The sequence below is a fragment of the Xiphophorus maculatus genome, chromosome 8 (genome assembly GCF_002775205.1).
Source record: "Xiphophorus maculatus strain JP 163 A chromosome 8, X_maculatus-5.0-male, whole genome shotgun sequence".
Taxonomy (NCBI): Eukaryota; Metazoa; Chordata; class Actinopteri; order Cyprinodontiformes; family Poeciliidae; genus Xiphophorus; species Xiphophorus maculatus.
In genome coordinates, this window is record NC_036450.1 from 8,807,165 (window position 1) to 9,383,880 (window position 576,716).

General features: G+C 37.3%; 23 protein-coding genes across 44 annotated transcripts in view; 12 read left to right on the forward strand and 11 right to left on the reverse strand.

Annotated features, from left to right (window-relative positions):
• Positions 1-705: 705 nt before the first annotated feature.
• On the reverse strand, positions 706-45,865 carry exd3 (exonuclease 3'-5' domain containing 3). Of its 4 annotated transcripts, XM_023338716.1 has the most exons (23): positions 45,773-45,865; positions 44,453-44,512; positions 40,459-40,523; positions 39,312-39,473; positions 38,310-38,495; positions 38,145-38,198; positions 37,839-37,978; positions 37,367-37,473; positions 37,205-37,278; positions 37,012-37,050; positions 36,747-36,913; positions 36,365-36,518; positions 36,083-36,281; positions 35,888-35,997; positions 34,745-34,928; positions 34,397-34,566; positions 31,929-32,147; positions 31,130-31,183; positions 30,890-31,021; positions 8,782-8,849; positions 2,299-2,365; positions 2,091-2,202; positions 706-1,891 (listed from the first exon to the last, which is right to left on the reverse strand). In XM_023338716.1, exons 2-22 carry the CDS (start codon positions 44,478-44,480, stop codon positions 2,137-2,139), a joined length of 2,445 nt encoding a protein of 814 aa, XP_023194484.1. In that variant the 5' UTR covers positions 44,481-44,512; positions 45,773-45,865; the 3' UTR covers positions 706-1,891; positions 2,091-2,136. The 4 variants fall into 4 exon arrangements, with proteins under 4 accessions (XP_023194484.1, XP_023194485.1, XP_014324481.1 ...); XM_023338717.1 differs by lacking the exon at positions 8,782-8,849; XM_023338715.1 differs by lacking the exon at positions 706-1,891 and having other exon boundaries at positions 2,048-2,202.
• Positions 45,866-47,674: 1,809 nt separating this feature from the next.
• Positions 47,675-57,804, forward strand: cdc37l1 (cell division cycle 37 like 1). The gene is made up of 7 exons (XM_005799659.3): positions 47,675-48,034; positions 49,204-49,503; positions 49,610-49,703; positions 49,922-50,037; positions 50,377-50,499; positions 50,610-50,780; positions 55,177-57,804. Exons 1-7 carry the CDS (start codon positions 47,930-47,932, stop codon positions 55,291-55,293), a joined length of 1,026 nt encoding a protein of 341 aa, XP_005799716.2. The 5' UTR covers positions 47,675-47,929; the 3' UTR covers positions 55,294-57,804.
• Positions 57,805-58,242: 438 nt separating this feature from the next.
• Positions 58,243-68,294, reverse strand: ak3 (adenylate kinase 3). Its single transcript, XM_005799658.3, has 5 exons — positions 67,840-68,294; positions 63,587-63,706; positions 63,162-63,334; positions 61,351-61,469; positions 58,243-59,544 (listed from the first exon to the last, which is right to left on the reverse strand). Exons 1-5 carry the CDS (start codon positions 67,985-67,987, stop codon positions 59,433-59,435), a joined length of 672 nt encoding a protein of 223 aa, XP_005799715.1. The 5' UTR covers positions 67,988-68,294; the 3' UTR covers positions 58,243-59,432.
• Positions 68,295-72,975: 4,681 nt separating this feature from the next.
• Positions 72,976-81,286, forward strand: rcl1 (RNA terminal phosphate cyclase like 1). The gene is made up of 9 exons (XM_005799657.3): positions 72,976-73,188; positions 73,582-73,653; positions 74,036-74,211; positions 74,525-74,599; positions 74,726-74,850; positions 75,214-75,339; positions 75,434-75,590; positions 79,495-79,598; positions 81,116-81,286. Exons 1-9 carry the CDS (start codon positions 73,059-73,061, stop codon positions 81,267-81,269), a joined length of 1,119 nt encoding a protein of 372 aa, XP_005799714.1. The 5' UTR covers positions 72,976-73,058; the 3' UTR covers positions 81,270-81,286.
• Positions 81,287-81,321: 35 nt separating this feature from the next.
• LOC102229663 (annexin A3-like) lies at positions 81,322-87,169 on the reverse strand. Of its 2 annotated transcripts, none has more exons than XM_005799656.3 (14): positions 87,068-87,169; positions 86,684-86,726; positions 86,553-86,600; positions 86,178-86,265; positions 84,622-84,716; positions 83,947-84,060; positions 83,565-83,655; positions 83,377-83,456; positions 82,934-82,990; positions 82,714-82,807; positions 82,339-82,434; positions 82,192-82,250; positions 81,774-81,896; positions 81,322-81,667 (listed from the first exon to the last, which is right to left on the reverse strand). In XM_005799656.3, the coding sequence occupies exons 2-14, from the start codon at positions 86,693-86,695 to the stop codon at positions 81,608-81,610; spliced, it is 1,017 nt and encodes a 338-aa protein (XP_005799713.1). In that variant the 5' UTR covers positions 86,696-86,726; positions 87,068-87,169; the 3' UTR covers positions 81,322-81,607. The 2 variants fall into 2 exon arrangements, with proteins under 2 accessions (XP_005799713.1, XP_023194286.1); XM_023338518.1 differs by lacking the exon at positions 87,068-87,169 and adding an exon at positions 86,813-86,956.
• A 2,086-nt stretch (positions 87,170-89,255) lies between these two features.
• On the forward strand, positions 89,256-101,033 carry LOC102217920 (ER degradation-enhancing alpha-mannosidase-like protein 3). Its single transcript, XM_023338599.1, has 20 exons — positions 89,256-90,099; positions 90,197-90,242; positions 91,209-91,309; positions 91,899-91,938; positions 92,042-92,154; positions 92,238-92,391; positions 92,701-92,835; positions 92,977-93,082; positions 93,216-93,313; positions 93,441-93,566; positions 93,697-93,780; positions 93,989-94,072; positions 94,447-94,571; positions 94,648-94,813; positions 95,018-95,172; positions 95,257-95,374; positions 96,156-96,329; positions 97,136-97,301; positions 97,389-97,580; positions 99,028-101,033. Exons 1-20 carry the CDS (start codon positions 89,936-89,938, stop codon positions 99,264-99,266), a joined length of 2,586 nt encoding a protein of 861 aa, XP_023194367.1. The 5' UTR covers positions 89,256-89,935; the 3' UTR covers positions 99,267-101,033.
• A 3,128-nt stretch (positions 101,034-104,161) lies between these two features.
• Positions 104,162-125,965, forward strand: LOC102229402 (neural proliferation differentiation and control protein 1-like). Its single transcript, XM_005799655.3, has 9 exons — positions 104,162-104,510; positions 114,856-115,002; positions 122,805-122,912; positions 122,997-123,230; positions 123,479-123,545; positions 124,381-124,471; positions 124,626-124,705; positions 124,784-124,883; positions 124,965-125,965. The coding sequence occupies exons 1-9, from the start codon at positions 104,384-104,386 to the stop codon at positions 125,034-125,036; spliced, it is 1,026 nt and encodes a 341-aa protein (XP_005799712.1). The 5' UTR covers positions 104,162-104,383; the 3' UTR covers positions 125,037-125,965.
• A 4,127-nt stretch (positions 125,966-130,092) lies between these two features.
• On the forward strand, positions 130,093-134,277 carry LOC102229141 (POU domain, class 5, transcription factor 1-like). The gene is made up of 5 exons (XM_005799654.2): positions 130,093-131,723; positions 131,819-131,930; positions 132,124-132,254; positions 132,671-132,835; positions 132,912-134,277. Exons 1-5 carry the CDS (start codon positions 130,962-130,964, stop codon positions 133,170-133,172), a joined length of 1,431 nt encoding a protein of 476 aa, XP_005799711.1. The 5' UTR covers positions 130,093-130,961; the 3' UTR covers positions 133,173-134,277.
• Positions 134,278-138,353: 4,076 nt separating this feature from the next.
• Positions 138,354-149,602, reverse strand: LOC102217417 (alpha-(1,3)-fucosyltransferase 7-like). 3 transcript variants are annotated; one of them, XM_023337774.1, is made up of 3 exons: positions 149,333-149,602; positions 146,880-147,116; positions 138,354-139,217 (listed from the first exon to the last, which is right to left on the reverse strand). In XM_023337774.1, exons 2-3 carry the CDS (start codon positions 147,096-147,098, stop codon positions 138,390-138,392), a joined length of 1,047 nt encoding a protein of 348 aa, XP_023193542.1. In that variant the 5' UTR covers positions 147,099-147,116; positions 149,333-149,602; the 3' UTR covers positions 138,354-138,389. The 3 variants fall into 3 exon arrangements, with proteins under 3 accessions (XP_023193542.1, XP_023193543.1, XP_023193541.1); XM_023337775.1 differs by having other exon boundaries at positions 138,354-138,512; positions 146,175-147,116; XM_023337773.1 differs by lacking the exons at positions 146,880-147,116; positions 149,333-149,602 and adding an exon at positions 140,799-141,227 and having other exon boundaries at positions 138,354-139,463.
• A 6,685-nt stretch (positions 149,603-156,287) lies between these two features.
• Positions 156,288-159,899, forward strand: LOC102228878 (chloride intracellular channel protein 4-like). 2 transcript variants are annotated; one of them, XM_005799653.2, is made up of 7 exons: positions 156,288-156,364; positions 156,542-156,640; positions 157,206-157,315; positions 158,435-158,560; positions 158,651-158,757; positions 158,861-159,036; positions 159,123-159,899. In XM_005799653.2, the coding sequence occupies exons 2-7, from the start codon at positions 156,605-156,607 to the stop codon at positions 159,285-159,287; spliced, it is 720 nt and encodes a 239-aa protein (XP_005799710.1). In that variant the 5' UTR covers positions 156,288-156,364; positions 156,542-156,604; the 3' UTR covers positions 159,288-159,899. The 2 variants fall into 2 exon arrangements, with proteins under 2 accessions (XP_005799710.1, XP_023193713.1); XM_023337945.1 differs by having other exon boundaries at positions 156,313-156,369.
• Positions 159,900-160,762: 863 nt separating this feature from the next.
• LOC102217162 (patatin-like phospholipase domain-containing protein 7) lies at positions 160,763-183,048 on the forward strand. 2 transcript variants are annotated; one of them, XM_023338620.1, is made up of 36 exons: positions 160,763-160,876; positions 161,251-161,354; positions 161,483-161,557; positions 161,797-161,884; positions 162,008-162,090; positions 162,416-162,516; positions 162,601-162,741; positions 162,830-162,989; positions 163,333-163,413; positions 164,397-164,525; positions 164,649-164,729; positions 165,207-165,336; positions 165,427-165,498; positions 165,591-165,667; positions 165,824-165,979; positions 166,103-166,180; positions 167,332-167,537; positions 167,637-167,768; positions 167,927-168,050; positions 169,861-169,974; positions 170,063-170,129; positions 170,275-170,424; positions 171,302-171,365; positions 171,584-171,752; positions 173,244-173,426; positions 173,564-173,682; positions 173,765-173,921; positions 175,062-175,178; positions 175,267-175,336; positions 176,086-176,202; positions 176,319-176,467; positions 176,605-176,757; positions 176,905-177,024; positions 178,969-179,053; positions 179,560-179,675; positions 180,525-183,048. In XM_023338620.1, exons 2-36 carry the CDS (start codon positions 161,307-161,309, stop codon positions 180,633-180,635), a joined length of 4,023 nt encoding a protein of 1,340 aa, XP_023194388.1. In that variant the 5' UTR covers positions 160,763-160,876; positions 161,251-161,306; the 3' UTR covers positions 180,636-183,048. The 2 variants fall into 2 exon arrangements, with proteins under 2 accessions (XP_023194388.1, XP_005799750.2); XM_005799693.3 differs by having other exon boundaries at positions 161,306-161,354.
• Positions 183,049-207,881: 24,833 nt separating this feature from the next.
• LOC102216913 (NMDA receptor synaptonuclear signaling and neuronal migration factor-like) lies at positions 207,882-252,170 on the forward strand. 5 transcript variants are annotated; one of them, XM_023338346.1, is made up of 15 exons: positions 207,882-208,920; positions 222,279-222,340; positions 222,632-223,501; positions 224,341-224,407; positions 225,552-225,557; positions 232,872-232,924; positions 236,075-236,164; positions 240,350-240,480; positions 242,324-242,407; positions 242,558-242,591; positions 244,022-244,092; positions 244,189-244,268; positions 244,709-244,811; positions 247,332-247,407; positions 248,674-252,170. In XM_023338346.1, the coding sequence occupies exons 1-15, from the start codon at positions 208,850-208,852 to the stop codon at positions 248,769-248,771; spliced, it is 1,896 nt and encodes a 631-aa protein (XP_023194114.1). In that variant the 5' UTR covers positions 207,882-208,849; the 3' UTR covers positions 248,772-252,170. The 5 variants fall into 5 exon arrangements, with proteins under 5 accessions (XP_023194114.1, XP_023194117.1, XP_023194118.1 ...); XM_023338347.1 differs by having other exon boundaries at positions 207,883-208,920; positions 222,632-223,438; positions 248,674-248,794; XM_023338348.1 differs by lacking the exon at positions 207,882-208,920 and adding an exon at positions 216,660-216,768 and having other exon boundaries at positions 248,674-248,794.
• A 4,910-nt stretch (positions 252,171-257,080) lies between these two features.
• Positions 257,081-274,751, reverse strand: LOC102228613 (calcium/calmodulin-dependent protein kinase kinase 2). Its single transcript, XM_005799652.2, has 17 exons — positions 274,442-274,751; positions 269,946-270,227; positions 269,509-269,850; positions 268,273-268,320; positions 267,371-267,424; positions 265,599-265,650; positions 265,346-265,479; positions 264,946-264,982; positions 264,744-264,765; positions 264,555-264,643; positions 263,730-263,929; positions 263,534-263,587; positions 263,350-263,423; positions 263,154-263,241; positions 260,785-260,916; positions 260,512-260,615; positions 257,081-259,100 (listed from the first exon to the last, which is right to left on the reverse strand). The coding sequence occupies exons 2-17, from the start codon at positions 270,159-270,161 to the stop codon at positions 259,028-259,030; spliced, it is 1,719 nt and encodes a 572-aa protein (XP_005799709.1). The 5' UTR covers positions 270,162-270,227; positions 274,442-274,751; the 3' UTR covers positions 257,081-259,027.
• Positions 274,752-275,537: 786 nt separating this feature from the next.
• Positions 275,538-279,210, reverse strand: snrpd3 (small nuclear ribonucleoprotein D3 polypeptide). The gene is made up of 4 exons (XM_005799651.3): positions 279,092-279,210; positions 277,769-277,909; positions 276,058-276,250; positions 275,538-275,741 (listed from the first exon to the last, which is right to left on the reverse strand). Exons 2-4 carry the CDS (start codon positions 277,892-277,894, stop codon positions 275,677-275,679), a joined length of 384 nt encoding a protein of 127 aa, XP_005799708.1. The 5' UTR covers positions 277,895-277,909; positions 279,092-279,210; the 3' UTR covers positions 275,538-275,676.
• A 3,124-nt stretch (positions 279,211-282,334) lies between these two features.
• Positions 282,335-291,208, reverse strand: LOC102216651 (adenosine receptor A2b-like). Of its 2 annotated transcripts, XM_023337791.1 has the most exons (6): positions 291,019-291,208; positions 287,399-287,502; positions 286,996-287,302; positions 286,705-286,836; positions 284,206-284,309; positions 282,335-283,674 (listed from the first exon to the last, which is right to left on the reverse strand). In XM_023337791.1, exons 3-6 carry the CDS (start codon positions 287,193-287,195, stop codon positions 282,701-282,703), a joined length of 1,410 nt encoding a protein of 469 aa, XP_023193559.1. In that variant the 5' UTR covers positions 287,196-287,302; positions 287,399-287,502; positions 291,019-291,208; the 3' UTR covers positions 282,335-282,700. The 2 variants fall into 2 exon arrangements, with proteins under 2 accessions (XP_023193559.1, XP_014324472.1); XM_014468986.2 differs by having other exon boundaries at positions 286,996-287,502.
• A 4,075-nt stretch (positions 291,209-295,283) lies between these two features.
• Positions 295,284-368,400, reverse strand: LOC102227595 (breakpoint cluster region protein-like). The gene is made up of 23 exons (XM_014468990.2): positions 365,963-368,400; positions 328,625-328,809; positions 322,939-323,043; positions 322,370-322,555; positions 317,546-317,653; positions 316,312-316,369; positions 316,159-316,211; positions 315,874-316,014; positions 309,744-309,865; positions 308,894-309,059; positions 308,684-308,803; positions 307,367-307,442; positions 307,038-307,142; positions 306,745-306,819; positions 306,433-306,530; positions 305,340-305,471; positions 303,477-303,536; positions 303,171-303,280; positions 302,365-302,504; positions 301,994-302,128; positions 301,727-301,832; positions 301,122-301,284; positions 295,284-300,819 (listed from the first exon to the last, which is right to left on the reverse strand). The coding sequence occupies exons 1-23, from the start codon at positions 367,551-367,553 to the stop codon at positions 300,730-300,732; spliced, it is 4,125 nt and encodes a 1,374-aa protein (XP_014324476.1). The 5' UTR covers positions 367,554-368,400; the 3' UTR covers positions 295,284-300,729.
• Positions 368,401-369,852: 1,452 nt separating this feature from the next.
• On the reverse strand, positions 369,853-396,586 carry LOC102227162 (sarcoplasmic/endoplasmic reticulum calcium ATPase 2). 2 transcript variants are annotated; one of them, XR_002753144.1, is made up of 24 exons: positions 395,961-396,586; positions 395,645-395,662; positions 395,458-395,540; positions 390,171-390,275; positions 389,071-389,209; positions 382,228-382,308; positions 381,462-381,547; positions 380,661-380,816; positions 380,394-380,535; positions 380,017-380,183; positions 378,279-378,367; positions 377,603-377,705; positions 377,392-377,523; positions 377,177-377,296; positions 376,159-376,377; positions 375,955-376,078; positions 375,651-375,862; positions 375,342-375,562; positions 375,051-375,253; positions 374,838-374,923; positions 374,621-374,754; positions 373,777-373,894; positions 371,754-373,692; positions 369,853-370,856 (listed from the first exon to the last, which is right to left on the reverse strand). XR_002753144.1 is itself a non-coding variant. In XM_005799646.2 (24 exons), exons 1-24 carry the CDS (start codon positions 396,076-396,078, stop codon positions 370,843-370,845), a joined length of 3,042 nt encoding a protein of 1,013 aa, XP_005799703.1. In that variant the 5' UTR covers positions 396,079-396,586; the 3' UTR covers positions 369,853-370,842. The 2 variants fall into 2 exon arrangements, 1 of the variants encoding a protein (XP_005799703.1); XM_005799646.2 differs by having other exon boundaries at positions 373,521-373,692.
• A 4,285-nt stretch (positions 396,587-400,871) lies between these two features.
• On the reverse strand, positions 400,872-404,443 carry LOC102226996. The gene is made up of 3 exons (XM_023338740.1): positions 404,357-404,443; positions 402,553-402,721; positions 400,872-401,783 (listed from the first exon to the last, which is right to left on the reverse strand). The coding sequence occupies exons 2-3, from the start codon at positions 402,719-402,721 to the stop codon at positions 401,269-401,271; spliced, it is 684 nt and encodes a 227-aa protein (XP_023194508.1). The 5' UTR covers positions 404,357-404,443; the 3' UTR covers positions 400,872-401,268.
• A 21-nt stretch (positions 404,444-404,464) lies between these two features.
• On the forward strand, positions 404,465-407,185 carry pus1 (pseudouridylate synthase 1). The gene is made up of 6 exons (XM_005799644.3): positions 404,465-404,773; positions 404,863-405,077; positions 405,290-405,427; positions 405,673-405,775; positions 406,236-406,936; positions 407,037-407,185. The coding sequence occupies exons 1-6, from the start codon at positions 404,710-404,712 to the stop codon at positions 407,067-407,069; spliced, it is 1,254 nt and encodes a 417-aa protein (XP_005799701.1). The 5' UTR covers positions 404,465-404,709; the 3' UTR covers positions 407,070-407,185.
• A 103-nt stretch (positions 407,186-407,288) lies between these two features.
• noc4l (nucleolar complex associated 4 homolog) lies at positions 407,289-414,237 on the forward strand. The gene is made up of 15 exons (XM_005799690.2): positions 407,289-408,422; positions 408,530-408,650; positions 409,727-409,833; positions 410,130-410,237; positions 410,384-410,533; positions 410,624-410,726; positions 410,863-410,897; positions 410,981-411,031; positions 411,122-411,233; positions 411,562-411,622; positions 411,761-411,871; positions 411,980-412,143; positions 412,304-412,386; positions 413,485-413,598; positions 413,845-414,237. The coding sequence occupies exons 1-15, from the start codon at positions 408,282-408,284 to the stop codon at positions 413,962-413,964; spliced, it is 1,581 nt and encodes a 526-aa protein (XP_005799747.1). The 5' UTR covers positions 407,289-408,281; the 3' UTR covers positions 413,965-414,237.
• Positions 414,238-415,004: 767 nt separating this feature from the next.
• On the forward strand, positions 415,005-487,029 carry LOC102238201 (RIMS-binding protein 2-like). Of its 8 annotated transcripts, none has more exons than XM_023338491.1 (25): positions 415,008-415,237; positions 418,297-418,443; positions 426,878-427,024; positions 450,295-450,384; positions 453,764-453,886; positions 457,685-457,789; positions 459,147-459,197; positions 460,855-461,059; positions 462,080-462,237; positions 462,362-462,441; positions 462,546-462,655; positions 465,242-466,051; positions 467,253-467,276; positions 468,652-468,803; positions 469,714-470,496; positions 470,652-470,807; positions 471,030-471,176; positions 472,947-473,049; positions 474,356-474,484; positions 476,398-476,567; positions 477,003-477,171; positions 477,821-477,921; positions 478,295-478,366; positions 479,198-479,362; positions 482,612-487,029. In XM_023338491.1, exons 2-25 carry the CDS (start codon positions 418,303-418,305, stop codon positions 482,843-482,845), a joined length of 4,425 nt encoding a protein of 1,474 aa, XP_023194259.1. In that variant the 5' UTR covers positions 415,008-415,237; positions 418,297-418,302; the 3' UTR covers positions 482,846-487,029. The 8 variants fall into 8 exon arrangements, with proteins under 8 accessions (XP_023194267.1, XP_023194259.1, XP_023194261.1 ...); XM_023338493.1 differs by having other exon boundaries at positions 469,714-470,454; XM_023338498.1 differs by lacking the exon at positions 474,356-474,484 and having other exon boundaries at positions 476,521-476,567.
• Positions 487,030-496,348: 9,319 nt separating this feature from the next.
• On the forward strand, positions 496,349-524,984 carry LOC102237939 (transmembrane protein 132D-like). Its single transcript, XM_014468996.2, has 10 exons — positions 496,349-496,604; positions 498,623-499,529; positions 505,498-505,644; positions 509,392-509,563; positions 513,991-514,134; positions 515,732-515,940; positions 518,526-518,706; positions 518,866-518,979; positions 519,065-519,256; positions 523,453-524,984. Exons 1-10 carry the CDS (start codon positions 496,541-496,543, stop codon positions 524,905-524,907), a joined length of 3,585 nt encoding a protein of 1,194 aa, XP_014324482.1. The 5' UTR covers positions 496,349-496,540; the 3' UTR covers positions 524,908-524,984.
• Positions 524,985-570,587: 45,603 nt separating this feature from the next.
• The window catches only part of LOC102237681 (transmembrane protein 132C-like), a 158,563-nt gene continuing 152,434 nt past the window's right edge, over positions 570,588-576,716 (reverse strand). The window contains exons 9-10 of the mRNA XM_023337819.1: positions 574,220-574,411; positions 570,588-573,803 (exon numbers count right to left, since the gene is read on the reverse strand). Of these exons, the coding sequence (XP_023193587.1) occupies positions 572,730-573,803; positions 574,220-574,411 (1,266 nt within the window). The 3' untranslated portion in view covers positions 570,588-572,729. The remainder of the gene's footprint in view (positions 573,804-574,219; positions 574,412-576,716) is intronic.

The following is a 576,716-nucleotide window of genomic DNA, read 5'->3' on the forward strand; positions in this document are numbered from 1 at the left end:
CAGAATGCAGACCATATACATTTACAGAAAATATCAGAAAATCTCTAGCAGCACGAACCTCACTCTCTTTGGGCCGTTTTGGATAAAGGCTCATGTCATGCAATCACACAAATTTAAAATGAGATTAAGAAAAAGGGCAGAAAATACGAGTGGATTCTTCTGGTATGGGGAGATTTCTTCTATGAGATCCGACACATCTATTGCCAGAAACTCCCCCATGTTGGTGCTACGCCTGAAACATATCAGAAAACCTTAGAAGATCTCATCAGACTGCCCATTCTCAGTCCATCAGTCCATGTGACTTATTTTCAGAACATGGAAAATGTGAAAAAACATGCAGTTACAAGACTTACTGAAAGTGTTGCATTCCAACAGCAGTTATTTATCACACACAATTTGTAAAAAAAAACATTTAATCTAAGCAGCATTCTTCAGCGAGGAAGAAAAAAAATGATCTAATGCTAATTAATCACTGGTACATCTAGACTTGAGATGTCTAGATGTACCAATATTTAGCTTCTATTCTCCGCAGCTCAAGAACCAACTCCTTAAAAACCTGATATGGCATTTTTTGTTTAGTAATCCACCACTCCCTCTTCACCTTGTTTAAGTATGACATAACACAAATGCCATTCAAAATGGAAAAAAACAAGATAATTTACAAATTAATTAAATTCAAAAAAATGAAAATAATTTGACACAAAATAAACTTTTGAGGCTGGACAAGAACTAGTTTCTCTTCTTTTTTTACCATAATTCCTTTTATTTTTACCACCACGCAAAGTGAGCAGTATGGTCATGTCACGGCCACTAACCACAATATGCATGTTAACCAGAAACAGCCTTTTCTGTCCTACATACAAAACCTAAAGGTGGAGTTTTATAAACTCTTGTGGGACTTTAACTGGAACTGTTTTGGTCAGCCGAGACTAAGATTTGAATCTTCAGCAACAAATACTTGCGTTGCATCTTGTGTGAAACAAAAGTTATTTATTAATAACCTGCAGAGCACTTTGAAGTATGGAGGAGGATCTGTGATACTGTGTCCCAGTTTCTTTTCTAAACGCCATGTCATAAAGGACTCTTAAAAAACAGAGATAGTTTCAAATAAAAATTCAGTCTCTGCCAATGTTGGAAACATAAAATTAGCTTTCTTTCATTGTCATCTCAGTTTCTTAACTTTAATACAACAGAAAATCCTATAGCTAAAGAGAAGCGTTTCCAAGGACCGTGCATGATCTTGTCCAAAAGAGGAAACACAAAGCAATATTCATCCTTGTATTTTCTAACCTTCTCCAACAGGAGGAAGTCAAATACTTGTGACACACATGATTCATGTAATTATGTATATAGTTCTGAACTTGGGATGCTTAACTGAATAGAAACCATTAAAGGCTTGATTTTTCAATATTTTAATTTAATTTAAATCTTTAGGCCCCAATAGAAAAGTACGCTTTCTATACCTTTTAAAGTGAAAAAAAGCTTCAAATTCAAGCAAAATTCTACACATCTGATTATAAACAATCAAAAATAAAAACATTCAGATAAAAAAAAAAAACAACAACAGATGAAATAGCTAGGATTGTAAACACATCAGTCTTTGTTGCACTAATAATAATAATAAAAACAAAGAAACCGTGCCAGAATTAGTCTCCTGGCACAATTTCTAGTCAAAACTCAACAACGTGACTTAAAGGCTTGGAACTGCTGGCATTCCTTGATCAGACACAGACTGCATGAAAGATAAATACATGGACCTGAGCAGAGAACTGAATTATCAACAAATAATATAAATAAAAACTTAATACAAAATATAAAAATGAGCAGCTCTGCATCAATTGAATGGCCCGGCAACTGAGATGTGATCCTTTTCTGTTATGTGTAGGACTTCCTGGAACAAAGAGAGGACACGGCCAAAGTGAGAGCCTTCCCAGAACACCTTGCCACATCTGGTGCAGACATAGAACAGGGGTATCCTCTGCAGCAAGGCGGGGGGCACAGTGTGGAGCTGAATGGGCAACCCCCCGGGAAAGGTCATGGTGTCACGGTCCAGTCCTGAAAGGGAGGCCCAGCGACACTGAGCGGCGTACCTGGGGGGCTCAGGGGTCACGCTGGGGGTCAGGGTGTCATCGGGCCTCAACTCTTCCTGTTGACAGGATTTCTCAAGCATGTGGTCAGTGGTGTTGTGATCCTGCAGAAATCCTGAAAAAGAAAACCAGAATTAACAATTAAATTTTAAATTCCATGCAGATAATCCTAATATAAACACTAATAAATTTCCATTTGCATTTAGTATACCTTTCTCTTTGAGCATTGTTCCCATGTCAGCTCTGGGAATGGACACATATTCATCGCTGTTACAAGCCTGGATAAAAAGCAGAGCAACAGATATGAAATAGGAGAGAAAGAATCAAAACCACAGGAACACATACTGTATATGTGTTCATTTGTAAGATATTTATGAAAATTAAAAACTGGGGTCTAATTTTCATCTGTAAACTAAAAACAAACAAAAGCTAACATTTTGTCTTGAGTAAAAAATTAATTTGTACTTGAGTTTTTCTCATGAAAAATTCAGTATTAGGGTAAGATCTACCCCAATACTGTTATGTGGTCAAGTTTATTAACATTAAATAAGCTTTATTTCTTCAATTACATAAAATATTCAAACTGCTTTTAAGAGCAAATCAAGCACATAAAGGGACAATATTTTTAAACAACATAAGAAATAGAGAATACATCAGCACAATAGACAGAATATTATGAGTTTTCCTTAGTTAGTTCTTCCAGCACCAGGGATAACTTGGTGTAAAAGGATACAGTATTTCACGTATTCCTGTTGTTAATCTTTCCAAATTCAATGTATTTTGATTGTTTTGTGGGATACAAAGAGGTCTTTAAATAGTTAATTCCTATAGCTGCTGTTCAACATTTTATGAAGCTCTCAACAGGTCCAGTCCATCTTATTTATCAGAAGTGTTATTATTTAACCTGAACCTGAAGATCATACGGAAGCAGATTTTTAATCTGCTGACCTGAGGACTTTTGAGTGTGTTGTAGTTTTTATAAATAAACTGAAAACAGATTTTTCCTTTCACATTTAGAATAGTTCTTTAGATAAATTGGCTCTTTACTCAGGTTTTAATTTGGCTCATATTAAAACCTGTAATAATTACTTACAGGTTTTAATAATTAATAATTAATGATTTTTAGAAATATCATTATATTTGTGCTTAGTTCATTTAATTTTAATCCCCCTATATGAATTTATCGACCACGTTTTAAGACTACAACTATATTTCCCTCACACACATTTTATCACACACTATTTTAATTTGCTTTATTTTTTTTATCAAATTACATTCATCTTTATTTTTAGTTGAATTATTTTATTCTTCACTATTTTTAATGTCATATCAAACAACGCATAAAATTATACAATAATGATCATTACTACAATCTGAAATGTATTTACTTAGGATTTCCTCAGATAATAAAGAAAGTGTTTCCTGCTAGTATTTAATCAGGACATTTAAATGTTCATTGGTAACAAATACATAAAAATGATTATGTAAATCTATCACCTGAATTCATATTTTGTCATTATGTTTTTTATTTATTTGATGGGGCCATTTTATGGTGATAAAGTTCGTTTTCATTGACTGCAAAACAATTGTTGATGCTGCATTTTAAATAAAGTGTGACTGACTGATGCATAAGGTAAAAAAAATAAATATCTTAAGAAATGTGAAAGAAAATAAAATTACATCCATGTTTATTGAATTCTCAATAATTCTACATCAAAAAAGCAAATCATCATCACAGCTTTATCAATTTCAACCAAATTGTGGTAAAATAAAATAAAATGAAAATAATGTATGTTAATCGACTGGAGACGGTAAAATGATATGTGAGCCAAGAACTAGAAAAAAATATCACCAGCCAGTGGTTCATCTTCATTGTGTGGAACCTCAAAGAGTCGATGTAAAACTTTTTACACAGCCTGATGTAAAAGATAAATTTTCCTGCAGATTCAGCAGTAGCAGGAAGGCTCAGCTCAGCGATGTTTCTTAGCTTCAAAGCAAAGTGTCAGGCATGTTAAACTATCTGGAAGCAAGACTGCATGGCCCGCTCACTAGTGTTGACCCTTTCACGTTGATAGCAATCAGACGTTTTCCCAGGTTGTTGCTCCGGTGTGAAAGGGTGTAAGTGTTACTCAAAGATCCAGTCGGGGTGTTAGTGTGTCAGTAAAGACACCGTTTACGCCGGAGTGATTTTCACACGTTCCTGCTGGCCTGTCCTTCTTCATGGTAAAGGTCTCACTTGGTGGGACATTAGTGACCTCCTGCTTGCCGGCTCCTAACACGAACACACACTTGTCTGTGAGCCATTCTGACAGCACTTCAGTGCTAAAAGCCTTGTCAAAACACCTGAGCTCCACCCTGTAAACAGCATTCCAGTCAGGAGTGGGCAGTAAATCAAATCTGGCTCATACGAGAGATCCTTAACAGGCCCGCTTAATCCTTGTCACTCTTTACCTGGGAAAAAAAATCAGGAGCGAACCCGGAGACTACGCCCACTCAGCACAAAAGCAGGTCGTCTCCTCTGTGTGCACATGCGGAGCGGTGTTTGCCTCTGTGGTGACTGAGGTCAGGACATGAGAAAGCTGTAAGAGACAGTGGAGGTGTGGGAACAGCAGAGGTGTCTGCTTTGTATTTACTTCTCCCTTGGTGACTCCTATTTACTCTGCCTCATATCACACACAAACCAGCAAAAATGCAACCAAAAAGCTGAGAAGGGGCTCAAAAGTTGCATCACATGCGCAAATATATGGGCATGATGGCAGCGACCAGCACGACAGAGCGAGCTATTTGTTCAGCTCAAAGTTTCCCAGCTTGGAGCATGCCAGAACCTGCTCTGAACTCTGAAGGCTGAACCACAGACTGGCAGACAAACACACATCATCTCACACACGCAACCCCCATACTCTGTAACTCTTCAAAACCAAGAAAATTACAATCCTGGAGTGATTTAATACACAATTAAGTTCAGTATGAAGAGAAATTATTTTAATTTGAACTAATCACGTCTTCTTAGTCATTTTAAAAGACACCTGCAAATAAAGAGTGGTTACAGCTGGTGTTGGTATTTAGCATTTTACATGCTTTAGTCAAATTTAGGACTTTTAAAATTATTTTTCAACTGAACACAAACTAGAGTGACTTAATAGATTTTAACTTACTCAAACCTGCAGTATGTAATGTTTATAAACAATATGATTTTTTTTTTTACACATTTGTTAAAACCATCAGTTGGTCCTGACAGTATGAGACAGATAATCTGTAAAAGAAAAAAAATCAAACTCCTCTGCCTTCTCCCTGTGGTCCATCTGTAATCTGCAGAAATGCGCAGCTGTGTCAGAAACAACTAATTAGAGTCAGGAGGACTTGGCGCTGTCAATCACCCCGAGTACACGATGCTCACAACCTCTCCATTGCTCTCTGCTGCACTACAGCTAGTTCCCCACAATGAAGCCTGTCACAAATGCACAGGCTATTAATTAAGCATGACCTTTGGTGATTGAGAATTAACAGTTCCCTGTTCATCTGCTATTGATGTGTTTCTAGTTGTTTCTCTGCCGTTAGCACATTGAGCAAAACATACATGTAGCTGATTAGCAACATTAAGGCGTTCCTGCTGGCTCTGGTATGGTAGGATGCCAGTAGGCAGAGGAGCTCAATTGTCTGTTTTTTTTATTTACAGATTATTTGTCTCATGTTATACTATCACAACACGGTGATAGTTTTAAGAAACATGAAAAAAAAATTATAAAAAGGTACATGCTGGAGCTTTAACAGGAAAGAATAAGCCATCATAAATATTAAATAAACTAAATTAAGAATAAACTAAGTTGAAATGTATAGACTCTGGGACTTGTTTTTACAGCCCTAACTTCATAGTTGTTTTAGAAAATCCAGGTCAAACCTTTTCAAATATAGTTTCTCTCATGATGAAGAAGCTGGTAGTCAATAATATGAAAAAGATTTTACATGCAATAAGACAGTTTTGTCAGTAGAAATGGACAGAAGCAATGAATAAGCAAATGCATACATGTAAGCCGTAATAGAATATAATTTAAGAGTCTGGAAAATCTGCCCATATGTGAGGCTTTTAAAGGCCCAGACTTGGGAACATTAAACCTGAGACCCAATACAAAACCCTGGTGGACTACTTACAGAGTTTCGGTCTGGTCCAAACATGCAGCTGCTATGAGATGGCACATTAAAACACACATTGTTTTCTTCTATGTAGCTTTAGGAAAACCTGAGCTGACAGATTTGTCAAACCTATTTACAAAAAAAGTCAAACTTTGGATGTCTTCACATACTTCAGATTATGTCTGAAACCAACATGTGGCTTTAGTTTGTCGGTCCTGACACGACTAATAGAAGTGATGGCTCCATGTTCTCCAAGTGCATGTGTCCCCTGAATCACTCTTTATTCATAGAAACTAAGCTATATTACTTATGGCTTTAATTTAGTATTATTAGTATAACATAAGGAGTACTCAATGTCTTTCCATTTCTGCTTTAAAATATATTACACATTTTTTGCTTCTTCAGCAAGTCACAGTATAGTCATACTGTGACTAATGTGTGATGCTGAGTCTAAATAGATAGAAGTTGATCAAAAAAAGAGGGAAAAAAGGGGGATAAATGAAAGGAGACAGAAAAAGTAGGGGGTGGGTGATTATTTCCCCCCTAACGTGCTCAAACAGACAGACACACACACTCTCTCTCTGCACTGTAGGCAGCTCCCATGGGAAAATCCTCCACCAATCTCCAAAGGCGGTGCTCCATTGGTCACATGGTTTAACCAACCAATCAGGAGCTGGAAAACCGATTCAAACTGTGGTTAGTCAGGTAAGGGGCAGCGTGGGAACCGGTGGGAAGAAGAGGGGAGCGAAAAAAAATGCACCTCTATTTCCTTGGAAATCTCCCTCAACTTCTGTTTGTATGCAAATTTTAAGCACAGAGAGGTTTAAAAAATGCATACCACAACACAACATAAAAGGTTACGTTGCAGTATAAAACATAATGTTTTTTTCTAGAAACTGCAACTGTGCTGCCAGGAAAGCAAAGGACAAAAACGTAAAAAAAATAAATAAATCAATTAAAGGTTGTTCCCATGAGCTCATGTCTGGGAAACTGTGCCATCACTGATTTATTCTGCTGAGGAGACAGAAAATTCTGCTGATGCAGTGAAATCATTGAGATTTACAAGCCCTACCGAGACAGGCATCACTTCATTGTCCAGCAAGGAGCTGTTGCTGTTGCTTCTTCATATTGGGCAGAAGAGCACTTCAAATTTTAAAATAGCACAGTAGTGTTGCAGAGTCAGCAGCGACAAAAGCTTTTGTTATTTCTACTGAGGTGCCTCCTTTTAGTTACAGTAGGGATGGGCTGCTTCTGGTACCAAGCTATACAGAGTGGAATCATTTCATTTGAGTTGAAACACAGAGATGCAAATTAGAAACACATGATGTACAGAATTTACTTCTTGGTGTTGTCTGCATCACTGGGAAATAAAGATCAGATTGATCTGCTACCAGCTGATACAGAAATTGAGGAATTCAGTGTATGAATTTATGAGAATCATTTTAAGATAGAATAACTTATCATTGCTGGTGACAATTAAGTTTTTTATGTATATTTTGTTTCTACTTGTATTTTTTTTTAGCACTTTTTGTACAATAACATATTTAAAAACATAGATTGTCAGTTTTTAAAAGGACACATCAGCATGATGATATCAGAGAAAATGTTGTGTTGTGTTTACTGTTCTGCAAAGTGCAACAGATACAGTTTTTGAATGTTAAACTGAATTAAATACTGCCCAAAAAATTACATTTTATGAGCAGCCATAAAAATGGTTTGCATAAGGATGTCTACTAATGAGATGGTGTTTGTATTGTTTTTCTCCCTCTCATTGTTTAACCTTTTTAAACAGTGAGAGAAAAAAAAAGACAAATGTCCATAGTTATCTAGTATCTATAGTGTTCTGGTTGATAACCTGTTTTAGTTTTTACAGCTCCTATGGGATGTTCTCTAAGTTTTTTTAGGATCTAAAAGTAACTCAAAGACAGAAGCTCTGCGAACTTGCGACAGGATAACCGACCACAAAGCCTTTTTGATGGATTTAGAGACCCAAAGCCAGATCAGATTTCTGATCCCATAAAGAAACGTTTGTAGAATTACAACTATCCATTATTCATACAAACAGCATTGGAAGAAATAAAGAAACCTTAAAAAGTAAAATGAGAAAAAGATTTCTCTTTAGTGAGAGATTAGATCATGAAATATACCCCATAAATATCTTTTCAATATAAATTCCTCCTGAAGGTGTAGTTTCCTTACAGCTACAGGTCAATTTTAATTAGAGCAGGAAACTGAAGGAGATAGCGAAATGACCCCGAATGCACTTTCCCACAGCATCCTAGTGGTATCTGGTCTGTATCTCAACCTGACAGTCTGAGGTAATTACTAACTGTTAACTAATCACTACAAACTGACCTCATTGCAACCTAAACTTGGACCACAGTGGAGCCTGTCTGGGCTTGACATCACACACACCTTCATCTGACACACCTCACTCACACACTTACAAACACTCAGATACCTATCAGTAACTCGGAAGATGCACACAAAAAAATCAGCATGTAGCTCTTACAGGAAAGTTGCACACCCTTCCCTGTCTGACTCATGCACCCAGTCATCTCACCTGTATGAAGCAGTCATTTCTTTCCGGCTTCTCCCAGGGAAACAAGTCACCAAGAAGAGCCTAAGGGACTAAGTATGCATTTTATTACAACAATTATCTAATTATTCTCAAGTGTAAAGAAGGCACTACAAATTTAACGAGCATAATTTCATTTCAGCTAAGACATACTGTAGTTCTTCAATGAAGATGTTTTCTTTTTTTAAATTATTAATTAAACTACACTTATGTCCTTTATGAGGACACAATTTTTCCCAATAACAGTATATTTTAAGAAGTAATAAACAAAAATATGCCAACATTTATTTTTATTAAAAATAAAATTCCCTATTTCCCAGCAATGGCAACATGAAGCCTACATCTAACAATGCAGTCTACTATATAATGCCATGATCAGACATTACAAAAGATAAACCATCTCTTTATGTGCATATTAAATGTGTGCTACTAATTTAACCAAAACCCATAAATATCAGTTGGACAGTCTAAAGTGAAAAAAATTAATTGAATAACAATAAATTAAAAAATGATACAGGAAAAATAAAAAAAAATGAGAAAAAATGCTGTACTTCTAAACACACTAATATCTTAACATACACACTTGTTTTGTACTTAATCATTAGCTTCCAAAAAAGACAACAAAACAAAAAGACTAACTCTCTAACAACAGGTAAAGAAATGTTCAACATTTTTCACATTTCTTGCACATGTTTTTTTCTGTACAGTCATTTCACCTCTTAAACTATCTGCTCACCTCTTGCTCTTTGCTTTACTACTCAACCATACTTCCTGCTCTCTTTTAGCCTCAACTTTTTTGTTTGTTCTTCTCTCCCAGTACATAATTCTGGTGCTTACCGACTCAGTCATGAAGAGGATAAGAGTCAAACCTTGGTAAATAACAGTCTAGCCATGACACAAATAGAAGCAATGCTCTCTCCTGGCTGGACATGCTTGGTTTATTCTGTTTTTTACACACTCAACTTTCAACCTTAACCTCTATTGCTCCTTGAATCTCCAGTTAAACCTTTGTCTTCTCTCTTCTGTCTTTCTTTAAGCTCCATCTACCCACTCTGTGTTTTTTTTCAGTGTCTTTTATCTGGCTGTCCCCTCACCTCTAACCTCTTTTTTCCCTTACAAAAGTGCTTATTTTTTCAGTACTCATGAGACACCAGTTAGAAGAGGCTCCTCTAAGACAAACACTTCACAAAACCAGAGGTGAAGTGACCTGCTGAAAATTAAACTCACTCAAAAATTATTCTAAAAACACAAAAACAACTAATTAAAAAAAAAAAAAAAAAAAAAATGCGATTAAATTATTATCTTATATTAGCAGATCTTATTTAGGTTTTGCTTGTTATTCCATTAATACAAAATAAATGTGTGCATGTATAAAATACTCAAAAAAAAGGCAATTTGGGAAGATAAAATACCTAGACACCATATGCTTTGCCACGCTATTGTTTGGCCAGCTATGAAGGCAGATATGATTAGTGGCGTCCCAAGAATTTGCAATTTCAGCTGTTTTTGTGATCGCTATCTCCTGTGAATCCTGGCTATATTAGACATGCACAATATATGGAATTAGGAATGCAATATCAGTGTTTACAATATCACAACTGCAACAGACGACTTGGATGTAATTTTCCCTGGGATATCATATCTTAAGTGCCATGCCTGCATGTTTACACCTGATGTTTTTGGAGTCAAGATGCAACAGCTCAAAACGACTGGCGGCATTGTGATAAAGAAAAAGGAAAGAAAAAAAAGTTAACTGTAGTCATCATTGCAATACTATCAGCAATAGTATCACAATGACATGTTGACCTGATACTGTACAATAATACTACATAGCACAGCTAAGAAAATAGGAACCAGATGTTTACAAACACTGCACGGAAAGACAGGTAAAGATATTTTCTCACTCACTGACATCAAATCAGAGGGTTGTTTAAAATCTAAAATTAAATATATTTTCTGGTACGGCTGTGTACCAGACCAAAAGGGCTGGACCGAGAATTTGTTAGTGTTTATTGGCTTCTGTTCAGCAGGTTGGCACCATGTAAATTACAACAATTTTTGTAGTCATGCTGTGACAGACACTCAACATAAAAAATGCATTGTGTTGAGTGAGAAAATTGCTTCAGTCTCCTTTTCTGATTAGGTGCTTTCTCAGTGGTAGTAAAAAGAACAATTAAAATGCAGACTGTCCATTCAACTGTCAGTTACCATTTGCTTTATCTAAATGGCTTTCCTGCTTGCCTGAACAATATAAGTCTTACTCATGTTCCTACACAACAAACAGCCTAAATAAACCAATTTTTCCCATGCTTTCACTGCAGCCAATCAACCAACCATTACAACATCCACGACTTTCTTGGACAAGCGCTAACACTTCTCAAACTGTCACAACACCCACACACTCAAACTGAAATTCCACCCATCGAACGAATCAGCTCAAGCTGACTCTGCGGGCGCATGCCTCGTCATGGGAGAGCCACAGGCAGATTCTGTCGCTCAACCTTTATCACTGCTGCTGCATACTTCACCCTTCCAGGTCTCCTCCTTCCCCCTCCTTTCACTTCTTTTTTTCAAATGTCTTGCTGATGTGAAGGCATGCAGGGAATGTTATTGTAATTCAGAGTGATTCATTCAGGACTGTAAATATTGACAGGGGTGGCCGCTGCTGCTGGTCTGTTCGCTCCGGAAGAGCAACGAGAGAACAGAGATGAAGCAACTCTCCCACATGGCTTTTTGACAGAAAAAGTGTCAATGTTAGAGAGCGATACCACCAAGTCAGTTTGTAAAGTCGCTCTGCCGGTCCGCTGATTAAGTAGTTAGTACCAGCATAGGTTTGTACTTCCAAATAAGAGTTTGAGAAGTGCCAAGTAAAGCAGCTGAAAGTGCAGTATTACTGAAACTAACCATAATGGAGATCAACATATAATGTAAAATAATTAGGATTTGAATGAAATCCTTGGAAATAAAGAGGCAAAAATAGAACTGTACTTAACAATTATAACTACAATGATTTCTGAAGTGATTTCACAGTGTTATACACAGTGTCTTCTAACCTGTTTTTTACTGTGTTGCAATCTAAAGCAAAGATGCAAAGTCAAATGGGAATGGCTTTCCATGATAAAATGGGAGGCTTTGCATCTACAAAAGCAGGATCCTGCTTAAGAGAAATGATCATAAAAAGACCTCAAGATATCCATTAATAGCCAATTAGTCATGGTAACAGTAGTAGTTGCAGAAGAAACAAGTGGCAATTGTTAACATGACTGGTTGCTATACTGACATGCAGCACACTGAACAGCCAGTTTCTTTAACAATGACCTATAGAGGCTTACATTTCATGACATTTCTTTATTAAAAACATTGTATTAGTCTTATGCAATATTATAATATTCAAATAAAGTGATTTTTTTTTAGATTTTATTAGCTAATCATTGAAATGGACAGAAATAAATGCATCAGATATTAAATTAAATGTGTAATGAATGTGTGAAATACAACTTTCAGTTTCTGAATTGACACTCTCATTTATCTGGATGCACCGGTAAAATAGGGACCGTAAATGGAATTTGATATCATCAGATCACTTGGGATACATGTTAATGCAAAACACTAAGTTTGTTCAGGATGGTCAACTTTTAATGAGACTGTGAAACACAAATGTTCAAGCTGCATGAGAACATGGTTGGACAAATTGAGAGCTATAATTTATTCACAGTCATATCCAACAGCCTTATTAGGATGTGTACAACTCAGAAGACCGCCTATTGTAAAGTTAGACAAGAGCATCAAAAGAGGAAAAAGGGCATGGGGTTAAGTGGTAATAATGATACTGGATAAGTCACCACCATGTGTGTGGCTGTGTGAATTCAAACTCACATCAAAGTGTCTCTGGGAGCCTTGTTCATGTCAACAGGAGATGCAGGAGAGGCTCATGGCATTAGAAAAGCAGGGAGGTGGGGGGTTCAAAAGGAAGTGGTACAAGATAGAGAACAAAGGCGTAAGAGAGACTAGACTGAGGGGTTAAGGAGGAGTGGGCTGGGGATGAGAGGTTGGGGTGTATGGGTACAGGGACAAGGGTGGAGGGGACTCAAGCTGAAGGGGTTCATCTGTGGTGTGAGTGCAGTGAAGTATAGCCAAGAGAGAGGACGAAGGAGAGAATGTCGCTCAACCCTTCCTTTACTTCCTCTCCGCCGTCCCCTGCCCTTCTTCCATCTCTGCACCCTTTCTGCGACTGGCCCCAGTGAATTCCCTAGGGCCAGGGGCAGTCCCCTTTCAGTCTCCAGTGACACAGTAATTAGAAGTGTGGGAACTGAATCCATCCCTCGTTCGTAGCCCCGGACTCCCTCCCTCCCTCTCACCCTCGCTCGTTTTCACTCTCCTTTTTGCTGGCCCTCGCCCACCCCCTAACCAACTTGCGGTTTCCCCCCCTCCCCTCCACTTCCTCTGCCACCTCAATTTTTGCACCACACCTAAGTTTTGTATCTCAGGAAGTGGCATCAAACATTACAAAATGTTTCACATGGGGTTCATAGCATTTTCACATCAATCATGTCTGCATGTTGTCAATCTAAAATAAAGAATTGCATCGCTGCCAAAGTCAATTAAAAATCGACCTAAACCCCATATTGGCTAAATCCTCACTAGCCACCTGTGACGTTGATGGGAGCTGCACATCACACACTCTCACACACACTCCATCCCTTGCCCCCCTCTACCCCCATTCAGCGTCTCTCCCACCACCCCTACAGTCACATAGGCCCCCTATCTCTTCGAACAGAGCGATGCTGTCTCTCCCGCTCTGTCAAGCCCCACCACCATCACCCCGACCCCCTCCCCAACCCCAATCGCTATCTCTGTGGCGATAACCATGGGAACAGCAGCACTGTGGGAACAGGCCACCAGTTGACCAAAATAGACAGCAGGAAAATGGAGGGAAAGAAATAAAGAAAGAAAAGGGCTTCCTGCGTCTGAGGAGGCCTGTGAGAGAGACCGCTTGTGTGGGTAGGAGGTCTATGGGATCACTGGGACAGGCAGGTACTCAGGCGCTTTGCTCACCTCTAGATTCCATCGGCAACAAAGAGGGATGCCGGGTGGCTTGAACTGTGACATTGAGTAATTAACAGAGATGCAGGCCTGATTCTTGCTGGTGGGACATGCTTGCAGCTTGTCTTCTCACTCACATACAAACACTTAAAAAAAAATCCCACAGTTACTAGATAGCACTGTCCCATGCGAAAAAGGGCTACACCCTTACCACAGACACGCACACCCAAACACCGTAGTAATATTACACCATCACACACCCACAGCCATAAACCTCGAAAAGATGTGCACATGAAAGGATTCAGTCCCATGAAATCTATGATGACTGGATTGGTCAAGAAATGCTGTGGAGATCATCCTCAACACAACAAACTGCTTTCTAATATTGAGTAAACATCTAAAATTTGGATTCCAACCAGCGTTATGTCATCTACCACAAGTTCTCTTTCATTATGTTTTTCTTGTTGCTGGTTGGTCAGCACTTGAGCAAATAAACTATTAATAGAAGCAATCACAAAATATTTTATTTGGTGCTGTTTTTAGGAATAGGATATTCCTTTTAAGATGAGAATGTCTCATTTGTATTCAGCAATCTTTACTCTGATACCCCTAAATAAAATCCGGAACAACCAACTATTACTTATTCAACAGTGAGTGTCTTTTTGATTTACTCTCAGCATAAATCCACTTTTCTATGAAGGTATTAGAGATCTGCTAGTGAACAAATTGAAGTTTATGTCCAACATACACAATGCAAGCAGAGTTTAGATTTATGGCCCAAAACAAGCAACATTTAAAAACGGGAGAAGAAACACTGTTTTCTCAAATTATGCTAAAAAAAAACAAAAAAGTAAAACTTTAGTTAAAGTGATATTTCGGGTTCACTTTGGACTCAAGTCTATAATCAAAGTGAATTTAGTTGAGTCAGATGGGGCCAGTCTACAGGCTCAGGTAGGGATGGGTCGGACTTTTTAGCCTTAATTGAAACTCTACAATGAACCTCACCTTAAACACTGGTGGTGGCAGTATCATGCAGCAGGAAAGCTTTTCTTCAGGTACAGAACTTAGGATCTGACTCTAGCTAAATATAAGAGAATCCTCAAAGAACACAGCAAAGTAATCCTTAACATACAGCCGGAGCTAGAATGGAATGGATTTTCTCTTTCTGTTCATAGATCCTCTCCATCTAATCTGACTGAACATGGAAAATTTCACCAAAACAACCCATTTCACCAAAAATATGTCATTCTTTAGATGAGTAAAGCATATAGACTTCAAGAGGCTTGCAGCCATTATTGGAAATGTGCTTATAAAAAGTACCCTTTTTTTCCCACTTGACCTGTCTCATAAAAGTAATTAAAATACCCTTAAGTTTTTGGGTGTCATATGACAACATGCAAAATAATCTTACAGGTGTATGAATACTTCTGTAAGGTTCTGTACATCTTTATTGTTACAAATACTTTTCCTAATCAAATACATGCTACCAAGAACATGAAGTCTCACTGAAGGACACTTGAACATGGGAAGATGCAAAGGATCAATCAACTGACCTTCCGCTTGACTCCTCTACCTCCTGGGCCACAGCAGCCCAATTCATCAAGATTGCTTGTACAGCACTTGGTATTTACTTTTATTTGGTCCACAGATAATCCTTGCAGTCTCCAGAGAGTACGCACACACAAATGGATGCATGCAAACCCCCTCAGACTGCACGGCTTCAGTTAAAACACTGGGATAAAGTTCCGATGAGAAAGATTAGACTCTTACTTCCAAGAGATGGAGGAAGAAATAGAGAAAAGACGCAAGCAGTGCATCATCTGCCTCTTTTTTTTTCAGAAACCTAGTCAGTCAAATTTTCCACTCTATTTATATTCTGGACTTCAGTTGGCTTGACATGCAAATGAAGTCATGGACATATCCCTGTAAAGTTTTTTATGTTTCCACTTTAATCTTTGAGTTCAGCTGTGCTCGTTGTGAATCACTTTTCTCTGTTTTTTCTCGGTTGCATTTATTCTGTTCTTGTTTGATTTCTATCAAGACATCTAATCAGTGATCCGCCACCCTAACCTATATGGTTTCCTTTATTTTAAATGTTTTTTTTTTTTAAAAAAAAAAAGGTCTTTCCCAGGGCCAAGCACCATGACCTCTTCAGCCTTGTACCCCTTTGCTCCCAGGGGTGAGGGGAGGAGGGGTTGTGCCTCTGACTATTCCCACCCCACAGGGACTTTCACTTTAATCTGACTTGAGAGCAAGAAATGAGAAACGGAGTACAAAAAAAGATAACGTGCGCCCAATAAGCATTAGTGCTTATTGGGTGATCAGAAGCATGCAAAACAAACCTAGATTGCATCACATCACACAAACTGAGCTTGAAGGGGAACCAAAGCAAGACATAACCTAGCATGTTAGGTATGAACTAGGTGCACATTCCAAAAACCTCAGTTCCACACACAGAAACAGATCACACTTGCAAAACTATGTACACAATGTGTACGGATCTACATTCAGTGCTGTAAGCACACCCAGACACGCAGATAGCAGTCACAGTTTTGCTCATGAGAAACAAGTAAGAGCAAAACATTGCAGGAGCATCAGCTCTGAACAACACCCAGTCACACAGAATTCTGCGGTTCAGCTCATAGACCACAAACTCTGAGGGGGGTTACCATATATTATCTCTGTCTACATGAAGTTTAGATTTGTTAACTCATTCTCACAAACATCAAGCTCGCACTTTCATACAGCCTGCATGTACTGTATGTTGAGTACAGTTATGTTTACTGTGTCAAAGGTATGTAGGTCAGTAATTTCTGTTCATGTGGGAGCAGGTTTAACATGACAGCCTATAATACAGAAGGTGTGAATCGGGTCATGATTTAATTAAATGCATTATCATAGATCTGTTTGCTGTCATAACTTTCACTGGTACCCTCCTACCAGTCCAAAACTGGAAACACAACTCCGGAAGACAGATGCAACCACAGGACTTAAACATCCTAACTCCTTCGTGACAATAAGCACAGACAATAGACCACACACATTCATCATGCAGGGAGACAGCAATCATGAGCCCAACTGTAACTGAAATTATGAAGTTCGTAACCTAACATTAGGAAAACACAGCAGGAGTAGGGGAGGATGAGATAATTTACCCCCAACAGCTTCTTAACACCAAGGGGGGATGTTTTTACTATAAGCAAAGTCAAGGACAGAGTGTCTCTCCTTGTGTTGTGTCAATTACAAACCACAACTCTTTCATTTTGCATAGTGAAAATTATTGCAAGATATGGTTTTGCATCTCAAATTCTTTAAAGTTTGGTAAATTTGGGGCAAATAAATGTCAACGCAAGGCTATAAAATTGTACAAATCAGAACACATCCTCCAAAGTAGTCTATCAAGTCATGTGACTTTCAAAAACATAAAAATGTCAAACTTTCAAATTAAATGTGAATGCTGGTCTACAAGTTGTTTTTTTACATTGAGCATGCATATTTTACTACTCTTATTTTCTATGGAAGTATATTCAGTGTTTATCGACAAAAGATGAGCAGTCATCTTCTTTGCTGCTTTATCATGTTGTACTTTTTCAGGTTTGTTTTTTTTTATCCAGACTTTCAGTAGTCAGTAGTCAAAACTGGTATTTGTTGGTCTAAGCTTTATAAATAAGAGTACAGAAATCAGATGTCTGATTTGTGCAGCTCTACAGTACTTCTTTAATTCTATTTCTTGTCTCCTATTCACATTCTCTTTTCCCTTAGTATTATGCTTTTATACATGTAAATCATGCTTAGGTTTGGGTATGATAAACAACATAAGATCAGCTCAACAGTGCTCAATCACAGGCATGAAAAAGTTACAATTTTCTTAAAAGTAAATGCAAAAGGCCATGTGCGACTTTGTCAAGCAATCATTTAATTACCTACCTCCCCCAAATCCCTCATCTGTGGAACATTTTAATAAAAATATCTGAGTAAAAAAAATGTATTACATTTGAGCAAGAACAGCTGCCTAAAGCACATGAATGCATGGTAGGAGTTACTTTATCTACTAAAGTGGGCTCGTGTGCCAGAGTTGTGATAATAACAGCCCTAAACCTCCCAGCTATTTCTCTCTGGCAGGTATTAGCCCAGCTGACATGAGTTCTTCATCATCCTCAGGCGAGTGCAGCATGGGGCAGAATGAGCTTGAAAGTCTCGCTTATAGTGTGGTGGGTGCAGAGTGTGGGAGAATGATCTACGATTCACGAAGCTGAAAAGACCAAAGATCACATTTCACTATCGCAAGGGAAACCATTAAACCATGACCACAGACACAATGAGAATCATACCAGCAGTTTCTGGGAGAGAAAAGCATGATGGTGTGGATTTGTTCTCACAACATTTCTAAAGCGTTACCTTTTTTCATTTCAATTTAAATCGATAGAGATGCACAAAACACGTGCGTTCAATCTGAAGTCACTGACCTACTTTTTTCACCTTCAGAAAAACCGACATGAGTAGTTTTTATGATGCAAAAATAATACTGTAGGATTGTGTTTCTGTGTGGTATTGTAGTCATTAGCTGACCCAAGGTTTGTTATTATACTGCAAAGAATTCAACCTCCCTTAGGGGACTGTTTGAAGCATAGGGCAATCACTCACAGCAGAATAGTCTGGCTGCGCAGCTACCGTGCTCGGCAAAACATGAGAAACTTCCTCTTTCTCTGGTATGTTTGAGAGGAAGGCATCAGTAAGTGGTTCCCTCTCCCTGAGCGGCAGGGGAAAGTAGACCCTCTCGAGTGCCTCTTGGCTTCCCCACCTCCCCCATGAGCCAATATCCCAGTCAGACAGAGGGAGACACACACACACATACACCCCCACACACACTTGCTCTCAGACACACAGTGTGGTTTCTCCTCTGGAGGGGAACATAAACAGGGCTCTCTGTCTGCAAGTGGAGATCTAGTTCTCATGACATCACCACCAAGCAGGAATGCTGCGCTCTGCCACGTCAAAGCCCTTGCCGCACACACACACTCTCTAACACATGTTAAGTGATTTATACACGTCCACATTTTTCCACATAACGGAGTGAACAATGCAGGCTCATAGATGTATTTTTACCACTTTAAGAAATGTCTTGCCATTTTAATTTCTCTCTGCCCAGATTTTGTTCCCCTGCATCTCCCTTTGCAAACATTATAACTCTGTCTTGCTCATTCTCTTCTCACCCTTTCATATCAGTGCAGCCTCTGCAGTTCACAGTGTCAGACCACACACAAAAACCTCCCAAACACTGATAATGTATGAGAGAGAACTAGAATAAGAATAAGAGCTCAAACCAAGAGAATAAAGCTTTATCTGCTATGAGAAACTTTTTGTATACTGTATTTCTGTGTTTGGGTGGTGGTGGCGGTGGTGGCGGTGGAGGCGGCGGTAGTGGTACTGTGTATGGGAAATTACGCACTACTTCATTGTATTGGTGTTTGGAGGAAAAGCCCTATTGAAGCTCTCTACTTCCTTTTCACCTCTCTTCCTCTGCCAAACTCTCATCCCTTCCACATCCCTCCATCACTTCCTGCTTTATGCCACACTTTCCTTGCAGCTTTGCCCCTTTGCATCCCACCTTTTTCTTCCCCACTTCACCATCTTTTTCCCAGTTTCTCCCCCTATCGTTTTGTTTGTTCTCTCTTGATTCTCTGAGGCGATTGGGGAAAGCAGGGACAGGAAGCAGCTTGGTTCTTAGACAATGGAACACATCAAAATCAAAAAGCAGCACCAACCTCACCAACTTTTCACACACACACATACACGCAAACACAGCAAGACAAACAGGACATTCCAGCTGCCGGCTGCACCGGATTCCTCGCTTTGGCTAATCTGAAACGGAGAGTGAGACAGGGAGTGGAGCGGAGCGGAACAGCGAGGCCGGGTGAGAACCGGGAGCGAGGGAGAGCGGCAAAGATGGAAAGTGAGAAGGCCAAATAAAGGAAGAGGAGAAGAAACTGATACAGTTGGGTGAAAGAAGCGTTGAACTTGCACTGAGATCTTAAAAAGGAAAGGCGCTTAGAGAAGGATTCCCTTAAAAGCTGTGTTATTTCATCATTCAATTTAAATAATTTCAAAATACTTAATTAATCCCAAAGGGAATCTAAATGTTGTAGTAACTCATATCATTCAAGCATTTTCAAAAAGTCTTTGTGAATGGAGATGCCTACCCTGGCCATAGCCTTCCTATGCTATTCCACTTGTTTCTCATCTCCCTTCTGTCCTCCATCTGGGATTTCTCCCGTTGAGCTCAATTAACCAGGCATTAATTGAGCCAATCAGTGAACAGGAGGAGTTGTGAACGTTTGTCAATTTTCTGTGCTGTTTTAAGAATTGTAGTCTGCCGATATAATGGGTAGTTTGGCAATGGCAGCAGAGGAAGCCAATGAGTCTATGTTGGCCACACTTCCAAATGGCTAACAGGCTAGTGATGCTGTGGGCAGAAAGGATTTCTGATAAGAATTCAGTCTTGCAATGAATCTGAAGAAGCCCCTGTTGCAATAGTGTCATGACAGTCTTACGTGTCATGACATGCTAACAGCTCAATACTGTGACAACATTTCACAGAAACATGTCCTAGATGACACCACCAGTTGTAGACAAGCACTGGTAATGCTCATCTTTTGCTTTTGCAGCTTCTTTTAAAATCTCTCTCTCGTCATGTAGACAGAAAGCCAGGCAGAGAGATGCTGGAGTCACAGATACGATCCTTACTCATTGTGATCGTTTGATGGCTACTCTGACAATCATGCAATGCCAATATTACAATTATATGACTATGACTGAAAGTTGTGGGTTCAAATATAATCCCCCCCCCCCCAATGTGCCACTGGGGAAGGCAAGTTCTTTATTTATATATAAATATATAAACACATGAGGTTAAGTTACATTGATCACAGTATCATTATATAATGAAGATGTGATCAAAATTATATATATGTATGTATGTATATATAGTACAGACCAAAAGTTTGGACACACCTTTTAATTCAATGAGTTTCCTTTATTTTCACGACTATTGACATTGTAGATTCACACTGAAGGCATCAAAACTATGAATAACACATGTGGAAATATGCACTAAACAAAAAGTGTAAAACAACTGAAAATACCCCTTATGTTCTAGTTTCTTCAAAGTAGCAACCTTTTGCTGTGATTACTGCTTTGCACACACTCTACATTTTCTTGATGAGCTTCAAGAGGTAGTCACCTGAAATGGTTTTCACTTCATAGGTGTGCCCTGTCAGGTTAATAAGTGGGATTTCTTGCCTTATAAATAGTCATGAAAATAAAGAAAACCCATTGAATTAGAAAGGTGTGTCCAAACTTTTAGTCTGTACTGTATATATACAGTATATACATATATATAAATATATATATGGAAAATATAAAGTATAGAAATGCTCTCAAAGACATATCTCAAGTGGAGCATTACTGCAAAAGATGTAACTCTCCACTTGTCAAAGTCAAACTGTTCGGTCAATAAATAAATCAAGAAATAAATCAATAAATCATTTCTTATTCCAGCACCTATTTCCATACATTTAATATCCTAAAAAGCAGACATCCACCTGTTTCCCATAGTGAAAAAAGTGACGCTTGAGCACCTATAGTCTCAGACAGGCACACAGACAGACAGATTTCTATCATGCACGCACTCATGCACACACAGGTGTCATTGCATAGCTATGCTAACCTGGGGCCAACTTGACTGTGGGAAAAAGAGGCAGATCTGCTTTGTTAAATGCTTGCTGAGTGATTGTTCATCTTCTTTCGTATCCAACAGCTTGCACTAATGTCTGCTGCTTTGTACTTTCAAATGGTTGCGGACTATCATTTGAGAGATTTTTAGTTAAACTAAGAGAGTGAAATTCTGCTAAAGTTTAAGGTCATTATAAAGATTACAATTAATGTATGCTCAAGTAATGAATGAATAAATGATAAATCAGTTAATGGACAGGTTATAAGGTAAATCTGTATAAATACTTGGTAACAAAAACAGCAAATCATTCAATCACATCTACACATGCTAAAGATAAAACCAAGTGACTGAAAGTGTAACCAAGGAGATAAAAGTGACTTTGAAAGTGGCAAGGTCATTGGTGACACACAGACAGCTCTGAGTATTTCAGAAACTGTAAAGCTGCTAGGATTTTCACATACAGTCATATCACTGGCTTAAAGGATGATCCAAAAAGGAGAAAATATCTACTACACAGCAGCTGCATTTACATGAGGGCTTAGTTGTCAGAGAAAGATGGGCAGATTGGTTTGAGCTGATAAAAAGTTAGCAGGAGCTAACAGGAAGTGCAATTCTAGATTATTTTAGAAGTCTTAATGAGGTCTTAATCTACATCATTGATAAGTATGCTGGGGTAGCTTCTGAAATTTCAGGTTTCAAATATTACCGCACAGCTAAAATCAATATTTCTACTTTTAGACTTAGACTGACTTTATTGTCATTTTACATGCACAGGGTGTATACAGAACGAAATTTCGTTGCATACGGCTAAGGACAATGTTTTGAGCTTCCAATGTTGTGAGGTTACTCCAGAATAAAATAAAATACAGTATAAAATATGAATATAAATATGAATATAAAATATAAAGTGCAGGACTGACAGTAAAATAGAAGTTATTTAGCTCTGTACATGTGCAAGGTATAAAGTGGAGACCAGATTTTGAGTGCAGTCCAGTTAAGAGTTCAGCAGTCTGATGGCAAGTGGGAAAAAGCTGTTTCGGAACCTGGTGGACCTGCACCGGATGCTGCGGAACCTCTTTCCAGAGGGCAGCAGGGAGAACAGTCCATGGTGGGGGTGTGAGGGGTCACTGATGATGTTTCGGCCTCGGGACACGCAGCGCTGGGATGAAATGCCCTGAATGGAGGGAAGGGGGGCCCCGATGATCCTTTGTGCTGTCCGCACCACTCTCCTCACGTTCTTCCAGTCAAAGAACTGGAAGTTCTTTTGACTTCAGAAAGACCAAAATCAATTACTGCCAAATGCTGAAATGAACAGTTTACAAATCATCTGTTCATCAGATGATGAACAGAAATCAAATCATCTATTCATATAAATGTCTATAAGAAAGGGTACTTTCAGTGGAAACTGGAAAAACATTACTCCTTACCAGCATCATCACATCATTGCTGTTTAGACTGTTAACATAGTGCTTCTCTGCTTGGTGCTCCAGCAGCAGCATTGCAGACAAGAGAGTTCAGCAAAGTTTAGTGAGGGAAGCTAGAAGTGTCAGTGGATTGTCTCAACATTCTTTGTACATTTATGTGGGACTCAAGAGGGGTATTTTCCGAGTTCCCAGACATGAAAAAAACAAAATAAGAACACTGAAGTTAGACTTCTGACTTATAGTTGGAGTCAGTCAACTTACCCTAAGTTCAGTCTTCAAAATGGGTACATTTAACATTACCGTGAATACTTTTAAGTTCTCACAGTAGTTCTCACAAAACAAATAGGAAATCCCACCATATTTCACTTTCAACCAGAACACTCACAGCTCAAGTGTGACTAAATTTAATAACACTGACTTTCAAGAAAACTCGAACGCAGAATGCGTCCATGATCTGTTTCAGATTAAGGAACAAGGCTCTGGACATTATCAGAAAATTTTCACACCTTCTCCATAGGCTGTTCGCACTGCGTTCAAGCAAACATTACTGGAAAATCAAAAGGAAAACCAGCGGACTGCTACACAGCTTTGTGCCTCAAGCTGTGAAAATCCTACACTGTACTTTATGGCCCTTTTCCACTAGCACCTCATCTCTTGGATGGCTTTTCATTATAACTGAGTAACAGCTGTAGTGGAGTCGTCGTATAGTTAGGCGGTCATAGAGTTTGAAAAGAAGCGCTAAGTGATCAATATGCAACAATAACACAACGATGGAGGACATGAAACCAACCCCAAATGCACTTAGTTGCTATTGTGCTTTATCATAAGTTGCTATTGATTCGCTGGTTGCTCTTGTGATGCAACCAGCCACTCCCCTAACAAATCACTGATATCTCGTTTTCAGACAGACTCTTCAAGCTTTGAACCCTAGCAAGGTAGGTCTAAAGATTAATTCTGGTTGAAAGCTTAGACTTACTTTGCTAGTTTTCCACAGTTTTTACTACTGTAGTACAGTACTACAGTAGTTTTACTACTGGGAAGACATTTTTATAGCAATCTTGTCTCGTTTTGTGGCAAGAAAATGACAAAATATTTTTACTGATTGGTTTGATTGCAATGTAGGAACATGGGTAATGTAAGCTTGAACATCTCTGACCATCTATGCCAATTTTAATGAATGTGACGTTTGCCTATGTACTTTTTAGTATTTTACGATAACAGCACATTTGTTTGGTTTTAAGGGAGGTGGTGTTATATAAAATAAATTTTTTGAGCTTTATATCATCTCATAATGTTATCCCCCTCATCAAAACCATATCTGGATTGTTGCTTTGATTCTTTCATATATGTTCAAGAAATCCTTTAATCTTTCGTGGCAGCAATTCAAAGTGCCTAGATGGCTGCCGCCACAAAGCCCCGCCAATAATTAGAGAGCTCCAGTTTAGAGAGACAGTCTCTAGCCTCACAGAGCACCTTTCCCCTAAGCTTTCCCCACTCCGCTCCTCCAGACTAGCAGCAGCAGCAATTAGCAAATACATAGTGGTACTGTGCATCTGCTGAGCTTATCATACAAACTACTTCTGAGTCCAATGGTCCTAAGAACGGCATAATGAGAAGCACTGTTGTGATGATGTGGTAAAGGCGGAGTATCAGAAAGCAAAGGAGCTTCTTAAAAATACAGAAGCCCAATTTCAAACAATCAATTTGCAAAGTCAAATTTCTTTTAAGTTATTTAAACAGGATTTTTTATAACAACTAAGGTAACATAGATACTTGATTGTATTAATCAAGTAACTATGCATGTGCCTGGAAAATACATAATACTGCCCCTTTAAGAAGAATATTCAGATGAATTATTGATGCCAATCCATCATGCAAATATGCCAGATTTAGGCTTACAAGCTAAAGAAAGAAAAAATACCCCAGACACATAAATTAAAAAAAATGTTGGCAAACGCTTCCCCTTCCAGTGAAGTACTTTTGTGATGTGTGAAGAATAATCTGTCTCCATGAGTCAACTTCTCATTAAACTGAAGAGGTCATATCCACAACAAACATGATTCCCAGCAAAACCTCAGCAAAGTTGCATTAAATTTGTGGTAATGCCTCTTTCAATTCTAAAACTCGTACATCAAAAGTGACAAAACAGTCACAATGGCTTTTGCTGACTTGCCACCCACAATACGAAAAGCATGCTGGGCTTCATACTATAGACAAAGCTCTTTCAATTAATTACTGTATGTGTAGGGGTGTGTGGGGGTGTGCGTGCAGGGGTGTGTGTAGGGCTGTGTGTGTGTGGGTGCCGAACACAATGAGTGAAAGATTGACGTGCTTCCTAGAGGAGCAAAGTCAGTGTGTGGGTTCACTCTGAACACTTTGTGAAACTATGTGTGTGTAACAGGAGATGTGAAACCCTCACCACACACAGTGGGAAATATTTGGGATGGTTTCTCTCGGAATGTCTTGGCCTGCGTATGGAATGCCTCCCGTCCCCCCAACATCTCTCCACCACGACCCCCTTCTCACTGTCTCTTCCTCCCATCTATGAAGGAAAAGGGGTTGTGGAGGATATACAGATACGATCCTCAGTTTTGTCACTGCAGTGCACATGTATGGAACAAAACAAGAAACTTGTTCAGATTTGAGAAAATGTTAGTCTTTAAAGTTTATATAACCAAAAACAAAAGCGTTGATGTGAACCAGAGCCATGTGAATCTAATCACAGTAATTCTGATTTAAAGGTGTGAGGTTGTTTATGACAGTCTTTGACATATCCATCCGTCCTGACACTGATTAACAGCTTGTGAAGGTTAGCATTAACTGTGTCTCAGCCTCTTACATTCCTCCGGTTTCTCAGCTTGCGGCTCTCCAAGAAGATCAAAGGACGGACGAGTCCTTTCTACTGCCCTGCTCTCTTCCACCCCTCCTTATCCTTCACTCTCTCTCTTCGTCCTGCTATCCTTCATTCAATTAACTCACATATCCTTTGCCCAAAAAGCAATCCATTCCAGCCTTTTTTCCCTCTACATCTCTTTTTCCTCCAAACTTTCTCAATTGGTTAAATTTGTTCCCATCATTTTTACCTCCTTGCCATCTCCTCTGTTCTCACCCCCATACCCCCACTCCCCCTCCGTCTCTCCTGCCCCTCCCTCTCACAGTTTGGCGGTTCCTGTTGCTCTTGTTTTCACTTCCCCAGTAGTGCAGTGCGTGGGAACCAGCGCTTTCACTGCAACAGCGTCTACAGCTGAGCCTGAACAGAAGTGCGACCAAGCCTTTTGAGCCTTTGAAGGTTCTGAGGTGCCTTGTGTACAGTATGATGTTATCTGTGCATGTTTGTCAGATCTGAGTTGCGCAGATGCATCACTGTGCTGTGTCTGTTGGATTTATCTCACAGTCGATCTCAACGTGTCTATAAAAGGCTAATGGTCACATTTCATGGAGCTGCACAACCCAACGGAAGTGTGTGCAAGTGTGTACATGCATGGAAAGTTTAGGTGCAGCAGGCATTAGTGGTGGGAAAACAAAGCAACTGTGCAACTATAGGCTGTGCAATGTTAAAATTGTTTCAAATGTTTACACACCTTTGTTAAAATGCCATTTCGTGTAATGTAAATAAATGTGACCATGATAGGCAAATATTAAACCTTTGCAGCCTTTAATATCTTGTCCAAGTCAACAGGAAAACAAGAAAATGTGATGAGGACAAAATGTAAAAAACAAATATGCTGTAATAACTTAGTTTCATACTTATGCAAACACTTAATTTTTGTAGAATGACGCTTTTATTTATATTCAGCATTCAGTATTTTTAGGAATCTATAACAATCCCAACTTGTTGATTTGAACACGTTTCATACCCTGTAGAGTTGAAAAGCAAACCCTACATTTTATCTTCAGCTTTTAACCAGATACCTAAATGTTTTGTCCATAAATCCATCTACCTTTTCAATCCAGAGCATGAGGCAGCCACCACCATGTTTCACTGTCAGTATGCTGTTCGTTTGGGGGCACACACTGTTATTTTTGCACCAAACAAACCTTTTAAAATTGTGGCTCAAAAGTTCAAATTTAGTTTTATCAGTGATTTTCTGAAAAAAACAATTGAAAATATTACATATACTTGTATATTTAGCTAACTATATTTCAACTCCACTACAGACAACAGAGGTTAAAATTAGATGTATTTCATTATTGATTGGGCTTTCTGTTTGCTTTCAAATCCCTGAGGGAAAAACAGTTGTGTGTTTAACTATTTTCAAGCGGTAGCTTTCTGTTGCAGGTTGAGAACGCAATTACTGAAGGAAAAACAGTGATTTTCCTTCACTAATTGATTATAATCGATCATAAAAAGTCATAACTAAGTTAAATGGTACTTTGGATGCCTAAAGTGATACCTGATCTGCTCTCACCAGGCCTGTAAATTCTTTTCAGAAGCCAAGGTATTTCTTCTATTGTTGGCTAAGGTCCAAGAACAAAGTTTTCTTTTTCCTCCACTTTAGTTTACAAGTGCAAACACACACTTGCATGGATATTGCCAGTTACTTTATATTAAGATTCTTCAACTTCATTTGTCTTCATTACTTGTCTGTTGGTAACCAACAGAAAAAAAATCTACTGATCACAGAAATAATTCTGTTTTGGTTTAAGTTCATATAAACACACACCAGCATCTGATTAAAGGTGCAGAAAAACAGAAAAACAAACAGGAATGGTTGAGCTAATCCGGGCTTCAAAAGGACCTGTCTGTTAGTGTGTGACTGCAATAACAAAGTGGATAAAATTAAACTAAACCCCAAACCAGTTACTTCAAAATACAGCTTGCTACAAACCAAAACAAACTGCACAAAGTAGCTGCAACTTTAATAAAGTTTCTTACTTAATCATTGCGCTGCGATTCTTTTTTAGAAATTAGAAATAAAAGTGTCTCTAAATAAATAAATGGCATATGTTTCAGGTAATACTAAAATGACTTTCCTTATGTAAATGTTTCAAAAGACCTCTTATTTTAGATTAAATTCAAAGTGAGATTGTTCATAGTAAATGTAACACAAAACATTCCAACACAAGTAGGTATTTTACTGGAAAAATAAATGAAATGCAGTATTTTTTATTGTTGAAGTAAGAAGACAAACAGTGTTACTTTAATACTTTTGGACTCCAGGGAGTTCTAATACGTCCATCAAAAACACATTTCCTAATGCCTCTAAAATCATAAAGTCATTAAGTCATTGGTTAATCTGGAATTTCTTCTCTTTTACTTTCTTTTTTCATGTGACATTCATCAGTGGTGTATATGAATGAGAAGAAGACAAACGGTGACAAGGGAGGGAAACTGACCCGTCCAACGCTAATCAGAAAGCTTTACAATCAGACAACAAAGGGGTTACGTTTGCCTGGGTGGGCCACAGTGCAGCCCCAGGGTGAGCCTCTCTAGATCTGTGTAGCTCATAAGGACAAATAGCAGGGTACCAAATTGTGTTAGAGTTGTCAAATTAAGAAGAAAAAGTAAAATCAAAATTGAATTTTACGGTAGGAGAACAGTAAAAGACAAACTAGGAAAGAATAAATTCCTTAACAGAGATTCCAGATGTGCTAATGAAGAAAGTTATGTCAGAGCTAAGGATGAAGGAGATCCACCATTAAACTTTTTCTTTCTCTGGCTTTGTTTGCATCTGTGCTGGAGTAATAAAGCATTTAATTCATTTAGAGACACAATTTGCCTCTCTTTATGTTATTTCAGCAGTGAACCATATTCTACCTTATTGTAAATAGTTGTTTAGCCGAGTTTGGACAGAAGGAAGCATCAAGGTGGTCCACATTTGTAACATTTCAAGCCTGACAGAGACACAGTTTGTGGCGTATCTTGATACATTTGTCTCCTCCTCCAGGAGCAGGCAGAACACCCAGGTTTAGGAACCCTCTCGCAAAGATTCCCATTGAAACCACAAGAACAAACACACACACAAACACAGTCACCGGCAAACACAGTTCCTTAAACAGCCACCCACAGAGACATCTGCAGGTCAGGTAGCATAAATCACTAATTCACTGATAACGATATCTGAATTATTCTCCAGCCTCAACAAACATGGCAAACATACAAGTAGTTAAAAAGAATTAGTGTTCAATGATGTGCATCAACAGCAACATTATAAATTACATTTCTTTATTTGATTGCAACTTAACTGTAAAAACTCTGTGAAAAAATAAACTATTAAAAACACTGCCTCTGTGTTAATAGTTTAAAATCACTGACTAAGATAGGATAAGGATTCTTTAGAGCACTCTAGGTTTGAACTGTTATAATTTCTGTAGAATTAAACAACAAAAAGCAGATATTTTTTTACATGAAATTACTTGTGAAAAAGATATGTGTTACTCAAAAATCTTCTGAAATACACATGCTTTCTTTGCTTACTTTCTTTCCATTTTTCTCAAATGCTGTCCTTAAAATTATATTGAGCAAATCATTGACAACTGCTTAGAATATTTCCTTCCACTGTTAAGCACCAGTACAATTCAAAGCTCTGGTGACCACAAGCCAAACGATGTAATCCAGACGTCTGTCCTCCCTACCACATCCTCCAGTCACCGCTGTGGGTCTCAAAGCATTCCCAGACCAGATGGGAAATGCAATCCCTTTCTGTGTCTCCCGAGTCTGCTTCAGGGGCCTCCCTCCATCTGGACATGCCTGGAATACCTCCACAAGGAGGTTACCAGGAGGTATACTAATTAGATATACCAAGACGTTAATCTATAGCTTTCCACACGAAAGCTGTTCCTTTAGTTAATCATTTAAAATGAGCTATTTTTGACCTTTAAACATCACTGTACTGTCCAATTTACTGCCAACAAGACACTAATCACTTTCTCATTCCATCTTTTCCGCATCTTACTCAAACTTTCGTCAACTTAACAACTATGCAGCAGCTTGTTTTAGACCCAGTAGTGTATACAAAGTAAAACATTGCATAGCAATGTGTTTCTGCATAGTTTTAGGTTTTTATCTCCAGGAGAGTCCAACATGTTCCCCATTCACAAACATCTCAGCACAAATGACAGTTTCTCCTCTGATAGCTTTCCCATCCTTGCAAGTTAATCTGTTCTGCTTTTGTTTTGCATTTGAAATAAGAATGACCATCACAGATTTTGTTAATATAAATTGAGAACCCGGTGATTGCTGAACAAGTTTTAAAACTACATTAGTACTTCCTTATTATTCATTTTTAGAAATGTTTTTCCTCTTTCTCATAGTGTGGTTTGATTCAACAACAACAAAAATGTTATATCAACACAGTTACAACTTAATGTAGGATTAAATAAATGTATTGTATACATGCAGTTGTGTAGTGTCTTTATATCAGGATGAAAAAATTTAGTTTTTCCCTGTGTCATCCTTATGACATGTAGAACTGCATAATGCATCAAAAATATCTTGTCCCAGCAAAATCAATCTGTGGAATATTAATAACAAAAAGGACTGTTTATATTCACATTGCTGGATGTAGTCTCAATGCAGTATCTGCCCATATTATCATTATGCAGATTATGCAAAACCTTACATTGGGAAGACAGTGGTTGGCATGGATACAAAAGACAGATGTGAAGAAAATGTGTATTTTATCACAACTAATATGATTGTCATAATGCTTACCATTTGGTTCATTTTCTAATGATTGAAGCCCTAATGATGTGCTACTTACTGTTCATTGCAAAGGTATTCTGCTGTGGTCAGATGAGACCAAATGTCAACTTTTATATATAAGTAAGGCTTTGTGTCTGGGTACAGGTAAATTAGTTTAAATGTAATTAATAGAAAAACCAAGAATTCAACCATTAAACAATGTTTGCACTGCACTAGATTACAGGAGGACAAAATTACAAGGAAACATACCTGACAGCGGCTGAATATGTCACTGGGAGTAGGCTGGACATTGAAGTGTCTTAGGACTCGAATAGCCTGGTCTCTGGCCTTCTCTGAACAGTCTAAGGACAGACAGCGACCTTCACCCACCTGGGAACGTAACTGGAGGACAGTTGAAGCATGTTAACAAAAAATAGGGATAATAATCAGGAGTGCATCCACGGAAACACATTTGGATTTTACATTGCACTTGACTTTGCATGTACTTACAGTTTGGAACGGCTGACCACATGTGAGGATGACACGGCCTTCATCTTGTGCCAACTGAAAGCACACAAAAAAACCTTCCCGTTAATTTACTGCACAGTAGCTGGGATTTCTATTAGTCTGAAGTAACTGTAAGTGCTGAATGCTGGACATTTACCTGGGTCCAGACACAATTTCATGTTAAAATTCCATGATTTTAAAAATATTTCAAATTTATAAGTAAATGGATGCACAACCAAGTGAAAGAATGGATGGATGGATAACTTAATGGGAAAAAGTACAAGCCGTACATCTGCTGTAGCTACATTTAGCAGCTGAATAACACAATCGCAGAGACCTCTAAAATCACAATAAAATGGTGTAGCTGATGATGTCACCAACATTTTTCCAACAATAGGTGGAAACATTCAAGCTCCTGAAGTGCCCAAAAAGGACATTCAGACTTTCTGTGGTTAAGTATGACATCACAAATTCAAACAACCTGTATCTGCAGCGCAAAAGATTTATAAACGTGTCACTTAAGAATCTGGATTGTGGCTAAAAAGCAAGTATCAGTGGTTGTTTGTGTAAACTGGGTGTTGATCATATTACAACATTTGGACAAGATCAGTAGATTTTGGTCTGTCCAAAACCTGGATTATATTTAAGAAAAAACAATACTTTTGTGGTAAAGGTTTTACTTTACAGATTTATTGTTTAGATTTTTTGTGGTATTTTGGTAATTTTTTAAAATATTTTTGGAAGTTTTTCTTCTTTGTGAAAAAAAGAAAATGCACTTCCTCTTAATAGCTTTCTAACCAACCTTTGCTGCCACTCTGTGATCATCAGTGTTTTCCAGCATGACCACATCAACTCCCAAACACCGCAGATATCTTCCCAGTCCTTGCAGCATGTTGTCACACACCACCCGCAACTGCTGGGGGGTTAGGGGTGGAGTGTCTTCTGAGGGCTGCTCGCCACACAGGAGGCCTTTCAGTGTGTCAGAATGAGGGGGACTGACCCTCTGAGCCCCCTGACATTCCTAAATGGACACAGAGAATAATGTGATATTTAACCGATCCCTGTAGGGGGATTTTCTTTTCACTTGCACCTCAGTTCAGAGAGGTCAAAGCACAGGGTGAGTAATACAACTGCACCCCTGGAGCTGATAGGAACTAGTGAAGGGCCTTTGTCAAATGTTCATTGTCTCTCCCTGCAGGCTGGATGCTCAAACCCAGGGCCTTCAGCTGGAGGTTGCCTTTATTCTTTCACAAAAGTCACACAAAAGGTCACAGGTTATCACAGAATTAAGAATTGTCAAATTAGCACAGTTGCTCTTCTTTAAATAGAGCAGGTTATGGTTTCTGATTATAGTCTGGATGTGAGATAACTGCACTACACCAACTCTAAGGAGGATAAATGGTCTAAAGCCATTTCCACAATTCAAAATACAAAAAACAGTAATAGAATTTCTCACTTTTCTGCACTGGCAGCATTTAGAGCAGCACAACATCAGGATAACAAGAAATTTTGACACTTTTCCTAAAATGTTGCCATGATGATAACTATTATTAACCTATTTTTATCAATATTATTTGATTTTTTTAATCATTAATCTATCATATCATTAATCTATCATTAATCTGTAATAAATTTGTATTTGATTGTGTTTTGTCATCCTTTTAAAACTACTGCTAGTTTTAAATTAGCAGGGACTCTCATATCGATTTTTAAAGTGCTTAAGTAGCCCATTAATATGCATTTAAAAATACTACTAAAAATCTATGCCTTGCCTTTCCTCCAATGATATCCAAGTATGAATCTGAAGATCTTTATAAAGATTTTAAACAGTTCCTACTAGGCATATTGCTGGGTTTTGATTTGGGGGTTGCAATTTAGGCATCATTTGTGCACTGTAGGACTACAAATGAATTGCACAATGGAAAAAATAAAGCTAACTTAATCTGTTATTTATCCTGGAGATGCTTTACATGTTCCATTCTCAAAACGTGTTTCACATGAGAAGATCATTGGTGGTGCGCCGCCTCCTACATTCAGTTTTTATGTAAATAATCACTGGTTTCTGTGTAAGTAATCATCATATGAAAACATGAAGACGGGCTAAAGGCTCATAAGAAAGCACTAAATGAGATGCCAAGAGAGTATCTACTGCAGGACAGATGTGCTAACTGCACTTAACCTTTTTGAATAGACACCATCAAAAACCCTTAATTATTCCTGGAATTTATCCCAATCATGGAACGTCTCAGACAGGTTTAGATCCTTAATTCAGTCTTTCTGGGTTTAATTAATCAGGGTTCTGATTTCAGAACAATGACAACTTAACAACAACTTAAAAATTAAATATGTCTTGTAAGACTCAGCAGAAAGTGTCACCAAGTAGACATCCTACAGACAGCCTAAAGATAATCATAGGGTTTAAGTCTGCTTTTCGTTCTTTACACTCTGCTTCCCTATAGGGAGATGGGATAGCAGGAATAATGTCTGGAATGTCTGCCATATCCAATCTTTACTGAGTTTATAAGCATACTTTGCTGTTGCTTAGGGCCCCCTGCTGGCCTGGGGGCTTCAGAAAAACCTGAATTCACCCAGAACTGGTTTACAAATCCAGTAGTTGTGGACATACTATAAAAAAGTTTGAAATTTATGTCATAAGTGAAAGCTAAATTTATAATCTATGATGCTTGTTGTGTCTGAGTTATCAAATATTTCATTAAAATTATTGCATGAAATTTTTCATGCAATAAAATATTATTAAAGGAAGATATTATCTGCGTGGAGATTATGTAGTGTTGCTAAAAAAATTCTTTTTTAACTCCTGTTCAACATTTGAGACTGTTTTATTAAATTTAAATGGAAGTTATATTTGTTTATATTTATGCTATTTTATAACAACACAACATTGTACATTTTTCATGGTTTAAAAAAAATTAATTAAGCTTCACATTCTGGCAATTCTTTTTGACTTCGTCAACAGCATAGCTATAAAACACTTTAATTCGATATCCAAAAAAAATCTGACCATCTATGATAATGCAAGCAGGAGGAATGTTTACACTTTTTACCTGTTTTAAAGTAACATCAATTAAAGTGCCATCATAAAATGTGGCACTATACATTAAGAAATAGAACTGTATTGATGAACTGCTCTTAGACATATTCGGTGACATGCTCTTGTGAAAATCATTCACATTATAGACTAGAATGAAACATATTTCCCCAAATATAAGCAATACGTAGTAGTTACAGAACTCCCAGCTGAGGCATTACCTCTTTCCTAGGATCCTGTGCTGCCTTCTTGCCCCTTTTCTCCTTCTGCTTGTCTTTGCTCATCTCTGATTGGCCTGAAGTGATACTGCGGAGGTCAGCAGGCAGCCCAAAGCTCGCTGGGTTGCTGGAGAGAGCCGAGTACACATCCAGCAAGCAGTAGGCATCTGCCACTAGAGAAGAGTTTGGAGAAAAAAAAAAGAGAAAGAGTGAGGCAGGGCCAATGGGGGTGAATTATCAGTTTGCATTTTGTCAGGGGATAACAAAATAATCTCTGATGTTCTATGGAGAGGAGAGCAGCGACCATCTGGCTCTCTGTTATTGTCTGACTGTGCATGCATAATGCCATACCTGCATATCTAATTTGGCTGATGCGCAGTGGACGCTTCTCCCAGTTAGACATCTGCTCTGTCTTGTCCAGAGGCTTTCCCAGGACCTGCTGCACCAGCAAACTGAGACCTTTCTCTGAACTGTCCTCACAAACTAGGACCTCTCTAGGGGCATTTTGAACTCGATTCACCTTTCCACGTTGAATCTGAATGGGTAAAACACAAAACATACCAGTAGTGTCGGAAGATTGAATATTACCTACGGATGAAAAAGTTTTGTTTAATCTTTTTAGGTATTGGATCTAGAGAGCCAAAAATAAATTTAACCTTCTTCAGTGTAGATGATGTTACTGAGCTAAGAAAAGTCTAAATGAACTACTAATTGTTTATTTGTTTTGAAATCAAAAGCTCTGAAGCCAATTTACCTTTTGTTTTAAAGGCTAAAATTTAAATCTCTGTCCAGTTCTACGTCAGCCCCAGAGACATGAAACATGAAACCTCCATAAAGTTCACGTCCTAAGCACCTCAACTGGTTCCTTTTTCATTGTCAACTTGACTTTCTTGACTTTTTGGTGAAAAGAACAAGATGGATTTAGAAATGACTGCAGCTTTTTGGAAATCTCAGTATTAAGGTAGTAATATTACTTGCAAATATTGTGAAAATAATGAATATAAGGTGCTAAACACAGTTTGAAATTTCAGTTCTGTCATTGTTTTGTTGTCTATAAATAGCGCATGTTCTCTTGTTCCAGTGTAAAGTTGCCTCTACTACTAATAAAAATAAATGATGACTCAAGAAAGAAACGCGAGAAGAAAAAAAAAGAAACAGTCAATTCTAGTTTTAAAAGAGAAATGAAAGGCACAATTTACAACAGGAGATGGGAAATAAACCATAAATCACTGATTGTTTTATCTCTAATAGTCACCGCAATAGATTTTTGGAAACCTAGAAATTATTTTGAAGTTAAGATGTAGAATCTGTTTAAAAGAAGAGTTTCTACTTTGAAAGTTTGATATAACTGGACATTAACAGCCTTAGAATTGCTAACACCATTAGATTACATCAGAAATGTTAAACCTGTAATAATAAAGGGATATTCTGTTTGGCCAACTGATTGATTTAGTTGAGTTTGTAGAAATCGCGTGACTGATGGAATAAAGGCACCTCTTGGTGTACTCTAAGAAGATCGAGCATTCCCTCCATCTTCAGTGGCTCCTCCAATAACTCAGGCCAGGTGGCAGAGAGACACTTCAGATCCCCGGTCATACCATAACCTGTACAGAGATTAAGAGACGTTCTTTGTATTTAAACTCATTCCCTGTATAAAACTGATTACCATTTCATTTGGCTGTTACTTACCCAGTTTCAAAATATTTTGTTCAGAAAACAAGGCCCTGATGAAACCAACTAGATCAGGCTGGTGACAGAATCCTTTTGCGCAAAGGTCTAATAAGAAAACTTGGTCAAGAACAGCGAGTTGTATCAGAGCAACTTTCTGAGTAGCAACACAGCCGAACGTAGGCTGCCACTCCATGTCAACTCCTACTACACCACTCTCCTGGAAAAGGACACACAAAAAGAATGTGTCAATATAAAAAAAAACATATAGAATTTTTTTTAAAAACAGGTAGATCTCTGTACCTTTAGGACAATGCTTTGATATCTTTGCAGAGTTTCCAGCGTATCTACAAAGTGGACTTTGTTTTTGGTGAGAGGTGCCTGGTAGAACTTCTGGCAGTGAGACTGAGGTGGGATCCACTCCTCCTCTTGTGTGAGATCGTTCAAACATATCTGTCTGAGCACAAAGAGAAAACGTGTGCAACTAAAATATAGCAAAGGAATATGAAAAATAGGGGGGAGAACACAAAATATCTATAGAAAGTATGAAATAAAAAAACTGGAAGTTCTTTTAATTATTTCATAAAACTAAAAAATAATTATTGCAAGTGATCTACAATAAAACTAAGATAGGTCACTTAGTTTTATTGTAGGATGTGTCTTTGCATAGTTTTGGTTAACTCACTGTAGGTCAGGTGGCAGACTCTGCTGCATTTCCCATACCCCCTGAGAAAGTCGATTTTTAGGGATATTGTATCTCAGTGACCACTGTGAGGCTTTCTGAAGACTGCTGTGCTTCACCAACAGCTCCACCAAATGGACTTGAAGCTCGAGGTCATCTGCCACCACATACTGTACACATATGAAACAAACTTAAACATTGAACATCTTTAAAAACGTGGTGGTGCAAGAAAAAAGAATCTAATAAGCATAATCAGATTGAAACCTACTTGCATGTGATCTGTCCAATTCTCCTCTGTCATGGTTTTCTACCCAAAAAAAAGCCCACAAAAGAAACCTAAGGTTTACTATTGTCATTATATTTTATAATCTGTGCAGAAATTGACAGTTAAGCTCAATGTTAAGAGTGACTTTAATGCCTTTAAAAGTCTGCAGGCTGCAAGACTCTGCTGCATCACTTACATCCCCAAATGTCTTATACACAAGGTAACGCAGAGAGTCCAGTCTCCTCTTGTGAAGAGCATTTGGACAGAGGCCTATATTGACAAGAAGACGTAGGAGTGTGAGTATGTGGAAAAGGAACAAAACCCATTAAAACAAAGTGACACGTGTTAAGTCACCCACTTTGGTCAATTTTGAATTTTTCCATGAGCCGTACAACATGTCTGGTGAGCATTTTGGGTTGAATCTGTGCCATGTAGTGTTTGGACAGAGACAGGCAAGGAAACTTCCTGTTGAAGGACAAATACATACAGTTATATAAACTTATATAGTGAAATTATAAGGATGATTTTCATTACAATTGTGCGCAAAACGTTTTTGATATTCTGCTCGAAAAACACAATTTTACAGCTATGGAGTTTCCATTAAATAAGAAATTTTATTAAAATTAAACATGAATAATTTTGTTTATGTGACATCATTTAAAGTCAGATCTTAAAACTTACATGAGATATATTAATATTTCAGCCATGCCACTAACACTCATCAACAGTTGTCAGAGAAGATATCACCATCTTATGGAGGCGTTGGAGCAACACCAATAAATATGAAAAGCAGAGTTCATAGCCAGTTCCTACAAATTCACATAGCGTACTTTCTTATGTCTTCCACATTGAAGTCCGGGTGACACCAAGAGTCTAGTAACATAACAAGCTGATTTTCAAGCTGTCTGTGTCCTTTGACAAAGGACTCTGCCAAAGGCAGCTTGTCTTGTAAAATCAGAGGGATAAGCATCTGCAAAATAATAATGGATAGAAAATAGATAGAATTGAAGAAAGAATTACAAAAAAGATCATCTGAGAATTTAACTTTGAACTTGTTTAAAGCTTTCCTTTATAATTTATTGTGCATGGGTAGACAGAACATTAATTCTACATTAAGAAAAAAATCTTAGTCTTACCTCCTCTGTATTTAGTTCAGTCTGCAATCCGAGCTTTATGCTGAGAGTTACCGCCTGTGGGAAGAAAACAGACAAAACTAAACAAGTGCCAAAATTTAGTTGCCTCTTTAAATTGTATGGACTAATGGAATTTTTATTATATCAAAAGTCAAATCACTCACTCACCTCTTTATAACAGTTCAAAGCTTGGAGCTTGTAAATTTGCATACATTGTATGGAAGGATCCAAAGTCTTAAGCTGGTAGATGTTGATTAGGGTGTCTACAAAGTTGGGCTGGGTGTCTGTCAACAGACCAAGAGCCCGCCGCTGGAGCTCCACTGCTTTGTCCTCAGCCAAAGAGCTCAGGCTCACCTGGAAAGGTAAACACGAATAAAACATGGAAAAAACTGATGCAATATACATTGACACAGAGGGATTTTTTGGAGGTTGTAACACTGTCTAAATTGTGGTTGCCCAAAGTGCAACCCACAGGCCATTCATGGCCGTTTGAATGTTATTGTGCAGATCCAGACTGTAATTATACAAATTATAATTTTATAAAACAGAATTATACAAATTTGGTTTTGCTGCTTTATACCTTCTTCAATCCTGAAACAAAACAGAATGCAAAACACATGTATTTGTCTTTTAATAACCACTCCTTTTGTAGTAAATAGCATTTACTCATGCAGACTTGGGTGCAACCATTTCCTGAAGATGGCAAAATGATACATTGTTGGAAAAAACAGTGATCATTACCTTATTCTTATTGCTGAGAACAAAGAAAATAGAAAATAATTGAACCAAAAAAATTAGAAAATTGCACGCTTTTCTTATAATGTGATATCAGATAACTCTTGTACAAAAATCTGACTAGTCTGTTTCATTAAAATGTAACATGTCTAGTCTTTTGTTAAGCGGGTAAATAAGAAAAAAAAAACAATAAAATTATATTTTGTTTTTTAATTTAAAATAAAAGAAATTTCTGCTTGACAATTTTGGAACATGTAGGAAAAGGTTTGGATGCAGCTGGTCTACATTGTCACGGTAACAGTTAACAGACAGTAGAAATACAAACAGTATGCGAACAGCTCAAAATCAATACTTGCTGCTCACATATTAAATGTAAGTCACATTGGAGCTACAGTCTTATCTAGAGCCAAGGGGCTGAACACTTGGCTCCACTACCTGAGGACGTTCCTTCATCCACGTCTGGAATTCCATGAGAATGTGATAGCCCAGGGTGTGGCTCCGACCCTTCTGTTTCCCCGGACAGCTCTCCAGGATTGTTAGTAAGGCCTCCAGAGGCTCAGACAGCTTTGAAAATCCTTGGATAGCCGCCAAATGTAGCTGTGGGTGGAAAGAAGAGGACGGAAAGTTAAAACTATATGTTTTATGATAGGAACACCACAGCTTGTAGATTCAACAACTAAAGTCTTTCAGATCACTCTTACTGTTTGCTACGGCTCTAAGACAAAATCAACTGACAGATGCACAGTTGATTAAAACACATTTTTATGCAATAGTCTTGGCTTTTCCTTGGTTGCTCTTTATTATTTCTGCATGCAAAAGTAGTTAAGACTGACTTATACACATTGGTGAGAACATTTTTGCATGTCAAAAGTTCATATATTTTTTTAGAATTGCTGAATTAGAGTATAAATAGAAAACCAAACTAGGGATTTAGAGCAAAGTGTAGATATGATTGTGTTTGTTCTTTTGTTCGCTCAATAAGAGCACAAACATATGGATAAATAGAAGGACGTCTAAAAAAAGTCTTTCAATAAAAATTATTTTCCTTGCTCGTTTTTTTTTTTTTTCCTTTGTCCACACTTCTTTCCAGATTTCAGACCTGGAAAATACCTAAGTGAAGTTCCGGACTTTTATCCTCTGTAGATTTTGTTTCTAATAAGAAAATGTTTTGCAACACAGATTCATGAATTTTATTTCAGAATACAAGAAACACATATGCTCTTTGAGCCAAGCAGACACAGAGGTTTGGGACATATAAGGGATCCTGGCATAAGAATCCAAAGCTTGGCATTAGGAAATTCCAACAAGAGAAAACGATATCTGTGTGAGAATACCTTGAACTGTGTCTTAATTTACTAAACAGATGTCATCCACTCAATAACCTCCTCTCAAGTTCATTCAGAGCAACACAAATTCCTTCCTTCTGCTTTCCTCATTAAAACCCACACACACACTTCAGTTAAAGATACTGGGATCTCTCAGTAGTTTGCTCCTTCCCGTGCTTCATGCAAACACACATGACCTATTAAACCCACATACATTCATTCATGCATGAAAGTGACAATGTGAAGGTGACTCTTACCATCTGCAGATTATTTTGGTTCCACAGCTCAAAGAACTGGTCACAGAGTACCAAAGGGTCAAGCCCTGAAGGGATAAAACACACAAAGGTGGGGGGTTTTCATTAAAGCTTTATTTCAACACTAATGTTTGTCTAATTTTTTAAAAAAGTGCAAATTTGCAAATAAAATCTGCAATAGTTGCACTTATTTGCATCACCAAACACTTTACCTTGTAAATAAAGGTCAACAATTACGCAATACGTTGATTCCTCATTTATTATTATAATACAGAGGTTAAAACTAGGCATTGTGGTTTGACCAATTATTTTTAATAATTTTGAATAACATGTTTTTCCACTTTTTTTTTCTTCTTTTTTTTTTGGTCAGGGATAATAATTTTAGTTTGACATTTTTAAAGGTTGCAATGACCTGGCTGAGACAGATGTTTCTTAGGCTCATTGACAACGTGAAGTTATTCCTCCATCCATCTCAGATAGACAACATATAAAACAAACCCCAATATGTCATATTTAAGTATAGAAGAGAAGAAGAAGAATCTAGCACTAAAGTAAAAAACGTAATTATCTTTTCCACTGTTCATCACTAAATACAGTCACTGTTGATTATCTTGGGACTACTGAAGTTGTGTTAATTTCTCACAAATAAAACTAATACAAGCTATAAATTGAAGAAATTAAATGCAACATTTGTTCAATTATCTGTAAACATAACTGTTAATCAATGCACAATTTTAGCAGTTGCTCTATAATACCCCACATAACTGTTTGATTAAGGCTTGGCAAAGCTTGTAAACAAGGATTTGTTTGACCTTTACTTTTATTTCCATGTCATGTAGATTTATGTTCTAATTTGTTGGCGGTTTTCTTCAAATATTTCCCTTCTTCCACCAAGCTGTTAATCAAACTTTATCGGTAATGCGATATGAAAAGAAAATGTTTCTTCATTGCTGCTAAAGAAGGCATAGCTAAGTACAAATGACGTCAGGTATAATTTCTTGAACAAGCAAAGCAGAGCAGATATAACTGTGGATTAACAGCTGAGGCAGCTTGGGCAGCAGAGGAACCCAGCATTAGCTCTGCATTCCAGTTGAATCTGCTACTGCCGGCAGAAGACACTGAGCACATTTTAGGCTAAATTACTTCCAATGGAGGAGTTTGAGATCAGAATTAGAAGTGAGGATGCCTATATATTTCACTGATCCTTCCCAGAAGCTCCAGCTTCGTTCTTGGTTGTTCTATGTGTTCTCGTTCTGTGTGGCCTCCAGCCTACCTTCTCCCCCCTTCCTTCCCAGGGCTAGTTTTCCTGTTCTTCTCTCCCTCCCTGCACCAGCCTTTCTTGATTTTGTCTCGGATTTCCCCAGGAAAAAGGCTATGCGCTGGTCATGCTGTAAAAAATACTGCCTTCCTGAAACACAGCCTGGGAAAGCAAGCCCAAAGTCCTCTCTGTGTTGGCCTCTAATCCATCGCAGCCAGACAAACTCTGTGCTTAAGGAGAAATATAGTATAAAATAAAAAAACAAACACACTCTTGTTGAACATTTTGTAAGTAAATTATTTTTTTGTCCAATAACTAAATATTTTTTGACCAGCACAAATTAATCCTTTTGAATGATTACAGTACCACTCCACTTTCCAAAGTCAAACTAGCAGAGCTCAGGGCTCCCAGTCAATATAAAGAATAAGTAAATTCACTCTGGATTTATTGCAGATATTTCTAGACAAGTTACATAATGTTCAGTCTACAAAGATGGATGGGATGGGCAGATGGACAAACAGGAGGACAAATGGACTGTACAAATATACGGATGGACAGACTGACAATTGGATGGATGGATGGATGGATGGATGGATGGATGGATGGATGGATGGATGGATGGATGGATGGATGGATGGACATAGGGCTTAAACGATTAATCAGATTAATCGTGATTAATCGATTGTTAAAATAATTGTCAAATAATTTAGTAATCAATTATTTATTAACTAGCGTATACAGACTCAAAGAAAAGGTCATTTGCAGAAACAACATATTCAGAGTAGTAATTAAGCCAAAACTGTACAAGAAATATGTACATTTTCCATTTAATGTACCGTATATAAATGGAAAACTAGGTATTTGTGTAGGAAACAGATTTTTAGAGTAGCATGACTCGTCACACCACATCACTTCACACAATGGAAAGCTGCAAAGCAAAGTAGTTATGCATCAAGTTCACAAAGATAGGCATCTTGAAACATCACAATCACGGTTCCATCAAATGTCGTTCAATTTAAACCAGCTGAATGGCTGCAAGGCTCCCTTTGCCCTGCTGTGTGCTTCCCTGCTGTTCTACACCCCACTCCAGCCCATTCATCCCTCTGACAAACATGCATAGACTATAATGTGCACAGGGACTCACACAAACACAAACAGCAAAACCCACTTCAGCCTCACTGTTTGCATGAGAAGAGGAATGTTGAGCATGTAGCTTCTTTACGGTCTTGGCTGAAGTGCGAATGACAGAGCTGGAGGCACCCTCATTCATTACAACATAATAACCCTATCACCACATTGAATTACACCGACAACCATCAAGTGCATGAACTCGTTCACCTCTGGGAAGATGAAGTCTTTTTTTTGTTTAGTTCACTGTAATCAGACTCAGCATTAATTTATTCCAACTATTGTGAAACATCTGCAGAAATATCTACCAAGGTAAGATCAACAGGCAGCTCTGGCTGAATGTTGTCAACCAGCTGCCAAAGTTTTAGAAACACCAAGATCAAGTATCTAATTGAGGCATTTGATGTTACTACAGCCACTAGAAGGGCTTCAGTGTGACTTGGAAGTCTTGCAAATGGCTCAAATCCACTGGACGAATGCCACAACATTCTTCAACAAGTACTTCTCTTCTTTTGTGTATTGTCAAAGGTGCTAGAACGCAATCTAGCAAATGAATAGAATGGCAGCATTTGGAAATTAGCATGCCCATTAAAGTATTGTTGATATGTCAGTTGTCCACTTAAAGCTGACCTACTAGAAGCTCAAGTGGATTTAAATCTCTTATAAATCTACAATGACATGTCCATTTGAAAGAGGGTTGTCATTTGATTGAACTGTATCAATTAGGGCTAAGCTGGATTTGAATGGAACAGGTAAATTTTTCTCTACTGCATTGAGCAACCATTATTATTTTTTATACATCAGGATTATCGCATGTTAGCATTACTAACACTGCTGAGTCATTCCAATGTTATACAGTATATTTCTTGTAAGAGGGGGGATACACAAGTCACTGTTACGAAAAGATAAACTGACATTAAAACTAAAAATGTTTAAACTCCCCCATCCTCTCTGAAATAAATAGTACTCTATAGCCCACATATCAAACATAAAATTAATTTATCTAAAACTTAAATGTATGGTACATAAAAGTACTAATTTCCCTTGATTTGGATTTAGGAAACTTGTGGAGTTTATTTAATATCTGGCGGTTCCTGTGGGTGTCATTTTGAATGAAATTATGTTTAATAATAAAGGTACAGAAGAAACGCACAATTGACTTGGCATAAAATGCTACAATATTACCTTAGAGAATGCACATATGTACTTTTCACAGTCCACTGTTGCCCTGTTACCAGAAACCACGTTCCTGCTCAAAAACTAGAATGTGGGACTTGAACCCTTTATGTGTCATTACCAACCAATGCTGGTTTTATTTAGTGTGGATTGTTTTAGGCAGTAGCTTTTCCTTTGTGGAACTTAAAAAGGGATAGAGAAATAACTAACATACTCTTTCAGTGAGAGATATGAGTGCAGGTCCTCCACAACTTATTGCAGTTTAAAATAAACTCAACTTTTCTTTTTTTTTTTTTTTAAATCTTTGTTTACTTCAAGTATCACTTATGCTTTCAGTTATGTTTGTAGCCACTCTAAAACCTATTTCTATCCCAAATGTGTAAAACATGTCTGGACTTGCAAAACTACCATGTGCAACGAAACTGGGTTACTAACCCTTTTCTTCTAGAGAAGTAAGGCTCATTTCTGTGTTCAGGTTGATGTTCTGCTGTCACCCTGTAGAACGGAAGCACAGAGATCAGATTGCGAGGTTTCCACTATAACTATTTCAAATTGTCACAGTATATACATCTTACATCGAAATATGTTTACTGGTGAGTATATGCGTAAAATTCAAAGTTACCAAGTTAAAGAGAGAAAATGTGGATTAGTCAATACAGATATGTATCATCGCAATATTCAACAATAACATTAAAACTGCATGTTTTTCTAATATTGCACAGACTTAAATACATTAGTGATTTTGTAGGGCTAAATGCCTGGAAAGGACCCAGAACTGACCAGTATACTGGCGCTACAGCTGTCAGTCATTACACCAACAGACTTCAAGACTAATACACTTATATTAGTTATAAAACTATTAATAAATTTCAAACAGTAACAAAAACTTATTTTATTTAGTACAATACTTTTCCTTGGACAACACAATTTAAGGAAACTATGTTTGAATGTTTCTGTTCAAACGTAGTTTGAACATAAACAGTTTTCTCCCATTAATATATCCTCAACTGTCACTTTTATATAATCTCAAGCTACACGAAACAGTGAGTCTGAACCTGGAGTGTTTATCCAGCAATGCCAAAATATCTTCAGGGACTTGTCGCATGTTCAGTATTTTTGTGTGTGCGCGTGTGTGTATGTGAGCGTGTATAAATCAAGCCTCAACAAAGGCATCAAAATGCGTGTTGCAATTTTAAGCAGCTACATGGAAAAAAAGAAAAAACTGTGGGAACAGAAGCCTGAGAAAGGGCAAGATGCCAGCTGGCTCTAAAGTTTGATTTCAGGCTGGGGATGTTTTAAAAGCCTTAAGTCTGGTTGTTTCTCTCTGTCTGACTGTCTGCAGGCCTTGGATGGCTTTTGGCAGCGAACTGTCTTTGCTGCACGGTAAGGGGAACTTTTGATGGGGAATAAAGACGAGTCTTTTTTTGCCTGCAACGCCACCTCGTGGTGAGGAAATCGTCCTACTATTTTCTGTAAGCAAGAATTAGCTTGTCTGTCACAGGTACTGTATGTCAGACACTGTGATTCTTCGTATTGGTTTCTAGGTTCTCCGGAAACAAAGGCATAAACCTTTACAAAGTCCGTTGTTTTTCAATTCGTTAACACACCTGTGTCGTTATAAGCTAGCTCAAAAGCCCGATAGCTAGGTTGACATGTTTTCAGTTCAACATTCAGTTGTTTTAAACGTGTCAACCGGCTCAAAATGGTTTCATTCCGACAGTTTAGAAATTTCATTATTAAGCTAAATAGACTCACCACTGGCTAGTTTGCTCAGTTAATTAGAAATCGTCACGCAGACTGGCAAAGTGTGAGCCGTTGTGTTTCTCTAGCTCACTGGCGTCTGTAAGGTTCCAAGTTATCCCTGAGTTTAGTTTCGCAGGCAGCTTTTTCTCTTACACAATTATTCACATTTTGGAGATTTTTCAAGTCCAACAGACCTTGAATGTTATTAACTTTAAATAATTTTTTTAAAGAATAGTATGGTCCAAGCCCATGCATGTTTTAATACTTTAAAACGACAGTTTTACCGAAACATTTTCACACACATGCCTGTGAGTCTAAATAAGGGTAAAAAATTTTTTGCTACCCTAGGTTTACAGTGACTCTACCTCCCACTTCTGGTGGAACATTGTAAATGCAGGCAAACGAAAATCAATTCTGGGTAATATTGTATATTCATCCTTAACAAGCCAAAAATAAACTTGTTCTCTGAGAAAAATAATTACAATACAAATGAATATGTAAAATCTAATTGTTTTAGTTATTTTTAAAATAGAAAATCAGTAGATTTGGACAGTAGATTCTGGACAAAGCGGTCCAGTTTGTTTTCCCTTATTCTTATTTCTGATTCATTTAATCTTTCTATTGATGGTCATAATTCTTCAATTTCAACATTACTTTACAACTTTGCTTCACTCACTATCCCGGGTTTGTATGTGTTAGCAGTTTACAACTAATGTTTTAGTTAAAGCTGACACGTCTGGACCACTAGATGAATATGTTTCTTTTGTTCCCAGGTATATTTAAGGTAAATTATTTGTTTTCCTTTATACTCACCATTGTTTGTCCCTTGTAAATTCTGCAGCATGGGCAGATGCATGGGAGGGGGCGGCCAAGTATCTCCTGCTTAAATAGCTGGATGATGTCACTGATTGCATAGTGGTATTGGGGTATTCTTTTGTGTGATACATTGTTTGTTTTTTCTTTAAAGTAACCTTTTGAGTTGTCCTGTATTACATGGTTTATTTTGCAGACTTTTAAATTATGTAGATGAGTTTGTAAATTAAATTAATAATCTTATTCTTGTTTCTCTGTTTAGAGCACAGGTGTCAAACTCCAGTCCTCGAGGGCCGCTGTCCTGCAGTTTTTAGATGTGCCACAGGTACAAAACGCTGGAATGAAATGACTTAATTACCTCCTCCTTGTGTAGATAAGTTCTCCAGAGCCTTGCTAATGACTTAATTATTCTATTCAGGTGTGGTGCAGCAGAGGCACATCTAAAAGTTGCAGGACACCTGCCCTTGAGGACTCGAGTTTGACACCCCTGGTTTAGAGTTTGCTGTTCGGTTTGACCTGTTTCATTGTGGTTTAGTCCATTGAAGTGCATGTGTGTTGCCAATACAATGTAAGAACAGTGAAATGTCAGAAGCTCAGAATGGATGTCAGAGCCAAAATTGGAATAAAATTCATCAGGAGAATCTGGAACTGGTGGCTGATGCTGTTTTTCTTTCTCTTTTTTTAATGGGGAATGGGGGGTTGTTTTTTCACCTTTTTTACCCTTTAACCACACTACTACACATTGAGACTAGACATTTTATTAAGTTAAAATCTAAACTTAGAACTAAAATAAAAAACTAAAACAAACCAATTTTGGTCTAAAAGTTCTTGAAAAGTTTCAACATTTTGCAACGTCATGATTAACAGTACCAAGTACAAAGTGTGAATACTAACTTGAAACAATATAGGTTTTTTTCATAGTTTCGCTAATTGCACATAATGAAAGAGAGAACCACTAAATTCCACGAAGCGACAATTTAAATTGCCCTTGACCTAAAGGAAAAGTTTGCTAGAAATAAATAGAATCCTGGAGAAACCTCTGACTATGTCACGTGGTACACAGTCACGTGGGACATAGTCACTACGTACCCAATACGTCATGTCCCAAAACAGCTGCAGCCTGCTTTAGTTAGAGCAACGGTTGTTGTTATTGTTTGTAGCGCCGACATACTGCTATCCCGAATCATATTTCCACTTTTCCTCCCTTGGCTTTTCAGGTCGCTATTTATATCTCATATAGCCGTGGCTGACAGCTGAGCATAAAGAGGCAAAACTGTGTGAGATTCCTCAAACATAGCTAGCATAGGCTAGCACTTTCCAACGGGCACGGTCCTCTTGAGAGTTGCTTTTGCGGTTATGGCGTGGACGGGACACGGAGCTCCGTTTCATACAAACGATAAGCAGAATGGCGACCCAAATTCGCCAGCGAGGACTTTAACTGGTGTCCATCCCAGCCACCAGGTAATGAACTTTTAATGCTAATTATTAGCTGATGTGTTAGCATTCAACTTAATTTCCCACAAGCTAACATTCTTTCAGAGTAATTAGTAATTAAGCACTAATTTTACACTAAGAAGTAGGTTTTTGGGTAAGGCCTGTTTTTGTGACGTTTAGTGGTCTGAATTATTTCAGAAAGAGTTTACAGCACTTAACATAGCTTATTTGCTGTGCTATAGGAGTAGCTAAACTAAATCAAAGACAGCGTTGTCTAAAAAAAACGTGGGCTGTACTTCACTTTGATATTTCTCTAAAAGTTCACATGACAATAGAAAACGTGACAAGCGGACGAAATACATGATTAGTGAAATCAAATTTCACAAACTTCTCCATCTCTGATCCATCCACATCCCAAATCATGAGCACACCTCTGTGGTATGACAGCTGCAGTCTCTAATAAAAAAAGCTCTGTTATGTTTGGTGGCATAAAGTGATTAAAACAATCCAAAGGCTTACTTCAGTGCTAAATATTAGTGACACAACAGAGCTCTTATTTATTTTTTGCTCTTTTATTCTATATTTGTATCCATCTCACTTTTCTCTGTTCTGCATATAGAGGTGCCCGTTATTAGAGATGCACGAACAAATCGCCCAAAGGTTGGAATTAGATCTGGATCAGCGATTGGCTAGTTGAACTCTGACTTTTCTCCCCAACTATTTGTTAAAGGCATCAAAGCTAAAAAAAAAACACCACCAATTTGGGTTTTCTAACACATTAACTAAGAGCTTATATGTTGATTAACTTATTTAATATCTATTAAAGTTTGGGAAGTTATACTTTGATACGTAAATGGAGATATCTGTATAATAATCTTTATTTTGGATTGATAATTACTACCACTCATAGAACCTGAACTGAACCACTTTTTTTATTCTGTTATTTGTGAAAGTTGTTACTAAAAAACACAGAACTATAATAAAATTCAGCCGGAAAAATCCTGATCATTGCAAAGAAAGGTGTAGCTTTCTTTTTTTAACTTTCAGTGAAATAAGGCAATATAGAATATTACAAGTTAGGGCTTAAGATGCACCTTTTCTCTACGAACTTCATGAAAGATTAGTTGCTGCATCTGCTTAGGAACTCTCTTGAAGTAGAATAAAATGTAAGTTCTCCCATGTTGACATTTCTCTAGTCACCGTCGTCCCACCTTTGTGATTGCCCCATGGCGTCACTCTGCCAGAGCCAGCAGCGCTGTGTGAAAGCCTCCATCGTTTCCAGCTGGCGGCTGGCTGAAGCGCAGGATCAGATGTGCTCTTTGGGGGTCCACAGCTCTGAGTCCATGGAACAGGAGCGAGCGCGGACCCTCGTCTGCCCGACTGAACTCACAAACACAGAGGAGGAGTGGCGTCGCAAGGAGAGCATGCTGGCAGGCCCAGAGCCCAGTCGCAGTCCTGTCCTCGGTGCCACTGGAAGTTGGGACGTTTTTGATAAGGTGTATCATAAAGAAAAAAAATGTCATACTGTTGGAAAAATAATTAATTTCTCCTGTCTGCTTTTTTTAATGTGTTGTTATAATCATTGTTTTTTATTGCTTTTAGAGTATTATTAATTTGCACCATCAACCTGTGGAAATGGATCAGGACACCTGCAAAACATTTCTCCAGAAATATGAACAAGAGCTCAGGCATTTTGGTAAGTGAGGCACTCACTACTAAACTTTTAGTTTTGAAGTGAAGGATACATCCCTTTCTTTTTACTTGTTCAGGCTAATCAAAGTTCCAGATAAAGCCAGTTTTTTCTAAATTTGCTATTTTCCTTTTCTGCATATTAAAAATGTCTAGACTATCTAATTTTCCAAATTTGTGTTTTCAGTCTTCAAGTTTTGATAAAACATGACTTTCCTGTCTCAGGTATGTTACGGAGATGGGACGACAGCCAGCGATTCCTTTCACACATGCCGCAGCTCATCTGTGAGGAAACAGCAAATTTCTTAGTCCTGTGGTGCATTCGACTACAGCAAGAAGGGGTAATATGATGAAGGTGTTATTTTGACATCACAGAAAAAAAAACTCAGAAAACTTCAAAAGTCCTGCAGAACTCATTTAGGCTGATGTTCATGATTCAACAGTTATAAAGAGACTAAGCAAAAAGATGCTAAGGTGATCCTTTGCTTTACACAACAGGGTCTTCAGGTCCTCTCTTATAACCATTTGAAACTTCCCTGAGATTTTCATCATTGTAGTTTCCAAACAAGAGGCACTGCATACTGAAATAAAAACATTTGTTGACGTTGTTTACAGTTCAGGAGGTCAAACGTGTATTAAACATAGCCCTCTTAATGCTAATTCTGTGTTTGGTCTTGCAGAAAGAAGCACTGATGGAGCAGGTGGCGCACCAAGCCGTGGTTATGCAGTTTATCTTAGAAATGGCCTCAAATTCTCAACAAGACCCTCGTGGCTGCTTCAGGCAATTCTTCCACAAAGCGAAAGTAAGCCACAGACAGTTTATATATTGTATAATGTATCTATATCTGCTATCTTTATACTGCAACTATGACCCGAGGCTTTATAAACAAATATTTTACATGTTGCTTTGCAGGAGGGACAGGACGTCTACCTTGAAGTCTTCCGAGCAGAACTTGACGCCTTCAAACAAAGAGTTGAAGAATATGCAGCGAAATGTAGAAATGACGCTTTGAACGTTGATCATCAGGGCTTCGACACAAACTGTAGACCTAACACCAAAGTAACAACAGACTTTATATCACAGGTGAGCATTGCTGCGTTCTCAGGCGTCACTAAATCTTGTGACTTCTTGTGGTTACCCTGTTCAACTGATAGATGGCACTAAAAAGCAGTTGTTTTAAAGTCGGTACAAGTATTGCCAAAAAATTGCCAAGGTAAAAAATATATTTTTAGAATATTTGTTATAACATTGCCAACAAATGCTCAGCACACAGCACATGTTCAGTTAATGCATTTGGCTGCAGATCTTTGCAGAAATTCAGTCTGTCTTTTAACAACTTCTTTCTGAAAAAAACTTCTCGTAGTAAAGTTTCTCCTATCTGTCTAAGCCTCAATAAATCAGACATTTTTGTATTATGAGGTCCTTTAAAATTAGACTTACAACTATAAATGGAAGGAATATGTTTTGAGCAACAAATACTGCACATGTAAGCAAAATAAAAATATATTAATGCACATTTTAGACAAACCTGAAAGATAAAATAACAGTACCTTCATCCTAGGCAATATGTAATACTTCATGTTTTATATTTTATATTACTCATGATAAAAAAAGGGAATACTTTCTGTTAAGTTGTAGTGTATTGACTAATATTTTTTTATGAATGCTGATTTTACTCCTGCAGGTGTTGGGCAATGTACACACTACACATTGTCATAGGGAAAAAGAAAGTACACCCTCTTTCATGTCTAGAGTTTTGTGTTTCGGCTCTTCTAAGGATAATCTGGTAATCTTTACTGGGTTTAAAATGACTGAAATCAAACCTTAGTGGAGTTACAGTGTCATTATTTACTGAACAAAGAAGAATGCAGTGCATCTCAGCTTTGGTTTCATCTTTGCAAAGGAGACTCTCCTAGAAACCTTCTGCTTTTTTAAGCTGAAAGTTTGTGTTGCTACGTTATTATTTTTAGACATAAAAAAAGAATACTCTTGCCATCTTTTCCATCCAAACAGCATTCAGCATTTTTCATATTTTGGTCACTTTAGCATGCAAACTCAGATCTGTGATATAGTTGTAGGTACGATGCTTAATTTCTCGGATAATAGGTAATCTGATCTGGAATTGAATATGCTGGGATTCCAACTGTGTTTAGTTTTTCTACGCAACCTTAGTTTTGCATATTCCTGTGTTTGATATGAAAAAAGTACACATCGGAGTCTGGTTTTTTGTTTGTGTATTTGTAGTTGAATTTTAATAATTTTTTAGCTTGAATGAAAAAAATGTAAATGAAGGAAGGCATTTTTTCTCCTTTGTGCTACAAATCAAGGTGTATTTAAAAATGCACCTTGATTAGATATTCCTGTAGTCTTTATTATCACTTAAATATCTCAGTGGACCTATTTCACCTACTTGGTTTTTTAAATGATTTATCTTGACAATAAACACATCTGTTTATTGTTATCATGGGTTTATTGAACAAGTCATTTTCAGTTAATTTACCCCTTAGCCAGTTTTTACACTTTAAAAAGCAAATTATAGGTTTTCAAAATAAAGAAACATAAACTCTTGTAATCCAGTGATGGATTAAAAGCTCTCCTGTTACTTTGTTAGCAAAGTCCTGTCTTCTTCGATTAGCTCCTCATGGGCTCTGTGCTTCTGGAGTCCAGTCAGGTAATCCTGTCCTTCACAGCCGTCTCTATTAAACAGGCAGTTGATTTTAGTTGTCTTAAACTTATTTATGATTCAGCAATTCAATGGCTTTGGTGCTGTGGATCATTTGCTATTGAGGCAAAAATACATTTGCATCTTGTTGTCTGAGCAGGTTTTTGAGTGGTCCAAAAAACATATTTTCAACAAAACTCTGTGTGAAAGTTAGAGGAGACACCTCCTCTAACTTCTTTTATGGATAGTTGAAGACTAGCTTCTGTTTTTATGCTGATGATCAGTGTTGTATAAAGTACTGAAATCTCAGAGTCAAGTAAAAGTACAAGTACCTCTCCAAAATATGACTTTGGTAAAAGTCCAAGTCACTGACTGAAATGTTACTTGAGTTAAAGTCTTAAAGTATCTGAAACTTCTTGTACTTAAGTATGGAAATTGCTGTAAAAATGGATGTACTCAAGTAATGTAATGAAAAGTATAAGTAAAAAGTAAAACAAGGCAAATGCAGTTTGAATGACATTTTTTATATTTTGGTAAACTTGTCAAATACACTTAAAATAATGTACACATTACAACCAAGTGCAGGCAAAATTAAACCTGCTAATAGATATACCTGCAGGCATCATTTAGTTAAGAAAATTAGGTGCTTTACCTATAGCACAAGGTTAACTTAACCTGCTTTACAACTGAACCAGCTTCTTAGTATACCCTCCAGGACAGAAAATACAAAGTTTTTGTAAGCCTTAAGTTTTCCCTTCAAGTAAGGTCAGTGCTGAAAATGAGAAAAATAAATAGTACAGAAAATGTGGCCAACATGAAGAAAAAGAGCTGTTACGATTACTCTACTTCACAAATCAGTGAATCAGTCAATCCTACAGTCAGTAGATGGTGCACACAACTGGTCATTATGCAAAAGAAAAATAGAATTGGGAGGGAAATGCAGCTTATTGGCATCTGAAGAGGGAGACCTTTTTTGTAAACCTGGTTTTGAACTTGCATGCCTTTTCTATATTCGTTAAATTTAGTCTAAATTGCTATCGCTATGGCTTCTGTCCCCCCTTGAACAGAGGAGTCTAGGTAGCCTGCTACAGTCAACATTAGGCCTAAGCTAAATACACCACGTGTGGAACTGAAACAATGCCAAACAAAGTTCATTTATACAGGTAACGTTATGCTCAAGATTTCACAATACAGTAGTGCCTAGTGACCAAGCTATAGTTACTGAAACAGGAGCATTATAACCATTTCATAAGAAGTTACCTCGATGTGTTTCTTCAAGTTGGAAGGGGAGTTTTTGTAAGATAGAATTCCACATCTTTGGGCAGGAATAACATAAACTGCATGCGGTACGACGAATCTTTAACACCCACGAAAGAGTGTATTGTGTTTAAATAAGGCCATGGGCTCTCATCACCAGCTGGTGGTTCGCCTGGAGCCGTGTCCGACGTAGTTGCAGTCGTTGTGGTCTCCGTCTCCTCCTCCATGTGGCTGCTGCTGATTGCGAGACTTGCTTTGTGTTTAATGGGAGAAGCGAAACAGGTGTATCCTATTGGTGGTGATGAACAAGCCCAGGCAAGCAGGCTACCGACTTTGTTGCAGTCAATCAGTAGGTGGGGTCAAAACACTTTGCGTTTCTCTTTCTCGCTTTTTTGTAACGAGTAACTAAACCACACATTGAAAATGTATCGGAGTAAAAGTACGCAATTAAGTTCGGAAATGTAGTGAAGTAAAAGTGAAAGTTATTCAAAAATTTTCATACTCGAGGAAAGTATGAAGTACTCCAAAATATACTTAAGTGAAGTATTTTTACTTCGTTACTATACAACACTGCTGATGATACCGTGTTGGACTCTGATGAATTCACACCACATTTGACAGTTTAACAGCTTTAATAATCTTCTAAGTGTCAGGTGTCACATCAAACAATTGGTAAAAAAAATATTAATCTGAAAATCTTTTTACTTGCCCCTCCATTTTAGGTTAAAAGTAGACCAGTCTGCTACTTTAAAGTCTGTGGTTGATTATGGAAATGTATTTTATATAATACTTCATAGAGCTTAAATGCTCTTGGTAGACAGAGTTTTGAGATTCATGACAATCTTTAAAATTTTGACTTCTCCCTGTGTAGTTATGGAAGGTTATGGGATTCACAAAATCTAGTTCTTTGACGCTGCCAAGGCTTCATGTTGATTGGTGGGAGTCATTCAAATATTCTTTCCCATTTGTTTTTCTTAATAAAAAACCTATTAGCCGTAATATAGATGGAGTTCTCCAAACTCTATCACTTTAAAGAAAAGCAGTTGTGTAATAACTCACGGTTATTGAGGAGCTGCTCTCAGTTTTTGTTGAAAATATTAAATAATGTGTAAATAAAAAAACTTACTTTGTGGTGGAATTTTTAACATTTAGACAGTTTCCTTTGGTACATCTCCAGAGAACCAATAATAAGCTAGTTCTCCACATTCTATTCGGCAAACCTTTTCATTGTTGTTTTGAAAAGGTTTTTGTAAGCGAGGTAGAGAAAGGGGGCCACATCCCCCGCTGCCGGCCCCACAGCTTGATTAGCAGCCAAACATTTACTCCGTAATAGAAAATCCTGTTTCTCAAGATGGTTGAGGTTATTGAAGTTGAAGCTGGTCCTGCTTTTGGATTTCAATGTTTTTATTTCTTTATCGTGTCTCACATAGCACTATTTTTAGCCGTTTCTGGTTGTGTAAAATATACTTCAGAGCTATATTTGTTGGTTTCAGCCTATGCAATACTTATAGAATTTATTGTTTCGGCAATTTATTTCTTTTGCTTGCCTTTGACTTCTAGGAGGATCCTGAATTCAAGATGAAGCACTGTTTAGAGGCTGGACTGTGGACAAATACAGGAAAATGGACAAAGGACGACACTACAGAAACAGAAGACATCCGGATGATGGAGATATAAAGACTGTTGCCTCGACTCCTGCTTTCCTCCCATCTCACTCGTCGGTCCACATAGGAACAATCTTGAGTCTGTAAGCCTCCATCCAGCGCAGCAGGCTGAAACGGCATTACAGAGCAGGAATAAATGGAGACATGATCATCCTTTGTGTTGCCTCTTTCAGCAGAACCAAGAGGAAGTTATGTTTTGCTGATGGTAAACATTTTTTAACATTTCATTTGCATTTGGCTACTGCTGCAGAGTGTCCTGCTAGCCAATAAATGCTTATGCTACGCTGTAGTGTAACCTCCTCTTTTGTCTTAAGATGAAACTGATGTTTTGCTGTTCTTAAAACACAGAGAATTCAAAAAGTACAGAGAACAATTAATGTGAAAATCTAAGAGAACAATATCTGAAAAATCAGGAGCTTTGTGATTTGCTGAGCTGAATCAGAAATGTGATTGGCTGTTGACAATGTGAAGGGGGAAAATGCTTTGAATTAAGTTTATTATCAGCCTGTTTGCAGACAAATCTGTATGTGTAAGAGTTTCCCAGCTACATGTACCTTATTGGTATACACACCATTATGTTATGTATTACAAAATCATGTGCAGTACAGGCCTTACTTCTCCAACTTACTCCTCTGAACAATCTGGATTTTTTTTTTTTGCCCTAACCTCACCTACAAGGAGCAGTTAAAGTGAACATGTTAAATGAAGCAGTTGTTTGTTGTAATGAGCAGAGGAAAAATAAATAATGTGGTTACAGTTTTTGCCATTTATTTTCTCTAATCACCACATCAGTTTGATCAGGTTTTCTCCCATTCTCACTGCTGATCTCTCAGGCAAAGCTGCTGCAGTCAGTCTGGACTGTTGCACTGATGTACCAAAACCAGTAAAGAAACATTTCAAGATAGTAACTTTTCTATGCTTTTGCCACCAAGAGTCACCTGTTTTATAGTTTGTGTGGTTTTATGATATTTAAGATTTATAGTTGAGACAGCAAGAATGTTAGCCATCAGTGGCTTTAAATTGTTGTTTTGAACACTTGTGCCGAGTAAACAAGTGAACAGCTGATGCACTTTAAGGATTACTGTAAGTAACTCCCTCTCAAAACGTATCCCAACATGTTGTCCAGAAAGATTTAATCTAAACCCTATTAATAAACTGAATTTAAGTATTTCGCGCTTAAAAAGTACAATATACAGCATATTTTTAATTTACAGTGTTCTTTACAGATGACCTCATGCTGAGTCAAATGGGATAAATGTTTCATAACATTTAAAAAAAATGTATGATATATTCTCAATTGAATTACAGTGTAAACCTGAATTGGACCTCTTTAATGCATGAATCTGTCCTGATGGCCCCTCAGCAACACTCTTAATTCTTTGCAGCCTTTCACAGGTTTCCTTTCAGGATTTTTCTGAGTTGAGCTCGATCAGTCTACAAATCATTTTTCTAGTTTCTTCTGTACTTTTAGGTAGTTTTCCATTTATCCCGAATGATTTCGATTTTGGAGTGATGAATTAAGCCTGATTTTGTGAGATGTTCAAAGTTTTGGATGTTGCTTAAGCTCTTTAAGCCCTCAGGTTTCATCAGATTGCATGTACCCTTTAGTTTATAATAAAGCTCAGCAGTAAAAAAAAATAATTCAGCTGACTTGTGTAATATACAAAAAATAACCATGTTCAATATGAAAGGTGTAAACAGCAGGCGTTATCCAGATACTGTCTGGATTTTAAAGAAATGAAAGTAAATTCTTCTTTCTGGAGAAATGGTTGTTCTAATTGAGATTTTAGCCAACCCTTCCAGCTATTGTCTCTGATCAAGTTGTTCTGATAGAAACCAATTACATGTAGCTAACATAGGCCAGCTGTATCTGAAATCAAGACTTAAGCATAAGTGTCTAGTGTGGGTTTAGCTTTAAGCAGGACATCTGTAAGAAAAAGAAAAAAGCATTAGCACTAGGTGGAAAAGGGCTGATCCAAAAGATTGTGTGTGTGTGTAACTATAACTATTTCATTAAACATATTTTTAGATGAAAAACACTAGTAGGCAATTCATATAATTATATAATTTATTTTTTAATTTCTATTTCCCCAGTCAAGCTGAACAAATGCAGACATTAGCATTGCTTGTTGCAAACTTCCATTTTAAACATGTCACCAACTGTCTACATTTTCTCATCGCCATGGAGCTTTTACCTCAACAATGGGCTCCCATTTTTCTGTTCCCATGGTAACAATTTTCATGATCTTAACAAGACTGCATAAAACAATGTAAAAATCTGCTGAGCAACACCATCAGTGAGATGGGTTTTGCAGTTAGGGGAATGTCATTTGGGACTACAGGCAGATGCATGATGCATTGGTTTTGCAGCTCTGAATCCTTATTTCCAGCATCTGTTCTGCATTCAGCTGCTCTTTACCACTACGTACAGAATGACTTGCATGCATCAAAACTCAATCATGTGCTGTGGTCGACTGTTATTGCTTTCAGTTGCCTCTTTAAAAATAAAGGCAAAAATAATTGACATCAGTTCCATGAGTCATGCTTTGCTGCATTTTGACTCCGATTTTGTTACTCAGCCTCCGTAGAGCAAAGCAAAGCTTCTGCCTCTGAGGGTTGCATTGATACAGATACTAAACGAAAAGAAAGAAAACAACCTCAGCATTACATTTATTACTGAAAATTTTGTCTAATTTTTAGTGTCATATTATGGTGCTGGAATAAAGAGGACATTTGTTCAAAAGCTTTTTAGACATTTACCAATCAACCAAAACAAATATGGAGATGTGCATGATGTCTGGTTTTAGTCAATAAATGTGCATGTGGACCATTAACACTAAAATTGCCCAATGACACAGAATGACAGAATATTAAACTACTGACACAGATAGAGGATACAGTCCTGCTGTCAAAGTCAATAAATGGTAAACAATGAAAGAAAATACACATTGTCATTCAAGTGTACAGTACAAGACATTTATTGTGATTCATAAATATCTGAGTTGTACATGAAAAGATGGTTGTTGCACTTCAACAATGCATGGATGTGTTTAAAAAACCAGAATGACCACATACAGTACACTGCACAGAAGCATTATTAAGGCTTTTTCACAGGGTAAACATTAAGAACAATGTGCAAAACCTGCAAGCTCATACCTTTCAACAACATTTGACCCTGTATAACATGTGTCCATGTATGTGTTCATCTATTTTTCTGCTGTCAGGTCAGACTAAATAAATGCCAATTATCGCTCACAGGGAACGTAGTCACAACAAGGAATGGATGATGAAATTTATAAGAATGGAGTGTTTCAGAGGCATCACTTGTAAGACCTGAGGTGGTTGAAAGTAGCTGTTAAGCAATTCTTGTAAGAATGAAAAAATATCCATTATTATAAATGTCCATTTATAAATTACTTAAATTGGTCCATGATTAGAGGAAAACAAAGTGTTTAAAAATCCTGCCTTTATCAAGCTGGACAGCAGCAAAAGGCACATGTACATATATGAGAATCAAACCCAACAGCATGTTCTGCTTAAAGGAAACAGCCACTGCAGAAGAAATGGGCCACATTATACTGAGATGCACACTTGTTACACTACAAAAAATAGCCTCCTTTCCAGGATTTATGATTTTTTAAAAAGCTGCTGATGATGTTTAGCTCATGCCAACAGGCTGTGTGTGTTGGGATTACATTTAGAAGAATTATACCTGGTTTTGTTCGTGCCAAAGCAGTTCCTCCTGCAGCATCTTGTGGAATGTAACCCCTTCATGTTGTGCTCTTGCAAAACTTCAAGTTTGAGTCAGCTGTTAACTTCTGACTTCATAAAGGCACAGAGTGGACACACTAACAGCAAATGGTTAAAAAGATTTGAGGCACACACTCATCTGAGTTCTCCCCAAATTATTTCAACAACACAGAGGTTTTAAGAACATTTTATAAAAAAGACTTTTTTCTAACATAGGTAGTAGTCTTATTCTGTTTTTAGTAAAAGAGCTAGATCTTCATTTGCTAATTTAAGAGCTTTACTTTCAATGAAACATAATTCCTCTCTGCTCGACTACTATTTACATGATGCATTTTTGATTGGACGGTGCACAGTGTGGTTTCCCCATCAGTAAACTTCAGCCGTTCTTGGATTTTGCTGAGGCTAAGCAGCTCTTTGACTGAGGGAGGAGAATTTTCTGTGGAGAAAAGCTTCAACGTGCGGCCATATCTTATTGGTTTCTGTTCCTGTAAAGGTCTCCAGCACACCTTTACTCCTTGGAAGAGAAAAATAAACACAAACTCAGAAAAGTGTATTTATAAAGGTTGTCAAAAGTAAATGAACATATAATGCAAGCTTTATACTGATAACACAAACAAATCTGCTTGCACAAGTGTGGAGCTAATATTGTTGAAGGATCGTTTAAGGAAATTTTAGTATTTAGTCCTCTTAAGTTTACACCTGGCGTCAATTCAGGTCAACCTCAAGTGAACTCGAGCTATCACAAGAGGATTTCCTGGGAGTTACTCATTTGAATCCTTGAGCTAAAGCATCGGTTTGCAGACAGGTTACACTGGAGCAAAATAATCTCATTGCGCTAAGGTATCATTCAGGAGCGAGCATAACTGGAGAGAATCTAGAACAACAGTAACATTGCAAAAGCTGAATGTTGTCTTTTCTTCCAAGGACAACATTCTTTGGATGGAACTGAGGATTTTATCAAGTCGGTAAAAAAAAATTGACTGGGAGAAGTCTGGCATTATATGAAGAAAGGATGATCTGTTTGTTCCTCCATCAACGGATTGTAGAGAATTTTCAATATTAAACTTGTGTTTCTCAAGGCAAACCGTTTGCAAACTGCCAGTAAACAAAAAGAAGAAGAAGGCAGTGCGCTTGGAGGACCAGAATCTTACAAGCACTTCATGAGAGGAATAATTTAAGTTTGTAAATGACCTAGTACAAGTCCAGAACTAAATCTGTGAGGTCAGATGAAGAGGGTTGTGGAGAAAAGATATTCTCACAGTTAGTCTGATAGACCTGGAGAATCTTTGCGAGGTAAAACGGATAAACATTACCAACCCAAATAAACATGTTAAAAGTCTGATTTCTATTCATAATTGCTGTAAAAAAAAAAGAGTAGTATTTATTCAAAGAGTCTTCGACTGACTACAGGTGCATGCCACACTTTTCAGATTTCATGTGTTAAAAAAAAGGAACTGTTCCTTCCACGTTATGTTGGTTAGCCACATATTATATCTTAATGAAATACACTGAAATTTGTGGTTGCCACATTTTAATTTAAGCTGTACTGTACACTCAACATATTTCTGCCTACATGACATGAGGAGAAACACAACCTGAGCTGAACCCCCCCACCCTGCAATTCCCCTTGGGATGTGATTCTTAGGCAGCTACTTGGTCACTGGGTGTGGAGAGGTCAGGGTTCATTAGCTGTGACCTTTTACCTACATTTATGCATTTTTTCCCCTCGACTACTTGAAGCTCTATTGCTTCTAACCCATCCAGAGATAAAGCTAAAGGATTTTAATTATTCAGATATAGCAAGTGAAGCATAAATAAACTGTATCCTGGGTGCAATTCTTGAGAGAAATTATTTAAATTAGTTCACTCAGCCATTAATAAAGACTCACTTGTTCTTCACTTTCAGTGCTCACATGACTTAGGCCGATCAACGTGTGATCGTTTGTCAGGATAAGAGGAGCCGATTGTCTCTGGTTCTTCCTTGCTGAACTAAATGCAAATAAACTGTCTGGGAGCTTAAAAGACTAAAAACCTCATGGAAAAATCACAAAATCCAAAAGGTAAATTAATATGTTGTGTGGAAATTGTTAAAGCAGTCTGGTGGGTTTTGTGTGAACATTAGAAAAGCTTCTTCAATGTATCTTAAAAAGGTAGTTGAGGAAATTAATTGTTAGCAAAAATGTGAGATATTCTTTGCACACAATTTTATTTTAAAAAGAAAAATAAATCTACTGATAAAAATAACAATTGATACATCACTAATTCTAAACGGAACTATCTGAATTCAGTTTATTCTATATTTGATTTACGTTGCATCTACCTGTAGAACTCCAGGACGGGTTCTGTCTGGGTTTCGTAGGACTTCAGTCTCCGTGTGACCGTCTCTGGTCTGTCGTCATCTCTCTGAACCAGAGGCTCTCCTGTCACATCATCCAAACCCTGGAGAGAGGACGAGAAACATGCTGGCACTTTATGTATTTATTAATAACAATTAGACAGAATTGTTGGATATATTTGAATAAATGTGCAAATTGTGGGTGTTGCTGTAATTCATACCTATAATTTGTTATATCTTAGTATAATTGTGTGTAGTTAATAATAATAAGTTAATAATGAAAAGTAACTTATTTATTTTAAATTACATCATTTATGTAATTATTATTTACTTGTGATACCAATAATAATAATAAGAGCATAAGTATTTCATTTGCAAAATAATAATTTGCTAATGAATTTTCATTAAAAAAAATGTATTGTTAATGTTTTCAACCATTAAATAATTAACAATATATTAATTTCATGTATTTAATAATTAACCATAATAATAAGCCAAAAATGTTGAGATATAATTCTTTTCCTTGCTTAAGTTAGACATACTTATTTATTAAACAACTGATCTGCAGAGAAGAAGGAAAATAAGGGTTCTGACATCTCATTTTTCCAAGTCTTATTAAGCTAGAATAAAGAGGAAACCACTGCATATTTGGCCTCTTTGACCAAGCTCCTTCTGTAAACATTTCCTTTGCCAAACAGGAGCACTAGAAGCCAATCATGATGCACGTATGTGATGCTGCTCAACAATGAACAGGAAATCTTGACATGTGACCAAAGGAACATAAACTATAAATCATCTGTCCGCCTTCTGCTTCTAATTCTGTCTCATTTCTGTCACTTTCATGTCATGCATCATAATATCACATGTAGCACTCATGCTGCCTCTAGAAAAAAACTATTTTAAACCATTTGTCCAAATTTGAAAATTACAGCTTTTTACAGAGGTTTTAATGCATCGAGCAATAATTAACCAGTCATTACTGGCACCCGTGGTAAAGATAAGAAGAAAAAAAAAACACCTTATGAATGCATTTGTATAAGCTTCCATAAACGTTTTAGAAAAAAAAATTAACAAGTCAATTCAGTGGATAATTTTTAAATAAAAAACCCACGATAGATGCTACTTTTTTCAGCCAGTCTTCAAAATGGGAAAGACAAATGAACATCTGAATTCAGTTGCAGTCTTAGTATTTTCTTGACCCAAAACAACATAAAGGTGGAATATTTTCTACAAGAAAATAGCCACACATCTACAGTCAGAGTCATAATCAACCAGCTTAAAAAAGCTTGAACTGGCTTAACAAAGACACACTTATATTTGACAAGGTGGGGGAGGGGAATGTTCACCAAGTCTACATGACAACCATTTCCTTCAAGTCTCCAATTGCTTCCCTGGGGTGATGTTTTTTGCAAGTTTACCATCCCTTCATGTCTCATTGGATCGCTGGAAAGTGGAGGCATGTGGGGTTGTTTTTTTTCCCTCTCCGTATTTTACAGCAAAGCTTTTAACAAGGTCAGATTAAGTTGCCATGACAGCTGTGACCTGCTGAACCACTTGTCACTCTCCTCTCTCTGCCCCCATCTATATTCCACCTTTATGTTGTTTTGGGTCAACACTGCTCCTGGTCAGACATCGATGTTTGTTCAGTCTGCCTCTGGGAATAATTTCCCACAGACCCAAAATGAGCTTTTCTCAGAAATTAATCTACTTTTCTCATATTTGCACATTAAATTTTCCCCTTGGTCATTTTTATTAATTATGGAGTGAAAATCATATGACAGAGAGGGCATACTTACAGGAACTTTTGGTGGGTTGAAATCTGTATTATAGACTCTGCCGCTGGGGATGTGAGTCCAACGAGAGGTCAGCCTTTCTTTGATGGTCTGGAAAGGGACATTCAGGTTGATGACCGTATCTAAAGCGAAGGCATGATCGAGAGCCTCTGCCTGGGACACAGTCCGAGGAAATCCTGGGAATAAAAGACAGATGAACAGACGTGAGGAAGGCAAGCAAACTGAGGGAAAAAACCAAAATCTCCATGCAGATAAGTTACAATAAGGCAGCGGCTCTCTTGAGTGGTTTATCAATAACTAAAAATAACTGTTGGTGGCTTGCTTCACACAGGTCGTGTGATCTCAAACAGTCAATGCCGATAACGTGTTCCCCCTGCTATCATTTCCAAGAAAAGAAGCAAACGAAACAGACGAGCGCGGCCTCGTACCGTCAAGCAGCCAGCCGCTGCTGTCTATCTTCCTCAGGTCATTCAGGATGAGACGGGAAATGATGTCGTCAGGTACCAGCTGTCCCTGATCGATGCAGGATTTCATCAACAGGCCGAGCTCTGACGATGAAGATGGAGATTCGTGTGTTAGAAAATGCTCTTTTTTTCCTTTCATGGTATTTTTAAAAAAAATCAATCTCAAAGCTTATTTAAGTTATTTGCAAGGATCTGGCAAAGGTATTCCATCATTTGATAACACTTTTTCCACCTTTTGTCACATTTTAAATCTTGTAATTAGTTTTACAATTCAGAACCCTTTCTTCTGATAGTTAACATCAAGTAGAGCCCATCTGGTTCTAACTTAACCTCACGAGAAATGTTTTCACTTATAATTTAGTTATGGCGGCTTCACTTTAAATAAAACGTTTTAAATTGTTTTACAATTCACAGATTTTTCATTTCCAATTTTACTGTGTACCACTATTAAATCTAAACAGATAATTTTTACAGTATAAAGTATAGATGCACTGTGAAGTCCTCAGAGAAAACTTAAGTGGACAAAAAGCATCATGGAGACCAAGGAACACAGCAGACAGGTACATGTTTAAAGCACATTTAGTTTATCAAACGATATATCCAGCTTTGAGCATCTGACAAGCACAGCAACAGAAAATGGTGAGGGCAGCATCATGCTAAGGAATAGATTTCTTCCCAATGGTTAGTGAAGCTATTCAGAGCTTACAGGAGTATTAATGGAGCTAAATACAGAACAGCCCTGGAAGAAAACCAGAGGCTGCAGAAATGGAGATGGTTCACTGTCCATCCAGCAGGGTGATGACTCTAAAACACCACAAAGGTGCAAGGAAATTATTTGTATCAAGACATATCTATGTGACTGAATGATCCAGTTTAGGTTGAGACATAAATCTGAACAAGCATCTGTGGAAAACTTCAAACAAGATGTCAGATTCCCAACCAGACTAAGCCAGCTGTTTTGCAAAGTAGAACTTCTAGAGATATATCCCAAAACACCTGCTGCACTACCACAAAACATGGCTCTACGATTAAGGAAGGACTGAATATAAATACATGCTGCACTTTTCAGAGTTACTTTTAGAAGGAGAAAAAAAACAAGCCTGTGAATACATGTCCTTAATTATGAAATAATGTATCTTGCTCTGTCTTAAAAAACTCAATAAGATTAAAAGTTATGGTTGCAGGTGGTTTTGGCATCAGAAGCATCTGCTGGTTTCCAACAAATATGAAAGGCATTAAAGTCACAGTCCAGTGGAAAATGATTAAAAAATAAAAACCTCTTCTCAAAATAGCTAATACAATGACCATTTTGTCTTTATTAACTCAATTTTAAGGCACACAAAAGGACAGTTGTTACTGTTTTCAGCTGCTAAAGAGAAGTAAGCTCCTAAACATTTTTTTAATTGAAGCTTCAGTCCGCAAACAACCAGCCGTTAATCTGGCTCCTCAAACCTTGTCAAAACAAACAGCCGCCATATGGTCCTTTGTGCTGGATTTAATTTAGTAATTGCTGACTCCAGACCAGTCATCGGCTTTATGGAGACATTACTGTGGTGGTAAGATGACTTATAGCTCTTCACAAGAACAGCTGAGGTTTGGTTTTATGGCTTAAGACTAAACAATACCAACACTTGAATATGCTGAGAAGAAAAACGTTCCTGCATCTGCATCTTCAGAACTTACCAAAAAAAAAAAAGAAAAAAGAGAGAGCATCTCTACATCTTTTAAATGCAGAGGTTACACTGAATTTGAAAGATGGATTTGTGTTGATCATCAGTTGGCACAGATGATCATGCCTTCTCTTTTTTAACAGTGTAGGAAAGAATAAAGTGGATCGAATGACACCAAATTATGGTTGTAAAAGCTGGAAAACAACGATTGGAGTTTGGCTTCACAACAAGAAAAGGGCACATTTCACAACTCAAAGTATACAAGCATAGACGTTACTTGAAGTCATTTTTGTACTTAAAGTCATTTTTGTAAAGTCAGAAAAAAGATACAGAATTCAAGACAGTCACAAATTCTCAATTTTTTATTTCAAAAAAACAAAATAGTCCAAAGCACATGGTTATAAGTTGTAATTTGTCTTGACTGGTATAACAGATGGACAAAATTATTTATTAATGACTCAAAGAAATAATGATCAGTGACATGACTGTTTATGTCTTTATTAATAAGATCCCATACAATTATTTTGAGTGATTTGCAAAAGTAATCATGTCTCTTTTTTACATTTTTTCCCCTTATAAAAAAATGGGGGAAACATGAATGTGTCTACTGTTGTAACTCTAGCTGTGTATTAAAGGTCACTCTCCTCCAGAAAGGTTTAACATTTTCAAGTCAAACAGCTTTTCTCCCCGTATTTCCAGGTGGATATTTAGCTTTATCCACCATCTACCTTTTCTGGCACAATCATGTTTCACAGTAGAGACCGTGTTTTCAGGGGCAGGTACAGTGTTACTTTCCCACCACAGATAGCGCTTTGGATAGTTACAATAGCTGCTTTTCTGATGAATGCTCTCCTTGCCCACCCTCTCAGATCAGGTGGACGGCCATGTCTTCCTGTGTTTGGATTTGTGCCACAGTCTTCCCATTTTAGGGTGATGGATTGAGCGGTCCCCTAGGAAATGTTCAAAACGTATGACATTGTTTTATAACCTAATCCTACCTTAAATCTCTCTGCGGCTTTATCGGCGAGCTGCCTGATGTGTCCTCTGGTCTGCATGGAGCTGCTTGTTCGCTGACCTCCTCTTACAAACCTCTTTACACAAAAGCAGGATTTCTACTAAAATGACTCTGTTTACTATGAGTCTTTTGATTGCAATTGGTTGCACTGGATTTTATATAGGGATTTTAGGTTAAATATGAATAATTATATTCTTTTAAAATATACTAAAACAATATTTTTAGATTTTAGTTTGTACTGCATAAAAACCAAATAACAAGAGGACATTTGAAAGTATAAGGGCTGTGAATAGTTTTGCAAAGTGCGAAGGAAAGAAAAAACCAAGCAATGAGAATGAAGGACACTGAGAAGGTGAACCCGTTTTGTGTGTGTGTGTGTTTTGTTTTGTCATTTTCACTCGAGGAGGTCAGAATCCAACTGAAGGAAGTCATTTTCTCACAAGTCTTGCCGAAACTTCCTGACTCTGCTTCCGACGCGAGCATGAAGCAGTGCAAAAGGTCAGACTCGATGATCGTCACAACAGAAACTCTTGAAGTCTTTTTTCTCCCGGTTTTAAGGAAGCAGGTCAACAACCTGCACGATATATGCCTTTTTAATATCAAGGGCATTGATACAGGACTTTCTCTACTGCAATGCAAAGAGTTAGTACTAGGAAAAGTCTCAAACCAAATTTGCATTTCTCTGAGAATGATTAATGAGAAACTGTAGAACAATCAGGCTGGCAAAAGGTCAGTAGTTATAGTCAGAAGACTGGAGAGCAAAATTCAATCAGCCATTATTACTACTCATTTAATGACACTAAATATCGAGCAACATGTTTGATTTACTCAACAGAAACATTCCTGCAATACATAAATGAGAACTGACTAAATTTAACCCTTGAACTTAATGCATTTTTGCAGAGTATACATATTTAGTCCCTCTGGCCTGCATCAGCAGTTTTTAAGCTTTGCTTCAGTTTTAAAGGGTTATAGCTGCAAAACGTAAGACAGACTGGAAAACTGGGGAAATAAATGCACCATTGGAAATTTGCAGAAGACTCCCGATTCAGTGCAGATATGACATCTTCTCTGCCCCGATAATGATTTCTCTGTCATGAAGCTGTTATAGAAAGCTTCTTTATCACCAATCCTCCTACCCAGGGAACAAAAGTTCACAGTTAACACTTATCTTTACAGCTCTTGTTTTATGTTCCTCCAAGGTGAATTTAAGAAGAAGCGACCACCTTTCAAAGTTCAGGTATTTGGTGTAAATGTTTGCAGTACAAACATAAAAAGGACACCTTCATTACACTTGCAAACCTGTTTGACTTTAGCTTAACAGAAAAAAAAAAACTGTTTTATGCCACTGATCTGTGGTATGTAGCCGCAAGATAAGAAATATATAAGGGTGGTGCTCTTATCACAGCGTGCAGAACACAAGTGTCTGTATTCCACAAAATGAAAATACAAGGGAAAGTACAGTAGAAAGTACATTGGGTTTGAAAATCTTAATCAAGCTTAAAGATAAATTGCTTGTGGTTTTAACTTACCCGTTTTATCCTGGATGTTGGCTCTTAAAATGTCCCCACTAGACATGTGTTGCAGTCCAAAACTTTTGATAATGCGCGCAGACATCGTTCCCTTCCCCGATCCCGGAGGTCCCATGATGACAGCACGGATCATTCTCTGCAGAACCATAGTTCCCAACAGAACTGCAGTAGAATTCAGAGGAAAATCACCCGTCTGGATTGCTCCAATCAGACTAGATCGAAGCACGTAGGGGAGAGTAGACTGTTGGTTTTTTTCTCTCCCTTGCAAACTACGCAACAATGGGGCGAGTCTTAAAGCAGACAGTGTCAACCCACCCTTTTCCCTGGGCTCTGCTGAAGCTAAAAGGAAGAGGAGGAGGAGGAGGAAGGGAAAGAGGAGGAGAAAGAAGACGAGAGCCAGCTCAGCCTGCAGAGGCAGATGGAGATCTGCTCAGAAGGACGACGCGCATCGTGCAGGAAGTCAATTTCTCCCACTCGGCTTGTGCAGAAACTGTCCGTGTCACTGCATTTGCTTTAATGGCGATCCATTTATTGTATAATGCGGTTATATAATTGGTCTGCCGGGGTTAAAAACGCTTTTTGGGAAGGTAGCGTTGATTAATCCCTTCAAACCCTCGATCGGACAAACCTGCAGCTTTGGAGGGAGGTTGCACTAAAAAGTCCACTTGCTAAGTCCCATTCACAAGAATAATTGTTGAATAAAATATAAAAGTTCTGTTTAAGCATTTGTTTTGTGTTGAACGCCTTAAAAAATATTGTTCTAGCCACGCCCATTCAAATTTAATGAATGGTTAAACGAGACAGCCTAGTAACTCGGTGGCGGGTGCGCTCCTTCACAGTCATCCGGGGGATGGACCGGGCAGAAGTAACGATTAAGTGGAGTGGAAAGAGTCTTCTTCTTAAAGGGATAGTTCAGAGTTGTTAAAATTGGGTCGTAGTAAAAGGTTAATATCTTATAAATATGCAACTGTGTAACTCTACTGACATCATATCAAGTCGAAGCTTTCCCCCCACTACTGACAGGAGCTAAAAAATAAAAAAATAAATCACTCTAACAACAACCCCAAACCTCAAAAACATCACAGCAGTTGATGCAAGAAAGATCAAATTTAAAATGATATGGACCCCTAGGCTGCAGCAGGTTTTGGTGAAATATCCACAAAAGAAAAACAATTATGAATGCAATTTACAGTATATAGTCCTACAAATTGGTGTTTAATGATTAATGCATGGTAGATTACGTCCTTGGTCTGTAGCTCTATGTTGTCCCCAAAAGATTTTACAAAAACTTTAGAATTTTCAAATAGTTGAGTTGTGTTTATATTACTAAAAATCCAAAAAATTAATTCAACTCATCTGATATGAGTCTATGAGTTTTATAAAGTGCAACGTTAACAAAACACACATTTCATATTAAAAAAAAAAATCCCTTTAAGCCATTTTTAAGGTGTGGCCCATGTTGCAAGTACTAATTTTGTTTAACCTTTAAGATATTGTCTCTTTTGCTTTATTTTACCACATCACCAATGATACACAGAGAGATCAGAATATCATAAATTTCTGGTCAGACTTATTATAAAAGTAATGTTCTGTACAAAGCAAAGGAAATGTGTACAGTTTGATTAAAAACAATTTCTTGAATTTTCTTGTGCTTTTTGGGGCCTGCCATGCAAAGCAATGGCAGGAACCTATTACTCTACACCCAACAAGCGTCTCTTTATTATTATAGTTCTTTATTTTTCTTCCGTAACCGTTAATGCGGCTCATACCGCTGGGTGCACACCTACAAATGAGGTATCAAAACGTGCAGAAAATTCACGCCATTGTTGCTATTACTTTTGGTGGGATTTGGGCTTAACGTGGCGACATAATTCGCAAAAAACTACGAAAAAAACCCCATTATAAGTCAATGGGAAAAATCCTGGAAATACCCTATTTTTGAGGATTTTCTGTGTCGTCACTAATTCACGTAGAAATGCCATTCAAATTTCATTTTGTAGATACGTCTGTGATCTCTTCGAAAGTGAAGACGGCTCGTCGATAACAGTTACGGTTTGTCCACAATTTGCCTCTAAGCGACCCAAAGTTTCTCATTTTTCTTCAAATTAGAGTGACAGCCCATCTCGGTTCATATCTGGGCACAACATTTCTTTCTCTCATCACTGTAAATGCTCTGAGTGAGGTACAGATATGAATCTCGGGACTATCGCAGAAGACACATTGAACTGTCATACGCTTAAAACGCTTTTCGAATATGTATTACGGTTCCCGAACAAGAAGGATTTGTTTCCAATGCTTTTTTTCAGTAAAGTGTGTTTGCTCAAACACACTTGTGTGTTTGAGAGCTCACAGCTCAGAGCTCACACCTGCTGAGACCATTATTTGCCATAGCAACGGAACTCAAGAGGCTATTGGCTGCTGGTTAGGACTACGAATACGCATCACTGTAGTTCTATCCATAGTGGAATACTCAGTTGAAACAGATCAGGACTGAGAACTGGCCTTTAGAACTACTGCTGCTATGGGCTGTATATAACTGATTTAACTCAGTAACTGTTACACATGGGATTAGTTTGGAACTTTAAAATGGAGCATAATAATAATTTCAAAATAAAAGCCTTGAATATTTTTACATCAGGTAATTGCTGTTTTTGGCTTTATTTGACGTCTTCATCCAAAGCACTGTTACACATGGGATTACTTTGGAACTTTAAAATGGAGAATAATAATTTCAAAATAAAAGCCTTGAATATTTTCACATCAGGTAATTGCTTTTTTTGGCCGTATATGACTTTTTCATCCAAAGCAATGTTACACATGGGATTAGTTTGGAACTTTAAAATGGAGAATAATATTTTCAAAATAAAAGCCTTGAATATTTTTACATCAGGTAATTGCTGTTTTTGGCTTTATTTGACGTTTTCATCCAAAGCACTGTTACACATGGGATTACTTTGGAACTTTAAAATGGAGAATAATAATAATTTCAAAATAAAAGCCTTGAATATTTTTACATCAGGTAATTGCTTTTTTTGGCCGTATATGACTTTTTCATCCAAAGCACTGTTACACATGGTATTAGTTTGGCCCTTTAAAATGAAGCTTAACAAAAATTTCAAAATAAAAGCCTTGAATATTTTTACATGACATAATTGCTCTTTTTGGCTTTATTTGACTTTTTCATCCAAAGCACTGTTACACATAGGATTAGTTTGGAACTTTATAATGAAGCATACTAAAAATTTCAAAATAAAAGCCTTGAATATTTTTACATGACGTAATTGCTCTTTTTGACTTTATTTGACTTTTTCATCCAAAGCACTCTTACACGTGGTATTAGTTCAGAACTTTAAAATGAAGCATACTGAAATTTCAAAATAAAAGCCTCAACATGCCCCTGAGGTTAGTGCACCGCCGCAGGCAGTGCAATAATATTATTCTGCATTATCTGTTTCTCTCAGGTTAGGGAACTGCCTTGCACAGCAAGGCAGTTCATTAGCATTAGCATTTTAGCTTAAATAAGCTATTAGCTATTTATTGGACTTATTAGCCATGTTTAGTATACTGAATGGAGTAAGTCCATTATAGAGAACATCCTAGTGATGTCCCACATGCTAGTGACAGCAATGATGCTAACATTAGCATTTTGCTAACTACTTGCGTTTTCAGCATTATATAACTGATTTAACCCAATGACTGTTATACATGGAATTAGTTTGGACCTTTGAATTGAAGTTTAACAAAAATTCCAAAATAAAAGCCTTGACATATTTTACATCAGATAATTGCTCTTTTGAGCAATAAATAACTGATTTAACCCAATGACTATTACACATGGGATTAGTTTGGAACTTTAAAATGGAGCATAATAATAATTTCAAAATAAAAGCCTTGAATATTTTTACATCATGTAATTGCTCTTTTTGGCTTCATTTGACTTTTTCATCCAAAGCACTGTTACACATGGTATTAGTTTGGCCCTTTGAAATGAAGCATACAGAAAATTTCAAAATAAAAGCCTTGAATATTTTTACATGACGTAATTGCTCTTTTTGGCTTTATTTGACTTTTTCATCCAAAGCACTCTTACACGTGGTATTAGTTCAGAACTTTAAAATGAAGCATACTGAAAATTTCAAAATAAAAGCCTTGAATACTTTTACATCAGCTACTTGTGTTTTGAGCATTATATAACTATTTTAACCCAAGGACTATTACGCATGGGATTAGTTTGGCCCTTTGAAATGAAGCATACTGAAACTTCCAAAATAAAAGCCTCGACAACATTTTAAATCGTACCGAACGGTGCACGTCCGCCTCGCTTAACGTTCTTGCGGTTCTCCGCGTGCCACTGGTGACGTCGCGGTGTTCTTTGGCGTCGACGCCGATTTGTGGCGCGACGACGCCGGGCCCGAACCCCACGGGCGCGCCTTGGCAGGCCCCGTCTAAATTTCTTCCGAAATTTTCTAGTTTACTTTACTGTTTTACCCTGACCTCAAATCCTCTCAAGAGAGTTTAAATGTTCATAAAATAGTGTTAGCAGAAAGTGCTTTTGACAATTTGTTGTTGTTTAGGATGGTAGAAATCTGCACCCACTTCATGGTGACGACGGCTCTTTAAGAGAACTGTTAAGAAAATAAAAGGAAACCGAAGTTGTATTGCGAATTGTCAGTCGGGTCGAGCGCAATTTCACAGTTCTTTGGGCCAAGAACTAAATCGATGCTCTTCTCTTTCAACATCTACATCACATTGTTTTGTTAAACATTATCTATTTTATTTATTAATAATTAATTATTTATTATTTATTTTATTTATTAATAAAAATAAATATTTAAATATTTATTAATAAAAATATTATTTTATTTATTAATAAAATAGATAATGTTTTAATCGATTTAATCATCGGTTATGAAACCTTTAAAAACATTTCAATTAATTTAAATAAAAAAAATAGGTAAACAAAAAACAATTCTGGCAATTCAAAATGATATTGGTACTAACACTATAACAAAAACCTTTTCTTCAGATTAAAGTCACACAATGAGTATTTTTTTTTAAAAGTAGCCCTTTACCAATCCATGAACCATAAGCGAACTTCAGCACCGTGTTGTGGTACTCCGTTTTACCCTCCTGTCTTGCCGTACTCCCCCTCCTTCTAATGTCTCCCTTGCACAAACACACGTGGATTTTTACCTACGCCAATAACCAACAACAATAACATGGCAAGCCACGGACTGACCTACGACGGCTGCAATTTCTTCAGACAACGACTGGTTCTGTCGACTCTCAGCGGGAAGCATGTTAAAATAAAAAATATCCGCTCCAGAGACGACGAGCCGGGGCTTCGCGGTGAGTTACAGCCCTGCTGTTAGCTCGCAGGCTAACGGGCTAGCTGCTACGCAGTTGGGAGTGTGTGTTTATAACAGGTAGTCAGAGAGGGGAAATTATGGTATTCTTATGTGAATTACATAAAACTGTGGTCAATATTATTACAACCTTTCAAACAGTACTTTCAAACATATTTTTCGTCACATTTTTAACGTTATTGTATTTAAATATTAGTACAATTTTACATTGCTTAAATGAAAATAGTATTACATTAAGAAACCACAAATTTGTTAGGAAAAGAAAAAAAAACTTTTTATGCGGGTTACTCTGTTAAACATAACTTTGTCATTATTAACCCCCTAACTGGTCGATTAGTTGGTTCTTGTAGTGCAATTTTCTGTTTGTTTATTCTAGATTTTGAAGCCAGTTTCATCAGACTTCTCGACAAAGTGACCAATGGCTCCAGAATCGAGATTAATCAAACTGGTAAGTATTAAAATACGTGCTGATGCTGATACTTGTTACATCTGAGACCCAATAAGAACCAGACTCTGCAAGAGTAATTCATAAATGAAGAGCACCAGACGAAAAATCAGCTTTGCTCTGTGTTTTTTGCATTCATACATCTTTATATGTCAAACATTTGTTTTTACTCTGTTCTTACTGTTAACAAATAAAGAAATTCATAAGAGAATACTGTTTTATTTATGTTTTTCTGAGCAGTTTTTTTTTGTTAAATTACAAATATAATGTAAAAGCTCTCTTTTGCTGGTACTTCTTGTCTACTGCAAAGTTTAAGTTTTTGCTAATAATATCTTAACTGGTTGCCGATACATTCAGTGATGTTTTTTTTAACTTTCTCTACCAGGTACTGTGTTATTCTACCAGCCTGGCCTGCTGTATGGCGGCCCTGTGGAACATGACTGTAACCCCCAGCGTTCAGTAGGATACTATCTGGAGGCTTTGCTCATGCTGGCGCCTTTTATGAAAACTCCTCTTAAGGCGACGCTTAAGGGCGTCACAAATGATCCCACTGACCCAACGGTATGCTTAAACATGGTTGAAGGTTTTTGTACACCTTTTTAATGATATTATTAAAGTTCCTGTGCAGTATGAAAAAGTAAAGCAACACAGTAGGAGTTTGGTTTCTTTGTTTTTCTGGTCTGGATATGTATGGAAAGCAAAGATAAACAATTAAAAATATTGGAATTTTCCAATTTTATTCCTTGTATCATCATGTTTAAATGTGCATCTTTCATCTTTATGCCTTGTAGACATGTCAGCTTCTTGAAAATAAAGGAGTCCTATACTGCATCATCTTATCGATGTTATGATCCAATTTCTCTGCATCTTGTAGGTCGACTTGTTGAAGTCCACAGCTCTCCCTCTAATGAAGAAGTTTGGAATTGATGGAGAGGCCTTTGAAATAAAGGTGAGGACTTTAGGTGTGCTCTAGCAGGAACAGGGTGGCATCTTTTGCAGGAAAATGCGTTTGGATGTGAAGCAGAAACCTGCGCTCAAGCTTTTTCTCACTTTCTCCCTGCTGCTACTCCCTCAGGTGGTGAAGAGGGGTATGGCGCCTGGCGGAGGAGGGGAAGTAGTTTTTACATGTCCTGTCCGCAAAACCATCAAGCCAGTCCAGCTGACCGAGCCGGGAAAGATCAAGAGAATCAGAGGAGTGGCGTATCCTTCTCAAGCTTATTTTACTTATTTACTTTTTATTATTTATGAATAAAACATGTTTAGCACTACAAATTAAATACATTTGCAAAAGTTGCATATGTGAGTAGTTGCCAGGAAAAATATTATTCAAGTAGTAAATTAGTTCCATGTCTTATTTTTTGTATCTAAACACAATGGTCATGATGCACCAGAGTGTTTTTCACTGCTACATTAACCTAAAACTAAGTTTATTAAGATAACAGGAATTATTTGTCTGGTTTTTGGTCTTTTTAATAAAAAATAAAATTTCAGTTTTGTATTTGAACGATTAAAGCATAAATTTACTAAACTTCTCCTCGTAGCTCTTTGACTTTCTACACTCAGATATTCGGTTCGAGTTTCTCCTCAGATGGGAAACCGGATTGTGGAGTCGGCCAGGAGCGTCCTGAACCAGTTCCTCCCTGACATTTACATCTACACAGACCACATGAAAGGAACCAACTCTGGCAAGTAAGTCTCTGTTAATGCAGCTTACCAAAATGTAATTTCTCCTTCTCTCGACCTTCAGTTATGGAGAGGATGTAATTTGTTTTCACGACTGCAGGTCTCCAGGATTTGGTCTGACGTTGGTGGCAGAAACGCTGAACGGCTGCTTTCTCAGTGCGGAGATGTCATCCACACCACAGGGACAAGGAGACCCTGTCCTGCCTGAAGACCTTGGGAGAAATTGTGCCAAATTGCTCTTGGAAGAGGTGTACCGGGTATGATTTTTTTTTATTACTCATGTATTTTCACATTGAACATGAGTCCTCAGTTATTTTAGAGTGGTTTGTCTTTAAGAAGGAAAAAGGTAAGTTTTTTTGTTTTTTTCCCCCCCAAAATTAAATGTTTTACAAAGTAAACACATTCTTTAATTTAAAAACTACATAACTGCATGGTAGACATTCAACAATTTGGATAATAACTTCACCAAATTTATTAGTACTTAGTTTTATGAAGTATTTTTTCCTAAATAAAAACTCTTTACATAAGAAGTTAAAGTTCACAGTACATGCTAACCATGCTACATACATAGTATTATGATTGTGCTGAATCACCAACAGTCATGTTGTGGCTCACCGTCTCAGCGCACATGGTTACATAAGAACCTTCAGTGAACAAGCATCTCATTCCGTTGAGGATCTTTGCACCTAGGGTTGTTTGCTGGGTTGACTCAAAACAGGTTTTCTTTGTGCTTCCTCCTTTTTGTATGTAGACAAAACCTACAGGAAGAGCAGCTCTGTAACATAACTGAGGTATATTATAAAAGTAGAAAAGCCCCATTCTCATAATATATGACTGTAATTAAAATTCTAAAATTTTTGTCAAAGATCGGTCAATTCATTTACAATTTAAATTCTTACTATTGCTTTTCTGTCCTGGAATACTGAAGCTAAAAACTTTTCTGCTTGCTAACAGAGAGTTAGCAATCTCGCACATATAACAAATAAATAATAATATAAATAAATATAATATAAACTAAACAATTATAAATAATTTGCCTCCTTTCTTACTTTGACAAATGAAATACAAATTTTATTGGAAATACCAGACATGCATGAGCTGAACACATTAAACTCTCTGCAACATTTGCTGCCTTTGTTTACCCGCATTCTCTGGTAATGACTTGTCTGCAGATCAGCTGAGAAACTGTTTTGCAGCATCTGTGCCTCTTTTCCTAAACTTTATTATGATGGTAGCTCACAAAATGTTCTTGTATGTAGAGGAAGATTAAGTCTTGATTGAGTAACATCCATTGGCTGGACACAAGGTTTCCCAGCAGAACATTCTCCAAAGCTTTGCACTTTCTGCACAACGCTGCCTTCTTCCTATAGTGTATCTTGGTTTGATGTGAGGGGTGATGTCTGAATAGACACTCTGCAACGTCCTGTGCATTTTGATGCCTTTCTCTCTAACGCAGCTTCAGCAATTTAATCAATTTCAGCTATCATTGCTGATCTGTTGGATTGTTAGCCTCTCCCTCCTCAAATGCAACAATGAGCCTTGGGCATAATGTTTTGCCTGATAGAATGGGCAGTAAGATTGGAAGACATTTACTTGCACAATATCAGAATTTATTTTTATTTTTTTTCCGTTTTAACACAGTAACATATTTCTGAACTATTACTGATTTACCGTATTTTCCTGACATTTTTTAGCTTATACAGATAAGTTAAAATGAAACGCATCACTCCAGTTCATCTGTCCATGTTCGCTTCAGCTCGTGTTTAGCTTTTCTTGTGGCTGCAGTTGGAAAGGTTTAATCCTTGGTCCACGCCCGTCAGTATTGATCACCATTTAAGTTAACACATCAGTCAGAAATTAAGATATGAAGAGGAAAGAAAATATATCGTGGGACCAGCCAGAATTTGAAATAAAAACTGCCACTTGTCTGGAAAATATAATATATGTTATGAATGCATTACTTTCAAGTGCAGCATGGCATTTAGCAGATTCATGTTTTCATTGAGGTTTTACACTATCATTCAAACTCTGTCAGAGTTTAACCGTTTCATTTATAGGAGGCCTGCCTGTGAGCTTGATGAGTGAAGCTGATCAGTGTTTGTTCAAAGATGCTTGAAAAACCAGGAATTCTCAACTCGAGATAAAAGAAAGAAATGTGAGGTGGAATGTCTTTCCACCTGCATGTTTGTACTGCACTGACCACTGATGGAGATAACTTGCTTGTTAAATGTACGTGCACACAGATCACCTCGCTTGGCGACGGGGTAAAATAGGCAGCTTCCTCCGAGCGTTTACAATGAGATTCTGTGTCTTCGGTGTTCCTCCACACGGCTGCAAGACTCGGGCCTCTCTCATCGGAGCCATGTGAGTCCAGTTAGCTGGTCAGGGTAGCGCTGATTAACTCTGAAAGAGGAATATTGTTGAGGTCTCCTCTTAAGTCCAAGCGACAGAATGCAGAGCAAACCAGTTTCTCTTTGCTGCCTTCTAGAGCGGTAAGTTTGGAAATGTTTCCGTTTTGAAAAGGCTACAGCTGCTGTAAGAAATTTACATTTTACAGTTGAATATTTTGTTTTGTATTATTTCCACAAGGTTTCAAGGGAAATGAGCAACAGAGAGGGTGTCTGTAAAAGCTGGTGAAATTCTTATTGGAAAAGTTTGTTTTGAAATTTAAGGAAAATTTTCAGGTTTGTATTTAGGGGCATGCCTGGGTGCCCTGCATGTTTCTGTTTGTTTTATGGTTAATGAGTACAGTCAGGTAGTAGTGGACTGTCCAAACACTGTGGACAACTTGTTTTCTAAGGCAACCTCAACACTCAACAGGAGCTGATGTAAGTGTTGCACTCTATTAGATCTCGACTCTTAGTGTGGGAATCTTATTGTTTTACATCTGCTTCGTTTTTACTCGGCACAATCTTTGTATGCTTAACATTTATGCTTTATTTGAACATAAAGCCATAAATTGTGGCAGCAAATTGCAAAGTTCGCATTAGCAAACAAGCTTTTGGCTTTAACCTATTGCAGTCATTTCTGCTCATCAGTTAAATATTAAAAGCTGCCCTGCTGGTACCATATTTACACATTTGATTAATTTCTCTGCATATTTGGATGTTAGCTATATTGTTTTGGTCTCTGCATTTAAATGTTAGGGTTTTTATTTCCTGTGTCTGTTGAGGAAATGGGTCACATGTCGCTCTGAGGACTTAAGGGACTTTTCCATAAGTCACTTTCTGGAGGCTGTTGGGCTCCTGGGACATTTAACCACATCCGAAAGGCAGGCGGGGTGTGAAAGTGGCAGTTATCCATTCAAGTGTTGCATCTTGTTTCTTAGTTTGCTCAGCAGCTAGGTGCAGATGCACAACTTTCCCAGGAATTATGTACTTTTACTCCAGGTGAAAAAGGTAAGCCTTTTAGCCACTATCACGTTTTTAAGCTTACAGTTAATCTTTAGCAAAAGGCTGAACATTTATTTTTGCAGTTAAACCCATCTTTCTGTCAAAATGATGGAAGCAGTGGTGCATGGGTTTCAAGTTTGCTGATGAATTCAGTTAAAACTTTGGCCCTGTCGACAATGCAAATTGTGTAGTCATCCTTCCACAATGTTTTCAGTATTGCGATTACATAATCGAATCATAATTCTGATGACAAGCTGTCACGATGCCACAGGACTGCACGACTGGGCCAAAAAAGTTCCTCAGAAAATCAGATGCACAAAGCACCAAAAATTTGGAGTTATACTAAAAGCTGCATGGCGGCAGGACAAACACGGTTTAGAAAATACACCAGGGTGTGTCCAGCTGTGTACGACCCTCTGCTTGTGGATTGAAAATTGAAAACTTTCGCACAGCTCTTGTTCACGCACTGGTGCATGTATTGACTTGAATGCACAGAGTGGATCCTCTGTCTAATAAATGTCTCATGTGTTCAAGATGTGAAGAGAAGGTGGGAAGATTCAGGGGAAAATTACACATTTACCAGTAACAGGATACAGCCTTAAAAGTGTGTTGTTAGAAAATGACTTGCTAAAATTTTTTTTTTTCTTTTTTTGTCTTAAAGCTCAGATTCCTTTACAGGACACGCTTCTTTCTAAATATCCCCACCTCTATGACGTACTTTGCTGTTTTTCAGTGTTTAAAAAATAGCTTTTTTTTTGGATCCCTGTAGGGCGGCTGTGTGGATTCATCCAATCAGAGCCTGGCGCTGCTCTTGATGACCCTTGGCCAACAGGATGTGTCAAAGGTTCTGCTCGGACCCCTCTCACCATACACGTAAGTAGCTGTCATCCAGTACTTTGAAAACTTGTGTACATGAAAAGCCTCAATTTTCTGACCCTTTTACTGCGACGAAAGAACCTCCGTTCTGCAGGTAGTTACTTTTCTACTTGATCTGGTTTGGTAGCTAAACTCTAAAAATAAAAACTTGGCACTTTTCACTGCAGTTATTTCTTTTCCGGTACGTCTCCACCAGCTTTACAAATCTAGAAACTGAAAGTTGATTCATTGTATTTTGCAAATTCAGGGGAGTGTTCTCAATATCAGTTTTTACGACTTGCCACAAATTCTCAGTTGGATTTAGGTCTGAACTTTGACTGGGCCATTCTGACATGAAAACATGCATGTATTTACCATTTCGTCATAGCTCTGGCTCTTAATTTTAGTGTTGTCCTGCTGGAAAGTACAAGCTTTGCTCTTTAATTCTGTAGCAGCTTCTAACAGTTTTCTTGGAGAATTGCTCTGTATTTATTTCTGTCCATCTTCACTGAGCAGTTTGGCTGAACTTGCTGAAGAAGAGCACAGCATGATGTTGCCATCTACAAGGTTTTCAGTAAGAATAGTATGTTAAGCGTGAAGTGCAGTGTTACAGCACCTCTTTCATGAATTATCTGTGAACTAAGAAATTTGCAGTTGTGCCATACACTTTCCATTTTTTTAGATGGACAAAGAAGTTCTTTAGGATATTGTTTTATAGCCTAACTCTTCCACTACTTCATCCTTGAATGGCTGTTCACTAATGTTCTACAGCAAAGCTCTGAGGTTTTCGTAGAAGTGAGATTTCATAACAAGTGGATAATTTAAATGTTCTCTGGCTGGATTTTATTTAAGGGTGCCAGTGTAGAGGGGAACGACTACAAATACAAACTATATTTTTCAAGTTTTACTAAAAATAGACTTTTGTAAATCATATATAATTTTCTCCCACTTTAGCATTGTGAAGCACTGCAATATTGGTGTGTCACATAAATCTGTAGTAAAATATATTAGTTTGTGGTCATAATGTGACAAAATGGGGAACTTGTTCAAGGGGTATTAATAATTTTCCAACATCTTTTTAATTTTTGTAACAAATATGACTGACTTAATATTTAAAGAGTGATCTGTAAAGTCTTATGTTTCAAAAATTAAGTTTAAATTTATATATAAGTCGGTAACAATTAGTTTAAATGAGAGGAGGAACTAAAGCAGAGTTCTAACTGAATTCCTCTTCCAGTCTTTATAAGGAGCGAACTATGAACTGTCCATTTTCAGCTATCATGGTACCGGTGCTGTGTTCCTCTCAAGTACAGTACTATGATAACTGAAGATTGGCAGTGCCATCACAAAACACTCTTCATTTTACTCAGGTAAGGTTGAAAACAGATTGTAAAGGTATAATTTTTTTTTTATGATAGTACTTTTGTTTGTTTCAATGTTTAGCTGTAAAAAGTTGGATGTAATACACAAGAAATAATGATGTAGTTGTTTAGGGCTCAGTTGAAAAACAAAACTGTCTTCTGTTTTTCCTCCAGGATCGAGTTCCTGAGGCACATCAGAGATTTCTTCCAGATTATGTTCAAGATCGAAGTCCAAACGCCTTTAGACGATGAACGGAAAGGTGGAGATAAAGTTCTGATGACCTGTGTTGGGGTCGGCTATAGTAATATAAACAAAACTGTTAAATAAAATCTTTTTTATATACATGTTGACTTGTGAATTTGTTTTATTTTTCCTCAGCTTAAAACTTTATTGGATTATTTTTATTTCAAAGGAATGTAGGGTTTTTCTCTTGAGGAAAGAAGGCACTCATATCAAAATGTTACTGCAGTGCAGTAACATTACATTATCAACAAAGTGACACCTACATTTAGGTATATAAAACTCAGAATACCATATTTGAAAGTATTACTTGATTATTTCCATTCATTTGGGTTACGATCAGTCAAACTGATCAGTTATTAGGCCTTCAGGTGATTATTGATCATCCCTGCTCCTCCAGGTTGTATTTGAGGACATGGGAGAAGTCAGCCATCTTGGCCACACAGCTTCTTGAGAGTTTCTCCATAATTACCGGACACTTCAGACTGAAAAAAAAATAGACATAGAATGAGGACTGAATTTAATCATAATTAGAAATAAAATAGATTTAAGCTGTAGCGTTCATAAGAGGGATCCAGCCTGTGTACCGACCTCCAACTGGCTGTAGAGGGTATATCCAAACAGCTTCTTGTATTCTTCTTTAATATCCATTAAATCGATCTCAGAGCGACTGACCAGGATCCTCGTCAGCGTGGACTCTGTGGTTCCTGCTCCCTAAACAGAGCATGAAATTGAACATTGTTTCTTGAGAAATTTGATCAAAATGATTTGGTCTCATTTGATCTTCGGTGATAGCTTTGCTTTATATGTGCAGTTTCACTATTCTTTTGTTGTCTGCTTTAGAAACCAGTCACTCTGCTGATGCAGCAACCGTAAAACATTCCATTTTACTGGCTTAACATTCCTTTCCACACCACCAACCAACGAGAGCAGGCTGATATGGCACAAAAACAAAATAATCAAAAAGTATCAGGTAGTCATTTGTTTCTAGATTAAGCACTGATTTTACCTTCATGGCCTTGAAAAGCCTCTCAGCAAAGTATGCAGGGGCATTCTTGACACACTTCACTAGTTAGAAAATAGGTTGGGGTTAATATTAAGAAGTTCCCAGTAGATGAAGACGGCTTATATTTCTGCTGTAAAAACTGTTTCTCACCAACAGCAACCAGGAGTTCCTCCAGATCTCCAGACATTTCGCTCTCAATGCTTTCCTGCAGAGTCTTCTTGCTAATATTCTTATACTCAATCAGCGCTGTCAGAAAAAAAAAAAAAACGGACTTATTTTTTGTTATTTTTCATGGCAGGAATTGGTTTTAAAAAGATTTCAATTCAGAAAATCAACTTGCTGTTGCTAATACAATCCGTTCTTACTGATTCCAGTTTGACGAATCGGCATGAGATTGATGCTTTTCTACAGCAAACAATACATCCGACAATATCATACATTCCTCCCCATGATGAGTATAAAAACATTTCAAATGGACAGTAATATAGTTTGCACATATTGAGAAGGAATAGCAGGCAAACCCACTTTGTCGAAGCTGAGGAACACTCCTCTGGCACAGGATGTCGATAAACTTGGCCTCATCAGTTCCCCACTTCTTTTCTCCTGCCTCATACAGAATCTGTTGGAAACAAATATGGCCATGTAATGTTAAGGCTTCACATGTTTTTGTGGTTGCATAATTGTCAGTGAATTACAAGAGTAGAAACTGCTTAACAAGGAAATTTGTTCAAACTGAAAATGGTACCTTAGCGTCTGCTTTGGCTTTAGCTGTGTCCACATTGGTGCTCTCATCTTTCTTTCCCTGTAAAAGTGGACAGATAAGCATTACATTTTATTAAAACAACAATGTTCAAGAAAAATAAAGAAGTCAGAAAATGATTTAATATACTTAAAAATTAAACAGTTCAGCTAAACATAACTTAAAAGCTTGACAAGTTTTCTACTACATCTACAAATATAAATGAAAACATTTCCTCTGAATTTAACTTTCAGATTAAGACAAGTCCAATTTTCAACAGCTGTTTCAGATTATCAATACGCTTTCCAAATATTCAGCATGTGGACTGTTTGGATAAATGTAAATTCCTGGAATATCTTTGGAATGTTGATGACTTTCCGCCTACTAGATGAATGTGCTGCTGTAGGGAGTGGTGCATAGTAGTATGCTTTCAGTTTAATTTACTTTACCTCAGCCAAGATGAGCACCGCTTTGCCGTAATCCCCAGATACTTCCGACTTCAGATCATCTCTCATCAATCTTCCGGTTTCTGGAATAAAACAGCACAATCTGCTAAAGATTGTGAACACTTTCACAATCATTTTGCAACATAAAAAACTATTAACTACATTCAGGCTTTTGTTTTTAAGTGACCTACCTTTGAGGTACACATCGGTCATGGCTTTAATCTGCTTGTTGGATCTGGAAGCAAAGATTTCTGTCAAAGTGCTCTCAGTGGTCCCTGAACCCTAGATGTAAAAACACAATGGTATTAAAATAAAAACCCCAAGTAATAAATATAACTTATTTAGGAAGAGTTTGTAATTAAGTGCTGTTTTGAACAAACTGTACAATAAATCATCAGTAATGTCAAGATTTACATGTGATTTTTTTTTTTCCAATTCAAAGACTGAAAATTGTTCTTATAATGGTTTATTTTTTAAAAACTTGTAACTAAACACCTGTTCTGGACACCGACTAGAAAAAAGTTGAAAATCCACACTCGGGCATCTGTAATTCTGCATATTAATAAGTCTCACCTTTATAGCTTTCATGACTTCATGACAGTCATAGACAGCAGGAGGCGTTACCAAAGCAACCAACAAGTCCTCGAAGTCTCCGTGGGTGTCGCCCTTTAGGTCAGCCACTAATGTCTAATGCAAGGACATAAGAAACTTAGCGTTGTGTTTATCTGTAAAAAGACAATGTTTTTGTACATTTTCTATGTTACAACTACAAACCTAGAGGCAATTTTTTTTTAGGATTTTATGTGATAAACCCACACAAAACAGTTGCATACTAGTGAAGTGTTAGGACCTTTTTCTTTTTTTTTTTTACAAATTAAAACATGTCTATGCGCTAAAATGACCTAGTCAAAGTCTAGACCAAAGAACAATTTTGAATCTGTGGCAAAAGGCAATACTTTCCATTAAAATCTGGCTGAGCTGGAGCTATTCTCCAAAGAAAACGAGGCAAAACTTTGAATGTGCAAAACAGCTGGAGACACAAACTGAAATGCGTCTGTAAGGTGATTTTAAAATCTGGTGCAGAATACAAAGACATGCCGTACTTTTCAGATTAATTAGAAAACATGATAATAGGTACATATCATTTTCTGTTCACTTCAGAGTTATGTGCCAATTTGTGATTCTCCCATAAAATACATAAATAAATAAATACTTTTTCAAGGCTCTGTAAATTCTCTATTCATTTACCCTTCCAGTGGCTTTCTGATAAGCTGTGTCAATAAGCTGACGCTGGGCATTGCTTCTTTGGGTCAGCACATCAATCAGGGTCTTTTCTGTTGTACCTGTGATGATAAAAAAAACACCTAAATATCTCACTTTTTCCATAAGTGTACAGCATTTTTTCCACCTTTGTTTTAGGTGTAATTTGGATAGATCATGTGTCTAATCTTTGAATTATTACAAGGGTGTTTAAAATACACTGCCTGGCCAAAAAAAAAGTCGCCACCAAAAAATGGTCACACTCTCTAATATTTTGTTGGACCGCCTTTAGCTTTGATTACAGCCCGCATTCGCTGTGGCATTGTTTCAATAAGCTTCTGCAGTGTCACAAGATTTATTTCCATCCAGTGTTGCATTAATCTTTCACCAAGATCTTGTATTGATGATGGGAGAGTCTGACCACTGCGCAAAGCCTTCTCCAGCACATCCCAAAGATTCTCAATGGGGTTAAGGTCTGGACTCTGTGGTGGCCAATCCATGTGTGAAAAAGATGTCTCATGCTCCCTGAACCACTCTTTCACAATGTGAGCCCCATGAATCCTGGCATTGTCATCTTGGAATATGCCCGTTCCATTTGGGAAGACAAAATCCATTGATGGAATAACCTGGTCATTCAGTATATTCAGGTAGTCAGCTGACCTCATTCTTTGGGCACACAATGTTGCTGAACCTTGACCTGACCAACTGCAGCAACCCCAGATCATAGCATTGCCCCCACAGGCTTGTACAGTAGGCACTAGGCATGATGGGTGCATCACTTCACCTGCCTCTCTTCTTACCCTGATGCGCCCATCACTCTGGAACAGGGTAAATCTGGACTCATCAGACCACATGACCCTCTTCCATTCCTCCAGAGTCCAATCTTTATGCTCCCTAGCAAACTGAAGCCTTTTTTTCTGGTTAGCCTTACTGATTAGAGGTTTTCTTACGGCTACACAGCTGTTCAATCCCAACCCCTTGAGTTCCCTTCGCATTGTGTGTGTGGAAATGCTTTTGCGTTCACAATTAAACATACTCCTGAGTTCTGCTGTTGTTTTTCTTCGATTTGATTTGACCAAACGTTTAAGTAATCGCCGATCACGATCATTCAGGATTTTTTTCTGACCACATTTCTTCCTGGAAGACGATGGTTCCCCACCATCCTTCCAGTTTTTAATGATGCGTTAGACAGTTCTTAACCCAATTCTAGTAGTTTCTGCAATCTCCTTAGATGTTTTCTCTGCTTGATGCATGCCAATGATTTGACCCTTCTTAAACAGACTAACGTCTTTTCCACGACCACAGGATGTGTCTTTGGCCATGGTTGTTTAAGAAATGAGGAGTTACTCATTGCATCGGCTGGGGTTAAATAACTTGTTGCCAGCTGAAAGATAATCGCCTATGCAGTACTTATCCAATAGGAGGCTTGTACCTATTTGCTTAGTTAAATCCAGGTGGTGACTTTTTTTTGGCCAGGCAGTGTATTTTGTTGCTCTATAGAGCCTATAATATTCAGAAAATAAGCTGATCATTTATTAACTCACCAAGGCCTTCTATTGCTTTTCTCAGGGCAGCGACGTCATCTTCTGGCTTAAAATTAGCCTTATCCTTCACAGTTCCTCTTGCAGTAGACTAGAAAACACCAAATTACAAGTAATTATACATAATACAAAATTCAGTTGGTAATAAAGTAAAAAGTTGTCTGGCTAGGTAAAAAGAGAGACTGCTTCAAAACAAATGTAAAAAGGTTGCATAGGTGATTATTCATACAAAACAGCGTGTGAACATTACAGATTTATCTCTTATATTTCCTTGAAGAGTACATCTTAAGTATCAATTCATTACAACAATATATAATTTTCTCCATAGATACAATCTGCAGGATTAAATAAACAAATAAAAAAGCTGGTTTAACTTACAGTTACAGTCAATGAGGAGGGAGAGTCTAAAAGCAGCTCCAGATCACTCTGCACCACACAATAGCAAATATAGATTTTTGAAAACATGTCGAATTAAACTATTAACAGGCATTGTTGAAAAAAAAACTCACCCAAGCAGACATTTTTCTGGTTGCAGTTTAAAAATGATTCAATCTGAAAAGAAGAGCAAACATATCAGCACCAACCTCCCCTCATCCTTTCTTCTGCTACGTTTTTAACTTCTTTATACGCTCATTAACCTTATTTTTCTTTATGTATATTTAATCCATTCTGTCTTATCATTACTCCAATTTCTCTTTCGCTGATTGAGCTTTCGCGTGTCCACGAAGAGAACCGCAGAAAATAAAGTCTGGAATGTCGATGGCTCCATATTAGGAAACAAGCTCTTGTCGGACCAGCAAAACGTAACAAAACAAAGCGCAGAACACAAGGAAACAAATAAGAACATTTTAGCAAGTTAACACAACATCAAAGACTTGCAGGCTTTTTCTTACCTGATGTAAAATATTAGCTAATAGAAAGGGGAATTTTACTGGAACACAAGCTGCCACACCTTTTGGTTGTGAAAGGGGAACGCCCGTTATTGGCTGAATCATAAAACTCCTCCTCCATTGTGCAAATCAACTAAACCGCATTTTCTCTCTCCGTGGCCTCTTTCTGTAAGATGTTTATATTATTTCTTTCTTTAAAAACGTCACTTCGGTAAAATTGACAATTGCCCATTTTCGAGGCTACTTATTAGTATGATTTGTCATTATCAATCAAGTCAGTCAAGTTTATTTGTAAAGAACATTTCAGCAGCAAGGCGGTTCCAAGTGCTTTATATAATAATAATAAAAAAGAAAATTAGAAAGTTATAAATAAAACAGCATACATTCAACGATTAAACTAAGTTTTCTCAACCGAAGCAGAGTTTGGTTCGGTGTTCAAATTTCCACGTCACGTCAGTGTCAAAATCCCACAGATAACATCAATTAAAATCATTTTAAATTGTTTCTTCATTTCCTTCCTCTCCCTCTGACGCACATCCTTGAACCTGCCCTAAAGACAGATAGTCGTTGGAACCAATTTTAGAGCTGGGCAATTTCACCATATGCTTTTGAAACCGAGATGTTTGTTACAAATTGCAATTACAAAGATGTTTGTTATTCTCATCTTGTAGGGAACTCAAATACAGCCAAAAATGTGTACATTTTGGCTGTATTTGTACATTTACAAAGATGGGTAAGACTTCATGGGGACAGTTGATCAACAGCGACATCTTATGGCAAACTATTGACACAGCTGACTGGACAGTAAAATAAGCAAAGGAACTTGACCATCATAATGTTCGTTGGACACAAAAGCTGACATTTTTTTCAATACAATTTATTGGTGTATTATCATTAGAACTACTACAGCAGATGTACAGCGCTTGTAAAACATCAGCTGTCGTGTGACGAATAACGGGAGCATCTCTGGCCATGTCAGCCACTGAACCACCCGAAGAGGGAGTGACGACGAGAAGACGTGGGAGGATATTACGTCTTACTAAGGGCAAAGATTTTGGGGCCTTTTGGGAAAGGGGAAGGGAAATCACTTATTAGAAGTAAAGAAATGGAGAAATGGCAAAAAAAATGTGGAATGAAGATAAGAAAGGAAGACGATTATATGAAGTACAAAAGTCAGTTCGAATTCGAAGCATTAATGAAAGAAACAGAAGAGAAGAAATAATAATTAGTAGATTAAGAGTAGGTCATATCTACTTAAATGACATGCTTTATACAATAGGGAGGAAAAATAATGATAAATGTGAGAGATGTGGAGAGAAAGAAAATGTAGAACACATATTGATGAACTGTAAGTCATATGAACTCGAAAGGGAAGAATTAAAGAGAATAGTTAGAAATATAGGGCATGAATGGAATCCTAAAGGTATATTAGGAAATGAAGGAAACATAACAGATATTCACAAATTAAGGAAAGCATTGTTTATTTATCTTAAGAATACAAAATTAAAAAATAGAATTTAATAGATGTGAAGTAATGCTGCTACACACTCATGTACAGTAGGTAGCGGTATGCACCTTAAAGTTGCTTGTGATCCGCCATAATAGAAAAGAAGAAGAAGAAGAAAGATTTTTTTGGGGGCGGCGGAACGAGGTCGGTGACATGTCAGGGAAATTTAAATTCTCAACCTATTATGTCAATAACCACTGTTATATTAAATTTTTGTACAAATAAACATAAAACACTGAACATAACACCCAGAATTTGGAATGTGTCACTGCCTTTTCATCATTAAGGCAACCGTTCCATTAATATTTTTTCTGGGACCAAAAATGCTGCTTATTTTATGTTGGTCACATAGTTGAACAGTTCAACATCACTATTAGTCGGTGTTCATCCGGGGAAATGGCTCCATCGCCGGGTTGTAAATGATGCGAACCTACTTGCTGTACTTGTAGGCGTGTTGTAGTGTTAAGATATTCCCAAAATATAGTCTGACAGGGAATTTTTTTTTTTTTTTTAATGAAGACTATATTTTTATGGAAATCTTGTAACGTATATTTCGCTTCAGTAATATAATAAAAATTTAAAAAGTACAATATTTTGAATAATCATGGACGTAAAGAAAAGGGGAACAGTCAAAGCGAAGGACTCGCCTCACTCTTACGTGGCACTCTCGTTACCTGAAAGACAAGTTCAGGGCTAAAATGTTCACTTCCACAGCCGGGTAGCCTGTCGTTTGACAGATCCAGCAGACTTCTCAGCTTCGCTTTCCTGTCTGCTGACTTGCTTCGGGTTAGTTTTACTCGATAAAACGTCGTTAAATCTGTCTTAGGATGAAATCTGGTCCCAATATAAGTTTAATTGTTTTATCAAGAAGCTTGTTTGCTAACCAACTGCCATTGCTAACGACATCAGGCTAGCAACGGGGAGCCTCCCAACAGCTGGTAGAGCCACATCGTTACCTTCTCCTTTCAGTTTTGTAGTTTATAAATAGTATTCCTGTATTTCTACGTCTGGATAGAGGTGTGTTTTCTTTACCTAGGCAGCTATTTGTACTTGTTTTTGTTTTTTTATTTTTTCAATATTAGTCAACGAGTCTTTTGTAGCTTTCTTTCGCCTTTGTTTACATGGAGACACTTCGTCAGAGAGGCTTTGTTTCCGTGAAGTGGTCCTATTAAGATTGGACAAACAACAGGGCAACAAAGCTGGGAAAATGGACATTAGGAGGTAGCTAAAATTGTGCTGTTTCTCTACCAAAACAAGAGGATGAGCTGGGGTCTGACAGGGGACAGTTGTGCCAGCTGGACTGTTTGATTTGCGTGGGTGTTGGGTAGAGAGGAGTTTGTTTGTTCCCATTAAAGTTGAACGTTATGTTAGAACACATGATGAGACTTGGTGCTAAATCTCAGAGGAAAACGGGTCTCTGTTTTGGAACCGATATGTTGCTAAAGGCGCTTCTGATCACCAGTCTTCTTAGCTGGGTGAATTGTTTGGAGAATCAGAGCATGACACCAGAGGAGAAGGCCAACATCAGGTGAAAAATGGAGTAAACACAGTTCTTCTCTATGTAATAAACAGAAATTACCCGAGGAGAGCGTTTTGCTTAATGCTTTCTCATTATTTATTTGAAGAAACCAAATTCTGGAGATGTTTGACCATGCCTATGGAAGTTACATGGTAAGGACAATTAAAGCTTTGTAATTGTCAACATTCTTTTGTCTATTTGTTCCATTCAAAGTTGCCTGAGTGACAGTTTTATTAGTTGAGTGTTTTGAGGAAACTTAAAGATCAAAAGCTGGCAAATTTAGAGCACAAACCAAACAGAAGATATAAATTCAATAGTGTGTTAACCGGATTAGAAGCATATTCCATTACCACAAAATCTTACATTCTAATAAGGCATAAAACCAAACCAAGGACACATTTTACTCATTTTAATGGCATTAATATGCAGTCTAACTGGAATTAAAAACTTTTAAACTCATGTTAAAGCCTTTGGGAGAAACGTTTAATGGTCAATGAGCAGTTTATTGGCACATGAAACAATAACTTTTTATTTAGATGTATTTTATGCTGTATTGTTTAGATTATTGTAGAAAGGGAATCTAATGTAATGGTGAATAAAGTTGCTTCTCTGTCTTGTAAAAAAAAAAAAGATATCAGCAAAAAAGGCAATCAGTGGCAGTTTTTGATTAATCAATATGTACAAGATCCCATTGAACCATTAGAAAAGGAGTTTGGATGTTTACAGATAAAAACAATAACTGTCATTTGCACCTTGAATACATTTTCTGCTGTTTTTATTCATAAGTAATCAATGTAGAGTTGACGTCCCAACTTGTTTCTGAGAATAGGGAGAATTTAGATGATTTCTCTTATTTTTTATTGTGGAGTTGCGGCTAAACAGTACTGGCTCAAACATGAAGTAGTACATGAAGATGTAGGGAAATGTGACAACTAAAATGACAAAAATCCTCTCTTTTGGAGGTGTTTCCATCATGTATGTTTTCTTTGTTTGTTTTGTTTTTTTTTTAGAAATGAGGAAAAGCTATACCGATAGCATGGAGATGATTAAATGAGTTAAATAGCATGAATCAAATGATTACGAAGTGATGAGCCTAATTATAGCTGTTACTGTTGCAGAAATATGCCTATCCAGCAGATGAGCTGATGCCGCTAAGCTGCAAAGGGAGAGTACGCGGAGAAGAGCCTAACAGAGGGGACATCGACGACTCCTTGGGGAAGTAAGAACACCTTACTTTGTCTTCTGATGCCTTGAAACAGCAAATAAGTTTTCACAGCACCCTGAGTTAAACAGGCAGGTGGAAATTTGTTTAAATAGTTTATTTATAGTCTGTACGACCTGTCTGGTTGCGTTAGCATTCCTTTGCAGAATCACACAACTGTTTTTTTTCCCCCAAACTCTACCGTTTTGACTAATGCCAATGGGAAAGTAATCTAATGAAGATATAAATTATATAGCAAATGTTTTGGGAATATAAATGAAACACAAAGAATATACAGCTTAGGTGATGATATTCCTGCAAATTTGAGTTGAAAGAGCTCACAGACTCAAAGTAGACATTTATTGCTCTGTTGTTGCAAATACTAGATCATGCATAACGTAACAAAAACATGTGTGAATGAAATCAACATTTAAACGAATAAATCATTGACACAAGATAATTTAAATAAGTTTATGTATAAAAAAGAGTTCAGTGTTATTTTATGCAAATTCAAGCAGGATGTAGAGTTCTAAAAAGTAAATGTGCAGCAAAGAGTGACATGACCTCCTCTCACCATCTTGTAACATTTCTGCCACCTGTTCTGTAGGTTTTCTCTCACTCTGATCGACACCCTAGATACCTTAGTGGTATGTACTTCCTGTTCATCTGTTTACCAAGCCAAGAATGAATTTATTGCGCCTTCCTCCTTTTTGGAAATGAAGTTGTTTTCTCTTGGTTGCATGTGCACAGGTGCTGAACAAGCTGGACGAGTTTGACGACGCAGTGAAGAAGGCTGTGAGGGACGTACGCTTGGACAACGATGTGGTGGTGTCCGTGTTTGAGACCAACATCAGGGTTTTAGGGTATAAAACAAGCTTGCAGTGTGTAGTTTTGATGATGAACATGTCCTGTTGTGCTGTTTATCATTTTGTAAACATGTGTCCAGAGGGCTTTTGGGGGGACATGTGATGGCTGACCTGCTCAGGCAGCGTGGGGAGAGGATGCAGTGGTATCGTGATGAGCTCCTTCACATGGCCGTCGAGCTGGGCCACCGACTGATTCCTGCCTTCAACACCTCCAGTGGCCTTCCCTACCCTAAGGTACAACTAATAGTCATTATTTATTTCTCTAAAATATTCCAATACATGATCCTACCACAACCATTCTTAACACTGAATCTTCCAAACATCCATAAATACCTTTTCATATAAATATTAGATTTTTCTATGTGTACATTTAGTAAAAAAAAGTAATAGGAAACTGTAGATATTTGACCATGCCACTCAGTATTGAAACTAGTTCTGCACAGTTCAGTGAACACAAACAAAACTGATTGAAAGTAAACATAAATAGCTTGTTTATCTGTATTTTTCATCCAGTTAAGTGACTTTCTTTTTGACATTTCCCAGGTGAATCTGCGGTACGGCATCTTGAACCCACTTTCACGCACCGGCACTGAATCGGACACGTGCACAGCGTGTGCAGGGACCATGATCCTGGAGTTTGCCGCTCTCAGCAGGCTGTCAGGAGAGTCCGTGTTTGAGGTACTGCCAGCCAATAATTACAAAGTTTTCTTAATGTTTGTTTGTGTGCTTTAGTCTGCTGTAAATATGTAATTACTGAAGTGTGAGATTAGTTCGCCTTATCTGAAAAATTAAAGCCGGCTGCTTATTGATGTTTAACAGGAACATGCTAGGAAGGCCCTGGATGTCCTCTGGGAGAGGAGACAGAGAGGAAGTGACTTAGTTGGAACTGTGATCAATATCCATAATGGAGAATGGGTTAGGAAAGGTAACAACACTCTAGCACAAATACACATCTGCTAATGCCTAATGAATCCCAGAATCTCTCTTGTTGTTGCACTATCTTGATAAGAATCCCACATTACTGTAAATGAACAGCCTTTTTGCTTCTGTTTGTGCAGATAGCGGTGTTGGCGCAGGAATCGACTCGTACTACGAATATCTGATGAAGGCCTACATTCTTTTAGGAGACAATACATTTTTGCAGAGGTTCAACATTGTGAGTCTCCCTTCAACAAACAACTCGTCCCATTTTGTAACATCTTTGGTGCACATCTTGTCATTTGAAGCTCTAAACAACTGTTGTTTAATCTAGTTTTTATGCTGTTTTTATTTTTCTGTAACAGCACTACAGTGCCATTATGAAGTACATCAGCCAGCCTCCTCTCCTGCTCAACGTGCACATGCACAATCCCACTGTGAGTGTTCGCAGCTGGATGGATTCGCTGCTCGCTTTCTTCCCTGGATTACAGGTCAGATGAACTGCTTAAATAGACGCTGCATTTATTACATTTGCTCCAATCGGTAAATAGCAGATGACAGATAAAAGGTTGCTGAGTCTAAAAAAAATTTATGCATGTATATATATTATTGTTTGCATAGGTTTTAACAGGCGATCTGAAACCAGCCATAGAGACTCATGAGATGCTATACCAAGTTACAAAGCAGCACAAGTTTCTCCCAGAGGTAAAGAAGATCTCGTTCCTGTTCACTCTGTTGTCATCATGCATTAGACAAATATTTAAAACACGTGAGAATAATGATGTAATAAAAGTGACAAAGTTAGTTTTTTCAATAAGTGACATTCGTTCTGTAGTTACATTGTTTTGCTGTTGAATCTGGTCATGAGTGTCCACAGCTTTATGTTTGCTCCCTTTGGTCAATCTCCACCCAGGCTTTTACCACAGAGTTCAGAGTTCATTGGGGTCAACACCTGCTGAGACCAGAGTTTGCAGAAAGCACCTACTACCTCTTTAAGGTAGAAACACTGAAATAAAAAACACAACATGCTTGGTTCTAGTTTGACTTATCTGCTTAGCAAGAAAGAAACTAAAACCCAAAAAGATCCCAATAAATCATTAATAAGAAAAAAATGAGCTGCGAGATAAACAATGCTTAAAAATACATGTTAACTCTCACAAACAAACCCTCTTTAAAATATTTGAGAGACCCTCTATCCATTCATCCATGTGGCTCTAGATGTTCATTCATTAAGCCCAAGAAATTGGTATAAGTTTTATAATTATAATTCTTATTTCAGTCTTGAAAATCCAGGTGAAATACCCTAACAAATAAAAGTCTTCCTGTCCTGTATTGTTTTAATAACATGTCTTTTCTGTCTGACCTGTGCAGGCCACTGGTGACCCTTACTACCTCAGAGTGGGACAATCCATAGTGGAAAAACTCAATGCCTTTGCCAGGGTGCCTTGCGGTTTTGCTGCTGTGCAGGACGTCCGCACTGGGACACATGAAGACAGGTGCTGTTTGGGACAGACGAAGCCAAGCTTTGAGGGAAACCATAAATAATATTTCGGTGTTACTTCTCTTGTGTAGGATGGACTCGTTCTTTCTGGCAGAGATGTTCAAATACCTCTACCTGCTGTTTTCGGAGAAGAGCCAGCTGCCGATTAACATGGACAACTACATTTTCACCACAGAGGCCCACCTGCTGCCCGTCTCTCTGTCCACGACTCAAGTCACCGTCCAGACCAACGTTACGGTAAAAGTTCTCAACAATCTGAATTACTGTTCTCGAATTTGTACAGGAAGATGTGCTCTACGAGTATAAAGCAAGAATATGTTAATTCTTGTAATTATATGTGCAACATTTTATTGCGTGCCATTAAATACAGATTGACAATTTATTTTGTTGAAGTGCTTATGAAAGGTTTGTGGTGCCTTATCTCTTTGTGCTGTGCTTTAGGAGGCTCCTGTTGCTCATGATGAGGATCTATTTACACACTCCTGCCCCAGCACAGAGACATTGTTCCCCAACAACCCATCGTTTGCCAAAACCATTAGGGACGGCTACAAGTACCTGACCGGCGTGGGACGAGCCTTCACTCCTCTACCCATCAGGTGGGACTTAGTGCAAGAGACTCTCAGTATCTCTGCTGCTGATGTGCTTAATGTGAAACTGAGTGTGTTCATGACTACTCACAGGGAAATTGAGCTGCCGCTCCACGATAGTGGCATGGAACCAGTGGAGTTCTTGAAGAGCATGGGCATCTCTCTCACCCCTCTGAATGACTTTACCCTGGGAGACTCTATTGGTTCAAAGGTGGGCCTCGTTTACCTCTAAATCTCGTATGTGTTCAGTTAAAGTTATTATCACCTCTAGAGCGTCTGTAGCAATTTCTAGTTTAAATCTTGCTTACGTTAAATTATGAAATATTTCAAATATGAACATTTAAAATCTACTGATTCCAATTTGGTGGAACAAATTGTTGTATGTGTAGCATTAAAATGTCTTTTCAGATAATCGTGTGATTTAACATGAGCACAGTCAGTGCCTAATTTAACGGTGCTGTATGGAGAGAGATTTTTAAAAGTTTAATTTAAAACTTAAATATATTACACTGGTTGCACTTACACACTAGGGAGTCAGGAATTTTGACGACTCAAACCGGTTGTTATTGTTGTACTTAAATTTCCCGCTGGCACAGAAAAGCTTTCAGTTTGCTTAGTTAAAATTTACTTTGAACTTTATGAATTTTGCAAAGGAATTATTTGAAGAATGGCTCAGCATGTCTTCCTAGCCTGATTCCTTCACTGCACGTCTTCTTCTCTTTCTGCCACACTTCTTGTTGTATAACTCTCAAGTAAAGGCCAGTAGTACTCCATAACCTGTATCTTTTTCATTTCAACTTCTGAATTGATTTGTATTTGTGTCTATGCTGAAAATATTATTCTGTTACTATAATCTTATCTAATAATAAAATACTGGACATGCAACATGATGTTCAGGTAATTTTTCTAGTTACAAAAGTACCCGAACAACATTGAATATGTTGAATTCAACTAGAGTATTTGTCTTTTTAAAATATTTTTAATACCTGCAGCAGCATAAAGGAGTGTTCCGCGTAAAGCTTGTCGCAGAAGTGAGCCAGACAATAGAGGAGGAGCTGGTGGTGCCGCACGCCGTTCAGCTCATATCTCCTCCGTTTCTGGGCAGGACGGTCCTCACTGCAGGACCTGCCAAGTTTGGGATGGACCTGACCAAGCAGGAGCACGGGGTGAGATAAAGAGCCTACTATTGAGACAAAACCTGAAAGAGATTTGATGTTTCAAAAAAATATCATCATATTGGGAATAGAAACAGTTTGGGTGTTTTCACACCTGATAATCCGGTAGATTTGGTTCAATTGGCATTTTCAGCTGGTGTGTTTCGCTTTTACACTGCACTGCGTCAAACAAACTAAACCCTTTAAAACACTTGTTCCCCTCCTCACTTGTGGTTCCACTGGACTAGGAAACACTGAAGAAAGTGACCCAAAAACCTCTGAAGGAGATAAGAGTGCAATATCCTTCATCATGTAAACAAACATGTAGTGGGGTCAGATTTTAGCGGCTGAAGGATTTGTTTTGTCTTTGGCAAAAAATCAATGAGCAATTTCTGTAGCTAGCACTAAATGCGCATTTGTTTGGGTTGTATTTACCTTGGGTAAATGTATGCCTTGCGCTGTAGTTCACTTCCTGCTTTTGGAACGGTCTCCTTTCCACTTGACATTCACTTATGCATCCGAGCTGCGCTAGAGTTCACTTTAACCAGACAAAAACCTAGGTTTTTAGGCAGTTCTCTTTTTTTGGTTAGCATCAGAATTTGATTGTGCATTCTCACCTTCCCATATGAACCGGATTACAAACGAACTAGAGATTAAATTGGACTAATCAGGGTTGGTGTGAATGTACCCTAAATTCGGCAAAGGAGTATTGTCAAATTAGATACAAAAATTAACTTTTTAAATTGTTTATTTTGTATTTATTTGCTTTTCTCACTAACATAAAAAATTAGAAACTAAAATGAATTCCCTTACCACAGGTGAAAGGAACCATAGTGAAAGCTTCCCCCTACACTGCCTGTGGGCCAATAGAAAATGCAGCAGAGGTTAAAGGTCGTATTGCACTTGCATTACGCGGTGACTGCATGTTTGCAGCCAAGGCTCGTTGGCTGCAACAAGCTGGAGCCGGTGGAGTCATCTTTATAGGTGAAAATTTTTTGTATTTTAACTACACCTCTCATAGTTTTTAATGTTTCAGGAAGTAAATTATTGATAAACTTCCCTGTCGCACAGATCATCGCGAAGGAAGCAACAGCGAGGAGACTCCCCTCTTCCAGATGGTCGGAGACGGTGACTCCACCGAAGACATCGCCTTACCTTTAGTGTTTCTGTTCAGCCGGGAGGGCGCCGTGCTCACCTCCGCCCTGGAGGAACATCACAATGTGGATGTGTTGCTGCTGCCGAAGGAGAGGCAGCTGGGACAGGGTGAGAACCAGGAGGAAGTCCATTAAAAGATAGAGCACTCCATGTTGTGTATTTTTGTTGCCGTTTAATGCATTGGTTAGAAGTAAGTTTTTCTATACAGGAGAGAGTCTGATCGAAGAGATTTTTTTTTCTTCCATATTTATTTTTTTGTTGATAGAATAGTGTTACAGCTCCAAACAATTGTATTAGCATGCCTTGGCAAAGACATGTAAAAAGTCTTTCACTAATTTAATCTTTCATGGCAGTAGCAAAACCTCACAATGAAAAATTTAGGAAAAATAAATTACATTTTATTTCAAACAGACTTATTAAGTGGGAGAAAAAACATGTTAGGAAGTCTTATTTATCTGCAAGATTTAAAAATGAGTGGCAAAATGAGTGACATGCCTAACAATTTTGTCTAAAGAAAGCATTTTTTACTCCTACTTTTAACTTTGATCATTTTTTCCAGAAACTTCTAAGAATCGAATAACCTTTCTTTTAATCTCACACAGTTATTTTGGCACCATGCGCAAGATAAATATGATAGTTGAAAGTAAAAGCAACTTCTATCACAAGCATAGAAATTTAGAGTTTTATATACTCTTCTGGGATTTTTACAGAGGGTGAGTTCTTTAGTTAGATAAGACTAAGAATAAACTTAAACAAGTAAGATGTGGACTAAAACTCAGGATAAATTTGTGCAAAAGCACCCTCTGCCCCCTGTTGGGTATGGTGAAGGGTCTGTGGTGCTGTGGGCCTGATTCTCTACGAAAGGCCCTGGGAACTTTTTATTTGTAGCGTCATATACTTTTAAAAATAGGACATTTTAAATAAAAATCAGATGGATTCTATCAGTAAATTTATTTCAAAAAAACCAAAAACACTTCCGCTATGGCTTCTCAGTCCCCAGACTTAAGTCCTATAAAAACATCTTTTCAAAACGTCTGTTTTTTGTAGGATTTAAGATTTTGAGTTTATATAATTTGAGTTTTTCTGAGTTTTTATTTTTGATCTAGAGAGGTTATAAAAAGAGGGTTTGTTCAAAAACACCAGCCTCTGGATGCCTCGTGCTTCTTGTGAAATGTTATAGAACACTGAGTGCTTCTATATTAGCAAAAGATTAAGAGCATCAGCAATTTAACAGCTTTTTTTTTACCCATTAAATAGCTTCACTCAAATGTAAGTTTTTAGAAATGTCAAATGTGTCTATCAGTATGCCTGTTATATATTTATAATATACCTATAAATATATTACCTATAAATACCTATAAGTATAAATGACCTATACATGCTTATATTTGTCAAGTTTTATTTGCTGGACTTTACTTTTTACTCCATTCTTAAACAAATATAATTCTTAAATTAGCAACATCATATCTTAATTATGTGTGTGGTATGAATGTTCGTTCTGAGTTTATGCATTTTATTTAATTATTATTTTTTATTTATTTTTTCATTTTTGCAGATAAATCAGAAAACCCTGTCAGCATGAACATAAAACTCCGCCTGAGAGAGGAGGGGGGGTCGGAGGACAGAGCAGCTCCAGGAGCCACACTGGAGCTGGTTTTGGAGGACGAAGAAGAGCTTAGTGGAAAACAACAGTCACCGCACCAACAGGTCTGCACTCAAGGCAGAACTGGGCCCTGTTCTACAGACTCTCCGCAAGCCCTGAACTCCAAACCCGAACCAGGCACAAACCCTTGACCTCTGTGGTTCCCAAATGCTGGCGGCTAGTTGGTTTGTGAGCAGCATGTGGCCCCTCTCTCTGCTCTGCAGCACACCCTGCAATGTTTACAATTAACAGGGAGGATATGAATTTACTGCTACATGTTTATGACACAGTGAGATCAGAGGGATTCTGCTCTCAACCGGAACATTAGTTGGAGCTACAAACAGCTTGTGGCTGCGATGTCGTGTCCAGTAGAGCAGGATTTAAAGTCGTCCTAACCTAGGGGGAAGAGGTAACAAAATGTATGCAATTTGCTTTTAATCTAGATTGCACCTTTTTAACTTCTTCAAATACTGTTTTAGCGGTCTGTAATGATCGGTGGAGTCTTACTTGGCCAGTAGGTGGCGTCGGCTTCCATAACACCTCTGTTGCACCATGTGTAAGGTGGATGAAGGAGACAAGCTTGGGTTCTTTTGGAACGTAAATTTTGTACTATGTAGAAACTTCAGGGACTTGATGAGTGAATGCAGTATGCAAGGTTGACCAATATTTTTATTTTTTTAATGTGCACGTTTGAGAGGGATGTTTTGCACTTATTTTGGCTAATTAAAGAGTTAGCATTAGACTGTGTGAGTGTAGTTTATTAATTAGGCTATATTTATATAAAAATGCATCTCGGTTGAAACCTCTAAACCTAATCATGCAAATAACAAGTAAGAAGAGAAAATTGTGAGTAATATTTGAGATTCATTGTAGGCTTTGGTTCTTAATATTGTATTTGTACAAATTTTAGGAAAACTAATTTCAAATTACTTTGTGAAAAAAGTGAAAAACACATTAAATCCGTCTTGCAGTCTGGTGTGATCATATCCGATCATTAGCTCTGAACTTATTGTATATTCCAACTATGTTTAAATCCCATGGTGATACCTAATATAAAACCAAAGTTAAACATCTCCACGCAGAGAAAATGCTTTTCAACATTTAGTTGTGAATGTTTTCTTTTCAGGTGTGCAGCAAGATTTCGCTTCATGTTTGTCACAGTTGCATAAGAAATAGAAAACTTTTCTCCTCAAGAAATTTGAATGCTGTCCAGAATGAGTTTTGGATTTATTTGCACCGGTTAGCAGTCCAGTTCACATTGTGAAGTATTTCACGAGCATTAATATGTGCAATGACTTAAATTTGTTTTTTCTTCAGTCACTTTCTGTTGCTAGTTTTTGTTCTCACTACTCATAAGTTGCACATTTTACACTTAATGTTTTTTGACCAGTGGATTATTTTTCACACTCAAAACTGATTTTAGATCAGAAATCCGATAGAGTTTTATAGGGCAAAGAGACTTCTCTAAGATTTATTGCTAAGTTTTCTTTTTTGCCTCAGGTCTGTGTACATTATTTTTCATGCAGAATAAAATACCAATAGAGGGCAAACCAAGAACACCTTTTTGTTATATTTTAGATATTTTATGTTATTTATTATTATTTCTCTGATTAACAACTGCAGCCTAAAATGTGCCAAAAGAGCTGTAATAATCTCTACACATTATGTTTTCTTTCAGGTGCAAGCAGAGGGAGTCCTAGTAGGTTTCGCTCTTTAACTAATATTTCTGTAATTGAGCCTTTGTCATAATTTTTTAGTTTCTATGAAATGTTTTAGGAGCATTTGAATGTTTTTGGACTTGACGATTTGCTTCTAATTGTTGATTTCCGTATCCATAGAGTGACATTTTACGTTGACCAATCATGAAAATATGAGACATTCATCCAGGTGAATTTGAGAATAAAGATACTTGTAACTTCCTTTTAGCATATTATTTTTATTGTGTTTGTTAACTTCTTTTTTTTTTTATCTCTATGCTTTTTCTTCTTTGCTGAAACTGAAACACAATTCATACATTTGCATCGACACAGAAGGAAGTGATAAACTTTACCATTGCTGATAAGCTCCAGGGGTTACTTAGACAAAAACCAACAACTTTTTGGAATAATTCATAAAACATTTGTTCACTGCTTTGGAAATCTGTGACATTTGCACATTTTGTTCTGTAATTGTCTTCTATTAGTCATAGCTTCATCATGCTCTGTTAAAAGCCTGCATGGAAACTAAGACGGTCAGGGATTGCGCTTTGCACAGTGAGAAGAAGCTTTCCTTTAATCATTCGGATGAAGCAGATTCTTACATTTTTTAATATATTTATATATAGCTCTTTTTTGAAGGTCTTGTTGTATCCAGTTATGCCCAGAATAGTTCATAGTCCTTGCAAGTTTTGATTTGACATAATCAACCAGATCAGATTCATGATTTCAATATGAGAATCTGATGAGGAAGCTAAAGTTTAAGGGGATGGCAGTGAGGGCTTTCCAACTTTAAAGGTTTGGAGCTCGCTGCAAAAGATGAAAAGAGCCGAACAGCAAACGTGAGCAGCTGCATGTTTGCTGTTAAACCAATACAGTCTTTCCCACTGGTTATTGATAAAGGTATAAATAATTTTAATAACACCCCTTTTTTATACAAATAAAATCAGGCAACTTGCTACCTTAATTTAATGTGGCTGTATGTGATGAATCTGTACTTATGATTTTGACCTTTTGTGAATAAAGAAAAAAAATCACACTTGTGCTCCTATTTCTTTTTTAAAATCAAAGTTTTTTTTATTCTCCTCTGAACAAAGCGTAGTGCAAACCATTCGACCTTCTGAATTAATATGGATTTCATTCAAAATGTAAATAAACCTCTTGCAGGTTTTTTTGTTTTGTTTTTGTTATATTTACAAGTAAAAGTTTGAAATTGCACATTAGATTAAAAAAGTCAGCAAATACTCTCAATTTTGGTGAGCTGAGCTTTTCTTTCACAGTTGCTTTCAAGTCAGTCAAAGACAGTGTTGAAAAAAATATATATTCTGCTTTGTCATTTTTTTGCAGACTTAGAAAAGATTACACAAAAAAGTAGGATAAATGCTTTAGGCTGTGATTTCAAAGCAAGGCTGATGTACATTTAATTCCTCTGTTGTAACTTTTTCTTCTCTAACTGAGCTTTGGACTTCCCCTTCAAGAAAAGCAATAATCAGTCAGGCCAGATTTGTTCTAGTTCTCGTCTGGGACAGAATAAATCTTCCATGTTTGTTTTGTCACTACTAAAAAGTATTTCAAACGCCCGCTGCTTGGTGAAGAGTTGTCTCATAGGAACAAATTAATCCAACTTTAACAGTAAAAAAAAAACCGCTAAATTGGGCGATTTATTTCATTCTGCGTCATGAGATAAACTAATTAGGACGTCATGTATAGTAAACTGGTTCCTCCACGTCATGGCGCTGCTACATCTAATCGCCAGTAAACTGGTGCCTTCAGGTGCTGTGGGAAAGTGTTGGTCATACTTGATGTTCGCTGAGTGAAATTAAAATGAAACGTAGACATTTCTGTCACGTTTTTGGGTAATAAAGTAATCGGTTCTCCAGCACAAGTTTTTTTTTGTTCTTTTCATTTGAATTATTTAAAAGATTGTATAAGAAATCCCAGAGATTTTTGTAATAGGTGTTGTTTTACTTTTTGTAATTGAGCTCTACTTGTTCCAATTGAATCAGTATAAAGGGTAAGATCCTAAAATAGTCACTTTTCTTTCTTTTATTTACTTAGAAGACACTAGTTTAAAAATTTTGTGTTAAAAACAACAAACAGGATTTGTTCACATAAATAAACTTTTCACAATCAAAAGTCAACTGATTGTGAATACTAATTTTTATTTTTTTTTATTGTCAGAAAATGTTGCCCTCTTTCTGTTGATTTCTGTAGTTTTTTTTTTTTCTTTCTTTGGTCGCATTGTTCAGATCACTCCAAAAATTGCTAGAGTAAATACAAAATGCATTAAAGTGATGATTGTGGAATCAAGTGGAAGGCAAGTCCATTCCCAAAAATGTCTTTATTTTCCCTTTAAGTGGTTCTATTCCTCATTAGCATTGGGTAATAGTAGACATTTCCCTGTGCTTATTTAAAGAAGTATTTTGCCATTTTAGGAATCTGGTCTGCACTTGACCAGCACCAGCTGTAGTTCAAATCTAAAATCCTTAGAGTGATGTCCAAAGTCAGTCCTTGAGGGCCAGTGACCTCTGTGGTTTGGATGCTTCTCTGATTAATCACACCTAAGTCAAATGATAGCTCATTATCAGGTCGCTGCAGAACTTGATTACATACTGAGGAGGATTTAAGCGTTTGAATCAGTTGTGTTGGAGCAGGGACTCATCTAAAACATGCAGGGCATTTATTTATGCTTGAGGACTGGAGTTGTTGAAGCATTGTGTGTACAGGCGGCATTGATCTTTGGAAGCTTTATCCTTCTGGGTAACAATGGCTGCCTGTTGGAAACTGTCAATTGTTCTTAATTGACTTCATATAAATAATTAGAGCTGAAAACTGAATTCAACTGTTTGTGAAGGCAATAATGTATTTATGTTAAGCATCATTTCCTCCTTCTTCGATTATTTAAATGATCTGATAAAAAAAAGGATTGTACTTTTTATGCTTTTTTTTAAAGAACTATGCATCTCATTTTCGTTCAGAAACAAGCCTTTTATTGAAGAAAAATAATTAATAAAGTAAATCTGCCATGGGTATGAATAATTTTAGACTTAACTCTCCAACTTCAACACATAGCAACCTGTCTGAAAAATAGTTGTGAAAAGTTAATTTTGACATTAAACATTATCACTAGATCTGTCAAATTCTTTATACAGATCTATCAACACACATTCATTCATCTAAATGAACAGAAATCAACTCTATGACTTTCTGCAGTTGAACTGACGTACTCAAGCAGACTTACTTTCTAATTTACAGACTCGGAAAGAGTCGTGTTGGATTTTACGAGGGAACCCTGAAGGTACCATATCAAACACTTGGCCACCCCTTCCTCCTCCGCCTCCTCCTCCGCCTGAAGCTCCACTATCTTTAGCCCTGCCGCGGATTACGCTGCGCAGTGAGTGTGGGATCAGTCGGACGGCATCCCCTCTGCTCGGTTTACCGCTGCTGTCTGTAACGTCGCGCTTAGCTCTCTTTCTGCGCCACTAAAACCATAAAGCAAAACAGAAACAGAAATAAAGTGATGGGGGAATGACAACAACATTCGTCGGTCCTCCGTCAAGCAGAAGACCCCCAGGATGCTGCTGCTGTTTTCCAGTCCGCGGTGTGGCCACCAGCACCGGGCCTCGCTGCCGCTGCTGTTCGCCGCCGCTTTGCCGCTGCTTATGCTGCTATGTCACGTCCCCGTGAGCGCCAGCCTCCCAGGTAAATACTCGCATTTATTAAACCTAAAGCTGGGCAAGAATTGCCCAAAAGAAACAAAGGGTTACTAGGTCACCTGTTTCCAGTACTGCTATTTATAGTTTAAAAGAACCCCCGGGCCTTTTTGTAATATACTATTTAATTGACACTTATTGTTTATCATGTAATGTTTGTGTGAGCAGGTTAAACCGAGGGAAATGAAAATTCCCTGCCTTGTCGGGCAATTTAATCTGTTTCCTTGTAAGCAGTTGTAAATAATAGACTCTTAAAAATAAATAAAAAAAAATGTAAGGAGGTGAATTTATTAGGTCGGGCTAAGGTAGATGCGAACTTTGCGACTTTTTCACCTGGGTGCTGAATCCAGATAGGTCAGGTTTACAAATGCACCAGTTAAGGCAGACCTTAAATGATGGAAGTCAGTGATAATTTTACAGTGGGATATTTAGTTCTAAAGTTATTGCTTTTCACCTTTTATACAACTTTTTTTCTTTAAATTAGTTCCAGAGGCTAAGACAAAGCTGTCAAATGTTTTTCAACAACGGATACAAAAATAATGTGAATTCTCTATTTACTTTAAAATCCATTCTGCTTAGCTGTGCTGTCACTCTGAGTTCAGGAAAGCTTGTAATAAATGTTGTAGAGAACACTAGGTCATATAGTCAATTTAGTTCATTGTTTTCTCTCTAGTTAATGATGAAACAGGATGTGTTGAATGCCAAGTACAAAATTGATAAACGAATGGAAAATATAATGGAAGGTCAGTGGCGCTGGTGTGACTGGTGAGTTCTGGTTTGGGCCGTATACCATGTAGAGTAGGTTCTGTAATTTTTATAGGTAATTCTATGAACCATGGTAAGCATTAACTAAAATCCAGCAGTGGGTTCTTAAAAGCTTACTTAATTAAATCGTTAAGTTCGAGCTACAAGGAAATCTTGAAAAATCCATCAGTTTATTTATGATTTTGCCCTCTGAGCTGTATGTGGACAGGTTTGTGAGCCACTGTGAGATTTATTAACCCAATTTACTTCTGGGTACATACTGTATATATAATGTGATGGCCTCATGTTTGAACAGACAGGGAAGTTAAGCCGCTTCTCAGCTTTTGGAAAACAGAAAAAAAAAAAAAAATGATGGGAAAAGCAGCAGCTGAACCGTCACTTTTAATCTTTAGCCTTTATCAGACACACAAAACCCCCAGACAGTGTCTACATTAGCACTGAACATTCGGTGACGTAGCATTGACACAGGCTGCAGTGAATTTATCTCAGGTTTAAGCAGCGGTAATTGTTCGCTTTAAACCACTGAAGTCTGCAGGCCATTAATGCGAAATGATGTTAAGGATGAATGGAGAAACTATGAGTCAGAGACTGCAGTGTTTTCTTTTTTGTTTGTTTTTTTACTATGTTGGGCAAGTTTTAATCTTTACATCTGACTTTTCTAAACTAAAATCTAAATATTTGGCCACTTTCTTCTTGGATGTTGTGATTCAAATAAATTTATTTGTGAGAATTGTGGAGCTGACTCTACAATTCAATTGTCCATGTTTATTATGTCCATAAACATGTCCATGTTTATGTCCATGTCCATAAACATGGACATAATAAAACTAGAGTACTAACTGGACACAAGAAATAAACTAGAATCAGTAAGAAGTTCTGAATTAAAGTAAAATAATAATAAAAAAACTGTGGATTCTTGAACTCTGTACTGCAAATACTGTGGATTATATTGTCTGTACTGCAAAATCCTGCTCTGGTTAATGGAATTGATGCAAAAATAATGACTAGAAAATGATATATAGTTTACAAAATTGCAAATAAAAATCAAAGTCAACATCTTTTTGTTCCACCTTTTACTACTCCTACTGGGCATGTCTCCACCAAAAGGAAACGTAGTGAAATTTTTAAATCATGCAACATATATTCTCAACAAAGTTAGTCTGGACTTTGACTAGACCCTTCCATTGTAGCTCTTAACTGTTTAGGGTCCCCGGTGTCAACCTCTGCCAGTTTTTCTTTTCCTTTGCTCTGCTGCCTGTGTTTATATGACTACTTTTCAAATCGTCTCTGACCAGCTTTCCTGCATCTATTGAAGAAACACACTCCCACAGCATGGTGCTGCCACCACCATGTTTTACATGTTTTATTTTTTTATTTTTTACCACATTGAATGAAAAATAAAACTAAGCAGTGATCGTTGAGTTTCTGTTTATGTACCACATTGTATTCCCTTAAGTACATTGCAGTTTGTGATTTGAGGTGACAAAATGTAAAGAGGTTAAAGGGGTAGGAATACTATTGCAGGTGCAGCATAATGCAGAATATTGTAATTATCTCTCAAACATGCTCAGAGATTAAAAGCTGGAGGATTGTGGGTCTTGTTGTCTTTTTCTTCCTGCAGAGAATATGTTCGGTCTCATCGGCTGTCAGAGGCTTTGATTTGTTTTCAACGTGACAACTGTTGCAGTTGAACGCAGCTTGCTCATAACGGCGAGTGGCAGTGCTGCAGTATGTGGGCTATTGTTCGCATATGTCGTGTGGAAATCACAGGAGTGTTGGAGACGGCACATTCTCCCACCATTCTACTGTGAAATAGCTGCAAAGGAAAGCTGTGTCAGTCTTGTAGGACGCACAGTTCCGCATAAAGTAAACAGGCTTAAATTCAACGTGTTTTCTTCTAAAAGAAGAAAATTGACTGTAGATGGATTTATGACTCTGCAGCTGATTCAGTGAAACACTGACATATCATCAAGTGTAAATATGCCATCAAGCTGGTTTCGAACACTGAGATCTGTAGATGGAAGTTATCCAAAATCCCCATTTAAGCAATTGCTTGCATAAACTATGTTTAGTAAGCTCTGAAAGTTCCAGATTTATTGAACATTCAGGGTTTCTTGTATTCTGCACAATCATTCTGTAGCTTTTTATCCAAATATATTTAGTTTTGCATGCTCTTTGTGACTGAAGTGTTTGAGAAGACCTTCTTTCCTCAATATTCTGACTGGGTAGGATCATTGTTGTGCTGCCAAATTTGTTATTCCACAGCCCACTTGGAATCAGTAGGCTTATTACTCAGCGAGCCTTGGCCTGTGGCCTTTTTCCCTCACCAGGATTAAGCTATAACCAGTCACATCCTTAAGTGTCACACTCGGCCTCCTCTTTGCATACACAGTGGCTTTTTCCTCTGAGATTTTTCATTCACCTTTTCTGCCCTGCAGCCAAAGCAGTAATTTACTTTGGGGAATTAAGAGCTGGGAAAGGCCAGACGAGAGCACAAGGAGACATTAAAACGCCTGAGAGTATGTAAAAACATTTACATACTTACACATTTTTATGCACTTAACACTCACATATCCAACGATTTTATTTACTTGTTTAGGTTCAGGAATAAAAACAGAAATGCTGGTCATTTTGCTACTTTGGCATTTTGTGTTTTTGTAGGTTTAGTCATTTCAAACCCAACATTTTTGGGTAGAGCAATGTTTTGTAGAGACCATGTGTCAATTTGCACGGCCCTAAGAACCTTATTAAAGTATTAAATTTAAGAACCAATATGAAGTGGGATGGTTTGGCAGGTGTATGCAAAGCAGCCAATCCAAGAACAACATGCATTTTACTTGATACTGAAAATCTAGCTTCCGCGCTAGCTACGATGGTTTCCACTGTGCTCATTTATACGTATTAAGGTGTACTCAGTGATGGCTGTGGTCCACTTTGAATAACATTTACCAGTTTTAGCGGGGGTCACAGTCTGATTTCATATGTGTTGACTGACCCAAATATGGATCAGAACCTCAATCAATGAAGCTTAGGTGTAACATTCCCCAAAAGTTAATGCCATTCTTATGAAACCAGTATTGTGACTTATCACTGCTCCGATTTAGATATAAAAAACATTGTAATGTCATTGTTGTGTGGGGTGTTTTCAAAATTTTCCCACAGTGTGTGGTTGGTAGATGACATCCTGTGACTGACTACTCCTTTTTTACACTCAAGAAGTCGAGTTTGGAAAAAAAAAAAAGCAAAAATGGTAGAGGAGGAACACTGTCTTAAGCATTCACCCCTAACAGTCCACGTGTGCTGGACTGTTCTTGTCCACATCTTAAGAAACTGAAAGACAGACTGTTTGTAGCACAACTGCTTGTGAAAAGTTTCTCTGGAAATATCCTGAAACTTCAGGAAGAGTAAGAAGTAACATTTTTCTGGAATGAGGAACAGATCAGTTTATCGAGCAAAGTCCTTAAAGTAGGACTTTTAATTTAATTGTGTAATAATCCAGTCTGAGTAAAGTTTCAGGCTAATTGCACAGTTTGGTTTTGGTTACACCTACTCATAACACAGTAATACTAGACCACAGCCAGATACAGTTTCTCGTAAATATCTTTTTTTATGATTAATGTATTTTACATTGAATCTGGAAGTGAGTCAAAAAGTCCAGGCTTAAGATAAAAAAAAACTCCACATCTGGTTTTAAAACGCCTCTGTTATACAGCTCTCTACGCTCTTGAGTTTGACATTGACAGCATTTCAAAAAGAGCTTCATTACAATGGTTTCCTGCTACAGCAGCCAGAAGATGCTTGTCAGCAATGTTGAATTGCCTCATTGTCTCTTGTGTTGTTTCAAAGGGAAAGTCTTAAACAATACAGCTGACAACCAAGGTTGAAAGGTGGTTCTCAAGCCATCACTGTCTCTGGCTGCATCTTCTCCTTTACCAGATATTTAGCTTATTTTTTCCCTCATTTGTCAGCAAACCGACTCATTTGTATCCATCTGAAAACTCAGAACCAGGGGAAACACTCTAGTTTCTGTGTCAGCAGGTTTCAGTGTGTCGGTTTTTGCATGTACGACTACGTGTAGCCACATCCTTACCAAGAAAGCTGCCGTCACATTTACCCAATTCTTAAAAAAATAAAAAAAAAATTGAGGAAGACCTCAACTTAATCAGTAGTGCTCCTGTTCTCTGTCTAGATATCATAGGGTTAAAAAGTCAATCAAACAAATGTTTCACAATTGTTAGTATTCTTTATTTATTCAACTAATGATCCAGCAAGATGATAATTAACCTATCGGTCATGATAAAGAACAAAACAAGATCTAAGATTTATTTTCTACACTATTTATTTAAACCCTTTCAACCTTTAATGTTTGTTGTGGTGTAAGCTGCTCTGCTACACTCTCATTAATTCCTTGCGGTGTAATTATTTATACTCCTAATTGGCTGACTTGACAGAGGTTGCCGCAAAAGAAATGACACAGTGACAAAGAGAAAAGGCAGACAAAGACCGAAGGCATCTTGTTTCTCGTCATTCTTCCGTGAGCTTGTATTCCTTCTCGGTAGCAGATATCTTTAACTCTGTTTTTTTTTTTTTTTTAATTATTATTTCTCAGTTTCTTCTCACCTGAACCTCTGTCTGCTTGCAGAACTGTTGTACTTCCTGTGTCTGTGTGTGTTCATCTGTGCTTTGAACAGGTGCAAAGTTGTGTCCCACTTTCCGCCGGAACGACACAGAGGCGTCCATTGCATCACATGGGGAAACAGCGTCTACACACATTTATAAAAAAAAAACACTGACATGCAGTTTCCATTCAAATGGATGTTTAAATTAAGTTTGGGACTTTCCACAATTCTACGACGGGGAAAAACCATTTTCATTCGACTCTGCAGCGTTCTTGTTCTTTTATTACAAATCTTTATTGTTGTATGGATATATTCAACACTGTGGGATCTGAAAGTTGTTAGATAATTTCCCAGCAGTTATTTAACTACTTACCAGAAGCAGCTGGTTTGGCTGCACATACCAATTTGTCCACATGTGTAAATATTTGTTGCACGCTGTCGTTCCTTGCTGACGTGTGTTACAGTTTACCACACTAAATGATCCTGATGGCTTTCTTTAATATTGTAGATGTCAACTTGAACTTAGATGAAATAATAATTATGACAACAAAACTTCTATTAATAATAATGGAAGTAAAAGATCAAGATGAAAGTTTCTTTTTTTTCCTAAAGTAGAAACTTAATGAACGTTTGAAAATTCACCGAGAGGCTTAAGGTGCCTGGTTGTTGAGATTCTTGCAGAAAATGTTTATTCCCATTTTCTTAACTCATTTTCTGTATGGAGGTGTAATGGTGCCAAAAATGGCTTGAGTGTCATGGTTTTTGGATTATTAAAAAGTCTTACAGATTTCTTCAGTTTTTGCTTTCTTGTCATTTTCAGATAAACACATTTTAATGTTGGATAAGAATAAAAATGCAGCATTTAAAATTATGATTTTATTCATAGGCCCTGAACCTAATAACTGGTTGTGCCACCCTTGATGCCAAAAGCTGCCGCTGCTTGTTTGCGGAAGCTGGCAATGAATCTTTGTTGGGATATTGGTCCTCTGTCCCTTTGCGGAATTGTTTTAATCCGCCCACATTGGAATGGTCTAGTGGTATATCATCCTGGTTAAAATTAAGCCACAGCATTTCAATCTGTTTTAAGTCTTTACTTTGATTAGACCACTTCAAAGCCTTTCTTTTCTGTTTATTAATCTATTCAGATGTGGACTTGTGGGTGTGCTTGGAATTATTGTCTTGCCACATTTATTTAGTATACTTCAGTTTAAGATCAAAAACTGATTGGACATCCATAGTTCCCTTAGCTATCACAAAGCACTCTCAGATCTTCAAACTACCTGAGATTAGATAAAAGCCTAAATATTTTTTTGATAAATTAGGAATTAAATCAAATGTATAGCTTAATCTTCGTTAGCATCAAATATAAACTCTTGGTTAATTTTAGCTGGTATGATATTTTACAGTTTTCAAGTTTAGCAAAACTAATGATATTTGGGTGACCAGACATGATATTTGGGTCACCCATTCTTGTCTACTTTACAGAAATGGTGCCATTTTAACATTAAGTCTCAAACCGCTAGATTGACAAAGCTGTTGAATTCAGCACATTTAGTTGAGATGTACAATACAAAATAATCCACAGAAATATATTTATATTTTGTAAAGATAAGCAAGATGTAACATGTAAAGGACAAAAAACAACAAAAAAACAAGAGGACTGAATACAGCCCTGTGGGGAACACCACAATGCTGTCTTAGTGATTGATGTGGTAAAGCTATTCATACTGACAAAACATTTGTGAGCTTTGATCCCAGTTAATCTAAAAGAGATAAAGCCTGAGCAGAGTTATTGAAAAGTGGTAATTACTCATATCCACCTTTTTAATGAATATTTTTTCTCTATTAGACAGTTCTCTAAAAGCAAGCTAAACAAAAATAATAATAATTTGCCCTGCATAGTGTATTTGTGTTGACTCTCCTTTTACGTACGACATGAGAAAATAAAGCTCATTCAGGCAGGCAGCGACTGGGTTTGCCCCAGCTGAGGCTAATGAAAGCAAACATTTAGAAACAGGCTGGCCCATCATTTGTTTGGTTTTTGTAATTTGAGATTGACGTAGAAACTCCTAAAGCCGAACACAAACATGTCCTTTAGAGCTCTTTATCATTCTGCCCAAGTGGAGATACATTCAGTGGTTCTATTAAGTGCAGAGAAACCAAACTGAGCTCTTTAATGTTTCCACTTGATTTTGAGTGCTTGGCTTACATCCTGTCTGCTATCTGAGTCAGGAAATGCAAACAATGGGAGTTAAAGAATCTCTGCCTACCAATTTCCTACTTTTCCAGTAAAAACAAAAAAAAAAAGTTCTGACCAAAATCACAAGCACACATGACTGCATGTTGTGACACTTGTTCCACTGTAGTTACAGAACAGCTTGAAGGAGCACCGAGCTGCACATGCTTTCATATATGTGTTGGTCTGAGAGCGTAGGTGTTTATAAGGCTTTGTGAGAATGTATGCCACTGTTTTGCTCTCAGTTTTTCTTTTCCTGACTGAGTTTCTGCTGAACTCAAAGCTTGGCAACAGCAGCGGCAGATGGTTAGTAAAGTCTTTTTTTTTTTTTTCCACTTAATTCCAAGGACTAATTTCTGAGTTCCTCTGTTGCATAATGTGCCCTCACTCCTCTTGACTAAACTGAGACCGAACGTTCTGATATGCTTTTGGGATTTATTTTATATTATGTGGTATGTTTTTGGGTCTTGTATTGAGCTGTCTGGGACTTTGTAATTTCCTGTGCTGAAAAATAAAGATCTGTGCCTGTTTGTTGAAAGTAAAGACCTCCCTAACCGCTTTTATGCTGCTTCTAAATCTCAGATATTGATTGTACTGCACCCCAAAGCGTCACCCTTGGGTTTTTTTTTTCTCTCCGTCGCCAAATCTCACAGTTGGAGTGTGTCGGTGTTTCTGATTAAATGCATGTTGGGAGAATAATTATCTGCTTCCCACATGAGTAACACACAAAGTGCTGACCAGAGGTGTTGAGATTTTCACTGCATCATAATCTTCAGGAGAGCAGATATTTTAAAATTTAGGACAATTGCTTTCATAACAAAAAATGAGAAGCGTTAGCGTGTTCACGAGTCTGTTGAAGCGACAACAGAGGCAAAGACAAAGTGAGACACAGGGCCAGAACAATGTTTGCGGTTTCTGTGAGGGTGAGGTAAATCATTAAATTCATCATAGAAACTGCCATATTGACATGAAATTCATAAACATGCTACCAAAATAGTAAAGTGTAATTTTTGTAGATCATGCAGAGACCTATGTCCTCTCATACTTTTATGCCTTCAGCTCACCTCAAAGGTTTTCTACAGTATCTAGTCAGCAATTTCTGCATTGATTTGGCCATATTTCTTGGATAGTTTAACTGCATTTGATGCTTCCAACTGAAAGATTTAAATTTAAGACACCCTAATATTTCAGAAAAAGCATGATGCCTTTCAGTCTGAGAGGATTCAGAGGGGCTTTGGAACAGAAACAAGCCCTCGGTATCATATATCCGCTACCGTACTTAACAATATGGTGCATTTGTCCACGTTTTCATTCTTTCATGTCAAACTTGCATGGAGTGGGATGGAAACAGACAGATTAAATCTCAAAGCTTTTTTTTGGAAGCTCAGGGATTTCTTGTTGTCAGGAGTTAATAGTATTATTTTTTTAATAAGTCCCAAAGTAGATTTTTCAAATTGCACAGCTGCCTCTCACCTCAGTCAGGTCAACCAAAGACATGGAAACCCAATACGCTGCTATTTTTAAGTTCCCTCTATTTCTCTTACCAAAATAGGACTACAGCTGAAAATTGCATTAAAATCATATTTTAAAAGAAAATCAAGGAATTGAGTTTGTTTCCTGCTCTTGGCACAGTAAATGATAGATGTTTATTAGACATCTTAAAATTTAACTTAGACATCTGCTGATAAATGTTCACTTTTAGCCCAATTTTATCTTTTATTAATTTATGCATTACTTTCTTAATCTTATGAGAGTATTGATACATTTTCAGTGAGGAAATCAATGACTTTCTGCATCTTGTGTGACAATCGGGTTCAGGGCAGGAAATGGTTGCTATAAACTAATGTTCTAAATTTTCCCACAGCCACATTAATGACTAATTATAACTATAAATCAAGGAAGTCTTCTTGTGACCATGCGCAGAGAAGAAGGAAGGGAGGAAAATGGAAAATCTTCAAAGCTTTGTTTAAAAATGCAAGCAAAGTTTTCACTTTTGAGAAAGGAAGGGAGCGACTACAGAGGGAAGCTGCAACCAAATGTCAGGTCTAGCACAAGGCTGGAGAACACTGACCTCATCTTCTGTCTCTCCCCCTCATATCACTCCATGCTGCATCTGTTATGACAACGTCTACGCCTGCTGTGCTGTTCACCTTTAGCTGGGCCCACCACACTGCACCGCAGTGCTCATTATCAGCCTCTCTCTGCCCTCTCCTGTCATACACACCTGCTATGACCTCAACACATGCCTGGGTTCTCACCAGCTGTGTGTGCTTGTGCATGCATCTAAATTAAATTCATTCAGATAGACAGTAATGAGGCCAGGTGATTATCTGAGCCGATAGTGGGAGAACATCAGTCTTTATTTGGGTTTGACCTGATTAAACCGGCTGAAGAGTTTTGCCATGATCACCACACTGCAGTGGAGAGATTTTTTTTTTTCTTTTTAATTTTCATGTTCTTTTTGGTGAATGTGTTTAGCTGAAACCGAATCCGAGAGGTTTAATATAAAACACGTTGACGCTGCTTGTCAGGAACTGTGACATCAGCATGCGAACTCTTCAAGGTGAGATGTTTTTGATTTTAAGATAAAAGACGCCCACAAATGAGAGAAGAGACTTGCAGAGTTGAGTCACATCTTATTCACAGGACTTTTGGCGCCGCGTCATCTCCTGTGCAGTTCTTAAATTTTTTTTTTGTATGTCTCTCTCCCTTAGCTCACAAAAAGTGCCCTCCGCCGATAGACTGTGCCCAGCAGAGACGCCACCACTGCCACCCACCATCGTCTGACTGCGGCTCCTGCCTCTTCCCGTTTCGGGAGAACGATGAAGGACACTGTATGCCGAAGACGCACCATAAAAATGGTATGAACAGAAAACATCAGACACTGTACACTTACACACTCTGCATTCAAGTATCTTTTAATAACAATAATATAAAAACAATAATAAATATTAATTATTTTCATTCCTAATTTTATAATTATCGTTATGGCTATTATTGTAACGCGTATGTTCTTTTTCGAATTAAAAAAAAAACTATTGATCCCAAAGGGAAATTAAAAGTCTTTTTTTTATATATAGTAATTAATAAGATTATTAATTATTCGTCCCCCTAAGTGCAGACCAGTGTCTGTTAAACTGAAACTACCTGTCACAATGGTTTTTAACATACTTACAGTCAGATATGTGGAAACAATTTGGAGACATAGTACATTTTTTGTCATAATAAAATATTAATATAATACATATGAAACGTTATGTTCCAACAGGCTGAGAGGATAGAATAGAATAGAATTCAACTTTATTGTCATTGCACTGTCACAAGTACAAGCAACGAGATGTAGTTTGCATCCATCCAGAAGTGCTCTACGAGATATAATATTTATTTACAGATGTACAAGACTATGTATGTATGGACTATAAGGGGTTATAGCAAGAGATATAGGTATTGTGTATAAATACAAATATGGGAGCTATATGCACAGATTATACAGATTATACAAGAATGTTAGGGAATGGATTATAGATAAATAATGGCAGATAAAATTTACAGGTTGTATGTGTGTGTGAAGAAAACAGTCCGTGATGTGTGTGTGTGTGTGAGGATAGTCCATGTGTTATTGTTGTATGAGAGGATAGGGGAGTACAGTCCTTATAGTTTATGTTTTATGTCAGGAGGCGTTCAAAAGCACGACAGCTGTGGGAAAGAAGCTGTTCCGGTGCCTGGTGTAGAACTAGGTGCTGTCCCCTTTATAATAGAGAAATACACAAAGCATTTCTCCATTAAATAAATTTACTTCAAAGATTTTCCCACAATTTCCTGTGTGGGGTTACGCTACTGCAATAAAAGCTGAATTTATTTTAAGACTATGTACACACCTTTATCAGTAGAGCAACAGATGTGGCCAATGATGCATTTATACTAAACTAGTGAGGATGTTTTTGAGACGTGAATATGTAACAGCAGTGGGGCTCAAGCAGTTTATTGTCCAAATGAAAACCAGTTCTCTATAAAGCTAAGCCATGGCCGCCCTGTGCCTTTTTAAGCATTTAAGCATCTATCAATTCAATTCAGCTGCACTTGCTTCTCTGTTCAGCTGTCATTTCATCTGTGTTTTTGGTTGTTTTTTTGCCTTTCCTTCCTTTTTCCCATTTATGCCTCTCCCAGCTATAGAGCATTTTCAGCATTAATCCTGCTCTGTCCCTGCTGTGTTTTCAGCACATACACATATATGCACCGCCCCCACACTGGCAGCCTTAATCACTGCAATAACATGTTTCTCTCTCTCTTTTGCCCTTCATCTTCATCCCTGAATTTAATATCACTCAATAAAACAGCCAGGCAGTGGAAAAAAAAAGTCATTTTTCTGATTTCTATAATAGTTTGTGCTGCGTTCGAAGCAAAACCTGAAATAGAGGAGACATTTCAAAATATTAAAGTAAAGTGGTTTGCCTCAATATAAACAACATACATTTATGTCATTGGGGGTGTTGAACCTCTGCAGGGTTAATGAATTGGATGGGAGTGAGCAGTAGGAGATGATCCAGGAGAAACTTGACTCAACTAATTGCGAACCATCAGATTAAAAAAAAAATGTTGGGTTGAGCAGGAGAAAAGTTCATGTCATACAGAGGATGAGGGGATTTTTTTGTGCAGCACTATGAGTTTGTGTGTGTGGTATGAATTTGGTACATCATGCAGACGTTTAAGCTGCGTAGTGGTTACATAAAGTCTTTGGAGACTACCGAACACTCTGATCCGCTCGGGAGAGTGACTCTTATTTTCACACTCGCCACTCAGACCCACGAGGTGGTGTTCTGAACAGATGAAATCCTCGCTGTTTCCTTTAATTACTCAGATTCGCACAAAATGATGTGTATTTGCTTCGTCAGAGGCATCGTACGCCTTTTGACGCGTCAGAAAACAATAAAGAGTTTCAGGCCAGCTCCTGGCGTGGTACAGTTAGGCAGCTTTATTCACTGCCTGGAAAATATCACATTGGCGCCAACATTCATGCCAGATTATTGAAAAATAAATCACAAAATTTCAACTTTGTTGCTTAGTTTGTGTATCAGTGGGAGGTGGTAATTAAAGAGCTGTGTTTCTGATCCAGGATGCTTCTGTCATCATTTTAGTTGAGCTCCACCCAGATTTAAAGTTTGTTTCACAGCTTATCAGGCTGCTTTCAGCAGGTTTTATTGTTGGGAATCTGTAACTTCTGTCGTCATTCTGCTGTAAAATTCTCAGAATTAGAAAGAATTTGCAAAACTGTTTATTTCTGATTCATGGACTGTCTCATTTAACAGTAAACACTTAATTCAGTTTTTTGTCAAGCACCAATTAACAACAACGCCTTCTTTACAAGCAGGCAAACGGCTCCAATTCAATGTGCTCAAGAATTGACCTTGAGCGCATTTATTCATACACAGATTTAAACACCTCTATTTTCTGAATTAAGCTGTACAAAAGGCCTTTTTATTGACACCAAACTGAAGTAAATAATTTTCTGTTCCACAGCCTGTGCTGTGGTGAATGTCCAAAACGTAATGTTTGTGTGTGTGATGATCAGATTCTACTAGTTTAGATCAGTTCCATCTTTCCTGAGAAGCCAAATGAACATGCATAAAACAAGTTCTGTTTTATTCATGTTTTGGGATTGTGTGCTTTGAGAAGATAAACAAATAGGGTGTAAAGAATACAATTAATTTTTTGGTCCATCAGTGGCAGGGTGAGAGGCATGGATTACCAGTATAGATACACTCATGTTGTGCAACAATAAATGCACCAAATATTCAGAGTTCACAACATATTTCATGTTATCAGCTGATGGATGTAGAGCATTCACAGTAAGGGAACAGGTAGGCAGAACTGCCATTTTAAGCAGGAGCTGCCTGTGTTTGTCATGGAGGCGTTCACTGCCATTAGTAAACAGATAATATGCCTCAAAGCCATGTCTTCTGGTTAAAAGCACAAACAGAGCGACAGAAGAGGCATTCTTTAAAAGCAGCTGTATTATGTACATGGTGAAGGCAGGGCGTGAACAAAGTGGGTTTCTGGTCTTTTACAGAGTAGCTTTTGTGTCCTTTCTAGCTTTTATCTCCATCATCCAGTTTGTTTCCCCTTTCATGTTATTATCTGTCGGCGTCTGGCAACTGTTGGACTAACATGCAATTGCCATAAACATCCAGCTGCAGTTTGGTAACAGAAGATCTGAAAAATGCCTAAATGAAAAGTCTTTGTGCAATTTTATTGCACCATATATTAAAGCCGTTGTTTTATCCTCTCAAGGATTTGATTATAATGATTTCAGCTTGAAAAGACTCTTATTTCACATATTGGTTCGATATTGTATTATCTTCACTAATCTACTAGTTAAATCTGAGCTTCTTTATTCTAAGTTTAACATTGATCATCACATGTGATCAGTTTGAACGTTTTAATTTACACTTTGGCACAACTGGGAATTACAGCTGCTAACATTTTTAGCTGGTGTTATAGAAAAAGGAAGGTGCCAAGTGTATTTCATTAGCACCTGCTAAAGACGATTATCTCCTTGCTCAAAGTAACAAAGTGAATGAAAGTTACAGAATTTTAATGGTTATTAGCATTTGACAATATTTATACAGGTGTTTTGTTTGTTTTTGGGTTTTAAACGTTATTTAAGTGATATGGATGTGTGTTTTTGTTTTCATTTAGTTTGTCTAGCATTCCATAGTCTTTTTGTAGATACGATTGACATTAAGATTTGGAATCGATCAAGATTAATATAGTGTGGAAAAATTTGATTTGAAATGTGTATAAATTAAAATCATCTATTCAAGTTCTGGCTAGATGAGTGGATCAGGCTGAATATGTAATTTTGACATTAAACCTCCGTAGAAAGCCTTGGTTTTTCTACAAAGGTGTATTATTTTTGCAAAGCAGAAGTTGAAAGGCAGGTGAGGCTGTTTGCAGTCATTCAGAGCTGTGCTCTCAGCTGTGACTACCTTTATTCGGCTTTTGGGACACCAACTCAGATATACGGCACTCTGTCCAGCCAAGAAGGAAATTTCATTATATAGTTCTCCTCTCTTTTGTTCTGATACCAAAACACATTAAGTTGTAATTGAATGTCTGCTTTCTTTTAACTCAATGGTTTGTAGAGATTTTCTATAGACTCACTGGAGAATAGAGGTCCATCTAAAGACTTGGCATAGAAAAGTTTATTTTTTTTCAGTAAGTCAGTTCAAAAATGCAGCATATATAGATAGACATATAAGTCATATTTATCAACCTGAAGAGAAATAATCGACTGAAATATATAATGGCATGTGAAATAATTTTTTATAGTTTTTAAATATTATTGATTACTCTAAATCAAATTTAAACATCAATCGGTAGTATATATCTTTAGTTGGATCATCAAATAGTCCTAATTAAAAGTTAAAAAAAATCTCCATGTTGATTGTTGTTCTCTGATTGCCCGCCAGGTGGCAGCAGAACATTATTGCGGTGATTAGCTGGTGACTTTTTTTTTTTCCAATTAAAAATAACAATGTTACTCCATATCAAAATCAACATTTTAAACCACTATTTATTTATTTAAATTTAGCTCAATATTTGTTCAACTTTCATACGTTTTACATTTTTGGAAAAGGACTATACATGTATAAAGAAATTAGGCTTAATTGATGGCATGGTAACTGAAAGAGGTGCACAGTTTCAACCTTATTGAACAGAATTAATCAGTGATAAACCAGAGATATTCTTGTGTTTTCCTTTTTATTTGAATCGGTATATGTATCTGTTCAGCTTCGGGGCAAAATATTGCCAAAAACAAATTTTAAAGCAGTCATTATGGTTGGATGATTTAGTTTGAAATATTGTTAATTTTAGAATTACAGATGCACCAATCTAATCTGCCATAAATCAGAAGATCCCAGTTTTGACCTTTTTAAGCTTATGAACATATCACCCAATAACATCTGGATAGTTTTGCAGCTCCTTAGTTTTCTCCACTCACTATCAAATAACCTCTAGCACATTTCTTCATTTTTTTTTTGTCTTATTGTCCTTTGGAAAAATACAATTTGGCCCAAATAAGAAATCCGTTTGGGCCAGAAAAGCTAGATCAATGCATCATCTAATCACATGAGGGTTTATTGTAGTTGATTGCATGTTGCAAATCTTGATACTTCTTAACAGGAAGAAGTAAAAAGGTAATGCATGTGTGTATGGTTTTTGGTGGAGCAGGAAATGTGAGTGGTTTTTAAGTGGGAAAAGACAACAGCGTGTGTGACACACAATCCCTGTTGAGATGTTTAGTGTTTGTTTGTTGTACCAACCTGCCCCCCTGTGTGCTTCCCAAGAGGGTATGGGGTCATTATCAGGCCGGTGACAAAACTCTCCATCTATAAGGAGAGGTATGTATGCTGTACACAGCCTGTACTTTTATAGGCGACTTCTCTGCAAAGCTCCTTCTTTTTTTTAAGCAACATTCAAAACGTCAACAACAAATGCGTCGCCTCGTTATATTCGGACCTGTATGCAGCCAGCACACAGGCACAGTTGGTCGCGCTCAGCCACCTGCAAAGTGCAGATGGCGCATCTCGCCTCCACAGACACCTGCCATGCAGTGCACTAAATGGCCATTAGTGGAGGGGGGTGAGGAAAAAAACAAAGCAGTCAGTGAAAGTGCTGCTATGTCATATCGAACACTTTAACTCAGCCAGATGGTCAGCCTTCTGGAGTGAAAGTGACACTGTAATCGCCACCATAATTTAGGTGGACACTTATTTTGAAAGAGTTACTGGTCACCACTCAGTTGTATTTTTTTTTTTTTGATGATTATAATCAACAAAAGAGCGAAAAGACAGGATGTTTTTATTTTAAAATCCACTTTAAGTTTACGTGTTTCCTCACCGTCTTTGTCAGCGCTAATAATAAATACACGTGAGGCTTTATGGAGGGAAATAACTCTTTGATGACCTCCATTACCAGCAGGCTTTGGAGTCTATTGTAACTGCAACAGGACAGGCCCGGTGAGGCCGAGGTTTGGCTGATTGCTCCGGGGACATCCCCCGCCCCCTGCGGTGCTCCTTCCCCTGGCCACACACACACTGTGGACCCCGGTCGCCCTGGAGCCCGTGGCTGTCCCACTGGAATGCAGTTTGCTGTCTGGTGCAAAGGGCTGTTAACAACAGTTTAGTATTGTCTGGCTTTTTTTAACCAGCTCCTCAAACAAACAACACACACAGGCACACTCCTTGTCCGTCATTATACACGTAAGATGCTGAAAACACCTGTGCATTCATGTACGCATGCTTAAACCCAAATGTGTGTCTTTCCTGAGTGTCTCTTTTATCTAAAGTCACTGCGATAATGTAAAGATGGTCTATATTTTCCATGTCTGTTTAGAAAGTTTTTGCTTTATCTTGTTTAGCTAATAAAATGACACTCATGTTTGTAATATTTTAAGAACAGATTCAATATGTTGTTGTTTTTTTTAATGAAGAGACACTTATTGGTCAAAACAAATCAAGTAGATAAGTAGATATCAATTTACCAAAGTAAAATGGGACAAGGATTGAACATTTTAAGATAAATATTTTAAAAAATACTCAAATATGTTAAAAAGTAAAACAAATGGCAACAACTAAATTCATAAATAGATGAATTTTCAGTATCAACGGCTATGAGCCACCATAAATAAATAAAACCACAGCCTCTGTTAGAAGCAGCTCAAAACAGCCATAAACAAAATACATAGCTAAATATAATTAGAAATAAATTAATGTATGAACAATATTTTGATATATTTTTGGTTTAGCTGCTTTATAAAGGCTTAATGAAACAATTTACTTTCTGTCTTTCCTGTTTTCACTGTGATCTTATTTTTGGAGATTGTTTTAACACAAAATGCACTTGGGTAGTTTTTATCTTCTAGTTAAACCTTAGTTTGTGAGCAAACTGTACTTTTTTTTTTTTTACTTAAACTCTGAAAAGGTTCTTAAATATCTCTGATATGGATCCCTGATATGGATCCATTCTGATACAAGTCTCAGAGCTTGAACAAGATATCAGAAGCTTTTGATTTTTCTGGCTTATTTGAAGTTTTGTACTGATAATTCAGTTATTTTGTTATACTGATTCCTAGGGGGGAAGAGCAGTAAATCTGAGAAAATGGCAAGACATTTCTTTTTGTTTTTCTTTCTTTAGTTTAAATTGTATTTCTAAATTTAAATTAAATATAGAAAACATTAACAGGAATTTATTATTACAGGAAACCACAGCAAGAGTGAGACAGTTTCCCCCTTACAGTGAATGCAGCATAATTCAAAAGTAAATTAGGAGGTAAATAAAGATTAGAAAGGTGGGTTTCCTCCACTGCTGGGGGGGAATATGTGGTATTTTTCCACTGGGATTCGAAACTGCTGGAGGAACCTAGGGCCCCAAACCTAAACGTATAAATGGGTTTGAGCCATTTATAAGTCGGTCATGTTATAATTGACCTCAGCGGTCAAAAATGTGTTTCCAAAGACAGAAAATACATATATATTTTTTTAATCTCATGAGTTCTATCAAATTTAAAGATTTCATATTAAAGCGTTTTAAGTTTAAAGAAGCATGAAAGTTACTTATGAACATAACTGAAACTTTAAATGTTTTTTGTTGGCTGGCAAAGTGAGGACCTTCACTGATTTGGACGAAGAAATAGATTTCCTTCACTCCATCATAGAAAAACAGGAAGTGTCGAAGATAAAAACAACAAAAAATCAACCACAAAAAACGGGTAAGAAATCAGCCACAAATTCAGCAAGGTGACATTTATATTATAGTTGCAGAAATTCATCTAAATCTCTGTCTGACCTTCCAGGTTCCATTTCCTCTCCGGCGGATCTTAAGGACAGCAGGACAGGGGCATCTGAACAAAAATCCCAGAATAAGAACCGACTGTCGGGGGAAATCCCACGTAGCACCACGGCAGCTCCGATACCCACGGGCGCCGCCGTTCCCAACACGCCAACCCCGCATCCCAGGTTCACTGCAGCTGATGGCCGAGCTGGCCCTTTAGTTGTGCCCCATCCCAAAAATGACACCATCATTGTCAGTGAGTGTTTAACTCTTTATTAGCAGATATTGTTAGGACTTAAATCATACGGATCTCTTTTGAAGCAAAAATACCTTTCATACAGTAGATATTAAATCTTAACCAAATCTCTGTTATGATTATAACTGCTAAAGAATTACTTTTTTTAACTATATGAAGAGTCTCATCTAACTTTGTATCAGAATTTTAAATTCTAGTTTATAAATGCTTAATAAATTATTTCCTTCTTTGTGTTCATTTTTCTGCAGTCATAATCTCGCTGTGTGTTATTGTGGGCACCGTGTGTGTGATCTTGGCTTCTGTCTGTTACGTCAAGTAAGTATAAAGAAAGGCAAAAACTATACGATGTTATTGCTCCGGTTGGAAGCAAAGTGTTTAGTAGAATTCCTTATGAAATATTGACTCTTTCAAACAGTTTTTATTCCAGAGCCAAATGATGATGGAACATGAAGCTTCGCTGATTTTTCCCCCCTCAAAACTCCGCATTTTTAATTACTTGAAACATTTGATTAGTTTGTTGTCATTTTAATTATTTTTCATGAAAGGCATAAAGCTAGATTGGCGGTCAGTCAAACACAGTTGGTTCTTTTGGCTCATTCACTGGCATTGCTGAATTATATTTATCAAACTTCCTTTTTGAATGGATTAAGCTTAGAAGTCTGCCTTTGAATAGTACCCACATTTATGAGGAAATCTAAAATAAAATGTCTTGTTTTCAGCAGATAGATTTGTTGTATGATTTAGGATATTTAGTGACATCTGCAGGTAGTTGTGCGTACTGCATCCAGATTGCTCAAATTCCACAAAATGTTATTCTGAGATTTAAATTCTTCCACCTAAATACTATACACTGGCATCTTGAATGTATTTATTAATTAGAATGAGAAATCATTTTTATGTGTACTGACTAGAGACAGCTTTTTAAGCATGGCTATTCTTTATTTTAGTTGCCACTTTCTCTCAGACTGTATTGAAATGAATGCTTGAAAAAAAAAACATGTCTTAACACTTCATGCTGACTGAAATGAAAACCATAAGGAGTTTAAAATGTATCAAAAAGTCAGACTTTAGAAATCTTCATAATTTGAGGGAAAGTATGAGAACATTGCGCCTAAGTTGATTCTAAAGTTGATCATGACTCCCCCTGCAGGCTGCGCACAGAATCACGCCTAGCTGAGAAGGTGGACTACCCTGCTTTCAGAGGACCGAGCGTTCCTCCAACTCCAGCCAACGGTTCATCAGTAAGTCCCCCCTCACCTCTCTTCTTTTTTTCCCCCACTTCATCCTTATTCTGCAAAAACAAGATGTACAACACCCCCACCCCACTCTACGCATCCAGATTTCAGTTACTAACATCATCCACACCTCTCTCTCTCTCTGTTTTGTCCCCATAAGACACTTGATAAGACACTGGCTGAAAACGCTCAGATGTATCACTATCAGCACCAGAAACAACAGATGCTGTCAATGGGAAGGTACGTTTCCCATCTCTGTCTCCACACAGCCTTTTGTGGTGTTTTTGCCATAACTTACAATCTCCATTTCTCAATCAGTCACAAGCCTGAACAGAAAGGGCTCGACGCTGAGGCCACATCGGACGAAGAAGAAGTAGGAGGTGGCTTCACAGTGTACGAGTGTCCTGGACTCGCCCCGGTGAGCACGCAAACACCTGAACCCCTTCAAATGATTTCTGATTGGATGTTTTATTGAAATGCTTATCATCTTTCTTTCCAGACTGGAGAGATGGAAGTTAAAAATCCTCTGTTTGATGATTCAACTCTGGATTATCAGGGGATTCCTAAGTGAACACTGAACATTCACGCGCGCATACAAAAAATTTCTCTGGAAGAAAGCTCCTATTTTCTCTCTGCCTGCATGGAAATCGAGAATGATATTGTGGAAATGATTGTTTTCTCATCCGCCTTTTTAACACATAGGCCCCACTATGGCTTTTTAATGCTACAAATATGTAATCAGTTCCCTGTTAATTTATTCCTGTCAATGTTGTAGAGAAACTCTATCTTTTAATTTAATTTTTGTTGATTTAAGTCGAAGTCAAGCTAGTGTTAGTGTTTTGTTCTGTTTGAGTGTTTGATTCTAAGTTAATCTCTTTATTCTTTCTTTATTTTTGCAGCTATTTCCAAAGAATACCATAACAGATGATATATATCTATATGTGTATATATATCACACATATACTTAGGAATATACTACTAACGCAGATACCCTCTCTAATTTTGTTTTAACAGATTTCATATCAGTTTTCTGTAAAAATGCATCATAAAATGGTCATTGAACTGTAACTGCTGGTGTTGCTCATGTATTTTCCTGTCCTGTAGGCTGCACATGAAGATTTTGAGATGATAAAGTATAGATATTAAAGTTATATAGGTGAAAATGAAGTACTTAATGCTGTCTTGCATGGTTTGACTGTATTGTTTTAGTCATGGCGAAGCTTCGATGGATCGTTCTGCCTCCATGTGTGTGCGTCATGTTGCCAGTGGAGGAAGGAAAAGTGACTTTCCGAGCACTTGAATGAAATTTGAGACAAGCTGTACCTCTAGATGTTTTACTGGCAATCATAATGATCCTGTAGTGTCCCTCTTTCCAATCTTTGGGCTCAAACTATCTATGTGCTGCAAAATGTACATACAAAGAGTGAGATTGTTCACTTTTTATAGATATTTGTACATGCAGACTAAAGATTGAAAATTAAACTTTTTACCACATGTGGAGGAAAAAATGAGGTTTTCATTTTGTGCTTGCCATAGTTTTCATATACAGTGTCACAATGCAGTCTGGAAAAGTTTGGAATTTGTTGTCGGTGTTTCTCAGGTCTGGATAAGTGTGGGGAAATATCTTTTATTCTTTCCTTCCTTCCTTTTGTCACCCCACCCTGCTATATTTAAATTTTCTCTTGCTCATGTATGTACTTATACTTTCCTTGTCCTTCCTTCTTTCATTCAATTCTTTTCTTTCTATCCTTTTTATATAGTTTATTACTATTCCTTCCCTCATTATTTGACTCTATTTAAAAATGAACACAAATAACTGAAAACTGTTGAGTTTAATCTGAAATGTTTGCATAACATGGAGTAACCCTCCATTTTAGCACTTGTAGAAAAACATGGGTAAAAGATGCAACAAATAACAGATGTATATAATCCCAGTTGTAATATAAACATGTTAAGTGTACAGTTTGATTGCCTTAAAATGTGTTACTCTAGTTGTTTCTATGACTATTTTTATTACATTTGTATAATCTCACAATCAGAGATTTATAAAACTACAACCTCTGTTTATTTTTGATGAAGTCATGCTAATGCCACATTTATTGGCACTCCTAATATTCCTATAAAAATCAAATATCTAAAGCTTTATACTTTTGAGTGTCTCTTTTGAGGTAAGAAGAGTTTCTAGAGATTTCTAATTGAAAATCTATTACATTCTGTTTCCCTTTTCAATTAATATATTTCACAACTGCCAACAGGCTTAGTGAGTGGCTGAATTTACTCTTCTTTCCACGGCTGGGAAGGAGGGTGAAAAATAATCTTCAACCCTCACTGTTAGAGGACTACAGCAAAGAAAGCCATTTTCAAAAACTATTTTCTACATTATCAGACACTGAATTAGAAAAAAAAAAAAAAGCTGAAACGGACAAACAGCTTCAAACACAGATTTATCTCAAATTCTGCAGTTTTTGTTGCACTGTTGCTGCATAAATGATAACACTTCGAAACAAGTGTGGAAGCAACATATTAAAAAAGAGACCCTACAAATTCCTCTGTTATTTTATTTTATTGTGAAGTTGTATGTTGATGGGGAGGGGATGGGTCAGTCTCCCTTCCCCATTGAGCCACATGCCAAAGGCCACTTAAAGCCTTTGTGCTGGTGGACAGTGGAAGGAAGGCTGGCCCTTCCTTCCCTCGATGGAAAGAAGGGCCAGCCCACTGGCCCTCGATGAAAACCTGGGTGGGGTGGAGGTGGAGGGCATGTGAAGGTGGGTGTCAAAGGCAGGAGGATCGTTAGGGAGGAAAATCAAAAAGCCATCAGGCCTGTTTGTGGGGGATGACTGTGCTGCTCAACAGGAGGGACAGGAATCCAAGTGTTGGTATTTTATCAGATCGGGAGCAAAATGAAAGCTGGAATCTTTGTCACAATTCCTGTATTTGCTACCTGGAATTGCAAGAATGACAAAAAATGTAGTCTTTTGATGTGCTTTTTTAGCTGGTGGTAATCATTATTTTTGAAGTAATGTCCAAAAAACAAGATGGCTTAAACTATGTGGGCCCATAGAAGTGCCAATTAAGTATCAGTAAAGAGCATAGCAAAAGACGAAGGTAACTAAGTGAAGTAAAGTTAAATCAAATTTCCTGTTTGCTTGAGGTATCATATTGGTAAAATTTAAAACAGAAACTTTTTCTCAGACAAAATGAGAAAGAGAGTTGGACATCCTCTTGATCCTGCAATTATATAAGAAACTTATTCTAGGAACTTTTAGACAGGTTTTCCTAGTTGGTAAAAGTTGGGGCAAGTGTGTATTCCTAATTTTACAGCGGCAGTCTTATCAAAAAGGCACAACTGAATCTCAAAATTCATCAAATGATCTTGGATGAGGTTTATCTGCAACACAGGAAGGTCATCATACTTGGTAACTCAATAAAAAGGGAGCAGGACATGAACTAGATCAATACATTTCTTGTCACCATGCTTCCTTTTCATCACTCACTTTCCCCTTTCTGTTACGGCCTGGATCAGTCCTGTAAGCCCAGGTCACCTAAAACACACATTTAAACACAAGATCTGAGACATCTGTGGGGGTTTCTGGCTAAATACTCACCCTCCCCTCCTCACTGTACCGAGCTATTCAGCAGTTGGTCCCCTTCCCCCCTCTTTTGGACTCCCTGAGATGATTGCTCTGTAGACCCCCTTTCTCTCCCTCTCAAACCCAGCCTGAAGTCTGCTATCTCTCTTGCTGTTTGCCTTTTTGCATGACAATTATCCTCCCAAGTCCATGGCCCAGGACAATGCTTGTAAGGATGGAGTTTGATGTCTTTTAAGCCGTTGACTCTGGTTGTGGTCTTACAGAGGATCTCTAGTCATGATCACTGATCCTCAGTGTAAACTGATATCAGAAAATTCAGCATTCCGCTAATTGAATGCTGCAGATATATGAGATTGGGGAAAAAGAAAACATTTTGCATGCTTTTTAAAATTGGTTTGCAAATAAGACCTGTAAAGGTGACAGGCATTTGTATTCATCCCAAACTGTGTAAACCCTTTGAGGAAGAGCCTTTTGCTCCAGTTGCAGATGCACTCTTTTGAAACGTGTCTCTACCAACTTTGCATATTTAAAGACTTAAAATTGTACCCATTCCTGGCTCAAACCCAGAGTAGATGGAGAGAATCTGTCAACATCTATTTTAACGTTCATATAAATTTGTTTTGATTGAAACCATTCCACTGAGTTTATGATTGTTATCCACGGCCTGCACCCCATTTTAAAATCTGCAGACTCAAATCTGCCTTTGACACGTCTTACTATCAACCTTGAAGAAAAGTTTTCTTTTCGCAAGATGCTGCCATCACCATGTTGTTGAAGTTCATTAAATTTTTTGTCTCTGTGCACCACCTAGGTCCGTTAACCAGTTTGAATAAGGCGGTGGCTCATATCAAACCACAATATTGTAGCAGAATGGCCTAGTCAAAGACCATACCTAAGTTCAAATATTTTTTCTGCCTAAGCTCAAGCTATTTTGCAAAGTAAACCATAAAGTGGAAAAAATAAAAAAAAATGAAACAAAAAAATACAGCAACTCTGGTAGATGCATACCCAAATAGAACTGTGACTATAGGGTAATTTTACAAAGTCTAAATCTGTAGCTAAGACTTTTTTTAGGAATGTTTCATCTTCCTTCTACTTCAACATGATGCACTGCATTGGATTAGTCTGACATAGAATGCTATTTGTGTGCAAAGAGCTTCATTTTGGGGGTGTACAAAGGTTTAACTTTTTTTTCTTGATTTGTTAGCACTGTTTCATTTGTACTTTCACATTCCACAGCCACACATCACTTCTTTAAAAGCCACAGTGAAATGTCTGGACCTTGACATGCTTCAAGGTCCAGACTCACGTACTGTCACCAGGAGACATTCCGGACAGTGGGGTTATTGCACCTGTAGACAGCTTGGTTCTCAAACCAGTTTTGGACCTTTAGGCCAAATAACACTGATACCACGTACAGAACCTGGGCGAAACTGCTGGCTAGAGTTTTGTTCAGATTACAGAGGGTGTGTGTGTGTGTGTGAGAGAGAGAGGTGATCGGTGTGGGGTGGAATCAAAGGGTTGAGACTTATTGTTCTAATGTGAAAAGGAGCTAATGGTCGACCATCGCAACTCGGGATCTGAAATCCACGGGGTGCCCCGGGGCCAAGAAGCACAATGGCACCCCCCCTCCTTCCCCGCAGTGCGTCTTCCTGCCGCAATCTGCGGCCAATGACTCGCGCTGGGGGGAGCACCATCTGCAGCGATGGTCCGGCCATCCAGACCCCTGACTGAGCACCGATCCAAGGTGAATAAGACCTCACCTGAATGAACAACCCACCCATTGGCCTACCACATTACCAACGCAACGACTAAAAATGTCGACTGTAGTTTAAGGGAAATATTAAGCCTTCAAAAATGAGACCAATAGTTATTGCAATTTTAAATGCAAATTCCTACTGCAGTTTGCATAAAATACATGCATAAAAATGATTCATCCAATTTAAAACAAGCTTAACAAAAAAAACATCCTCCTAAATTAATGGACTACGTAATTTTTTTTTTTTTCCCCAAAATCATTTTTGGCAAAAATACGTCTTAAGCCATTATTTCAGGAGGCTGACATGAGTGAAATGTGTTCATGGGCCACAGCTTTGAATGTTAACATCCTACTTATAGTGTCACCAAAATGTGCCACTGTTTGCTTCTAAATTAAGTTAGCACGTTTGATAACTGTTCCAGATTAGGCCACACAGCGTTATCTTTTTTAATGGATCAATGCAGAGCAAAGCGAAGTATTTTCACAAGGATTATAATATCAAAGCCATCTCCTTAGGAAAGCATAATTTAAACAAATGTAGCTTTATAATTCATTAATGAGGAGAACAGTATGGTGTTACAGTATGTATTTATAGTGGAGGTGACCAGTGTCTACTTAGCATTGTAAATACGCTTATTTTTCCCCTGTTTTCGGCTGCATCAACCATGTTTCACCCGAGTACATCTTAGATTTGCTTCAGTTTTGCAAAATTTGCGAAGATTCGGCGAACAATGAAACCCGAAGTTGTGTTAAAAGACACGCCCACTTCTCTGCAGAAGAATCAAGGTCATTCACGAATTTGCCATCAGCTGTGCGTAATTGTCTACACCAGCCAATGGGCGCACAGATAGGTCGATCTCCAGCTCCCGCGCCTGTGGTTAGGAAAACCTGTGGAGCCACCGCAAGGAATGAACATTTCAGCTGAGAGGTGGTTGTGAAGAGGGGTCTAATGGAGGAGGCCAAATAGTGACGACAGTGGTATCGTTCAGGAAACTGATGCCTTCTTAAATTGTTTCTGTCGTCTTAGATTTTTCTTTTTACATTAAATCAGATGGGTAGCTTTCATTCGAGCTATTTCTAACTTTTTGAAAATTATTTATATAATTTGAGAGTTACTTGTAAGCAAGATTTTTACGCTCTCAGGAAGATGTCTGACAGATCGCAGACCCCGGAGATCCAAAGTCGACCTTATGACTTCAGCCGGGCTGGCGCTTGCAACACTCAGGTTTTGGGTCAGGAAGGCACGGGCAACTCTTCGTGTTTTCAGCTTCCTCATGGGGTTTTACCCGACCCGAGTCTGCTTTACAGCAAGCCAGCCTACGGAGGGATCACACCCGCACCCACCCAGACGTTTCTCCCGTTTCCACACGTCGCCAGTGACTACCGAGGATCCGATCTGCAGGCTGGGGACTTTGGGCAGCCAAAGCATTGGTATCCCTTCCCTGCACACGAGTACACTGGCCAGGTACCCGGCGTGATTGCAGCCACCCAGCCAACAAACCTGAGCCCCCCGATAGCCGAGACTCGGGAGCAAATCAGATTACCCGAGATCAAGACCGAGAAGGACACTGGATATGATTATCCGACCGAAATGAAGGTTCAACAGTATCCGATTCCTGCACCTTCCACAAGCATGACCCATGGAGTCTTCTACCCACCGACTTGGAACCCCTCCTTCTGGCCCGGGATCACTCACATCACCCAACCAGGAAGCAATAACCAAAACCCCTCTGCGTCCTCGACATCGTCCCCGTCAATGTCCCCTTCACCCCCAAGCAATGGGACCCAGGGGAATGCGTTTTTCAGCGTAAACGCAAACCAGGTTCCTTCACAGCCCCAGGCACAGAACACGGCTCCCAACACGCGGAGCAGCGGATCCTCAAGTGGGGGTTGCAGCGATTCTGAAGAGGTAAGTTAAGATGCGCCACAACTCTCTTTTTAATTTAAAATCCAAAATAAAGGTTTACTCAGACCAATGCCATCTAAAAATGTTCCTGTTCTCAGGAGAACCTCACCACTGAAGAACTAGAGCAATTTGCCAAAGAATTGAAACACAAACGGATTACTTTGGGGTTCACTCAGGCAGATGTTGGCCTAGCTCTTGGTAACCTTTATGGTAAGCTTCCATGATTTGTTTTTCTCCAGAATTTAATTACTTTATGATGCATGTTTATCTTTGAACAGTTTTGTCAAATCTGAATGCTGAGTTTTTGGAGACTGACAAACTTAATGTCTTGGTCAATGTTCCAACTGCTTTAGAAACTCAAAACTTTCCTAGAAAAACACTAAATTTGTCTTTGTCAATGTAGGCAAAATGTTCAGCCAGACAACCATTTGCCGCTTTGAGGCTCTGCAGCTGAGCTTCAAGAACATGTGCAAGCTGAAGCCCCTTCTGCAGAGATGGCTGGATGAGGCAGAAACTTCGGAAAATCCTCAGGAGGTAAGTAAAGCTTGCAACATCTGCCTACTAGTTTGCAAGAAAACAAAAGCTGCATCAATGGCTTGATGGAGCTGGTCTTTTCAGGCCTACAGTAGTTAAATGTCCTGCTGAGCAAACATGAATCAAAGCCATCTGCTCTTGTGATGCGCCACCTAGTGGGAAACCCATCTGGTTAGTGATCACATGAATCCTAAAGTAGGCTGCATGGGTTTCCAGTCGAAGTCCAGTCCTGGAGAACTGCTGTCCTATTTTGTTTCAGGTGTATTGGTGAAGGGATGTATCAAAAAAAGTTGCTCTTAAGGACTGGACTTGGGCACTCCTGAAATAGCTTAAGCTAGCTGGAGTAAAAATCTTACAGGTTTTAATTTTTCCAGTACAGATGTAATCAGCAGTCTTATATTTTTATTTTTTTTCAGATGTACAAGATTGAGCGAGTGTTTGTCGACACCAGAAAGAGAAAGCGGAGGACCAGTCTGGAGGGAGCGGTGAGGTCTGCATTAGAGGCCTACTTTATCAAATGTCCCAAGCCCAACACTCAAGAAATAACACAAATCTCAGATGATCTGGGCCTGGAAAGAGATGTAAGTGTATAAAAATGTCTTTTAATTCACATTTTCTAGAGTTGGCACGTTGTATACTGACTGTTTGCTGTGGCAGGTGGTGCGTGTTTGGTTCTGCAATCGAAGACAGAAGGGGAAGCGTCTGGCCCTGCCGCTGGACGAGGAGTGTGAAGGCCAGTACTATGAGCAGAGCCCTTCACCATTGAACATGGCCCCTACTCCCATCCAAGGCCAAGCCTACCCATCCTCCAGCTACACTGGAACACCTCCTCCAACCCTCTACATGGCCCCACTTCACCGACCGGATGTTCTGAAACATGCTCTGCACCCTGGACTGGTTGGTCACCTGACTGGTTAAACTGGTGGGTAGTCTCCCAACCACACTACAGTTCTTCCTCAAACATCCATCTACACCCAACCTGAGCTGAAAATGGGATCTGATTCCAGTTGACTTGATGTGAAACAAGGCAAATATCAAGTGGGAGAGGGCTGTTTCTTTTTGACTATCAAAAAAAAAAGGACAATAAGCCTTAATCAGCATTTGTAAATCAGTGCCTTTCTTTTCTTGTCTTGTGGATATTTTAAACTTTCAGTGTTTTGCAGATTTGTACTTTGTTTTCTGATACGGAGGTAAAGTTATAAGGTTAGACTTTTAATACTGCTGAACCCCAGAGTAGGCTTGACCACAAATTATTCAGTCATGTCTATTTGTGCAATACTTTATCAGAAACCAAAAGCTGTTGGTAACATTAAACTTAGCTTTTTTTTTTATTTGCACAAACTTGTAATCATCACTATTGCCATAACAGATGGGTTTATGGTTGCATGTATTGTAATTTAAAATCAAGAAGATTTGAGAAGTGAAAATAGGAAGTGTTCATCAGTATTGGCTGCTAATTTTTTTTTTTTTGTTTTTACAAGTTTCTTATCGCAACTTCTTTGCGATTTGTAGGGTTCTGTATGCTGTGGTTTGGCATCCAGTTCAAGTTAAATTGCTGGGTTTTCTTTTTTACTTCAGCTGAAACGTTTAAAGAAAATGTTCTTTACTTAAACCATGTGCATCAAGTCCTTAAGTGCTGTTAAATTATGACCACGCTAAAGTAAAGTCTGATTTGCTTTGAATCTTATTTTCCTTTGTTTCGTGTTGACCTGAAGATCTGACATCAGTGCGTTTGTAATGTTCACTCTAGCTGTTAGCTGTTTAATGTGAAATTACTAAAATCGACAAAGAATTCTAATATATTGCGGCAGAGAGATAATCATCTGAAAACACCTCCCAAGAAATTTACATGTGCTTAAAAATCAAGCTGCTGTTTTTAGTTTATGTTTTAATGTTTGAACATGCAATGAATTGTCTTTTACTTCCAGTAAATCTTTTCTGATATCAAAAACCTGTTTCGTTTTATTACTTAAAAAAAGAAACATCCTTAAATGCATGTTAAAAGGGGGAGAAAAAAAGTGAAATTTCAAGCAGCTTCCTACATATTTGCATGGAAGTAAGTTTGGGGTGACGGTTAAATGGGTTTTAATGACTGGTCTTGTTTTTTTGTTATTTTTTGGCTTGGATTGCAATTGGTAAAGGTTTTGAACTGTGGTGTGCTTTTTTTTATTTTATTTTATTTTTTTAATGCCATGCATCCACAGATGATTTTTCTGATACCACGGTCAAGTTATGAGGCTGAAGGTGTATTGCATATTTGCAATACTTTTTTTTTTTTCTCCAAGGTTTTATTGGCTCTAGTGGCATTTATTTGATAGTGAATTGACAGGAAAGAGGGTAAAGGTCGCCAGGCTGGGAATCGAACCTTGTGACAGCCTTGTGACTGAGACTGTGAATCGAAACTTGTGATAGACGCGCCGAGGACTGAGGCCTCCATATGTGGGTTGTGCTTAACCCGTGAGTCACCACAGCACCCATTTGTGCAATACTTTATCTTAAGTATCTTAAGAGGAAGTATCTGTCATGCAGCAGAATAATAAAAAAAATTTTCCAAAGCTGTGCTTTCTTATGATGTTGCAAAATTAAATTAATTGCAAAATCCACTTGGTAATGAGCTGCGCTTTTATAAATGCAGAAGTAAATATTTTTCTTAAGGTAAAAACAGACTTGGAAAATCTGCACTTGTACTGCAGTCATAATTGTGATGCCAAAGATTTAACATGCACAATTTTTTTCTTGGGTTTTAATAATGTTATGATGGTGTGAGATCCATTCAACAAACCAATCATGTAAAATGACCACTAAAGTAGATATCTATATACAACACATTTTCTTTTCTGTGCGTCTTAATAGATAAACTATTTAAAATGAACTTCCCCATACTAGCTACCCAGTGTAAGTGAAAAAATATGTTTTCAAACAGATGACCAGAACTTTATTTTTACCTGAAAATACAATTGATTATCAGCTTACAACAAACAGTTGTTAATTTGTAGTATTTTGATTTTATGTTGGTAGAAAATATTTAACCTTCTGTCCGTTAAAGTGCACATCATGCATCAATAGCTGTGTTCTCTGACTTCAATGTAACTTAAAAAAAAACAAAAAGGATGATGGGTGTTGATGAACATGTATGCCAAAATTAGCAAACATACTTTTTTTTTTTTTGTATTTGCGTCCACAGATCAGACTCAAAGGATGGATAAGAAGCAAAATTCAAGTTTAGCATGATTTCGTCCAGTTTGGCTGGTGAAAGATGTAAAGACTTAAATGAAATGAGTCACCACAGCACCCATTTGTGCAATACTTTATCTTAAGTATCTTAAGAGGAAGTATCTGTCATGCAGCAGAATAATAAAAAATTTTTTCCAAAGCTGTGCTTTCTTATGATGTTGCAAAATTAAATTAATTGCAAAATCCACTTGGTAATGAGCTGCGCTTTTATAAATGCAGAAGTAAATATTTTTCTTAAGGTAAAAACAGACTTGGAAAATCTGCACTTGTACTGCAGTCATAATTGTGATGCCAAAGATTTAACATGCACAATTTTTTTCTTGGGTTTTAATAATGTTATGATGGTGTGAGATCCATTCAACAAACCAATCATGTAAAATGACCACTAAAGTAGATATCTATATACAACACATTTTCTTTTCTGTGCGTCTTAATAGATAAACTATTTAAAATGAACTTCCCCATACTAGCTACCCAGTGTAAGTGAAAAAATATGTTTTCAAACAGATGACCAGAACTTTATTTTTACCTGAAAATACAATTGATTATCAGCTTACAACAAACAGTTGTTAATTTGTAGTATTTTGATTTTATGTTGGTAGAAAATATTTAACCTTCTGTCCGTTAAAGTGCACATCATGCATCAATAGCTGTGTTCTCTGACTTCAATGTAACTTAAAAAAAAACAAAAAGGATGATGGGTGTTGATGAACATGTATGCCAAAATTAGCAAACATACTTTTTTTTTTTTTGTATTTGCGTCCACAGATCAGACTCAAAGGATGGATAAGAAGCAAAATTCAAGTTTAGCATGATTTCGTCCAGTTTGGCTGGTGAAAGATGTAAAGACTTAAATGAAATGGGTGCACTTGAATGCTCAATTTCTTTTTAAATGTAGATTTTAGAATTCTTGAGTACTGAGGCAATGATAGAAGGAAAAATTCTTTCTTATACATTTTTAACACTAGGAGTACTAGGTTTTCGATTTCTCCCCAGACTTACTGAAACAGTGCCAAAAGAACCAACGACTCTGATGGCTCAAATTAGCATCCATTCTTCAATTGTAAATGTGGTCGTTGACCATCAGGCCAGAAGGTAGGAGTGTGAATAGTCCATGTTGGGGGTGGGTATCTATGATACCAACAGGAGATCAGATCTCCTGTAGGTAATGCTCTTCAGTCTAGTTTTGAAGCATACATGAAGTGTTTTTGGAGAGATGTGACCTTTTGCAGCTGATGTTGTGCTGCATTATCCAGTCTAAGTCTAAGGAACAATTGTGCAACTGTGAGATGCGTCGAGGCCATTACCAGGGTACTTATAAGGTCATAAAGCATCAATAAGCATCCTTATTTACAGAACGAAAGCAATCCTTCAGGTCATTTGGCCTATCTCTAGACTGCATAGGTAAATGTCAAAGTGGAATCAACATGGACTAACTCCAGCACTTCTAGTTTAAGGCTTCTTTGAAATAATATTCTATTGGTTTTGCTGTTAGGTTTGCAGTTGACAAACTGGTGAAACAGTATTCAATATGAAAGTAGAACAATCATGGAGTGGATAAACATTCTGGCTACATTTTCTGAAAAGTATCTGATTTGGTTAGATTTTGGGAAGGACGACTTTTGTGCAGGACCTTAATTTTTGATGTTTTGAAGGAGCAGTTAATACCTCGCCTACAGTGAGCAACTCTTTGGACCTGCTGCTGCTGTCATATTTGCATTCTGTTTTTCTTTTTTTTGCTCTATTTTTTTCTTACCACATCCATATGCTGCTGTCTGTGCTAAATACCACTGTCTCATGCGGTGAAACAGTGGTCTCTGCAGGATGTAGTACTTGATATATAATTTCTTCAATAACTAAGATTATTCTAAAAATTTAAGTTGATTGCTAAACTTCCCAGCAATTGACACAAAAAAGGTAAAACACAACCACATACATAAGTACACTTTGTAAACAAATGATAATTGTATTACTTTTTTCTGGGAGTTTTTAATAGAGTTAGATGTTCTGGGGATGTGAAAAACTGCAGAGAGCAAGTTCCTTGTTCCTTCTAGTGAAGTCACAGTGCTTGCATAAATTAAAAAAGACCACAAGCCATGACATCCTGTCTGCTGTAGTTTCCATGCCATTTCCACCCATAGAACACTAAATGCTCAGTGGTGATCATTAAATAAATAAAATTATTAATGCAATCTGTTGGGAAAACGTTTGAAACTAGTTTACCATTTATGTTTTCAGTACCTGCAATCAAGGTAATTTCATTTAGTTTGCTGCTGTACAAAAATACGTGAGCAACACGGTAGATGGCGGTTCTAACCACATTATCGTGTGAAGATGCTGCTGTCAGACCATGAAGATGTGACAATTTGTCACTTCTGTTTTAGTTAGGGCAGTATGAAATACTGTCTGAAAATAGTATGCAAACTGATGCAGTTTTTGAGGAGTCCAAATCATTCAACATCAATCAGTAATGTAAATTGAATAAACATTAATCCCATTTGGTGCTGTTCTTAAACTTACCTGTCTGTTAATAATCAAACCATTTACAGAGTCATCACTGGACTATATTAACACCAGAGTGAATAACTGTCTTGGCCATTACATGTATAGTATCACTTCTAGTAACCAGAATCTGTGATTATATTTAGGCTTTTCTAATTCTTGCCTGAATAACTAAAAGTCTCTTCTTGCATAGCAATGTAGGTGATGATGAAAAATGTGTGCAAACTTCCTTTTTGTTTGCGAAACCTTTTTGTTTGTCAGAATGGTGTTTCTGATCTCATTTTTTTGGGACTTAGTTGTGGGTTGATAATAACAATGGAAAAGTACAAAGATTAAAGAGAAAAGAAATTTATGATCCAAATATTTATTCAGTCACCAACAAAAGAAATAAATGAAAATTCATGGTCTATATCCTTCCTTGTCCCAGGCCTCTAGATCTGAATAAACTTTGTGCAGAGGTAAACTGCTGTATTGTAAACATATCTTGCACAGCATTTCGATCCAGTCCCCATGAACTTTCACCTTCCAGTGTTTTTTCCAGTTAAAATATTCCTCATATTTCTTCCTGTCCTCTGCAAGCCTTTGAAGATACTTCCCCAGTTCTTGTACTGATGAAAACTCATCGACATGGATAAAAGAATGTTCTGGAGCCACAGCTTTGTAGTCACTTATTGGGGGTCCTAGTACAACGGGTACAGCCCCTGCTCTGTAAGCATTCTGCCACAGCTTCTCAGTCACATAATCTTTTGCCAGAGAGTTCTCAAAAGCCAAGTAAAAGTAGCAGCGAGAGATTGTTGGTAAGAGGTCTTCAGAGGAGAGCGGCAATTTATTCCAGCGTCCATAAACCTTCACAGGAACCGTGGCACTGAGTTCTTTGTAGACTTGGGTTCTTCTGTGGTGGTCCATGTAGTTGCTGACCACCCAGCAGACCAAAGAGGTCTTATTTATATGGCTGTCCTCCACCAGATTACTTTCAGTCTCTAAAGGTTTCAGCTCACCATAAGGTATGGTAACATCAGCATCTCTCCTGTAGGAAATGGTCATGTTGAAGATATTTGCAAACTTCTTTAAGTTTCCGTTGTGAGCAGGAGACTCCAGTGACATCCAGGCCCATCTCTGGCCTTGTGGACGTGGGAGTTCGGTTGGAAGCTGCTGGCTTCCTTGTATCAGTTCTCTGTTGTGGAACAGAACAACATCAGCTGAGGGGAAAAAGGAGCGCTGATCCACCAGTAAACAGTTTGGTATTTTGTACCGATCCCAGCACACATTTCCCTTTAGGGTTAACATGTCGCCAAAAGGCCAGTACCAGATGAGAATGGTCACATTCCCACTGCCTCTTGAGTAACTGAAGTAGGAGGATTTAACTCTGTTTTGCAATCCACAATACAAGGTAAGTAGCAAAGCCACAATGGTGCAGAAGATGATGCCATTCTTGATAGATCGGACCTCCATCTTTTTAGCATGGTCACTTTCCTGTTATGAAAAACAATTCCAGTTTTAGATCTGAAGTGTACTGTGTCATACATCTTGCACTTAAAAAAAAAGCTAATTACAACCACAAACTACAATGCTTTTGGCAAAATTAGAGACAAACACAACATAATTTGGAAGTGCAAGGAAAAGCCCACATGCTTTTCAAAATTTTTGAAAAATAAAGATCTGAACTGTGCTGTCAGTATTTGTATTCAGCCTTTCTGATTTAGTATTTAGTACTTTTTTCTTTACCTATTATTACTCTTATTTTAACATTATACATATGTTTTTCTTGTATTATTTTTCTTTTTTTTCTTTTCATCAGCTTATTTTATTTTCATTTTGGTGTAGCACTTTGGTGCAGTTTTAAATTAGATTCTTTCATGAATATTTGAGAAATCGTTAAAGGTGCATTTCTACTAGCACATTGTGTACTAACCAGTTAATGTTTGGTTCAGTTGTACCACAAAAGTTTTTCCTTTACATGGTTTGTTACTCAGCATTGTGGACATGATATGAGTGAGCAGCAACTGTGGTCACCTCTCCGCTGGTGTTTGCAGCGACACTCAGCAATGGAGAACATCAAGGTTCTGGTTCTGATGGACTCAAGCCCAGATATTTCATTTTTTCTTATAGAAATTCTTTGCTGGCCCAAGTATAATGACAAAGACTCAGATCTGCTGATTATTTCACTACAAATGTAATTACATTGTGACACTTAATTTTTTAAAATGTGGAACCTTTTGGCTTTAGGTAATGTCAAAAGATGTAAACCGATAGCCACACCTGAAATATATATACATACATACACACACACACACATATGCATATATAAAGATACACATATAAGGAGCATATATAAGGAAATATAAAATTCACATCTCAAGCTAATGTTATGTAGTGCCAGTGTTTCACACTGTCTATCACATAAAATACCCACAAAATACATTGTTTGTAATTTTAACATGACAAAATGTTAAAATGTTCATTATCAGTAACCATGAATACGTTTGGAATGGCAGTGTGTATACTTTACCCAACATATTGCAATTTTTCATCATTTTTTGTCCATGCAAAATGAATTTAATTCCCCAATCTGTCCAGCTAAATCCAATATAATATGCATAATCATGAAGCCTAGAGAATGTTTACATTTGAATTCAATTCAGAATTTTTACCACTATTACTCGGCTCCTGTCTAACCACTGCAAACCACTGAAGTTAGAAAATATGCAGTAGTTAGAATATATGTTCAAAAGACCCTAAAAAGATGTTAAAGGTAACAGAAATATGCGTAAGCTATGTGAAAAGTGAGACCTCATTAATAACTCTTACCTGTGTGGATTGTTGATTTCTCATCTAGTGAAGATCCTTTCGCCTTTAGACGATGTAAGAAAAGAGCCAAGCAGATGAGTGCAGTAGTTGTAGTTGGAGAAGCAGGAAATGAGTCAAAACCAGCTCCTGCTGAGCCACAGGAATACATTGTCCTAAATGTTTAGAAAATGTCCTGCATGAGACACTTTCACATAGCCCAAAGTTTTCTGTATGTCTGTGAATGAGTTTTACCATATGCTTAAACAAGCTAAGTCTAATCATTGTTCTATTCTTACTGATAAACATGTGAAAGAGTTGCTTCTTGTAGCTATAATAAAGTACTGTAGTTCTCAAATTTTTCCTTCTGTCCACCATCCAGGTCCGTTTACCAGTTCTGGGTCCTGACCATAACCCCTCAGTGTTATTACCTTGAGAAATAATGAGATTTGGTTAAGTATATAACAGGCTTTAGTTCAAATGTTACAAGTCGTACAAATGGAACAGATACAGAGGGACATTCACTGTCCAGCACTGGGCTTCACCTTAAGGACGCCACCAAGTGAAGTAAAGATTGTAGTGCAAGTTTTGCTTTTATTCTTCTCCTCATTCTGTACCCTCCCTAGAGTGTAGTGTAAACCAGTTTCATTTTGTTTTTGTGTGACTGTTACCAGTCTTATGTGTTATGTGTGCGTGTAAACATATAAAAGATAGAGGAAAAACACAGTCATTTTATTCATACCCAAAGAAAAAGATGGGTTTGGTTTGTACTGTTCATTTTGTAAAAAAAAAAAAAAGAACAGTTAGGTGTCTCACTAAAGCCTCAGGGATTTTAGTGAGAGTCCCTGTAGGGACTTATATTATAATAATGCTATAATGTTATAATGTTAATAATGTTATAATGTGGAACCATTTAAAAAAGGCTCTTACACATGGCCAGGTGAAATGAATTGGATTCAAATGGCTGAAGTAAGATTCCTTGGTAGGGTTTGGAGATGGAAGGTAAAAGAGGGTGAGGAGCTCTGTTATCATTTTGGAACCGGTCATCCTTGAAGTGATGGGAAGCCCACCTTTTTCCAGAGGTCACAAAGCAAACCTCTCGACTTTGTGCATCCTTGGATTTCAATTGAAGTTCCAGCTAGACCAGCAAAATGGAGAAGAAAAACCACCTTGACTGCCTGTCCTTGCCTGCTGCAACATTTAACCAAGTAAAACAAGGGTTATGAATATAGTAGAAACTTATGATACTGTGAGCTAAAATTTGCATGAAAATACATGCTTATCTTTTTAAGTAGTCGATCTTAACAAGGTTTCAGTTGATTTTACATCTGGTTTGCTTAGTCTCAATATAATTTTTCAATAAAGCAGCAAATGCATAGAAACAGAAGAAGCCTTTGACTTCTAATCGATTAGCTCCACCTACTGGTGGAAATAGAGATAGTAGTTTGTAACGTCTTTGGCCACATCACCAAGACTGTATCATAATATATATTTGTTCTCTTTTTATATACCTTCTTCTAAACAGCGCAACATTGTTATTATTATAGTTATTTTAGTTAATTTCCTCACTCAACACAAATTCTGGTCAACCACACCATGACTTTTACAGAAACGGGTTTCAACACTTTCAAAAATAAAAGAACATGTCAACTAAAGAAAACCTTAAAAATTTTCACTTTTATTGTTGAGCAACTTGGAGCTTCATTACCATGAGTAAAAACACATGTACTGGAGAGCCAAAGTGCCACACAACGTATGAATTGTAAGTTAATAATTTATGTATATAATTGCAAATGAATTTAGCAAGTAAATAAAGAAAAATGTGTGGTTTCAGTCAATTAACTTTGCTAATAATTAAATTAACAATTAAAATGAAACTAAAGAAGCCCACATTTTAAAACATATGTGTAAAACTCATCCTCCATCCACTATCCTATTATACCTGGTGAAGTTGGAGTCCCTTGCAGGGCATGTGCAAAATTCATTATTTTGAATTAGATTGGAAACAACATCCAATATTTTATTATCTCTTTCATTATTATGGTCCCTGAGCAGCAATGTGTCATAAAATATTGCTGTAGCTTGTCAAAAATAGCAAATAAAATCTGGAACTAAGACAATATTACCTGAAAAGTAAGTTTATAGTGTGTTGAAATTATGAAACAAGGATGGAAAATAATATGAAAAAGCATATGTGTTTTGTAAATTTAATAAATATTTATCAATATTTCTTTATAGTTATTTATACATTTGCTTTGCATTTATTTGAGTTTATTAATAGCTCATTTAAATAATTAATGGATGCTTAATTTCATTCATCAAATTATGGTTGTATGAACTTCAACACTTCTGCATGTTTTTGTATCAGGACAGATAAATATGCCAATATTCTGCTGAAAAATTGCATTTATATATGATGCACATGTGAAGCCCTCTGATCCTGGCGGTTAAAGTTAGCTGCTACGCCCCTTTTCATGCCAGCTGCATTCAAAACAAAACATTCTACGCTGGGTTCATTCTCCATCAGTGGAGCTTTTATGCACAACTCTGAAGATGCTTTAAAGTCTCTTTTTACAGTTTTACTTACTGTTAAAGGATTCCTCACTTTTGTGTTGTCACTGTGTATGTTTAGTTGGTTAAGTGACTTCTGCTTTGTGTGAGCAACTGTTTTGTTTTATAATTTGTTTTTACTTCCATGTTTATGACAGTGGTGTAACTCTTTAGGCTTTCACATCATTTGAAAAATAGATGCTGGTCTATCTTGGGTGTGGTTTGCCTTTGTTTATTGTTTGTTGCGGTCTTATTCTAGCTTCAGTAAAGTTGCAGTTTCCGCTCTCTTTCCTGGAACCTCTTTGGTGTCAGTATAAGTTCTCCTTGAAGAAATTAATGTGTTTTTATTTAACATATTGTAATTTGAACTCATTTGGGACAAAAATCAAAATGAGTGAAACTGCTACAATAGTTAGTAAAGTTATAGCATGACTAGAGCTTTAGCTTTTCAGCAATAATGGTTTTCTTGTTAGTTCCCAATAACCAACTAATATCTGCTTTGAATTACCCATTTTATGCATAATACAGATTTTAAATTTATTAAAAATTATCTTTTTCATTTCTCTCACATTTAGAAATAATTATGGTGATCCTGAATATAGAACCTAGAGTTTTTTTTTTTATCCAATTCAATGTCAGACACTAACAAAAATAAAATAAAATAAAGAGTTAATGTTTTATACAATATGTGAACATACAAATATTCACATGCTGGAAAGGCTGCACAGTTTTAGGTTGTTTGATATCTGAGGGAATACAATTGTGCATTGAAGTTTAAATCTACAGAGTTGAATTCAGCCACACAGAGTTCTTAAAGGTTATTAATTAATCTAACACTTGCTAACATGTTATTACATATTAAACATATTAACATATTCAACTTCAAATGTTTAATATGAACATAGATATTTTACTTTGTAAACATATGATGAAACATAGCTGCAGGTCGCAGGCCATAGCAGCTTCTGCTTCTTGCATGAGTAAGCAACCCAAGAATGTAACCTCGACTATTATTGCTTAAGATTTTAATGTCTTTACTTGTGGAAAGTGTTGAAAGTCATAGCTGTGAGCTCAGCAAGTACGGTAAACTGAATTAACACATACGCTCATCTTTTTTTTTCTTGTTTCTATATTTAACAGGATGTGATCAGATCACAAGTATCTCATGTTATCTCTGTCCCATGACTCTGGCAGTTAAATTCTGTTTGTACCAGTAGACACAAAAAATACATGAAGTCACATCAAAGGTAACACATCCAAACTTTTATAATTGAGCCAAGTTATTTTTGCAAACGAAAATGAAAGAAAAATAATAATGAGTAATTTACAAAATATAAATATACTTCTGAAATCTAAGTCTTTTAACCCATTTTGGATTTTCTGTCAAATAGATTTTTTTATTTTCATTTTATTATAAAGTAATCCTTTTTATATATCAGATTACTATTTCAGCTTTTTCCAAAAATAAAAAATCATGGGTTAATCATCCATCTGGGTTTTTATGGCTCTTGTGACAGAGTCAGGCTCCTGGATCATGATGATAATTATGACATTTGATGATGACGGTGTTGTAATATGACTTTTGATGATGACAGACATGTTTTGTGTGTTAGGTAAATGCTGCTTTACTCTGTGAAATAGACAGTTGTTTCAGTCTGACACTGAGCAACTAAAGTAACTTTGCCAAACCACTAACTATAAACTGTGAGACAAATGATTAAATAAAGTTTTAATTTTGACCTTTGACATACAAAGCCTCCTCTGCCCCCTGTCTACTTCAGCTAATTAGAAGGAATCTACGATTTAGCCAAAATGCTGTTACAGCAGCTTTTCCAGATTCTTGCTGTACTGTAAAATCCCCCTTTACCTGATTACACTTATTATTGTCTGCAGCTGTACAGGTTCAGTCTTTCATATGCAGGATATCCAAATTTGGTAGTATTTCTTCTTTATTAGCTGGTTTCCGTCACATCAAAGTCTTTGATGTTTATGATCAAGTCTTGCATGGCAGCTCCTTTAGTGAGTTCACTGAAGAATCAGAAAAGAGAAACTGATTTTTCACTTGGTGCTTTTCAGCTCTACGCCACACACTATCTTCACCATTTTGTGTAAAATCTTGTCAATGTTCCTGTTCCTAGTTTCTTTTTCTCCACATGACACAGACTGAAGTGAGACTAACTTAGACATACTTTAGTTGGGTTTTTGCAAGTATCAGCAATTTGATTCTGCTTGGTTCCCAAGGAGGAAATCATTCTCCTTGAGTTGACATCAGTATAGTGCAGGGCTAAACTGTTGATTATGTTTTGGATTAATTGATTAATAATTGGATAGAAAAAGGTGCTTAACAGGAGATTATTATTATTCCTTTGTTATTTTTATAGCGTTTGAACCAAGCAAAGCTAAAACTATGACAGTTCTCGGCCAAATATATTTACAAAGGTTATTTTTTACCTTTAATGCAAAATGTAGACACAGTGATACATACAATATATTTTTGAGTTAATTTCTGTTTGTCCAGCAAATGGCATTTTTGAGTTTGTATACTGTTAGTATATATTAGCTGATGATTATTTTAAAGATCAGTTCATCTTGATTACTTGGATTAATCATTTCAGCTCTGACAAAAGTTCAAAGTTTTTAAATATATGCTATTGCAGTTTCTACTCATAAGTGCAAATTGAAAGCAACATATGTTATAAACAGATCAAACACAGCCACACTGTCTCAAAGTTAGGTGTTATGAGCTTTCTCCCAGGCCTCTAGATCTGAATAAACTTTGTGCAGAGGTAAACTGTTGTACTGTAAACATATCTTGCACAGCCTTTCCCTCCAGTCTGTATACACTTTCACCTTCCAGTGTTTTTTCCAGTTAAAATATTCCTCATATTTCTTCCTGTCCTCTGCAAGCCTTTGAAGATACTTCCCCAGTTCTTGTACTGATGAAAACTCATCGACATGGATAAAAGAATGTTCTGGAGCCACAGCTTTGTAGTCACTTATTGGGGGTCCTAGTACAACGGGTACAGCCCCTGCTTTGTAAGCATTCTGCCACAGCTTCTCAGTCACATAATCTTTTGCCAGAGTGTTCTCAAAAGCCAAGTAAAAGTAGCAGCGAGAGATTGTTGGTAAGAGGTCTTCAGAGGAGAGCGGCAATTTATTCCAGCGTCCATAAACCTTCACAGGAACCGTGGCACTGAGTTCTTTGTAGACTTGGGTTCTTCTGTGGTGGTTCCTGTAGTTGCTGACCACCCAGCAGACCAAAGAGGTCTTATTTATATGGCTGTCCTCCACCAAGTTACTTTCAGTCTCTAAAGGTAACAGTTCACCAAAGGGTATGGTCACATCAGCATCTCTCCTGTAGGAAATGGTCATGTTGAAGATATTTGCAAACTTCTTTAAGTTTCCGTTGTGAGCAGGAGACTCCAGTGACATCCAGGCCCATCTCTGGCCTTGTGGACGTGGGAGTTCGGTTGGAAGCTGCTGGCTTCCCTGTATCAGTTCTCTGTTGTGGAACACAACAACATCAGCTGAGGGGAAAAAGGAGCGCTGATCCACCAGTAAACAGTTTGGTATTTTGTACAGATCCCAGCACACATTTCCTTTTAGACTGTACGAGCGTCCAAATGGCCACTTCCACAGCAGGATGGTCACGTTTGCAGTGTTTTTCCAGTAATTGTAGGTGTTTGCGTCCCACCATCCATTGTGAAGACACAGCAATAAACCACTCAAAATGCAGACGACAAGTCCTCTCTTCATTGAACACCATTTCATCATTTTAGTGTAAAGTTTCCCCTGTTAATAAAAAAGAAATGAAACTGGTTATTATAGGTTTGACAATGTTCTGATTTACTTGAGATTTGCTGTTGCAAATTGAAATATTGTTAATTTCCAGATATTTCTATTAATCTCATGTTCTTTTGATGAGAAGATACTGTAAATATAATTCAATAAGAGTTGGACAGGAGACGTGCAGGTGCTGTGTGGCCCCCGCACTTCCTCTGCTATTTCAATACTGAAGACAGGCAACATCCTCCCTGCGACTCTGGCATGGAGTAAGCTAGACGCGTAAGTAAGTAAGTCTATGTCTAAAGTCTATTAAAATTGCAAATTAACTAGCGAAGAGTCTTGATCTCAATTTGACAGAACAACTTTAGGATGAATTAAAGACTATAAACCAGACCAGATTAATATATTTAGTTTCAAAATGTCTAACCAGCAACGTGCAAACCCAAGCATCAACGGTGTCACTGATTCTGCAAAGGTGTCACTTGGCTGCAAGTTCACAGCTCCACCTACCACCTACTTAGTAGTATGTGTTGTATCTAAATGCAGGTTATATCTCTATGTTTCAGTAACATATAATCTAAACTAAGAGTCTTTGTGGTTGAACTGACCTGCAAAGAAATGTGTGCATGTCAGGGTGCTTACATTCCAGAGCTGCAGTCTGCCATATATGGAGATGGGCACACACAAGAGGCGATTAAATATAATGATGCCAAATATGGGAAATTGTTTGTGTGCTGCGTCCACACCTATGAAGACGCAGAGTGACTGTGGGAGGAGTGGATGAGGGAGGGGGGACTCTTAATGGCTCCAGATAGGTCTGTAAATGTGGCTTGTTTAATAAATATGTTTATTTACCTCAGACTATCAAACAGAGTCTTCACTGCACAGGCATAACTTAGACAGTGCAACCCCAAGTTCATACTCTTCAGACATTTAACTTAAATTGAAACAGTTTTATTCAAACTAACTGTAACTCTAAGAGCTCCCCCATTTGGTATTTGTCCTCAACAGTTAACATTTTAAATATTCAGAGTCATCTAAAATGGGAATATATTTTCACGTTTTCATTAATACATGGCCTGTCACTCAATTATGGTTGAACTTATTTGAATGCATTGAAATACACATTATTTCCTTTATTCTCTTGATGTATCAACTTACATTTATTAGCTTGCAGATTTAAATTGCTTCCTTTAAACCAGCTAAACTGTTTTGTCGGTTCTGGTTCTTTTCCAAAGCTGAGACTATAGGAGAGACCGCGCATTTATTTTAATTTTAGTTATGAATACAATATTAAGTGCCTCTCTGGAGACACAATCTTGTCTCTGATGAAGACAATAGTATACAATATTTGGTACATTAATATTTTAACTGTATGATCGTTGCTGCAGTTCCGCTTTTTTTTTGACTGTCAATTTGAAAACACCCCTTCCAGTTGCATACAATAAGATTTACTGATGTACAGTTTTCCTTTGTTAAAATTTTATTCCGGACAAGAAGAAAATTACTGTTGCATGCTTGTCCTTCAAGCAAACTTAGACTATTGTTGGATATTTTTACCTAAACACTGGGTCAAAATTCTGACTTATTTTCTTAGGATTAGACAAGACACTAAAAGAAGCATTGTCATCTTCACAGGTGGCCATCTTTAGACAACAACCAGACATAATCGAATTTCTACCACAAGATGAAATAAATGGTTTGATTGCAACCTTAAATATATTTATTTTAATCTCAACAATACTGTTTTTGTAATCCATGTATTTTGTCAGGTCATCTAACAAACCAATGACAAACTAAGTACCGTACATCATTCAATTCTGCCACAACCCCCATCAAAAATGTAATATATTTGAACATTTTTCGCAAAAGCATAAAATGTCACAGAAGATTGCTGCTGTATTTCCTTTTTTCTGTGAAAGATGAAGTGTGTTCTTTCCTTAGCATGAATTGTAAAACTGACTCAGAACAGGATATGGTAAAAGATTTACTTTCTCAAGTCTAAAAGCTGATAATCTAACATTTCACATGTACTTTTTATAAACACGTCACAAACAACATTAGTTCCACGTGTAAACTTATGCTACTTGTCCCATGTTGTCAAAATAAAATAGAAATAAGAAAAAAAGACGAATATGAGGAAACAACAAACTTCATCAGACATCCTGCACTGACCAAAATCACACACAAAAGAGAGAACTTCACAAGCTTCAACCACCTACCTGATAAGAAGCGGACTGGTAGTAGTCGTCAGTCGACACCAAACCCAGTTCGTGGTTACTGTTGGTTGTGAAACACCACAGAGCTTCAGCTGCATAAATACCACCACCCTTTTAAGGAAGCTGAGGAGCAGTGATGTCTTCTTTGAGTCACTTGTGACACCTCAATACGTCTACATCTTTATCAATTTTTTCTTTGTAACGACAGCAATTTCTGTTCAGATGTTTTCGATAACAGCCGTCTTCCTTGTGAGAGCAGACGTTTTCAGCATGTGTCTGTAGTAATGCAGAAAGAGGAAGTGTAAAATGTGATCTACAGGGGAGATCACATTTACACATGGGGCACTTAAATGAGTCTTTCAGAGATCTTTCATTCCCTTTATCAGTTGTCTTTGGCATTGTATTTTGTGAACCCCTAAGTCTACTGTAGTCTCATTTTCCTCAAGTGGACTTTGCAGTTGTTTGGAAATTTAAAATATTAACTGACGCAGTCTTTCAAGAGAGATCTCTGTTGATTTCTATTAAAAAGAAGCTTTCAGAAGCTCAGCAGGCAGCGGTCTTCATTGTCTTACACTTATCTTTATAATAAATTTCACAAGGTGACAACATGGCCACATGAGCAGACACAGGAAAGTGAATATGGATACCTTGCATATACATACTGTGCTGCTCCTAAGTTCAAATAGATTTACTATGGACATGAATGTCGTTGATAGAACTATATTCATATTGATACATCCATTATCTGTACTTGCTTATTCTTCCAGAGACTTAGGGATGGAGTTTTTGGGTGGATCAAGGAGGTCACAAAAAACTTAGAACTTACTTGCCTTGGTTAAGGTTAGTGTTTCTAATTCAGCATTAAAAAAGACTGGACCAAAATAGCTGCCATTGGGATTTGGTTTAATGCAGTTTAAATCAGTTCAAAATCAACCATATCAACCACAAATCAATGTCAACAAGAATTATTATAATCTAAATAAATAAGGCAATACTATTTGGAAAACCCAAAAATGAACTTGGGCAAAAATATATTTCGAGCGTTTTATTTATTCTGCGGAATAGATTTACCGGAAATAGGTGTGTGTGAGAAAAGGAACAGGAGTTAAATTTACTTTCGTATGCAAGGAAATAGGCACTGCCAACTGAAACAGGATGTAAAGTAACCACAAACTTGAAAAGGAAGCACAACATAAAAGCCCTAAACAACTGAATTAGGGTAAGTAACAAAAATACAAACATGAACATAAATTGAACTAAAAAATATGTGTCATACAAAAAGCAGCATGAGGGCTCTTAATAGCAATCTGCAGAATATTCAGACTGTCAGAGCTTTACAGTTTATTTAAGATATGTTAAATATCCCTCACCCATCAAAGCTTTCTGTCAAATAATACTAAAACCTTCCCAATAAAAAACAAAAATGTAAAAGGGTTATTCAGTTAATATTTGGGGAAACAAACATTAACTGCAACAGCATAAATTATTTATGCTGCTGCAGATACACAACTGCTGCTAGCTTCAAAAACTGTACAATTATGATCATGCTGACAAGGTAACTTCGTCTTTGTGTCTAATGATATTTGCCGAAGTATAATTTATATAAATAACTATTGACTGGATAAAACTGAGACGTTAGCAATGAGGGAAAATAATGGACCCAACAAGACTTTCTGTATTTGTGCAACCTGCTCAATATTTGAAATACCTTCACATTTACTAGCCCAAAGATGATCATCTGAAACTTTGCCATGCTTTGGTAGTTGCCTTAATATTAAAGAGCCGCTAGGTGGAGACATTTTTCTCCAGAGTTTTCTGCACGAAAAAGTGAAACCACGTATTCTGAGTGGGGAAGTTGTGCATCTTCTGGTGAATCCAAAGATTTTCTCTTTGAATCGTCAGGACGGTGTGTAATACAAAATTAAAACAAATTAACATATTTATTTGTGCCTTTTTTAACATCTCTATTTTTCAATTATTACCACAAATAACTTACAGAAAAAACATGCAAACTACCGAACTGGGCACTTTCAGAAATGTGCACATAGCATGGTAAGTTTTTTCTTCTTCTGTTTTTTTTTTTTAAACCTGTCTAACTCTGACCTGCATCCCTGTTCCTGCTAGACTTCCTGTGTCTTGTTTTTTTCTTCTGTCGCTCAATGCCGTTTTTTGACCCATCGCCTACATTTCTCAGCATTTGTTACTTTTTACCTTTTTTTAATGACTTGTTATACTCTTCCTTGTCTAAGTTAAAGCTGCAATATAGAACCTTTATATATATATTTTTTTTACATATTTATTGAAACTGTAAGTATGTTGTGACAGTGTGATATGAGACATAATCTGTGAAAAAAATTAGCTCCACTGCCTTCTTCCAGTGCTTACTAGAAACAAGCAATCAGAGTCAGGAGGCGGGGTTTGCACTGTCAATCACTTTCCCTGTGGCACTGCCCTGCCCCCGGGTCTCTTGCCCTCTTGCTCTTAGCTATGCTGCAGACAGGAGAGCCTGTTGTGAATACTCATGCTAGCTAGCATGGCTGCCGATGATAGCGGATAAACTGTTTTCTAGTAATGGTAAGATTTTTCTCAACTATTAGCACATTGAGCAATGAACACATGAAGTTGATTGACAGCGCTAAGACCCGCCTCCAGGCTCTGCCTAGTTCTTTTGGGCCAGGAGAGGTGCATTTCTTTAGACAGCAGTAGTCCCTCTGGAAGGAGGTGGGGGAGATTAATCTTTTTATAGATTATCTGTCTCATAACATACTGTTATGACATGCTGACAGTTTTAACAAATATATAAAAAACATATTTTTTTAAAATAAAAATGACATACTGCAGTTTTAAGTGTTTAAACCACATGGCATTTGCTGCCTGATCCTGGAAATGTTTTGAGTCATATGCTATAAACCTTTTATTTTCAAGACACATTACAAATATTTTCGTGAATGCTACAAAAACTTAAATATGTACTCTGACACCAGAGCACACAAAAAAAACATTTTTTAACAACATTTGTAAAGAAACAACCAAAATAACATTTGAGAATAACACATAACTATGGAACCACTAAGGGAACATTAAAAGAAAAACTAAACAAATACATTTCTCGTACATACCAGAGACTTTCTGGTGCGTACCAGATAGTATCTTGTGCACACAAGATAGTATACAGCTTGGACGAGATAGTATGTGCTGCACACGAGTCTGGTGCTCACCAGAAAGTATCTGGTGTCACGAGAAAGGTACCTTCATTGTTCTTTGAGGGGTTCTGTACATACCGGCATCTGGAAAGATTCTTCCAGTAGTAGATCCAAATGTGACAAGTGAGTTCCCCTATGCTGGATATTAGAAAAACATGTGTGGGTCACCTAAGAGGAGAGCTGTGAACCAGAAATTTTACAATACCAAGTGGAAAATCTCCTCCAACCCAATCTGTGACTGCTGAAAGTGAAATAATAGTTGCTTTAACAAAGTATTAGTCAAACAGAATGCATACAAGTGTAACCAGATATTTGCAACTTATAAATAATTTTCACCATAACATATTTCTGTACTTCGTGTTTGAATTGTACAGGATATATATCTCAACAGAATTGGAAAAAGATTTTAAATAGTTTATTAAGGTCTGTTTTCAATACATCACAAAAATGGCATTTTAAAGTGACATGAATACACATGTGAGGGCCTCTTAAACCATTTATTTCTTTGCATAAATTATTATAACTTTGTAGTTGTTCAACTCTTTATAAGTCTTTCTGACTGGTTTAGCACATTTTGTTTCAGTATTGTTGTAGGAGATCCTTTGGTTCCTTCAAAATTTGACTGGACCGAAAGAGTGAAACAGTTCATTGCCTCTTTTAGTTACATATTGAGTATTGCACCATCTGTTGTTGCAAGAACCAAAACCTTTCCTCTGATACTTTTGCAACCCCAGCAAACATGTAGAGATTTATTTCCCTATAGCATTGTCTTGTTCTTAACTGCGTTTTAAGCTAATCTGGTTTTGTTACAGCAGTGATAACATTTTAAGGAAATAAATTTCTTGAATGACTTTCTCCTCACTCCTTATTTTATTGATTTTTTTACACCCGTTTTATTTTATTTGTACTCATAATATGGAAACCTTCATTAGCTGTTCTGATACAGTATGTCAACAACTCTCTTGTTGTATTAATTGCATATCATTATTAGATTGAGATTAATGTTTTCAAAGTTTGTTGCATAATTTCTCATTTTATTTATTCCAGTATTATTTGGATTGAAAAGGTGAATGTCTTGTAAAATTATTCGCACCTCTTGAACAAGAAACTTCTGAAGCTCTTATGAAATTTCTAAAACTTTCTAGTTAAGTCTAGTCAAAGTTTATTTATGTAGCACATTTACAACAATCTCAGCTGACCAAAGCGCTTCACAATAATTACAGAAAATTATTGTGAAGCACTACTTCACAAATAATAAGAAAAAAATATTTTTTTTATTATTTTATTAATAAGAAATTAATAAAATTATTTTCTTATTAATTTTATAATAAGACATGAAAAATTAGAAAATATATTCAAAACTCTTTTAATGGTTTGCTTCACAAATGTTTGCCTGTTGGTAAAAAATAAATAAATACATTTCTAGTGTCGATGGTGAATTAGAATATTTTTGTATCTTAATGAAAAACTTCAGTGTGTTAAACGTTTAGTTGTGCATCCCATAAAAAAAGCAAAAATGAAAGAAATTACCTTGATATTTGAATCTGTTTCAGACAAAGTATCTTCAATGCATGAGACAAGGCAAGAATAGTTTTTCTGTAAAGCACATTTCAGCAACAAGGCAATTCAAAATGCTTTACATCACGTGTCAAACTCAGCGATTACTTAATTTTTGTTTTTATTTATCTAAGGAAAGTCAGGGTAGATCCAGTCAGTCTATGCATCTACTCATCCCTCAAGTTGTCAAGGTACGTGTGTTGGAAGACGGACCAAAACTGAGACAGGAGCTGGGAGTGTGGATCATTGTTAGAATATTCTAATGACATTAAAAAAAAACCAACTAACAAAAATCATAGGAACAGGGCAAGCATGGTGATGAGAGGAGAACACAGGAAAGTGACAGGAGAAGATGAAAGAATCCAGCCAGGAGTGACTAAGAATGAGAGGCTTAAATACTAGGGAGGTTGAATGCTGAACAAAAGACCTGGGCTGATGAGCTATCTGACAGCAGGTGTGAGTGGAAGAAGCAGGAGGGAGACGAGGGCAGTCTCGGTACTGTGGTGAAGAAAACCAGACTGAATGACATCAAAACAGTTGGTCATAGTTATGTAACTATTTAACTGTTGAAATAATGATGCATACTGAACAAATAGGCTCTTTGAGATCAACATGTTTTCAAAAACATTGAGGCTGTGGTTGATTTCTCCCCTCAGACATATTTTGGGCTTCCTCATTAAGAATGAAAAGCAGGAAGTGTTTTGCTGTGTTTCATTCAGGGACAGCACCTTTCTGAAAGATCTGAAACAAAAAACACACATTTTCTTTTACAGAAACCTGCAGAGTTTGTTCCTTCAACGTGTGAATTCCTTAGCTCAAAGTCACTGATGAATGACAACTGCTCACAAACACACCCTTTTCACTAGTGACACCTGTGCGGCTTAAAGTATACCTACTGTGAACTTCCTGGTTTTTTTTATCGCCCTAAATCAATCTTCTTAGCTTACATCCATGCTTTTCTTTGTGTCGCTTTACTTTTTTGTTTTTTTTTAACACATTTTCAGCCAGCTTTAAAGGACCAAAGCTGACAGTATGAAAAATCAACAAAGTAGAATGAAGAAACAGAGCCACAGAAAACAGCAAGGAGATACAGAAAGAGAGAGAAAAAGAGAGGAGGAGACAGCAAACACAAACACAGCTCCAGGTTTGGTGCTTTTATCCAAAACATTAAAAAAGTGTTGTTGTGAAGGAGTCATTCGCAGTGCCTTGCAAAAGTGTTCATATCTTTTGTTTTTCCCCATTTTGTCACACTGTAACCACAAACTACTTTTTTTGAAAAACAATGCTGATTGTCTATAAATCTTACATAATTTTTTAAACCTTTAAGTGGCCACAATTGTAAGGCATGCACCTTTATGAGCTGAGCTGTAGAATCAAGTATGTTAGCTGCACCCTTGAAAAACTGGTCAGATTTTTTCCACTACTGACCAAATCCAAAAGAAACAAGAAACCCGTTGAAAGAAAGTCTAGTCCCATTTGTTTTGCTCATATTAGACCAAAAAGTATCAAGCCAAAATGGGAAACACGATGTGTGGCTATGAACTGACAACACACATCACCTTGAAACATGGTGGTGGCAGCATCAAGCTTTGGGAGAGCCTCTTTTCAATAGGAGCAGGAATGTTGGATGCAGCTGATGGGACGAATAACAGTTTGCAGCTAGACCATCTTTTTAAAAAGTGATAAAAATAAAAAAATATATATACTTCCTCTTCCCTCCTCTTCACAACTATTCACATATTATTTTGGAGTATCACAAAAATATTCGTGGCGTTTTAACTTGCTTGTAACATAGCTACATTTGAAAAACCTCATCAGGTATGAATAGGAAATTAACTTTTGGAAGCTACTTTAGTGTCCATACACATACTGGCCTCCAAATCTGTATAACTATTACATCTGGACCCCTCAAACTACCTAAAGGAGTTCTAAATTTCAAGTTCATTAACATCCAGTGGTACCATGACACTTGAAGCAGATCTTTTAGGTCTTCTGATTGGCAGTCATGTTGGGACTAAAGACACTTAAAAAGTCAGAAACCAATGTTTCAAGACTGTGCTAGAATAAGCGCACTATGATTTTTTTCCAGAGTGTGTGCTGCAAGGCAGGTTCAACAGATCCTGATATGCTGGTCCAACTAGTAAAGCCAGTGGGGGGCGTAGCCTGACTTAAAGTTTGAGGGGTGTGGTCAGAGAAGAACAAAAATAATAATAATAGCAGCAATAGGTGCAGTGAACACTGGAAGGAGGAGGTGAAGAGGCAACACATAATACCGGTAAAGTGAGTTTAAAGTAATGTTTTTGTATCTTTTACAGGCTGTGTAGGAACAACTTGCCTGAACTCACCTTACTACCAGTTTTTCAAGAACCATGAAAGTAGATGAGCGCGCATGTGTCAGCCGAAGGATTACCGCATCTTTACAATCAGTTTTGCCTTATCTTTGCGTGAACAGAAACAAGCCATCGTGAGAAAGCAACAGGAATAATTTGACGCTATCAGACAAAGAGAAAGAAAAATGGCTGAGACTCCAAAGATTGAGCTCTTCGTGAAGGTAAGATCAAGAAACTTATATTATTACTAACACATAAGGTTGAAATATTATAATTGAGTCTGTAGAATGTTGGCTTGAAAGTTTTTTTTCCTTTAAGAAGCTGCAAACTTTTTGTCGACTTAACAAGCCAGCAGGTTTTATGCCAAGTCAATCATTTTTAGTCATGAAAGTTGACTTTGTCATTGAAGGCAAGATCTCAGAGAGGTACTCTGTTATATTTTTACCCATTTCAAGGTGGTTAGTTAATTGATTGGATTCAGATATGTCACTGTATGCTACAGCAGAGATAACAAGTTTAATTCAAACAACTAATTGTTTAATGAAGGGTATCAGAAGCCCTAATTCTCCATTTTAAATTTGCATTCATAGCTGTCTCAATCTGTCAGAGGAGATCAGGATTGATGAGGATGCCTGTACTGGTATCTATAATTTATTCAGACACATTACAGATCTGGCTTTGGTATCCATGTTGCAATATGCTAAAAAATACCAGTCATCCTGTCATTTTAGGGTACACCCTTCACATCTCCATGAGATCTGGTTATGGTTTCCTGTCTGTATGCAGGCCAGCGATGATGCTGAAAGTGTTGGAAACTGCCCTTTCTGTCAGAGACTCTTCATGATCCTTTGGCTGAAGGGGATCAATTTCACCCTGACCACTGTTGACATGAGGAGGTAAGGTCAGATAAGCTCATTCTTTGCTTGGGGTTTGCTGGAGTCGCCACCTGACTGACATCACACAACATTATTTCTCAGGGATGTCATTGAAAACACTGTAATACATAATCTGTCTTTGTGGTGCATTTTAGAGAAATATTTCTTTTTTTTAAAGATTTGTCATGGCACCAGTGGCCATTACTTGAGGTATTTAGATAGGAAATAGGCAGAGAGAAGTGGGGAAGACATGAAGGAAAGGTCCCATGGTTCAGAATTGAACCCCAGATGGCTGCATTGAGGTCTAATAGCTTGTGTATAAGGGGTGCCCATTCTACCTTCACACCCCAGAGAAATATTTCTGACTGCAGGGATAATGACTAAGACAAAGCTGTCTTAAGACCCAATAAACTACAAATATTTTCAGTGAATCAAAAGCCTAAGTAGCAAAAATAGACAGTTCTCACAAGCTTTTTCTTAAAAACATGTACATCAGACATCTGTTGTTTAAACTTTGCAATCCTGGAACAATTTAGGCCAAAGTTGTAAAACTATAGTCCTCAAGGGCACGTTCCCAAAGCTTTTAGGTGTGTCTCTCTCCTGAAACACACCTTGATCTAATCATTAGGTCATTAGATAGATTCTGTAGAACTTGACTGTTTGATCAAGAGGCAATTTTGATCAATCCAATGCACCTTTTATTAAGGTGCATTGGATTGGTTGTGGGATTCTGGCCCTTACATGACTTCAGTTTGACACTTCTGATTAAGATAGACACTTTGCACAATTGCCCAACTATACTAAAATAAAGCTGTGTTTAGCTGAGTAAGCGAATGGATTACCTTTGCCATGTTGAAATTCTGACTTCTTGACTAAAACGCTATTATCTAGAGTCTGATGTCAAACACAGCTCAGCGTTCTAGTAACTGAAAGGCAACATCAGTTATTGATGATGCCATCATTGCATTTACTCCATTGTGAGTAAATGCAATGATGGTCATGTATCTTTTGATTTTGGACTTTTCAGTTTTTATTGAATGAAATGCAAGTTTTGTTCAGGTAATTTTCTTAAGTAAATTTAGATATATTTCAGTTTCTAGCTGTATTGCTAATTCTTTTCTGGTTCTTGTCCTGTTGCAGGGCACCTGATGTGCTGAAAGATTTGGCTCCTGGATCTCAGCCTCCTTTCCTCATCTACAATGATGAAGTCAAAACAGACACTAACAAGATTGAGGAGTTCCTGGAGGAGAAACTTGCCCCACCAAAGTAAGTAAAGTGATATATAATCGATAATTTTTTTATGGCAACATTAAGTAACTATCAAAATTTGTAACCATACTTTGTAAAAAATTACAGCTACACAAAACTCGGCTGCCGCTACAAAGAGTCCAACACCTCTGGACAGGACATCTTCAGAAAATTTTCAGCATACATTAAAAATCCCAATCCTGGGTTAAATAGCAGTAAGAAAAATTCCCAGATGTTCTAACATACATTCTGAAAAAATGGCGTCCTGGTGTCAAAGCTTTCAGAAAACTTTACAAAGGTCTGTTTCTTGTCTTCCAGTGCTTGAGAAACAGTTTCTGTCAACTCTGGTTAAGCTGAGCATGTATCTTGACACTCCACTCCCCCACGAACTGGATCAGAACCCAAATATCGCAGAGTCTACACGCCTCTACCTCGATGGTGACTCCTTCACCTTGGCAGACTGCAACTTACTTCCCAAACTCAACATCATAAAGGTGAAAAAAAACTCACATGAGCATTGCTTGTAGTAAAATAAAAAAGTATCACCATAGCAAATCTTTTCTCGTGGTTCTCCCATTAGGTGGTGTGTAAGGAGTACCGTAACTTTGACATCCCCAGGGAGCTGAAAGGACTGACGCGTTACCTGGATAACGCCTACAAACAAGAACAGTTTCGCTACACCTGCCCAAATGAGTCAGAGATCCTCATTGCCTACAAATCTGTGGCCAAGTACCTGACCAAATAGACCAAGAGGGAAACTATCAGGGTTGTTTTGTTTTTTTGTATTTATCTGCTTTATTTGAAACTCTCATTTATCCTTTGTGCTGACAGGTTTATCTGTATGTAACTAAATTGCTAAGTTGTACGTGTGCTTGAATAGGATCTCTCTTGTAACTTTTACCAACATAAATCTGTAAAATGGCCTTTAGTGTCAGTAAAGAAGAAGCAAAACTGTTTCATAACAATGCATTTGCACATAAAAAGAGATATTTGCAACATAAGGTTTATATTTGCATATTTAACAGGTTACTGCAAATATCAAAGATTTTGTTCATACTAAAAGTGCTGTGCTATTTGGTCTTTTTCAGTCTTTATAAGGTGCAGGACTGCTTTATGCATCTTTAAACGTACATGCCAAAGCCTGATGGTTTACAGGTATATTGTTGCTGTGTTTCATAAATCAGTATTTTGCATTCAGTTAAATAGTCACAAATAAAAAAAGAATGAGTCAGTTCTGTATTTCAGTGTCGTCTCTAAGCTATGTTTACTTATGACATAATCTGTAATTGAATGAAGTGTGGTAACATAAAAAATATTGTATTTTGTTCAATATTAAAGGCTGCATTATATAAAGAAATCATGGTGTTGATGGATTCATTTGTTGAATGTTGTGTGACCCCCCCAAAAAATCTAAGAATACTATTTTGGAATACATTAAATAGCTGTCAAGTTCATTTTTGATCTTCAAACTCATAAAAATGATGCAAATGTGTGCATGCCTATTGTTTGCATTACCAGTTCAGTATTTCATAGGATTCAAGCTTAATTTGATTGTTATGTGACATATTGGAACATAGCTTTACCATAAATGATCATTCCATGCAACTGATAGCAAAATGATGGTTCTAACATCCAATGGGGAATCTCTACCAAGACTTTAATTGTTGTTCACAATCACTTCTTGTGCTTTATTATTTAACTGAGCCTGTGGCTTGCACATCAGACCTTTCAGATGTTTTTAATATTATTTTTCCATTTCAAATTTTTTGCACCCTTTTGTGTTGGAATTTCATATTAAATCTAATAAATAAATAAATAATAAAAAAAATACATCAAAGTTCATGGTTGTAAACTAAAAATGGGGAGAATTTCAAGGAATATAAATATCTTTGCAAGGTACTACACATAAATTTCTTAATTAAACAAAATATGGAATGTTCATTTTGATTAATTTATAATGTTGGTTTGTTGGAGCTCTGTTTGCAATGGCGTAAAACTGGCGTAAAAGACGGATATCAACATCCTAAAAGTCAGTAGTAAGTGTTCAGGCAGGAGCCATTTAGCTCTGGTTAAAATAAAAGTGAAAATATAAGCAGACTTCACCTTGCTGAGGCGTCTAACTTGTAAAATTAGAACGAGACTTCCCATTTCAACGATAGTGAAACATGCTTCGTTCTTATTGGATACCTGTCTCAACGAAACCAAGGCAACAGCAGAAAGGGGCGGGTCAAAGCAGCTGACAGCATAAAGAAAACTTTGTTAGCGCGTTGCTAACAAATTTGTCTGTTCAGCGATGTAAATAATGGGAACCAGCACTTCGAAAATCCCATAAAAGTAAGCATTGTTACTCCTGTTTGTCTCGGATAACTGTAATGGTTAAATTAGCTATTGAATTTGGTTATTTTCTTTCACTAGCAAGACGGTAAACCCTGTTTAGGCAGCTGCTAGCTAATGATAACCCAAGCTAATAGTATTTATTTTTCTAACCACGTCGGAAAATCATCAGCTGTCAGTCGCTTTGTTTGCCTAATTACATGAGCATATCATATACTTATTTCATGAAACTGGAGGGGGCTACCGAATGAGGCTAATATTCAAATACAGGTTCCTCTTTTCAATTATTTCTTTCTATTTCTCCAGAGCACCGAGAAACCTTCACAAAATGGGACTTCTCTTTTTAAAACGCTGATATCCTTTTTTTTTTGTAGGTCACGTTTTATTTAAGTGTGAGGCTAATCGTTTACTGGGATTCTTGTTACACAGGATGGACTGTGCTGCAGATGAGAGGGAGCTGTGCCAATGGTCCAGTTCGGTATGCATAAAGCACAACTTCTTTTGATACCTATGACAGAAGAGACATTCATTCGAGTTCTTTAGTCAATGTGTGTTTTTTTTTATTTATTGGATATGCAAACTAGCGCTAATATCAAATATGTCTAGATGCTGACGGGCAGCAGGAGTGCTTTGAAGGCACGAGTTCAACAGTTTGTGGAAGAGAGGATGCAAACCACGATGGTAAGAATTATTGAATAATAATTAACTGACAACACTTTTCATAGCAGTTTGCTTCTTATTTCCCTTGTTCTGTGCATGCCAGAACCATTGTGCATAAAATACTAACTTAATGCTTGACTTTCTGTGATCTTGATGTTTATACTGGTAAAGAATCAACCAGTGTTTAATCTGACCTTACTGGTTTAAAATCTTATTGCTAGCTTGGATTATTTATCACATTATTTCTTGCGTACATCCAGCTAACAGGTGTACTGATCGGAGCAGCGGTCGCTGTCGTACTGATTGGGATTGTGGTGCTCTTCTATTACAGAAAAATCAAGCTTGCTCGTGAGTCTTCCAAACTCGTCCTAAATTACATATTGTTCAAATAAATATTCAATTTTATATTCCCCACTGAAGGAACTGTAATGTAATTGTATCTGCATTTTACTTTTTGATTCTCTGACAAAGGTGAGCAGCAGCCTGGTGTGCCCCAGTATCGTTTCCGAAAACGAGATAAAGTGCTTTTCTATGGAAGAAAGATAATGCGAAAGGTTATTTTTTCTATTTACATTTTTGTTGGCATGTCTGAAAACAGATATTTACATTTTGCCAGATTATGGTTTTCTAATTTACTTAGGTCTTGGGTTACTTTTCACATTTTTTTTTCTTCTTAAATAAATTACTGTACATGTCACTATAAACCTGATGTTTGTGTGACACAGCGACTGTAGAAATAGAGAAGTAATGTAAGACAAAAGGAAACCAAAATTTGATCTCTATATTGAGGCAATTCATTTTTTAAGCTTTTCAGTAATTTGGTGTACGTCTCAAAGAACAGCAAACTTGATTGTGTTCTCTCTGTCTTCTCTGCTCAAGGTTCAAACGCTGTCCTCTACTCCTCCCCCCTTCTCATCTTCAGTGTCAAAGCAACCTCAGCGCATACGCAAAAGAACCAAAGTTCTGAGCATAGCTCGCAGGTTTGCAACATTTTTACATGTTATTTACAGTGAAAAAAAAAACCTTCAGGTCTTGCTCTTAAATCGATTTCTCTGTTCTAACAGAATCTTGAGGATCCGTAAAGACCCACCCACTCTGCAGCATAAGGAACCTCCTTCATCTTTGCTCGAGGCAGATCTAACGGAGTTTGATGTGCAGAGTTCAAATCTTCCTTCAGAGGTTCTCTATATGCTAAAAAATGTTAGGTAAACAGTTTTACAACATCTTTGCTTATAAAATGTTGTTTCCCTATTAGACGGTATAATAATGCTTGTTTTGTTTAACTTCTTGTAGAGTCTTGGGTCACTTTGAGAAGCCTCTGTTCCTGGAGTTGTGCCGCCACATGGTGTTTGTTGAGCTTCAAGAAGGGGAAGTGCTTTTCAGACCAGGAGATGACGATGACAGTATATATGTGGTCCAGGATGGTCGACTTGAGCTCTGTGTTCAAGAAAATGTATGTCACCAACAACTACAAATAACTCTTTTTTAAAAATATATTCATAGTTAAAGTGGATTTAAGTTGGGTTTCAGTAATCCAGTCATGTGTTTTCTTATGTGCAACATATATCACTCTACAAACAACTGTTAGATTGCAATGTTCTGTTTAAACATTGATTTAAAAATGACTGGGAACACTTAATAAATATGAACAGCAGAGGGCACTAAAGTAACATCTAACTATATGGATTATAGAATATTTTGAAATGTAGTTTTTTATGACTACATTTTTTTTTGATGGCATATTCAAGCAGATGTTGAACAAATACTCAGTTTTATGGATGCTTTTACTTTTAAAGGATGGCACTGAGCCAGTGGTGAAGGATGTTCACCCTGGAGACAGTGTCCACAGCCTGCTCAGCATTCTGGACATCATCACTGTGAGCTCTTATTTATTGTCTCATTTTACATTTGACTGGCTTCTGTCCTCATTGGTGTGCTCATCTGACTATATCAGTTCAATTAGATCACCCACATTCCTTTGAGTAAATCTAGTTGAATAGTTTTATTTTCATTTTATTATCACAAATAATATGTTTACTCAACACCTCATAATTTCATGAACTGTTTGATTATAACTCAATATATATGTAAGATTACATATATATGTAATCTATATATAGATTACATATCTATATGTAATATCAGAGTGGAGATTCTGCTATCCAGATTATCTATTTAAAAAAATAGAGATTTGAGACTATGAAACACTTATAAGGGATATTAAAGTGAGAGAATCAGGCTATAAAAAATAAGCGTACACAGTTTTATAATGAAACTATATAATGATTGTTAAAAATAGAGAAACATTTTCATGGTATATTCTGTATAAATACAGTCCTTGCCAAAAGTATATATCCTTCATGAAGTTATCCACCTTTTCATGGCCTGTGTTCTGAAAACAGGTCAACCTTTGATCTTAAGAGTTTTCTATCATTTATTCTCTTTTTTTCAATTCACAGGTGTATATTATATAGTAGTCAAACACAAAAAACAGCAATAAAACTAAAATGCAGTGAGGTTTGTGGTTGTAAATTTAAGAGACGTTTGAGGGGAGTTAATATATATTGCATGGCTCAGTGTATAGATATAATTACATGAGAAGTTATTTCAATTTTCATGTAGTTACCCACTCCATAAGCAGCTTTTGAAACGTAGTTCAAGTTTAACATTGATGTGTAGATTACAACAGAATAAGCTTTTATTAGACCTGCAGGGTAAAATTCAGGTACATCCAGAGATGGAATAGACTGTATAGTAATGTTAAACATATAAAATAACAGGAAAATAGCACGTGTTGGTTATTCTCTTCTATTTCCAGAGTTTTTATTGTAGTTGAATTTGTCTTCTCTCTTATTTTCAGGGTTATCCAGCTCCGTATAAGACTGTATCAGCACGAGCTGCCACTCGCTCCACCATCCTGCGCTTATCTGCTTCAGCCTTTGAGTCAGTTTTTAAGAAATACCCTGAGACACTTGTTCGTGTCATCCAGGTATAAAAAGTATAACAATTAATATGTAATGTAAATATATTTCCATAAATTAGAAGCATTTACAAACTTGTGAAGAACATTTCTTGCTCTGTTTAATTATTCTTGACTTTGTTGGATTTGCAGATAATCATGGTGCGACTTCAGAGGGTGACCTTTCTGGCGTTGCATAACTATCTGGGCCTAACAACCGAGCTCTTCAATCCGGTAGGAGGGAAATTAATTGGTGCACGCATATTTGTGTGTTTACACAGAGTCACGCTGAGATGCTCATGCTGAATACCTAAGCTTGGCGTTTGATCAAATTACACATAACAAACATTAGAAAAGCATTTGCACACTAGATCACACACAGGGAAGCTACTTTTACAGATCATTAAGCACAGCTTTACAACTTCGTCATTCCTCCTGGTCAGGGAAATGTGAATAAAAATTAATGCAACCGTTTCACAAAAAATGGGGATTACTGACCTTTAAATCTTTTGGTTTACTGACTTTTTACCATCTGATAATTTCAGTAGTATGCACAAAGCCAAAAACCTTCCCAATCATTTTCTTCAAAATCAGTTTTTTTTATGTTTGGTGTACTCATTTGTGAATGGACCCTGCTCTTGGAGCTTACAATTCTATGTGCTTCTGAAGGTTAAAGACCTGAATTTATTTCTTATATCTCTTCTTTGGCAGGAGAGTCAGGCTGTGCCATTGTCCAATATAAACAGTGTGATGTCTGAGGTAAATTCTGGAAAGATGGCTCGTCGTCACCATTTCCAGGATGAGTTTCCACCTGTAACCAATGAGACCACTTCAGAACCAGGTATAACGATCTTACACATGCACACATTTAAAATTAAGCTTTTAATTTTTCCTGTTTGACCTGTTACTCGTACTATTTTCATTTTAAAAGATAGTGTTAAGGATAGTCCTCTAAACAGCAGTAGGAGGTCGCGGTCTGTCTCTGCACCCACTGATTGTGGAGGTGGGTCACTTTATTATTTTTTTCTGTCCTTCACGTTCTTTTTAAGAGAAATTATGATTGTAAAATTTCTTCTTTGGTATGCTGCACAACAGGAAATGACCTTAACATGGCTTGTGAACGAGCTCGTGTCACAATAGAGGAGGCTCCATCCAGTCCTCTTACTCAGAAAGTAAGACTTTACGGTTTAACTTCTCATTTATGTTTGCTCTAATGTTTCTCTGACAGGAGAAGCTTGGTGTGATATTAACCAGAAAGCTGCTATACCTCACAACTCTACAGCTGTTATTGTCTGATTTAAATGACTTTCTGGTGTCTGGCTTTGTAGTCTGCTCTAAAGAAGAATGTGACGATGCAGCAAACTCCGTCTGAAGTGTTCCACTACACTGACAGCGGAGGGCAGTCTGATGTCAGTAACATTGGTAAAAGCAGCACTCTCCTCCAGGCTGCTAAGAAAGACTTCCTGGGAGTCATCCAGCTGCAGGTAACTGTATCAATACAAAGACATCTCAATAAATGGGAATCTCATATCATCCTATTCTAAGATGAAATATTATTTTTTTATGCTGTTGTAATGAAGGTGTTAATTTAATAACATTTTTTGTAGGACCCCAGTTTACTTGATGGCAGAGTGACCCTTCACCATGTTAAGGCTGGTTCTGTTGTAGCTCGTCAAGGAGACCAGGTTAGAGAAAACTTTTAAACACAGCTTTTTTTTATACTAATTTTTATGATTGTTCTCAATTTCTGTTCACTGTTCGTTAGCTGAGTTGTTTTTAGTTATACTTATCACAGGAGGTAATAAAATGTCTAGCAAAGCTGTTTGCCAAGACATTTTAACTTTTGAAAAAACACATTTTCTCTAAATGATGCTGCATTTGAAATATAATCCAGTTGGTTGATTTAAATCCAAATCCATTTTATTTATAAAGCATATTAAAAATTTTAGCCAAAGTGCTGTGCATAACCAAAACAGATCAAACCAAATAAAAACGATAATAAAATCAAAAATAAAACATACTTTAAAGACAGTATGACAGAAATCACAATAAACCAACTCGTACTGTGTAAGAAGCCTCTGAAAACAAATGTTTTTAAGAGAGTTGAGATGTTTGCAAGTTGAGCAGCACAGTTGAAGTTTGTGGATTACATCCATGAAAATCCTCTCTGCCTGAACCAAATGACTCCTTCTGTTTCTGATTCTTATTGGGCATTTTGTGAGATCAGACTGGTGACCAGGATGAGGAGGAAATGCCAGGCTGCTGTGGTTGTGTACAATTCCCCCGCACACTACTAATTTAACTGTTTGTTGAATTAAAAGAACTTTCAAATGTTTGTTCGTACTCCAATCATCCAACCTAATAAACACCACCAAATACAAGTTAATTTCAGAAGTTTTTTTTTTTCAGGGGTAGAAATGATTTGCCAGGTATTTATTTGTTAATTGGCACAGCCCACATGTTCAACTTTGCTGCTCAAACAAACCCCTTTCCAAGAGTATAAGATTTAGTTCAAAATAGCACTCTTGCAACAAATAATTGTGCTTTTCTTTTTTGTGTTAAATTTATGTAACATACCATTTTTTGCAAGGGATTTTTTAAAGAGACCATAAGTTAGATATTTTGTATTTACATATTCATTTACTTGTCCTGCCAATCTGCCTTGTGATACTTTCATTAGATTATTGGGTCTTCTGATCAAAGTGCAGAAGACAACATACAGTTGATACTTAAACAAACATCAGGCAGATTTTTTTGCTGTCAAATAAACATCCATCATCAAACTCTCAAACTCAAAAATTTTCCCTAAGTTGACTCGTTTCTGTTTGTTTTCTAGGAAGTGAGCATCCAGTTTGTGATCTCCGGCCTCCTTCATGTTTATCAGAGGATGATTGATCGTGAAGAAGAAACTCGTTTGTTTGTGACGCATCCTGGAGAGCTTGTGGGTCAGCTCGCTGTGTTGACCGGAGAGCCTCTCATATTTACGGTTCGAGCCCAGAGAGACTGCAGCTTCCTCTCCATTTCCAAAACCCACTTCTACGAGTCAGTCCTGTTTACGATCATGCTCTCATATTGTGTTAAAGCTCATAATTTAATAGCATTCTTTAATTTCTCCATTCCTTTGTTTCTTTAATTCTTTAGGATAATGCGTGTTGAGCCAAAAGTAGCCCTGAATGTTGCTCACACCGTCTCCAGGCGGATGTCGTCTTTTATCAGACAGATAGACTTTGCCCTTGATTGGATGGCTGTGGAGGCTGGCAGAGCTGTTTACAGGTTTTTGTCATGAAATCTTTGCCATTTTTATAAGCATTGTCTACATTAATGAATGGATAAAGATGAACATCCCAAAAAAATAAGTTAATAATTCAGCATATTCAACTAATTAAGATTTATTTAACTAAATTAAAGCTATTTAATTTACTTTTTTCTAGGCAGGGGGAAAAATCAGATAGCACGTTTATAGTGCTGAGTGGTCGACTACGCTCTGTGATCAGGAAGGACGACGGCAAAAAGGAGCTGATAGGAGAGTATGGCCGTGGTGACCTGATTGGAGTGGTAAGACATGAGGCAGAAAGTATTTTTTTTTTTTTTTTATGTGGAAAATCAGAGAAAAAAAGGAAAATTTATCTTTATTTTTATCAATTTTATTTTAAAACAATGCCAATATGTACAGTGACGAAGAGGAAAGCATGTTTTTCTGAGTTTACCGTGAGACAGCTGCAGCAGAGAGTAGCAAATCTCCATAACAACTAATAGGGGGTCACAAAATTTTCCAAGGACCACAAACGGGCCCAAGAGCCTCACTTTGGACACCCTTACACTAGATGTTGTAACACTGATGTTTACTTCAGTATTGCTTGCCAATGTGCTAAATAAATGTGGGGGAAATACAGCTGTTTAAAACAAGATTTACATTTAGTTTATTAAATTATTTTAAAAAATGTAAAAACAGTCAATTAGAAAAAAAACAACATTTTATTAAAAATGCATCTCAAAAGTATTTATTTATATGACTTTCAAAAATCAGTAATCAAACCCTTTTTATTTTAGCTGTGCAACTTTTTACACGTTGAAGTTTTATTCTCCCCAGATTCAAGTTTTGCTCTTTATGGCTAAACTCTGTGTTAAAGGCTATGCTGTTTATAGTTTTTACACCTGGGCTACTTTTTTAAAGCTAAACCTCTTAGTTAGCCTCACCTGCCCTCCCACTTGCTGTGGTGACGGGTTTCTGCCACAATGCTTCTAATAATACCTGTGCTGATGGATGCTATGGTTACTGCTACTTGGAGGAGGAAAGCTGTCATTGCAGCTGTTGTAGTAGTGAAAATAAGGAGGTGGTGGAGGTGTCTAGCACTCAAAGACACATTTAGCCTCAGTGTATTGACGTCAGCTCTTCTTGATGAAATGAAATGAAGACAACTCATTTACAGCTCCTTTTTTCACTTTGTTTCACACTGTGCTATTACAGGACTCATAAACAGTAAACGAGTGTGTAAGGTATAACTGATTCATATCTTGAAGGAGCTGAATAAGGCGTTTTTTGTTTTTTTTTCATAAGTTAATAATTTCCTGCGCTCTTAATGAAATTTCTGTGGTTTGCTTTGGTCTAAATGCTGCAAGGGTAAAGTGCCTTGGCACCCCTCTAACTTGTTTAGGTGAGTTATAGACCTTAGATCAAATAGGCTACCTGCCCACGCCTCTTATAGATTATAAGAGGGTACAAGCTCTGGGCAAACCGAGAGCCTACACTCAAGCACACCAAGACATTTTACTAGTAGTGACATTTTTGTGAAGACGGAAGTCTTTGAGGTCATTGTTGTCGCACCAAACAAGTAGTGAAATATGTTGATCACTGCAAGCAGTGCTGGGTTGACCTAAATTGAGAGCTTTTCTCTACTAATGTGCAAGTATGGAAATGTACGATTCACATGATGCTCCACAGTTTTGAGTAAAAAGATGCTCAAAAATCCTTGAAGCATTTAGCTTTAATTACATTGCATAATCTCACTCTGAAACATTTGCTACTCTCCAACAGTGAGTTTTGCATTCCTCACTGCACATGGTGCCAAGACAAACCTTGTTTCTCAGTTCAAGTTCAGTTCAAATTCTGTAGTGATCAGTTTTGGAGAGAAACATTTCCTTCATATGAAGATCAGCAGTACTTTGCCTGACTTGAATGATAGGTTCTCTGGTGTTTGCCACTTTGAAAAGTAAGTTAGAGTAATCTACCTCTATACTACACCATATTTACACCATATTTACACTAATCGCCTTTGAGAAAGATAAGATATAGCAAAAATACAAGATACAGCAGTTGTGAGATATTTTGTGGGGATTTTGTTTAAAGCAACAAATGTCTCTATAGGTGGAGGCCTTGACCCACCAGAACCGAGCCACAACTGTTCACGCTGTTCGAGATTCAGAACTGGCCAAGTTACCAGAGGGGGCGCTCAACTCCATCAAGAGGAGGTTCCCACAGGTACTCATGATCTAAACTACTTCATCAGTGTTTTACTGATGCTTTTATTAAAAAGCAAAACTGGTTATAAAACATTTTGATCTCATAGGTCGTCACAAGGTTGATCCATTTGTTGGGTCAAAAGATTCTTCAGCAGGTCAATGTTCCTCTTTCAGGTGTGTGCTTGGTTTATAATGTTACTTTCTCATGATGTTACAGTACACCAATGGTGATGCTGAATGTTTAGTTGCTTAGATATTGAGTTTTGTCGATGCTTTTGTTTAATTGAGGGACATGTCTACAATTTAATGATTTGTTCAGCTCGTAGCTTGGCACTCCACACTCCAGGGAGCAAGTGGGATGCGGGGAATCAAGCCTCCAACCTCTCTACTGTCACAGTCCTGCCTGTATCAGAAGAGGTGCCTTTGACTACCTTCACCCTGGAGCTGCAGCATGCCCTCATTGCTGTAGGTAAGACAAAGGTCACACTGACATGATGCTTTCATTTTACTCTTATGTCATTCCACGTAAAGTATTTATTAAAATTAAGCCATGTCATCTATTGTTATTACTAGTTTATAAATTGAAATCAAGCTAAAAGGGGAAGACACAAAGTCAGTCTTCTTGGAAAGGAAATCTTTCTCTTGAAGCAGAAAACTATTTGTTGTGATAATTGGTGTGGAAATCTTGTTCTGTGAAAAGTTAGCACAAAGAAAGCAGGTGGCTATTTCTCTAAGGAAATTTCCAGTATACATAACAAAGCCATAGAAACATGATTCGTTAGGATTACTGACGATGGACTGTTAATGACTTTTAACCACTTATACTGGTTTGAGCTGTGACTGAGCGTGTCAGGACAGATTTGTTTTGGTGACTCCATTGCTTTGTATGCAGCATGTAGCTAGAAAATTTACCCTTTTAAAGTTTTCATTTTAATACAGTCAGCTTTTAAGTCTTTAAAGAAAAAAAATTAAATAGGCACACATGTATACAGTTGATGTAAAAATTGCGAACTGCTTAACATATTAATTAGGGAAAATATAAAAAGAATTAAAGCTGTGATTAACCTGTTACATAAGTGTGCAAATTCTTAAGCGAATAGTTTAAATAATTAATTCCCTTTAAATTCACCTGATTAACCTGGTAGATGAGAAGAACCTTTGTAAGATACTGGGGCTGAATATTGCCACAATGAGATGTAGCATGCTGGTGCTCTTCTCCCAAAGAAACATGAGCAAGGTCATAGAAAAGTTTTAGATTTAACAGGGGGCTGTAGACTTCTGGGATCTACTGTAGAAGTTGCTTTGAGAAGACATTGATCGGGTAAATGTAATTTGATCTCCCGCAGGACCAACTCTTCTGCTGACAAGTGACATTATCAAGCAGAGGCTTGGAGCTGCAGCTCTGGATAGGTATGTTAATGTCAAAACTAAAGTTTATTTGAGAGTTTCATATTTACATTTGTTACACCTTAGGTTTTCCCAGAACATGCGTTAGATATATGGAAAGTATTTCCTTTGCTACCGCTGTTGCTCTCTCAATTATGTTTAAACTTGCTTTATTGACACAAGAGGCAAAAAAAAAAATGGATCTACTGTATACTTTATTTATGGACTCGCTTTGTCTTTAGTGTCCATGAGTACCGTCTGTCCAGCTGGCTGGGCCAGCAAGAAGACATACATCGCATAGTTCTGTATCAAACCGACTACACATTGACCCCGTGGACTCAGCGGTGCATCCGTCAGGCTGACTGCATCATTATTGTGGGACTTGGGGAGCAAGACCCTGCTGTTGGGGAGGTGAGATGGAAAGACTTGACTGCAAACAGAGAGAAAATGGAGGTCATACTGATGCATGCAAAAAGTGTTTTTAATAGCTGTTTTTTTTATCATTAGCTGTATTACAATGTAAAGTCTGTCTTGTAATTGTTTTTCCAACAAGAGCAACTTAAAAATAGTAATTTGTAATTAGAGTGAAGTCGTTTTATTGCCTACTTTAATAGTTATCAGTCATAACTGAACCTTTCAGAGTCAAATACTTACCATTCATAAGTTAAAGTTGTCTGATCTGCACTGATGGAGAACATTGTGTTCAAATTGTAACTAATTTTGTCAACATGATCTGAACCTCAGAATTATTTCTATCATCTAACTTTGTTCTTGCAAGCAGTGCTCTAAAGAATCAAAGTTGTTTGAGTTCAAAGGTTGGTTATACAAAGTCTTTTATTTCTAGAAGTGCTCAGTGCTTTAGATTTTTGGCAGTAGCTTGACTCTGCATTTTTGTTTTTTTTTATATGCGAGTGGATATTTTAAAGTAGTAGTAACACATCTTGTAGAAGGACAGTTTAGGACAGTTTCTCCTCCTCAGTTTTGCTTAGGATCCTCATAGTGTCATTTTTTGAAATTTTCTGGATTTTATATTAAGAAGAAATCTGAATATAACAATCACCTCTACCATCGATGACTGTCTAATGTAATATGAAGGCCACTTCTGACCATTATTCAGTCGAATCAGGTTGTGGCCTTCTTGTTTAACCATTGTAATGGCTGAATCGGTTCAGGGTGACTTGTGTTTAACCCCTAATTATGTTTGAGAAATGAGCAAAGATTGGACGGATGCTGTGAAAGAGAGTCCATGTTTTAAAGTGCATGTAGGACTGACGAAAGAGAGGTAATCTCCTCTAAAGGGGAGCGGAAAAAGGAATGTGCCCCTGCTGACCAGGAAATGGAAGCAGAAATTGAAAGACGGATCAATATTTATCCAAAATCAGAATGAGTCATATCTTTGGCTTGGTTTTTATCTTTGGGGCAAACACCTTCTCTACAAAAAAAAAAAAATCACATCCTGATCTTAACACTATCTTCAGCAGAGGCAGAAGGGGGTAATTTGCTAATAATCTGATCAGACCATTATCTTGATTTCTTTAATCAAAATGTTCATTAAGGAGTTGATTAGATAAAAGGAAAAACACATGGAGGGTAGCATGCTTTTTTAAATTTGCAGTGGCATTAAGTGTTATTTAGAAAAGTCAGTCATAACATGTGGTTTTGGGCTGATGTAAGAAACTTCAGTATCTAAGGATTACCTGTTACAAATCGATCATATAGATCCATGCTTTATTTATGACAATTTACCAGCAGAAATGCTATTTCTGCCTGTTTACCTCTGTTAAGTTTTCCAAACTTTTTTTCACCAAGTGCTCATCCATCTGTGTTGACATCACACAGGAAAAAGTGTCAAATGTAAAATGTTCTGAAACATCTGTGCTCGATGGCTCTCTCCCCCCTCAGCTGGAGCGCATGTTAGAAGGAAGTGCAGTGCGGGCCCAGAAGCAGCTGGTGTTATTGCACCGAGAAGATGGTCCTCCTCCCCAAGGAACTGTGAACTGGCTGAACATGCGAAGTTGGATCTCCAGGCACCTCCACCTCTCCTGTCCCAGAAGGGTCTTCTCTAAGAGGAGCCTCCCCAAGCTGGTTGGAATATTTCATCTATCGAAGCACCTTACGTAGTCCAATTTGGCCCAGCTGCGCTTCAGCATTCTCAGTCTACATTACCGTCGTCATTTATTCACTCGTTTCTCTTAACTTTCGTTTCTTTGCTGTTTTTGCAGTTGGAGCTGTACCAGCGTGTGTTTGAGAAGCCTGCAGACCGTCACTCTGACTTCTCCCGTCTGGCTCGTGTTCTCACGGGTAATGCCATCGCTCTTGTCCTCGGAGGGGGAGGGGCCAGGTAAACCATTTCCTCAACCAGTCTTTTTACACAAACACATGGGAGTCAATGTCCTGTTTCATCTTCTCCGTCTCCTAATCAGGGGTTGCTCCCAAGTGGGGATCATGAGAGCGCTGTGTGAGGCCGGCATCCCAGTGGACCTGATCGGTGGGACTTCGATTGGAGCGCTGATGGGGGCTTTGTATGCTGAGGACCGCAGCCTCAGCCGCATGAGGATAAGAGCCAGAGAATGGGCAATGGTGAGACCGATCTACATGAGCTATGCTCATGTAGATTACAATAAAATCTAACACTGTCGCAGTGTTGTCTGGCCTTTAGACAGTTTGGATTGTCAATGTGGAAAGAGAACATGTATACATATTTGTTTGCAATTTGATAAAAAAAATTCACTGCTAAATTGCTTGCTACATTTATTGGCACCCCTAGTAAAGATTTAATTTGAATACATGGAAAAAATTCAGTTCAGACTCCCTGCTGGTCCAGTTATTTTTACCTTTGTTCTTATTACTTTGTACATTGATTTACATGATGAGCTTTTTCATACATCTGGGGTTCCATGAAACTTTTGCCATGTCTTTATGTTCAAATTGTACTTTAGGTGCAAATAAACATATAGAAGAGATGTATTCAGCATCAGCTACATTTGTTTGTTCTTCTGTTTGTGCATTAAATATCGACTCGGTTACCAACATCCTGCTCACTGTTTATAGCGTATTACTATTTTTAACCAGGCAGCTGAAGCACAGCAATCAAGTGATTATTTCAGTGCTTTAAAGAAACATGTACATATTTAAACTATTTTGTAACAGGAGCTTTTTTTTCTTATTTTTTGCAAGCACAATATCAAAAACCTCAATCGTTTCAGGAACTTTTGTGATTACCAGCTGCTGCAGTAAGATGTTGTTCAAGGCTCTTCGACATTTTAAAATGATCTTTGCTACAGGTGTGACTAATAGTGTCTAAACCTTTTGTTCAGATAACTTGTATCTTTGAACTGAACAACCTGAGTCGACGAAAGGTTGTTCAGATTAACTGATTAAAGTAGCATACAAGAAGCTGAGTAAAGTTTCCACTTCCTGCTAATGTGAACTGAAAATCCCTCACTCTTTAGGATTTTTTTAACATTTCATCTGTCCCTAGAGACAGCAGACTGCAGGCAAGGTTTTAAATACAGTTTTTATTCCTGACCTTTTTTATGTGGTTTCATATCATCTAGATGTGTTTTGGTAAAAAGCAGTGGCCATCTTGGGTGTTAAAAATAACATTTATGAAAAGATGGTTTGTAAAATAGTCGGTTAAAAAAAGGAAAATAGTTGCTTGTGGCAAGACAAATACTGTCATTACTTAATGAAAATATGTCTTTTACTCTTCTCCAAAAGGAAATGACCTCAACATTTAAGAAGGTTTGGGATTTCACATATCCTATGTCCTCCATGTTTACTGGTGCTGGCTTCAACTCCAGCATCAGTAAAGTGTTTCAAAGCAAACAGATTGAGGTGAGCTAGAAAATGGACGTATACAGTATATCTTATATGTTATTTTATACTGTTCTAATTATTTTATTTAATATTTTTTTAAATGCAGGACCTTTGGATCCCATATTTTAATATTACTACTGACATTAGTGCTTCAGCCATGAGAGTACACACTGATGGCAAGTATTGAATTTGTGTGTTTGATTCTCTCTCATTTTCTCTTCTCTTTTGTATTAATTAATTTGTTGGGTCTTCTTTGCTTGGAGATTTACCCAAATCAAAAGTTCAGGAAATGTTTCTTCATTAGGCAATGCCTGCAAATAAAGGTGGTTTAATCTGTATTTACTTATAAACATTATATCCAACTCGAGTTTAGTGGCTTTTGCTTTAAACACAGTTTGTGGCCAGCACAATTATCAGCATCCCTATGAAAGATATGAACAAAAACCTTAAACAAAATTATTGCTATGCAATAATTATTGCTATGCACTGTCTAGTTTTATTTGTCAAAGTTTCACTTGATTTTCTAAATATATTTTATTTATTTAATTGTAGGTTTGATGAAGTGTAGGGAAGTAGTTGCTTAGTTTTAGCTTTTCTTGATTTAAGATCAACCTTGGTGTGGTTTACTAATTATAATTTCCAAGATGCTCTGATTAAGTGGATTTATTTGTGTACTCTTAATATAGTTTTATATATATATATTATATTTGTTTTTATAAGAGTTGTTGCCAATAATGGTGACTTTAAGGAAAAAAAAAATCTTAAAATATGTTTTTGCTTGAATAAATCTTCTCAAATACACATTATTTCAGGGAATATTTAATATTGAAGCTTTTTGCACACGTTTACCACTCAATAAATGCAGTGGTCCCTGTATGTAATTTTTAAAATACAGTTAAATAAAATGTTCTGTTTTCTGTTTTAGGTTCTCTGTGGCGGTACGTTCGAGCCAGCATGTCTCTCTCAGGATATCTGCCCCCTCTCTGTGACCCCAAAGATGGACACCTGCTGATGGATGGGGGCTACATCAACAACCTGCCTGGTTTGTTAAGCTCACCCTTTCAGTTATCAACATATTACAAATGTTCTTTCTGTACCTCAATATGTGTTTCCTTTTTTTCTTTCCTTTTTTACTTGGGCTACCTTCGATTTTCCCAGCTGATGTGGCGCGCTCCATGGGGGCCAAGGTGGTGATAGCTATTGACGTGGGCAGCCGGGATGAAACCAACCTCACTAATTACGGCGATTCGCTCTCAGGCTGGTGGGTGCTATGGAAACGCCTGAACCCCCTGGCGGAGAAAGTGAAGGTGATGAATTGATTAACGAATAAAAACCCAACAAACGGTGGGAGGAGGTTGCCAAGAAATAAACCAAATCTATGAATAACAATGAAGATATTTATGGAGGTGGGTTTTTTGTTTGAGCTTCAAGTTGATTTCAACAGGTGTTGAACATGGCAGAGATTCAGACTCGGCTGGCGTACGTATGCTGCGTGAGGCATCTGGAGTCCGTTAAAAGCAGCGACTATTGCGAGTACATCAGGCCGCCAATTGACAGATATCGGACTCTGGAGTTTGGCAAGTTCGATGAGATAGCTGTAAGTTTGAGACACACTTGGCTTTTTGTTTAAACTAACACTCTACTGGTTATGGATTGTAAAATCTGGTTTCTTTTCAATCCTAAGATTGCCTGGTGGGTTTTTATGATATATTCTTTCAGATTAGTGAATATTTGTGTGTTGTAGGAAGTGGGCTACCAGCATGGCAAGACCGTGTTTGATGTGTGGAGGCGGAGCGGTGTCGTGGAGAAGATGATGAAAGACAGGCACCAAGAGGAGAGCCGCAACACCCAAAGCAAGAGCAATGTAAGCATGGGAAGTGTTGAAGTGATGTATGGAGCACACACTAAATTTGTGATAAATTAGTTTTTATTTGGAGCAGCGGAGGTTAAACTTCTATACCATTTCTGCAACGAAATGAACATTCAATAATTATATTAATTTTCCACAAGTAAGAAAACGTTCTCTCTCCTTGATGACAATTTATTAAAAAATGTTTATTGAAACATGAAACAATATTCCCACAATGAATCTTGGTGATGTCTGCATCTTGATATTTATTTGTTTCATCAAATATAATCACAATTAAACATTTCAATTAAATAATGTGAAATTCGTTAGATTCAGACAAAAATCATTAATGAAAACCAGTTTCCATCTTGTTGAGTCCCACTCTTGATGTAAAAAAAATCCTCTCTGGATCTGACTTCTATCACTATTTAGAAGAGGCTACATCCTTACAAAACAAAATAAGACAGTGACAAATTAACTTCAAAGTGCTGCAGTTACATGTGCAATAAAATGAGAGCAGAATTGACATGTTCAAAACTCAGCAGCAACAAAACAGCAGAAAACTTATGCACCTTATTTAAAAATGAAGGCAAGAATGGAGCTATTGTTAGGGTTTCAGATTTGAACAGTGATGCTGTCTTCTGACCAACTCCCATTTTTATTCTTTAAAACAACAGCCTTCCCACACAGACATTTAATGATGTCTTGCTATTTTCAGATCGTCTTGTAGGATGTATCTCAAGAAAAATAATGCATGTCTTTCCCTTTAAAAATCATGTTGCTTAAAAAAATTCAAGGCAAATAAAAAATACTTTGCTATAGAAACAAAACATGAAGATTTGATTTAAAAAAACTGGGTTAATGAGATCCTATTTTGAATATTAAATGTTTACAACTGGTATAAGTTTTAGTTCTGTTCTGTCTTCTATGCAACTTTTAAGGAAGCTAAACAAATATGGATTATGCATTTAAGAAATTTCTCACCATATTGTTGGTAAGAATTTGGTGGCAACAGCAAAAGTTTTTCAACTATTTTGCACATTTATGTCTTCACAGCTTCTGGTTATTTCATCTCAACCTTTCACACATACAGTAAACTTCTGGTATGTAATCTTACCAGAAGTTTATATGCACATGAAAATAGACATGCTTTTTTTTGCCCCCGGTGTCTGAAATGAAATCAGACCAAACTTCTCTTGTTTTAGGTCGGTTAGAATTGGCTAAATGCTGAAAGAATGAGACAAAGAATGTGTCCGAGATTTATTTATTAATGTATTCAAAATCAGATGTTTACATACAGAATGGTGACAAGGGAAAGCTAAAAATCTAGCAAAAATATTCAAACTACGTTAATATTTTTCTCCGTCTTCACCGTGACATGATTGCAAGAGCTTTTTGCAGACTCCATTGGATTTATGTACCACTTTCATGCTGCACAGACAGATGGAACCTGCAGATGGAGTACGAAGATGAGGGATTACAGTTCTTGTTAACAACAGATGCAGTGATCCATGCATGTTATCTTAAATGAGCATCTCTGTTCCCCAGTCACAAAAGTCATAGCTGAGAGTTTCTGTTCATTTCATCTATGGGGAGCTGACTTGTTTTATCTTCCAGTCCTGATCCGTACTTCTGTTCTTTCCAGCAAATACATTTGTATCGATTAGGTATTTCCTGCTTGAACTCCTTTTGGATTGAGTTATTACTTAAAGTTGTGCATTATTTTGGTCAGGAAAGCCTTGAGTGACAAGTGAGGACTCCGAGCGCAAAACAAAACGAAGATGCATTGTCATCAGGTTGTCGGTCAAATTTATCCCTTGCATGTCACATTAGACTGCCAAAAAATGGCTGACGGCTAGATGACGGTTTGAGGCTTAAAATGTCTGGTCCAAAAAATAAAAACTAAGCTAAAAAAACATAATTTCTGCTATTTATGAGTTGAATTTGTGTGTCTTTCAGGTGGTGACATGTCCCAATGCTTCCTTCACTGACCTTGCAGAAATCGTGTCTCGCATCGAGCCTGTCAAGCCTGCGGTGGTGGATGGTAAAACTCCTGACACATAATTCAGCACTGCCACTTTCAGCAACACATCATGATTCTTCTAAAAATGTGTTGACATTCTGTCTGGTAGATGGATCTTTTACATCTCTACACTTCTTCTGTTTTATTTTTGTTTTTTTTTATCCATCAGCTGACATGTTTTGCTGAAAAGATCAAATTAACTGCTGTATCCATTAGAACTGGGTGTGCACAGAGAAAGGATTTTTTTGTTATTATATCTTAATGAGAAAGTAGACACAGAAGAAAAGAAAAATGTGTTTTGATTCTTTAAATCAGGCATTTCTGTAAAAAAATACAAAAAAATTATCTACCTGAGCTGGTAAATTCTTCTCTCAACCCTCATTGTGTCTGTTGTTACTATTTGAATTCACGGGTTTTAAACATTTTAAATCAGTTGCATGTATCTTGTCCACAGTTCACATAATATTTTCTTTTTCACCCACAACCTGCTTCCTTTTATTCTGTCCTCCACTGTTTCCCCTCCCCAGAAGAGTCAGACTATCAGACTGACTATGAAGAGGAAGCATTGGAGAGTGCACTTTCTGATGTGGAGATGTATGGTCACTATGGGGAGCACACTGAAGGGGAGGAGACGGCTGACACGGTGTGGACTTCTAGTAATAACTCTGGAGCATCCCTTTCTTTAATCACAGTACTTTTGAAATATGCTTCACATGCTAAACTGTTTCCTTTAAAATTATAATTTCACTTTTTATTACCCTGTGTATTCATTATTTCTGGCAAAGACAGCTTTTTTAAAATCTTCTTTGTACAACATAAATAATTAGATTTATTTATTTATTTTATTTATTTTTTTACATTCTCGCATCATGTTATAAGACATTATGGATACTCCTGTTCTGACCAGCATTGTTAGGTGTCAGCAGAAAGCATTACATTATGAAGCAGTGCAGTTGTTGGGTGAAACTTATCAATAGTGAATGAAAGCAGCTAAAAGTTCCACTCTCCTCTGATTGGTCACTAATTAAAGTTTAACTAGACTTAGACTTAGACTGACTTTATTATCATTTTGCATGCACAGGGTGTATACAGAACGAAATTTCGTTGCATACGGCTCAGAACAATGTTTTGAGGTTCTAATGTTATGAGGTTACTCTGGGATATAAATCTAAATATAAAATATAAAGTGCAGGAATGACAGTAAAATAGAAGTTATTTAGCTCTGTACATGTGCAAGGTATGAAGTGGAGACCAGTTTTTGAGTGCAGTCCAGTTAAGAGTTCAGCAGTCTTATGGCAAGTGGGAAAAAGCTGTTTAAATAATTATTTAAACTATTTAAATAATTTGTAAAACCTTTTAGTCCACATAAAGATGAAGAAAATGGCTTATTGAAATGAACAGCACAGGTGGAGATTTTCACAAGACTATTTGGTCTTTTTTTTTTTTTTGGACCATTTTTAACCCTGCATTTTATCTCATCTCTGACTTTCAGGATGAGGAACAGGAGGAGAGAGGATTCCCCAGCGGGGAGCCTCCGAACGTCTCCTTCAGTCAACAAGAGCAGCTGAAGACGCCTACAAATCCGTTTCAAACAAGCCATTAAGAAAACAACCGTCTGAGCAATACCCAAACAGGTCATCACAATTAATCCTCTTTCTTTGGCTGATCTCTCATATTGAGATATAGTTGATGTGAACTTCTTAAAGCTTTATGTGAATCACAGCTATTCAGTGGAAGATGAAAGGACAAGTGAAGAAACTTGTATTTCTGTGAAATACTCATCACTGAGGCAATGTTAAGAAAAAGGTTGATTCTGTCATGATTGACCCTTTTGGTTTAGCTTAGATTTAGCTTTTAGGTTTAAAGTAGTCGGGAATTCACTGTCATATTGTTGTTTTATTTTCTGTGCATTACTGCTGTCTACAATGATTATTTAAAGAAAGCACCCCTCTTTGTGGTCATACATGGAAATATAAACCTCAAACACACATTTTAAATCGAGAAGAACTGAGGCACGAAGGAAACATTGTAAGGCAGAGAATTTTTGCTTAATTCTACCTGAAAATATTTGGATTTCCAGGCCAGTAAGAGTGTCTCAAAACATTTAACCCTCCCAGGCAATGATGGGGCAGCAGTTTTATGTTGGTTGTTTTTTTTGTTTTGTTTTTTTAAGGGGTCTAAAAAAAAACAGTACTTAATGGAACCAAATCAATGGAGCTCTACAAGTTTTTAGTTTAGGTAGTTTCATTCAATTGTAGTTTTATAGGCACAAGTTATGATGGCATTTATTTTCAAACATGAACCAAATTGCACCAAGCTATTTGACTGCTGGATATAATTTGAGTTGACCAAGTAATGTTATATGTTTAGATTCTGAAACTCAGAGGTTCAGGCTACTTTAAAGGTCAGTTATTTATATTTATATTATTTCACTGTTTAGGTTATCTACAATGATCTTTCCTATTTTCATGCTTAACAGTGAAACTTGCATAAAGATGAGAATTTGATATAAATCTAAAATTGTTTCTTCTCGAGGCAGAGTTGCTGTTGTTCGAAAGAAGAAAATAACCACTGCTTAAAATGATAAGTTATTGCTTTATTTCATAACATTTTATCCCTTCATCATGCAAGGAAAAGTACAGAAATGTACATGCAGCAGATCAGATTCATATAGAGCTTACCTGACTTAGTATAGTTAACATTGATTTATACATGGAAGCATTGATTGGGTCACCTTAAAAAGTCAGAGCACAAACTGTTCAGGAATTTTGTTATGAATTTTGTTATGCATTTACATAGATATATGCTAACTGGAGCACGTGACCAAAAATTCAATCAGAAAAGCTGTTTATCCTGTAAATAAAAAAAAGTTTTGAAAATTGTTGCCAACATGCACTCCAGATGTAAGGACACAGGCTGGTGTTGCAAAATGTTATTATGGAAATAAAATACCCAGAAGCCTCTGCCTTAACATAATATATATGTACAGTATTTTCTTCCTGACATATTTATAACAAAGGGGACACAAATCTCTTGGAAAGTAGCACTAACTTAGAAATGCAGCACAAAACAAGCAGCAAACTGTCCAGTGACGGCTATCGGCACATTTTTGTTATTCCCGACATGCCAGGGACATGCAGGGGGAATTAATAATGGTGGTCCACTTCAAAACACGAGTTTCCCTGTTGGCTGCTTAGACAGCCTCCTTCCTGTTTGTGTTCTGACTTGAGTCTATCAGACACAGACTTGGCAGCAGACAATGTGACTTTGAAGCTCATCTTGTCTGCAGACAGACTATTATAACAATCTGTCTTTAGGCAAATGATTTATCTTGACATATTTGTTAGGCACCTTCCTTACATCATATTAGATATGTTTAAATACTTGTATAAATACAAAGGTAATGGACCTTGTATGAACCATAACTACAGTATTCCAACACTAAGGTAATATCAAACTCGAAAGCATGTTCATTCCAAGTATCATGATTTATTTCACCCCTGATACTGTACACCACCTTGAAACACACTCTTTGAAGGTGTGATATTTACTACTGGTGCTACAAGTGCCTGCAGCCTTACATGTGTGGACATTGGGAGAAAACCTGTTATAAACACTATGGATGTGTTGTGAATATGTGAACACTGGAAAGAAAAAAAAAAGTTGCTATTTACCAATGAGATGATGATGAGGTTTGCATTTTTTTCTTTTTCCTTTGAAGCCTTGCACAGTGACTTTTTGTTTGGCAGGAGGATCGATGTTTCACTTCTTTATTAAATGGGTCATTGTAATGAATCAGCTGCTGAAGTAATGTATGGAGCCCTGCCATGAAGATAATATAAAACGCCTTAGATGACCTATATGACGAAAATTATTTATCATGCACTTGTTTTACGCTCATGTTAATAATAATGATATTGTATGAGAATGTTTACTAACGAGCCTACAGCATATTGTCTATATATTTGTTTTGTTTGATCAGATGTTATTAATAAACCTGGTTTTCTTTTCTCTTTTATGACTCTTTTTTTCTTCCATTTTTAAGTTTAATGTGATAGAATTGTGCCTAAGCAGTTTAATTATCTGTAGTATAAAAATGTGTTAACCATTGGAAAAAAAGGGGGTTTGGTTGATGGCTAAAATGATGAATATCTAATGGAGTCTAGTTCTTAGTTTAATTTTATACTTTAAGTCCAAAAGTTCTCTTTAGATAAATTACTGTTTCTACAGGGATTAGGCTTTACATATGAAACATTATGGACTGAAATGTTATCCCAATGACTTGTTTGAAAGATACAGCAAGATTTACACAATGGAATAAAAAGATTAATATGTAAATCCATACATTTTTCACTAATTTCTCCTCCCATACGTTTCCAAACCTGGAAATGCTCATATTCGTTCATTTTGTGCTTAGGAACCCTGATCAAGCCTGAAGGGTGTGCTGGCACATTTTGTGTAATTATAATAAGCAAGCAAGTATCTATGGAGAAAACATCTGTATCCAAGTTATTAATAATGCTCATTTGAAAATAACTGTGTTTAAATGAAGATGGTGAGTTTATTTAGTGTCTGAGTGCAACACCTGGAGGACAAGTTGAAGGTAGAAACATTATAAGCTCTGTTTTATGCTGGGCTGTTTGTGGCACTATCCAAAAAATGGATCCCACATGCCTGTTTGATTAATCCCTCCTTACTGGTGGGTCCTTTAGCAAGCTCTTTCATACTCCTACTTTCCTTTGGGAAGTATTAAAAAGAGGATCATTTTATGCTAGCATTGGACAAAACGTTTGGCTCTTTTCCTCTTTAATCTTGCCCGGGATCTTCCGAGTCCTTGGCGAGTGACGCTCTCAGTGGGCGACGTGGAGCGACCGCGTGCTGCTAAAACGAAACAACAAAACGTGTTGACGTCACAGATCACGAAGTTTAATCTCATACAAAAACAATCGACAACAAAGCTGCAGAGATACAGAGATATACATTTTATACAGACAAGGGGAAAACAGACACACACGAAACACAAAAGACAGACAAAGGCGCCCAACGTGGAGAGAAAAAGATGGAAAAAACTCTCTCGTTTTTTCTTAACACGGAATCTTAAAGTAAAAAGGTGTTTCCCTATTTAATATATGCAGCCAAGGCGTTCCGTTCTTTGACCAATCAGAAACTCCCTCAACACCCAGAGATCCTGGGACTTCCCCCATCTCAGCTCCGATGTCTGGCTTTTATCTAAGTGAAAGGGCGGACGACTTCGTCTTGGGCCGCGCCAGGTACGAGGGAGAGGCGCCAAAGAGTCTGTAACTCCTATCAGAGTGTAAATTTTATAGCTTTGTGTCTGTCAGCGGGGGAGGAAAAAAGGCCCTGCTTTGTCTGCTGCATTCCCAACTGCTCAACAGAAACTATTCCAAATTAAAGTGTTGGCTATACCTTTACACATGTCGTGGATTAGCTGTATTAAGCACCAAACAATAATTATTTTTCTTTAACAGAAGGCAGAATTGCAACAGCTAATTAATGACTGTAAGGGGAGGAATTTAGGTCACAATGGGGCCTGGAAGAGGAGAGCGGAGTAAGTGGCACTCGTCTGGATCAATACATCACTGGGAAGGAAAGTGGAGGCAGAAAACGGGGTGAAAGAGATCAGGCTTCTTGGAAATTAGAGTCCTGACAGAAAAGTCAAGGTTGACGGTGAACAAGTGGAGCCACGGAGCTGGCAGACAATGACCCCATCTGGACTAAATAATTGTGACAAGCTAGCAAGATATTAGGAGAAGCGTTTATGGAAAAAGCAAGAAGTTTCTGACCTTCAGCAGACAGACACTTTTATTTATAGTTGGCCAGAGGTCCACGTACAATACATTATATCATGCATGGTGCTCTTCCCTTCTTGCCTCCTCCCTTTGGCTTCTCTTCATTCCTCCTTCTCTGTCTGTAAGTTTATTGGGAAAATGGGGACAAAAAGGAATTTAACGGGTAAGTGGGTCACAGTTTGTTACTGTGGTAAAAGTGTCAGTGATGTACAAAAAGAGTGCCCTTCCAGGGTAACTTTACATAAATCATTTGAAGAGCTTCAGTACAGTCTAAATTAAATGAGTGATTTTACATAAAACATGAAAGTCTTACGACCGCTGGAGATAGACACCAGCACCCCTCACAACCTCACTAGGGATAAGTGTTTAAGATAATGGATGGATGGATGAAAGTCTTATAATGAAGGACAGAACCAAACTCTCAACCAACCAACTCAAATAAGTCTCTACCTACCCTATATGATCAACAGAGTTGCTTCTAAAACCTTGTATTTAATTCGTCAGTAAGATATTTTATAGCATTTTTGAGTCATAACCTAAATTTAATTTGAAACAACGTTATAAATGTATTAAAACAAAACATCCACACGTGGAAAAGCGTCCTTCACACTCATTGACACCCCTAGTTAGTATGCATAGAAAAACAGAAAAAATAAATGTTTTATTTAGTGAAAATCATCAAAATTTCATTTGAATTTTTATTCAGTTCTACCACAATTTGTATTTGTATTGTATGGTCTCTTCTAAACCCCAACACAGCACCAAAAAGTACTTTGCATTTCGTTAAATAAGGTCCCCTAAATTACAAACTATGTAGGAACTACAGTATAATACAGTAGTAAAATACAAATAAACCTAGTGGTATACTGAAATTATTCCAAAATGACAGGAAACAATACAAAAGGTTTTTGAGAATGCTCAATTAATTAAACAAATATGAACTAAATCTACATAAAAGAGACTGGAAGTCTGGAAAGAGCTAAATGTTAGAGCAACTTTCAAAACAATGCTCCTTTTACTTGGTAGTAAGTTACTGAACTTACTATCATAAAATGTTAGGATGATAAGGGAGGTGAAAATATCTCCAAAGCTCATTCACACTTAGTGTTGTTAAGAGCGGTATGTTGGGCTTCCAATATCTCCATAACAATGAGTAGGCACTATGTACATGGTAATTTGACACACAAATGAAAAAAGAAGCTGGGTCTAGTGTTAAACAAAAGATAAATGTTTGGAAAATCATGTTCACCGTAAAGTATGGTGAAGAATGTGTGATGCTTTGGGCCTTTCAAAGATCATTTTTGAAAGAGTTTAACCAGGGTTGCCAATTATTGTTGATGTCGTTGTGAGCTCAACTTTGCCACAAAGCCTTTAGTGCTGAAAGAATGGATTTACAAATACAAGAGGCATAGATTTGATAAAATGCTAATATTCAAATCCAATAAAATTGAGGGGCACAAGAGCCAGAAGTCACCTCTACAATACTGTTACTTGACTGAAACGATAGAAGAGACTTAAGATTCCTTCTCCTTGTCTCATTTAATAAGTCTAATATTTCTATAACACTTTGTCTTCTGTGCTGAAGCTGTGCCTGCATATTTAAATAAAGTGGAATAAATAATCCCCTATAGACCCAGCAATGTGCCCAGCAGGAAAAACAATAACAATACATCCTGGTGGAAACCTCAATTACAATAATGGTCCAAGATCTGGCAGCATCTATAACAAATCCCTCTGCTAAATCTCATCATCAGTCATGAAACAACATGGAGATAGATTCCGGGTGGATATTTTGAAGCTGTGATCAAGAACCATGCATTCGTTTTACATTGTGCCTGGATTGGTGATGGATATGGGAGTGAGAGGAAGGGTGCAATCAGAGTGCATTGTTTATACCCCGTCCTCTCACAAATGAAGAGAATCAAAAGTTGGATTTGTGCCACATAATATGCTGCATGTTGATCACTGTGCAGGTGAGTCTGTACAACATCAGTGAGATAAACATTTGGGACAGATGAGGTGTTTTTCCACCAGGGTATCTTCAGCTTTGATGTTTTTGATCAAAGACAGACAACCCAGAGATCATGAACTGAATTGCTGAAGCACAAAGTTAAATAAATGAAAAGGGATGCTAAAGCTAACTAAAACGGACAATTCTTTGTACAAGCTCCTGTGAAGAGAAACAGAAAGACAAAAGATTTCTCATTGAGCCAAGAGTGTGTTTTAATGCTTCCTGTAAGGTTTGGCTGAACAAAATGTTTTGTTTATGGAATGTTTGCAAGCTCTGCTCCATCCGAGGCGTGTTGCCACGTTCCCAGATCCAGCAATTAACACACGGGCCAGACATCAGGACATCTGGCTGTGACTTTCTGAGGAAAAGAAAGGCTTTGACACATGTCCTACTGTGAAAGTTTTCCACTAGAACATAAGTGCATAAATATAATCCTGCAAATATAATTGCATTGTTTGTTGATTTTAGGAGATCATACTCCTATTCATTTTGTTAGACTTTTTGTCTCACATTAGATTTCCAGTGTACACTTCTGGAACTAAAATGTGAATGCAGAGTCTCTAGTCTTAATTAAAATGATTGTCCCTTTCAATTGCAGACAATTGAAAGGCATTATAAAACAAACAAAGCCAGACAGTCATTTCAATAAAAACTCTGTGCTGCTGTTGCTTTGGCAATCCATTTTCTGACATATTCTGTTTAAAAAATCTAAACCATAAGCAGCCACAAAAAATATCTGGAACATTTGATCTCAAACTTCCTTTTCTCTAAACATCGGCAGTCTCACAGATTTGTTTTTAGCTGCCATTGGAGTGCTCTTCTACAGTAAATGTATAAAAAAAATGCATTCACTATAATATTTCAACATCCTTCACAAAGTTTAATTGTTTTTGTCACTAGTTTGTGCTTAAAGCAGGAAATCCAATTCTGATGTTTCCCTCATTACTAAATGTACTTTTTATACCACTCAAGCTTGAAGGTGCAACGTTTTGGACTTGGTGCTTCAACTTGGTCAGCCCACTGTCAGTCCATACACTAATGTTAAACTCGTTTCACTGTGGACAGGGATCCTGGAATTCCAACATTATCCATTTCATAGTGTCTAGTGTTAGTGGTTCCTTTTGTCAGAGGTAGTTTGGGTTTGATGACTGAAACATGGACACAACGGGGCATTCCAACAAGACAATGATCTCAAATCCACATCTTAAGTAGATAGAGCTTTCTAACATGAAGCTTTTGGAATGACTTTTAGGCATGTCCTTCCCAGGAATCTAACTAATTTAAAATAGATTTTATCAATAGTGCAAAGCAAAGTGGTCGACGCAGAATCATGCCAAGACCTCACTGAAGGTTAAACAATCTGTGTTTTTTCTGCAGCTTGCAAACGGCACATTTATCCAGGTAGCTGAGACATTATACCATTTTGAACTTGTGTGGATTTGAGAACAATCAAACTTTTTCTGCAAAGTCTTGTCTTCAAAAACTATTGAAGTTGTTAATTAGATCATCAGTTCTCATAGAACAGTTCAAATGCATCACTAAAGAACAATATTAGCAAGGAAAGCAATTAAAGGACCACACAATGTGAGGGTCTGAATGGAACTGTACATAATATTTAACACTCAAACATTAAAGGTTCAAAATAAAACCACTTTTGGCTTTATTCAGCTTTATATTTTGATAAAATGTAAGAAAGAAGGAATGAAATGCTGGTGATTATATATAAAAAAAATAGATGTCTTCTAGTTGTTAGATTTATGTGGGCTGGAGCGATGCTGAGTTTGTAAAACTCAGTAAGGCTTGGATAGCTGCAGATTAGCGTGTGGGAGGCCCTCTCCATGTCCTGGTGTGGACTGTGTGATACTTTAACAGGTCTGAGGAATCAGAGGTAAGCACGAAAACAAAGATGGAGCCACAGCTGCTGCCTGTTCCAACATACGGTCTGTGCTGAGCTGCTATTTTTCTCAGCTCTCAGTCAGGCTCATAATAACATCGCGGCGAAGCTGCTGATCTGAAGCACGAGGTGAGAACACCTTAGTGTCCAAGCACGTCACAGAGGTTCACAGCTTCCAAAAGGAGGATGTCTTTACCCCAGATAGAAACATGCTTAATTTGAATTATCTCAGCACAAAAAAAGTACTCCCACGTTCTTGCTTTAGCTCAGTGTAATGACGTAAATCATGTCTTTTTTTTTTTTTTACACCAGGCGTGACTTTAGGTAAAGAAAAGCTCTAAAATAGACATGATGACTAGTGCAGTTGCTCACAGGGGCAGAGGAACTCCTGCAGAGGCTTTGAGGCATGCTATTTGAACTCTTGGAAAACTTGGATTTGTGTCTAACAGCTTTAAAATAATGCAGATGAATCATTTCCCCCTTGATAAAAAAAACAACAACAACAAAAAAAAAACCAGGTTAGACTCTGTTGGAACAAATAAGATCCCAAGGCATTCAATCTGCTGAGTCTACACAGTCTGATGCGTCCTTGTGTGTTAAGCAGACAGAAGCTTTTATAATCACCACTTACTAATCAACACCCATAGGATAACTTGAGGGATATACAAACAATCATTTGAGGTAGGTGTGCAGACTACAGTTAGGATCCAGCACCTAAGAAGGGTTTAATTTGATCCTCTTTGTGTTTGAGAATGTTCTCAACTGATTGAAATTTTGTACATTTCATGAAAAGAGATGACGACCTTCCCTAAAATTCCAAAAGAAAGATGATTTAATCCTTCATTAGCTTCTGAATTAAACGCTGGATTATTAAATGATGGGAGATTATTCTGTTCCATAATTACAGACAGGACTCAAAAAAAGTATTTCAAGGGAGTTCTTTGTTTAATTTGTTTCTTTTTAATTAACATACATTCGTTTAAGTTAGTTGTTATTTTAAAAATATTAAGTTAGCACTTTAAGTTCTCCTGCTGTCTCTGGAAATCAAAACAGTTGTTTAATTACGTCTGTTAGAAAAGACTGCAGGTCTTCTGTCATCCAGAAGGCGGCAGTAATCCTGCACTGCATTTTATCCTCAAATGAAGAAGACTAGAAAGCTTTAGCCTTCTAGAACTTTCCAGCCTTTGGTGTCATTTTTTCTATTGCAGTATTTGACTTAATTGTTGCTATTCACATTTTCTTGGACATATTTCTAAACTAAAACATAATATCTAGTGTACAGACTCAAATTAAAGTTGCTAACAGTTTGTGACCTGTAAGTACACAAGCTAATGTAGGTACAGTGCTTTCAAGACGTCTTTGCTCCCTTACAGATCGATTCTGTTTTGTGCTTAAACTTGGACGTTTTTGATCATTAAATAATATCAGACAAATGTAAGCTGATTAAATGCAAAAAGCATATTTCAATATTATCTTACCACCCCACACATTTCTCATAACTGACAAATTTAATCCCAGCTGCATTTCTCACTTAATTAAGAGGTCAAATGTTGGGGGGAAAAAAGAGAAGTTATTATTCTGGACAAAGTTGTCAAACTTCTTTAGCAAACATTCAATGAATTGTTTTCCCCTCTCTCAAACTTTTATCTTTGTGAAATGAAAGACACTGAGTCCTCTTTATGTTCAATGGGGATTGTTTGATTATGGACGGACCTGATGTACGTGGGACATCTGTGGAGCACAAAGCTCATAATGCAGTCTGTCCAGCACCTCCTCAAGTCCCAGAAGTCACTGAGGCCCCAATTCACACAAGAGCTTTGGAAAACACACTCAGATGGTTCAAACAACCTTTCGGACATGTAAAAGACAAAACTGAGAAAAAAAAAGAAAAAGAAAAAAAAGGAGACAGGCCACCGTTTCTTATCTAAAACATCTTATAAAGGATGTCTATGTATTATCATAGGTTATCAGGTATCATATACTGTATATAGTAAGTAGGATTATACAATAGGGATATGTATGTATCTTATAGGTGTAATATAACGAATAAGGCACTATATGGGAGTATACTTCCTCAAATAATGTTACATAAAGCAAATTGTGCTTCTACTAACTCAGACTCACCTTAAAATAGAAAACAGGCATATTTAAAACATAAAGTGTGTAATTTAAGCTCAGGAAAATGTGAACAGTACAATGAATTTGTCTTACAAGAGGCAAGCTCTGATCTTTAAGAAATGTATGCATTCTCTCCTCCTTGTTAAAAATATTGAAAATAAAGTGTTGCTATGGAGATAAGGTAGGTAATAATATTTTTGCAGACTCTTCCTGATTTATAAAAATCAACACCATTACAGTTTTCCTGAATTGACTGCTATCAGGTCTTTCCCATTTTGAAGAATAGCTAAGAAATCAGGGAAACAGAAAGCCATAGATTATTAATAAAAAGCTCTTGAACACTGAATAATTATAAGAATAAAGCATAAGCTGAAAATTCTATATTTTTTGTTTTATTAGAAGTGATGAAGACCTCTAATTATGGTACTTATTTTGTTACCAAAATAATAAAATAAGTACTTATTATTAATAAATATTACATATTTTAATATTAGTTTTGTTACAAACTAATATTTCTTATAATTTGTCATTTTCTTTTCATATTAAATATAGGTACCCAATTTATTTGAGTTTGTTGGATTATGCAACAGCAATAAAAGACAAATTTCTTTGCTTCATACCGGTAGTACTGTGTCTGTGACAGGAAAAAAAAGCTGCAGCACAGGACAAACAGATGCTGTCCAGCAGTTAGGCTTCATCATGTAGTTCCCCGTGCCAAAACTGGCCTCTTTACAAAGGACACATGGTTTCTAATAGCTCTAACTCCCACAAACAGAGTTTACAGAGTAAGGAGCAATGTGAAGGTGAGCATGAGAAGTAAGGCCAAAGCTGACACCTGGACATGTCACAAAGTTTTAACTTTACAACCACAATGTTTTAAAAGCCTTTGCATCTCTCCCTTAAACATGCTTTAAGCTAAAGGGCACATTTGTCTGGGTAAACAGAGACGAGTGAGCCTCAATAATTCATCATTCAGCCTCTGGGAGGACAACCAGCACTGCCTGCGGCTTCTCATTCAAATGCATTTTAATACCCCTGCTGCCAAGCTTTACTCACTCTGGGAGAAGCTTAAGTGACACCAGTGAGCTCCAGTGCAACCACTCAACCCAAACACTCCTCTGGTGAAGCTGCAGCAGGGCAGTAAATTAGAAATATTAGCACCGCTTGTTGGTCTCATCCAAGTCATGAAACTCCAGTTGCACAGTGACCACAGAAAAATAATAAAAAAAATCACACAAACTACCTCAGCTGAGTCCTTTTGATTTGGAGGAGCTTCTTCTCGACTCAAGGCTCATATGATGGAAGTCCTAACACTACCTGGAAGGCTCAGTCCAGAGACTCCTGTGGAGGAAGCATATACCAGACAACTGTATCTCGTAACCTGGTGTTTTGATCATGATGTAGACAGATCATTTAATAAAGCACTTCTCTTTTTGGCTGATACTGGAGCAGCATCTGCTTTACTGCAAATAAAGGCTCAAATCCTAATACCTATGCACAGTGTCCCTTAGTTATGGTTGGGAATTCCTCCTATGTCTGCTAAAGGTCATGGCTTGAAGAAACTGAAAAAAAGAGGTAGAGAACTTTAATCTTATTAAAAAAGGATTCATCAAGTATTTAATTTGATCTTGTCTGCAGCATCTGAAAACTCTGTCAAATTTGTGCATGTTGTTTTATTCATTTACTCTTATATTGACAAAATAGTAAAGCTGTTCATTAGGTTTTGGATGGTTTCCCAGATTTTATGATGCAAATAAACAGATTTATACCAGTTTGGCTCATAAATTCCTGCTCCTTTCAGAAGTTTCTTTCATAAGCTAATGAACTTTTATCTGAAGTCAGCAGCTTGTCAGCTCAGAAAAGGACTTTTAGGTTGTCTGAACTAACATAATGAACATATTAATAACGCCCTTATTATCGTAGAAAATTGGCAGTAGGTGTTGGCGAAAGATATTTTTGATGTTAAATGCTACAAAGTGCATGAGATTATTTCTGAAATTAAAGTAACTTATTTTCCAGTTAAAAGTCATAGATGATAAATATAACTATATTCTGGTAAGAACAGTTAGATCTCTACAAGTATTGAATAATTAAAAACAAATTCTACAAATGAAAAATAAAAAAAGCACTTTTTGCACTTTTTACTTGAGAGTTGTGCAAAACTGATCATATAAAATTTCATTTCACATCATTATATATAGATTATTTCACAATTAAGGTTATTTGCAACAAGCCTTAAAATGCCTTAGGATAAATTTATAGCCTATTGCTTACATGGCACACAGGTTTATAGGAAAATGTATTCAGAGGGGAAAAGAAACTTAACATTTAACAATATTTGGAATTTTAAAGCCAAGTTACAATTATTTGCATTCCTTACTATTTTTGATTAAAAATAAATATGACCAAAGTATTGTTTAAATTTATGCTTTGTCCAAGGACCTATAAATAGTTATTCCTGAGTTTTGTTTTTCTGGGCTGCAGTGCCTATCAAATGTTCATCACCTTGAATGTTTTAGTCTTTTCATTGTTTTCATAAATTAATCATGATTTGATCACTGAGCCACAGTCGGCCTTTTTATTGCCTTTGTTTTAATATGTAACCTTTATTTTACCAGGATAAAAAAAAAACCCCACTGAGATTAAAAACCTATTTTTAAAGCGAGTCCTGGTCATTGTGGTGCTTTTATCACCAGTTGACTGAAAACTCTGTTGAATAAGGCCCGTCGCTGTAAAGGGAACTAAAACAACAAACTCAGTAATAGAGAACAGAAGCAAAAAGTGACATAGTCAAAAAGACCTAACAAGTCTTAGAACACACGTAGCAGCAGAACTATTTAGTAGTAAAGCATATTAAACTTAAAGTGCACACAATTTTAAGGTCCACATGGTTAAAAGCTGTTTATTTATGATCTTGTATTCAGCTTCTTGTTCACCTGAACCAATGTTAAATACTTTGAGGTAATATTGATGTGTCTTCTATAACAGATTTAATCCTGTCTGAGCATCACTCTGCTAAAAAAGAGAGAACCGTTACAAAACTTTGCACCTGCTGAGTGGACTACTGTTCACAGACAATGAACGGTCATCTTTCCTCTGACGACAGCATATAAAGACTGATTTTTTTTCAATCAGGTTAACATTTACTCCGCAACAGAGGGCTCTGATCACTTTGTTTCTCTGTACATGGAAACCTGCAGTGCCACAGACGTTACACCCTCCTCTGCTTTTTCCATTCCACATTTTATTCCCCTTTTATCTCTGTTTGCTCTCATCTCTTTGATGCCTTCAAACCTCCTCCTTCCATCAGTTCTCCCTCTCTCCTCCTGGTGACTCTTCAAGAGTCAGGCCACTGTTTCTCAGCCAACCGGAGAGCACCGTCAGCTATTAGACAAAGTAGTGGAAATATGTCATCAGGGAAACGATCTTTAAAACTGATGCGGAAAGACGAGAAGGTTGGGAAAGAGGAGAAATGGGGGAGTGATGCCATATGAAGGTGAACCAAGGTGGGGATAGACATGATGGTCACGTACAGAGAAGGCTTTTCCACTTCACATTTACACACACACATAAACTGTGGCTGAATGGTAAGAGCCGACACAAATACCATTAGTCTCAGTGGTGATTCTGGAGCAGTAATGAGATTGGAGGACTGCCCCCCTTAGCTCGCCTTTTACAACACCATAAATCCACCTGTTTACACGATAGAGGGCATGCGAACATGTCAACTCATCTCCTGCCATGTCTGCTAAAGAGTGACTCACTTCTCCTTGTTATTGTTTTAGCCACAGTACTTCATGACAACATGCAAGGGAGTTAAATTTTGGCAGACATTTTTGTCTAAATGTTAGAAGAAGTTTAAGATTCATTTAAATGCTTCTATTTCACAGCTTTATTGTGAGCCACTTTACATTTTGCAAGTGTTTTGCTTGAAAGTTGAACCAATAAACGACCAATGCAAGGTGTAGTTTATTAAAATACTTGAAGTAAATGAACATCTTCGAATGATCAAAAAAATTGTGAAATGCTAACCGTCACATTTTGTTTTGTTACAAATAAATAAACAAATAAAGACATACACTCCTTCTTTCTGTGTAATTTAGATCAGGAGCCTGCGGTGACTGTGAAGGAAGATTAAACCTGTGTTGATTTGACTACATGTTTTGAAATGTTATCCTTACAATAGACTTACCAATGTTCCACTTGCAGTTTTCTAACAGAAACTATCACTATTATTTCAGTCAGTTTCATTTTGTTTTAAATTTAGAAAATTTCATAATGCAGAACAATCTAACCAGGTTCCTCAAATAGGGAGGATAGGATGAGGTTTTTCCAAGTGTCTTTTTCTGGAGCTTTGCTTAGTTCTTTGCTGAAATTTTTAATCTCATTTGATCAAAGCCCTAAGCTCCAGTTTCCTAACAGAATAGATAGCAATAATGTAATATCTAGTTAAATCATTAAAATCCAAACAGGAAATGTAATAAATGTGGCAAAGGAAAAAAGAAACAGTGGTAGAAACATAAGAGCATTCTAAATTAAAAAATCAAACACTATCTACCGAACAAAAGGATACTATTGATGCTGTTCCTTTTTAGTCAGAAGAGTTTGCTTCCAGCAAAGTGTCCCCTCTGTTCTAATTGCAGTTTAGTCTACTTCCTGTTTGATATTAGGTCGGCTTTGTTGTGATTCACAACCAGCTCTTGGAGACTGCTGTGAGAATTTCCTGAAATGTAAATTAAACCAGTGGGGAGCGCTGATAGAAGCGGAGATTATTTTTGCAAATAAATGTCGAAAGCATTTGATCACCTAATTCTTACTATCTGCAAGCAGTGAGAACTTGATTAGAGATGCTGAATCTTTCACAAACAGTGGGTGCAAATCCTGAAACAGCAAAAATCACTAAGAGACATTTATATCTGTTTGAAAAATCCTGTTTATTTATTGGAAAATAGTTCATTGTTGATCTAAAGTGATCACATGGTTCACTCAGTTGTGGAATTTGGTACAGTTTGAGTGTTAAATGCGTGTCTTGTCAGTGAGTGCTGCACGGAGGGATGCGACTGTTTGACCTTAAAGCTGGAAGAGCTTGTCTCCGGCTCTTCTCTGCATTGCCGTCAAAAACGAGAGCCAGCTTTTGTTCAGGGGCGAGCGGATGACAGAGCTGACAGTAATAGCTGGCTTTGAGGAGCAAAAGGCCGTCCTCATCACTGTCGAAACCATCCGGAGCCGCTCTAAGGGAGACTTGCTGAAGCAGCTCAGTGTACTCAGACATGAGGGAATTGAAATCTGACACTGTGAATGGAGCCATGGAACATTTTGACAAATTAGGGAAGAGATATATCTAAGTGTGAGTGATATAAAGCCTGAGCAGTCCTGGGTGATTTCTGAAATGCATTGGATCTCGAGGCAGAAGAACATATAATTTAAAGCAAAGATCTTAGAGAAATATGTTTAAACAGCAAGAACAACACTTGTCCCACAAGATCTACAGAAGTATGAGTTTGTAAAAAAAATTATCCTAAAAGTTTGACTGCAGACATCTATCTCCCTGTAGATCTCCTGAAGGCCAGGCTACATTTGAAGTGCTCAAACATGAACCACATTTTGTCATAAGTGCACAATTTACACCAGTACTTGCACTTATACTGTCGACTGCCATCCCACTTGGACCCTACAATATCATTCAGGATCACAGAAAAGTGCTGCTCACTCTGCTCCCGCTTGGACCCCACATCACTACACAAGCCACACATTTCATACCGGTACTCAGAGATGTGGACTTTCCACCATGGTCCCAAAATCCGACAATGAAATCCTCATGTGAGTTCTTTACTTGAGATGGAGAAAAACAGGGACCTGTTGTTATAATGTGTGTGTGATATATTTTGGGTTTCCACATGGACACATAAATGTAGACAGCACTTGGTGGTCCCACTGATTTATACCTATATCCCACTTTTCTGTCTCCTTACCAATTATATGTTGTTAGGTAATGACTGCAAATTTAGATTTATATTCTGTAATGCCAAATCCCAGTATCATAGAAATCTATGTTCTTTAATTGCATGAGTTAAATAGCTATTAGATAGTTCACAATGTCTGCAGGAGAGGTCAGAGGGAAAAAAAAAGAGCATTATGGGGGAAAAAAGACAGAAAGAAGTTATATAACAGCTGGGTTGAGCTAATCTGCAGGGTGTTGCTTGAATTTTGTCACTCCTTTTGTTGCAGCCTCCCTCGTCATGCAAGTGAATTAGGAGCTTTAATCCTCCACATCATCTCCGGGATTTCGCAGCTCATTTGTCGCAGCCGGCTGAATGTCACAGGGGCGTGGGCTGTGGACGTGACCGTGGGACTCCCGTTAACAGAGGGAGAGCGACAATTACCGTCCTGCTGCCTTTGCCAAGCAGAGAACGGATGTGAAACAGAGCACTGGCGGATGACTCACTTGAACAGACAGTCTAGTTTGGCTTCGCTCTAATGAAGCCACCATCCACTGGTGATAAATAACAGGGGCTGCCCTGAGGAAAGAGAGGAGGGTCCCATGTGTGACGCAGATTTGACCAGGACTCAGCTCTCCCTCTGTTGCTCACAAACTTTGTCCCCCTTTGTTTTCTTTATGTCATCAGTTTCATTTCCTTCACTCATTTCTGTCATTGTGGATCTTGTCCTCCATTTTCTCACTTTCTGCCCTCCATTTCAAACAATGCATTCCCTCTGTTTTTGTTTGTCTCCTTGGACTCATTTAGGGTCAGCCATTTGTTCCTCAGACGGTGCCAAATGCTCTGTCTAGGTCATCCTTTACATTAGTATTCACAACAGTCATTTTGCTCAGTACTTCTCCGTCCTCGTTGTGCAGAGTGTCTGGTTTCAGAGCCATAAGAAAAGCTGCACTTTCAAATCTATAAACATAGAAATCATTCGCTGCACCAAGACGCTTTATGTGAGCTTGTTTTTCTCCATCTGCTGGTGGCAAATTCTGCTGGAACAGCTCAGAAACAGACTTACTTGATAGGACAGGGTGAACCAGCTTTATTACTCAAAACATTGTCTTGCAAATATAGAAGCTTGATAACTCCTCGGATGTGGCCAAATCTCCTGCCTTGAAAACATTTGGAAATTACTATCAATTCTCAAAAGACTATTTCAACATCTCACCTTTTAAAGCTTTAAATGTTGCTCCTCAGATGAATTAGCGTTGAAAGTCATCTGAGCTGCGGGAAGTAGAAGTAACCAAAGTCAGACACATTCATAACTGCTTTCCAAGATTTAAAAAGTAAAAAATAAAGTGATTCTTACCCCCACAAGCTAACCATTTCAGTCTGTAACTTAACTCCCAACACCTGTGGATGAAGTGCCTTCGCTTTTACAAAGCAGAAGAGATGAAAATCAACTGACATCGATCAGTCTTAAAAGGGTTTAAAAGTCATTTCCACAGCACTTCAGCAAACCACAGAAAGTCAAATCAATTCAAGTTTACTTTTTATAGCATTTTCAGCAACCAGTGCATTACATGATAAAACCTCATGCAGTCACCAACTATGAATCAAGCATTTTGTCAAATGCCATCATTAAAATTATCAAGCAAATACTCATCAAATATGTTGGTCAACATTCCTGTTGTCCACATATAGAGAACATGCTGCAAAAATAAGACTAGCAAGAAAGTCTGAGAAGAACCCAGGCCTCACCTCCCTCAGTTAAGGTCGGTGTTCAAAAATCAACAATTAGAAACAGACTGGGAAAAATATTGTTTCAAGGTGAAAAGAAATGAAAAGGCCCATCTTACATTTTCCATAAATCATCTCGATGATCCCCAAGACATTTAGGAAACGATTCTGTAAACTGAGGCTACAAACGTTGCACTTTTTTCAAAGGTGCGTATCCCGTACAATCTGGAGTAAATTTTGTTTAGCTAACATACCCAGTTGTGCCTAATCTTGCTACTCCATACTGTATCTTCCTGTGGTACCCAGCTGTGCTGCAGTGCCAACAGTAGCTTGTTTGAAAACAGAAATATTATTATTATTATTTGGCACTTCTATTTTTGCAGGTGAAGATGATGTTTACAGCGCAGTATGCTTCTTTTGTGCAATACTCTTACAATTTTCAGACAATGGATAGAAAATTTGAGCATCTAACAGAATGTTGTATTTGGTGGTTATATAGACTTTTTTTTTTGCATTAATTATCAATGGCATGCTGACTACATGCTTACTGATTTAGCAACAGCTTGTAATATGTTATAGTAATTCTATAGAAGATGTTTTCTTTTGCTGAATTGTGGTTTATATGTATAAATTTTAGTACTCCTGTTATTGCAGCAATATTGAAGCTTGAGGATTCTAACTATATAAAACTAGATTCCTAAGACATCAACTGCTGTATGAGATTTCTTTTTTTCTAATGAAAGTTTCCTACACTGTTTGGCCATCAGAGATAAAACTCTTGACTGCTAGAATTTAGATAAATAGGAAATTTAATTTTAATCCCTGCTAAAATAAATTTGAAGAAACAAATGTGAGAACAGAAGACAGCTTCTTTGTTAGGGAAATTTCTAATATATTTTCCCAGTCTATTCAAAGGCAGGACTGTCTGAAGCTGCATGTCTCCATGTACCTGAGGAAACTGCCAACTTGACACAGCAGGGAGTGAGAGGAGATGGATGTCAGTGGTAAAATGGCAGACAGCAATGCACAGAAATGAGGCACAATGCTGGAAGTGGATGGATTTTCATAGGTGGATGAAGGGTTGTGTGTCAGAGAGCAGAGAACATGTGAGTGTGTTTGCATATTTGTGCGTCAAGTTTAACCAGGGTGTGATTATGGAGGCTGATAAATTTATGATTTCTGCATGGACTGATGGACAGCGCAGGTCACAAAGTAAATGCAGCTTAATTAACTCAACAAGAACCATTTTGACAGCAGTTGCTATTTCCAAATGAAATACTCACTTACCAGCCAATTTTCTGTTGCTCAGCTTGTGGTAATGACAAATAAAGTAACAAACAGCCGTAGCCAGGAAAAATCTATCCCGTCTTTCTAGACGCGCTCCCTAAATCAGCCTCGCAACAACACGCATGTGTTTAAAAATTGAAAGGGCACACATTGTCATCTCATACATGAACAATGAGCACTACTAAAGGCAGGCAAGCTTTGCAGAAACTGACAAACATGAAGTTACCCATCAAAGAGCTGTGGTCAACATACTGATTTATTCTTTATTGCTACACCTCCAGGATCTGCACTAAACAGAACAGACACGCTGCCAGCAGCAGGTTAAATGAGCTGTTTGTTCTCTCCAAATCAGTAATAGGGAATTATGTTAATGTGGCCTCTGACAAATTATTCATATTAAAATGACAGTGGCTGGACATTTTAAAGTTGAGATAGAGGGTGTTTGGTTAGTTTGTAGCCATTCCAGGTGATTATCACTGACATCTATGCTCACAAGAAGATGAAATAATGCAACAAAGAGCTATTGGGCATAATTTTTTGGAAACTATTTTTGCTTTGCATCATTTCTCTTATTTTGTATTTAGTTTGAAGTTCATTTTTCTAATAAATCAGAAGTTGAATTTGCTGAAGAGTTTGGAAGCATAAACAATTGGAGGAAAATCTTTTAGCAGTAATTATATTCCCAGAAAAAAGTACTTGTAAAATGCAAGAAAATTACAATAGTAAACATACTTTGTTTATTAGTGCAAAAAAGGCTGTCCAAATCAATTTAAAAAGCAATTACTTCTTTAACTTAATAACTGGAGCCCTGAGCCAGTTACTGCCATCAGGTGTTTCTGGTAAATTGTGTTTTTGCTATGGGTGAACTTTGTCTCTTCTCTTCTTTGCAGAGTTGTTTTAATTCAGCTCCATTGAACTGGTACAGTGTGACCAGCCTGTTTAAGAGAAAAGTACCTTGAATGATTTTTACAGACGGTAAACAGAGGTTAAATAAAACAGACGTTGTTATTCTGAACATGACATACGCAACAGATTTAAACTTAGTTAGGAAACTAACAGTTCATAATTCATGGCCCAATATCTCAAAAGTTGTAATATTGTTTATAATCTAATTATAAATGTTTTCCAAGTTCCAAAGTTTGCTTTGTGGCTTTCCATATTGTGCTGGTAAGGGTGTTGCTTTGCAGTTGAGGTGTAGTCACCATAATAAAAGTTCTTCCAGCAGTTATATGTACATACCAGTACTATTAAAGTCATGAGATGGCAATAGCTACTGTCATGCTATATGAGTATTTACTGTGCACAACATTAGAGTCTGATTTTCAGTCCTTTCAGGAGATGTGATTTGTCTAAGAAACAAGAATCTGCTTGTTTCTTAGACAAGCAGATATTTTAGCCTCATGGCCTGAATGAGAACATCCATCAGCGCTTTTGTTTTGTATTTCCTAGCTCTTCTGCACCGGTGGCACCTTTGACATTGAATGAGTAAATCCATCTTTTATACACAATTTATGAACTGAAACCTGAGTGCGGCTCAGGCTGATGGAAGCCGCATTAGTTAGGGCTTGAGCAAATCATACTTTTAATTTAATGACATTGAAGGTCTTTCTGAGGGAGACACACGAATGCCTGAACCAAAAGCCATAAGATTTTCTTGATACCATTTGTTCACTATGTTTTTGCCACTGAACTCTGGTTACCTTGCAAAATTATACATTGTTCTTGAAACTTTTTACTTTAATAATGCTGAAGCTTTAAGGGATTTTGTGGTCATTTCATTTGAGAAGTGGAATTTAAAGGGTGATTTTCACATGTTTTACAAGTAAAAATCTGGAATGTGTGGCATGCATGTGTATTCATCCAATCTAAGAAGATTCCTTATAGAAGAATCTTGTAGATAGATTTCAGCAGCAAGTTTTTAACAACAAGTTAACAAAACGTTTTACCACAGATTTTCAATTTTCAATTTTGAAATTATTGACTCCATTACAATGCATGGCTTTAATGTGAAGTACTAAAGTTTTGGATGCATATTAACGCTTGCTGTCCAACTTGAATGGCAGTCTTTGTCCCAATCCCAAGTGTTTTGCCCCAATTTTCTACAAGGTTTCTCTTGATATCTAATTCTATCATTTAATTCGATCAAGTCAGAAAAGCATTCCTGCCCCTACTGAGGAAAAGCGCAACAACAGCATGATGCTGCCACCATCATGATCTTCATGCTGGTGGTACTATGATATTCTGGAGCAGTAATAGTTCCCCATCTTTTATAAAACTAAAACAGCATTTCAAAACAATTCAACATTATAGCAACAGTCAAACATGATGGTGGCAGTATGGTGATCTGGGGATGCTTTGCTTCTTCATGATCGGTTCCAGAGTGGCCTAGTCAAAGTTCTGACTAAGTCTAATAAGGATATAACACTGCCACTAACAGACCGTTCAGCTCAAAGTCTTAATGTAAAAGTCTCATTCTCAGTTGTTGCACTGAAGGCTAGCTTTAGCAATTACTTGATTTAGAGGGCCAGTTACATTGTAGCACAGATTGGTTTAGATAATTTTGTTGTATTCAATATGCAAATTGTCATTTGAACATTTTAAATTTCACTTTGTGCTTCGTAGGTTGTCTTAATCTGAAACAATCTGAAACATGAAAAGGTGACAAAAAAAAGCAGAAGCAAAAGAAATTCAAATAAGTATTAAGTGATTTTTCAAAGCACTGTCCTTGCAATGTGCTGTACTTTACTTTGGTAATAGAATGTGTTTTTTTTATCTAAATAAAAATCATTTAAATAGTATTTCTAGACAGTATATTGGCTATATAAGGTTTTTGTTTGTAAGAAATATTGTATTTAATCAATACAGACCCAGAAAAAACAGTATTAACTTAAGAGTTAAATAACAGCTCTGTGACTAAGATTATGACTCATGACTCAGTATGTACTTTTTGTGCTGTTAATGTTTCTACTCACTGGAAACTATATGTCATACGTTTTTCTGACTATTTCAACATAGAAAAAAATATATATACCATGCAACAGATGCAAATGATAAGGCCTGACTGTATCTCTCAACCATGAGGCTGTTTTTTTAAAAGAAACTAACTTTCCCTTTAAAGCTATGATACTATTCTTTCTACATATCATCAGTGTGTCACTTAAGTAGTCAAATACAGCAAATGAGCCTATAAATGAGCTTATAACGCGCTATCAAAGTTAATTAACACTGGGCAGCGTAATCCATTAACTCTCCACATAATTCTCTTATAATTAAATAAGAATACTTAAAAGAACCAGGATTTTTAAGAGTTAAATGTTATTAATAATGCCTTGGGTGGTTATCATAATTCATAAATGTCTTAATTAAAGCTTTTCTAGCATTTAGTCTTAATCCACTTTTGAGAATACAGCATCCCACCACATCCTATCAACGCATGCGTAAATCATTCCTATCCCCCAAACAGTTAAAATATCCCCATAGCGGATCCAGAAATTCTTTGCTTAGTGTCTCATGGATGGCAAAATGTAGTATCTGTGCTAAAGTTAATCAGAATATTCTTGTTACCTCAAGTTTGCAGACAAATTTGGATGTTTGATGGGAGGAAAAGAAAACTGTTGCTTGCTGGGTCTGCGGGTCTATCAGCTTAGCCAACAGTGAACTGCAACAATAAAACTGACAAAAAGATAATTTCTTTGGACTATAATTTCAGATTGTTGTGGTACCCCTCTGTAGGAACCGAATTTTGTCTTGATATGCAGAAAAGTTACCGGCTTTTCTTGAAATGACCTCTGAACACCCCAGTGGGTTCAATATAGGTCGTCTTCATCTGAAATAAAACTGTTAATAGTACAAAAACTAATCTTGCCGGGTAAGTTGGGTTTTAGTTTTACTGAAGGTGAAGGAATATAAAACAAAATGAAGGTTGCTGAAACTTTGAATAACATTTGGTGGAAAGAGTGCATGAGACAAAACATTGTAATTGGATTTGAAGGTTGATTAAGCCTGTACAATATTTGGCTGCTGCAGAACTTTTTTACTGTTGCTGAGTGTTTCTTTGTTTTGCTAATCCAATACTCTCTGACTCTTAAGCAAGTGCTCAACAAATCAGTGCTCCATGCAGCGATTACGTAATCAGAACCTCATCAATTCACCAGAGGAAATTGGAGTCATTAAGAAAAACGGGTTCTACTATTTCTTTCAAACACTCTTGTTTATGGTTAACAGATGCAGGAAAGTCCAAAAGACTAGGTGAAACCAGATCCAGGAAGCATCAATTCAGTTCAGAGTTTTAGATGTATACTTTAACATTCTAAAGAAATAATGTAATAACTTCAAAAACGTACATGTCTGTAAACTACCAAAATGAGATAATTTGGTTTGAAAATTACTTGACATGCATCTAAATTAACTGTTTTTAGTCACTAGCAGTACTTGTTCTGACAATAATGCACACCATCTGTGGAATTAAAAGGATATTCTACCTCAGCATAAAGTCATGACGAAGACCTTCTAGGTCTTGGCAATGGTTGAGAAATGTGGAAAATGTCCCTTTTCTGAGAGCCCGTCTGCAGTATATCGAATGCAATTCCTCTGCAGACAACAGCACAGCCTTTTGGGCATGCCAGTAGGAATGACCAATTTTAGCATGAGTCATCCTCTGCAAGTCTTAAATGTTGCACTAAATGCTTGTGATGAAAACACTTTATGGATTGGAATGGCGAGGACTGCCATGTCTGCACTCACTGAAACTCACGTCACAGGTTGGAATTTTCACATCTACTGCACTGTGTTCACATTACCACTGTCATACTTAGCAGATGTTCCCTGAACAAATGCAAAAAAAAAAAAAAAGAGAGATTCACTGATTTGAGACTGGGGTTTAAATGTAGCCCCTTCAAACAGTCGGACCACTCAGTGGACTGCTGTTGTAACCGACTCAAATATTGATCTGTTTTACAATCAATCAAATGGAGAGTGTCTCAGGGTCAGCAGAGACACTATTACCCGGGGCAGATGTGGATTTATGACTGCATAAGGTTTTTTCCTCATCCTGCACATTTTATTGCCTCTTATTTGTATTTTTTAGCACTTTCCATTCCCAGTTTCTGCACTGTTAAATCCTACTGGCACGGGTGATATTTGTTTTTTTAAGAAGAACATGTTGCACATTTATGCTTGAAATCTCCCTTGTCTGTTCATAATGTTTATTTCCATCACTTTTCCTGGAGCAGGAATTCTTTTATGTAATGTATTTTCCAAACATTTATACCTCCTTCTGTTGTGCTCATCTACAGTCCGCCCGCACACTCTTCCTCAGTCTAGTCAGAGATGCCTGGAATTATTTACTGCCTAATGGGTTACAGCAGCTCACACCAGCCCAGCGGTGCTTTACTTTATTTATCGATTCTCATTCCTTTTGTCTTATTGTGTGTGGGTGTGTGACAGTGACCATCTGCGTCTACGTGCAGGACAAGGACGCAAAGCAAAGACAAAGAAAGAAACCTCAACAACAATAGCAACAACAAGGACACTTTGCACATCTGAGTTGCTGGAGAAATGACCTGTGGATTGCAAATTGATTGATATGTTTTTTTGAAGGCTAACGGCTGATTCCACAACAGCACGAGCTTACATCCGTTTAAATGACGTACACATGCATGTGCCGTACATGGGAGTGTGTGCAAACACCACAATGACAAACATCAGTCTGTGAGGAAACATTAAATATCTTCGAAGTCTGCAATGCTAATGGGTTTTAGCGAACACACATCTTTAAATTAGGAACAAATCAATCGATAGGCGCTGCTGCACAGGTTTTGTAAAGTACATTAAACAGTGCCGAAGAAAACAACTTTGTGTAAATACATCAAATGACAGTACTATTGATTTCTGCAACTATTTTTGCTTTTTATTACTCAGAGGTTGTTTTACCTGAATTGAAGCATTAAAAAGTTTATTCTTTCCATTGCACTAACAATGGAAAATATTACATTTAACAATATTTTAAGCAAAATTCCGGTTTCTCTTGTCTCAGAAACAAGATGTTTTTTTTGCATTAAAGCAAAGCAATTCAAGTTTTTTGATGTCATATTCCTGAACGATTGATGCAGGAGAGACTGTTTGGTGTGCAGTCTGTAGTAATATAAGGTTTCTTCTGGTCTGTTGTGGTGAAGAAAGAGAAAAATCACGACCCTTATCCGTGGTCGTGTCAATAGGGGACTATTGTTGTCCTTTATTGATTAGATAGGGATGTTGTCAATAAAACATCTAATAAAACATTAGATGTTTATTGAAAATTTTGCATCAAATTTGTTTATATTATTTGCAAAATGTCTGCTTTGGGTCAAAAGATAATTATTTGACTTTCTATTGTTGCTTAAGCATCTTACACAATTTTAAAAATGCATTCTAAATAAACGATGTGTAACTTGTCCCTTTCTAATTGTTTACTTGCACTTAAGTATTTAGTTTGCATGATAATCTGAGTCTTATCATCACCCTTATTCTAATTATTACCTTTTACCTTTTTAAATAACACAATGACAGTAAATATAATAATGTTCCATTTCTATTGCATTTGTTATTTGTATGTAAGTTGTTTCTCACCATTTGCTTCATCAGTTGTCAGCCTCAACCATACTATGAATTCTTCTCTAGTACCTGAAATACATACTGTAACTAACTGTTTTATTTTTGTTGGTCATTTTTTTACCTTTTGTAATTAAGCCAAGTTAGAATAATTTCCAAATTGAACTAAAAAATAAAAATGTTGGGGGAACATAAAAATATGTAACTGATTATTACCCATAAAACTTTCTCTAGTACTGTTTCAGGTTTTTCCAACTTGTTCCAATGTTTTATGTTGATTTTTGTCAGCATGGTGCACACTGCAATTTTTATCCAACAACTACCTTCCACTTAATCCAAGGTAAGTAAGCAGCCTAAGCAGAGGCTCAGACTCCTTTATTTCTATTCACTTGGGCCAACTCCTCTGGGGGAATGGCGAGGTGTAACAAGGCAGCCAAAAAAGGCGTTGGTCATCCATGAAGAGGCAGATGACAGAATACTTAGCAAAGGGCCAAAGCTGGGATCCTTGGTCAGTGTCTATACCGAAGGTCGGGAGCACATATCACACGAGCCGGAATAGGCCTAATCCATCATGGGCAGGATGAGAATAATGTGGGAACGAGATCAGACACTAGAGGGCAAACAACGCAAGGACTGAATGGAAAACTATTCACACAATACACATAATCCAGCAAAGAAAGCAGAGGGGAAATTAAGTAGTGAAGGGAGCAGGTGAAAACAGGCAAGAGACAGGTTAGCAGGAAAGACTCGATTAGTAAGGCGAGAGAGAGTGACGCAGAAGTGAAGCATAAACATAACATGATTCATGAACATGTCCTGGGCCTTCATCTGGACGTACTAAGAACACCTCACAAGAAAGAGTCCAAGAGGCATCCAAACCAGATGCCTGAGCCACCTCAACCTCTTTTATCTCACCCTTGTTGCCCTCGAGACTCCTCTTGATGTGGAGGAGAAGCAGCTTTACTCTGAGCTTCTCACCCTGTCCATAAGCGAGAGCCTGGACACCCTGCGCAGGAAACTCATGTCAGCTGATTGTATCCCTGAGTTTGTTCTTTTGATTGCTACCCAGAGTTCATGATGACAGATGAGGGTAGGAATGTAGATTGGCTGTTAGATAAAAAACTTAGCTCAGCTCTCTCTCTTCACCACAATAGATTGGTACAGTGCTCACACCATTGCAGACAGGGCACCAATGTCTATACAGGCATCACGTTGGCGGGCAATAATTCAACTCCTGCTTCAGTTCAGTGTAACTCCAGAGTGGAAGAGTGACCAACCACACTTGTGGTCACTGGTTCCAGAGCCAGATCCGTGCGTTGAGGTGAGCCTGACTGTATCTCTCAACCACGACCCTTAGGGGTGGTAGATGGGTCCGTCGCCCTGAAAAATGGGTCTGAAAAATCCCACTGGCCCTCCCAAGAGAAGACTTCCATCCCCTTTACATTATATTCAGTTCACAAAAACCACCTTTTAATAACCTTCTTTAATTAAAACATAAATCAATAAATAAATGAATAAATAATGAATGAAACACCAATGCAAGGCCACAGGCTGAACGGTCACAACGTTACTCTGAATGAGTTGGAAAGTGAAGGAATGGATCATTTTTCATTCTAACTTAGCATTTTTACAAATTGGCATAGGTATTAATAATAATTGAAATAATAATTATTGAGTTTATTATTATTATTATTATTATTATTATTATTATTATTATTATTATTATTATTATTATTATTATTATTATATGACACACTGTAACTAAATGGTCTATGTGAAATGTATGTTCTCGTTTTCATCACTACCGTCCCGAATGATGGCTTGTAGATAAAATCAGCCGCAGGAAGAAAATTTTGCAAGTGTCATATTTGATGCTCAAAGAGGACTGCATTGCTCCTTCTGTTCATAAGAGTCCATTTCAACGTATCTGAGTCTGTGAGACGGGGAACGAATGGGAGGGGTGGCTTTAACCCAAATGACCGATTACATAACATCCTAAAAGATCACTACATACAGATAACAGAAAAACAAATAAGTCCCAAAACAGCGAATGAGTGAATGATACCAGTTCTCCCCGTGCTCCTTTTCTCTTCGTGGGAATGATGCTGATATCGCCAAAACCTCCAGTCCTCTGAGTGGATCCAGGATCAATGAAAGAGAGAGAGAGAGACGGCGAGAGAGCAGAGAGGGGTGTCTGCGTGTGTATTTTAAGCCACAGCTGTTGAGCTACCCCAAGTACGTGCTCAACCCCAGAGAGACAAGCGGAGAGCAGAGAGGAGTATACCGTCCGTCTCTTCGCTCTGCGGACGCGCGTGTAAAACCCATCAGCTCCCGGATTTGCTTCCAACTTTCCCGTTTTTAGCTCGCTGATCTCGTCCTTGTCGCATTCCTCCTAACGTTTGGAATGACCACTTTTCCCGCCTGCGTCGTTTCCATGTCAGCATGGGAACTGCCGTGTCCAAAAGGAAGAATCTGAGAAACGATGCGATATCTTCCGTGGCAGCAAAAGTTAGGTGAGCAATCCTCGGAGGTGTCCACCTTTAATTGTTTCTGATTGCACCTCTCGGGAGGCTTCTTCTTCTTCTTTTTGGTGTGTGTGGCCATGCATGCAGGTATGACAGTCGGGTGACTTGATGAATGACCACTGCGCTATCCGGGGGTTTAGTCAGCCTGCCTTGCAATGCGCATAGACTCTCCGTGCGCTTTGTCCCGTCTGTAGCCCCGGGGCGTGCGGCTGATCGGACAAGTGCTTTAAATCTCTCAGCGCTATCTCCCCATTGCATTTATAACAGAAACACGTAGATGCCTCTTTTTACTCTATCGAGGCTGAGGCTTAGTCAGTCTGAATGGGGAGGAAGAGGATGCTTGCCTTTCCATGTTGTTCTGAATGAGGAGGCATCATTGTATAACCAAAGTCATGCAGAGGCAAAGCGAGGACTCGCAGGAACCCTTTAGCATTCTCACTTAGAAGATACCCTATCTAGGCTAACGGGGGCTGCCTTTCACATCCCTCTATCAATTAATCAATCAGTCGCCTACAATCAACGCCGTCGTGCGCTGATCACCTTCCTCTGTCAGTTACCTGAGTCGGGCACAGAGAGGGACTGCAGAGGTTGTAAATTCACAAAAGGAGCCAGGATGGACGAGAAACCCGTCTGAACCCGGTCAGTGTTTTAATAAAAGACGCAAATAATTCACATTTAGCAGAAAGTACGTCCGACAGCACGCAGGGAAGGACCTGCATCTCTACAGGCTGCATCCATCCCGCGCTGCGCTGCTTTGAGTTGGAGCTGCGAAGCACGTGTGGCTGTGTGTTCATGTATGACAGACGGGATAGCCTCGATCTAGAATGAGAAAAAGAAAATCAAGCATCCGTGCAACAGAGGGGGAGTTCATAACAGGATCGACGTGGTATGTAATTCTGTCGATGAATGACCTTCAGCTGTGCAAAGTCCAACATCCACACATGTGGGCTGATGTGGTATTACGTCATTCCCTCTGTCTGTGTGTCACGTAGCAAATCCCATATTTGGTTTTATCTATGCGCCTTCAGGGCTGCGGAGTCTGTGCGCCACTTTGATGCATTCAGCTAACAAGTTGCTCTCACAGAGCAGGTGTTCGCAGTCTCACCAACTTCAATGCAATTTGTTCATATGTGACTGAGCAGCATTGCCAGGTGGTGGATAACTGTGAAGTGGATGTGAGATGGTTTTCCAAATGTTTAAAACTAATCATCTGGAAAGGGTGATGTGCATTTGTATTTGTTTCCCCTGAGCATAAAGGCAGATTCACAATAGAATAGTTCATCAAAGCATACTCATATGTTAGAATGACCTAGTCAAAGTCCCGACCACAGAATCTGCACCAAGACTTGAAAATTGATGCTCACACATTCGTGCAATCAAATTTGACTGAATTTGAGCTATTTTACGACACATAAGAGCCAAATGAGTCTCCAGAAATGAAAGGCTGGTAGAGACATTCACAAAAGACTTGGAGCTGCAGAGGAAAGTGGTTCTGCAAAGTGGTTCTCAAGGGGACTGAACATGCTTGTAGTCCACATTTTGTAGATTTGTTTATTTCCCTTGCTCTTTACTTACGTATGTACCAAACTTTTGGCTGGTTAATTATATAAAATCCCAATGAAATATCTGTTTAAATTTGAAAAAACAAAACAAAAAAACTCAAGGTTTCTGAATATTTTATGGCACTGCATTCATAGATCATCTGAGTCTTATGATTGCTCAGGAAATCTGAGTTTAATCTGCAAAGATACTGACACTCAATTCTGTCTTCTATTAATTTCACAGGCACTTATTTACTCATTAGAAATTTAACTTTACCTTATTGTCACAATTTCTACACTTTCAGAAGCGCATCTGTACAATTAGTACATTATTATATAGTCTGCACGTTGCTTACAGCAGGGGTGGGCAACTCCAGACCTCGAGGGCCGGTCTCCTGCAACTTTTAGATGTATCTTTACTTCAACACACCTGAGTCAAATAATGAGGTCATTAGCAGGACTCTGGAGAACCTGACTGCACTTAGGAGGTGATTCAGCTATTGGATTCAAGTGTGTTGGACCAGAGAGACATCTAAGAGGTGCAGGACACCAGCCCTCGAGGACCAGGATTGCCCACCCCTGGTCTACAGTCTCCTATAAGATATCCAAATAACGACATTAATCTTTAGTGAAACAACAAAAATCAAAACATTTTCCTATACTATGCTGTTTCACAGATTCACTCTAAAGGACGTGCTCTTCATTATTGTACATGCATTATGTTTTCTAAAATGCAGCTTTTCTGTTAACTTATAAACCTCCATCCTTTTGGAAAAAATATATTATTTAAAAAAATGTGTGGTATCTTATTATTTATTGCTCTCTACATTATTTGACCAGCTTTGAATTTGACAAGATCCATATTTTTTTATGTTTAACTTTAAAAGTAACACATTTGTATGGTGTAAATATCCCCTCTTATTTATTGCTCATTTTTGTGATGAGCAAAGCAGCTCTAAAGTGCCTTTTTTATATTCCCCAAATCTCCACACAGTAATTCAAGTCTTGATGACCAGAGTTGGAAACCACTAGCCTAACATAAACTGACTGAATAATGTGGTACCTGTACCTTAGAATACACATGTGCATTAGTGAGCCTTTTCTTTTCACTGTTTTTGCGAAGTGAGGAGATTACTGAATAAAGCCAGCTGCTTTGTCCTTAAGATAAGCTTTGAATACCATGTATGCCCCATATTGTTACCAGGAGGATCTTGGAGGAAAACTGCTGCTTTCTTGTATTGAAATAAATCAGTGGAGGTGGCTTCTGGTCTGGAGAGATATTTACCACTTTATTTTGTTTTGTTTTCTGGTCTTATCTGAAGAAAACATCAAGACAAACACATTCTGAGAGTTTTTGGGTCTACCAGAATGAACTGGAGAGTTTTTCAAGATGGATGGAAACAGACTTATTTAAAAGTTAAGCCACTCCAATTGGTAGTTTTAAACATTGTAGCATAATGTGTTTCTTGTCCAGACTTCATCCCATGAGTATCAAGACACAAACCCAATATCAAATTGGCAAAAGGTTTCATGTCTAGACCACATCTACCAGCATTAGGCATTTAAAACATCTAACAGTGCATACACAAGGCTGAAATAATAATGAAAAAAACATTCATAGTTATTTGTGGACTGTCACTTTAAAGCTTTGAGATTGTTCTGTCTTATATAACAACTGGTTTAGGCAATTGAGCTGAAAGTCACTTGTATTTTTTGCTTTTAAGTTCATCCTGGCATTATACGTACATATTAATAGTGATTTTAACAAGGGAGTCTGTCAGGATTGGCTCACTTCATTAATTGAAGAGTTTGGCACATGCATGCTGGCTTTACTTACCAGCCCTGGAGTTTGTGGTTTGGTCTGTAGAGTTTTATCTCCAGTCCACTAAATAGTTTTTAATAGGTTTAATGCTGCAGGAAAGTGGTGGGAATACTGAGACCGCCATCCCCACTGTTATGTCAGCGTGGTGTACCAGATTAAAAAGCACTCATCAGGATTATTATATCAAGCAATTACAAAGTGCTTGTCGTCATATGGAGGCTCATTTGAGGAAACAAGCTAATGTGAATTACAAACATTTTTAGCCATAGAATGAAAACACTCAAGAGGGCTTGGCTTAATGTGTGTAACTTTATGCACATTTATGTATCTGCGAATATGAAGCAGATCAGCCAAGACAAGAGAGAGGTTGCATCTTATTTACACACCTAAATTCAGTTCTCCCGAGTGAGAAAACAAGCGCTTTGATCTGCCTCAGAGGAGAGCTGTGTCGTGGTTCGGATGAATGGTGGAGGACAACGGGGTTCATGGAACTGTGAGGGTGTGAAAAATGGCATGCGAGATGAAAGGGCTGGCTTTAACAGAGGGATGCAAATGAAATATTATGTCTTAGTTTATGCAGGTCAGCCACCTGGCTGACTTTGTTGTTGATCTGCAGTCACAAACCTGAGAGCGTTACATAACTTTTTTGTTCTGCTTTCCACTGATCATATTTGATAAAAAAGCATGTTCATGTGCAGACTTCTTTCTATTTATGTAAAAATATTTTTTTATAAACACTTCCATATTTGTGTGACCTGTATCTTCATTTATGGAAAATCATAGTAAGACATTTATCCTATTCTCTGTTTTGTTTTATCCTCTCTGCTTCAATTAAGCAGTAATTATTGCTTTAAATCCGCTGAATGAGGTTGAATTTAGTTGATTGCAGTTTGAGAAAATGAGGGTTCCAGCTGTGCTCTGGTTTTTGTTGTTTTTTTTTACTCTGAAATTGAGCCTATTCATTTTCAAATTACTGTCATTCTACAAAACAAATGGCAAATTTAACTTGCTGATTACAAAGACCACTTAACACAAATGCACAAGTGTGTATTACAAGTCACCCATGTGGAACAATATTGTGGATTTCCGAATATTTAAAATTTTATCTGTGTATTTTGGCTAAAGACATTTTGCAATTATGCAGATATAGTGTCTAGGTCATAAGTACTTTATTGGTTCGGGCCATTACAGTTCTAATATACAAAGACATCAAAAGGATATTGTTACACTTTGTTTATATTTTCCTTATATACCATTATTAAAGTCCCATTGAGTTCAGAAATCTTTTCAGTCACAAAGACTTGCTACAGTAGCAATCACAGAAATCAGAAGTGAATAAAACAGGTAAATACAATAAAACAGAATAGCTGGTAAAAAAAGATACCTATCTTAGGAAACCCGTTTGCTTACTTTTAGTTTTTAGCTTTCAAGCAATCCCTCTTCATAATCAAGAATGTGGTGACAGTGGAGAAGAACCAGTCCCTAAATTCACAGATCCAAAAGTTGCTTCAATGGGGAGAAACAACAGACACACATAAACACTGGACACTTTTAATGGAGCAGAAAATCAAAGGCAGTACACATAGGTCATTATAGCAATTAACCAGAAAATCATTCAGTTCCCGAAAGAACTGCAAAACACAGAAAAAACTGCACCAGGTGTACTTTTGATGATTGAGAAAAACAAAGAGAATTAATGCCAGGAGTTCTTGCCATTAAATTGCTCAATAAATTAACTTTTCCTCGAAAGAAAAATAGCTACACACAGAAAATCTGAGCCAGGTGTACTTTCTATGATAAATAAAATCCAAAAGAAGACACAAACATGATAGCAGCTCAGTCACAAAAACAATGACCCACTTTTATTTTCTATGAAACTATGAATTGTTAATCTGATACTTAATCTGCTTGTGGTCCAGTCAGTGTGCCTTTTTGTTTCAATTCAAATGCCTAATAAAGTCCACAGTTACTTAATTAAACTAATTCTATGCAGCAACTCTTCCATATTAGTGCAGTAAACAGATCGGTCGAGTTTGATTTTCCTGTTGCAATTTATATAAATATTAAATTACTTTACACTTATGGCCACATATGTAAGAATTGACTGAATAACTCGACTCTTCGTGTGATATGGTTGTTGCTTTCGACCATAAGCGTGCTGACATTTCCACCCGCTCCCTGATCAAATATCCCACAATGCATTGCACTTTCAGGGGACCCATTAAGTCCCATCGACCCCCTAAGTTATGCGACAAGCCTCTCAACAGGTCCTCAACACCCTTACTGTGCACATTAGTGCACAGATGCTGCTCTGCATGTGTGTGTTTGTAAGAGACACAATTCAATTAGAGCTTCTGAGAGGAAGATTCGATTAAGGAGCATTAAGAATGAGGAACTTCTTTTTTTAGCAGCTTCTTGTTTATGGTGAACAAACACCCAAGGGAGGTATCACTTCTAATGATATTCAGAACAAGACGAGCTTCTCCTTCCTTTTCTTGAATGGAGCAATTGCTTGAAGCATATTGCATTGCATAAGAATGTAATTAGGCAATTTGCACATGACACATGAAAGACAACTCAGAAAAAGTGAGTGTGAACAGTGGCTGAGAAACTCGAAGACCTATGCTATAACCTATTAGAGACAGAAGCCAAACAAACAACTTATAAAGTGGGATGGGAATACAAATGTTATTGGGTTTTATGTTTGTAAACAGAAAGCAAATATGGATAAAAAAGAAAACACTTAGAATTTGACATAGTTCTGCTAGTTTCTGTTTTTGGTCCTTCATAATTCTGTCTAAATTATTTAAAAGATGTGCAGCTCTTCGAAAAAAATAGAGAAGATTCTTGCAAATAGTTAAGAAGTCAAGTGTATTTAAGTGAGTCTGACTCATTTTACTTATAAAACAAAGGCATAATTGTTCTCACTGTTGCTTTTTTTAACAGTAGTTTAGAGATTATGTGTTTTATAGGAAGCTGAGGCTGCAGACATTCATTTTTCAGCTCCTACATGGGTCCAATTGCAGATGATCACTTTTATTAATGTCCAGACCTGCTTTCAGGCCTACATTAGACTCCAGAGTACAACAGAGGAGCTCACAGATGATTGAACAACTGCTAGATGTCTGGGTTATGTAACTTCAAGTCAAACTCAAACCATCACCCCTCCACCACTGTGCTTTATCCAAATTGTTCTGTCGTAAACCTTATTATGTTAATATTATGTAATATGTTTGCTGTTTTTCTCCATGAACATGATCAGAAACTTGACAAAAAGTACATAATTTTGCTCAAGTGATTATTTCAACTATAAACCCAATGTTGCGGTAGTTCACACTTTGTCTGTACCCAAACTATGTAATACTCACATCAATAAAACGTAATTATTGATTGGCTGCTGTTGATTGGGATCAATAAATTATTGCTTTTAGACCTTACAAATATAAGTTAACTAAGCTAATTTCAAGCAAATTGTTGTGAGCAGCTTGTCAAAGCAGGCCGAAAACATTTGATCCAAATCATAAAATTCAAAAGGTAACTCCATGAAGAAATGTATTTGAACCTCAATTTTAAATCTTGTGCACTTGATCTACTCTAGTGCTCCTGTTGCTCATTATTCGGGCATTTAACGAATAAAATATTTTTTTGCTAATCCAAAATTTTTCTGAAACATGAAAGGTTTACTCTTATTTTTTTTATGTCAGAATGAGAAATAATATATTGTGCATCTTAACTGCAAAGTTAAGTTTTACAGTTAAATATTTCTTTCCAACAGTCCTGGCTGTTCCATCAATTTTAGAAAGTCAAATCTGAACCAAATCCAGGCCACTAAACTTTAATCTGTTTCATCTAACTTCTCTTTCCTGCTCAGTCTACCGTTTCCAGGATTTTTATAGGAGTTTTATCTGTTGAAGCATTTATGAATCACAGATTGCAAGTTAGATTGAATAGACATATATATGCTCTTGAGGCGTTAAGTAAATGAAAGATGTTAGTTTTAGTATTTGGCTCTGAATTGTTCTTTGTTCCACCAGACAGAGATAAGACTCTGTTGTCTTATTTATCGTTCCCATCTCCATTGTGCTGACTGAGCTCTCCATCTGCTTCAGTTTCCACAAGTTTACTCCAGCTTTCATTGTTAATATGTCCCCAATTTGTCTACATGCACTCCTCCTCCTGCTAAGAAACCCCCCCTCCCAGACGTGTTTCTCCTTAAAACCCCTATCACATGTCCGAGAGCATGCGGGGCGAATTTTATATCCGCCCGCCTGCCCAGCCTTTTCCTTTTCCGTTTTTCTCTGCTGTGTGTGTGTGTCTCCCTGCTGCCTCGTCACACATCTGCGTCTCTACCGTACTGTTCTCCCCAGACATATATGAAGCACAACGGAAACCTCACACAACTCAACACAGACAGAGGTTCCTTTAATAGTCAGACTGAGAGGTTTCCAATTCCTCTCATGTATAATGGATGAGGTGAGTCTCTTGCACTATTGTTTGGGAATTTAAATCAGAATCCAGAGTGCTGAATGAAGAAATGGGAGGGCAAAATGAATCTGAGACGTTCTAAGAGAGACCTAATGATTACAGCTAACACCCCTTTTACTGCAACCCTGTGCAGTAATCATCATAGTGTCAGTCTCTAGATATAATCAGAAATGTGTGTGCATACACTCAACCTGTGAAAACACTCTTTCACTCACAGAGAACACCATTATACAGCACTGGAGGTTATATTTTTCAGAGAAGATGCAGCAGAGCATCCTTGCAGCTGCATGGTGCTCTATTTTTAGAATGGTAGTGAAGGAATCTTGAGGGTGTCGCAGCACGTGCAAAGCCTCTCGGTTCCTATTATGTCGCCGCTAAACTGTATCAGTCTTATTCACTTTTGTCATCCCCATTAGCAGAGGAGGAGACAAAAGAATACTGCAAGCATAGAAAACTTTTAATTTTTGCCTGCAGTGTCAGAAAACAGAATTAGATGGCTGGGAAAAGTCATTTAATGCTGCAGTGTTTCAGTTTTACTTAATGAGTTTGGGGATTTTTGTGAAATATATTTTTTTGTGATTGACAGTTCAGTGATACAATGCCTTGCTCAAGTATTCACTCTTCCATATTTTTGTCATAATCCAAACACAAACTTTAAAGTACTTCATCAGAATTTTATATGACAGACCAACACAAACTAATGCATAAAGTGTATAGTTTTTAGTTTAAGTTGTATTACAAACTGCTTTCCTACCCATAGCCATCACCATGTACAATAACGTTTGAAGAATCTTTAATTAATATGAGTTACAACAACATTTAATTTCCCTTTGGGATCAATAAAGTATGTTTGAATTTGAATTGTTTACAGGTCATTCTTTGTTCTTCCACCTGTTGACTGTGTCAACATAAGAAATGTTAAATGAACACGTCTTATGATGTTCTTTTAACAAGAGCTTAATTCTTGACTGTGGCTCTCTCCAGCTTCTCCAGAGTTGCCATTTCTTTGTTTCTCTGATTAATGCTTTTCTTGCCCAGCTCGTTGGTTTTGCTACATTGCTGACTCTTAGCAGCTTTGCAGTAAGCAAACTGGCATTGATTGATCATTTCATTTTTGGATGTTGAGTTTAATAGGGCTTTGTGGTATGTTGAAAGTTTGAGATATTGTGTTTTAACCAAACCCAACTCCGCTTTAATCTTTTCTGCAGCTTTCTCATTGACCTGTCTGCTATTTCCCTCTGGTTTTCAGGATACTATTGGTTCATTTTTCTCTAACAAACTTCTGAGGCCTTAACAGAAGAGATTGATTAATACTGAGATTAAATTTCACTCTGAACACTGAATATATGATCTGGAAAGTAATTAGATTTGTTTAGTGGTTATTAGAGTGAAGGTGTTTCAATATAAATAAAAATTTATATTGTTATATTGTTTTTTTTAAACATTAAAATCAAGCATTTACAATTAAGAGCTGTTTTCTGTTGCTCTATCATGTAAGATTAAACTAATTAAGGGTCATTGGTATAAAAAAAAGCCCTTTAGACATGTATAGATCTGCTGGCCAACCTTCCCAAAACTCTACAATTTTAATAATGAGACTTTGTTGTTATTTTTGTTGTAAATAAATTTAACTGAGTTAACATAAGAAACTCTGTAACCCCTGAAAACTTGACCATCAATGTGAATAGGATCTGTTTTTACAGTAAGATTGCTCTATCTGGGATTCAGTGTGCATGTGTGACCTGTGTACTCACTGGTCTGGACAAGCTTCAATAATTGAAGCCACTGGCAGACAGCAGGGGAACTCTTATAGATTATCCTTCAGTGGAAATCTTCAGTACAGGAAGGAGTCTCTGTATTGTCTGTCTATTTTTATGTTTATTGTCAGGAATAATTATTTGACTGCAGATCAAATCATAATGGATTTTTGGTTTCAGCATCAATTTAGTTGAAATTAAAGACAGGCAGTCTAACAGCAGAGTTATGAATGGATTGCTCACAAATACACTTCTACGCGAACACAAATTACCATAGATATACTCTTCAGTCTTGTGGAAACCCTTTCCAGAATAGTTGAAGCTGGCATAAGTGCATAGAGTGCACCAACATCCCATCAAGCCATATGGAATGAAATGTATTTCATGTGTGTGAAGTCAGAGGAGCAAATACCTTTTCAAATGTACATCCTTAATAATTGCTCAAACATGTAAAAATCTGTTTCTGCTCGTGATGAGTAAATTTAGGCCTTAAAAGTTTAACTGGCATTGTGAACATATCAGGTTATGAAAACTATTCAAGCTGCAAATGAATGAGGGATGTTTTGTTATTTAATTTTCTTAGAAAAACAGGAATAGCATCTGTATTTTAATAGAGGACAGGGAAGTAAGACAAACCCAGTTAATATGCTGTTTCAGTTTGCCTGCCCTTGAGAAACTTTGTGGATATATAAAAGTAACAGTACAAAAATGTTATATCATCCCAGCTTTAAGCCAAAATTACCATTAAGACAAGATGCCGTAAAAGAGTAAAACAGCGAAAAGATACAAAAATTCCAAACCTGCACCTGCATCCAGTAAGTGTTTGCCCTCAATGTGTCAGAGACACAGTAACTACATTTCCCTCCCATGGGATCGGCCTTGGGGCTACTAAAAGGGGAAAAAAATAAAATAAGTCTGCAAACATTGCAGGCTGCAGGAAACCAAAATCTTTGATGAAGATGATTGTTTAATTTTACATCTGAAATAAAGGAGTCTGGCTTTCAAAGCAGCATGTACTCAGCCTCAGGTTGTCAACCCTATTGCTACTATCGATTGTCTTACAGCCTCCATATGCCTTCATGTGAAACTCTATGGAGTACATGTGGGTTAATATTAGACAAAAGTAGCAAATGTACAGCAATTTCAACAAAAATCTGTGGAAATCGGATTGATCGAATAATGAAAACTGCGGCAGAAACATTTGAATGCATCACTTAGTGGGTGTGGATCAGCTTTCAGGTATAAATTATGCTTTAAACACACCTTTAAAGGAAATTCAGTGTGTCGTCGTGTGGTATTTTGACTAGCAGAATGCTGTGTACCATTTGTAAGGCTACAGCGTAAAATTTGGAAGTGCTTTTTATATATATATATATATATATATATATATATATATATATATATATATATATATATAGCTATGTTCTAGTTTCTTCAAAGTAGCAACCTTTGGCTGTGATTACTGCTTTGCACACACTCTGCATTTTCTTGATGAGCTTCAAGAGGTCGTCACCTGAAATGGTTTTCACTTCATAGGTGTGCCCTGTCAGGTTAATAAGTGGGATTTCTTGCCTTATAAATAGTCATGAAAATAAAGAAAACTCATTGAATTAGAAAGGTGTGTCCAAACATTTGGTCTGTACTGTATATATACATATATATATATATATATATATATATATATATATATATATATATATATATATATATATATATATATATATATATATATATATATAAAATTATCTTTTTTTTGCTTTTTATAGACGCCATATTAAGCAATTCTGATTAAGAAGCTGTTTTGAAATGAGGTTAAAGATCTAAAGCAGGTTAGACATCGCTAATCTATACTTGAGTTTATTAACAAGACAAAGCCTGCATATTAATATCACACTTAGTGAGTAAACTAGGCTGGTGACATTTAACATCAAACAAATTATTTATTTGATGTATGTTGTGGAGGTAGCAACACTTATTATCCGACATTATTTTGCAACCAGGGATGCAAAATAATTATAATAATAAGCTGAAGGCGAGGGACTGGAGGTCTTGTCTCTATCCCAGCTGTCATTGGAGAGAGGCAGGGGACACCTGGACAGATCACCAGTCCATCACGGGGCACGAGACATGCAGGATAGACAATTATGCACACTGACACAATTTAGAGAGACCAGTTAAGCTATCTGTCACATTTTTGAACTGTGGGAGGAATCTGAACCAATGCATGGCATGAGGAGAACATGTAAACGCCATGCAGAAAGATCCCAAGGCTGCATTTGAATCCAAGGTTCCTGCAAAGCAACAGGGCTACCAACCGTGACATCATATAGGCTGTGAAGTCAATAAACAAACTGAGCTGAGACCATAATTATCCACCCTACTTCTCATTGGTTGAGTAGTCCACAAAAGCTAGGCGGGAGGGTTAGCAAAGTTAACTAACATGATTCGATTTGTGACTTGCCACTCATAATGGTATTTTAAGGTAATTAAAAGCTTGATTTTAGTTTTTATTTTATCTTTATTTTAGTCTGCCAGAATGACAGAAAGTTCTAAGGTTTTGTTGTTTGTTTGACCATCGTATAGATTTGCTTGATGAAAAAAATATTTTTTGGTTACTTATCTTTTGTTAAAAAAAAAAAGACCCAAACCCAAGTAGCGTCTAGCCAAGCAGAAGGAGAAAATTCCTCTTATTGCAACATTTTATGGCGCATGATCAGAAGGACTTTAAACAACAGGAATGGTACGACCATAGCACTTTGTATGTTGATATGCAGCCTATGCCAAGTTGCACTCTTTCCCTTTAAGTTATTTTATCTTTCAGATGTAGAAACTTTAATACAACAATTGTCAGATTAAAAGTACCTTCTAAAAATAACAACCTTTAAGTGGGTATTGAACATTCTGTTTCTTAATAAGCTCACTTTTCTCATATATTTTTTTATGGGCCCAGTGTAATATTCTAATTATGATGTCACATTTTTATCAGTTGTTAGTACAGAATGATGATTAACAGAAAAAAGTATTTTCAAACATCCATCTGTGTGTATGAATCTAAATAATTCATTACACACAATATAGTCAACTTTATAGACTACCTAGTCTATAAAGTTGGACTAAATAGACTTTTCGGTAATATTCTTTGAAATGCCTTGCTGCTGAAATGTGCTATACAAATGAAATTTGATTGATTGATTGATTGATTCTAATTTACTGAATGTGTGTACATACAGCTTGATGTTAACTAGGTGCCAAACTGAACTGGTTATGATAGCAGATTAAAATACTGTAGTTGTTAAGTTTTAGAGTTTTTCCCATCTATTTTCAGCACATCTCTGAGCATGTCTCCACTTTGCTGTCAGGTTTGAGTATTTCTTTCTGACACATGGACAGTTAGACATGCAAACGCAATTGCCTGCTTTCAATAAATCCACCAACGTAAACTGAGGTCATACTGTGAAATTACATAAGGTAAAAACTGTCCTTCACTCTGTGTCCTGCTGCTGTCTCATTGTCTCGGTTTCAGACTAAGATTGGCTGAAGAGGGAAGATAAAACTGCCGTATCTTAATCTGTGGGTGGCACAAGCTTTCAAAGAAGGCAATTAGGATTATAATTTATAGTTCCCTTGCCCTTTTTCTCCATTCTCCTCTTTCCTTTTGTCTTGTCTCCCGCTCATCCTTCCCCTCCAGCCCATGAATTAATTCCTTTGTGTGTGTATGTCGTTGTTTGTGTATCCCCACAGAGCAGCGCGAGCATTTGGAGAGTACCTGTCCCACACGCACCCTGAAAACCGAAACGGATCAGGTCAGCGTCTCTGTCGTCCTGCCATTTGTCCATCCCGCTGTCCTCTGCTGTGTTTTCCTTTGAGGTTTTAATCCTTCCTCCACCTGCTTCACCTCATCCTCTATTGAAATTCCAGGTGCTCACTAGTGTGTCACTACAACCGCTGACAACCACAGGGAGATGATGATGTTGCTGTATCTGCTGTGCCATCCTAAGCTTTTTCTACCTCTACGTCCTCCTCCTCGGCTTGAGTGGTTTTACAATTAGTTTATACTGATATTTCTGTGTTCATCTCTTTCTTTCACATTGTAGCTCATCTTCTGTGTGAAACCTTGGTGGGTCCTGATCCAGAGTCGCCAAGAGACACGACTGGACTCAACATCAACAACACTCACCTTCCTCCCTGCTCCTCTGCTAAAGGCTGTACGAACAAACCAGATTCTATCCTGGCAAAGGAAAAGCTGGGCCTAATCCAGCCTGCTCTCCCATCCATCACAGTTTCTACCAAGCCGACTTGTCGCTCGCTTGAACATAGCTTCGCAGCAGAGGAGGACCAGAAATCGTCATTTGAGTGCACCCGTGTGTACACCATCTCTTCCCAGCACGGCATGCTGATGAGCAGTGGCCGGGGCAGCAAAGAGAGCCTAGAACTGGACATCCTGAAGGACAAGTCGGGGAGCGGTGGGGTGGGGTCTAGAGGTGGCCCAATCCAGCCCTCCACCTCCCCATCCTCTGCCTCGTCATCTCCAACCCAGTACATCCGCTCGAGCAGCAGCCGAGGCATCAGCAGTTGTAGCCGCAATCACCACCACCACCACACCCCTGTCTCTGGAATAAACGCCTCCTCTAGCAGTGGTGGAATCAGCGGGGCAAGCTGTAGCAGTAGTCACCAACAGCAGCAAGCGGGTGCAGGATCCCACTCCCACCACCACGCCCATCATCACCATCACCTATCCCAGCCACCGCTACAGACCTCCGTCAGCGCGCACAATATCCGTAGCCTTGGTGAAGGCGCGAAAGGAGAAGCAGAGTGCAGCGGGCTTGCTTGCGACTCGTGCAGCGGCACCCCTTCGCGTAGCCAGGGGTCACTGGACTTGGAAAGTACATCCAGAGAGGCAGGCAAGCAGCACCGACGCCTAGAGCGGATGTGGAGTGTGGACCGAGTGACTGGGCTGGAGAGAGGTGAGAGGGTGGATGACACAGAGGAAGCGAGAGGCGCTGAAATTCAAAAAGGGAAGGGGTTGGTGTGTGACCCAGTTTCTCTGGGCTCACTAATATTTGACCAGAGAAGAAATAACATTTGAGCATTTCACTTTCTCTAAAAAAAAATTGCAGTAAGAGCTTTTTGTTGTTTCTAGGGGTATAACAAGATCTTGTGAGATTTCTCTTGCAAATCATTTTGCCTGATAAAGTAAGCAAACGCTATATTTATTAGGTCCTGTTGTGAAAGTGCATAACATCCCAGATCTATGATTGAGGCTTTGATTTTGATGTAGAAAAAGCAGCATGGAAAAAGTGTCCATCACTTTAACATTTTAGGTAGTTATTTGAAAACAAACACTTTGTAAATACTATGATTTTTACGTCTTATTTGGGTTGAATAGCATGTTTAGCAGCGGTTTCAAACCCAACATCATGTATTGTTTTGTCTCATGAGAAGAATGTACCGTTACACCCCTAGTTGTTTTACTTTCTGATGTTGACAGACAAACACACACAATAGCACACACTTCAAATGTATTTTTTCTCTGGTCTGCTGGGGACAGAAGGGTCGGTGTTAGATGTGAAGTGGTGGTCTGTATTTCCTGATTCTTCGTCTAACCGTTTCTCCTCTGCTGTCTCTTCCCCTTGTTTCTCCCTCTCTCCATTTGTGGAGTGGTGCACTGTGAGGTGCTGGTCTTGTGCTTTTCTTCTACATTCATTGCAATACTTGCCCCGTACAGTGTAAAAATTGTTGCTGTTTTTTTTGGGGGGGGGTTTGTCTGCTAACTTTAGAATTCATTTTTTCTCTCAAATTGCAGAGGACACCAACTGGTTCCCCAAGGAAAACATGTTCACCTTCCAAACAGCCACAACAACAATACAAGCGTAAGTTTCTCACATTCTAGTCATGTTAAGCTTAAACTTAATAAAATCCAGGATATATCTAGTGTCTTGGCACTTAAAGTAAACAGACAAAATAAAGATGAATATTGTCATCATGTATGAAATTAGACTGGTTTCAAATTTCCCAAGCTTCAAAAAAAATTGTCAGTGACCTTCAGAAAACTTCTTCCAAACTGATAATTTTTTGAGTGATTTCATTGTTGGTTTGTAGTAATAATACTGCAACAGTGCATTTTGAAAGCAGAATATGGAGCAAATACAAACATTTCACATTTAAGTAAAAAAAAATCTACTTTCCAGCATCACAGTTGATAAATCATAGCTTTAACTTTATTATTGTCTACTTATGTGCCCACACAATAAAACTGAACTACTGCAAATATAAATAGCAGTAAAATTAGATAAGAAATTTGTTCTTCAGGAGCTGGCGCAAACACATTCAGGCTTTATGTAAACTAGTTAAATGACTGAGAAAACTAAAAAGTGTCAAAAAAAAATAAGACTACTGCAGGTTAACCTTAAAGTAGTACTGGTACCAATAGTTTAGCAATTTTGTTGTTACATTTAGAAAAGTTATATAAATTTTCCCTTCCTTCCTTCCTCCAGTCCTTCTCTTCTTCGTCCAGACTGCTAATGAATCATGTACGCTTGAAGGCATCCCTTTACAGTCAGGGGAGAAAGTAAATGTAAAATATTAACTTGTAAATATAGGAAAAAATTTAAGCAATGCAAGAAAACGTCCAGATAAGCCAAGATAGAAGAACTGCACCATGTCTGCTAGCATGAGTTTCAGATGGTGCACCAACAACAGGAGTCACTTAAAAATGAAATTGTTATTCAGGTGATCTCTTTTTCAGAAGTAGGCTATAATTTTATTTCATTTTCAAATGCATTTTTGGACTTTCCCCTCTGAGTCTTTGTATCTTGGGTTAGTTGTCCATGATTAAAGATTAAAATCCTACTTAGTTCATCTACTGTGCAAATATGTGCCATTTCATTGCTCATAAAAGATGAATTATCAAGTAAAGTTACTAGCAAATGATTCATTCATGGTGACCAAACACTGACATATTTCACTCTTTTCTTTTTCTCTCTTTTTTGCTTCCGGATGTATTTTTGAAAACAGGATATCGTAAGTATTACCCCATCTCTGCTTTTTCTTGTTTCAAACTTAACCTTAACTCCTGCTACTTAACACTGATGTGCACAATTAACATTCATTCATATATTAAATCACAGAAAACGAATGTGTGTCCAGGAAAAATTTCTATCGTTTGTATCAATAGAGTACTATAGCAGTTAGTTTCTTCTGATTTACCAAACGTATGAAGCCTTTCTCAAAGCTCTGCCCTATTGATTGACAGCTAATGGATGTCAGCTGTGAGAACCGTTACAAAAAGTCAAACTGCAGAACGTTACAGGATTTCATGCAACAAGAGATAAAGTCCAGAATAATCCACTGAAGCCGAGTTGATGTGCCAGGCTGAAGTCTGGAAAATGACTGTTGGATGACCTAAGCTCTACAAACTGTTCACAAGCACACAGGGATGGATAGTTTTACTTGAGCTGTTTAAAATTTCTGTGCCAGTCATGACCAAGTGCAGTAATCTCACTTTGCACCCATCCTAATTATTACTGAGTGTGAGCTGGCTGAGTTAAACTGAATTTGAAAACCTGGAAATTGACTTTGAAAGATTTAGTAAGGAGAAATAGTTCCAATTTGTGCTTGAAAACCATTCAGTTATAGTTTAATAGAAAGTTAGCTGCCAGTTTCAATAAGATAATTATTTCAATAATGCTGAAAAATAACCAGACAAGCAGGATCAAGGCAGGACAAAGCAATAAAACACAATAGTACATTCATACTGTATAAGCTGCAGTATAGGCTAACATTACTACTCAAGCACAACTGCGCAGGAAGTTAGAAAAGCAGCCATGAGAGATTACTTGTTTTGTCTGTGACAGCCATTTGGGCAGATTGCTGCTGTCACAAATGTGCCCAGTTGTTTTCAGCATTGAAAAACTGTAAGATAAAACTTTTACCTCCCCTTCATCAGACAGCACAACTTATCTCACTAACCCAACTAACATTCGCTGGTATCAAACATAAAAATGTTTTATGTGTTGTGTTGGTCCACCACACAAAGACCTATTAGTTTTACATCAAATTTGGAGCAATTGTGAGATGAAAACAACATATTGTTGGAATAGAAATTAACAAAGCGAGCCTTGAAGACTGCTCTGTGATGCCATACTTCTTAGGCTGTGAAACAGTTTTGAAATTTAGACCTAAGGAAGTGATTATTTTTGCTTTTTTTCAGCTATGACTCTTGCTTTAAAAGTTATGGAGTATGTCATAGAGAAAAAACTTATGATTTTTATGAGATTTTATTTTTATATTTATACCAAAACATTTAGTATCCTCAAAGCAACCAACTTGTTATTTGAATAAGAAATTTAAACAAGACATGTTTAAGTTCAAGCCTTTTGATACAGATTATTTCCACTTGTTATAGTAAAACTGATCAAGATTTTTTTCTTTTATGATAGTTTCCAAAATCTCTGTGGGAGAATCACATTTTGCACCACAAAAAACAAAACAAAAACAAAAAAAGACAGTTGGCCGCAAGAACGTGAACTCTGTTGTACCATTGTTGTGTTTTATTCGTTTTATTTATTATTTTTCTCCAACTACAAAAAGAAAAACTAGTTGGGATTCATGTGATGACTGGTATCAGTGTTCAGAAATAAGCTCTCAGGGGAACAATGTACAGGTATCCGAGGTCTGTTTTGTGAAAGTAATTGTGGACAAATGTAGCTGTGCATTTTGATGTGAGAGGAGCTTGTTTAATAATGCATAATGCTAGTTTAAAGTAGACATTTGGAGTTTATTCTAACAATATTAAGTAGTTTAAGCCACATCACTGCTTTATAAAACTTTATTGCATATACAAATTGGCACATACATTTGTATTCAGCCTTATGTAATCAGCTGCAAGCCATTTTACTACTATTTTCTACATCTAGAAACTGAACATTTTGTCAAGTTATTTTTAGAAATACCCTCTGTGAAAATAGATTTTTTTTTAGTCTCGATCTAGTTTTACAGTTAAATTTAGGTCTGGGTTAGAAAAAAAGATGCTAGATTTGCAAAGAAATTGAGCCCAATGTGACTTTTCAGTGAGATTTGTTAAGCCCTGTTGAGATCTGTGAGTTCTTTTTGCTTTTTATTCTAAGAATTTTAAAGATTTTTGTAAAGGTTGCGAACAGCCACAGTTTCCTTTCACTAAATACATAAGCCATTATCTTTAGTAGGGCTGGAATAATTTAGAATCCAGTTTGGTCTCTTGTTGGAGCAAGTGTTGGACGGCTTCACAGGATCATTGACAACTATTAACACTGATCAAGGCACACTTTGAAAGTGATGATTTTCACACCTAGTTTGCACTCAATGTCCAGCATTAGCACAGACAATAAACAGTCTGAGTGTCACAACATGGGGTTTCAAGAAAAACTTTTCTGCCTTTGGTGTAGGTCGCTTGCAAAGAAAAGATTGGGTCTGTAAAAAAATATAAATATTAGACAGCAGAGAGTGAGTTGCTTATGAAAGAAATTTAGAAAGAGTGTCTATCTTCTAAATTATTCTGGTAAAGCAGAAAAAATAGAATGTTACCCAAAATCAGGTTATTATCCTTTTCATTTTAAACATGTCAAACTAACATGTCACAATAGATCATAAAATCAGCCTTTCTAATTACTGTTGGCTCATATCACCTCCCGGCTTGATTATGATAGATAGAAATATTTTTTTGAACTATTTTAAGTGATCCCCTCCATTTCTGTTGTCAAAGCTATCTGTTGCCATACCTACAACAGAGTCTCATTCATAGCCAAATGAACCCTGCAGCTAAAAGCCATGGCATCAGCCTCCCTGCACAGCCCTACCCCTCCCTATGCCAGCAGTCTCCCTCTCTTATCCCTTTAATACTGTGCCACGTCCTGGCAGGGCTTTCCGGGGATTTGTGCAAAGAAAAAGACAAGAGAGGGAGCAGGATACGGCAGAAGTCATCGTGAGGTATGAAGCGTCCCCTGACAGACTATGCTAAGGGGAAGAGTTTTTTTGTTAGAATTTAGCCTCAGCTTTAGGGTCAAAATCTGTGACATAAAGATATGAGGATAAACTGCATAAATCTACAATCTTTGGATTATCTTCTTGCAAATATTTTCAGTTTAAGTTCTATTAATAATTCATTAGACAAGAAATTAAAATTTTAAAGCCTTTGGAAAAATGGAGGGAGGTTCTGTTGCACTTGGAAGAGCACTTGCTTCACCAGCAAGTTCAGAAAGCATCCCACTCAGACCCAGATGCTCTGTCACAAAAGGCCAGATGGTGAATGTGACACCAGGCAGTACATCTCGGTTCCTTTGACATGTCGGTGTCATCCATCTGCAGTGACAGAGTCATTAACGCTGCGAATAACTGTATTTAATCAAAATCAGCAATCACAGCTTAAAACATGTCTGAGAAAATTGCAAATGTTAGTGTGCAACTTTTAGAAGGACCCGTTGGATGGTATTTACTATATTATTTTGAAAAAAAAAAGGAAACCGTGTTTCTCAATGTCTGAAGGATGCATTTATGAGGCTACCTTACCTGTTTGTATGCAATCTTAATGCTGCATAATGTTAGACAGTCATATGATTGGGATATTACTGATAAATATTATAATGATGATAAAGCCACATTTGCTTACAACTGCCTTTTTATCTTTAGCCCTGTAATATATTTTAGGCTTGAGCATAATTGTAGAAAAAGTCCATCTTTTAGGCTGAGAAGTGTGAATTCTTGACACTTGAAATACATTAACCAACATTTACTGTTCAACTTTGCTAAAATTGAACCAGTCATCATCTTAGGTCACGTTAACTGGATTTGGATCGCTACATGCTCTCCATGACCAACATGACCTGTTTTTGAAAGTGTCCAAATTAGAGCAAATCTAGAAGTCCTCTAGAGTGTATGCAATTATTACTATATTCTTAGAAGTTTCCAAACAAAGTTTTGTTTGGTGTTTATACCACAGATATATTCACATTAGGCTTTTTCCCATCAGATTTTGTGATAATCGAGCCATGCATGTGTTCATGGGAATAAATACAAAACTATTTCTAGTCAGAAATAGATGTGATTGGTGATCAGCAAAACAAAGACGACTAAAAATGTGGTTAAGCTTTTTGTTAGAGAGTGATAATTTGAATCCTTTCGTAAAGAAAAAGAAAGTATTTCTAAGTTAACCAAACACATCTAAGATGTTCTTATCGAAAACAGACATATTTGTTCACACATTGCTACATTTAACTAACTTGTGCATCTTTAAGATGGAAAGAAAAAACACTTTGTTGTCAGGCAGCAAAAAATAGCTAACAAGAAGCCAAAAGCTAACTGGGTGTTTGGGACAGATAGTCACACTTATTAGTCTACACAGCAGTCAGACATGCTGCTGTTAAGCCAACCCTGCAGGTATGATCTCACCTCTTCCTAAATATTACACCTTATTTTATTTTTATCTAATTTAGCATAGTAAATAATTATGTATTTTTGTGCAATGGAATCACAAAACTGATCTCAGAAAAATCTTATTAGCTTGCATTCAACACGAGATTTTATACTCATTATATTTAAAATCTGTTCATCTCTCCAAATACTAAAATCTGTTCATCTTTCCAAACAATGGATGCATTAAATAAATTAAGAATGTTTTAACTATTCCATAAAGCAGGCAGTTTAAATGTATCTGTATCCTTTTAGTCCACTCATTATGAACATTAGCTGCAGGTTGAATTTTCAGACCTCTGGAGGTAAACTACGACAAAACAAAACAAAACAAAAAAAAAAGAAACAATAAAAATGTCTGCTCCCCTTTAATGCCCCCCCTCCACGTTTATGTGCTTCCCCACCATCAGATAAACACACTTCCCACTCTCACATAGCCACATGCCGAGACCATTAATAATGAGTGTTGGCTGGTTGCTTGGTGCACGGATACCGTATTTTAGAGGCGATGTGGGAGGAGCTCAGAAAGATGAAAGCATGTTTATCTGGAGCTTTTGCATAGAACATTATGTCAAAATCTGGCAGTAAGTGATTGGGCAAAAAAACTAATGAAAACCTCTGTTGATTTTAAAGTTACTAATTGCCACATTAAGTGGTAAATAATTATACAAAATAACATTTCTATCAAAAAAATACATCTGCTATAATTTGAAAAGCAAAACCTTGGATTTGATAAGAGATGTGGTGTGTGTTATTATGTACATTTGTTACTTAAAGAGATAATGTTATAACTGATATTAAATAAAAATACATGGGTCTTGTTTTTTAAGATCAAAATTACTCTTTCCTCAAACAAACAGTTAAATACAAGTTCATCTCCAACACTCAAACATCCTGCAATTCCTTCCCATTTGTTACAGTTAACATTGGATAAGAGTAAAAAATAAGTTAGCAATGGAAAACCTTTTATTTTATGACCCATGAACTTCAGCTTTACGTTTCTCCAAATTCAATTTTCTGACTGTATTTGTTTCGCTCATCTCAGTTGATGTTTTGTGAGGAAATATTTAAAAAGCAAGACCTCCTGATTCAGTTTTCAGCTTTGCAAAATGTGAAAATCATAATTTGATCATAAAACTAAAAAGAGAATTTAATTTCATAAACCTGGCCAGGAAACTCTGGTAGCCTCAACATGATTAAATAGTATAAAAAAGTAAGATAACCTAGCAACCCTTAATGTCATACAATGCAAATTTACATTTTTCAAAAGAACTGTAACCCATTGAAAGCTATTACCAATAATTCACTGTAATTTTTGTCCCGCTGCTGAATAAAATTTACATATATTACAATTGTTATTATGCCACCTTTGTAAGTCAATCTAGTGCATTTATTTATTTATTTCTTCCTCTTGTGAAAATTTGAAGCTGAAAACTGAACTGCAACAGAATGTGCAATCATCACAAGAATACAAAAACACAGAGCACTCATTTGAAAGGTGAGAGTAAAATGTTAGAAGCAAAGATCAATCAAAATACCCGCTGTGCTTCTCTGAAAGTAGTCCTTCATGCCCAGCAGTCACCAGTTGCTGCATAAAGTAATAACAATGTTCGAGGTTGTTTTAGTCCATTATTTGGTGGTTATCATAGCATTTAAAAAACTGTGTAACACAAATGTCACATGGCCACTTTATGCAAGTTTATCATTGCAAAAAATATAAATTTACATCTAAAACAAGATTTTAATATTCTTAAGAAGATTTTATCAACCTTATTCTTGATCCATCATAAGAATTCTGTTGGTCACTTTCACATTTGTAGATGAAAATAAATAAAACTTTGATTTTATGTGGTACACAGGATATCATCATAGAAATCCTGTCAAAGTTTAGCATTTGGGGGGATAAAAATGGTATTAGGATAAAAAAAACAGCAAAGGTAAAAATCTAATTTCTTTGTTTTTTATCTCATGTATTATGTGCTATGAATCACTGAGAGCACATTAGATGTGTATTAAGCTGGGGTTTTTTATTGTACGTTCAAAATGTCTGGGCTGCGAGATATTCAATAAATATGTAATTGCAAAACTCTGACTAAATATTATAATAGATAATATCATTTTTATTAAATTTTCCTGAATCTTACTCTCGTTTTATTTATACAAATGTCTCTGAGCTCCAGCATCTCAGTCACTTAAAATATGCATCAAGCGACGTTATCAAGGACAGTTCAAACCGGCCATTCATGAGTTGCACGTAAAATATGATACTGGTTGCAATATATCAACCATGGAATCACTTGTGATTGCAGTCTTGCAGGAACTGATATTATCATCACGACTTCAATTTGAAATATTGTGCAGCTCTACCACAGAAATTCTCAATTTGGGTGTTACACCATTTTTAGAAATAGAGTATGTTACATGCAAAGCATCATAGAACAAATAAATATGACATTTATATCTCAAGAGTTTTCTACTGGACCGGTTTGAGTTTTTTTTTTAAAGAGGAATATCCTCTAGCAACACACAGCAGCATCAGAATCAAAAAAACTGGATCTCCCGTTTGCCTTCAGATGTTTCAACAAGAATAGATGTTACTAACAAAATTATTTATACTGCCCATTTTAATTGACACAGTAATAAGAGAGAATGCTTCACCCGCTGTGTGCCTGTGAACCCTATTTTCTGCTCACACTGACAACAAAATGTACGCTCTTTGTGTACCTAATAGTCCCTTTTCAACCTTTAGGAAAGTCTCGACAGTAAACTCTTCTTTTCGCTCTGCCCGTCTCTCCCACTCGCCCACCCCTTCCTGTATCTCCTCTTCATGTTGTGGTCCTCCGTCTTCTGCCTTCCGATGTCCCTCCTCCGCTATGATTTGGCTACCCACAGGAACTTCCGGAAGCATCTTCGGATGGTGGGAAGCAGAAGGATTAAAGCGCAGAGTGAGTCAGATATGTGTGTATGTAAGCAGTTGATATGTTTGTTCATATTGACTGTGATGTTATTCACCCCACCATCATCATTTTCTTTTCTTTTCCGTTAACTGTTGCTTTGCATGTGTATACCACCAAGGGTTGCTTGTTTTCCCTACATTTCCAAGGTTTTACATTAATCAGTGTCTCTTAGATGAGACAAGTCTATGCATGGTTGGACCTGTTTGCATGTAATGTGTGTTCTTTGAATGTCTGGTTGCAAACTGCTAAGAAAATGTAAAACAAAATTACTTCTAACAAGACACTGGTGAGTTAATCTTGTTTTTTTTACAGCTGCTCATTAGTAAAAAAAAAAAATATATAAAAAATATTAAATACAAGTATATTATCTGTTGCAATGTGGTTTTTTATGTTCGAAGTAATTGTGGTGTGTTTAAAAAGTGATTAAACATCCAAATCCAAATAATAGTTATCATTTCCATACAACCAAATGCATTTAGGACATAGCACATTTTATTAAAAGCAAAACATGGAACAATTATCATCAAAACTTATGAGTGGCAAGACATGATTAAACACATTAGTCAAATAAATTAGGTTTGTAATCAATTAATTGCAAGTCTTTTAATTTCTTAACAAATACCAATAATTGATGCTATAGGCCAAGTTTTTCAATTCCAATAAATTTTGGTTAATGGTTGAGCTAATAAATAGACAGAAAAAATTATTGTGATGACATGTATCTGTTTCTACTCAGGATCATTTAAAACTGGAATGCTGAGGCTTTGCTTTCATGCAGTGGTTCATCCAATATATCCAATTGCAAGTACAAACCTGCTTGTCCTTTGGCAAGAAAATCAGCAGCTTTGTACTTTAAACTCTTCTAAATTATGCAACTTTGTCAAAAAAAAAAAAAAAAGAGTTAAATGCTTTGATATTTTACCTAACAGGTTTTTTGTTATTTAGTTCTATCTTCAGAGGTGTTCAAGTCCTCTCTGTTGCTCTTTCTTCTCACTGCATTTTAGTGGAAATTGGATTTTTAAATCCTCCTCACATAGAGTAATTTTTTCAACAGCTCACCCCTCAGTCAAAACAGCAACAAAGTAAAAGTAGAAAAATATTCAGCACTGAAAGCAGAATTGCAAAGCAATACTAATACGTGTTTAGCTGTTTGTTTTTTCCTCACCTTGTCTGGATGTCTCATTCCCTCATTTTAGATTTAAAATGTTGAGCCTATGTGGGAACAAAATGTGACATTTGTTTTCAAAACCTGCTCAACATACTTTTATTCCTGTTTAACGACATAATATTTGCACACTGATTATTGATTGTTACACTATACAAACCTTTCATTTGTGTTGCCTGTAAGCTGAGCAGAGGGTAGGGAGCATTATGTAGCTTGCAGATCATTAGGTGCTGCATTCACTTGCATTGGGACATCTGACATTTATACTAAATGTAAACACTAGACGATTGGCAGAGCGATTTACATTCCACTGCGCAATTAAATGTCTTAATTATTTTAAAGTGTTGTTTTTAATGTAGCAAATTAATCAGCCCCAGTTCTATCTATAATCAGTCCTCAGAAGGTCAGGAATACAGAATATGAAGCAGATGAATGAAAAAAAAAGCTGTATCATCAGTTTTTTTTCATAAGCTCAAAGCTTTGCTGCGTAAACTGAAAAGAGTTGGAACATTTAGCTTTCCCGTTAATTACTGATCTCATGAACATGATACACCGTATGAATTCAGTACGGTTCTTCTGACAAACCTTTGGCTCCTACACTCAAACGGAATATTCTTGCTTTCATCAGTTCATAAAATGTGGATCCATTAGACCCATGGTTATGTTCTAGGAGAAATTGTGGTGTTTTCAAAAATGAGGCTTTTTGGGTGTTTCTTGTTGATAGTTTTGCTTTACATAGGCATTTTTTGCTTCAGCGCACAGAGGGAACAGTAGACCTTCACTGATCAACCCAAAGTTGGTCACTGAAGTCTTTTCTGTTTGGCTTTTGTTTGATCTAGTTTTCTTCCATTTCTTTATGCTCTTAATATCTACGTTAAAGCTTTTTAGAACATTTTATCAGAGGAACTTCTTTAATCATCTTTTAGATCAAAGTATGTCGTTCTTCTGAACTGTCTGGAACAACCCATTTTACTCATGTTTATTGAGAGAAATACACTATAACCAGCATACAACATCTGCTGCCTTAAAAGAGCCCACCAGAATGATCTCATTGATTGAGCTCCACACCGGCACTATTTGGAACCCATTCAGCTACAGAATCGATTCCACAGATTCGGCAGCATCAAGCCTTGATTGTTGGAATGTTTGTTTTCTATTACTGTACTGCACCTCAGTACAGTAATAGAAAAACATTTGCTAGATTGGGCCTGTTGGTGTTGTTAGACTGCTGATAATTTGAACACAGTGTTCATGTCATGCTCCATGTCAAAGTGGGCGTTTCAGAGGGTGATTGTGATTGCACACAATTTGTGAATTCTTGTTCTGTTTTTGTTATTCAACACTTTATTTGCATTGGATGCAGTGAATTTTGCATTTTGTGGAGTCTGGCCACAGTTTCAAAGTGTATTACAGCCTAAAATTTAAGATTTATGAAAGGCGAAATGACATTTTCTTTCTCATGATCAAATGGCAGAACAAGTAAGGAACAACAATTAAAACAAGCCAGCATAGAGAAATAATAATCATAGTTTATTCTATATAAACAACATCAAAGTTCTAAAACATTAAAAAAATTTCGTTATAAAGAACAAATGATAGCTTTTAAAATTAGGATGATCAAACTCTCGTTTGCAGAGTCTGTAAATAGCTATGTTAATTTGTCCTGTCTCTATATATGCATAAAATATGTACTGATGAACATGTGGTAAATGGCAAACATGTAAACAATAACAAGCAACAAAATGATTGTTAGCGCGCTCATTTGTTTGTTGGTTTTGTGTGTAAGCAGTGTTTGTGGAGAAGAGTTGTTGCTCTGTGTGCTTTCTGTATCTGTGCTCTGGTAGCTGCAGTAGTCTTTGCACTTTTGTTTGTTTTTGGTGGTGTGTGCTTTGAGGAAAAAGCCATTCTGTGGGCTTCCTGTTGTGTGCGCGAGAGTGGGCGTGTGTGTGACTCTCTCTCCTCACCTACACTAGCATTCGCTGAGCGTAGATCGAAGAGTTTCAGCCGTTCCTGGAGTGACCCCACCCCAGTCAAGACTGACTCCCCTCATGAGGCTAAAGACAGTGAGTTAACACGGACAGACACATCGACACGCAAAGACACACCAAATTAGGCTTGAGATGCTAACAGAAAGCAACATAAGGAATGACGAAATGGTGCAACAAGGAAAAATAACTGGTAATTAAATCCTATTCAGAAAAACTGATTTTAAGTTAACAGTTTTGCACTTGCAAATACCCACAAATGTATTATTTAATGTAATCTGTAATAAATATCTTGCTGAATACTAATTTGATTGTTTTGCTACTAGATGTTTCTACATACTACATGTTTGAGCTTTAAAATTTTTCATTTCAATAAGTGTTCACGCTTCTTGAATCTCTTTAAATTTTGTCACTTAAGAAACTAAAACTTTGATGTGCTTCTCCAATATTTTATGTAACTTATAAAGTTCAGTTGAAGAAACAAGAAGCCATTTTTTAACTAAAACAAACATACAAAAGACACAATCCAAACAGTGTAGTGTCTATGTACTTTACTCTTTGTATAAATCCAGCTTTTCTGTGAAGGTCTCAGAGTTTTGTAAGACACCATTAGAGGACTAACATTGAAAAAGACCACAAAACACATCAGACATCAGAAACACAACAGAGAGAAAGTTAAGGAAAAGTGTAAATCACAATTAGTCCAAGTAGCAACCAGGAGACCCATGGTAACTCTGGAGGACATTCACATGGAGAATCTGCTATTATCCTCTACCAATTTTGTACTCTAAAATCTTGTTTTTATAGAAGATTTGATTGAAAACATTAAAGCTCAGAGAGTACTCACTATTTAACAGCATAGAGCTCAGTCTGCTCTACAGATCCTCCTTATAACGAAGTAGCTTTTGGCATCACAACTCACATCCTGACTAAGACCAACTAACACTGCAAAAAAAAAGAAAAAAAGTCACACATGAATGACACAGTCACACGTACATACTGACTGTTTCTGCTGTTGATTATGACCCTGTCCATCTGTCTCTCTCTGATTGTGGGTCTTTCTTCAACTTTGTGATGCTCTCTCGTCCTGTGAGTATGTCCCCCACAATGAAGTGTGTCCAAGTCCGGGTGTTTCAGCTGGCAGAAATGTCATTGTAAGGACTTGTGTGTCTTTTGTGAATTTGCGGGGCTGTGAAAGTGCGAGTCAGCTCAGACTGTTTGCATGCTGTTTGTCTGCACTAATGTTCGGGTTTGTGCTTTAATTTTTTTTTCCCCCACCTTCATCAGTGTTTCAATATAATATATAATCAAAAGAAATGAATTGATGAAAATATGATGTGATGGTTAATGTTTCTTGAACCTCTGCTGTGTCTTTGTTGGCCTTAATTCTGATCCCATTTTGTCATTTATGTCCCTCCATTCATGCTATTTTTACTCATCCACTGCAATTTTGTCATAAAATGGGATTTAATGTAGCATAGTTACTTGTTTCTATGTATATTGTTCGAAATGACCCAAAAAAATCACCCTAAAATGAAATACTGAAAACCCAAAACTAAAACCCAAAGACATACTGTATGTACAAAATAAGAGTGACAGGCAAAGCTGATGGCAGCAAAGAGTGTAGAAGAACAACTGAAACCCAAGGATAAGAAAAGATTATAAAAAACCTTGAACTAGTAAATGAAATGATAGAAAACCAGTTTGATGATTAGAAAGTTGGGACAAGGAGTAAGTCAAGGTCAAACTGCTATTTGAATGTAAATTGCATAAATTTAGACACACTGAATAAAATCAGAAAGACAGAAACACAAAGAAAGGTCAAAATCAAAATCACTAAAAACATTAAACTTACCCCAAAAAAAGCCTTTAACAGAGCTGCAGTGATTATGATGTTCCTGTCAGATATGAATATTTGATTTTCTTGAATATCTACAGATTAAAATTTTGTTTCTAAAGTCGACAACTAATAGGTGAAATAAAATGTGCTGCAGAATGTTTGATAAAAATAATAGTTATAACCTCAGCAGAAAATGAAGGGACTACAAGAGTATGTCTAGGTGTGAGGATACATCCATTATCTTTATTTAATTTTGATAGAAAAAGGCGTCAGAGAGAAAGATTTTAGCTGATGTATTTATTGACTGAAAATAATGGGAGTTCTTAATTTTGATGTATTAATGTATTTAATAAATTGGGGCAGTCACGTCTGGCATACAACTTGTTTGATAAAGTTGGAAAACAAGCAAATAATTGTCAAGTATAATTGGCATTGTTTACAGAAAACTCAGTGAGATTTATAAGTTATTCAGTGAGATTTATTTGCAGTCACAGTGCGCATAAAATGTGACTCTACAGAAACACCAGCAGCAGAGATAATCAAACTACTGGCATTAAAGTAGGACTCAATGATGGAGACTTTTCTGTGCATAAGTACAACTGGTATAATGGAGAACTATTTTAAATCCAAAACAAATTAAAATGTTAGTTTTTTGAAATGGAGAACAGAAACTGAAGATATTAAAAACTTAGAATTCTTTAGAATCTTATGCTCAAAAACCTTTAAAGAAAAATTCATAAGTTTTGATATCAATATTTTGTTTAAGAATTCAAATGTTGCTGGGGGCCCCGTGCTGGGGGACCAAAGTATCATCTTGGTTTGTTTATGCCCTGGGCCGGCTCTGGTGCCACAGGATATCTGTGCCGTTTTCTCCAAATATGACGGTATGACAACATCAAAGCTTTCAAACCACAAATGTGAGCTCCACTCTGAAATAACTAATAATTTGTACTGCATGCTCCAGTGCAACACATATTTCTGCTGTTAAAATATCAAACTACTCCCCAGTGAGTAAAAGGTAACCAGTCAATGTGGAAACAGACCAATGTCAAAAATCCAAGACACGTCTCTGAATCGTAGCATGCGTTCAAAACTATTTTCTCTACTTCCTCTCAGCAGCAGAGGCATTGATCTTTACACCTGTTTAGCATGAAACAGGTGCACTATCACAGGTGACAACACTGCAGCTTTCAATTTGTAAAATATAGGCCCATTATCTGTCTATTTTATTCTGTACTCCGCAGTTTGAAAAGGTCCTAAGAGAGCAACCTGTTTAAGGAGACTTTTATCACACCACTCCCCCACTTACTTTCAAAGAAAACGTCTCTCAAGATCATTGAATGGACAGAAATTACTCTCAGAAGCCCTTAAATAAGGTCTGCAGCTCTAATCACACTAAAAGTCATGCAGTGAAATAACCTTTTATTTAAAAAAAAAAGGTTCCAGCCTGGTTGAATTCACAAATAAACCTGACACATGATGATATCTGAGAAAACGTTTCATGTTTCACAGTATCAGTCAAAAATGGCTTAAAACAATATAACATTAATTATTGCAGTTACGACAGCTACACATTTATACATGCAGTCATGGTTAATATTAATGCATCAACTGCAGTATAAACAGAATTTAAGTGTATTAAATATTTTGCAGTCCCGCTTTTTTTAAGAGTTACACCAGTAAAACATGGTAATAGATGTGTAATTAATGTGTCTGTAGTTGGCTGCTTAACTAACATACCACTCATAGCTTTACCGGAATAAGAGTACCATCATTGTTTTAGCATCTGAAAATATCCCCAGACAATTTTTTCTCCGTTGTAAGCATGAGATGTGTTAGAGCCTTCTTTCATCCCGCTCACTGGCAGTGTGCAGCAACAGGTGGAGCAAAGAAAATGTTACACTCTGAACGGCCTGTGAAAAGCCTCCAGTAGTTTGTCTCGCATTTGATTTAAAGGAATTTAAAACCAAAATACTTTTGGAACTTGTAAAAGTTTGTATAAATTGATACCAGTAATCGGCTCATGATGTGTCTCATTTATTTTTTTCTTGGCCTGACTAATTCTCCATCATAACATTCATTTACGGCATCTAGAAAATATTTTATAAACTTTCATGCATGATTGAGTCTTTATTTATGTGCCACAAATAGCATAAACATGATTCTTAAATATAGGCAGTTAAATTATTAGCATTGTCAGTTCAGAAGCATTTTCTAGTGTTTGGTTCCCTTCCTCTCGTTTTCTCTCATTTATGTCATCATTACTAGGTTCATCCTCTCACCCTTTCTCTCTGATCTGGTCTCTCTACTCCCTAACTGACTCTCTGCCACATCGCTGGCCTCCCACTGCTCTTCTAGCATGTCCACATGCGTCCTGTTACCTCAGGTCTTGATGCTCTGCCCTGTGCCTTGTTGTCTCCCAGGTGGAGACCTGCAGGCCTCCACTAACGCCCTGGAGGATGGAGCCCTTGATGATGCTCTAGACTGGGAGGAGGAGAAAGAGATGGAGAGGCTGGCCTGTGAAGGAGATGACTTTGTTCCTCCCAAAATTATGGTATTATTACAGTATTCGGCTGATTTGTCTGGAAGAAGAGAGAGCAAAGTCTCTTTAACATAATAATGGAACTGCATTGAGATGATAATGAACTCATTATCAGTGGAGGATAAAGGATAAAGAACTGAATGTAGAAAGCAATGTATTTCTTATGCAAAAAAATATTGTCCCTCATTACTGGCTTTTCTTGGGTCTCTCTTATTCTTCCAATCCAAACAATCAGAGGTCACTAACCGACGAGAAAACAAACCAACTGGATGGAAAAGGAAAATGTAAACCTTATTCCTGGATGGAAAGGAAAATGTAAACCTTATTCCTAGCCCCCATGAGGCTTTGCGTGATTTATGGGTGCGACTTCCGGCGCAAACCGGAACCGCCCTTTGTTTATATGTTAGGAACTCGCTAACCGGCTTTTGTCAGAGCTTTTAGGCTATAAAATATGTGGAAACACCAGCTATCAAAGCTTAAATGTGACAAGATTGTTTTATCGCAACATACAGCTATTGTGGGGAGGGATGGCAACTTGAAGAAATGGCCGCATTTCTTCAAGTTGCACTAGCATACCAGCTCTAGCATATGTAGCTACCAGCCCTAGCATATGTAGCTACCAGCCCTAGCATATGTAGCTACCAGCACTAGCATATGTAGCTACCAGCACTAGCATATGTAGCTACTTCACTGACTCAAGTTGCTTCGGTTCCAATTGCGGTTTTTCTTCCGTTGGATTTTTGTCCACACAATGAAATGAGCACACATAAAGCATGTTAGGGTCTCTCTTTAAGTTTAGAATTTTTATCGCCATTCTTTTTGTTCGCTTATCTGTCGGTAGGCAATGAAAACTACCGCTTTTGTTTTTGGAGCACGTTCAAAACACACTTGCTGCAGCAGCCACAAACCAAACATAGTCTGATTATTACAGTACAGCTACGAACAGCACAACAGTTACCCGAGCTCCACAAGGGCATCTTCCGACACTTTCCAGTGGCAAGTTGCTCTCTATAACCGGTTAATGTGTGATTCGTTTCGATTCTAGTCCAGTGGGGAGATTATCGTATTAGGGTCTGGAGCGCAACAACTGCGGTCATTTCTATGCTGATTTGCAGCGACACTCAGCAACGGAGAACCTCGAGGTTCCGGTTGTCATGGACTAAATAATCCCAGATATTTTATTTTGTCTTATAAATATTTTTTTCTAGCCTAATCATAATGATAAAGACTCAGATCATGAACTTTATTATTTTTTAAATTCAAACGAAAAATAAAATTCACATCACATGAAGCTAATATATTATATATTTCTGGTGTTTTATACTGTCGGCACAAACCTGCAGCTCAGATCTCTGACCAGCTTCTCAGCTTTTCTCTTTATTACTGTCAGTTCTTCAGAGAAACGAGCTGCTAATTGACAGTCATTCTGTTACAAAACTTAGCGATCATGTTCCTGTCGCTCCCCGTGATTAAACTCACAATTACAATAATCTATACTGAGCAGCTCTCTGATCGCAGACGGTGTGTCCATAAACAAGTTTTACTAAATATTGTATTATAACCAAAAAGAGAGCTGTAACCTCTATCATGAATATAGACTAGCAAAAATCCCCACAAATTACAATGAAATACTGCTACTTCCGGTGGGCGCTTCTTTATGAGGTTCTGTACATTTCCCATGTCTTCTTAAAACTGTATTTTTAATGAGCCAATAGTGATTGGTTAAAACTGTAGAGGGTTGCCAGGGTGTTTTTTCTATTCATGACAAGTAGGATAAATGAAGCCTTTGAATTGTGAATGTCACTTAAATAACTTCACTAATCAGTCCTCTGTGTCCTCTCTGCTCCATCTTCAGCTGATCTCTTCCAAAGTTCCAAAAGCAGAATACATTCCCACCATAATCCGCAGGGATGATCCATCTATCATCCCCATCCTCTATGTGAGTCCAACACACTGAAGACTAATATGTTTTGTACGCTGAAGAACACAAAGGACATCCAGCATACAGCTTGCGATCATAATTTACATTTTCTTTCATTAATTCAGGGTTTATGTTTGGTACTCAGTGCTAACTTGTTTGTTTCCACAGGATCATGAACATGCAACTTTTGATGACATTTTAGGTGAGTTATTTTCTTAAGTTATGCCTACTGTTTGCTTAACATACAACTAAAAAAATGTAAAGAGTCATAGCAAGCAGTCAGTAGCTTTATAAATAATTGTTTAACAATGGTGCTAAGTTGACCTTAAAACAACCAAAATTACTTTAAATGTAAGTAGTGTTTCAGCAAAAATACCAATGCAACTTCAAAACTGTATTTTTATGCAAAACTTGGAATTTGCAGTGTTTTCCAATGGAGTAAGTTTAGAAGGTACACACATCCATGTAATAAGATCAGGTTGTGTGATGTCAAAAAAATTAGACCATTATAGATCCTTTTACAGAAATTTTCCATCTATAGTGTGACATACAATTTATGTGTATTAATCGGGACTGTCAGAGGGAATAATGCAAAATGATAACCTGGTCTCATAAGCGTCCTTACTCATTAAGTACTAATTTGTTCAACCACTTTGAGATTTATTTGAAGAATTTGGTCTTGCCACGCACATGCATTAGCTATATGCACCCTGATTCAGCTGAAATTAGATTTTACTGCTCTCTAATAGTTTTTTACTTGACATTTGGACGTTTTAATTCTTTCACTGAAGGCAAATTTATCAGTGAGGAGAAGGATAGAAAAAAAATCCAACAGCTTTCATATGTAAACCTAGCACAAAAAGTAAGGAACTTCTGTTAGTTAATTATTTCTCTGTTGTATCTTCGCTTCTGGGCAAGTCTGTGTAATTTCTTTAATTTAAATTTTCAAGGAAAATGAATTTGCAGCTTGAGCTGTGGTGTTTCATGGCCCCAACCCACATGGTCTGTGCACAGAGTCTTTATAGAAATTAGGCATAATTTCATAAGCAGGCTTTGCAGTTTTATAAAATTTATTTTAAAGCTGAATCTCAATATGAATTTTATTTCTTGTAATCACTCTGAGTGCAAATGTATAGGATGACCCACCTATATTTTTTATTCTCAGCTGAGCAGCAGAACAGTCCAAACTGACTCCTGTTGCAGAGCGAGAATTAAAAGTCAAGCAAATGGCTTGGGGAGAAAACCGACATGCAATTAAATCTCCAAATTATAGCTTAGATTTGGCTCATAATGCGTGTTTAAATCCTGTTTAATCCTTTCAATCAACTTACCTACTGTTATTTAAAACTACTGTCTGCATTGCTCATAATAGAAGCTTTTTAAAGCAAAAGTTCCCCTGAGATTTCAGCATCTGTACGTGAAATAAAGCTCACACAAAGCATTTTAAAAGATCGTTTCAAATCTGTATTTGAATGCTCAGATTACAGAATTACATCTGGTTCTCCTCCATGGATCAAGGGCTTCTAAATACCATGCTGATATTACACATTTACATGCTTCTGTCTCGAAGTGTGATCTATTCATTTTCTCATTAGTTCTTTGATCACTTATCCCACTATTTCTGGCTAACAGAGGAAATAGACAAGAAGCTCACAGCGTACAGGAGAGGAAGTAAATTCTGGAGGATGCTTATCTTCTGTCAGGTGAGAAGGAAGATTATATATTTTAGTTTTATTGTAACCCATTGATCTATAATTTTCTTCTCCTTTTTTAAATGTGGGTTAATATCTGTTTAACAGGGAGGCCCTGGTCATCTGTACCTACTGAAGAACAAGGTGGCAACCTTTGCTAAAGTGGAAAAAGAAGAAGATATGAGCCAGTAGGAAGCTATTTTTTAACTTTTTTGTACTGTCACAATTTGCATTTATCCTTAATGTCCTTGAAGATTCAGACACGTGAAGACCCATAACAGGGAGTGTTGGTAGTTTTCATATAAAAAAACATGATTGTTTTATTTCTCAGCTGAAATAAAACACGAAGGTGTCTTTTCAGCTGGTTTATCAAAGCTTCATCCCAGGATGTTTTGGTACTATCTCAAGAAAAATATCAATAACAATTCACAAAATATTTATTTAATGTGATTGCAGATCACATAGCTTTACATAGCTTATTTGGCCTTAACTATGCTGTTGTTGTTATTTGACAGGAGAACTGGTTCAGTTAGTTCTTCTGTCTTTATTGCCCTGGAAATGCTTACACGAAAATCTCATACAGATTTTATTTTCTGTGTTTTTATTTGTTGGGGTTTTTTTTTTTCAGATTTTGGAGAAGATTGAGTCGCTTTATGAGTAAAGTCAACCCGGAGCCAAATGTGATCCACATAATGGGATGCTATGTTCTGGGAAACCCCAACGGAGAAAAGGTATTCCGACACCTTAGATAATACATGAGTTTGTTTTAAGAAACTAATTCCTTAATATAGATTTTTTTTTTTAAGTACTGGTTCCGCTGGCAGATTATTTCACTTATAACATCTTAAGTTAGTTTTATCTTATTATACATTACCGTATTATACATTACGGTATTTGCACAAAAAATCAGACCAAAAATACTTGGAAAGATGTTATTTTTGCAGCATAAAATGTATACCTTGCATTTGATCATTAATATTTCTTAAGCATACATTAGTTAATAAAATCCCTACATGAGAAGCAAGCTTCACCAAAGACTAAAAGGTGCCCTTTAAACCAGTGAGCTCTCTCTTTCTCCACTCATAACTGTTTTCTCATATTTCTAAGTGATTATACTGAGTGTATTTGAGTAGCACATACACATACCAAGTAATGCTACATCTCTCTGTACCTGATCTGAACAGCTATTAAGACAGACAGCAACACACAAACATGCCAAAATAAAGGATAAACAAAACCCGTGCACACACAAGCTGGCAAACACATAAGCAGTAACAGACCATCGCCAGCGGTGTTTGTCTGACCCATCTGTCTGTTTCCGTCATGTCTGCCAAACAATGCTTTGTTATATAAAGTGCTTCTCTCTGGGGTTGATGGACAATCTGCAAAACAGACTACACATCAGGGATTTCTGCACCTAGACAGACAAACACAGCTGCAAGCTTTTTGTTTTTTTAGGACTGTATGAAGCGAAAATGAAAAACAAAAACAAGACAGGTGTAAGGTTGCTCTTTTTTTAGATAGGGACCTAAGTTCATGATTGTGCTTGGAATACCTGTAAACATGCGCTGCAGTTTCCTTAAATGCCTTAAAAAGACATTTTCTATTATATGTTTACATTTTCTCCAGAGAATATTAATTTACCTTTTAGGATTTCAAAAAAATCACAACATATATTATACTGTGCAGGTTTGAAAATGATATAGAATTTAACGTCATGACTTCCCGTTGCACCTGTGTGACACAAATTTCATCATTTGTACCAGTTTACAAGAGATCCTCTGAGTCCCTTTGAAATCAGCCACATGCGGAGCCAGGATTTTCTGAGACTGTGTGTGTGCCAACAGCAGACTCACACAGAGAAAACTCCTGTCAAAATGTTATGCTTGAGACATCACAATCACAGACTAACTTGAATAGATATAGTGTGATAAGATATGTTGTCACTGATATTTGTAACATAAATCACTCTGTATCTACAGGGACAAAAAGGTATTGAGAAATTATGGTGTTCCAAATGTGTCATAAATGTTTATATATGTTGATATGTGTGCTGTATGTGCTCACTTAACATATGAGTTAGCCTTTGTGTTTGATCAATAATACCTTGATTTTATGTGATGATGTTATTAGCTCATGTTGTTTTGATTTTAGCTACAAAAGAATTGTTTAGACTAAACATATTCAGGTATTACAGTGGCCCAGTCAAAGTCCAGACCAAAATCTAATTAGAAATCTGTTGCAACTCGCAACACTTGAAAATTGCTCTCGATAGATACACCTCATCCAATCTAACTGAGGTTAAACTATTTTCAAAGAAGATTTGGACAAGAATGTCAGTTACTAGATCTGTGAAGTTGGTAGAGAAAAAGGGAGGTAAAAAAAGATTTCCTTTTACTTTCCAATTACATTCTACTTTGAGTTGATCTATAATATAAAATGCCAGTGAAACCTCTTATACATTACATATTTTGTCATTTTCTTACTGAGAAGTTGGCCACAGGTTTCGCTCCACTACTGTACTTTCTTATAAGCAGCGCTCCCTAGTGTTCATAGTGTGTAGTGTGGTGTTCTCCGCTAACAGGAAGTATAGTGTTGTGAGGTCTATTTCCTGTAGAAAAAAACAGATATAAAAAAAATCACACTCTCTACACTACATTCCATGCTAACATTAGCATTGCAGTACAGCTAGCTTTTACTGGACATTTGAAAAGTAAGTACACAGCCAAAAAAGACATTGCTTCAAACGCTGGGTATTTATCTCCCATTCATTATTTTTGCCACATTATATTTTCAGGTCCTTAGCTATCTGAATTTAGGAATTTACAGTGTCACATTTAAAGAGAATGGCAAGACTTAAAACATCTAAAGTAGGGATTTGTTCTTGTTGTAAACAGAAGTATAGAAACAATTTATTATTTTTGTAGTTTTTATAATATTGATTGCTATCAATGTCACCTACAGTTTCTCCACAGAAAAATTGTTTCTCCTTGTATTCATATATTGTAATACCTTTTATGACATAGTGTTGTCCTTAAAAGAGGTGGTAATATGAAAGCCAGGAGCAAAGAACAACATCCTTGCATATTGTGTCTTTTTTTGTCCCCTGCACAGAAACAGTTTTGTCTGTTAGACAGTAACGAGCTGAATTTATGGGTTTATGCTTGGTGTGTGCCGCTGAACACGCTGGCTCCCTTGTTACAAGAGAAGCTGGATTAATTGCCGCTCGCTTTCTTATCTGTGCCCAACAGCTGTTCCAGAAACTGAAGAATCTGATGAGGCCGTACTCTGTTGAGTTTGAATCACCGCTGGAGCTGTGTGCACAAGGTAGGCCCAGGAACACGCCCTAACGCTTTAACACGGCTACTCAAACACATACAGACACATTCACGTAGTACATCCAACACTTACAGTATGATTCGCACACATGCCATCTGTCCAGCACTGACAGATAAGGAGGAGGATTTACAAAACAGATGTTCTCCTTTTATTTACAGTGTTTTCATTTCAAATCAAATCAAATCAAATATTAATGAATAACGATTCCCTCTTCACTCTGCATGCTTTTCTAGAAGTGTTGTTTCACGTTTTTCTTTTAGAAAGTTTCTATTTCCTTTAGATGTGATGCAAAAAAGATTCATGTTCTATACTTTTCATTCATCAACCATGATGATACCTTGGAGAGGAATAATTTTTAAAAAGTTAAATAAACATTTTGGCAAAAATATAATTTAATTTTAATCTCAAGCCAGCCCATCAAGACCTTACTTGAATAGAGTAGCCAATCTTGAGAGAAAAATAATAATAGAAAAAATACATAAATTCACAAAATGGTTGTCTATCAAATGTGTATCTCCAGCTAAAAAAAGAGACTATCACAGATTTTTATGGACATCTTGACAAATTGCAAAACAACTGCAACATACAGTACGTACAGTCTTTGACTTTCTGTCTTCACTGATTAAGATTCTCTTAACTCAGCATGGCAAACAGTTACGTATCAAAAAGGGAAAAAAATGACATTGCTCAAACAAAGTTAATTCTGCAGTAGCAGATGGTACATTTTACACCCTCCTTCCCAATACAGAGGCAACACTAAATATATTTCGCATACAGTTGAAGTCAGATATTTACATGCGTTGTATACAAAGACAAAACTCTTTTTTAGCTATTTTGTAATACCAGAATAATTTATATTCACTAAATGCTGTTCTGTTCCAACATGGACTGAGAGACCACAATGCAAAGAAGAAGCTATTACTCCAAAAGCAACACAAAAAGCCAGATTACAGGTTGCAGATTTACTCAGTAAAAAGAACATAGTTATTGGACATATGTTCTGTGATCTGATGAAACTAGAACTGAAGTATTTAGCCATAATGGCTGACATTGCATTTGGAGGTGAAAGGGGAAAGCTGGCGTCATTACAGCTGGGAAGTAAAATTGTGGCAGCATCATGTTATTTTGGTGTTTAATCTAATCCAGATCATAAACTCAAAAACTATGTAAGCTTTGTTTCTTGTAATGTTTTTTCTAAAAATAAATAAATGTAATTAACTTTTTTTATTTTCTCCTCATCATTTATCATCCAAGGCAAGGAAATGATTGAGATGTACTTCGATTTTCGCCTTTACCGCCTTTGGAAGACGCGCCAGCACTCTAAACTCTTGGACTACGAGGACCTTTTGTGACAAAGACATGCTGACAAAGAGTGCAGCGGTAGCCCAACAGTGCCAAGAGGACACTGTTAAAACTGACGATCCAGTGGCAGAACATATCTTAATTGTCAGGTTGGGGCCGACAGCTTAAAAAAATAAAAAGTCGTACCTGCTTTAATGCTGGTGAAGGCCGGAAGTGGAGGAAAAGCAGCAGCAGGACAATGTAGAACAACGAAGGGAATGAGAAAAAATTGAGGATAAACCCCAACAAAGGTGAACTATCCATATCAAACCTGTCAAATCTATTTTTTTTTGTTTATCACTTGAGTTTCAAAAATATAAACTGATGATTAAAAGTGTATACATATACAGTTTTTGTCACACTGTTGTTGCAATGCCATGCTTTCTGGGGGCAATGTGCTTCAGACGAATTGCTGTAACTCATCCTGTCTCAATGTGGTTCTGTGTTTTGACCTCTCAGACTGGCCCCTGAGACACATCGGTAATGTTAAAGTGTGTATAGTTCACATGAATATATTAGTATAGCCTTAGTCATGCAAATAATACTCTATATTGGATCATCGTTTATTTTTGAAGTGCATTGTTGTGCAGTTTCATATGGAAATACTTTGAAATAACTCAGGTTTTTGCCATGAATTTAATGAATCTGTCTATTCTATGATGACATTGTAATATTCAACGCCATTGCTTTGAATGAATGTATTATCTCTCTAGAGATTTGTGGGAATATGAATGTTTTGTGAGGAAAAAAAAGTTTCGAGTGTGTTTTCCATTTAAAGTAAGTGTGCATTTTCTCTTAAATCTCCTTTAAGCAAAAAGAATAATTACCAGCATTGCCATAAATATCCCTTTGTCATGTCTATTCAAAAAGGATGACAGTCCAGCGTGACTCATGATGTCAAAGGATGTAACAGCCATCCAAGGGCTCCTACAACTGAAGAGGAGTTTCCCTGATGATCAAACCTTGTTCTTTTGCAGCGGGATCAGTCCTAACAATAGAAGCAACTCCTTTTTTTCTGCTTAAAATACTCTTGCTGCTCTTAGTAAGAGCCAAACGAGCCTCCAGCACCTCTGGCTTTAAAGACCAGAGTTTTCTGAAATGGAGAAGTCTACCAGAGTATGAAGTTGTGAGCCTCACTGACGGGTGTCAACTTATTTAAAAAGACCAGAAATGTGCACTCTGAGACAAGTCGAACAATTCCAGTTGTTCCAGACAGACTAACAATGATGTAATCCACACAGATGCAGTCATACATGCTAGGGCATAGACCAAAATTCATTTAGAGACAAAGTTAGAAGGGCACAGGTAACACAACCTATATATAATTCAGCTGGTGTGCTTGTCATGAGCACAACTGCGAATAGAAACATACTTCTGATATCCGCTGTGGCTCAGGGGGAAGATTTCTGAGGGAAATAACACAGATGTCCTCTCAGCAATGGCTTTAGACTTCAAATTCAGTCGGATTCGTTTGTCACAACACTGGTTGAGTGGACATGTGTGAGAGCTTATCGGCAGTATGTAAAGAATGAAAATGCTGCCGTGTTCCAGAGCAGAAAGTGAAGGTTGATTAATTAAAGGTGGTAAATTAGGAGTTAAGCCAATTAAAAGGCACGTACACCTGACACCTAAAATTGTAGATGTTGGCGTTATATCACCCAACACAATATAAAGGAAGCTGCCCTTTTTATTTCTCAGTTAAAATTATAAGAACTTAATTCTTGTCTTTGAGATTTTTTTTTTTTTTTTTTTGGCACCACTGCCAGTGATCCAAATTCAGCTTTTATTGCAGTTACAAAATCTTTACAAACTTTTCAGTGTGAGAATATTATCCAATGGCTGGGTGAGGGGGTGGAGGGGTATTTGGGACCTATGTGAGATGCTATTAATAACCTCCTATAGCATTTCATATTATTGAAGCAAATAATGAAGGGAATTTAAATGGAAGATGGTCCAGGTTTACGTTAGTAAAGGTGATCATTTTTCTTTTCCTCTTCCCATTTAGAAGTTTGTTGGCAATTATTATTTCTATGTTCGTTTTTAGTTGGGGTTTTTTCACACCCTGGTTAAACGTGATCAAATCCATTACTGGAGTTTTTTGTTTTTTTCCAAGCTAGAGATTATGTTACTGCAATAAAAGATGGATTTATTTTAAGGCTTTTTATACGTCTTCAACAGGTGAGCCAGTAACTTTTGCAAATGCTGCTTTTAATGTCAAAGGAAATGTTAGTTTTAGATTGAAAATATGAAAAACTTTCTATAAGAGCTTTGAATAAAGCTTCAAGCCCTGGGGCAAATCCTTATATCCCTATGAATCTTTTTTATCTTCAAATTCTAGTACATTGCAATGTAGAAATATGAAATTCTTGTATTTTAGTTAAAAAAAACAAACAAATTAAATCTCTAAAGTGACTGTTAGCTGCTTTGGTTTTTAAAAGTAGGGTCTTGGGTATTGACAAAACCAAATTGGGATTCTGCCTTTTTTGCTTTGCTTGCTGGGTCAGAGAGAATATTTACTGACAAAATGTTTTAAACAATGTTTAATTCAAGATGTTTAAAAGGCCACAGTGCAAAACTAATCCAATCACAGCAGTTCCATAACAACCACCAAGATCTGTTATGCTGCAAAGAGCAAGAAAGTAAAATTTAAATAAGCGTTTGCAGACAAGAAGTGGGTGGAGAAAGTGTGTAGGGGCGAAGTGGTCATAGCTTTGAATAACACACACAAAACAATGCTGTCGATATTTCCGTTATAATTCTTTCCTACTTGTTCTGTTGTCAATATATGAGGATTTGTTAAAGTTTGATGTGATTAACATTTTTTGAGAAAAAAAAACTCTAAATGATCTTTTTCTTATTATTTCTGATGTATTTGCTGTGTCTGACATTGCAGTTCTAGCCTGTTTTTCTGGGATAGCCAAGTGCTCTCGTCTCTTCTCTCTTTCTCTCTCAGCCTGAGTCACGCAATATGTTTTCACTACAGATTTAAAATTCAGCAGTTACACAACCTGTCATCTCACAGAGCCATTTTAATTCCAGCAAAAGCACTGTGCTGCCAAATTCTCCGAGAAGTCGCCCTAAACAGCTGCTGGGTTTTAATGGGATTATTTTTCAGAGCTTTCACCCCGGCATAATTTTCCGCTTCAGAAACACAGCAGCCATGGGTTATTTCAGTCAAAAAAAAAAAAAGTGCCACAGGATAAAAATAATCTATTACCTGTCCTGAGGAAAAATGTCTTACTGGTTTAGGATTATGTTAAATTTATTTGGGAAGATAAGGAGAGGGGCATCGTGACTCAGGAGTTTTAGAGAGATGACTTTTTGTTTCTATCATTAGCAAGAAAAAAAATGAAGGAGATTCACTGGAAATCTAATTAAAGATTCTTATGAGTTTATTGTCCTCTTGTTTGCTTTTTTTTTTTATTAGTCACAGAGAGACATCCACACTTTCTGGCACCCCTGGTGAAGATGAATAAAAAGCATCAAGACAAATTCTTCTTTATTTAAAAGAAATTAGACAAACAACCTTTAACTTATTCACTGGGGAGAAAAAAAGCATGTAAAGAAATAATTTATTTTTTTTTAAACATCCAGTGCCACAATTATTGACACCCATAGATAGACATGAGAATAAGGTCCGTATTTTCCTTTTTAATGACCTCTAAATATTAACAATTAAATACGCTATTATCAATTGTGTGTTACAGGAAAATATCTATCTACCTAAACTTGTCCATATGCTCAGGCTGAGCAATACATGTCATAAAAAACAAGGACTGTGACCAATAAGAAAAAAAGGCTGGATGAATATCTATGTTTGAATTGCCATGAGGTTCAAATATGATTGAAAACGAATGTAAAAGAAAATATGCCTTTCATAATTACCTGGGTTCATTTGTGGTCACTTAGTCTCCATAACAACCACTGGAGTCAACATGCCAACTGGTTGTATGGGGTAATGTCACAAGAACAAAAAAAAAAACTTTTGAGTTCCGGTCATCATGAGGTAATCGACATACCAGGAGATTTTATATAAAAAATATGGTGGACACCACCGGAAAACTAAAAACAGGTTCTGATGGAATATTTTAGTGGATGTAACTCAACATCCAAAACATGTGGCCAACTCAACACAGAAAAAATAAGAGAGGAGTATCAACGGAATATCAATGAGTTTTTGGCATGTCCACCTGGGCGGACAATATTTAGGAATTTGAAATATGTATTTGACAAACTTATATAATATGTCCTTAATATGATAAGACACATGTTCTTAATTTTTCTTTGTTCTTTAGCCCTATTTGCATATTTTTAAATAGTGTTCACATTATAAAATAATAGCTACTTCAGGATCTTCAGCTTAGCAGTTTCTATGTCCATTAAAGGTGTGTATTTCCAGTCTAGGAGGGCCAGTATCCTGTATGTGTTACATGTATTCCCCCTCAAGTGGGCTGCTGATTCAAACAGATGTTGAACTCTTTTCAAGAGTAATATATTCTAATTAAACATTTAAAAAAATAGGTAGAATATATAAATGCAGTGATGCATGATGTCCAGCTTAGTGGACTGATGATTATTATCAATTTCCAGCACCACACAATTAGTAGCACAATTATTTATCAGAGTGCGATATTTCACTTATTTTAGACTTTTAATTCAATTTTGTCAGCAGTGCCTAGAAGTGTGTTGAATTTAAGAGATCAAAGAGCAAAGCGAAAAGTGAAAATGAAAGAGAAATCAACAATATTTGCAGCTCCTTAATTTTAGAAACAAGCACCAAATAATCTGCAAATCTAAAATACTGACTTATGGAGAAATCCTGTTTTAAACCAGGTTTTATAGAAGCTGTAGGCAACACAGCTATCCTTCTCCTAATACTATTGTCTACTTTGCAAACTAAAAGGGGAAAATGCCCCTGGACCTGCATAAAAGAGAAGTATATTAACTTCAGCAATGTGTAAATGCACACATTAAAGAGTTTAGAAATAGAGGTTTGTAATACAGAGCACTCAGACAAACTACAAGTGTGTTTGATTTATGAAAAAGCTACAAGAGTGGAGACGATTTTGAAAGGCAAATCTGATATAAAGCACAAAAGGAAAAACAATGGAGAGAATTAGTGTTTACGTCAGTGTTACATTCTACATTGACAGAATGTGAAATAGCAGTTTCACTTGAACTTTAACAAAAATAACACCTAAAGATTTTAAGTTCTACTTGCATTTTTACAGGATGATGAATTAAGGTTTTTGTTTTCTACTTCATTTTTTCCCCCGTTTTTTTTTTTATTCCCCCAGCCTTCCAACTGGAAAACAATTAAGCGAGTCAGGAGAGTAAAGGGTTTGATTCTGTTACTATCAGCGTTTCTCGGTTGCTGATGTGCAGTTTCCAGCTTCCTCATGTGCCCCAGCGGGGGAAATTTACGCACAGTGCAGTTCAGAACCTGAAGCTGCCTCTGTACTGGTTTTGAACAGCGCCTTATATGGCGAACATTAGCACACATTGTGCTGTAGTCAGCAAAAGATGACAGGTGTCAGCCACACAAATTGTTTAAATGGCGCTTAAGCTCAGCCTTTTAATAGGTTCCTGTTTTTCTATGTCAGCCTGTGAGATATATACTCTGATCAGGCATAACATTAAAACCACGTACCTAACAGTGTGCTGGTATCTTCTTTGCAGCCAAAACAGCTTTTACTCATCAAGGCATAAATTCCACTAGATGTCTGAAGGTGAAGACGTTTACAGAACCTTTACATCGTTTAGACAGTGAACTGAGGCCTCATGTATCCACAAATTATCCCTGAACTCTTTTTACATTATAGCAAAGAGTATTATCAGACTGAAAGCCATCAATGAATATTACTGCATTCATGCGTTTATTTATTTAATATCAATTATTGTTATATAACGCCCAATACAAGTAGGGCAGTTTTTTTTCTTTATTATCCCATTCAGCACAAAATCTAAGCATGATGTAACTGGCCTGATAAGAAATCTGCATTAAGGAGAGCAAATAGAGACTCTCTCCTCTTTCAACTTTTGTCTCTCCTGTTTGGAGCTTTAAACTCAACCTTCTAAATTCTTAGCCTGTGGGTTTTAAAGCAATGTAATAAGAATATGACATTTTTCATACTTGAAAGTCAGGTATTTTCAAGTGTCAGCTCTTAAGATCAAGTCAAAATCAAATCAAGTTTTATTTGTATAGCATATTTCAGCAGCAAGGCATTTCAAAGTGTTTTACATCATATCAAACACAGAAACACAATGCAACATAGAATCAACAATCAAAACACGACATTAAGTCAGGTTCCATCAATAAATTTGTAATTGATTACGTTTCAAATACAATCCTAAACAGGTGGGTTTTTAGTATTGCTAACTTCCATTTACATCTGGATGTCATAATTTCTCACTTTCCACTAAATTCATTATTGCTCCCACACACTTATAAGTCAGTAATAGCTACAGTGGCAGATATGTGAATGTAAAAGGGTAGAAAATGACTGAGAATTACTTTTTTATACATCTTGCTAAAAGATGTTGGCCAGGCAACTGAGCACAACAGTACGCAAATCCTGAAGGTTTTTGAAATTATGGCTGGAAGTGGGTACATTCCTTTGTACAAGTTTAGATTTCCAAGGTGTTTGAAAAGAATTAAAATCCTAAAACTCTGTTCAGGAAGAGGAAATTTACATTTACTGAGAAACTAAATATGTTAATGTGCAGCAGAATAGCAGCTGGAAATGGAACCTTATACATAAGGAGTTTATCACAGAGCATTCAAACATTGCTTTGAATGTTTTGGTCTTTTAAAATCATCCAATAAATAATTAGCATTATAAAAAGTACTTTATGTGATTCCTTATAACATGCTTTAAAAGGTTAAAATCACACTGACTTTTCTTTGAGCTGCCTTGTTTTATACAGCAAGAGGTCTGGAACGCGGCCAGTTTGGACTCTGTGACCTCGCCGTGAATGTTAGAGAGCTCTGCCGGGGATGAGTGATTGAAATCTCCTGCAATGAGGAGTTTGTGTCTGCCGAATGTTCCCAGGATCACATTTCTGGCATTTTGGCCACTTGATGCAAGCTCCCATTGACAAAGGAAGCAAATTATGTCACTTTAAAAATTAAGATAAGATCGCCTAAAAAACAGTTTTTACCCGATGGCAAACATGGCACTAAATTCAAAGGCATAAGAACTTCTGCTCTTGACACCACTTTGTTAAAAATGTAATTTAGTCGCGACACCTCCAGGCGCTGCAACCATCTTCTGATGTCTATTTATTTCTCATTTTGTACTATTTATTTCTTTATCTTTGTATATTATGTATATACATATAACCTGCATCTTAACTCGAGTCGAGCAAATCTCAATCTCATAATCTGTTGATGACAATGACAAATAAATCTTATCTTATCTTTAAAAATTAAACTTAAACATTTTAAACATGAAACTTTAATATGTGTCAGCTGTAAACAAAACTCCTAAAAATTAAACTATCAGCCAATTTTCAAAATAAACAGAGTTTTGAAGATATAATTTCACTTCTCATTTTTGTATGAAACAGACATCTAAATGTCAGTCTGCCATGTTCAGAAATATAGTAAACAGCGCACACTTGTGGCCAACTATAGGAACTGTGAGCCTACAGTGGAATTATTGAAGCAAAACATGACCAAGAATTTTACAGAAAGGCAGTGATTGTTTATTTAAATAATGAACACGGTACAGTTTGAGTTTTGTTAGGGATTTTTGTGGTGGTTGACTTCTTATGGGACAAAAATAGTGTTTCAACATACTGGCATGCGTTTGTACTTTATATAACAATTTCAACAGCTCTTTAAAAATATTTTTACGCACAATAAGAAGAATTTTAGATTCAGTGAGTTCCGCTGTGTGGCTTGTGTTTTAGGTCATAGAAAATTTTAAAACTTGGAATTTGTGTTTATGTGTTGTGCTCTTAATTTTAAAAGCATAACTTAAACTTTGAAATCCTGTTTGGCATTACAAAAGGACACATACCACTCTGACCACATATTTCTCATGATAAGTTGAAATACACTCCTGATAGGCATCAATATTAAATGGCTGCATATATGGTGATGTATTTTATCTGTTTCCAGGACATGATAATGATACAGCAGTAACTGCAATGAACCACAAAAACAAGAATTGGGTGCACAAGTTTGAATTTATTGTGAATTTGTTTTCATTAAAACTGAATTAAAATTAAACATATACTCTCAGTGTATACATACAAATGCTCTTATTAGGTTAATCCTGCCCTAAGACATAGCACTATAACCATATGCTTTTTGTAGCCATAAAAAGAAGCTTATGGAGTAATTATGAATATTTGATCATTTTTCCAGGCCGAAATTGGAGAGTTAATTTAAATTGCTTAATTTCCTTCCTTGAACCTTAATTATCCCTGTTACAAAATACACTTTCAAGCTAGACTGGAGAACCCATTTGGAAAAGATAAATTTGAGACCAAATTTATGACATTCATCTTCATCAAGAATCTTCCAAAACTTATCACCCGAATTATAGCGTCTGAGCGTGCTCAACAAGGTGTACTGCTGCACCATAAAGACATTTAATGTGCATAGTACGAGTCTTAAAAACCAACATACATTTCAGAGAAACATGCAGGTACGAGTACAAAAACGTCCTTCCCTTTTCTTATACATTCAACACGGAAGTGCTGAACTAAAACGTGTGGAAGCATTAAATGTTAGCATCAACACTGTCAATAATCTATGTTAACTAGACACACATTCAGTCATTTTATCTACAACACTAAATGTTTGAAAACAAAATACAGAATGGGTGAAAAGGTAAAAAAAAATGGGGGGGAAAAAATGAGGACATTTGTAATTGATTTCAGTAATTAAATTCTGCTTCTTTCCAGACGGACTGATGTTTCTGACCAAACACGTCAAAAGATATGACATGCATAGATCTGTAAAAAGTCTGAATATTGGCACTATGCTTCCATCCTAACCTTATAGCAGCAGCCAGCTTTTATAGGTCAACAATAAGAACAAGAAATTGTTTGTCATTTACTTTGCAAACCTTTGCATTTATTTAAACGGTCTCTGTCTTTAAATAACATAAATCCAGTGAGACAAAACAAACACAAAAAAACTAGAAGGTTTCCTTTTTGATTTGAGGTTCTGTTGTCATCAAGTAAATCCTAAAACAGAATGCTGCAGGAACGTGTAAAACCCTGCCTTTATAGCACAGTAAAATACTTTGATTGAAATATTTAAGGAAACAACAACTTTTCACCAACACATTCTGCTCTTCTCACATGCAGACTTTAATATTCAGCTTACTGCATCTCACTGAGCTTTAAAATTGAGTGTAAACACCTAAAACAAAAACTCCTCACTTAACATGTCTGAAAGTACAAGTTTTAGCATATATAAAGGTCCTTTTTTCCTCCTATGCCCTCCAAATGCAGTGACGACAAATGTGAACGTTCACACAGCACTACATTAACCATTTTAAATCATTTAAAGCTTTCTATTAATTGCAGTACACATCAAACTTAAAGTGTGGGAATTAAGATAAATATCTTGTAAAAATAATTGCATGCATTCAATGAAGTAAACATGTTTTAGCATCCCTTTTTCCTTATTTGGTAAACTGTACAGTCTTAAATATGTAACAAAACTGGGCACTGCCACTCTACCATACTCTGAACTTCGACAATCTTTGTCAGGAGGCATTCTCTGCCAAAGAGAAGGCCAGTTGTGATGGTGAACTCACATCCAAACATCCCCTTTTTTTCTCTCAGCACAGTACACCTGAAGATCTTATCAAGTAAAAACAAGTGGGGGATCTAGGGAATAGACTACATTAAAAACCTGAAACTGGACCATTGAAGCCTGAGACGAGGCATGCTGAGACTATAAATGCATGCAAGAGAGGAGGAGGAGAAGAGTAAGTCGAGGGAAAGGACGCAACATTTCAAGGTTTTATGGGGGTCAACCCCCTGGGAGGTTCACATACGACAGTCACAAATCCCCACCACCTCAAAGGTAAGCTGTACAAGAAGAGAAAAGATAACCATCGTCACAAAAATCATCACCAAAGTCCTTAAGATCATAAGTTCGTCCCTTCTTTTAAAATTCTTCGCATCCAACGTAAAAAGTTAAAGTCCATAAGCGTTGACGGTCAGTTTAAAAGAGTAAAGGGGTGTCGTGTTGTGCAGTTACAGGCAGGAAGATATCAGTGTGCATATAAAGCCGTTTCTATCAGGAAAGAGCCTTGTCTTCTCCTACATAGGGAAGGTCCATGCTTCTCACTCCATCTGCACTCTCTTGTTTCCTGAGTGAAAACAACCGAGACTCAGCACCAATGGCAGCATTGCAACAAAACAATGTTGATCTCAAACAACAACAGGAACAATTTTGAAGCACTGCTCTACCAAAGTACAAAAATAAAAGCACAAACCTCATCGGTTGGTGGTTTCAAACTGTTTTCATCAAGCATTAGAGTATTTATTATATTTGTTCTGTGATACTTTAGAAATTAGATGATTACCTGCTTACAGGTGAGGATTTCAAACTGAGGGTTAAGTGTTTCAGTGTTTAAATGAACTGTCTTTGTTTTTCTCCACAGGAAGTGATTCTACCAAAATGATTCTGTGTTTAGCTTCTTCTCTTTGTTTGATGAAGTCATTGACAGAGCTATTTTTACCATTAGCACTGCTTCCTCTCCTTGTTTGTCTTTCCAAAGAACAACTCTTAGCCGATTGACTCTGTTTAGCCGTGTCTCTTTCCAGGACAAAGACATTGATGGAGTTGTATTTGCAATTAACCATAAGCCCCATGGAAGTACTTCTGGCCTGATGCTGTATGTTTAGACTGTGTCTTCTTAGCACCAACTCTATGGAACAGCATTATGCAGAAATAAACAAGAATAAAACATTAGGAAAGGGTGCCACTGGATTCTAATTTGTACTTCATTTCCAACATCTATTGACTCAATCTATTCCAATGTTCATCTGTATATAGTTATTCTCTCTGACTTTTATTTGTTTTTATAGAGATAGAAGGAAAGGAGCGTTATGTGCAAAGTCATATAGGATGTGGAATGTGAAAGGTTTTTTTGTCTCTTTTACTCAGATCATGTCTACAATTCTATATTTATGTAATTTACCATTACTATCCAAAAATAAAAAATCAAAGAATCAACATTAAGCACAATAAATGTCTAATCAATTAAAAGTTTTATCCTGCATTTTATTCAGAGTTCTTGTGGAGGATCGTAGTGCATGGAGACAGCAGCCATCATACCATGCCATCATCTCAGTATCCCTGCTAACAGATGCCACCATCTTCATTTAATAATACTGTAAACAAGCATTTGACAAACCTAATCAGCTGATTGCTGATCTGATTAAAACCAGCGGTGCCGGAACACAGCATTTAAGCGCAGGATTTACTATCGCCACCCTTTGATATTAAAAGACAGACCGCGCTTTTAAGAGCTGAGTTGGAAATGATGTTTCATGGATGTAGTGAAAAAGGTGGGCAGCTCTAGGCAGCACTCTGACCAAGAGCTGCCCTATCTGTGATAGGTCAAATAAAACAGCAAAATCACTCTTCATTATTAAAACATGAAACACACTGAGAAAGCACAATTATGAAAGAAAGTTGTGGTGAAACTACATTGCACAAGGACTCCCAACTGTTGTCATAGTATCATTAGGTCGGCCTGTAAACAATATACTCACGTAAATGTTTGTGCTGGAGCACACAAACCGCTGCGATCCTCCTTTCGGCTCAAGTCGAAGGGATTCCCAAAGGAGCGCTTCCTTAACATGGTTCTCACCAAAATCTGTCAAACGTCAAAAGTTTATGCAAAAGCTAAGATTAATGTTTACATTGATTTAAGAGTTTTTAATGTAAATTTACCCACTTTATATCTGGATCATTAAAATCCATTTTTTTAAATATAAGCTAGCTGCGATGGCATTTCCTTAATGCTCATTAACAGAGAAACTCACCACTGTAGTCAGACTTGGAATGTGTTTAACAGAATTCTCCACTTCCTCCTCAGTGACCTCAATCAGCAAACAGCAGTTGTCATCCTCAGGAGGAAGAGGCTCGGCACCGTGCTTCGTTACCCACGGATGAACCTGGACACAACAAACAGACTAATGTTAGACATAAGTTAATAGATTATATAAGAATAAAGAAATAAGTAAAGAATATGAACATGTATGCACATTTCTACAGGAAACTGTTTCCAGTACCAAACAAACCTCCACGTTATGATGGCATTGATCTTTCTACTGTTTGAAAGATCAAACAGTAGTCAAAGCAGAAATACATACATTTCTAACCGCACTTCTATATATGGAGTGATGATGTAATCTGGAACCTGAATGTTTCGCAGGAAACAAAAATTTGTTGTTTTGACATGGTTTGCAGTTTTTAGATGTCCCTTGCTGATGTCAGGAAATTTATATATTAAATCAATAACTGCTCTCAACAAACTTTCCAACATCATGGCTTCACCTACAATAATTTGAAGATAAATTCTTCTCCGTTTCCTAAAAGGTTTAACATCAAATTGTATATCAGAGGAACGTTTTGACACCTCTACTGGAGTTACAGCTCTCTGATTAAAACATGAAGGGTCGAATACTCAGACTTTCAGCTGTGTGTGACTGTGGCTGTGTTTTTAACAAAATGCAAGGCTCGCATTTATAAATTGTTATATAGGTTTTGCATACCTACAGATATGAAAGCAATTAGAACAGCTCAACTGAATTATTCAAAGAAATACTTTTGGCTATACAGTAAATCTTTCTACTTCGAATATGTGGTGACGTAAAGTCAGAAGTTGAAAACTGAAACTTGGTCAAAAACCCAGCATCAAAACCGTAGAGTCCTTTACCTACTGAAATTAAAATCCCTTTCATTATAAAAAGATATTTATTTCTCAAGATACATGTTTCACATGAAAACAGTTTTATGTTTGCAAAAAATATCATTTTTGTTATATATTCATACCAAAATGAAGAAGGGTCTTTATATCCATTTACAAAACAATGTTGACTTGGAGATAAGTAATTCTTGAAAAGTGGGACAAAATGGGTTTAAATTTTTCCAAAATTCTTTTAAATTATTCCTCAAGCTTATGCATACAAATATGACAAATAATGTTATGGAAATGTAAAGATGCTAAGGCGCAGCCTCCCAGTTGCAACATTTTTTTGAAAATTTAATTTTTAATGGACCTGACCCAGAACTTTGTCATCACCATCTGACAAAAATAAATATAAAATTATTTTTAATGACCCTATTAGTGATATTTTGACTCAGTTTTACAGACAAATGCTTCTCAAGAAACAAAATAAATATTATTTAAAATAAAAAAAACAACATAAAGTCCATCTGACAGAGTTGACAGTGCATGACGGAGCTTACACAGAACTGAAGGTGGTGACAAACTAGTGAGTAAAAAGAAATACTTGATACATGTGAAGTATGTAAAATACATTAAAATGAATTAGCTGCACATTTAAGTGAGATTTGTCAACACTATCACTGAAAGAGTCAGACTGTCAGTTAAAAACTGATGGAGTTGACATCTGACAGTTGACGAAATGCCAAACTACCTCAATTTATATGATGTTATTCTGCAGGAGGCCATATTGTAGCTCATCAGGTCCATGAACTCTTTACAGTGCACCAAAATTAAGCATTTCACAAAATTTCATCAAAGTTTTGTAAATTGTCAGTGATGGTGTTGACACATCATGGTTGTGTCGCACAACTTAGGAATAAAACGGAAGAAAAAACTAAAGAATAACATAAGATAGCCAGAGCTGCTTAGCCCTCTTAGCAAAGGAAATGAAAGGAAGAGGTCATGGGGTCCTCAGAAGTTCTGATGCCCCCCAATAATGCCTGATTTTTTTACATTGTTTTTATGTCTGACGGTGTTGACAAAAACTTGGGACAAATTTCAATTGAGTTGGAAAATATATAAAAATTATTTTTAATTCAATTTATTGATACTTAAAAAATATTTATTTGAATACTTATACTTAATTGTCATAATATATTATCTTAGTATTCCTTTAATTGTTTTAAACTATTATAATGTATTGAGTTCTGCTGCAGGACAAGGGATTTTAAAGACACCATCCACCTACTACAATGTTTAAATAAAAAAATATTCAGCAAACACCAGGAAAACATACATTGTAGTGCTCACATGGCACAGCTTAGTTTAGTCAGACATTTGGAAAAAAAAAATCACATTTTGTGCTTTATCCATAGGACCCGTTTTGTCCCTCTTCTCAAGAATCACTGAGATAACTAAAGTAGCCTGTTCTCAGGTTAGGAAACTATAGAAAGTGTTCACCTTTATCTGTGCCACTGATATTCTGGCCTCTGGATTCTTGTCCAACATTTTCAACAGCAAATCTTTGAGGCCATCCGATATGTTTGCACTGTTGGCACAAGAAAACAAGTGATGCAAAGATTCAGAGCAAACAGCAGCAAGTGAGTGGAAAACCAACATGTTTTTTGAGATACATAAAGGACCCATTACAACATACCATTCTGGTATCACCACAGGTTGAGTTTTGATTTTTTGATGTAGACTAAGAATGCGCTCATCCATAAAAGGACACTGTGGAGACAATTAATATGCATAGTTTTTTGTTTTAATGGTACACCACCATTTGGAACAACTTTTAAAGAGACAAGCAGCCTCTATTTGTTTGATGTAGACACACTCACCACTCCAAAGACGAAGCAGTAAAGCGTTACTCCCATAGCCCAGACATCCAATGCCTTTAAAAAGAAAAATAAGAAATACCCTAAAGCCATGTCAACTAATAAACAGAAAGAATTAATCTGAACCACCACCAGTATTGTATTGCATTACTGACAACTGTCTCCAGGTGGCACTAGTTAGCCACAAACACTGCCTCACCTTCCCAGAGAAATTTTTTCTGGTCTCAGAAAGTGTTTCAGGAGCAAGGAAAGCAGGTGTTCCCACTGTGCTGGTGAGCAGGGCATCGGCACCTTCAAACTGGTTACTAACTCCAAAGTCTGCAATCTTGATGTGTCCATCTTCTCCCACCAGCAAGTTAGAGGGTTTGATGTCTCTATGAATGATTCTCTGATAATGCACTGTCAAACCATGAGGTGATAAGACAAGTCAAATTGTGAGAATATAAGTCTGGAAATGCTAAAGAATCCCTAGGTAAACATCATTGTTCAAAAAAATAACAGCCATAATGTATGCTTATCACATAAAGAAAGAATATGGAGGTGGTTGAATTTCAACGAAGCAACACATATTGAGAAAAGCATTTTTTTCTTTAGATGTGATTGTTATAAGTTTTTTTGAGTCTGCGACTTAAAGCCCTCCCTTCCCTTTCATCCCAGTAATAGTCTCCTAGACAACCCTTGTGTAAAAGCTTTTCTCTTGAGCTGAAATGCATTTGCAGCCAGGAAAATTATGTGAAATGATCCTTGTGGGTGGCTGGAGTCAAGAACAGCTCAAATGGAGAACTTTGTGAAGCCAGGGTAGCATCGTGAAAACAAATCTTAATGATACAGTGAGAGCATTTTAATGTCTAACCAAGACAAGAATGATTATTCACAACATCTTTTATTTCATCTAAAAATAAAAGGCATATCAGTATAGCAGGTATAATCTATCACAGGTTCATTTTGAAACAAAGTGATTCATATTGATTAAATAATAGTTTCCATTAGATGGAAAATGAATGTAGAGGCCTGGGGGACTCACAGTACTCAATTCCTCTCAGCAGATCCCTGAAGTAAAAGCGGGCCTGTTCCTCACTGAAGGGTTTATCAGTTGGCACCTCCATCACAGCCCTGAACACACACACACGTACACCCCCACTATTAGCAATCAGAAGTAATGAGATCGAGATTTCAGTCATATAATCATTGCCATAATAGAACTGTATCTTACCCTTGCTTCACCAGCTCAAACACTGTGACAAATAACAAGGAAAAAAAATTCATTTGTCAGGAAACATGGTCTAAAATGCAGATTTTTTTACAAGCGTTATCAAAATGCCAAAAAGTAATATTTCCATATGCTTTATTAGAATAAAACCAGCTGTGTTATGTCTGTTTGCAGTCTGGACAGTGACAGTTTGGCCAGAACATACCCATGTACAGATGGTCCTCGCTGGGGTCATCCAAGACCTGCCATCACAGCATGAGGGAACAAGAAATGAATGTCAATCCAAACACACACTTAAAACACACAAAACCTCATCTTTTTATTCATATGCACTGGAAGTAGGGGATCGATTTGTGGCCTTTCCCAGACTTATGCATGTCAAATGATTGTATTTGTTTTATTTTTGAATTTCTTTAGATTGGGTTATTTCCAAAACAGGTGTTTGGATTGCTTTTATACCTCAATAAATTAACTCATCATTCAAGAATTACTTTTTGTATTTACCCATATTACCTTTCTCTGATATTAACATTCGTTTGATGATCTGTAAGATTTCATTTTGACAATAAAAACAGCACTGTAAAAGTAAACTGCAGTTTACATACCTCTACTAGTTTAACTACATTAGGATGGTCGAGTTTTTTTAGAATGGCTATCTCTTGATAAACTCGTTCCAGTGGTCCTTTATGCTGAGCTGGACCTTCGGGGACTGCTCTGGTTCCACGAGGAGGTGGTCTCCCTGATGGAGGAGAATAGAAAAAATGGATGAGCAGTAAGAGGTTAGACGAAAGACATAAAAACTGAAGTGACCTTTATCAGTTATCTATTGCAGCATTAAAGACCCTGCTTCTGACTTACGTGGAAACCCTGCCTGCCTCAGGAGCCTCTTCTTGGATAAAAGCTTCATCGCCTACACAACAGAGGGAAACAGGTTTAGATTTGGTGGAGGATAAGGAGGGCAGGAGGCAGGAGAGCCCAGTGGGCAGCGTTCCAGGAAAAAGAGGAACAAAGGGGCAGATGGGAAAAAAATGGAGCTGGATACCACACAATCAGATGCTGCTATTCTGACAGCGCACCCACTCATACACCTACTGTACAGATGACAGTGGCAGCATCTACAGTAAAAAAACAAACAAAAAAAAACATCTCTTACCTTGAAAATCCTTTGTCTGATGCTTCTCAGTAACTAAAAGAATCACTTTTCCAGACTCAAAAGGGATTCTTAGAATGCACAGTGCCTAAAGATTTCTATATAAAGAGCATTGGAATCATAGTCACGATTTTTCTCATCAGGGGCAGAGCATCCTAGACGGAAACCCGATAGAGGCTGCAAAAGAGCTGAGACTGATGCAGAGATTAAACTTCTAGCAGGACTGTGATGAAATCTGGGGCTAAATAATATTTGGAAAGCATGCAGTTGCAATATTTTTGTTCAATGCTGCAACGATTGCTGCAATTAACAAAAACTTTACTTAATCTACTCATTTGTTGTGCCACTTAAGACCAAAATCTGTACCAATTGGAGTGATCAAGTAGAAGGAGAGCTCATCCAGGTGTGAATTAGCAGATCCAAACTCGATTAACCAGCAGGGATTGTTAAAATTCAAGCAGGTCCAGTGCTGCAATGACTCAGAGTCCATACCTAAATCTGTGGCAAGACTTGAGAAATCAATATTCTCAGACACTATTCATCTGATGAAGAGAACAAAGCTGGTAGAGACACAACCGACCTGCAGCTGTAACTGCAGTGAAAGATGGTTACATAAAGTATTGACTAAGGAGGGCTTCATACATACACACCACACTTGCCAGATAAAATAACATGCATCCTTTAGCTTGCACTTCACAATTATAGAAAACAGGAATGGAACAGGATGTCTGCAGGTTTCAGTCAAATTTAAGACTTTTAAAGACGAATGCACCCAGCCTCAACAGAAGTGAGCCAGTGACATAAACAAACGTCGTCCAGTCAATCGCCAATAAACTGACTCCTACCTATGATAGATGCAAAAAAGCCAGCTAGTTAGAAAGGGCATATTAGCCCTCATCCTCCTCGAGTCACAATCTAAAGATGTCTACGAGAGGCTCAAACTTTTGCTAGGCAGAACAGTCCCATGAAAACAAAAAAAACCTGCATATACAAGATTAAATAGTACTGCCATAAGAAAACATAAGACTTCTGATAAAAATATTTAATGCCAAATAAAAAAAAGTTAATATAAATTTAAGATTTTTTAAAGGCCTTTATTTTAATAACATGAATGTAAGACCAAGACTTCTGTTGTTATATCACATGAAACCCCCCATATAAAATATTTACAGACTGTTAAAGTCTGAAAAAGCTCAAAGTGGATGAATACTACTGGACTGGACTTATTCAGACCCAACTAATCCAATCCACTGAGCTATTACAACAATGATATAATCACCAATTGTGACATGTGTGCTTTGTCACTTGGGAGACAGTGGTAAAAAAATCCCCATGACATTTTCAGTCGCTGTCATGGAGTCATTGTTATGAAGAGTAAATTACATTCTGAACTTTCTCACACATGTAGCTTATTCATAAAAATAACAGGCGTATCATTATTGTACAATTAGGATGTGGGAGTGGGGTTCACAATACTCACATAGTATGTGTTGTCATCTTCATTGTAAGCCAGCTTGACAACGCCATAAGATCCCTGTGGAAGAGAAAACAAACAAAAAAAAGAAACGCTTCATACAAAATAAACAACATTAATATGTAGAAAACCCCACAAGAACAAACACACAAGCATCAACACACGAGCTGAAGTGAGTGGGCTCACACTGAAAGAGTACCAGCTGCTTCAAAGTGAGAACAGAGAAATTCAAATCCTCTCTCCATCGCTCTTTCATTTTTGATTTCAGGCTAATTAAGGAAACTGGATCTGGTTTGTGCCATCACACCGCACCCTCCCCCCTCAACACAGGAAACTCTGTGTAGAAAGTGGGCCCAATTAGAGCCCTGTGCAGACAAATTCATACACAACAAAACAAACACAGAGAGAGGGCAGACTCAGTTCCTGCTGGGGGAGCAGACTGTAGCATGGAGAGGAAGCAAATCGCTCATCCCACAGTCCAAAGTGACAATTCCACAACAGAGGACTCTCTCCAATGATCCTAAATGGCTTCAATCTACAGACATTACATCTATCTATTAAAATTCATAGATACTATCAACCTGCTCAACAATACTAACAATCTAAACCATTTATTTATACACACATCGACTCCCTCGCACCAACCCCTATCCACTAAGCCTTGCACAATCCTTAGAGAACACTATTTATACCAGCCTCTCATCCATCTTCCAACTCTCTCATGGCTGGGTGGTTTACACGGAGTTTGGAAAATGAGGACAGCCGGGAGAGAGCATATCAGAAACTGTTACTGCACGTCCTCGGTGATGTGCGTTTACTTGACAGACATGCAGTAGGTGGAGAGGAGAAGGGAAATGGAAGAGTCAGTGAAAGAGAGCAATCAGTGAGTGAGTGGTCTCGGATGGTACCTTTCCAATCTCATCCTTCAGTTTGTACTGGTTGAGCTGAACGCAGTCCTGGAGGAGGGAGGGAAGAAGGGAAAGAAAGGAAGAAAAAGGAATATTTGTGATTCTCTTCAGAAAGCAAAAAGCAAACATATTCACTTTTTTTTCTCCTTTATATCAAGAAAACTTAGGTCGTTCGGGCAAAATGCCCCACTCACATTTAGGAATTTTATTATAAAATGACTTATATGGATATATGCGTTTCTTTTCAATAAATACAAAAACAACAAACATTAATCAGCGTACTAAAATATATATTTTAAAGTTCATTTGAAGGATTTTTAATGTAAATAATAGTCATGTAAATCCTTCACAAATATGACTTTTGATACGACAAAATCTGATCCTACTATATCAAGAGCTTCTGCTCTTGATATAGTAGAACAGAACGAAACACTACCCACATCAAGTTCTACCACAGCTATCAGCTACTTTTACTGAGTCTATAAAATCTTACCTGTGCTTCCACAGCTTGATCTTAACCAGTGCTGCTGCTTTTAACAAGAAATGTACATGTAATTCTAAATACTTATAGTTAATTTTAATATCGTGGTATACTGGCAGATGTTAAAGAGGAGCACCTCAGAGAGTTACTCTGCGTCAGCATTAGTGTGCCCATTCATGTGTAATGCTTTACTAAAGCCTCAGGAGAGTACAGTAAGTCAGGGTCCAGAGAAAACAGATACTGTATTCATATTTACTATTGTGGTGCTTATCACCTCAAATTTACTAATTTTCAATAAATTCTTCATCACCTGATCAGTGAGGAACTATTAAACAAATAGGATGAGGGTATCCATCTGCCTAAGTATTACCTTAATTAATCTGCTGGAAATATTTTAGCATCACAGTTTAAAAACAATCTGAGGCTGGATCCATCAATTATCCATCCAAGTGATCATCCATCCGTCCGTCCATCCTTTGGTTAATCAGTCCATTTGACCATCCATACTCTGTTTTTACAGGTTTTATTTTTAATGCCGGCCTGCCGAGTTTCCTCTAGTAAATCCATAGTGAACCTATATTTAGATTTGGAACTGGGAACTCTGGTATCTAATTTTGATCAAAGTTTAAAACCTTGTAGTATAATCTCAGTACAATTGTAATTTAGCTGAATTTTGAATAAATAAATCAATGATAATCTACTAATGGAGATAGTTTGAAAATTTAACTGATGTCAGTCTGAAGGGGGTATCTTACCTGGAGATCTATGATGGAAACGCTGTGGGACTCCACAGTGGGTCGACGGGGCAGGCGCGGAGAGGAGTGGGGCGATGTGATGGGAGAGTAAGGTAACGACGGGTAAATATAGCGCCCATTAAGTCCAGGGGAACTGCAGGGTGAGGTGGCAGTGTGTGAGCGTTCTTGCAGGGAAAGTTTCCGGTCAGACAAACTCAATCTGCCCCGCTGCTCTTGGCTTTCAGGCAGCAGAACCTCGGGCCGACCAACTGTATGGGACAGCAGGTCGCAGGATGGAGTCCGGAAAGGAGCTCCTGCTGAGGAAGCTGGCTCCGGTGTCTCAGAGCTGTCCATTTCTTCCACCTAACATGACATGTTGGTTTTTATTTATCATTTTAAAAGAAGAATGTACAAGCTTATTCTTTTTGAAAGACATAAATCAGTATGTTCCAGCTCACCTCTTCCTCTCCAGGTGGTTGACTTGGTTCATACTCTGTGACCACAATGAGGGACTCCATGGGGTCTGGGGACGGTGTCTCAGAGTGCGCGTTTAAAGGCGGGGAGGGACAGCTGCACAGCAGATCAGGGAGAGGTTGCTGCACTGACGGTGCATGACTGCCGCAGGACGCCGGAGACTCAGCAGAGGGCCAAGGAGTTACATGACAAGGAAACATGTTTTTTTTGTCGTCACAAAACTAGACAACTCCTCCATCAGACTGCATCCTCTAGGAGAACTGTACCTAAGAAAAAAAATTTGCACAAAACAAAAGGATGTTATTCTTGTTATAAGATTTATACAGATTCCTACCTCCCTAAGATATGCATTCTGTTTTTGATTTTTGTGATCAATGGGCATCTTAAATATTTTATATCAAACAATCAGAGTAAACAAACACAAAAAAAATGTTTTTAAATGATGATTCTATATATTGAGAGAAGAACCTATCCAAACCAACCCTGTCCTGCTTTACTGAGAAACAGTCATTTACATTAAAAAAAATTTAAAAAACAATCTAAACTGTCTGACTGACATGGCAGAAATAGAACTTTTTGGAAAGCTTTATAAATCTGGTGTAAAATTATTCCAATATTTCAGAAAGAACATCATAGCAACAATCACTGTGATGGCCTGAGGCTGTTCATTCATGCTTAAAAACCCTCCAGTGAAGCTGAATTAAAACAATTCTGTGAAAAAGAGAGGACTAAGCATCTCTTGATGGCTCTTGTTGCTGCCAAAAGCACCAAACTACTGATTATCTAATGTAGATTTGACTAATCTTTCTCCTTCATTAAATGAAATCATTGTAAAAATTGGATTTTGTATTTGTTTTCTGGTTTACAATCATAAATGACAGAAAAATGACAAATTATAGTGGTCTGGCTTTTGCTTTGAAGGTAAGTTCAATGCAGCATGATTCAAAGCTGATATTACGATATTATACTGTAGATTTCTTGAAGTTGAAACTGTAGCATATTTATTATACTGAGCACATCATGTTTATCATTTACCCGTCTCCTGTTATAAAAACGTTTCAGAGTTTTCACTAAAATTCCTAGAATTGCCTAGAAGCTGTATCTACAACCTCTACTCTAAAAGGCACTTTCATGCCATATCATTAAGAATTAAGTGTCGACACTCAGAAAAATAATTTGTGCTTGACTGACTTCCTGTCTGTTGCTTTTTGATTTTAGATTGGGGGTTTTTTCCACACAAGCTGACAACACACTTTTTTCTAATCTTGGAGCTTCCGCCATCAGTCACATTATCTGGTATACAAAATGTTAATCTTCAACTGTGTTTATTCTATTTAGTGTACTATATTTTAAGGGAAGTATAAAATCTCCAAAACGCACTGCCAGTGGAGTAGGATTTTTTTTGTGTGTATAAAATTATGTTTCTGCAATAAAATCCTGATTTATTAAAATAATGGAGGCATTCTGAGTTAAAAGCAAAATAAATTTTGGCAGACTTAAAATGGTCCATTTTTTTCTGCTAACATGGACAGAGTTGACAGTTAAATTTTCAGCCTTGCATCTTGCGTTATTTGCAATCTGGAAAAAGTTATAAAGAATGAAAGAATAGTTTTCAACCATTTCCAGACTCCTGACTGATTCAACATTTTTGCTTCTAGTTTGATACCTAATGGCATGTTGATTTTTGTTAGGTTAGGTATACAAAAACAAATAAATATTCCTTCCGAGACGTAGGTCTGCACATTCTGTCACAAATTGTTATTGCAATATCATTGTGACCAATAGACACATAGTGAAGAGGTGCCTAGACCAGCAACTCAGTCCTGCTCTGTAGAAGCCACTGACCTTCAATTAGACGTTTCTCCGTCAAGTCCTATAGTAATTATAAAATTCAACCCATATTATCATTTCTTGCATGTTTTTCTAATATCATGGAGTGAAAAGTAAGAGTTTCCCCATCTGAGTCATGATTCCTTTGGTTTCAGTCTCTTGTGTACTTTTCTTTTTTGAAGTGTGGCCAACCAGACGGATCAACTGGAAAGTGGAAGACAAACTCAGTAGTAAGAGGTACGAAATGAATTGGATGGCAGTATAGTTTACATATGCAAATACATATCTCTAGTAGGGACATGATATTGCATATACAGAGCTGAAGTATCACAAACCAGATGCTTTTCACCTACAACATAACCTAAGTAGACATTTTGTTTTCATTTGAACCCTCAATAGAGTCTTGACTTTTTCCCCACACGCCTTATAATGAACTAATTAATTCATCTGAACACTTTTAGATGCACCAATTTCAGCTCTGGTAAGCAGATACAAAGTGGTGCATCTGAAGGAGCAACACTGGCGTACGCTTTTGATGTCAGTTATAAAACATGATTAATTATTATCTCTACAGCATTTAATGAGGACCGTGTTTTTTTTCTTGTTTGCATAATTTAAGACCACAATTTCTATCTCCAAGTCCACTCATGCTTTTCATACGCTCATTTACCGAGGAATGAGGAGAAGAGAAAAGTGGAGGAGGAAGAAAAATCTACATAATTTTTGTTGGATTGTTTTTAAGAGGATTGTGGTCATGGAAGCATGATAAACTGATGTAGCAGAGGACAAATAAAGCTATGAGGTAAACATAACAGTGTGCGAGCTAGCCGAGAGTTAAATGAGGATGATATGTGGGAGAGACGCCCAATTAAGGTGCCATCAGGCTAAGATTAGATTCAAGTCCTGTAAAACACCAGCAGATGCTGAAAAGCTCCAGATGCTGTACTTAGCCTCTTAGACCCAAAGTCACATGAGTTGACCTGGACAATCTGGGCATGAGGGGAGAGGAAAGCAGGACTTATCATAGAACGTGGGGCGGAAAGGTAAAAGAGGGGGTCCGAGGTATGTAGTGCAGTAATTATGACATAGATGTGGTCCTGCAGACATACCAGTTCAACACACAGCCATCTGGAGCAGTGGAGCATCCCAAGCTTCATTAAGTGATACACAGGGCAACAGAGTCAGCGGTGTGTGGAATCATGCAGGAGATAAGCTGCAGTAAATGCAAGAAAGGATCTAATAGATTAACTTAAGTGCAGTGTTATCACACGGCTGAGAACAGAGCCAGTCATGTATCCCTTAACCTGCTACAAGAGCACCAAGTTTTAATGAAAAACAACGGCATCTCACCCTAATTTGATGTCAAATATTTAAGGATTTTTAATTATGGCAATATAAATGTGTTGATTTCCAAACTATTCAGAAGTGAGTTGTTAGATTAAAGCCGATTGTGAACAGTTTAAATGCCACACAATATGGTGAGAGGTCACTTATAAGAAAGATTGTACTTTTTATATGAATCCATGTCTTTTTATCTGTAACATCTGTGTAAAACTGGGAACATACTATTGATTGCAGTTCATTAACATGTTTTAGTATTCAGCCATAAGTCAGTAAATATTCAATTTTTAGAGTTAGAAATCATTAAATTTAACATGTGAAATATATTTACATTTAACCTAAATGATGTATATTTTACCAATTATTTCCAAATATTTCCTGTCATATCTCACTTGGGTTAGCTCAATTGTGGAAAATTTTGAAATACGTTGACCTATATAAGAATCTGTCACACAATAACAATACATAAGAAGAATATGGAATCATGTTGCTTTTATTCTGCTTATAAGAAAAGAAATAAAGGTAAATGAAATTCATTCTTCCAGAAAGTACGACTAAAGTGTAATGGTTTTCTATCCAGCTGACTGACAATGCAGGATAAAGGCTGTGGAAAGAAGGCGTGAAATATGCTTCAAACAACGGCAAAGAAATTATAATCCCTGCCTCATTTTCCTGCTTCTGCTCTCCATTGCTGAGTGATGGCATAGACCGGTTACTGGCATCAAGTTGCTGTTTTAAACCAAAAGTGTTCGACACTAGTCTGCCTCTAAAATAAACCTAAATGGAAATATAGCTTGATGACAACATTTGGGATAGAATGTTATGCAACTTTAGATTCTCATTGCAACTATTGTTACATAATATAGTAGGCAGAGATATTTCAGTTTAGACTGTTGACAGGCTGAAAACGTGCAATTTCACCTGCAAACATAAACAAATGACTTGCCAATTATGAGCCGCGTTCAATGAAATGTCTCGCGTTTCTGGTGACATATAAGCGAACTTGCATTAATAATGCAACTTGTTAAATTCATTTCAAAGCTAAATGTGCCAAAGGGCGTCTTTGCTGCCAAAATTGAAGCGAATGTTACGGTTGTTTACGGTACCAGCGAGCCAACTCCTCTCCAAAGCTCAAAGTCAAGCGGCTCGGCTAACGTTAGCAGCTGCTTCGGATGTCAACATACAGATGTTGCTGTAACGGGCGTCAATGATGATAGTAACGATTCCAGCGCTTAAAAGAAGCTTCCACTCGATAGCAAAGCCATTGAATCAATCAAAAACATACAATCTGGTGTTATTTGGGTCTTACCTCTCCGTGCAACTTGGGGGCGTAGAATCAGAAATGTGAGGTTCCTTCTTCCAGCTGAGGTGTTACAGTAGCTGCTGCCAGCTAGCTAGCTTTGAGAGAGACGGGAAATGTAGCAGACTGACAGCCGATGTTGTGATGGAGCGGTCGACAGCGCAAGTCCAGAGCTTCACACGAAGGGGATACTGACAGCATGCATTTATTTACATAACGTTGAGAAATGCACTCAGAGAAATGAGATTCAGAAGCAGAAGCAGTGTATGCTGCCCCTCATTGTTTTCATTTGTCTCACGACTTTAGGAAAATACTTCATGGTTCTTAATTTCTGATCTACAAAGCACGGCCAACACCGCCTCCTGTTGATGAGCTGGAGAATTGCACTCGTTGGCAACGTATTTTTAACTTACATTTAAATGCACTCTGAATACACACTTTTTTCAATTTCACTCTGTCAAAGCCACAACAACTTTTATGTTTGAACAGATTAAATCATTTTGGCTACCTTAATGTTTTGGAGCAATCTTGCTCAAATTAAAGTAGTCTTTAATTGATGCTTGTCTGTATTAACATTTTTTAAGGATTCTTCATATCATTAGGACTTTTTATGAAAGTAATGTTATGAACTTCAGTTTTCTTTGAATTTTACATCATTAATCAACACAAAATAGCAAATATAATTTTGCAGTGGAAGGAAAAGAATTTGGTTATATATATATATATATATATATATATAAATAAAAGGGGAAGAATACAAACTCAGATTGTAATCTGAGTTTGTATTCTTCCCCTTTTACTGTTGTAACCTTAAATGAGATGCAGTACATTCTTTGGAGGCAACATAAGCAAGCATAGTTCATACCGGTGTAATCTTATTTTGATTAAAATAGTATTTTTGTGAAGCCACAGTAGTATTTCAGATCAGCTAAGAAGATTTAGCCAATCTGATGACTGTACCTGAGTCGTTGATTTTGTCCACAATTTGATAGCTAAAAATCTCAGTTTGCTGTTGTGTTTAAATGGTAATTTTAGCTTTTCAAATGTTTAATATAAATGAAAGCAGCTCTCACCAAAATATCAAGTCTCGAAGAAACAGACTAAGTAAGAGTTGTAAACGCAAAGATGTTTATTTCCATACAAAATAAAAATCAAAGTGAGGAATTGCAAAAGCACAAAATACCAGAGAATCGCAAATTATTTCAAATCCAAAGACGACTAAATGAAACAAGAACAAAGGAAAGTTATCGCCTCTTTTGGAAGATGTTGCCTCTTCCAATTCCACCACGACCTCGTCCTCTTGCAGCCACTATAAAAAGGTAAAGAAAACAGCATTTTAATAAAAATGCACCAAAAAAATATGTGGTTAGAAAATGATCACAAAGGAATCCCTAGCACCACACAAGTACAGAAAAGAAGCATGAATAGGAGATAATCATATATATAAAGCAATCGCATAAAACGGCACGCAGTTTAACAATTTTCTCCTGGATTTTGTTACACAAGCAAAACTATTTTGATCAATAAACAAAATTTAAAAACTCGTTGACTTTAACCATCCCACAAATACATCAAGTATTTTGAATACAAGTACAATTTTATGGAAAAACAGCTTCCTCACTCACCTTGTGCTTTTAGAATGGCAGCTTTGCCTCTTCCTGCGCCAGAACCCTGGTTCTTGTTCTTCATGCTCTTTAACATGGGAGCATTCTTTAACATATCAGGTAGGATCAGAAAGCGGATCTTGCTTCCTCGGATGTAGACCTGTTCCAACTGCGCGACCCGACCATCCCGATAGGTCACGGTAATGTTGGACATCTATTGGAAAAGCAAAGAAAAAGGAAGAAAAGCTTTAGAAGTTTAGCATGTATGTCATTGTGCGAGGATGACAACTGAAATTTCCAATCCCACTTATTTATTTGGTCACTTCTGCAAGTCCAGCAAAATTAATGCACAAAAAGAAAGCATTTCACAAACATCTGCCAGTATTATTTGTAATTATTTTCCCAATTTTTCTTTCTTGTTGCTCTCTTTGAGCCATTGCAGCTTGGGAATTATCATTAGTGCCAAATGTGGGCAATTACTGCAACAAGACTTGATTAAACAAGGTGGATATTATATTGGTATGCAAAATGTGAGAGAATACATTTGCTAATACCACATTCCAACAGGTCATTTTCACTTTTAATACTTCATATTAAAATCATGACGGAAAAAAATGCACAATATATTGTGCAACTCTACACTACATCTTTAGAAAACGTGATCAGAGAATAAAAACACCCCACTACTTTTAGAACAATAATAGACTATATGGTCGAGGTTTACTAAATGCAAACTGACATTATTCCCTCCATTTCATAGCATGGTTTTATAAAGGCATCAAAGTAACAACATTACAGCACACAGTAAGGATTTACTTGGCATAGTGAATAAATATGCTGTGATGACCAATGAATAATCCAAGCACTAAAAAACATCCCTCTAATGGCTTTCCAATACCATCTTTGTGCTCATAAAAATGCTGTTAACCTAATGGTTAGTCAACAGAAAAACAAAATAGAACAATGTACCTCTTACATTTCACAATTGGTGACCATTTACTGATACCAGACAATCAAAAATACATATTTTCACCTTGAGATATCTCACCTTGAGTATAAAATGCACCAGAGTCATTTCCAAGTACAAAATACTTATGGCCTACGCTAAAGGAATGATGAGTTAACTGACCTAAATGGTAATGAGAACTAGGGCTGCATTATATTAGAAAATCTTGCAATATCAATAATATTGGTAAAAAAAAAATGTGATTGTGAGATCAGCTGCAGCATAAGCCTATTTTCTTTTTACTTTCATCACTGCCGCATACACTCTGACCTTTACCATTATGGACACTAGTATTTGTGTCTGATGTTGGCATCTGCTTCCATTACTGGCTAAATATAACATTAGCAGGTAACAATTACTGCACTGTAAAAAGTTTGAGTTGATGTAAATATTGCACACATTGATACTAGGATGACTAAATACTGTGCAAGCCTAATGGGAACCAAAATTAGTGGATATAGGATGTGAAACAAAGTTTTCCTAATAGAATATAAAAGACATACTGGGTTTAAGCTCTTTATATACCACCAGTTATGAAAATAAGCTGATAGGATGCTTTTACATACTTTAAGAAATTGAAGTAGGGAAGGAAAGAATAACTATGCCCAATACAAAATTGGGGTACAAATTAACAAAGGGGCAAATAACCCCGAGTCTTAAGTCACCTGACATCATTTGCTGTTGCTCTAACATATGAAGGCAACCCATGAAGATAGTCAAACCAACCTGACAGTTCATGTTGTCCTCAGCTTCAATCAGCTTGCCTCTGTACACCTCTCCTGTGTTGGTCTCACAGGTCACAATGTGTCCCTCGGCCTCATGCAGGACCTTGATTGGCACGCCAATGGACATTTTTTAACAGTCTTCCTGAAATACAACACAAAGCAAATACTTTATTATATCTGCTGCTCTATTATAAAATAAAATCCTTTATTCAGTTCTCTAAAGAAATTCAATGGATCAGCAGCTAGGTGACAGGCCAATGGAAAACACACACACACCTCTACAAGTTGGTAATAATGAATAAAAAGTTAACAGTCTAATGTCAAATATACAGCAGAAATCCATAGTTACAAAAATACATGCAGATCCTACAAAAAGATGATTTAAAAAAAATAAAGTTTACCGTTGCACACAACAACAAAAAAAGTGTGACAGCAAATGTCAATCTGCTGACTTTTAAATTTCTGATACTTCTAAGCAGAAGTTGGCTGCCAAATTTGTCCTGGAATATCTAAATGAGGCAGCAACTCCACCAATAAACATGCACCTATATTTTTCTTTCCTCATGTGCAAAATATATGGACTAAAATATTGAATTAACTAGTAGTTAAAGTCAGGGTTACTAACTTGTGAGTGAAAATTGGAGTTACATAAAATTGTAGGGGCAGTCTGTCGAGAAAAAAAAGATAAAACTTATGCCCAAACAGCACTCAATAAACACAAAAAGACCAATTTTAAGTTACACGTTACAATTTTATTCACATTGTTAATACATGTCTTGAAATAAGTGCAAACACCAAAAATGAATAAAAGCGTATAAATGTTGCTTCCAACAAGAGGTCATTCTTCATGGAGGATAGGATTTACGGTTTCATTAGCAAATATTAAAGAGCCATCTCAGCTCTACTATGAAAAAGGTTGAATCATTCAAAAATAATAATCACTAATAATACTCTTTAGCATGAAGCAATTACAACTCCCGTAGAAAAACTTAATCTGTGAACTTTAGGTGAAAAGTCGACTGCTAACAACGTTAGCCGCAACAGCTAACTATGCTAAGGTACAACTCTTACTTACCAAACAGAAAATCCTCCAGATAATGTACATTTAAAGTTGATAATAAATAAAAGACGCTGAACAATTAGACAGTTTCACACGTTCCACTTTAAATTATATCCCCTTATTTATAAAAAAAAATAACCAAACGGAGCCATGAAAGCAATTGAATTAGCTTCAAAATTCTAACTAATGTCCAAATTGTGCTTACGTAAAAACAAGCCAGAGGCAATTTTCTTAACAACAATGAAGATAAAATTGTGCATTTACCTTGGGTTTGCCTTGAAAACAGGTTATCTTCTTGATATTTTTGCTGTAGTAATTCTGCAACGTGCGCTTGTCGCTATTACAGCGCCTTTTGAGCCTTTTCCTGCTACCCACAAAGCAACGAGGGGTCAACATAAGTGTTTCCTGTAGCGCTTACTGCAAAGCATTGTGGGATAAAGAGTTTTTTCTAACACAAAACGTAACCTTTTTAGGTAGGTACAAAAAAGTATGATTGGCAAGAATGTAGATCAGAATATTTTTTAACTTATAATTTTTGATAACAGCTGTTGTTATCTAGAACAATTGGTCAGCAGTTGGTGAAGGCGGTGAGTTTGTTTTAACACCCTGGGGACGAAAAGTTATAATTGTATGGAGTCTTCCTCACCTGATTGGAGGAGAACTTAACATTTTTCTACCTCCTATACTGCCCTTCGCAGCTTTGTCAGTCATTATAAATACTTGAGAATTGTGACTGCCTTTCTATTAAACTCGATATACTTTAGAGGAATTGGTTTAAAGAAAAAAAGAAGTTGAAACAGAAACAGAGCGTTTAATATGGAAATCAGTTTGGATTTTTTTGAGGCCAAAAGGAGACAGGTTGTTGCCAGCCAAGCTTCAAGTCTAATTATGGCAATCTCCTGTAATGCATTCCTTTACCAGATCCCTACATGCTCCGATACTCTTCATTATGGAGCATAGAAATTTAACTCAAAACCTGGTACATTTTTGTGATCTGCAGGTTTAAATAAATTCTTCAAAATTCAGATGCAGCCATAATAGATTGCAGGTACATTTTCCAAACTTTCTTAACTCTGTTAACCCTGATCTGTTTTTTAGTCTTCCTGTAGTATTTTCCTGCCTGCTTTATTGTTACAGTATGTGTTTATAGCTTTCTGTCTTGTCTGGTTGCTCTTCCAAAAGACACCTTTGATCTTAATGAGTTCTTTACTGGTTAAATAAAAGGAAAAATTAAATGATGAATTACATATTTTATTGGTAATAATTCAATGGCCCATATGAGATACATATAACCAGGAAATGAGATGCATTGCCGAACTCATTAACCACAAACTGGAGGTTTACTTAGCTGTAGATAGTTACTCATGCATGAATGGTAAACATGGGTCATTTTGCTTCCTCTGGAACCAACCAAGCCACACAACGCTTATATAGTTTTATTTTATTATTATTATTATAAGAAGTGCATTAGTCCTTAACTACTTTTTTCCCCATGCTGAAATTAGGCTTGTCAAAGTCAGTTATTTATTTAAGATGGATTTAAAAAAGAAAAAAAAAGCTTCAGTCAGAGTGTAAATGTAAATAACAACACACAAAAAAAACATCCATAGAAAGGAACGTCTGATACAGTAGCACCGATTTGCATCTTCTTTCTGAAAGGACACAAAACAATTTTTCATCGTGACACAGTTATGGTTCATGGTTGACATTTACAGCTTTATGAGATTCCATAAAGAGGCTGAAAGGGATCCCATCAAGGTGCCACGTGAAACTTTTATTCTCTTGAAAAAATAACATTTGAATCTGACATGACCACCTAATTTTCATGCAGCCTATAAAAATAAATAATTAAAACAGGATTGTTTGATCCATTTAAATACCACATTTACATGTACATGATGACAAGGTTTGTCAAGCTACCGATATGCATAGGATTTGAATGCACACATATAGCACGTGTTATATAGAAGCCAAGTAATGTTTATTTTGGGAGATGTGTGTCTGGGATTGCTGTGAGGCACATAAAAGTCGCCTAATGTGGGTTTTTGCCACAGAGGAAGGGGTTTTTAATGGGGAAGGAGAAAGCATAATGGGATAATAAAAGACATCATCAAATGAACCTTCATTTGATTTTCATTGCATTTGGATCATTGACTGGCGTCAGCAGCCAGGCTACTCTGTAAACACCTCTTGGATTGTAGTCTATGGTCATGTGCATGGAATTTACTTGTGTGTATATGTGTGTTTCTATTGTTCTTTATGTGTGCAAGTCTGATTCAGAAATTAGTGACCTAACACGTCTATAGAGAGTTTGCAAAGTTCTAACAAACCTAATGTTTCATTAGGTAAAAGGTAATTTCAGTGCCTGTTATTTGTGTAACATAGATGCTGAACAGGTAACTGTTGCTTGTTGCCTGGCAGTTATTTAATTATTGATCAAGCTATTGATATACAAACATTTAATTACTGTAAAAGGGAGCTTTGCTTAAATGAATGTATTTATGTCTTACTCAAGAAACAGAGACTAAGACCACTGATTACAATTCTGAATATAATGATCTATGTTCGTAATATGCAGCCTATAAACCACATTATCCATGGAAGTATTTGTGTGTTTGACAACAAAACACCAAACAATTCTTTTATTCATGTTTGAACAGAAAGGAAGTGTCTGATTATACATGACACGATCCAGCTTTGTAAGAAATGCTGTTTGAGTGTTTGAAAGTTAAAGTACAATGAATGACACGGTACACTACAGGGCTGACCGAAGATTTGTACAGTTATTGACATCAGTGATAAAAATGTGTAAAAAGCTTCAATTTGGTTACATTTGTTCAGTAGGGTGGAATACATGTTAAGAAATGTTTTTGTCAAAATTGTTCTTACAAAAACTTCCCAGCACCCTTGCTGTCAAGGGTCAAGATGAAAGTCTTCTTTTGTAATGTTTAGCAAGGTTTTGAGCCAACATTTACATGGGGGGTCAATGAAAGTATGAAGTGGTTTGAATAATTGATCACTTAAGAGATTGATCATTGGACCAATCGTAATTTTCTGTATGGGTTTGAAGCAGGACACCTTTGGGTAACTGGTTTTGTTGATACAGTATTTATTTAGTAAACCCATTTGAGTCCAAAAAAAAAAAAAACCCTTTGAGCAAAGGCCCAGGTAGCACACACACTGCCTGATCAAAATCAAAATTTTTATGTTTAGAGTAGTGAAACAATATTTTTTTAAACTTCTTTGCAGGGTCTAAAAAATTGTTATCACTATATAGATTATTGTTTTGTTCACATTATGATTTAACATTTTTGCTTTTTCTTACTGTATACAGCATGGGTGTCAAACACCAGTCCTGGAGGGCCACTGCCCTGCAACTTTTAGATGTGACTCTGCTGCACCACACCTGAATAGAATAATTAGGTCATTAGCAAGGCTCTGGAGAACTGATCTACACAAGGAGGAGGTAATTAAGCCATTTCATTCCAGTGTTTTGTACCTGTGGCACATCTAAAAACTGCAGGACAGTGGCCCTTGAGGACTGGAGTTTGACAACCCTGGTATACAGCCTACATTCATTTTTGAAAACAGACATTTCCACGGATGTCACTTAAACAATATGCAGAGAAAATATAAGCATCAACTCATATTGAAAAGCTTTCTGCTTTAAGCATCTTTATATTCATGTAGCCTGACCTTCAGCTGAAATTTGGCTCATGTAGAAAATAAAAGTCTAGAGTAAATAAAAACAGGTCTTATGCTACAAGGAAGAAATAGCTATTCTGTTCAGTGTTTTTTTGTTGTTGAAGAAATTGTCTTCACAGGATTAAGAGTCTCGTGCTGGCGGGAAAAATGTATATATGAACGTAAATGTCATGACACCTCTGTTATGTCTGTGGAGTTGCAACCATCAGTCTTTTTTACAGAGACAGCTTGAACATTGACAAAATCAGTGCAGCCTCCTCTGTCTTTCAGCTCAAAAACATCTGCCGCTCCCTCTTCACATGAAGCAGATTCTGCTGCATCCTGTGCACAAAATGCCGTGCTTGGGTTCTCCTGCATCCCTGAGAACGTGTCACTTTGTCCTCTGTATCCGTTGTGGATGCAGCTGCTTGGCAGCACATCTTGATTTGTAGACCAATGGCTAGAAGTTCTGCGATTAACTTTGTATCTTGATGGATGAGTATCAGGATCCAGGATGTAGCTATTTGCCATTGTGCCACATGTTGAAACCTCTTTACTCGTTTGGGATGTCCGTCTGATGCTGACGCAGCTGAAATCTCTGCTGTCAATACTCATTGTCCCAATCCCGTTGCTGGTTGCCTGCCTCAGAATGTACTTGTAAAAAATCTTCCAAAAAGTCTGTCTAAACTCCTTGATGCGGTAGGCATAAATAAAGGGATTCACCACAGAGTTTGCATGGGAGAGGATGATGGCGATGTTCATCACCCAGATTGTTGGACGCTCACAGTCTTTGCACAGGTGGTTGAAGCAGTTGATGATATGCACAGGAAGCCAGCAGATAGCAAATAAGCCCACAATAATTGCCAGTGATTTGGCAGCATGCACGTCCTTCTGCAGAAAAGAATGGGAAGAGTTCGAGGATGAAGGTCTTCGTCCAGAAACAGGTGAGAATGAAACTGTGATGCTCATTCGACGGAGCTGCCTCCTCGCCACCAGAAATATTTTGATGTAGATGACCAGCATGACCAACAGAGGGGTCAGCACAAAGCCAAAGAAATTAAAATAGGTCATATAGTCCAAAGGAACAACTGCCTCAAAAAGGCATTGGGTCAGACCTTTAGGGCAACTTTTTCTTTTTGAGCTGTGAAGTGTTGCGTTCCAGCCTGTGCAACAGAGACAAGAAAGATTTAATCTTAAGATATGAAAATCCATAGAAAGACTCTAAGAATGATATAGGCTTAAAATGGGTTTAATTGGAAGCACAATACACAGAATACCAAGATTCATGAATCTTAGTAGTTATCTTTTTACAGAAAATAGGCACACAAAAAAACAGATAAATGGTTTCAATTAAGAATCCAAGTTCAGAAAAGGGGAATATTGTTTAAGTGAACATTGAGGATGTTTTGTTATATTTGGAGGCCATAAAACAAGCTTGTAATAATTTGGCAACTAGACTAGAGGTCATGGTCCTTAGGGCTCATAGCCCTGCATGTTTTAGATCTTTCCCTTTGGTAACAATCCCTTTTTCTCACAGAAATGTAAACTTTTTCTTCTGAGAAAAAAAAAAAAGTCAAAATTCAGTGAAAAAAAAAATCTTTTTTCAGCTGCCCTAATGCTAAATTTCAAAATTTATTTTGATGACAGAAAAATATGAGTGACAGAAGGAAAAATGGCTAAATTTGATCTCTCACCTGTGTTCCAACCAATCAGTGGAGTCATGCCGATCGCCGCTGACAAAGTCCAGCACAGTGCTATGATGCACTTTGCTCTCAGCCCTGTTACCAGACTGTTATACCTAAATGGTTGAACAGAGCACAAAGATACATTATAGGGCAGAAAGCTTTGTTTTACCTCTTTATGATTACATCACTCAGAGAACGGGTCAATATTTGCCAATTTTAACAGGATGTGCACTTAAATCTAACTGCATTATTTGTTTATTAAGACAAATTGATGGTTTCTTAAAAGAAAAACATTACAGTAATTAGAACACATTTACTTTTATTGCCCGCCTTTCCTATTTATAGGTTGATGATTAAACACACCACAATCATGAATCATGAAAATGTTTAAAAACACTTTCTTATAATTCTGTTTCTCATTTTCTTTGCAACAAATCATTACCAAATCCAATTTGCACTTTCCTGCTTTTTGTATGCACTTCCTTCTTTAACACATTAGGTGCAAACACATTGTGATATCTTGGTGTTATGCCTCATTGTGAATTAGATTTCCCTTTTTGATAGGCAATTCATGCATTTTTTTTTTTTTACATAGATCTTTGTAGTGATATAGGCTACGCAGAAAAATTCACCACACAAAAGAATCTTCTATAATATCATTCAAGTACATCTTAAATATTAAAATGTAAAAGTAGTGGGGATTTCAAAACGACAAGTTTCTTCTTTCAACAATCTCTAATCAATGACAAAAAAATTTAGTGAAGGTTTTAGGAGTCTTTTATTATAGTTTTAGTGCCTATGTCCAGCTAAGGCTGTCCTGATGCCCAAAGTACTAGAAATATAGTTTTTGTATTTCAACAAGCTTTAGAAAAGTTGAATAAATCTCAAGCTGTACTTTAAAGAATCAATGTTCAGTGTAAAATTATCTAGCAAAAGATTTGACCAGATTAAGTTTTTTAGATTTTAAACATAGAGATGATTACGCAAATCCATATTCCATAAAAGGTATTGACATTGTACACAAAATAGGGATCTTATTCAACTTCAGCATCAATGATCAGCTAGGAAGTAAGGCCATAGTTTCTTGCCTGGAAATGTAAATGCAAGTAAAGTATAGAAAACGTATTTGTATTTGGACAGAGGAGTCACTGAACGTATTCAAGAGTAGCATTACTTGAACATATCTTTGAACGCCCTATTTTGCTATTTTAAAAAATAGCCAAGAAAAAATTACATCTGTTTAGTTTTGTGTGGGTGTGACTGCTTTCTAGGAATTTGTTTGTGGGTTAAAATCTGCTAAAATTGTATTGCTATACTTTGTACCATGTTGTCCAATATTTCTACTAATCAATAATAAGTCATTTGAAAGAAAAAATTACTCAAGTGAGAATAAAAAAGAATCTGACAAAAAGGCTATTCAAGTACTGAGTAACTAATCATAACATCTGATTAAATGTGTAAAAAATGTAATCAAATGAGAAAATATTGTATAAAATTATGCGGAAATTGTTTTATTTTAAATGCAAAAAAAGTACATATGAATGGCATAATTTCAAAGTAACAAATTAAGGCTGAAGACCACATTTCAAAATCATTTTGTTTTTCACAACTGTTGTTTTTACAACTTTCAAGTCCAATCCTTACAGAAGTGCATCAATGTAAAAAAGAATAGTGCACAATACAGAGCAGCAAAAATATTCTTAAAAGAATGTTTGTCCTAAAAGAATATTAGGTAAATGTAACCTCTGCTTATTTGAGCAGAGATGGGTAGAAAATAGTTATCCCCCCTATCCTAGTCTCCACCCAATGTCAAAAACTGTAGACACTTTGTTTCAGAAAATTGTCTTGTTAAAAAGGCTTTTTTTTTAATAACAAACTTTAGGGGGAAATTTATTCCATGTAGTCACTACTAATTATTTTCCCGAATTAAGTCCCGAACTTTTCTTGGAACTAAGTACGAACGAGAACATTTCCAAATATAAACAAATTCAGCTGGAAAACTAAAATAAACATTAGTAAGCACAAGTCCTTGAGTCATTAGTTCAAATACTCAACACTGTTACTTTGTTTTTGACTGAGACCCTGTGTGGGCAGGTTGGCAGGCTCCTGGCACCAGCATTAGCACTAAGTATACACGGAAGCCATTATCCAACTGCTTATGCAAATGCATCACCTGTTGTGGCTTACAAGATGAAACTTCCTTAACAGGAGAGAGCAGCGGTTACTAACCAACCACTCATTGTTCTGTAAAAGCACCCAGATTAGCAACAAGGAAATTCAAGGTAGCACTTAATCAATATTGATTTAAATGAGTACTAAAGGTCACATTCTGCAACTTTACTTCCCCTCAAGGCAGAAAAAATAATCTGTTCGTCATGCATGAATCAACGTAAATCTCTCCAGATGAGGCTTAATTATTTAAGTTTTTTCTGAAAGTAAACGTTTGCATGTTTCTGATTTCACTTAAATATCATATGCTGGGGTGGGGGAGGCCTTCTTTGCTCTCACCTGAGCGGATTCTTGATTGCGATATAGCGGTCCACAGCGATGGCCAGCAGACTGAAGATGGAGCTCTGTGTGAGCACGAGCAGAAAGCAGGCGATGAACAGGCAACCGTAAAAGTCGGCACAGAACCCCACACTGGATATGGATGAAAAATGAACCATTACCAAACAATAAGGCAGCTATCACAACAATTACAAGAAATCATCAGTGGATGCATCTCATCCTGTAATGTAATATTTCAGCGGTACAACATTAACCCTTGCCCTAAATTAGATAAAAACAAGGAAATGATACCTAATTGTGATAGCGAAGGGAATTGCCAGTAGCCCCACAGCGATATCAGCAATTGCTAGTGAGACCACAAAGAAGTTGGTGATGTTCTGCAGGTTGGAGTTCAGGCAGACGGACCAGCATACCAGGGTGTTCCCAGTCACAGCCAGGAGAGCGATCAGCAGCTCCAAGCCAATATAAACCACCTGGTGGAGCTCCGGCATGGTTGTTTTTTCCTCCTTTTTTGCTTTTCTTGTACTTTCATCCCATCCAATCAGCTCCTTGTCTTGTTTTCAGACACAACATTTTCTTGCTAGACCACATGGTATGACTTGAGACAAAGGGGATTGTGTCACATCGACAGTGAGGCAAAGCAGAAAGTTCCCAGCACAAGCGTCACACGCGTGACGCCGGATTACACTCACACCTTTTACCGTCACTACTGCTGTGCTGGGTTTCCTCTTTTTCAAGTTTTTCAGTGAACAGCTGAGGATGATGCATCTGAAGGGGCTACCAAAGTAGAGAAGTAATCTGGAGATGGGGGGGGGAATAAAGAGAGGACATGGTGTTAGTGTGTTTAGCTTGTATAAACAGATTACACTGTGTTCAATGGACATGCAGTTACATGCACACCCACACACATATCAAAAAAGCAATCTATCACTGCATGACAAGGATACAGGGTCAAATCAAACAAGACAACAAGGGGCTTTTTATTTAGGGACAGTTTCCCAAAATCCCTTTCCCTTATCATTTGAGATACTGACATACTTTTCACAGATAATTACACAAATAACTCAAACACTAACTGTTTGATGTTATTACATAATCAAAAAGCTCTGTAGAGTTCTTTTTATGGAAATCCCTGCATGTTATATGCAAATTAGGAGTTCTTACACAAACTTGTAACAACGTCAACAGACTTTAGTAATAATGACCTCAGACATGTGAGCTCAACTGTACAAGATAAAAACAAGGGAATGAAGAGCAAAAACGAACGAAGATCAGATCAGATGAAATGTAATGATTTATAGAATTATGGGGCATTTCAAAAGCATGTATTTACATCAACAAAATTAATTGCACCTTATTGTTGGTTTTATGTGAATCACCCACATAAACAGATAGTTGCGATGAGGAGAAAAAATGTACATGATTTATGACAATGTTAACTTTTTCCGTGTTTGTTGTGAATGTTCTGTCTTGGCCAGGATTTTCTAGGAAAATATTTTTTCAATCTCACTGGGATTCACCTGGTGACGTAAAGATTAATAAAAAAGTAAATGAAAGAAAGTGCTGCTTTAGGTCAAATATGCCACACCTTTCGCTGACGAGAAAAATAAATATTAAGACAAAAATAATACATCTATCAAATCAATCCTTGGATTGCAGCTTTATTTTTAGCGAACTGTTACAGACATATTAAAACAGTATAGGTCACAAGTAAAGGTTAAAACAGTACATCATTAGCTTTTACGTGAACTTCCTTCCAAAACTTTGGAGAGGTGGAATTTATTGTGATGAATTAAGATTTTAAAACTTTTAAACCTCTTTACATCTGAGCCTTGTAGAAACATTTAGTTCTGTACACTAAATTTGTAAGAGTGGCAAGAAGAAAAAAAAATTGTCAGATATTTTGGCACCAGTGGCCTTTATTGACACAGTAAAAAAAATACTGCCGTCATTATTAAAGCCTAACTTGTTCTGCTAAATTTGCAGTTGATTCCTGAATGAAATGATTCACTTTCCTTATTCCAACAATGAGCTATTTAGAAAAATGATAGCATGAGTCAGAATAGAATTGAATGGATGCCTCCTTCTTAATTTTCTTCTCGTGGTGTTTGCTTCAAACTCATTTGGATCTTTAAAATTTAAAATAAGTTCTTAAATTAGTCGGTTAATACTGAAATGTTATGACGTCTTCAAAATCTCAGTTTGAAGCTTGGAGCACTTTTACGTCACGGTTCTTGAGTAATTATGTATCTATTTATCTTCCACACTGACACGAACACTCGTGAATTAATTGGTAGTCATGGAATAAAATGAGGAGTTTACTTGCGCTCATCAGTAAGGGGTGAAAAGGAAAAAACAAAATGGAAACAACTTCTACAGAAATAACCTTGATGATTGCTCAAAAGGTCACATTTACACTTCCGACATTGACTTAAAGTGTTTCCATTGCTCTTTTTGTGTTACTTTTGTTTTACATCTTATGCCTATTTATATGATGAAAAAAAATTGCATCAACGATCAAGCAAGCATCATGCAGAAAAATCTATGTCAATGATTAAGAGAGTAGTTCTTCAACAGAATCTTCCCCAACAAAAGATGAAAACAAGACAACATTGCAAGTTCATATTGGAAAATATTCAAAATGGAAAAAAAATAAACAGAAAACCTGGGTAACAAAACTAACAAACATAAAATAGGAATCTTAGGAAATGAAATTTGAACCCTGTTTAATATGGTCTTGGTTGCGTTATGGTGCCAATGAAGCGAAGACATCGAGGTTTTTTTCACAGTTTCAGTGCAACAGGGTAAATATGCCAAGGTGTGAAGCTGAAAAATTATGCTTGCTCACACTTCCAGTGAAAACCTTCCGCTGTGAGATAATGAAATATTCTTATGTTGTTGAGTCATTCCCCTATTCGCAGAAAACTGAGCTACAGTAAAACCCAGAAAAACAAGCAAGAGCTAATGAATTTTCTTTCTCTTGTCCTTAGAGTCTCCTAGATGCCTTTTGGCAAACTTCAGTCAAGTGGTTTTCTCATTGCCTCTCTCCTATGATATGAGATAAGACTGATCATCAAACCTCTAATTACCAATCTGAGATCTAAAAGCATCTGTGGAAAGCCTCCCTAATTCTCATGTAGTGTAAAACAAGAGCCTAAGCATGCAACTGCTATAAACATCCCAGGCAGTCCTGAACACCTTTACAATGCGCATGCTTCCCATTATGTTTTGGCTCAGTAGTGTGTAATCTAACACCAGGAGCTAACTATCTAACACCTGACTCCACTGAGAAATCATTAAAGTATGCAAAAAAGGGAAAAAAGATGGCTCAGAGCAACAGTCAGTGCAAACACTGAAAATACAAAGAGAGAACAGAAGTTTGCACAATTTTCTTCCCTTTGAAACATTTCTCATTCTGGTATTTTTAGACGGCTGCACAGTGGCGCAGTTGGTAGCACTGTTGCCTTGCAGCAAGACACTTTACACTTTATTAAACATACCCCTCTGAGCCACATGCAAACGTGCAGCTCCACCATCAGTAATCTGTTCTGCTATGGCAAAGTCCAACTTTTCCTCTGTTGCTTTGCTGTTTAGGAATTCAGAATCAAGGATTTATCCAGTTGCAGTGAAAGACCTCTTGAGGTTGCAGCAGATTAGTGTGCAAATCCTCCAAAGCATGGCGAAAAGCAAAAACATTTGATCAAAGTTTGCAAAATATAAGAAAAGACCATTTTCTAGCTGATCTGACTGACGGAAAGAGAGACAAGAAGCACTCAGAACTTTGATTATGCCTATGAGAAACAGAGGAAGAGGGGATAAGAAAACGCACATCCTGCTGGAAAAGATCTGCCACTGCCCTGTCAATCAATGTATCAGCTCGGCTCCAACAAAGTCCAAGGAAAACAAGAAGAAGAGTTAGAAAGGAAATGCTTATTTCCAAGAACGAGAAAAGCTGCTGGTTTTGACATATTAATAGAAACAGGTTTTTAATACTGGAAGAAATAGAAATGACAAAAGTTTCATTAGATTTTTGGGGGGCTCAGCGCACAGTTTCATGTAATCTGAACATGGATGATAACAGCGCTATTTGCAATAAAACATTTATTCTGACCCATTCATTTTTAGAGAAAAAAGTATGTTTCTGTAGTAGTACACGACTGGTTAAAGAACAAACATCTAAATGGGTGTCAGTTGTTTCAAAGACCCTTTCAGTTTTAAAGTATAATATTTGTGTAATACCCTGAATACTATCATTAGAATATCAAACTACCTTCAATCAGCTGACGCAATTTGGAAAAGTAATCCTTTCCTTACCTGATGGATGAGAAAGTTGATCTCCCTGCGGCGTGGGTTTCGTTAACCCTGAAACTGCAAACAAACGCGTAAGTTACCTTGGAAGACAGGAAACATGATGCAAAAAAGTTGCTGCGATCGCGCCAGTGATGGTGCGCACCGACGCGGCGCAACAGGAAAACGAAGAGCGGCAGCAGGCTCTCCGCTTGCGTGCGTCCTCCCCGAAATTGCTGCTACTTTGAGGACACACATTTGTAGCTCCAGCGTGGAGACCCGCCCCTTGCCCGAGTCCTCCCGCGAGTAAACTGTGAAATGCACAGCATAAATTATGTTTAAGGTAGAAAAAGCGATGTGATGAGATTTGACTGAGATTAAACATTGCTGTTTGAGAGACTGAGGTTAGGTTAAAAAAAGAAAAAACAAAACCGGGGCTTCAGGTAAACCACAACGGAAGATGACAAAAGTGAAACCATGCAGCAAGAAACGATACAAAACACAGTCATGTGGGAAAAATTCTACCTTTTTACATGTATTAGTAAATAAGGTAAAGACAGCATAAATGTGTTTTGAGGAAATAGTTGGGACGCCCTACCCCCCCCCCCCCCCCCCCCCCCCCCCCCCTAAGTTTTCCATTTTCACTGAATTTCAGTAAGATTCTTCTTGCAGACTTCATCAAGCCTCTGACAGGAAAAGTTACCTCATCGCTCACAGTAAAATGTGTTTATTTTATTTTTAGCCTACAAAGCATCCCGCAGCCCTCCATTTATATTCTATACTGACTTATCCTTGCAGAGCTTCGATGGGGTGTAGGAGAGGCGGGGTACACCCTTGATAGGTCGCCAGTCCATCTCAGGGGCAAGAGACACAAAACAAGCAACCATGCACACACAGAGACCTAAGGAGAGTTGAGAAGGACTAATTAACCTGGCAGTCATTATTTTGGGGCTATGTGAGTAAAACCAGAGTACCTAGAAAGAAACACAGGCATGCACTGGGAGAACATGCAAACTCCATGCAGCCGGGATTCAAGGCAGTCCTACCAGCTGTGCAACATGCATCCTACAGGATCTCACTGAAATCCAGGTTTGGACTCTGGCTCAGACCAACAGTTCTACTGTAATTCTTATTGGATTTGTTGGTTGTTGTAGATCATTTAACAGGACCAGTTTGTTTAGTAGATGTGACATTTTCCCGTAATCATCCTCTGATGCAAGAGCTGGCCAGATCCGGCTGTAGCAAACCACCTCCAAGGTATGACACCTCGCCTCCTTGTTTCACAGTTGGTGTGAGGTTATTTCCCTACAATGCTATATTTGGCTTATCATTTCCTCTGTTCTACTGCCTAAACAACTCAGTTTAGATGAGTCTGTCCAACAAACGTCGTTTCAGAAGCTCGACTTTCAAAATTACATTGGTTTCTCTTTTAGCTACTATCTTGTAACTACTGGATGCGTCCGAAACATCTGAATGAAATGGCTGAATTCCTTGTTCAGTATGACACTGAGCTCTTCATTTGATTCACGGAAAAGGGATTCATCTGAAAGTTGGAGAATAGTAGCTAAAAAGGACTGGAGTTAGGTAACCCTGTTTTTACAAGGTTACAGATAGTAACCTTACCGGTTTGCTCCGGCTGTATGCAGCAATATAGACCAGCTTGCTGCACACATCTGGTCAGCTGAAGCTAAGATTGTAGCAATGTAGCAAAAATTATAACCTTTCTACATTAATTGAAAAACAGATCACGGTCTACAATTTTGTTTCAGTTTCTTGTGTGAATACTGTGAAGAAGTGAAACTATGACATTTTTTACTTAAGGTTATGCTGTAGCATAGCAAGGCTTGTGTTCACACAATTAAACCAACCAAGGTGAAGTTTTTCAGAACACCGCAAAAGTAGGTCTCAGCAAAACCTCTCTCAGTGGGTGGGTCTGAAAGCTCTCACCACCAAATTATTTCCACCACGATGTTGACAAAACTTAAAACATGTGACTGACACACTTTCACATGTTAGTCTTGCTGGTAATGTCTCGCAGCATCTCATAAGCTAGTTATGTCACAAACTCGTGTAGTCTGAAGTTCGACCCCGCAAAAGCATTTCTAAAACATTTCATCAACAGGATACTGCAAAAATCCATTCCACCGATACAGACGGCAACAGAAAAAGCGGCAGCTGACTGGGATTCTACAGTGGTATGTAACGTAAATTTATCCACAAAAGTAATTTCATCTTTAACATAAAGCAATGAATATATGTCTTTAGTACAGGAAATAAAAATTACATATCACACAAATGGTATATGAATCATTAATTTGTATCAAAAATTAAAACATACCAAACAGGAGAAAATCAAGCTGGTGGTTAGTATTAGCTCAGCAGTTTCTGCCCCTGCACATTAAATAAAATACAATAACCTTAAACCACAGTCATTGCTCTGTAGTTTAGGGTTACTACAGTTTAGTGTTACTGCCCTAAACTCTGTAAACTCTGTGTAGCATAGCAAGAGTTTATGCTACAGCATAACCTTGTTAATTTAGCAGTTAACAACTTGTTAACTGCTAAGCTTAACAAGTGCTTAGCAGTTGTTAAGCACTTGTTAACAACTGCTAACAAGTTGGCAGTTGTTAGCAATTGTAAAATTAAAATGTACAATATTAATCACAAAACATATACAAATTAAACCCTGTATGTAGTGTAATTTGTATAAAATAGATATTAAAATACTTATAAAACTAAAGAAATACAGAGCTGATCCTAATGCATACCACAGTTCCAGATGGTGACAAAAAGAGAGGATGAGCCGTCAGTAACTGTTTGCTCTGGTAACCACAAACTGTCAACAGCTACATGACTTATATGAATGCAGATCAGCAGAAAATAACTTTTGACTTAAATTTAATTTGAAGAATAAGTAAGCCATTTTTTTTTTACAAATTGCACTTCTGTTACGTAAAATTTTTTTTTTAATATATTGTGTTATATACTATATTTAAAGTTGTTCTGTTTTAATATCCGAAGTCGTAAGAACCCTGATCCTAAATGCGTCTTGCATCTTAGATACAAACAAAATGAAATGAAAAAAATTTCTGATGGAATGTAGGCTATTTCAAACTAATGAAGCCAGACTCAAAAAAAAAAATTAAAAAAAAAAATGAGGGAGTGAAGGGAGTTTGAAGAAAATTTCTGCATGACGAATCAGTTATTCTGACTCACTGTTCGCTTCAATGGTCAAAATGAATTTGAGGTCAGTTGAGATGTTATCTGGTTTGCCAGAGGGCACCAGGTGAAGCCCTCTTGGTGTGTTGCTGTTTTTATTGTGACCTTCTGTAAAATTAATTGCCCATTGCTACATGAATAAAGACGATGTATGTAAGCCCACATCACCATCCCTCCACTACTATGCTTTAGAATATTGTTGTAAGATATTGGAGAGGATACATTTTGCAGAGTTTTTGCAAAGTGGTTTGATTGTCTAAAGGACATTGATGCGAGCGTTTTAAGCTTTTTTTTTTTTTTTGCTCTTATTTTTGAATCATCTTCCTTACCCTCCATCTATCCAGGTGCATTTCAAACTAAATAGTGTGTAAACACATTAGCTGTAAGTACATGTAACAGGGTTTTAATGTAACAATGTTGTAAATGTGAAGTTTGTCAAAATTTGTTTATTTGACTTTATTTTTTTATATATTTCTTTAGACATTTATTGGTGTTTCAAGTTTGGTTATGTTGCTATTGGCAGTGGGTGGTTACCATAGTAACTGGTAACTGACAGCTCGTCCTGTTTTTCTGTTGATGTCTGTTACTGTGGTATGTATTAGAGTAAGCTCTGTGTTTTCTTTACAAATATATTTTACAATATATTTTGGGCAAATGTGATAGTGTACAGTGTTTCTTAAGTAAACTTGCTGTGTTTTGTGTATATTTTTAAATGTAATCATTGTTAATGTTACTCATTTTAGCTTGCTTAATTGTACAAATGTGAACTGCTTCTAACTGATATTAACTGCTGTTATTGCTTTATAGTTTGTCGAAGGCTATTTATTGTATTTTATTTAATATATAGGGGGCAGAAGCTGCTAGACTGCTGATAACAATCTACCTGTTTTATTCTTTTCTTAAGAATAAACACGATGAACGATGAACCTGAATGTGTCTGTCGTGGAGTCAGCCTATTGGATCTGAGACGAGCAAAGAAGGGTTACATACATATACATTGCAGGTTTACACCAACAATCATACATTTGGTTGATTCATCAGTTTCAAGCAGTCACAGGAGGAGTGCAACAAACTGTAGATACAGGAGATTTTATTTACTATTTTTGTGTACAAACATAGGCTGCAAATGCCTCTCAAACATGTTTTACCCTCAGAATACAGTAATCCTTTTTTTACAGTTCTACAAGCAGAACATTGAATAGTTAAACAAAGACAAAAAGACTCAAAAATAGAAAGTGACATAGTTGGTCAACATGTCTCATCCTGGAGTTTAACATTATGTCCTCAATTTTTAAAAAATAACTAGAACATTGCTTAGTAGGCAAATTTATTGATGGCATGATTTCTGAAAAGTGGCAGCAGAAGGTTGTGTAACATCACCTGTAATATGGCAATAAATACCAGGGTCCGATGTAATAAATGCACATTTAAAGCAATATGCACCATATCTTCAGGCAAGCCCACAGAAAAACTTGAGATTTTTGGCTGTGACAGACTGTGGTGAGAACATGCAGATACAGTGACAGACGGAGCAAAACAATACATTTAGAGCAGTATAAGACCACGAACTGACAGGTCGGATTTGCAAAGAGGTTAAAGGTGAACCAGCTTGATCCAGAGAGCTGCGCAATGAATAACAGGGAAACCAAATTATGTATTCTCTAGTAACATACATATTATACACTCCATGGGAAAAAAAGGAGTCTGAGTTACTTGAATCTGCACTTTCTATTCGGTTGTCCACATCATATAGCTAAACACAGTGGGCAGTCTGCTGTTTGAAACAAATAAATACGCTGAGCTGATGTGCAGGAACTGAGTGTTCCTGCATGTCAGGACACATATGCTATTTTTCTGTTCGCAAAAAATATTTGCACCTTTTTTACATTTTGTCACATTACAACCACAAATGTCAATGTTATTGTGATTATATGTGATAAACCAACACAAAGAAGTGCCTAGTTGTGAAACAGAAAGGAAACTGATACATTGTTTTCAATTATTTCATACAATAATACGACTCCTTTAATCCATTGGTTCTAAATGTGTCATCCAAAATTGAGAAAAGTATGTCTGTGCTTCAAATCTACCAAGCCACTGCAAACACATGGAAGAAGGTGATGTGCTCAGATGAGACCAAAAATTAACAGTTTTACCTGCATACACCTTCAAACAGGAAAAAAGCAACCCTAATTCCAGCCAAGGCTACAATGGAGCAGTTTCTATCAAAGCAAAGTTTTGGGTTGCAGTGACCCAGTCAAAGTCCAGACCTAAATCCAATTGTAAATTTGTGACAAGAGCTGAAAATTTCTGTTCACAGATGCTCTCGATCAAAGAAGAATGGGCAATAACTTCAGGGACTTTTGCACTGAAATGTTCTTTACAGACTATAGATACAAATGTGCATCACATTTTTCACAATTTTATTTGTATTTTTTTAAAGCAGGTGTTCTCATCCTTTACACTACATAAGTATACACTATTTTGTGTTGGTGAAGCACATAATCCTAATAAAATACATTTAATTTGAGGTTAAAAATAACAAATGTGAAAATGTTTCAGCAGTGTGAATATTTTTGCAATGACATCGTGTCTACAGAGCTACTTGGTGGTTCTTGTACTGAGACAAAATTAGAACAAAATGTTTTAAATACAACAGAAGAAGCAGATTAATTTACTAGAGAAACCACATTATATTAAGACATTTTTCTAACATTAATTTGACATTTTACCATAAATAAACAGATCAAGCAGACCATCTTATACCAAACTAGAAGGAATCATAAATAAATCAGCATAAAAGGCATTATAAGAGAAAAAAACTATGTGTTGCACTTAGAGGATTAACTGTAGCACAGGGTTTCATTCACTTACAGCATTAGAGGTCAGATGAAAGAATGCTCATGTACAGAATGAGCTAAGACCATGCTTGTATTTTAAGGTCCTGTCTTAGCCTATAAGTAGAAGATGAAAGATGTGTGGCTGTCCTCAGCAAAGGCAACAAAAGGATGAATGTCTTTCTTAACCACCAGCTCCTCGGCTGACATGAAGACAAAGTAAATTTTGGTGGTAAACAAAAGCAAGTGTTGAGGCACAAAAGGGTTGGAGAAGTACAGGCAGCTGGGACTTTGTATGAAGGAGAAACGTGACTGAATGTTCACATTCTAAATGAGGCTAAAAGCATGCTACAGTGAGTGACACGTAATCAAATTATATTGTGGAAGCAAAATAGCAAGCCAGCAGGAAAAAAAACCACAAAATAAAATAAGATCAAAACAGTGATTTCAAATATCCCAAGAAGCTGATTGCTTGCTTTTGTTCTTACATAGTTGCTCGTATATGTTTCTGTTGATAATCATAGATAAAAAAAAAAAACAGTAAACCCTTTAATTAGGCCCTTTTAGCAGAGTCCCCTATAGATACCAGTCAACCACAACAAAAGAACCACATCGGCTCAGATGCATTAGCACCAATTTTTTTTTTTTTTTTTTTTTTTCCAGGAAAAGATTCTGCTGGGAGATTTCCGAGCTCTAACAAATTTGGGTGCAATTTTGATATTTATCAAAATTAATTAACTGCAAGACTCATAAAGTTTTGCCATTGTCAAATAACATGTTATCACAGAATTTGTTTGATTTATTTATGCTTCATTTATAAAAGTTAAAATAAAAAGATAAAAATCTGAAAGGTCAAAAACCCAATGAATCACCCGAGGCATGTCTGTGCAAGCCATTTGTAAAATGGTGACCATGCAAGTTTTTGTGGGATCGCAGCAGGTAGGAGGACCTATGAGATTCTCACAGTATGAAAACCTTAAGTAAAAAAACTAAAATTTTACAGCAGTGTGGTGTTTATACAAAAAATTAAAACCAAAATTTGTACCCTGATCTTATTACTTTTAATTAAAGCAGAAAGGCAACCAACTGCTAAAATAATGGAACATATTAATTATTACATTTATGTGTTATCTACAACATATTAGTCATTTTGAATCATTTTATGTAAATAATCACCTTCTAAAATGCTGTAAAAAAAGAGCAAGCAGTGGTATTCAAGTGCTTATTGAGCAGACTGTTGGGCATTTCAGGCATTCTACTTTTTACATAAAGTAAAACAAGTAGAATGAGTGGATATAGGCTGGTAAATTAGTCAGGCTCTCTGCTACACAGCTGCACAGTTAGCTGTTTAGCAGACAAACTTTTCATAGCTTGCCAACTGATCTTTTAAAACTTCTACTTTTAAAAGGGTAATGGGCGACACTTTGTTAGTTTCTGTGCAGTGATTGTCAGAGTTGCTCAGAACTGAAAATATTTCCAGACAACCTAATATCCTTTTCTTCTAAGCCTGATTCAGCCTGACTCAGCAAGCTTACCAGCAACACTAAAGACTCTCTAAAGTCAAATAAAACCCATGACTCTCCAGCATTGATGTGTAATTTTTTAGCAGGGTTGATGCCAAGATATGCATCAAACCTGCATTTGATGCATTTTTAAAGTTATAATTTTAACTTTAAACTTTGATACCAGTAACCGGCTCATGCATGGTTCTCCGCATTTTAGAAAACTGAATATTGATGAATAAAATGTTATTTTGCATGACTTCAAAATGTTCCATCAAGATGAGAACTAGTTCTTTTAGCTTTGTTACTTAAAACCCCAGTTTTCTTTTCAGAAGATTAACACAGAGTCTGTAAAATCAGATGGTTTTCTACACCTGAAAACATCCAAACTACAAGGATCATGTCACTTACGACACAAACTATCATGGCTCAGAAAAGGTCTATTAAATCCTCAAGATTAAGGCATTAAAAGCAAACATGTATTTAATGCCCAATATTAGCCTGAAATATGGCAATAATGAGTTTGTGGTTTATATGTTGTGGCTGATTGGTGTATACAGAAATCTAATCCTAACCCTCATCATCTAACTCTAACCCTCTGGCTAAAAAGATATGTTTTAGGAGTGCAAGAAAATAGAATTAAAAACAACTGACGATATCCCAGATCACGTCTGAATACAAAGTCATCCATAACAAATTCAATAAAATAATAAAACATGCCTGCATGTTAAATCAGTAACAAAGAACGTTATGAGCTTTGCCATGGCCGTTGCCACCGGGAAATCTTTACAATAGCAAAAAGGGTAACGAGTGGTATAAAAAAAACAAAGGTATTTCTCACTGGACATAAACACAGAATTGTCAGGCCACTTAAATTCTTATACAGTAGTTTTAATATTGTATGAGTGCACTTCTGTTGCCACAGATTAAATGGTACAAAAAAACATAATCTCCTACATGATTTGTATGAATTTTCTGTATTATGACTGTTGCATAAAGTCTACACTAGATGGGCGACAGACGTCTCTGGAGGCGAGACGAATCCGCCAAGAGACACCAGCAGTTAAAGACGCTTGTGCCTTTTAAACAGCAGCATACAGAATTTGACTACAATGCTTGCGTTACCTTCATAATAATAATAATGGTATTTAAATGGAGAGCTCACGGGGGACTATTGTTAAAAATAAGGCTGAAGTCTTGCTCTTTTACAGCAAGGTCGAGGCTAAAACCTACCACTTTCATAAAGAAAAAAAAAATACTGTTTTCCTCAACAGGACCCCCCAAAATAAATAATAGTAACAACTTTCAAACAAAATACAACTTTAAGATTACAAACATGTACATGCCTCATTTTATCCCCTAAAAACAACAAAAACAGTTTGGCAAGATGTCCTATGTCACAACAAGACGAACATTTCGACAATTCCTACATTAGAAAATATATTGCTTCCTGTGCATTGAGGCTGGAGTCTACCTTAAGAAACAAATGAGATCAAATAAAAATATGACCAAATAAATCTGCTTTTTCAGGTTTGGAAAGAAAAAAGATTGGGTAACTAAATTCTTTCTTTCTTTTTTCCCCAACACATTTCAAGTCATAGTTCTCAACTTGAATTTATGTTGTTTATGTTGTAAGCACGATCAGGTGTTGGCTTTCATTGCCTTTTAAAAAAATGGTGACTAAAAGGCTAAAAAAAAAAGAAAAAAAAGTCCCGTCTATCTTGAAATAATGCACCGAGAATGATGTAAGAGATTGGATGTGTAAAAACATTTGAGATGGAATAATGTGTTTTGCAAGACTTAATGATTGTCCAAAAATAAATGCAAACTTGAGTACAATGCCGCAGTGTAAAAGAATATGAAAGTCAAGAAAGACGTTCTGAATTTTAACACGTCTTCATTTATGAGACAAGAAAAAAGTAAACTGTGACAAAGGCAGATCACCTGGTGAATAACTACAGGTACCAGGAATCATACTAACTATTGGATAATGATGTGTATAATTATGACCTCAAATCCTCTGAGCTTCAGAGATGAGTGGTGCCATCTTCTGTTCTGTAGAGACAATCCTTCCAAGTCAATTTAAAAACACACTACAGTGGGCTCACTTTGAGCCAGTGTCCATCCCCTTTTTTACACCTCTGCTAGAATGAGTTCAGAGCAGACAGTCTGTGTAAGCGCTACACCTCAGTGGAGAAGAGGATACTCTGTCGTTTACTGTCCGGGGTGGGGATGGTTTCCAGCTGCAGGAAATACAGCAAAACCTGGACCTGAAACAACAGGAGACAAAAGCTGTGAATTAGAAATAAACATGATACAAACTCTTGAAAAGTATTTTTTCCATTACAGTTGTCTTTTTGGCCCCTAAATTTAATAACTCATTGTTCCATATTTTGGCATTGCATCCCTATAGTGAAATTTTACCCAATATTCTCTAAAGAATGGCTACACTGTCTCTACAACGTTTCAGAAGTATTGTTGTTGAAACTCAGCATTGGCTGCTTATTTCTGACAGAATGTCAATGACAAAATTGGAGAGGGAGTGGACCGAGTGGCGCTGGGTTTAGCTCACTTGTGCCATAACTTCCAAGGACCAGCTGTCCCCCATGCTGATGGGTTGAGTTGGGTTAGAAGGAATCTTGCTGTCCTTCTCTGCCGGCCTTAGCAGAGTGGGCCCAAACACGGTTGCCAGATTGTGCAGAGACATCTTGTTGACGCTTTCCTTCTCTGCCACCCTGGGGAGAGGACAACAAACAAGTGAAATTGGTGCAAATGATGTCAAACCGTGATGAATTGTTGCCTACGGTGGTTGTTTGAGTTTACCTCAAAAAGAAACTACTGAAAGGAGAACTGCAGAATAGTTTTGAGAACTCAAAAGCTTAAACTGACGCAGAAATCAGTGAACCAGGTGCAGAGAGTTTAAACGCAAATACACAATGGGGCAAAATTAAACACTTGGAGAACTGAGAAGTAGTTTGTATAATAAGCTCAGCATTTGGGGAAAAAAAACTTAAAATGAATACAAAATAAATGTATTTGATATTATAAATGGTTATGTAAATATGTTTAAAATACACATAAAAAACAAAAATATATTAGCTGAAACCTAAGGCCAGTCATGGAGTTGTATGTCTGAATATCTCCCAGGTACTAACTATAGTATCATGTCTTTCGTACCTCTTGAGGTGATCCAAAAGGAAAAGGAAGGTGACTAGGTTGGGTTCTGGCAGTGACAGCAGCAAGTTCAGCATACAGCTCTCTTTGGCAACACTATCAGTGAGGGCTGAACAGAAGGAAAGGAACACAAAGCAACAATTCATGTGACTCTTTCACACATTGCATGTGGCTGAATTCTTCAAGAAGCAATGTGTGACAACTACCTTGAAACAGCTCAATTTTAATAGCAATAATTAAATAAATTAGAAGCAGTGGGTGGTAACTTACTGATGCCACCTGCAAAATTGGGATAGAGCTCATCTGTGAAGAGGGGCTCAGGCAGCTCTCTGAAGTACAGCTTCAGGGTTCCAGCGATGGCATTAACATCCATCTCGCTCATCATCACAGACACATCTTTGTTATCTGCAGGAGGAAGACAAGAAATGAGTAAAGGCCAGAGGAAACGGATGGCAGGAGCTAAGATGTGTGTTGCTAAAATGATGATAAGGAAATGCAAATACATTGTTTAAGATAGCTTATGCAATGAAACCTTTAAAAGTTTTGAGTATAGAAAGCTAATGGTTCCTCTTCACACTGAATACAATTACAGCAGTATACAGATCATATAAGCTTAGGACATAGATTGATCCAGGACTTACTGGTGTCAAAGGCGGTCTTCAGAGCCTGAATATCAGTGGCCACCCCTGATACTCTGTATATTCCCACCTCCTCCATGCCTCTCCTCTCTATCTCTTCTAGGCACTGACGGACAATGTAGGGCACCTTGGAGCGTTCCCGTCTGGATCAGGACAAAAACAAACACTTTGACAATTTACAACAATTTACTTCCAATCACTTTCTTCTTTATTCTTGAACTCTGTTACATTGGAAGGTGAAGGTTCCTACATATTTTTTTAATTTCAAAATTACTTTTACCAGACTTCCAGAGCTCTCTGTCCTATTTCATACCATTTCAGTGTATTAATAAAAACTTTGAGATGGACGGATGGAGTAAGGTCAAATAGATGAATGGATTACTTGCTATGCTGAACAAAATGTATCCTTTTTTCCTTGAGAACATTGTAGGTTGCTAAGTCTAAGGAAAAGAAAATTGATAATAAAAAAAACAAAAAAAGCCACTTATTCGGTTATATTAGCTTAATAGTGGTGAGAGATTGCCATATTGTCCAATACAAGAACAAGGACAATTAAAATAAGGTGCTGGTTAGGAAACTTTAACATGATCAGTTAAATAAAAGGCAAACCAGTTAACTAGTAGGTTTTAACAGAGTGAAATTGATAGTTAAAGACAAAGCTAGCATTTGTCTTGCACAGAAAAGAAGACAACAAGTTAGACTTGAGGTATACCAGCAAGAATATCGTAGTATAATACAGAAGGTTGTTTTTTCTCAACACAACGGACTGCTTTTTATGTATTTACTCCATTTTTCTAACGTTAACTCACTTGGTCACTGTGGAGATTTTAACTCCAAACACGCCCATGGGTTTCTCCGAGGGCATCCTCTTCAGGCTGAACTCTCTGCTGGTGAACTTCATAGACAGTTTCACTTCAACCTGACAGGAAAAAAAAAAATGTTTACAAGTTTAGAAGTGAGAAGCAGTCATAAAAATCAGAAATTCATTTATGACAACTTTGCAGAATCTCAAGTAAATATTGTTTTAAAGAATGATATTATTAGAAAAAGTTCAAAACAATAACATTCAGAGTAAAATGGATTGGATGAAAGTGAAGAATAACTGTCACACTCACCCCATTCATAGGAATAACTGTTCTTTGCCAGTCTTTGCCTTGAAGAGTCTGAGCATCAAGCTGAGAGGAATAATCAAAATACGCAGCTTTATTACAAAATTAATGGTAATTAATTGTTATTTTTAAGACAAAAATATTCGATACCATATCAGTACATGAGGTTAGGGAAAAATTGAAAAAGTCAAAATGTAGTTGATCATTTATTTATTAATTCCTTTCTGCTAATTTCTACTGGTTTACGCACTCTGGTTTACACTTGTTTGCGTCTAGATCGGTTAGAGAACCAGTAATGCATAAAACTATGACATCAACTGCAAAGATCCACCCTCTACATGCAGTAGGTGGTTGCTGATATCATTCATTTACTGCATTTCCAGATATAAGATTAACCAAATATGATTTATTTCCAAAGACTAAAATCATAACCACACAGATCTGATAAGCCAACTGGATCTGGGGCAGCACAAACTGGTGCAACTGAGATGATGCAGACACACAGAAGACTGAATGTTGATGTTGCCAAAGCCTCTTCTGGTTGCGTACAAAATCGGATCACATTTCTCATAAATGAATCTTGTACCGCTGAGTGTGTACTTTGAGCAATTTGATTATACAGAATTGCATTTCATTTAAAAAGAGAGCAGCTTTTCTGTTTAAATGTTTTACGGTGTGGATTTCAATTTTCTCCAGTAAAAAAACACAACACTAAGGTCCATTGGATTTAGTGGGGCTTAGCCTTTTCTCAACTACAATTTTATATAGCACATGTGAACCTATAAACAGTGAAGAAGGACTATAGAGAATGGATGGACGGAGAGATAATTAATAAATGGATAGGTAATAGGTGATAGATGTATAATGAACTAATGATCATGAACAGAAACATGAATGGATCTTGGCTAAAAAACTAACATATGGATATAACTTGTTGCATGATTCGTATCTGCGTTATGCTAAGCAACCTGCCAGGCTTTCCGTTGTTTTGCTCTGATTTTCTTTGTTGCAGACAGAGAAAACTGGGCATTCTCTGCCAGCAAATAACGGTAATTTTAACATGTAAACAACGTGAACCACATATAAATGACAGCAACAGATAAAAATAAGTGAATTTCTGTCAAATAAAAGAGATATCATTTGTTCAGACTTGTGAAAATCCTGTCAATCATCTCTGGCAGCTGGTTTACAATGACATCACCCCATTAAGACAGGATGAGGTCTCAGAATTACTGAAAAGATGCCACTAGGGGGAGCATGTCACTGAGCTTGTGAGCCAAGGAACCAGACTTTTCTGCTGCAGTTTAACCAAATCAAACAGGATACAGAAAGCTCAGATTAAAACTGTTTTCCCATAACTAACAGAAACAAACCTGTTTTGCTCTGGGTAAGCTTTTGATCTTTTATTTATTTTGCTAGAAACACAAAAAGAGAATAATATTTGTCTTTTTTTTATCTTTATGTTTGCTAATTTACAGTGATGAATTTGGGCTGATGTTCTCTTGGCAACCTCATCAATGACACCTTAAATCTGCCATCAATGTCAGGATACCGTCAGTCATTAGGAGTTTTGACAGCTAAACCTGCCAGCACAACAATGGATAAAAGGTCAAAAATGGCAGCTTTTTGTCTGTCAAAAAAAAATCATCCTGAGTAAATCTTTGCTGAACTGACAGACATTTGTTACTTGCTACACAGGTTGGACTATCTATTGCAATAACACACTAATATTCATCTTTCTACATCGTGCATGACTGTCAAATCGATGTGTGCTTCATGCTTTGCAGCTGAGGAGATGACATAACTCCCAATCAATACTGAGTCATGGTAAGTCTGCAGATCGTAACGGGAGGTGACGTCATGTCATACCAGGATCTGTCCTTTCCCAATGATGCGGTCTGTGCTGTCTCCGTCTTCTTTGTTCAGCTTGGTCCTGTTGTAGCTCTTCTCATAGCAGAGCAACCTCAGGGTCTGAGAGCCCTCCAGCTCGATCTCAAACTCCTTTGGGTAAAGGGAAGGAAAAAAAAACAAAAGAAAAACAATGTTTGCATGAAAGATAAAACAGTGAGACAAAAATTACAAATATCCCTTTACTTCCCACAGCAGAGCGACATTCCTTGCAATTATGTAAGGTAATGCTCTACATATGGTTTGCACATTGTTCTGAGATCCACACGGTCGGTTCATTTAGCTTTTGGACAGATGTGAGTCATCTTGTGCTGCAGATCCTCGTTAGTTCATATTATTTCCACTTTGTTAAGCAGAATTCTCAAAGAGGATCTAATATTTTTCTAAACTCTCTCTTCCCTTAGTCAGCAGTGGCATTATGAGTGCACTCTTCTTGGTGTGCACATAGACGCTGCACAGTCTCTTCAAACTGTCCACACTCTTACAGTAGGTCCTATTTTATGTGCTGGAGTTGCTATCAAATGGCAAAAACTGATATACAAGCTTCAGCCACAGTTCTTTTAAAGCCTTTGGTAATTGTAGAAATGATTGTGACATCAGTGATTTTGATCAAAACTATAATTTCTCATGTGGGACATTTTTCACGTACTAAATAAATTCAATCAAATAGATATAGGAATGTTTCATAACTGTTTACCAGGGGGTGCTAATAACTGGAGGGTGCAATATCCACCAGCTTGTATGCAATAGTAACTATTTGCAGTAGTTAATTTCCTCTATATTTGTGTGGGTGGGCAGATTATCCTTTTAGTGGTTTTTGATAGACATCTTTTCGCTACTCAGAAACAGACAGCTAACTGATAAAAACAACAGATGCTACACATATGAGAAGCAGCATAAAAACACACATAAGAAAAAGTGTTTTAAGTGGGTACTGCTGAGTAAAAGAAAAAAAACATTAATGGTTCATTAATGCTGGATATTTGCATAAAATTCTACAGTCATAGAATGAGACTAGTAAAGATTTAGTGTGGGTATTTGTTCTGGATTTTACCTCGTTCCACTTGGGTTCAGTGGTGTATCGGTAGACTCTCGTCTTTGCTTTATTTAAAAAGAAGCCAAACGAGTCCACCTCCAATGTGCAGTAGAGATCTGGCAGAAAGAGGGTGATGGTGAAGAAATTACACATAAAAAAGAAAAAAAAGGGAACTCTGTATGCTCACAGGGAATGTTTGGTTGCATTTCTTTCAACCACAAAAATACAATAAATTAATAGAAGCTTTTTGCACTGCAACATAAAAGCTGTGGTTACTAGAGTTACCTTATGTTATAATTACTGCATAAAGTCTGAAGTTGAGTGACTCACTTAAACTCTGTTTGAGGCCAGAGGCAGAGTGGACGATTACATTCAGAAACCCGTAGAGACCAGAGGATTCATCCTCTGGAAAAACAGCAGAGAGATTGGAAAAGGATGTCAGCGGGGGCAGATTAGAAAAGCATGCACATCTCTGTTTGTCCTGGAGTCGATTCAGGCAGAGGGGGAAGAGCAAAAGCAATGCCGGCTTGTGGAGAAGATTTAATTTAAAGCTGTTTTTGTAATAATTTCATTCCTGATGCACAAATAAACCTTACACTTAGGTACAAATAGAAGGAGCCTACCTTCTTTATTCAGACTAAGTGGAATGTTGTGGACAGTTTGGAGTTTGAGACAGGAACTGGTCAACATTTGGAGCTCCATGGACGTCAGTGAGGGCGTTTTAACACCTTGAAGACACAGAGGTAAATAAATGGTATCTAAATGTCAGTGGATATCAAAAACATGTCATATTGGAATGTGAGAGGGGGTCTTAGTCATAGGCTTAAAAAGCAGGATTTGCTGTAAATGTTTAATTAAACATGCATTGCACATTGTGATGTGGGAAGCAGGTATGTTTTTCTTTAAGTGGATCAGACAGGACATGCCTGGAGGACATCTCTTCGACACTCACATTTCTGCTGCTGTTCCCTGATTATCTCTCTCCACTCTGAACGCTCGTAGTCAGAAGAAATAAGGAAGCTGTAACTCTGAAAACACAAACACACACACAGAGTATATAAGAAAACATAGAGGTCTGGGAAAATGTATATGACCTGCTTTTGATTTTATTTTCCATGCTTAAATCTTTTAGATCAAACAAATGTTAATATCAGAAAAAGATAACCTTAGTAAAACAGTAAAATGCTATTAACTACACCTGAGTTACATTTCACTAGTCGCACTCAGGTCTGATTACTGCAAAAATATCACAATCACAAAATCACTCAAATAGGAACTGTCTGACAAGATGGAGGTTAAAGATCTCAAAAGCAGCAAAGCATCCCTAGGCATAAACATCCATAAACGGAGAAAACATGCAAAAGGTGAAGAACCTTTTCAGGAGAAGCTTGTAACAACCAGTGCACATCTACAACTCACCCAGGAGGTCACAAAAGAAGCCAGAACAACGTCTAAAGCACTGAAGACTTATCTTGGTACAGTTAAAGTCAGAGTTCATGATTCAATGATGAGAAAGAGTCAGGGCAAAAATGGCATCTAAGAGAGAGTTCTCAAGTGAAAACCATTAACAAAAAACACAAAGACAAAGTGGAACTTCCTGGAAAGTGTGCCGATTTCGTCTGCTGCAAAACTCTGAGCATTAAAAAAAACAAAAAAACAACATACCTCCAGTTAAACATGCCATAATTTAAGAAAACAAGATTTTGGGTCTGTAACAGAATATCTTGAGAGAAAATATCTGTTCATCATGAAAAGCTCATGTGGACTTGAGATAGGCTGCAAGACAATGATTCAAAGCACACGAGCAATTCTCTCTATGATTGGCTGAAAAAAGAGAAAAAAAGGTTTTATAGTAGCCTAGTCAAAGTCTAGACGTAAATTCAGTTATGTGGTGTGCCATGACTTTAAACAGACTGTTCAAACCCTCTTGTTTCGAGCCAAGTAAAATGAAACAGTTGCTTAAAAACTAATTTCTGTATTTAATCAAAGCAGCTTTGTCTGATGTTGAAATGTATTTGAAGATCTGAAACACGAAAGTGCAACAACGGAAGATCAAGCAATTAGTAAAAGGGAAACTCCAAATTTAGTCGGGAACTTTAAGAAGCGCTAGAAAGGATTTGAAACTTGTGACTGACTTATTTTTGGGACCTGAATGACTCAGGAAGGCAACGGTTAAATAAGAGACACAAGAAATACAAAGAAAATGCAGGGAACGATTTAGAAAAGACTGAAGAATCTGAGCACATTATCATAATGGTGGCATCCTCACCTTTCCGTTCTTGTTGAACAATCTGAGCGGCATGCTGGGAGACGTTAGTAGCAGCAAAGACTCCTGCTCCGACAGTTTCTTCCGGAGTCGGTCGATTACTTTTGAACCCTTGTTGGCTCTCTGAAAATCCAAAGCAAAAAGAATTAATTGCTTCATAAAAATTCAGATTCTCAGAATCATCAGTATTTAGGAATGAGTCCTCCGACTGACCTTTTCCCTCTGAATCTCACTGCGAAGGTGTGAGATCTTGACCTTAACGGCGTCCAGCTCTTCGTCCGGGACTTGGGGAATGGTGAGGGGCTCTGTGTCTTCGGGGCCTTGGAAGGTCAGCTCAGTCAGGGGGATGTACCACTTGCAGTCGTACTGTTGATTTTTACTGCATTGGATCAGAAAGAGGAAAGTTAGAATGTCCAGAAATAAAAGTAAAGTAGATGCAAAGTAGGTTTAAAAGCAGGAGATGGATCAATAAAGCAGGATAATTGATACAGATGACTACTAGGGAAAGGCTTTGGTGGCATTTTGGAGTCCATATTGGACTCATTGGCCATCTGTAGTGGAAATCACGATTTGGCTCCTGCTTTATGTGATGCAGATGGTTTTTTTGCAACATCATCTAGTATGTAAGTGCATGTAATTGCTCGCTTAACATATCCTTTATATTTTCTACTGAATAATATTTGTTTGTTTTAGCAGGTTAATTTGCTCTTTCTGCTCTGGATGCCTGAGTGTTGCCATTTTTCTTGATCACTAAAAGAATGTAGTGATCAGGCATCGCTCTCATCTTTCACTGTGCTCTCTTTTTGTAAATATACCAAGCTGTTGCTCTAGACTCATCCTTTCTGCTTTAATTTTATTTTACACATATTTTAAATTTTTTATAATCATGTTGAAATGGTTTCATAGCACCGACTTCCATACGATGGCACATTTAACTGTGAAAGAATAACCTGCATTGGTCCATTAAAAACTTCCTGAGTCAGTTTTCCAACTCCTATATCATCTGTGTCAATGTTGTGAGGTTTTTTTTTCTATCTTTGCAAAGACAAACTGTTTTCTTTACCCTCCAATCTGTTTCTTCAGCTTGGCGCAGAGCAGCAGGTCAGTAAAGAGGAAGACGTGCCGCAGCTTCCTGGTTCCCTCCACCAGCTCCACCATGAAACTGTCCTTCAGCAGCTGGCGGTTCTACAGCAGCGACAGACATCATCGTTTAGATCAGCAGGGGGATCACGTTTTAGGACTTTTGTAGCAACCAACTGGTATAGTTCCACCTATTTTCATTTCAAACAGCTCGTGTGTCTCTAGTGAGAAGCATCCCAGCATGATACCTTCATCTTCATGTGTATGTTGTGTTCAGGGTAATGTGAAGTGTTTTCTTCAAACTGTCTTTTGCCAAAAAGTTTGACTTTGGTCTTGTCTGAGCAGAGCACCGTCTTCTATATGTTAGCTGTGCTCCCAACACGGTATTGAGGCAATCTGGGTTTCTCTCTCAACAATAGATTCATTTTTGTCACTTATTTAGAAAGACTCAACTTGCAGTCCGTGCCTGTCAACAGATTCTCCCAACTGGATTGCTAGGCTTCTTTAACTAACGCTGTTGTTGTGCCATGCTCTTTTGTGCACTGAGACTTACTAATTAAGTATATTCTGAATTCAGTTGGAAGCACTCTTTAAGACTGTCCAAATAAATTTAAAAAATTTTAGTTTTTTATTCTTGGAAAAAAAAAAGAGTTTTTCTTTCACATCACAATTTTGTGGTACTTCATGTAGCTCTATTTGAGGTTAGGGGTTGGAATGTGACATAATATGAAGAAGTTGAAGGAAATACTTAAGCGAGACCCTGAATACTCTCTCTAATTAAACCAGCAAGAACAGAGAAACAAACAGAGAGACATGAGGAAATGACTGCTTTAGGAAGGACTCAGCTATACAATAAAGCCTGAAAGAAGGAAATAAAATCTGCAAGATCGAGTACTGGTTGTATCAGTTCAGTTTATGAAAAGAATCTCAGTCATCTATTTTTATGCTGCAGAGGAATCATGAGAAGTTTCTCACATCGCTGATGTCAGACTATATAATGAGATGTGTAATAAGGCCATTAACCAAAAGGGGGCAGTAAAGACATTTTCTAAGGATTTCTTTATGAAGACAAGGAGCGTAGACAAATGTAAAACCACATTTTGGTTGTAAATGGCTCAATTTTATTCGCTTTTAACCTCAGTTTTACTTGTGGGATGGAAAGTGAAAACAGTTATTGAAGTCTGCTTGACTTTATATCTTGTGGAAATGTTACAGTTTTCTCACTTGAATCTGAGGGTTTGTTTTGGTGACAGATATTTACTTATAAGGAATCCTTTTGTTTTCTTGCAAAAATATGATAGTAAACTGAAAAAAAGTTTGATAATAAACGCACTAAGTAGATTTCTTCGTTAGCAAATAGGACAGGAGCCATGGCGGTTGATTGCCTGCAAATGAAGGAAACTTTAAGGGCTTTTTGGTTTGAAGAAAAGCACAAACCATGTAATCAGAAAGTTGGACGCAAATTTGAACAGCTAAAGTTTTATTACTGTGCAACCTGTTCCTGCTCACTTCAAACTTGTAGTAAACAATCCTTCCCTGCAGCAAAGCCACAAGAATGACATCATGTTTGTTCAGAGCCAACTACATCCCTGTCATCGTGTTTGTGACCTCCCCTCTCTTTTTTCACGTTGTCTTTTTTCCTCCTCTCATCTCCAGCGTGTCAGTCACCGACAGAGAAAACTGGAGTAGAGCTGAGGCTAATGACAGAAGGAGAACATTTACGTGTTCGCAATAAAATTTTTAAAAAGGATTGCATATCTGAGGGTTTGTTCTGTTGTGAGTCAGAGCTGAAAAGCTTGTGAATGATGTAAGGAGGGGGCTGAGGAAGGATGACTAAGATGCAGGAAAAGAGGAGAAATGACAGAGAGAACCTGTGTAACAATGTCTGAGAGGAAACAGGGAGGAGAATGAGGCCGCAGAGGAGATCCCTGAGGAACAAATATCACATAGATGCTTCTTACTCTACTCTACAGATACCAACCCGTGTCATTGCAGCAACACATTTCCATCTGTACTGAACTTATTGCCTTCCTGATCATCAAAATACAGAATCTAATTCCACATATTGAACGTAAAACAGCCATAACCTGTGATGAATAACTTCAAGATTACTTGCTTTCATATTGTGTGTCTAGTTGGAACCCGCATTTGTATCACCACCAGATTCTCAGCAGACATTTGTACCTCACTAAGCTTTTTCACAAGAAGTATTTTACTGTGTATGGTTTCCACAAATATCCTGCAATGCCCATTTCTTATTGCTTGATGTGGAAATGATTGTACTTTACCTACAAAACCCTTGAAACCATTTGGCACCCTGAGCAGAAAATTGTTCAACCTTTTATTTATGACAGATTATCCTTTACTGATTTTAAAAATAATTCACATTTAATTTTAAAAGAATGTTTAAAATACAAAACACTAAAGTTCTCTATGAATTCATGACAAACACTATAACAGTGGGCAGGCTCTAAATTTGCAATCTGTGAAAACATACGGAAAAGAAGGAGGGTTAAAGAAGAGAAAAAAGGAGGAAAAGTTAAGGAAAAGAATGATGGATATAAGCAAGGAGGAAAAGAAGAGAAGAAGACATAAGGAAGGACAGAAGAAAGGGAGGCAAAATACAAGGAAGGACAAAATGACAAGAAGTGAAAGAATTAAAGACACAAGGAAGGAAAGAGTGAAATAAAAAAACAAAGTTAGTGCACTTAAAAGAAAGGACAGAAGTTAGATATTGGACATTATTTTCTTCCACTTTGCAGCTACATGTAACGTTCTGTTTATCTTTTACATAAAAGTCCAATCAAATAGTCTAAAAACTGTTGTTCTGACCTGGAAAAATACAAAAAGTTTTGAAATTGTATGAATAACTTTAGAAGGTACTGTTGCTGCATTCCTCCAGTACAGAGAAAAGGAAGCCATAGTATTTAACAGGCAGGAAGAGAAATGCATCTTTACCCATTTTTTCCAGCAGCTGACCGTCGCATAAAAAAAAAAAAAACTGCTCATGCACAGATTAAATATTGACCAACTCTTGGAGGAGCCTCACCAAGAGCATAATGCACAAGTAATGGGATGGTTTATTTTTAGAGCATAAGCTTTAAAGGGCACCTCTGCACTCGTGTGAATGTGTGTGGATTTTTTGTGTGTGTTCTTGTGTGTGTGTGTGGACTTGGGGACATTTTTCTGGGGGGGAAAAAAAGTGGAATTGTGTAAAATGACTGTGTGCATTTCTAGTTCAGCATTTTTATTTTCATCCAAAAGGCAAACAAAGCAGAGCGAGGACATGAGTGCCGTCATTTGCATTTTAATTAAGTGCTTCCTGTTTGCTGCCACCCCCACTCATCATGGCACGGGGCCAGGGCCTCTGGGGGCCCACCTGTACTCATCGGTTTCATCATACCTTCACTGACCAAACTGGAAGTGACTCAGTGTCTATGCATGGACGGCAATGATTACCCTTCAGTGCTCCTCCAATTGTTTGTCTTTTAGCCAAGAACACAAATACACTCTGTGGTTTCTACCATGTTGGATAACTTCCTTATCATTGACAAATCAAATAAGCTTGACATGAACTGATGGAAATAAAATTTCAAACTCTAAACACGTAACTTAAACCCTAAAGTGAAGAGAAATTAATATCGAGTATTTATTTAAAAAGAAAATGCGTGTAGAAGTTAAAATGCACAGTTTTTACATGAAAATCAGCAGCTTCTATATGGCAACAAAGACAAAAATACAACAACAACTCCAGCCTATTGTTTACTTTATCTTTAGTGAGGTGTAATATAATGAAGCCCATTGATTTCAGAGAGCTCCTTTCATGTATCCATGATAAATATTTGATGGCTGCTGTTGGGGCCTGAACTGACTGAGATGGAAACTGAGGCCTGCAGGGATAATAAAGGAAATGTGTGCATGTGCTTGTGAGTGTGTATGTTCCTCTAACATATGGAACAGGGAGTAGGGAAGTGTGTGTGAATGGAAAGGGTGTAGTAATGACCCCCCTGTGAGCGGGGGGAGGAGCCCCGGCGTCTCGCCTCCTCCCATATACCATTAATAAATAATTAACGAGAAATCTGCCAGTCAGTGTGGACTGGTGGCACATTACAAGGCACTGTGTATGGCAAAGGCTATCAATCAAGGGGCATCCATTCATGTGCATCAACTCATCTCCAGGGATGGGAGAAACTGGTGGGGGAGCGGGTGGTTGAGAGAGTCTGTGTGCGCTGGTTCGAAAGACGGGTGGATGGGGTGGCGGGGGGACTGATAGATACAGAGCAAACAGACAGAATCAGTCTCATGGAGGCAACCCTGCTATGACCATATAAGGACATGGGCTCTGCTTTAGGCTGCAGATTGGTGGCTCCCATGCACTCATCTGGTGGTGACTTCAAAGTCATTTGGAGGTTGAGTTTGTGATGTCATCATTCCCAAGATGGGCAGGTGCGAGTTTAGCTGACATAAGTAAAAAAAAAAAATAGAGGCTTATTTTAGGGAAAAACGTGGGATGTGAAAGAAAATATTAAGGAATATTTCAACCACTGGAGAGCGGCAAAAAAAGATGGAAAGCCTATATATAAGCCAAAAAAAAAAAACTGCATTAATGTTCATGTGTCATTTTAAAGCACATAATCATCAGTCAGACGATTCACAGAACAATAGACATACCTACATATTAAACAGTGCTTTGCAAAAATATTACCATTTTTGGTCATTTTTTTCCCTTCAGTTTTTAACCTCAGGTAAAGGAAAACAATATGGAGTTTTCAAAATTGTTTGCAAATAAATATCTGAGAGGGGTTGATTTGTATTTGTACTTGGGTCCATCCAGTTAATACTTTGATGAACATTATTTTGGGGTACATCTCCCCCAGCCTTTTTCCATCTTGAGAACATAATGGTTGTCCATGCTTCTTTGAAAAATGGCAACAGTTCAGTCAGGTTCGGTGGAGAGGATTAGTGAAGATCTATTTTAAAATCTTATCAGAGATTCCCAGCTGGGTCTATAGACTTTGGCTTGGCCATTCTAAAACATAAACATACTCAGATATAACTCTTCCACTGTAGTTCCGGGTGTATGTTTAGTGTTTGTCCTGCTGAAAGGCAAACCTACACCTCTCAAGTCTTTCGCAGCTTCCTATTGGTTTTCCTCCAGGATCAGGCGGTATTTAACTCCTTTTATAATTATATGCAACTTTGTGTAACACACAAATTGTATGAAATACACTAAAGTTTGTGGTTGTAACATGACAAAACGTGAAAAAAGGTTTAAACTTTAAAGGTATGATTCATTTTGTAAGGCCCTGGAAAAGTAAAGCACGGAGAATAGCAAAGATTAAAAAAAAATGTTAAAGGAAAGGGAACAAACACTGTAAATATTATTTAGACCTATCATGAGTACCTGGTGAAATGTAACAAATAATTGAGTTGATTGCCAAAACAGCAAATACAAATCCAGAAAGAAGGCAAAATGTAATGAATTTAGAGATTTCATATAATAGAGGAAAATGCGTGAAAAGATTTAGAGAAGGCAGAGAAATCTGTACATCCTGAGTTTCTGCGATCATCATGACTGCAGGCGGTACCAGAATGAAAACAGACACAATCCAGTAGTGTTAGTCCCTCGACAGACCAGAAAACATTTCTGAAATCCTCCCTCAGTGATTCATGCCCACAAACAGAAGTTCTAGTTAAAACTTTGCAGCACAAGGGAAAACAACTGTTTTGTATGAGTAATTTATACTGAGGACGAGCAGAAAACATGAAGGTGGTATAATCTTGGATCAAAGAAACCATTAATCATAAACAATATGCTCAAATTATGAAGAATTATGACATCCTATGTCAACAGAATGACTCTTAAATCAAAGAGGTTGAGTAAGAAACTGCCTTTCCCGAGCCCCTATAAACTATTAGGAGGATTTGGAGCAACAAAGATGGCAGAGGAGCCTCAGTTTAATAGTCAGGTTCCTGTTTTGTGCTTCAACTTTGCCAGAACATGAGACAAAGGATCCCTGGACAGGATAGTCGGCTCCCTATTGCCTTCCAAGCTCATTTCTTTGGATAAAAACAGCAGTACTAGTTTACTGCTTTGCATTCTGAACGCTCACCTCTCCCTTCTTCCCAGCTAGAGACTGGCGCCTTGATGTCGTCTCCTCGTTGATGCTGGACAGAAAGTTCTGGGAGATCCGCAGGGCGTCCTGCAGGAGCGGGTGGTCCGGGTGGCTGGTGGGTGTGTGCTTGAGCAAGTCCTTTGAGCAAATGACAGAGTAATGTATTAAAAAAACAAAAAATATCTTAGAAGAAAAAAAAACAACAATTTGAATTCTCAGTTTCTAATATATAGACAGCTGTGACTTCAATAAATAAAGCATGTTTCCAGTCATTTTGCTTACATGTAACACCAAAGTGCTGCGCGTCACCCGGTCCACAGGCTTATACAGTAAAGCTAAAAGTAAAATTAGACAAAAATAGAGTGAAAATTTTATTCTGCCTGCAATATAGAACAAGACAGATTTATAATTTAAAGTAACTTTTACATGACTGACCCTCCAAGGAGTTCTTGGCTGTATCCTTACAGTCTTTAGGGCTCCTCACCTTCAGGTTCTGTTTGGACATAAAAAAAAAAAACAACAAAAAATTGTAATCTAAAATTAAGTTGGCACAAACAACCCTGAGTAGATTAACAACACAAAAACATGGTAAGGTTATATTATATAGTTATACTGCTTCAAGCACTAAAAGTCACTCACTTCCAGATTAATTATTCAACCATCAGCAGATTTTTTTTTTACCCTACTATCATTCTAAGATGGGTCAGAGTTATTCGTCATTTCTTAGACCATTAATAAGTCTTCCATGATGAATTTCATGTATGATATGTAGATGCCCACCTAAATGCTGACTGGCAGACCCTCATAAAACATAGATGAAAAATTATGTACTAGAAAGATCCTCCTGGGGGATTGGGGAAAAAAGGGAGAAATAATGAATCAAGAGTATCAAAGATAGGTCACCAGACTGCTCAGTTGTCACAGTTATACATTCTTCCAATTATGTTTGCTTTTGAGCAACTCATGTGTAGCAGTGTGGTCAAGCGAACTGAGAAATTCAGTCCATTTGCTGTAAAAAAAAAAAGTAAACTATGTTGGTCACTCGTTCCTGTTTGTGTCATGTGAATTGCTACACATGCTGCTCAGACAGAACTGTGCAAAGAGCAGCTGAAACAGTCAAACTTTAAAACAATAAAGTGAAGCCCTCACTTTATGAGTCAAGAGAAGTTTCCTGTTAGTTTTGTCAGAACTTGATTAAGTGGAACAGCACGGAAATGTTTTCTAAGTCACTCTAAACGGAACCACAGAACATCTCGTCTCATTCAGTTTGCACACATTTGCGGACCCTGTTTTCACATTGCAAAATCCATGTTGAATGGCTTCTTTGACATACAAACTGGCATAGCATGTTCTAACAACATAAATGCATCACACAGGACTTCCACGTTTGTTTACTTTCCAGTTCAGTGCTCTGTTGCAGCCCAGCCATTTCTGTCCAATGGCAGCAATGATCGTCATGTGTGTGGCTTTGTTTACAAATTACAGTCTGTTTGCAAAAAAGTACAATGTGAACACAAACCGCACCTTTGGTCTGGTTTTTGTCCAGACCAAACAAGCGGGCCAAACGATTTTCTTGGAGCTCCAAGAGAGAAAAAAATACCAGATCGGTTACATCTTGGATGACCACTTAACTAAGAACTACCTGACTATTTTATGTGGTCAGTCTTACCTCAGAGATTTCAGCAAACTGCGAGTTGGCTTGACAGCACTTCTCCGCTGTCTCCACAGCAAGCTCATAGTTGTCCAGGAATGCCCGATATACTCCAAGCTGGCTGGCCTGAGAAGGAGAGGGAAAGTTAGCATATTAAAATTAAAAGGGAAAGAAAAACATTTTTTAGTGAATTTTTAAAATATGCTTTTTAAAAGAGCCAGGCTGAAATAGCAACATATATAATCAAAGCAATTTCTTGCTAAGATGTCTGGTTTAGTTGAGTAGAATCTGAAAGATTGTGAAATGCATAATCGAACAAAACAACCAGCAAAGACGACAGACGGTCAAAACAACCCCATTTTTACTATGGTGGCCCTAGACGCCTGCTGCTATAGCAACTAGTGAGACCTGTTCTCTGTTGAGTGGAATAATTAACGACTGCTGTAACAGAGGATATGATAGCACATTTAGGAAGCTTGATGACGAAATTAAATTCCAGCAAACGCTGTCTGCCAGAGCTGAGATTCATCTCAGCGGAGAACAAAAGGACGATCAATTCTTCGGAACAAAAGCTGAGAGAGGAGAGCGTACAGTGGAGCGGAGGTGGGCCCTGTGTGAGCTGTCAAGATCGACCCCCATGCGCCCACCCCCACCTTTAAAATGCTTATCACACATGTAAGCACTTCCCATCTGAACATGCTGAACAGGAAATTTTACTTGTAAAACTGATTTCAGGTGGCAGCATTTCAGACCTTTCATGCAGGTTTTTGGAATGAATCTTAAAGATCTATTTATCGTCATTTAGTCCAATGATTAGGAATAAGAGCTTAGATAACTAGAAAGATTGCAACATGAAAAATGTTTCACAACCTTTTGTCAAAAAAATCATTGAAAAGTAAGTCAATCTAAAAATAACAATTAAAAACTGAGATTAGTATTTTAGCATTTTAATGTAAGAAACTAGAGTTTTTGCTCTTTGAGCATTTAGTAGTAAAAAAAATACAATAAACTACTAAAAATAAATTCAAAGTTGTGCGCCAAATTCTTGTTTTTCAATATCATACAACTTTTCCACTCTGGAGAAAAAATTATTTAAAATGCATATCTGCAATGAGTTCACGCACTCTTTTACTGCAACTGTACAACTTTGAAATTATATGCCACAAAACTGAAAGCTGTATATTATGTCCGAGTTAAAACAGATTTAAAACGTTGTTTAGCAAAAATGCTGTTGCGCCATAAAGCAGCAGGAAGAAGCAGGAAGGTGCTGCTTTCATAATCTTTCCCCAGGCAACACAATCTGCACTACTGCAGGGGCAATTCAGAGCGTGACAGTTGCACTGCAGAGGGAGCGGGCCGCCCAAATATCCCAGAACCACATCCCCATACGACAGCGTGAAGGCTTATGGATTGTAGCCATAGAGTCGGGGCAGAAAATGGTTTTGAGAGATGGAAGAAACATGCTTAGGTGTTTGGATTTCTCAGCTTGGGATTTGCAATTCGTTAGAGCAGCTGTGTAATTTACTGCAGAAAACAACATTAGGGAAACAGCCGAGTGACATTACATAAAAAATGGCTGAATTTAGCTTTGGCTTGTAAATTGCTCAAATGTCTTGTAAACATTTTCTGACGAGAGAAAGCACTGTTTCATCTAGACAGGAACAGATATGTTTCAATTACGCCTACAGCTAAATGTAGCAAGATCCAAGCTAACGCTTCTGGCTGTATTGAGGCTATAATATCTTTATCTTGCTTATTATTAAAGGGGGCATAATCCAATCTACTAGCAATATGCCCTTACTAGCATATAGCATGTTAACTAGTTGTAGCTGTAGGCCTAAGTGAAATAACATTGTTCCCATTAAAAAATACACACAATTTAAAACAATAGTGGTTAAATGCAGTGGTGAGGAACTTCCTATTAGTAGAAGATAATGTCTTCTCCCTCGGATCTGATGGAAAACTGGTTTCCAATCCTACTGGAAATGGGAAAGACAGGAGAGCATTCAAGTAATATGGATGGGTTTTGAAAAATAATCCCAAACTTTTATTAGCAGAGAACCGCAGAGCGGTCACCAAGGAAGTCACTAAATCTGCATAGTCAGAAAAAAATTAAGGTTTTAGGATGGCTCTGGGTCAATTTGCACCTTAGAAATTTAAACCCCTTGTTTCATCCCAACATGTGTCAAATTTGTTGATGATTTGTTCCATTTATTCCCAGTGAACAAAAGATTTCATACCCAGCTACTTCAAGTTTTCTTTTTTCCTTGTAGTTAGGTGTTATCATGATTTAGGTAGATAAATTATAAATCCTGTATAATTTAATTTATTGGAAATTAAGTAAAAAGTCTTGTACTTGTAGAGAGCTCATTTATTTTGACTGTTGAAATATTATGGCTGTTGCCTCCTGTTCCAAATTTTATGAGCCAAATTTGAGGAAAAAAATGACCCTCAGCATCGCATTACGGATGATTCTGTTTCTTAAGGTACAAAACAAGCAAGAATACAAAAATATTGATTAGAAAGGGAGTAAAATGACTAACAACTGTGTAGTAAATAGTTGTTGTTGTTTTTTTTTTACCAGAAGTGGCAATAATAGTGGAGATTGATGAAGTCTATGTAGCAGCTGAGACACTTACTGTAAGTTTGATCCAGAGACAAAGAGACATTTTAAAGTTAACGACATGACTTGTCCAAGAGATATTAGGCAATTATTGATCAATGTTATGATACAGTCAAGCTAACAACCACCAGCAAACTTGACACTGAGAGCTTGTCACAGCCACAGTTTTAAACAGAAAAGCTTCATCTTCTTTTACTCATCTTTAATAAAACAAATTCAACACTAGTTTAACAGATTCCCATCTCTGAGGCTTGTGTTTAGGAGGATCAGGATCACAACTGTGAATTTGCCCTATTTTCAGCCTTCAAACGATTCTCTCTGACACTTCACTCTCGTAGCCTGTCAGCGACGCTCTGCCTTTTCTTCTTTTCATCCCCTCTCTCATCTTCCTCGTTCTGATGTCTCATGACTCCTAAGCTTTTGCAGATTTAAGAGTCATGGTGAGACAGCTCTATCAGAGTTCCAGCAGCCTAAAAATCTACTTGGCTTGTCGGCTCCCATCCTTTCACGGACGTCCCCGCCCCCACGAGAACGCATGCATCACCTCCTTTACTCCCTTTAATTTTCCTTTTCCCTTGTCCTCAGAACAGCAGAGCTGTAACGGTTTTACAAAAAAGGGAATAAGATAGAAACAGTTCGACCGTGTAAAGTAAATATTTGCTTCATTTTCAAGCATGTCAGAAAAGTTGACATTGTTCATTGTTCAATAATAATAGTATAATAATTGTGATATCCATTATTTTATGACTGTAATTCTTGCTCTTTTTGAACTTAAAGGAACTTATATCATGTTACTTATATATCTTTTTACATTATCTGTAGGTTGCTCAAATTATAAACTATGGACCAACACAAAGCTGAAGTTGGCTTCTAATTTGCCAGTGTGGTAAAGGAAAAATGCATTGTGTTATTTGACATCTGAACCAACTTTTTTTTTCTTCCTTTCTTCATAATCTATACCAATCAGATCTGTCAAAGTAAGACTAAATACGGGTTCTTCAAAGCGTAGTTTGTGATTGTTGCCATCCTATTTGAATTCTAAAAATAAAAAACATTGGAGTATTTCTATGTAAACCAGATCTGTATGATAAAAACTAGAGTTCTTCCAGTCCAGGACCCATAAAACCGAAATAACAGTAACACATGCTAAATGCATGCAAAAAGGAGAACCATTCTCAACCATTTCTTAAAGGGAACAGCAAGCGCAATGACTGTGTAATCCTTTATCATCAGAAGAGACAAAAAATGCATATACTGAAAATAAATGTGTCCAATTCAGAAGCAACCAAAACGATGCAAAATGCAAAAGAAAATGTATTTATTTTCATTTCTTCCAAGTGCCCATCTACTAGATAGTAATACAAATTCAATTAAAATTTATCCTCCAAAGCCCAAAGGCAGCCTTCAGAGATACATTAATAAGATTGTATGTGTGTGTGTGGTGAAGGCAGCTCCTATTTATAGCAGCTTCTTGAAGACAAAAAGCACACAGCGTTGTGATGGCCTCAGCTGCCTGAGGCAGAAAGGGGGCATTGTGAGGCAGGCCTGTGCCCCCCTCTGTGTGCGTGTGCACGTCAAAGTATCAACCAGTTCGGGGGGTGGAGGGGGGCTAGATGAGAAGCGTGAGGGAAAGATCAGTGGGAGAGGAGCTGTATTTCTCAGAGTATTAACAAATGATTCATTGTGAGTTAATTGACCCGCTGTGAAAATGATTAAACAGAACCACTGTACTGTACATTTGGCCCTGACATCCTTGGAAAAAAACTGCTGCAGGACAGAAAGAGAGTGAGCAGCTGTTTGGGTGGAAAAGGGGAAGTAAAGGCAATCCAGATTTAATTTGTGCAAATTTGAAACCACGAAGAGGAAGATCGCTAGAAAAATCAAATCTGCTTTTATTGCCGATTTATCAAATTTAACTGGCAGGTTCTGCTTCTGACATCCTTCTGTTTGATGAGATGTTACAGTAAGTAAAGCCGCTGAAGCTCTGTTGGTTTGCTTTGGGAGGGCGTCCAGGCAACATAAATGTCACTGTAGAACCCCAAATGTCCTTTTCCACTGCTGTCAACCTTTCTGGCTGCCCAATGTTGTCACTTTGATTAGGGGTAACGTCACACAGTTACACCCGGGGACTCAGCTGCTGTCATAGCTGCACACAGGCTACAACCACAAACAGACCAACCCTTTAATTTTCCTTTGATAGGAACTCAGATTGTATTCACCAGTTTCTGGAAGAGGTCTCCGACCCTCTGGTGGTGGCTCCACTGCTGGACACGGGGCAAAAGTCCATCGTAAAACTCCTTGTGGATTTCGTACAGCTCAGGCACTTTGAAGAAGATGGTTTCAATCTGGGCCACTGTGAGAACAGGCTGGGATGTTGTAGCAGCTGCCTTCAGTGGTTTCATTGGCTGAGACAAACATAAATTCAGTTCAGTTGATTTAACAAAGAGTAGCAGAGATTAATAAACCAGTATAAAAATTGTGCTAGTTAGTCAAAAGTCAATTTTTGATTCCTTGTCCCTGGACTGGTGTAAGAGTCTCCTTAAATACACAACAATATATTGAAACATATTGAGAAGGGGGAAATCTAATTATCCAATTAAAATACTTTTAATTTATCACTGGTTTGCAGAAACTTGTTGAAATGTCTGAAGCGCTGAAATTGAAACAACTGAACTGAAAGTTGGCAACATCAGGAGAGTGAAAAATGACCACTGTCGCTGGTTTCTCAAGTTGTAAACTGGAGTTTACTTAAGGAGATAATAATGTTGTGCAGTGCAGTTTCACTCACCAGTAAAAGAGCCTCTAGGTGGCTGAGGTATGCTTCTTCTGTGGCCAAGATCCCAGACAGGACCCACTTTCTCATCTCCAAACCCTTTTCAAGGTCACACTCCATCTGTGAAGAATATAAACATGTCTAAAGCTTAAAAGAAAATGCAACAACTCTAATTTCATAAAAAAATCTAAGCAATTAAATAATGTTTTGCCTCCTGACAACCTAAATACATGGCGTATGGTCCAAACTGTATGAAACCCTGCTTCCATTTTTTTTTTTTACAGAAAAATCTAGTTAACCTCAAATGCCCTGACTGATAAACTAAAATTCATTCATCAATGACGGTAAAAGGGTGATGAATAAGACTTTGAGTGTCTATAGTTACTGGCTAACCATGGAGGAGCTGCAGGAATGCTCAATGAAACAAAAACATCCTTAAAAAAAAAAAGAGACATCCTAGGCTGCTTTGCCATTCCCCTCAGCTGAGTCAAAGCTCACTGAGGAGCACAGACATGAGAGAAAACAGAACAACAGAGAAACTCCTCGGGCTGTCTTGTTTAACCACAAACTCTGAAATAACTCAAACAGACAGGGTTTCTCCCATGGCAGAAAAAAGGCTGGGGCCCAAATATGCAGAAGAAAGACACACACACAAGTTCCAGTCTGGAAGTGGGGGGATTTCAGCTCCGTAGGTAATGATGAAGAGGAAATTAGGTAAAAGATAGGAAGTAATAAAATAAGCTGGCAGAGATGGATCAAAACAATAATAGAAAATTTTAAAAACAATATTTAAACAGTGTATCTAAATAGGGAGCAGAAAACATATGTCAAGTGTAATATAGATGAAACTAGTGCCTCCAACAACAGATAGTGAAACTAGCTCAGTGGAGCATATGCAATACAGTATATTGCCAAATGTATTCACAGATCTATCCTCACCTGATTTTGACTAACATCAAATTCCTAATCCATAAAGATTAAAACTTCATGGTTAGCTTCCAAAAGTACTATGCTTATAGTCATCATTCCTCCAGAAGCACATTTGTGAGGTTAGATACTGATGTTGGGCAAGAAGCCCTGTCTTGGCTCAGAAGATGTTCTGTCAGATTGAAGTCAAGATTCTTTATCAGGTCAGTCAAGTTGAACTTAATGATGGAAATCCATTCTATAAAACTTATTCCAGTACTCTCTTGTTAACCTAAAGTCCATTTAAAGTTTGAAGGTCTGCAGCTACTGCATCTGCAGAAAGCTAGCAACCTCTTAGCAGAGGCTAAGGTTCACTATCGAACATTTAGTAGTAATGAAAATTATCAGCTGGAGCCACTGCTCTTGTCATGGAACTACAGTGGAATTTATTAAGCTCCTGAGATCCCATTCTTTCACAAATATATGTGGAAGCAGCTAGCATGACTTGGAGCTTGTGGCTGTGGAAGTGCTTGGCACAGCTGAAATTAATATTTTAATGGTTGAGCAAATATATTTGGCAATATAGTGTCAGTTTATATTCTATAGATGCAAAATGGTAAAAAAAAGATTATATGAAAAGGACATTTAAATCAGTTTTGTACATTAGCATATTCAGGCTGTTAGAGTCAAGGGGCAAGTAAGATATGTCAATATTTCTCATTATCATAGTAATATCTAAAAAAAAATAAGCACATCTTTTCAGTATTTTCAATAAGAATGGCGCTACTTATTGTTGCTTTACAAAAATAGGGTACAATATGTCGCACCATGCCTTCTACACTGCTTTTGCACACACATACGGGGAGACCTTCGATGTCTGTGGGCGTACATGCATTTATTAAAATGATGGGGCAAATGGGTTTGAAACCGGTTTCCATGGCCACTGCATAAGTAGATGCTGATGCAGATTCAGGAAACAGTTAAGGCTGAGTAGATTATGAAACCCTCTGGGATTATTATAGACTGCGTTACATAGGAGGTTGTTAACCTGCAGTTTAAATGCATGACTGAATACACTTTTTATTATGTTGCAACTCCTGCAACAGTCATATCACTACGATTTTTGTAAAAAATACTACTTGACTAAAGCTAGACATTCATAATTACATCTTTTAAATTTTGATCTAGATAGTACAGATATACTTCTATCGTTCTCCAGACAGTGAACTTCTAAGAAATCCAATGGATCGCATGTGGCTCCAACACCAACATCTCTGATTTGTACTACAGAGAAATCAGTGATATGGTTCAAAAGTTTTGCAAGGTCTGTGGTGTGATCTGGTTCACTTAATTCTGAAACGTCTTTTACTTCTAGCTTTTTCTTTCCTTTTCTTGAATTACTAACCCTACAAACATAAAAACACACTATGCATATTTGTCCAAAGACAACATAAAGAAGAATCTCATGAATGACTCTTTTCATTATTTCTAACAATCTGCAAAACAGTCATCATTAACTTGGAAACATTACACATATCACAATGTCCACAAATACACACAAATTATTATTATTATTTCAAAGTAAAAATAGATGTATTTTCTAACAGTTATGATTAAGTTTTTAAAGCACAAACTACACACTTAAAAAACAATGAAACAGTCTCTTCCTCTTCTTCTACAGTGCCTACAAAATATATTCACTCCCTTGGATATTTTACCCTGTTTGGTCCTTTTAGAAGTCGATCATTTTTTGTTACATGTTTTTATTTAATTGTCATTATTTTTATTGAAATCAGTTTTCAGCAGGACATTAAAGATTTTGTTTTTGATTTTGATTTTTTATTTTCGTAAAAACAAAAAAGCCACATTGTATTGATCATGACTGATTTGTAAAAGTAATATAAAAGGTAAAATGGCCTATAAAAAAGAGAGTGGATACTTTTTATAGGCCTTGTAACAAAGCCTCATCTTTAAAGGTTTCATGCTCCAATAGTGTGATCTTTTCCTGTCTTATTTCTTTCTATTATTCTCTTACACCCCCTTTTATGAAAGCAGTCTGACGATAGATTTTGACAGCTCCTGCATTATGTAGGACATTGCTTAGAGTTCTGAGCTGCATTGTATGTTTCCATTGCTCATTATATATAGGCACTAAAATACACATATAAAGAAAGTATGTATACAAATATATTTAAATATTTTTTTCTGGGTTGTCTTTTAACTTAGGTGTTGCTAAAATAAAATGTAATGGATTTATTACACTCTAATTCAGCTCACAAAGAAGGCCTAAAAAAAATAAGTAGCTGTGACAATGAATAAAAATGTGTCATCATTCTCAATGCTTATAAAGTAGCATTAAAGGCCTAGAAAACATGGAGAAAAAGTTACACCAGAAAAAAAGACACAGGTTAAGCATTATTTCATCCATTCTGATGGCAGAACATAGAAGACTTGAGTAGATGCCCAGACATTCCATCTTTTATTCATTATGCTGGCAAGTAATGAGCTCGTCTTTGGGACCAACTTAAAGAGGCGTCTGTGTGCAGCATTGAAGCTACACACCTAAATAAGAAGCTCTCATGATCTGATTTGCTTCTAACTTGTTTGTGGGTGACTGAGGTTTGTAGATGAAACAGATCAGTAAAAAAAGGCAGCTCCATAACAGAGTTTTAACAAGATTGAGAAGACAACAATAAATAGCAATCCTGTATTAGTTTTATTAACTCTTTAATTTTTATTTTACAAATTGCTCACTAACAATTTGTGCCATCCCTTTTTTATTCCTATTGTGATTCCCTCCTATGTTCATGTCTGCTTGGCTACGTCCAAAATTTCCCATGTTGCACCTCAGTTAGAAATATGAACAATTCCAGATTCTCTAGAAAGATTTCATTTCTTATGGTTATCATGTCAAAGTTTCATTTAGCCAAAGCAAGCAGGGGCATGACCTCACCAACAGTATTATATGAAAAGCAACAACAGTGAACTTTAAGAGGCTTTATGATGTTCCAGTTCTGGCAGTCAAACTTTAAACCTAAAAAAAATCTGCTTTATAGGTTGAGGAAGAAAGCTGTACTTGATTTACGCTTCTGCAACTCTAGCAGCAATATAACTGTCTTCATGATCAGTTACCCCTTTTCTCCTCTTACTTTCAAATGAGAGGAAAAGTCACAATAGGAGGAAAGAAAAAAGGAGCCACTGACAAAAATCAAATCATCTCTGATGGTGAGTCACAACATTGACATCATAAAACCATCAGCTCACACTGGGCCAAATTGATCCTGTCTGGGCTCTGATACATAAATTAAAGAATGAGACAGGGGCAATGTTTGCGGAGGACTTTTCAAAGTGCAAATAAAAAACGATAGTTGCTCTGGCAGCCCATGAAAGTCTGTTTGACACTGCTGGGAATTTGTTAAGGGAGGATTGTTTAAGTGTTGCATCATATATTTGACTGACTTTCAGAGGAGAACTGCTTTGGAGCTAAAACTGCAGTGATAGAAACTGAAAACATTCCTCTGATACAACAGCAAATAAGTTATGTGATTAGGTAGTACAGAAATCCATTAAATAATAAATGGATTTAAGCATACTACATGAGACATCAATAAGACATATTGATGTCTTATGTAAATTTACTTTGAAGAATTATAGGATATAACCTTAGGAACGCCCCTTTTATAATCAATTAAGACCAAACATAACGTTTCTGGTATCCTAGAGGGAATGTAATTATCATGGTATTGCTAACATAGTACATTTTTGCTACCATGTAATTACAATTTTACAGTCACAGGCATCACATCTACACTAGAATGTTGTCTTGAATTCACAAGCTGTGTAATTTCCCCATAAAAATTGGATGTTTCTGCACCTCCATCAGTTTCAGCATAACCTATCAGTGTTACTATTAAATGAGAAGATGAAAAATACATCTCTGTCATTTTGAATATACTTATGTTTTAGTGAAAGGAGTAGAGAACCACTAATAGATATGATTTTGTAGTCAAATATCTACCTAATATGAATATTTTAAAAAAAAATACATCCCATTATGTGCAATGGTACAATTGACAGAGGGTCTACTTATGCTTCCATAATTGTATACATTTTTGGACGACTTAAATCTGAATTCTAAGTTCCCAGGTCAAACAAAAAAGGCAACATCCACTATTTATTGTCAAATGTAAGCTATTTATTTCAATTCTTGTGTCTTGTGAATGCTCCCCAGGTGTAGTAAAGGTTGAAAGGTTATGAACTAAAACATCTCCATGACAACCAACACAATGATTTTACCGCTCAGAAGCCATTTTAGCCTATTACTTTAAACTCTGGCACCCTTCCATTTTTTTAAATTTCATCACAAAAAACTAAGAAAAGCAGCTCTTTGGTGTTCTGAAACTAATACATCATCTTCACTATAATCTGTAAAGAGTGTCAGATGTTAAAGATCGCTGGAACTATTTTTACAGAAACAGAAAGGCAGAAGGAAGAGAGATGGAAGCATAGAGATGATTGTAAAGTTATGAGGATGAGGAATAATTCTGCCAAAAACTCTCACAGAAGCAATCAATCTCTGAAGGCTAATTTGTTTCCTTCTTGGGTGTCAAACTGTAGGGTGGAAAAACATGTATGCCTAAAGAACCTTCAGCTGATGAAAAGTTGGAAGGTAAAGAATATTCGTCCTTTTCAGCCATATTGTGTATTCTTAACCCCTGGCCTTAGTTTGCTTTTACTAGAAAAGTTTAAGAAAGTGTCAGCTGATACTGATGAGAAGACACGATGGCACACTGACCGACTTGGAGGACTCCAATGATCCTGAGGAGAGTGTGTCCCGGCTGCTACGGCTCTTGGAACTGAGGTGCGGCGAGGACGATGGCGAGTCGTCAATGTACGGCAGGATGTCATGGTGCCGCCGCTGCTCCTCTGCTCGGTCTGCATCGTAACCGTACGTTGGAGGGGTTCCAGTGAAATGGCCATCTGTTAAGGACAAAAACCCAAACAGCAATTTAAGACCTTTAAAAGGTTTTTAAAATTGATGCTACAGCATTTCTGACATGCAGATGCTGTTGTGACTTTTGGGCTAGCGGGGCATCCAAATCTTTAATTTTCCTGACTAAGGTTTCCAGAGTTCTCAGTATATTTTTAGCAATTTCTTAAAGTATAAATACTAAAGTTCACATTGAATCCACAGCAGATATTTCTACAGTCATTAGGCTTTAAATATGGGGCTCTAAGGAAAGGGACGGCTGGATTGATCGATGGATAGATGGTAAAGTAAAACAGCGGACTTGTTCATGCAATAGAACCATGGTTAAAATTTGCTTAACAAGACCTAAAAACTGTCACTTAAATGCTGTTAATGCATAGACTGTGCAAAAACAAAATGTGCATAAAATCCTTCACTTTTACTACAGACATCAAAGCATCCTTGACCTACAAATCAAAATTTATGCTCATTATTTGAGGTTTTCTGCACGGCAGTGCATTGAGACAAAGACAGGGAGTTGTGCATTGCATTTACTGATTGGTTTCGTGCTCTCAGAAGGTTGCCAAGTTTGGTAGAGTTAATTTCCAACTCTAATTAGAGTAGCTCAGGAAACTGGGGCACATAAAATTAATTTCTCTTGCATCTTTGTTCATACACCATAAACCATAAAAAGGAAACACCTGAGAAAGAAAACTGAAAACTGCTTAAAAGTAAAAAAAAGAAAAGAAAAGAAACAGTAGAATACAGTGTGGATCATTAAAATTTATAATTGATTTGCAAACTTGTTCTTAAATTTTAACGATGGACTTTAAGAACTTATATAGCAATATATGATTCACTTTAAATGGTCAGAACAAGAAACAAAGATCAGTGAGCTGTTTGTTCAGCAGATCAGTGCAGGATGTGACATAAAATAAAGACAGAAAGAAAGAACTTTTAAAAAGATAGTAAAGAACTTTTTGAAGCACCTAAAAGTTTTTCATAGCTAAATATATGGTATTTTTTATATGCTCTGTAGTTACTTTCGCACACTGTGCCAATTCACAAGTGTCAAACATAATGCTCAACTTTATAGTAAATTTACCTTTCCACAACATTCATATGTTGCAACAACAATCTCTTTGCAGTTTACGATTAAAAGATTGAAGTAAACAACACAGAAGGAGGGCATTCAGTGTCAAGGCATTATGCCCACCCATGATTTCCAAAGCTCACTGTTGTTGATGGGTGATGCCTGCTGTGCCTTCTTTGACCAAAGGCATGCTTCCAGAGGGAACAACTCAACACAGAAACTCTGTGTGGGGCAAACAGCCTTTTCCCACAATGCCAAACCTTTCAGCAAACCATAGTTCCCAGTGTGACGCTTGCAGAGTCATTGGTGGTGTAAAAATACCGGGTGGGGTTTTTAAAAATACCCAGTCGAAAATGAGTGAGTGAGCTACTAGCATGTTTTTCTTTCTGGGTTTTCTAGCTCTGCCATGGTGCATTAATAGTAGCAGGCATTAAAAAAAAATGAGCTTTTGAGAAATAACTCTGCAGCTGTTTCTTCATAACACTGAACATATTCAGAGCATTTTACTATTTAAATCAGACATTGCTGGAAATGACGCATGCAGTTTTAATGTAAGAGGCCAAAGAAAACACTGAAGTCTTAAATAATGGAGAAAACAACTATTTGCAGTTGTTAACACCTCAGTATAAAAATGGGTGCTATGATTGTAAATAAAAGCAATTAAACATGAATGAAATTATTTTTTCATGGCTATGTTTAGATCATGTTTTGGTTCAGATTGGCCTGAACCACTTTTTTTTTCTTCTTAATTTTACACCACTCTTTATGAATATTTTACTTGGGTTTTCACCCATTTGTTGCCTCTACTGACCTCTTTGTTTTCCCCCCTCGTCTTTGTTTTCCATGAAGGACATCTCACATAAAGATTATAAGCACCAAATACAACTGAACAAAACAAAAACAGGCAACTTATGGATTTCTACTTGGAGCTACTGAAAACAAAACCAAATTCAGATCCCAGCAATAAAAGTAAAACACACGTGTAAACTTTCCTCTAAAATGCGTGCATGGAAACAGCCTTTGGGAGGGGAACAGCTAGGGCACGTTCCTGCAGAAGGCGGAGAACTACAATAACACTGGCATCCGCCTAACTGGGTGTTAATGACACTAATGGTGACATGTGGCCACTGTGTGTGGGAGCTGGTATTTGTACAACTGATGATATTAAAAGATTATTAATAATAATCTTAAAATCTAACTCTCTGGAGCTGATTAATCAAAAATTATTTTACAAAAACATGAAATGTTGCTGTGGATCAGGAAATGAGAAATCACAGTAGCAGTCAAGATATATGGGTACATTGAGGTTTATAGTTTTATATATTCAGACAAAATAAAGTGAATGTGGTCTTTACCAGGTTCTTAACATATTTAAATCTGGCCTTATGTGCACTAAAGCACAGCAAGTTTTAACCTTTCATGATTCATTAAACATAAACAAAGCAAAAATGAAAAAAAAAAAAAAAAACATTAACCATTGCTGCTTCCATGAATTTTTTATGGGAAAGTAACGAGCAGGAGCTGTTTACTAAAGCACTTTATTAACTGGTCAGCAGCAGATGAGGTCACATCTATTAAAGAAGATTTACAGTATGAAAAATACAGACAGGTGTCGAATAATGCCAAAAAGGAAAGATATCTAAGGAAACTGTTGCCCACCATCAAATTAGCAAGGCTTGCCCTTCTGAAGTCGACAGTGAGAAAGGTTTTGTACATATTCATTTTTTTTGTTGCTGCAGAGCCTAGGTTAATTTAAAACTTTTACTAGCTTGTGATTTATAAACTCATAAGGCTTCTTTTTACCACAACAATGTTGTGAGTTAGTTGTTGAAATCAATGCTCAAACACTAAGGTGTTAATAGAAACTACTTTGTGTGGCTGTTTTGATTGAAACCTTGGAAAGGTTTCAATCAAAAACCTGTATGTATATATATATATATATATATATATATATATATATATATATATATATATATATATATATATATATATATATATATATATATATATATATATGTACATATATGTATATATACAGTATATACATATATATATATGTATATATATATTTATGGAGCAATATGGCTCAAATGCCAAGGCTAGCATATCACAGCAGGAAGCATAATGGGGATAGACTTTATAATGGAAAAAACAGTTTAGTTAAGCAACCGAAAGCAAGTTTATTTTTGCAAAGATACCTCAATGTTTCTCCATGAAAGACCCATGTAATCATGTTTGCCATCTGTACATCATAAGCAGTTTTAGTGCCACTTTCTACAAAAGGTGAGTGCAAGTAAAAAATGGTTCTGGGAATCCACTTGGCTTGTTTTTCATATCATTTTGTCCCCGCATGTCAGGCCATTCTCAGATCACTCTCTGCCTTTTACTCTGCACTTGTTTTTCCTCTGTCTCAGCCACATTTACAGCATATCGACAAGCTGCTATAGTGCGAATGCAAGCAAGTATTGATTTGCATTATCCATTTTCACATATACACAGAATTAAAAGCTTTGTTTGAGTTGAAGAAGATCCGTGGCCAGGACACAAACTGATTGCAGTGTTTGTAAAAAAAATGAATAAAAAAAGGGTGAAAAATGTAACCATCAGAAGAAAGCCCAGAGACAATACAGCACCCGAGAGCCATGATATTAAAGCGAGAAAGGAGGTGATTCTCAAAGGAGGAATAAGATATCCTCGATAGCGAGTTTCCTTTCCATCCCCCCCATCAGGCTTTCCCCTCAGAGTGCCAGTCATAAATCTGTTCTGCCTGCTGACGCCTTTATTGAACCTACAGAACAGGACTGTCATCCGAACATTACCATTATAAGCTCTTCCTCAAACACACAAATACATTTACACACTTACCTCAAAGCTCTGTACAGCCCTATAAGAGGCTGGTTTTACTCAGAGCTTTCCTTCCTAATCCAGCCTTTTGATGAGGGAGGAGAACATAATCGTAAGATGTGTTTTGAGACCCCCTCTCACCCCACCCAAAATCTGATTCAAATTCATCGTGCTTAAAGGGTACGGTGGATTCTTTGGAGGTTTAGTCTGTATGCTGGAGATAAATAACGTGGATCCCTGATGACCAAATAAACAGCAATTCTCATTACTGCTTAGCAGACATATTGTATAAATGTATCATTTATGGAGCTTAGGGAGTAGATTGTGTTCCCCTGTGTTGCCCCAGCCTTTACATTTCCAATTTAGAGATAATTTAGCACAAAAGAAAGGGGGTTGGGACAGAAGTGAAAGAAGAAAGCTGCAGAAATGAAAGAACATCTTCAGCTTCGCTGGAGGGGACAGATCTACCACCAAGCCATCTTCTGTTTTTTTTTTCTTCTTCTTCCTCTAATCCTCCTGTGATTGCACAGCTATGTGACAGTAGTTAATTTGATAAATATGGCAATGCTGTCAATAAACAGCAGACAGAAAATCATAAACTGTGCTACATCTACGTTGACAATTAGGTGGCCTTTAGAGAGAAAAATGAGAATGTGGATGTGATCATTTCCCAAGTCAAATATCTCCAAAAACACAAATTTCAAGGTTTCTTGTCAAATATAAAGATGCAACGTGTGTTTTTGTCTGCACAGATCCGTCTCTGTGGGGACAGAGTTTGGAAGAAAACCTGGTAAATATATATAAACCAGTTTCTCCCTCAGCAGTAATTACAAAGTGTGATTATGACGATAACAATTATGATGATGAATATATGTGTTTTTCTGTTTTAGGTAAAACGAATTCAATCATGTTATACATTGACGTGGAATAGTAATAATTTGTCTCAGTGTCGTCCAATTGTGAGAGTTCCAGCTAATCCCTAGCTGTGGTATTATTTGATTAAGAGAGTGAAGGATGAAAACCAGGAATAAGGAAAAAGTGAATCTACTTAAGTGGACACAAAGCCACATGTCTTCTCTAAACAGAGACTAAAAGAGGACTCGGTACTCTACGACAAGCATGAAAATAATAATAAAAAAAGCTTCTGTAACCTCTTTGTAAGCCAGCCTAGAAAAGAAAGTAATCCATCCATCAAGTAAACCCAGTTATCCTTGCAGGGTTGTGCAGAGGCTAGTTCCCATCTCCAGGGGCAGGTTATTTGGTGAACAAGTTGCCAGTCCATCACAGGGCAACATAGAGACATGCAGGACAACCATGCACAGACTCACAATTTAAAGTAACCAATTACTCTAAACTCCTCCCATTGTCCAAAAACAGAACCTGAAGAGAACCCACAGATGTTCAGGAAGAACATGCAAACTCTGTGCAGAAAAAGCTTTCTTGCTGAAATATTCTTTAAAGACAGCAATAAACTCTTTACATGTGAAAACTAAAAAAATGGATGACACAACCAATCGAACAGTTGTGCCAGTATCCCTCCATTCTGTGTTTTCCTCCCACATTTTCTTTAATCATTTTCTTCTAGATGACTAATAGAAGAGAAGTTTCTTTTTTCTCAACTCAGGCAGATGTTCAGTAGGCGCACCTACTGTTCTTATCCTAGGAGACAAACCTTTGATTCTATAATCGGCTGCCCTCTCTTCCCCATCAGCTGCTAAAGTCATTAGGAAAGAGACTCATTATTCCAGCCCCTGAAGCAATATCTGGGAAATAAGTGTTTAAATTGCTGAAAAGTCACACAGACATTCTGATTAATATTACAGCATGCTTAATCATCAGCTTCACTCAATATGGAAGCTGCTCATTAGAAATCTGTTTTTACAAGCAAAGATAATAAAATATTATGAAAACCGTAAATGCTTTAGAAGTAGACTAAGGTAATTTTTATTCAGGTAGACATTCTGAGAGCACGGTCTATTCATTATGAAGAACATTTTGCTTCTCTCCCAACTTTTCATCCTTTTTCTTCTTCATTTCTCTTGGTCTCTGTTTTCTTTTTCTTTTGACAGAGCAGGAGCCAGTTCACAATCTGACCACAGCAGTAAATCTTGAGGGCAGACCTCAGTCCTCTGACACGGTAAGTAATGCCCTATAAGCACCGTGATGATCATGCGTGTTTCTGTGTGGGAGGAGAGCAACCTCATTAATTTTATCTACACTGAAGCTGCCACTTAAATCTCTATGGTTTTCAGGATAACTGTCAGTACCTTATCATTGCTAATGTGTGGGTTTTGAATGCATGTATTCATCCGAGAGAACAGTAACTCTTTATCTTTGAATAGCCATGTTACCTTTAGATATAAAATAGTATAAAAATATAATCAGAGTTCTTACAAGCCACCATGATATTGGGAAGTCTAAAAAATGGGAATATTGTTTATTTATAGCATATAAACAGTAAAAGAAAACTATCACTTAAAAAAAAGGGAAACAAATCCAGATTCAACATGACATGAGATGAGATATGCCAAGTTTCCAGCAACTATCTGTTTAGGATTCACCCTGTTGGAGCCACGATGCTGCTTTTGACCACCAAAACACCATCTTTGGTACTGGAACAAGGTTCAGCAAAATACATTACATCAACTTATTTTTTTGTAACAAGTCCTGAGTAAAAATAAAACAAACAAAAAAAAAACTATTGAAATGTATGTAAACTTTTGATTTTGAAGACATTAATAAATAAACCTCTAACATATTTGTTCTCTGATTATCATGGCTTTTAGCAAACACAACTTGTATTGATAATTTTGACCTAAAACAAGAATGGTTTGGTTTGATTTAACTTCAGACTGCGAGAAAAAATAATTTCTTTTTATTCAGTGTATGTAAACTTATGGTTTCAATACAAATTGCAAGCTGCTGAAAACAAGTTACGAAACATAAAACAAACTTTCCTCTGAAAATGACCAAGTACTGCACTAAAAATGGCTAGGTGGAAGTAAAACCTCAAAGTAGTAAGAAAACTAAGAAAAATCATGTTGAATTCCTGTTTAAAGGTGACATCTGCCTGAATGGTGGGGAAATATACAAGACTTGAGGGATGATTCTTTACAACTGAATAGCACCATAAACAATCAAGTGCTAAATAAAAACTGTAATCCAATGTTCAAATATGCAAGCCTATGACAACAGTGCATAAGTAGCAAGTAAGATTTTAGCTTTGAGGGTTAGCAGTAGCATTTTAAGCTAAATTACAAAATTTAAGACACGTGTGCTCAGGTGTTGTCTTAGACGATAAAAACAAAGTATCAATTCCTCTCAACAGATGATTATAATATTAACTTTTTATTTTATTTGCTAGCTAGAAAGTCTGAAGACAGAACTGCTCGTTAGTTTCACTAGCTATGGAAATCCATCTGTTTTGGGGAATGTTATCACACAATGGCAGGCATTTGATCATGTTAATGTGTCTGGTGCTGTAAAGAGGCATTCAATACTTCAAAGTGAGCAAAGGTTAAAGGTTAAAGAGTTGTGGAGAAATCAGTGGGATCAGTGTTCCCTTGCTTGGGGAAAGAGGTGGCAGCAGAAATCCTATAATTTATTACACTTTTCCACATTCAGTCAAGTGTGATTGTACAACAGCAAGGCATAATTTGATTTAATATATTTCACACTAAACAATAATACACAAAAACATTTCATATTAAGCACAGAATGATGGCTTTTCACTGAACGACATGATGCAACTCAAAGTAGATTGAAGCCAGCTTAAAATTCATTCTGTTTTCATACAGAGTCCAGACTATGGATGAGTTGGTTTTTAGTGTCTATCCATAGAGGGTCACCTGGTATTTGTGGGGTTTAGAGACCAAATCCAGTAGTAACCAGCGAATAAGCGGGGGTCCAAAAATACAAAAACTATTACAATTTTACATCCTTCTATGTTTGCAGTAGAAGTTGAGAGAAAAAAATGCCAGTGACTGGAATTTTCTGGTTTTAGTTCAATAAAGCTGTAAATAAGAAATTAGAAAATGCAACACAAACATAAATCAAGTCAGATTTTTGTCATAGTTCATTAAAAGCACTTAGACAAATCTCTAATAAACAATAAGCTACACACTGAGTGTTACATTTCTTGTTTCCCACTGTAATGCTTCAGCAAGAGTTCATAATTTGCCATTTTTCCATGTTGTGAACCTGCTGAGGTTTTAATTAGGATGTGATTATGACACATGCTGTTTATGAGACATGAAAGGTGAAAGAGCTACAGTCCATTTAAAAAACTGGCTGATTCTCTAATGGTAAAGCTAAACCAGAAATATTTCCAATAATTGTAGAGCGAGAAAACTATTGCATCAGCATAATGTAAGTCGATTTTGTTTCTATGTGGAGACAAGTGGCTCAACCGAAACACAAATCAGTAGGCTATACACTCACTGGCAAAAAAAAACCAGGATGGCTGAAATCATTCCCCAGACACAAGGCACAATTTCACCGTGATCATTTATTCTGTACAGTATAATGGTCAACAATCAGAGAATATGTGCTTCAGGCATGGTGTTATCTCAGATCACATCACCCTGGCTACAACCCCCAGAGTCCTGTAATGCAGATAATATTACCCTGCTGCTGGCAGTGCTGTTCGGATTGTCTCCTAGGAACAAAGCAAATGGCAAACAACTGCACTTCTGCCACACTCATGACTTCATAGCAGAACTGTTGATTTTTTTTTTTTTTTTAACAGATAGTTAACTAGGTGAAAAATCAAAGGTTTCAGGTTCTTCCCGCTACAGTATGAGCAGAGTTGTGCACAGATGTTTTTTTTTTTTAGATTTTATGGCACAAAAGACTTTTCTTTGTTAGTAGCTTGACAAAAAGAAGGTCCTGTGCTGGGACTCAAACACAGAATAGGTACCTCTATAGTCTCCATACAATTGAGCCACACAGAGCCCCTGTAGTATTTATAACTGGATTACTTATACTAATTGTAGCTCACATTAAGTTATTACATTTTTAATCATTTTTGCTGCTGTGTCTGAAAAACATTTGGAGAACCCGAAGCAAATTCAAAACGAGGAGAGTTGTGCCATTTCCCTTGAGGATAGAAACTACTTTTCATAAGTTCATGCTTCGACATACTTTTGCACACACATCTATGTCCTCATGGGGAGTCCCTTTTGATAATTTTCTGTTGCTTTAAGCTTATTGAAGTTGCTTGCAAAAACCTTAATTCCTCTTGAACTCTTTAAAATTCCCATGTCATGCTATAGCTATAAACTTTATTGGTTTTATGTGTTAAAAAGAAAATTATGAAGGCTTTTCAAAGTTTAATAAAAATCTGAAAAGTGTGGCTTGCATATGTATTCAGTGCCATTCTGATACCCCTAAAGAAAATCCAGTGCAGCCAATGTTATGTATGTTTCAAATGAAAACTACTTAAAAGAGTCCACTTCTGTGTAATTTGATCTCAATATACACAAACATAATTATGACAACAAAGTAACCCAACAACAGGTTAGGGAGTGGCATTATGAAGAAGTTCTTATGGATTTTGGGGGGGGGGGAAAGTAATATCACAAGCGTTAAAGATTTCACACAGCACTCTTTAATCCATCATCTGAAAATCAAAACCGCTCCACGACCAGCAGATGAAAATACTGGGAAATCTAATGGCGCTGAATGGATAAATAGAAAATAAAATCACAAAAAAGAAAAAACTAAACAATTTTTAAGCTGAATATTACTCAACTCAAGAATGACTTAAAATAAATCGGAAAGGAAAAAAGGAAACAGAGAAATAGGAGCTAAAGAGAAACAGGAAGTGCACGGAACACAGCACATAAAGGAACCAAAAACACCAAGGGAGAAAAAGAAACTGAGATGTTCTAAGATAAACTTAACTTTGAAAAAAACTGAGTGGAATCTGAACTGAAAAGCAAGACTGAAAAAACAGAACATAAATATACAATGTACACCAACTGTGTAAAGGACTCCTGAGTTTGAGACTAGAGCTCTATACAAAATCCTTAACATCATGACATCTGCTCAGATGGGATTAAAATACATTTTTCGGACAACAATCAAAACTTTACTCTGGATAGGTGAAATGCATGCCACTCTTTTCAGATTTAGATTTGTAAACACTTCTAGTAAACACAATTTTCCTTCTTCTCCTTTAGTATGAATCACTTTAAGTTGGCCTACGGCATCCTAAAAAGTGGTTTATAATTTGTTGAACAATTATTATTATATTATTGTAAATCTCACGCCATGACTCAACCATCCAATCTGAAATGTTATCATGTTGTATCTGCATGTCTTGGTTTGCAGCAGGAGTCTTTTATTTACATGGATTTATTAAAGAAGATCAATCTAACAATGCAGTAAAAGTCACTGATTGTTCAACTCCACTTCATCTGCAATTATTAGTTGTCTTTCCACACAAACAAAAAGATCTTGCTTCACTGTAATACATCCATGTTATGTATATGTCATCCTTGCTTTCTAGGGGCTCACACCCCTAATGAATAATACAAAAAAAAAAAACACCACAAAAACAAACATGCTTTCTGTCAGTTTAACTTTACACTCTCATGTCCCTCGGCTGCTGGCTCAGACACAATGGCCCGCAGCAGCGCTTATCATCGTTGAACAGCAGAACGAGCATAAAAGCTCCGGTCTGCCTAATCTCTGGTCAAACACAAACCACAGCCTCAACGCCGCTTACGGCAGTAAACTACTGCTTTATGCTGAAGCTGTAGCTGTTCAGTGGGACATGCATTAGGACTTTGCTAAATGAACCATAGAAATGCTGCAAAGCCTGTCTCCAGGGGAACTGTTGCTAGGGATACCGTGGCTAACAGGAAGAGAATTTTGTTAGTTGTTAGGTTACCTGTAGGGATGCTCAAGAGAGCTTTGTTGATGCTACTTGAAATATATTTCCCCATTGATTTCCTTTCTTTTAGTCTTGTAAAAAATGTGTTTGCTTTTTTTTATTAATAAACATCAGACATACTGTAGATTATCTGAATAAGCACAACAATTATTAAAAGATTTCATTCATTCAAGTAAATAGCTGTCCAAACCAACCAGGTTCAATACAAGAAAATAATTGTCCACTTTGTAAATTAGTAATGAATAAATGTTGACCAACTTCATGTCTGATTATTGCCAGACCTGTAGAATTAAGAACTAATTTAAACAGAACCTGTCTGACAGTATGAAGTAGGCCACAAGAACTTGTATAACAATTTATCATGCCTTGACCAAAAAAAAAGGAAGAACAAGTATGAAAAAAAAATTAATGGCATTCATCAAGCTAGAATGCCACAGTGAGAGCCTTTATCCATGAATGGAGAACATGGAGCACTAGAGAACCTTCTCATTACTCCCACAACTCCACAAAAAGGCCACAGAAGAACACAAAACATCATATGAAGAACTGCAGGCATCAAACATTTCACATGGAAATGTATTATGATTTGAAACATTTAAATGTAAAAAAGACAGCATCTCTTTAAAGCATTAGCATTGTATTTTCTGATAGCTGTCTAAGAAGAATATATTTGGAAATGCTGTCTTAGATCAAGATTGTGCTACTGTAAAGATGTCTTTATAATACACAACAGGGTGATATAAGCTGGATATAGTTAGCTGTCAACATCCATTCAGTGCGTGTCACACCCGATTTAATTGCTGCACAATTTTTATGTGCTGGTATCAGTTCAGCTCTAATTATGTGCTCTCTTCAGTCCCCCGCTTTACACTGGAACTGTGCCAATCCGTTTCCCAGTTTCAAGAACCCCAGCATCAATTACCTGATCCATCATTCATAGGTCCCCATGATCATTCTAAAATCTACACATTCAATTGACATACATTTTGTGCCCCCGACGAGCAACAAAGAAATTGAGTAGCGCACACACTAATCAGGAAATGTACAGCGACCTCTCAGACTTTCGACATTAATGTGAATGCACAGGCATATTTTTGCCAAATGAGGACAGTGAATAATTAGGGAGATGAAAGGCAGAGTTTACTCAGACAGTCATTTCAATTATCCCAGCTTCTCTGGCAGTCTGGCAGCTGCCGTCTCTGAAGGTTATGGGCTCAGCTCGCCACAGTTAGGTCAAGCAGGCAAAACGATTATTACCACTATCTTAAACTTCAAAAACAACTCAAACATTTTGGATGGATACCAACAGATACTTTAGATAATAGGATGAACAACGGCATGGGGCCAAGCCAAGCAATAATCTATATACCAACTGATCTTTAATAAATATATTTAGAGCCTAAACTGTGGCTGAAAGCAAGACCAGGCAGGGAAGCACAGCAAAAACACTACATACACCTATGCTAATGTGTGCTCTGTTTTTCTGCTACCATCTGGTGATGAAAGCAGGCATATTCTTTTCATAACAACTCAATGTCATATCATTAGTTAACACCTACTCATCTGTGCAAGCGGAGAGTGTTTTCAAAACAGGGAAGTACAGCTTCTTTCAAAAACACTGCATCTATGAGCACATGGATTGAAACAGAAGCTCTGCTATAAATAACAAATGAGAATATACCTCAAATGTGTCTTTCTGATAACAAATATTGGTCTATGACCTTTGTTGAGAACTGGAACAACTATGAAACATATTTTTCAAACCCCAAGTAAAAGCAACTCACACAAAACTTGGACCGATTAACCTTTCAGGCAAATCTTAATCAAGAAGTTTTGGTCCGAGTGATAAAGGCAACATAAAAAAACAAAAATCACACATAACCAGTCTGAAAAAGGTGAGTCATTGGGGGTGTTTAAGTCAAATTTCAAACCTGTAAGTCAGTCTCCAGAAGGGTGGAAGGTTACCAGAGCGTCAGCCTACCACACCCCTTTCATTGCTTTCAGATAACAAAGAATAAACATCCAGAGTGGCTCTCCAAATTCCACACATGCCTGTTACAATGTGTTAAGAGTGCAGATCCTTAGTTTGATACTTTGTTGAAGCAGATTTTAATTCAAATTCAGCTTTCAGTTCTTTGTATGAATTTGTCAGCATGCCACATCTTCACTTCAATGTTTCTCCACTTGACTTTCTATCTATCAGACTGTGAGGACAGGTGGCACACCACACATTTTCTGACAGACTTAGATCTGGATTCCAGCTGGGATATTCTAAGCTTTACACATTCCTCTCATGACGACATTTTTTACAATGATTAGAATATTTGTTTGGACTTCTGAATCCATCTTCATCTGCAGCTTTCAAACAGAAACTTTCCTACCTAATGAAGCCAATTCTTTAAGGTGCAGGTGCTGTGTCTCTTCTTTTGGTCTAGCTTAACCCCCCCCCCCCCCCACCCCCCACGCCCAACCCCCCTCTCCCCGATTCATTACATACAACCTTTCAATTGTATTTCCAACAGATCCAATCCCTCTGTCCCCACAAACTGAAAACTTAATTTTTCCAACCACAAATGAGAACAAACAGGTTCAAAATGGCCCAAAGAACATTATAGAGTCAGAATTGCATATATGTTTGTTTCTCTGTGGATGAAGCAGGTGGTTATTGGTTAGTAACTGGGTTAAACAGAGGTTGGAAATATTTCAGCTTAGTTTGATATGGGCGAAACCAGTGTCCAGAACAAACTGTGCACAAATCTACGATTTCATGTACTGCTCTTGCACAAAAATGCTAATGCAGAAAGGAAAAGTTAGACAAAAATAAGTAATGGAAGAAAATGGGTAAGTAAGAGAGATGAGAGGAGATAGAATCCTGCATGAGCTTCTTACAGAGAGATTATGGAGAAGAATGAGTTTTTCTTCACTGGCGCCTCAAGGGAGGAATGATATATTCAGTTTAGGTTAAAAGAAAGTATTTGGGAAAGAAGCAGGAAAATGTGCAGCATGTAGGACTTAAATTAGGGGACAAGTCCTACAGGGATTTTTCTTCTGGATGAGGGAATTGAGAATTGGGCTTTAAGTGAGCCACATTTCAGAAAATATGGCAAACAGCTGCTAAAACAGCACTGAAGTGCGCAAAAATTGTCCCAATCAAATAACTGGGAGATGTCATTTGTTTACCCTTTCAGACACCTCTCTGTTTCCTAACCGTCTTTCCCTCTGATCATAAGCTTCCTGTGACCGGTTCTCCTTCTCTGGAGCAGTGACTGATAGTGAGGTGCCAGTTACATGGGCTGCCTGGGTAACATTAGCCTGCTTATGTAACCGGACACTACAACGGGGGGGAGATCGTGGCCCTGCAGGTTGAACAGCCTCATGTGTATGCACTGTTGTACGCCCACAGGTGTCATTTACCTTTGGTACATTAAGAGAGAGCAGGAGCACATAACCTGTTTCAAAGCCATGACTCACACACAAAAAAATATAAAGAAAGTGATGATTTTATTTAACTACAGCAAAATTATTTCCAATCATGTAAAAAATATCAGTTCATGCTAATGTCTGATGAAGAAGTTTGCTTATCTGTGATTAAAAATGGGATTTCTAAGTTTAGTCAAAAAATGGAGCTGTAATAAATCATCTCATTATTGGCATGTTATTGGCATGAGTTGTGTAATAATATAACGGTATGATAACTGACAAAACTGCCAACATTACACATTTTGAAGAGTTACTGTAATATACAAGCAGGACTCTGATCAAGTTAGTCTGGAATGACAAAATGAGTAAAAATAAAAAGAACCAAAGACTTTAAAACAACTCAATCATCAGGCATATCCAGCTTAGGGCTGAAACTATTAATTGCATTAATGCTGAGGAATCTATTATTGGAAAAATTGTCAACTAAATTAGTAACCAGTAAATTAAGTGGAATATACAGCCTCAATAAAAGCAATGATCTTTTTTGAGGTAATTAAGCCAAAAATGTACAATATGTGCATTTTGCTTTAAAAAAAACAACAAAAAAAAAACCTTATATGAAAAATGTTCTCCCCAGAATACCTCAAATGGCATAGTTTTCGCTTCACCTGATTCAAAACCTGTACCTTTTGTTATTAAAATTTTAATCGGTTGATCCAAAAATATATATCAATAGATTAGCACTACACTGTATTGATGATAAGTCAAGCAGAAAGGGCCGAGCTTTTCACATGTTGGTATTATTAGTATTTATCAGCTGCAGATGCATCCTTTGCTACCAATGATCAAGAGTTCAATGAAAGGAATGGCATGTTATTGCATGTCAGGGAATAAAATCTTTATTTCCTTATTTTAGAAAAAACAATTCAATCATTTACTTATATATCTGAATGCATTCCTAATATTTTACGAAAGGCCTTAATGGTTATATGAAAAATCTGCAGAATTTTTTTATCTGATTAATTAGTCAGAAAAATCTAAATAGAATAAATCGATTACTGAAATAATCATCAGTTGCAGTTTGATGATGCTAGCAAACTGATAATAGTGTATTAAGTTTATTGTTGCTCTAGTTTCAATGAACACATTCTTAACTCCTCACAGCCACTTGGAAAGCAAGTGTACTGCAGTGACTGGAAAGCACAGCAGGTCCATATACTGACACAAAGGCAGCCTCCCTGACAGCGTGTGGGTGTCCTCAACCCCTGTGGAAACCTCGTCCTTTGGTGGGTTTGCTGGAGCGTGTGTACGTACAAAGTGACTGGTAGGGCCCAGCAGGTGGGGGGTGGGGCTGCAATGGGTGAAAATGGTGCACAGCAGCATTGCACGGTTTCTCGACCACCAGACAGATGTGCTGCAGTCCCACATGCTTATTACACACCAAGGGCAAGGCAGGGGAGTCACATACACAGCTAAACACACACCAATGGGCTAACATGACATCATAAAAAGCAGAATGAACCACAAGGACACATGAATGCCATATAGGTGTATTTATGTGCAGCTGCAGCCCAGTAATAGTTTCATCCTTACCGACACTCCAACATCAAGGCAGCTGCAACATTAAACTTCATGTGAACCAAGAAAATGAGGCCTTAAAGTGGGAAAATAGACAACTATGATGGATGAACAGCGAGCTATTCTGATGATATTGTTTCTAAAATGGAAAGAGCCTGCTTCACTTCGCTGAGTATGTCATATATAGCCTTACTCTCCTGTATTATTTGGTATTGGAATATAGTGTTGGAGGTTGGCAAAAAAGAAAAAAAGCTATTATTCAAACCATTTAAAACAAAAAAGTGTTTGACATAGTGTAATAATGTCAAACTGGTATTTTTATTCAAGGTTATCACAACTCCAGAAACTTAGCCTTTGTAAAAAGATGTGTTCCACTTTCTGGCCACAGGTATTTTAAAATGAAACCGAGCAGAAAAAACAAACTACCAAATCACAAAAAATGATTTCCTAAAAAAAGGGGGAGGCGATGACCTGACCCAATATGTTGCCCGACTTTCAGGTATTTTAAAGACAGAGGGAGAGCAACACATCCCCTCTAGCCAGAAGAACAACAAACAGTCTGTGAAGAATGGCAGGCTCTCCAGAAACTAAAGCAATGCCATTGTCCTCCAGGCTGACAAGATTACCTTCAAACAAAAATGTGCTCAAATGAAAAACAGCAGTATAACTGAGAGCTTTTTAGATCATGCAAGATGTCACATTGCACCGAGGTGTACTCACTTTATTAGGAGAGTTTGCTTTTCTCTGCTACAATGTAAAAAAAAGAACAACATTGTTTCCTAAAAGCTTGTTTCCTTTTTATGATTTCTGTTTGTGTCTTATTTCAAAATGGAAAAAGACTTGGCTAAACACAGGAAGTAATCACCATTTATATTCAACAAAGTATTATTCTTCGGTCTCCATGATGCTGCGTTTTAAAGTGTTTAATGTGTAGCAAGCTCCCATGATAAACTTCAGCAAGAAACAGAAGCAAACAGCCACGCATTGCTGCAGGCTGGCAGCATGAAGTAAACAAACAAGTTCCACAAACACACAGAGCGGCAGCACTGGAGAAAGAGGACAAAACGTTTTTTGTCTATTTTGCCTACATTAACGAGTTTTGTCTGAGATTCCTCCCTGATGCATTTCGCCCAAAGCATCTTTGATTCTACAAACCACACCAGCAAATGTTCCACAACAGAAAGACTTCACTGTTTGCACTTTAGCTCAACTTTGTAATTTTGACCTTTCTGACGAAACCAAATTAATTTTGAGGGGCCTTGTGGCTGTAAAGCACAGACAATGTTTCAACTTGCAAATACATGTGGCTGTATCTACTTTGAAAACAAACTCAAAATGTTTCTTCTTAGAAAGACAAACAGAAATGTATTTAACATACGTCGCTTTGCAAAAGTATTCATGTGGTCTTGAACTTTTCCACATTTTGTCCTGTTGCAGTCTAAAACCTCAACGTATTGCACTGGGACTTAAAGTGATAGACCAACAGTCTGTAGTCTGTGGGCTCCAGAGACATTTTGTGGTGTTTTTAAAAGATAAAAGTTGGTTTTATCTTTTTAGTGTAATATCTGCATTGAGTTTCCACAACAGAAGGACTCTGAAGGTGGAAGGAAGATATATCAGCTATCAGCTTCATATCTTACAGATGAATTCTTAGTTTGTGTTCAGAAATATTGACGTTCTCCTCAAACACATTTGTCCATTGATGACTAGAATTTTTTAAGAGCTAAAAAACACCAACCATTTTATATACACAGTACGGTACATTAAAAAAACCTGACAAATTTCTCTTTTTTAAAAGGTCAAACTGATTTTGTGACTCTAATAAATTGTATTTGGTAGAGGAGAGAGCAAACCTGGCTTTTTGAACTGTAATTGGTTGCTGATCCCAGTTATAGACAAACACACAGTAGTTCAAACAGTTGATAAAAAAAAAAAGGATTACTGCGTCATCTAAATATGTAAAGAGTATGGCACAACTGATAACCTGCCAAAACATGACTCTCAAAACAGCTAGTTATAAAATCTACGCATTTGACCTTGATGGAGTTTGGAAAAACGAGAGTAATTTTACCTCTTGGCTGACATGCAAAGCACTGCATGTGACAGAAAACAAACAAAGGCTACAAATGATCTTGAAAACTCCATGCCTGTGGTGACATACGGTGGTGGCAGCATCATGCTGTGGGGATGTGTTTCTGCTACTGGGACATGAAAGCTCATCGGGGTAGGCTAGATTTGGCAAATCGTGAAGTAAAAGCCAGACCGCTTAAAAAGCAAGACAGCTACAGTTGAAAGACCAAAAAATCACTCCTTGTCTGAATAAAAAAAAAAAAAAAACATGCAAGTTTTAATAATTAAACTGTACAATAATCCTAGCCAATTATATACAGAGCATGGGAAAATCAAGATAAATTGAAAATTGAATTAAAATAATGCGACCTTTCGAAGAACAAAATTCAAATGAAAGTTACACTTTCCCAGAGGTTTCAAAGCTCTGTGCTAAAGAGCCACAAATGCATCCATTCCCCTGTGGCTCCTGTATGCTCCACTAATCTGCCAGGCAGAGCGTATGGATGATGAAGAGAAGACAGGGAAGAAATGAGAAGGGGATTCATGACAGGAGTAGTTGTGCATTTGTGCGCAACTTGTCTCAGCATGTGTGTGCGTGCAACCGCATATGTTTGTTGAGGTTGAGCACGCGGTGGTTTCTGCTCATGTGAATGCGCAGCTCGGAGAGATGAACCGAAGTTGGTTTCGTTGTTCTAGAGGGAGTTCACGTCACACTGCTGAAACAAACACAGTCAGCACGAACACACGGGAGAACACAGATGAGGCTCTGTGGGTGGTGAGCAGAGCAGCAGACTCTCCCCAGATAAAAACACTGTAAAATTATAGCCAGCCCGGGAGTACGCAAACATGAAAAATGACATCATTACAGTCATTGTGAGGCTTAACATTTATTGTCATGTTAGCTTTTTATAAGAACCACCAGTAAACTTTATGTCTCATTAAATGAGCAACGGAATGAAATAGGTTTTTATTCTTGTTAAAAAAGGAGGTGTTTTTATCATTTAATTATACCTCATAAGCAGAAATATCTAAAAGATGAACCACCAGACAGACAGATGCGATGAGTCATTTGATGTACGCTCTCTGAGTAAATATGACTCCCACACCCAGACTAGTAAAATAGCCACAACTTCAGCAGCAACAACAAATATGAGTCTGGAAGTGAGATGTTTTTAAATGTTGTTTACAATGTTTCTGCTCTCGTATCAAGAATGAAAATAGCTCCTTAGAATTAGATTTGCTGTGCAAAAGGAAGTCATATTAAGTTACCAGACACTTTTATCAACATAAAAATTTTAAATATGAATTAAAATTGCTTCAGTTACATGGGTTTTACATAAATCCGTAGGACTTGGTGTCAAACTGCTAACCTTGTGAAAGAATAATATGCCACTCAATAATTGTATTCAAATTCAAGGTTGCATTTTTCTATGTTTTTTAATTTGAGATTACACTACTGCACTGAAAGATCAAATATTCAAATGTCTTCCTTTAATTCCTTGACCTTTATCGTGACTACTAAGTAGTGTTGAGAATGTTTTGCTCCTACTATTCTTTTTTTGAAAACAGAAGCCATGTTTCTTCATCTCTAAAAAGAGACCTCTCTCTGTGACAATAAGCAGAGACTGATAACACCAATCTACTGACAGGATATCTGGTGTATACAGAGTCCAGGACCGTTTTGATGGACAGGCCCACCCACACACACCCACACACCCCTACACACACAGAAACACAAGAGATGTTGTAAGAGTGGAGGTGTTTGACCCAAATTGTGCAAGGAGAGCTTCCAAATGGGTGGATGAATGGGGAGGTTGGGGAGTGTGCGTGCATGCGTGTGCGTGTGTCATTAGACATGTCAGGCAGGATCTGTGAGAGAGCACGAAAGGAAGCAGTGGTTCAGCTGTGCGCATGGAAGCAATCAACCAAAATTAGCAACACAAATATGAGGACATGCTGAGCTGAGTACTGATGAGGAGGAGAAAGAGACAAAATATAACAAATAACACTTTGGCAGACTTCATTATATGCGGGGATAAATACTTTCTGTTCACTTATAAGTTACACAGGAAAAGCCAAAGAGAAATGTTGAAAATCCTTTTGAAATAAGTAAACGCACCACAACAGGCACAATAAGGTTGTGTTCTGTTACTGAGTAAATACAAAAATCTTCAAAAGCTCATTTTCAGATTCTGCATAAAGCAGTGATACGGCAACCTGATATCAACTCAAGTCTGTTCATTGGAGCTACATATCTGTTCACATAAAAGCCATACATTTACTGGAGAAAATGAATGACACAGGATCTATTAGCAAAACTTTTTTGTGTATGGTTGATTGTTTCTACTAGCTTTTACAGTAGCAAAATTGGAAAATGAAGACGAGAGGCGCACATAAATTGAAGCTGCGTTGTCAGAGCACTCAAATTGATCTAACACCCTCTTAAGCTGCACCAGCCAAAGTAAATAACCTTTAACAAGGAGTTGAGATCCTTTGGCAGCGAGCCTCAGGCTGCGCTGACTCAACTATAGGGTGAAGCAAAGGATGTAAAGATGGGGAGGGAAACCGCTATCCACTGAGGAAAAGACACAAAAGGCAGGGGGGCATTTGTCACACTTGAGTAAGATTAAATAATAGACTAAATATGGGAGGAAAGTCTCTGGTAAGCCACTATGTACTATTAGTAAAGCAGTAATGTTGCAAAACAATGCAGGTTATCCATAAAAGTGAGAAGCTGAAGCTGTGTATTGAGTGGGAAAAAGGAGGTGTAGGAAAACACAAGCACATCCATCAGCTGCAACTTTTTTTTTTAATCTTTGATCTTTACAGGGTCAGTTTACAGAAACATAGAGAAGCAACTATTGCATCAGCATTCGCACTACCGTTCCCAAAATATCGTCTGGCTTTCTGCCGTCTCAGCAACATCTCATATTTATTAGCACAGAAGAAAGCCACACCAACCGCGGGAAGAAAGTGGCTGTAGGGAAATCAAAGAACAGGTAGTGCAAGGTGAGGGTGTCCTCTTAAAGGAGGGGGATTCAGCCTCTAATTGAAGCCATCAATAACCCATCACACAGGTCTGTCAGCCATATCTTGGAGACTGACAGGCTGGCCACGTGTGAATACACAAACACACACACACAGGCGCCTGCAGAGAACACAACTGTGTCAGATGTCTGATAACCTTGAAGTACCCTGTCAGCTCTTGTCAGCAGAAGCAGGATGATATTTTCAAAAAGCAATGATAAGTAGATTTTAGGGTTTTATTTTGGTTTACACTGTTTCTGTGGGGTCAGAATAATTATCATATTCAAACAACTTAGTTTTAGGCCATAAGAATTTTTAAGGCGCCAATTTCTAAAGTACTAATGCTTAAAATACATTTACTTTCAACTTAAATTTGTACTTTTGATGCGATTACAATGTGACACAACTACAATGCCTGGATATTCATGCTCAAAAGAAATGTGCATCTGAAACTGGCCTTTTGTGAATGGTTAAGGGAATTAAATTTAAAATGTTTTTTCTAAAGTTCCTCTAACAGTTTATTTGTCATGGAAAGGTGTAAATTCAGTCAAACTTGGTTTGAAAACAGGGATTTGGAATAATTATAGATGACATGAAACCTCTAATAACCAATGTTATTTTATTTGTTGCTTTTTTGTTTAAATAAAAGCAAGCAGATTATGATCATTCACTCCCAGTAATTACATCTGCTTAATTGACATCTTAGAACTTCACAACAAACCTAAATTTGCACCACTTACACCTAAAAATAAAAGGCCCTTAAATTAGTTCAAAACAATAATGTCCCATCAGTGCACTTTAACAGATGCAACCTCTAAATAAGTACCTGTATTATCCAGACTGGGTCCTTAACAACCATATGGGATGCAGGCTTGTTCTGTTTGAGTCACCAAATGCCACATGTCTAAAATATGTTTTAACAAGCTTCGCCTCCAGAGCTAAATTAATTGCGGTTTTGTTGTGTCCTACACTGAAAATACCCTCATGGCTGCAGGCCTTTTACGGCCCTCTGTTTATTACTCATCACATAAGTTTATTTTGAAATCCATTTTGCCCTTTTTTGTTCCCCATCTCTTTGCTAGCTGATGTTCCCCGCCTCGAAATGATGCCACTCTGAAAATAGATGTATTCTGTCGAAGAAGAAAAAATGAAGACATGTCTGTAAACACAGAAACTCCACGTTCCACCCAGTCTGTCGTCAGTGTCAGCTGTTCCTTTTCCTGTTTAAGATTCATGAATCAGTCTCACCATTTTTGAAGTTTATTTAAAAGCTTCGGGACAACTCCCTCCATTCATTACATTGTTTTTAAATGTTTTGAATGCTAAATAGTTTTACCTATTTTGTGGTACAAAATTGATGCACAGGTTATTACTTTGGGAGCTTCAAACACTGACGATTTCCAAAATAGGTAATTAAGAACAAAGGCAATTGCTATAGGTTTTGGGGAATTTACCAACTCTTAATTTCGGGGTGCTGTGGTGGCACAGGGGTAAAGAACAAACCACAGATGGAGGCCTCAGTCCTCAAGTCCCAGCCTGATGACCTTTGCTGCATGTCTTCTCCCTCTCTCATTACCTACTTTCCTGTCTAACCACTTTCAAATAAATGCCACTACCGCCAATAAAACCTTAAAAAAAGAAGAATGACGCATCAATTAAAGGGTAAATCAAACAGAAATGTTTCAAGTCCAAAGCAAAACCAAAAGTCATATCTCAGCAAATTAGCTTCTACAGCTAAATACAAGATTTTGTGAACACTAGCAGTCAATAATAATCTTGTGCTAGGGTCAGCTTTAAAGGATCATTCTCTCTGTGTGGTTTGATAACTGGTTAAACAGATGCATTTATTCCAAAATACTGATTACTTGTTGCTTTTTGATATTTAACTACTGCATATTAATATGGTGATTGGCAAAAGATTCTAAATGTCATGACAAATGCCCAATGTTAATGTAAAAACCCAAACAGATTAAGATATTATCTCAAATCAGCCATTCCTAAAATAAGTGCTCCTCATTTTAACCTCTGATACTGACAATCAGTCAGTCTGCTGAGTAAGACTCAACAGGAGACTCATGTCCATGTTTGGTCTTCCTCCAAAACGTTTAATGCATTTTTGTGAGATTAAACACATCCATGCATATGTGTCACATCTGAATTAGTCAGGTGATTAAACTATTCTGTTTAAAACTAAAAACATTTGTTGAACATGTCATATCAGTGCGATAAAAAGCTGTATGCATGTCATATAGAGAAAATACATTTATTTTTAATCATCTGTGATAACCAAACACTGCATTTCCAAATGTTTATCAACACAATTCTCAGCTACCGGTGAGGTATCTAAGAAATCAGTCTCTGAAAGACGAAAGGCAAAACAAAGAGATTTTTTAATTCTCCATCTCTAAAGCAGTGAAATCCAGCTCGTTTCTGACGACAGCGCATAAAAAATGAAAGGCTACACTGCCAGCTAATACAGTTGCACAATCACGTAACTGATGCACAGAGAATAAACTCAGAGAAGCATCAAGGCGGACAGTGAAAAACACAAAGAATGACCATTGTTGTTTGTTCACAGAACTGCACAGCGTTAATCACCCTTTGTGCACTGTAATTATTCCTAAAATATACAGCACTCTAGGCGTCATGGTGGATTTTTCTTAAGTCATGTCAAGATTTTCCTACAAATCACTTTCTTAGTGTCGAGGCAAACACTCACAAGTGGTGGGGACTTAGTGACACTCAAGTCTACAAAAAAGGGGATGTGATTTTCATGCAGTATTTATGGAAACACTGTAATTTTATTCTTGAATCAAGACAAAAAACACTTCCTTCTTTCATGGACAGCTTTTTCCAGCATACACAGTATGTTTTGTCCTGTCCCATCAAGAACTGAGCCTTCCAAGAACATCTTAGTCCCGTCTGTCAGAGAAATGACAGCATGACAACAAACCCGACTAATCACAGTTAACAGCAACATTTCTAGAATTTTTTTTTAAATAAATTTACCTAAAGTCAGATTTAAATCTGATACATTCAGAGAAAAGTCAATCATAAGAGGTACAAACTGTTGATCCACTGCAGTTTTAATCTAAACAAAGTCAGCTTGAGAACATTGTTTTTGTATTTTACACTAAGTAACCAAGGTAACACTGTCACTCTGAAGCTTTCAAAGATTGAAAAAGACAAGGAGTGACATTTATGAATTCAGCCATGCGTCCACAGTGGGGGGAATAGCGCTTTTTCAAAGACACCCACATGCACAGGAGACAAATAAAGCATGATGTTTTCTCCAATAAACACACACATCTACAGGAGTAACACTTCAACACTGCAGAAGCAGATATATTGTAAAGCTGAAATACCACCATGGCTCTGATGCCAGAGGCAACACAAATCTTTGCCTGGCAGTGTTGAATTATGTCCATGAAGCCATTGCTGCCTTGGAAGTCTAATCAAATCCTTTACAGCTAATACTATCACAATAAAGAGATGGATTCTTCCTACATGCTCAGATGTGTGGTTTGAGGTCTTGAAGCCATTTTTCTGCAAAAAACTAAGCGGTGATGTCCATTATGTCTTGCTGTGTGTTCAAAATAAACAGCCCTACATTTGTCATCATACATGTATCTGAGATTGAAACTTTAGTATGAAAAATTACTGTAAACTTAATGATTGCAAATTCCTAATGTGCAAGATCTGATAAGATCAGATCTGCAGCAAATACGTGATGCAAACTTGCTATTAAGATCCAAAATCTCAGAGGAATTTTTCTGGCACCAGGTTGAAAATAAAAAAATTGAAGAATTACGGAAGTTGTGTAGTCAAAATGGGGTCTCTGAGACAATACAATTTAGGTCTACACTATAAACTTAATAGTGAGAGTTTAGCTCAATTTATGCACCACATCCACACCCCAAATTCAACACATTTGTACCCACACAATGAGAGGACAAGAGCCACATTCATGTAACCCCAGCAACATGTGGGTTCACCTATTTAGAGTCAGAGACAAGACTTAAAAGTAAATTTGCAATATCAGACACAAGATCAGTTTCTCTCTTTTGTGAACATCTCAAGATGCCTAACATTATAAGACTGTGTCTAGAGCAGATGGAGCTAAGAATATTCAGAGCATCTTTAGTGACACAGGAATGTCTCCATGCATTTGGTCCTCTGGCTAATGTCCCACACTTCTGAGGAGGGAACGGAGACAATAGCATGTCATTGTGACTCCTCATCATCCACTGAAAGTTACTAAAATAGAGTCCACTTGGAAATCGTTGCCCCACTGTGTGTGGACGAAACTTATTTGCACCAATACCTGTCTAGATTATGTTACTTCCACAATGAAATCTAAAAAAAGACCAAACTAAACTGAGAGAACCTCTACAATTTCACTTGCCTAGGTAAATGATACTGTTTCTTGCCTGAAACAGTATTGTTTAAGATAGAAAATGATGTGTGTTTGAGAACATTTATTTAGAAATAAAAGTATTTATTAACAAGACAAACCAAAATTGAAAAGAGTATGAAAGTACAATAAAGTTAGAAGAATCTGGCTAAAACATGCTTCAGACTTTGCTAGCTGGCCTTGCTAGCTGCAAGCAGGAGCTTTAGTTGTATGTGGGAAGGTCCATTTGAATTAACTGGTTAAACTGGATATTTGTTCTCGTTGAACTGGTCATCAGTTCAAAGCTTTCTAGGAGGTGGGCATTTCAATGCAGATTCTACTCTGGGGTATCAGATCAAAGGGGGTTGAATACATATATGCTATATTTCATATGTTTGTGTAAATACAGTTTAATAGACATGCATCTCCATTACTTTCACTGTACACTTCTTTTATTCTTGATCTATTGTATAAAATACAGATTAATGTCTTAGAAATTTGTGAGGAAATGTTTATGAAAATTGTAGGGGGTGTGAATACTTTTGCAAGGCAACCCAGTACTGTATCCACAGGCTTCAAAGCCCCTACCTCAGAAATGTTCTTTGCTTAATGAAAACCAATTGTTTGAGGTTCCCGAAACTGTTCCAGCAACCACAAGCTGATGTACTTGGTAAAGAAATGAAAAATAATTTACAGATTCAGTAAGGGCCTGCTAAAACATACATATCTTTCACTATAGTCCTTTTCCAAAGGGAGCTTTTTTTTTGCTTATTTAAATCCAGGTGGAAACTTTTATTTGCACAGGCAGTGTATTTGTACTGTGTAATCATGCTGTGCAGCAGAGCAGCACTGCAGGAAGTCAGCTTTTCTACCTTTTCATTACAAGTCAATATTAGATTAGACTGCGTGTGTAAGTATAGACACATGGATGTTTGTGAGGATTTTTGGATTACTGTAGACAAGACGACATAGCGGTGGAGGTACTGAAAGTGAAGTGGGTAATGGGACACCCTGTTTCATGACAGTTTTGCAACGAGTGGGCTCCAGTCTCAATAATTCATGACTGGGAACAGGATGGAAGAGAAAAAGTGGTGCAGGGAATTAGCGTGAACTTGCCCTTTTTGGCTAATTCAGTCTACTTTAAACATGAAAACTTGATTTTTTTATAAACTAATGTTGAGCAAAAACATTGGATGTGTAATATTGATATACACACAAACACAGGGATGATTTAGAAAATTGCTTTGCAGAAAAAGATCCATATTTTAAAAATGTAAAATGGGTGCGCCACAAGGTTACAATTGAGGACCACTGCTCTTTTTCATATAAGCGCCAATTATGTGCAGATGATTCATTCATAAAGGTAAGTGGAAAGAAATTGGAGTCCCACATGTGAATTCAGCTTTCAAACTGGACGTTTTTAGGGTTATTTTCACCCACACACAATGTTAGACACCCATAAAGACTTTTCTAGCTCAGAAATAAAATTCCAATATCAATGTGTACAATATTGCAAAGAATGGCTTTCAAATACTATTTGGTATGCTATTATATTAAACCTAATTTCAGCTAGTCCGCTGTGTCTAGCAATAGGTGGGGCAGGGGCAGTGTTGTACAACTTGATACTTTAGATCGATCAAAGGAAATTTTGGTGAATTCAGCTGAATTTGTGGCATCACATTAAAAAGACTAAACTGTCAAAGCAGTAGGAAAGTGAATCTATAACTTTTCAAAGCATTATGACACCTTGATAAAGGTACCTAGCTCATGCCCATGTAAAATAAAATAAAAATAAATAAATAAAAATGGAAGTAACATAAGCTGACAAAGCAAAAGAGCTTGAGGAGCAGCTGGTTCTTGATGTTGTCTTGGCTTAAAAAAAACAAAAGAAATTCTGAAACTGGGCTTAAAAAAAAATCCGCCTTTATTGTGTTTAGCATGCTCCAGGCTGAACAGCACAGCATGAGGGTGGTAGGCAGGGAAGGAGAAATGGTCAGGGGAACAGAAAAACGATATTAAGTGACATAAAAGAGATTCCACAGAAGGAGAGATGTTACCGAAGGGCATTTGGGACGAAGATAGAGGAGCGAGGAGGGGGGAGATTGCAACATGAAATCTGATCTCCTCCTGTGAGGCTGGAGTTATCCATCCCCTCTGCAGCTCAACAAATAACACACAACAAAAGGGAGTTAAAACTCTGAGAGAACATAACGGAAATCAAACTACTTTTAAATCTGGTAAAATGTTTTATTTTTCTTTCCTAATAATGTCTGAAGGCATTTAATAACTGTGCTCACTGCAGAATTGGTTCCGTGTTTCACAAATCAATTTAGAAGATTTTCTATATATGTATCCGTCTTTGTGTTTGCAACCTCTATCCATAAGCATCTTGTACTATAAGAAATCACACCTTTCCGAAAGAGATGAATCTTTATGAACCAATAACAATTTCCAATTTTTACAACGCTTTCAAACACAGAGTGGAATCACATGGAGCCCAGCTGGCAAACAGTTATGGACTCTGAATTGCTAAAAAGCCAAAGAAACCAAGATGGACTGGACTGGGATGTATAAAAACTATCTGGCCAATCATAGGTAAATGTAAACTTCTAGTCATTTTAAAACCTTTAAGAAATTTTTCAGTTCACAACAATCTACCAGTGATAACAAAAGATAAAGGAACATTTTCTCCTGATTAGAGGAGCAAACAAAGTTACCAAAAGTTCAAGGAAATGGGGATTTCTACATCAACACTGTGGCCTTCAAACCTTACTTAATCCCAGCAGTAAACTGTGGGAAACTCTATTAAACCCTTAGTCAATTAGACAGTTTTTATGAATCAACAGTCTGTTGGTGCACCAACTGTAGATTGAAAGCATATGTGACAGGAGTCCATGACTAACAGAAAGAAGACATGCTATAAATAGTTTAAGGAACAGAGCGTAAACAAAGACTGGAATCCTAATAGAATCAGCTGAGCACAAACATGGGAATAGACGGGACGGCATTCCAGGAAGGACGCCTGCTTCTGACAGTTGGCATTGATTAGGTTTGGTATGGATCGGTCGTGTAAACAACTCTGATGATTACAGCTTGCTCTTGAATAAAGATTCTTTTTGCTTCAGTTCAATAGGAATAATGTTATTTAACTGGGAACATAGCAAAGGAGTGACCATCATAAAAGTTTATAGGGAAGCAAACATTTCCGCTTCCTAGTGCTGGTTTAAAAGTGATGATGATCTGAACTATAACACTGTAAACAGGACTTAATGCATTAATGGTGCAAGAGGTCTGGTCTGAGCTGTTTCATGGCATGAGGAAATGAACATAATCTGATCATTAATTAGTTGCTTTTCCCTGATAATCCAGAAAAGAGCATCTGTTAATGTGAACATGACTAGACAAAGGACTTATGTTACCAGGATCAGACAATGTTTAAAATACAAACATCTGTTTCTTAACTGAAGATTCATTACTGACCCATAGCATTTATGAGAGTGTTTGCTCTTCTCTTGGATACTCTTACTAGCTGGACACAAATCTCAAGTCTTTCCACCGAAGTCTCGAGAAAAATCCCAAATAAAGGCATGAAACTCCCAAGTTCAAAGTCAAGGCATGCAAGCCTCGGGTCAAGCCTAAGTCCTAAACTTTTAATTTCAGATCTTAAACAAGGCATTTAAATAAATATGTAATTTAATCTGAGAAATAATCATTTTCCATCCATCCATCCATTTTCTGTACACCCTTGCCCCTAGTGAGGTTGGGAGGGATGGTGCCTATCTCCAACAAACATTTCAGGCGAGAGGCGGGGTACGCCCTGGACAGGTAAAAAAAAAAAAAAACATTTTAATATTTCAAATTATGTTGAAAAATGTTTTTATTTGCCAGAAGAGAACTTTAATATTGTCTACAAATCAGTGTTTATATTGTATGATGTACAAAACATCCATGTAAATTTAGAAAATTATGAGAAAACCAATGCAATATTAAAAAAAAACACATTTCCAACTGAAACACTACAAACATGCTTTTACAATATTATGAGTCATGATTCTATCTGCCAACTTTGATGCACTGACTGCTCCTGCTTCTTTTATGATTTCATCAAGTCGAAAGTCATTAAATTTGTGGCTTGAGTCCGACTTCATTCAAAATGCCATGACTTGAGTCCTCACTCTGTCACTTTTTAACACTAAAACTGACTAATGGTGTAATAAAGACAGCTAAAAGTACTCCAGGATTCTATAAATGTCAGGCTGATAAGATGGTGTCATTGAGAATCCAACAAAGTCCTCCTTTTGCTCTATACTAATTCAGCACTTAGCAAGAATCTGAAGACAAAACCCAGATCTGGGAAAGATGGCACTCTTTGTGTCACTTTTAAGTCAGAAAACCAGTACGATATTCTTCTGTTATGCTCAATGATCATAATATCTATTATTAGCAACATGCCATAAAAATGCATTATGTTAAATTTTATGCATTCCAATGCTACAGCAACATTTCTACAGACAAAAGACTGTACAGTCTTATGCATCTGCCTGATTTAATGAGGTCCAAATGACTGAGTCAATTTGTCGCTCCTCCATACTTTTGTATCCATAAAAAATGCTATAGCATATAAGTTTAATTCTCTCAGTACGTGAATTTTTGATGGATTATGGATAAAGTGATTACACTTTATTGCTATTTAGTTTGATTTTGATTTGCTGGTTGAAATTTCTTAGAATTGTATAACCATATTTCAATTCAGTAAATACATCTTAAACCTTTGGTAATTGTCAGACAAACAACATAAAATGTCTCATTTCATACCCATTTGTTTTGCCTTTAAAAATTTAGTTAGCATACGGCTGAAATTACACTTAATTTTAATTAAAGCCAATAAAACTGTGATTATAATATCCATGTAGACAGTGGTCTGGGTCATCTTGGAGGACATTAACAAAAATGCATACAATGAAGGGCAAAAAACGTAAGGTTAAAGTACACAAGTGAATGGAGAAAAGAGACAGATGACAATAATGTTCAGGCCAGTCAATATTAGCACAGAGTATGTTTTTCATTAAACACAAACTGAACTTTCAACCTATTTTCTCAGTAATCATGACATGTTTCATCTTACAGCTAGTAAAAACATGACATTTAAGATTAGGACATTACATCAGAGCAAAAGTATAAAAAATAATACAGAAAAAACTATGTGAAATAGCTGCTTAAAGGCTGTTAGTTTCAAAAGGTACTTTTTCTGGCTACCTAGCCATATAGAACACAGTACTTTTAAAAGTACAGTGGAAACAAGCTCAAACTCATATTTGAATCTCCTTAGACTAGGTAAAAATCTTTCAGAAGTGAAAAAAAGTTGCAAAGCCTTTATTGTAGTGATTAAATTAAAACTGGCATGTAAATATGTTAGAAACAGAATTAATCTCAACCGCAAACCAAAAAGTACTTATTTCTCATGTCAATCCTCATAGTGAACTTGTCACTGAAACAACTGTTTGGAGTCAACATCCCTCATCAACTTAGAATCAGTTTAAATTCAGAGAACACACACCAGCCAGCTTCTTCACTACCGAGACTGAAACCCTGCATTGCACAGCAAGAGCAGCATAATTTCCCCATGTTGCAGCCAATCAAGATGACTGTGAATGAAATAACGCAAGCCACGCTAAAGAGCCAAGATGGCTGCTATTCAAAAGCAATGGTCATTACAAAAAAGAAAGAAAAAAAGTCACCAGAATTTATGTTAAGGGTTTTCTAAGTTTTTTTTCCCCCTCTCTTTACAAGCCTCGTTGGTTACAGAGGAAAGATTCTGGCTGGCTGCTTGGCAAAGGAAATAAACAAGCTCACATAAAAAAAGAAGAAATGAACACAAGAAAAGAGGACTGATTACTCTTTCAAGACTGTGTGTTTTTGTGTGCATTTGTTGGGAGTGTCCTATTAACACATCAGCTTCTTCTTACTGAAAAAAAGTAATGGAGATATCTCAAAATTTTTCAAACACATATAGGGATTCTGTAAGACATTTAATTTAAGAAGCGTCAGTGGTAAAGAGCTCCAGACCCAAAAACCAAGCCAAGAAGTTTGACTCTCACTGGAGAGCCGCTCCACTGCCAAGCTGGCAACTCCACATCAACCATGGTGCCAGGCTGAGCTTCTGCTGCTAAAACATGGAACCAGTGCCGACTGACAGACTTCATGCTACATTATAAAAACAAACAGAAAAACAAAGCAAAATCTTCCAATTGTTTTATTTTTCGCATTTTGTGTTGGCCATTATTAGGACCGCAGAACGGTTTAAAGTAAATAAATACAATCAGAAATGCAAGAACCTTCATACAAGGAAACTATATCCATCACTGTTACGTGAATATTCATGAAATTGAGCAAATATTGCAGAAAACATGTCGCATTGTCTCTGCTTTATGCTGTGAGTTTTCAATTTTTGTCATGGGTTTGGAAATACACAGTAAGTTAAGGTAAGGGTGTATATTCTCTACTGAATACACAAGGAATACTGTTTCCATAATCTTAGTCAAGCTAGCCAGATAAATTGCTAATGTGCTGATATGAGATGACAATTTAAAAACATGGTTTTATTGAATGTGTTCATTATCAATAGGTTCTATAGCTTAGAACCAAGAGGGTCAATAACTTATGTAGATATCAAGATGCAATTAGCCGAAAACAAGATAAATGATATTTTACATAGATAATTGTAAAAAAGGTGCTTATTTTTTTTAAAAAATCATGTTGATATATTTTAGATAATGAAATGGAAAAAAAAGTTGGGAACTGCAAACAGTTTCCAGATTTGTATTTATTTTTCCATAAAACTCAAGACTTGAAAAGTGTCAACATTAAACTCCATAACATTTAAAGACTTTTCAAGACAGAGTTGGGACCTTAAGAGTACAGTCCAACTCAAAGAATATGATCCAATTTTAAATAAAATAAATGTTCATATGAACAAATAATTTGAACCGTTCAAATGTTCCTATACCAGCCTCCTGATATAATGTCAAAGGGACAGTTTTCAGTTCCCTGAGCAGGTTGCATCAGCCCCAGTGAGCTGACCTGAACACCACCTGGCAAAGAAAGTCCAGCATCCTGCCCCCCTCTAACTCCATCTAATCTCATTCTCTTCCCATCTTCCTAACTTTGAGCCTGTAGCTACTGTGTCTGCTCTTACTGCCAAGTTCACTCAACTGCAAACACTGAACGAGTCTTTTTAAGAGGCGTAGTCACTCCTCGGCCGTGTGAAAAGGGGTCATTGTGCCACACCAGACTGACTGTAAAGCTTTCCTTTCCCTCTTCTGCCTCCTCCCTGTGCTCTAACACAGATGGAAATGTTGAATCACATTTTTAGGACAGAAAAGTTTAAATGCACGGAGCTCATTCATCTAAGAAAATCAAAACAACTCAATGTAACTCACAAGATACTATCTTTAAAATCATTAAAATCAAATTAGGAATGCATTTATAAACACACGGACAGTGAAATCAGATTTAGTCTGCAATGGATGTCATTGTCTTTAGCTCATACTTCAAAACTGCATCTACTAACACAAATCTATGACTTAAACCAAATTTTTGTAGAATACCAGAGACATCGCAGAGTGTAGATAGCTCACCCACCCTCCCAACTTGAAAGAGTAAGAAGTCTAACAGCTGTATTGTCACGTTCCTAAAATAATGCACTAAGCCATTTTATTCAAAAGCTATTTTTCCAAAAACAAAAAATAAAAAAGCTCCCCTTTTTAAGTTGATTCAGGCAAAAAAAAAAAAAAAGAATCACTTTTGGCCAAATATTACTTAGGCTATTATTTTAGGAAGGTGACGTTATGAAAGATAAAGGGAAGATTAAAAACTCTTACACTTAATTGCTTGAGAAAAAAAGATGAGTGGGTGTTTGGACATCTGTCTGGTCACAAAAAGCAGCCTCATAAAAACAGCTATGCCTATTGCTTGGCAACCAGAGTTATTTTGTGAATCAGCAGACAACAGTCAGCTGAAGATAACGCCATAAATTAATTAGCAAACATCACTTTGCACGGATCAACATTACTTTATAAAGGGGAAGGCAACAAAACACAGGGTATTCTGCTTAATTAAGAAGTTAACTTTAAAACTATTACTGAACTTAGCACTGGTTATTCTAAATTTCTTTAGGTTTTCCACCATTGGGCATATCTCTAAAAAAGTGAATAAAATATCCTTAGACTGCTGTCTTTAGCCATTTTAGAAATTGTATTTTAAGATTAAAGTCAAAATGCTGAGAAAATGTATATTCTGCTTTTTGAAGTCCAAATATGAGAATAAACTGAAAAAGACATCTCAAAGACAAGGCGGATTGCTAAAACTACCATGTTCGTTTAATGCAAGTTCAGTATAGAGTGTGTGCCTATACACACACTAGGCATACACTTTTTTTTATCAAAAGGCATGATTGTCTCAAGTTTTAACGATAATTTCATTTTGACAGTTGATGTTCTTTTTCCACATCATTTTGACTTTTCTTCCCCTAATCACTTACACTTTTTTTCATAATTTCAACATATGAAACAACAAATCTGACAGGTCTACTTATAACTCCTTCATCCTTAAAAACACATTCTATTTGCAATGAAGCATCACCCAACATAAAGCACTCATTGCTGGGATGATCAGAGGATGGACCGTCAAAAAGTGATCTTATGCTCTGTGTACGCCATCCTCTGAAGCCAAAGTAGTCTGAGTTTGTGTGTTTGTTACACAACGGGAGGGTTCTTCCCATCTGCGCCTCTCTGCAGCACCCCACATCCCGGACCGCTGAAGCGAGAAACGACAGCTTTGCTTCGCACTCTGCCTCCCTCATAGCACTGTCCCACTCTTTATTAGCATCATCCACTCCACACAAAACATACACTCTCTTCACCCTTCTTTCTGTAGTATCAACATTATCTGAAAACATAAAAATACACATCAAATTGTGCAGCTCTTATTGTGGTCATCCAGCTTGCTCTATCTCACGCCTGCTTAATTCGAGTAGAAAACATGACCAGTCTGCAGGGTGTTAAATAGTTTTACATCTTGAGCTCAAATTTATGATTATTTCACTAAATGCATCACTGTCTGCAACACATCCCCACCTCCTCTCCTGCCCAAAATCCATCTCCATCCTTGCCTTACAGCTTGTCAAATGTCCCACTGGGCTCATCATTGTGGAAAATATGTTAAAACAAAGAGGGCAGATAGTGCTGTGATAATCCTAAACACAGCAGCTGGAGAATTAGCCAGCCATTTGCTGGAGACAGACTTTCTGGGCTTGCAGCTACCTTCAAACAATCCTGATTGTGTTGTGTGGAGTGTAATGACTTTTGCTATTGTGCTAAAATATTGATGGGATTTGCCTTTTAATTGACATGATGCAAGATGTTTTTTGCTTTCAATGCAACAGTGGTGCTTTGATAATCGCATCCTGTTTGGAAAGGCATTTTAGCTAATTCCACCAGGGCTCCCAATTCTTTTCAGATAAATGAATTATAGATGCAGTGAGACCTGTGAGCAAAAGCGGACTGCAGATGCTAATTCTATTAAGAGTGACAGTAACATGTTGGGAACTGAATCCTGTGTTGCAACAGCTTAAAAGGCATTTGTGATGAATGCAATAACTTTGTGAAGCAGCAGCTTAAGACAATCTTTACTTTCAATGCTTTCCTTCTTTTGCGCCTCCCCCGGTTGCAGGCATGTGATGCCTGTCTGGTCAAACAGGGCGCCAGTCCAAGACTCCTATAATACATCAGTGACTCAAAATACTACTCACTTCCACAGTCGAATCCCACTGACAGGCAACTCACCAAAATGCGCATGGCTTCTACTAACCGCACCTTAGTAAACAACATTCCAAGTTTTAAAATTGTACCAAATATTTGAGCCACCCGAGCAGTGTTTGCTTTCAGCTCTTACGACCTGGCATAGCTTGTACAATGGAAACTTTCTGAGCAAATTACAGCAAACCAAGTCCCAGTAGCCCAGTTACCCAGATAGTCCATGACTTTGTTTCTAAGCACCACATCCTTTTAGCTGTGCTGTTCGAAAAGCTCAAGGTTAGTAACTGAGTGCAGGCAGATTACTATGTGGAGGCATAAAGGCACTAAAACCAGATGTTTACATATGCTGTATTGACAAAACCCTTTGGCTCTATTCATGTCTGAATTTAGATCACACTAATGTTTCCTGTTTAGATTAGTCAGGATAACTACAATTATTTCTATTTACTAAGTACAAGAATAATGAGTGAGATTTTTTTTTACATCTTTTTACCATTACTTTCTTAAATTACAGAAGGCTTCTCAATAGTCTGCTGGAAGCATGGTCCACTCCTCCTGATGGAACTGGTGTAACTGAGTGAGGTTTACAGGCCTTATGTTTAATCCTCTTCATAAGTCATTTGGGTGTTTGGTTGTGGTTTGTTTCATCAAACCACAGGAAAAAGCTCCAAAATGTTCTTTGTTCCAGAGTTCATTTGCAAACTGTAATCTGGGATTTTATATTTCTTTTGGAGTAATGGCTTCTTCCTCTTTGATTTTTCATACCACATTGTGAAAGGACTTGTTTCACTGTAGACAATGGCACTCTTTCATTAGCATAATCATGGCATGATTTGCTTTTGTTTTGGGGTTGATACACACATTTCACACCAACCAGTCCAGGACACTGGACCATCTCCTTTTTGAACCATATGAGGACTGGACAATCCCATGCTGTTTATCTATTGAACAGATAAATGTGTCACCTTCAGAAATCTGAAAGTGTATTCAAAGATAAACCAGACAGTTCTACTCCTGATATTGAGACTGATATCTTTTGATTTTCCCATGATGTCACATGAGGAAGCAGTGTGATTAGGGTGGCTTAAAGTAAATCCATGACAGATTGCTATCAAAAAAGTACAAAGCCAAAGGCATAATAAATTTCCATATATGTTTTGGATTTTGAAGAAAGTAATAATAGTCATCTGTAAAAAAAAAATACAATAAAAAATCTCTAATTTTCTGCCATTTAAATAGAACAAATGTAGGTGATCCTAACTGATCTAAAATAGGAAATATCAGCCTAATATAAGGTCAGGCTGTGAAACAAAAGGGACTTGTGTTTTTTATACAGCGTATTTAAACAATGGTGGTAACTGTAAATGTCGGTGAAGACATTATGTTTGTAGATCAAGAAAAAGTCACCTTGCATCTCTTTTTTTGGAGAATGAGAATGAGAAAGAAAAGACAAAAAGCCAGGCAGGCAGGAAGACACCTGCTATTTAAATTAAGTACAAGAGCCAGAGGAGTCGCCTGAGAAAGGCTAGACTTTTAGTTTCAACCCAGACTGGCCACATTCATTGTTCACCCACCCGACTGACATTCCAAGAATGAGCAGAGGTGGATCTTTCATCTGGCTCCCACGCAAGGCCATCCAAAGGACACACATTTTGGCATATTTGACTGCACACACCAGTCCAACTAACATTATTAATCACTAATGCATTCATCCAACATGTGGTTTTAAGAGGAGATATATATTATACAAAGCAGAATCAGTGCCAAGATTATTTAAGAATGACTAACTTCAGCATAACAAAGATTAGAGATAGTAAGGGGATGTGCTGTGGTGGCGCATGAGTTAAGCGCACAAATGGAGGCATTAGTCCTCGTTGGGGCTGTCGCAGGTTCGATTCCTGGCCTGGCGACCTTTGCTATATGTCTTTCCCTTCTCTCATTACCCACTTTCTTGTCAATTAACTATCAAATAAAGGCCAACAAAATCTTTAAAAAAAAAAGATTAGAAAAAGTCATCTTTACTTACCTAAGTGGTCTCCGTGAAAACTGTTGTCATGGGATGTTCTACCATGGGGCAGGAGGTCATGGTGAACAGGAGGAGGCCAGATTTGACCTGTCTTGCGAACACTCACAATAGTGGCCTCAGACATGACCACATGGCCTCCCTGCTGCCTGTGGTGACGCTTCTGAGACTGCGGCGTAGGAGGGCTGCTGCTGTCATAGGAGTGTTGGGAGTTCTGGGAGTTTTGGGAAGGTGACCTGCTCTTCTCTCTGAAGGGACGACGGAAGGCTGTGGTGGGACTCGGAGAGACGTGACTGGACTGGCCAGAGGAGAAGTCCTCCTCACTGGATGTCAGGTTCTCGTTGGAGCTACAGTCTGGTGTGTAGCCACCACCCCCTCCAGCATCCTCAAAGCTACCTGGGGAGTAGGAGCGGCGTGGCCAGGTCAGGAGGTGATCATCACCTCCACTGTGGTCTCTCATTGCGATTCCACTGCCACCTCCACGTCCATCTCCACTGCCACCTTCACCCATCATTACTCCACCAACATAGACGCTGGAGTAGGCTTGGAACTCAGATGGTTGCCAAGGAGGAGGTGGAGGTTTACCCCCATTGGCCCTCCCTGAATGTCGCTGGTTGGGTTCCCCGTCTTCATATTCTGCGTCATAGCCACAGGTGCTCTCAGTAGACCGTCCTCTATACACCGGCCTGGCACGAAGTTCACCTGCCACTGTTGCCAGATTGCCTGGGAGGGAATGAAGAGACCTCTTTCGCTCCATCTGCATGGCCTGAGTACCCAGGGAGCTGATTTTATCCGACACATCCCGATCGTTGACCCTGACCAAACCCCTCTCATGATGGAATTCCATGTTAGTGTAGAATGGTGGTGGTGGTGGTGGTAGCTGCTTTTCCTGACCCTTACCTACATCTCCAGCAGAGTGAGAGTTGGCCCGTTTGATCCTCTCAAAGTTGGACCTGAGAGCTGCTACACCAAGTCCCATCCCGAGCTTATCTTTGGGGTCAGAAGGCAGATCCTTGTCTGGGGGTGGAAGTGTGGGCCTGCGGGGGGACAGGGTGATGCCACCCCTCTGCTTAGATGGCGAGAGGCCATCGAGGTTGTCACAGGATGTAGACTCTGCTTGTTGGGGTGAGTCAAACGCTGACTCCAAGCCGTCTCCATGGGAAGCTGACTTCCTGGCTGGTGGGGGCCTAGGTTTGGACCTGCCAGTACCATCCCCAAGTGGCTGAAAACGACTCCTATCCACCACAGCATATCCTCCAGCACCTCCAACTCCACCAGTCTCCTGCATGTGGGGCTGCTGAGATGGTGACTCTGCACCCTGGGTGGCTGCAGGGTCTACCCCCTCATTCAATGGTGTCTTCCTGAAACCCCACCGCTGTTTGTCATAGCTCTTCCTCTCTTTTGCCAGGAGGGTTTGCAGGTAGATCATGCGGAAGCGCTCCTTGTTCACCTCCTGTTCCAGGCGTCTGATGGACGCTTTGCACTTCTCCAGCTCCTGCTCAATACCTCCAATGGACCGCAGCTCCATCTTGGGAGGCTCCGAATCAGGGAATTGTGCCTTCCAAGCCTCTATGAATCCAACGGGCTCCACCATATTGTGCTTGATTTATTTTCTGTGACGGACCCTGGTTCAGACACAAGGAGGGGGTTGGTGTGATGCCAAGGGCGCACCGTTTGACCCCTCTGAGTCCAGTACGCCACAGTTGCTTTGTTTTTCCTTTTTACAAACAATGGCGACGTCCAATAAAAAATAAATGGGGAACTGTTTCTTGTAAGCTTTTAGGAAACTCGTGCACAAACACACAGCCTAATTGCTGGTACTTGCCGAAGGTTGCGCAGTCGCATCCTGAACAAGAGAAACCGGCAGCTCATTCAGAGGAAAAAACTGGGAATGCGCAATGAATCAAAAGTGAATAAAAATCTATAGACATAATAGAGTTTCTTGTGCATTATTCCGGCAAAAACAACGTTTAAAAATAACAGTGAATCGAAGTCGTTTCGAGACAATGACGGTATGTCTTCGCTGGGTGACGGATGGGGGTATCAGAGGGGAATTTACAGGGGCACAAAAAGAAGAAAGTGATTTAATCCTGCTCCTATTACCTACTGCCACTGCTTCTCATTCCATCGTTTTAGATGAAACTGATCTGTTCACTCTTGCGGAGTGACTGTAATCCCAGGTGCAGCTCCTTAGAATAAGCGTCTTTGTGCCAGCAGTGTAGGGGGGAGAATGGATTGGGGAAAAAAGCGCAAAAAAGCGAGAGGCCACAACAGCAGAGGTTTAATTACTGATTCAAGCGGCTGGGTACAGCGTCACTAAAAAACTTGATTTCTTTTTCCAATATCCTCCACAGCGCACCTGCTTGGTATTGTTGGTTTTCCCCTTCCTTAGATTCATCCCGTGTCTTCCGACGTGATGGTGGTGCTGCTGCTGCTGTAATGTGCGCTCCCATCTCCGACCAGTAAAACAGAGGGGCTGCAAGAATGGGAGGGACCAGGAGAACTATGAGTCGACTGGTTAAAGGGACAGAGCAGGAAAGCTGTCTCTCTTCAATTGACTGCTAAATGTCTTCCATTATTTTTGGAGATACTTCTCTGAACAGACAAGGCTTGTTTTTCTGTTTAATTTTTCACCGACTTTCTGATCTCAACATCAATCCGTAAATCAAAGGGGAACTAAGGAGCTAAACACGTGCCTGCTTTTAATTTCAGCCCTCCCAGGTTAATGTTGACATATTAATTTGCATTAATATATTTTACTACCTCTGGGTACAGTTTAAAGACTGTAGTTGTACCAGCTGAGTGAATGCGATTAATCCCAGTGGTGATGCTAGAACCTTAGCTTATCAGCGCCCCCTGGTGGGGCAAATATTTGTCCCAACACACTTTCTGTTTTATGTGAATGTTTATAGTGTGGAAATTTGAAATGCCTCGACCTGATTTTAGATTAGGATTCATAATTCAAAAATTTTGCTCGATTTTTTGTTTAAAAAAGGCTCCAAGCAAACATTTCAACTTTGAGATAAAGTGATGACTGAATGTGTCAGGATTATTTCTAAAATTAAAATTACAACTTTAAATCTTAAGATTATTTTAGACTTTGAACTCATTGATAATTTGCAAGAACTAGCCACCCAGTTCTAATTTGAGATATTTACATGCAAATATTCGTTGAATAGTTTCATTAAACGCCATTTCAGACTTCCCTCCTCTAAATTTATGACTTTGTAGTCAAAATCACTTGCTAGTAGCACTTAGGACCTACTAATGATTATTTTGTTGTGCATGCCTTAGTAGAAATTCTCCCCTTTGTCAGAAGGGGAGAATTTCCCACCACATTTTAGTGTCCGCTTAACTTACCAGGATTGATGAAGTTATTCCCATTGTTATATTGTAAACCATTGGCATTTCTCAGGGTAGGAGCACACAGAGAGCTTTTCAACTATTCCACATTTTCAAATCTCAGGTACTTTTTTTTTTTAAGGCTCACTTACTTAGGTGTTTTCTGAGTTTTGAATATAATATCATGACATTTAATTTTGTCTGATCATTCTTTTATTTAGTTTTAGGTCCAATGATGACCTCTCATTTACCCTCCTCAAATATTTACTGTTTATTTCACATCAAACCTTCCATAGTTGGTAAGTCACAACCAAAGCTGTTACAATTTAAGTGTTTATGATGGCAGGATTGGAAATAGCATCAGTGATTTCATTTTATAAATCATGAATTAAAGGTTCAATACTTCCAATATGTTTCAGTGTGAGTTGTGACAAGTCAATAAAATAATTTATTGAAGTTATCACACCTGTTACCACAGGTGCCACAATAAATGTATCTGTTATCCCCTTAAAAATATGGCATTGGCGACATAAAAATAAAAAGACAACGAATCAAATACTAGATTATTTTATTTACCTGAAATCACAACCTCGGTAATGTATTTACTGTACAATCATTATCAGCCTTCAGTAATGATTGACGTTTACATATGATTAATATTGTTCTTCAACCAGGTGTCAGGAGGAGGCCATACAGGGTTCCTCACATTAAATCACAGTTTTACAGCAGTTGATAAAGATAGATAATTATAGGAATGTCAAGGCAATAAGAAAAATCAAACGAGCTGTATTGCAGGTTCACTGTGAAATGAACGACAGTCTGCTAACCTAGATGCTATTGGCTAATTCATGAAATTAACTGGCAGAGTGAGTGGTATTCTCACGTTAAGTGATGGGATAAAAAAAAGATACTATTTTTAAAAAAAATGCTAAGGTTAAGCACAGTCAAGTTCAGCATGAATCAGGTATTCATGTCTAACATTGTGCAGATGACCCAAACCATTACAATAAAAAGTGATTTTACAACTTTTCTTTATCTTTCTTAAAACGCTCTTTAAGTCATTAGAGTATTATACATTAGAATCTATAAATACAAATTTGTAAAGCCTACATACAGCTGAAACGCATGCATGAATGTTTTTGTACACTGATGTACAGCTAAGACCATTCAACCCACTTTTTCTGCAAAGTGACCAATGCGACTGACGAGCTACCAATGGAAGAACTTCTTCATGCAAGGAGGACTCAGGAGGGGAGCATTTCAGGACATCCTTGCACATATAGCTGGATTATCGTCCTAATTTAGCATTTGCACACAGACGAATGTGTGACTCACTGCGGGAATTTTATTGTGTTAGAAGTTGGAGGAGAAAGGGACAACTAGCAGGATAACTGTATGCATTCTGAAAACATGTTCTTTTCACCCGTGTGTGTGTGCTGCTGGTCATCACGGTGTCTGCAGTGAGGGAGATTATGCGTGAGCGCACACTTTGTGGAAAGACGATTCCCAACTTCTTATTCTGCTCTGATTGCCAAAAGCTTTCATGAAAACTGACCTAGAAAAAAAAACAAACAAAAAAGAGAAACAGTTAGTGTGTGAAGCCTGAATGAAAATCTAACATTTTACAATGTGAATATAAGCAAGTGTCCAGAGGTGAAAAGTACAGCACACAGTGAGGTTCACAAAAGTGAGATGTGGTGAAATGATGGCATGATTACTTCCTTGCATATGTATGTTTACATATGAAGAGATCTTAGCTTAAAACACATCTAAATGAGAAAATCCTGAAATACTTCAATAGGACAGTGTGTGGTAATGTACAGGGCCTTGGAAGTTCTTACACACCTTGAACTTTTGACATTTTATCATGTTACAATCAAACTTCAATGTATTTTTATTGGGATTTAATGTGATACAGCTACTCGAAGAAACAAAGTGGAAGGGAAACTACAGTGTTAAATATGTGACATGCATTTATTCTTGCCACTCTTTATTCTGATATCCCTAAATAGTATCTAATGCAGGAAATCACATTCAAATGTCACTCAATTATCATATAAACTTAAACTCTCAGCAATTCAATCTCGGTACAAGTGCAGCCGTTTTGTGAAACCTCTGACATAAGATGATAGGTTTAGTCAGACAAAGCCAAGATGGACATTTTTAGAAAACCAACACTGGGTAGGCGTCGGAGGTCTGATCCCTCAGAAGACAACCAAGGAACACTCTAGGCAGCTGAGGGATGGAACTAAAAATTGTTCTATAAGATATCGATATTGGATCTCAGTTTCTACCACTTTACATGTATGCACTTTGTGTTGGTCTTTCAAATAAAATCCTAATAAAATACAGTAGAGTTTGTGGTTGTAACATGCTAAATATGGAATAGTTCCAGGGGTTTGAGTACTTTTGAAGGCTCAGTATGTAGTTGATGTAAGAAATGGATACTCACTCTAATGACAGGGGAGCCAATGGAAGGCATTGAAGAAAATAAAAGCACACATTTGTTAAGACAAACACAGGCAGTGAGAACAACCAGGCTTCTACCTAAAAACATGCTTTAGTTGAATTTTTCACACATGGAAAATATCCACAAATGCAAATTACTGAAGGATCTGATCCAACATCTGAACTCAGAAAAACTAAAGCATTCGTTTTTTATAAATTATTGTTATAGGAATATATGCACATACAAAAACACTGGATATGAAATGTAATAACCATGAGTCTCAAACAAATAAAGACAGAAAACACTTGATTCAAAGGGTTCATTGTGAGTGTATTTTTTCTTTTTTATAGAAAAAAAAACAACATTTAGGGTTTTGATCTGCAATCAATGTTCATTTGGACAACTTGTATTAGTATTGTAGGATAATATTTTTTTGATGTCCTTTGAATCAAACACTATGGAAATGTTAAGACAACATAAAGCATCCCCACCCAGCTCTGTCTCCACAACAAATTAAGTTAAAGAATGTCACAATCAATACAAATAAGACACATCCTTAAAAAAAGTTAAAGGGGAAGAAAGATGTTCTTCGTTTTCTGCACAAGCAAGTAGGGGGCACACCTCAGATGTTATCTTTTAGCAAGATGTGTTGAGGGAAAGCATCTCGAGATGAGCAAAACAATTTAAAAAAATGCATTTTTCATCATACTGAGGTAGCTGTGCTCTGCCCAGTGCAGAAAAACCGACTTCATTTTTAATCAATATCGTAAAAAAAAAAAAAAAAAATTATAAAAAATCCACAAAGCTACTTATGTTTTAACAAGGTGGGGTGGGCGTACACATTTAAATTTGAAATGAGAAACCACATAGAGTTCATGCTTGGTCACAGGGCATGCAGCTTTTTTTGTTTCTCAGGATTTTATTTTTCCTTTTTATTAAAGCCAAGCATCCCAAACCTTTCCCTTGTTTCTTGTCTGCCGAATGGAGCTTGTCCTCTCAGAGAGTTTTGAATTTATACTGAAGACACAATGGTTAACAGAAAGTAAATCAAGGCGGTTTTTCTAAGCCACGCTGGTTAAACAATTTACAAAGCCATTTAAAAAAAATTGCATAAAATAGTGTTCAATCTCTGTACAGATCAACTGATTTGATATCTTTACTTTTTAACGTGTTCAGGAGAAGGGGAGCCTAAACAAAATTCTCTAACAGTAGTGACGTAGGGCAGAATGCAGATAATCCTAACATTTAAAACATACCTTAAAGGCAAAATTGACAATGGAAAAAAAAAAAAAAAAAAAAAGAACTGGCAACACTATATTTACTCTTAAACCAGCAACAAAGTCCAACCCAATGGAAGTCACTTCAAAGCTTCAGCCATTCATAAGTCCTGACCCACCTCAAACAGGTGACTTAAATTTTTACTTTTTTTATATTATTTGTTGCGTTTTATGAGTTACAGTTGGTCCTTCTCGTGCACACAAGCTCACACGCGCACACACAACTCTAACTCTACAAACGCACACGCATACACACGCTAGCTAGCTAGCTATGAACAATTAGGAAGGCAGAGAGAGAAGGAAAGGAGGAGGTGATGGCAGTGGGTGAGGGGTGGAGTTGGGGGCTGAAGGAGGGGGGGAATGGAAAAAAGTTGAGGTTGTGCTCAAGTCAGTCAGGACATGAACATGTCAGCCAGGTTAGTGTCAGAGCTGTAGATCCAGAGGACCAGAGGGAGGGAAATGGCCACAAAGGGCCAGGAGATGCCCTCCATACATGCAAACAGGCAGCAGCCTTTGGAGCTGGGGAGCTTCTCCAGCTCTCTGTTGCGCTCCAGGTAGTTCCTGGCAGCGAACTTCAGCAGCTCATCAAGCAGGATGACGGGCAGCGAGATCTTCAGCACCATTAGCCACTGGGTGAGGTTAAGAGGGGTGATCTGGAAGATGATCTGCAAAAGAGAAAGAAAGAATGTAACAATAAATACACTGCTAGGGCTTTAAAACTGCAATGATACAACTATGTAATTTCGTACTGGAAGTGGCTCCACATAGAGGATGAGGAAGTGAAGGGACATGGAGAGGCAGATGGCACCCAGCAGCCAAACGTTCTCCCAGGGAGGCATCCGCAGCAGCGACTGATTCTCTGACACACTGAGACACAATAACAAAATGAGATCTTTATTAAACACTTTAACTGGTTGAACAAGATTGTATGTAATAAAGGCTTCATTCTCCTCATGAGATTTTCTGTTTATGCATAAAAACTCGCCTCGAAATAGTATTTGTACCCTTCAACACCAAACTTCAACGTACCTTATGAGACTTTATGCAACCGATCAACACAAAGTAATGCATGACTGTAAACTTGAAACTTTTACAAATAAATTTCTAAAAACTGTGGTGAGTAATTTTATTCTCCCCCTTTGCTTCAATGTCCCCTAAATAAAATCTAGTGCAAAAAACTGCCTTCAGATGGCACTAAATTAGTAATCTATTTTTAGTTCAAATACAACTGTTCTCTGAAGGCCCCTGAGGTTTGTTAGAGAATATTTATGGGTGAGATGAGGCCACAATGCACCTTTTAGCCAAAAATGCAAAGCATAAAACCGTTTGAATTCTCCAAAGTCTCTACATTTCAGATTTTAAAAAAGTTGCAAAACCATTCCCCCTTTTCTTCCCTTTCACAATGGTATGCTCGTTATGGTTGGTTAACTTCATAAAATGGCGTTAAAATAAACATATCAGTAGTTTTAATGTAAACATGTGGAAATGTTTAAAGGGTATAGATACTTTTGGATTAATCTGCTTTAAATAAGGTTAAATGTACACAAATCTTTAGACAATGTAATTATGTCTGTATGGATTCCTCAGACCAACCTGTTGAGGGCATTGCACATCTCTATAGTAACCAACACCGACAGGGCCATGGTCATGGGGTAAGGGGACTCAAAAACCTTACAGTCCAGACCCTGGTAGTCGGGGTTCTCTGGGCCACATTGCAGGAAATGGCTCTGTAGGAGGTGATTGATGATGAAAGATTAGACTTTAGAGCTGATAAATGAGGTGAACTGGAAAGCAAAGAGTTAACACCTACCAGCTGGTAAAAGGTGATCCTTGGTCCATCCTCAGCAGCAACAAACCACCAAGCAGCGGCGCCAACAGTAGCAGCTCCAACGTAACCTGTTAAGACGACACAAAAGAACCGTTGAAAAGAATTTAAGGTAAACAGAAACAACAGGCAGGTGTGCCATTAAAATATGGAGCATGGATTTGCTAAGGATTGACTTTCCATACAGTCCTAACTTACATCCAATGGCAAGGTATCTAAAGAAAAGCCATCCAGAGATGAGGGGCTCCCGAGCATTTCGTGGAGGTTTGCTCATGATGTCCAAGTCGGGGGGATTGAATCCTAAGGCAGTGGCGGGCAACCCATCAGTCACCAGGTTGACCCAGAGGAGCTGAACGGGGATGAGTGCCTCTGGGAAACCCAGAGCTGCAGTCAGGAAGATGCTGCAACCACATCAAGAATCACAGTTATATGAGAGGAAAAACATGTTTTAAATGGAGAATTGGGAGCATATTAACCCGGAATCCTTACCAGACAACTTCACCAACATTGGAGGAGATGAGGTATCTGATGAACTGCTTCATGTTGTTATAAATGGCTCTGCCTTCCTCGACTGCAGCTACGATGGTGGAAAAGTTATCATCAGCCAGCACCATCTCCGACGCAGTTTTGGCCACAGCTGTTCCAGAGCCCATGGCAATGCCAATCTCAGCCTTCTTCAGAGCAGGGGCATCGTTCACTCCGTCACCGGTCTAAACCCAACACAAAACCAGTCACAACGTCAACAAACATCTTCTAGATCGGCTGTTACAGAACACTGGAGGAACAGCTCCTTCTTACCATAGCTGTGATCTCATCGTAGGACTGCAGATACTCAACGATCTTGGATTTGTGTGCTGGCTCAACGCGAGCGAAGCAACGAGCCTTGACCACAGCATCTCTCTGTGCGGCAGGTGAGAGGTCATCAAACTCTCTGCCAGTGAAAGCCATGCTGGAAACATCGTCCTCCTCCCCAAAGATGCCAATACGTCTGCAGATGGCTACTGCTGTACCTGAAATATTGAGACACACAACGTTTAATCAGTGAGACTTTCCAAAAGTCAAGCATCTCAGACGTTACAGTTTTGTGATTTGTAAATTTTACCCTTGTTGTCTCCGGTGATCATGATTACTCTGATGCCTGCAAGACGGCAAAGTCTGATTGAAGCTGCCACCTCCGCTCTGGGTGGATCCAGCATGCCGACGCAACCCACAAACGTCAGATCAGTCTGAAAAACGAACACAGATAAAACTTTACAAAAAAATTAAATAAATAAAACACAAAGTACAGATTATCTTCCCCTCTTACCTCATATTCCACAAAGCGAGAAGAGTCTTCCAACACAAGGTTCTCTTTGTTTACAGGGTTATCTCGCGTCGCCAGAGCCAGGCAGCGCAGAGTGTCTCTGCCGGTCCCATACTCTCTGATCACAGACATGATCTTCTCCTTGATGCCAGGGGTCATCGGCACCTTGTTGCTGCCAACACGGATGTGTGTGCACCTGTCAATAACTCCCTCTGGGGCACCCTATGAGCAAAGATGGTTAAGATAGCAAAATGGACAAGAAATCTCAGTTTGTTATGAGTAAAAGATGTCTGTCTTCAGATTCCTACACGTGCTATATTTAATAATTTTAGGCATTTCCATCATTCAGTCCTTTTTAATCATCTTTTAAAAATGCAATGTAAAAAAATGCAGAAATTCATCTGAATTTAAGGTAGATAACGGTGAAGTTTTACAAATGGACCCTAGAAAAACTACAAACTGGGGAAAAAGAATGAAGGCCAGATCACAGATGGTGAATGAACACATGGTTAAATGTTCAACAGAAAAAAAAGAAGCAAATGAATGGATGCAAGATCATAAAGCCTATGAAAGGATGGATGGAAAAATGAATGGATGAATGAATAAGTGGATGGACAGATGAGAGAAACAAAAAAAAACAGATGGATGGATGATAGATCCAGGACAAATGGGTTGATTGATGGGTTGACAGAACTAAAGAATGGATGAATGAACAGCAAAACAAATGGACTGATGATGGACAGACCCTGGACAAATGGATGGATGAAGTGATCCATGAACAAACGAATAGACAACAAAATGGGCAAACAAATGAATGGATGGACTGATGGATGGACAGATGCTTGAAATGATGCATTAAGACTATAAGCAAGGGAATGCATTTTGAAAATAAATTTTTTCTTATATACTGCATTTAATTTTCTCACACAAATTCAATCTTTGAAAATACTCATCACCACCTTTGCTTATACTTTGTTCCAGGAAACATAGGAATTACAGCTTCAGTAGGAGAAGTTTTTACCTTTACAAACATCTTGCCAACAGAGGACCGTGCTTTATTTGGAGTGCAGTATACGGACATAGACTTCCTGTCTCTGGAAAATTCCAAAGTGAATTCCTTCTTCATGAGCTGCTTGATGACCTGTGATAAAACAAAAGACAAATATGAGAATTTTGGGGGGTAATTTTAAACCATTACAAAAGAAAACAATAGATATAGAGTTAAAGATTACGTACAGAGTTGCAGGCATTGGCTCGCTCAACCGTGGACAGGTTTTTAATGTCTGTATCAAACACATTCATTTTCTCCACCAGACACGTCAGCGCTGTTTCTGTGGCTTCTCCTACCTTCTCATAGACACCTTTGGTCTGGACAGAACAAACATTGATGAGTAATAAACCATTTAATAAAAAAATAACCAAAAAAACATCCAAAACAGTCACCAACCTCATTATAATCCAGTGATGAGTCATTACAGAGAGCACAGATAGTGGCCAGCTCAACCAAGGCATCATAGTGGGAGCATTTTACTGGTTTGCCATTATGATAGCTAAAGAAATTAGACAAGCACAAAAAGTAATACATCCAGGAAAGTACATCCAGCATGATTTGCCTCACTCTCTAGTGAATAACCTTAAAGGATTTTAAAGTTTCCCATTATTTCAACCGACTGCCCTACAGCTGCATTTATCTGAAAAACATCTGGGACTTATTTTGATTTTTTTTAAATCCACATATCCATATGTACAAAATTCACGGTATTTAGCAATGTTATTTTGTCTTTAAGACAGTACATTACTTCTGCCTTTAAATGTTTAGTTGAAACCACCATATTATAAGTAAACATTGTTTCTGTTTTACCGTTAGCAAGGCCTAAGCCAACTAAGCCATGCTTATGAACGCAATTGTCTGTTTTATTTTTAAAGAATGTGAAATGATTTACATGTGTGATACATTCAATTCAAGTGACGGCTTGCTAGTAGATATGCCGATATTAAGTGCATCACAATCAAGCTTCTGCCATTTTAAAACTGTATTATTGGTGCTCCTGGAAAGTACTAGACATGATAGCTGAAGATACACCTATTTGAGCTCAGACATTTAAAAGGCACTGAATACTCACACTTCTCCGTCTGGAGCGTATGTGGAGCCCGTAACAGTGAATTCCTTTAACGGACAGTGATCCCCCTCGGTTTTATCAATAATAAACATCTAGAACACAAGAAACAAACCATTTTTTGTTAAAAACTGCTTTAAAAGTTAGGTCAACACAAAAATGCTTAATAATTTACTTATTCCACCATTCAACTTCTAGGCGGATGTCAAAACTGTTTAAAAAAACAATTCTAATCTTAGTCCAGCAGGTGGCAGCCTGTTACAACACTGAACAGTGTTAAAAAAAAAAAACACACAATAAAATCCTGATCCAAAGCAAATAAAGAACAATGTGGTGGGTCAAGTCTATAAATGTCATCTTACAGGAACCTGGGTACAATCTTCTTAGTGGCATTCAGGTCCCAGAACAAACAGTAGAAAACTATAATCCCCTTAGGGGGAAACAATTAAATAGAACCGTTATAAAGATCTTTTTAAATCCACAAACTGACCATGCTATGTCTTTTTGCAGAACATTAATATTACTCTTCATTCCTTATATATATCACCATTATTTTACTATTTTAGGGGATCCTGCAACTGTTTGAGCCTGAAGTACTTCAAGCTACAGCATCTTATCCAGCAGTCAAATTAGTGGTTCTAAAAACTACAGTTGAAAGAGAATAGAGATGAAAACCAAAATATTTATTTAAAATTATGTGAAGGCTTTATGTGAGCACTATTGACTTGAGAGAGATGCAAATATCGAGGCAAGGCAGAAAGAGACACAAGGTCAGTTATGCAACTCAACTGGTTTATGCTGCTGACTAACTACTGCATGCTGATCAGGATTCTGCTGGAGCGGAGGGGCGGCGGCAGAAAAACGCATCCAGAAATATAGAAGGATTGAAATGAACTGTGCACTTAGCTAAGCAACAACCAACAAGATGAAAGAAACGGATATGATATGAAGATATTTATGCTAATTACACAGGAAAGGAAAACATCTCGTTCTGTTTTCACTCAAATACTTTAATGTGTAATGGGCCTTTCAGCCTGAGCGACAGGCACGCTGTGCTGCCAATTCCAGGAGGATGCTTAGAGACAAACATTGCCTGCAGCACATCACCACTTGTACAAAAGGGTGTTCATTTGTGGCATTTTGGTTTTTTACAAACGTTGCAATGCTATACTTTCACATGACCAACTTGAACTGGGTGAAATTAAATTGTGCTCTTTTTAGGCTCAAACAAATAAGCAGATTATTTTTTTGACTAAGTTTAGCTACTCTAGAGAAAAAGCTGCACAATTTCTTCACAAACATAAGAACATTGCTGCTTGGTATGTTGGTGTGCTTATGGTCCAGGGTGCTACACACATCTGTTTTTGTACGGACAGGTTATAAATGTATCCTACTCTCCCCCTTTTTAACTTCGCTATGACATCTTACTTTTTATCTTCATCTTTAAAGTTTTTAAACATTTCATTGATCAAACGTAAGTTCTGTATGGTGGGGCACCATCTGTATGGTGGGCCGAATATTTAAAATAAAGGTTAAATATTAATTCTCATGTGCTAATTTTTGCCTGCTAATGTGCTGAAACGTAATAAAAATTTTAGAACCAACTAACCGACTGACACTGTTCAGCATTTGTCCAATTTCTTGTTTGCTGGTGCCTGTCAAGCAGACTCCTGACTGTGGTGAGCAGTAAAACTGTAAAACCCACCAAGGACTTTCCTCTCTTCTGAAAAACTACAGCTCTTACCCGGCAGACAGACATCTGATTGGTGGTCAGCGTCCCAGTTTTGTCAGAGCAGATGACAGATGTACAGCCAAGGGTCTCCACGGAGGGCAAACTGCGGACAATAGCGTTTTTCTTGGCCATGCGGCGCGTTCCCAAAGCCAGACAGGTAGTGATGACAGCAGGCAGACCTAGAGAGGTTACAGCAGGTCCATTCAGGGGAAGAGTGTTATTTAGCTTTAAGTAAGAAAAATCTCTCACTCTAAAAAAGAGTGAGATATTCCTTGCTTTATATCTTAATAAATCTTATATAAAAAAACAAAAATTTTAGCAGTATTTTGTATGTCTAAAGAACAAAAAGAATTCCAGATATGCTGCATTATCTGTGTGACTCGGCTTACCCTCAGGAATAGCAGCGACTGCCAGAGCCACCGCAATCTTGAAATAATAGACTGCACCTCGGATCCAAGAGCCTCCATGGACCGGGTCATTAAAATGTCCGATATTGATGATCCAAACAGCAATGCAGATCAATGAGATGACCTGTGATAAAATAGTAGTTCAGCTTCAAAGATTATTATAAGCAAACAGAATGAATATAGTGCATTTTGCACAAATTTAAATGATCCAGATTAGAAGTTCTGACTAGAAAATGGATATTTGTTAACCTTTGATAGTTGCTGCCCAAACTCATCCAGCTTCTGCTGCAGGGGCGTGCGCTCCTGCTCTGTGGACGCCATCTCATCTCGGATTTTGCCGATCTCTGTGTTGCCGGCTGTGGCCACCACCACACCTACAGCTTTACCTGCTGCGATGTTGGTGCCCTGTTGAGGTTGAGAGGTGAGGTTGAGCAGTGAACACACGGATTACTAGACCAAGACATTTAAAGAACTACAAAATGGGTAAAATGTTTACTAGAAATAGCTAACATGTCAAAACGTCCAAAATCTGAGCTTAAAAAGAAAAAAAAAAGTCTTCATATACAATGAATTGCACTTTTTTGTCAAGTTAAAGCAGTTAAGACATGAGGCTGTGAATGATGACTTTGTTAAACACATAACTTGGCTTAAGTTTCTTAACTTGGCCTAGTCAAAGTTTATGCCTCTAATCAAGAATCTAACAAGCACATCTGATGTGGCAATAATTGTAATTAAAGGTGGTTCTACAAGATGGGTTGTATACAAATGCACACCACACCTTTCAGATAATTATTTGTTTAATCTTGTATCAAGATCCTTTCACATAAAATCCCAATAAAATATGCAGAAGTTTGTGGTTAAGTGACAAATTTAGGAAAAGATAAATCCCTGTGAATTGTGTTGTAAATCACTGTCTCTATTCAGAAAAAAATTGATGTGAATAAGGCTCAACAGGACAAAAAAAAGATTAAAAGACATCGAAGAGTATGGCACCTAAATGTAGTCGAAATATGTGAAATAGAACACAAGAAAATCTTCTGAGTTACTCACAGAAAAGAGCATGTTTTTTTTGTCCTGGTTGACGGCTCGTGGATCTGGAACTGGATCTGTGTGCTTGATCACCGATACAGACTCTCCTGCAAGACGGCAAAACGAGAGTTATGAGAACAGGAAACGGAGTGAGTTTCTACATAGCATAGAGTGAAGAGGTAAAAGTGGTGCCCGGCTGACATTTTAAACAGAAGTGTGGAAAAGGCTTAGCAGCTGACTGAGCGAACCTGACAAGTATCATATATTGCCCTGGTGCTGCCTTTCAAAGGCCTTAACTAATGTGTGCTTACACACTGTTTGCGTGCGCTTTTGGGAATAATCAACTGTGCGTGAATTGTAAAGCTCAAACAGAACGAGACGGGGAGCGTCTGAAAGGCGGCATGGCCATGAATGGGGAAAGAAAGAGAGGAGGAAAATAGCTCAAACACTAAAATATCCCATGGAATTTGCTACCAATTAAGGCAGCAGAGCAAGACGAGAGATTTAAAGAGTTGATTCACTACTTCTCCTGAACATCAGCCATCCTTCACTATCCTCTCCTAACCCTCTTCACCAACTTCACAGGAAAATGATGCACCCACAAATTCAGGACGATTTTTAAAATACCTTCTAATTTCTGTTCTATAGTCTCATTGATTATCATGTGTAACTAATTCAAAATAAACACACTGAACAGATACATTTTATACAGTTACATTTTAACAAAGAGATTGGCAAATCACAACGCACCAAAAGGAAATTGAAAAGGTGAGGATAGAGACTTTACCTGTAAGAATCGACTGATCTACCCTCAGGGTGGTCGACTTTATAGAAGTCAGCCTGATGTCTGCAGGCACTTTATCACCAACTGTGGACAGAAATGACACTTTTGGTACCTTGAAATTTGAGTTGCATTCATTAAGTACATAAAAAGAGAGAAATCTGAATTATAAACAGTATTTTATAACCCTTTCCAGACATTTCAATGACAAAATTTTATATTTCAATACCGTGGCAGAACCTCGTTTAAATCAAATAAAATGTGATTTACTGCAACACCCTAAATTTGAATCTAACCCCTAACAAGTCATAACTGTAAATCTAAACAAGAACCAGGGGGGAAATTAAGCAGCTACTATTAATACAGGTGTTTTAGAGCAATAATGAAAAGTTATTGTGGCTCAGATCAGGAAAAGGTTATGCTTTCAGCATTATTAATGACTAGCTCATCCCCTGCAAGAGGCTATGATACACTTCATGATATTCTATTTCCCTCACAAAAGGCTCCAGCAAGTCCCAATAAAATAAACGGAAGATGTAAACAACATATTTCAAGCTCTGCTTAAATCTAATAAGCACCAATAAAGCTGCAGACTTTTATTAGACTTGAAAGATTAAACTGTTCTCAAACTTCCTTTGGCTTCACTTCTAGCTTAGTTACAAACAGATAAATGCTGATATGCAGTGGTCAGAATTAATCGAGCATCTTTTTTCTTTAAATGTTTTCCTTAACAAAATCATAAAAACTTTAAAAAAAGATCAAATCCATAAGAGACACATGAATGATATACAGCTGAGGCCACCATTTTGATTATTGATGGCTTATATTTATAGAAGATTTCACAGAAACCAAGAACGGAAACCACCACTCTTCCACCAGAGACATTTTCCATTCAGTTAGTCATCACACAGCTTGAAAGGGTGAAGATAAAAGCAATGACTCAGAGGCTCTTTAGAGTGCGCTCTGTGGACAGTAGAGTGGTGACAGACATGTAAACCTCTGCTGTGCCCATCTGAGAGGAGAGGAAGAGAGAACGGGCTGCAGGGAAAGAAAAAAGGGGTTTAGATGAGTTTCTTAAACAGTACGCCCAAAAATGGGAAAACTATTTTTGAACATTTGAAGACATCCAGCTGGAACTAGGGAAAGGGGGAGGCTAAGAACATCTGTTTCAAGCAAGGATATCCCACTCCATCAGATGAGCTGAAATAGAAACTGTGACGTGTGATTGTGTTCAGTCAGAAGATTGTTAGAGCACGTTTTCCCCAAGCAGACATAGATTTAAGTAATAAAAACATACTTAATAACAAACCAGCGTAAGTAAACAAATGAGATCTTGATTACACAACTATTTATTTCAAAATGGTATTACTGTAATATGTGTTGCCTCCCCAATGATGTTCATGGATGGTAGGCTGTGCTACCTTATTTGGTATCGATGGTTTACTACGCATTGTCAAACTCTCTCCATCACTGATAAATCCTGTAAAAAAAACCCCAAAAAAACAGGACAGTGAGGGAGATGATACAAAGGCACTGCGGCGACTGGAAAAATTAAACAAAGCCTGTGGGAAGCGTCGCACTAAAAAGTGGCTAATTAGAAATCCTCTTACCAGTAGAGAAAAAAAGAACACCCTGCTAATTTTCCATCCACTGGGGTATACTGGGAATAGGGTCACAGTAAGTGGAGTAACCCACTTACACCGGCAATCAGGATGGTTCAGAAGCCAGACAAGATAGTAAAGGCAAATGAATCTAGCTTATATAATCCATAAATTAAGATATAGCAACATATTTAGCTTTGCAAATAAAAAGCTCAAAATTAAAAATATGCCTCTAAAAAATATGTTTTTTCAAAAACTTAGTTTTTTAAAAAGCAAAATATCAAAAATGGCTAATTTTCCACAACGGTAATGAAATTATTTTTGCAATCTTGCACAGAAATGTTCTGCACTGACCTAATTTTCAACTCCACAAGGGAGATGTTTTGCCTTTGGTCTTAAAGAGCATGCTCTTTTTAGCTCTTGTTTTTTTTTTTTTTTTTTTCCCAAATATGGGAGTGTGAATGACCTCTGGAACATGGACCTTTCCTTCTCCCTTGTGAACAAAGGATTTTATCTGCATTATCCGCTCCCCTGAGTAAGGGACAAATGTCAGGCTACTTGCACTTAAAGAGAAACCTTCCACCGGCTTGTAAACACTGGAACTGTCCTCATTGTACCACTCAGGGTAGTCAAAGATAAAGTGGCGCACAAATGGTTGACATGACTTCCAGGCCTGATGCAGAGTTCTTCACGTTATTTAAGCCACAAAAATTTTCTATGAAACTCTGATTTGGGAGTTATCCGTCCTTTAAAGCCATTTTTTTTAAATGGCAAAATAGATGGAATCCGAAAGGGATAGATGGACGGACATAGGGATGATGGATAAAAGCAGAAAGGGATTGATGGCTAGACAAATGTAGGAAAGGATGGTTGAGTATATGCAAAAATAGTTGAAGGAATAGGTAGATGGATATTAGAATAGGGACGGATGGAGAAGTGGGTGAACAAACAGACAGACCAAGTTATGGGTGGATAAACTGATGGAGGCAATTTTTAGAAAACAGAACGCCTGGAAATCCCATTAATTAAAAAAAAACAAACATTTTTTTCTTTCTATATACTTATATACATTTGGAAAATTCCAAAATGTGCATAATTTTACAACCCTTACAGAAAATTTTAACTTTAGCTCAAAATAAAATTGATTTTTATATTTTGGTTTCAATACAGTTGAGAAGTGAAAATCAGACAACTTAAGGAGGTGCATACATTACCTAGACTAAAACCTATCCTGCTACCTCAGCCTTTCATGATGTAGTTTGCCAACACCATGTGAAAATGTATATAGTGATCATTTCTTCTTATAATGAAGGGCTTGAATGTAATGGCAAACAGGCAGCAAAAAACCCTTGATGACCTTTTCAAACTCTGATAAGAGCAACTAAATGGAGCCCAACCTAGTAAAAACAACAAATTTTCTCCACATTGCATCCTGTCTGGCACACAAATATGTGGTTAGGGCTATAATAAGATAGAAAATGAACTGAAACAAATTGGATGCTGTTAGCAAAGTCAGTTTTTCCCTGCAGAAAAAAGTTTTCTTTAGAAATAAAGTATAACTTTATTTCTGTCAACAAATAATACCAATCCAGAGATTTAATATTGTATTTCTGCTGCAATAAAATTTTAGGCAGAGAGCAGCAACAGTGATTCTATTTAGATCAAAAAAGTGAGAAACCATTTGAGGTGCCTCCAGAGAGAGATCTCATATCAGATAAAAACAAATGAGAATCATCACTGAAATTGTGAATTTAAAGTATTAGAAAATTAAGTTAGACAGAGATTATGTCATAACAAGGCCATAAAGTTTGGTCTTGCTAATCTGGTTAAATCAATTTTAATCCAGGTCCTCTTCTCTCTGTTTGGATTCAGGCTGTGCAAACAACTATTTCCTCAAGGATACAAAGTAAACAACCACTGGTGGGAAAGAAATAAGCTAGGAGGCATCTGGGGACATGCTCTTTACAGAAAGTCTCTGGCTGTAAAACCTCAACATTGGTGGCCTCCGATGATTTGTTACACCACTGATACATCCACACACTCCTGGAACTGCAAACTAGAAAATTAAAATGCATAGTATGATTATACTGATTGTATACGATATAAATAAATCTTCCTGCTTACTACCACACTTTGCAGTTTGTCAATGCACAAAATAAAAGGGCAATAATGACCTTTTTAACAAATTGCAATTACAGCACTGCAATTTGAGTTCTGGGTAGAACATATTTATAACAAAGAAGGTTTATATATATATATATATATATATATATATATATATATATATATATATATATATATATCTGGAAAATTGCAAATCATGCAATAAAACTTATCAGTTTATCTTTAGTCATAATTTTTCTGTTCTTAATGAGGCAATATAGAAAAAAAAAATCAAAATGCTCTAGGTCAGCAACTTTGTGCTACATTTATAACCACATACCACAGATAGATTCATAAATGTCAACTATCATCATTTCTAAACATACAGTGCATTCATTAAACATTCTCCACACACAGCAACACATTAACATTTTTTCCCACAAATATTTAAAAACAATACTAAAAATAAAGAAATAATATGGATTTAAGTATTTACAGTGTTTTCTTATGAAGCTCACGGTTGAGCTCAGGCACATCCTGCTTCTACTAACCATTTTTGAGATGTTTTAATGGCATAATTCAGTCCACCTTTGGCAAATTGACTTTGGCACATTTCTGGCTCTAGGTAAAATAGAGGGAAAAATGAATGAAGCAATGTGCTGAGACCTCCTGGATGAAAACCTACTTCAAAGCAATCTTGACTTCAGACTGGAGAGACGATTCATCTTTCAGAAGGACAACGGAGTGGCTTCAGGACAACTCTGGGAATGTCCAAGAGTGGCCTAGCCAAAGCCCAGACTTGAAACTCCAGCTTGTCTGGAAAGAGCTGAAAATGACTATCGAACCAATATTTCCCCATCCGACCTGATGAAACTTGAGAGATTCTACTAAGTGATATGGGGTAACTTTCCAAAGACAGGTGTACTGGGCTTGTAGCATCATAATCAGACGACTCGAGGCTGTAATTGCTACCAACAGGACATTAACAAAGCCTTGAGTAAAAGCTCAAGACATGGGATGCCTTAGTTTTGTATTTTTTAAATATGTTTGCTAAAATAAAAGAAAGCATTTTTCTCATTAGGGGGTGCTGTGTGTAGAGTTTTGATGGGAAAAAATACACTTGGTCCATTCTGGAAAATTGTTGAGATACAAAACATTGAAAAAAGTGAAGGCACAAAATCTGACAGCATTAAAAAATGTCTAGGCAAAAAAGGACAAATAGCACTTTAATATTTCTTGTCTTTCTGAAACATTTTCTGGATTTGTTCTTGGAATTAGGCACTGCCAATACTACAGTCCTGATTTTTTTAAGTGGCAAAAAACCTATTGCACAAATAAAGTGGGGGGAAAAGCCAATACACATACCTGTGGAAAATAACTCACATGGTCTCTACAGTAGAGTTACCTGAATTTGTGGAAACACTGAGCTTTGATTCATTTCTGGCTCGAGTACAAATTGAAAATTAATTCCCAAAAGACTGAATCAAAGTGAATCTAAACCCTCCATCGATCACCTTAGCTGAAGCTAGATACCAGCAGAATTTCAATCAGCTATTTATCCATGTAATGTTGACATACTCCATTTGTGTGAATTTCATCAATTACTGTAGAAGAATTTGACAAACACTGCAGGCAGCTCTCTGCTCCACTTAGCAGGACAGGTTTACATCAGGACCCAAGCAAGCATTCAATAATGTTTACATATAATCAGATTAGATGTCTGTCTTTACATGATTGAGAAATAGTAGCACCATAATGCAAAAATATTTTATTAGGCTTCAAAAGGCTGAGCAGAAGAGGCTTGTTTACTGATTCAGAAAAGAAAATATGCATCTATTAGTTCCTGAAGGGTTACATAATAGTGCAGAGAAATTGTTATTACAGTTACTGTTTATTGAAGAGCAGACTGATGTGCTTACAGGCAATGGTGCACTTACAACCTGTTAAACCTAAAAACAACAGGACCAACCACTAAGAATAATCAGCTTTACGAAACTGGAAAGAGGCCAAACAGTTCAGTTAGTAAGACAGTAATGAAAACATTTTTTTAAGCACAGCAAATTAAGCATTAAAGTAAGGAAATATTTATTTTCACGGAAAGAAAAACAATTAAAGGGAGTTTGAGAGAAAAAACTATGATACACTTCACTTAAAAGCTTCTTGGTTAAAAGAGACCTAAACAACCAAACAAAAAAATGAGAAAATCAGAGGAAAGGGAGTAGTGACGCAAAAGCCATAAACATTTGCGGCCCAGTTCGAGCTGAGGTTAGCCAAGAAATGGTCAGGAACAGAGTGAGCCTTTGCTCTTGTAGTTCTTTACATGTACTGAACAATTGTTATCCTAAAAAACAACATGGGCAATGAGTAAGATGAGTCCACAGCTCACTCACTATGTGTATAAGCTAAAAACTTTGGAAGGAATTTGGAACACTGCAAGGTCACCAACAGGAGCAGTGCGCCAAATTACAGCAATTTACATGTTCTTGGCATTGGCCAGAATAAGATACTAATTATATGATAAATTGAGAACAAAAGCCACAGTTTACTATTAATATTTAGCTTTTGACACATAGACCTAAATTTAGAAAAAACATGCTAAATTTGGTAGCGGATTAAGTGGATATTGTGCAGTGGTAACATTTTTGCTCTTCAGCTCTTCTCAGATTAAGTTTAACAATCTGATATTATTTGGATAATATCCAAATATTATCAGGCTATCTGCTAGGACAACTTGCCTACAGTCAGTTGTATAATCGAGAAACTACATAGCTTGACAACTGTGGTTTTTAAACAGCATTACCTTAACAAGAGTAGTGGGAGGCACTCCATTAGTTACCACACTACGACTAATTATTCTGGAAATACCTACACACCACCAAAATAAACTACAGAGCAGTTTAGGACCTTCATTTCATCCAACTGACCAGCAGTGCATAGCAACAGATGGGGGAGGGGCAACATTGTGTTACTTTATGCTTCATTAAGCTGAAAAAAAAAATAATAACAATTAACTACTCTATTGCTTAGAAAGACCTAAAACCATAAAAACAAACATTTTGACACTTTTGAAACTGCAACTGTTTCAAACTTTGAAAAATCTCAACACTAAAAACTTGTTAATTTATAGCTAAAATTTTAATCTTACCAGCAACTTCCACGATGTCGCCAGGCACAATGTCCCTGGCTTTGATTCTCTGAACGCTTTTCCTGTCCTGGCGATACACCTTCCCCATCTCTGGCTCATATTCCTTCAAAGCTTCAATGGCATTTTCTGCATTTCGCTCCTTAAGGGTAAAAATTATTTATATTAAAAAAAGGTGAAAAGATGTCACACAAGACTAAAGCTAAGTACAAGGTCAGACAGAAATGACTCTTCTTTGCTAATTTCTAGAATTATTCAGAACAGCACTTTTCAAACATTCAAAACAAAGTCTGCAAACAAGGAAGGAACATCGAAACAATAGTTTTTGATAAAACAGTTCAAGTGGTGACAAGGTGATATTATAATGGCAAAACATTATTGTTTTGGTTAATCACACATTTACATCAAAGTGCTATTTGTTTAACCTTTCTAGTATAAATATCAAATTTTTTTTTGCCTGCCTCTTTCCAGTATTCATGTCAGTCAAGGTCCCAGGTTGCATAATGGACAGGAAGTTCGTTGGTAAATACTACAAACCTACATAATGATATTTTAAATGGGTAAATTACAGCTTACCATTTAAACATAAATTTTGTAGGTTCTTAACATACATAAAGTGCTCTTTGTTAATAAGCGAAGACTAAAATTAACTTCACAAGGCAATGCTGGAGAAATAAACTGGCACACCAGGCCTCCTCTTTGATCTAGAGCACTATTTTACTTGAACTATTTGGATTATTCTGCTGGCTCTTTGAGTTTTTCCACAGGGATCTTTATTAATGCAGCAGTTTCACAATGGCTAATCTTTAAATAGCTTGTTAGATTAAAAAAAATATGCATGGTACTTAATAAAATATTTGGGTATTTATAATAAATATTCAATCTTCATATACACATAAAAAAACATTACTAATATTCAAATCTGTATCAAAATGTTTTGGTGAATTTTTACAGCTAAGCTTACTTCAGCTTCCCATTTTCAGATGACCAAAAACCCAACTAAGTCAATTTGTAGCAGTATGAGTATTCATATACAATTGTAATAAATATGAACCAAAACTTGGACTCTGGGCATCAGAAATAAGAATGTAATGTGTGTTTACCTGCCAGACTCCTACGATGGCATTTGCTATGAGAATAAGCAAGATAACAAAAGGCTCCACAAAGGCTGTGACGGTTTCTTCTCCCTCTTCAAACCAGGCCAGAACCTGCATGTGAAAAGGAAAGAATGAATCAGAAATGAAATGCGCAGTAAAAGAGTTTAAACGAGAGACCATGTGAGCCCTGAACATTGTGGCCTGAGACATTAGCATAATCTGTACCATTACAGCCTTCAGGATGGCAACAACAAATATGTGCTTTACATTAAAATGCAGCAATAAGGAATAAATTGAGGTTATACGGTGACATGCAAATAGGAAGAAATTTCAATTATATTGACAATATAACAATTTCTTTCTTCAGGGCCCCATCTTTTATCATCTAGTCACAAATATATTGCTTTAAGTTCTAAAGCAATATATTTGTGACTAAGAAAAATTCAATTTTTTCATTTCACCCTACAATAAATTAATCCAACCAATTTTGAGGTTACTGTACAATCAGATGTGGTCTAAGTTGGGATATGTTTTTCTAAACACATCTGGTGGGAAAACAAAATACCACTGATTTCAAAATTGACTATATAACAAATTAGCAAGGCTTCTGGGAATATGGATTTGTTTATAACTTGACATCACTGAAAATTTTATAGATTTTGTGTCCAACACAAAAGTTACATAATTCCGCATAGATTGTCAGCAGCTGGGTCAGCAGCTGGAAGTTGACTTTGTGGTCAGTTCAAGGTTGACAACATGAGGAGACAGCAGTGTCTCAACCACTGTCAATGACTATTTATGTGTTTTGATGGACAAGAGCCTTGTTTGTCTTAAACTTGTTACTGATAAAAACCCAAACTAACATTTGAAAACGTTATGTACATTTCTTCATACATAAGAGAATGACTATATTGTAGCAGAAAGAAAACTATGGTTCCATGTTAATCAAAATGTAACATCTTTCACATCACAGAAAACTCAGATGTAATGTTACCCTATTTTTCTGCTTAAATGATTACCCATCTCATTGATTTTAAACCATTTTTGTCAATTATTGATAACACAAATGCAGTTTATTTAGGGGAAAGTTGAAGCCAAATGTCAAAAATAAAGAAGCAGGGAGATTCCACTATGTTACTAATTATCTTTCATTGCCATACAAGCAAAACCTTGTCTTTTAACTTCCATTAATATCTGCAAGATATTAGAGGACAACATGTAAATGAAGATCAAGCAGCTTCTTCTCTTGCCAATATTACAAACTGGGCCAAGTCTGGATATGTGAAAAAAGGAGCAGGAACTACTATCTCCTCTTTTAGAATCTGTGCCAGGAGCAGAATGTGTCAAATAAGATGTCAAGTGCCTGAGTCTTTTCCTACTGTAGCCTATTTAAATTCTTCTGCTTAAAATCCAATTTCTATTTCTATCATTTTATACATGTTTTTTGTTTGCCAGTTTCTTCTACAGAGCTGAAATATAAATGTTAACATTTGTACATAATTTAACTATTGCTATGTACAGTTGTGTTAAGAAACGGACTCTGCAGATGTGAGATGACTAAAAGCAAACAAAAATACAACTCACAATTTATAGACTTTGAAATCAAAGATTATTCTATGTCTTAATGAGTCAGGGGTGCCCAAAGTCGGTCCTCGAGGGCCGGCATCCAGCATGTCTTAGTTCTCTCCCTGGTTTAATGCACCTGGATCCAATAATTACTCATTAGAAGGCCTAAGAAGAACATTGACTTGCTAAAAATGTTGTTACTACCACCAGGGAGAGAACTAAAACATGCAGGATGCCGGCCCTCGAGGACCGACTTTGGGCATCCCTGTAAGCCATTGAGCCAACAGCCAATTCCTAGAGTTGAAAATGACTGAAGGGAAATAAAGCTATCAATGAGTCTAACATGATCTACGCAGGGAAGTGTCACTCACTCAGAAACAAAAACACTATCCATTTCACCTGTTGACACTACTATGTTGCATTTAGGTGACGTGATTAGCTAATCCTGAAAATAGGCTTGGGTCCATTACTAGTCTGAAAGGAATCCACTTTCTCTGGATTTCTTTTAAAGAGAATCCAAAGAACGCAGTAAAAAAAAAAAAAAGCATTGCCATCAACTGTTGCTGCACGCTGCCAGTTAGCTGGTTGCAAGAAAACTACTTGTTTCACTTGGTTGCAATACAGAAAAAGTCTCCTGTTTGAAAATATTTCCGGTTATGAAACGCCATCGGTTATCCTACTGCTGTAAACCTCTCCTACGATGTATCCTTGTGATAGGATCTAAACACCAGCCGAAACAAGCTAGAACTCACTCTCTGGATAAAAAGGTTTACAGCAGATTAAATGTGACTCCATGTGTTGGCTTCACGTCTGTATTTACACAACACATTTTCATGTAAATACAATATGATAAAACTGATATTTTCACTCACTTCTACTGTGAAGTTCTTATTCTGCACATTGCTGCAGAACAGTAGCACATTAAAATCTTAAACTAAACTGACCTCTCAAGAATCAGTTTCTTTCATTCTCCAACATCCAAGGACATAACCTGCTGCTTACTGGTACGATATAATCAGCACTGAAGGACGTTGAAGTGGATACATCCACTTCTATATTATCACAGCTGCTCTCCTGTCATTTTGTGTCACTAGAGAAGAGTCTGGATATGTTTTTTGTCCAGTTTGCACTAGATCACAGCTCTTTCCGAGGTGTAATCTGAAATCTATGAGGAAATTAGTATATTTAAGGAACAGGTTGAAGGATAAAAAAATTTTATGCCGAAGAATAAAACAGCCAGCACTCATCTCAGTTATATCATGATCATACGGCAGCCTGAACATCCCTCAAATGTTGCTAGCCATATATAGTCAGTAGATTCAGCTATTCATTAACTGAAGTGCTGGTTACTTATGATTAAACCCAATATGAACACAATAAACTCAGAGCAGAGTCATTAAATAAAGCACACCTGGTATTTAAATCATCTCTGCCTCAGTGACTCACAAAAGAAACAGCCAGGAAAACAAATCTGAAGAAGAATTATACAGAATGAGTTGAGCAAACGCCAGTCCTCACTTCACTTTTGGCCAATGTCCAGACATAGTAGAATGGAGGGGCAGGGATTATACTAGGAGTGTAGAAACGGGAAGCTGGCACCTAAAAGTCAACATCTCCACACACTTTACTACTTCGATTTGACAAACTATGTAGCGCCAGTGAATAAAGGGAAAACTGTTTATTAAGGTAGAAGGAGGAGTACTCAAATTTTTAACGTCAGATTTATCACCCATTTTGTTCCTGTTTACATTGTGCCTAATTCATATTGTTCCACACCAATATATACATTTTGTAGATAAAATCCAACCAGTTTTAAATATTTGAAACTATTTTACTAAAATTTAATCAAAATGAGCAATAAATTTTTTTCTGGCAGCTACAATGCTCCAGGTGTTCATTTTAATGCATCAGATCATTTTCACTTGAATTTTTTTTATCTTCTTCAATAAAGGAAAAAAAAAACATCTGCTTAATCTTTCTAACTCTGGTTGATATTTTGTAGAAATTTATAACATTAATAATTTCATAAAACAAATGTATAGTAATAACCTGAATCTTAAATCATAAAAACACTGATAAGAGTTTAAGAACATTACATAAAAAAACACACACACTTTAAGTTTTGAGTGAATTACATGCTTTGGATCACAATGCATCAAATTAAATGTACAACTTGTTTTTTTTGTACAAATGGAAATATAATGTTAAACACTAAATCCTCTGTCTTTAATTGCCCAAGAGATTATTTTAGGAGGTACATATAAGGTTCAAAGTTAGGAGGTAGTAACGGATACTAATGTGGCTTAATGTTTTCTTATAATTTTTTCATTTCTTTGAATAGTGATTTCTCATGTTTTGAGAATATGAATATGCCCAAGTTGTAATATAAACCACTGTCCTTTTCTCAGATGCCACAGATAGATGAGTAAGAAAATGTTTCTTTTCTTATAAACTGATATTGGGTTGAAAGTGTGAGAAAGGACAACCTTTATCAATATTTAAATATGTAATACCATGGGAGAGATTTCATAAAGACATTTAAGCTACGTGAGGTTTTTTTGCAATTCCATACTGTTCCTTAGAAATGACGTGTACCCATTTCGAAAACCATTGTTTTAAAGTCAGTTAATGTAGTATAAGGTTAGTAAATTTATATTTTAGTGAAGACCACCTTCAAGCAGAAGGTTGTTCAAAGACATGTTTATCATAATATGGTTAAGAAACACTCATGGTATTAGAAAAATTATTGCTACTGCTGAAAACTCTGTTGATTATTAAGGTTAGAATGTTATATATGCCATATTTTTACAGCTTTTATACTATTCCAGAATTAATTAGGTTTGAATAATATGCCCTACTGACATTCAGTTGTTTAGCAAGGTAAAACAAGCTGATATTAGTCAATTGATTATTTTCATAATAATCTGAATGACCAAGAAACTAAACATCTAACATCTAAATGACAGAGAAACTGTTAGGTGATGATTGAAGTCAATAGGAACAAAATAATTTTTTCATGCACAAAATGGGAATGGGCGAGCATGAAATGGTCAAGGAGTAAACTGAGCAAACTTACCTGTTGCCCTGATTTTGTGAAGTATTGGATCAGGTAATGTTTTACAAGTTTGCTTGTAAAACAACAGCTGCACTATAAATATAACAATTGTTTCATACCACATTTGAATGGGTAAAAAAAAAACAAAGAAGGAAAAAAACCACAGTTTGCACAAACATGTCATGCCAACATATCAATTAGCACCCACCAGGAAGCCATGTCATTCCCTTTACGTCAACTAGCAACTTATATGTACTATTATCTACTCACATGCTGCTGTAAGGACTTGTAATTATGTTTATGTTTATTTAATATTTTCAAGCAGGAGGTTTATCAGTTATTTGACCTCATCAAGGGTTGTAATCACTCATATTCCATAAAAATCAACTAGACAGAATCAGAATCACTATCAATAAAAATCAGGTGTAAGGAAAACTGTTTAGAGAATAATTAAATCCATTAATACATACAATTATCCAAGTACAAAATGGTTTCTTCATGTGGGCAAAATGTTATTGTGTGGGTAGCAAATGTCAAAGAAGCATATTGACCAGCAGCTTTGATGTCACACATGAAATCCTGGATAAACTGCTTGTGTTTACATTAGCTGATCCATTATAGTTCTCAGAACACAGCATAAGATAACTGAACATCAAATTGTGGTATACTTACAAAGGATATACAGGCAGCAAGTAAAAGGATCCTCACAAGCAGATCTTCAAACTGTTCAATCACCAGCTCCCAAAGAGATTTGCCTAGAAAGAATGAAGATTAGTGAATTAAAGATTTCTATAAAAAAAAACAATCTAAAAAAGGATTTGTAGTAAATTTAGGGTAGATCTTTAAATTGTCTTCATACCCTCCTCCGCTGGCAATTCTGCAGGACATCCATCCCATCGAGGCCACAAGGGAGAGAGATGGAAAGGCAATTAGCTAAATGTGATTTACTTGTTGCGGGGTATTGAGTGTGTTGATAGTACTTCACATTAATATCAGCAAATCAATTTATTGCCAATACATTAACGTATGTAATGTCTTACAATATTTCAACATCACACTATGACATCAACAAGCTTCCCTTTTCTTTGGCTTGTCATTACATTATGGCCCACACATGAGCCGGGTAATTAGCCTGTTCTTGCTTTCCAATAAACACATTACGCTTAGCATCTTACCGTTAGGTCCAAATCGCTCCCGTTGTTTCTTTACCTCCTCTAAACTCAGACCTGTGCTCTCATTTACGTTGAAAAAGCTGAAAACTTCCTCCACCGTCTTCGTGTGTGCGTTGTCCATGGTGAACGGCCACTCGAGAACACAGCTTGTTCCCTCTGCTCCTAACCTTTAACCGGGCTCGGTTCCTGTTCCTCCACCCGGTGTTTCCACACTCGTTTAAAAAGAAAAACGAGCGAAAGTCCACAGTGAGGAGCGTAAGCTGCCAGGTAGTTGTACACGGGACAGCGTGGGACGCAGGTGTACGCCGAGAGCGAACGAATTAGCGGGTCGCTTTGCTAACCAGAAGCTAACAAGCTAAAGCTACGTTGCCTCAGCTTGAATTCGCCGGCTGTGTTCCGCTAGCTCTTTGGCGATACCGTTCAACAAGAATTTATATCACCACCAGACCAGTTGAAGACTATCACGCTCGCCCGCTCGTTTTAAAGTCGGTAAATCCTCAAACAGTCTTTCTAAATAGGTAATTTAAACATGTGTTTGAGTTGCGGCTTGGCTGCTCTCGCCCGCTGCCAGACTGTGTGTTGTGGAATCACCAGGGTTGTGATCGGCACCAATCGCGTTTCTTCGTCGAATGCGGAGTTCAGTGTCCGCATGTGGAATCTGCTCATTGGTTGAACAAACCGGACGTCCTACTTTCTCTGTCCACGATGAGATTGCTGTTCGTTGGGCTCTATCTTGCGTCATGGCCACATACAGCTCAGACAGCGTTCATGGTCTGAACTTTTTTTAAGACAAAACACTGTTAATATTAACAATGTCTAAAATACTGACTGGTTGTTTAACTGATACACTATCATTTAACAAATACAAAGGTAAATATGAATTTAATGTTAGATAAATTATTTAGAGGGCTCATGTTTATTTATGTATTTATTTATTTCCAGTTTATAATTGTATCTAATTATTTGATAAATTGCTCACTTTGAATCGACACTGCTACGAACTTAATGTATACAAATAATAGATAGGAGTATTTTAATCTATTACATTTGTTAAATTCCTTTCTTTGTTGAGACAATGTGAATTATATTCTTCCATTCAATGTCAGACTATCATAAAATTGATATTTAACACTATGGCGTGCATAAAATAAGTAGTGTATGACTGAATTTTATTACTGAATTACGTTTATTTTCAGGAGCAGCTTTTGTAGTTGAGGGAGATGGACTTTACCCAACTTTTATAAGGAGAGAGTCAGATTACACACTAGGCAATTTGCTAGGTCATTACTGAGCCAAGACCCTGGGACAAACAACAAAAAACTCACATTCGTATTATTAGTACATTTTTTAATAAGAATATAAAGATGTTTGTCCCACTATATTCATTTACTTAATTCTTTTTTTTTTGTTTGTTTGCTTTTAACCAAAAATATTTGGTAAGAGTCACATTTTGTGGCTACAATATGCTAAATATGTATACTGAATGCTTTTCTTGTATTTGTGTTTCTACCTAATGTTTCTGCAAAGCAACATTGTCCTAAAATGACTGTCTAAAATGCTGTTGTATTTTTTTGTTTATCTTTTTTTACTTAACCATGACACTCATGGTAACTGGATTGCAATTCTACAGGTGATCTTAACAAATTGTTATAAAATAAGATCTTGCCCCAACAGTCAGCTGCAGTTCTGAAGTCAGCATGGCTGACTTCAGAGTTTGAAGGTGTCTGATTTGATTTGCAAATTCACCACTTCAAATGTAAAAGTTTCTTATGGTAGCAAACTGATTTCCATTAAAGTACCACTACTTTGTGAATCACTTTGAATATGCACCTGCTGAATGGGCTTCTTAACCCTTTGGAGTCTTGGGTCTAAATGGCCGTTTTGGTCTAATTTTGAATTTACCCTTATATTTCCACCATAAAAACTATTTACCTTACCTTGTTTGGTATCATTATTTTCAGAACATCCTAAACTTTGTGATTTTACAGTGTTTGTTTCATTTTGACAAAATTTATTATCACATTGGAGCAAAAAACACACACAGAAACATGACGTCATGCCCGCCACAGGGTGGGCGTCGACCTTAAATTAAATTAAATGAGTCAGTTCCCACAAAAAGGATCAGGTAGCAAAGTTTGTTACCTATTTCTCACATTTTTTGGCTCTGCCTATGAAAAATGCTGGTTTCTGAATGGAAATTCAAATTAGTGATATAACAAAATGGTTCCTATCTTTCACTTTTTATTTTCTTATTGTGGTGTCAAAAAGCCTTTTTCCATCAAATAAGTCCTGTGAGTTGTCTTTGAAATTAAATAAATCTACTCTCTGGGGAAGCCTGATAGCGACAAGTCTTTTTACCAGTTTTCATGAGATTTCTAGAAGAAGCTCCAGAAATGCTGTCAGTCTCAAGTTTAAGCCTGCAATATCTGTTGTCTATCTGAAAGACAAATTTCCTGTCAGAGACTTAGATATATGGACACTGCTACTTGTCCATATTGATAAGGAAAAAACAAGTTTGTGCAGCTCAGTTTTACAGATAAGTAAATAACAGAACTCATCAATAACATGCTTGGGTACAGAACAGCTGTACCAGTTAAGAGTGAAGAGTGTCTAATGGTTCATACAGCTTATTTACCATTATAGTTTAGCAAGGTTTTCACTTCACTTTTTGACAAAAAAAAGTGCAGTGGGATGTTGAAATAATTGTTCGACATCTCTTGTGCCTGAAATGATTTTGTGAGTTGATTCAATGAGTTTTTATGCTTGAGAATTTTAAATAAATTAAAAATTTTAATTACAATTTTTTTAAAATCCCCAAATAACCAACTATAAATAAAACAACAAAAAATATTGTTCTTTCCTTGAACAGATGGCATAATACGTGAGCTGATCCATGATGTAAAATCTTCAAAAATCTGCTCATCCCAATTTTTGCTGCAATAGGGTAACATTTTATGTGCAATCTTACAGTATATTGGGTACATTGGTTGGTGTTTCAGACTCTGAATTTGACCTCTTTAATTTAAGTCTATGCCAAAACCTGACACTGCTATCTGACTGTTGTAGCTGAAATTGAGATTCCTTGAACCAGGTAAAGTCTTTCCAAACTGTTATTGCAATACTTTGGTGAACTGTTCTTTTGATGACATCTGGCATGGTCCCCTGCTGATGTGCTCTAAGGTTCAACATGTTGGTCAAAGACTACATATCTTGGTTGTAAAGAACTAATAGATTTTTACTTTTTATAAATCAAAGTACTTACGGGGCTGAATTGCCTCATAAGTATGCAGTTAAGTTCTATGAAGTCCTGTAAATTACTTAATTATTTGACTCAGGTGTTTTGAAGCAGAGACACATCTAAAAGTTGCAGGACTTGATACCTGGATTTGAAGACCCTAAACTAGAGCATCTGGGTGCTGCCTTTAGCAACACCCATCAGAGAAATCTAAAGAAATTAAATTTTCAGAAACTGCTCAGTAGTTGGGGATGGGATGGCGAAAAAGGAGCTCAACCAGGTACCAGTCATTCAGGAACCGCCACTCCTTCATACGTTGTGTGGGTGTAATTAGTTTTAATCACGACTATTATTAGTGTCACAAAGTATTCTTCCAAAATTCCCATTGACACATGAAATTACTTCTAGGTAATTCTTCTTGCACCCAACAGTGTGATTTATCAGTTTATTAGCGTGGCTCCACCTTGGTTGCACCACAAGAACCACAAGAATGATAATTACATATTTCCATTCTCCTCCTTGTATGCATTCATTTTCTTCCTAACTTTAACTTTGGGTTTGTAAAGCTGAGTAGATTATATTGGTAAGATATGAAAGACATGATACTTAGCAATCCTGTGATAGCTGCATGACAGAACCTGAAAAATGTGTTGCTTAAACAGGTGAATTCTCAACATCACATAAAGTGGTTCTCAGTATGTTCCACATCACATCCTGTTTTCACCCTGCCATGTTTGTGATTCCAACTGACAACTCTGGCACCTTATAAGGTGGTAGGGAAAATGTAATTTATCTGATAGCGTCCCACATTGAGATAGTTTACATAAAATACTTAAGACTTTTCTCCAGAAACAGGTTTTGTTAAGGTGTCCTTGAGAGAGACTTCCCAGGAAGGCTAGTGCTTATTTTTCTTGGTAGCAAAATCTGACTCAACTAGTTATCAAAATGTGACTGACATGAGTCACAGCACAAGAAAATTATTGGATACTATAACACAAACAACATGACATATTCCTTTAGAATTTAGATAGACAGACAGATGTACGGATGGACATACAGACTTATAGATGCATGTGCTGTTTGGCCTTTTGTCACTTGTTTTCCCTAAGCTGAATAATTTTTGGTGCAACATTTTTTTTTCCTAAAAAAAATTATATGACTTTTTCAAGGACAATTTCATATGCATGAAAAAAATACATCCTTCAATGACATTGAAGGAATTTCAAACTAATGCGATATTACTGCCCTCAAGTGGTCAAACGCAATAATACAGGCGTAGTTTTTTCTGGCCTTCACGGACCAACTTTGAAAAACTAGCTGATGAAAGTAAGGATGTTATTTTCAGGCATATTGCTATTTTATTAATCTGCCATAAATAGTTAAAAAAGAAAGACTGCCGATAAAATTCAGAAATTCTTGTTTTTATGAGATAAGAAGCATGTTTCAAACAAGTTCAATAAACAAATTATATTTAATCTTCTAAGATAAAACTTAAAAAAAATGATCCTACTAAATCTGACTTTTATGAGATGAGAATATCTGACCCTCAACTGTCAACATGTTACTGAAAAATATCTGTACAAGTTTTTTTTTGTTTTAAATATAATGTACTAATGATTCCTTTCAATCATTCCCACAATAACAGATTACTGGATTCTTAATTATTCTAAGCTTTTTATTTTTATTTAAGACATGTACAAACATTGATAGTGATGTTTTTAGATTTTATTTGTCCATATAGTCCAGGATGCAGCTAAACTTGAAAACAATTTAAGAAATATGTAAAAAATGTTTGGGTTTTTTACATTTTATGTACAAGAACCAAACAAAATAAGAAGACAACTAACAATTAAATGATTAATGCATGTTGGGTCAAAGACTACCTTGATCTAAAGTCCTTGCCTCTCAGTGGATGACCACTGGTCATCTGCTTATCATTCATTCAGAGATAAATCTGTTTTCTCTCAGAATAAATCCTAATTACAGACCAACCCATGGCATAGCAATAAAAACTATATGTACAATCACTCCTTTGACTTTTACTGTACTATTTAATGAACTTTCATCAAGCAATTTTCAGTTATTTATGTTAAAAGTGGGAGGTTCGTTGAACATAAGCATGTAAATATTATTATTACAGTGAGGGCATTTCACTGCATTTCCATAAGCCATGGTTACATCAGGCCCAGAGGCTTGAGAGTAGGAATGTTCGTCCGAAGATGTAGAGGGTTGCGGATCAGAAACTGGACCAGGTGCCGTGTTTGGCAGAAAAGGCTTCACAGTGGGTGCAGCATCAGGCAGGAGAGGCTCCACAGAAAATGTCGAACCTTGCAGGAGCGGCTTCTTGGACTGGGGTATGACTTGCAGGAGAGGTTTCACAGACGGTGAAGAAAGCAGCTTAATAAGATGGTCCTTAGGGGGTGAGGTGGGTGGCAGACATGGCTCTGGGTTTGGATCTTTTTCCATAAATCCCTCACATAACAGTAAATGCCTCTTCATATCCAAACGGCGCATGACTGTTCTAGAACAGATGGGGCAGTGGAAATGTCCCTGTGGCCTACAATGAAGGCTGCATCGGAGTAAAATTTTGTCTGCAGAAGTAAAAACAAAAATGTATAAGAAATAATATAATAAATACACCATATTGCCAAAGTATTGGGTCACTTATTGATTCACACAAATTAATTTTACTGACATCAACTGCTCTTGAGTGTAGTGTTTGCATGCTTTAGACCTCGGCCTTATATATTTTGCTTTGCAGTTGGTAATCCAAAGGTTGTGTGCAGCTTCATGGGTATGGCACCCAATCCCATGAAGCTAGCTACACACTGTTTTTGAGTTAATCTGAAGGCTGCATGAAGTTAGAAAGTCTGTAGATTGACCCTGAATAACATTGGCAACCTCTGCACAAAGCGCCTGGGCGTCCGCCAATCCTATTCAGTCTGGATAAAAACAAGCACCATAATATGTAAAATATAAATGCATCTAAAATATCAAACCTTTTAGGGTGAATAATAGGAGTGTGCTTTGTGTGTGTTGCTATTAAGTAGTCACAGCTATTGATTTGACAAGTGATTTCTAATACACCAATATCCAAAAGGCAAACAAAATAACTATCAAATGATGCCCAAACATAAAATAAGAGCATAAGGACAGGAACAGCATTATCTATTTCTTCACCAGAGTTGAAGGTAAACACACCATCAAGGCAGGTAACCATTGGAGACAAGGTAAGATCACATTACAAGTTTATTACTTGGACAATATACTAAAGTTGTGACATGACAAAATGTTAAATGGCCCACAAATACTTATACAAGGCACTTTACATTCAGGCACATACATATAATACCAACATACCTTTGTAAGGCAAACCATGACTAATGTGGTGGTTCATGTGTTTCTCAATCCTTTCCTTCACTGTGGGGTCGAAGTTGGGACAAATGGGGCAGTGGAACAGTTTATTACAGCATGTGTTGCATTCTTCCAATGCGATCTTTGAGTTAAGATCAAAGATTGAGACATGCATCTGAAACAGGAAGTAGTGCAGGGAAACAGCAGTTAAAGATTTTAATTACTTTTACAGTTTCATTCAATCTCATTTTGGAAGCTAATATGCAGTCATATTAACAAGAAAGTACACCCTCTTTCAAGTCTATGGTTTTGTATATTAGGACAAAATAGCGAGGATAGCCCTTAACACATCCAAAAGGTATTTAAATTTAACCTCAAATCAGGGTTGCAATCATAGAAGGTAGTGCAATTGTGATAATTTTACTAAATGTTGCAATGGTAAAATCAGTTGCGATAAATCCACATTATTTTGATGTTATATTCTCCAGCTGTACATAAAATGTTCAAAAACACAGAATTTTATCATTTATTTAACACAAATTAAGTCAAAGTGGAAAAGCCAAGGTGAAAGTTCACTCCATTCATTAACAGCTCCTAACATGTCACTGAATGAGATGCAGAGCAGCTTCAGAAAAACAATATAAGGTACATAAGTACATGGACACAAAATTGCATTCTTACAGTTCTAGATAAATAATAAATGACTGGCAACAAAGCAAATATAAAAGGTAGGTGATTTAAGTGGCTTTCAATTTTGTGTACAAAAGAAGGAAATATTTAATTCAGTTAAGCAAGAATTAGAATATTTTATACGGATTGCAGAAAAAAAAAGGGGGAGGGATTCTTTGGCATGTTACCAGCATGTTACCACATTGATGGTTAAACCCCAATGATATTAACGATAAAAATATTGTACTCTACAGACTGAATAAATGGCTGTCAGCTAATTTATATTTATTCCAGGGTTTCTGCAAGGTTCAGTGAGGAGTTATATTTAAGACTTTCTAAGACTTTTTCAAGATCTTTATGGCGTAAGCAAAGATAAGTAAATTAGGGTAATACCATAAAGTATACTCAATTTAATAACTTATCTTTAATGTATTTTACAAGTACATAGACCAATAATGAAATCCTGGTTTTCAAGCTGTCCAAGCTCTTTCCCATAGTGAAGGATCAAGAACGTGTAAATTGTACTTCCTTAAAGATACAGTAAACAAACTTTTTTTTGAAGGTTTTTGGGGAATGCTCAGTGTTTGGGAATAAATAAATAAGACAGGGCTTATTGCTTCCCCACATTATGGTGTTTATAGTTTTGTCTAAAAACAAAGACGGAAAGTAAAGGAATTTGGACAAATTTAGGACGTAATAACACGTTTTTTAACAACTAGTGTGGACATTCTCTTATGCATTTATGTCTTTCAAAAAATTAAGAATATTAAATATAGAGCTTTAGGTGATTTTCTCCAGTACTAAAGTAATAACTCTAAAAACCAGATCATTCAACTGTAATAAGCTATAAACAGTGGGGAGCAGTCCTGAAACAGCTGTCACTGAGTGGGAGCATTGACTAAACACAGCAACAAGTGACGGTCCATCTGATGCATGCAACTGTTTAATTCAAACAAAAGATAAAAATAGTAATAATAAAAAAACTTTTATGCTTAAATTGCTAACACTACTTTTAATTTCAATAAACGGCTAAGGTGATATTAATCTGGGGGAAAACCCTGCAACACAATGGCCCCAGTAGGTTTCTCTCCATGCAATCTTAATATACAAACAGAAACCCACATGCTGAAATAAAACTAACCTTGCAGTGGAGCTCAATTCTGCTTGCGGAGGTAGAGCGAACCTATTTCCGCCTTCTTTGGAGATCACGTGTTTCCTCTTACCGTGGAAAATACGGAATCTCGCGATATTGTTGAGGTCAAAGTTAGCAGCACCATGTGTGACTGAGGAGAACATCGCTGATTGTTACATGCAGCATTTTATACGGAACCTTTAAGTTTTTTTTGGCACGCTTTTTCTGTTCGTTGAAGTTTACGAAGACTTACAATTACCGGCTGTTTAATGAACGCATCTCGCGATATTTTTTCTCAGCTCATGGAGCAGGTTCCATGCTGACGGTGCTGCAGGAACCTATGATGAGTTTTTTAGCTTGACATGTTTAGAACCCGACCACTGTTAAGTGCCTTAGTTAACTACAGACAGTTGTTAGAGAGAAACGGTAGGTCAAGAAAAACAAATCTGCATATTTATTATTTCTGGTGGAGGCTCGTTTTCTGGTTTCACAAATGTATAGTGCTATATTTACAGGTTTAAAGTTCTTGTGCACAATGAGTGAAGACGCCAGAGATCAAGAGACAGCCAAGCTGTTAAAAAGGCCAAATGAGGTGAATGAGGACTCAGCTGAGAGAGCCACTAAGAGAATAAAAGCAGAAGGGGAGCACAATGAAGATGACAAGAGGTACCCAAAGAAGAAAGTGGTCATTCTTTTGGCATACTCTGGAAAGGGATACTATGGCATGCAGGTATTTTCCTTTACTACATGTAACAATGTTGCAAAAAACCTTGAACTTCATAAGAAGTGGATGAGTCCAACCACACTTAAAAATCTCTGATAATAATAATAAACCTCACTACTTTCACTTGTTTATTATTCTTAACTTTTTTATGTTATTATATTTTAATGGATAACTTTTTATTAATTATGTCATCTGTCCACCTGCTATTTTTCTTTTAGAGAAATCCTGGAAACTCCCAGTTTAGAACCATTGAAGATGATCTGGTCACTGCTCTAGTTAAATCTGGTTGCATTCCTGGAAACCATGGTGATGACATGAGGAAGATGTCCTTCCAAAGATGTGCCAGAACTGACAAAGTATGTGTTCATGCACCTGAAATATGCATTGCAAGACTATTGGGGGGGGCGGGGGAATCTACAAAAAAAGTTATTTGTCTTCACGTACCATATTGTTGCTAATGAAGGTTAAGTACTAAAGCAATGTGTGTTGTTTTGCTTCTATTTGATGTTACCTACGCTGGTTTGTTTATTTTGTAGGATGTTGTAAATTTAGTAAAGTTTTTTTTTAACAGAAACATTGTTACTTTTTTATTTTTCTTTAGGGTGTTTCTGCTGCTGGTCAAGTGGTTTCACTGAAGCTTCGTTTAATTGAGGACATAATAGAAAAAATCAATGAGAATTTACCACCACAGATCAGGGTGCTTGGTAAGACTGTTGTATTAGAAATAAGAGGGACTGGAAAATTTGCTGGTGAACAAGATTGTTTGACTTTCAGTTTGTTTTCCCTGTCTGATACCCCAGAACTAACAGGTCACATTGGTCCTTATCCAAGTTGTTACTGTAGTTGTTACTGAAGATTCAGATCTTTAATTTGTTTCACCACTCTTCTGCATCTTCATCACTAAATGGATTAAGAGCTTTTCAACCCAAACGCTGTCCTTATGCATTGCTCAAATGAGGGCTGTCATGCAAAGTGCTATGCTAATCACTACACTAATATGCTGTAAAATGAAAAAGAAAATGCAAATAGTGTTATTTATAGTCATTAACGTGCTAAAATCTGCATGGACAGGTCAAATGTTTATAAAACCTTGATTCACCTATAATACCTTTGATTGGACTCCATGGATGTGCTTCTGATGTAACTATTTTTTTGCTTTGACAGGGCTCAAGCGAGTGACCCAGGGATTTAATTCCAAAAATAACTGTGATGCCCGTACATATGCCTACATGCTCCCAACTGTAGCCTTTTCTCCTAAAGACTATGACACTGAGAACATAGCGGCGTTTCGTCTAGAAACAGAGACTCTTCAGAAGGTGAACCAACTTTTTGCCCTCTACAAAGGCACCCATAACTTCCACAACTTTACTTCCCAGAAGGCTCCAAGTGACCCCAGTGCCCGCCGCTACATCACAGAGATGTCCTGCGGAGAGCCTTTTGTCCGCAACAACTACGAGTTTGCCGTGATCACCGTGCGAGGCCAGAGCTTTATGCTGCACCAGATTCGCAAGATGATCGGCCTGGTGATTGCAGTGATCAAAGGCTACGCCAAGGAGGAGGTGATGGAGCGAAGCTGGGGTCAGGAGAAGGTGGACGTCCCTAAAGCTCCGGGACTCGGGCTGGTACTCGAGAGGGTTCACTTTGATCGGTACAACAAGCGCTTTGGAGGGGACGGTCTGCATGAGCGGCTAGAGTGGGATCGCGAGGAGGAGGCGATCAAGGCCTTCAAAGAGGCTCACATATATCCTACCATTGTTGAGACTGAATGTGAGGAGGGTTCCATGGTCAGCTGGATGGCCACTCTTCCCATCCATGACTTTGAAGCAACAGTTACTGGAACACAAGACAATAAGGACCAAAAACAGGTGCATCAGAGTTATTAATTTGATAATTAGATATATTGTATTGGGGGAAAAAATACATTGTTATATTGTAGCTAAGTGTTTGTCTCATTTTTTTTTGCAGGAGAATGCAGATGAAGGGAACGACTCCGATTAGACCGTCAGTGGAGAGAGGCGTTTTTTTGTCTTTTAATTTTTGGTATTATTTCTGTTTTTTGTTTTAAATATTAAGAACAATTACGTTTAACAACTGGCATAATAAAATCATTCTCAGTTATCTAAAGTCATCTTTTTAATTCTCAGTGGTTATTTAATTTAAATTAATATACAGTATATATGCTTAATTAACAGTACTCATTCTGTGTTTACCCAAACAATTAATTAATTAAGATCAGTTGCTTGGGTAAAGACAGAATGAGTATCGTTCTCATTCTAAAATCTTAATTCTGATTAGATTCAATTTGTGAATTTTACCCTAAATCAAAAACCTTTTATTTTTTGGGTTCTTATTTATTTCCAACATTTCTGGCTGTGTGTCTTATATTTTTATCAAGTAAAAAGTAAAGTAATTTAATCCTCTGAGTCAATCATATCCCCAAGATATATTTTTTGTATGGAATTAAAACTTGATGAAGTAGATACCTTCTAATTTAATCTTTGGGTAATTTTTTTTTTACAGAGCACCATCTACTGGTCATCAGTTGACACGTTTTAATTAAGCAAAGTAAGAGTTACTAGAAGATTTCCAGATTATGTTTATATAGTAAGTTTGTCGTTAAAATGGTCACCTACAATTATTTACAATAATTATCAAAAGCCAAATTGTAATACATCAACGGTAGACCGTTAAAATTTCATATAACTAATACTTTCCAGAATAATTTAAAAATGTTCAATAATATGCATAAATAATGAATGTAATACCTTAAAGTTTGGACATATTTATTAAAAGCATTATTAAATCATTCCATTCCCGTGAAACACCATGCGATTTAGTTTTTCAGAATTACTGGTCAAACTCGGTCTAATTTAAATGAACAGTTTCGATGTTGCGGTTTATTTGACGAGCTACATAGTCAATTTAAGTCACTTTTAGCATTGCACTAAAAACCCTAATTATAACAGTGTGCATACTGTTTTCGACATTTTTTGGCAACTTCCAGTATTTCTTGCAGCAAATTTAGCTAACCTATGATTTAATAATATCCGGAAATCATGGAGGATTTTCCTCACATTCAATATTTCCCGATTTAGATTGAGGTCACGACGAGTCCTCGCGACGCAAACTGCGATCCACATGTCTGTTTTTCTGTAAGCCCTTTGTCCTATTCTCCAGTGGACACGCGAACGCACCACACAGTCAACAAACATGGCGCCGGCCAAAAAGCGCAACGTGAGTTCTAAAGCGAATGTAAAAAAGATCAAAATCGACTTGGAAGGTATTGTTGAGCGTATACTTAAAAGTAGAAAACATGCCAACGATGTTTTTGACATTCTGGAGTTTCTTCAGGTGAGAAAATATTTAAATATCCAGCACACATTAACATATACCGCATACACGTTTCGTTGAGCTAATGCCTGCATGCTTGTCCACGTTTGCTTCCTAAATGTACACAGTCAGAAAAAGAGAAAGACATTACCTGCGCTGTTGATGCCTGCTGCAAGCTGTTCTGTACATTTTTGAAGAGAAAGGATCTATTTATTGGAAAGCTCCCTGGTGAGGATGAGGCGATAAAGGGTAAGTGATATGATCTAAAGCTTTCAATTAAACAGTTGAGATGGTTGAAGCTGTTGCCTCTAAGATATGAAATAAATCGTTGTAATGTTATGAAATTATCATGATCTTCTGGAAGCATGTGGATTGAGTTTATGAAACCCTCCAAAGACCATTTGGGAAACTGTCAGTGTTTTTTTTTTCTCCTTTTTTCCTCTTCTTTGTTCCCCTGAGTGGAACAGGCCCATAGCATCACAGATTCTCCACCATACTGGAGTTCCTCTGCTACATCTTCATGTTTTTGTGCTCCAGATGCACCTAGAATATTTATAGCTGAAAAGTTCAATCTCAGCTGACCCGAAAACTATTCCAGTAAAGTCAGACTAGTGCTTAAGAAATGCTTTGAGATGATAGGATACAAAAGGCTTTTACATTATTTGTCAGTGTACCAGTTGTTTTAAACTTTCTGACCATTGCTCCTATTATAGGGCTTGGTCATACTTGAATGCCTTGTTCTCTAAGATTTATTATTTTGAAGAGTGATTAAGATAGACCACTATGCCCTAGCGAAAGACAAAGTAATAAAGAAAATGTATATCTTATATTTAATAGGAATTGTAAGAGGTGTTGTTGAGTGTATTTTCTCCTTGGAAGAAATAATTTGACTTCCACCTTTGCTGGTATTAGAATACCAGCAAAGTATTCTAATACTTTGGTGGTATTAAAGTATTACCACCAGCAAAGGTGGTATTTTAATTAATACAAAACTTCAGTAGTGCAGTTTTATTTGATAAACTAATGTGATTAGTCACATTTTTAAGATATAAAGTTTAGAATAAAGCAAAATTCTTTATATTATAAAAATTAGAAGAAAATGCTAAGACTGAACTTTTATGTGTTTGTTGATTAGATATGATTGGTCAAATGTGACAAAACTAATTTTAGATTTGATTAGTTTTGCATCTCCATTTGGGCTTAGTCTTCACAAATGAGCTGTAGGGTGTAACTCTGTCTCATTTATCACCCTGTTCTAAACCGCGAGTTTCGGGTTATTGGACCTTAAAGTTGTGTCATTTCTTTTTTATTGTATTCTACTTTAGGTGAGCACAGCCCAGATGAGAAGTACAAGATTTTTATGCGTCATCGTTACAACAACTGTGTGGAGATCCTGCTTGAGCATCTCAACCATGAAACACATGGTGTTAAGGTGAGATAACTTCGGAGTTTAGCCAATTTTATTTATTTATTTTATAAAAGCAGAAATCCCATTAGCATTGGTCTTTGTTTGGCATGTTAGATTTACATCACATATAAAATAATATACACCTTCTGCTTACCACAGAACATGACTTACGTTGGTTATTTTTGGCTGTCATAATTTTGTTTTTGAGTAAAGAAAATATTAAAATGTTAGAATGAGCAAATAACTGATTAAATTTGTAAGGGATCAAGTTCTTTTTCACAGCAATGTAAGCATGAAGCATATCTTATGTCTGAATATAGGAAAGTGCGCTGTGCTGCCTGATGAAATTTGCTGCTGGACAAGGACTGCATCCTCTGGAAGACCTGGACTGGAGTGAACACTTCAGCTTCCCAAGAGAACTGATCCAAGTAAGAGTTTTTCAGTTTTGTTATTACTAATTAATATGTCACACCTTCCTTTGCATCTGTCAACGAATCCCCATTTTATTATAAAAAGTTCAAAATCATTATAAGTGTAGGAAACGTTTGACATTTTGGATTTCTTTTGCTGACAGGCCGTGGTGCACAACATTCTCTCTCAGAGCTCGGACAACTCCCTACTGATCTCCAGGTTCCAGGAGTTCCTTGAGATGGAAGACGTACGTTACTACGTCATGAGCTCCATCCGTGACAACGTGGCCACAGTCATGGACAAAAGCAAAGGGGTGGGAAACAATGAACTTCAAGTTGCATCTTTCATTATTGACAGTTTTTTTCTGTGATTTGCCTTATTTGAATTTGCTTTTTCTTCTTAGGTTGTCTTGCCTGTATATCAGTCCAACGTGTTCACTCTCATGTTGAACATCAACATGCCGAGCCAGGACTCTGAGCTTACCAACTTTATGGTCAAACAAGAAGGTAAGTGCTATTGTAGTTAGAGTTGGCAGTGAACAGCTGGTTTGTTTGAGTTGTTTTTACTAACCAGCCACTATTTAGAAGAAACATTTTCTTTGAGACTCTTCTGGATATCACTAACCTGAAATTATTTTTCCAGCCAAGCATGAGGATTGGAAGGCTGCAAAGCTGCATGTAAGTGAAATATTTAAACTCTTATCTCCACTTGTCTTACATTTGTACTGACTTAGCAGAGTGATTCTCTGTTTCCCCTTCAGGATCACAAACGTGCCTTTGAGAGAATGTGGCTGGGCTTTCTTAAGTATAAGGTAAATCTTTAAAGTACACATTTAACATTTTGACCTCGTTGATTACTTCCTTCATCTCACTGTGTTTTGAAATTTCTCTTTCTGTTATAGCTGCCCAACAGCATGTATAAAAAGGTTTTAGTGATCCTTCATGACTCCATCTTGCCTCACATGAGCAAACCCACACTGATGATTGACTTTTTGACAGCTGCCTATGATGTTGGTAAGTTTATAACGAAGTAATGGTAGATGTTGTGCAGCAGATCCTTGTTTTTGGTTTGTTTAATAAACTAAAACTATGTTAAACAGATGAGATGGCTCCTTATTTTTACAACTATAGAGTTCTTTAAAACTTTTAAAGATGTGTTTAATGTGTCAAACATACATTTATAAAAGTATTATTGATTGATTGATTTAAGATTTGAAGTTTGGAACAGGTTTTTAAATTACATTATTAATGCTTGCATCCTTAGAAAAGATGTATAAAAATGAGTAAGTGAATATACTGTGTTTATGAAAAACATAAATCTATTGTGGTTCTGTTCTAATAGGTGGGGCGATCAGTCTGCTGGCCCTAAACGGTTTATTTGTCCTCATCCATCAACACAATCTGTGAGTATCATATAAAAACAAATAAGTTTCTTTTACTGAGTAGCAGCAGAAATAGCAAAGAAAAGCTAATTGAGTTCATCTTTAAATGATACATTAAAATGTAAACTATTTCATTTGGTTTTCTTGTTTTGTTTACAGAGATTATCCTGATTTCTATAAAAAGTTGTATAATCTTCTCGAGCCATCTGTTTTCCATGTGAAGTACAGGGCGCGCTTCTTTCACCTGGCTAATCTTTTCCTCAGCTCCAGGTAAGACCATTCCCTTTTTGCTGCTTTGTATTTGTGTATTTTCCCATACAAAACACATGTAAAGTTCACACTTTATTAAGTGTATGCAATGTTTGTGCTCGTCTCCAGTCACCTGCCAGTCTACCTGGTGGCTGCGTTCGCCAAACGCCTGGCTCGTCTGGCCCTTACAGCTCCGCCCACAGCTCTTCTTATAGTGCTGCCTTTCATCTATAACCTAATCCGGCGCCATCCATCCTGCAGAGTTCTGATTCACAAGCCCAGCTCAGAAGATGGTGAGTCACATTTGTCTTTATGGCTAATTGGGTCAACTCTTAACTTTAAATTATTACTGTTTGAAGCGATGTATAAAAATGTTGTTTATTGCGCACAATGCTCCTTAAACACAACAAAGGTTCAATTATTAATTATAGTCGTTCCTGTTCACATTGACAGAGCTTCTTGAAGATCCGTATGTGATGAAAGAAGTGGATCCAGCTCTTTGTCATGCCTTAGAGAGCAGCTTGTGGGAAATTAAGGTAAGTTTTCGCACCAAACTGGGGCAAATATAGTCTCATTGTTTGCATCATTGAAGCACCAGATGTTTGGCAGCTTTAAGCAATCAGAGGAAAAGGTAAAAAAATATTTTCATGTTAAAGGAAAGAACAAGCAGTGTAATTGTTCAAACTGACTCTCTTTTTCCATCCTGTCGTTTTTCAGTGTCATCAATGATGTTATAATTTCTTTTTCATTTTTCATAGTGTTAAAAACTCAGTTTTATAAACATTGTCAGAACTTAAAATCATCAGCTGGTGTTATTAATTTTTTTGCATCACAACTCAGAAGTATGGTACTTAAATAAAATGAATGGTATTTAAAACTGTGCTAAAAAACAGACTGTCATTTAAAACAGCATTCATAAATCAGACTAGTGACATGTACACAAGCTCCAAATGCTGCAGAAGAAGTGTGCAAAAGTTGCAAATGGACCATTTTAACTGATCTAATGATGTGCCTCTGTTTAAAGACTGTTAAAAACCAGTCTTTAAACTTTAGGCTGTAATGCTGGAATTGCTTTGACAGGAAAAAACAAAAATGGCTTGTTTTTTACATGGATGATTGACTGACGTGTTATAAATTTCCCTTTTAGTTCTAAAAACTTATAGAAAAAATGGTAGTACTACATAATAAAACACAGATCTAGAAAAGTAACCATTTTCAGGACGATAAGTTTCATGAAAGTTCTGAAAAGCAACTTCCTCATTCCAGGAAATTATATAACAAGTCTCAGGAAAATAGGTTATAGGAAACTAACCAGTGAGTTCCTTGAAAATTTCAGGAAGTACAAAGTATATTCCAGATAACCTGGTAAGTTTTGAAATGTAGTCTTATAAGTTTTGGGGAAATATGAGCTACATTATGTATAACAAAAAGCTATCCCTTCTCTATATCTTTTTATCCCTATGGATTCATGGAAACGTCCCTGGATTTAAACCTAGAAAAGACAACAGTGGTAGAAACTGTGTCGTCCTGCAGCCTTTATTATTTAATGTTACTGAAAAATAGTGTAACCATGATAGATTCCTGTAACGGTAGCGCATGGGACATTCGACAGTCTCTTGTTTCCCATTTTACAGACACTGCAGAAGCATTATCATCCAGATGTGGCCAAAGCTGCAATGTTGATCAACACACCTCTGTCAGAACAAGAAGATGACATCAGTGAGGTGCTGGAGATAACCTCCTATGAGGTAATGAAGCATTTTCTTGTCCAACAGCAGAGCATTTGTTTCATTTCAGCTCTATGATTTGCTTTAGGTTTTCAGTCCAGGCTAGAGAAAGAATAAAACACTCTTGATAATTTAATTAAGCAGTAATTAAATTGGTCAGTATTAAAGAAATTAATGCATTTTGTGTATGAATCAGAATGAATTTGTCACATGTTCGACAAATGTCTCTAGCCTGATCAGGAATGTGCCTAATTTTCTTGTTTTCAGTTGATGGAGCGAGACTTGAAGCCGACTGAAAGCAAGAGTTTCCCACTGGAGTTTGAAACAGCTGCACATTTACTAGAACGAAGAGGAGAAGTGTTGGGACAACACTTTTGTCTGGCTTAAAGGATTATTAAAATATGCCATTCCCTGTGTGCTGTCTAGTTCTTAAAGCTGGTAATATGTCTTGGATCAATGTCTGAAGAGGTTTGGAGCCATGCAGGAGAATAGGCAGACTTCATTTACAAAACTGCAATTATAAATATAGTTTTTATTTTTATTTTATAAAAGATTAGAGGAACAGAAATGTATTTTTCTTTCAACTTGTACTGATGCTTTTCTGCCTACCCATCCACTGTTTGTTTTGGGTTCAATAAATATTGAACTGCAGCACATCGACATCGCAGTTTTCTCGTTTTTTTTTGTTGTTTTTTTACAGCAATGATGTGAAATTCATTCACTGTATTGATGATAGGATATGAAATATTATAGTCAACCCAAACGATTTTTAAGATAAAATTGGTGACAACATGGAGTAACCTTTGAAGAATCACAAAGGATGGACACAAAAAAATGTGAAAGGATTACATTCATTTTGACTTGTTTTGTAGATTTGCAGGGTGGAGGAAGTTCCTTCCTACCTAATGTACAAACTTTCCAACAAAATACACCTAGTGGTGCAACCAGGGTGTTTCATAGGAAAACAAGTATATAAGATAGTTTATTTTAAGGGTCAACATAAAGAACCAATCATATCATAAATAAACCTGAGAAGTTTTACAAATTAAACATTAGAAAGTTAATCAATTTGTTTAAGAGAAAATACTAACAGAATGCAGTTAAAAGGGTAGGAAAACTTGGCCTAAGTGGAACTAAGACAAGAAATTCAAATTTTATTTGGTTGCAGACGAAGTACAAAGACATTAGTTGCTATAATAGCTGTTATATTGTAAAGGACATTTTACTTAACAAATTACATCCCTTTACAAAGGATGCAGCACTTTGTAAAGGTTTTTCTTTCATGCACAGGCGAGAGGTTGGCTTTGTGAACTAGTCATTGTGAGTCCTCTTCAGTGTTCTTTCTCTTGTTAAGTGGACCATATGGACACACAGTGGGGAGTCCAGAGTAAAAGGACCCAGTAAGGGAAAATCCTGAATCATAATTCAATTATTCTTCAGAAGAGGTAGTAAGACCAAAATACATCGACAGAGCCAGGCACTCAAAAACATAACTGCAATCAAGGAGGCGGCAAAGTCTGTTGTGAATATTTGCTTAGGCATTTTTCTTTTTCTTTGTTATTTAAGTAGGAGGATGGACAATGCTGAGGACCAAGACAAGGAGAAATCACTAAATGACATCATCCTCTAGAGAAGAGAAATTACGGACTATTTTGAGTAGGTAAGAATTTTTAATGAATGAATTCAAAGGATTATTCCTTTGAATCCTTTGAAAGAATGAAATGAAATAATGTTATACTCTGTCAGGATGTTTGATTGTATCATCCTTTTCCACTTGTGAACAGTCCAGTTCTTTTACCTGACCAAATATTAAAACATGTTTTCTTCAGCATATGACCTTCCAAGTCATGTGCTTTAACAATCACTCAGGGGACAGAGCTGTTTTGTTTCTATATATCCTAGAAACGGTCTTGTAAACTGAACAAAACCATTTCAGTTTTTCAACTTTTGCCATATTTTTATTCTGTCTGAAAAGAGAGTCTGAAATGAGAGTGATTTCCCACTGACAATGTGATTCTCAGTAGTACATAACTTATTTTTGATAGGATGTGCATCATGTCACTTGGATATGTCAAGAATAAATAAAATTATTTACAGCAAATTGACAGGAACTATATGGGTGAGATTTTTTAAAAGTCCTTTTAAAAGATGATTAATTCTTTGGATTTTAAAAATTCTTCTATGCTATATTTTCAGTTCTATAGGAATCAAAGTTGTTGGTCATAAAATGTATTTTATGTCAACCAAACTACACTTTGCTTAATCAAAATAATGCACAAAAAAGTCCTACAAAGCATGAGCCAATCTTAGCAATGTCCTTTTAAGATTTTGCTTTAAAGGAATAGTTTGTTTTTTTTGAAGAAATATGATGGGCTAAATACATTGGACCTACCTTCCGGCATTTTCCCTGTTATATGAAAAGAAGCCCCGCCCCTTTTTGGACTCAGTTTGTTCCAACAAAATGAGACCCAAATTTTCACATCTCAGCAAAGTACTTTCATTTCTTTTCTTTTTTTAGAGTAAAGTTTTGATTTTATTTCAATAAATCAGACTTGCAGAGTTTTAACTGCATTAAAAGTGAGGGCATTGGCTTTCTCATATGAAATAGTGATTAAAATACTCACTGTTTCAAGTATTTAGAAAAGTTCAACCTTATGTTAAATAAAATAAAATAAAAACAGCCAGGTTTGTATTTTGATATAATGGGAGCTTTCTTTTCTAATTTTTTATACATTTGTAATGGAAACGCTGGCATCACTGAGCTAACAGAGGTCTTGACAGATTTGGACTTCACTGCATGTCACTGTAGGACCCATAAGCTTTATGTTCCCTTGCTTTTGTGTTTGCCCTCCTCCTCCCAAATCCCCTGCAAGGAAATAAAAGCTGTCCAAGGTGAGTCAGAACAGAAAATCTGTTCAAGCATGTGGCGGAGACAATAAAGTGCTCAGAGAGACAGAGAGAGGAAATTGAATAATTTAGTTTGTTTACCAATGTTTCATTGTTTAACAGTCCTGTTAAATGATGCTCTGTTGATGATCTTACTATCAATTTCATCAGTTTTAGTGATGGAAAAAAAATCTAACTCTTTAAAACAGTTGTACAACTCCAAAGATTATTTCACTGTATAATTTTAATTTTAAATTCAGTTTGAGTTTAAATTTAATCAGAAATCTGGATTACATTTTAGCTTTCTTACTGTCATGTCTGACTGTTCTACTGTGTAGTTGCTGTAACCCCACAACTCATGAGTGCAAGTGAGTGTCTGCATAAAGGTACATCCAGGTCAACATAGATGGGGATTTACCACCTGCTGATTAAGGTTGATGCTCCTCCTGTCATCACGTTGTGATGAGTAATCCTACCTTATATAACTCAATAAAGCTCTCCGTCACTGAACACATCCACACACTTCCACTCCCAGTTCATCTAAATACATTCTTACAAACTCAGAATTTGAGGGAATAATGTTAAACTACAAGTGTGATTTAGGATTGAGTCTACAGACGACTTTACTCTCGGGACTGATTTTTGGATCTAAGCATGTTTTATTTTTTAGTTATAGAAGAATGGTTGACTAAGGTAATGGAGGATGACGATTCTGCACAAGTTAGTTTAACAAGTCCCTCTTAAATCATTAGCAAGTTTTGTATGCAGCACATTTGTGTTGCGGCTATTTCTTATTGTAGCTATGTTTAACATTGAGCCTTGAATTGATGAATAAAGATATAAATAAACTTCATTTTGGCAAAGCTTGTAAATAGCCTGGTTTTGTTGTTACCTACTTGTCCCTGTAGACATTGTCCACCTTTCCTCAGTCCAGACTTTTTATTTGCTTATTCCTATTTATGCATAAATGTAAATTAGCGTTGCATTCATTTTTTATTGTTGTTAACTTTGTCTTATGTAATTTTTTTTCTTTCCATAGAAAGTATTCCTGGCTCAGTGCTTCTGCGGTTAGCTGTGTATGTTTTCTGATCAAGTCATTAATGGAACGGTTTCTTTCATTAGCTTTGTGCACTCTCTTTTCTTTTACTTTCCAAAGAACTGCTGCAGCCCTGAAGGCTGGTGTCTTCCATGTTTTAGACACATGGAAGACACCATGTTGGAGCAGAGAAACTGCTCCAACACTGCTCATTCAAACTGCTGAATGCAATCTACAGCATGTCATCAAGTTCTAATACAGCTTGCTATTGACCTATTTATTTGATACAGATGTGTTGAACTGCCTTTTAATCAGAACTGAATTTGACAGTATGATATTGGATGATTTTAAAGTGATGCAAAATGAAAAGTACAATTTTGAAACCGATTTGAAACATTAGATTGTGAATGTATTCTAGATGATGTTTGTAGGAATAGTTCTTTTAAATCGGTTTAATAAATATTTACAGCACTTAGAGTGTTAAAATTCTATTAAAGCTTTCAAAAACATGAATGAGTCAAGAAAAATGTTAACAATATGGCCATATACATGCAACATTTTAGCATATTTAACTGTTTATTTAGAGAAAAGGACATTTAATCCAGAATAATTGTCAGTGTCAGTGTATGATCAGTTTGTTACTAGGAACTGAATATATTCTCTTCCCGGAACCAAAAATTTACACAAACAGATGCGATTTAAAATGAAAATATATATTTTTCAAATTTCAAAAGCATATGCATGTTATTCCTGTATTCAGAGAATATATAATGTAATATGTTTACACTGTTTTCCAGGAGATAATGAGGGATCAAACAACCAGCACTAAGATGGAAGATCTGCTGAGGAAATCTCAGATGGAGTTACAGTGGATCCAAAGACAGCTAGCTATGATTGGGGCCAGAAACAGGCACCACCAGCACCTCCTCCACATCAAGGGCAAGGTAACAATGTGCTGCACTCTACAAGCCTTTATAGCCTCGACTGCTATCCCAGCAAAGATAAAACTCAAAAGGTGAACATTAATATAAGTGAAGTGAATGTAGGGGCAATATAATACCAACTGACATTTCAACAACAAGGCCATTCAAAGTGCATTATGAAAACATAAAACAATAGCAAATAAAACAAAATAGATTAGATTGCCGTGGTGTGATTACAGGTAAAATTAAACAAAAGCAACTCTAAAATTAATGTTTTGGGTTTTTTGCCATGTTTTAAAAGGAATTCAGTGTCTCTGCATTTTTGCAGTTTTCTGGAAGTTTGTTCCAGGTTAGTGAAGCATAAAAACTGAATGCTGCTTCTTCAAGTTTATCTTCAAGTTTCAGCAACAAGGCATTTCAAAGTGCTGGAAATGTCCTGGAAATGTTCTTCAGATGGTAGAAGGTTGAATGGGAACTTGTTTTTATGTGTCACTGAAGGCTAGGTCTAGGTCCATTGCTACACCCAGATTTCGGGTCTCTTCCATAGTTGTTAGTTGTAATAATTTAAGCTATGTACTGAATCTTGATTGTTTCTCTTTTAGTCCAAAAATACTTACTTCAGTTTGTTTTTATTCAACAGAAGAAAGTTATGGCACATCTATGACTTGATTTGTTTGATGCAACTATTCAGCAGTTAAATAGGTTTATTGCCATCTGGTGACATTGTACTGTATCACCTTCAAATGTCTGGTAACTCAGCTCATTATCCGTTATAATCTGAGCTAACAGGTGAAGTTAGGACACCACAGTTACTTTTTTCTCGTCTGATTTTTTTTTTTTTTTTTGGTGGTTTATAACTCTGCTTTAATACCATCGTCTGCTACCCCACCCATCTACACACCAACAGACAGATGTGCCCAGAAGAGGACAGCGTGTCTTTAAATGCTCACTTTAGTATTTAAAATCCAGGCTGAGAGAAAAGGGGGGAAAAAAAGGTCAGGCTGTGATGTGGTGTAAAGGCAGCAGATTGTTCACGTAGTTAAATGACACTTTGCCTTCAGCAGTCTGCATATTTAAAGGGGTCATTGCCTATTTCTGCCCAATCCAGTTTCCATCTGTTCCAGAGCGCCTGTCTCACAGGGCCTCATGTCAGGCCTGGAAACCAATTTACAGCAAGTAATGCGTCCACCATAAAGATAGGAACAGACAGCAAGCAAGTGTTGCCAGGCAACAGAGTAGAACAGAGATTTCGCTCTGCTTCCTCTCCTTGCTCACGCAGTCATGGTGTCTTTTCCTTTCAGCCCTGCCCTCTGTCCTGCGCTCTGCCCTCATGTTAACCAGAGAGCAGCTATGGACAGAACACACAGAGAGTTTTCTGCTGATGTAACCTCACTAAAACCAGCACACTGATTTAATTTTAGCCCTCTTAGGGATTTAGGGGAAGTGAGAAAAGCAGTGGGATGCTTATTTGTGGGCTATGTTCTGGAACATGAACACCAAGACTCTATTTACATGATGCTCTAAAGCTCACGAGATCAGGATGTTGAATTTTATATATGTTTAGTACAGTAGCTTCTTTTTATTTGTTTGTTGATTAAATAGAAACTTACTGCAGACTATGTTGAGTGCCTTACATTTGACTTAAACTGTGACTTAAATTTAGGTTTAAAAATGGGTAACATGCATATTCTGCACATGTTACAAAAATGTACAAATTACATAGCAAGATATTATGAGATTTTAATAATAATAATTAAAAAAAATTGAAAAGTTTTTCACCTTAGAACCACAAACTTCATTGTAGTGAATGGGGTGTTACATGATAGAACAACTCAAAGTAGGGCATAACAGTGAAGTGGGAGGAAAAGGATATACATTGTTTTCAAAATAGTTTACAAAATAACCTGAAATTACACTTATTTACGTTGAGTCCCTCCTATTTTGATACCCTTAAATAAAATCAAGTGTCTTTGAATTAGACACTGGAGTCTAGCTATGTGTAACTAAGCATACACACAGATATACAGTATAGAGCTGCATAGAGATTTCTAGAGAACATTAGTGAACATAGAGTATTATAAAAACAAAGCATTCTATAAATCTGACTCTTGTGGAAGATTTGCAATAGAAGAATCCATTATTGAAAGAACATCATGAGATGTTCCCATTTGTAGTTTTTTTTAGAAAAACTATAAATGAATTTATAGTGAAATAAATTTGGAAGAAGGTGTTTTGGTAATATGACAACAGAATTGCATTTTCTGACCTAAATATCAAATCCATTGAGGTTGATCTTCTTGCAGATAAGTGACACTAAGTATACATCCAATAATGGAATGCTTATATATTATAATCTACACTTAAAATGTGACGTTCACAGATGCTTTCCATCTAATCAAACAGCCTGATCTCATTTGACAGAAGAACATTTTATTCTGTAAATATGCAAAGCTTTTTAAGGTGGACCTAAAAAGACTTACAGCAGTAATTGCAGTGACCAGTGGTTTTGACTCAGAGGGACTGAAAATAAATCCATTTTATTTTCAGTCCCTGAAAATAAAATGGGACTGTCTCACAGGGCTTTAAAAAAATCTGAAAAAAAATAATTTTTTCAGATTAAAATTAATTTTTCAATCTGAAAAAGTAAAATTTTCAGATAATTTTTTTTAAAAATCAGAAAAATTAAAGTTTTCAGATTTATTTTTGTATAATATATTTTCAGAGCCATGTGCTAATTTTCTTCCACAGCACAACTATGCACTACGTTTTGATGTTTTATCACTTAAAATCAGTTCAACAGGCATGAATTCTTTTGCAAGCCACTGCATGTTCGGGAACTAAATAAAGTGAGGGAGAAACGGCTGTCTGTGATGAAATGATTCAAACATCACTGCTCAGCAGATTTACTCATCCTGTTTAAATGAAAGCAGCCATGTGTGATGCTGTTTTTGGTCAGCTGAACAGCGAGTACACATGTGGGAGCAAGCGATAGAGAAAAAGTCAGGGTTTGCAGCACAGCTGAACGATGAAGCCTCAGTTAATACGTTCACAGATCAGACTTTGTGTGAAAGCACCAGCCAGGTAACAGTTTTGGGGGATTTGTATTTGAGTGACACATCCAGCCAGTTCCAGCTGACTGCAGCAACTGAAACACTCACACAGAGGTGTTGCATCTGTCTTTGACGCCTGATGGCATAAGAGGAGTCAAAAGGGTGACTGCTTTTGAGGTAGGAACTTTGTTTTTGCTATCAATTCAACTAGATGTATATCAACAGTTGTCTTTTTAAATTTTTGTTTGTCTTTTCTATATACCTTTACTAGGTATGCAACTGCTGTGTGCTTGGGAAATAGAAATATTCATACATTTTTATTCTAACAAAAGAAACTATGCATGAATATATTGACAGAATACAAATAATCTCTAAAAACCACCGCCTAGTTGGAGCTTGAAGCTCCATTAGAGATTTGGGGTTGCAAATTCCAAGTTGGCAACTCAGCAGTCCTTATGCAATTGCAACACTCAGACACCAGAGGGAGATATTACAGTTCAAAATAAGTTAGCTTTGTGCAATCTTGCTTTTTAAATGTAAAAATCCTTTAAAATTTCACATATTCTACATGAACTTCCAGGAAAACAGTTTTATTATGTAAAGTTTTGAATATTAAAAAAAAGTCTGTTATGATTTATCAAATTGGATCACTTAAAACTTTAGGAGTCACATAGGCTCCATTACTTTCTTACCACAGGCTCCACAGTTCCAGTCTGTTTTGAATAAATAATGTATTCCCTGACTCTCCATCGCTGGTGTTCCTGTTTTTCTGCACTGCTTGCTGTGTTTCTCATGTGAGTAGGCTTCTAGTTCAACTAAAAAAGTAGTGAGTCCCAGCTCGATGCCTGACTTTGTTCTTGTACGCCCCCTGACCGCTGATGTGCATCTCAGAGGTCTCTCTGAAATGCCACTGAAGTAAGTAAAGCAGTAATCATGTCCTTGCCTCAGCTGTTTTGGTTGCTGACTTTCCTTTGTGCAGTGCACACACTGCATCTCTTCTGGTGATTGTGCATCTTCTGCTCAGCTCTGACATTTAGGGTTGGTAAACACAAGAACAATGTCCTCTCAGAAAGACATGATGGTAAAAAAAACTAACTTGTATAATTTCACATTGGGTGCACTGAACTTTACAAAGAAGAACAGCATAAAACATCAACAAACAATACTAAGCTGAGGTCATGAGAGTTTCATAGTAGAAAAAGTCTGATGCTGGTATCATTCTAAAATATTTTACCTATATAATTTGGATAAATTAACTATTTATGACTTAATTTTCACAATTGTTTTCACACACATAATTACCCTTCTTATAAAACATGGCCGGTTCAGTCCAGTCATAACTTACTGTTCACTATGGCTATCCGTTAATTTAAGACTGCTTCTATTCAGTGATAAAGGAACATAACTGCGTGTCCCAGTCCCATATGACATTAAAGTAAGGGTGAATTCAAAGTCACACAGCAGCATATAATATGTCCCAAATGGAGCTTCTGCAGGGAGGCCTCAATATGAGACTCCAACACTGGGTTAAAAAAAGCTTCAGTTCTTCAGAAGTGTTCAAATAATGATGTCTAGCCTTGTTTATAATTTCTTTAGAAGAGAGCGAATTAATTGCACTCAAACAACAAAAATAATCTTGTTTTAAAAAATATTTTTCTTGGTGAAATAGTGATCCCTAAGAAGACTATTTCTTCTTATTTCTTCCCTAAGTCTTCTTAGGGAAATAGTCTTCCCTAAGAAGACTATTTCTTGGGGAACACTAAAAAATAGTGTTGCCTTCTTTAGCTCAAATAATTTTAATGAAGTCATTTCTGCAGGCATTCACCGCCCTCTGATTTTGGTTTAAGTGGTTTCTCTTTTCTTCACTCACCCTCTGATACACATTCATGATAGATTTTACAGTTTTGAGCTGGGCAGAACTTGTATCCAGCCATCCAAAACCATGACACTTCCACCCTCATTTATGAAAAACATGGTCTCTCTTATAATGTCCAGATGATTCAGTTTTGGATTTACATCATCTGGCTTTGGAGGCCACTGAAGCACAGTGAAGTCATTGTCATGTTCAAGGGCCAATTTGAAACGAACAGATTTTTTTTGGCATGGGGTTTTAAACAACCTGAAGAACCAATAAGATGATGTGTACACTTGTCATAGAGAGACACACATGGTTGCCAGATAATTTTTCACATTGTGAGAAGTTACAAAATATTTTATATTAGTAGTGGATGTTTTTATTAATGATTCTGGCTTGTGGACAGATTTGTAAAAAACATTTATGGGGATAAAAACATTCATTTTCATATATATATATATATATATATATGTAACTGTTATTAAACCTAAACTAAAGCATGCCTGCACAGAATACCGGTAATGTTCACTTTATTTGTTTGTCTCCCCTCTATATGACTTACAGTGAAACAAATGCAATTTATGTAGTTTAAGGATTCCATAGTCCACATTTGTGTCATTGTCCTGTTCTGTGATGTAACTCCTGTCAGTGATTCAGCTTGCTCTCTACTCAGATGATGTGTCCTCAACTGGATGGCACAACTGTGTCTTCCCTGACACAGAGGAGTGGTTTCTGTCACAGTGTCTGCCGTCTCCATCCACAGGCCCTGAGCCATTGTTCTGAATCATGCCTGTCTTAGATGTAGTGGCTGCCACTGATTAGAGATGATGTGTTTGCTTCATAGTCCAGGCAGCCAGATGCTAAAATCCATTTGATTAGTGCCTTATTTTGCAAGGCATAGGATCTGTTAGCCTGTCTGCTTGGCAAGTGGGCTGTATGAGCAGGTGGACATTGCTGTCTTTCTGTCTGCTTAAGAGGTCCATCATCTAGGCTTTAGAATCTTGCTGTCAGGAGGAACGTCTTTTCTTTTTTTTGATTAGATTTTTTTTTTCTGAGAAAGCAAGTCTGGCTAATTGTCAGTAATGGATATTATTAGCTCAGCAGTGTGCAAGAAATTGTGGCAGTGTGTTAGCTGATTTATTAGAGTAATGTTTAAACTTTCTGTCAGTAAGTGGAGTTCAAGAGAACAAAATGTTTTTTTTTTCTTCAGTGATAATCTTTTCTCTATATACTGTACCTTGGCAGTGCTAAGCTAGCTTAGTTAAACAGTTCAGATAGCAAATAAGAGTAGTCTCTTGGCAGATTTCAGATTAAGCTTCATGTTTAAGTTACTAATTTGCAATGACTCTTAAAGGTGTACACACTCATATAAAAATGTCAGATTTTTTGACCTAAGGTTTTCCACATTTATTAACATAATTAAACTGAAAAGCAAAGTAGAGGTGGTTCTTGTCTGAATGTCGCCTTACAGCTCATCCCTCTGTGAGCAAACACACAACCAAACGTACACCTCAGATCTTTTCTGCTAACAGTCTGTAATGAATCAGAAAAATTCAGTTCAACAAATTGACTACAGCTGTCACCTTAAGATACCTTAAAAAAAGACCCAGTGTAAATTCTTAAATACTCAGTAAATTAAATCCAATCATACAGACAGACTTAAAGTCACTTTCATAAAGTCATTTCATTTGATTTATTTCAGTAGGTGAAATACATTATAAGGATTAATTATATATAGACTGATATTCCAAGCATTTTTTAACTAAGATGATTTTCTGCTTAAAGGTAATGAAAACACAATAAATAGTTTCTGATTTTGCAACAATTCCTCCACCTACATAATAGGCATGTAGCAACGTTGGAAAGTGTATTGCATTAAGTTCTTAACTTTGCAGCAGTCTCTCATACGGGGAATGGATGTGTTGACAGTGGAGAAAAAAAAAATTAAATGATTATTTATTGCTCTTTGGTGCCTCCCACGCCACCTTTGGGCAGCAAGTCATATTGCCTACCGGTACATAAAAAACAAAAAAATAATTTGTCAGGTGGAGATTTACTTAAAAAAAAACTGCAATAACCGGTTGGCACAAGTGATTACACCCTTAAACTAAAGCTTTTGCAATAAATTTCAGCATTCATCTTCTTTTTAAGAATTCTACCAGGATAGACATTGTTTGTCAAACCCACCTTATAAAGATTTCTATAAATTTCTACCTTCGAACTGTGAGGACATGCATTGTCCACGAATCCCTCCTGATGATCGCATACATTTTCTGTCAGACTTAAGTCTGGACTCAAGATTAATTTCTATTGATGCAGTCATTCCTTTATAGATTCAGACTTGTGATTGTACTCAGTATGAAGGGGATGTGTACTTCTACAACCAGGGTATTGTAGTCTCCTATGCAGCCAGATTTGTGTTTCAGTTGATTTGTGAAGAATTTGTCACACTAAAGGTGAAAGAAGTAAGGCAATGAATAATCATATTCAATTTGGTTTTAGTCTCAAAATCCTAAATTGTAACAGAGTGGGTACACTTTATAGAGCAACAGGATACCCACAAAAGCAACTTTGCTGCAGTAAAGCTTTAAATCCATAATTAGCACAAAGATTATGGCTATTTCTTCAGCCAGACACACAATCACACAGAGTGCTCTATCATAGGTTTTCTTCCAACTACCTTGAGTTGGACTTGTTTATACCTCATTCAAATTGATCCATAACTCCTTTTCCATCTGTAGTTCTCCTGGCCTCAAAGAGATTAGAAAATTTGGCCTAATTTGATTCCAAATACTACGTTCTAGTAAGTTGTTCAAATTTTTTTTTTTGATGTGCAAAAGGACCATCCACAATTATTTGGAGAAGGCGGCAACCTGCTTTTTAGAGTTATGATTTTATATTTCTACACAGGATTCAAGTGCGTTTGAATTTAGCTTAGAGAAAAATCTTTCCTTTTAATGATGTTTCTAAGCAGAAAAAGATGTTTGTAAATCCAATTGAGGTTCAAAACTTGAACTTGACTCTGCAGCAGCAAATGCATTTTTATGTTTGGTAATCCTTTTCCTTATAATATCTCCACAGGATGGAACTGCTTTGCTGGAAGCAAAACTGAAAATAACTTTCCCCCCCTTTCCTCAAAGGGGGGGTGTTTAGATTTCAGATGTCTTTCCTTTTTTTTCTGTTGGTATTAGGATTTCACGACTAACCACTTTTGTTTGTTCAGTTTACATACATTTTCTTCTAGGTTATTTTTACTAGACAGTGGCTTACTTTTCAAATAACATTAGATATAGACAAAATTCAGACGATGATCAAAAACACACAAAATACAACCAAATTAAATGGGTGCTACAAACTTTATTTGCATGTGTTCTCCAGTGCTTTATTTATTTTAAAAATCACAGTAAAATTGTATTATTAGCAGTCATTATTCAATGGGCTTTAATTAGCTTTAAGCATTCCCACTATGTCTGTGTTGGAGTATCACAATAGCCAATTAAAAGCCATTTAGCTGTCAGAACTAATTCCTGTGTTTCTTTGTTTCTTTCAGTCTAAAAGTGAGTTTTCATCTCAGCAAGGTGTGGGACATGCTGCAGTCTACAATGTGAATCGTTTTCGAGTATTAGAGGAAAAAAACAGGGCACTAAAGCAGGAAGTGGTGGCACTCCGCCAAGAGAAGCAACATTATCGAAAAGTGGTATGTTTTTACTTCTCACTATACAGACACATAAACAATTTGGCCCGGCACTACTCATGTTAATTAAGATGTTCTATCAGAAAAAGTTACTTATGTACAAGTTTACTAGCTAAAATGTCTTGGATGATATTCCCTGATAAAGATTTTGTTTTGTAGGATTAAAGAAGTAATTCAGGGACTGCTGCTTGCTATGCTATGTTCTACCAAAGCAAACATGTGAGCAACTCTAATGTTTTATAAAGACAAGGAAGTACAGAAGGCCATATCATGTAGATTATTTTTATAGCAATTTTATAGCATGTTTCTTCCATGACATGAATAAGCATTTATTTGTGTGTTTAGCAAATACTTCCTCCCCAGTTGGTCCCAGATGGCAAGATGTGTGACCCATTGTCTTGGCAACATGTCCGTTTATAGAAGCATGGAGACATAATCAGGCACATTCTGCCAGAACTTTACAGTTGCTTATGTTTTAAAATGTTTCAGTCTTATATGAATGGCAACATCATAAATCAACAAATACATTCTAATCTAATCTATATGGATTAAAGTGTTTAATTTGGTTCCTGACATGTAGCACCTTAAAAATATTAATATCCCAGGAAATACCAGAACAAAAATACCAATTTTACTCTCATTAAACCAACAATGTTGTGAACCTTAGTTTTTAGTTCTCGCTTCAGTTTCTAAAAAGGATTGGACTTTGACTGGGCCTTTCTGACAAGAGAATATTATTTGATTTAAACTATTCCATTGAAGCTTTGGTTTTGTGTTGAGTGTCACTGTTCTGCTTCATAATGACCAGAGTTACTTTTTGCCTCTTGACTTCCTCTTTGATTATGGTGTTCTTTGGCAGACCTGTAAGTTTAGCTGCACAACCTTGTAACAGTTGGTTTTGCAGTAGTGGAATGCTTTTTCCACTGCTAAGAAAAGCCCATGATATGTTCACAGCTTGGGTTATTGCTTTATAACCTAACCTTGATTTAAACTTCTCTACAGCTTTCCATCTGACTTGTCTGATGTGTTACTTGGTCTTTATGGGGAAGGTTGTTTATAAATGTTCTCTTACAAAATTCTAAGGCCTTCAAAAAATAGCTGTACAAATACTGAGATGGATTTACACACTGTTGGAGTGTGTAAAAGTAGGGTGAACATAAATGCAGACCACACTTTTCAGACTTTTATTTATTAAAAAAACAACAACAAAACAATGTGCTTTGTTATTTCCCTTTACCTAATAATTATGTATCTGTTTGTGTTGGTTTGTCACATAAAATGCATAAAAGTTTTTGTTTGAAAAAATAGGAATGAAAACCTCTGCAAAACACTGTATGTTTGCTCTGCCTTTGGGGCAGCTTTACTCACAGACTGCATCATTCTCATTTATGCAAAGCCAGACTCAGCTGTGGATAAGTTAGGCTGAGGGAAACTCTGATGTAGGAACAAGTTTATTCTAACATATTTTCCTAAGAAGATTTGCTCTGTGGGCTTTTACTTTTTGGAATGTATTAAAAGAAAATGACAAATATGTGGATATTTTATGCAATTTTTTTAACCATCCCTTCATTGTTATCCTCGTGAAGTAACAAGGAAGTTGGTCCTTTACTCCAGTGGTAACTGGGAGGGAGGTGAGGTACGCTCTGAACAAGTGGTCAAAGTGTACAATTAACTTATCAGAACCCATGCATACATGATGAGAACATGCAAACTCCATGCAGAAAGACCTATGTTTTGCTATCATTTTTAGGAAAAAAAACAATATACAAATACAATATACAATATGTCAAAATATCAATGCAGTTGATTGATTCAGAACAATCAGAAAGGTTTCTTCGGAAACCAAAGACAATCGCCCAAATGTGTTTGTTCTAAATGCGGCCTAGTTCATCTGATCGCCTAAACATTACACAGATGTTTTAAACCTTTAGACTTGTTGCATGGAAACAGTCTGAAATGGAAACGTACCTCAGGTGAGGAATGACCTTCTGTGTGTTGTGTGGCTCCTGCTAAAAGGCCACAGCTGTCTCCCTGGACACCATTTCTATGGCAACAATTATGCATTGCCAGCAGCTGGTTCGCTCAGATGATAGCCCTCATGATGAAACGGGCTGTCCCGGTGAAAAGAGGAGTCCCACATCCAATAAATAATCTCTAATAGTGTTGTCTTATTCAACCCTGCAACCTGCATTTAGGCTCTTTTGATCAAAAAGGCATTGTCAGACCAGGGTTAATAATAGCACAGAAAAATGTTAATTAGCCTATTTAGAACTCAGTTGGATACTAACACCACCCACAGAAATACGGTTTGCTTTCACTAACTAGCCATTTTTTTTCACCTGTATTAAAAGGAAATAATTTTGCCTTGGCTTTATATTCCCTTCTTGATTAAATTTAACCTGAAAGTGTTTTTTTAGATGTTCTGTTATAACTTAATTATGCTCAGTCCATTGCCCACTCCATCTGTCGTCTTGTTACTAAAGCACACAAGCTTTTGGCTATAGAAGAAGTGGTAAAAAAAACAACAACAAAAAAAACACTAAAAGAATGTTCGCAGTTTAAGAAAGGACATTCTATATGACACAGGTAGATTAAAAAGTTAAATTTTGGATCTGCTGTCACTTTTTGTTTCCACTGCTGTCAAATTGTCAGTAAAATTTCAGTAGTTTAATGTACAGTATATGCCTGCTATCCACTGGACACTTCCAGTCCTGTCTTTTTGCATTGCACTTTTCTGTGGTTGACTGTGCTCACTGACCTGGCCTGTGTTGCCTCATGTCTGTAATCACCAAAGCAGATGTGATGGACATCTGAGAGAGATCTAGTTGTGATTGAATTTAGATTCTTTTTAGATGTCAGATCATACATAAATGAGTGTCTTCCTCATCCACGGTTTTATAAAGTAAAGCAAATGTATCTATGTTCTTGGAATGTCTCAAAAATTATCTAAATTATCACCACAAATGTCAATATATCTTTATTAAGATTTCATGTGATAAAGCATTATGTCATGTCTGCATTCAGAGTAGTTGAGTCAGTCCTTTGTTGAATTGACAAAATTAGAGAATACCTAATTTTGGCACCGATTCTCTTTTGGATTTAAGTCTGAACTTTGACTTGGCAATTCTAACAGATAAATATATGACCTTTATTGGGCTTCTTAAGTAATTCTTTTTTCAATCAAGTCCAGGTTTTCTGTCGTTTCTAAAGAAAATTATCCCCACAGAATGATGTTGACACCATCAACTTTCACCATGGAGATAACATGTTCTAGTCCATGTACAGTGTTTGTTTCCTGCTACTCATAGAATTTGGCATGGAGAACAAAATGTCAATTTTAATCTTATTTTACCAGAACACCTCCATTAACATGTGATGGTTGTCTTCTACATAGCTTGTGGCACACTGCAGTCTAATTACTTCAGAAATAGCTTCATTCTCACGGCTTTTCCATAAAACTCAGGTTCATGTTGTACACAACTAGTAGTTGTAGTGTCAACATATTCTCCCACCAGAACTGTGGATTTCTGCAGCTCCTCCAGATGTGGCTAAAAGCATACGCAAATCACAATTTATAGATTTGTATTTGTAAAAGAATTAAATAAACCACATACCAGTTTATTTTCCAATTCACAATTGTGTGCTACTTTGTGTCCTAAAAGTATTGAGTATATTTTATTTGAAAAACGTTGAAATTCGTGTTAAATTTTGTTACAGTAATGATTACGTTTACAAGGTAAACTAGAAACCTCATATGATTTTTATGAAAGACATTATCTATGTTAGCCAATACAAACCAGACTAATGAATATGGCAGAAACAAGGGAGCAAACAGAAATCTCTATACTAGTTGATCTATACTAGGTTGTTGTTTCAGGGAAGGTGTTTTTAAAGTTTACATTATTAGTCACAGGACTGCTTTGACTTGAAGTTAGGTTGGATGCAAACAGGATTTCTATTTATGTATTTAACAACCAGTTGTTATACCTCACAATGCCTTATTTAGTGTCTCTTTGAGCTAAGGCTTTAAAAAGAAAAAATATATCAGGGAAAATTAGCTGAATTGTCAGTAATTTTCCAATACAATAAAAACTTATTACATAAGCACCAAGCGTTGGTTTAGTTTCAAAAAACTAGTACATGTCATCTTTAAAGAAGCTGAATTCCATACCTTTAAAACTAAAACTAAACATGTTGTATTACAAGACAGACGTGCTAAAATGTGGCAGTGTCAAAATGTAGGGCCCTCTTGGATTAATTGTAAATCCTTTTAACCGGATTAAATCATTTTAAGGGGGCAGCTGCAATTTAACCACACTCGCACATACATGAAAAAATATGTATGAGTCACTGCATATAAGCTGATGTCAGTATGATATAATTACTCACTCTGACAAAGCAGTGTAGGCAGTGTGATAGCAAGTGTGTGCCATGTTGTAGTTAATGACTAAAATCTGTGAAATAGTGAAGTGACACTTAGAAAAGAATAAAAATGAAATCATTCCACTTCACAATTTGCGCTTGTGGTGTAACATGTTATTTTAGATTGAAAACAAAAGTTTAAATGGTACTTTTTAGCTTTAAAGCTAAAATAAAACCCCAAAATAAATTTAGCTATATTGTAAATATGTAGATATAATATGACACTGTATAAACTGAAAGATATGTTATTTGGTAATGAACATGTTAGCTGTGCTTTGAATAATAATAATAATAATAATAATAATAATAATAATAATAATAATAATAATACTAATAATATTAATACTACTACTACTACTACTACTACTACTACTAATAATAATAATATTACATTATATAATTCCATGTGATTTATAATGGCAAAAAATATTGCACTGATTTGTAAAATTAGTGTCTACACCAAGTTCAAGTGTAATATGGCTGTCATGTCATGATATTTGTCCCTTCACAGATTTCTTCTGTTTTTGTCTTTTGGTTCAGATTATCAGACAATTTCTCACATCACATAAAATATCTTTTAGGAAATAAACCCAATTTATGGGAAGATTTGGAATTTTTAGGGATATGGTCTTTCATTTTTGATCAGATGATGAACAGCCTGTTCAGTCTGAACACACTTTTCAATCATTTGTATGCTCTATTTTTTCACTTTTACTCATGTTTCTTCTTTTTGAAGCTCTGCTTACAACCAGGTCACAGTAGAGCAGGTCCAGATATTTGACTATGTTATTCACTTCAACTATTTGTCCTGCCAAGGGGAGCATCTAATTAGTGCAGTGCGATCTTCTGCATATTCAGTCTGAGACAAATAAAGTTCTAACTGTGCCATTGCAAGAATAGTTACAAAGCAAATATGGACATTTTTTGGCAGTATCTCCTATGATTAGCAAATAAGGTGTCTGAAAGTTGCAACTTTCCTGTCATTGAATCAAAAATCTGCGATAACCTGACTTGGGCTGAGATCACATAAATTACACTTCAGTATCAAAAGCTCCAAAAGGCAATGCTGGTTCAGCATTTAAAGTTGTGTATCTCCATAAGCCAATATAGTGGAAAGTAGAGAGACACTCAGGCAGGATCTACATTCCACATACAAAAAGAAAACTCTTAAAATTAAGAAACATGTCTTAATTTAGATATTTATAGTTTCTTTATTTATAGTGTCTATTTATGCTCTATCTTTAGAATCGAAGGGTAAGAGGTTTTAGATGTTGCAAAACAAATTTTAAAAACTTACCAGCTTAAGTAGGAACAAGTTATGATGATTTATTTTAAGTACCGTACCGGTATGAATCTCAGTTAAAAGCCAAAATGTCAACATGTCATCTGTCAACAGCAATTTAAAAGAATAGGGAAGACATGAATTAAGAGAGAGAGCAGAAAATGTTAGCTCTACTTAGCTCTACTTCTGCTTATGTAGTGATGCTCTCTGGTTCTACAACAACATTCATCCGTCATTGGGCCTCTGATGTCACCCCTGCTTTCACAGCATGACATTCTTTCTTATTGCTGCATTCATATTAACATTAGCCCAGTCTTAGAATACCATAGAACATGTGCATACTTGTTCATTGTCCCATCTCTCCAATGTCCCATCTCTTGTGCTTGATAAAGTATTAGCACCCTTAAAGATTAATTCTGCTTTTGTTTTTTGTCACACATGTTTAAGTTTGGAAAATAAATTTCAAAGATAATGTGAGCAAATTTAAAATGTTATTTTAAATGATCATTTTATTTACGTAGAATCCCACAGTGATTGCTGCTAAGGCTACCCCAAACATTTATCAGGTTCTGGGGCAATTACTTTTCCTCATAGGGCCAGGTTGGTTTGGTTAAGTTTTCTTTTTTACCATAATAAATAAAATCATCGCTTGAAAACTCTCTTTTCTATATGTTACTTTTGTCTGAAATAGCAATATGTTTGATTATCTAAAACATTTAAGTGTGACAAAAATAAAGAAGAGATAGAATAAGTCTGTAAGGAAACAAATCCTTTTTCACTGCACTGTACACTGTCCATCTTTTCAGATCTCTTTGATACCTTTACATGTAGCTGAGGCTCTCTGATGTCACTGATGTTTGTGACAGTGGAGAGAGCTGATTAATTCTGTTGAGTGGATTTACGCAGCTTTCTATACATTGTTCGAAAGAGAAAGGAGGAAAGTGAGCAGAGGAGGGAGAAAGCTTGTAGAAGATGATTAAGGAAGGGTGTTAAGGAGGAGGGTCTTTGGGGGTGGGGAGATAGTGAAAGCAAAGAGAGGATAGGAAAGAGAGTGTGTGGAGAGGGGGCGGAGGAAAAGGAGGAGAGAGAGAGAACCCAGAGCTGCTGCTGCTGATGCTGCTGCTGCAGCCGTTTGACAATTCCCCACCCATACAGAGCACGGAAGAAGGGAAGAGACTACAGCAAGGAGGAAGGAAGGAGTGACTCCTCAGTAAAGATGCTCCTGTGGTAGCCAGCACACACGGTAAATACAAACCTCTTCGGTGCTGCTGTTTGTCTCTGCATCATTGTGCCCCAGTGTGTTTGTCTTAGATCTAGCTCTGTAGAGTCCTAAATATAGTGCACGGGGTTAGCATAGCAAGCAGCTGGGGAAAACCTGTGTGTGCAGTAGCTGCAGGAGGAGACAGATGTGCACAGTGAGGTGGAAAGGCGAGGAGGATTTGCACATTTTGTCTTTTCTCTGGGCTAAATGAGGAGAAAGCAACATATAGCTTTGCTGTTTCTTGACTGAAGCCGAGCCACCTGTTCGGAGATGTGTGGGTGTGTGCGGAGTGTGTGCGTGTGTGTGTTGGAGGGATGAGGGGTGGGGTTGTAGTGTATGAGTCTATTGGGTTAGTGTATTTTTTGGCTAATGTTTGTGTCTGCTGAGATTTCTTATACACCGTAGATTAATGAAGCATTTTTGTGAGTGTCAATGAGTGACAATGTTTTCCATCAGTAAAATCCTGATGCAAAAGCTGACATGATCATTTAGGGATGCAGAGAGAAAGACAAATGTTTGATGCTTACTCAAACAAATTGATGTAGTGTGTGTCTGTGTGTGCTTGGGCGTTATTGGCTCTGGTAACTTGAGCTTTTCCTGGTTTCTGACTACTAAAGGGTTGTCAGGTGCTGGTGTTGAACATTAACCCACTCAGTGCTGTGGGTTAATGTTCCCACCCAGCCCTTTAGAGTTTTGTGTGTGGGGCTGCACATGACGCTTCAGATATACTCTGACCAGCTAAATCTTTTACATCCTAATAGAACGATGCAATCAATTTAGGTACAATTTTCACATTTTTCTTGAAACAGTTTTAAAGACATGCAGCTGTTGACTCAGCTGCATGTCATTTTGAAGGATTGCATTGTTTGTATTTCTGAACTATAGATTAATACTGAGAAGTGACGCTTGTGTTTCAGCAAACAAAATGGAACATTCTTCTATGAGCATACAACAGTAATCAATAATGGTTTTTTTTCGTACTAGATTTCTTTCCACTTTTTAAAAATATAAAAATTAGTTTTATGTTATAAAAGTCAATGGAGTCAAGCTTTGGTGTCTGTTAAGATTTATTTCTGTGAAAACTAAATACGTGATTGTTTCAAAACATAGAATTATAGACATTTTCTCTCAAAAATCTATATTTTTTCAACTGTAGACCACTTTTTGTTGTGTCTCACTGCAATTGTAAAGCCAAACAGGATTATTCTGTCTTTGAGATCTATCAGAGTCATTCAAGAGGATAAATTTGCTGATTTTAAGTCCCAGTGTGATATTTCATTCAAATTTATGCCACATATGCTTGAAATTCACATAGCTTTACAGTATAGCAAATAAACACATTGTTTTAGCAGTATTACATAATCTACATTAGTAATGTTATTCTCTTAAATTTAACTCAGCACATGACTTTTAGGATGCTGAAGTATCCTTTTTTTTCTTCACAATAACATATATTTTGTACCTACAGGGGTTTCTGCAGAGCAGATGGAATATGATAGAGGCTGTTATAATATAAAGCTTGATATAAACAATTATCAAGCTTTATTATTTTTTGCTCAGGTATCTCTGACTTAACATATACAACCACAGTCCTCAATAAACTCTAAAAACAACGTTTTTACTTTGAACACTTTGCTGAATTGATAAGCTAAAGTTAGCATATTTACCCCCTGTTTTTTATGACTTGTTGATAGTTTAGCTCACAAAATATTTCAGTATGGTTTCAGTTCGTCATGTGGAGACAAAACTGAAAAGGTTGTCCACCTGCTTCTGAAACTTTGTGTTTTGCATTTACGTTGTAAACTTTAACAACTGGTGATCCAGCTCATCAGCTTTTTGTATCAATTCATAAGTTGTACAATTAAATCAGACAACATAATGACTTGTTCCTTTAGCACTAATGTGGTGTAATGTTTGTGGGCGCTGTTGTGGCAAGACTTATTTGAAGGAAACAGATTCAAGTAACAGGAAATAGAATGCCAATGTTATTAGGTCGACACCTGTAAGTAGTATTCTGCTCTGTGTGTGAGTAAAAAGATGGAGCAGGTAAGAAAATGACAGATACTAGGAGTTATGTTCTTTCTGGTATTCCAATACCAATCATTAAAAAAGTCTCATCTATACAAACTGTTACATATTACACACTAAAGTGCATCATTGCAACTGATAAAGCTACTATCGACATCAAAGTGGTCATTATAAAGCCTCAAAACCAATTCATTTTTCATATATTTTTTGCTGTATGTCATTTAGAAGTGTGTACGCTTATGAGTGTGTACTCATAAGCGTTATATCTCCTTGATACATATGTTTGAATATGTTACTGTGTGGGTGGTTGACACACCAAAGGAGAAATACTGTATGGCAAAGAGATGGAAACAGTTCTTGCACAACAGCTCTGCTTATGTCTCATTTCTTAGTACCTCAGCTCTTTATGTAATTATATATATATATATATATATATATATATATATATATATATATATATATATATATATATATTCTTTTCTTATTCTTTTTTTTCATTTAATCTGAAAAAGTCCTATTGTTTAAAATTTGCCCCTCTTGCAAATTTCACCAGCCCCCTTTTATCTTATTCTGTTTCCACTACTTTATCCTTATGCATCACCCTGGTTTACTGTGCCAACTGATTTCCAGTGTGATGCCTGAGGGTGAGAAGAAAAGAGTGAAAAGAGAGAAAATGGGCAAAATGAAACATGTGTTTTCAGTCCCATGACTGAATTTCTCTCCGGCTCCTCTCTTGAGATGAACACGAAACCTGGCAGCCAAAAGAGACCAAAACATGCAGGTGCTGCAGTAATCCCAGTAGCGACAGCTTTGAGGGTATGTGAAAACACAAGCCAGTAATTACATAGAATAGAGTTGAACAATCACTTAAGCGTCCATCATTGGGAAAATTTTGGTGCATCAACACCAAAATAAAAACAAAAAAATCCCTTAATGCAAAGATACACATTAAAAAGCAATAAACAAAAGTGAAACCTAAATGTGTAGTTGTGAAAAAAAAAATTAAAGAAGCAGTATGAGGTATACAAGCATATTTTTCCCTGGTTTAAATTTGAACTTCCTTGGCTAATAACAGGCCTTTTTTCTGTTAATAATGGTTTCTAAATTGGCAGCAGGAATAAGTATCGTTCCTCCACTGTGGATTTCTGTTAGCCCTGTGATAAACTGACAAACTGTCCAGGTTGTTTCCCGCCTCTTGCCCGATGACAGCTGGCTTGTACAGACCCCGGTGACTCAGACGGCTTTTGTTTGCACTGCTTGTTTGCCAGCTTTCATTCACGCAGTTCAAAAGGTATCATCAGATATGTTTTGCACGTGACATTTCATTGCTACTTCTTTATCATCCTTGCTCCGACCTGAAGGAAAGCAGTTTCTATGGCAACCCCCATCAAACCCCTCCCTTTGCCGGTACTACTGCTGTGTATATATATATATATATATATATGCGATGTGTGCGCACTCAGGATGAGAACACATGCCTGAATGTGAGTGAATGCTGTATTGATTGCTAGCATGAAGCCCCCCTCCAAAAAGCATTGTTGCTCAGCTGGCAGGGGAAGCAGAGATTGAAACATTGAAACATTGGCAGATTCTAAAGTTGCACAGAAGTTTTATAAAGGAGAGACAAAGCACTGCAGCGGGAGAAGGCAAAAGAAAAAAAAAGGTGGGGCAGACAAGGAAAATGAGAGGAAGAAAAGGGAGTCCGAAAAAGATACCACTTATTATTACTGAATACACTGTGCTACTTTTCTAGCTTTTTACCTGATTTACACATCTTTTGTTCAGATCAACTCATTCTATGTTATGATTATTTACTATTTATCACATATGCTTCTTGTTTGGCTAAACATCAGCTCTTTAGAGTCCCTTCTGACTCTAAAGGTTGACTGGGATGCATATTAAAGTTGGGCAGTGTCCATTCTATAATACTTTTATATAATCCTAAAAAATACTGGCCTGCACACTTTCACAGCCTCTTTAGCAGCCTTTTAAAGCTGTAGGTAGCTGTAGGTTACTGTGAGACTGTTGTAAAACAACATTTTTAACATTTTTACCTCAGGCAGACCATTTATCATTCTAAAACCAGGACAAAAAGACTATATAAATTTAAAGTGTCTTATTTCAAATCTGCAGCGGATTTGTAATCAAGATGTTCAAAACAATACTTTTGCTATTTTTTGATATTCAGATTCACTTAATGTGTGTAGCTTAGTAGCTTCAAAATATTTGCCTTCAAAAACTTCATTTTTATTTTATTTTGCTCCATGATGCCAGCATGACACTAGCAGGCAAGGTGAGGCCTTAGGCAAATGAGCATGCTGATAATGGCGTGTTTAATTCCACATCACTAATGTTCTCTTTTTGTGTCCCTTCTAATTGTTTGTTTTAGTTTTTTTCCCCTTCCTCTCCCTTCCTGATTACGCATTTCTCTCACAGTCAGGACTTTCCATCCCTCTAAATAACCACCTGAACACAGTCTCTTACCTAAATACTTCCTGTCTTGTGCCTCTGTCATTGACTCCGTCTTCTTTCACTCTTCTCTTTCATTTAGTCCCCAGTGTTTTGCTCCTGGAATGACTTGAATGATTAGGACAGAAGCCTACAGTGGGGGGAACACAAAGAGCAACTAAATGGAGAGAAGGGAAAGGGGGAGAGGAGTACACCATGTCAGGAAGGAAAGGCGACATGACAGGACCTGTGCTCCTGTAACAGTCACTTATTGCTCTGTGTTATTGAGTCCTGCTCAGCAGAGACTTATGAGTTACTCCTATTGAGTGTTTTGTGTTTATGTTTTTTTTAAATCTTAATTTTATGGTGCAATATGATTATAATTTTGAGGCACACGTGACTGAATATTTTTCTATTATGAAGAAGAAAAGATAATTTATTTCACCAAAGATTTCACTTCAAAGGCCAATATATGCTAGAACTGCAAGAAGATAATGTGATCCATCTGTTCTTGTGGCTTGTTCTTGAGAAATGTTCTGGGTAAAACTTGTGGTGTTTATTTAATATTGTGGGATTGATAAGAAATTTAAAGTCGATGTGGCTAATATGCTGATAAAATGCATTTCTGCTAGCGTTCCTGTAAATGTATGACAATTCTTAGTCAGGCATAAGCAGAGTACTTAAAAACCATTAGTTTAAACCATGTTTAAACTGTGTTGGATGGACAGATATGTCTGATGTGTTGCTTGGTCTCCATGATGCTGTTTGGTTATTAATTTTCTCTAACAAACTGTTGGATTTTGGTTACTAATAAGGTGATATTATTTAGGGGCATCAGGTCAAGTGGTCTAAAACAATTTGGCATGCTTTTCAGATTTTAATTTGCAGAACAATTGAAACTGTGTTTCCCTTAATTCCAATTCAAAGTCAGTTACTAATTTTACACAAAATCCCAATAATGTACATTAACGTTTGCAGTTGTGCCAAAAAAAAAAATCAGAAAGTTCATGGGGTATCAACATTGTTTTAATTTGCTAAAGATCTTACACGACTGCTCCATGTAGACTCAGCAATTCAGGAGTGTACTACAGAGAGCTTCCCTGCCTAGTGCATGATGGGTAAGAGCTACAATATTATAATGAATTCTGAGCTTCTCTGGTTGTGGAAGGAGGCCAACACTAGCGTAACATATTCTCTGAGCGCTTTTGTTTGTTCTGCTCAGATCAAATAAAGGGAGAGGCATCTGCTCAAGAGTACAAAACAAAAAACATTTTCACATCCCTTATGTCTAGGATGGTTATTAGAAAACACTTTTTAAGAATATATTTGAATGTCTAATGAAATTAGGCTTTGTGGTAGTAAAAGCACCTACTCCACTATGCCTCTCCTAGCCTACTGTACTGCTAACTGTGCAATAAGGTCACATATAAATTATTTACCACTTGTGCAGTGTGTTTCCCTTCAGATTGGGGTCATGCGATTGTGTATATGTGGAAACCAGCATCTTTGGATGCCGACATATGCGCTTCCTTACTGCCATGTGACTTTTTGTTTTAGGGAGAGCTTTATGGGAATTGTGTCTGCTTGAGAGTTTGTGTGCTGACTTGTCTGTGTCTGTTCAAGTATGCGTGTTCTGCGCACGAAGGCCCATCCAAGCATTATGTGAGCACGAAGGCCCATCCAAGCACATGTAATCCCTTACCAGCTTCCAGGCTCTTCATTAGAATTATTCCGATCTTCTTCAGAACTTATTTTACGCCTTTCTGATATCCTCTGTTTGTCCTCCGGGAACAATGGGTCCTCCTCGCGTCAAATCTGTTGTGGCATCAATGAGACTTAAAGCTTCACTGCCCACTTCTGTGGAGGCTAGTGTCATTCTCGCATTCTTGCTCCTGAGGTCTGCATTTACATCACACATTAAATTCAGTGCTATGCACACTTACCGTAGGGAAAATTATGGATTTCCCTGAAGAGTTTTACATACGCGGTCCAGCTGGATCACCTCATTGTATCATTTAAAGTTTGCAAAAACTTTCTTGTTTTTACTTATTTTTTTTTCATACTACAAACATCCTTCACATTATTTTAAAATTGTTTTTCATATTTTTTACAGATTGCAGTGAGTAATGGTTTATTTGCTGATACAGGATATCTGGAAAAAAATATTAAATCCAATCACAAGTTTTTGAAATCTATTCCCATTTTAAGCTCAGAAGTGCTGAATGGACAGTATTTAAATATGAAATATTTAAACATACTGAAGGAACTGCATACTCATATGACAGAGCTATACGTGATGGCATTCACTTAAATATGATGGTTACATTTTTCCATCACATGAAGTGGAAACCTGTTTGGCTTCAATGTTGTCCTGCAAGAAAGCCTATGGGGAATCATAGTAAGGAGAAATAGTGTCAATATTCACTCTCTAAATGTGTAATGAAAACAGCAACATTTAAAACACTGCTTAGTCCTCTCATTGCTAAAAACAACAAAAGAGAAAAACTAGGGACTTTTCACTCCCCAGTGAACATTCTCCCTCCTGAGGGTCAGATAGCTGTTCTGGTTGGGAAGGTCATGGTGTGGGTGGGTGAATTAAAATCTAATTCAACTGATGATGATGCTAATGCCTCTGAATGTGACTCAGAAGCATAATAAAAAAAGCCTTAAGAAAGGAATTTTGTTTGAGGTCGTCATCATTAATGTTTGAAAAAGGTGTTTGGTTATGTAAATGACACCCCCATACCTATATTGTAGCTGTTCAAATAAATGTGTGAAAATGAATGAGTAATCAATCTCATTTTCAAAGATGCTTCTGTCATGTTGCACTTGTTTTGAGATGATTTGCCTACTGAAACCATTAACTTTCCCTCACAAGTAAGTTTTAATTCTCCAAGAAAATTAGCTTAAACAAACATTGTTTGAGACATGCATATAACACTTAGCCAAGTGCAAATATATGACAGAATTGAGGTTAAGGTGAACATGTCCCCATGTTGAGGAAATGATTATCTTTCCTGACCTGTAGCAGCGTTGTTCTCTTCCTGCCAGTTCCTCACACTACTTCATACTTTAAAAACTGACCTTTCTTCACAGAAATGCTGACAACCTGTGCACATGCTTAGACTCCATATCCCAGGAAGTTCTTGAATTAAGCAGCAGATTTATTTATTTATTAAAAACAATGAACACTTGTAAGAAAGGTTTTTTTTATATAAAAATAGGTAGCAAAGATGAATTTATAAAATTTATGAGACATTTATATTTTTGCTTATAAGTGATGGGGTATTTGGGGTGTATGGCCAATGCTTTCAGCTGATTTTAATGTTTTTCTGACTTTTTTATGCCTACTCAACTTTCTTTGAACATTGACAGATTTTTCTCATATTCTTATCCATTTGTATGGTCTTTGTTTGTTAAGCAACTCACTTCTAACCTATGAGTCATTCAGACCCAAAAAGTCTTCTAACCCCAATAAGCCAGTTTTATGTCAACATATACAAGAAAATGCAACTGATTTTAAGCTAATATTTGAGCTTGCTTGCCAAAACAACTGAATTTTGTTGAAATTATTGAGTTCCAAAATAAGTCGGTCAAACACACCATGCTGTTTCCGTATCAACAAGGTGATTTCCATAGTGATATAAACTGTAAACCTGATATTCCACTGATGGTTGACACATCCCCTAGCTCCTTTGTCCAGTGTCTGCTGGATTTGTCCCAGTGCATAAAAGACTTAGTTTTCAGATATTACACAGTGCTGTCAGTTGTTTTTCAGTTTGATGTCTCCATCTGCTTTTTAAATCACATATTGAACAGCATGCCAACATGGATGTCGTTGCTTTGCTGCAGAACGTGGATGATTTGTGGTAATTGATGGAGTCATAAATTTTGGTCTTTTGCAGGAATTCCTGAAGGAGATAGTCCAACCATTAGTGGGTGACCTTATACTCAATCTCATTTCAGTTATGCAGCAGGACAATGATCTAAAACACACCGGCAGTTAAGTCATCCACCATGATGGTGAATTTAAGTTATTATTATCCTTTTGATAAATGCCTTATTATTATTCTCCTTTATGTCAGTCTTTCTTAATACCCTCTCTTCAATCTCAGTGACACACACTTAAAGTGATATACACTTAATGGTGTGTGTCACTTTCATATTTATTTTTTAGTTCTCGCCAACCTTGGTAACTGTGAATGTTTAGGATTCAGATGAAAGGGCTGAAACATGTGGGTTCATTAGAGCTTGAGGCATCTGTAATTTTAGTTATGCAACCATTTGAAGCTCCTGCTCTTCCTAACACGTACACATGTAAATGTCCATTCACGCTTCACTGTTTTGATAGAACCCACTGCCATCTGCAGCCACAGTTTACATTGTAGAAATGACCTCGGGGGCCGTATGACTGCAACATACTTGCGTGTGTGTTCACATATGAACAAGGGTGCACAATACTTTGCACTTTAACTCTATTTACCACACATCTATGTTTTATAAATGAGGCACCTGTAGAGACACATTCAACCAAAGGGCTGAGGGAATCCCAGTTGATATTGCTTTGAGACAACAAGGGGAATATTTTAAAAGGATGTGATGAATAATCTATTGATGACATTATGCTGACTGTATTGCTTATACACCATCACTATAAATGGAAAAATTTGCCCTACACATATATATGGGTCAGCTTCCCTTGCCTGATGTCATGTTTGTGTTGTAAACCAAAAGCAGGACCCAGTATGAAGAACATTATAAATGGCTGATTTCAAAATGCTTCTTTAAACAGTCTGCCAAGGAAACTAGTGTTTGGCTGCAGATCTAGTGTGTCTCAAGTCACGCCCTTGTGTAAAGATGAACGCCTGCTACAGTAAGCCCTTCAGAGGGCAGAGTCTGGGTAATATATATCATACTGCTGTGTAGACCTGGCTAATGCTACTCTATAAATCCTCCAAAATGAGCCTCCTTTTCTCAGCCAATTCCTTAAGTGGGGATGTACAGTGTCAGTTTACAGTCCTCTAAAAGTTGCCATTAACCTTGCCAGTGTGTCCTATGTTGAAATATGTTGAAAACAACTCTATGTTCAGTAAATTGCAATCTGCAGTTAGCAAACCGGTCTTCCTTTATTTTGCTCAAATATCTTTTGAATGTTACAGTACAGATAATTTGAGATTTGTTAAGTTTAGAAAGACAGGGGTAAGAATGTTGTGACCAATTCTCAGTGTTGTATAAAGTACTGAAATCTCAGAGTCAAGTAAAAGTATAAGTACCTCTCCAAAATATGACTTTGGTAAAAGTCCAAGTCACTGACTGAAATGTTACTTGAGTTAAAGTCTTATAGTATCTGAAACTTCTTGTACTTAAGTATGGAAATTACTGTAAAAATGGATATACTCAAGTAATGTAATGAAAAGTACAAGTAAAAAGTAAAACAAAGCAAATGCAGTTTGAATGACATTTTTTATATTTTGGTAAACTTGTCAAATACACTTAAAATAATGTACACAACCAAGTGCAGGCAAAATTAAACCTGCTAATAAATTGTTCCAGTTTTAAAGAGTAGCACATGTTAATGGTTTGTGGTTTTGAACTTGCATGCCTTTTCTATATTCGTTAAATTTAGTCTAAATTGCTATCGCTATGGCTTCTGTCCCCCTTGAACAGAGGAGTCTAGGTAGCCTGCTACAGTCAACATTAAGCCTAAGCTAAATACACCACGTGTGGAACTGAAACAATGCCAAACAAAGTTCATTTATGGTCAACGTTTCACAATACAGTAGTGTCTAGTGACCAAGCTATAGTTACTGAAACAGGAGCATTATAACCATTTCATAAGAAGTTACCTCGATGTGTTTCTTCAAGTTGGACAGGGAGTTTTTGTAAGACAGAATTTCCACATCTTCGGGCAGGAATAACATAAACTGCATGCGGTACGACGAATCTTTAACACCCACGAAAGAGTGTATCGTGTTTAAATAAGGCCATGGGCTCTCATCACCAGCTGGTGGTTCCCCTGGAGCCGTGTCCGACGTAGTTGCAGTCGTTGTGGTCTCCGTCTCCTCCTCCATGTGACCGCTGCTGATTGCGAGACTTGCTTTGTGTTTAATGGGAGAAGCGAAACAGGTGTATCCTATTGGTGGTGATGAACAAGCCCAGGCAAGTAGGCTACGGACTTTGTTCGGTAGCCTACTTGCTACTTGCTAATCAGTAGGTGGGGTCAAAACACTTTGTTTCTCTCTCGCTTTTTTGTAACGAGTAACTAAACCACACATTGAAAATGTATCGGAGTAAAAGTACGCAATTAAGTTCGGAAATATAGTGAAGTAAAAGTGAAAGTATTCAAAAATTTTCATGCTCGAGGAAAGTATGAAGTACTCCAAAATATACTTAAGTAAAGTAGTGAAGTATTTTTACTTCGTTACTATACAACACTGCCAATTCTTGATCTCCTGTCTTTTGAAGCTTTTACCTACAGAAACCTATACTCACTGATTCTTATTTCTCTTTAGGGGTATGTGAGAGAGGAATTACAAAATAATCACAGCAGTGGCATCTTAAGGACCTCATATTATTTGATATTTTTGATAGTCTGTCATCTAGTTGCTAACTTTGTTGCCTTACAGAAGATTTGAAGAATGAATCCCAGCCAGAGTCTTTTGTGTGTGGTTTTGATATTTCATAAATGCATGGGGTATTCCAGCTTCCTTCCATCATCCAGGAACATTCATGATAGATGAAATGGCCACTTTCCCTTTTTGGTGTATCTGTATTTATTATTCCATGTCTTTATGCTTCTGTGTGATGAAGTACGACCCTGGTTGGGTGTACCCTGCTTTTTGCCCATTGACCAATGGAGGCCAACACCTCTACCATACAATGATTATATGGATATTATTTATTTATTTATCTACTTATCTTTAACAAATACATTTTTAATTTTTATAAACCCAAGCAGAGCATTGCAGTCCCATTACCACAACAACAGTGATACTCCCAGTATACTTATGGCTGCAGACATTCTTACAGAGTTGGATTTATGTTCAGTAACTAACTTCCACCCATTTCCCAAGGGCAATATTTCCACCCATTTCCCTTAGGAAATGGGTGGAAATATTACAGTATTACAAGAAGAATAAATGAATCCTAGTGTTTTACTATAAAGCTACATGCTGTACTGGACCTCAATACAATACAATGTTTTGAAAGGGCCATTTTTTATGATAAGATAAACCGAAGGAGCTCTTCCTTCACATTTTTAGTAAGATAAAATTTTAGTCAGGAATTTAGTGTTTAAAAAACCTTTTTTGTGGCCACTTCTCCTGCTTGAGAAGCAGCACACACACAATAATTTGCATGTGTACGTGGGTGCTGTTTGTGCATGGCTGCCTGTCAGAGCTGAATCTAATAAATACCCCTGTCTGCTGTGGGGTCATTTGGCAGGGGAGTGAATGCTGATTATTATGTTTCCCCTCACAGCCAAACTCCACATTTTATTTTGGGTTATTTTGTTTCCATTAACACGTTAAAAAAGTCCCTAACATGGGATTTGTTGCAGATTTAAACTGAGGAGCTGTCCTTTGTCATAAATCATTCAACCATGTAACAGTTCAAATTAGGATACAGAAAAACAGCAAGTTTATTTAAGTTTTTATTTATGCACATACATATTTAATAAAAATCTATTAAATTTGCATTAAATATATTTACTTCAAAAATTCTGTTAAAGTTCAGTATATGTACCATTTACTTGAGCTTAACTTAAAGTAAAAACACACTATGTTCATTCTGAGAATCTGGTAAGAGGCTGTTGTACAAAAATACAACATGTAGCTGCCAAAATTCTGCCTTCTTGCAAACTTAAGTATGCATTTTCAAATCATTTTTGCAAAGCTCATGCTTTTTATAGTTTGGACACAAGTTTCATATGTGTTTGAGGCTTTACTTGTGCCCACACTGAAGAAAGCCGATGTTGTCTGCGTCTTTCCACTCACAGCTTAACTGGAACAAAATGTTTCGTACATGACATCTAATTAATGACAATCCTCCTGGGGAAACAGCAGCAATCCTCAACCCACAAAAAGCCCATTTAAACTCATCAGGAGGCATCCCACAAATGAGTGTGTGCAGGATTTCACCCTTTATCAATTCTTCATCCTAACAACATAGCCTGTCATGGTTATAATATTAGTGCATTTTAGAATTGCCCCATATTTATAAAGAAAGCAATCTTAAAATCCCATTCTCATAATGGGAAGATGCAACAAAATTAATTATAAGATCAAATTCCTGCTCCAATCATCATTAATGTATACTTAACATATCCATAATTTGAAATAATTAAAATTTCTTTAAAAAGATTTAATTTACATGAAACAAATAATAAGAAATACATCATATAAAATTTTTAAATGCTTTATGCTTCAAAACAGCAGTAAGAATAGAATTACTGCCCTTCTGTAAAAATATACAGAAGCAAGAAATTGTTGTTAATCTTTTTACTTTGGTTTTCTGTTTTGTCTTATTGGTTGGTATTTTTGTATTTATTTGTCCATATTTTAGTGAACTACTGAGGAGTTACTCAAGTTCATATATATGTGAAGGCAGACCGGAATATAGCATAGATGCACAGAAGCTCCTGGGGATTGTCCACTGTGAGCAGATTTAGTTTTTTATCGGTTACGGATGTAAAATTCTTATTGGGGTTGTGCTAGAGCTGCACAGGGTGTGTAAACATATAGATGCAGAAGAAAGATGAAGGAAGACAGAGGTTGTCAGAGTGAATTAGGCTTTAGTACTGTTGATTTATATGTCTCTAAGCATGCGTGCTCTCTCTGAATGCACATATTGATCTCAAATTTCACAACCATGCAAAGATTCACACATAACAATTTTCACTTGGAGTCCCTGTTCTGCTTTTTCCTAAAGAGACACCCTTGTTAGCGCCTACTTTAAATATTCGAAACAGATTCCTATGTTGATTTGCGCATATTGAAGGTCTGAATTGGCATAGAAATGTGTGTGTCCCTTGGCTTCGCAGTCTAACAGTGTGTTTACAAGATGTTACAGAGTGCTAAGTGAAGCTGTGAATGTGTGATTTGCTGGAAGTGAGAGGAAGTACAGAAACAGTCATCATATTCGCGGCCCTTAAAACATTTATTTTTAAAGGTCATTTTTTGTCCAGTGTTTTGTTCACATTTTTTTTTGTGTGTGTGCTGAAATAATCTCAACTGAACTTATTTTTACTAGACAAGAAGGTTGATTGATAGCTTGAGGTTTGCCACACCCACTTACTCAGAGTTAAAGGAAAAGGTACAATATCCATTGTGGTTACTACTACAGCTGAGTGTGATTTTCTGCAGTTTGCACCGACTCTGTGTTGCAGTGACAGTTATACAATCAGAGAAGAAACTGGCCTTACTCACTGTGCTTTGTGTCTTCCTGCCCTTGCCAATGTTTTGGCTTTATTCTGTCTTTCTTCAGCATTGCTGCTGTCTCTGTCTGCACACGAAGAGATGAATGAGCACAACAGCCTCCCATTACTCTCTTTCTTTTCTCTCATCTCAGCCGGTTTATTGAGCTCCTCAAATATACTGATAAATTTGATCAAAAGCCCCTGAGCGGCTCAATCTTTTCTTGCGCAGAAAAATATTGGATTCTCTTTTGCTGCAGGTGGGTTCAAGGGAGCATGTTGCAGTAATGTAAAAAGTGCATCCTGAAATTTGTAGCTCACTGCAGCTCTTGTATGACAAATAAAAAAAACAGCTCAATGCCTCCATCTTTGCAGAAAGTGTTGATAAAATCAGACATACTTTTTTAAAATCTCCATGCTAATGAAGGTACACTCTTACACAATAACCAATTTGAAGTTGGATCAACTAATCCAACTAATCCAAAACTATTTGAAAAACAGCCTAATTCCAAACACAAGAATATTTTTGTTTTAAAATGCATGCAAATGACTAAAAATACTGATTCAGTAACAAAATAGTTCTACATTGATTAAGTGAAGTGCAGATATAATGTGAGAGACTAGAAATTATAATCTCTTCTTCTCTTTTGCTACCTGTTTACTGACCAAAAGACCATCTTATTCTTGTAGTAACACAATCCTAATGTTAGTGTACATTTATTAAGTAAGGAATACCCCAATATCACCTGTGCTTAACTTATTGACTCCTCTTACAATAGTTCTAAATTAAATTTGACTGAAGCACTTTGTAAAATTTATGCTGAGCTTTTCAGCAACATTCAAGTGCTAGATGGTCAATGATGTTGTAGGTTGGTATCTCTTCCGAAGAGTCTGGAAACCTTTAAACTATGGAACATTAAGAAATCTTTTGAAGTATCAGGACATTTTACATGTACAAATAAATTAAAATCATAAGGAAAACTAAAAATGGATCATCCCTGGGTCTTTCAGCAGGATAATGATCCAAAATATATGGCCAAATCAGTTGAGGGTTGATTTTACAAAACAAAATCTATCCTATTTTATGACTCCTTACCAAAGTCTTGTTCACAGCAGCAAGAGTATGTTGGAAAGAGCACTGAAGGAGACCCAGAAATCCTTAAAGCTTTAGTGAAGCGATATAAAAGGAAAGGATCAAATATCCCTCTTTTTGTATGCTCTAATCTTGAGACACATTATAGGAGAAAATAGGGCTGTACAAATTTAACAGCAGGAGTGCCTATAAGTGTGGTACCAATGTTTTTTCCTAAAATTGGAATAAATGTGATCCAATTATAGGCCGGAATGTTCTATGTTTTTCAGTGAAATACTGTGCTACTGCATTAAAACTTTATTTATTTGAAAGCTTTACCTGGGGTGCTGATAAATATGGATAGACTATAAAACCTTCATTTTAATAATCTATTCTATTTATCCTTAGGGATAATAACTTCTACTTTAATGAATTCATGTTAAAAAGTACATCCTGCTTGTTTGATTTGTCTGTATTACCAGGAAGCTTCCGAGCTGTTATTGACTCCTGTTGCTTAAAAGCTGATTAGGGAACAGAGCTGACTGTTCCTATTAATGGCACAGTTCAACAGTGGACGGCTGAGAATGACCATCAGCAGAATGAAGTGGTATTAGGTGCAAGGATATGGTCAGTCACAGTGAAATCACTCTTGAATGCTCATAGCTGCGAGAGGAGGAGAGCGCTGCCCTACTTTGAGTCTGGCATAATTACATAATGCTTGAGTACCTGCAGCACCAGCAGCATGACAACTTCTGACTGTTAATGTGAACTGTGGAAAGAGCAGACAGGTTCTACACACTTCTCAATCCTTTTTTTACGCCTTGCAATTTAATTTCCTCTCAAGAGTCTTATGTGCCTGTTTACGTTCTTTGCTTTTGACTGACAGGCTGTCATTCTTTTGGTTTTAATATCTAACTTTAAACAATTTTGTCCCACTTTTTTGTCATCCTCTTTCCCTCCATCTATCCACCCCTTCCTCTCCTATCCTCATATTCCAATTTTCTTGTCTGTTTTAGCTGTCCTCTTCAACTGCCAATGCCACATACCAAATAGAGGGTGACAGCATACAGCTGTGTGTTTTGTACCCCAGACAGGATCTTAGAGAAAAGCTTATCTGCATGCACACACATTAACACTCACAAACACGGTGGGAGACGGAGGGAGGGATCGTCACTAACCTGAGTCTTTCATCTGTCGCTTATGTAATCACTTTAAGATGGAGTGGTTCTGTGTGGCTTCCATATTTTATACAGTTAGACATGAAATCATTAGAGTAAAAAAGGTTTCTATGATAATATGACAAGATGGTAAACTTCTCCCTTGGTGCTGGATCTTCTTCTTTTTCCAGAAAGCGAAGCTCCATGCTGCCTTGCAGGAAAGAAATCGTCTGAACCTCGAGCTGATCAGCCACCAGCTTAGGGCATCCAAGCATGAGCAGGTGAGGATGTTCACATATTTTATGTACAAATTGTCCACTACAAGTACACACACCTTAGAAGATTATCAATTGGAAGATATTTATTATTTTACATGGACCTGGGCCAGGACCAGTATCAAGTAGAACTACACAATAAAAGGAAAAAGTGCAACTGCAATACTTTATTTCAAAGTGTCAAACTTTAATACTGTGACAACTACATCTATTGCTGTTAACCCACACAGACTCTTTTCTTAAAATTTTTTTTATCACAATGTTCCCAATGTTCTATATGAGCTTTAGCATGAATATAAATGCTGATACCTGCAAATGCTACTGCTATTCTTCATGCATATGATCCTACCAAATGTCTGTCCTGGGAGTCCTTTGCAATTAAAATACCACAAATATTAATATCGTGATGAAGATAATGATAAGATATATTGTTGCAGAGAGCTTTCAGTTTCAGAACCGCTAAAATTTTCAGTCAAATTGTTTAAGGGTATTTTAATAAAAAATAATAATAATAATAATAATAAAAAGTAACAGGAAAAGGGCCAAAGTGACTGGACCTTTCACCAGCTTTACAAAGTAATAAAATGCTATCATTTATACTGTATGTCACTAAATTCTGCTAGTCAGCTGGCTGAACGAAGACCAATACAGATTTCCTATTCAGTTGGAAATATAGAAAAATAAATCTGCTCCTAAATATTTCTCGACTCATGGATTGCTGCATAAAGCAGCATCACCCATCTCTCATGTTACGGTAATGCTGTTTTAAAATACACTCGGCAGCTGCGGCAACATATCTATGAAATAGCCGATTGCAGCCTGGCTATCCGTAGCCTGCCTAATTTACAAGCTAATAGCAGGTTTTACACTTGGACTGTTTTATAAATAGAAGAACAGAAAAAACAGCAGGGCATAATATTCTGCAAGTGAAAACTACTATGAAACCAAGTGAGTATTTATTCTATATTATTTTTCATATCTTTGTATCCCAACCAAAATTACAATTAATGTATTTTTTAATAGCATAACTAGAAAAATAATGCAATTTTCTAATCTGCAGTAAGAATTATTGTTGCATTTCTGCCTTTTCCACTTTAAAAAGGTAAATCCACTTTCTTGATCTTCATCACCAACTTCATGGCACAGACCATTTTCTCTTGTTGTCTAATCTTTACTAATCTCCTGAAAAACTGCCCAGAACATAATTTAGATATAATGTGCAACTTCTGAATAGGACCAATATCACCTATCTTTCTCCTTTACTTCCTTGTCAAATGAATGGGATGTTTTTAAGAAGATACCTCCCATTTAGACTAAAATCAGAGTAATACAGTTGCAGCATCCATTTGTTGTTGGCCAACCCATGATTCATATGTTATTTGGGACTTTTAGCCTAATTAGCAACTGCTATTTCTTGCTAGTTTTGCTTAGAGTGTTAAATAAATGCTATACATTTTAGCTTTATATTTGTGCACAATGTCTTCTGATGGTGTGAAATTGTGGTAATCTTACTCTAATATAGTCATTCTGTGAGAATCATATACCTATTTATAGTCTTAGCGAGGTAGTTGTGTATCTCCATATGACTTACACAATACCTTATAAATGGATTAGTGACAAGTAGTATTTCCCGCAGATCAATATGACTGGACCAGTGGGTAATCTAATGATGACTCATCAGGTTACAAACATTTTCATTTAATACTCGTTTGGGTTCCTTATATCATTATTTTTCCATCTTCTCTCTTAATAATCTTTGTTTATGTTGACCCAAACATTCAGCCACTGCCCCTGGATTTGTAACTACAACCACAAGTGTTGTAATGGAGACAATGGCACACTGAGATAGATGCTTTGGCAATAAAAGTGACTTTCAGAATGCGGGTGGATCAGTGTAGGGGGGTGTTGACATGTGTCCAGGAAGCCCTGCTTAGACCTCTTGCTCCATTAATGATGCCATCTGTGCACAGACAAGGTGGGCATGGAAACAAAATAGAAATGGGGCTAAAAGCGTGTTCTTTCCTGCCAGATTTGTAGCGGGAGGGTAGGAGGCTTGTAGGGATGACTGCGGGAAGAACCTTGTTTGGATGAAAGGTTCTTATTGAAAAAGTCATAGAAGATATTAATACTTCAGATATCAAGACAGTGGTGATGTAAATGGTTGAGAGAGCTGTAAACATAAACTTGGTGGTTAGCCAGTATGTCAATGTTTTTGACAGTTGTAATAAAATAGAGGATTGCAGCAATTGTTTTACATGTGTGAAGATCTTAACAGATTTCAGAGCATGCCCTTTGCATTTTATCCCTCTCTTATATGAAGAGAGTGGGTGGTGAATTCAAGGGGTTCGGCTTGCAGTTTGTGCAACTGGATGTCCTTATTCCTGTACACTTCACAATTAAGTGAATGAGTTTAAAATGTATTTGTTTCTCAGTATTTTACTTAGAAAAAAAACACATATTTGCTATGGAGGCTTAGGATTTTTTTTGTTTCACAAATGGTCAAATTGACAAGAGGAGCTCAATGATAGCTAGAAAAAAGTGTGTGGTTGAGGTGATATGATATAGGACTTTTAATGTATGGAACCATTGTTTGATTTTAAGAATCACTGACGTTGTGTGAAATATGATCATTCCACCATGTAGGAGTGCAAAACATTATTTGCTTTTAGTAATTTTTCTCATTATTTTTGGGTATACACATGACGTATCTGGAATATGTATATCTAACAGAAGCAGCATGTAAAATATTGATAATATTAAACATAATAAATGCTAATTAATGGTAATCTGTTGCTTTTTTGTCCATGCGAGCATCAGAAGAGTTAGTTCGCTTCAGCAGCTCCCGCTACTGTCACAAATCCCACAAAATAAATGAGCTTGGTTTCTTTGCAGTTGTTTAATTGTGTGCACTCTAGGTGTGCGAGCTTATCTATTGTGCTCTCCTCAGTTTTTTGGTAATTAATGAGAAGATGAAGGTTGCATGGCTGATGGGTGGCTCAGCTCAATCTTGTAAGGCCACCTTAACAAGAACCAGCTCAAGGCTGATATTAAAGCGAAACGCTGGGTGCTCAAGTCAGCAGCTCAAAGTCATCAAGGATAAATGGAAATGTCCTGATTAATTTCTCTTCAGATTGTGAACTTAAAAATCATGCCTCAGACCAACAAGATAGAACATGTAATTTACTATAAATTTAAAACATAGATCTGGTGCAAAAAATATTCAGAAAACACACATTCTTTTTTTTCCATTCTAAAAACAAATCTGTTGGTTACATTTCATAACCTTCAGTTTCTGGTTTGCGGCTTGCTACTTAAACTTCTCTAATTATTTCTCATCCTTTCCTGTCTAATATCTGAGCTCTGTTTGTGATTCATGTCCCTCCAGGTGCGATGCGACTATGTCCAGCTGAGACAAACGTTTGCCACAGTGAGCCGGGAGAAAGACAAGGCCCAGAAAGAAAGGAACCAACTCCAGGCCAAAGTCGAAAATCTGGAACATGTGCTTAAGGTAAGACCTACTATATAACTCTGTGTCTTATTGACAAGCTACGTTAGTTAATGACATACTGAAATCACAATAAATCAAATAGGGTTTTAAGAGATTTAAATGACCTCTGACTGTGTTGACACATTTAATACAATTAAACTATCTAACATCAAGTGTCTGTTACTTGAAAATAAACCCATTCTGTTCAACTCCGCAGACAAAGTCTGGAATTTCAAAAACATGAATACAAAAATCCTGTGAGCATCCTCCTGATGGTAGTTGGTGGCACTTGACATTATTTTGGGAAATTGAATTAAAATGAACCATTATAAATGCACAACCCTTCTGGGGTATTTGTAAGAAATTGTGTCATTTTACCTAAATTCTTCATTTAATTTACCATGGACTACTGCATGTTCACTGTTCATTATTTATAAATTCATTTATTTGCAGATTTTCTGAGGAATATAACTCAAAATTATTTGCAAAAACCCAACTATTGGCATTTTTTATGTTGATCATATCTAAAATATTTGAAAGATAATGCAGCCTGGGAAGTTGAAATACCTAGTCCCAATACTTCACATGCTATTGGATGGTGGATGCAAAACAGTCAATTCCGGAGCACCATGTATTTGCCTTGATGCTGATTGGCTGCGGAAATGGGGAAGATTGTAGGCTTCCTTCTGGAGTTGTGCGAGGTGGTTTCCACTGTTCATATTAATCCATATTAAGGTATTTTTGGTGCATGAACAATTAAAATAGGCAGTGGCAGGTATTTTCAAAGGGGTCTCAAGTATTCATGGATTTCAGCTATTTGTGAGTGAACATGGTGTTTAACCACCTCAAAAAGTCCACTGTTTTAGTTTATTTTAGCAAAGAGTGGTATCAGTCAACATGAATAGCTAGAACATTTATATGCTAACCTGATGTCATTTTATCAGCTAAATGCCATTGACAAGAATTGTTTTTTTTTTTTGAGAATTTTTTAAACAACTTTCCACAACCTGAAGATTTTGCACATGTTCTACATCATCATATGTGGGAAACAAAAACTCTCTCCTTCCTGAACAGGCATGACATTTTCATGGTGTTTATAATTGCCTATAGTTATTAAAAAAGAAGATTTTTTTTCTATCCGTCCATCCATCCATCCATCCATCCATCCATCCATCCATCCATCCATCCATCCATCCATCCATCCATCCATCCATCCATCCATCCATCCATCCATCCATTCCTTCATTCATTCATTCATTCATTCATTCATTCATTCATTCATTCATTCATTCATTCATTCATTCATTCATTTTCTTCAGTGTATCCGGGGTCGGGTCGCGGGGGTAGCAGCTTGAGAAGGGAGGCCCAGACTTCCCTCTTCCCAGCCACTTGTTCCAGCTCTTCCGGGGGAATCCCAAGGTGTTCTCAGGCCAGCCGAGAAACATAGTCTCTCCAGCGTGTCCTGGGTTTTCCCTGGGACCTCCTCCCGGTGGGACGGTGGTGTCAAAAAAGAAAACATTGAGTTTAAGGTGTGGCATTAAATCACATCTTCACTGACATCATTAGCTGAAGGGGTGTCATCTATGATGTCATCACCGGGGCTTTCCCAAACTGCACAAATTGTACAAAGGCATTGCTATTTTCTGATTTTGTTGAAACCCCAAAAATGTCCACATTACTTCAAGAAGAGGCTTCTTCTTTTATTGTGTTCCTATCTTCCAATAGTAATCAGTCTCGCCACTCTGTGCGAGGCTCTGTCGTTACAAATCCTCGTCTCCCTGCATCTCCCATCGATTGTCTGTTTGTCAGGATATTCGAGAGATAAATGTGCCCATATGAGAAAAGCTGACCTACTCCCTGATACAGCAATGAAAGGTTTGTCACTTTCTCGTTTAGCATTGATTACGGAGACAAAGACACTATTTAGAGAAAATTACATGGGGCGGTGTGGGTGGAGAAAGCACAGATAATGGAAACACAACATGGAAAAAAAAGGCTCACTTGAAATTTTTCCTTGTTTAAACCAAATTGGGATGAAGCATTATGAATCTTGTTTTGAAGTTGATCTAATCTGGTAACAAAAAGCTTTTTAAACAACCCAATTAAGTTATAAAATATTTTTATCACTCTATGTGTTTAGGAGGTATATTGATGACGAGGCAACATAAATCATCTACATCAACACGTAAGACAAAGGCCAATATGCTACAGATTGTACTAAATTGGTTATGATTGAGTCATAGCCTCTCTTTAAGTTGTAGCCACCTTAAAAATTATATTTGTTTACATTTTCTTGTTGCGTTGTTTGTGAGAAAGGAAAGAGTAGCAATTCAGCAGGTGACCTCGAGTAGCAAAAGAACATGTTCAAAATTCACATCCGTAATCTACTCACATAAACTCAGTCTGATCAGTGAAAGTTCTCGTTATCTATTTCTGTTAAAATGGAGGCATTAGCAAGGTTTTTAAAAAAATCTGTTTTCACCAAAGCTCCACAGCAGCTTAGAGCTGTTCTGATTATGCAAGTGACTGCATGCTCAGGACACCCTGAAGTCACTCTGGAAGGTAAAGAAGCTTTTCTTCTTTTTATTAGAATGAGAGAGAAAATGAGGGTAAAAATCTAAATGTTAGAGCTTTCTCAGCCATTTTCCCTAAATGTGAAGAAAAATCTTGCGATCCTAACTTGGTTTCTGAAAGATATTGTTGCTGGTTGTAACTTTGAGAAGACATACTGTGCCAACCTACCTTGGCCAATTTGGCAAAGGGTAGATAAAGGATCAGCCTGAATGACCATTGACCATGCAAGACATCTTTGAGTCGGTTCCAAATGTACTGTAAGGGATGTAAGAGATGAAAGCTAAATAATGCAGCAAAAGACAAAAACTGCTGAATGATATCTTTATTTGCTTTATGTTCCCCCGCAGTAGCATTTCAGTGTACAATGGGGAATGTGCAGGAATATATAAATGATATCATATAGACTGAAGCCAGTGCCTGCCTGAAGTGCGGTGCTTTCTTATTTTGGTGGTTGTAAGAATACTAAAATTACACAAGATTCTAACAAATGCATGAAAAAAATCTTAGCAGTTGAAGGATCTCTACAGTGTAAATGCTTTAGCATTCACACAGTGAAAAGCTGATAGTTTCTAAATATAAGGAGTTTAATAGATGCATACCATTACAGGAGAGAAAAGTTTCCATATTTGAAACTTGAGGTTTAAAAGGCTTAGGTAAATAAATAAACTGTGATATTATTTAACTCTCATGTCTCATACGGTATGGATACACCTGACATGTTGCTCATATTAGAAAGCAAACCATGTAATAGCAGGTTGGTAGGTACAGATCAGCTGGTTTGCTATTATGTGCTTTTTTGTCTGACCACCCGCCAACCAAAAACAAACCAAAGACGATAATACCAGGATTTATTGGATTGTTTTAAAGAGCTTAAAGTATAATATCTGTCAATAAATACACACATTGTTTTTGTACACATTGACCGAGTACAGTTTTATGGGTTACACACTCTGGACTTTACCCTTTGGGGCTTCATGAATTTTATTGAAAACAATGTGATGCCAACTAGTTTGTGCTTTGGCAGTATTTTAATAACATATCCCTCAGTAGCCAGTGGATAGAAAAATGCATCAACTGTTTTGGGTCAGTGACATAACTAGCCTCTTCTTAATAACCACTAAGGCTTGAAAAGTCAACTTTTCTGCCACTAATGGTGAAGAAAGACTCTTGCTTGGTAAATCTTTGAACATGCTGTCAGAAACCATCTCTAAATAGCCTCATTCCTCTCTCTCTATGTCCCCACAGCATGTGCATGAAGCCTTACAGCTAAAACAACAGTTGCAGACAGAGTATGAGCAAGCATTGGTGGCCTTTCACAGCAAACAGAAAGAGATCAGTCAGCTACAAAAGGTATGGCCATGAGTAAGAACAAAGCAGAGAATTAATCACTGAAAACTTGTTTTCTTTTTCCAGTATTGATTGTGTGCAGCTACTTCATTCCATAGCTCCTTGTTCAACTATTGATGTATTTTTGCATTTTTTGCTGATTCACTGTCACACAGTCAATGGCACTCAACTAGAAAATAAAAAGATCTTGGAAGGCTGTCCAGTCTCCACTTTGACAGCAAATACAAGTTTAGCAGCAAATACAAGTTTAGCAAATACAAGTTTAGCACTGATTCTGTGATTTATAGGGACATTGATATTTTTCAATCTGTAGTATTTTAATTCCACTTTGGAAGTTAATGACATTGAACATTGTGAATAACCAGTTTGTTACTCCATACAGTGATCAATTTCAGAACAATCAGTTTTTGTCTATAGTTTGTTTGCTGGAACAACACAAAATCCGAGTGGCGCCAGCAAATGCTTTGCAGAATCAATAGCCACTGAACTCTAAAATTCATGTGACATACAAATTAGTTTAAGAACAATGTGTAGAGAACTATATGTGGATCCCCATGCATGTTGCAATTAAATTAAAGTTTCAGATATAGTGGTGACAGTCTGGGTATGGTAGTTGACAGGAAAACAGAATTTCTAACGCTACAATTTGTCAAATATAGTATTTGTTGATGGTGGGATTCATTTATAGGAGTATTTATCTTGAGTTGGGTTGGCCCCTTTGTTCCACTTAAAGAAACTTTCAATGCTGTGGCATGCCATGCCAAGAAATTCTGGACAATTAACTTAGTGAGAACAATTTGGGGATGGTCATTTTTAATACAGGTCTATTTCCACATTTATTCTTTGTAGATCATCAAACCCAGCTGGATTAAGTTGCCTAAAAGTCCAATCTTAATCTCATCTGAGAAAGGAAAAGATGAATTTATCTTAAGCAATTTTAAGCTCTTTCACAGGAGTACCAATAAAAGTGGCTGAGACTGTAGATTTTTCTGTTCCTCTGGTTTTATTTAACATACATTTGGTGATTTCAGTTAAACCAAGAATAGTTCCTAACTTATCCCAAATCATTTGTTTTGTCACATAATGTGTTTCTGTTTATATTTAAAAACTTCAAGCTCCTTAAAATTAACTACGAAAGTTTTAACATACCTAAGAATAGATCAGATACCCCTCACTGGAGCAGCGCCGTCAGGAGCAGGCAGCTACTCAACTACCAAAGCTCTGCCGAACCAGTGAGCCTCTTTCAGGCTCGTCCACAGTACCGCGTAGACAGAATGTCAGCTGTGTGATGTCTAGTCCACCTTGCAGACTGTGATCACAGTGTCAGCTGTCACTTTGTGTTTCTGTGTGTTCTCTGCAGGCTTGGGATCAAACTGACCAACAGCATGAGGAAGCAATACAGTTATTAGAGGTACAGATAGTTATCATGTCTCATGAGTAGGGTTTAATTTCTTTTTCTGTGATTGATGTGGTTTTAATACTGAGAAACTTCTTAGATACATTTCTATAAAATCACTCCAAGACTCTTGAAAAGACATTAAAAAACAAATAAAAAGCATCTTTATTCTCTCTACAATTAGAAACTTTGTCTATCCTACTGAATATGTATATAAAAACAATCATCCTTCACAGATAATAATCAAGTTGGGGATTTGCCACTCCATTTTTCTTACTTCAAAAAGTATCCAAAGTGGAGGAGGAATATAAGTAAGGACTTAAAAAAGATTAATTATTTTTGCTGATGGTGCTATATGAACATTTAGGAAATCAACAAGATCTACCCAGCTTCTTTCTCTAGGGTTCATGAATATCCATGGGATAATTCATGCAAATGCGTCTTGTAGCTGTGCAGGCACAAAACTGTTCACTGACCAACACTGCTATGGAAACCATGCTGGAAGCAAAGCGTAACAAAAGCTCTCTTAGTTGTCAAGTAAATACAATAAACTGCTGACAGCAGAGGCACAGGGCTTTCAGTGCACCATAATGACTCTACTGACAATATAATAAGGCAGGTTACTTAAAAATCCAAAAGGCTTGTTATTTTGTACAGAAGTAAGACTGATAGAAAGTGTTCCGACTTAATTTTAGCAATAAAATCAACAGATGAAACCTTCCAACCTGAAATTGAGAATGACTCTGAAGTGTATTGAAGGTGCCATTAGTTGCATGTAATTTAATTGCAAGTTGCCCAAAGAGCTACAGTCACTTGTAGGTTACAGACACCACATGAACAACTTTCCATATTTAGCATTGTTATGCTTTGCTCCCAAAAACAAAGCAAGAAAACTATGAATTTAGTTTATTCTGGAGTAATGTCCAGTATCTTTGTCTATTAAGCGGATGCTGGGAGATACAATTAATCTAGAACTGACATCCTTTAGAAGTCTACTATATTTAATTGTTTTGCATTTAGAAGCATGTAGTGTGACATGTTGTATTAACGGTGTCCCTCAGCTGACCATTTTCTTGATCCGTCAACTGATCTGCTTTGTATTTTATTAAAGTCTTCTAAAATATGCTACAGCCTCATTTACAGAAAATAATTTTCTCCTTTTACCCTAAATCCTGCTGTGATAATGGGTCTCACGCTTCTATTAGTGCAGTTCAAGTGAGGTCATGTTATTAGTCATCAGAAGCCCATTAATATGATTCTACTGGGCAGGCAGAAATTAAAACTCTGCAGTGAGTGAGTTAGTACTTTTCTTGTGCAACAAATTTGTTGAATCAGTCTTTTCACATTTCACAAATGTGTTTCACAGACACATTTGTTTATGTTAAACCAACATGCAGCCATTTATGCATTTTATGCACTTCATATCAGTAGCATCATTAAAATATAGCTATCGAGAAAAACCTTGAGATGCTCTATTCTTATTTTCTCACTGTAACTAGAATTTTTCTATTAATTCTTTTATAATTAGGCCATGTTCAGTCAGCATTGACTAGGAGGACTAGGACTTTAGAGGGATGGTACATGTATAATCAAATATGATAAATCACTGTTTTCCTCAATTCTTCATATGGTTGAGTACACTTCTTTCTGTTCTCTCTCCTTTCTGTCAAAGGTCAAACTTTGTGACCTGGAGCAGAAATGCAGGTCACACAGTGATCATTTCCACCAGCTGTCGAAAAGGCTGCCAAACATCCGTTTGCAATCAGAGCCTGTGGAGTTCCTTAATAGTAATTCTACCTTGGTGTCCCAGATCCCGACCTCATCAAAGGAGAAACTCTCCCAAGTCATTGATGAATTTGAAGCCTGGATGCAGAAAGGTTTGTTAATGATTTCACTTAAAAGCAAAGCTTTTAGTAGTCTATTTATTAATCAGATGCTTGATGTATCATAAAAAAACCATTTATAACACTATTACAAACTGTAGGTATTAAATTTATTTTTTCTTTTTTGTTTATTGCAATTAATTAGATGTTTTTAAACCAGTATTTTTTGGGTGTGTGTGTCCATAAGTCTTTTAATGTTTTCCTTTATGCATACCCTCCTTCACACCAATGCATTGTCATTTCCCAAATAAATATTCTTTGTCAAACCAGAAAATAATAATCTATGATTTTTTCCAGGTATTGACAAACATATTGTAATGACATAATTACGCATAAACATGTAATATACAAATTACTTTTGTACCCATCAAAGAAGGCTTTTTAAGTCCGTTTCTAAAGCTGAATCTATGCAAGGTAATCTAATATTCTATTTAGGAGTTGGTCATGTTATATAACATGTAAAATAACTATATCACTGCCAGCCAGCTGATTCCTCAAGAGCTTTTACCTTAATCCATCTCTCATGTACTGTGTCGGTTCTGTGAAATAGATAACTTTCAGATACTGCTGATCTTTGATGAATTGGTGTGTAGATATTACACTTTATATGTTCTCCTTAATTTATTTTTTGCAAAACTTTTCTTGTTATACACTTTCATGGTGAGATACTAAGACAAGACAACTGCAACTGCAACTACAACCGTTTTTCATGCATTTTTATGCATTCAATCACTGATGTTGAGAAAGTTGTGTCTTATAGTTTTCTCAAAGAATAAAACTTTTTGACTTCTTTGCATGTGACTAAATAAGCCTCATTTCACTGAGGGATTTTTAAGAACACATGTGTTCTGCAGTAGGTAATTACTGACAGAGGCACAAAAGCCTTTTGGCGTGAAAGGTGTTAACTGTGCCATTGCTTAACGACTGAATCAATAGGTGTGCAATGAACAGCTAATGGGGTGCATGAGGAATGACAGTCTCTCTTTATTTGCTATTTAAATCAATGTCTCCTAGGTGATGAGAGTGCACCAATTGCTCAGCTTCTGATCCCTCAGTTTTCACCCTGCCCTCTGAAGACTGAAGACAGTGAAGCATTCAAACTGCTGTCTGTCAAATCCAGCACCGTAGCAACGGATCGCTCCAGCAGCCCCCGACAGCATCCCCCATCAGAGGTGAGAGCGAGGGACACCATATCGTCACATAAACCTCTCGACAGTCTTTTTAAGTGCTTAAAATAGATCTACTTGCATCCCAGCTCACAAGAAATGATGACTTGTGACTGTGATTGATCAATAGATGGAGGATGAGACAAGCTCATCACCAAGGTCCAAACCTCGCTACACAGGCCAGGTCCGCCTTTGCACTGCCCGTTACAGGTGAAAGAGACAAGCATCAAAATATTTGTTTTGATTTTCAGGTGTGCAGTCTCTGCACTTCACTCACTAAACTCAACATATTCTTGTGTCTTTTCTCTGCTAAGTTATAACCCTTATGATGGACCGAATGAACATCCTGAAGCAGAGCTCCCTCTTGTGGCTGGAAAATATCTATACGTGTATGGAGACATGGATGATGATGGCTTTTATGAAGGTGAGAGGGAAATAACTATTTTTAAGCTGTTTTTGATGTTGGCTGTGAACGAAAGTATTATATACACATTGCATAAAAAGACATACCCATTTTTGTAACTATGTGACATTAAATCTGACTAAATGCCCCCTGTTTTAAAAGAGTTAGGACTGCTTTAATTACTTATTTTTGCTAAATGACAAAACAATAAGTGCATATTATTAAATTCAGAACTGCATATACATTTATTCAGTAATTTGTTGAAATATATTCTAGGCTGTGATACTGATTTTTTCGTATCTTTAAACAAATGTCTGACAATTTGCTTGGATTTTGGCTCATTTCTCCTGACAGAACTGGTCTGAGTCAGGTTTGCTGGTGGCTTACACACAACATTTCAGCTCTTGCCCACATGTTCTTATGGGATTTAGAATGTCAGAAAATTTGTTTGTTAAACTTTTATTTTTATATCTGGGAGACATTTAGGTAATAACTGATTAAGTGGAAGCACATGAGATCCGTGGATGTTTCTTCAGTATGGCTGAGGATAAATTGTGTTCTGACTTCTAAAATAATGCAAATAAATAAATCTGAGGTGACATGTGAATGTGGTTTGGTGCAAACTGTCCAAACTTCTTCTCAGTTCAATTCAAAAATACCTTATTAATCCCAAAGAAAAACAACATTCTGTTTTAACTAATATTATCCAAGTTTCCTCAAATAGTTGTTGTATATGCTGATGGCTGTAGACAGGAAGGATCTCCTGTAGCAGTTCGTATCACAGTGGTTCTGAAAAAGTCTCTGATTGACTCTGCTGGATGACAGTCTAATGAAGGATGCTCAGGGTTGCCAGTTCATTTTATGAAAAATCCTTCTTTGCACCACCGTTTTCAGTTGTTCCACTGTGGTCTCCAACACACTACCAGCCTTCTTTGTCAACTTGCTTACCTTTTTTTGGATTCTGTCTCTGGTGCTGCTACCTCATCAAATGATGGTAAAGGAGATTACATTATCCACAACAAACTTACAGAAGATATGTAGCATCTTGCCACAAACTCTAAATTATCTAAGCTTCCTCAGAAGGTACAGACTGCTCTGTTCCTTCTTGTAGATGTCCTCATTGTTCTTCTGTTTTTCTTGAAATCTACAATCATCTCTTTTGTTTTTGTCACATTCAAGATGTAAGGGGTTTCTCTCCACACCATGCCAGAAAATCCGTTAGTTCTCTTTATTTGGCTTCTTGTCCATCTCTGAAACACCCAGCAACTGTCATCAGAGTACTTCTCCAGATGAAATGCATCTTCTTTCTTTTCTTGCTGGTCTGATTAGAAAGAAACAGACTAATATAAGTGAAACTGCTGCCAAAATCTAAAGAAAAACATTGAAAGACCTTTTGAAAAAGACATGCGTTCTTTGTAGCAAAGTAGAAAGAGTACTCTTTGTGCAAGTACATATATCACATTTACAATGCAATTAATTTCCTTTGTTATAATGAATTAACTTTGTTGTACAAGGCACAAGGAGAACTGTCCAACCTTAATATAAAATAACTGTAATGCTGATGAAGTCATTTCTGTAAGCACTGGTGCAAAGGCGTCTCCTGCTCCTACATGGCAGTTTGCATGACTTGTCACCCTCATACTAAAAATGTCCATCATCTGCCTTCTGGCTGTGTTCATTCTTTGACCTCTGCTTTGTCAGCGCCGGATGTCACCATGAACAACTTTCTGCATACTTTCTCACAACTGCTGATTGGAGTGACTCTCTTTCTAATCTCTGTAGAATTATGGAGGTTTCTCCATCAGAGGCAGTCCTAATCCCCCTAACTACCAATAGTGCAGCCGATGCAGACTTGTCGTAGTCACGGTGGGACTCATCTGCAGTGATTCATTAGCCGTGGGCAGTCGGATCGCACGACTTTGTGGAGGAGCTCTGTATTTACAACACAAAAGGGAGACTTGGGCCTCAGACCAAGCTGTTGACAAGATGGGACCTTGGCCCCTTTTAGTATGATGACTAATCCAACGGGGCTTGGCTTAATCATCGGCACACACAAGGAAAACACACTGATTCATGTACACATGAGCAGACAGATGCAAATGGTCTTAAGGTTTCCCAGGCCTTCTGTGGAAACAGGGATTGAATGAACATGATGAGCTTTGCTGAACTGAAGCATATCACCTACAAGTAAAAAAATAAAAACCTTTTCATATTTTCCTAAAGTGAGCAGCTCATGTGTGGATTATGGTGTGCTCCTGAAAATGTTTTAAAAGTTCAATCCAAAAGTTACGTTGAAAAGGGAATGTTTTAGTTTTGATACATAATAAGAGTACTTAGAGATCACTGCTAAAGATGTATCATCAAAATACCAGTGGTATTCTACTTTATGACATGCCATTGTTTGAGTAAAACATACTTACTTTTTTTCAGTTACTTTTCCTGTTACATTGCTTTATTATCTTGTAAGAGATTCCACTTATCTACTACCAGAAACAAAATATTTGGTTGAATAAAACAAGTTACCTCTAAATTTGCTAGATGTAAGAGCAATTTTGGTCTTAACAAAAGGCAATTCTTTTAACAATTTTTCTCCTTTCTGCATGACAGGGGAGTTGCTGGATGGTCAAAGAGGACTTGTTCCTTCCAACTTTGTTGAATTTGTCCAGGATAAAGAAAAACTAATTGGAGAGGGAGCGGAAGACTTAGGCCCTCTGGAACACACATCCCTGGTCCTGATGACCGTGGATGGAGGTGCCTCCCAGGATGTAATGCTAGGCTCAAGTAATTCCCTTGTTCCATGTAGCAATGGGACAGGGGGGACTTTAGATCCTGAGGACTTAGCTGAGGATGTTGTGCCTTACCCCCGTAAGATAACCCTCATCAAGCAGCTGGCACGTAGTGTTATTGTGGCATGGGAGCCTCCAGTAGTGCCTTTGGGCTGGGGGAACATCTCTGGCTACAACGTATTAGTCGATGGGGAGCTTCGTGCCAGTATACCATACACCGGCCGGACCAAGTGCTTGCTGGAAAAGCTGGACTTGGACAGCTGCATTTATCGTGTCTCCGTGCAGAGTGTCACTGACCGCGGCTTGTCGGATGAGCTCCGTTGCACCGTGCTGGTGGGAGCCAACGTGGTGGTGGCACCATGCGGCATGCGGGTGGATGACATCCAGCGGGACACTGCCGAGCTCTCCTGGCTGCCTAGCAACAGTAACTACAGTCACACTGTGTACTTAGATGGGGTGGAGCATGCTGTAGTAAAGCCTGGAAGGTATAGACTACGGTTCCACAACCTGAATCCCCTAACGGTGTATAAGGTCCAAGTGGTGGCACAGCCCCATCAGGTGCCATGGCAACTGCCTCTGGAGCAGAGGGAAAGGAAAGAAGCTGGAGTGGAGTTTTGTACTCAAGCAGCAGGTCAGTGATGTTTTTGTATTTGTTTTACATGCAGTGAGCAAACAATATCCCCAGTACTTTGCAAAAACATTATAACCTCTTGAAACTAGTCCACATTCTGTCACATTACAACAACAAAAAAATAATCTAAAATACTTTCTTAGGAATTTATGTTAGTGAGCAACATAAAGTGGTTCATAATTAAGAAGAAGGAAAATTATTCATGGCTTTATATGCTTTTTTATACCCCATCCAATGAATCAGTACATGGTAGAACTATCGTTTACTGCAATTAAACCAGTGAGTCCTTTCAGATATGTCTCTACCAGCTTTACAACCCTAGAGACAAAAGGTTACATTCCACCCCAGTCTAAAGTGTTTCAAAGCCTGTAACAGGTTTTCTCCTAGGATTTCCCTGTATTTAGCTCCATCCTCAGTCTGCAAGAAAGCATTCCCACAGCATCATGTTTTCATCACCATGGAGATAGTGTGCTCAGGCTGATGAGTAGTGTTGGTTATCCACCACAAATAGCCTTTTCCATGTGGGCAAACAAGCTAAATATTGTGTCATCTTAACAGAACCCCAGTGTTCACTTTTGCTTCTCTAGATTGGTGGCAAATCTGGTATCTGATTTGTTTGGTGTATTTCATCTGTATTCCAAATTCTGTTTCTTCACTAATATCTAACAAACCTCTTATTTCTCTTATTACCTAACCTCTTATCCACAGAACAGCTGCACTTAAGCTGAGATAAATGACATACAGTTTGACTTCTAGAGACTTCTAAAGGAATTTAGTTAGTGGTATCTGAGCAAGGAAGACTAAAACCACATGCACTACAATTTATTTTTTAGATTTTTATTTTATAATAATAATTTAAAACAACATATCCATTTCCCTCCACTTAACACTTATGTGTTACTTTATGTTGGTCTGTCACATTCCAATGCGATGAAATAAATTAGATTTTGAAGGATATGAGTAGCCCTGCAAGACAGTGTATAAATAAGTAATAGCTACCAAATGTTTATTTTACATAGTTTTTACAAGCATGGTATCAAAATTGGGTTTACAGTCTGCTGCTGCTGTCAATTTTATTATTTATGAATGTGAACTCTCAGTGCAACATCAATTAATCTTTAAGTCTGTGTCCTGTGCTGTGGAAGCATACAGTCCCTCATTTTGATGTTATGCTATTTTCTGTGTATTGCATTCTGTCTAGGCCCAACACCATATTGCAGAACAGGTCAGAGATTGAGCATCAGTGCTTGGCTGGTTTTTACATGTTTCTCCCTGAGCCACTCAACAAAATATCTCATTTATACTTTTAATAATTTTTTAATTTCGGTAGAAGGCTAATTATTACATGTTCACTCAAAGCATGCAGGTAATGTTGCATTTGTTTCTTGTTCTGGAAGTATGTTCCACTTAAGTACAATAAATTGACTTGAATGATTTTTCACCCCAAAATTTTAACACAATTTGTTATTTGAAATCAAATTAATTTGTAATTTTGCCCATTGTTCACAAGAGTACATTACCTATTAGAGAGCAGTGGAACAGCACATGATACAGTTAATATGATTCATTTTTTCATCCTTATAAATTTCCTTAAAAAAAACATTTAAGCCAGAACCCTTTGACTGCTCTCTTTTTGCTTTAATTATTGGAGGATTATTATTATTATTATTTTAAAGGATCTACATTTAAAATGTATGATTCACAGTTTTGCTAAAGGAAAAACAAAACAGACCTTGACTTAGTTTCTTACTATGTGCTGCATGTGGGGAAGACTGAATCAAAGCCCAGATTGATTCATTTATTTGTGTAGCAGCTTTGTTTTCATTTAGTTTATTTTGTTAATGGTAAATAAGTGTTAGTGTACAAAAGTGTATAAAATATCTTCCTTCTTAAGAAATAATGTTAGTATATGATAGTATATTACATTAGTATATTATAATGTTATTATAATAATAGCACATTTAACTACTAAAATGTAATTAGGCTTGAAAAATAGTCAAATATCATCCTAAAATCAAAACATATTTTTCTTTCTAATTAAACAGCTACATTAAACATAACTTTTCTGCTTTCACTTAATTATTATAAGACAAAAACTGTCCCATTAAAGCTTGGTAAGTTTTAAGCAGAGTTATTTTTATACATATTTAACTCGAGTCCAAATCAATGCTAAGGCAAAATCACCAATCTTCATATCATCCCCTGTCAGATCATAGCAAACCTACTGCAACCCAAATTCTGCTGGCAACTAAATGACCTCAACAACACAATTTATTATCTCGTTCTATAAGTCACCCTGAGTATTTGCACGCGTCTTCACAAAGTATTGAAGAGTTGTTCTGAAACTATTGCATAGCTTAATTGGCCTTTGTGATTGAGGTAATGAATTAAAAATTAAAATCCCTTTTACAAGAATTCCTGCACTTCTGTCACTTCCTCATTTATAGTCATACATTCCTCTGCATGGTTGTTATCTATGCTTATTTATGCATTAGAGGAATGCTTCACATCTTTCCCCCCCCTGTTTGCATATTGTCTATAGCAGACTAGTAAATAATTGGTGGAGGATATCTTCATGCCCATGCTTCCTCACCTTTCAGGTCCCCCGATGCCCCCACAGGATGTTCAGGTGCTCTGTGGGCAGGCTCCAGGGGTTCTGCAAGTCTGCTGGAAGCCTCCCATCCTCTCTCCAACAGGCACATCTAATGGGGCTAATGTTGTTGGCTATGCAGTCTGCACTAAAGGACAAAGGGTGAGTGTGCATGTTTAAGTAATGATAACGTAGGTTATGGCTCCTATTTAGCCGGCAGAATTATGAATGATGGTGAGGAGTTGATCTAAATTTCAAGGCATATATCAAAATTTTGATAGAACCTTTTATGTGCCTCCAACAGATGGAGGATTTAAAATATTTTAATATATTTAAAAGGACAATAATGTCTTCCTTAAATTACAAATAAAATGCTTATTGACTGTGTGATTTTTTTCTTAAATATCTTTGGTGTACAAAGCAATGCAACCTGCTTGTGATTGCTGTTCGGAACATGACTTGCTTACTGAGACATGTAAATGTCTTAGAAAGGTCTCCTAGCCCCTCTGGTGACAGCCAACGTAAATCAAAACATCACATCTAAAAGGTTAAATTGGCGCAGCACAGATTCTGAACTGCTCACTTTAAGTCTGAAAATTAAATTTGGTACTTAAAGTTCTTGAAAATATAGTTTTTGACCTTTCATTAAGTTTTTCGTTCATCAACACTTGTTGAGGTGTAATCTGAATTTGAGCTGTTAATAATGGCATGACTGGCTACAGTAAAAAAAAACCACACGCACACACACCCCTGCACCCCTCTCCCCCACCACACACACACATGCACACGCCCCCCTATGTACATATATATGTATATATATAGAAACAATGCTATCATTAACAAATGGATAATATTACGGTAATTTACTTTTGTGCAGCCTAATAAGAAAATATCAATGGGACGGAAATGTTTTGGAGTTGAAATAACAGGACGAACTAACAGAGAAAAAAATATGCATCACAGCATTTTGTGTGAAATCAAATGCAGGCCTTTTTAAAAGCTGTTGGTAAAATCATAAATGGTTTCTGCTTTAAAGTAATAAAAGAATATATGTTTTTGTTCTTCACTCCAGATAGCTGAGGTGCTGTTTCCAATGGCAGACTATGTCACTATTGATCTGACAAGAATTCAATGCCTGGAGGCCAGAGAAGTCATTGTTAAGACACTGTCAGTCCAGGGAGAATCCCAGGACTCCCAAGTCGCCGTCATTCCAAACAACCTGCTTGTGCCTCTACCTGCCCTACCCCTGCCGCCCCCAATGCACCCACACGCGGGCCCTCCTCTGCACCCTCATCCTCAACCTCACCTCCCATCTCCTCACCTTCCTCACCCCACACCCCAACTTCCGCCTCCACCTCATGGGCAACCTCATCCTCCACATCCACAAACCCATCCCAGACTTCCTCATCCAGGCGGAACCCCGCACCCCCAACCACAGCCCTTACACCTGCAGCCTCGCCCTCTCCACCAGGGTCCCAGGCCCCAGCACCAACTGCCTCTGCTCCCCCACCCTCTGCCCCACCCTATACCTCAGAGACCAGTAAGTGCCAGAGACCTGGATGCCAAAGAGCACACCGCCCACCATGGAGGAGCTATTCCGCCTGGCCAGCCTGGCTGGGACCCAAGCCGATCACCTTTGCAGCCTCCTTTGCCCATGCAAGGCCACACTCTGGAGGCCCCTCCCCCTGTCCATTTGCGTTCCCCTTCCCCTCAGAGGATTCTTCCTCAGCCCCAAGGCACGCTGATCCCAGATACCGTGGCCAAAGCTATTGCTCGAGAAGCAGCACAGAGGGTGGCAGCAGAAAGTGGCAAGGTCTGGAAAGAGCACCACACAAATGTTACACAAAATATTGCAGTAAGTTTTGTTTGAGTGAATCTACACTTTGTTGTTTATCTTTTGGAGGTTTTATATTAAATCTCTTTTAATGTAATTGTAGTTTATAGTAAAATGTCAAGAAAACAAGTTAAAATAGAACCACATTTTTACTCACTTTTCTTCTTTGTTTTTAGGGAGACAGAAGGATGGGGAGATTTGGAGAGCAGGGTCATTCATTTCACCAGCATCCCTCTGATGAGGAAGAGGAAGATGAGGAGGGATTTGCACGAGGACGTCGGAGAGGACCCTCAGTTGACGAGTTTCTCAGAGGCTCTGAGTTGGGAAGGCCGGTAAGAACCCACAGAAGGTAGAACCCACCCCTTCTACGAACACAAATGTTTTGTTTTTCGTGGGAAACGTCCTAAATGTGTCAGGATGTGTGTTGTGTGTGCATGTACATCTGAGTGGCTGCATGTCTGCACTCCTCCACCCATGTCTTTGTGCGTGCTTAGGTATGTCTGTGGACTTAAACAACTGCGTCTGTGTGTTTGTGTCTTTGTAACAACCACAAGCCTCACTATAGTCACAATGAAGATTATCACAGCGAGAGCAGCCGGGGCTCTGACCTGTCTGACATCATGGAGGAGGATGAGGAGGAGCTGTACTCTGAGATGCAGCTGGAAGAGGGACGACGACGCAACTCGCACAACACACCCAAGGTGCAGTTTTTTGCACTCACTGTGAAATCCTAGAGTCAAGCATCCTTGTTCATTATAATGTAGTGAACTGCACAGGCACAGATACTTTAAATGACTGCTGCCTTGGCTTGCATTTTACTTTGTGTTGTTGGCGCGTGTGCTTAAGATGTGTATTTGAAAACAAACTTTGAGCCCACTGAACATGTATGCACCAGATGGTTTGTTTTCAAATTGATCTGGGTGGCTCTGTGTGAAAACTTTAATTTTTTCCTTTGCATTCAGATTAGTAAGGATTGCAAAGAAAACCTATAAGTAAATAGCAGAGACCAAAGAGTAAAGTGTATCTTAATTCACCTTAACTGCAGCACCTTCCATCTTAAAGTCATTCAAGGTAAAGGTAATCTTTCATGGCCTGTTTTAGGCCTTTTAATTGATTCGTCTGTAAAAATGGGTAAGGTAATTTGCAGTTCCTTTTGCAGCGATTACTTGACTAAGGAAGAACTACACACATTTGCCTTACTTGGAATGTTTTTTTTCCCCATTTTGAAGAGCAACCAGGAGAAATGTATTTTTTAGCCACGCCATCTTCATACCACAAGGAGTCAGCAAGTTGTGGATTATATAATAAATAACAAACTCATAATATGAAAAAAATAACAAGTACTATAAAATAACTTATTGTACATTTCTAATTAATCATTTTGAAATATCAGTAAATTTTAAACATATTTAAAATGAATAAATATTTTCGGAGGGTGCTGCAGCAGTTTATTAAGCTTATGAGTGTGAAATGATTTTGTAATCATTCCTGGAATTTTGAATCAAGTTGCTGTGCAACATGAGAAGAAGAGAATATTGGTAGTGTAGTTTGTCATTTAGGAAAACTAAAGGAGTTTGAGGACTCTGAGTTCAGTTAACAAAGATGGAGAAAGTGATAGTCAGAGTTTTTGTTTTTCCCCTGCCACAGAGAAACCGGCTTGCACTCTGAGAGTTCGTTCACTCAACTGCTTCAACAACTAACTTTAATAATCCCCTCTATCCTCAGTCCAGGTGTTTTAACTTGCTCTTGCAACCTTTGCTATGTACGTGTCAACCAAGGAAATGACACACAGTTGTAGAATCTTATTTTAGATAATTGTTTAGCTGCAATTGTTTAGCTGCATGAATTATTTCCCTCATCAGCAGGATGATGAGCAGGATGATGCTGATTACAGGAAATGCTACTGGAGCAGCATAGTCAAAGTTTGTCTGTCCAGGCAGAAACCAGCTTTCTCAAATCACCATGGAACTTTGAGAGGCCCAAACTCATGAACCACATGCCATGCTCACTAACGTCTTTGCATAATGTTTTATATGTGTTCCCACTCAAAATTCAGGGCTAGTGTTATACCAGTATCAGCTTCCAGTCATTTTTTTGATTTGTGATATTCCTCACCTGCTTGTGTGTGTGTTTGAATGAAAGTCTATGTGTCTTTGTTCCAGTGCCTGTCTGTGAGTTGTGCGTTGTGCATGGCTTTGTTGGTATACAATGTGTATTCAACTCTATCATTTATATATATATATATATATATATATATATATATATATATATATATATATATATATATATATATATATATATATATATATATATATATATATATATATATATATATATATATATATATATATATATATATACATACATACATATATATATATACAGTATATACTCAAATTGGCTCACATTCATGTGAGCTGGTCATGAATCTCTGATATCTGTCAATTCTGCTTTGTGCCTGTATATTTCAGACAAACAGTCCTGGTGGAGTCCGCCATGACCGGGACAATGGCAGGCGAATTCAACATGGTGGATCACATCCTAAGAGGCGACCTCTAATGGTCCCATCCATTGGTTAGTATTGAAATATGGCAAGAAAGAAAGAAGGTTGCAGTCAGTTTATTTTTTTGTGTGACATGAAAATGCATTTAATTCTAATTTACTAAAACTTCCTCAGGCTTTGCTCTGTCTCCAGATCATTTCTGGATCATTTCTTCGTGTCCATGACCCATCTTTACTTTCTTTCCGTATGCAGAGTTGGATCTTTTTGTGATGTGACTTTACTGCTCTGTACTGTCACTGCACAAATATGTAGGTTTTTCACTGATAAGGAAAAGATTTTAGATTTCCAAACAGTATCTTGAAAAAGTGACGTGAGCAAGTAAATTAAAATGTTCCTCTTTTTGACATGTTACAAGGACAAATTTCGGTGTATTTTAATAGGGCTTTACACAATAGATAGACCAGCACAAAGTCGTGCATTTGCAAAATGGAACTAAAATGAAAGTAAAACACGTTTTCTTAATTTACAGACTTTTGGGGTATACCTCTACCAGCTACGTACCAAGGGACAGATTTTTTTTTTTTTTACCCAGTCCTCTAAATTTTTCTAAATTCCTGTTTATAAAGATCCTATGTAGCTTTTTGGGCATTGGGACCTTTAAAGAGCTAGATAAGTATGAAAACAGTAGGATCTAGACCAGACAAACCTGAGCAGAATTCTTCAATACTAAATGCAGATGTTTTTAAATAGTTCACAATATTTCTGTGGCATCTCTAGTCCTCTAGTCCTTGAGGGCCAGTGCTCTGCAACTTTTGGATGTGTCCCAAGACCAACATGCCATAAACAAAAAACTGAATTACAGCAACAGATTTTCTCCTTTTTTCTTCTGTGGTTAATGCTCTCCTTGTTTTTGTTTTTTATAGCTGCTTTAAACTTTTTCATATCTTTATCTCTGATCTTTCTGATGTGTATCTTGGTCTTCATAATGCTGTTTGCTCTGCAACAGAACAGAAATGTTGCCTTTATGATGAAATTAAATTAAACACAAGTACACCTCTACCTTATTTAGGGATACCGGATTAAATTGGGCTGAGATTTAATCTGGTATCCATCTATAACATTCAAAAAATTAAAGAACATATTTTCTTCCCTTACTCTGCTCTGCTTTGTGTTGGTCTATTCCAATAAATACACTAAAGTTTCTGTAAGGTGAAATGTGACAAAGCTCCAGGGGTATTAGATGTTCTGCACAAGGCTGTACTTGCTGATTTGTATTTCTTCCAACTTTTAGCAGCAAAGCTATTGATAACATTTTAGAAGGAGAAAAGTTTGTAATTGCTTTATAACCGCATCATCTTCAACTGGTATTTCTCATAGAAGTAACCTCTGAGAATAACAATGAGGGAAACCCCTCCCCCATCAACGAAGATGTTAACTATGGCAGAGTAGCTCGACACAAGGCGTGGTCATCCCGCAGGCACACGGGCGGCATCAGGTGTCCCCATGGTATGTGCCTGCAGAGCTGTTTCTACCTCCAAAGCATGGCAGCAAAGATGGCCAGCAGCACTCTGCAAATATAGAGATGTAGCTGTGGACACTTGCAACTGCCTGTTTGTTTGTCTTAAGAGATAATGGTTATAATAATGCTTACATTAGAACCGCATGACTGCACTGCAATGGAATGGAGTGGTGGACACACCAGCAGGACCAAAGGTCTGCAATAGGAGCTTCCACAACTGCAATGATAAATGATTGATTGATTGATTGATTGATTGTTTAGGGAACGTCATGCACACCCTTCCCTTTCTGATACAATCACATCCTGTACAGTTGCAATTTGGACCAATCATTCATGTTTATTTGAACTCCTATTGATAATAAAATTGAAAATTAGCTTGAAATATCAGTTTTATTTATAGTACAAAATCTGTCGCTATTAAATCAAGAAAATATCAACATAAAAGATGTGAAGGAATTTCAACTGAACTCATGTTGAAAGCCATTGTAAAAGAGTAAGTTTTAAAGGCTCAGTTCTCTTTGTGTTATCTTTAGTGGCTGGCAACTGACAAATATAAACTGACCATATTATTGATAAAGGTGGACTTTAAAATTAAATAAGTCAGACAATGTGTGGGGCCACAATTTTGTGTTTTTTTTACAAGATATAGAGGAAAAGTAACCCGTGAACTTGATGACAGATCATATTTGCATTCTTAAACAGTTCTTAAAGAGAACTGCAAATACATTTTGTACATTAACACACTGCTAGTTGAGAGAGTTGAGATATATTTTTTTCTTTCTTAGCTTGTAATTTGTAATGTAGCACAATGCTTAAAGGAATTTTATGTTTAGTTTATCACAATGTTTTGAAAATGCTATGGTATTTTTTTCTTTCTATATCATTCAGTTCTAGTCCAAAAGCATACTAAAATAAAAAAGTATCCTATGTAAGCAAATCTTAAAATCAGTATGAAAATGGACAGGTAGCCATTGCAAATCTGCTGTTATTCGGATTATGTAATATTGTTTTCCTAGACAAACTGCATCATTCTATATTAGAAACTTACCAAGTGATAAATAGACGGATGTACTGAAATACACCACATCAAATTGAGAAGTATATTGTGGTCAAAGATATAGAAAAAGACTTCTTTGATAAATAAAATACAAAATCCACCAGTTTAAATACAGTCTTCCTTTCCACAGTACTTCTTAAAATGCTCTCATTAGCTCAATACTTCTATAAAACCAGGTTGTACTTCCAGCTTCTACACTATTTAAGTTAGCATTCATCAGCACATTTCACATAATTGCTTTGCTACCTATTTATATTGATTCATTTAAAAATGCATGTCAGAGTCTTGTGTCTTGCTGTCTCATTTCCACAAATCACATATGTTTCACCTGTTTTGCAGCACACTTGATTCTTAGGACACTGAAAGCTGTAAAAACCAAGACCTAATCAAAACCACACGCAGTTTTCATGTGTTGTTTGTCTTTATGAATGCATGTGTGTGTTTGTGCTACGAGAATTTTAATAAATAGCTAGTCACAGGCACAGCTATTTCCTGCATGTTTACAGGCACAAATATGGCAAGATAAGAGAAATAAATCTATCATGCAGTGCACGATCTAATGATTAAGAATGATGAAGATGCAGTATTAGCTCATCAATTTCTGTGTACTGGGGCATGGCTTAGATATACCATAAACATGCTCATCTTAACAAATTAGATAAGGAAAGTAAATCAAAGATTACATGTAACCTGTTGCTCAGAAATCTGCTCCATTTGTTGCCAAATCTCACAAACACTCCTTGCACTTCATGTCTGTATCTATGTTTTGGTCACTTTTTTTTTTTTTAGTTTGGCTGTGTAAAGATTTTTTTTGACTTGTGCCTTTTTTTGTTTGTGTTTAAGACGGCTACCGGAATCGGGACCGACGCTCTCCAACGTACTATGACGAGTCAGAGCCTGAGGAACCTTTTCGGATATTTGTGGCGCTCTTTGACTACGATCCTCTGTCTATGTCCCCCAACCCAGATGCTGCAGATGAGGAGCTACCATTCAAAGAAGGGCAGATAATTAAGGTAGGATGTTCACGGCTAGATTGCATTTAGCACCCTGCTTTCCAACTGTCATAATAATAGCATTTAAAGTGAAGTTCTAATAACTGACTGTTGTACTCTGTCACAAATTACTCAGTAGGAAATGTTTAGTGAAGTGCAAAACAGCAAATTTTTACCACATAGAATAAATGCTGAAAATAGTGGGACCAAGTAATATAAAATCAAAAAAACAAACATTAACCTTTTACAATCTCTGCTTATTTGTTGTACTCTACAGTAGAGTAAAACAATATCTTAACAAGAATAGGTAAAATCTTAACAATTTTAACAATTCTGTCTTCCAGAATATCTTCCTGGAAGATGGAATATCTTCCAGGAAGATATTCTGTCCTTCTGGAACACAAAAACTGTTCAATGAGGCTTTGAACATTCCTGTTTTACTCCTGTATCTATTAGGTTTATGGTGATAAGGACACAGATGGGTTTTACAGAGGAGCAATAAAAGGCAGGATGGGGCTTCTCCCCTGTAACATGGTGTCCGAGATACGAGCAGACGATGAGGAGACCATGGATCAGCTCATCAAGCAGGGCTTTCTGCCTCTCAGCACCCCCGTGGACAAAATAGGTACTGCAGAAGCATGCTAACTATGAGTACAGAGACAATGTGTACTTTGAAAAGTTGAAAGGAAATTTGTCGGTATTGGTATGCACAAAAATTCTAATTAAGTTGTTGCACAAGTCTTGGAAACAAAAACATTGCAGAAACTGTAATATTTCAGCAACAACAAAATAGAGTACATAATTTTATAAGAACCGTTATAAAATAACATATCTTAAAAAAGTCAACACAAGTATTTTGCAAACGAGATTTCAGACAGGACCACAACAGTAGTTACGTGACGTTTTGTTGTAAATTTCTTTCTGCTTAACACTTATTTTAGTGTTAAGTTATTGCTTTTTAATTTTTTAATTTATTTTTTTATTTTCCCACATTCATTCATTTCAGACTCATGGTTGTTTAGATCTTTATTTATTTCTATTATTTAATATTTTTTCTTTTACCTCTTAAATCTTAGATTATAATATTTATCAATATATTTATTATATAATAATGTGTTTTGTTGTGCACTCCAGTGCCTCCATGGGGAAGAGTAAAAAGTTTTAATGCAGTTCACAGGATGACTATTATTATTATTATTATTATTATTATTATTATTATTGTTGTTGTTGTTGTTGTTGTTGTTTTCTGAGTTGTTCCATGTTATCGCCTGTAGAGCAGAACAGACGAGGTCTCCGCCGAGATCAGGCCTCAAGGAGGATGGTGGCGCTCTACGACTACGACCCCAGAGAGAGCTCCCCTAATGTTGATGTTGAGGTAAAGCCATACAATAGAAAGAGGAAGCTAACCACAACCATTATGATCTACTTATTTACCTAAATCAAATACATTTAAGTTAAATTCTAATTTAACTTAAATGTATAATAATGTTCAGTTACTGATAAAAGAACTGTGTGAAGTATATTAATAAAGTTGAGGCCCACAGTTTAAGTAGGCCTTATTGTCTTGCACATAATAACACACACACACCCACGCACACACACACACACACCCTTATATACAGTATATATACTGTATATACTGTATATATATATATATATATATATATATATATATATATATATATATATATATATATATATATATATATACACACAAATTTTCCTGTTTTGAATCTGTCTCCTGATAGGCTGAGCTGACCTTCTGTGCTGGTGACATCGTTGCTGTTTTTGGAGACATTGATGAAGATGGGTTTTACTATGTGAGTGCCACTTATCCATGCTGAAGCCACTTGGTGATCAATTGATGTGATTGAACTTTGGGACATGGTGCGTTATTTTACTGGAATTAGCCATTAGAAAATGACTATGTGATCAAAAATGTATGGGCATGGTCACCCACATGTCATTATCACCACTTTATGGACTCACCACTTTTTTATTATGTAAGCAGATTGTTTTACGCTTTGAGGCTTTATCGTCTGAGCTAATTCCTCTAAATTACATAATTCATGATAGCTGAATAATTGCAGCTTCTTCAGGTAGATCCCATCCTGTGCAAATTGTCTGAGGATTTTCATCAATCAATATTGTTTGAAATCTTAAACTAGATTGCTTGACATGTTTGTGATAGAAGTATTCACTTAGGGAGGTCTGATATAAATCAAGACTAAAAATTGTGTGCTCACCAATGAAGTTAAAGTAATAAACACATAATTATCAACACAATTTTTTCTAGGAGTTTTAAAAATAAGGAGATAGTACCTGATCAAGAAAATACAATATAGTTATACGACTCTTAGGTTGATCAACTATAACAAAAGCTGCATTAAAAAATCTAGAGTGTAATATCTATTGAAACATTTAAGAACATTGCTGTAATTAAGCTTTTGATAGACTTTACTCTCATAGAAAAGAGATTTGCTAAATGATCAACAATCTTTTAGATGTTTAACAAATGTATGAGAAATACTCTTTCTCTTCAGTGAAGCACAATGCATTTTACGCTGACAAATCTGCCCGTTTGTCAGAGGTTCTTCTAACTTCTTTCTCTTCTTTCTCTTGTTTTCTGTTCTCACCATCTTTGTCCCTAGGGTGAGCTCAATGGCCATCGTGGCTTGGTGCCCTCTAACTTCTTGGAAGAAGTGCCTGATGATGTGGAGGTCTATCTGACCGACACCCCGTCCCACTACCCCCAGGAAGAACCCGCCAACCGGCCCCCTGTAAACTCCGCTGCAAACGTGTCAGAGGGAAAACGGGTACATCATCATCGCCGCTCTCAGCGCTAGACCCTGTGTTCATCCATCCTTCGTCCCCTCTCCCCTTGATTTCCGTCTCTTGCTTCCTCCACCTGCAGTCTGTGTGCTGTTCATTGTGTGTGTTTGTCCATGTGGTGACAGTGGTGACTCTTTACAGACTAACAACTTCCCCAATCCTTTCACCCTTCGGAAAGGGAGCAAAATCCAGTGTTAACGCCTTTCTTAATCTCAGAGAAAGGAAGAAGCAAAGCCTGTGGACAGAGAGAGGATAGACCGTGGGAACCCTGCGGGTGGCTCATGTTTGTAGGACTGGTTGAGGAGGACATGTAAAAAAAAAACAAGGCTCAACTCATTCCTTACACAAAAAATTTGGTAACTCTTTGCACTAAAACACAAAGTCAAATTGTTGTTATTATGTACAATTCTATTTAAAAGTGCTTAGCAACACATTGCTACCCAGTTTAAATTATTTAAGATTATTTAAGAGAAGTTTAAAAGTAAAGAAAAGCATGTTTTTTCAAACTTGATACATTTTCTAACTTTCTTGGCTCAGCTTGTGTATTTCCTCAAAGAGGCTTTGTTTCTCTTACCCACACATCAGATCTATTTTTCAGCCCTGTTGACGGTGGATATGCCATGTTTGCTCTGAGCTCAAGAGAACCGCAGCACTGAGACATCCATTCTGTATTGTTACGATGAAACAATAAAAGGAAAGGACAAAAAAAAAAAGATTGGATATTAAAACCATTCTTATTTGCGCTCTGTGTTCATGTGTGTTGGTGTTGTTGTTGCTTTCTGTTGTCATAGTGATGTGGGTTTTCTCGATAGTGACAACGCTACCACATCTGATTTCTTTTTTTTGTTTTTCCTCACCCGCTTGGCAAAACTAAACAAACAAACAGAGGAAGATTGTTCATTTCACACCATAAATGGCTCTGTCTGCCCTTGTACAGTAAGTTGGCAACTGCAGATATCAGATTCGCAGCTCTAATGCAAACAGCTTGTGGGCCCAGCGAAGGCTTTATTTGGTGCTACGTCCTGTTGTGACTCAAATTCCTCAAAATCTGTCTCTTCACTTGGTTTGATTTTCCAAGTTATTACTTTTGTTCTGTCAAAGCCTCTGGGAATATTCCAACTTTATTGTGCAAAAAAACATAAAAAGAAAACAATTAGAAATAGCAGTTATTGCATTAGAGAAGAAGCCTGGCATCTACAGTTGTGTCCCTGGGTGTTGTAATGTAAATGACTGTCTCCTTATGGCCGACTAATAGTGGAGTTTCTTGCTTCTGTGGTGTGATGATGTTGTTTAACATTTCCTGGCTTCCTGCTGTGTGTGTTCTATACACAAACAAAAACTAACAAACTAACAACAATAACAAAGTTGAAATAGATCAAATCTGGTCAGGTCTGTCTTGGAATGAAAAGTCCAGGGCAGAGTCAAAGCCAAGATCTTTATACTTTGAACATGCTGTGAGGTGACTTGAAAGATGTTGGCGATATAAGAAAACCCTTTAATATCTCACAGGTAAAAGTGAGTAGTGGGGCAAGTTGTTCTCAGACTCTGGTAGATTGCCATAAGAAGCATCTCACAGAATTTGTTTCACCCACAGGACAGTATCTCTACTTAAAAGGAGGGTAGAGTGTCCACATTTTTCCCTCAATTAGATCACACATATTACACATATATTTTTATGGTTACTAGTAAATAAGTATTTCTTCTACAAACATAATATAAAAAGGCATTTAATATATAAGGCATTTATATACCAAGTTTACTTCTTTCATAAGGTTAAACAGAGAAGATGATCAACTCATCAAGCAGGAGTGTAAAATGAAACAACACCAAGTTGGCCTTAGAGAAAGAACTGCTGCAGAGGTCTGCAGAGGATTGTAAGGATATTTGTAAAGTTTTTGAAGCTATCTTATGTTAAGAAAGACTAATCAAAAATTGAAAACCTTTAAGGCAAGTTTGCCAACTTTTCCTGGGGGTTGACATGTAGGTTAGAAAAACAGTGTTTGCTAGGAAGAATTATTAAAAGATAAACAGGTTTCCGCCCCAACACATAACAACCCAGAGACACAAATGATACACACACTCATTCCAACGGCAATTTACAGACACCAATTAACCTAACAGTCATGTTTTCCATCTGTGGGAGGAAGGTGGAGAACTCAGTGATATGAATCACTCTGGACACATGGTATGGGGAGGCGTTAACAGGGCCAACAAACCCAAGGTAGTTGTTCATACTGCACACCGTCAGGTCTCTTGAAAACCAAATATGACATATCAGCACAAATGCCAATGGTCAAACATGGTGATGGAAGGGTGATTGAGTCTGTTTTCATTCACTGGACATCAGCACATTTCAGTCTTTGAAGCAAGCACTTACTCACGTATACCTCTATCAGCAAATTCGCCGTTTGGATTTTAAAATGTTAAAGATTAGTCTGGCCTAGCTTTCTGACCAATTCAATAAATTAGAATATTATTTTAAAAAAATGGTGAAACAGAATATACATCTCTTACACAGACTTATGTTTTCAAGTCTTCGGTTAATTGTGATGATTTTCTGTTTAAGTGAAAATATTAGATATGACCAATAAAAAAATGTAATTCAAAAATTTGGGCTTTAGGAAAATTATGATTAATACCTGCTAAAAGATTATTATTTTCAGAAGGTACTTTTAATCAGAGAATCAGGAACAAACCTCATTAAAACACATATTCTAACTTATCAGTTAAAACTGGATTTACATACTTAACTAGAATTAAAAGTACTGTTCCTTAAATAAATCCTAATGCCTCCTTTGTGTGCATTTATTTAGAAAATTTTACTTTTCATAGTCATTTAATTAATTTGTGACTATTCTTTTACTTTTCTGCACATGAACAATAGCGGTGCGAAAGCGCTTTAGCAAATCAAACAATTTAAGTTCTGCACATTCTTGAGAAAATTAATTAAAATTTCAAGATGCTCTTTGTTACCAACCTATGGTTGCTCTTTATGTTTCATTATTTTCACTTTGTGTTTTTATTTCAAGATCCTCTACAATGCTAGATTGTTAGAAATTTAATTATGATTGAAAACTTCCATTCCAATTTCAAAAAGCAGACAATCCCTTTGTGTTTTTTATCACAACTTTTCATAGCCTTTTAAGTCCAAAAAAATAAAAATGAAAATAAAAAAAACATAAATAGTTGCTTCATTTGTAATATGCTGCCCCCCTGCCTCCAAACCTCCTCAGGTCACTGCAGAAAACACAGACACGGCCAACAACATTACAACCCCTGTCCGGGCGCCGTCCCCAATCGTTCGCCCCCTCCTTCCAGGAACTATGAGACCGCTTAGCCCTCCAAGGGGTCACCATGTTCCGCTGGACCCCAGGGACCCTCAAGATCTGGCAAACAAGAAGAAGAAAGGAATACTTTCCAAAGGAAAGAAACTGCTAAAGAGACTCTCTCCTGTGAAACAACAATAATGACAATATTTAATAGCATAAAATCCTGTTCGTATATCTGTGGGGCTCTGTACATAGCATCCATACAATCAACTGTGATGTGACAGTACATTACAGAGTGGGCATGTGACTCACCTCCTTGACTGCGTGAGCCTAGCAAGTGATACAAATATGTTCAGTGCTGGATATAAAACACATGAATTTTGTACAGTGGAGTGCCAAAATCAAGAGTGAAGTGACTTTCAAAAACAAATGCATATTACTGTGATATTACTGTATTTCAAATTAAGGGATGCTTTATCTAAAATGAAAAACTAGGATTTTCATGACATGCATTTCTACTATTTTCTTCACTTTTAACCCGCTATGGTACCATTGTGCCCTCAAGTATAAAAACTTTGAATGGTTCAATACTTTAAAAAAGAGGGGCATTGTCAAGGAATCAATAACAGTGCTTTAATTTGCCATTTCCCAATCATTTTTATCAGTTTTTAAAAGGAAAGAGTTTCATTATCTTGCCCCTCAAGATATCTACATTCCTTCATGGAAAAAAAGGTTAACACTAACAGGCATAAAACCTTAGTTTTAATAGTTTAAAGCAGTTTATTTGCTATAAAATTAGCTTGCAAAAATACATCTGGTGCCCTAAGGACACAATGTATCATCATAATCAATTGCATAATGTTACTTTAAGTTCCAAATTATTATAGGATCACTATGGCTGCATTCAAACTTAGTAGTAGTGTGTAGTTAGGTAATGTCAAAGTCAAAGTAACGTTGTTTTATCTTGATTTGATTTGATGCTGTCAGACAAAATCCTTGCATCTCTCAAAATAGAACCTTTTAGAAATTTAAAAAAGAAAATGTCAAAATGTAAGTTTTATACTGTTTGATCAAAGTCACAGTTTTTGATACCTTAATGGAAAGTTATTAGTGATACCACATACAGATGTGATCCATAGAGTTGATTTTCACAAGGAAACAAAAAGACAAAAATGGATGCAGGATTTTTTCTTGACAGTAGCAAAAGATGTCAGGTTAAGACAAAGTTCAGGCTACTTTTATGATTTGTCAGCCATATTCTACTATTACAGTGAACTTTGTCCATCTTTATTTAATGAGAATTTCCATGCATTTTGGTTCATTTGCCAAATGAATCCAGTTTTACTCTATACCTCTTGTAGGAAGAACAGATAATATTTATGGAACCCAGAATAGTCCCTGCTATGGTAGAGACTAATGGGGATGCTTACATAAACAAATAAACATTACAGGTAAACAAGTAGTGATAAAAATGTTCTGTGAGAAGGCATGCAAGGAAAAGAGAGACTGGTAAGGATGAGAGTAAGAAATATTATGAGCCTATGGTAGAGAAGGTGAAAGTACAGGGTGGTGTACTTATGGCACAGATTTGTAACCTTTTTCATTCAGTTTTTATATTGATTTATATATGAAATGCCATGTATTGTAAGCCATGGAAACCATGTAGAATTTTAATTATGTTGTAATCATGAAGTAAATTATGTTAAATTAAATTAAATACTGTATTCCCCCCCTGTGCAACCTTAAAGTCCAATGTTGGCAACATTCAAAATATTCTTAAATTATTTCAATTATTATTTAAAAACAATCAATGCTTATATATATATATATATATATATATAACTAGAAGTATAATGTGTACCATAGAGGGTAAATCAAGCCAAACTTTGCATTTATTCTTTTCACCAGGAAAGAACATCTGTTCCTTTAGAGGAAATCTTTATTACACTATACTGTTATTATGCGTTGTGTGGAGCAATGCTGACTACAAAATATAATCTTTTTAGTGCAATATTTTAGAGATGTGGTAGCATATATTTGGAAAGGAGACACTTTTATTTGTGACAAGCTCTCATTCAGAAGTAAGCCTGTTCAAATGATGAAGGAAATTTGGAGAAAAGACAGCAGATTGGCATCAGGGCATTAAACGCCGGGCGAGCGCAGCCGTCTCAGTGGCCTTTTTGAACACAACACAAGCACGACATTCCTTGTTTTATTACAAGACTGACTTACAAAAGGTTTTTGTTTCACGACTGATCACCTGTGCTTTGTCACTTCTAGGATAAATAAATTACAGGAGTTTTTTTTTTTTGTTTTCTTTGTCTTTGCTGTCAACCTGTCATGAAACGCCTAGTTCAATAGAAAATTCTGTGTCTATCTTCTTATTGCACAAAGTGGATGTTTTCTCTGATTGGATAAAGACATAGTTCGTGTGCCTGTGGACATGTGATACATTTTGTGTTTTGCACTTTTACTTTTACCTTTTTTTATTTCTATAGTAATATTCTGCTACTCTCTTTGAATGCACTGTTGTTGATATTGCGCAGATATACAGTGAGTGGGACACAGAAACCACATAAAAAATTATAAATTAACAAAAAAAAAAAAAGATTCAAGGCATGCATTGCCCTTTGATTTCATCATCATGTCTGAAGAAATATTGACTCATTTACTCTGAGTTTTGTATAACTTAGTTGTTTTACTTGCACTTTACCTACATTAAAGAGTATACTACACCAGATTACATGTAAGGAAGCTTATAAATGCGATTACTTAAGAATCTGGTACAAAATAACCAGAGATCAATTCCTGGGATCTCTGTTCACGAAAAATGCAGGCCAAAAACATTTGCAGGCGTACAATGACCTTGAAATTTATAAGTACCCCTGGTAAAGATATCTAAAAAGCATAACAACAAATAAATGTATTTCATTATTATAGTTTCACACAGAATACACTTTTTCACTGCTCTGTCAGTAAGATTTTGAGATTTATTTTTTCCACCTTACTGTGCATGTTGGAAATAGAAATGTATATCCTGGGTTGGAGTTTTTGTCAAAGTTACAGTTGTTTTCAACTTTTTAATTATCACTCTGATTGTAGATATGGCCAACTTCAGGCACGTTTCTGAAGCCATTCATTTAATTATTTAAAAAGAACAGTGCACATCTCCTGAATTGAGTATTTTCTTCTCTTCCCCACTTTGAAGAATTGCTAATAGAAAAAATTGAAAATATGACAGAGCTTTTGTAATGAATATCATATTCATACTCCAGATATAAATATGAACTCTTGAAATATTCATTTGAAGCTAACTTTCTGATTAAGTGAAAAAATAGTGCACCAGCAACGAAAGATTTTTATTTTTTATTCACTATAAAACAAAAATTTAAAACTTTGGTGCCAAAACACTGGAAGGGACTGTATGAATTTATAATATTTGAGCCCAACATTTAATTTTCTTCTCTGATCACATTTTAAAATTCAAATCCAATAACATCTGATAATCCGACATCTATGTAAATTAGAATAGATTTGCAGCAACACTACATTAACAAATAATAAAATCCTGTTTTTTGTTACTTTTGATGGAAAGACAGCTTAATACAAACACAGATTAAACCATTGTCCTACCTCAGTTTTTGATTTTTATTGATACATTATGTATTCATTTGTCGAAAATATAGTGAAAAGTTGTTTTTTTTCAATAATATGCATTTTTCAAGAAACTGCATGCTATATAAACAATTTTCCATCATGAAGATGAAAAGTGGTTCTCAAAACCTGAACTCCTGGTAAAAAGGATTGAGTCACAGCTTTAATTGAAGAAAACTTTACCATCTCCCAATTGTCTTTATTTTGTATTTGTGGTTGTACTTGAAAGAGCTTATTGTTTTCATCAGGTTTCTGTTTCTCATTCTTTCTCCACATTGTTACTGGAATGCATTGACTGCAGAAAGCATTTGACTGGTGGCAAATTTCCATTTTTCTGTTCTAATGTTTCTCTTTGTACAGTTTTAACTCTAATCTGTCAGAAATACTCAAATGAGACGGTCATAAAACCAAAATATTCACCTGTGAATGGGTGTAGTGTCGCCAAACGCTGTAGCTCTTTTGTACTTTGATCCATTTGTAGATAATTTCTAAATGTTTCTACTTGATTTTTTTTCAATAGCCTTTTATTTTTAAATTGCACTGAAAGTTCCTCTCTGTGTAAAAGACTTCAAGCATTCTCCATGGTGTCCTTTGAAATCACATGTATCAGTCCACCGTACGTGCTTGCTTTGTGAAAAAAGAGAAATCATTATAGATGGTATTTATGATAATTATGTGTGAGTGTACATGTGGGAAAATACATCTTTTATAACCAAATTAAATTTGATATTTTTCAAAAAACTCTTTGTTTATGTCATTTATATTCAAATATATGTCATTGGAATAATAGGCAACAGTCCTTCTTCTGAGAAACAGTTATTCCCTAATTATTCATTCCCTTGCAAATTTATTTCAAAATTATTTTAATTGAATAATTCAATTTTAGTTCAGTTTACTTAAATGGCCCCAGTGCATTACATTTGGTTTATTATTCAAATAAGTTCAAAACGTTTTCTGTCTAAGGAAACCCAGTGACTTGCAGCATTCACTCCTCCTGAATAAGGATGTAGTGATAGACAGCACTGTGTTGTCACATTGTGCTGCTGACTTCACAGCAATCCTTCATACTTATATTACGTTCAATTATGCCTCAATCTGAAGTTTGGCAGTCATCTGTGCTTCAAAGGAGCAACAAAGAGCAGAAAAGAGAAAAAAAAAGAGACAGTATGACAATTGTTGGAAGTCACTTGAACTCTTCCCTTTATTCACCTCTCCTACTACAACTCCTACTCGACTGTTTGAGAGAACATGTCGAGTTCTCACAGCTGGCCTTAGAGAGCGACACAAAATAGCAACACAAACATTTGAGAGACCTCAAACAATGACCAGAGAAGCTGTGAGTCCTGAGAGGAAGAGAAACAAGAAGTTAGTTTACTGTTGTAGATGTGAAAAACCCACAATATAGCAAAAGCATTATTTTACAAGCTAAATAAAAACTTCACCATCTATTTGGCAGTTTTGCCTCTCTGTCTTTAGATCCACTTAATCCTCCCCACATCATGACACTATTCAGTAATCATGTGTATGGTTTATTTTGACTGATGTTACATAAACAAATGATGTTTTAAAACACAAAAGAATTGAATGGATGAAATTAATGCATGTCCAAACAGATTAGCAATTTGTTGGAAGGAATGATGGAATGACATGCCATGATGCACAAGTCTGGATGTTGTGAACAACTAACAGTTGTGAGAACTTTAATTTTGATCACAGAAATCTACCAAAGTATGTGAGAAAAACCAAGCTTCTTTTAATGAATCTTGTTTTTGACAGAGGTTGACGACAGATGGTCTTGCATTGACTGACTGCAGGACAGAGGTTGATATGGACCAGGCGCTACTCATCCATGAATAGACAATGGGACATGAAGGGCAGAGTAGCGGTGAAACATGAAACTTGGCTGGAAAAGAGAACATCATAACCAAAAAACCCCAAAAACAAATCAGCTAAAGCTAATTCAGAAGTATTTTACTCAATCTGATTATGCATCTAAACTGAGGACCATATCGTTGATTTACCTACATTTTTTCAAAGAAAACAGTAACGGAGAAATAGTTGAGTTTTGTGTTGATTTCCTGCATTGATGAGTTTCTCTGATCAGCGTTACAGTGATTAGAGCTATTTGAAACCGAAATAATTTTGACAGCTGACCCTGAAGATGAAGATTCTTACAAACACATTTTTGGTAATTTGCTCTTCAGAGAAAGAAACAAAATGCTCCCTTTGATTAGCTGATAATGAACACAGGCAGTCATACTCTTCAGCAGAGCAATTTATTCATCCTTTTCACTGATGAAGGAGTTGATAGGCTTATTTTTTAAATTAAACTAAAATAACTTTTTAATGTTGCTTCAGTCCTTTATGTCTGTTGCACAAATGAACATGTTTTTGTTGTCTTAAAAGTTTATTTCAGTGTATTGCAATAAATGACATCTTAAATAATAGTGTCTTAATTGCCTGATCACAGCTCTCTCTTCTGCACTACCTTGAATTTAAACCACTGAAATAGCAGAAAAAAAGCTTAAGGTAAGACAACCTAAAACATTTCTAATATAGAAATATGGGCTTTAACCCTACGGTAGACTGTCTGATGACAACTTTAATGGGATTCAGCCCTACTAGCTCCAAAATCTACACAAGACAAAGAATGAATATAACTGTAATACTGGCAAATACACACGAGGGGGAGCCATTACGAGGATGTCTAAGGTATACTTCTACTGCAAGTATAGAGTCGGAGTTCTATAAAGAAGGGAATGTGTCATGAGATTATCAAACTAGTATTTATATTAAAAAGACTGTAATTTTCTCTTAAAAATTAAAATGCAAAAATGTGCATTTCATACGCTTAGATGTGGAAAATTAGCAGTAACTCAAAATAAAAAAAAATGCTTGAATAATCAGCTTCCTTGGGAATCACTGAATTAATACGTAGTTTCTGTTTCTCAGAAGTAATTTACATGTATGTTTGTTGCATTGACTGTTGCAATGCAATACGTTTTGCTGCTCATAAAGATTGGACAACATTCCACGAATTATCTGGCATGTCTTGGTTTTGTAGCAGAAACAGCTGGTTTAAAATTAAGGTGGTGGGCTGGCCACTTTATGATGATCATGTTGGTCTGGAATTAAAATAGTGTGTGCTTGTCTGTGTGTTTGAGGTCAGTAATATGTTGAGAACAAAATCCTTCCAAGAGAATTTCCTCTCTGGTATCTCCTAATCCATACCCCATGCTTCTGATATATTGACCCATTGTCAGGGCTTCTTTTCAATAACTCATAGAAACCGTCTAACTGCTTACATTGGCTCATTCCCTCTCATTTTGTCATTTTTTTTATCCATTGAGGTTGTAGTTTTCTGTTTTACTCACCTCTTAATGGTTTTTGTTTCTGTTGTCAAGCATACAAGAACATTTTGATGAACCACCTATGATTTTTTTTTCCGTTTCTGTATCTCTGTTTTTTGCATGTCCAGATTTTAATCACAGTAATTTGCTCTTGTGAACAATGTTTGGAATGTACAACCTTTGCAGCCTTCATGGTAAATTAAAACCCAACAGTTTCACAGCATAAATGACCTCACCTCTCAGGACGTGAAAAAGTGTCACAGTCTCACTCTTGTTACTGATCATCCATCATTTTGAGTTGTAGTTTTAATGATAAATTGATGCAACAAATATCAAAACATGACTCAGACCTTTCATTTTCCAATAAAAGGCACAAAATCTGTACTTATCTTCCCAACCCTTATGTTGCTGTTTCTTCTCAAACCTCTGGAGGGCAGCAGTGGTTTTCTTGTCAGGTACTAAAAGAGGTCTAGCAGTGAGGTGAAGTCACACATGTAGGGACAAACCTACAGATCTCTAAGTTATAGCAGCATGTATATAATTAGATGTCACAGACAGGAACACTGTGTCAGAAAAAAGACATTTCTAAAGGCCTGAACTTGAAAATAGTTATCCAGACTCTTCTTTCTTCCTTTTCACATTCTCCTCGTCACACTGTGCATGTTTGTTTTTGCTCAGTGTGAATGTTGATTCATGCAACCTCAATCACTTCAATACCCCAGACTGTCTCAGCAGGGTTATGCTGAAACAATCATCCTTTTCTCACGGAAGTAAACCAAAAGGGAAATGAAATTGGAAAAACATCGAATGATTTTTGTTTTGTTGCCTTTTTGCTCTCCATCCTTCACTTCCCTCACATTCTCCTTAGTTTTCCCCCCTTATTTTTTCCTTTCAATCTGTCACCTCCTCTTCCTTCTCTGCTCACCCTCACCCCTATTTTTTCCTCACTATCCAACAGATCTATATTGAGCTGTAAGTCTGAGGCGTCCCTGCGGGCCGATGGATGTTTAAAATTCTTCCTGGTTGTAACCTCTCTATCACTGGCTTTCTTCTTGCCTACCATGTCACCAGAGGGGGGCATAAGGAGACATCCATCTCCTGCTGGCCTTTCACAAAACCTCAAAGTGCCAGTTAAACACTCTTCGTCCATTTGACCCTCATGCTGTCAAAACCACAGCAGGGATCTTCCAGGTAAAATATTTTAATTTGACTTTGATATATGGACAGACCTTTTGAGACTGAGAGATTTCTTTTCAGGCATGTTGGCTTAAATGAATAGAAAACCTTTCTCATGGATGTACCATGTGCTTTGACATAGTATATTTTTGTGTATCTACTGTACACTTGCTTGAGAAACAAGTATGAAAGCAGAAAGAAAAAAAAAGGCAAAAAGAATAAAATTCAGACATATTCAAGACTACAATATGACCATCATTTGATTTGTCATACAAAAATAACTTTTCTGTTCCTTCCCATAAGGAACCTCCTGGAAGCTTCTGGTAGAGTCTAATGTTTTTAACTTTAGTTCTCTCAGGAAACACAAGTGTGGTGATATTTGTGCCTGCCATTCATCGTCCCGAGTCGACACTCATCTAGTCACCCTTTGTTTGGCCTCAGCCTGCTTCTGTAATTAAAAACAGGGAGACTGAGCAGAAATACACCACAGCTCGTGCCAATCACCCTTACCTGCTATTGTTCCAGTATCCACTTTATCATCTCTCCTCTGCAGCTGAGCTGAAAAAAATCAACAACAAAAAAACACACCCAACTACCATACATATTCCCCTTCTGGGGCATTTAAACATTTTCTGTCCAATATCTCCAGAAAATGCACAGACTGCCTAAATCAGTCGATCAGTTTTTTGAGAAGAGGTTCTAGTGTGCAGAGACACACATTCAGTGATTTATTCTAGTGTTAAGAAAAGAAAGTCAAGAACAGGAGGGTCGAGTTTAGAGCCAATATGGACAAAATAGTTTTCACAATATATTTTTTGAAGGATTTTAATATCTATGGTGAAACAATTTGATCTGGATTGTTCAAATTGACAATCCAGTTTAGAGATAGCAGCTGTCTCAATCCAAGCTGACAGAAACAATTCAAACATGATAGATAACTAATAAGGTTTATTATTTTTAACACATGATTGTCATAGGTATTATTGAACATTACTGCGTTCAGCTTAATGTAAAAAAAGGATCTTGTTCTTAATTAGGAATATATTAACATTAAAAACACTGTTTGTAATACTTTTCAAGAGTACACATATGTTTCAGTACAAGAATCAAATAATGGAAATCAAGTTTATACCACTGACTGCAATATCTCATTGAAAAAAGTGTTAAAATATTAGTTATTTTCTAAAATTGAGTCTCAGGTAGATGCTTTTTAAAAACCTTTTCTGTGTATATGTCCAAAAACTCAATCGTTGTTGAAAAAATGCAACAAAGTCAGTACAGTCTTCAAATTAAGGTCTAACATGGAATATCTTGGTTAGAAAAGCAACTTTAATGCTCTGACAAGCAACATCTTAAAACTTCATAATTTATTTAAAGTCTGACTTAACTTATGCACCTATTTATCAATCAAGTTTATTTGTATAGCACATTTCAGCAACAAGGCCGTTCAAAATGCCTGACATCATGAAAAACAGCAAAAATACAAAGTCATAAAAGACAGTAAACCAGATCTACATTCTCCAATAAAAACAAAACAATGTTCTAAAGCAGATCAGTTTGTAGAAGTGCTAGGATTGTAGCAACATGTGTTCTGACTGTTTTGAACAAACAGCAACATATTTAATTGCAATTAGTCATTTGTGAGGAGAAAAAAATCATTGCAAAAATGAAAACATTAGTTTTCATTTTTAAATGATCAATATATATCTTTGGAGTGCTGGTTATTCCAGTCATTGTAGCTCCTTTCTGTTCAACTCAAGCGTTTCTCTGGAGTTATTTGAAAGCAACATGCTGGTTATGAGATTTCATACAGACAGAGAGCTGCAGGTGTCGCTTTTCCTTTTTTATTGTTAAGGAGGAAAACACTGTGATTGTTAAGGAAACTCCAGATGAGTTGAATCAACAGAGTAATCCAAAAAGGTAATAACACAGTTTCACATGTCGTACACACATTAGTTGGCAGCCAATTTAAAAATCACAAAATTAGCTGCATTACACTGTCTGTACATCTACAGTTGCAGACTGTACACCAACAACAGGTGTCAGAAATTATTATTCTTTAAGAGACTCAAATACAAAACATTTAAATATGCTTTGGTCAGGATCCTTATTTGACACTTTAGATCAGATCAAAAATATTCCCTATAAGTAACCCATTGCTATTTGAATTTTTCCACACACCACTTCAGTGAGGGCATTTTGTAATAGTTAATGAAGGAATGAGCTAGGAAAATGTGACTTAATCATAATCAACTGCTAGCTAGCAACAAAGTGCTTCCTTGGTTTCTGTGGAAAATACATATGCCATTATGGCCTTGCAGCTAAAACAACATGTCATCTAAGTTTCCTTTGATTACATAAGCCCTTCTATATATATATATATATATATATATATATATATATATATATATATTTTTTTTTTTCTTTTTTTCTTTCTTTTAAGGCGCTGGACAAGACTTTGTTTTTCCATCGCCTCCATCACTGATGCATTTCACAGCAGGTAGCAGGAGGCAAACTAACTTTTCAATCCAGTACCCTGAGGGAAGGCTGCTGGAGGGATCGAGGACACATTTTTTTCTCCCTTAGAGGTATCCCACAGGGGTCAAAACACTGATGTTCAGCCGTGATCCGAAAAGAGCATTCATTCATCATCATTGGAGGAGTGTGAACTGAGGAAGTTGGGCCACAGGTCTCGCCTTGGTGATTCATCTTTGGCTGAGACAGCTTGGAGTGGAAGGTGTTTGCAGACTTCGGCCGAAGTGTGTTAAAAGACTGGCCTTTCTCTGGTTTGCTATGGTGTTAAGTCTTATTATAAAGGTATGGCGACAGCTTTATGTTCAAAGACTAGACTCCAGCACTCCCCTGAGATCAGAGAATACTGAGGCAGTTTGCAATGATTTCCACTCAGAGAGCTTCTTAAATTCTTATGACTGCTATAGACCCGGGTACTTGTTCTGTAATTAATCAGTTCGCATGATACCCACCATTTGCATGCATCACCATGAGCAGGATGAAATGGAGCCCATCTTTCCTTGATGGATTGATGGAAATTAATTTATCGCCATCTAGCTGATGGGCAGAAATAAGAGGTATTAAGAAATTATTAAGATGGAATATTGCTGTAGTTCACAATCCATCACTGAGCTGGATTACTGTCAGTAAAGGTTAATACATTTACTAATCACATGATGACTTCAGTGGACAGAAAAGATACAAAGACCACAAATGACTCATGTGGATGTCAACCTTCAGGTAAAACATTCATGAGGTCAAATCTTCAGTGAACAGTAACACATGAGTGTAGCAATTGTTTGCTAGTTTAGTGTTTACCTTTATATTTGCTTTAGTTTCCTTTAAGAAAGCACATCTACCCCAATTTGAGTTTTACTGAGCTTCTTCTCTGTACATCTGCACTTCAGAGCCAGTGTGTTAGTGTATTCTTTCTTTCCTCTCACCCTAAGCCGACCACACTACTTGGCTGCTCATGCTATAGCTGGATGTGCAAAAGTTTTTTTTCTTAAGTGGAATTGCTCCTCTCCACCTTCTCCATGCGCTTGCTCAAGATGAGTCATTATAGCAAAGTACATGAGTGCATACAATCGCAGTTAAGGGTTGGATGTATTTTTTATTAGACAAAACAGTAGGAATGTGTTTGTTGGATTTTCTATGCTGGTTTTCCAACTGCACCTTGTGCTACAATGAATTTTCCTCAGGTTTTCCTCAAAGTGTGCAGGTAAGATGAATCTGTTCTATAGTTCTTATCTACTTTGCTTTTTGAAATAGTCTAGTAATAAACTTGTGGTTGGCACCCTGCTTTTCATTTTGTATTAGGTGTCGTTAGCTCTGACATGGATAAGATCAAGTTTGTACGGTACCTAAAAGAAAGTGTTCTTTTCCCTGCCACATAAGTTATTTATTAGTATGAAATACAGTATGCAAACTAAATGTACAGGGAGTTTATTCACTTATATGTAATAGTTTATTATTTCAATCTATCAAATGAAAGTTTTCCTGGCATTAAGTAATGCGCTCTCAAACCTTTTCCAGTAATATGCTGCTATTTAAAACCATAACTTGGCAGAGCCACTATGAATAAATTACTGCAAATTTACAATGTGAATTTCTGTCGTGTATTTCCCAAATCTCTAACTGGGTTTTGGCTTCCACCAGTAGTCATTCAGGTAATTTATTAATCAGTTCTAACTGCTCCATGAGTCACAGCTTTCTATTTAATTTCATAAATATTTACAGGATTCGGGGTCTCAACTTGTGTTATTCCAAATAAAATGACCTCCAAAACCTTCTCAGCCACCTGGCAACAGCTTTACATTCACTCCTGCAGCCAAACAGAGCACTTCTGACCACCGTTCTATCATGTCTAATAGCACCGGCAGCAGGTTGCATGTCTGGAACAACAACTGAGATCTGGAGATATTCCCAGACTCAGTTGTCAGTGGCCTCTGCCACCATCAGTTTTAATTGTAACTTCAAGCCAAAAAGCATGAACAAACTACTCAAATTAAAACTCAATGGCTTCAAAATGCAGTCCATGTATTGCCTTGGCATTGCAGGTGCCATTTGTGCAGTAAAATCCTGTCTTAGCTCCTGACTGTGAGTTTCTCAAAATTTTACAAGCATTTAGAGATCACCTAATGTCTTCCTTAAGTGACACATTTATTCTAATTAGCCTCTCCAGTCAAGTAAGAAAGTGTTTACTCACCTTGTATATGTGTATCCTTAATGACGACACCTTGGCACTCTCGCCACCTTGTAATGATACAGGCACAGGGTGCATGAGGTGTAATTGGCACATAATGCAAGTAGTTTGTTCAGACAACAGGTGCTTATTGGGGGGATAGTGGAGAGTGGAAAGGCTAGAAAAAGTCATACCAGGCTTATTAAGCAAGACACTTCTTAGAGTGATACAAAGCTCAGATCAATGTGTAGAACAAGAGTGACTGGTTTCCACTCTATCATACCGAGACTGCCCATAGAATCAACTGTGTGGACACATAAGATGACAGACAGATGGATAGACAAAATCATGAAATATATATAGAATAGGAATCAAAATGACTCTCCAGTTTTCCACATTCTAGGACTGTGTGGATGGAAAATCTGGAGCCTTTACCAGTCACTTTAGGGCAAGTTTGTGAACGGAAATGTGGTAAGAAAGAGAGTGAAAAACTTTGCTGCTGTAATTTTAGACATATTCAAATAATAAAACAAAAATAGGGAATTTGGGTTAATGTTTATTTGTTAAATCCACTGCCATTGAGGAAACCACTCATCCTTCGACCTTGTGCGCGTTTCATTTGTTCCTCCCCCCTCACCCCGCCAACACTCCCTCTCATATACCGGCAGATTATACCCACGTGGGTGTGCTTAATCTGACTGACTGTTTACTGATTTTCTATCATGGAAAGTCGTATCTGATGCTGCCCTGTGGTATCAGTCATCAGCCTCACTCCCAAAGGAAGAGCAAGAAACGGGACGCAGCATTTAAAACTGATCCGCTTGTGTCTGGGAGAAGATTTAGGTGGATGTGAAAGTGTAACAATTTTTATTTCTCCTTGTTTCATCCTTTGCAATCAGAGCGAGTGACTGAACTGGACACCAGATGATGTTATGACTTCCATCCTGCACTTTCTTTTAAGTGTGTGCACACTGGAGCTCAGAGCAGAGAGTAACAAGAACTTGCCATTTTTTTAAAATGATGTTCAACTTTTCCCTCAGGTCACTTTTTCCACTTGTGGGAATTCTTACAGCTATTAAAGGTGAGACCTTTATGAGATAAAACAAAGCATTATTTTGTGTCTACTTGTTTTAACAGATGTCCCTGTGTTGAAGACAACCTGAGATGAAAACATTTACTTAATGTAAAAATGGGTTGAAAGTGAAGGTTTAGTGAAATGTTTAATACTATTGTACATGCAAAGCAGTGTTATTGAAAGTGTTTGTCTCCTAAATGAGAACACTCAAACACAATGGAACATGCATTACATAGATTTTAGACTTTTTTTGATAACCACTCAAAGCATTTTTGCTGAAAATCCAAGATCTGTGTCCTTATTTTATTGATTTATGCAGCTGTCAGGTTATGAATTCCTACTTTGCGTGGGTTTGTGGTTACAACCCATGGCCTCATCCCATTTTGTTATCCCTCTGTCTAAATGAAAGTGACAGCAGGCTCTCCAGTGTGCATCAGGAGGCTTCATCTGTGGGATTAAAGAGGCCTGGAGCTGAGGTTGCACAGCTGTTTCTCTGCTTGTTTAAAGATAACCTGCATCAATAGCTGTGAGGAAGCAGCAAGCTGGCGATCGCCATGTTCTAATGCTGATATATCTTGTGAAAAGACTAATATTTGATTATTGTTATGCATAAGATGTGTGTGCAATGTGTTCCCAGTGTGTGTTTAAGTAACAAAGAGCCCTTTGTGCATTAAACTCACTAACTTATAATGTAAATCACTCCATGCATTCCAATTAAAGCTCAGTAAGTTATCAGATCAATAAATGGTGCATCTATTGATTAGTAGTATTGTTTGTTTTCACTATCATCATCTAGAGTTACAAATCAAAAGCTAAAACGAATGCTTTAAACTGTATCCATCTTTGCTTGCTTCATTCTGTCAGTCTGGACTTTAACTACTGTGTAAGGATGTAATAAAGCATGAGTTATATATTGAAACAGCTGGGTTTACAAGCCTGTAAACTCAGACACAACTCTCATGCTTTTTGGGGTGGAATAATGAGGGACCAGGCGACATTTTTATTAAACTAGACAGCACAAACATCTGGCGACAAAGAGTAGTTCTCAAATGTTTAATACAGCATTTGTTAAACTTTTTCTTTAAACACATTTCCTTTTTGATGTCCCAGTTGGTCTTATTAATGCAAGTTAATGACAACACAAAAAATGAAAAATTGGTTAAATTCATCTTCTAAAGAGCCAAATCAATTCATGGATTAAAAAGCTAATATTGCAGTTAGTTGTTTTTAGAAACAGCAATAGTGAACAATTCTGGGAGAGGACTGATAAAAGCCCACAATTTGGAAATCAAAACCTATTGCAAAGTAAATCTATGCACTGATAAATAGATTTGGTTTAATTAGATCTATCAGCAAATAGATATGTTTTATCCTTCAGTCTGATCTGTAAATACACTTGGTAATAATATTTTTTCACTATTTAATTTGTCTGGAGAATACTGTATTTACTTTCAAACACACCGTAAAAGCCAGAAAATGTACAATGTGTAAAATCTCTTGGGGAAAGAGATTTTGTTCATTTGTTTTTATTGTTGTAAAGTTTCTGGAATTTTCTTGCCAATCTCTTTTTTTTCAGGTATTGTAGGGAAGGATGCTAAATTAGAAAACTGTTTACCAATCTTTGCCACTGTTGTTTGCTCTTGTTTTTTGATTTTTGTTTTTCATTTGAGAAACCATTGCTTTAAGTATTTCAAACATATTTCAGTTACTTTCAAACTCAAACCCTTTTGAGGCTTGCCTCCCCACACACAATTATTGGATAATCAATTACTAGCTAAAAATCTTTTGTTGTGAAATAATTGTAAGAAATTCTCCATCCATGAGCCATCAGTGCTCAGTGATGAGCCAGAAAGTATGATTCAGGCCATGATACTTTCTCAACACATTTTATAACTGAAATTATTTGAAAAAAAACTTTTGTCAACTTGCGTCTGAAATCCATTAACACCTTCACAAAATAATAGTGTAAACTGTGATTTTTCCGATCCTTTTCTAATTAATCCATGTAAATTTTTCCTTTTCAGCTGCAGGAAGTCAAAAAGCTGAAGATGCTCGAGTACTCCCCAATCCTTCACCTATTTACCCGTCCATCAAATTTCAAATCTTCAATGCAGACCATGTGTTTCTCGGACAAGGTACAGGGACCCCAAGCAACTCAAGTCTCAAAGTTCAGGCTCAGACTTTTTTCATAAGCAGTCTGGGTGCTGGGTTCCTTCAGCCAGCTATCAAGGCTTCTATTGGCCCCCTAGCTGTAGATGCCACCATTCCTCCTGATCTGCTCCTTAGCGGACGAAAAATCCTTGCAGTTCTTTTGGTCCGTCAGGTTCGATCCTCCCACCCATTTGTCAAGATTCTTTTCCACATGCCCACAGAAAGCAATATCACTTTCAGGCAAGAAATGATGGACTCTTATGGAGATAAGGAGGCTAAGGCCAAGGACGACGCTCACTGTGTCACAGCCTATGCCTTCTGGGAGACGAAGGAAGTCAGAGGAGCTTGTCTGGTTTCTCCAGGTGGATTCTGTGTGGCTCAGCTTAAGCCAGAACCATTTTGGTTCAGCTCAGGAAGCAGATCTGGAAGCTCGAGTCGGGAAGCAGAAAAAACTGAAGCAATGAAAGGTCTTCGGGGAAATCTTGTGGAGATCTACTTCCAGAGCAGAAGGGACCAGACTGGCCAGTGTGCTCCACAAGACAGCCTGCAACGAGTGGGAGTGGGAAGAGGGAGAGACTCTGGGGGAACCGGAACGCCTCTGCGAAGGATCGGAAGTGTCTCTCTTATCAAAACTCAATCAGGCAACCCTACTTTCCTTAGGCTCAGGCTGGGAGGTGCTGTGATGATCCAAACGTCTTCCAAACCCTTAAAGAATGAGGATGTGGGAACGTTTTACATCTTCCTGGCTAGTACATCTACACTGGAAAATTTTACTTTGAGGTGAGAGACTGTCTGTGGTGTTCCTTTGTTGAGATGCTTTTTATGAATCATACTGATATTTGCCCAACTGGAGAGCTATTACGTTTAACATGGAACAAGGGTCTGCAACTCCAGACCAGTTCTGCTCCAACACACCTGAATCAAAAGGCTGAGTTATTTTCTTGGCAAGCCAGTGAGTTTTGCAAAGGCCTTGTCATAAATCATTCATTTCAGTCAGGTGTGTAGGAGCAGGTATGCATCCAAAAATTGCAGGACAATGGCACTCGATAATTAGAGCTGCATACCCTCGGCATAAATGGACTGAACTTATATGCAGCTTTTTCCAATAATTTTGACCACTCAAGTCATTTTATACTAAAGTTACATTCACCAATTTGCACTCACACATCCACACACATTTATACACTGATACACAGACAGGCAACTTGGGGTTAAGTGCCTTGTTCAGGGGCACATACTGGCAAATCAAACCTACAACCTTCCGATCACAAGACGACTACTTTACGCACAGAGCCACAGTTGCTCTGTGAGTGTCTGACAATTAGAAGTTCTGGTAAAGCATTGGACTTTCCAAGTTCTAACATCAAAGTTAGAACTTTACACATGACTTTGGGCTGTACAATATCAGAAAAAAACACATCAATAATACTGTTGAGTGTCTCGATATTATCATTTGTGTTTAAGAAGCATTTCTTGATGATTGCCTGCCCCTTCTCTACTCACTCATCCTCTGAATTGTAGCTTGTTTTTAACTGGTTTTCATACTCCAATTTTATGGGCAAGGCGGAATGGAGGGTTGTTGACAGTATCTTGGAGAAGCTGACATTATATGGGGTTGAAATTTAACATGACTATTTGTCCCTTTGGACAAATTTGGACCTTAGTGTGTTTATCCACAGTGCTAGTGGGTAGGATAAGCCCTCATAGTACATAAGGTGCTAAATGTGAGTTTGGGACAGAACCTTTCTCTGTGCTATTTATAGTAAAGGTCAAAGTTATATTTTACTTTTTTATTAAGTGAATGCCAGTATTGATTGTGCTGGTAATTTTGAAAAAGTCTCCATAGATGATCCATTTGTTTACTGTCTTAATCAAAGTTAAACAAATGTGTTAGATATATTTTCTTACTACTTGCACAATTTTAAATATTGCTGTGGTCATTTTGGATCAAAATATCAACACAAGTGCCCTTGATTAAAGTAAAGCTCTAAGGTCAAGTCGCAGACTCTTGAAGAAAAGCCTTTATGTAGTGCTTAACAAGCAAATTTGATGTGCAGACTGCAACATTCTGTCATTGATAGTAGATAATTAAATGGGACATATATTTACTTTTTATTTGAAGGTACATAAATTACATAGTCACAGTTAAGAGCTTTGATGAGGCCAAATAAGCAATGATCTGGCCTTTTAAAGGCTATTCACAAGTGGTTAGAATTAAATATCATTGATGAAAATCATAATAATCACTGTTCTGTAAATCCAGCCATACTGAGACAAGAGCTTAGAGGGAATTACATGGAAATTTATTGTTTATGAAATACATGAAATAGAAGAAACCAAGCAAGTGTAAGGGGGATGTATAGTACATTCGAGCATATTCATGAGGGATAAGCTCCATGCATTTAAACGATTACTTAAGGCACTTAAATACTTATGAAGCCCACCATCAAGGCCATGCAGTAATATGCATGAATGCCAGAGTGACTTGTGTTGTCTGCCAGTTACTGGCTGCATAAATTGTCTGACATATCCTTGCTTCTGCACCGTCACACTTAGTGGGGGAGTTATGAAGATCACTCTTCCATAAACAGCGAAATAATTGGCAAATGATTCACTGGTTTTCATATCTCAACATCCCACAAACATTTCAACAAGGTTTTGTGGTTATTTGACTTCATAAATAATGCATCTGTTTAATGGAGCAGCAAAACAAATAACTAATCTTCCTAACTCCTCTGGGTAGAATTGAGCTTCATATAAAAGCAGCCCTGTCACTGAGGAAAAACACACAGTTCAGTCTGTTTCCAAACTTTTTCTGAGCGTTTTTTCTAAGTTGTAAATCACCAGGCAGGTTGGGCTACCATCCTGTTCATCAAAATGCAAAAGATGAATAAAATGGTCTATCCAGTTTCATAAACATTTGAATGGCAAATAAATTCTAAAAAAACCTCAATAATTTTACATTAATTCCATTAATCAGCTTAAAATGACACCTGCAACAATAGATATTAAAATATATGCAGGTATGGAGAGCATGCTGCTGGTTGTTTGCATATTTGACAGTTAGGCTTTAATGAGTCTTTTTTTAGGTTGACAAATCTTTCAAAACTATAGGACGAAATATAAAAATGAGGAGGAGTTATTGTTCCATCTTCTCCACTGCAGCATGATGGAACAATGTGAAATTATATCTTTGGTTTCTATCTAAGTTTGAACTGCTCTGCTTTGTTGGTACTTCTTTTCAAATAAGCAACTTGTCTTAGTATTTGTAGAAGCAAGAAGTTTGAAGATATGACTCACTGAATTGACTTTTCCCACAAGTGTGCAAAGTTTTCCAGGATAATAAATCAGACCCAAAACTATTTGGAATCTTATGAGGATAGCCATGGTTGTTTTGAAACCTAAATGTTCTACAGAACTTATTGCAATCATAAATTAAGTGTAAATCCTTAAGGTAAACATCACCTTATGCCATAATCACAGGTGGACACAAATGATATCAAAAGATATCATTTAAATTCTATAAAAAAAAAAGAGCTTTATTTTTGCGTTACTGATGTGGTCAGAGATGTTAACACTTTCAGGATTTTCTTTTCCTATTTCTCTTCTCAAAGTTTTCTTTTTTGTCATCACACCGCCAAATTCATCTTGCTCTGCTCACTGTAAACTCATTGGAGAATAATTGTCTTTGTAAAACACTGTAATCACTGAGCAACACGTGTTTGATTGAAATAAAATTAATCATGAAATCACAAACTTCACAAAATAACATTTTTGAGCTACTTTCCATGCTGAACAATGTGTCTTGTTGATTTTTATAGTTTTTTTCTCTCCTTCAACACAAGACATTTTTCTTTTTTTCAATTTTTTTTTTTTTTTTTACAAATTACAGTGCTTTAATTTGTGTTCTCATTTTGTCCACATTTTACAACTCTCCAACTTTTAAAGAGAAGTTGCAATGCCTTTACAGCGAGCTTTGTGTTTTCCGTCTCTACTCTGCTTAATTGTTTTCTATGAAAACAATTTCCAGTCTAATCCTACAGTTTAGTGATATCATGCATCAGTCCTGGTACAACACAGTATTCTCCCACAGAATCCAGGCACACAGAAAAAAATGTTAAGATCTCTGGGTCATAATCCAGAATTCACATGCATATAAGCTTTTCTACAGCTCATCTTGAATATTCTGCTCATGTGGGAAACAGATACATTCATCACACAAATGCAGACTGAGTGACGTAAATGCAGCTCTGTTTGCCTTTTTGAAAATAACTGAATGAGATTCTCTTACTGAGGAGTCAACATTTGCTGTTGCATTGGCTATTTGCGGGGTTGGCAGGCTCTTCACCTGAAATTCCCCAAATTTGTTTTGTCGACTGAAATGCTGAAAATCCTCCAGTTAGGTCAGTAATTTCAGTCTGCGTTTCTGGCGCCCTGCCACATGCAGCATGCATTGGGACAAGACGAGCCTGCTGAGCTCTGCAACTAAGTCCGAGTGAAGGTTAGCTCTGAGGAGCTTGGCAGTGATTGATTCCTCCTACGAGAAATCCCTGCCTTACTTCACTCTTTGGGCCAAGATTGAGTCCACTCCAGCAGGGTTAGGCCAGATAAGCTGTGGCCCTGATTGAAAAGGAATGAAGAGGTTAACCCTTTAGAGTAAAGATGATCTGGGCTGCTTGCCAGGATTAACTGTGTACATTCATGAGTTAGATACACACACCACAATAAAACTGGACAAAACGTACATTTCCTGGTGATCGGCAACATGTGTAGTCCACAGTTTGAACAGCTAGATGACTTCAAACAAAAAAACATACATTTTTTCAAAGTAGAGTAAGGAGTTTCATAGTCTAGATTCTTTCTACTTCTCTCCTTTTTGGACATAGTGAATGACAGTGACAAAGAATAACAACCCAAACTAAGTTTCCCTGCAGAGAAGCTTATGTCAGAGTATTGGACAAGAAGCTCCAAGAGGTTCCCTGTATTGATTTACTTTGTCACCCCTTTCAGTATGACTCTGCAGAAATGGTTTGGCTTTACTGGGAAGGGTGGTCATCAGGTGACTCTGTCACTGCCCTGTAAAAAACTGACAGGAAATCAAAGATACAAAAAGAAATATAAGAATATTTAACCAAGAAGCCTTTTCCTGAGATTTGTTATTTCAAAAAGTGTAGTATATTGAACTAAATTGTGATTTTTTTTGTGCTTATATTAGTAGCTACATTTAATGTCAAATGTGAAGCTTCTTTTTCTGACCTCATTTAGTTTTTGCAAGGTATCTTAATATTATCTCAGTGGCACTGGCTATTATTTTATTTCATTTCTTTTGTTTTCTGTAACCAGTTTTGTTTTCATATTTTTGTAATTCCATTGTCCTGCTGCTTGTCATAGTCTATAGATACTTCTGTTTCTTTAAGTATTATTACAGTACATCCTTCTTTCTCTGTTCTGCATCTGGGTCCTTCACTTAAAGTCACCAAACTGTTATTCATATGGAGAATGTTGCAGATGCAGCATTTTGTCACATTAAGTGACAAAGTTCAGCTGGTGTGGGTTGAAAACTCTATGCTGCATTTTTTTTCAGTGTGAAATTTTTGTCATGAAGAGACTGGCCTCTGTTACAAACCTATGTTGCTCCCACTCAGTAGTTAGACAGCTTTAAGTGAGGAACATTTGTATTACTTGTATCACTTTTTAGGCGTTTGACTCAAATAATTGCTTTTTGATCCTGTCCAGTGACGTAAGACTCCCCTTGATGCAGGAGATTAAGTGAGGAACAAAAAAAGCCCTGGTTGGATTTGTACGACTGTCTGGTCCAATTACATCGTCTCTAATTAGCTATTTATCTCCCCCATCAGAGATGTGTCTGAATAAGAGATCTGATTAACTGATTCCCAGTTTTCCCCAGGGCTGATGGGAATTAAATACCCCTGCTGGTTCTCAGTGGGCAAGCAGCTTGTGACACATTTGACTGTTTGTGACCTACCTTGTTAGACACAAACAGCCAAACTGAATAGAACTGCAGTCAAAACACGGCTACAATTGAAGTAAAATAAAAAATATTGTTCAAAGTTAATAAATAGAGTACCAATTCTACTTTAAACAAATGCACAGACATCAGATTCAAAACTGATAAAACTTTTCAGATGTTCTTCTCTTTGAGTTTTTACCCTCAAGGGTTGCCACAGTGAATCAACTGTCACTGTATCTGTGAGTCCTCTAACACCAACTAACATCATGTCCACTTTCACCATGCTCATAAATCTCCTTTTTTAATTTCCTCTCAACTTTTCACACCCATAAAATCACTGTGACTCCTCTGAACATGTCCAAACTATCTCAATCTGGCCTCTCTGACTTTATCTCCTAGACATCTAACATGAGTTGTCCCTCTGATGTTCTCATTATGATCACATCCATCCCAAAGAGTCAATGATTCGATGCAATCTGCTGGGTTTCCTCAAATAGAACTTTTAAAACTAATTTGAGTAACAAATTGAACTTTGAGCGCTGTTTGATAACTAGGATCATTTGGAATGTATGTATGACAGGATTTAAATGACTATTTTTGGGTGAAGTGCTTTGAGACGAAATGCGTTGAATTGAACTTTTATTAGTTTGCAGTCAGGGCCAGTCAAGCTAAAAGTTAGCTGATTCTACTCGGTTGATTTCTCAGTGGACCTGAGATGTATTGAGCCACAATATTATCATGATTTAATAGAATGTATTTTAATACTTTTTCACACAGGGCTGCTGTAAAATCAGGCTTGTCCTTCAGTGCTGCTCGACCTAGTGACCCATTACTGTGGGATATCATTGTGGAGCCTGGGAGAGGAGCAACTCCCAACGCTGTTACTGTCGTCTGCCGCAGGAAGGCTCCCATCACCTCAAAACGGTCAGTCCATAGCTTATAAAATGTGCAATTTTGTGCAGTGTGTTAAATGTGTGTAAGTTCTCAACAACCCATTTTAAAAGGCTGCTCTTTCTAAGCAACAAAAATAGTTTGTTTTTCTACTTCTAATTAGGGTTCTGTTTGGCCTTGTTTTAATAAGATACCCATTTCCTCTACAACCATTTCAAAGGAAAAGCAAGAAATACCTGTGAAAGAAAAATCTTGTTCAATTTTACATTTGGTCTGCCAATGACTGTACCTTGAAAACTTGTTGTTTCCATAGATATTCTAGCAAAAAAACATTTAGCTTGTTCAGTTATTCCTGTGCTATTGACAGCAAAAGGGATGTAATGTCGTATATGCAAGATATTTCTTTCTCCACTATGGTACAGCTTGAGGACAATGAAACAACTCAAACATTAATTTTGTTCTAGATATTCATCTTAAAGTTATCCAGGTTCTAAAATGCAAACAATTTGGTATATTGAATAGCTACAGTGTTGGACCTATTAGCTCTGTTGTGTTATCGGATTCTATTTGGTTAGCATACTCTGGTACAATAATGCATGCCAGATTTATTGAGGTTTTAATTGGGACAATTTGGGTAAATTAAGGCTGGAAACACCCCATTTATTATCCTTTTTTGTTCATATTAAACACTGTATAATGATCTCAATTTGGACAATATTCAAACTTGTTACTGGGCCTTTGGCCAGTTTATTTCTTTTTTGACTTTTTAGTCATCTTAAAGCCAAACAATCCTGGCACCCTTACAAATGAGTTCTAAGAAATATTTTCAAGGCATGCAATTGCTGTGTAACCTGATCCAACAGGGTGTGAGTTTCATAAAGAAAAAAAAATGGCACAATTATCCTCAACTTTTTAGTGAAGGAAGAAAAGAAATCCATCTATCTATTTTAAATTCAAACTTTATTCTGGTTGCTGTTAGAAGTGTCAGGTAGCGTTTAGTCTTTGTAACCTTTAGAATGACATGAGTCAATTCTTGCATGAAACACAATCATGCCTAAACTTTTGGTCAATTTAGTGCCACCACTTGACCTAACATGAGCAAACGTGCTTTACTGTGGTTAGAGGATCTAAAATCATTGCTGCTTCAAGCTTCATGTTTACCTAAAGCCTTTGACCCAAAAGTCACCGCTTAGTTTAAAATAACTGTCCCTCAGCAACCCACCAATATTCAAAGTTCATGACTGAAGATTTTATTTGATGTACTTTTCTTCCATTTGCTCCTTTGAAGTCATAATTATTGACATAGTCTGGCTAACAAGTCTTTTAAACTAAAGGTGATTTGTATTAATTGCTACTATAAGCCCTACTTCTAACTCTGCTAAATTCAGGAACATCTGGGGGGCTCAGGGCTAAATATCAAATCATCTACCTTGTGTCTGCATCTGGGCTACAGGGGATAATAAAATAATCCTGTCAGTGTCACTAATTGATGGTTATTTATTGGAGCGTGTAACAACATAACAACCAATGTCAGCAATGCATCTCTCGTGCGTAACAGCATGGCTTCCGATCCACCGATCCAATCTAGGAATGACCTTTTAATCCTCTATGCATTGATGTTATTCATCTAGTTGAAAATGTATTTTTGCGTTGTATAATTTTTTTGTGTTCATACAAGAGATATTGAACATAGAGTATCATTTTTTATAAAAAAAAATAAAGGTTATTGGATAATAAAAGATGAAAAGGGGATTTAAATCTGTGGAGGGAGGTAAAACATGGATTTACCTGAGATTTTAGAAACAAATAAAACCAAGCTGAATTGCAGCTCAAAGTTGAGTCAAAATAAAAGCAAAATTAATAAATGACATGGAGTGCTATTGTACTCTCTTTACTTTATTGAATATTTATTTTCTTCATCTTTCCTACTTCATCATTAAAGCCTAATGCTGATGGTGTATATCCACCACGCTCTGACTCACACAGGCGCTCACAACTACCCTCCATCCACCCGACCCACATTTCTGCAGTCATCCATAATCACGGCTACGTTATCCCGGCTTAAGTGCTTGCATGTTTTAGAAACACAGATTAGGACGCGAAGATATTCTAAGTTCTGTCCTTTGCTTCAACCAAAACTCACACAAATAAAAAACAGACAAGTAAGCACATAAATGGACACAAATATTTACAACCCATGAGCTTCGAGTTGATGATAGATGGATTACCAATAAATAAGAGCATTAAATGTCCCATGTTCTGTCTTTAGTTTTAGGTTTAGACTCGTTTTATGTCATCTTGCATATTTTCTATTAAATGTAACAGAAAAGGAAAACTAAAAGAGCCAAACTTGTTTTTAACATTTAAGACTTTTTACTGTGCTTGCAACAGCTACCAACTGCAGACATGGTTAAAAATGTTAAAACATGGATTATTTACTTTAATACTTTCATACTTACTTTACCATTATTTACATTATTAAGTAAGAAAATAATCTAAACCAAACATTGTTCTTTTCACAGTTGCCAGCTATTTTTATTTATTTATGACCTGTACAAAATTCATTTCTTGATGCTCCTGCATTTCCAAAAAATCTGACCTTTAATTTAGATTTAGTTATTTATGGAAGTATCTCAATTTTAGAAATAATTAGATTTTGATAAGAATGCTTTTTAACCAATTCAGTAGTGCCTCACTTAAAAGCAGCTTTGATTTTAATACTCAGTAAAATTCCTTTTTACTAGACACAAAGCTCTTTGCTCAGGCCATTTGTGGCATTTATAATAGTTTTTGAGTGCAGTTCAAGAATGGTACAATTGTACCCCGAGGGCATGGGCTGATGCAGATGGACACTTTTTCAAATGTTTTAAGGCCAGACTTTCTCTGACCAATTAAAGTCATCTTAAAATAGAAAATGTTGGATTTATCACAAGGTATTTGTCTTTTATCAACCAAGCCTTGGCTTTCATTTTTAATTTAATATTATTTTGGACCATAAACATATCGTCACCTCAACTCTGAATCAGAATTGGGCATGCCAATTTATTATACTTGTCTCAAACCGGTTATTCGGGTTTCGAACAAAAGATTGCATTTTGGTCCATTTTATGTTAACATTTTATTGTAAATGTTGTTAATGTTCACACTTTCTTGAAATATAATAGCTTTTTTTTTAACTTATAGCTATCACTGTAAAGTTCACCTATGCATATTGGATTTGTCTCATTTATGTATGCTTTCCAACGACACTGAGTTATTGTCTAGTTCCATGCAAAGTTTTGGTCCACTTCAAAGCGTCTCAGCTTCATTCACTTACTACTCTATTTTCCTTTTGATCTTTTCTTACTGGCATGTATGCCTACACACTCTCAAGCATCAAATAACATCAAACGCAATTTCCCTGACAGTCCTTTGACCAGGATTGTAGGATGAAGCTTCTGACAGCTCACCTTATCTTCCCTTCACGCTCTTACACCCTAGTCTCCATCTGTTTATTATAAACGAGCCCTCCTGTGTCTTTGCTTATGAGAAAGTTCAACAGGTTGTTTTCCCACAAAGTTATGGATATCTCTTTGTTTCTCCCATTGTCATGATTTAAAGGGTTGTTGCTGTTTTTTATATTTAATTTCTTGATCTTTTCAGGCTATTGTTTCAGAGTCTGGCTTTGAAACTAGACTGCATAATATCCTCAACTAAATGCACAAATGCAGAAGCATTAAAACTCAATCATGCTGTATCTAGTCATACATCTTTGTATTTGCCATTTCATGTCCGAAACAGGGGCCTTCTGGAGATTTTGCAGTTAGACTTTGTGCCAAAAGATGTCTCCGAGCAGATTGAGAGTCAGGCTATCTCTTGGCGTCTGGAGCTGCCAGGGAATGTCAAAGATGTTGGCTTAATGCGGATCTTCACCGCCCCACGAGACTTCATTGGACTGGCACCTCTGGTGATGGTGAGAGCTGCACTTGCATCATTCAGCGGAAAGCTTAAGTGCAATACTTTTACAGATGAATGTATCTGCTAGACCAAAGATGGTAAAACTGAGAAAGCATACAAGGGGAAAACTTCTGATGCTTTAGATAAAAAGAAAACTCTTAAGAGAAGGGAATACAGTCTTAAAAGATTGGGAGCACACTCTGATTGTGAGTATAGAGAAAAAAATGTACACTGAAGGCTTAAATTGAATGTCTGTGCTAAATAAATAAAATGGTATTATTTCACTTTACGCAATGATTTGAGGTTAGTGGCTAATTTATGGTTACCAATTTCATAGAGTTTTGACTAACTACAAAACAAGTTACAAGTTTTACCTCAACATCTCTAAATATTAAAGTTTCAGCTTTACCTGCCGTGAGTAATATTTTACCAACAAGCAGACCCTGTGTGTGTTCTTCAGAGAAACAACCTTTACAATCCAAATCATTGAATTATTTAATTAGGATTATGGGTGGATTACAAAAATTTATTTTAATTGCCTTTTGTCAAAACTTCAACAAGGCTAGTATGAAATTAACAGACGTATGGTCAATAGAAAGCAGCCTTTGACTGGTATCTCCTTACAAAAAGAAAACAAAAAACAAACATGTACAAAATTGCAAATCCACATACCTCCTAAAAATAGATATGAAGTTTGTTGTTATTGAGAATAAATAATTCTGTGTCTTCCTTCTATCTCTGTTAGCTAGTTGCTAAGCTAAAGCTAAAAGAAATGGCATGTTAGGAAAAGCCCTCAAAGCTAAGATTACAGGATACTAGGAGCTGGTAATGCCCTCTTTGGGGCGTACCTTAAAGAGAGGCTAACAAAGGAGATCACAACCTCTTCTGGGATGCCGTTTTGTCTGTTACCTCTTAAAGGTGGCAGGTCATAATGAACCAGCTGTATTTTGGTATTAATAAATTGAATTTATGATTTCAACTCACTGACTCTTCTGTAACATCATACATCAAGAACTCAGCATGGAGAACGGATAATTCTCCACAATGTGCATCTCTTTGTATATAAAACTTGCATTTTTTATTGTTAAGTGAAAGAACCATGTATATTTTAGAACAAAAAAAGACATTACTTTTACAGAAAGAGATTGAATCGACTTTAATTGACTGTTCTCCTCTCCTTGTCTTTTAATAGCCACTGTGGAGAGCCTAAAAGGCCACTCATTTGCTCCTGAGCTCCCAGTTCCAGACCCAGCATTAGAGAGTTAGGACCTTAATGCCGATAACTATATGTGTTTAGTTATGGGCATTAAAAGCAAAGTTAGCTGTGACTCCAACTGAAACTCCAAGTGTTTTTCTGCTTGTCTTTAAGAACTATATTCTTGTCTAGCTTATTAGAAAGAAAACAAATCCCCAAATATTACAAGGTGGATTCATGTTTGTCCTTGAGAGAAGTCTATTCAATTGGTGCAACAGTCAAAATAAATCAAACATCCATCTGTGTAGAAATCCATTTAATCTCAGTAAACTAAGGGATTCACATAAAGAAAATATAACTTCTTCTTTTCTGTAACATTGAACAAGACTCAAAGAGAAACAAATGGTATAGTCATCTTTGGGATTTAGCTGTCACTGCTAGAAGGCTTATTTGGTGTTTTTGTCCTTAGGTTCTGCTGAAGTACTTCCATGTCTTATAGTTGCTAGACCATGTTTTTGAAACCCTGAACTTGTCATTAGACATTTACCCTTTATCTGTTACAAGAGCACCAATCTCACTTACCTGTACAGTAGTAATTTTTGCCTCATGCCTTTTATTAGCTGTGAAAGGGAATATAATGTAAAAAAATAATAATTTAAGTAAAATAAAATTATTATTTTACTAATAATTAACACTGAAATTCCAAACTGTTCCACAAAATTTAAATCAAATGCTATTTTAGGGAATTAAAAGTGAATTGGCCATCAGAAACTTGAACTGCCGAATTACTGCTGAACTTGCAGAAAACAGCATTTGAGTTTCTCCCAGCATGTTACTGGCATCCCCACAGAGTCCAGCGATTACTTTCTGATTTTTTGCTCTCCCCCATCCCCTGGCTTATGTTTGAGTCAGTGTCGTTGTTCTGAACTAGAACATGTCCTTTTGGAATTGCGGTCAGCAGCTGTCAAGCCGGCAGGGTTCAAAATGTGACACTGCCCGTGAAACATCTGCTGAGCACTACTTTCATACCAGGGAGGAGGTGTAATAAAATAAAACAGCTTCTGATCACCCAAACAATGATACAATTCTTTCAATTACATTTTCAAAAATCTGAGAAATAAAGTTGGAAGTTAAAATGTGGCTTAGACATTTCAAGACAATTTACAGATAATATGAGCCTCTGAATTATACATTGGATGAGTAAAAACAAGAGCGTGTTTACTATAGATGGTAAAGGGACACCATTTTACAGATAATAGTTTTCAAATGTGCTCTCTAATAAAATAACTTGTAAGTTAAAAAACAGCATTAGAGTTGAAGTGAAACCAAATATCTGATATATGCAATCTAATATATTTTCAATTCAGTCAGTTTGCCTTGTAATATTTGAATCCATACCATTGTAAACAATGTTATATAGCACTTATACACCTGCTCTTTTTATATATGCCGGGAGGGAAAGCATTAAAAAATTGTTGTGGATCTTGCTAACACCGCCTCCTGCCTTTTATATCCGCTAAAATAGGACAATACCTGGAGCATCTCATGTTGATTTTCAGAGCAGAGCGTATCATATTAAGACTCCTGTCAACTAGCCTGCCCAGAAAGACAAACAAAGAACAAAATAAGATAGCTAATAAAGAAGCTTAGAGAAATATTCAGAAATATAAAATTACATTCGCTCACTAATTAGCATTTTAATTAGTTTTCATATCTTACTTTATAAAAAGGGCAAAAGAGGCTAAAGGCAATTATTACTAATATCCAGTTTGGGAGATTTTGGGGTCTTTTCCTATTCTTGAATGTCTTTTTCTAATAAGTAGAAAGTAAACATTAAGAAATGAACAAAGTCAAAAGGTTATCAAGTGATTTTTTTGTCATTTTCTTTGAGTCTAATTAGTCTTTGATTAATATAATTGTTTCAGTGTACATTTTTTTCTTTACTTTATGATTCTTCCACACATTAGACAGTTTTACCGCTGCTTAACTACAGAGGCTTTGAAATGTACAAACTATTTTTGTTAACATGTTCGTCCTGTGAGTACCTGACAGCCTGTAAGAAGTGTACACTGCCTCTGCCTGTTGTAAGAAAGCTGAAATTGTCTCAGACCCCCTGAGCAGAGTAAAGCAGATGGAAATGATGATTTATTTTTCATATTGTGGAAGGCAGTTTTTGTGGGATATGAAATCCCCCATTGACATGTTGTTCTTGATTTAGGTTCTGCCTACAGGAGGAATTTGCTTGTAAAATAACAACGATCTATTCTTCACCTTAGGCTTAATTTACAAAGACAGGCACGGATTCTCTCTCTCTGCCTTATACCCACATGACACATCAAACCTCTGTAACAATCTATCACAACCCAACTTTAGCATGAACAAATATGAAATATGGGTTATTAAATCAAACAATTGTAACTTCTAAAAGTGAATAGTGAAAACATTGTTGATGCATTGTTCAACACGGTAATTATTTTCTTCAGCAAGAAATTTGTCATTTCAAATTTATATAAAAGTTACATAAATCAAAATAGGGGGTTCTTTTGTGAAGATATTTACAGCACAGTAAGTTGGAAGATCCAACCACTCTTGAGAGATGAATAGTACCTGCCACTTTCACTTGTCTAAGATACACAGATTCAACATCAGCAATGAAATACAGTGTTTAAGTAAATGTGACCCAAGTCACATTTTTTGCCCATGTGTAAAATAATATCTTAAAAAGTCTCTGCAAGAATTTACCTCATTAATTTTTATGGTTAGACTAGCAATGTTTCCATTCAATTGTCCTTCAAACTCTGAGCAAACGTTTTAAAAGTTGCAACGAAATTAAAGGAAATGCCAATTAAGCAAGTTTCCATTTACTGGTTTTTATCGAATCAACCAGACAATGCAAAGCTGGTTGTAATTTCGTCAAATGTAGCTGCTACAGATGGTTGGTATTATTTTAGTTGTTCTAAAATTATATAGATTTTATTAAAAAATGTTTATGCACTAGCTCTTGACCCACAGCATAAATGAGAGACAATTAAATATGGCATCAAAATGGGTACAAAAAATCCAAAGGGCAAACTATGATTTATGTTAATATTTGATTAATGCTGGCTCATGGTCTCCGAATCTTGCTTAATAACAATTAAATATATAAGGTAGCTTTCTTTAGATAGATACTGATTCATTGGTTTTCATGTACATAACAAGTAAATGCAGCATCACCTAGAACTTAATACGCTTTTCTTTTTACCCAGACTACAGATATTTTGAATACTGCTGTGTTGACGGGTAAAATGGTTTCAGTTCCTGTGAAAACTCTTGCTGTTGAGGCCAACGGCACTGTTACAGATGTGACAAACTTCACCAACTGCAAATCAGCAGAGATGGATGTGCTCAAGGTAAGTCCAAAACAGCACAGCTCAGTACAACTAGAATTAAGCTTTTGTTAAGCAATTTATTTTTTGTATAGTTGTTCTCTCCTTTAGAAAAGTTTATTACAAGCATTCTAACCTTAATACACAAACATATATTATATACAGATATGATCCTTGATTTTTTTTTAATTAAATTCAAAAACTACTTTTACATGATTGAAGAACTTCTGATGCCTCTGGTGTTGTCTCTGATTAAGGAACTTTCTTACTACAAGGAATGCAACACAGGTCCATGGCATGTCTGTGTGTGAAGGCTCTTAAAGCTCTGTTTCCAGCTGTAGTCTGCCCTAAATTATTCAATGGGCTTTGCTTTATAATCCTTTCAAGGCTGCAGTTGTTCCTGTTGGTTATGTACCGTCTTTAATCAGTTTTTATTTCTACTCAGTAATACTATGTAAACAACCAGCTTCTTTAATGATGGGATTGGGTGGCTTAACTTTTTTGTGGAGTGTGCCAGTTAACTGTCATATCAACAATCTTGCCCATAAATATGCAGGGCATAACATTTCTGAATCAAATAAATAAAAACCAATAAAGAATGAAGCATTCTTTATTGGTTTAATGTAAAATAGATGTTTTTTGAAGAACTAAATTATGAGTTTCCATTACCTGTAAACCATAATCATCAAAAGTAACTGAAACAATCTGTGTAATATGGACTACAAGTTTTACTTCAAGCTACTTGAAGATAAATATTTATCAAGGATAATATGATTAAATGTTGGTTTTCAAACTTATCAAAGTAACTCCAGCGAAGCCACCATTGAATATAGCAATAATTATTCTGGAAGGTAGTATAGAATAAAAATGTATTTAAAAATATACAGTATACAGTTATTTTAGAGAGCTCCAGGACATTGAACACTGTTAATGAGTTTTATAGGAAATGGTCTTAAGATAATGACCTCAGGCTGTATATAAACAAAGTTCGGTTTAACTTGTCCTAAGCATTCACTACTCCCCCAGCTTTTTTCTCACTTTCCCCACACTCATCCCGCTTCCATTCCTTCACTCTATTCTCCAGTCTAGTGCTCTCCAATTACCCCAGTGGAGCCACTGGTTTGTTAAGATAAGTGAGGCGGCAATAGAGATAGGCCTCCAATCTGAAATAAAACACACCAACTGCTGTGCTTCAGCTCATTGCTCTTGCTGGTGGGGACTGCCTGGCTCCTACCTCCAAAACAACATCACAGGAACAGCTGTAAACCAGGGCTTATTTACATTCTGACACAGTGGTGGCTTTAGATGACAAACACAAGCACTCTCAGATCTTTTGTCCACACTTTGGAGGTGGTATGAAATTCAAGAGATTTTTTTGTTTTCTGTGCTGTTCTTTTTATTTTCTTTCTTGAATTTTAGATCGCTCCTCGCCTTTCTGTTTCAGCTAATCAGGCATCACAAACACAATTTTTGTCCTGTTTATTTGAACTCTTGCATGAAAAAAATGCCGTAAACCTAGAAAAGACCTAAAGGAAAAGAAGCAGAGGCACATTTTAAATCAAGTGTGTCCTGTGAGCTTTTCTGTAACTGTAACCACTTTCCTCTCTTTTCCTTAATCCAGGTATCAGAACGCTGTAACTATGTTTTTGTAAATGGAAAAGAGACAAGAGGCAAAAGTAGCGTGATGATCAATTTCACATACGGTTTCCTGAGTGCGCAGCTGGAGATGAGTGTGTGGATGCCCCGCCTGCCCCTGCTCATCGACATCGCCGACCCTGAGCTTAGCCAGATTAAAGGTTGGAGGATACCCGTCACAACAGGCAATAGAAGGTAAGGCAGAGCCGGCCCAAAGCATAACCAAAGTAAGCTGATGCTGAGGGACTGATGGAGTTTTTCTGGGTCGACAAGATCACTAGACTTTTTACAGGGAATATATATTTCTGCTGTTTCCAAGTTGAAATTTTCAACTAACTACTAACCTTGGAGCAAAAATGGAACTCCAAATTAAAATGCATCCTTCAACTAGTCAGGCAACAATAAGCTGTGCTCATACTGTGCTCAACCTTACAAATCTAATATCTGTTAATGTTGCTTACTTTTTGCTGGAGTATTAAAAGCAATTTGAAAGTTGTTTAAAGTTGTTGAAATAGTGGTAGAGGATGTGTTTAAAGCCAATGAGCAATGCACATTATCTATCTTTATCTGTCTAGGCTAAAAGTGCCTTTGCATTGATACTGATTCCTTAAAAACATTGAGAAATATTTGAGAATCTCCTGTAAAATTCATAAATTTACAAGAATGCTGGAGGTTTTGGACACAACTGCATGTCGTCAGCCAGAATAAGAGTAACTACCACATTTGTGTTTAGCAAATTGGCGAGTGAGTGAGCATTAGACACAGCACTGATGTCCTGGAAATAAAGGTTAGTAGGGTTTCAATCAATAAGTACAGTAAAGTCATTACTTTCCCCACTCGATACTCTTTGATAATGGATGCCATTCCACTGCCCAGCGTTCAATACCAGGCTCCAGATACAAACAGATAGTAGGTCAGAAATCTCTTATTTCAATAGCGAATAGGAAGTGGGACAGAACCTTCGAAAAGTATTCAACTTGAATGTGTTTACGCTTAGTCATGTTAGAGCCGCAAACATTAAATTTTTAAACTTTAAAACGGGTCAATTTGACCCACAACATAGCAGGAGGGTTAAGTTTATCATCTCTTATGTGTTTTCTGAAGTTTCTTTTTAATTCATTACTAACCTAACAGAAGCACAGAAAAACATGTTTATTTTTTGCAGATTAAAGATCGCTGTGGTGTCTCTAAGCTTCACAAGTTGTATGACTTAATTTAGCCAAGACTTACTTTTTGGTGCCTTGTTGTTGAGTCAGAGTGATTTAATTCAAATAGCATTCCCATCTCATGGTAAGCTGTGACCTCAGGCTAAATAGTAATGATGTTTTTTTGGACTTTACCTCTTAACGGGAGCTTTCAGCCTGCAGTGTAAAACATTTCCACCAACCCTTCAGCACACCTGAGGTGCACCGTGTGGCAGGACCAGCTGAGTGTATGATAATTATATGATCATTGCAGAGAGGTTCACAGCTTAACCTCTACCACATATAAACAAACCACTCAGCTGTGGGATCATGGTTAATTTAAGTTAAATTGATTTTGAGGAAAAAGGTCACTCCACATGGGCTTTGCCTCTAAAGCAGCCACAACAATGCTGATGGGCTTCACTATTTTTCTTTCAGAAGTTCACAGATTAGCAGCATGTTTTTGTTGTGCTGAAGTTGTCTGAGAAATGCTGGAAGCAAATTGAGGCAGCCAGTCTGGGTTTGCGCTTAGGGGAGAACATATCGTTTTAGTGCTGGAATATGCCTTCGAATAGGTTATGAATTGTCATATATTTCAAGTGTTAATCTCAGTTTTGTGGATTGTGGTTTGCAGCTAATAAAAACTCTAAACATAGATCAACATTAAATCTTAACTTAATAATATGAACAAAAAAAGTTTCAGTGCAGAAATGTTACGTTATGGCTTACAAAATATGAGGAAGCCACTGACATCCTCCACAGAAAAGGCAAGCCACAAAAAGGTATTGTAAAAAAAATTCAGAGAGTGAAAGTGTGGGTGACCCAAGAACAAGCAACAGGGATAGTTAATAAGCCATTGAAAGATTTAGAGGAGAAATGCTAAGCGCAAGTCAGTGCTCTTAAGTGAAAATAGACTTTAATAGGCAAATCAGTTTCCAAGTGTGGAAAAAGTCTTCAGAGGCACAGAATCCATGTTGCTTGAAGTCCAGCGGGAAGCTTTAGCAGTAAGAGATGACTCGGAAAGCCATGTCTTCTGCTGTTGTTGGTCTACTGGCTTATATCAAGTTCAGTTTATTCAAAAGCACCTAAAGCTTCTGTTTTTTGACAATCTTTATGGAAATGTAGATTTTATTTTCCAGCAGAACTCAGCTGGTACACACACTGCCAAAAGGTACAAGTGCCTGATTTAATGAGAACAATATCACTGTGCTTGATTGATCAAAACCACCACAGTGAGTCAATAGTCTAGAGGCAGATGACACCAGACCCAACAATGCAGACAAGCTGCAAGCAGCTGCTAAAGCTTGCTTAAAATCTCAGCAGAGACACAGGCTGATCCTCTCCAGGCCACGCCTCGCCAATACAGTGATATATTTATAATAAATCTCTATATTATGAAGTCTATTATTACTACCTTGCAATATTGACAGTTTTAAAGTTACAGAATTGAGTTTTCATCCGCTGTAAGCCAAAACCACCAAAATAACCTTTCTAACAATAATCTCATCTGATAAGATCCACCAATGCTTTTCACAGCATTCTTTATATCTGTGTTCCTACAGGTATATGACTGATTATTTATTGTTTTTGTGTCAGATCTACATGGGACAGTGAAGAAGATGAGGAGATGAGGAAGGGAAGAGGATGCATGTTACAGTACCAACTCTCGACAGTGAGGGTGCTCACACCTTTTGTGGCTCAGCCTGATTCTGAGGTTCTGCCTGGCCCACTTACTGGAGAAGAGCCTGTTGAGTACTTTTTAGGTTCTGATTGGCAGGTAAAAACATAGAGTACTCCTTCATTACCAGCATACAGATAAACAATTATTGAAGTATTTTGAATGTACATGCTTTATATGCAGATGACAATCAGGTGTGTGCTCCTACAAGCATTTGCAGTGATCGAGTCTTTATTTTTGCATTTCTTACATTTAAAGGTTGATGTGACTGACCTCGTGCGCTATGCTCTAAAAGTAGCAGATCCTGAAGTAGCCAGAGTGCAAGATGGTGTTGTACTGCAAGGACGGGCTGTTGGGACCACTGTTGTGCAGGTGAGGCATCAGCAGACCTGTGTGTGTATCTCAGTTGAAGTGGGTTTTTTGCAGCCTGAATGTGTGCCTGTGTTTGTGGTTGCAGGTGTTGTCCCCTGTGACGTCATTGGTCCTGGCTGAGAGGAGCATCAGGGTGGTGGATGATAAAGTGAGCGTGACAGAACTGGGAGTGCAGTTAGTTTCCGGACTTTCTCTGTCTCTTCAGCTCAGCCCTGGGAGCAACAGGGCTATTGTTGCCACAACGACCACAAGGGAGACAATCACAGAGCTCAAACAGGTAAACAACTGGGAAACTGTCGTAAACAGAATTGTGTGATGGATTTTTGTAAATGTTTTTATTTGTTCCCATCTTATTTCAAAACAGTTTATATATATTTTAATTAACAAACCTGGGCCTCTGAGAGAAAGTAACTGCCTCCTAAACATAATGATTGATATTGCCAATAATTGGCAGCATGAGCCTTAAATCACTGTGTTAGAATTTCTACCCTCTTCTCTTTATAGCATTGTGTTCCAACCTTAATTGGAGTTAATGAAAGGGTTAATTAACTCCAATTAAGTTAATTAAACCCTTTAATTAACTCCACTCACAAACCCTTCATGATATATGGCATTGATTTTCAATCAAATGAAAACCATGCATGTGCTCGTCAGCAGCTTTAATTCATAACAGATAAAATAACATTAAGTGATCTACCTGCACATATGATCTTGTCCTGCTTAACACACTCACCAATGACATTATGGATGTTACAGTATTTGTTAGTCTCGACAACGATGAACAACTGGAGCTTCAGATGGACATCCTGTTGTTTCTAAACACATATCTGACTCCATTCATATAGCTACAGTGTTCAGTACACAAACATTTTTCTCCTGCTGCTGATGTTTTCATACAGAGCAGTAAATCAAGTGCAAGGCTGTTGCTGCTTGATTATGCTTCCATTTTGTTGTAACTCGTTATAACTGAGTTTCTGAGGTTTCAAAAATTTGTGTGAAGAAAACAAAATTGTTCTCTTACTTCATATACTTATCATGTTTGCTTTACTGGACAATTTTAGATGAAATTTTTAGTGCATTATTTTGGGTTCAAGATTTTGCTCCTGTGGTGCAACACCAAATTCACACCATTCATGTATTCACCATTTCATTGTGTCATCATAGCATCATTGCTATGATGACATTTTCCTCTTTTTAATTAGTTGCATCAGCTGTGAAACACTCACTTGGGTGCATGCATACAAAAGCAACAGAATCGACATTAGCATCATTAGATACTCAAAAAATAAATATATTGCTGTTTGCAAAGGGGTCCTACTGAAATAAAATCTTGTGCGGAGGTTAAAAACAGGCCTTTTAGTTTATAGACCATACTAAAAAATATATTAGAAGCAATATGTGTGAAATCTCTAGGGTTGGCAGTTACCAGTTAATGAGAATGATTTTTTTTAAAGTCATTTCAATTGAACAAAAATGTAAATAAATTTAAGCTTGTGATTTCTAACTTAAACTATAACTATAAGGAGAGGACAAACATAAGGATTTCACAGGACACACAGCCTTTACATAATGTTGAGACAGCTGGACATCACTCTATCAAGCTTAACATTGAATTTCATTGGTGATGGTGACATTACTCAGAAATGTTATTTGCTCCATTATGAAGCTTCTCAAAAAGCAAAAGTAAAAGAGACTCAGGGTTCCTTGTACATTTATGCTTTCCACGGTTCCAAAGCAGTTTTAGTAAATAGTAAGCACTTATGTAGCATTTTAGTGCTAGTCTTCTGACCTTTTAAAGTGCTTTGGCAGTAGAAGCCGTATTTGCTGATAAAAACTCCCAAAATGTGTAGAGCACTTAAAGGTTATACTAAGGGTCTACAAACTGTTTTATTCAGATTCCACTCCAAAATAAATGTCTTAAGCCATAAAATATTCTTGGATTCTCCAAATAAAGTATTAAGTCATTTTATATTGTATACCTACAGTAGATGAACATTATTCCTACTTTGATATAAGATTAAAAAGACAACAACAATGTATGAAGTGTTAATAAAATTCTTGTATTTGCATTTTTTTTCTTTTAAATCTTTGCTGAAAATAAACAAAATGCATGAGGAATAATAACATAGAGGTATTTTAGGAGAATCATATTAAAATATGTTTTGTATTCCCACACTCCCAGAGAAGAAGCAGGGCTTTGTTTTGTATTTCAATAAAAATTACCTGGCAGACTTTAATTGTGATGTTTTAAAATTTGGACAGATGCAACAATTTTGTAAAACCTGACTCACTTTGATTTTTCCCACACATCAATTCTGCACAAGTATATTGCAAAATATCCTGAAATATTTTAAGTGATTTTGAGGAAGAGCTATAGAGCAGTATAACTAGAAATCATGTAAATTTGCAGAGACAAAGTTATGCTCCTACTAAAATAGTGATAGTCTTTTTACATCACACACATACATGTGTACTGATATGTACTGATGTAATAGTACTTTTTAACGTGGCTAATATGGCTCATCTACTAGGGTGCCATTCTATCATCCTTAGCAGGAGAGTAACAAAAACAAACAAACAAAAAGACATTGTGCTTTTTGCTTACTTTCTCATGCTTTGGGAGTTGGCAAATCATTTATTGTTACTCAAAATGTAGCTGTACATAGGCTAATGATGCAAATCTTATTATATTAATATATAATATTTGAGCGATGAAGTCTTTAACAGCTATTTCATTCTAAAATTATTGCACTGGTTAGATCTGAACTGGATTGATAGGCGGGATATGAACATGTGCAAATATTATCAACAAAACATTGCATAATTATGCTCTTATTCTCAATTTCTTTCCAATATAAAAACATCAAACACATATTGCACAAGAGCAAGGAACAAAATCTAAACCTATTGTAATTACAGCAGTTACTTGATTTCCTTTCAGTTTGCGTCAAAGTCATGGAAAAAACTACAGATGGACTTATGAGCGATAGGTGGTTTTGAAGTCTTTGCTTTATGTGTCGTCCATGCATCTATGCTCTAATCTGTGAATCCAAACCAAATGACCAAATGACAAATTAATGTTTTCATCAAGAACATAAACAATGAACGAAAACAAAGACTAAAAATCTTAATACATTACAGTATTTTTCCTTTGGAAACATTGAGAGCAAAGGTAAACAACCTAATTAGCTTTTTAATGACAATTTCAAATTTTGATAAGATCTGGGTTAATTTTTAACCCTACATGCTTTTGGTTATATAAATGTATTTTAAATATTAAACTCTACCAAAAAGAAACATACATCACACTTACAATAGCAAAATAATAACATTTTGGCATTCTTTTTATTTCTTAAGTGTGAGTATTCTGTCACCCTGGACCCTCATCAGCAGCTGCAGAGCTCTGCGAGAGACCAAGATGAGGCAGACAGACGATCATGTTAAAAGCTCACTCACACATTTAGCTGTGGCAGTCTGCCCATTTTAAACCAGCTCCCTTTCACAGACATGCTCTCTTTTACATTCAGTGCACTGCCATGGCTGTTCTGCCCCAGTCAATAAACCTGCCACTGTGGATGACCAGCCAATTGTGTCTGTGATAGCAAGCTGTTATGCTCAGGGCTATTCACAATGTATTCAGATGTAAAATATAGGTTAGGTTTGTGGTGACCCAGTAGCTCATATTAGCCACAGGAAATGGGTCATTTTGTTGTAATGTCATTTGATTAGCTAATTCTGTCCGTAAGGTGACCCTATATGCTACATTTTTTTGTTGAGTTGAAGGACATCTGCCATACTATTGCATGAATTATTGTCATAGATTTAAACTAAAAGCCATACTTGTAAGTATTTTATTTTATTCCATGTTTCTGAAGAAATTAATAAAGCTCATTTGCAAAATTCCTATGTAGTTTGAAAAAGTAGGAAATTTAATTTCAGTGTTTTACAAGTCTGAGTAAGGATAAAAATATGAAGCTTACTGAACTAAATTTACTAAACCTCATATGCTTTTCTCAGTCCTTACATACAGTATGTCCTCCCTTCTATATTTTTACCCTTCCTTTTCCTTCCTTTGATACCTCTTTCCTCTTTATTTCCTCCTGTGTGGCCTAACAAACTTTGTCCTTCCATTGTGTACTGTCTCTGTCCCTTCCTTTTTATCCTTGTAGCAGACTTCTTTCATAATCCCTTTTAATTTCAGTTTTTGATGCATCATATTGGAAATCTGCATAGTGTAAAACTATCTGCCATAAATTCATTGTGAGCTTCAATATTTGCATTTTGTCCTGAATATAGAGTACTTAAACCAAGAACAAAACATGCAATATTTACATGAATATGTATGGATGTCATTCAAATAACATTCTCTGCAAAGGCTAAGGAATATTACTTTGCTTCCCATTTCCTTATGTATACGTTGAAGAACTCTACATGGCTCAGTTTGCACTTTCTCTCCCTCTTGTTTTGTTACAGGAAGCAGTGGTCAGCTGCTGGGTTCAATTCAGTGATGGGGCAGTTGCTCCACTGGAGCTTTTTGACCGTGGTGTCTACTCCCTCACTGTTTCCACCAATGATGAGAGGGTGGCCACTGTGCGGCGTACACCACTGTCCACATTCGTGGTTGCACAAGGTGAAGGTGAAGGCCGTGGGAGGCAGGTGAAGGTGGAGCTAAGGATCTGTGAGGAATGCCAGAAGTCCAAAAGGAAGAGCAAGCTGGCGGTGGGAGCAGGGATTCTCAAGACCAACTTTCAGAGCGGAAGAGTCGTAGCAGGAGGAGCAAGTAAAAATGTGGAAGCGGTGGGTGGCATTAAAACAGCAGGGACATCGCAAAAAATTGCCACTTTTGTGGATAAAAGGCCATCAACTGGCACAATGACCAACCAGCATGCTGTTTTAGCAGAAAGCACTATCACAACAACCCTTCCAAACAAATATGTACAAACACCTGCAGTGTGGGTTGGAAGAGCAAAATCTACAGAGGGTGCTGCATCTAGCGTCATTAGAATGGTCACTCCTACAGCTATCAAGAACTTATTATCTGATGCACAGCTGAACACTGCCAAACCAACAGTGAGTTTTGTTAGTAAAGGAGATGGGAAAAAGAAAAGATATGGGAACATGCTTGACAACTCTAATTCATCTTCTAACAATGACACTCCTGAAGGTGACAAACCTGAGAACGAGTCTCCGAAAACTAAAACCCCTAAAGTAATTGAAAGCGATCTCATCAGGACTTTCAAAGCCTTGTCCGACTTGGAGATTGGCATGTATTCTTTGATAGGCGTCTCTTGTATCGCTATCATGGCATTTTTGCTCAACTGTGCATCGTACAGGCTGTGTTTTCGAAAACAGAAGACCCCCATACAGACAGCCCCACCACCCACTGCAGACCCGAAGGATCACAAACATGACTGGGTGTGGATGGGGAGCAACAGTCACAACACACCTCCACCAGGTGCTCCAGCTGCCCCGGCTCAAGCTGCAACACTGAAACGTGAGCCTCACCGCCCTCTTGAGTCCCATCATTCAATAGATTCAATGGTTCCCAGTGGCCTGCAGGGGTCTTTGCCAACTGTGATTGCCCCTGCTGTCCCAGAGAGAACGGCTACATTGGGACGCTGCAGGAGCAGCTCCCAGCAACACCAGTTTCCAACGAAGGGCATCGACCCCATGGCAAACCGGTCAGCCACTTTGCTGGCAAGGCCACACCGCAGCGAGCCTCTGCATTCTCCCACCAGCAAGAGGAATCAAGTCCAGTTTACCACTTTCACGACACTGGACATCAAGCACTTGGCTGCACTGAAGAAGAATGGTGTGGACTTAAACTGGGCTAACCAGAAAACGCAGCAGCAGCCCCTTCCTCAACCCCAGGCACCTTTACCTGACATGCCATGGCCTGTTGTCACACCATTAGGAGACCCCCAGTGAGTTTACTGAGGTGTACATATATGTTGACATAGGTAGTCAGGAGGAATATAGTGCCTATTAAATATATTCATACCTCTTGATTGGTCCACATTTTGTCACACTACAATCATAATCCCCCATGTTTTTTTTTCCAGATTTGATGTAAAAAAAAAAAAATCCACACTAAGTAGTTCATAATTGTGAAATGAGCCATGACTTTTTTTACACAATGTTTTTGACTCATGAAACTTTGTTGTATTGTTCCTGCAATATACCTGCAAGTCTTTTGCTCTATTTTGGTTTTTTTTATGTTAAATCCCAATAAAACACGTTAATATTTGTGGTTGTATCATCACAAAATGTGTTTGATTGGTATGAATACATCTACAAGGTGCTATATTTCTAAATAAGATGCATATTCTGGGAATGTTTAAAAATGGATAGCTTTTTAAATAAAATCAATTTAAATAACCTTAAAGGATTTATAAAGATAAATTATATAAAGGATATTTTATATGTCAAGATTTGCACAAGTAAACGACTGTTGACATATGTCAAGTAAAGCACAAAAATAAATGTTATTTGGTACTTAGAAAAATTGTCAAAATGTTTTGTGTTTAGATAAAAAAATGTTATGTAAATATAGATATGTATTGTATGCTATTTTACATATTTATACATTTCTTAGCAAAAAAGCCGTCAGTAATCACTATCTACTTTTGTACAGTTCTGTAGTTTCTGTTGTAGTTTAGTCATCAGACTGTAATATGAGAGGTTTCCTTCCTTGTAAATAAGCTTTTTCTGCTAACAAAACCTGTAACATGTCAGAAAATATACAATGGTTATTGTTTTACTTCAGCAATCTATCAACAGTCTTCATGAGAAACTAATTCATGCTGTTTTCCGGGTAGAGAGTGTGATGAGGAATATTTCTTAACATTTCTTACGCAGGTAGATTAGGTCCGTCCTGATCAGATGCTGTTCCAACCAGGAGAGAAAACAAAACTAAGGGGAAGAAACTGTCACAGTCCAAATATTCATTTGAAATGTTTCTCATGTGGTTGCAAAAAAATATAATGCCTTTTTTATGTAATATTCTCATGTTTTTTAAACAAAAATGATGTGTGCATTTCCTGACAAAGTTCTAAAAATAAAGCATTACGATGATTTTCTTATATCTCATTTGAAGCTTTATTGAATCACTGATTTTAGATCATGTATGAATTCCAAGAAGAACATAGCGAATTGTTAGGATTATATCGTCAAAGCTTTGCCAGGAATCAAGGGGATTTAATTGTCTTAATCACTCCTGAATGTGATTTACGTCTGATGTCATCATTCTCCAAAATGCCATTATATTGGATGGGCCTCCCAGTTTTAGGATTCAGTGCTGCTGCACTATAAAAGAAAAACAAACAAAAAAACAAGACGACAGATGTTGTCCCTCATTTCTTGTATCCTGGTTCATCCCTAAAAAATTACAGGTATTTTATCAAAGATGGAGGCCTACATGCGATAATTCATGGCTCATTTTTTTCCATTTCTACTCCTCGCCGTGTCTCCGAGGTGAGCACAGCTCAAAATTACATTCTACAAGTTGTGATGAATAAACACTGTCTGCAGCTTAAAGAAGACCAGATAATCTGATGCCATGCACAACATGAATTTGCCTCTGCGGTTGTGACATCGCACAAGCCACTCTCTGCAAACAGCTGCAGATTTAAAGTGAGGATAAAAAGCAATTTTAATATAATCTCAATGAATCAAGACTCTTTTGTGTAATTTCCTTTATGCTACCAATTTTCTTTTCCATACTAAACTTGGCGCAGGAATGTTTAAAATAATTGAATTTCAAGTGCAGAATTAATTTGGTTAATAAATGCATATTTTCTGGACATAAGTAATAATGCTACATGCTTTATTTTGTCTTTTATTCCAATGTTTTATCATATATTTTTTTCTCTATGTTATTCCTTTCTTGCCATATTAGCCAAACATTTGATTTCTGCTTGTGAAGGTTGGCTTGATCACATTTATGCAGACTTTGTCACATTGAGAAAAATTTCACCTCAAAATATTTAATCACTTTCAGCTGCATTTCATTTAGACCTAATAAAAGCCCAGAGGAGAGCCTTGCACATTATAGGAAATTTAAACTATAAATAATCGAGTTTATGGACAAGAAAGGAGTAGAGTCCCCTGGTATCATTGCAGCTGGATCTCTAATCTGGAGCATCAGCTTCCCTGTTGACAGATTTAAAGGATTGGGGTCATTGTGTTGGAGGATTACTGTGCATTAGTGAAGTGTCTCCGCAGCAGAGGCCCGTTAATGTGGGCCAAAAGAGACAAGGTCACTTTTTTCTAAAGTCTGTTTTTTTTTCTTGTCTATGTTAGATATGTGGTACAACATGTGGTTAGACACCAGAAAGCACAGATGCAATGCTCATGAGAAAAAAAAAAAGAATTTATCTGAAGTAGAATTCATGGTATACACTAAGTGGAAATAACTGCATCAGCAAAAAACAAGGCATCTTTGGCTCTCCGTGTTTGTAATGAAATGTCTGTCATTAATCATGAATACAGAAGTAAGAGACACAATATCTGAAAACTGATGGTTTAGAGGACGACTTTGTGAATCTTCCCCTTAGAAGGAGTAATTTTTTATATGTTCTTTTTTTATGTTGTTTTGTTTATTTTTTTTTTATTATCTTTGGAAAATGAAAAAAAAAAATGTTGAATCCTATCCCTGCTCAAAACATGATGCTTTGCATATCGGGTGATACAGCCTGACAGTAAAACTCCGGAGACTTTGCCAGATAGACTGAGCTAATGCCTTTGCCAAGTTCCAATCATGTCAGCATTAGTAGTCAGGACATAATGGCATTAGAAAATAGTTATCACATTTGCAACAGCATGTAGATTAAGTTCTTTCAGGAGTTTCCATACTTGTATCATCTTTTCTCTCTGTTTTCTTTAGAACTGGCAGTTCTTTGTCAATTTAATTTGGTTCATAGAAACATCCTCTTATCTCCTTAGGAAAAAAACAGTAAGCCATCTGCACTGTCTTAATCAGTCATCTTACTGTCTGATAGGTGCTTTGAAATTATATCAGCAAAGTAATGAGTTGGTGCTTATCAGGCCATTGAATGGAAGGCTCAGTACACCTACTGTTCGTTTTTTAGTGGTATTTCATGCATGGATAGTAACCATGGCAAACTCCTCTTTGGTGTCCAACATCCATTTTTTCACAATTAGACAAAAGGTTTTGCATTTGAAAAATGTGTTCTAAGGTCTATAATCAGTGTAGAATAATTCAGTCCATAACTGACCAGTTTGTAATGTGGCTGTCACCCTTGTCTTAATCTAAGGTGTTTCTAATGCCAAAAAACTCTATTTTTGTGTAAATATACAGTTAAAATTAAGGTGTCATACAAATACTATTCCGTATACAATATACAAACTAACACCACCTAAATAGGTTATTTTTGCATTAGAGATGCTTAAATATAGTCCAGATTCTGAAAAAAAGGAACGACTTTTTCATTTAGCACCAAATAGGACTTTATGATTTATTTTATTTAACTAGTAATGTCCCATTGAGATACATAATCTTTCCTACTAGGAAGTATTGGTCATTGCAGGTGGTGAAAAGTTCATACATGCATTCAGTTAAGGGAAAAAAAGCAAAAGTAAATCATAAATACTCTCCCTTAACACAAAGTAGTAAGAAGATTAACTTTAATATTACAGTCCTTACGCTTACCCCCAATGTACTGTAATAGTACCCATGATGAGTCATATCATCCATATCAAAAATCTTCTCATCTTTCATGAGTAGGTTTAGAGTTTTTCTACCTATCTATAAGTTTGAAAAAACTAAAAACTTTTTTAGAAGACTTTGCTGCTTGAGAAAGTAGAGACAATTACATTGCAGAACACCCACATCTTTAAATCTGAACTTCAACCACTGTAAAATATCTTTGAACGACACACATGAGATTTTCTTGACTGGTCTGGGCACCAATTTATTTGTAAACATTGAATTTACTCAAAAAGAACTTGTCTGGGTAATAAAGACAATCTAACCATTTTCTCTTTGTTTTACTAAGTGAATATAAAAGGTGGTATATGTTTTCTTGGTTCATTGTCTCTCTTTTTAAGACAACATAAGTAGAAGCATAAAAGAAGACAGTTGGATGCAGAAACCAGTCCCAGGAAGCATAAAGAGAGATAACTTGTATAACAGGTGGAGGAGAACTCAAACTGTATGGCAGCTCATTAAGACAAAGTACCTTGTGCTTCTCTGCGACACTCATTGCTGTCATTGCTTGTCAGCAGAGTGTCAGCACTCAGTGTGCATTGTCAGATAGTGTCACCATTCTCACAAAGACGAGAAGCAAAAAAAAAAAAAAACTCTTTTTGTTAATGAGACAGATTGTGGAAAAACAGCTTTGTCTGAAGGCAAGTTACAAAAGGAGGAACAAAATGAAGCTGGGGACATACAACATCAAATTGAATTTGGGCAAAGTAGAGATTTCTGTATTTTCTTCAGAAAGAAAGCATTATCCAGCACACACATTTAAAAATTAACTGTAGACAAGTATAAAATGTATGAATACATGGGACTGTATTCATGAGGGATGAGGGGTGAAGGAAATAAGAGTGACTAGAAAAATACACCGGCACAAAGAGAATAAGGATGACACATCACTGTTGCTCTGAAAAATAGCTGCATTTGAATAATCCTATCTATAATCTGTTCTTCATGAAAGTAGGATTTTGGTTTTGTGCTTCCTTTCAAACTTTCTGAACCAGATTCTAATAGTTTGCTGTATCATTAAGAAATAGGGACGCTTGGCTATGTAAGCATTATGGAACGTAAAATGTGTTATTAGTAGATTTTAGAGCCTTTGTGGAGTAAAAGCTGGATGCTGCAGTATGCTTATTAAAAAGGGAAACAAGTTCTACTTTACTTTCAAAACAACAAAAACATAAGGGTGGTGTTACTTCAAAATGAAGCCACCATGACTACATTTGTCTAAAGGCTACTAGCAATTTATGAATACAGTGGACCTGAAAGAGGATAAATCCGTTTGGATATATAATATCAATGAATAAAAATCAAATATTTTTGCACATGTTTAATGCGTGCAAGGCAGAGTTTGTGCATCCTTCTGATTCTGAAAGTATCAACAAAGGTACGACTGGTTTGTAGGAATAAGATTTAGCAATCCTGCCATCTGACAGATGTCAGACACCTTTCACGCCTCACGGAGTTTCGTTTCTTTTACCTGCAGCATATTGCTTCTTTATTCCAAATTCCCTTTCTGTTGTTGCCAACATGTTGCAGAAAACTAAGCCCAGCTTGACAAATCCAGGAAAGGATTTTTAAAGCTTTTTCATTTGGAATAAATTTTCCTTGCTTGCTGTTTATACTCGTTTGTAAGCCGTGTGTTGTGAAGGTTATCCTGCAATAGTCAGCCCCGCCCACTCCTCACTACTTCACAGGGCTGCCTACTGACCAGTTCTCTGTCTAACAGGTCCGGAAAATCTCTGAGACCTGGGTATTACCCTAAAAGTACTCTATAAGAGATAATCTATTTAAACTGGTGGCGAAAGTGATTCGTCTAGCTCTAACTACCTCCAATCCAGAAGTTATGACCCTTTACAGTTAAGAAACAATCAGCTGAGTAGCCCTCACAGCTGCATAATTCCAATAACCACTTCTGTTAACGGTAGCCCACTTTCTAAATCATAACTTGCACTTGGAACCGGCTAGATTATGTTTAGTGACTTAGATGTAAGTCCCAGGGTCATTATTTAATCTCACCAAAGGAAATTATGAAGCCTCCTATTTACTGGAATCATGTACATTAGTTTTACCTTAATTAAAAGAACTGAACGAAGATTAAATGACTCTATTAATTCCAATGTCCACCAACCTCTTTAGAATTTTATAGTATAAATTTATTAAGCAAGCTTAAGCAGGGATATGCGACATACAAATCAATAATCAATCGTAAATAATTCAAAAACAGTGTAATAAAATTTACATGTACAATCATACTACCCTGTCCTCTTTTCCCTGACTAAAGTCGCAAGTTCTGAAATGGAATTTCAATGAGCAGACTCAACTCATACCCAGACGATGGTGGATCTTTGGCAACAGGAATTTCTAGCATCCTTGGTTGAGGTCTTTGCCTTGTGTAGAAAAAACCCTCTTTAGAAAGGAAACAAAGCAGAACGGGTCCGAATCCTTTTGCAAAACCCAGTTCCTCATCCCTAAGGGAGCTTTGTCCTTCCTCCAAGTCTTGTTGCAGAGTTTGTAATTGCTGGGCTGAGACGAGACCGACGATCGAATGAAGAACCAGGGATGGGGCGATGGAACCCAGTCCTTTCTTGGCGGTGTGAAGTCCGAGCTCCCCCGTGGTTCTGAAGTGCGGTCCGTGGCTCAATCTGCTTCAGCAAGTTGTCTCTCCTTCTGCGCCGCCGGACTGGGGAACAACTGGTTCCTCTTTGCAGCCCCTTTTTATGCATCTCTCCCCCATGTGTGTGTATGGGGAAATTTGGTCTACGTGACTTGCTTCACATCTGCTATGTATCATGAAAAAGCCCCCACATTGCCCAACCTATTTCTGCTGACCATAGTGGAAAGTCCCGTACTTCCCCTTTCTCCGTTGCTTCAGCCAAACTCAACACTCCAACCATCCTGTGCGCTCTGACCATCTGTTCAGAACTGCTTGCGACATTTCCTGTTTCAGGACTGTGCTGTATTCCTCTCTTTTTCTATAACCCACTATTATGTATTATAGCTCTTTAAACACATTAAATCTGTTGTTAAACCTGTTTGAATTAATTTCAAATGATTACAACTTCACATTATCACAAGTTTGATCCTTAGTTAACAATCAATCACATCTCTTACTTATTATAATTCATCAACCATAATCTTTCCACAGTTAATTCATTACAGAAATCATTACAGATCACATTTCAGATAATACATTTCAGAAGGTTATTATGTGATTACTTGTATTCATTTTACTATTCCTTCATATTCAATTTAATTAGCTTTTAATCAAACTACAAGATTACTTATTTTCTCTCAGGCCTCTATGCACCTTTTCTGCATGCACCCGGAAAGATCTCACACCCTATGCCAGTTTTCTTGACACCCCCTCCATGAGATCGGACGGTGCTTCGCAAAAAACACAGAGTCCAAAGTCAAAAGAGATCAAGTCCATCATCACAAGTGATAGTGAGGATGTCCCGCTCATAGCAGGTAACCGGAGACAATGAAGGTGTCCAGGAATCCACAACCGCATACTCCGACAGATTGGATGGCGGAGAAAGCCAGCGTTCTGCGCCCAAATCGTTGTCAAGTGTAGAGTCACCTGAGACGGAAAGGGTGGAACGTTCCAGCGGAGGCGGCAGAGGCGAAGGCAAGTCCATGCCGAAGTCTGGCAGCGTTGATGGATTGTTGCAGTAGCCGTCCAACTCTGCCAGCAGATCCTGGAAATCCATATCACTTGGTGATGGAGATGAAGGGGAAAGGATGTCCTCAGTCTGGCATGCTTGGGGAGATGAACTGAGGTTCTCAGTTTGGGTACCTCTCTCGTTAGTCGCACTGCTGGCTTGGCATCCGACGTCGATAAACAAATCCGGAGACACGGGACGTGTAGGCGGAAGATAGTCGCCCACCGCCACAATTCGGCCATCCAACAGATGTAAAGTTGGGAGGCATTGCCGAGTAAGTTGGTGTTCCCACAACTTATGAATTACGGGCAGCCGTAGCCCCGTATACAATGGAGATGCTGGAAAGTCGTCGTCGGCTAGGCCAAATACAGAGGTCCACACGATTTTGTGCACCCGTTCCAGGGATCTAGATGTGGAATCCGCTATGTAGGGCAAATCCTCCAGCCCTGTGGCGCAGAGGATTGCCGTTACATCTTTAAAATGGCTGCTCACGCATTTGTGACACCAGCGGGCGGACGATGCCACCCAAATGAATCCATAGGATTCTGCGGTGATCCCACATCCCACACAGCAGGTTGATGCCTGAGGAGAAACAGTAACCCAGGTAACTTCATGATCAGTGGTTATTGATTAACTACATGTACTTACAATGACGAAAATGCTAAAGCGAAAGCTGAGAGAGTAGGCTGGTTTTAAGCCCGTGTGCCAGCTTGTTTTGCGAGCCAAGGTGAATTAATCACAGGAGCCGAAATGTCATGATCTGGTGCTGGTTCACCTCGATCATAGACATGAGCTGAATCATGGAATATTGCCGCGTAGGTCATCAGCCAGACAACAATGGCGAGGTCCGAGGTCTCATGAAGCCAGTAGAGGACCACCAGGATCCCCCAAACCGTTGCCCAAAGAGCCAGAATTACCCACTTTTGCATCCAAATTCGCCGTCCTCGACCCTTGATAGCCAAGGCCTGGCGCGCTAAGTAGATGAGGATAGATACTGCGAAAAGCCCTTCTAGAATGGCTGTGAGAATCTTAAATGGGGCGGTTCGTGTAGCTTGTGCGCCCCCCAGGACCAATTCCAGTATCAGGGCTGCGGTATCGGTGATGAGCCACAGGCAGACCACAACGCCCCTGCGCCAATTGATGCGAGTACGGCCCATCAAGTAACAGGCAAAGAGGGACGAAGCCAACCCCCATCTGTGGAGAATGATTGGACGGAGGATAAGTTTGGCATATCCTTGTAGCGCGACGAAGATCCTCATAGGATGTCCCTTGGGCCAAGGACCGGTGTGGCAGAAGACTACCCAGGCCAGGGTAATCCCTAAGTGCTCAATGGTACTCACTTGAATCGGTGCAAAAAGTGAGTTGGGATTTGATGAGTTGGTCGAAGAGTTGTTTTCCATGATGTGAGATGATGGTCGCTCTGGATCAGGTCCTGTCGGCAGCTGCGATGAAGGTTGAATGGGTCGCAGGCACACGGCAGCTCTCTCTTATGCAGAAGTAGGCTCCTCCTTAGGGGGGAGGGGCTGGTAGTTCCTCTTTTTGCAACGACAAAGTGCTTTCAGCCACGCCTCCAAGACGATTTTGCCGATGAGTATTGCTACGGCGACGCCCAGGAGTCCTAAGAGATATGGCCATAGCACGCTCAAAGCGTCTAGCAGCCACTGTTCAACAATGTTGAGGCCTTCTTCCACCACATGAGCAATTTCTTCCACAACCTCGGTGGCGACGGCCACCAAAGTTGCTCCCATAGTCTCATACCAGAAACAGTCATGTTTATTAGAGCCTTCTCCACATTGCTGCCAATGCTCCATAGTGGTGGAGCAGGTGAGATTGGAATACAACAGGTTGGGTCCTACCCAGTCAAACCCTGAGTCGATGTTCCCTTCACACAGACTTTTCCGAAAAGCATGTCCTTCGGCGATGGCTATAAGGGGATTTGGAATGAACGGAACGGGTAGTCCAAGAATGCTCTTGCGCTTCTGAAGATGATATCCTAGGATTGCGTCGGTGCATGTCCGTCCACTCACTATGGCCCTCCGCCATGTGCCATTGATTTTCCGCCAAGTAACCTCAGAAGAGTGAGTGTCATACTCCTCTGCATAATGTTCCTCGCAGTAGCTTTCCCAACCTCGAACGGTTTGGCATGGTCTTCTGGCCAAACTGATTGTGCATTCGAGGACCCGTCTCGTTGTGTTTCTACAGCTCATGCGCCAGGGTCTCGGGTTGACATAACTGTCAGGTCTCCAAAAAACCCCAGGCCAAATCATGCGGTCTTTCGAATAAACCGTGGCGATGTACTGGTACTTGACCCAGTAGTTTGTTGATTCCGTGAGGCATGGTGTTACCCAAGCTTCGAACTCATCTTGTTGGAGTCCCCACCACTCGTATTCCCAATTTCGAGTGTAATCTTCATACCAGGCCCGCAAAGCCCACTTAGCAGTAGGTGCTTTGTCAGGATCAGGGCAGTTGTACCTCCAGGTGGAGTGAAGAGCGTTCCCAGTTTGCCAGAGGTCACAACGTGGCGATGAGTGGGTTTTCCTCCAACAGGTGTCATTAAGGCTCTCAAAAATTCTTTTGGCGACACATTTGTCAATTTTTGCAAAGTCATTTTTAGGAACTTTCAGAAGGTCATCAGGAGTTGGAAGGGGTTGTGTACGCAAATTGGCAATGTGTAGCTCCTCCAAACCAGTATGAGAGCGAACCGTTCCCTCCGGGAAGTCTCCCATAAAGAACGTCTGGTCTTTGGCTATGTATGTCCATGGGAATGAGTTATTCAGCCAGGTTTCAACTTCTGTACGGATTGTGCGTGTAGAGTGCCACAAATCAGCCCAGTATTCTTCTATGGCTGTAACTATATAATTCCGTCCTGCACATTGCACAAACTTATTCCAGAGGCAAGGATTTAACCAACTAAAGTGGTGTCTATAACAGTGCTTTTGCTCCTCATCATACATAAACCGTCTAGGTCCTTGTCTGATCAGGAAAGCCGTCATGTTGGTCAAATTGGCTGATGTAGGCAGCATCGTTGTATTGACTGGAAGATTACCTCGGGAGGCATTTCGATAGGTCCAGTTGCCCGTTGGTGCTGTTGGGATGATGTCATCCTTTCTGCAGTTCAGGTGGATGTCTCCCCAAAACTCCCCTCGTGGAAGCCAGGCCCGACAGCCTGAGGACCTGTGTGGGGCTGGGTATACTACTTCGGTATCCCAGTACCCTTGACTTGGCATCAATAGCAGCGATCGACAAGCCATGTTGCAATGCCATTCTGGCATACCTCGGTCCGGGTGAATCCAGTTGCACCTGACGGTCCGTCGTTCTTTGTTTTGCAGAACCCGTATCCAGCAGAGCACTCCAGTCTCGAGGAAGTCATAGTTGTAGATCTCCCAGGTGCGATTCAGAAGGTCGTCCAGAGTGGAGTCGTTCAATCCGAAGGCTCGGCGCTCCACGTACTTTTTCCCGTTGTCTTTGGCGAACAACCCGGTTCGGTTCTGGATAGATGTTTCGTTATTCCATGGTACAAAAATAGCCGTGGTGCTTGTATTCCAACAATTGAAGTTAGCGTACTTAGAATGTCCGTAGGTGACTCTTGTATGCGTAAGATACCACGGTCCAACTCCGATGAAGTAGAAGATAGTAGCAAGAACAGCAGCAGCAAACAGCAGGGCAAGAAGCGTTAGCAGCCCTTTCAGGCATAGGGTTTTTCTGGTTATCGTAGTCGTTTTCCGTAGCAAGGGTTCGTTAGAGATTTCCGAGTCGTCGTCGGTGTCAGTAGAGCTGTCTGATTCCGATGTAACATCCAGCAACTCCGGGTCTGTAGGTCGGCGCCTCATGCCGATAGCATCCATCCTGGCCAGATTAGTGCTTCTCTGGGATCCGCTGTATCAGGCGCTGTACAGATTTTTCTCAAAGAGTTGAGGTGGCCTTGGTTGGCAGGGTTCTTTCCAACCCGTCTGGTGGCCCTTCTCTGCTGCAGGGCTGTATATATGGGAGAGGGGTAGGGTAAATCAGGCTCCAACCCCCTCCACACCCACTTCCAGTGGAACACCCTCCAGTAGTCCGGCCTAGGGAATGGGCCTGGGGCGGTTCCATTTTTCAGCGCCTGGTCTTGCCAGGATTCGTGTTTGTACCCTATTGGGGCAGGTCAGGTACTGAGATATAGGTGTACAATGATTGTCCATGCAGAGTTAGTCTAGTGCGGTACCCCCAGGTTGACGGAGTAAAAATCCTCTGGTGTGGTGGATTGGGGTAGACCCTGTCTATTTCCAATCTCAATGGAAGCCTGGTGTTATTAAATATATAACATTCTGGATTTATTTCCCTCTTTACTATAGTTCTCGCCATACTTCGTGAAGTGGTCCAAATGACCATGTCATTGAGTGAAATTTCACAATACAGTCCTTGCAGTGGTTCAAGATAATGGGGACCCCACCTAATCCGTAGCTCGATCCCCTGTAACCTGAAATACACTGTATTAAAAGTCCATGGTAGAGATCTTGGGCACATAGGGGAGATTGATGCAACATTAACCGTGTTGTCGGATCCTCTTCCTTTCCAAGCGGGCGGTGCGGTAGGGATAAATAAATGTGGCTTCATGGCAGGGGGCGTCGTGTATTCCTCACTTTCCCCCACCTCTTTTACGTTTTGGAAATTGGTGGGTCGGAGATATATGAGAAACTTGAGAAAATAGGCCTCGGTGAGCGGATTGGAAACAGTGAAATCTTCTCTTGGCATATCTAGTAGAATGGAGGTGGTAGGGAGTTTTAAAAACGGGCCTCTGTCTGACAGTCCCGATGAGGCTCCAACCCCCACTTTGAACAATCTAGTCACAAAACACTGTCTCCCCTTTCGCTTTTTGGTTTTTTGCTGACCTGCAGACTCGACGACTCGTTTTCCTCCTTCCGGTGCGTCCATCAGTCTTGGTTTGTCTTTCTCCATGGAAATGCTGAGGCGAGCTTCTGCCAGGCGTGAGTTTTGGGTTTCTTCTTGGGAGGCTCCGGCTCCGTACTGGACACGGTGGCGTGAGTCTGCTCGTCTGGTACCACTTTGATGGCTGCTCCGACTGAGTAGATCCCTTTATAGGGAACGGTGATCATGCGCACTGACAGCTGGACCCGACAGGAGGTGCTAGGATCAGAGGGCGTACTCGCCCTGTGAGCCACTCCTCCTGGGTGTTGCAAAACTCCATCCCGAAACTGGGATTCCGCTGTCACCCAGTACAGGCAAGACTTCTCCTTTGGTCTCACCGCATTGCTGCCCCATCCTTCCACCTCTGTGGTGTAGTAATACATATCCGAGCTGCGCACCCCATCTTCTCTTGGTACATCCGGCAGATCCACTATGGGTATCGTGCAGTCATTGATGACCTCCAAAATTAGATGTGCCCAGGTGGTTAGTTCCCAGGGGCCTGTCCACCCACCGTTAACGGCTTGCTCTCGGGCGTCATCTGGGAGTGCACTTAGCTCCTCAGCTGATGGTTGGTATGCGTGAGGCCGATGTACCCGGAAGACCACCGGAGAGTGGTTGGCATTCAATGGTGGACATGACAGGGATGCTCTAGCAGCGTCATATGGCCAGGCGGCTTGAACAGAATCCCACAGGACATCATGGGGCCCTTCTTCCCTCTTCCACACCCATGGGTCCAATTCCTCCGGAGTGTTCGGAGGGGCGGAAGGTCCTGGTAATATTATCGGTATGGAGCTCCCATAGTTCGGCTGCACTTGCCCATAGGTTCTGTAATATCGCAGCGAGCTGTAAAACCTTGTCACTTGCCACCCTTCAGCTTCGCCTGTCAGTGTTACCTCTCCACTCTTCAGCTGTTCCTCGCACACAGGGCAGTGGTGTAGCTCATCTCCGTCCCACGTACAATAACAAGTTTTTGGTTTTTCCTGGAGCCACCCCCATTGGGTTTCCAACTTAAGCCGGGGCAGGTAACCCACTCGGCAGTTCCCACAGACTGTGTTGTTCAACACCGTGACTGGGGAGACGCGAAGGTGTTGTAGCATCTCTGCGGTAGCCTCCTGGTGTCTTGGCTTCTCACGGCCCGGTCCTTCCCAGATAATGGGGAGATGGTGGTCGGCTAAACAGACCGGACAGCCGCTTTTAGCTTTCCTCCAAACCAGCATCTCTCTCTCCTCCGACAGGACTCCACTTTTGGCCCAATCCAATTTCTTCAGGGCTCGTCCTGCCCAAATCCCTGAAGGGGTTCTTCTAATTACAACCACCCCTTTCACGGTGGCCAGTCCGAGATAGGGTGGAATGGTACATGATTCACTGGCCATTTCACCGGCTTCTGTTTCGCTTTAGTCAGGAACCGGCTTGAGCTGCTCGACTCCTTGGATCCCTTTTCTTTCCAGCAATACTGTGTTCCTATCCAGTACTCTCTTGACGATGTCAGTTGTCTCAAACTTGGGTTTTACTGCTGCATGTACAGGTTGTTCTCTTGCTTTGACCCACACGCGCTGTCCCTCTCGGAATGGCACTCTGGGCGTCAGCTTCTCCTTTTTGTCGCTGGAGCCCCGCCCCACTTCCTTCGTGGTGAACGGCCGTTGGTTGAGTTCCATCGCAGGGGCGGGTCTTTCGGCTCTGCTTCTGTCGTTCAGGGCCTGCCCTATTTCCACCGCTTGGGTGCTCCAACTGTTGGTGTTAGCATTTTTAGCTATCCAGCTTTTCACTAACCCTATGGCTCGTTCCACCACTCCGTTAGCTTGTGGGGTGTAGGGTGGCGAGTAAACTCGCATTACTCCATACTTCTGACACCACTGGTCAACCTGTGAATTACGGAAATGAGTCCCATTGTCCGTGCGCAGCTCTTTCGGGATTCCCAGGGCACTGCATACTTGTTCCAGCATGCCGACAACGCTATTGCCGTTTGCTTTCCTGGCTGCTTTTGTAGTTACAAACCCCGACATAGAATCCACCAGCACTAAGAGGTACTTCTCACCTCTCCTTCCTGTTATCCCCATGGGTCCTGCAACATCCATGCAGACTGAGCCCCAGGGGACCGTGCTTTTGATGGACAACCCATCCATCCGCTGCCCTCGGCGACCTGCGTTGTATTGACCACACACTTCACAGTCCCTTAGCACGCGTTGGACTTGTTTCACTGGGATCCAAAGGTCTTGCTCCTCCAGTTCCTTACGGGTAGGTCGCACGCCTGCATGTCCAAGGGCCTCATGCACGCTCCGCACGACCTCGACCACGTATTCTTCTGGGACCTCCCGTCCTTTGGGAGTTCTGTCCCACTTCTCGGTACCGACAAAGACGATCTTCCTTTGTTGGACATAACAGTCCACTTCATCATTCCCACGCCAATGAGCTCCCTCATGCGTGTGTGCTCTTTGGTGCTGCACTTCTATCTCCAACTGCAGCTTCAGCTCAGCAATCTTTTTCCACAAATCTTTGTGTGCCACTGGCTTGCCCTTTGCTGTCTCGAAACCATTTTCTTCCCAAATGGCCAAGTCCTCTCTGAGAGCCTGAGCGCAGTAGTAACTGTCGGTTACTAACCTGGCACTTTTGATTTTCCTTTTCACCAGCTCCAGCAATCCTTCCAGTACTGCCGTCACTTCTCCGGCTTGAGCACTACCGGGGGCCTTTCCTTTCTGGCGGCATTTCTCTTTGCCGTCCTGCTTCAGAATAAATCCCCAGTATGCCGACTGGTCGGACCCCTTTCTGGATCCATCGGTGTAGATTGTCCATTCCGGTTGTCCTGGCTTCTCAGGTGTTTCTGGTGGTTTTTTCTTACTGGTGGGTTGTGCTGGCCCAATTTCAAGCTCCGGGTCCAGCAAGATGTCCTCCCATCTTCCCCACCGAGTATTGGTTGCTTTAGTACTTTCCACAGTTCCTTTTCTTAGGTACTTGTGAACTTGGCTTTGTGTGATGACTTTGACTGGTTGTCCTTGTGCTAAATCTTTCAGCACACCCCAATAGCGGGCTAACACCGCTAGCTCTTTCTCTTCCTGCGGGTATTTCTTTTCAACAGAAGTTAGGGTGTAACTCCACAGGGTAACTAAGCCTCCATTTTCGTTACTCACTTTGATCATGGCATCGTCATTCTCGCAGCTGATCTCTGCCACCAGTCTTTCTGACAAACTCCTTGGCTCCAATCTCACAGCTGCTTGAATGGCCCTTCTCAGTTCCTCTAGGTTCTGTTGATTGGCTGCTGTCCAAACCCAGGGTCTTTTTCCGTCTTTCTCATCGTCCTCACCTTTCCTCAGGCAGTGGTACAAAGGTTTGGCATATTTCTGATAGTTGGGTACATGGTCTCTGACATAGTTGCACAGTCCCAATATTTTCTGCAAGTCATTTTCTGACTGTGGTGGTTGAATGTTCGTCAGCTTTTCTCTGTACCCATCCGAGAGTCCCAAGTCCGACGTGACTTGGAAACCCAGATAGTTCACTTGGAACTGTCCAAATTGACATTTCTTGAGGTTTAGCTTCAAACCTGCCTTGGTGAGATTTTCAACCACTTTTCGTAGCCTCTCTAGGTGTTCTTCTTCTGTGTCATCAGCAATAAAAACATCATCAATGTACACAGTTGCACCCACGTCCCCCAATACTTCCATCACTGCTGACTGGAACACGTTTGGGGAGTTCTTGTATCCCTGGGGTAACCTTTGCCACACATAGCTCTTGCCTTTGTGGGTGAATGCAGTTTTACCTTGCGACTGTCTGGCGAGGCGTAGAGAGAAAAATCCATTGGCTAGGTCGATGCAGGACTTGAACTTTTTGACTCGAAGAGTTTTCAACGCTCCTTGTGGATTGATCAAACTGGCTCGGTTTGCTATTGTTCTCCGATTCAGGGCCTTGAAGTTGATAACTGGCCTCCAACCCCCTCCAGCCGATTCAGGTTTCTTCACCGCCTGGATGGGGCTGTTGGTGATCGGGTTGAGCTCTTCTCTGATGATCTCTAGGGCGCCCAGCTCCTTCACGATCTTGTCCATCTCCTCGACTGCTCCTGGGTTCAACGGGTACTGCCGAACAGGTGGATGAACCCCACCTTCGATGTGATGAACAAACTTTGGGCCCAAATCTCCACAATCATTTTTGAACCGTGCTACCTGTGCTGTAGCGATGATCTCACGCAGCTTCTCTTTCCCAGCCGGGGAGAAGTCACTCTCTTCAAGTTTCTGTTCTGTCACCGTTGGTATGTCGACCGGTTTGTACCAGTCTTGGTTCTCTGATCCTGTTTGGGTCGGGCCGACTTTCACCAATCTTGCTTTCAAGCTCGTCAGTCTTCGCTCCAGTCTGCGATGTGTGCTTTTCTTTTTACTGAGTTCGTCTAAGTCTTTTACTGTGAGGAGATTGTAGGGACCTTTCACCCACACTACTCCTTTCCAGGTCCCATATGGCATTTCTTCTATTTTTCCATTGGCAAACTGAACCTTCAGGTGTCCTGCTGTTTTTAGGTCTTTGCGGGTCATCGACACCTCCGCTCCGGTGTCCACTAGGTAGGGCACTCCTTCCACTTTAGCATAGATTTCGTCCCCTTCCCAGTAGGCATTTTCTAAAACAACCCGCGACCTGGACGCCATTACTTTGGTGACCCTCCGGCCCCGGCTTTACGGGACTCACGGAGGGCCGTCCTCTCTTCTGGGCTCAATTTCCTATACTCCTCATCTGTCAGGAACTGACCTTTCCCTGGCTGATTTGATGAAGCCGGAGGGTTGGTCGGTTTCCCTTGTGGTCCTGGTGGTTTCTGCTGGAACGGCCGGTTCCGGAAGTTGGATGGCGGTGCTCCTTGTTGAAACGGTCTGCTCTGGAAGTTGGATGGCGGTGCTCCTTGCTGGAACGGTCTACTCTGGAAGTTGGCTGGTTGTCTGATGTTAACCCTTCCAGGTGGCTTTGCCGGTTGGCTAGCCTCCTTCTTCCTTTTGTCCTCGTAGTACTGTTGTTCCAGGTCGAATCCCTGCACCGCTACATCCATCTGAGCGACCGTCGTGCTTCTCACTGGCAACTTCACGAACACGATCTCCCCTCTGCGTCCTTTTGTCACCTCACGCAGTACTTTCACATATCTCGCAGGGGAAACGGTCTGCTTAAGTGTGTGCCACAGCGGTTCCAACCGGCTTCCCTTGTCCAGCCGTCCTCTGGCTCTCTTCACCTGGGACTCTTCATCATCCATGTCCTCCAACACCAGCCTTTCATAGTTGCTCTGTGCTGAATCTGTTCCAACCATCGGGTCCGCAGTCACGCTGGTCAGCCACAACTTCTTGGCTCCTTCATGGTTGGTGGTAGACAACACAGTTGGCCAAACATCTTTTAGATATTCTTCATTGTTTTCGTCTGCGTTTTTACTCCTAATTACCAGCCTTAGATTCTTCAGCTCGGCGTAAGCGTCCTGTCCCGTATTAGCGGCAGGTAGCTGAGCCAACGCCCCTGGTGGTCTCACCGGGATCTGTGGTCCTGGCTCCGAAGACGCCGCCTGAGGTTCCTCTTCATCAGCCGACACTTCGTCCAGTTTCTGTCGAGCCTCCCTGGAGTATTTGAAGGCAGCTTTCTTCAGTCGTCGCAGCATCACATCATACATAATTCCAATGTATGCATTCCTGAAGTTGGTAGTCAGGGAATAGTGTGCTGTCAGAGTGGAGCAGGATGGTGTCATCAGGATGTTAGCCCATTCTCCGATTGTTGCTTCCACCTCGAGCTGCACCCGGTCTCCCAATCTGCTGGCCCATCCTGCCGGGATCTGGTACTCGGTTTGGCCGACTTCTGGTACATACGTACGCCGTCCGTCCTTAGCCTGCACGGGACCCCAGGTCACGTCTCTTGCCAGTCTCTCAGAAGATCCTTCGATGTCAAAGGTTTCTATTTCTTTCTTTTTACCCCGGTGCTGTCCTGTTCGGAGTGCCTTATGCTCGGCCGGTAGTTGCTTGGGGTCGGAGAAGACGCTGCCGTGATCGCTCTCCTCTTCTTCTTCTCCAGGATGTTCGATCTCCGGTTGCTCCTCTTCGTCCTCCGAGTCGCTGATGTCCTCATACTGCTGTTGTCGAAGAGGTTCTCTCCTGGGGGAGTTCAGCGGTCGAATCTTGGCTGGTTTCATCGGTCCTTCTTCTTTCGGGACTGCCGGCTGCTCATTCTTGACTTTTCCCGCATTGGGTTTTTTCAGTTCACTGCGGCTCTCTTCAAACGAGAACTCCTTAACGTACCTTGCTGCGGAGAACCCTGGTTCAACAGGTGCCTCCTTTATCTTTATCCTGGGTGGCTGCATAACTTTGGCTTTACCTAACTGGGTGGTGTTTGAAACCTCACTTTGGGGAATTTTTAAGGGATATTTCTTGATTTCTTGCGATGGATGGCTAATGCGGCATTGCTCCTCCATCTCAGCTGCCAATTTCACCCCTTGCTCAGTGCGGAGTCGATGCAGACGGGGGTCAACCACCACCACCACTTCTTTGAACACAAAGAAATGACTGTTGGTCTTGGCTATATTCACCACTCCGTTCTCCGCTATTGATCTGGCGGTGTCCCTTGGCAGATCCGGCGATCTCAGTCCCTGTACACTCACTACTACTCTTCTCATGCATTCGTTGCTGGCCGCCGTCAGGCCCCGCTCGAGTCCATGCCACATCTTCTTCCGATATTCCTCCAAACTCTCTCCTTTTCGGTAGACGTCAATCGGGACTAGGATTACAGCACCATAAGGGAGACTATAGCCGTTCATCAAGACTACTTCTCCCCTTGTCTTTGGGCTACAGGTGGCTTCTAGCAATTTTGAATCCGCTTGGTAATATTGCCCTGCTTGGTCCTCAAGGCTGCGTCTGAACTTTCGATTGTGGATCTTGTATCTGTCATTGGTGAACACAATCAGTCCGTCACCCTCAAGATCCCATATTCTTCCAATAACCTGATAAATCCGGAGGCCGGTCTGCAGTCTAAAGTTGCTGGCCCCCGGTGGTATTTCGGCTAATTCTCGGGCCATCCTCCAGGTGTCCGATTTCTGAGTCTTCTTCTTAGGGCGACCGGGGCCCCGCTGCTCCTCGTCCGATTCCTCCTCGTCCTCGTCGGAACTGCTGGCCGCTGGGGTCTCCGTAGGTGGTAGTAGATGCTTTCTCTCCGTGCTGTGGACTCGGGGATGAAACCCGGGCTCCAGACCGCGTCGCAGGGACCAGTCCCTGGCCGCTTGCTCCAACTGCTCCTCAGTGAGGCCGCCGACGAGCGCTTCCTCGGGGTCTTCCTCATTGGCTGGTGCAGGTGGGATGTCCTCGTTCCGCGATGGACCTGGTGGAGCTGAGGGACCTCCATCGCTGTCGTCGCTGCTGTCACCGCCGGCGTTGTCGTCGCTGCCGCCCGTCAGGTCTATCAGATACCTCGGAGGTTGCTTCGTCTGGCGAGTCGGTGTCGTGGTTCTGCTGGGCAGTCGGGACGGAGGCTCAGCCACCTCCGACCCTGCCTCTTCGAGGGCTCGCTCCTTTTCCTTGCCCTCTTTGTAGGTTGAAAGTCTCTGCATGGCCTCAGCGTAGTCTTTGTACTGGTTCACTCCCTTGGCGTTTGGGTCCACCAGGATTCCATCGATGCCCGCCGCCAAGGTAGCTGTTTTTACTACACGGTCATACTTTTCGGAGGGGCTGTGGACAATTCGTAGCTCACCATCCGCCCATCCTTCAAGGAGGTCAGCGAACCATTCCAGCCATCCTCTAACCTCCGGCTTCTTAGCCACTTTCACCGGGCATCTGACGACCCCCAGTCGGTGGCCGTGTCTAAGCTGGGTGCAGTAGTATATCCGTTTTTGCACTATGATTTCCATTGGGCTCCGAGCCACGTCCTTGCTCATGGTGAAGTGAGAATCAAAGAACATCTTTTTATTTATCTCAGTCCAGGATTCCAATCCATCACCAAGTAATATCAACATTACAGGAAATTGCGATAATGTAGATTTGGAAAGATGGGATTGATGATTCTTCCCATCCCGGCTGATGTTGCTTGCCTCTTGTTCCATTGCTGGCTTTTGTAGGGGCTCCAGTTCCCCTCTTTCTTCTTCTTCACTCATAGTTGTCTTTGTCTTTCGAGTCGCCTATCCCCCAAAGCCTCTCTTTGCACTTTCGAGTAGGGATGGGTCCAGGCTGTGTTGGCTACTGGCTTCACTGTCTGGATCTGGTCATTTTATCCTCAGTAGAAGCTTTCCCTCACCTGTATGCTATACAGTTACTGCGAGGGTTGTGACTGATGGCCTTGTCAGTCACCACTAACTCTCTTCCCTAAGAGTTAGAAACCCAAGTGAGCTATTCAGAGTCTCGCATCTGTTTTCACTGACTTGGTGTCTTTGGGGCCCGCCTACTCAGTTGTGCGCCGCCCCACGTTGGGCGCCATGAAGGTTATCCTGCAATAGTCAGCCCCGCCCACTCCTCACTACTTCACAGGGCTGCCTACTGACCAGTTCTCTGTCTAACAGGTCCGGAAAATCTCTGAGACCTGGGTATTACCCTAAAAGTACTCTATAAGAGATAATCTATTTAAACTGGTGGCGAAAGTGATTCGTCTAGCTCTAACTACCTCCAATCCAGAAGTTATGACCCTTTACAGTTAAGAAACAATCAGCTGAGTAGCCCTCACAGCTGCATAATTCCAATAACCACTTCTGTTAACGGTAGCCCACTTTCTAAATCATAACTTGCACTTGGAACCGGCTAGATTATGTTTAGTGACTTAGATGTAAGTCCCAGGGTCATTATTTAATCTCACCAAAGGAAATTATGAAGCCTCCTATTTACTGGAATCATGTACATTAGTTTTACCTTAATTAAAAGAACTGAACGAAGATTAAATGACTCTATTAATTCCAATGTCCACCAACCTCTTTAGAATTTTATAGTATAAATTTATTAAGCAAGCTTAAGCAGGGATATGCGACATACAAATCAATAATCAATCGTAAATAATTCAAAAACAGTGTAATAAAATTTACATGTACAATCATACTACCCTGTCCTCTTTTCCCTGACTAAAGTCGCAAGTTCTGAAATGGAATTTCAATGAGCAGACTCAACTCATACCCAGACGATGGTGGATCTTTGGCAACAGGAATTTCTAGCATCCTTGGTTGAGGTCTTTGCCTTGTGTAGAAAAAACCCTCTTTAGAAAGGAAACAAAGCAGAACGGGTCCGAATCCTTTTGCAAAACCCAGTTCCTCATCCCTAAGGGAGCTTTGTCCTTCCTCCAAGTCTTGTTGCAGAGTTTGTAATTGCTGGGCTGAGACGAGACCGACGATCGAATGAAGAACCAGGGATGGGGCGATGGAACCCAGTCCTTTCTTGGCGGTGTGAAGTCCGAGCTCCCCCGTGGTTCTGAAGTGCGGTCCGTGGCTCAATCTGCTTCAGCAAGTTGTCTCTCCTTCTGCGCCGCCGGACTGGGGAACAACTGGTTCCTCTTTGCAGCCCCTTTTTATGCATCTCTCCCCCATGTGTGTGTATGGGGAAATTTGGTCTACGTGACTTGCTTCACATCTGCTATGTATCATGAAAAAGCCCCCACATTGCCCAACCTATTTCTGCTGACCATAGTGGAAAGTCCCGTACTTCCCCTTTCTCCGTTGCTTCAGCCAAACTCAACACTCCAACCATCCTGTGCGCTCTGACCATCTGTTCAGAACTGCTTGCGACATTTCCTGTTTCAGGACTGTGCTGTATTCCTCTCTTTTTCTATAACCCACTATTATGTATTATAGCTCTTTAAACACATTAAATCTGTTGTTAAACCTGTTTGAATTAATTTCAAATGATTACAACTTCACATTATCACAAGTTTGATCCTTAGTTAACAATCAATCACATCTCTTACTTATTATAATTCATCAACCATAATCTTTCCACAGTTAATTCATTACAGAAATCATTACAGATCACATTTCAGATAATACATTTCAGAAGGTTATTATGTGATTACTTGTATTCATTTTACTATTCCTTCATATTCAATTTAATTAGCTTTTAATCAAACTACAAGATTACTTATTTTCTCTCAGGCCTCTATGCACCTTTTCTGCATGCACCCGGAAAGATCTCACACCCTATGCCAGTTTTCTTGACAGTTGCAAAGTCTGAACCAGATATAATGGCATTCCAGCCCTCGAGATAAATGAAATTACGAGCACAGCAAGTCAGATGTACCATGACAACATTAAAAGGTGTCTGTAATGGAAGAGTTGTATTCATCCCTAGGCATCCGACTGGTTCATAGTTGATTTTGCAGTTCATTTTAAATCTGAAAAACAGGGGTGGGCGTGCGTGGGTGTGTGTGTTTGCATAGGATAAGTTACTTTTAAATGAGAAATAATTTTGGGTGTGACTGTGTTGTTTGTTAGCATCAGTAAAACACATTTGGCACATAACTTATCATCACATAAGTGTCAAACTAAAGGCCCTCGGGCCAAATCCGGCCCACCAGAACTATTCCTGTGGTCCACTACACTCTTAGAGGGCCACAGAAATAGAAATTTCAAGATGACTCCTTTGTGCTTAAATATTATTTTAGCAATCAAATCTATTTTTATTTGCACTATGTGAAATTACTTTTATTATTAATATTATTTAATTTTGGAAGCACTCATTGAAAGCAGAGAAATATATCATATTTTAACAGTTTGTAAAAAGGTAGTTAACAAACTACCACTCAGGCCATTTTGATGTGGCCTGAAATGAAAATTAGTTTGACACCCTGCCATGGAAAAACACACAAGTCACACACAAAAGATATGGTTCAGCTTACTAAGTAGCAGACATAAAACTGGAGAAAATTAATTTGTTTTGTAAACATAGTACATTTCTATAAACAGCAAACACCTCTTGATCCACTTAATCTTTGACAACTGCTTTATTCCCTCCTGTGCTTCTTTTTTGTATTTTTCCCCCCTTGCTTCACACTTTGTGCACATGTTGCATTTATCTTGCCTGTCGCCCTTAGACAAAGACCGACTGCCTAACTATTCTCTCCTACTCTCCTTCCTTCCGCCTCATCTGCCATTTTTACTGGTTCCTTTGGATATTTGTTTCGCTTTCAGTTTTTTTATGCTTACTCTGTCTTTTTCTTTGTCTGAAATAGCTGTTTTCAGAAAGAAAATAAAACTGAAAGCTTCAAAATTGATTCAAATGCATTAAATGAATTTTTAGTTAAAAAAAACAAACAAATCTTTTACAGTGTGTTTTGCTTTACTGCTGGCATCTCACATTTAAAATAAATGACATTACTGACACATTTAGTGTTATAATAAATTTTCATTTAAACAAGGCGGTTGTTTCTGATAGGAGATGAGAAATGTTTTCACAAGATACTAAACAAATTTTTAAAAAGTATCAATTTTGTTTTTATCGTATCTAGGATTAATTTAAAAATCTGAAGAGTTAACTTGTGTGTTGTTAAGCAGCAGTGCAAAGCAGCGAATGAGATTCTTGATGGATGGTGCCCTGGGTGAGTTTTTAAATCCGTTTTAAACCTGTAAGCTATTTAAAAAGATGCCATAATGGTGAAATCCAGTAATACATCATACAACATGTCTCCACAAATATTGTCCTATTTGGAGCATTAAGACAAATCTTCTTCTGTTGCTCCAAATATTATTTAGATATAACCAACATCACAAGTTATTCAATGTCTTTTATTGTTATGTAACACATTTATACAAAATATTTATACCCTACAAGTCAGAAAACATTGTTTGAAATACCACAATGAGTTAAATGTATCTGGCTTATTTAAAATAAACCTTATATTAAGGTTAATTAGCACATAGTCAAGCTTAAATGAGGCTGAAATATTTAGCTTTTTTTACAAGCCATCTGCTGAGCCAAAGTCTTATTTACTGTTAATGTTATTTTCAGGGTACACCCTGAACAGGTTGCCAGATCATTACAGGCTACTGGGCCTTGATGAAATTATATGCAAATAAGCAATATGCTACCAGTGTTTTTTAATGCCCACAGTCCTAGATGGTTTAAATATGTCCATGTTCCAGCACACCTGATTCAAATAAATGCATTTTCCCCTCAGAATGCCATCAAGTGGAGCAGAATCCTTTGAATTTCCCATTGCTAGAAGTCAGGTGTTTGCCAGAAGGGAAATACCCAAAGCATGTATTACTAGAGGATTTAAGATATATTGACTAAAAAATATGAGATTTCCACAAAATATAGTCAGATGCACATGCAGTTTTAAAAAATTTTTTAAAAAAATGCGCCTACATCATCAAACCATTGCTCTGACTTGAATGTCTTCATATTTTTTTCTTTAAAATAGAAAATAAGTTAAGTCCTACAACTCCAATGCCATACATGAAAATCCCAAACCTGGAAATAATTTTGGGAATGATTATGGAGCGTTATTATAAATCTTGGAAGCAAATCAGTGCTAAATTGTGACAGACAGAACTTCAAAAGGTGTGATTCAGGCCTTTCTCACTGCCTGTCTGGACAACTGTAATGTCTAAAGTTATCCCTCTGGCCTTTCTGCATGGCCATGCTCCACTGTATCGCTCTGATCTGCTTCACCCTTATGCTCCGTCTTAGATCACTGAGGTCTGCTGAGCAACTGACCTCGGCTGTTCTGGAGCGAGGCTCAGAGAAGTCTGGTTGTTTCCTCTTATATAGAACAAATTGCTATAGCACTCTTGACAGATTATTTCTCTCAATTTTCCTTTGTTTTCTCTGCCTTTTGACAATGTGACTTCAGCTTTTCATATCAGTTGATATTTTTGATTATCTTACAAGCGTCTTCTTGTGTGTTTTATTTCTGCACTTTTATCCTTATCTATATAATGTACATGGTCTTTGGTAAAAACCTTTGTTTAAAAATTGAATTCCTAAACATAGCTCAGTCAGACTAGAATAAATAAGGTTTACACAGAGTCAAAGAATGTCTTCGAAAAGTAAAATCTGTAGTGTGGAGGGTGAAGATGAATGGTGCCAGGACACTTTCCTGCTTGTCGGAGAAACAGTCCTGTGACCTCACATACTGTGGGCGGCCAGTGAAGTAGACCAGTATCCACTGGGACACATGGTGGTCAAATCCTGACAGCCTTGACTGTATGAAAGGCTATTTTCTATAGCAAACAGAACCATAACATAACAGAGAAACCAATGCAGTAAAAAAATTTTTTATTCTTAAGTAATAACAAATACAGTTTTGCCCTTAGTGACATTAGCGTGGTTATAAAGTAACACAAGGCCATTCACATCGTCACAACCCCATGTCATGTATTAGTTTCCACTTTTCCTTTTGAACCAGCCATTGTATTATATATTAAAAAGAAAATAAGAAAAAGACAATATTTAGTCCATATTCACAATTAATGTATTGGTGTCAAAAATATTATTTTTGGCACCAATACACTGATTGGTGTATTGGTTTTAAACCCCGCCCCCCCATACATGTCATTGTAATCCCCTTAACTGTTTTACAAGTTTTGCATATTTACTGTGTTTATATGTATTGTTTTCTACCAAGTTGGATTTACTGCAGGTAACAGCAGCAAAATCAGCCCTTGGATTTTTAACTGAAACACCGGGCACTTAAAATTTGATAGTTAAATAAACAAGCATTAAGCAACTGTTTAAATGCATCTGGCCATATTATTGATCATTTACAGAGTAGATGCATCCATTTTGAGACATGTTACTTTGTCAGCATTAGTTCATGTATGAAATCAAGCAGGATTGGTTTTCGCTGATCAAGCAATGACGTGCGGGGGCAAACTCAGCGGGTGGTTGACTTTTGCTGCTTTCTGATGTCTTGACACCCACAGGAGGAGGTCTGTGGGCTGGGCGCTGCGGTATCAAGCGTTGATGCAGCGGTAAAGGAACGTAGTTACAATGTGTTGCATGAAGAATTAAATGAAAGAGACAGAAAAGGGGTTAAGGTTGGAGTTTGCAGAAGCAGAGTAAGAAATAAGATGATATTACCTTGGCTGTGACACAAGCAAAGATGGAGTGCCTTTGATAGCAGGCTCAGTCTCTATCTTTTTGATGTCAAATTGGAGATCTGAGAATCATTTATTCATGAGTCTACATCTCTAATGCCCACTGCTTGGCTAAGTTGTTTGTAATGCTTGCCTCAGGCTTGTGGAGTTGCTTAATTGCTCCTGAATAATTTGTTTTGTTTGCCATTGTTTCAGGTTTTGTTTGGCTGCAGAGAATAAATTTGCCACTTTATCTTCCATTTTATCATTGTTTCGGTTTCTCCACGTGTCTCCTGTTGCTTTTTTTAAACTCAACTTGGATCACTGACCAACAACTAAAGGCTTTAGAGGTGTGTGCAGAAATAAGGCAAGCATGTGTGTTTCCTCACTGGTCTAATTTGGATGCTTGTTAGGTGCAGCATAAAATAGGAAGAGATCTGAAGCGCTATGCTCAGTAGCTCAGTTTAATGACAACTAAAGGAAAGGTGGCATAAGCAGGACATTTTTAAGTTTACATTTATAAAAAAGTTATGGAAGAAATATTTTATATAAAATGTGAGTAGAAGAAATGGAGTTGCTTCTCTTTATTTATACAGGCCAAGATATTGTCACAAACTTTGAAATAGTTTTGTGTGTTGATTTTTAACACCATTTTATATTAGGATAAATTACTGACATGATTTCCCAAGATACACATCTGTAAAATAATTGTTGAAATTTCTATTATTTTTTGGTAAATATTTAAATAAACTCAATTACCAATAAGTAATTAAATAAATAAATCTCAATATTAAGACGACAAGGTGGATGTGGCCAGTGGCCAGTCTGAAACAAATGGTGCCATGAGCAAGCCTTATTTTTCCTGCAATGACTATAACACATCCCTTAAAAACGTTAATTAGTTCCTGAAATTATTGGAATTAGAAGCTGGAAACAAGATAGCGACTTCAAAAAGAGTATTCCCCTTGTTGAATGTACAGGTGACAGATAAGTTCCCCATCTCTTAGTGTTTGTGCAATCCTCTAAGATGAGCCGCCCTACGTTTGTTAGCTGTAAAGTTTGTATAAACCTTACAGTGATTGTGCCTTTGGTGTCCTTAGTTTGTGCTAAAATAATGACACCAAATATATTTAGGTTCATTGTTTTCTTTTATAAAAAAACAATTGTAATCTTTTGTGCATAATATTTGACTGCAGGTATTAAGAGCCATTGTGAAGAGCCCAAACAGCCACATGTGACTCTGCAGAAACAGACAACAGAACCCTGCATTGATAACTAATATATTTCTTTCAAGAATTTGTTTTGTTGTCTGTGTGAAATTGTTATGGAAGGAAAAAGTTATTTTGTATACAAGGTCTGATAAAGTCAAAAGCCTGTCTCATAGCAGCAAAATCAGCACCAATAGCTATTATAAGGTCCTGCAAAATCATATTTGTTCGTGACAAAGTTTTACTTTGACAAACATTAAGCAGAAATATAGATCTGCTGATTGATGAAAACATTAAATACAATCACATTTGACCATCATATCAGTGCTAGAAAATACCTGAGTCCAATTTCTGATTTTTCTACTTTTGGATCTTAAGTAAAATTTTAGAGAAAGGAGTAGACAAGAAATAACTGCACAAACACATACAAGTGCAATTACAGCATATCAGAAAATCCACCTGACCGCACAATACACAGTAAGTGTGAATCACAGGAAAGAGGAACAACTGAAGTCGAAATAATGTGATTGTGCAGCTTATTTAAAAGACTAATGGCAGACAGAAGAGTGTAGAGTGCTGTTTATTGCTGCCTAGGGGGAGACTATGCAATTGTTTTGATGGTACCAATTAAAATATTGGATTAAAATAATGTCTATGTAATGAACAACTGACTATGCCTGTAAAATGAATCAACACTTGATCACATTTATGCAGAAATGAAGTAATTGGTTCACAAAACTTGACACATTGGTGTAGAAAGTATTGTGAAGCAGATGTCTAGGCTTCATATGGCTGATCTTTTCTCTTTAAATTTATGAAAGGAAATTCCTATAATTTAACTGATGACTGTAGGTCTCACTTGAGACTTCCCAGTAGACTTCAATATTCTAACAATGCTTTAGGTAGAATTAAACGTTGCATGATTAGTCGAGAAAAGTTTGCGAAGTTGAGGTCCTACAATTTGCCATAGATGTTTTCGACAAAATAAATGTTATTTAGCTCTTGAGACAAAATAATGTGTTATTTTATCCTTTGTGATTCATAACACATGACAGATGGGAGAAGATTCTTTTGAGATGGGAGTCAGAATTCTTGATAATTCAGTAAAATACATGCTATGCTTCTGTCAAAGGGCATCAGCATTTTCTTTTGGTAAAGAGGAGAAATGGAGAACAAACAAGATTGATAAAACAGAAGAACAATTATTATTATTATTTATTTATTATGGTTTTTGCAATGTTCTTCTATTTAGTTGAATCTTCACTGAATTCAGAACCCAAAGAATGAGTTGGGTTTTGTGTCACACTAACAGATTTTAAAATTTCTTACTTCTTTTTTGCTAGAAAATGTAAAAATAGAATTATGTGCCTGTGGAGATTGTGTGAACATATTTAAATAGTTTGTCTAGAATTGGTGCCGTTTCTCTTGATTAGTGGGAACAGTTAAAATTGGGTTGGAAATATTGCTTAATTCTGAAAGTTTGAAACTATTTATTATACAATAGAGATCACAGAATGACAATAAAGCTAGCTTCTCACAGTGGATGTTTATTTGACTCCTCTCTCTTCCTCCTTCTCTGTCAAAGCTAATTTACTTCATATTACAACTTCAAAAGTAAAGGTTCTTGAGCATTTGAGATGTAATTTATTGCTTTTTGTAGATCTTGTGAACCAGTTCTTTCAAAGACCACTTTATATATGGCATATGTTTCACCTTTTTGTTTAATGTTTGAATATTTCAATGAAGTTATTTTCTGCATTTTTGTCTTAATCCAGTCTCGCCTTTATTATTATTTTCTTTTTACATTATTGTAAACAAGATAAAACTGGGTGAAACAATCATGTGTGTGGTCAGCCTAAAAAAATCCAAAAAAACACAATTATTTCAACAGCAAATGAGAAGTCATCCTAAAATGAAGAGTAGATGTATGAAAGTCCAAATGCTTTGTTATTTTTTTTTATGCTTGAAAGAAAATTACATCCTACTGAAGTAGTTAAAATATTAACCAAAACCTTCGTATGATTCTTCTTTTCTTGTGGTAATCCATAATTCATTTCAGGCAGGATTCATGACACTCCCAACACTTATATAAATCTCAACAAAACCAGAAGCTCACCCACACAGTTTTTTAGTTATTTTGCCTTCTTCAGCAGTGTGTGGGTATATGAAGACTCTCCATGATTGACATGTCTCTCACTCTCTCCAGTAGGCGAGATAAGTTAAGCAGTATTTAGTTATGAGTATTGTTCTTACTCACTAGAGCAAAGGTCAGCTTGGCACAGCTTCTGTTGGGGAAAAAACCCCTTTCCGAAACATGCGGAACGATTAGATTGAATGTCTTATGAAACTAAATCATTGTGAGCAGATTGTTAATTTGTGATAGACCACATTGCTCAACAGCAGTAGCAGCATATGTTTCTCTCTGATTTTAATTTTATCTTGCCATATGTCTTTTAAATACAACTTTCTTGCAACACTAAATCCACCAAGATTGGGATGTTTTTCATTTAAAGTTTGTTTATGTTTTCTTGCAAAATAACTCTGCTTCTGGAATTTTTTTTCTCATGTCTTTCCCAGAATAGAGTTTATATGAGGTTTCCTGAATGTTTTCTTATCTCTTTTTCAAAGAAAATGTGTTACTTGGTAGTACATGTTTCTTATCAGTTGCAGCAGAACCATGTCAGCACACCATCGTGTCTTTTTTTTTTTACTCTTATGTTTCTTGAGTTAAAAGACAAAAAACTGGCAGTGAATCAACTGCACCCTGAAGATTTTTTGATTGCTGAAGCACTTTGTTTTGTAACTCGCTAAGAATTTCAGTGGCAAAAATCAAATAAGCATGATGAAGTCGGAGGAAAAGATGTGTAATAAAAAATATACTTAAGACTAAAATAAAATATCCAAAACAATTAGAATCCCTGTATAAGTGTTTTATTAAAGCAAACCATGCTGAACTGCTTTTATGTGTAACATTATTTTGATTTAGGCCTTTAAAAAGTTAATCATTTGAATTTCTCTCTTAGACTGCGACCCACTTCCTTCATTATTATTAATTATTATTATTATCATTATTATAGTCGCAGTTCTGATTACAGACTGTGTTACTTTGAATTTTCATCCGAAACACATTTTTATTTTAGCTCCCTCTGCTGCCTTGAGGTACCTCACTTTGTAATCTGTTGCTTGTAGCCTTAAAGCGATGCAAAGCTGATGTTGACATAGAAGATAACACTGTGGGCCACACTATTTAATAGTGTATCTAATATTTAATTCTATTTTCATAGAATGGTGACTAAAGGCCCTGAAATTAAATTACATTTGAGTTAAATCAGTTAACAAAAAAATTCCTTCCCTGGATTAAATTTGACATATTAGGATAGAAACACTTTTGACTATACAAACATATTAAATAAATTAGAATGGATCACTTTAATGTATTTCACTTAGTTAATTGAGTGACTGTACAACATGACCATTTCAATAATACTCTAATTTATTGAATTTGACTCTTGTCATCTTTAAAGAAGCAACCAATCATCGCCACAAGTCTTGACATGCATAGAAGTAGTAGATTTCATTGCCAGTAGGGATTCCTGCTGGTTCACATCTAAGATTACTCTTTTGTCGACTCAGTCTGCATGTGTTACTTTGGCTTTGTCTCTACAAGTTGAATATTATACCTTTTCTCGCAAGAAATTATTTGATTTGTGAGTCATTGTAAGTGTGAGACTTTCCTATAGTTAAGCATTTCTAAAGTTAACTTCATCCTCTTTTATTATTAGAAAAAAAACTTGAAAATCTATTTTGTGCAACAGTGCTGCTGTGCTACTTTGAATTGTTCCAAATTATCTGGTCTATCTCAAATAACCAAGAATTTGTTAGAATTCCTCACAGTGCCTATTTCTGTAAACGGTTGAATATTCATCCAGCCATTGTCTACACCCGCTTATCATTGCAGGGTCACTCTGGGGCAGGTGCCTATCTCTAGTATTTTTTGGGTGAGAGACAGGGTACACCCTGGATGGGTTGCCAGTCCATTGCAGGAAACAGCTCAACCATTAACTTCAACTGGGAAAAGTCAAAGGTTCAGCTTGAGATCTATTTAAGCTGATATTTCCGCAAAACTGCTGTGAGGAGAAATTCTGAATGGGAAAACCATTCTGGTCACAATTTAAGAGTAAAACAATATTCTAAGCAAGAGTTTCACTTCTTGTGAGATAGATTACCATAAAAGTATTTAACATGATTATCCATAGCCTCTAGAAGTTTATACAGCAATGCATAGTCATAGTAGAACAATGACAAGGCCATGCATAAACTTACGTACAGTGGTGCAACCCTAAAATCGGCTAAAAATAAAACAACAGTCACAGCATCAAAAGACCCCAGAGTGCTGGGTCGTTCCCTATCAGTTTCCTACACTTTGTGCTATTCACAGTTTTGAGCCCTAGTAAGCAGGACGAGAGGAAGCAGACCTGAGCAGTACCTGTTCAAAATGATTGCCTCCAACATTGTGTAAAAAAAAAAAGAAAAAAAGAAATGTCCTAAATCTAGTGTGTACTCCTCAGTTTATCTTGTATCTTTGTTTTACTGTGATGCAGAGATATACAACAGCAAGAGAGACTTATGTGTTGGAGTGGTGAAATGTTACCTCACTGCTGCAGTTTTTCACAAAGTGTTGAACACAGAGGCGTCCTAACTCTCTGCATCCCCTGGCGTCCGTTGCCAACCCCTCGCTGGTGTCCCCAGAGGCTCCTTTGCCATTGACCTTCCTCACTTCTGTCTTTCCACTGCAACCAGCACTAGTCTGTTCTCTCAGAGCACCTTCCTCTTGGCCAAACACTCTATTGCTACCACTTTCAACCCCAGACTTCCACCTCCTTAGCACTCTGCAGGTTGTCTTCCGCCTCCTGCCACTACTTCTAGGGATTCCTATGTATAACCCCCCCTTGCCGTCCTTTTATCTTGTCTGCATACCTGTGCTTGATCATGCATGTGTGCATGCAGGTTGTACAATTTACAAGGTGTGCAATTTTTTTTTGGGTTAAGAATAAATGACAAATTCTGAGTACATAATGCTGAGTCAAGAAGGATGTACAAAAACACCCAAACTACAGAGAAATGAAAGAGAGAACTTGTGAAGTAAGAACCGTTCCCTTGGACAAAAGGCTTAGAGGGGAAGTATACAGCTTCTTGAGGTTGCACATCTGGATAAATAAAGGCAGGTGACAATGAAATGATTTGCTTCTGCTGTATGTATTTTCCATATAAATATAGTCATTTTCCTTCTTTCTACTGGGAGAATAGAAAAGAATGTGTTGCACTGGGAGACAGATGGTTGAAAGCAGAGTTTTTGTTGGCATCAGGAAGGAGGTAGCAGGAAATTAAATGAAAAAGTCACATGACTCTAGAAAAGAAATAGTAGCAAAGAGATTCTTTTCTGAACTTAGACAGTGTCCCTGTTTATCCTTTGATTAAAATTGTACAGCTGTTAAAGTCAAAAACAAATGTTTTTTATAGGATGAAGCATTAAGACCTGAAGCAGAATGTGACTTTTTCTCCTCAAAGGCATCAATATTTTTTCATATTTGTGCCACTATCATTTAAAATGCGACCTTTTTATAGTGTACAACCAAAGGAAAAATGCCTCCTTAACTTTTTCCACTTTCTGTAACCTTATAACTACAAATGTCAATGAGTTTTTATGCATAAAGTATTGCGTCATAGCACAGTAGAAAAACTATGCATGATTTTATTTATTTATTTTTACAGTTAGAACTCTGAAAAGTGTGACATGAATTTTCTTTAGCGTCCTTTAATGCAAATTTTATAAGGTGAACTTTCAGTGTCATTATACCTGTAAGTCTTTATGTCTTCATCAGCTTTGCACATATGAAAACTGAAAATTGTGCATGTTCTTCTTAACAAATAGCTCAATATGTCCAACTGGACAACAAATGCTGGAGAACAAATGTAAACTGTCAAGTTACTGTACATCTCAATTGGTCTTTAGTTTGAGTGATCCATTCCAGAAATTAGTATGCCTCCTCACTATGCAGCCAAGTTCTTCAAAGTCCTGCTATTGATATTATTTGACTGAGGTGTGTTGGAGCAGAGATACATCTAAAATGTATCGTACACTTGGTCTTGAGCACTGGAGATGTACATGTTTGTTTTTCAATGAAGACTGTTTATGTGCAATGCTGTCATCTCCCAAGATTTGAGAATTTCTTTTCTTCAGACTTCATTTTTGAAAAAATTATCGTGTTAGCTGAACCATCTTGCGACTGTGAATTTAGCTCTGATTTTTTAAGTGTTGAACTGTGACTATAAATAAATTGAATTGTAATTTGAGTAAGTTGAACTTAGAACCTGTACTTTTGGAATGGAAAACTTACACAACACCTTTTTACTATTAAGCTACCAATAACAAGAATGCCCTGGTTCCTTATTGCTATCTATACAGCTTGTTTCACTCTTCAGTGTCACTTCAATTTGTTCCTACGTGCGCTATGGATAAATGACATTTCTGTGCTATTTTTTTAACCTCCCCTGTGAATGATAAAATGGCACCCTGAATTATTTCCACATTTAACACTATTAATTGAGCTGCCATGTGCCCCAGAAAGTGTGTTTCCCATCTGCTGCTGAAGTCTCATTCTCGTCGACCATTTGCATTCCTAAGATATCTATGGTCTAGGAGGCTAAATGTCTGTCTATGATTGGAAATGCATACAGTAAGAAGGTTAATTGAATCAGTTATCTGTTTACACTTTTCCCCCCAATTACTGACTTAATCATATGCTAAATCACTGAGCAAGTCAACTGGCACTCACACTGAAAGCAGATCTGTTTTGCCAGAACATGAAAAATAGAATTTAAGGCATCTCTTCAACTAATGAGTAAATAACCAACTTTTTTTTTTCAACAATTTTACAATCGTATAAAAATAGCAGCATAAAAAAATCTAATGAAGGATTTCATACTCTTAGAATATTTTTAGCATCCCCAATAAAATAAGACACAAAGGTATTACTTCACACACACACACTGTTTTCTTGTACGATATCACAGGACTATAAAATAAAGCAAGATGTCAGGAGGAGGAATGTGGATCACCACAGACAGTTTTATTCTTGGGTACAATTTCAAGATGGTTGAATGTGCCACGTTCATCTGTTCAAACAATTATATGCATGTAAAAATACCATGGGAATGTCTAGCCACCATGAGATAGAAATGAGACAGGTTCTTTGTCCCCAGGATGAACATGTTTGGTATTGAATATGCATATCAAATCCAGAACAAAAGACGTTGTAAAGATGCTGCCTGAAGCTGGTTAGAGAGGAGCTTTATCTACATAAAAATAAGTCCTTTTCACGTTTGGGCTGAAAGGCCATCCAGCAGAAAGAAGCCATTATACAAGAATCAACATAAAAACCCAACTTTCAGTTTGTAATTCTACTCATCTATTGTTTCTGCAAAAAGAACAAAGGGGCTCAGCAGCACTTGCAAACAATAAAAGCACACATTACAAACAGTGAATGTAATATGTAAAGTGGGGAAAATATCAAAGCTGAGGATACGATCTCAGCTTCAAAGTACGGGGGTGGCAGCATAGTGATGGATGGCTGTTTTGTTGTAAGAGGGCCTGGTGCACTTTATAAAACATAGTAATAATAATAATAATAATAATAATACATGAGGAGACACTGAAGCAATCTCTTTTCCTGGGTGAAAAGAGATTGCTTCCTTTCTGCCACTCTTTCTCCCTTCACACCTGTTTCTAATGAGTCGTCTGTTCCTTGTTTAAAAATCAAACTGTCCAATATATGTAGAGGTCATTCTCAGTCAGTTCCTGCGGGTATCTCCAGCAAGGACATTTAGACATAAATGGGCCTTAAAAATGTGTTGATGCTTTTCATATTTAAAATTTAGTTAAAAAGAGCCTAAATGACACAAATTATGTTTTGAAATGGCTTTCAGAAAACCCTGGTCTCACTCAGAAAGAAACTTTACAAAAGAAATGCAAAAATGTGTTTTCAACAGTGCATTGGATGACTATCTTTAAGATATAACTTAAAAACATAAAAGAACATTTACAGTAAAATTATTAAATAGATTTACCCTTGCAAACTTTTTTAAAGAGGAAATTCTATATGTTATGTAGGCTTAAAGACATAATTACATTATTTTAGAGTACATAAGCTTCAATTGAAACCAAAATTAAGTTCCCAAATACACTGAATCTAAGTCTGAATCCAATCTCAAAGACTGTATGAAACTCATTTTAAATTCTGACTTTGTGTTGGAAAGTTTTGCAGAAAGAATGAGAACAGAGGTCACATATCAGCAACGGCAGGCCTGTAAGCTGCTGAGCTATCAGTACAGTAAGCCCCAACTCACTGACAGACAGCGAGAAGAGGCTTGACATGGGATGTCAGGGCAGCAAATAAATGTTTGATTGGGAAAGTGGGCCTAAAGAAAGGAAGCATGCAAAGGCGGACAAGCTGACACCACCCAGATAATGGAGCTGCCAAAGCCTGTCCTACATTATATCTCACCTAACCAAAACACAATCACAAGAAAACACAAGCAGCCCATACACAAATCGGGACACACAAACACAGGCATACACCCTTGAGATTGGTATTGAGCTTGAGAATTAGACAGCTGAGAGAAAGACAGGTGGGAAGAGGGGGAAAAAACAGTAGTATGTAGGATAGGGGTGAGAAGAGTAACTTTATTGATTGGAAGGTATAGGATCCACTTAAAAAACGCCTCTTCCTCCCTATGTATCACTAATCTCAGCTGTAAACCCTACAGCTGGGCTGTAATTTGATAAATTGTCAGCCTGAGATGAAGTGACAATTGACTTGACAGCGCAGGCCCCTTCCAGGTTCTGACACCTATCATGTAATTCGTTTTTACACGTTAAATATAGAGTCCCTTTCCACCATGACCTTTTGTTAATGATTTGTGTTGCCTGGAAAACACTGGGGTCACAGAGAAGGTAGGCACTATTGGCACTAAAAGACAGATGGGGGGTTTTGGGTGGAAGTGCACTCTTGAGGCAAATGTTAAACTGGTCTGAAACAATTGAGAACAGTGACCTACCGCCTTCAACCAGTTATCTGGATTAATTATGCACCAAAGTGCCTTTTTTATCGTTCCAAACTTAATAAAATCCATTCTTAGGAGCAGAGAATGTGTTCTTCATGATAATTTTTCATTCATGCACCCGGAGACGACCACATTGCACTCAGAACACAAGATTGCAAAAGAATGAGCAAGATTAAACATGTTAGTGTCCAGCTGCTAGATTTGCAAGGTGTAATCTAATCACACAACTTATCATAAAATAGGAAGAATTTAATAAGATACACCTCCCATCCCCATTCAAACTTGAATGTAAATTAATAGCACATTTTAAAACAAGGTGGAAAATGAAAATGAAATGAAAAAAAAAAAACTTGAATAAACCGTCTATGTCCAATTAATTCATGTAGTGTGTTTCACTTAGTGAATTGAGTAAATAATAAATTAACTTTTTAATGATATTCGAATTGAATGAGTCTGTAACTGTAAACAAAACGTAATTTTGTTTGGATAGACAGACGTACCAAGGGTTCCGTCATTGCAGAAGCAAAAACTCAAGCATGGAAGGAATTAGAACAGGCTGTAGAGAAATAATTCCATTTGGCCTCAAAGAAGTTCTGGAAAAACGTTGATGCTAAATAGCAAAGCAGGTTCAGCAGGAGGCAGAGTCTGAGGACCTAGGCAAGGGAGTTTGCCTTGCTTAGACTAAGAGGAGAGGTAAATGATCAGCTGGAGGCCTGAAAATTTATGAGATGTTATTAAGTTGAGTTACTGATTTGGGAGATTAAATTGTTGAATCTTTGTTTTTGTTGATGATGAATAAGGCTTTTTTGAGTGCAATTTTTCTATAGTCCCTTTTCTTTGTTATGTAGATGGTAATATTTTAATGTGGATTTTTGAGTAGGCCATTTGTTGTATATTGAGAGTCTGATTTTCTTTCAGTCTACACTACAATGTGTTTTAGGTCACAACTTAATACAACAATCCATTTGTGGGTTAGGCTTTAAGGTTGGAATTTAGTTATTTAAATTTGTGTATATAGCACACATTCCAATAAAGTTAGAGATGTTCAGGGAGTTTATATCAATTTACTTTGTAAAAATATTGTATATGTATGCTTTTACATTCTTGAAAAAAGAAGTGATGATAATGGTATACATCACATTCTGACTCCGGACCCATCTGAGAAAGATCAATAGATTCTCCGTCAGACATTCAAGGCTGATGTACTGCTGGCTTCCAGGCTAAAGTTCTCAATTTACTAATGAGAAAACTTGAGGCAGCAAACATGCTTTACTAAGAAATCAAGCCACAACACCTTTTTAGCAATTGTCTCAGTTAGTAATCTCTAATTATCCTCTTCATCCTCAGAAATATTCAAAACCTTTTTTTTTCTCAGATGATGATGATCTATAAAAGTGAAATTTGAAAGCAAAGGTTTGTGAAATTTAAATAGAAAGCACAAATGACAACACATAATTATCCAAGACAGCAAAACTGCTAAAACGCAGAAAACCTCTGGGAATTTTTTTAGAACAATACCTCTTAGAAATTACACAGAATTAGAATTAGAATCTTGTGTAGTCTCACTCTGAAATCCCATCTGAATTAAAAACAAAAACACACTAATAAAAAAAAGTCCTAACAAAAGTTTTAATCTCTTTTTTGTTCATTTATTTCAACTGTTTTGTTCCTTTTAACACCTTTTACTGTGCTATCATGTGAAAAACATTTTTTTAATTGGCTCTATCCCTTTAAATATTGTGTATAGTGCCTATTTTTTTTAAATTGCAGCAGTATATTTCAGAGCATAGGCATGTATAAAGAAGTCTATAATCACTTCTTTCTGAATCCTAGCTGAATTCTTTAACAAGATTCTCATGTAACAGCATGTGAACATTTTCAGCAAGAGATAAAGGGATCAGATTTATCTGCACTATTCAGTTCTGGAAAAGAGTAATGCATGATTCTGATCAAAACCATTTTGAACATTTTTATCTGCATTATTTATTTGTTTCTGTTCTTTCATATGCTTGTAATTGAGTCGTATTTCAAACTAGTGATGTAAAGAAAGTTTTAAAAAAGTAAAAAAAAAAAAAAGAATAGTCCTGGATATTTCCACACAGTAGTTTATCCTCAAGTCCATACTGATTCACTCTCTTAAGGGAAAATAGTTCCAAAAAATTATCTCTCAATGTATTTTATTTATGTGAACATTTTCATCCCTTTTGGCAATCTAATGCTTAAAACCTGCTCCAATTTTACTGTATATTAGCCACATGATGGTGTCATTTTTTGACATAACCAGGATAATGAGTTCTACTATAATAATCTGCTCCATTAAAATGGTCCCATTTTATGGGTTAACTGACTTTATTTTAAAACAAAACCTTTGCTATGTTTAATGGCATATTCAGTGGACATTAATATGACACTTGACTGCGATTGAAACCTCTTCTGAATCAGTGTTGTAATGTTCATATTAATCTTTGATGGTCTATTGGTGGTTTTGATAATCGCTCATTAATCTTTTACTTTCAGTCTTTTATTATCAAATGAAGTGAACTGATAGCTATTATTAATCTTAGCTGGACATAGAAATAAAAAAAGCTGAGAAAAGTTTGAGTCAAAATGAGCAGAAGAGATAAAAAGCAGCCTTGTGAAAATACAGTATGTTTTGGTCACACCCAAAATACTATGTTAATTCAAACTGTGTAAACGTAAGGTTTTAAAATAGTCTTTTTTATGAGATAATTTATTATTTAAAATAGACTATCTGTAGCTAATTATTTCCAAAGTACAAGTCACAAAACTTTACAGCATAATACTCAGCTGGAAAGTGATTAAAATCCTAAACACTTCTGAGGAATTATGACCCACATTGGACTTTCCTGATTGGCCTTGTTAGTGCAGTTGATGTAAGGTGCTCTGAGACCTTCAAATTGCTATCAGTGGTCAGGCCTTGTTGGTGATTTGTTTTAATCATTCATGATGAGATTCTAACATTACGTGCACCCTGCTCATTTAAAATAAGACCAAAGCAGTCTAACAAGAGCAGCACAAATGAACACGGACATCAACCAGTCGACCCATTAATGATCAGGAAACCTGCAATTTAGCAACAACACACAGCGTGTTCCTTTGTTTGCCACAACACATGTCACATTATCAGTTGATGTATTTGAGATGCACCATTTGGTTCCAATCACTGACAACTTTAATGGGTTTACTCATGGACATCATTAAGCTTATTTTAGGCTACCTACATCCTCCTTAAAATGGCCCTATGCCTCTGACAGTTCTAGTAATAATATATTCATACTCCTATGATGGTATGATTATATCTACATACATATATGTAAAAGACCAAGAATATGATTCAAAATTGATAATAATAAACATTTTCATTTGATGAAATTGATTCAAGACAGACCTAATGTTACCATATCTGCGTTGCTACCCATCCATCTTCCACTTAATCTGGGACTGGGTTGTGGGGAAACAGTTTAAGAAGAGAGGCCCAGACTTTCCTCTCCACAGCTACATGGGCTAGCTCCTCCAGGAGAATCTCAAGACATTCCCAGCTGGGAAAAATGTATTCCAGTCTCTGGATTTCCTACCAGTGGGGCGTTCCCAAAACACCTCATATGGGAGGCATTCTAACTTGAGCTATCTTAATTGACTTCTCTATCTATGTGGAGGAGCAGCGGTAAAATGTGGTAAAATGGATAACAGGTCATCATATATGGCTTTCTAAGTCCTTGCTAATAAGCTTCTGTTGTTATATAGTAAGGTCTCTGAGTTTACACCAATTATTTTTTGTTCACACCAATGTTAGGATACCTTACTTTTAGGTTTAGGAAATTTAACAGGGAAATAGGACATGACCTGACTACGATCAGTGATCTAGGTCATTATTGGCTAAGGATTTTAAATGGTCAAAAATATAATATATAAAGAGAAACTGTAAAATGAACTTTAATGGCACAGTGCACAGATGGAAAAGAAAATGTTTCCATTTCTTTGTTTTATGCAGTATTGGTATCTTACTTGTAAAATGCAACAAGTCTAGCAACAATCTGTGCCTCTCAAAAATGCTTGAACATGAACAGTGACAACTTTTAAAATGATAGGAAACAGTGGAAGGAAAACCACCATGTACACTTTAGGAACACTTTAGGAAACCCAAATACTCATTTCTTTCCCAAACACAGGAAAACAATAGACTTAAGAACTAGGGCTGAAACGATTCCTCGAATAATTCAAGTACCTTGATTATATAAATTTCTTGAGGAAAATTTACCTCCTCGAAGCTTTGTTAATTTATGTTTTATTATTTAGTGCACTGTGTTCTGGCCGGGACATTACGTGCGTTGAGCGGAGCTCTGACTTCCGCCTCTGAGTTATTGATGAAAGCTAAATGTTAGTGGTATAATGTCCAATTTTCAAGTTCGGCCAGTGGGGATTTTATTGATTGATAATAATGCCCGCGTTTTCATCGTTTTGGGGGACCAATAAGCATCCTTGAAATGACTGGCGCGATGCCTGGAGTACGGCAGCCTTTCTCCTCCGGGAGCTGCTGGTTGAAAGTGAACAGCAGTAAGAGTGCTGCAGGAGTATTTATACAGATGAGCAGATAGACTGAACACGGCGTGCGGCTGAGTAGTTGATGGTTACAGTGTAGCTTTACGGACGAATCGCACAATACATTTTATATCATCCTGGTCTCAACAAATGGGTGGCGGAAATCATCGTGGCGGTACATAGCTGGTAGATGAGTTTCTGAGTGTGACGAACAAAGGTGCCATAAATATCCTTGTATTGCTCCCTCCCCCGTTCTTACGTTCGTCCCCTGGTCTACCAGTCGTACATTAAGTTTGTTTGTTCATCTTTCTCCCCCGGACTTATACGTTCCTCCTCCAACCCAATCTTACATCCGTTCGTTCGCCTGCCCCCTCCACCCCAAGCTCCCCACTCCAGGCGACATTTCCCGTATTCTCAAACCCAAAGCTTGACAGGCATGGGGCAAGGTGAGAATTCATCTATTAAACTCACTGAAAATGAATACATAAACTAAAAGCTGGAGAATACTATATTTTTATAAGCGTATTTGTGAGCTTGCCTCTTTATTGTTAAATTGAATATAATTTCAGATTTTTGTATTACTTCAGGTTAACTTAGAAAGTGAGCTACTATTGTTACAGGTCAGTTTTCTAAACTACAAAAAAGTAACTGTTAGAGATACTCAAAAATAAAAAATTGGACTGATAATATCGGATAGTAACACCGGTGTTATGCCAGATTTACCAATATTTTATTTTATAATTTTTTTATCCGATTACTTGATTAATCGTAAGAAGAATCGATAGATTACTCAATTACTAAAATATTTGTTTACAACAGCCCTGTTAAGAACACAATTACTGATAGAGATAAATAGGCACAAAACTGATACCATGGTGAACAAGTGTTTCTCTGAGTTCAGCACAAGGAAGTGTTGCAACCTCTTCTCCTGTTTGAGCTCAATAAGGCCATTACCATTGGGATTTCCAATGAGCAGCTGCACACACCTAAAAATGCCACCATATATTTCCCTCTAATGAATTAGTGGCTTCCTGTTCAGAGCTACAAGTCATTTAGCATCTTCCCAAGTTTGATTCAACTTGCTCCCTGTTTGTAGGTACAAATACAGCCAAAGTCAAAGGAATCTTGTTTTGCTATTGTCAGCAGATTATAAATGAGGAAAAACAACACTACATTCAAACCTGTTTTAATTGCACGATCCTAACCCATAAATCAGGTTGAAACAAAGGCACATACTGAATGTAGGATCATTGTTCTCACTTTATCTACATAAAACCATTGACAAGCAAGCAGGCAAGCTCCAGTGCAACAGGAATTTAGTCTGGCCACTGTCCATGCTAACATGAACAAAGGAACAAAGAGGTTGAAGAGTTCACAATATTTATTGTTCAGCACCTCGTTTCAGATATGGCTGGTGTTAAAGTACTTTATAAAAAAAAGTTGTTGATGATACAAGAAAACAGAATGAATAGCCAACTTGAAATCTGTTGAAAATGTTTTTTACATGCGTTCTTTGCATAATTTATGCAGAGGTTGTGTATTCTGGTCTTTAAGGGCAATTGTCCTCCATGTTTCAGGGGTTTCCCTAATTTAATTCACCTTAACCAAATCAATACATGGCTAGCAGCTAATGCAAAAACACATGGCAGAACTGTACTTCTACTAAGCCCATCAAACAAACTATACTTCAGTTGAACTCTCCTAAAACAGATGTAGATGGCATAATGAAGGATAATTTTTGTGATGAAGTGGGAATGCCAGAAATGTAGGAAATGTAATGTAGTAAGTGTTTCTTAAAGAAACTGAGACAAATTTTAAGGTGTCAAATTGCAAAGTCAAATTTCTTTTAAGTGACCTTTGACATGTACAGCATTTTTGTAACAAATGAATGTAAGTTAGTTACTGATTTTGCTATAAGAAGGTACTATGTGCATGGAAATACATAACACCTCCGCAGCCTCCTTCTATAATGCAGTCCTGAGCGGTATTAACGTTTGTACACAAAATGCATTCAGTCTGTCGCTATATATGCAATGGTGGTAGTGGTAAACTCAAAAGACTTGCAGCTGTAATAGCGGTGAGGTTTCTTTTTTAAGGTATTAGCTGTTTTAATGATTGGTTGAGTATAAATTCAGATTTTTCAAATTTAATTTCCTAAAAAAAAGGTAAAACACCCATTTTCTTCAACGTTCCAGTTGTGCACTATGTTGTGTTTGTCTGTCAGGCCCTAAACTCCTTTGGAGCCGGGGCTGGTCTGTCTATTAAATTACTAGACACTGTCTAGTAATAGACCAGTGTCTGTCTATTACACTGAAGTTCATGGTTGTAATCTCAGAAAATGGGGAGAATTTCAAGTCATTCTGCAATTTCAAGTCAAGGCACTGTATGTTCCTGACTAAAAAGATTGCAGGATATTTTGGTGAGACATAAAAAGCCAAATAATCTTTCCCTAGTCCTATAGTGCCACATTCTGGTTGTGATTTTTTTTCTAGAATGCCTTGAATTCTTAAACATTTACTATTGAACACCAGACTTTTACTTTTGTACCACCAACAAATCGAACTTCTCAGGTTTTAAGTGAAATATCATTCAGAATCTAATACAGCAAGCTTTATATACATACATATATATATATATATATATATATATATATACATATATATTTAGTTGTGTTGCATTATTGCAAATATAAATAGAGCAGAGAGTAAGATAAGGCAGTATTCAGCTTTAAGAGATCTACATTTTTATAACAAATTGAAGAGATGTTGTGACTCACAACATGTAAGGTAGAGCATTTATTCGATATATAAAAAATCTGATCTTGTAACAAGACCTTTGCTATCCTGCAAGGCTTGTACAGAAAAAAAACAAAACAACAACATTCAGCTGTACACTGCTGATTTCAGCAGTGTAATTGGTGATGTTCGTCACACAACATGTCAAAAAAGTGAAATAGGAAGGAAAGAGGGCTGTGTTGAGGACTGTTGTCATAGCAACAGTGGAAAAGTTTATGAAATGAGAAAAGTAGTGATACATCGACATGGCAAATGTCAGAAGAGATGGTTCATAATGGTGTAAGGGTTGTGTTCCATTATACCTGACAGGAGTTGCCGGTTACTTAGTGAGCTGGAGTGCAGACTCAGAGATCTTTGTGTCAGCAGGAAAGATATATAGCGCTTGAGCATGGAGGACACAGGCAGATGTCTAAGTTGGCAAGAACTGAGGAAGGAAAGACAGCAGTAGCAGTTGGGAGCTCCTCAGTGACAAAGACAGAAAGTGGAGGTGGGTGTGTTTTTTGTGGCTCAAGCTAGTAAAAAGTCTTGATTTTCTGGATTGTTGAGGAAACTTTTTCCCTCTTTTCTTTGCAGAACTGCTTTAATTCAACAAGATTTTCTCCATCTAGATTTGGATGGTGGGTTTTGAGTAGTTGTCCAGCTGCATCACTCAAATGATTATGCTTTATATATTTGGCATGCTTTCAAAAAAAAAGGTCTTGCTTTTTTCTCACCAATGCACAAAACATATTTTCTGTCACACAAAGGAAGAAAACACTTCATGTTCAGCTAAATAAAAACATAGAAATATCAGCATAAATACCCAAATATTTGGATTCATATCTCTCAATGTTGAAAGAGTGGACAAAATTCACCATATTTAATTTTGACAGAACACATTTCCACCATGCGAACAGTATCTAATGATTCTTGGAGGTGATAAAATGCAGACCTTTCTTCAAGGTGCAAAAACAAAGAATTTTCCAACGCAAAATAGAAATGTTTTTTTCAGCTAAGAGTTATGGCCTCAAAATTAAAAGTTAAATTTTTGTCCAGATTGCTTCCCATCCAGTGTGAACCAGGCTCTCACTTTCAGCTGTCAGCTACAGTAAAAGTTAATAATGGTGGCAACTGATACTAATGAACCATCTACATAAAATAATAATTGGTAGGCTGAGATCTGATTATCAAATCACACAAAAGAGCAAGAATTGCCATCATATTTAATTAATCAAGCAGCCAATTCTTAAAAAAAAAAGACACAGTAGAAAAGAATGAACCAGAATAAAACAGCTGTACCAGAAAAGGGATCACAAATTCATGAATTTCAAAGTTTAAAACATTTTCATTCCAATGACAGTTTTTTTCTAGTCTAGATATTAACTCAGACAAAATACTGTGGAGCATTATGAGAATATTGAGTTTCGCAATACGTGTTGCACCCCCTCCAAAAGATGTGTAAATGTTGTAATAACAGTCTCACACTTAAAAAAAAGAGGACATTTTAAAAAGCTGTTAAAATGAGTACATTTATTTATTTGGGGAGAGGGCACATGAAATGTAAGAAAAAAAACAATAAACAAACTTAAAAAATAAAATCGGGAAATAACATAAAAAGAACCCAAAAAAATTAAAATCATAAAAGATATATAAAAAAAGAGAAGTTAAAAATGATCAAAAATATTTATAAGCACAATTAAAATCTAGCTATAGCACGACAGAGAAAAATGTTAACAGATAACACTTGGTATTCAGTTCCAAGTGTGTCCATTTTAAACAAATGGGCCTTTCTGAATTTAAAAAAATCTATATTTTACTGATTTCAGCTGACTGACAAGTAACTATTAAGTCATAATCCAGGACTTCTTATTTCCCTTGCCAATAAATATGACATAACACAGAGAACAATTTCTCTAAGCAGCTTTTCCAAATATTAAACACAAGTGGTCATTCCATTCAAAAAATTGATGGGGACACACTACATGGCTTTGGAACTGGTATTTGTGGTTGAGATTGTAGGTCTTGGATTCACAACCAATGCTAGTTTTCATCAAAAAATGTTAGCTCTTTCCAGACAACAATAAAATGTTTGGCTGGATCCTACAAATAAACATTAACAGTGAATAATAAATTGGTTTAATCATTCAAAAATGTCATTATATTAAGCTCCATTAACGGTATGTGTAATAATGTGAACTGTTTGGTTTATTTTAATTGAATTACTATTTACTGTTTTCTTCTTGAATATCTAAGAATCTCTACTTTCTTTTTATTATTACATAATTGTAATTTGCTAGTTGAAAGTGTTGTAATGTTGTTGTGGTAGAGTTACAAATAAAGTGTTTGTTTTTTGGGGTTTTTTTTAAACAGCATTTGTTCCCAGTTTCTCCTTTTCATTGGCTATTGATGACAGACTTTAGTATTCGGATAGGTTATCAATTCCAAGTATGTCCAGAAAAATTCAAACATGTTTTTGACAATGACTGAGGTCGGGTTGACTCCACCCTCAGACTTGTAGACTCCAGTCTCTGTCATATCTTGGGCTAGAAGTTTTTTATGCCAACTTACCTTGTTGACTTGGTACAAACATAGTAGATTTCCCCCACCTAATAATTGAGGATAAAATTGGGTGAAAAATCTTGTGATGTGTCCTCATTAGTCCATTTGATCCACACAAAATAGGTCAGGAAATAGGTTTAATTACATTGCTACTTTAAACTTGCCTATATCCATAATTTGAGCAAGATAGTTTCAAAACAAGGGCAATTAAGATAAACAAGGACCCAAGTTTTTCTTGCCACCATACTCAAAGAGGAAATTGGTAACATAAGGTAAAAAAGTCTCCAAAGCTTTGGCTTAAAGTTTTTAACACATTTTTACCAGAAGCGTCCATAAATTTGTGGTGCGTTGCACACGATTGTCTTTTTGTGGTTTTGGTAAGAATCAGTTTTTCCTCTGCAGAACTTCTCAAATTGTAATGAGATGACACTCAGATTTAGTAGTAAAGCACTTTTGTATATTCAGAGAGTGTGATCACCAAGAAAAACACAAACAGAAAATGTGAGGACCAAGAAAGATAATTAAATTAACATAAACATACAAGTCCAGAACTTAACCATGATAAGGGAATTTAATAATACAGTACTAAATTGTCTCCAAGTGTAACAATATTAGTTATCTACATCATTTCAGATCAGACACACATGGCTCCTCGTAAATAACATCATGCATGGATCTGACTTTTGGAGACTAAACAAAACTAAAACCAAATCAAACAGCACTTTACAAAATGTTACCATATATATAGTAACTCTAAATCAAACTCTGCATTTATATACAGTACAAAATGCTTTAGATTGTTGATCCATAGGCTTTATAATTGCCAACTCATAGCAAAGGATCGACAGTAACTTTAGAAAATAAGAGGAAAATATACTTTGAAATAATATTACCACATTTAGAACAGTAAAACATGATTTAAAGAAAAACAAGAAGTAAAATCAAAAGAGAAATACTGAGCTTGGTAGAAGACAAAAACATACATTTAAGCAACAATACAATTTTCACTTTGAACCTTTTAGCTATGCTGTTTTGTGGAAATTCAAGTCTTGGAAATTGTTGCTTGACCATGTCTGAGAACTGTTATAGAATCAAAAGTAACAGAATCATCTACTCAGTTTTCAAGGTGAGGTCTTCAGTTAAACTACAACCATCAGATTGGTTTTTCACTCTTTCATATATATCTTTCCATTCTCTCCCTCCTTATGATCAAGGCATTCAGGTGAGTTTCTCTTTCAGTTCAACGGAAACACCCAGAGCCTCTTATACTGTGTTCTTAATTGCATTCTCATTAAGCTTTTCCATGTAGTTCCTAAGATCCTTTGAGTCCCCAACCTCAATGTCTGGACAAACCCATTTTATATCACTGGTCTGCACCAGTGGTAATGGGCTAAGCACTGGACATCCATTGCTAGACTTTACATTAGAGAAAGTGGAGAACTTCACTCTCTTCCTTTTGGTGGTTGGTGAGTTGAGTGATTCATTCCTCAGATCTCTTCCACTTGAGCTACCTCCGCCACCATCTGTAATACTGCGCTGGATACCTCCATTTAAAAGCTGACTACCTTCCTCCAAGGTACCAGTCAATTCTTCATGCTGCTGTTGCTGCAGACAAAGCCCCTCCTCTTGGCCAAGCCAAACCCAGTCATGGGCATGGGGCATAGTCTCTGTGGCCTCTAGAGATAGGTGTTTACTTCGGTACTTATATGTATAAGAGATGCAATTGATGAGAAAAACAAGGATGGCCAAGCAGAAGACTCCCAGCAGTGCATACATGCCAATCTCCAGGTCTGTCAGGCCACGTCGCGATGGCAATAAGTCATCATCGGTACTGCGACTCCGAGGCAGCTCTGGATATTCAGAAAAGTCATTCAAGTTTCTGTTCCCACTGTCTGATGATAAGCGACCCCCATTAGGTCTCACTGGAACTTGGCCTCTAATGGTCGTGGCTGCACGGTTTATTAACCCAGTGTCCATGTCAGAGATAGATCCACCATAATACGGAGGATCCGGACGTGTCCTTTTGTCTCCTGGCTGCCTATACTGCTCCTCTGACTGACCAAACCTTACCTGTACATTCACCATTCCTGTGGCTAAAGCAGAGCGTCGTTTGGACTTCTGGCACACTTCTGATGGACTCATCTCGACACGCACAAGCAAACCTTGGCCTTCACCCTTGGCAGCAATGAGAGGCCACTTCCACTTTGCACTCTGCTGCACAACTACCACCTGTTCATCCAGAGATGTGGCTGCCAGGATAAAATGGGCAGGGTTGTAGTTGTCCAGAGGAGTCATAGATCCATCACTGAACTGAAGCCAGGCACTGATGAGGGATTCCTGTGAAAACAAACACAGAACATAGCAAATTTAAATTGGTGTGACACCAGTAGTGTGGAAATTAACAACAAAAACACAAATAGAAATCTACAGATTCCCCTCAAATGAGGACCAAAATAAACCAGAGGCACAAGAGAAGCAGTAGTGGGTTTTAATTATGGTAAAAAGGCTGTACATCTCTCATGGGTCATGACTGTTCCCTAAATTTCAAACAACATGAAGAAAACTTTAATATATGAGAAATATTCTAAGAGAAAATAAACCAACACTAACTATGATCCAGCCGTGAACTAGTTATAAAAATACAACTTACAAAATCTATTTTTTATAACAGGTAATACAAGGACCTAATACTTATAACACTAATGACACATCATGACAAATTGAAAGAACCTGTTCTTTGGATAGAATCTTACCTGTGTCAGTGATTCTATGACTTCCTGTGTGCTTGCAGTAGCAACAATCGCTCTGTTGCTTCCAGGGCTCAGTTGCAGGGACAAAGAGAGTCCAGAAACCAACTGCACCCCAAGCTCTGTCACACTCACTTTATCATCCACCACCCTGATGCTCCTCTCAGCCAGGACTGATGACGTCAGAGGGGACAAAACCTACAGGCAAAATGAAAGTTTGTAAAACAAATTTCTTCTTTTTTCTAATAGTTTGTAAGCCAACAATTTCACAAACATATTTTACTATTGCACTGCAGATAAATAAATAAAAAAAAAAAAAACACATTTTGAAGATTTTTAATTGCCTATAACATCATACAGCACCATGTCTTACAAAAAACCCAGCACAGCACATCTTTTAAAATTGTATACAGTGGCTGCAAAAAGTATTCTTATCATTTGAACTTTTCACATGAATGTGGAGTAGTTGATGCACTATTTTTAACTTTGTGTAACGTATATGAAACAGTCAAACATCTTGTAATATGTAATATTATAGTAACAAGACACTCTTGTAGATTCTAATTCAGCTGAACTTGCAGCATCCACACTAACAAGTATATTAGAAGATCACATCCTAGCTTGATCAGTCATGTCAGAACTTTATTGTAAATAAAAATAAGTGTATATTTTACTTCAAATCCTGGTACAATCTGCTATTATTGCTTTTTGTTGAAGGAGAACAGATTGATGTAGTTGCTAATTAAATGAAAATGGCAATCGCTGGACATAGTGATGAACTAGGATTTGCCTGCAAACCTGTTTTACATATACATTTTTTCTAACAAGTTAATTAGATATGTTTGATAGAAGATAGCAATACTTACATGAAAGTCTAGACTTGTTACATATGGTAAAACCTCACTATACTGTGTTTGCACAATTATTAGGGAAAATAGTATTTTGACCATATTATTTTTAGATATATTTTTAACCACAAACTGGATACTCTTGAAAGTTTAATGGATTTAAGCATAGCAGGTGATCTGTATCTGTATAATGAGGAAGTGTGTGTCCTACTGATGTCAACGCCCTATATCAAGGTGTGAATAATTATTAGTCAACTTCTTTCCTTTAGGCAAAAATAGGCTAAAAAAAGAGATTTAACTAACTCTGAAGAGACAAAAATGACCAAAAATGTCTTAGCGAAATTGTCTTGAAATTGCTAAGATATTGGGGCATGATGGTACAGAACCATCAAACATTTTGTTGCAAAATGCCAACAAGGTCATAAGAAACGTGTTGATAAAAAGCTGCAAATTAACTGCCAAGAATTTGAGAAGAATCAAGAGTGAAGGTACCAGGAGCTCATTATCTTACAGTTCTGTCATATTTCATAACTACTACCTGTCTGGTGCACGTTAAAGTACACAATGTTTAGAGCTGGCCAAGGTAAAGAAAGCTGAAACCTGACCAACAAGACAGACAAACTGAAGCGTCTACACTGGGCCAAGAAATATCTGAAGACAGATTTTTCAAAGGTTTTCTGGACTGATAAAGTGGGAGTGACTTTTGACAGACTAGATGGATGGGTCCACGGCTGGATAGGTAACTTATGGCATGGTCCCCTGAACCCAGGTGAGAACTTGTGGTATAAGGAAACTGACAGAAGGCTTTTCCCATAAGTTTTTCACTGTTATTGAAAAAAGGGGTGAGTGTATGGGTCGCTGATTCTTTCTTATTATGTCAGAAATGTTTATTGGAAAATTCTGAGTTGTTCATGATTTTCAACCAACCAGATGAAAATAAAAAAGATCCTGCATGTTTTTTCTTGAAAATTCATATTTGAGATTTATTAACATTTTAGGTTGAGCAAAAGCGCTGTAGTTGCTGGTTAACAAACATAAGACGTCTTCAATAATTGTGCACATAGTGTACATTAGGCTCTGATAAAAAAGTACATACTTGTGAAAAGATGCAAAAAAAAAAAAAAAAACCCAAGCCCCAACAAAACAGCATTCTAATCCACACCTTCAGAAGGAATGCCCCAACTTTCAGAGTAGCCAGAGGTGTAAGCATGTAAATAGCTGTGATATTGTTTTGAGATGAGAATCTCTTCCATCCGCTCCAATTAGGGCTCCAGTATTTCCTGCAGCCTCCCCCACAGAGCTGCATTTACCAGCCATAATGAACTGTCAGCACCGATCACCGCCTCATTTGTCCAGACCCAATACCCCGTTTTCCTCCTTTTGTATTTTCCCTTTTTGTTTCTCACACAGTCAAAGTGAATGGATGAATACCCTTGAATTGTCAAAAGCAAACAGTGTGGTCTCAGAAGTGTATATGCATTTTAAAATGTCTAAGCAATTGGTTATGATTTGTGGGGACACAAAATCTTTGTGAGAAATGCATATGATGAGACAGACAAAACCTAAAAGTGCAATAAAGTAAATAACATGTTCTGCTTTTGTTTTCCTTCATTATTGACTGGTTCTTTAGCAAAAGAATAATCTAACACCCCAAT

Excerpts from the sequence above, each read along its gene's own strand:
- LOC102228613 (XM_005799652.2), bottom strand. The coding sequence starts at position 270,161 with ATGTTTCCTTGTCATGTAACTCCTTGGCCCTCTGCTGAGTCTCCGGCG. Across the intron at positions 265,480-265,598 it reads GAGGCAGGCAGGGTTTCCAC|GGAGACCACCTCCTCGTGGA; the intron begins GTAAGTCAGAAG and ends CTCCTCCATCAG. Across the intron at positions 264,766-264,945 it reads CGAGGACCATCTGTACATGG|TGTTTGAGCTGGTGAAGCAA; the intron begins GTATGTTCTGGC and ends TATTTGTCACAG.
- LOC102228878 (XM_005799653.2), top strand. The coding sequence starts at position 156,605 with ATGGCTGAGACTCCAAAGATTGAGCTCTTCGTGAAG. Across the intron at positions 157,316-158,434 it reads ACCACTGTTGACATGAGGAG|GGCACCTGATGTGCTGAAAG; the intron begins GTAAGGTCAGAT and ends GTCCTGTTGCAG. Across the intron at positions 158,561-158,650 it reads GAGAAACTTGCCCCACCAAA|CTACACAAAACTCGGCTGCC; the intron begins GTAAGTAAAGTG and ends AAAAAATTACAG.
- LOC102229402 (XM_005799655.3), top strand. The coding sequence starts at position 104,384 with ATGCTGCTGCTGTTTTCCAGTCCGCGGTGTGGCCACCAGCACCGGGCC. Across the intron at positions 104,511-114,855 it reads CGTGAGCGCCAGCCTCCCAG|CTCACAAAAAGTGCCCTCCG; the intron begins GTAAATACTCGC and ends TCTCTCCCTTAG. Across the intron at positions 122,913-122,996 it reads AAATCAACCACAAAAAACGG|GTTCCATTTCCTCTCCGGCG; the intron begins GTAAGAAATCAG and ends CTGACCTTCCAG.
- LOC102238201 (XM_023338491.1), top strand. The coding sequence starts at position 418,303 with ATGAGGGATCAAACAACCAGCACTAAGATGGAAGATCTGCTGAGGAAA. Across the intron at positions 474,485-476,397 it reads CGGCATCAGGTGTCCCCATG|ACGGCTACCGGAATCGGGAC; the intron begins GTATGTGCCTGC and ends TTTGTGTTTAAG. Across the intron at positions 477,922-478,294 it reads CCCCTAATGTTGATGTTGAG|GCTGAGCTGACCTTCTGTGC; the intron begins GTAAAGCCATAC and ends GTCTCCTGATAG.
- LOC102237939 (XM_014468996.2), top strand. The coding sequence starts at position 496,541 with ATGATGTTCAACTTTTCCCTCAGGTCACTTTTTCCACTTGTGGGAATT. Across the intron at positions 499,530-505,497 it reads CTGGAAAATTTTACTTTGAG|GGCTGCTGTAAAATCAGGCT; the intron begins GTGAGAGACTGT and ends TTTTTCACACAG. Across the intron at positions 514,135-515,731 it reads CAGAGATGGATGTGCTCAAG|GTATCAGAACGCTGTAACTA; the intron begins GTAAGTCCAAAA and ends TCCTTAATCCAG.
- LOC102216651 (XM_023337791.1), bottom strand. The coding sequence starts at position 287,195 with ATGCCGGAGCTCCACCAGGTGGTTTATATTGGCTTGGAGCTGCTGATC. Across the intron at positions 286,837-286,995 it reads CCCTTCGCTATCACAATTAG|TGTGGGGTTCTGTGCCGACT; the intron begins GTATCATTTCCT and ends ATCCATATCCAG. Across the intron at positions 284,310-286,704 it reads GCAATCAAGAATCCGCTCAG|GTATAACAGTCTGGTAACAG; the intron begins GTGAGAGCAAAG and ends TCAACCATTTAG.
- snrpd3 (XM_005799651.3), bottom strand. The coding sequence starts at position 277,894 with ATGTCCATTGGCGTGCCAATCAAGGTCCTGCATGAGGCCGAGGGACAC. Across the intron at positions 276,251-277,768 it reads AGGACAACATGAACTGTCAG|ATGTCCAACATTACCGTGAC; the intron begins GTTGGTTTGACT and ends CTTTTCCAATAG. Across the intron at positions 275,742-276,057 it reads TGCCATTCTAAAAGCACAAG|TGGCTGCAAGAGGACGAGGT; the intron begins GTGAGTGAGGAA and ends ACCTTTTTATAG.
- pus1 (XM_005799644.3), top strand. The coding sequence starts at position 404,710 with ATGTTTAGAACCCGACCACTGTTAAGTGCCTTAGTTAACTACAGACAG. Across the intron at positions 405,776-406,235 it reads ACCACAGATCAGGGTGCTTG|GGCTCAAGCGAGTGACCCAG; the intron begins GTAAGACTGTTG and ends TTGCTTTGACAG. Across the intron at positions 406,937-407,036 it reads ACAATAAGGACCAAAAACAG|GAGAATGCAGATGAAGGGAA; the intron begins GTGCATCAGAGT and ends TTTTTTTTGCAG.
- LOC102217920 (XM_023338599.1), top strand. The coding sequence starts at position 89,936 with ATGTTAGAACACATGATGAGACTTGGTGCTAAATCTCAGAGGAAAACG. Across the intron at positions 90,100-90,196 it reads GAGGAGAAGGCCAACATCAG|AAACCAAATTCTGGAGATGT; the intron begins GTGAAAAATGGA and ends ATTTATTTGAAG. Across the intron at positions 95,375-96,155 it reads GAGACTCTATTGGTTCAAAG|CAGCATAAAGGAGTGTTCCG; the intron begins GTGGGCCTCGTT and ends TAATACCTGCAG.
- LOC102227595 (XM_014468990.2), bottom strand. The coding sequence starts at position 367,553 with ATGGTGGAGCCCGTTGGATTCATAGAGGCTTGGAAGGCACAATTCCCT. Across the intron at positions 308,804-308,893 it reads GTGAGATTCAGAGGGAAAAG|AGAGCCAACAAGGGTTCAAA; the intron begins GTCAGTCGGAGG and ends TTGGATTTTCAG. Across the intron at positions 302,505-303,170 it reads AAAATCTCCACAGTGACCAA|ACGGGAACGCTCCAAGGTGC; the intron begins GTGAGTTAACGT and ends GTCCTGATCCAG.
- LOC102216913 (XM_023338346.1), top strand. The coding sequence starts at position 208,850 with ATGGGAACTGCCGTGTCCAAAAGGAAGAATCTGAGAAACGATGCGATA. Across the intron at positions 244,812-247,331 it reads GAAACCCCAACGGAGAAAAG|CTGTTCCAGAAACTGAAGAA; the intron begins GTATTCCGACAC and ends TGTGCCCAACAG. Across the intron at positions 247,408-248,673 it reads GCTGGAGCTGTGTGCACAAG|GCAAGGAAATGATTGAGATG; the intron begins GTAGGCCCAGGA and ends TTATCATCCAAG.
- LOC102227162 (XM_005799646.2), bottom strand. The coding sequence starts at position 396,078 with ATGGACAACGCACACACGAAGACGGTGGAGGAAGTTTTCAGCTTTTTC. Across the intron at positions 381,548-382,227 it reads AGATCAGTCGATTCTTACAG|GAGAGTCTGTATCGGTGATC; the intron begins GTAAAGTCTCTA and ends GCCGTCTTGCAG. Across the intron at positions 377,706-378,278 it reads TACGCTCCAGACGGAGAAGT|CTATCATAATGGCAAACCAG; the intron begins GTGAGTATTCAG and ends TAATTTCTTTAG.
- cdc37l1 (XM_005799659.3), top strand. The coding sequence starts at position 47,930 with ATGGCGTGGACGGGACACGGAGCTCCGTTTCATACAAACGATAAGCAG. Across the intron at positions 49,704-49,921 it reads ACAAGAGCTCAGGCATTTTG|GTATGTTACGGAGATGGGAC; the intron begins GTAAGTGAGGCA and ends TTCCTGTCTCAG. Across the intron at positions 50,500-50,609 it reads AATTCTTCCACAAAGCGAAA|GAGGGACAGGACGTCTACCT; the intron begins GTAAGCCACAGA and ends GTTGCTTTGCAG.
- LOC102229663 (XM_005799656.3), bottom strand. Across the intron at positions 82,991-83,376 it reads CGGTGCTCATCTTGGCTGAG|GGAAAGAAAGATGAGAGCAC; the intron begins GTAAAGTAAATT and ends CCACTTTTACAG. Across the intron at positions 82,435-82,713 it reads TGTTCCTCAGCTTCGACAAA|CGCTGATTGAGTATAAGAAT; the intron begins GTGGGTTTGCCT and ends TTTTTCTGACAG.
- exd3 (XM_014468995.2), bottom strand. The coding sequence starts at position 44,480 with ATGAGCCTTACTTCTCTAGAAGAAAAGG. Across the intron at positions 31,184-31,928 it reads ATCACAGAGTGGCAGCAAAG|TTGGCACAAGATGAAGGCCG; the intron begins GTTGGTTAGAAA and ends GTGTGCTTTCAG. Across the intron at positions 2,366-30,889 it reads ACATATTCAGCCGCTGTCAG|GCTTGTAACAGCGATGAATA; the intron begins GTATGTTTCCTT and ends CTTTTTATCCAG.
- ak3 (XM_005799658.3), bottom strand. The coding sequence starts at position 67,987 with ATGGTTCTGCAGAGAATGATCCGTGCTGTCATCATGGGACCTCCGGGA. Across the intron at positions 63,335-63,586 it reads CAGCGGCTGGCTGCTTGACG|GATTTCCTCGGACTGTGTCC; the intron begins GTACGAGGCCGC and ends TTTTATTCCCAG. Across the intron at positions 59,545-61,350 it reads CCCGTCCTGGAGTTCTACAG|GAGTAAAGGTGTGCTGGAGA; the intron begins GTAGATGCAACG and ends TTCTCTTCCAAG.
- LOC102226996 (XM_023338740.1), bottom strand. The coding sequence starts at position 402,721 with ATGCATGTCTCAATCTTTGATCTTAACTCAAAGATCGCATTGGAAGAA. Across the intron at positions 401,784-402,552 it reads TCATGGTTTGCCTTACAAAG|ACAAAATTTTACTCCGATGC; the intron begins GTATGTTGGTAT and ends TTACTTCTGCAG.
- LOC102217162 (XM_023338620.1), top strand. The coding sequence starts at position 161,307 with ATGGACTGTGCTGCAGATGAGAGGGAGCTGTGCCAATGGTCCAGTTCG. Across the intron at positions 162,091-162,415 it reads GAAGAAAGATAATGCGAAAG|GTTCAAACGCTGTCCTCTAC; the intron begins GTTATTTTTTCT and ends TCTCTGCTCAAG. Across the intron at positions 179,676-180,524 it reads GGGAGGAGACGGCTGACACG|GATGAGGAACAGGAGGAGAG; the intron begins GTGTGGACTTCT and ends TCTGACTTTCAG.
- LOC102229141 (XM_005799654.2), top strand. The coding sequence starts at position 130,962 with ATGTCTGACAGATCGCAGACCCCGGAGATCCAAAGTCGACCTTATGAC. Across the intron at positions 131,724-131,818 it reads GTTGCAGCGATTCTGAAGAG|GAGAACCTCACCACTGAAGA; the intron begins GTAAGTTAAGAT and ends TCCTGTTCTCAG. Across the intron at positions 132,255-132,670 it reads CTTCGGAAAATCCTCAGGAG|ATGTACAAGATTGAGCGAGT; the intron begins GTAAGTAAAGCT and ends ATTTTTTTTCAG.
- noc4l (XM_005799690.2), top strand. The coding sequence starts at position 408,282 with ATGGCGCCGGCCAAAAAGCGCAACGTGAGTTCTAAAGCGAATGTAAAA. Across the intron at positions 408,651-409,726 it reads TGAGGATGAGGCGATAAAGG|GTGAGCACAGCCCAGATGAG; the intron begins GTAAGTGATATG and ends ATTCTACTTTAG. Across the intron at positions 409,834-410,129 it reads ATGAAACACATGGTGTTAAG|GAAAGTGCGCTGTGCTGCCT; the intron begins GTGAGATAACTT and ends GTCTGAATATAG.
- rcl1 (XM_005799657.3), top strand. The coding sequence starts at position 73,059 with ATGGCAAGCCACGGACTGACCTACGACGGCTGCAATTTCTTCAGACAA. Across the intron at positions 73,654-74,035 it reads AATCGAGATTAATCAAACTG|GTACTGTGTTATTCTACCAG; the intron begins GTAAGTATTAAA and ends TTTCTCTACCAG. Across the intron at positions 74,212-74,524 it reads ATGATCCCACTGACCCAACG|GTCGACTTGTTGAAGTCCAC; the intron begins GTATGCTTAAAC and ends TGCATCTTGTAG.
- LOC102217417 (XM_023337773.1), bottom strand. The coding sequence starts at position 140,822 with ATGAGAAATCAACAATCCACACAG. Across the intron at positions 139,464-140,798 it reads GAAATCAACAATCCACACAG|GAAAGTGACCATGCTAAAAA; the intron begins GTAAGAGTTATT and ends TTTTCATAACAG.